General features: G+C 43.9%; 2 protein-coding genes across 2 annotated transcripts; one reads left to right on the top strand and one right to left on the bottom strand.

Moving 5' to 3' along the window:
• Positions 1-20250: 20250 nt before the first annotated feature.
• ANGEL2 (angel homolog 2) lies at positions 20251-104110 on the bottom strand (the record flags this gene model as incomplete). The annotated part of the gene is made up of 10 exons (XM_082250987.1): positions 20251-20613; positions 24019-24271; positions 35909-36025; positions 43513-43931; positions 61019-61088; positions 62747-62970; positions 67845-68237; positions 68427-68540; positions 86221-86348; positions 103929-104110. 10 exons carry the CDS (start codon positions 104108-104110, stop codon positions 20465-20467), a joined length of 2049 nt encoding a protein of 682 aa, XP_082107113.1. The 3' UTR covers positions 20251-20464.
• A 10851-nt stretch (positions 104111-114961) lies between these two features.
• On the top strand, positions 114962-412858 carry RPS6KC1 (ribosomal protein S6 kinase C1). The gene is made up of 16 exons (XM_082251364.1): positions 114962-115277; positions 129874-129909; positions 140813-140933; positions 161182-161297; positions 182576-182666; positions 200339-200398; positions 205470-205832; positions 250389-250507; positions 259254-259346; positions 327677-327724; positions 331600-331732; positions 368892-370412; positions 370687-370776; positions 395936-396018; positions 400230-400325; positions 412354-412858. The coding sequence occupies exons 1-16, from the start codon at positions 115176-115178 to the stop codon at positions 412462-412464; spliced, it is 3183 nt and encodes a 1060-aa protein (XP_082107490.1). The 5' UTR covers positions 114962-115175; the 3' UTR covers positions 412465-412858.
• The last annotated feature ends 17238 nt before the right edge of the window (positions 412859-430096 follow it).

Raw genomic sequence — 430096 nt, 5'->3', positions numbered from 1 at the left:
AGCATTTGATGTTTGTGCAGCGAATGTCATCCAGATCCTCTGAAGTCATTTTTGTGACCTGGGGACGTTTTCTTCTTCATGGAAGCTCTGGATCTGATCAGACAGCTGTGCAGTGGCAGATCACTTCTAATAGTGATCTATTGCTGGCTGAATTCTATAGCAGTGATCTGTTGCTGTAGGCAGTGGTGTATTTTGGTTTTGTGCTGCCCTAGGCAAGACTAAAATTGGGCACCCCCTCCCCCTTCTATATAAATTTGCCCCACTCCTTCCTTTTTAACGGATGTGACTCCCTCCAAAATGTAAGGACTACAAGTCCCAGCATGAACCCCTGAGATCTCACAAGGGGGGGAGAGAGGAGGGATGAGAGAGAGGGGGGGTGGAAGAGAGAGAGAGGGGGGATGAGAGAGAGAGGGGGAATGAGTGTATGAGAGAGAGAGGGGGGGTGAGAGAGAGAGAAGAGGGGTGAGAGAGGCAGCTCTAGCAACGAGTGGCCAGTAGAGTCTCAGGTGGAGGGGGGGGGCAGCTTTTTTGCTGCCCCCCTGAAAAGTGCTGCCCTAGGCCTGGGCCTTGTCGGCCTAGGCCAAACCAAAATACAGCACTGGCTGTAGGGAGAGGCAGCTCTTCCCGAGCCTCTGCATGTTCGTTGTCTCTACACTTCTAATGTGAACATGATGTGGAATCATCTTTCAGGGTCACCGTCTACTTTCTGGACTGGAATGCTAGCTCAGAGGTGACACAATCATGTAAATCCTGCTGCCTGTGCAGTTCTTGGCTGCATTCACAAATGTTTCACAGAGATCAGAGTGACAGGGTTACTGTTTTCCAACAGTTCTATTCCATAGCAAATATTCTTTTAAATGTATTAAATCTCTTTTAGTCTTTAAAATTGATTGTAGTTTGCTGGTCCATCATATTCATTAATGATTGGTTGTTTTTGTGCCTTTAATTACTTTTGTTCATATTGGTGATTTAGCAAAAACGTAAAAATTGCTAAATAGCCCGCAGTAGGAGTTGGGATAAAATGGGTAACAGACAATTTGATAGGGCAACAACTGTCTAACCACAGGTGAAAGCATAAAACAGGAGTACCAAACCAGATGGTGAAAGAGTCCACGTTGCTTTAATGATTCATAATACGATCACATAGAAAAACCAGGGCGTTTCGGGTCCAACGTACTCCTTCATCAGGGCTTGGAATCTCTATGAGGGCTTAAGTAGGCACAGTGAAATAGTGGCCAGACAGATCTCTAATCTGGCTGATTTTCTCATGGGAAGTTATTACAAGTGACTGTCCCTCAATATTGACAGCGGCAGCTCTTGAGTTGAGGTGTGTGGCTGAAAGAAGGTAAAGCTTGACCAGCAAATATAAACTATCGCTCTATAATTTAAGACTGAATATTTAAGTTTCTCCATAAGCCAAACTGTGACAGCTGCTCTTTAAAGGGAACCTGTATTGAATTTACACTCAACAAATATTTGGGCCTTTTGTATTGATGGGTATATGTTCAGTGTGCAATAGATTGGCTGAATTTATTTTGAAGTGTGGTAAAGGTAATAAAAGGAATGGTCCTGAGCAGTTTTATGAAAGGGCAGTGTTTTGGGATTCAATACCTTGATTTAGGGGCTAGTTCACACCAGCAGCATGCACTACTGCCTAGCCGCTGGTGTGCAGAGTGAAGGCAGCGGTGCCAAGTGCAGCACACTGCATCCTTTTATGTTTGTTAAAAATGTATTGAAATGTCACAAAAAGACATTTCAATCAGTTTTATTTATCACAGTGTGATGCAATGTAGTGGATTGTGTTGCACCATGCTGTGCTGAAAACAATACTTCATGCAGATTTGTTTTTCAGCTATGATGGGGGACGAGGCTTTATTGCCTTGTATTGGCATTGGGACTGCTTTGGGCAAGACTGCCCAGCGTGGATCTGGTGTGAACGTGCCCTAAACCTTTATAATTAGACCACTAAGTACTTGCCAACTAGAAACGTGTGTTTTTATGGATTACTTGACACATATTTGGAAACTGGTGTAAAGGAAGAACATGCTGCTCTATGCATCAAAAAATAAAATTTTGTTTTCTGGTTAGGCTCTGCCTTGGCTGAATGGAAGCGAGGCTCTGGCTGGTTGCTGTGAGCAGGACAGGTGCTCGTTTTATCACTTATTATATATGAGACATAGTGAAAATCTGTCACTGGGAAATTTGAGTTTTTTACTTACAGCAGCCAATCAGACTCAAGCTCTTTTACTCACATACAGTTTAGAAATCTAATAGAGAAGGGAGAGAACCTACATGTGTGATGGCTACAGCATGACCTCCATTTTCCTGAGTACTGGAATTCCCTAGTAGTGGACATTTTTGGCAACCAGTAAAATTCTAAAATTAAAGGGGAACTATTCTGTATATTCTATACAAGATCATAATTTGAGGTAGTATTATCACCGTTACCATAAAATGTTTAATGAGACTTTCATATTTTTATATGCATTAAGCCTCATGCACACAGGCATAATAATACTTCTATCTACACAGAATCATGCTGGTCAGAAGATACCGCATAGAAAAATCCATTTAATGGTCCATAAGTGTTGCTTAGTTAGCGGGGGACAGCTGGAATTGATGGGCCTCCTGACTTTTTGGCTGCAGGTATACATTTGTACAGATGATGTAAGCATAGCTGCTCAGTCAAAAACCGAAAGCCCAATAAACTGGGGCAACAGGACAAAATGGAAAATTAAAAAGGTCAGTTCTTAAGGTGGAAGCAGTCCTTTATTACCTGTGTACTAGAAAACATTGTTTCCATATTAACAGTAACCTCTGTACTTGAAATACCAGCACATATGATGAAAGGTCATATCTCAACCTTGATCATGACATGCAGACTTGGTAATGGCCACCAAGCCTGAGAAATGTCGTGAAGGCAGCTGCTTTGGTGGGTTTTTAGGTGCGGATGACAGAAAGTAATTGGTGGCAGTTATGGGTCCTGGAATGTCCCCCCCCCCCCCCCCCAAGCATTTGTGGTGGGTAATACGGCGGGGGAGGCTGCAGTGGTGGGTTTTTAGATGCAGGTGTTAAAAAGCCAATAATGGCAAACATTGGTTCTGGTCTCCTAGGTCCTGGGAATGGCCCAGCAATCCTGGGTGGCTGTTATGCTGTGGTGGGTTTTTAGGCGTGGTTGTTGGAAAGCCACTGGTGGCTGACATGGGTCCTGGCCTCTTGAGAATGGCCCACAAAGCCTGGGTGGTGGCTAATGTTGAGCTGGGTTTTCAGGTGTGGTTGATGGAAAGCTACTAGTAGCAGGTATTGGTTTTGGCCTATCAGTTCCAGGGAAGGGCCCACCAAGCTCAGGTAGTATTCAATGTTGTGGGGGCAGCTGCTGTAATGGGTTTTTAGGTGCAGGTGGTGCAAAGTCACTGGTGGAAGTCATGAATCGTGGCATCCTGGGTTCTGGGAATGGCCCACCAAGTCCAGATGGTGGATAGTGTTGTAGGGTTGGCTGCAGTGGTGGGTTTTTAGGTGAGGGTGATTGAAAGTTACAAGTGGCAGATATTGGTTTTAGTCTATCAGGTCCAGGGAATGGCCCACCAAGCTTAGGTGGTATTGTAATGTTGTGGGGGTGGCGGTGGCTGTGGCTGTGGCTGTAATGGGTTTTTAGGTGCGGGTGGTGGAAAGCCACTGGTAGCAGATATTGGTCCAGAAAATTGCCCACCACGCTTGGGTGGTGGGTAATGTTGTTGGGGTAGCTGCTGTAATGGGTTTTTAGGTGTTGGGGACAGCACCAGGTGACAGACATTGTTCCTGGCAACTTCATCAGTTTCCTGCCTCCTCACTCCGCTTCACTGCCAGTCACAGGGAGCTGTCTGGAGAGGATTCTTCACAAGCAGGACCTAACCAGGCAATCCTGTAAGTGCTATAGATACTTTTCAAGCTTTATACACTATTTTAGGTCTTTGCACCCTAATTTTAAATGAAAATTTCTTCTTCCATTCCTCTAGTTCGGTTTTTAGTTCCAGCATGTACATGCTTAAATTATACAGAAATATAAGCTGTGATTTTACCAATTTTTACTTTGCAGCTAACTAACCTATAACTGATCCACCTTGTAGCCCAGTATAAGAGGGATATTTACTGTGGAAGGGATGTATGAAAATGGAGAACACACTGCCTTGAAGTTCCCCTTTGTTGTTGAACTTATAACTATGGAGGCAGAAAGAACATTATCCATAAAGATTACTAAACTGTGTGCACATTAGAGCGCCATTTTTTAGATCAAAACAGACCCAAGGAGATGTTCATTGAACAAAATTAAATGCCCGGGCTTTAAAAATCATTTTTTTTTTTTTTGTTTGCCTAAAGCGTAGGTGAAGGACAACAGCTAAATAACGTATGTGCATTGTCTTAGTTGCCAAAAACTTTGCAGTTGTGTACAGCCAATTTTTTAATCCAAACACTATCCAAGTCCTTATGTTTCTCAACTGCTATCAAAGCAACACAAATTGGCCAAAGAAATGATTGGATAGTGACATAGCCGCTGCTTACTTATGAAGTCATCCCTGTACTCCCTCCTTCAGTTAGCAACATCCATTTGTTGGATTTACAGTACTGTTCAAGGCAGTAAATTATGATTGTGCAACAGTGCTGCCTTTTCCTTTCCTAATCTAAATGCTATGTGTGGGTATTACCACTAGTACAAAGACAGACTGAGATACTATTTAGGTTTTCAGTTTAGAGGTTTGCGTGGCGTTCCATTTTAAAGCCGGACAAATGTGGGAGTTGCCAATGCCAAATTATTTTTGAAGCTGCAGCTTGAGGGTCATCATGAAGGCACCCCAGCTGGCTTTATTAGGTCACTGTAGGAATCAGATGAGAAAAAAAAAAACTATGCAAATTGTGCATGTATATATGAACATATGTCACATCTGTGCAGTGCTCATGGTTTATTCAGAGCAATCCACAGACTTCATAATGTAAAATGTCTGAAGAAAGAACTGGATATTATTACCTGCAGCAACCGACAATGTTAAGCCCCGTACACACGTACCGATCGTCGGCTGAACGATCGGCCGTCTTTTGTCCAAGGGCTGTCTTGTCTGTTGAAAAGTGCAAAAGACTGCACACGAATTTTGTTGGCCAACAACAGCCGACTGCAGAAGTGATGTCATGTGATGGTTAACTTTCCTTGTGTTTTTTCTTTTCTGAGCATGCCCAGTCTTGCTAATCTGCTGTCTGTCGGCCGAAATCTGTACTGACTGGCGAACAATCGGCCGTTCTGGTGTTGGCCAACAAAAATTTTAATGCTTGCACGACAGATTCTGTTCGGCCGAAAGTGCGCTGTCGGAAGCATCATACTAACAAGCCGAAAATCAGCCGATCGTTCGGCGGCCGAACATTTTCGGCCGACAATCGGTACGTGTGTACGGGCCTTTACTTTCTCAATTTTTGGTGTCAGAAAGTGTAATAAAAAGAGATCCTGATTGCTAGGGGATGTATCACACTGCCTTCAGACACTATCTGTAGGGTCCCTGTGTTTTAATTGCCGAGCAATAAGAGGTTGGAGTTCTAAGCTGTGAACGGTTATCTCAGCATTCTGACTAATAGATATGCAAGACAAGGGCTGAGCCGCTCTGTACTCGTTAGCTCTTCAGACTGCACTCATCTACAGAAGCTGGGAGCAGTAATCCACCAATCAGTGGAGAGTACAGAGTGGACCATTCCGCTCTAGACTGTTTATTTATTGCCTGGTATGGCCAATGATTCTCTGTCATATAGTATCTACTTCTGAAGACTATGTGAATTTTATGTCAGCCGCAGATATTGGGGAGACAGTACGGTGATATACGGCCTGTTTTTTCAATATCCAGAGTAGATGTCCTATAGGGTCAGGTGAGGTGAGAGCCTTAGCTAATTTCTTCCCTGAAATGGGTCGCATGAGATAATTCTCCCTTGCTTTGTGGTTTGTATGGCCCTGCTTGTGAGATTTAAGAAATAAGTGCACTTTTGATCCACTTTATCTTCTTTAATATGCCCAGACAAATCAAGCAGATTTGCAAATTTAAACTTGTTTCTTTCTCCTTTTGCCCTCTTAAGAACTCTACAGGAAATCCTGATATTCTACAAGTTTAGATTGTCAGTCCGAGGGCAACACACAGCTAGGAAAAAAATCACTGCGTACATCAACACCAAATTATCCCCAGCGTCCTTCTAAATATGCATGATCCTAATCTTCTACAGGGAAGCCCAAAATACAAGCCTGGATAAATGGTTTCCACTAATGACCTTATTTACACAGTGGCAATGCATGTAGTCAATCTTCTTTATCCTCCTGTTATCCATTGTTGCTTCTCCAGAAGAGTTGGAATACAGAAATTATTATTTTAGGTCTGCACTGGATGCAACTAGTTTGGCTAAGAGAGAATGAGCAACACCCACGTTCATTTTGTCCTTTACCATAAAGGTGCACTTATTTTTTAAATTAATTTGACCAGTGACATTACTACAGTAATTAGTGCTAAAAATATGCACTGTTACTGTACTATTGACACTGGCAGGGAAGGGGTTAACACCAGGGGTGATCAAAGGGTTAAGTGTGTCCCTAGGGGGTGTTTTCTAACTGTGTAGGGGGATGAACACAGAGACCTGTGTTCCTAAATAGCAGGAACACAGGATCCCTGTGTTCATCACTGACAGAACAGCGGTCTGCCATGTTTACTTCGGCAGACTGCCGTTCTGTCTCTAGGGGGAGTGATCGCGGGTGCCGACCAGCTGATTGGCTCCCCCTCTAGCCAATCGGCGTGCGCGCCGCGCCGCGCCCCCACTAACTGCTACACGAAACAACGTACAGGTACGCCGTTTCACGTAACAGAGCCGACCTGCTATAACTACGGCGGCTGGTTGGCAAGTGGTTAAATAAAATAAAGTCTGAGATCCATCTGAATTTCTGTTTTTAAGTACAATGGTATGTGAGTGACGTGTTGTAATGTTGTTGCAGCTCTCATTACTTGTGCTGCAATTAGGCTGGTAAGTTTAAAGGGCTTCTCCACTTTGATCGTGGCTTATGGCTTCAGACTTTTCAGGTAAGTAACATGGACGAGTCCTCCCATAATGTTTACCAGCATGGTCTGCCTGGGGTCAGTTCTGGTCTGACCACTGATGGCACCAAATATATGCTTTACATTGCTGCCATCCAACCAAATTACATAGGAAGTGCTGGTGAGATTGTAGTGTGGTGTTCAGTTTCCGTATCAAACATTCGGCTGTTGGTATAAGAATCGAATTCTAAGAGTTATTGTATAGATTTAAAAGATTTTTTTTTTTTTTTTTTAACTTAACTAGGTTGATACTGCATCTGTCCCCTACTGGCTCCAAGGCTGAGAACCAAGTGATCAAACACTGCTAATCGCTCATTTCTCAGTGTTCTGTGAGCAGAACTGGTGACAGTCACCACTGTCTGCTCTATCATGCACTCCCCAGCATGCTTGGTTGTAGAGGAGGTGGGAGCGGCTGGCCCAGGCGCTCGTATCTCGCTGAGACCATATGGTTGCACTCTTACCCCAGCCTGGACCAGGTCAGTGACTTCAGCTAACAGCAAGCTTCGAGCCCCTGTCAGCTGAAAACAGGGCACAGGAGTGCAGAACGAACTGAGCCACAGGAGAAGTACAGGCAAACAAGCTTTGGCTGTACTTCCCCTTTAAGGTTTCTAACCTGAGGACCCCCACAGATCTTTAGATGGTTGTTTCACATTCTCACTGTTTTATTTGGAACGGGCAATGATCTGATGCTGGATAATGTTCAATTGTACTGGAAATTTCTATGCTTCACTAAGGTTAAGGAAAGAATCAGTCAGGATAAATTTCCCTGGGTAATCACTCACCTTTCCCCTTTGTAGGGAATGTCTGTACAGCATTTCATAGCCAAGTAGACAACCAACCATCCTCCCTTTCTCATTCATTATTCATCCATGCTGCACAAAGGTGCTCAGAAAATAGAACCCACAGCTGAGTACGCGTTTCTGCACACCTCGTTTCATGAGTAGAATGGTGCTATGAATTATTTGCAGTGATGCGATGAAGGGATATTTTCTTTCTGGTATCAATGATGTCATGCACATGAGGAATCTAAAGCTGCCCATAGATGGAGCAATTTTCTATCCTGCAATTATGGGTTGCAGGAAAGAAAATCACTTGTTTCCCCTATCTAAACAGTCCGTCTTGATGGAGGAATCCCTTCCCTGGAGCTATTATGTTTCCCCTCCTGGAAAAGCACAATGATTATTGCTAGCAGCTATAGTCGCTGGCATTAACCACATGCGGAAAATCCATCAATCGACTTGGGTACAATCAACCTGCCCATAGATGGTTCCAATCTTGGCTGGTCCCTGCACCATGCAGTCAGTCTGCTACAGCAGAGTGTAAGAGGATAGCTAGGGACCGCCAACTGCAATCCTGAGAACCATTGATTGGCAAGTACTACTCAGCCACATATAGGCATCAGTTTCTGTAAAGAAAGATTGAGGCTTTCCATACACATTTCAGTCATATCTGTTTACTTTGTTTTTAGATTTACCAAAACTTTGTAATTTGAGTAACCACCCAGACAATCCATTCAATTAGCATCAGTGTAATTTTCTTTGAAGAGAACAGCTGGGACACAAGGGAGGATGTAAATAGTGCCTAGGTTCTTCAGCAGTCCCTCCACCATGACAAGCAAAGTTGTTACTTCAGCGAATCAGAATCCACGGTGCAACATGTGTAATAGAACAGCTGGAAACTCCGTGTCTTCAAAAAATAGGGCAATTTTTATTAGCTATATCATCAATACAAGGTAAAGGAGTTTCAGCTTTTAGTCAATGCACATGTGCTAGGACTAAGGTCTGACAGTTGAAACGCATTCACATATTTTACCCTGTATGGATGATAAAGCTAAAAAAAATTGCACTATTTTGGAAGACCCCAAGTTGTCGGATTTCTGTTATGCATGGTGCAGCAGTGAAGGTGTGGACACCAATTTTTCCTTCTCCTTTACTGGTCATGGTGCAGATTTGATTGGAATTGTTTTGTTAATCAGAATCCATGTTCACTTAGAGAAGGTCAAAGACAAAACCCGATTTAGTTACTGAAGACCATTATCCCCTTTGCTGCAGTTTTTAGCCCACAAATTCCAGGTTCTGACCAATAACTTGAAGGGAGGACTTCCATGTTACTGCACAAAGAGATCTGAAGCTGGGCTTTAACTTTCAGTGAAAGTGGAAAACTACTTTCAGTGTCGTATTTCAACAAAAAGGACAATAAAGCGATTAACTAAAGTATTTTCTGATGATCCTGTTCATTAGGAAACAATATAAACGTCTTAATTTTTTGGGAAATGTAAGATTTGTGCATATTCTGCTTTTTTTTCCCCCTTCCTTTCAGATTGCAATATGTCATTTTTATGTGAGTGTTATATTTTGCTATTTTTACATAAATAAATATTTGCTTTTATTGTGTTTTTGATTTGGTGTCAAAATCTCATGTTTACAAATACATATATACATCCACCAAGTGTAGGATTGTACGTATGAAATCTGGTGTTATTTTTAAGAGTTAACATTGAGGTTAGATGTGTCCCACTTATTGAACCTTTTTTTCTATTATACCGCTCACTCCGCATTGGGCCTCCATTAATGAACTCAATCACATAATACAATAAAAACATGGCCGTCCATGCATTTCAATGGGAACTTCTGCAAAATGAGGCTGAACAATTCTATAGTAAAATAGCGGCACCCCTCGGCACGCCATGCGGGTCTCCAGGACCCCCTAAGAGGGCCAAACAATTAGTGGCATCAGGCAGGGATCCCCACCAGGATTAGATCCCCCCCCCAGCAGATCCGCTATAGCAGCATTGGCACATCCACCCCCCAAGGATCCCCGTCCCTGACTGAATCAGTACAGTTTTCGTCCCAAAAAATCGTAAGAGCAAGACTACTCATGCTCGGAAACGAAAGAACACATACAAAACAATTCAACACATGACATCACTTCTGAAGTTCAATTCTGTCATACGAGAATTTTCGTATGAAAAGTAACCTCTTCACTTTGGATAGGAGACTATCATGTAACAAAAAACGGACAAAGATTCATCCAATAGTCTGACCGTGTGTACGAGGCTTAAGACCAGGACATAGATAAAAATCTGGCCAGTTTAGCAGGAATCAGCCAAATTCTGATCCGTCTATGGGACAGGCTGGTTGTACCAAAATCAATCCATTGATCCACTTCAGTACAAGCAGCCTGTCTGGGTTTTTGCACGCAATCCCTGCCAGCAGCTATAGCTACCAGCAGTGATCATTGTATTCAGACGAAAGAAAAACCTCCTGCTGCTAGAATACAACATTGCAGCAGGAGGGATTCCTCTGTCAACACGGAGTCGGTTTATGTGGGAATGAAACAAATTTTATTTTCATCAACCACTGGTATAATGTATAGCTTAAGTATCATCCGTTCCCTGTACTTGCCCATATGACATCACAAATCACACAGGTAAGTGCAGGGGCCAGACAAGGGAGAGTAAGGTCAAAAGCACGCGTCAGTGAATTCTAACGGCTCTCAGATGGGTTAAGGCACAGGCCTTTAAAGTGGAGCTCCAGGCTCAAAAACCCTCAATTAAATATAATTATCAAGAGGCACAACAGCTATAAATCTACTGCGTGTGTACCAAACGCTTGCAAAAATCCAGAGATTACCTTGTAAATGTAGTGGTAACATCACTGTGCTGTACATACCTGTGCATTGAGCAGAGCTGTAGGAGGGACCCAGCAGGCTCCCCCCAATACAGGCTGCCTGCAGAAAATTACAGGAGGAGGCGGAGACAAGACCACTCACCCTGCACAAGTAGAGCGAGAAGCAGTCTTTATTACAGGAAGCTCCTGGACAGAGGCAAAGGTCTCACACTAGATTACAGCACAGATCTGGAAGAAATGTACAACACACACCAAGATTCAAGTAAGAACGCAGGAGATGTATTTCAAAAATATCTGCTTATCCAGGAGTTCAGCCTTAAAAACAAGATTTATGCAATTTGTGGGGGCATCTCCACAGCAGAGACATCCATTCCACTTAACCTATCCTGTACAAAACCACTCCAACACTTTCCAGTTTTAAACTTGCTACTGCCAAAGAGGTCGCAAAAGTTCTCTCAGAAAGCCCGTGTTGCCACCTGTCTGCTGGACCCTGTTCCCTCACAACTACTACAGTAAACCCTCCTCTTCTATGCTCCCTCACTCACATCTTCAATCTCTCCCTCTCTACTGGCACCTTCCCCTCCCCTCTAAAACATGTGCCGATCATCCCTATACCCAAAAAGCCCTCACTGGACCCCACCAGCCTCAACAACTTAAGATCCATCTCCTTGCTCCTGTTTGCATCAAAACTTTTAGAACGCTTATGGCACTTTTCCACTGCAAGTACCGGCTCGGCTCTACTGCTTGCTTTTCCACTGCTGGTACCGCATGGTACGGTGTTGGAACGGTTCGGTATGATTTGCTTTTCTACTAAAGTAGTACTAAAGTTAAGTGGGTGGGATAACAACGGGGTGGGTGGGATTCTCTGACCAATCAGTGGCTAGTAGTGACTGCATGCAAAGGATTGTGGGATATGGTACCGGGTATGGTACCTCTTGGAACCACAATCGAGTAGGTACTGTTTTTGAGAGCCGTACTGTTCGGTTCTATGCAGTGGAAAAGCGCCGCCGTACCGTATCGAACCGTTCCTACACTATACCATGCGGTACCAGCAGTGAAAAGCACAAAAGCGAGCCGAACCGTTCGGTTCCATGCAGTGGAAAGGCGCCATTACAGTCTCACCTCCTACCTCACCGACAACAACCTGCTTGACCAATTAGCCTGGCTTTTGCTCACTCCACTGAAACTGCCCTTCTAAAAATGCATTATTGATCTACGAACTACTAAAACCAATGGCCACTATGCCATACTCGTACTACTAGACCTCTGCGGCCTTTGCTACTGTTGACTATCCTCTCCTCCTTAAAAAACTCCACTCTTGGCCTTCAGCTCTGCTCTCTTGGTTCTCCTCTTACCTATCACAGCGCTCGTTCAGTGTTACCTATAACTGTCTCCACTTCCTCTTTCTGTAGGGGTCCCCCAAGGTTCTGTCCTCGGACCCCTCCTCTTCTCCATTTACACCTCCTCCCTCGGTCAATTGATAAATTCCCATGGCTTCCACAGTACCAACCCTATGCCGAGGACACAGAAATCTCACTACTCCTGCATTCTCCTCTCGCATTACTAACAGAAATATATCAGCATGAATGTCACACCACTTCCTGAAACTCAATCTTTCTAAAACGGAGCCTGTAATATTTTCTGTGCTGTGCCCCCTCCCCTGACTTCTCCATCAAGATCAATAATACAACCATCAGTGCCAGGTGTAATCCTGGACTCCCGATGTCTCCTTTCAGACCCAAATCCGATTGTTGTCCAAATCTTGCAGACTCCACCTCCATAACATCTCCATAACATGTCCCATTGAAACCACTAAGCAACTTATTTTCACTCACTTGTTATCTCTCGCCTTGACTACTGTAACTCCCTTCTCATTGGCCTACTTCTCCGCAAGCTATTCCCTCTTCAGTCTATCATGAATGTTGCTGCCAGACTCATCTACCTTATCAACTGCTCAGTGTTTGCCATCCCTCTCTGCCAATCCCTCCACTTGCTTCCCATTGCCCAAACAAATAAAATTCAAAACACTAACATACAAAGCCATTTACAACTCTGCCCTAAGCTACATCACCAATCTGGTCTCCAAGTATCACACAAACTGTCTTCTTCACTCCTCCTGTTTTCTAGCTCCCTTGCCTCCTCCTCCCATGCTCATCTCCAGGACTTCTCCAGAGCCTCTCCCATCCTCTGGACCGCACTACCCCAATCTGTCCAGCTGTCTCCTGCTCTGTCAACTTTTAGAGGATCCTTGAAAACTCATCTTTTCAGGGAGGCCTATCATCCTGCCTTCAGCCAACAACCAAATTTTCTACATCTCCAATCAATTTATCCCTCACAGTTACTACCATTTCTTTCCCCAGTCCCTCCCTATTAGATTGTAAGCTTGCAGGAGCAGGGCCCTCCTAACCCACTTGTATTGAATTGTATTGTCTCCCTTTATATTGTATAGCACTATGAAAACTGTAACTGCTATATAAATCCTGAATAATAGTAATGTGCTTTGCCCAGACTCAAAAAAGCTTTTCTGCCCTGCTCTTGCAAGCTTTGGTCACTTCTGCTATCTAATACAGCTGCGGGTATTCACTGCACTCCAGTAAGCATTGTAATTACGAAATTCTGAATTACCTACGCTATATGAAAACTGAATAAATACAGTAATCCCCCGCTACATCGCGGTTCAGTTTTTGCGGTCCCGGTAATTCGCGGTTTTTTTTTGTAATGTTATTTTACTATATAAATCATTAAAAATGAAAGATTTTTGTGTTTTTCATAGCTCTTGCTCTGTCTCTAAGTATCTTTTATGTGTTTAAATGAGTTTCTATTGTTTTAAAAGTGTGTTTATAGACCTTAAAATGCTTCTACACGTACAGTGACAGTAAAAAAATCATGCCTACAATGCATTTTAATAGGGTTTTTCTATTTCGCGGAATTTCACTTTTCGCGGCTGGGTCCGGAACGTAACCCCCGCAATAGAGGGGGGTTTACTGTAAATCCTAGCTGGACAGCTGCTGCTACAAGCTGCCTAAGCTATTTGCCAGATAAAACAAACATCCACAGCACTATTGACCTTCGACTGTACTACACAAGTGTGTGGCTCTTTCACTCACATGAAATGTATGACCCCTAGTGCTAGCAAGAGTCAAAACAAGCGCCTGGTATTCTCCACTTATGGTCTCTTCCCATGTTCCTATGCACTTCTTCTGGTGTAATACAGGCTTATCCAATGCATACATAACCAGCCAAGGTTAGGAACCCAAGGGAGCAAAGCTGGCATAGAAATAGAGAAGAGGAAGCTTACATGGTGTAATTTCATTTATTAAAATAAAACAGATAAAATCCAATGCACTCACAAAAGCTTGTAATGAAATTGCAAGTAACCAGGGAGTGCCGCCCCAACACATTTTATCATAACCAATGGATTTCTTCAGGAGCAGGCTCCTTAATACATGGAATTACACTATGGAAGCTTTCTCCACTTTATTATGTTGCCAGCTGTGCTCTTCTGGAGTCAATACAGAGTCATTGGAGCTGGTTATATGTGCATTGGATAGAACACTAGCAGAAGTGCACTGGAATATTGGGGGTGACCATAGATGGAGAATAACAGGTGGTTGTGAAACATTTTTCTAGAGCCAAGAGTCTTTTGTGATGAGTACACAAGCATGGAGTACAGTCATAAATTTATTATATTTCCTTCACACACAAGTTTTGGCCTTTTATGCACTGAGCACTTATGTATGGACTTGTGACACAGACATCCCATAATAAGCTTACTCAAGGCAGACAGGAACAATAGAACAATGGAATGCAGGTATTCAACAACAAACCCACACCCCACTAGAAAGAGTCTGATTAGTGCAGAGCAGACCTGACTGGGGTTCTTGGTCACCCTGTGCCCCTAAAAGACACAGGGTGACTTACACATAGGAAGGACTGGGGAAACTGGATGAGGAGTCTCCCAACCTCCCTAAGCAATCTGGGTTCCACAAGCCCCCCAAAGAAAGTGACTCACGTCACATATGGACTTGTGACACAGATATTCATTTAATTTCTTTTTGGGTTGTCAGCACTACTTACTATCACTGTTGCAACACTTGTGTAGTACAGTACAAGGTTGATAGTGCTATAAATGTTTTATCTGTCAAGCACTGTAATTAGCTAAAGTAGCCAGCTGAAAATTGCAAGACACAATAAGAAGCAGAGAGATCTGCATCAGTTACAGATGTCTGCTGCAAAGCTGCTAGTGTGACATGGCCCTAAGTGCCGGTTCACACGTGAGCGAGTTTACTGCGAACGCAATGCGTTACAAAAAGTCTAGATTCGCATGTCTTCCCAAAATACATTGTATTCATGACGGTGGTTCACATCTATGCATTGTGATTCAGATGCGAATGTAATGCGATGAAGAAAAAAGGGTCACGTGCGAGTTTACAGCGCTGCGTTGCGAATTTAGTCTCAATAGACATCAATGTAAATCGGTCTGGACTCGCATCATCAGTTCAAATATGTGCGAATTCTTATTTTTTTTTTATGTAGATTTTTCCCCTCAGCTCCACCCCTCCTTATAGAGGACACTGAACTGACTGCTCTCTTCCCTATTTGAAATGATTGCATGGACCCAATATCTTCGACTTCTCATCAGCCTCCTCCTCCTCCTCACTTTGTCCTTCTCGATCAGGACTGCAGCAGTAGCAACTGCTGCCATTACCAAGGGCATATGAAACATCCTGCCAAAAGAACACCACGCCACACAACACAAACCACACGGACAGTACTCTCCCCACAAAGACCAGGAAGTGCACAGGACGTTTACACCCATTTTTTTGCATTGGCCTGAGCAGAAATCGCATCTGAGCCTAATTAAAATGATCAACGCAATCAATTCACATTACAATCGCGCTGTTAATATTGAAAAACGCAAGGCAAACTCGCACTGAAAATGTGCATTGCAATCACACCTGTTCGCAATCACACAAGCGTGAACCGAGACTAAAGCCCCGTACACACGATCAGATTATCGAACGATCTGGCGTCCGTTTTTTGTGGCATGCTAGTTTGATGTGGAAAGTGAAGAGGTTATTTTCATACGAATTTTCCCGTACGACAGAATTCTACTTCAGAAGTGATGTCATGTGTTAGATTGCTTTGTATGTGTTCTTTCGTCTCTGAGCATGCCTAGTCTTACTCTTAAGATTTTTTTCTGTCAAACAATGTACTAATGAGACAAAAATCGGACGTTGTGTTGACAGACGATAAAAATTTTAAAGCCTGCACATCAGGATTTTTTCGGCCGAAAAGTCGGAGTTGGCTGTCGAAAGCACCGTACTAACAATCCGAAAATCGGCAGATCGGTCGTCGGACGAAATTTCCCTTCAGATTTTCTTATCGCGTGTACGGGCCTTAAGGCCAGCCATACACGGTACAATTTTGAAATTTGCACTATTCCCCCACCAACCCAGACAGTGCTAACAGGGGAATCAGCAATTGTCCACTCCCAACAGGAAGGAGGTGGGGGGGGGGGGGCGCATTTCTGCTGGGAGAAGACCGTGATTAAGGCTAGCGTCTATAGCAGTCGCTTGCGATAATTGGAAACTATTCCGGCAGGCTGGTAGTACACAAGCGGATTGATCGATAAACATTCACCCTGTGTACATTTTGACTGCCCAATAAAGGTTTAAATCAGCTGAACCGGCAGAGACTTGAACGGTGTATGGCCGGCCTATTTGTACACAACTGTTCACTCCAGAGAGGGTTTATTGAATGCACTCAGTGTTCCTTTTAAAGCTATATCCTGCTTTTCAGACAGACTGAAATTTAGTTGCAAATTATTTTTCTGTGTCAGTGTTGTTGCTGGTTTCTAAAGTACAGTCAGGCAGCCACTGCGGTGTGTTAGAGACAGGTACACTTGAACAAAGTGGTTGCTGGCAGAGTATGACACAGTGAGAAGAGCATTAAAATTGCAAAGATCTACTTAATTCCCCAGTGGGGATCCTCTTAAGATTAATGCTGCATTTATCTGCGGAGCAGAGCTGACTGATATCAACAGTGACAGCTGGATTAGGTGAGACACTTCCAGGATTCAGCAGAGGCACCTTAATCTCCATTCGCTTCCACTCCGCACGCATCATTTACTAGTACAACTGACATGCAGGATGGAGAACTGCATATTCTATCACATTAAGATCGCTGCTTTTCTGCATGGGTATCTGGACCTATGGCATTTCAATACAGGACTATTAGTAGTAGTTTTCACTGCTAGTTCAGACATAGGCAATGTAATAAAAGAGACTGTCGGCATGTAGTGATTGCAGGTAAAATCACAAACAAGTGTTTAAATTTCTTACTTGCAATGTTATTTTCCCATAAATTATATTTTATTTAGTTGCAATGTACTTTTGAACTTGTTAGAATATTTGACAATTCCAAGGCGATTTCCTAGTGCAGCCCCCTTAAATGTGACAGCCATCCCCTCCTCTGGGAGTGTCTTATTACGCTCTGTGCTGACCCAGCTCCTGCCTACAGATTCTGCCAGGGGAGGCACAAAGTACTATAGAGTCACTCGAGCGGCAGCTCTGAGTCACCCAGGACTGTTGAAATGACATCCAAGGTAGGGGCACCCCGTAGCACACTCAGGACTTTAGAAGTCTACATAGGGAGGCTTTCACAGGTGAATAACATACACTATATTGTCAAAAGTATTGGGACACCTGCTTTTGCCATGCACTTGAACTTGAACTTGAATGGCATCCCAGTCTTAGTCTGTAGGGTTCAATATTGAGTTGGCCCACCCTTTGCAGATATAACAGCTTCAACTCTTCTGGGAAGGCTGTCCACAAGGTTTAGGAGTGTATCTATGGGAATGTTTGACCATTCTTCCAGAAGCTCATTTGTGAGGTCAGGCACTGATGTTGGAGAGAAGGCCTGGCTTGCAGTCTCCGCTCGAATTCATCTCAAAAGGTTATCTATTGGGTTGGGATCAGGACTCTGTGTAGGCCAGCCAAGTTCCTCCACCCCAAACTCGCTCATCCATGTCTTTATGGACCTTGCTTTGGACACTGGTCCAAATCATTTGGTGGAGGGGGGATTATGGTGTACGGTTGTTTTCAGGGGTTGGTCTGGGCCCCTTAGTTCCAGTAAAGGGAACTCTTAAGGTGTCAGCATACCAAGACATTTTGGACAATTTCTTGCTCTTATCTTTGTGGGAACAGTTTGGGGATGGCCCCTTTCTGTTCCAACATGACTGCACACCAGTGCGCAAAGCAAGGTCCATAAACATATGGATGAGTGAGTTTGGGGTGGAGGAACTTGACTGGCCTGCACAGAGTCCTGACCTCAACCAGATAGAACACCTTTGGGATAAATTAAAGTGGAGACTGCGAGCCAGGCCTTCTAATCCAACATCAGCGCCTGACCTCACAAATGCGCTTCTGGAAGAATGGTCAAACATTCCCATAGATACACTCCTAAACCTTGTGGACAGCCTTCCCAGAAGAGTGGAAGCTGTTATAACTGCAAAGGGTGGTGGGCCAACTCAATATTGAACCCTACGGACTAAGACTGGGATGCCATTAAAGTTCATGTGTGTGTAAAGGCAGGCATCCCAATACTTTTCACAATATAATGCATGCTAAATGCACATCTTTTGGGAACAGTTTCAGTTAGTAGTCCTGTGCAGGAGATAATTCAGCATCCATGAGGGGCCTTACAGCCTGACTGAAAGCTGCTAGGAAGTAAAAACAGCACACGTACCTACCCCCTGAGAGGCAAGATTGCACTATTATAACAACTTAAAGCCCAATGCCATCTATGATTTTATTTTGATATCATGGTTTTGCTGTAGGAAAAATAAAGCACCTTTTGCTGTAATACTCACCCTCTCTCGTGCTGACCCCTAAAGAGGCACAGCTGTGTAATCGAGCAGAGGTCCTGTTCTGGGTTGAACATTGACCACTATCAATAATTGCACTTCTTTAAAGTAATTGTAAAGGTAAATCAAAAAAATAAATAACACAGGTCTATACTTACCTGCTCTGTGCAATAAAATTGCACAGAGCGGCCGCGAACCTCCTCCTTTCCGATATTCTGCTGGCGCTCCTGGCCCTCCTCTCTCTCCAGTGCCCCCATGGGAAACTTGTTCCCAAGGGGGGACCCGTGCCTGCTCGCACCCAAGCCCCGCTGTGGCTCCTGCTGCCCTAGCAAAGCCAGTGAGATTTGGAAGTGAGGGGAAGAGAAGAGCTGCAGATGTGCACAGCGCCGGATCAACTGAGGGCTTAGGTAAGTAAATAGCGGGGGGGGGGGGGGGGATGCTAACACCTAAACATTTTTTACTCTAATGCAAGCGAAGCATTAAAGGTAAAAAATATTTAAGCTTTACAACTACTTTAAGGCCTAAAAGCCCCACTCCACCCTAAACTCACAGGAAAATGCTGCAGAGAGTATGTTTAGCAGCATTCAGGATCTGCCCCAGGGCTCGAGTCCTGCAGGAACACATCTGAACAGCGTTCCCATTCTTTTTTCACAGCAGGAACACCGTTCCCATTAGCATCTGCGTCCTGCAGGCAGGGCCACTGTCAAGGGGGGACCACCAGCCATTAGACAACCCCCGCTGTGCAGCTATTTAGAAAATAAATGTCTCCATGCCCCCAGTGTTTAGTAGGAGCAGGGACAGTAAGTGGACTATTTTCTCTGTTTCGGGTTTAGGCAGATTCATATACCGCAGCGCGCTGCACAGCTGAAGCCGGGTCACCAGCGCACTGGGGGGTGTCAGGTTGGTGAATACAATAATGTAAGGGGGCACTGTTATAAAAGGTTCCCCCTTATATCAGTACCCCCCTCCCTTCCTTAGTGCATTCACTCTGCGGAAGGTGGTCTCTGGTCACCAGAGTCCCCCTACTTCAGAGTTCCCGGAATTACCCTTTACATCAGTGTGCAGGATTTCCCCTTACAGTGCAAGGGGGAACTCTGTGGATGTTGATGTGAAGGGGAGCTCTGATGTGTAAAGGGCAATGCTGCAGACCCTGATGTAAAGGGGAAAGCAGTGGACTCTGACATAAGGTGGTCTCTGGTCACCAGAGCCCCCCCCCCCATATCAGAGTTCCCCTTTAGATCCTGATCTGCAAAATTCCCCTTTATGTCAGAGTTCCCCTGCCCTGTAAAGGGGAATCCTACAGACTCTGATGTAAGGAGTAACTCTTTGGTGGCTGGGTTATATTAGCCTGACCTTCGTGTAAATAGAGAAATATGATTTTTGACTTTTGTTTAACTTAAACACATTGCTAAAAGATGTTTATAGTTTAAATATTGATATTTGTACTGTTTAGCACAGAATACGGCATTTTAGGTACTTTTTTGCAATGTCAGCGGGGGGGGGGATGGTCATGGGGGTGAGTTCCCACACTTTTTTTCCCCAGGACTTGACCCCTAATCTGCCCACCACCAAATGAGGAGCTGTGATGTCACTTCACCAGGCTGGGTTGTTATAGGTAAAAAAACAAATACATCTAGAAAATAGAAGACAAATAATCCAATTTTTTTTTATTATTATTTTGTATTAGAAAATATTTACAATCTCTTCCCTGATACGGGGCATTTTACAAATGGCACAAAATTCAGAATACAAATTATTAAAAAGTACAAGTAAAACACAAGTCATAAAAACTAAAATAAATTAAAGCCCAGATTCATAAAGGTTCTGGGTGTTTCTCTAAAAGAAAATGAGAACATGTCTAAAACGGCGGGCGGCAGATATCATACCTCCAGCCGGAACCTGGCTAGCAGCGAGAGGTGGTCGGAGGAATTGGTCTCATTGGGAAGGCCATTGACGCTCCATAAATCTTTTTCAGTAAGAAGGGTCAACCTTCCAAGAAGCTGCAGCCCATTATAGGGAACACTGGCTCCTGGAACGAGACAAAAAACAATCAAACAGGAGCTACATCCCATGGTGCTTGTGGTAAATATTTCTTCGCAGGGAGATCGGTCTTAAAGTGAACCTGTGTTCAGACTATGCATGCTAAAGTATTTTCCTATTCTGAACAAGAAGTAAAAACACCATAAAACAAGCCCACGTTCATCTCTGTGGCTATAAGCAGTGTGGAGAAATTAATCTGCAGTCCAAAGGTGTCTCTGTTGCTTCTTCATCCAGAGTGGGGGGCACTCTAATACAGGAGGTGTGTTACTGGCCAGTTTACCACATGGAAACAGAGGGGGAAAAAAGGCTTAAAATCGAATACAATGATTGGTAAGCTGCAAAATTTTGCATTCTTGGTTTTGGGTTTAACGCCACATTAAAGAGGAGCTCCAGGCTCCCCTGACAGCCACAAATAGCTGCTGACTTTTATTACAAGGACGCTTACCTGTCCAGGGATCCAGTGATGTCCTCACCTGAGCCGATTATTTAATCGGCTTTAGGATCAGGCGCTGGCATTGTAAGGGAAGCCTTGCAGCATCACAGCCAGTTTCCTATTGTGCATGCGCAAGTCACGCTGCGCTTTGTGAAAGGTCCCGTAGTCTTCTGGGACCTGTGATGTGTCCCAAAAGGCTGCGGGGGAAGGAGGGGCTGAACCTCTGGCTCGGATCTGACTGGAAGTGGGAGCAGGTACCTGTCAAAAACAGGTAAACCCCCCCCCCCCCCCCCCGGTAAGAAATGCCAAACGTGGCAGCGGAGGGGAGGATGCAAACAAGTAGAACCTCCCCTTTGGTTGGAGATCTGCTTTAAATTTGTACATTTGTTCAGTCTGGGCTCAGGTTGACATTAAACTTAACATTTGGCTTGAGTTTACAATCCAATCTAAATGTCTAAAAATAAAATGTATTAGCCAATAATGGGTATCCCCTTAACACCAAACTTTCTAAAAATTTAAGGGGCTGTAAAGGCAGAAGGTTTTTAATGCATTCTATTCTATACAATAGGATAAAAAAACCTGTGTGCAACAGCCCCCCTCAGCCCCTCCCCCAATGCTTACCTAAGCCCTGTCTCGATCCAGCGATGCCCACGAGTGCCACAGCCAATCATGAGGGATAGTCCCGAATGGCTGATACACAACAGCGGCACCATTGGCTCTCGTTGCTGTCAAAGTCAGTTAGCCAATGAGGAGAGACGGGGGGTGGGGCCAAAACCACATGAATGGACACATGGAGCTGCGGCTCAGCTCGGGTGCCCCCATAGCAAGCTGCTTGCTGTGGGGGCACTTGAAGGGAGGGAGGGGCCAGGAGCTCCAGCCAGGGACCCCAGAAGAGGAGGATCCGGGCTGCTCTGTGCAAAACCAACTGCACAGAGCAGGTAGGTATAACATGTTTGTCATTTAAAAACAAAACCGAGTATCACTTTAAATGTGCTAATTTCATAATGAAAGTGAAACCTCTGCTTATCTGATTTGGTGCCACATTTGGCTCCTTTCGGAAGGGGGAGGGGGTACCTGTTTTTGACAGGTACCCTGTCCCCATGTCCATCGGACCTCGCCACGGCGAGGTACGTCACCAGTTCGGCCGCCCTCCTCCTCCCTCTGCTACCGGGGTAGTAAGAGAGCGCAGCACAGTAGGGAACCGGCTGTGAAGCCACAAGGCTTCACTGCCAGGTTCCCTTACCAGCAATAGCGGTTGCAGCACCCAACAGGTGATGGAATAATTTCACAATTCAGAAAGAGTCAGAGCCCCTCATAATGGACACAGCAATTGTGCAGACCCCTGAACCTAATGCAGAACTATATTTAAAAAAAATAAATAAATCTAATACAACAGCTTTTACCTATATGCCATCAATTATCATATTTATGTACACTTCAGTGTATGCTCCGACCCATGCCTGATATCTGTAGCATGCTAAGAATGGCGCAGTGGTGACCCAATGACCAAAATGAGAAAAAGACCAGAAGTTGGTAGTGACCGTGAACAAAGGGGAAGCGTGCACCTTGGATCGCTGAAAGAGGGCATACTAGGGTGTAAGCCTGCCATAATGTACAAGGATGATATGCATACATGAACGTTATTGGCAAGAGCTCCAGTGATCCGCAGAAGATTTAGTTCCACTTTAAGAGCAAAGATCTCATCAACAGTTCCTCGGAACAACAAATGGCCCTGTGCTTTAACTCCTTAGCAACTACAAAACACTGGATTATTCATTTTCAGTACTCTGACCCTTTGAAGCAAAAGTCTTTAAAATTCATTTTAGCAATACAGGCAACTCTCTGTTTTAGCGTGAAATCTACACACCCCATCATAACATCGCCATATAACACAGCAGATGAAGAAACGTCATCCATCTATGTCAGTGGTCTCCGAACTGCGACCCGGGGGCCAGATGCAGCTCTTGGCTTGCATTTATCTGGCCCTTGGGGCACTATTTTATTCACTGACACCAATGAAGGGTACAATTCTTCCAAATGACACCAACAATGGTGCACAAATCCTACCAATGACATTGAATGATGGGGCACAGTAACTCCCAATGGCACCAACAAAGAGTCCCAAATTATGACATCAATGGCGGGGCACAAAACCTCACAATGACACCAATGACGGGGCACAAAACCTCACAATGACACCAATGAAGGGGCACAAAACCTCACAATGACACCAATGATGGGCACAAAACCTCACAATGACACCAATGATGGGGCACAAAACCTCACAATGACACCAATGATGGGGCACAATACCTCACAATGACACTAATGATGCGGCACAATTGCTCCCAAAGACACCAATGATGGGGTACCAATCCTCCAAATAACACCAGTGATGGGGGACTGTTTACTTCCACTGTTACCATGACACTTTGTACACCCAAATGCCACAGTCCGACCCCCCCCCCCCCCCCTATAAAGTCTAAAGTACTAAAGTAAACTGGCCCTTTTTCAGAAAGTTTGGAGACCCCTGAACTATGTGAAACAATCATAGTCCTTGTGCGCCATCTAGTGCTCGTTGTTTGAAAATTGCCTACAGATCCACCCACATCATTTTTTCATATTTATAAAATTAGCTTTTACTAAATGTTTGATTCTAAATAACAGTGAGCTTCAATAACTTTTTTTGCATTTTTTTTTGCATTAAAAAAAAAAAATCACTTTCAGTGAAGCTGTCCTTTTAAAGTTCCTCCTGTCCACTCTCAGAGTAGCCCACAAACACACATATATATATATATATATATATACACACACACATGTGTATATACATATACACACACACACCCCTTCAGCCCCACTCGGGAGCGCTTTATCCTCTAAGCTCTAGCTTTTACATTACATGAAAGTATTTATTACCAGATCTATCAGAAAACAATGAGCATAACACAATTCAGGTTATACCTGGTTGGGCAAAAACGTCACTGTCGGCTGCAGAATAGAAGATGTAATCCACAGTGACGGCAGATTTGGAGTGGCAGGTGGTGACCTCGGGCACCCCAGAGTCCGGGAACACATGGGAATATACTGAGGAGAGGCTGAAGTGGTGGTGCAGATTTGATTGCTCCCTGATAAAGAAACATAGCATAGGATTTAAAATCGAAGTAAAAACACAAAGATATGCATCCCCCCCCCCCCCCCTCCTGAGATCACAGTGCTGAGGGGAACCCAAAGACTTAATTGGTAACCAAAATGAGTGACTACTGATCAAGTTATCAACATGCTAAATCTCTTACTGCTTTTGTAGGGCAGCCGAAGAATGAAAACAAAAGGCATGAATAATCATTCATATTCTATTAATTTTGCTGCATCTGACATGCAGAAATAATCTGGGTAGCTGCAGTGCCTTGCAAAAGAATTCATCCCCACTTGGCATTTTTTTTGTGTTTTGTTGCCTCACAACCTGGAATTAACATGGATTGTTTGAGGATTTGCATCATTTAATTTACAGAACATGGCCACAACTTTGAAGATGTTTTTTTTTTTTGTGAAGCAAAAAACAAATAGGACAAAATAACAGAAAAAGTCAATGTGCGTAACTATTCACCCCCCTAAAGTCAATGTAGAGCCACCTTTTGCGGCAATCACAGCTCCAAGTCGCTTTGGATAAGTCTCTATGAGCTTGCCACATCTTACCACTGGGATTTTTGCCCATTCCCCCTTGCAAAACTGCTCCAGCTCCTTCAAGTTGGATAGCTTGCGCTTGTGTACAGCAGTCTAAGTCTGACCACAGATTTTCTATTGGATTGAGGTCTGGGCTTTGACTAGGCCATTCCAACACATTTACATGTTTCCCCTTAAACCACTCAAGTGTTGCTTTAGTAGTGTGTTTGGGGTCATTGTCCTGCTGGAAGGTGAACCTCCGTCCTAGCCTCAAATCACGCACAGAGTGGTACAGGTTTTGCTCAAGAATATCCCTGTGTGCCCCCTACAGGAGTAGGACACGAAGCAGAAAAATAAATTGACTAAGCCTATGGGCAGTCCTAGGAGGTATACTCCCCCTCTCTGCTATAGGTACTCAGTTTTGTAACAAGCAGTGTAAGAAGAATTACAACTCCATAGAGGGGTGGGTGCTGTGTCCATCAAACATCAGAGAAATTGATTTTACGGTAAGTCAAAAATCCCATTTTCTTTTTCGTTTATTGACTGACACAGCGCCTGATCTTCATGACCATTGGGACGTGCCAAAGCAGTATCAAACATGAGGGGTGGGAACAGCAAGAAAAATTTCCTAAGGCTAAAACCATAGCCAACCAGGTAACAGAAGCTCAACCAAAACAACTGCAACCCACCTGGAAAACAGTACACTCCCAAAGAGGGAACAAGCCCCCTAAACGGCAGCCTGCAAAACCTTGTAGCCAAAAGAGGCACCCGCAGATGCCAACACATCCACTTTATAAAATTTTGCAAAAGTGTGCACCAAGTACCTGCCTTGCTCACCTGCATCACTGATGCCTGATGACGGAAGGACCAAGAAGCACTGAGTGTCCACGTAGAGTGCGCCTTCACAGGGAAAGGAGGAACCTGACCCTTAATCGAAAAGGTCTGATCCATCTAAAAATGGTTGCAGATGAAGAGGATATTCCTTTTTGGAGGCCCATCTGTAAGCACAAATAGTGAGTCTGACTTCCTAAAAGACTCCTTAGCTGCCAGGTACACCCAAATAGCCCGAACCACATCCAGGGAATGCAATGCAATTTCCTTAGGATGTTTTGGACTGGGACACAGGGAAGGCGACACAATGTCTTCATTCAGATGGAAATCAGGGACAACCTATGGTAGGGACGACGGATAGGGTCGAAGAACCACCTTATCTTTGTGGACCCCCAAATAGGGGGAATGAGAAGACAATGCCGCCAATTCCGACACCCTGTGAGCAGAGGTGATAGCCACCAAGAATGCCACCTTTTGGGATAGCGTAAGCAGGGGAATCTCCTGAATATTTTCAAAGGGATGCTTCTGTAGAGCTGAAAGCACCAAGTTTAGATCCCAAGGCGGTAGTGGGGACCGCACTGGTGGAGTCAAATGTCGAACCCCCTGAATAAAAGTAGGCAAAAAAGAGTGCGTGGCCGAAGGGTCATTGAAAAAAAGACCGCCAAGGCCGAAACCTGGCCCTTAATGATACTCAGGGCCAACTTCTGCTCAACCCCCGTTGAAGGAAGGTCAAGACCTGAGCCACTGAAAAAGAGCGAGGGTGAACACCAAGCGACTCACACAACGAAATGTACGCTTTCCACGTACGATGGTAGATCTTCCAAGAAGTAGACTTCCTAGCTTTCAGTAGTGTAAGAATCACTGACCCAGACAAACCTTTATCCTTCAGCACCTGGCTTTCAACATCCAAGCCGTCAAAGCCAGCGATTGTAAAGCAGAATGGAAGATTGGCCCCTGGGATAGCAGATCCTCCCTGAGAGGTAGTCTCCAAGGGCGTCAGCGACCAGCTGCACCAGGTCGGCGTACCAGGACCAGCGAAGCCAATCCGGGGCCACTAGAATAACCAAAATTCCTTCTGCCTCGATCTTGCGCAAGAGTCTCGGCAGAAGCTTGAGAGGAGGGAAGGCGTAAATCAGACGATACTGGCCTCAGGGGGCCACCCGCGGGTCTGTGGCATCTGCTAGCGAATCCCGTGACTGTGCCACAAACCTCTGCACCTTCCTGTTGAGCTGGCACGCCAACAGATCCACCTCGGAGGTGCCCCACCAGAGACACAGCTGATGAAACACTTCTGGATGAAGGGATCACTCCCCTTGATCCAACGCCTGCCAACTGAGAAAATCCGCCTACCAATTTTCCAACCTTGGAATGTTTACGGCGGAGAGGGCCGGAACGAACCGTTCTGCCCACCAAAGAATGCTGGCTACCTCCAGAGCTGCCAATACACTTCTTGTTCCACCCTGGTGATTGACATAAGCCACGGCCGTGGCATTGTCTGATTGAATTCGCACGGGACACCCATGAAGGCGATCCGTCCAGTGATTCAGGCACAGCCTCATTGCTTCGAGTTCCTGGACATCCAGGACTCTTCCAGTGTCCACACGTCCTGAGCGGAGTTCCGACCTAGGACACCTGGGAAAAAAGGAATTTCCCTGGCACAGACCTGGAAAGCGAAGCCACCAGACCCTTCTGTTTTTCAGCTCAGCTGGATTTGATTGTAAAGAGACTTCGGATATTTGTCCCATTTGGCCAAGATCTCCCTTTGCAGGGACCTTGTATGGATCTGTACAAATGGGACCACCTCAAAAAAGGTAGAAACTATCAGGCCCAGCACCCTCACGCAAGTCTGGAGGGACGACCATCTGCTGAACAGCAAGAGATGAATTGCAGCATGCAACTTCTGGAGCTTGTCCAGAGGAAGGAACACTCTGACTAGAGCAGAGTCTAGAGTCAGACCCAGATAGTCCAGTTTTGTGGAAAGAACAACAGCAAACTTCTGATAATTCAGAAGCCAGCCAAACTCCCTCAGAGTCCGTATAGTGATGTTCACGTTGTCCATTAGAGCAGTAGGGAGACTCTGCTCGCAAGAAAAGGTCATCCAGGTAGCCCAGCACTGCGATCCCTCGCTGACGTAACAATGCCAGCACCGGGGCCAACGCCTTTGTGAAGACCTGAGGCGAGACCAAAGGCTAACGCCATGAACGGATAATGCTCTTCTCCCATGGCACAGCGGAGGCATTGTTGGTGACAGACACACATTGGAATGTGTAAGTAAGCGTCCTTGATGTCGATAAAAACAAGGAAATCCCCCTGATGCAGGGATGCCACCACTGTGCGAATTGACTTCATTCTAAACTTCTGTACCCGCACAAAGCAGTTCAGAGACTTGAGATCCAGAATTGGACGCACCTTGCCTTCTTTCTTTGGGACCACAAACAGGTTTGAATTAAAACCCCTGAAAACGTTCCGAAGTTAGAACTGGAACAATCACCCCTTGAAGCAACAGGTGAGTGCCCCCCGCCAGGTACAGCCCCCCCCTTCCTGCAAGCCGAACGCCTAGGTTGCCAACGGCGCACCCCCTGTCCCCGCAAATCGCCAGTACAACACCCTGTCCCAGCCCCAGGAGGTAGCCAAAACCACCATACAAACCCAGTAAAGGTGGAAGGGGGATGGGGAGGGAAGGGGGGGGGGGATAGATGACCTAACGGTAAGGAGGGGAACCCAGGGGTCTGACCATCCCAGAGAAGGGCCTGCGCCCAACGCAAAACTTTACAGGGGGAGGGGCTGGGACAGCTATTTACCATACCAGGAACCAGACGGGCACTGCTCCAGAGAACCTCTTCGCCATCAAAATTGGGGGGCTTGTTGGACAGGAGGAACGCTGCGACACAGGCCGAGACCCAGTCGTATGCGACCTCATGAGGCATTTAACTCGCAGGGCAGGCATCGTCTGGTGGGGCTATGTCGCGGCCGACCTAGCGTGGAGCTAAGGTCTGCGCACACTGGCCAGACTGGGGTGACCACTGGATCTAGATTATCCAGCCCGTCGCCCAGTCCGGCAGTTGATTGTAAATCTCACAAGAAAAAAAAAACAGGGAGAAAAAAAAAAAAAAACTGCCAGGACCAGAGATCCATCCCAGCAAGGAACTAGATACTTACGCCTGACTAGGTAGAAGGAAAAAAAAAAAAAAACGAAGTACCTACAGCAGAGATGGGGAGTATACCTCCTGGGACTGCACATAGGTATAGTCAAGTACTTTTTCTGCCTAATGTCCTACTCCTGTAGGGGGCAGTGTAACCCAATGGTCAAAAAGATCAGGAGCTGTGTCCGTCAATGAACGAAAGAGAAAAAGGATTTTTACTACAGAAATGTAGGCTTACTGGAAAGTATATCCATGTACAGTATAGTATGCATTCAATTTGACAGAATGTATGGCTCAATTTCGCACTGCTACAGAATCGCATATTATTTGAACAGGAAAGCCATGCGATTCCTGTCCAAATCGCATGTGGTACCGCACAACATCAGTGTGAACACCAGGCCTTCGGTCATGTTTCATGTTACAACCATATTTAGGGAGTAACATTAACCACTTTACCACCGGAGGATTTTGCTGTCTTACATCTGGGCCACTTTTTGCGGTTCGGCGCTGTGCGACTAACTGACAATTGCGCGGTCGTGCGACGCCATACCCAAACGAAATTTACGTCCTTTTTTTCCCACAAACAGAGCTTTCTTTGGTGGTATTTGATCACCTGTGCGATTTTTACTTTTTGCGCTAAAAACAAAAAAATAGCGTTTATTTTGAAAAAATAATATTTTTAACATTTTTTTATATGAAATTCCCCCCCCATAAAAATGTAAAAATCAAAAAAAATCTAAATTGTTTTTATTTTTGGCCAATTTGTTTTCTGCTACCTATGTTTGGTAAAAAAAAAAAAATCACAATAAGCGTATTTTGATTGGTTTGCGCAAAAATTATTGCGTTAACTAACTAAGGGAAAGATTTCTGTCATTTTTGGTGTTTTTTTTTTTTTTTTTTAACGAGTAATGGCGGCGATCTGCGATTTTTTTTTTGCAGGACTGCAACATTACGGCGGACAGATCGGACCCTTGACTGACATTTTTGACACTTTTGGGGGTACCAGTGACATTTCTACAGTAATCAGTGCTATAAATATGCACTGTTACTGTAAAAATGACACTGGCAGGGAAGGGGTTAATTTTATTGGAGAGGGAGGGGTTAATGTATGCCTGGTGCTTACTGACGTGTGTGGGGGGAGGTGACTGAGTGACACAAGGACAGATCGCATGTTCAGCTATGCTGAACCCTGCAATCTGTCACTGCCTGTCACTTAGGAGATCCGCCCGCTCTGTTTACACAAGCGGGCGGATCTCCAAACTCGATTCCCCGACGATCGGGGAAGAGCAGCGGCGATCGCTGCTGCACCTCCCCTGGCCCGACTCCCGCTGTGACTGAATACAGCGGGAGCGAGCCTCCGGGAGCGCCGCCTACAGGGGGAGGAGTCCAGCGACGTAGGTCTACATCGCTGGATGGAATCTAGCCACTTTGCCGCAGTACAGTCAACGTGACTGGTCGGCAAGTGGTTAAAGTGGAAGAAAAGCCTAACTGTAACTAAAAGGCAAAACTTTTTTTTTTAGCTTTGGATAGAGTGGAGCGGGATTAGAACACTTGTCAGTTTTTACTGCGATTTCGATTTGTGTCCTTGGAGATTCAGCCTTTCCATCTGTCCTGTTTACCATTATCATCAAAAGTAAAAGAAAAATCCCCAAGTTTTGAGTTGTCTACAGAAAAGCAATAGAGGCGAAATCTTCCAATGGGGACACTAGTTCTGGTGGCCTGGGGGTCCCCAAGAAATTCCCTTAATTTGCAGGGATTTTCTCTCACTTCCTGTTTGGCTAGGAGACAGGAAGTGAAGAGAAATCTCCACAATGGGACAATTTGACAGAGGCTATAACCCTCTCTTTATCCAAAATTAAAAAAAAAAAAAAAGCCTATAGTTCTACTTTAACCACTTAAGCCCCGGAAGATTTTACCCCCTTCCTGACCAGGGCCTATTTTGCGATTCGGCACTGCTTGACTTTAACGGACAATTGCGCGGTCGTGCGACGCTGTACCCAAACTTTGACGTCCTTTTTTTCCCCACAAACAGAGCTTTCTTTTGGTGGTATTTGATCACCTGTGCGATTTTTACTTTTTGCGCTATAAACAAAAAAATAGCGTCAATTTTGCAAAAATAATATTTTTCACATTTTTTATATGAAATTCCCCAAAAAAAAAAAAATTTAAAAATCTAAATTTTTTAACATTTTAGGCCGATTTGTTTTCTGCTACATATGTTTGGTGTAAAAAAAAAAAAGCGTATTTTGATTGGTTTGCGCAAAAGTTATTGCGTTTACTAACTAAGGGAAAGATTTTTGTCATTTTTGTTGTTTAACGCGTAATGGCAGCGATCTGCGATTTTTTTGCAGTATTGCGACATTGCGGCGGACAGATCGGACCCTTGACTGACATTTTTGACACTTTTGGGGTTACCAGTGACATTACTGCAGTAATCAGTGCTATACATATGCACTGTTACTGTAAAAATGACACTGGCAGTGAAGGGGTTAACTTTTTTGAGAGGGAGGGGTTATGTGTGTCCCTAGGGGCATGATTCTAACTGTGATTGGCTGTGGCTTGAGCTGTATGAACAGAGATCAACGGTCCTACATAGTTGATGAACAGAGATCACCATTCATACACCGGGGAGAATGACAGGCGGCTTGTTTACATTAGCCGCCTGCCTTTCTCCCGCTCTAACGGACGATCGCGAGTGACCGGCCGACATCGGGTCCGCCGGTCACACACGCGGGGGGGTGTCGTGACCGGGCGGCGCGCGCCGGTCGAAAATTAACAAAATAATCTTTCTTCATAAATTTATGTAGTCTGCTACATTTGGTTGGTGAAAATCACCCAAATCAGAGTATATTATTTAGTCTGTAGGAAAGTTATAGAGTCTGCAATCTATGGTATATATTTAAAAACCAATCAATTCTGATGTACGAATGGCCTTGAGACCCTAAAATGCCAGAAGAGTACAAATATTCCCCAAAAGACACATTTTTGAAATGTAGACAGTCCAAGGTATTTAGTAAGAGGCATTGTAAGTTTTTTGAAGTTGTAATATTTTGTCACAATTTTTTGAAAAATGAATAAAAAAAAAAAAAAAAAAAAGTATTTTTTACATGTAACCAGGATAATAATTGGGTAAGTAAACATCCTTTAGAATAACTTTTTTTTTTTTTTTTAAATACTGTCACCAGTGCAGTACAGCATCATATGACTGGTGTGGCAGTGATCAGGGATACTGACTGTTGACAGTATGTAAAAAAACTATAAAGGATGGGTTTAATAACCCATTTTTTTTAATCCAGTCACATGATCCCGCAGCTCCACCTCCCCAGTGCCAGTGAGCGGCTGCTGCGGAGGACGGCTGGGCCATGGGAGTCTATGAGCGATGTCACGACTCCTGGAATTTATATCAGTTTTCCATTGCTCCCTCACAGATTTGCAGGATCACCTGACCTGACCTGACCAGGCCACATTTAAAAAAAAAAAGGTAAATACACAAATCATTTTTATACAGGATAGGTAGGAGGAGGAGGGAAGGAACATTTTTAATAAGAGTTATAGTCAGGGCTTTCTTCCAATTTAAACATGGTTGTGTTCACCAACTTCCACCCTTACGCCACATCCCCACTTACTAAACTGCAGAGTGCTTCTCACTGCAGCATCCTGTAGTTAATCCATCTGTACAACCACTTTATACATTCATGGGGATCTCTGAATTGGAAAACCAAGTCTAATCTGCACTGCGGCAGAGGGGCTCACATAGACACGGAACAAGTGCAGGGACATCATCCCGTTCTTAGTCCATGGTTTTCTTTTTTCAATCCCCAGAACAGAAGATCTGTATCTTTGTATGGACCTGGGGCTGATGGCACACAATACAGCCTGTGTACTGCACCTGTGACACGCTGATCACAGCTGCAATGCTCTGCAGGCTTCAATACAATAATGCAATCAATGTACATTTTTTGTTATCAATTTATAGTTTGTACATTTATTTCATTTTTAAAAAAATGCATTTTTTCTCCCCTCTGTAGTGCTACCAACTCAGAGAAACCCAATGCTGTTTGTAAGGTCCTAAAGCTGGACAACTGAATCTTTTTTGATTGGACAGTGGGAACATTTTCCAACAAGCTGGTTCAAGAAAAGATGATCATTAGATTGACTTCTCTAGAACAGGAATTGTCATAGATGGATCAAAATTTGGATGGTCCAGCGAAATTTCGATCCATCTATGGCCAGCTTGAGAAGACTATAAAATTATCGCCCACCCAGGAGGCGACAGTGCTGACTGTACAAAGTAGAAAATGTTTTGGAGAAGCTGCACATCTGGACCAAAAGTAAACTACACCCCACTACCCAAATCTACAAAAAGACGTTGAATAAAGACATACCTATTATGGGATTCCTCTTTCTTTCTGCAATTGTCCCCAACAGCTGCTACTTCTTCTGGTTTGTCTTCTAAGAATGGGGGGAAAAATGCAATTAAACCAAGATCCAGTAATGGCACTGAAGTCAACTTTGTTTACATAGAAGGTATCGGAATTTTATGCTTCCCTCTGAAAAGGCAGTATAATAAAGAAGGCCCCTCATAGATGGTTCAAAGAGAAAATCAAGCCAACTTACTCAGCTGCTTCTTCCATTGCACTCCCCTCTCTGTCCTGCAAAAGGCAAGATGGAGAGGGGAGGGCAATGAAAGGAGCAGCTGAAAAATATTTTTATTTTCACAAAAAGGAGCACTGCATGTCAACATGCTGAAGACACTAATGCAAAGAAAGTTTCTGGCAACAGTCAGTAAAGGTGAACCAGATCTTTCGAAAAAGAAGAAAAAGAAAAAGAAGCCGTAGGTACCTTTGATAGTCTATAAATAAATCTGAGTCACTTTGGAGTTCCACTGGATCCTGGTCCCAGGCTGTATATGGGGCTAAGAAGTGGTCTTCAAGGCATTCCCAGCATGAAGGTAAAAAAAAAATGTTCCCGCTGCTGTCAGTTAAATCCTGTGAAGTGGAAGATGGGAGGGAGGCAAAGCTGTGTGTGTCTATGGATGCACACAGCCCGGCTCGGGAGTGTGACCACGAGTCCCCCCATAGCATACAGCTTGCTATGGGTGCACTCAGAAAACATAAGTAGAGACCGCTGGCGATGGACCCAGGAGAGGAGGTAAAGGGACGCTCTGTCCAATACCATTGCACAGAGCAGATAAGTATCAACCTGTTTTTTTATTTTAATTAAAAAAAAAAAAAAAAATAGTTTGGCTTAAATGCCACTTTAGGTTGATATTGTGAATCAATGCCAGACATTCAGTATGCAGAAGATGCTCTGGCATGTAACAGCTGAATGAGAAGGCATGGAGATTTAACACTGGGAGGGGGTGGGGCAGGATCTCAATTTGGGTAGAGGGTCCCATGTACAGCCCAGGTCTATAAGCCAAGGGACTCCACAGGGACAGACATAAAGACTTGCCTAGCTCTCTATGGGTTCAATACTTACTTAAAACAAGAAAGTACAACTTTTGGTCTCATAAAAAAAAAAAAAAAAAAAAAAAAAAGGAAAAAGGGAAGAAATGCATAAGCATGACAGCCAGGCCAACATCATTTTCCATAATAGGTAATTGATGTTTACAAATTAAACATTAAAAGTTTGAAGTGTAAATTCCCACATGCACAAATATAAAGAACAACCTCTCTCAGCTGTTTAGGAGAACCCATTTAAAAGTGTTTCTTACCCCAACACTTTATGAGAAAGTATTCTGTTCTCTTTCTATCATTTCTCTTCGTGTGAAATGCCTGGTGTTCCTGCCAGTTCTCCTGCTTTCCTAATAAAAGCTGACCACACGAAGTAGGAGAACACACCGTGGTCAGTTCTCTAGCTATGCTGGGGACTCAGCCTGCTCTTCTCCAATGATCAGACTTGTCCTTAAACGCCTCCGCCGCATAGCTATTCACTGGGAGCTTAGTGTGCTGGTGCTTCTCCTCCCCTCAGCTCTTATGCAACTGAGAACAAAGGGAATGTGATCACTTATAAAAAAAAAAAAAAAAAAAAAAAAAAAAAAGAGTGTAGCACTACTCCCATGGCAGCTGCTGAGTGTGGGTTCCCCTGGGTTACCATTTGCAACAGTAGAACATTCTGACATGTTTCCAAGTGTTTTTACCTCAGACAAGGACTAGTCCAGTTTCTTTGGTTTTTATGGTTTATTAGAACTTGGATAGGAGAAGGGATGAGTGGGATACTCCAATAACTGAACTATGCACAAAAAGGCAGGGACTGTATAGAAAAATGCTGATTGACGCTGGTTAACGCTAATTGAGCTAGTCACGGCTAGGCCGCTTACTTTAATTCACCTTTGACTGTGAAAGAGTCCTGTTAGCTTCCTAAGGTACTCCTTTCCTGGAGGTAGCCGACTCGTATTTTAGACCGCACTGCTGAGTAACTTCAGGGCCCTTCCTGGCGCCCCCCTTACCCCCTAATCTTCAGGGCTTTACAACTTGGCACCCCTTTTACAGCAGCTGGCTCCTTGATCCCCTTGACCTCTCTGGAGTGGTCCCCTCTCTTAGGCAGATCCCTGGGCAGATGCTTGAGTATTCACAATACTGTTTTTGCAGAAGTATTCTGCCCAGCAGCTCCACTTGGTCAGCACACACTGGATCCTCTGCAGCACAGCTCAACCCCTGGTCCCTAGGCCGACCGCCTGCTCCACCTTCCTCACTTCAGCAGGAGGGGGAGATAGCCATCACCTACTCCTGGGACTTTGCTCCCGCCAAAAGACACTGTGCCTCAGGTGCTCTCCACTTTTATTTCCAATCCCATGATGCACCTCTCTAGGTGTCAACCCACTGGGATGGTTACAAAAGCCTGTGCATCATTGGCCAGGTTTCCTCCACTGTCCAACAGGCCTCCCTATTGGACGCAATGGGGACACTCCCTCAGACCAGATGAATACACACTGAGCAGGCCTAACTAAAGATCAAGCTCCTCTGATAAGCAGATGAAGCAATTATGTTTTTCCTGCTGCGTTCCTATTAAGCAGAAAATACCAAACTATGTCTCCTATCTAGCACCTGACTAGGAGGGTGCTACAAGAGAAAAAGGGTATTTTTTCTTTTTTTAATCTATACAAACACATTTTGCCTTTCATTCCTTTTTTAAATTGAATGGGTTGTTTTACAAGGTGATCGTTTACAATCACATTAACACATTCGAAGAAATAAAGTTTGTTAAAACTGTACTGAACCTCTTTTCTTCTGGGCTTCATACACGCACTTCTGAGTGATGCCCAAGCTTTTTGGCCAGATTGGAATAGATAAAATCCTTTGTCCTGAAGTATATTGTTCTTGCCCAGACACCTATAAAAAACACAAAAAAGGCAGAATTAGGAGAATTATGGGATGTAGTTCATGGCTAAGAGGTCTTGCTACTGAGAGTACCAAGGTACTGCAATAACAGTCCAGACAGACATAAAAACCTGAGTGATTCTAGAACTGAAGCACCATACTGTGGTATTCAGATCCAGATACAAGGTTATTCCATTGACAGACTGCTTGCAAAGCCAACGTATTTTGGAGGCCCCCCTTCATTAGTGCTTAGGAAAATAAAAGAAACAGCGTATGTTTCTGCTTGAACCAGCAACGGATGGATGGATGGATATTGACCTCTTCTATAACACCAAACTACAGCCATGGCCCAAAATATTGCCCCCCCCCACATTTCTGTCAGATAATGCACCACTTCACCCAGAAATAATTGTTGCAATTAAAAAATGTTTAGACATTCTCAGGTTTATTTTTTTTGTTTGTATTGGTATGACACAAAAAAAGCGGAGAAACAAAAAAGCCAAATCTGACACATTCCACGCAAAAATGCAAAAATTATTGGCACCTTTAATTTCATATTTGATAGCACACCCCTTGGAAAAAATAACTGAAATCATTCACTTCCTGTAACCATTAATTTGTTTTACACCTCCAACTACTTCAGGTCTCTCAGATTGGAAGGGTTCCTTTTCCAAACTGCTGTTTTGAGATCTCTCTACAGGTGCTCTATGGGATTTAGATCTGGACTCATTGCTGGCCAGTTCAGTACTCTCCAGCGCTTTGTCAAACCATTTCTGGGTTGCTTTTTGACTTGTTCTTGGGGGTCACTGTTCTGCTGCAAGACCCATCTTTCTGACACTGAGCCCCTACATTGATTGCACCCCTGAATTCTTTGGTACTCTTCAGCTAATGCCATGCACATAGTCAAGACATCCAGTGCCTGGAGCAACAAAGAAACCCCAAAATATCAGTGAACCTCAATGTTTCACTGTATTCTTTTCTTTAAAGCGATTGTAAAGTCTCGTTTTTTTTTCCATATAAAAATAACAAACATGTTCTACTTACCCGCTCTGTTGCAGTGGATTTGCACAGAGCTGCCTGGATCTTCCTCTTTTCAAGCCTCTCTTCTGCTCTCCGGGCCCCTCGTCTCTCTCCCTATTCAGACACTAAGCCCCGCCTCTCCGTCTACTGATTGGCTAGCTGACTTTGGATTGTCTCAGCCAATCAGAAGGGAGAATCTTGGATGGCTGAGACACTCATGGACATCTCGTTGGACAGAGGAGGACCTCAGGCAAGTGTTAGGGGGTCGATGGGGGCTTCTGCAGATAGGTTTTTTTAATCTTAAAGCGGAGTTCCACCCTAAATTTATACTTACCGCCATCTTCTCGCTCCGGGTCACCTGAAAAACAAATGGATAATCACAATTTTTTTTTTTTTTTTTTTTACTTACCTTGTAGAGAAAATATACTTACCTTAATTCCTCCCCTCGGCGGCCACGGCAATTCGTCACTTCCTGGCTTTTGCAATGATTCCTGGGAGCTGAACGTCATCGCTCCCAGGAATCAATGCGCCTGCACCGGCCCCGACGTCAGTTCCGATGCGCGCGCGTCATTCCCTTCTAAACAGCTTCTGGGCATGCCCAGAAGCTGTGGAGGGATGACACGCGCGCACCGGAAGTGACGGCGGGCCCGGTGCAGTGCATCGTGGGACCGAAGAAGGAAGAGGATCGCGCTGGCTTCAAGCTGCCCACAGCTGAGATGGCAGCGCTGGAGAATACTTTTTCAAGGTAAGTATTTCTCCTAAAAGGTAAGTGCAACCCGGGACAGATCAGAGGCTAGCCATTGTGGAATGTACTAGCCCTGAGTGTCCCGGGGGTATTTTTATTAAAAAAAGTATCCCCTGGGTGGAACTCCGCTTTAATGCATTAAGATAAAAAACCTGATTTTACAACTCCTTTAAAAGGCCCCATTCCTTTTTCTGTCCACAGCACATTCTCCCAAAAGGATTTTGGATTCCTCAGGTAAGTTTTGGAAAATTCCAGTTTGGTTTTTTTATGTTTATGTGTCAGCAGTTGAGTCCTCCTGAATCTTATACCATAGCATCCCTTTTCATTCAGATGGCAACGTATAGTGCGTGCTAACACAGTTGTACCCTGTGCCTGAAGGTCTGCTTGAATGTTTCTGTAGTTGATTGAGGTCCTTTATCCATTATTCAAACAATCCTTCCTTGCAATTTTTGATTCATTTTCTCTCTTTCATTCACGTCCAGGGAGATTAGCTACAGTGCCATAGGCTATAAACTTTTTGACAATGTTGCGCACAGTGGACACAGGAACATTAAGATCTCTGAAGATGGACTTGTAACCTTAAGATTGTCTATGCTTTTCCACAATTTTTGTTCTCAAATCCTCAGACGATTGTTTGCTGCTTTTTCTCTTCTCCATGTGGCACACAGAGACACACAACAGAAAGGTTGAGTACATTCTTTACCATTTTAACTGGTTACCTGTGTGGTTTCTATATTGTCAGAACCTATTAATTTATGCAGGTGAGTTTAATTACAAATTACAGGAGCATCACAAACTTGGAATGCAATTGTTTCTTACAATTTTGAGAAGGTGCCAATAATTTTGTACAGTCTATTTTTGGAATTTTGCGTTAAATGTTTCAAGATTTGGCTTTTTGTTTCTCCACTTTTTTGTGTCATACAAATACAAAACAAATAAAAACGAGTATGCCTAAGCATTTGTAATTGCAACAATTTTCTGGGCGAAGTGGTGCATTCTCTGACAGAAATGCTGGGATGCCAATATTTTTGAGCATAACAAAAAACTAAGTTATTACCCGTTAATCTTATTTCCAGTCATCTTCCAGGAAGGCTTAATTGAGATATAGGTTCCTCCCACCTAGCACAGGAAACAATCCACGTTAGTTTAAATACAGGTGAGAGGCAGATCCCCCTCAGTAATAAATAACCGAAGGCCTAATAAACCTCACACCTACCATCCATAATACAACATCCTAGATAGGGCGGGAAGCAGAGCCATCCTGGAAGATGACCAGAAATCAAGTTAACAGGTAATAACTTAAAGTTTTTCCTCAAGTCATCTTCCAGGACAGCTTACATTGAGAACGACGTATTAGAAACCATACCTGCTTAGGGAGGGACTACAGCCTGCAGCAATTTTATCCCAAAAGCTTGGTCGCTAGCCGAAAGGAGATCCAGACGGTAATGCTTGACAAAGGTCTGGAAGCTTGACCATGTGGCTGCTTTGCAGATTTGGATCGGGGTAGCTCCTGCCCTTTCAGCCCAGGATGTAGCCAGAGCTCTAGTGGAGTGGGCTTTAAGGTTGAGGGGAGCTTGAAGCCCCGCTGGTTCATATGCCTCCATTATGGTTTCTTTCATCCATCTAGCGATGTTTGCTTTAGAGGCAGCTGATCCTTTTTTATTTCCCGAGAATAGCAGGAACAGTTTAGTGGTTTTCCTCCAGTCCTTAGTGCATCAATGTAACCTATCAAACATCGCCTTACATCAATTTTTTAGAAATCTTTTTCCTTGGGATTGCTGGCTTGACCACAGAAAGATAGAACAGTGAAAATTTGTAGATACTTTGGGAAGGAAACCTGGATCCAGTGAAAGAACCACTCTATCAGGAGGAATGGAACAGTATGGTTCTGCTATGGACAAGGCTTGTAGCTCGCTGACTCTATTGGCTGTGACCAAAGCTACTAAGAGCACGGTTTTGCAGGTCAATATTTTAAAGTACACTCGTCTAACGGTGCAAAAGGATTTTTCGAGAAACTCTGCAGCACCATAGACAGATCCCAAGGGGGAAATCTATTGAGTCACAGGCCTCTGCTCCTAGAGACAGCCTTAATAAATCTTTTAATTAGCGTGTGTTCTGCTAATCTGAAGTCTAGAAAACTGGACAGCACCGCCACCTGAACATTTATGGTATTGGGGGTTAAAGCTAAGCCCCCCCCCCCCCCCGTATGAAATCCAGCACCGCCGGGATGATGGGTCCAGAAATCCTATTACTCTTATTTCATCTATACCTTTTTGTATATTCCGTTAGTCTACTTTTTTCTACTGTTTAAGATTGTGTCGATTACTTTTTCGGACAGAACTTAAAAACTTTTAGCAAGTACTGTTCAGAAGCCAAGCCGTCAGAGAAAGACCGCTCACTTAAGGATGGCAAATCTCTCCCTGGACCAATTGGTCGCTCCTCTTCGGCAACCTCCATGGTGTTGCTTTTGAAAGCTTCTGAAGAGCGGCAAACCAAGACCTCTTTGGCCAAGCTGGAGCTATTAAAAAGACTTTTGCTCTTGCTTTTTTGACCTTCTGAATCACTTTGGGTATGAGATTGAATGGAGGGAAGGCATATAGGAGATCCTCTGACCAAGGAATGCAAACGCATCTAGACCCTGACTGCGAGAGTCCCTGTAAATGGAGTAAAAGTCCTCCACTTTAGCATTCTTGGCTGAGGCGAACAGATCTATTGGTGGGAATCCCCACCATTCCGTGATTGTCCTGAACACTTCCTGGTTTAAGCTCCATTCCGTATGGTAAATCCTCTCTGTCTGCTTAAAAGATCGGCCAAATAGTTCAGCTCTCCTTTGAGGTGAATAGCCGCCAGCGAGAGGGTGTTTTATTTCGCCCAAGGATCCGTTCTGCCACCGACATGACAGAAGGCGCCCGTGTCCCTCCTTGTTTGTTTATGTAGGCCACTGTAGCCATATTGTCTGACAGAATCAGAATAGGCCTTCTTTTATGTTGGGCCAAATGGCAAAGAAGAGCCTTGCAAACTGCTTTTAGCTCTGATCTCTCCCAATTTCCTTGGGTGGCTAGCTTTTCCGTGTGGGCTCCCCATTATTCAGACCGGATTTTCCTGCGTCCAGGGTGTCCCCATCGCCAGGTTGCCGTCCTGTAGCTACCAGTGTAAAGAGTTTTTGCCCAATCCGTCATAGTTACCTGCTCGTTCAAGGTACTCAGTTGTCCGTTCCATTTTGTCAGAGATAAATTCTGTAGTATTCTCATACAGTATGTGCTTGAGCCCAGGGTATCGTTGGGATAGCCGCGGACATCAGCCCCAACAGCCTCATCGTTTCCCTGATGGATACTGCTCGTCTCAGTAAGAGATTGGAGGTTTCCAACTTCAACAGTTCTTTCTTCTCTGTTGGCAAATACGTCTTTGCTTCCAGAGTTGAGAATGTAACCCAAGAAGACAACTTTCTGAGTAGGTTGCAGGTTTGATTTTTCCACATTCATAATCCATCCCAGATACTGTAGATGGTTTATCGTAGTGACTAGATTTTTCTCCAGCTCTGCGGGCGACTCAGGGAATGTTCTGACCGCTTTCGTTTGTAAAGCTGCATACAGTTTTTCGTGTACCGACCAGCTAAGGCTCTCTTTTACCTCTAGCTCCAGGGTATCATATATGATTTTTAGTAAATCATCCGTTTCATCAGAGGGAAAAAGAAAATTCTGTACCCAACTAGCCTTGTCTTCCTTAAATTCCCCTTCCTCTGTACTGGAAACTTCACTGGAGTTTTCCTCTAATTGTTCCGACACCCCTTGTTCTACCAGAACCGGAGCACATGGAAGGGCCTGTGGCGCCATGCCAGTGCCTGTAGTACTAGGCTGAGATGCATCCGCTAGGACGGACTCTTGAGAGGAAGACCTGAATGTCTTGAAATTTTTAACAATTTCTGATTTCATGGTGTCAGGGAATTTTTTGAACATAGAGCACGATTCCTTTTTAGTGAGGGCATCAATACAATCCTGGCATAACACTTTTTTCCCAGGCTGAAGACATTTTTGGTTTGCACGAGGCACCTTTCTGGGGACCTCCCCCGAGACTGCACCATCAATCTTCTCTTCGCTGCTCTTTCCCTGCAAGGCACAAGCAAACCTCAGCGGTAAGAAACAGCCCCGTGCAAAACAAATAACCAGACATATCACTATGCCCTGTGCCCCCACCCCAGCTGCATAAAAAAAAAAAAAAAAAAAAAAAAAAAAAACGCAGCCCCCACTAGTGCCCCTCCGACAGTGAAAGGTAATAAAGTAAATGACCTCCATCACTCCTTACCTTAGGGCCAGGATCCGCCAGCGTCCCCCAATCGACTTCCTCTGCAGCAGCCTCCATAGATGTGCAAGGAGCCGAGGTTGCTGTGTCCCATAAGTGCCTCACCGTTAAGGCACCGCCTTCCTTGAGTGTCCGTCCACGGAGGTTCCAGCCCAGCCCTGTGGATTGGAGCCGGGCCAATACAGCGGAGTCTGTCCTTCTTGGGGGCCAGTCCTGGATTTGGCAGAGAAATTCAAAATTCCCTCCACGCCAGAATTCAAGATGGCAGCTGTGTCACTTCCGCCGTGCCGGTTTGTGACGTCACATCCGCTTTCTCACCATAAGGGTGGAAGGCACGTTGGACCAGTGTCTCTCCCATCAAACCCGGCCTACACCACCAGGAGAACCAAAGGAGAGCGCCCCACACAGAAACCATTCAGGAAACCTGCAGACTCTGCATCCTCCGAGGACCGGGTAAGGCCCCACTAGGACCCCCCACAGGACGAGGGAGAGGGGTCCATCCATCTTCACTCCCCCCTTTCCTGCTCTAGCGGTACCAGGGGGCTCAGAGTTCCCCGCCCCCCTTAGGGACACTGCCCCAGTATAGGAGAGGCCAGGGTCGGGAGGCTCCTGTCACCTAGCACAGAACCTGACAGCACCCATTCTGAGTGATCCTGTCTGGCCGAGGAGACACAAAAACTGAGGGGGGTATCTGCCTCCCACATGTATTTAAACTAATGTGGATTGTGTTTCCTGTTCTAGGTGGGAGGAGCTTATATCTCAATTAAGCCGCCCTGGAAGAGGACTTGGGGAAAAAAAACCTTCTGTGTGCAGCAGCCCCCCTAATACTTACCTGAGCCCATCTTTATCAAGCGATGTTGCAGAAGTTTCTCAGCTGCCCAGGACTACCCTCCTCATTGGCTGTGACAGCAGCGTGGCGAGATTGGCTCCTGTCGCTGTCAAAGTCAGTCAGCCAACCAGCTGACTGTATCTGAATGGATACAGGGAGCTGTGACTTGGCTCAGGTGCCCCCATAGCAAGGTGCTTGCTGTGGGGGCACTCAACAGGAGAGAGGGGCCAGGAGCACAGAAGAGGGACCTGAGAAGAGGAGGATCCGGGTCACTCTGTGAAAAACCAACTGCACAGAGAAGGTAAGTATAACACAAGACTTTACAATCACTTTAAGCTTTGACAATCATGCAGAGCTGCACCAATATTTTGCACTCTCCAGCTTTAGTAAAAATCCCCCCCTTAACGGCCTTTCAAAGTGGAATTCATGAAGGATAAGAACTTCTGTTAGCAGGTTACTACTGTCTATGACCATATTTGTAGATTTCCCTTCACTTCCTGTTCTGATGGCATGTGGGTCATTGAGGCAGAAATTGAGCAGAAATCATAAAATACTGGGAACGTTTGCACAGGAGCTCCGATTCTAGCATATGAAGCATTTACTTACCTTCCCGATAGTCATCCCCTCATAATTAAGCCTTCCTTCCTTTATAAACTTAAGCAATGGGGAGCCAGGCACAGAGTTGAAGTCGCCACAGAGGATGATGGGGCAGAATTTCCCTTCCTGAATTTGAGCGACCTCAGTAATCTCTGCCAGAAGAATAGCCAGCTGGGTGAGCTTTATGTCTCCTCTTCGGGGGTTGTACAGCAGATGGGTGTTTGCCACGCAGATGATTGGTGCTTCCTTCTCCAGCTTGGGTTGTAGCATTAGCAGCAGGCCTATGTTGTCCCGGTCTAGAAGAGTGATGTTCCTCCTGAAATATTCCACTGGTTTCACCAACATCAAGTTGAATTTATCAGATTTAAAGCAAATGGCGCAGCCATCTGGTTTACTTCCAGTGCGAGCCTTGAACTCACAGAGGTAGCCTGAAGAAAAACAAAACAAATATCTTATTCAGTATAGGTCACATCAAATCTGGTAATATGGTGAAAACACTCCTAGGAGTTAGACCCATTTATATTTGTGCGACTTGTCATGTGACTTTTGACATCAAAGTCGCACCCCATTTTTTCAATGGTAACTATTCATATATATGCAACTTAAAGTGTAACTCCACTTTTGTTGAGAAAAAAAAAAAAAAAAAAAAATTCCCCTTTGGGTGATCTATGTACATTGCAAGAATTTTAACAAACTTTGTTGCAGATTCCTACCTTTTGTTATCCTGATTCCTACCTTTTGTTATTCTGATTCCTACCTTTTGTTATTCTGAAAAAATCATTGTTTGTTCCTCTGTGCACCTGTGCTGAGTGGGTCTAATCGGAGTGGTTTCATAATTATTTATTCAGCTGTTGCTGTTACAGAACACTGAGGAAATCTGCTGGGCCTGCATCCCTTTAAACATGTTCCTGTTGGGAGTATCTCACCACAAATTACATTTTTGTTCCAGGAGATGTCAGAAATCTGACTTGTATCTTAGTGCAGACTTTTGGGAAAAGCGGTGTGCCAATCACGCAAGCAGGAAATGATGTGTGTGGAGGACGTTCTGTACACATTCTGTGAGAGGGACCTCTGTGTCCCGTGATGTACTCCAAGAAAAGGATTTTACAGGCAAGTTCAAGGAAAAAATCCTATTTTCTTCATCGTACATCAAGGGACACAGAGCCAGTAATAATGACTATCTGGGATGTCCTAAAGCAATGCCCATGAGGGGAGGGGACACAGTAACCCCAAAATTGCCCCTGGGCAAAGAAAGAGCTTATACTGCTGCCTGAAGTACGCTACTTCCAAATTGAGCCCTTTCTCGGGCTCTTACATCCACTTGGTAAAACTTTGTGAATGTATGAACTGCAGACCAAGTAGCAGCTTTCTGAGCCATAGACACCTTATGATGCACTGCTCATGAAGCACTTACCTTCCTGGTAGAGTGAGCTTTTAACCTAAAGGGTGGCACTTTACCCTTTAAGCCATATGCCTGAGCAATGACTTGACAAATCCACTTGGAAATAGTGGAACTAGTTGCGGCTTGGTCTTTCCAAGGCCCTTCTGGCAGGATAAAGAAAGCATCAGTACTACAAATTAGTGCTAACATTTTTAAATAGACTTTGACTGCTCGTACTACATCAAGAGAATGCAACAATTTCTCCTTCATAGTCTGAGGTCTTGGAAAAAAGGAAGGTAGAACAATATCTTGGTTTAGATGAAAACCGGAAACTACCTTAGGAAAAAAGGCCTGACGAAGGATCAAAAATTGCTCTTTGCAGGAAAGAGCCGCCAATTCCGACACCCGTCTGGCCGAGGTTTTTGCCAAAAAGACCAATTTCCTTATCAAGAGAACCAAGGGAATATGCCGGATAGGCTCAAAGGGTTGCTTTTGTAGCACAGAGAGCACAAGGTTTAAGTCCCAAGGACATAGGGGTGGCTCGACTGGTGGAACCGTGTGAATCACACCTTGCAAAAAAGCCTCCACCAAGGAGTGCGTTGCTATAGGTTTCTGAAAGAAACTAGACAAGGCGGAGTTCTGCCCCTTAATAGTTCCTAATGCCACCTTCAAGTCCACTCCTATTTGAAGAAAAGAAAGAATTCTTCCAATGACACACTTACGAGGATGCCATCTCTTGAATTCATACTAAGAAATGTAGGATCTTCGGACCATATAATAGATTCTCCTAAAGACAGGTTTTCTGGTATTTATCAACGTAGCCAAAGCTGGACCAGGGACCCCACGATCTCTTAAAATTCTGGTCTCAATAGCCAAACCGCCAAATTGAGCAACCGTAAAGTAGGGTGGAATATGGGACCTTGGGAGAACAAGTCTGGACGACATGGAAGCAGCCATGGCTTCTCTACTGCTAATTTTAGGATTTCCACGTACCAAGGTCTTCTGGGTCAAGCCGGAGCAACTAGGATCACCAGCTTTCCCTCCACCTGAATTCTGCTCAACAGACGTGGCAAAAGCTGGACCTGAGGGAACGCATACATCAGGTTGAACCAAAACCAAGGAATCACTAAGGCATCCCTTCCGATCGCAATCGGATCCCTGGTTCTGGAAACAAACCTGTCGCGCTTGTTGTTGAACCTGGATCCCAACGTTTTACCAGCAGGTCGTCTAGGTAACCCATTAATGAGATGCCCTGAGACCTTAGAAGAGCCAACACTGGGGTCAAGACCGGGGGAGCTGTGGCCAGACCGAACGGCAGACACACAAACTGAAAATGGAACTGCCCTACTGCAAAACGCAAGATTCTCTGATGGAGCCTGAAAATTGGAACATGGTGGTATGCATCCTTGATATTTATGGAAGCCAGAAATTCTCCTCTTCCTAGAGAAGCTACCACAGAGCGTATTGACTCCATGCGAAATGGTAAGATACTGGTTCAGAGCCTTGAGATCTAGCATGTGTCTTACCTCGCCATTTGGTTTTGGCACTGTAAAAAGATTTGAGTAAAAACTCGTGAACCTTTACAATCACATCCTGCAACCACAAATGATCCAGGGCCTGGAACCTTGAACCCAGAAACCAAGAAGGAAACTCTCGGAACTCTATCATGAAGCCCCGTGGCACTGTGGACAAGATCTACCTGTCTTTCACCGCTCCTTCCCAAGTTTTTGAGAACTGAAGGAGCCCCCCCCACCCAAACGAGTGGGGGCGCCCCTTCATAAGGCAGATTTGGAACCTGATTTAATAGGCCTTTGGACCCAGAGTTTTTTCTGACCTTGATTTTGAGGTCTTCCAAACCCTGATGGCTGAGGCTGTTGGAACTGCTTAGAAACTGACGTGTTAGGAGGTACCGTAACACTTGGAGCTTTAAAAGATGGATGTTAATCCTTCTTTTAACCAGCAACAATGCACTTTTTCCACCTGAAATCTTCTGAATGTATTTATCCAGATCCTAACCAAAGAGACGTTCCCCATGGAAAGGAAAAGCTGTCAGAAGTTTCTTACAAGGTAAATGTGCCGACCAATTCTTAAGCCACAGTACTTTGTGTATATGAACAGAGAGAAGAGCAACTCAGGAAATCTGTTGGATAGAATCCTTAAGGGCATCTACCGCAAAACACAAGGAAACTCCGCCAAATCTTCAGAAGATTCCCCCTGAATAGGCAGACTTCTATTCATCCTCTTAAAAGGATCCTTTAAGGATTGGCAAGCCGCTATAGCTGGTTGAACAGCAGAGCCAGTTACGACAAAGGAAGCTTTAAGTAATGATTCCAACTTATCTGCTGGATGCTTAAAAACCTTGGCATTATCAACCGGACAGGTCAAATTCTTGTTCACAGAAGAAATAGCAGCATCTACCGAAGGCATACGCCACTTCCTCTTGAATTTCTCCTCCATAGAATAAAGCAAAGAAAATCTCTTTGGAGGCATGAACAACCAGTCAGAATGATCCCAATCCTCATAAACCAGCTGTTCCAGCAGGGGGTGTAAAGGAAAAGCATGGGAATTCTAGGGGCACAAAGAACCCAAAGAAGAAAAGATGGCTTCTGACATTTCCAGAGGAGGTAATTTAAACCCAGTCTGAACCATTTGGTGAGGGACTGAATAAGTAGCCTCAGAGTGAGATGCTGAAAATGGTTCCTCGGAGTCTGAACCCTCTGCAGAGGAATCCTCAGCCTGAGCCTCTCCCAAACCATCAACAGCTACCTCTTCCACATCTTCAAGACACTGGAGAAAAAAAAACTGAGGTTCTTCCTGTATGGGAGGGGTTAAATGGGAGGAACTTCTTGTCTATTAGTTGCCAGTGTCCAACCACCTAAAGGTAGCGTACAACCCAGATAGTAATTATAACCGGCTCTGTGTCCCGTAATGTACGATAGAGAAACACTGACAGTCAGACCCGATCGGTCCGCCCATGTGAAAGGAGCCTAACAGTGATTGATCACTATTAAATCTTTTAGACTTCATATTTTGTAAAGAGAACGCATCTGTAGCACATGGATTTCATTGCATTGCAAAAACTGGATTTTTGTAAGAACTTACCATAAAATCCTTTTCTCTGAAGTCCATTGACAGACGCAGCAGCAATGCTTATTTACCCTTGGGTTATGCGCCATCTACAGGAGTAGACTAGGCAGTGAAAAAATTCACTGAAACACCTACAGGGGCTGTCCTCCTCGGCATAACCCCCCCCCCCCCCACACACACTGTGCTCTCAAATCAGTTTCGTAGCAAGCAGTGAAAAGAAGACACGAACCATCCCCATAATAGAGGGGCGGGTGCTGCGTCTGTCAATGGACTTCAGAGAAAAGGATAGGATTTTATGGTAAGCTCTTACAAAAATCCAGTTCTCTATCGTCCATTGACAGATGCAGCAGCAATGCTTCTTTACCCTTGGAACATGCCAAAGCAGTATAGGCATGAGAGGTGGGAAGAACGCAACCAAAAAACAGTTCTATCTCCAAGGCTAAAAACGTAGCCAAATAAAGGAAAAGGAATTGGCAGCACTCCAGGTTGAGTCAAAATCCAGATTTATTGACTGGACATCCAAATTATGACAATCATGACAAGGTAGACGCGTTTCACACACTGACAATGTGCTTAATCATTACCTAAAAACGTAGCCAACTGGGTAAGAAAAAAGCTCAACCAGTAACAACAGGAGCTTACCTACAAAGTTTGACCCCTTAAAGGAGAAAAAAAAAGTCTCTTTACACAGCAGCCTGCAAAACCTTGTGGCCAAAAGAGGCATTCGAAGATGCCAATAAATCAATCTTGTAAAAGTATGCACGGGTGACCAAGTCGCCGCCTTACACACTTGAGCAACAGATGCCGGATGACGAAATGCCCAAGAGGCACTCAGCGCTCTAGTAGAATGCGCTCTCACATGGAAAGGAGATACCTGACCCTTCAATGAATAACCCTGAACAACTGTCTGCCTAATCCAACTGGATATGGTCGCAGCAGACACAGCCAAACCCTTACGAGATCCCTCAGTAAGGACAAAAAGAGAATCTAAAGTCCTAAAAGGCTCCATGGCCGACAGGTAAACCCTGATCGCATAAACCACATCCAGAGAATGCAAGGCAATTTCCTTAGGATGCTAAGGCTTAGGACAGAGTGAAGGCAAAAGAATGTATTCATTTAAATGGAAATCAGACACCACCTTAGGAAGAAAGGACTGATTAGGAACGACCAAGTAAGGTGAACGACAGGAAAGTGCCGCTAATTCAGACACTCTGCGGGCAGAAGTAATAGCCACCAGAAAGGTAACCTTCTTAGATATCACTGCCTTTATGTCATGTCTCTATTATGCTCAAAAGGAGGCTTTTGAAGAACAGACAAAACCTAATTCAGATCCCACGGAGGCAAGGGGATCTTCTCGGAGGAGCCAGATGACGCACCCCTTGAATAAAGGTGCGGATCAAGAAATAAGTTGCCAACGGGCGTTGGAAGTAAATAGCTAAGGCCAACACTTGGCCCTTGATCATGCCCAAGGACAACCATTGCTCAACTCCTTTCTGTAAGAAAGCCAAGACCCTCGCAACCGAAAACAAGCGAGGGTGCAAGTTTTGCGATTCACGCCAGGAAATATACACCTTCCAAGTATGACGATAAATTTTTCTGGGAGTCGCTTTCCTAGCCCTCAGCAGAGTAGGGAATCACAGACTCAGAGAGACCCCCTGTCCTTTAACAGGCATGTTGTTAAAGCCAGCGACCGTAAAGCAGAATGGAAGATCGGCCCCTAAAACAGCAGGTCCTCCCTCAGAGTCAACCGCCAGGGAGGCTCGACGACCATCTTTACCAGGTCTGCGTACCAAGACCGGCGAGGCCAGTCTGGCTCCACCAGAATTACTGGCACCTTTTCCACCGCCAATCTGCGGAGGAACCTTGACAACAACTGTATCGGGGAAAGGCATAAAGCAGCCAACACTGGCTCCAATCAGCCACAAATGCATGCGTCTGTGGCGTCCACCAAAGGGTCTCAAGCCCTGGCCATGAACCTTCGTACCTTCTTGTTCAGACAAGATGCAAACAGGTTGAGTTCCAGGGTGCCCCATCGGACACACAGGAGATGAAATATCTCTGGATGCAGGGACCATTCCCCTTGGTCCAGAACTTGACGACTCAGGTAATCCGCCTGCCAGTTCTCCACTCCTGGAATGTGAACTTCTGAAAGAGCCGGAACATGTTCCTAGGCCCAAGTCAGAATCTCGGTTACCTCCTGGGCCGCCCGGGCACTTCTTTATGCCCCCTTGGTGATTAAAGTAGGCCACAACTGTGGCATTGTCGTATAGAATCTGAACCGGGGAACCTTGTAGCCGATTCGTCCAGTGGAGCAGGCAAAGCTTGATTGCTTTGAGTTCCAGTGCTCTGAGTTCCAGTACATTTATCGGTAAAGAGGACTTCTCTGTCGGCCAGACTCCCTGGGCACAGAGATTGTCCAGCACTCCACCCCAGCCTGACAGGCTGGCATCCGTAGAAAGCAGTAGAAAGGACTTGCCCTGTCTCAGGGCGGGAAACAGAAGCAACCACTTGAGCATTGACCTCGTGAGTTGGCCCAAACGTATAATTCTGTCCAAGGACTGCAGATCCTTGTTCCACTTGACAAGAATCTCCTTTTGCAGAGGCCTGGAATGAAATTGAGCAAATGGGACCGCCACGAAGGTCGACACCATCAGCCCCAAGGCTCGCATGCAAGTCCGCAGAGATGAGAGATCGTTCATCATCAGCAACCTGATCTCTCCCTACAACGTCTGAAGTTAGTCCCCGGGAAGAAAGACCCTCGCCAGAGGAGTCTAAAGTCAGACCCAGGTAATTAAGTGACACGGAAGGGATCAACGCAGTTTTGAAGTCGATTGTCCACCAAAACTTCTGAAGGATCTGGGCCGTGACTGACAGGTCGCCCAACAAGGTTGGGTGAGAGTTTGCTCTCAACAGGAGATCGTCCAGATATCCAAGGCTAGCAATCCCTCTTTTGCGGAGCAAATCCAACACCGGAGCCAAAACCTTGGTGAAGACTCTATGAGCGGAGGCCAGACCAAAGGATAATGCCACAAATTGAAAGTGCTCCTCCGCCACTGCAAAACGGAGATACCTCTGATGTCCCACGTATATAGCGATGTGCAGATACGCATCTTTGATAATCGATGGAGGCTAGAAAGTCCCCTTGATTTAAAGATGCTACCACCGAATGAATGGATTCCATCCGAAACTTCTTCACCTGCACAAAGCGGTTCAGTGACTTGAGGTCCAAAATTGGACGCACCTTGCCCTCTTTTCTGGGCACCGTGAACAGGTTTGAATGAAGACCTCGAAACCGTTCCCGCTGAGGAACTGGCACAATCACTCCTTGTGCAAGGAGATCCTGCACTGCCTCCCTGAGATCCTGCAAGCGATCCGGAGATAGACGAAGATTTGAGGGAAAAAAAATCTGTCTGCTGGGCGAGACCGAAATTCGATCTTGTACCCTGAACTAATTAGTTCCTGAACCCATTTCAATCCTGAATCAAAGATGTCCAGAGTTCCTGAAAGTAACGCAGACATCCCCCCCACCCCCGAATCGGGTGAGGGCACCCCTTCATGCCGAAGATTATTTGTCAGCCGAACCGGACTGGCTAGTCTTGGGCTTATTCGACCAAGCCTTCTTGTTCTCTCCAGAGGCTATGTACGGTTTACCTTTTTCTTGCGTCCAAGGCAAGAAAAAACACATATGAGCCATGAAAGAGGGCCCCACTAACTGCGGGGCGCCTTACCTTTTGAGGATTGGGGGAGAATAGTACTCTTACCCCCCGTTAAACCTTTGATCAACTCATCCACACAGTAACACCAGGGCCTGGGCCATCTGGTCCGTGAGCTCAATCAGAGTCGGGGAAATTATCTCAGTGGTCAAGTTACCCCTAAGCACTTTAACCCATTCCATTAATGTCTGAGAAACCAGAAAGGACAAAAGACAGGTTTTAGTATCGAGCCTGCCAAAAGATGCAGGTGGCGGGAAAGGGATTCCACCCGTTTGTCCACAGTGTCCGCAAACGCCAGGAAGTCTTTCACAGGCACCACAATAGATTTGTTTAACCTGAAAACAGGGTGATCCACCCTAAGTGACACTGTCCAGCGGTTCAAGACCAGAGTCAGCAAAGGGATAACGGCGTTTAAAGAGCTTTGGCACCACTAGCATGTGCTTAATGCACCGCCATTGCTCATTACAATATTGTGAAAGACGGGAAAAGGAAACACTGGACTCGACTTCTGGGCTTATCTGGGGAGCCAAAAACTACCCGCTTTCCTGACTGTGTGGGCTCTTCATCCAATTTCAATGTTTCCCTTACTGAACGTATCACTGCTTCCACATATCCTCCTCACTAATCCAACTGCGAGGACAGGGATCCCTCAGGAAGGGGGGTTGTCCGAGGCGACCATATCAGGGTCTGAATCAGAGGACAGAGAAGGCAGTGGCCGTTTTTGGCTAGTGACAAATTTTTCATTACAAAATCCACCTTTGACACCAGATTTTCCAATGCTGCAGAAAAAGACATGAGAGACTGTGAATCGGATGCACCGCCAGTCGCACTGAGGGGGTCTGCAAGGGAAATAACTGCTTGGGAATCCATTTTGCAAGTTGTATAAAAAAAAAAAAAAGCTGGGTTATACTTACTGATAACTCCTTTTCTAATAGTCTTCCAGGACAGCCCATGAGACGTTAGGCTCCTCCCCCAGGGACAGGAAACACATTCCAAAATTAAAATAAAAGGCGGTCCCTTAGTCCTCACCTTCAGTATTTCATGAGAACCACAGGACACCCTGTAAAACATATACATAGATATATAGACACATATCATACATTATACATAATACCAGATAGTTCGGGTGGGAATCCGGCTGTCCTGGAAGACTATTAGAAAAGGAGTTATCAGTAAGTATAACCCAGCTTTTCTCAAAGTCGTCTTCCAGGACAGCCCATGAGACGATGAGCAAGCACTTACCAGTCTAGGGAGGGACAACTGCCTGGAGCACCTTTCGACCAAACGCCTGTTCCTGAGAAGAGAGGAGGTCCAGGCGATAATGTCTAACAAAGGTCGAAAAGTTAGACCAGGTAGCTGCCTTACAGATTTGGTCTGGTGAGGCACCGGCCCTTTCAGCCCAAGACGTGGACAATGCTCTAGTAGAGTGTGCAGTAATGAAAGGTGGAGCCACCTTTTTCACTATATAGGCTTCTGTGATAGCCTGTTTGATCCATCTAGCTAAGGTTGCCTTAGAAGCTTTTTCCCCTTTATGGGAGCCGGAAAATTGTAAAAACAAAGTATCAGTCTTCCTGAAGGTTTTAGTCACCTCCAGGTATCTCAAGAGGGATCTTCTGACATCCAAACAGCTAAATTCTTTCTCTTTATTGTTGTTTGGGAAATTGCAAAAGGAAGGAAGGACTATGTCCTGAGTCCTATGAAAAGAAGAGGCCCTTTTTGGCAAAAATCCTGGATCTGTTTTTAGCACAATCCTGTCATCAAAAATCATAAGAAAAGGTTCTCTGATTGAGAGAGCCTGTAATTCGCTAACTCTTCTAGCTGAAGTTATAGCTACTAAAAATAAGGTTTTTAGGGTGAGCATTTTTACTGATAGGTCTACCAAGGGTTCAAACGGACTGGTAACCAAGGCCTGGAGTACCAGGGATAGATTCCAAGCTGGACACGTTTTAAGCACGGTTGGCTTTGTCCGGGCAATTGCTCTGAAAAAGGCATTCACATTTGGGTCTTCTCTAAGGGAAAACTGAAGAAAGACACTAAGGGCGGCAGCCTGTACCTTTAAAGTCCCTAAGGAGAGACCTTTGTCTATGCCTTCCTGAAAAAAATCCAAGATAGTTGGTATATCTGGGGAATGTCTCTGATTCTCCAACATCCAAAAATGAAATTTCTTCCAGATTTTAGCATACATTTTTCTAGTGACCGGCTTTCGACAGCTGGTCAATGTTTTGATGACTCTGTCTGAGAACCCCTGAGAGCCTAGTATTTGTTCCTCAGATACCAGGCCGTCAGGTTTAGGGTCCTGAGAAATGGATGGACCACAGGACCTTGTGTTAAGAGATCTGGTCTCCAAGGTAAGGTCATTGGAGGTTGCGCTGCCAACGCCTGAAGGCGTGCAAACCATGGCCTTTTGGGCCAGTATGGGGTTATCAGTATCATCTCTGTGTCTTCTAGGATGAATTTCTGAAGAACCTGTGGGATCAATCTGATCGGAGGAAATGCGTAACAGAGTCTGACTTTCCAGGGGTGGGCGAAAGCGTCTATGCCTAACGCCTGATCCCCTTGAGTTATGGAAAAGAATTTTTCTGTTTTCCTGTTTGCCTGGGAGGCAAATAGATCCACTACCGGTAGGCCCCATGAGGTTGTGATTTTGAGAAACACCTCTGGGTTGAGGGACCAATTGTCCTGGTTCATCTGGTGGCGGCTGAGATGGTCTGCCAGATAATTCTGCGTCCCTTTTAGGTGAATGGCCGAAATGGATGTTAGGTTCCGCTCGGCCCAGACAAAGATTTTCTGTGCAATGGTTTGTAGGCCCAGACTTCGAGTACCTCCCTGCTTGTTCAGGTACGCTACCGTTGCTATATTGTCTGACCTGATCTGTAGATGGCTCCCTTCTACCTCTACCTGAAAAAACTCCAAGGCCTTTTGGACCGCCATAAGTTCTTTTTGGTTTGATGAAGACTTCCTTTGTGCTGGGGACCATGTACCCTGCGCCCATCTGTCCTGCAGATATGCTCCCCATCCGGAAGCGCTTGCATCCGTGGTAATCCTCTGTGATACCTGGATGGTCCAGTTTAGCCCTCTTGATAGGTGAAGAGAGGATCTCCACCACCAAAGAGTCCTTTTTATCTTGGTGGGAATCCTTACTTTTTGTTGTAAGGAACTTGACTGCCCATCCCAATTCTGTAGAAAGAATTTTTGGAGTGGACGTTGTTGGAACCTTGCCCAGGGGACTGCTGGGAAACAGGAGGTCATCAAGCCTATCACTCTCGTGACATCCCTCAGAGAGACCCATAAGTTGGTCTGTAAAGAGGCAACCATCAGGTTCATTTTCTCCATCTTGCACTGAGGGAGGAAGATCATCTGATCCCGTGAGGAGATTTCGTAACCCAGGTAGGTCACTCTTTGTGAGGGTACCAGGCAAGACTTTTGTCTGTTGATTATCCAGCCTAGGGAAGTTAAGAATTCCTGAACTATGAGGAGGTCGGCTTCCAGTTTCTGGTATGATTCTGCCACTACCAAGATGTCGTCCAGGTAGGGGGTGATCATGATAGCTTTTAGCCTTAGAGGGGCTAGTGCTTCCCCTAGGACTTTGGTAAAAATCCGTGGGGCTGAGGACAGCCCGAAGGGCAGTGCCCTGAACTGGAAGTGCTTGACTTCCGGTCCTATCTTTACTGCTAGCCTCAGGAATTTCTGATAGGATGTGTGTATGGGGATGTGAAAATACGCATCTTTCAAATCTAGGGTTGCCATGAAACACCCTGGGAACAGTAGGTTCCCTATGGAGTATATTGATTCCATGCGAAAGCGTTTGTATGCTATTGAAAGGTTCAGATTGCGTAAGTTCAGGATCAGTCGATGACTTCCTGAGGGTTTTTGAATCACAAAGATGTGAGAATAAAACCCTGTTCCTTGTTCTTCTCTGGGGACTGGGATAATTACTTTTTGATCTAATAGGTCCCCTAACTGAAGACTCAAGGCGGAGGCCTTGACTGGATCCCTGGGAAGATTTGTGATCAGGATCCTTTCTGGAGGTTGAAGACAGAACTCCAGCCTGTGTCCTTGGCCTACTAGGTCCAGAATAAAAGGGCTGGAAGTAATCTTCTTCCACAGTGGGAGGAAGGCCCCTAATCTTCCTCCCACTCTGAGAAGGGAGTCATTGGGGCTGGTTGGGGCGTTTAGGAGGGTTAAACAGGATGTTACCCCTCCCCTTTCCTTTATGCCCCGTCCAATGTTTTTTGAAATTTTGCTGAGTTTCAAAAGACTTCTGCTGTTTGCCCCTGCCACGAAAATTCCTCTGAGCATAGGGGAATTTTTTCTTATCTGGGAATCCCTTCTTTTTATCCGCTGTACGCTCCAGGGCTTCTGTTAGGCCTGGGCCAAAAAGGTGGTCGCCTGTGAAGGGAAGACCACAAAGGCGAGATTTAGAAGTAATATCTCCCGACCATGTCTTGAGCCATAGGCTTCTTCTGGCCGTATTAGCTAAAGCTGAGGTCCTTGCTGCCATTCTTACAGCTTCAGCTGAAGAATCCGCCAGGAATCCTATTGCCTGGAATAAGAGTGGAAAGGATTTATTAATCTGTTCCCTCGATGTTCCTGCAGTCAAGTGTGTTTGGATTTGAGATAGCCACAGCTCCAGGTGTCTGGCTATGCAGGTGAATGCCAGGGCTGGCTTTAAGCTCATAATGGAGGCTTCCCAGACCCTACGTAAAGAGATATCTGTTCTCTTATCCATAGGGTCTTTTAGTGCTCCTGAATCCTCAAATGCCAAGTCAGTTCCTTTGGAGATTCTGGCAAGAGAGGCATCCAGCTTAGGGATTTTGTTCCAGGGCTGTTCCACACTTTCGTCAAATGGATACCTTCTTTTTAAGTTTCTTGGAAAAAAAGGCTTTTTATCAGGAGAATTCCATTCCTGTTTAATCACATCCAATAGTGAGCTATGCACAGGGAACACTCTAGCATGCTTTTTATGACTAGCGTACATTAAGTCATGCTTAGAGAGATGCACTTCTTCCTCCTCAATCTCTAGAGTGGTATAAACCGCTTTGAGTAGATCATCTACATCCTCCAGGCTCAGTTTAAAGTTGGAGCTATCATGGGAAACATTGCTTTTTGGTTCCTCTCCTGATCCTGATCCCTCTGCAGAAGAGTGGAAAGAAGAAACTTCCTCCTCCAAAACCAATGGGTCAATTAGGGATGGTGGAGCCTGAGCTGGGGTGGAAGGCTGGGCTGGTGCCTGCATCTTTTCAATGAGAGTCCTGAATGAACTAAATGTACTTTTTAGCTCATCTCTCACTGAGGACAGCATTTTCTGGGTAGAGACTGCAGAATCGTCTCTGACCAGTTTAGCTATGCATGCCCGGCACACTGCTTTGTTCCAAGAGGAACTCAATTTTTCTCCGCATACAGCACATTTCTTTTTGGGGGGCTGAGGTGGGTTATTGTCCTGAGCCTTGGCCTGGAAGATAAAAGACAAGGGAATTTAATTAGAGATACTTGTCCTCCTCCCACCTCCCATTTTTCCCCCTCCACCTTGTGGATAGAAAAGAGGGAGCGGTGCTGCTTAACCCCTGCCCCTAACGATAGAAAAGAGAGGGGGGAAGGGGAACGGAGTTCCTAACAGGTACCTGCAAATAGGGTGTCGTTCCCCCTTGCTTACCTGAGAGGTGCCGATGCCAGAGCCGACTTCCGCCGCCTGTGCGGTTGCTGCCGTGGTGTCCATCGCTCTGTATGGTGGTCCCAGCAACTGCTGTTTCCCCTAACATCGGTCGCCCATTTGAACTCTCTGTTCGCGCCTTCGGAAACTGGAACGAGGGTTTCCGGCGCCCGCGGATGCCGTCACTGCGCCGGAAGTGACACTGTCACTTCCCGTGAGGCCAGAGTGGATACGCTGAGTTCCGCCCCCTCCGTCTTTGGCGCCAACTTCAAAATTTCTTCCGAAGTTAGCGGTTCACGGGTACACAGCACTGCTGCTCCAAGGAACCGGCCGACCAACGGAGTGAACTCCCCAACGCTCCACCAGACAGCATCCGTAGTCCTGCCGAGAGGCTAGGAGAACAGGAGACAGCGGTCAGCCCCTATTGCGGCACTAAGGGGTACCGCTATGGGCCGAGGAGATGCATCTTTCCAAGTCTTTCCATGGACAGTCCAGGAGACCGGGAGCTTCAGTTCCAGGAACATGTTACCCCCTGTCCGGAGGAAACAAAAATACTGAAGGTGAGGACTAAGGGACCGCCTTTTATTTTAATTTTGGAATGTGTTTCCTGTCCCTGGGGGAGGAGCCTAACGTCTTATGGGCTGTCCTGGAAGACGACTGAGAAAAAAGTGTATCGTCCCTTTAAATCATGGTCCGCACCGCTATATAGAGCTGTAAGCGGGGTCACCCGTAAAATAGTGGTAGGAGCAGTGTGCGCCCAAGTTATGCCCAAAAGAAGACCCTATACTGTACCTATATGCAGCATGGAGATTCAGCATGAAACGTCTCACAGGAAGGGACATAGAATCAAAAGATAGCAGCGTGGAGCCCCCCAACTGCCCAGGCTACATAGGGAGCAGCAGCAAGATTGCTTGGGACTTGGGGTCACAGATTTGGGGTCCTATTTGGAAAGGTGTACTAATTATATATGGAAAACTTCTATGCAAGCGTGACACTTTTTAGACACCTCTTTCAATTAGGAATTTCCGCATGTGGAACCGTGCGACCTAATCGCTGGGGCTTCCCCCATCAGTTTGTAAATACACCACTTAATCAGGGGGAGAGAGCCTGCTTGAGGTGCAAAGAATTGCTTGCAGTGAGGTGGAAGGACAAACGGAACGTTTTCATTCATGCAGATACGACAGTCCAAATTACAACAGCGACTGGTGTTGTTGAGAAGCCCCTCTGTGTCCACGACTACAACCGTAAAATGGGGGGGGGGGGTTGGACTTCAATGACCAGATGATGGGGCCGTACTTAGTTGCCCATAAGGCCAGAGGCTGGTACAAAAAAATGTCTATGCACCTTTTCCAATTGGCTCTTTTCGATGCTTATGTACTATACAAAGTGTCATGAAGAAGTGGATCTGTCCTAAAATTCCAGGAAGAGATCATCACAGCCCTTCTGTATCCAGAAGGTGCGGTGGCCCAATTTCCCAACAAGATGCAGTGAGCCGGCTGCATGAGAGGCATTTTCTGGATGTCCACCTTGGTACCCCTACCCAAAGAACACCCCAAAATAGATGCTGTCTCTGTAGCAAGCGATATAGGCTTGACACACGCTTTTTTTGTCCCTCCTGTCCTGGCGAACCTGGTCTCTACATCGGGGACTGTTTTTGTCGCTTCCACACACTAGTGGAGTATTAGTATAGGGAACAGCACGGCACAGTCTAGGGCACACTTTCACACATGGTGTCGTAAGATGTTAGATGGCTATTGCATTTTGAGAGACCCTAACCTGGAACGTTTATAGATACAATAAAAGTGTTAAAAAAAAAAAACAAAAACAAACAAACCTAAAAAAAATAGAAGCATAGGGCCTGGGGTGGACATAGGGGCGGATTGCCCCTATGCTTCACCAATATATTTTACTCTTTTTTTGGCAAAGATTACAAAAAAAAAAAAAGTGGTTTGATTGAGTTAATGGTTTATTGAAACTGTGTTTTATCGTTAACTTTTGTTCGCAGGTACGCCATTCAGCTGCAGCACTGATTTGTTTATCTTGACAGCAACAGGGTTTGCTCTCACGATAAGTAAATCTGTGACTCCAGTGTTGTAACCAAAGTAAAAAAAAAGAAAAAAAAAAAAAAAGAAGAAGAACAGTGCATGTATGCCGTCATTAGAAGTGGGTGGATGCAGGGCGGTATTCTAATGGTGGGCATACCACCAATCGATCAATGTAAATGGAGGAATCGGTTAGGTTCTTTTTTTTCGTTCAGGATTTTTTTACACTTTGATTGCGGATACAATGAAGATTATTGTACCAGCAATGCTTTGAACTGTCAGGAAGGAGTTTCATTCATGACAGCTGTGATAGCAATCACATGATCCCAAATGCAGGCACTATTACATACATGTCCATCATTGTGGCTGCTCAGGCTAAAGGGGGGGGGGAGCTGCGTGCCCCCCCCCCACGACCAAGGTGTCCACTGGACACTGCGTATTATGGATCCCAGTACCGGGCCACGCAAAGCAGGCCGGTACTGTGAGCCACAATCCACTCAGCTCCCCCCTCAGCCCAAGCAGCCACAATGATGTACATGCATACGATTGTGCCTGCACATGCCGCAGTACATATACCATGGCTGGTCAGCAAGTATACACAACTTCTGTTTCTGTAGAACAGACACTTCCTGTGAAGAAACTCTATATCCAACAATCCCTGGGTCATTCGGCTGTGTTCTACAGCTGAAAACTACATAGTAATTATATCTGAAACAGACACAACCAAACACAGCAATGAAGGGATGAGATGTGTTTTCATCACATTTTCACTCCGTTTGTGATGCAACACCGAGAAAATGGTGAGGCATGGATTGTGACCTGAATAAGAAGTGGCTTGTCCCTTTATTGGATAAGGACAAGCTGGAAGAATGAATACATGGACATAAGATCGATCAACCATGACACTACAAAAAGGTCAGCCACCCAGTGAGCCCATCATTACAGGGTAAGGCAAGCAAATGACACACAAAACTATATTAAAATGTTTTGTTGTTTTGAATAGGTATAGAAGTGTACAATGCCTTTAAACTAAACCATGACAGATATGGGTGCTACCCTTTGCAGACATGTTTCTGCACCAGTGATGTTTCCTAATCTAGAAGCTGCAAAGCTCAACTGGTATTGCCATCAAACTCCAGCTGCCGATCTGAATACAATCCTGGTTACTAAATAGGGAACTCCCAAAAATATGGAGTCATGCACACTGGACATACAAGAAATGCTGCTTTTACAGGCGTTTTGTGTTCTTTTATTCAGCCTGTAGAAGCAGCTCTATGTTGGCCTATGTGTCCATGTACATTAGGGGTATTACAGGAATATTTTCAGAGAAGCGTTTACAGGCTGAGCATTTTAAGAGCCTTTGCCATTTTTCAAATGTACACTGAAAGCAGAGGGGTATGTTTTTTTTTGGGGGGCGGAGACTTATAAATGCAAATGCCCATAAACGCTTATGCACTACAAGACACCATGAGCATTTTTTTGCAACTTTTTTCTGTCAGAGGTTTTGGCATTTTTTCTGCCCCTAGTGTGCATGGACCCTTAAGAAAACAAATCTATGTTAATTTACATAACACAGATTACTACATTTAGCACAAAAAAAAAAAAAAAAAAGGGGCAAAGTAAGTATCAAAAGGCTCCATACCGAGTGCTTCCAATCTGGGTTTGATTTGTTCCTGGTAGTGGTCTTTCTGAACTTCTTGTAAACATAAAATCTAAAAAAGTAAAAGTATTAACAGTTGTGAATTATGAATTTACCAGTTATTTGAAGTTGGCAGAAAATGTACCAACACATTTCACATTCACCTCCTGCACCTGCCATAGACTCTTGCTATAAATATGCTATATGGCCAAATCTGACCATCACGTACACTATATGGCCAAAAGTATGTGGACACTACTCCAAAATTATTGAATTCAGATGTTTCCAGTGAAGGGTACACTAAGACATACAGCATACGAAGATATTTTATCATACTTCAAGCAAGGTCTAAACCAACATCAGTACCTGACGGCGCCAATACCCTTCCCAGAAGAGTGGAGGCTGTTGAATATCAATGCCCAAATCAGGAGTTTACATACTTTTGGCCATATAATGTAAAACGATTTGAAAGTCCAGTAAATCTTAAAATGCACTGTTCCCATTTAAAAAAAAAAAAAAAAAAAAGTATTTACGACTTTATGTCAGCCAACTTGCAGCAGAGCATTTAGGAAATTCAGGTGCAGGGAGAGAAAAAACACATGCAATGTTAAAAATCTAACCAGCAATGAACCTAAAGCCTGGTCAAGTGGCAGCAGATACTGAATGAAATTTGTAACCTTTGTTTCTAAAGCCCAGGGTTCTTATTCTCCACATCAGTCAGTGGGTGTGAATGTAGAGATTTGCCATGAGCCCCCCCCCCCCCTCCCCCAAACATCAGTCAGTGGGAGTGAATGTAGATATTTGCATGAGACCCCCCCCTCCAGTTTCACTACATTTGGTCCTGCAACATGATGAGCAGCCTTACTGACAAGTAGTATGGGGTGCGAGACTGAAACATGTAGACCAGAGCTTTGACTTCAAACCTGCACTTCATATTGTCCCTATACCATCCTTAAAGGAAAAGTACTGTGTACGTTAGATCTATATACGGTATATTTCTAGCATTTACCTTGCACAAAGGAGCCTGTGGGCTTCTCCCCTTTCTACCAGCATGCAGTGCTTGGTCCTGAGCAGGTAATTGTCAGACCCCAACACTGCCACACTGAGGAGAAAAGGTGGTCATTGTTAGCCAAGGTTCTTTTTAAGGTAATTTTAATATAACAACATTTCCAGTTTTAAAATGCTTGTTTTTTTAGATTAGGCTTCTTTCACACGGCCGCTCCGGATTTATTCTCCGCTGCTGGACTTTTTTTTTTTTTTTCACGGAGCGGATGACACTTGTGTCATCCGCTCCGTATGTCCGCATATCATCCTATCCGTTTGCGGATGATATGCGGACATAATGTAAGTCTATGGCATTGTGGATGTCAGTGGATCCGATTTTGCTTCCGTTCCGTTTTTTGAACGGATGAAAAAATAGGGTTCTGTTCCGTTCCAAAAAACGGAACAGAACTGAAAGGAAGAAAATCGGATGTCAGCGGATGGTATTCCGCTGATATCCGCAATGCCATAGACTTACATTATGTCCGTAAATCATCCGCAAAAAAATAGGATGATTTGCGGACATACGGAGCACCTGTGTGAAAGGGCCCTTACTGTATAAAACACAACAAAAAAGAGCAACAAATTCCACAGGACACAATACCCAAGGCATTTTACTTGGCAGAACAATTTGAGTTTACAGAAAATCTTTAGCCTGAAAGTTTACAAGAAAACACTGGTCAGTCTTACATCAGCATTTGTTTCTTCCAGTTCCCTAAGGATGTTGGGCAGCCGGAAGTTCCAGAACAGGTGTGGGCGCCGGCAGTGGCCATACAGCCATGAGTTATCTTCCAATAGGTCTTGAGAGAGAATATTATAGCACAACACGGAAAAATCAAACTTTCCCCTTCCTCCGGATGGCTCACAGTAAAGGTGACTGAAATCCTCCCACTTCCTCTTTGTTGTAGTTTCTGCTAAAGAGGACAATTACAATATTACAAGAACAAATGTCATAGGAATGGGATATATTCTTAAATCTCATGAATATTCTAACAGTGTCTGTTATTCCTGTGTCTGTTCTCCTGGGAGATCTGGGTGTTACACCAAATCTTTGTGTTTTCTAGCACCTTCTGTTGTATTCCGCATATTATTAATTAAAAACTTAGGCTTGGAGGGAGGCCCTCATAACAAATTTGCTTCAATTTGTTAGTGTACCTAAATCTTCTAGTACATCTAACACTCCCCCTCCCCCAGACTGTCAATGCTGCTGTCCAAAGGTGCCCTTGTGCTCCTTCATCCAGAATGGAGGGCACACTAATACAGGTGTGTTACAGGCCAGATCACCAGGTGAGAACAGGAGGGAAGAAAGCCAAAAGAAGTGAAAAATCAATTCAGCCACCTGTCAGGGTCCATATTTGAACCTACAACCTCTGCGGTGTCTGGCTGTAGATCTTCTCACTGAGCCATCTGTGATGCAGAGCAACTACCTGTCTGATTCCTTGGACAATCTTGCCATGTACCTGGTTTCTGATGAACCTTGAACTCTATGCTCCTCCCATGAACTTCCTGATTTAAGCCATGTTTCTGCACTTCCTGTTTGCCCGAATATTGTGCTCTTCTCCAGCCCATATCTTGCTCCTTTCTCTCCCACAACCCTCCTTATCTTTACTACCACTCATTACCCCCTCTTGGCTTGTTCCTTGACTACGTTTTTCTTGATCCCATCCTGCAACCACTTGTTGCTTACCATTGGCTTCTTTACTGACTACGTTTCTGCTTGATCCTCACCTGCTACAGGACCCCAGCTTTATCATCTCCTGGTGGGGAGATCCTGAGGCAAGCGACCTGGCACTAGCTTGCAGCAAAACCCATCTCCACCATCAGGAGCTCTGGGGAGGTGAGGTTAGTGCCTAGACCCCATACCTCAGGTGAGCCCGCGTCATTCACCAGGGTGACCTGCTCATGTACTTATCCTGCTGTTCGATGGGAGCTTCGCTACTGCTATAACTACTGGTCTCCGAGCCGGACTCCTGACCATGGCACCACCACATCTAACGACTGGTAAACTGTAACCCCTTCCCTGCCAGTGCATTTGTACAGTAACAGTGCATATTTTTAGCACTGATTACTGTAGTAATATCACTGGTACCACCAAAAGTGTCAAAAACGTCAGGTGTCCGATTTGTCCGCCGCAATGTCGTAGTCCCGGAAAAAAAAAAAAAAAAAAAAAAAAAAAAAAAAAAAAAAAAAATCGCTAATCGCCGTCATTACTAGTAAAAATATATAAATAAAAATGACAAATCTTTCCCCTAGTTTGTAGACCCGATAACTTTTGCGCAAAACCAATCAAAATACGCTTATTGGGATTTTTTTACCAAAAAATGTGTAGCAGAATACAAACTGGCCTAAAACGATGAAAACATTTTTAAATTTTATTGGGAATGTTATATAGCAAAAAGTGAAAAATATTGGGGTTTTTTTCAGAATTGTCGCTTATTTTTTTGTTTATAGCGCAAAAAAAAAAAAAAAACAAAAAAAACAAAAAACGCAGAGGTGATCAAATACCACCAAAAGAAAGCTCTAATTGTGGGGAAAAAATACAATTTTATTTGGGTACAGTGTCGCACGACAGTAACGCAGTGCTGAAACGCGAAAAATGGCCTGGTCATTAAGGGGGAAAATCTTCCAGTCCAGAAGTGGTTAATGTTACTAAAAAAAAATTCCTTTCCATTTCAATCTGCAGCGGCTGTAGTTATCTGTAAAATACAACAGAATTTTTATTTTGGGGAGATACTCCCTAATGCTGCTTACACACGGCAGCGCACCTATTTTCACACTGCAACGCTTCAAAATGCTCTCTGAGGGTCCGGCATACCGGTTTTTTGAAAGCCGCAGTTTACTACCATTTTGAGGACGTCGGCAGGTGGTTAAGGAGCCAAAACCTGGCATCCCTAACAGGTAGATACAGTACAATGTATAGTGAGTTAGTGTAAATTTACTGTCCCCTCAAAATAACCCAACACAGCTATAAATGTCAAAATCGCTGGCAACAAAAGTGAGTACACCCTTGAGTGAAAATGTTTAAATTGGGCCCAATTAGACATTTTCCCTCCCCGGTGTCATGTGACTCGTTAGTGTTACAAGGTCTCAGGTGTGAATGGGGAGCAGGTGTGGTAAATTTGGTGTTATCGCTCTCACTGTCTCATACTGGTCACTGGAAGTTCAACATGGCACCTCATGGCAAAGAAATCTCTGAGGATCTGAAAAAAGAATTGTTGCTCTACATAAAGATGGCCTAGGCTGTAAGAAGATTGCCAAGACCCTGAAACTGAGCTGCATCACGGTGGCCAAGACCATACAGCGGTTTAAAAGGACAGGTTCCACTCAGAACAGGCCTCGCCATGGTCGACCAAAGAGGTTGAGTGCACGCGCACAGCGTCATATCCAGAGCTTGTCTTTGGGAATAGAGGTATGAGTGCTGCCAGCATTACTGCAGAGGTTAAAGGGGTGGGGGGGTCAGCCTGTCAGTGCTCAGACCATACGCCGCACACTGCATCAAAAATTGGTCTGCATGGCTGTAGTCCCAGAAGGAAGCCTCTCCTAAAGATGATGCACAAGAAAGCCTGCAGACAGTTTGCTGAAGACAAGCAGACTAAGGACATGGATTTCTGGAACCATGCCCTGTGGTCTGATGAGACCAAGATAAATTTATTTGGTTCAGATTATGTCAAGTGTATGTGGCGGCAACCAGGTGAGGAGTACAAAGACAAGTGTGTCTTGCCTACAGTCAAACATGGTGGTGGGAGTGTCATGGTCTGGGGCTGTATCAGTGCTGCAGCCACGGGGGAGCTACAGTTCATTGAGGGAACTAAGAATGCCAACATGTACGATGACATACTGAAGCAAAGCATGATCCCTCCCTTCCAAGACTGGGCCGCAGGGCAGTATTACAACATAACAACCCCAAACACACCTCCAAGACGACCACTGCTTAGCTATAGAAGCTGAGGGTAAAGGTGATGGGCTAGCTAAGCATGTCTACAGACCTAAACCCTATTGAGCATCTGTTGGGCATCCTCAAACAGAAGATGGAAGGAGCGCAAGGTCTCCAACATCCACCAGCTCTGTGATGTCATTGTGGAGGAGTGGAAGAGGACTCCAGTGGCAACCTGTGAAGCTCTGGTGAACTCCATGCCCAAGAGGGTTAAGCCAATGCTGGAAAATAATGGTGGCCACACAAAATATTGACACTTTGGGCCAAATTTTGACATTTTCACTTAGGGCTGTACTTACTTTTGTTGCCAGCGGTTTAGACATTAATGGCTGTGTGTTGAGTTATTTTAAAGCGGTTGTATCCCGCTTTTTGACACTTTTACCTACAGGTAAGCCTATAATAAGGCTTACCTGTAGGTACAAATAATATCTCCTAAACCGGCATGGTTTAGGAGATATTTACAGTGCATGCAGCCGCTCGCGCGAGCGGCGCATGCGCTCTGAAGGCCCGGGGGGACCTTCAATTAAGTTGCCGGGAGCTTGCCGGAAAAATCACTCCTGCGCGCATGCGCGGGAGCGACGTCATTGCGGCTCCGGCCAATCAGCGCGCTGGAGCCGATTCTTCCGGCCAATCAGCGCGCCGGAGCCGCCGAACCCGGAAGAGACGACGAGGGATCATGGCAGCGCCCGCATCGATGTCCGGGGGTCCGTGTCGGGGCTTCGTTTTAAGGTAAGTTACACATAATGGGCTAGCTCATTATGCCTTTGTCTTGCAGGGTTTTTTTTTTTTATTTTTTTTTTTTTTATAGGGTTTACAACCGCTTTAAGGGGACAGCAAATTTACACTGTTATACAAGCTGTACACTCACTGCTTTACATTGTAGCAAAGTATAATTTCTTCAGTGTTGTCACATGAAAAGATATAAAATATTTACAAAAATGTGAGGGGTGTACTCACTTTTGTGAGATACTGTATATGTTTTCAGGTGAGCGCACAATGCACATAAAAGGTGGATACGAGGTGGCTGGAATATTTACTAGAAATCACCTATTCATCACTGAAGATTTCTGTGGAGCACTTTATGCACTGAATATTTTTGTGGACTTACTTACACTGCTTTTTCTTTTTAGAAGTTTTGTTTACCTTACATCCTATTTTTTCACTACGCCATTATATATATATTATGTATGTTTATATAATATTGTGCACAGTTTTTGGTTACTATGTCACAGATATTTATGATTTTATGTCATTATGATTCATGATTGTTGAATGTAATTTCCTTGAAGTATTTACCACATATAGATATGAGCATCATTTTTTTTTGAACAGCGCACCATTTTGGTTTAGAATTACATTTTTCACGTTTTGGAGAGCTTGATATAGTGGTAGCAGCAGTTCACTAGCACCTATAGTCATACGCCCTATATCAGTCAGCATACTATAACAGCGCACCAGTGCCCAAAAATAACAGAATTTATAAAAAGGTGCCACCTACTGCCTTTTTCTAACCATAAAATGTTCTTCTACTATATGGTCCTTGACTGAGTGCACAAAAAAAGTTAGACTTCTATGGCTAAATCCTAAAGTCACAACCATCCATCATCCCACTACCCAAAAAGAGGACCCCCAAATGGGAATAAGGGTGCTTCCGGTGGATCATGGGGAGAATAGCAAATGTTTCCTACATGATAAGCTATACAGCTATGGTAGACTCTGGTACTGCTGTTCTCCTAGGAAGGAGCTAACCACTCCAATTATGCTAGCTGGGAAGAAGCTATCTTAGCAAGGTTCTGTCAATTTGACATTCTGTTCCACTGTACACAGCTGGGTTTGCAATGTCTCCAGCCTTACCTCTGACCTCCGGTTGGGGAATGGCTGACAATCCTAATGGATCCTGTGCTGGAGGAACACTGAAGTCATTAGCTGGTGGATAGGATCGCTTTGGCGACAGTTTCCTCCCACTGTTGTCACCCTCCATGCTCTTCCTTTTCCTAATTGGTTCATCCCCTGTAGAGTTCATATTAAAGTGTGAAAAGTGAATCCACGATGGCTGACTAGGAGCCCAGGGAAAACAAGGAGGACCAAGGAATGCAGGTGTCCGGGGCCAAGAGTAAGGTCTGAAGTATTCCTGAGGATGCCAAGTGCTCATAGGCTGGTGATAATTCTGAGGATAATATGTGGGATTCTGAGGATAATATGTGGGATTCTGAGGATAATATGTGGGATTCTGAGGATAATATGTGGGATTCTGAGGATAATATGTCCGATTCTGAGGATAATCTGTCCGATTCTGAGGATAATCTGTCCGATTCTGAGGATAATCTGTGCGATACGGAGGATAATATGTTCGGTTCTGAGGATAATATGTAGAATTCTGGGGATAATATGTGCGATTCTGGGGATAATATGTAGAATTCTGGGGATAATATGTGGTCCACCATGGGCATCTAGGAAAGTCTCTATTTACACACGAAAACCGGGAGTGCCCAGTGTGGGCAATATATCTGCTGCCCACACTCTGTAGATGCCGTGGGAACATCGGAGTCCCTGAAAAAGAAAACATCTATGAATGGTCAATAAAACACAGGAATGTACATACAGCATTCAATACATCTGGTAAAGTGGACAGCATTATTGCTTTGCGGAGCTTTTGCCCTGGGTTCAATTTCCACCAAGAACGCTACATTTACAATAAAATGTGTACTGAAACATGTGTAAACTCTGCAGGGTCTTGGCAGGTGAACTTAACCATTGCCAACCAGCCACCATAGTTATACGGCAGCCGGTCGGCTCCATTACGCAAAATGACGTACATGTATGTTGCTTCATGTAGCATTTAGTGTGGGCACCTGCAATCGCTCCCATGGAGACAGAACGGTCTGCCAATGTAAACACGGCAGACCGCTGTTCTGTCAGTAATCAACACTGGGATCCAGTGTTCCTCCTATTTAGGAACACAGGTCTCTGTGTTTATGCGGTGACCCCATCCCCCACACAGTTAGAAAACACCCCCGAGGCACATATTTAACCCTTTGATCGCCCCTGGTGTTAACCCTTTGCCAGTGTCAGTACAGTAACAGTGCATATTTTTAGCACTAATTAATGTAGTAATGTCACTGGTCCCCCCCAAAAGTGTCAAATGTCAGTTAGGTGTCCGATCTGTCTGCCACAATGTCGCAGTCCCGCTAAAAATCGCTGATCACAGCCATTACTAGAAAACCTTCTGGTCCTTAAGTGGTTAATGAGGACCTCTTACTCTGCCCATTTGGGTAAGGGTGGGGGCAGCGGTTTAAGTAATATCTGCCTGCTCCCTTCTACAGGATTGAACTGAGAATTTACTACAGCTTCTCAGGTGATATCTTGTTGGATTAAGCTGCAGGAGGCAGGCCAAGGTACAGCATACATGTAACTACAGTCACACTTTAGGCTGCATTCACATGTCAGCGTTTGGATCACTCTTGTACTTCTTTGGAGCGTATTGCGTCCCGCGATTTTGTTTGCGCGATGTTGCCGCGATTCGGCAGGCGGAAATCGCGGCAACATCGCTCGGCGTTTGGGGGGCTATTGCAAATCAACGGGCAACGCTAGGCGTCCCGCGATTTGCAATAATCTCCGGATCGCGGGCGGAACCGCGGCGGTTCTGCCCGCGATCCATACGCTCACATGTGAACGGAGCCTTAAGGATATCTGATCTTGATCATAAATGCAGGTTTAATATCACACTTCTGTAGTTGTGGGAAAAGAAAACTGCAGACTTTTTACTCATAAAATGCAAATTGGGTTAATAGACTGGGGGACTTCCTCTCCCAGTATATACAGTATCTCATAAAAGTGAGTACACCCCTCATATTTTTGTAAATTTTTAAATGATATCTTTTCATGTGACAAGACTTTGCTACAATGTAAAGTAGTGAGTGTACAGCTTGTATAACAGTGTAAATTTGCTGTCCCCTCAATATAACTCAACACACAGCCATTAATGTCTAAACCGCTGGCAACAAAAGCGAGTACACTCCTAAGTGAAAATATTCAAATTGGGCCCAATTAGCCATTTTTCCTCCCCGGTGTCATGTGACTCGTTAGTGTTACAAGGTCTCAAGTATGAATGGGGATCAGGCGTGTTAAATTTGGTGTTATTGCTCTCACTCTCTCGTACTGGTCACTGGAAGTTCAACATGGCAAAAAAACTGAGGATATGAAAAAAAGAATTGTTGCTCTACATAAAGATGGCCTAGGCTATAAGAAGATTGCCAAGACCCTGAAACTGAAACTGAGCTGCAGCATGGGGGCCAAGACCATATAGCGGTTTACTGGGACAGGGAACACTCAGAACAGGCCTCGCCATGGTCGACCAAAAAAGTTGAGTGCACATGCTCAGCGTTATATCCAGAGGTTTTCTTTGGGAAATAGACGTATGACGTATGAGGCTGAAGGGGTGGGGAGGGGGGGTCAGCCTGTCAGTGCTCAGACCATACGCTGCACACTGCATCAAATTGGTCTGTATGGCTGTCATCCCAGAAGAAAGCCTCTTCTAAAGTTAATACACAAGAAAGCCAGCAAACAGTTTGCTGAAGACAAGCAGACTAAGGACATAGGTTACTAAAACCATGTCCTGCGGTCTGATGAGACCAAGATAAACTTATTTGGTTCAGATGGTGTCAAGCGTGTGTGGCGGCAACCAGGTGAGGAGTACAAAGACAAGTGTGTCTTGCCTACAGTCAAGTATGGTGGTGGAAGTGTCATGGTCTTGGGCTGCATGAGTGCTGCCAGCACTAGGGAGGTATAGTTCATTGAGGGAACCATGAATGCCAACATGTACTGTGACATACTGAAGCAGAGTATGATCCCCTCCCTTCGGAGACTGGGCCGCAGGGCAGTATTCCAACATAATAACAACCCCAAACACACCGCCAAGACGACCACTGCCTTGCTAAAGAAGCTGAGGGTAAAGGTGATGGACTAGCCAAGCGTGTCTCCAGACCTAAACCCTATTGAGCATCTTTGGGGCATCCTCAAACGGAAGGTGGAGGAGCGCAAGGTCTCTAACATCCACCAGCTTCGTGATGTCATCATGGAGGAGTGGAAGAGGACTCCAGTGGTAACCTGTGAAGCTCTGGTAATCTCCATGCCCAATAGGGTTAAGGCAGTACTGAAAAATAATGGTGGCCACATAAAATATTGACACTTTGGGCCCATTTGGACATTTTAACTTAGGGGTGTACTCACTTTTGTTGCCAGCAGTTTAGACATTAATGGCTGTGTGTTGAGTTATTTTGAGGGGACAGCAAATTTAAACTGTTATACAAGCTGTACACTCACTACTTTACATTGTAACAAAGTGTCATTTCTTCAGTGTTGTCACATGAAAAGATATATAATAAAATATTTACAAAAATGTGAGGGGTGTACTAACTTTTGTGAAATACTGTATTTAACCACTTCAACTCCGGAAAATTTCACACAATTCAAGACCAGGGCATTTTGCGCTATTTAGCACTGCGATACTTTAACTGGTAATTGCGCGGTCATGCAACGATGTACCCAAACAAAATATATATCATTTTTTTCATAAACGGAGCTTTCTTTTGGTGGCATTTGATCACCACTGGATTTTTTATTTTATAAATTTTGAAAAAATATACAGTATATCATTTTTACCTTCTGCTATAAAACATATCCAATAATTTATTTTTTTTTTTTTAATCTAATTTTGTCATAAATTTAGGCCAAAATGGTTTTAAACTTGTAATGGTGAACAGCGACTTATAGTGGGGCTGCAATAGTGCGGCAGTCAACCTGACACTAACTGACGCTGCATAGGATCTGAGAATAAATGAGATTAAAATAAGAGGACGCTGACATCTCCAGTGATCAGTGCCATGACTGTACACGGTCATTGTAATATTAACACTGGCTGGGAAGTAGGTTAACATTTAGGGGCAATCAAAGGTTTAACTGTGTGCCTAACAAGGTTTAATGTGTGTACTGTTTTCACTAAGCAGTGTGCTGGTTGTAACGGGAGAAAAAAAACAACGGCACATCGCCTCTGTCTGTATAGACACAGGGCTCTCTTCTGTCATTTGCTTAACCGATCAGCGGGTCCCAGCCATAAATCATTGGCCAGGACCCGCTGATTGGCATGCGCTGGGGCAGCGGCGTGTGCCCTCTACCCAGAAGAGCCGGATCACGTACATGATCTGGAACAGTGCGGCCGCTCTGCCCCAGTATATCTGCAGTAGGTGGTCACCAAGTATGGATCTTATGCCTTCACACTACAGCTGTAGATAAAATCGAAAGTATATTCTACACTGCTGTATTAGATGAAAAAAAAAAATAATAATAATAATAATAATAATAATAATATTTTTATGTATATATTTAATATATACACAAACATACACATTCATATGCTCATTTTACATTTTTTTTAAAACAACAACAGGGTTCATACACATTTTCACCAATAAAATTCCTTGACTTTTCCATGACTTCACGTAAATATTCATGACCTAATATTTCATGAAATGTCTATGTATACATGTTAAATAAGAAGAAAATCCATGTCACACCCAGCATATTTTTACTAAAATAAATGACGATCTTTGTAGTGTACAGTACCTCTGCAGTTAGGGTTTCGTTTATGGATACAGCGCGACTCAAAATGGTCCCTTGTTTTACAGTGGATGAGATGGAAGCACCGCTGCCGCAGCTGGGAGCCAGTGTCACTTCAGGCGCACGGGTGAAAAAGCCAGCGATCGGATTGGAAGCTGTCAAGCACACAGCTGCAGACTGGTGCTTTGCACCTTTAGCGTGGCTAGACCCGTGGCTATCAACCCGTGGCCATCAACCAATGAGGCAGCGGAAGCGTCACTGGAGGGCGGGCCGGCCGAATGAACGTAATTACACGGGGGTACGGTAACCAGAACGGTTACCGCCCCCTTCCGCGTCATCATCACGTTCATGCGGCCGGCCCGCCCTCCAGTGACGCTTCCGCTGCCTCATTGGTTGATAATCTCCCGGCTGTTACTGCTGCTGCTAGCCAGTCACAGTGTCTCCAGGCAAACCACGGCCGGCCCTCCCTGCTGCCTGATTGGGTCATCTCTTCGGCTGCTGCTGGCCAATGACAGCACGCGCATACCGCGGACCCGGAAGGACGCTAATACAGTGAAATGTAAATACAGTATGTGGCAATATAATGATCATAAAATAATTAAAATAATTAAGCATCCGCTCCCCGCTCCTCCACAGTAATTTAATTCCATGACTTTTCCAAAACCTAGTGTGTTTCCTAATTTTCCATGACCTTTCCAGGCCTGGAAAGTGTCATCTAAAATTTCCATAACTTTTCCAGGTTTTCAAGGACCGCATGAACCCTGTAACAAATATAGCACGCTTACCTGCTCTGTGCAATGGTTTTGCAAAGAGAAGCCTGGAACTGCTTCTTCTGGGGTCCCCCATCCGCGCTCCTGGCCACACCCCAACCCCCCCCCCCCCCTGCAGAATGCCCCTAAGCTGGCTCTGTGTGTCTATAAGACACACACAGCACGGCTGAGCCTCGCTCCCTCCTCACTGGCTGGTATTGGCAGCAGTGGGAGCAAATGGCTGGAAGGAGAGACCCAGGCGAACCTTCTGCCTACAACCACCTTAAATGAATAACATTATCTCAGTACAATGGCATCTGAAAGTGGGTGGGATATATTAGGCAGGAAGTAAACATGCTGCCCCGGAAGTAGAGGTATTAAAAGCAGAAAAAAATTTGGCATCAGTTTGTTGTAAATGTGGCTGTGTAGCCGCAGACCGGTCAGGGTGCCCATGCTGAGCCGTGTCCACAGCCTAAAGTGCCTACAATAGCCATAGGATTATCAGAACTGTTCCACTGAGCAATGGAAGATGGTGGCCTGGTCTAACAAATCAGGTTTTCTTTTGCATCATGTGGATGGCAGGGTGTGTGCACGCATCGCTTATGCTCCATTCATACTTGTGAAACCTTTCATGTGTCTTTGGACATGACAAGTCACAACCCATTCTTTTCAATGGCACCCATTCAGATCGCTGTGCAGTGATTTTGAAAAGCAATAAAATAATTATTACACTCTGAACCAAAATGGCAGAATAAACAAGATAATTTTAGTAGCCCCCACCAACTATTATAATGTTCCAAAAAGCAACAATAATATGATATATATGCAATATGACTACCGAATGTCTACACACTGTTGGTAACACTATTTGAGATAGTCCATAAGATCAAAACTTGGCTATTAATGATTAGAACGCTCATCCAAGAGGGCAAAGATGGTGAGTTTTAGAGGATGCACCGTCACTCTCCACCACCAGTGTGCCAGGGATAATACGGATGAAATGAAGACTCACCAGAACTATATGCCTACCCACTCATGAATAAGGCACCATCAACATATCATCACAACTCTCTCCCGTCCACTGCGTTATCCAGCAAAGTCCACTCTTGACCATGTGTGTGAAGACAAAGAAAAAGAGCTTGGTACTAGTCACAATATAGCCACAGTAGTACTTAGAAACAGCAGAAGTATCCACCTTCAGTAATCAGTTCGCTCCACGCTACCACCAGCTGATTACTGAAGGTGGATACTTCTGCTTATTCATGAGAGTGGGTAGGCATATAGTTCTGGTGAGTCTTTATTTCCGTATCCGTATTATCCCTGGCACACTGGTGGTGGAGAGTGACGGTGCATCCTCTAAAACTCACCATCTTTGCCCTCTTGGATGAGCGTTCTAATCATTAATAGCCAAGTTTTGATCTTACGGACTATCTCAAATAGTGTTACCAACAGTGTGTAGACATTCGGTAGTCATATTGCATACAGTATATATTATATTACTGTTGCTTTTTGGAACATTATAAAAGTTGGTGGGGGTTACCACCATCCCTGTGCTACTGAAATTATCTGGTTTATTCTGTCATTTTGGTTTAGAGTGTAACAATTATATTTTATTGCTGATCATTTACCTTGTATAAGTAGCAGCATATTATCATTGTTTGGATTCGATATTCCTAAGCGCACTGGGTCACTTTTTAGTTATTTATAGGTAATTAAGGAGTGTTTTTTTATTACAGTGATTTTAAAAAGGTGCCTTACTTAGGTGCGTCTTGAGTGTAAAGTTGAATCAAAGTCACACCAGGAATTGTGCGGCTTTGGAGTCGCGCTAGAGTAAAGAGAGTCTTACTTGAAGACAAGAGGAAACCGGGATGCAGTCGGCAGAAGCAGTGCGATGCTTTGGGCAATGTTCTGCTGGGAAACCTTGGGTCCTGCCATTCATATGAATGTTACTTTGACATGTACCACCTACCTAAACATTGTTGGTGACCAAGTACGGTATTCCCTGATGGCAGTGGCATCTTTCAGCAGGATAACACCCCGCCACACTGCAAAAATGGTTAAAGAATAGTTTGAGGAACACAACAATGAGTTTGACTTGGCCTCCACATTTTCCAGATTTCAATTCAATTGAATGAATTGAGGATGTGCTGCAAAAAAACATGTCTGATCCCTAGAGGCCCCCCTCAGAGTCACAACTAACAGGACTTAAAGGATCTGATACTGACGGCTTGGTGTCACTTACACTATTTTGTCAAAAGTATTGGGACACCTGCCTTTACACGCATATGAACTTTAACCACTTGCCGACCGCCCGCCACCTTTTTTCTGCGGCAGGGCAGCTCGGCTGCATCCAGTCACGTAATACTACGTGACTGGAGTGCATGTGGTGTCGGAGGCGCGTGTCTAAACACAGCGGGAGCAGCGATTGCCACTGCCCTCCAGCAATCGGCGAAAAAAACGAGAAGAGCCGCCTGCTTATGTAAACAAAGCAGGCAGAGCTTCTGTCAGACAGGCAGGGAGAGATCAGCAGTTTCAGCTATGCTGAAACTGCGATCTGTCTGTGCCTGTCACAGAACCCCCCCCCCCCCCCCCCCCACACACACACACACACACACACACACACACACACAGTCAGTAAGCACATTAGGCATACATTTAACCCCTTTGATCACCCCCAGTATTAACCCCTTCCCTGCCAGTGTCATTTATACAGTAACAGTGCATATTATTTAGCACTGATTGCTGCATTAGTGTCACTGGTCCCCAAAAAGCAAAAAAAATGTCAGTTAGGGAGCCGATCAGTCTGCTGCAATGTCGTAGTCCCAATAAAAATCGCAGATCACCACCATTACTAACGAAAAAAAAAAAAAAAATCCAAAAATCTATCCTGTAGTTTGTAGACGCTATAACTTTTGCGCAAACCAATTAAAATATGCTTTTTGGGATTTGTTTTTTTTTTTTTTTTACCAAAAATATGTAGCAGAATACAAATTGGCCTAAACGGATAAAAAAAAAACTACTACTTTTTTTTTTTTTATTGGGAATGTTTTATAGCAGAAAGTAAAAAAATATGGTGTTTTTTTCAAAATTGTCGCTCTTTTTTTGTTTATAGCGCAAAATCAAAAAACCGCAGTGGTGATCAAATACAGCCAAAAGAAAGCTCTACTTGTGGGTAAAAAAAGGACATTAATTGTAATTGGGTACAGCCTCAGACGACCACGCAATTTTCCGTTAAAGTAATGCAGTGCTGAATCGCAAAAAATGGCCTGGTCATTAAGGGGGTAAACCCTTCCGGAGCTGAAGTGGTTAATGGCATCCCAGTCTTAGTCTGTAGGGTTCAATATTGAGTTGGCCCACCCTTTGCAGCTATAACAGCTTCAACTCTTCTGGGAAGGCTGTCCACAAGGTTTAGGAGTGTGTCTATGGGAATGTTTGACCATTCTTCCAGAAGCGCATTTGTGAGGTCAAACACGGATGATGGACAAGAAGGCCTGGCTCACAGTCTCCTCTCTAATTCATCCCAAAGGTGTTCTGTCAGGTTGAGGTCAGGACTCTGTGTAGGTTAGTCAAGTTCCTCCACTCCAAACTCACTCATCCATGCCTTTATGGACCTTGCTTTGTGCACTGGTGCGCAGTCATGTTGGAACTGGAAAGGGCCATCCCCAAACTGTTCTCACAAAGTTAGGAACATTAAGGTGTAGGCATACCAACGCATTTCAGACAATTTAAAGGCTAAATTCACCTTTGGTCACCTTTTTTTTTAATCTCAATTGCAGCTTCCCTATGTACCAGTATAGCATCAATGTGCTTATTTTGCAAAAATAAAATCACTTTCCATTAATTCTACACTGGCCTACCTAACTTTCTTCATAGCTGTTTAAACACACTGCTCAATTACTTCTGAGGTCAGGCACTGATGTGGACGAGAAGGCTCTAATTCATCCCAAAACGCTTACTGTACAAACTAAGGAAGGTAGGTATGGACCATAAGGTGAGTACCTGGATAGAGAACTGGCTCCAGGGGAGAGTCCAGAGGGTGGTGATTAATGGGGAGTACTCTGATTGGGTGGGTGTGGAAAGTGGGGTCCCCCAGGGTTCTGTCCTGGGACCAATCCTGTTTAATTTATTCATAAATGATCTAGAGGAGGGGATATCTAGTACAATCTCAGTATTTGCAGATGATACTAAATTAGGCATGCCAATATCTTCTATGCAGGATGTGGAAATCTTGCAAGCGGACCTGAACAAAATAACGGGGTGGGCAACTACATGGCAGATGAGATTTAATGTAGAAAAATGTAAAGTAATGCACTTGGGGGCCAGAAACCAGAAAGCAAGCTACTCACTAGGGGGGGAACCTCTGGGTGAGTCTAGGATGGAAAAGGACCTGGGGGTACTGGTAGACAACAGGCTTGGAAGTGGCATGCAATGCCAAGCCGCTGCAAGCAAAGCCAACAGAATACTGGGATGTATAAAAAAGGGGATTCACTCCAGAAATAAAGAGATTATTCTTCCACTCTACAAAACTCTGGTCCGGCCACATCTGGAGTATGCTGTCCAGTTCTGGGCACCGGTCCTCAGGAAGGATGTGCTGGAACTGGAGAAAGTCCAGAGAAGGGCAACAAAAATAATTAGGGGAATGGAGGACATCAGCTATGAGGAAAGACTACAAGCACTGAACTTATTCTCTCTGGAGAAGAGACGATTGAGGGGGATATGATGTACAAATACTGTACTGGCGACCCTAGCATAAGGAACAAACTATTCAGAGTAAGGGAATACAATAAGACACGTGGCCACTCACTAAAACTTGAGGAAAGGCGGTTTAACCTTAAAGTGCCTAAGGGGTTCTTCACTGTAAGAGCGGTAAGGATGTGGAATTCTCTTCCGCAAGCAGTCGTATCAGCGGGGAGCCTTGATAGTTTCAAAAAACTATTGGATGGACACCTTAAAGACCACAACATACAGGGGTATACAATGTACGGTTAAAAGCAAACACACACACACATCATAGGTTGAACTGGATGGACTTGTGTCTTTTTTCAGCCTCACTAACTATGTTACTATGTAAAAGGTGTTCTATCGGGTTGAGGTCAGGACTCTGTGCAGGCCAGTCAAGTTCCTCCATCCCAAACTCGCTCATCCATGTCTTTATGCACTGGTCCAAATCATATGGTAGAAGGGGGATTATGGTGTAGGGTTGGGCTTATCCCCTTAGTTCCAGTAAATGGAACTCTTAGGGCTCATGTACACAGGGGCAGCTGAAAACCTCTTCTGAAAGCTGGAAACTGACGGTAAAAAACGTAAACTTTACAGCTTTTACATACTGCGTTTATGCAAGTTTAGCAGCGGTTAGGAGCTCGAATCCTTTTTAAATGTCCACAATGTACGAAAAACAAGTAAATTATTAACTATTTCAGCCATTCTGAGAGAAGAGAGCGGTGTGCTTGTAGATAGCGGTCTTATTTTTTGTGTTTTTACTATGGATCCCATCATGTGCATGTAAGAGAAATGCTCCTGATGTTCATGTTGCTCCAAAGAAAACCGTGTGATCGCTACTGGACTCATCCATTGATGCAGGCAACAGCATGTGGTCAAATTGTTTTTTTCAACATTTTTAAATGTTAAAAACACATAAATGGGGGTTGTCGCGTTTACAAGCATTTGCCGTTTGAAATGCTGGTAAACTACAGTCCTAAAAGCAATTTTTCTGCTTTCAAAAAAATGTCAGTAACCTCAACTGCCTCTAAACTACTATAAATGACTGAGTGTACATGTACACATAAGATAACATGGAAGCGAGTTCAGGAGCTGCTGAAAAAAAACCACACTACAAACTGCTCCTAAACGTCTGTTTAGCAGCTGCAGTGTACATAAGGCCGTAAAAGCTAAGGTCACCTTTTTTTTTTCCCCAAGGCTACATTCACACCTGAGCGTAGCGTTTTCGCGCGTTTTTTTACCGCGATTTTACCGCGATTTACAGGCGTTTTTTGTGTAGGCGTTTTTAGATTGAATAGAAACCAATGGAAAACGCCTGTAATCTGCCCAAAAAGAAGCTCATGTACTTTTTTGAGCGTTGGGCGTTTTGCTTACAGCGTCAAAACGCTCAGATGTGAACAGGGGCCATTGAAATGAATAGGATTTGTCTTGTTGGGCGTTTTGAGAGCTGATCCTAGAGCAGAAAAACTCCCCAAAAACGCCCCAAAACGCCTAGATGTGAACGGAGCCTAACATTCCAGCTCCCCATATACTTATTTTGCAAAAATAAAACCGCTTTCCATGAATTCTACACAACGGCTCACCTAACTTTTTTTCATAGCAGTTTAACCACTTGCCGACCACCAGCAGTACATATACTGCAGCAAGTCGGCTCTGCCCCGCGAGATGACGTAGCCGTACATCGTTTCGCGGGACCGTTCACGCGCCGATTAACTACAGGGGCAGCCAATCAGCGGGTCCGGTGGCTGCGATTGCCATGGGGCACCCACGATCACTCCCAGCGGAGACAGAATGGTGGTCTGCCGTTGTAAACACGGCAGACCGCTGTTTTGTCAGTTATGAACATAGGGATCCTGTGTGCCTCTTATTTAGGAACACAGGTCTCTGTGTTCATGCAGCAAGCCCATTCCCCACACAGTTAGAAAGCACCCGCTAGGGACACAATGAACCCTTTGATCTCCCCTGGTGTTAACCCCTTCCCTGCCAGTGTCATTAGTACAGTAACAGTGCATATTTTTAGCACTGATTACTGTAGTAATGTCACTGGCCCCCCCAAAAGTGTAAAAAATGTCAGTAAGGTGTCCGATCTGTCCGCCACAATGTTGCAGTCTCACTGAAAATCACTGATCGTCGCCATTACAAGTTAAAAAAAATAAAAATGACAAATCTTGCCCCTAGTTTTTAGACGCGATAACTTTTGCGCAAACCAATCAATTAACGCTTACTGGGATCTTTTTTACCAAAAAATTGTGACAGAATACAAATTAGCCTAAAATGATGAAAAAAAGTGTTTACATTTTTTTTTATTGGGAATGTTATACAGCAAAAAGTAAAGAATATGTTTTTTTTTTTCAGAATTGTTGCTATTTTTTTCTTTATAGAGCAAAAAATAAAAACCCCACAGGTGATCAAATACCACCAAAAGAAAGCTCTATTTGTGAGAAAAAAAGGACATCAATTTTATTAGGGTACAGCATTGCACGACTGCGCAATTGTCAGTTAAAGTAACGCAGTGGCATATTGCAAAAAAAAAAATGGCCTGGTCATCAACCGGTTGCCGACCGACGCACGACTATATACTGCGGCGGTCAGCCCCGGCCAGGCAGAGTGACGTATGGATACGTCACTCGCCTGTCACTGACTTGAGAGCCAATTGCGGGTGGGCGCGCGCCCGCCCGCGGCTCGTTCACAGACAAGTCAGTGCGTGTGACCGGCGGACTCTATGTCCGCCGGTCACACTACGATCGCTCCGGTGAAGGGAGAAAGGCGGAGCGGCTTATGTAAACAAGCCGCCCGTCATTCTCCCTGGTGTAAAAATGAGGATCAGACGGTTCTACTATGTAGGACCGTTGATCTTTGTTTTTACACCAATAGCTATGTCCCTATACAGTTAGAATCACGCCCCTAGGACACACTTAACCCCTCCCTCTCCAATAAAGTTAACCCCTTCCCTGCCAGTGTCATTTTTGCAGTAACAGTGCATATGTATAGCACTGATTACTGCAGTAATGTCACTGGTACCCCCCAAAAGTGTCAAAAATGTCAGTCAAGGGTCCAATCTGTCCGCCGCAATGTCGCAGTACCGAAAAAAAAAAAAAAAAAAAAAAAAAAAAAAAAAAAAAAAAAAAAAATCGCAGATCACCGCCATTACGCGTTAAAAAAAAACCCACCAAAAATGACAAAAATCTTTCCCTTTGTTAGTAAACGCGATAACTTTTGCGCAAACCAATCAAAATACGCTTTTTGCGATTTTTTTTCACCAAACATATGTAGCATAAAACAAATTGGCCGAAAATGTTAAAAAATTTAGATTTTTACATTTTTTGGGGGGGAATTTCATATAAAAAAAAAAATGTGAAAAATATTGTTATTTTTGCAAAATTGACGCTCTTTTTTTGTTTATAGCGCATGATCAAAAAATCGCACAGGTGATCAAATACCACCAAAAGAAAGCTCTGTTTGTGGGAAAAAAAGGACGTCAAATTCGTTTAGGTACAACGTCACACAACCGCGCAATTGTCCGTTAAAGTCACGCAGTAAAAAAAAAAAAAAAAAATCGCAAAAAACCCCCTGGTCTTTTAGCAGCCAAATCCTCCGGGGCTTAAGTGGTTAAGGGGGGAAACCGTCCTGTCCTTAAGTAGTTAAACACACAGCTCAATCACTTCTGACTTACTTCCTGGTCAGATTTTAGGTCATGACACAGGAAGGAGTTGAACAGCTGATCTCATTAGCACACTGTATCATCTACATCATCTACCCTCAGCTGGTCAACTACTTCCTGTGTCATGGCCTAAAATCTGACCAGGAATGTGGTGTTGGACTGATGCTTTTTGGACTGTGGGGGACCCTCTCTCTATGGGGGGGCGGAGTTTTTGGGTTTTTTTTTACCTTTATTTTTGTTTTCTTTTTTTCCTTTTTTTTGTTGGGGGGGTGGTGTGGGATATGTTTATCTCTCCTCCTGGGTTTATTTTTTTGAACTTCGATGCCTTGCCTGTCCATTACTGTATATGTGGTTTTGTACCTTTATATGCTCCTACTTTATGGTGCTTGTTGTACTTTTTCACAGTTTAATAAACTCGGTTTTTGAAAATAAAAATCTGACCAGGAAGTAAGGCAGAAGTAATCGAGCTGTGTGTTTAAACAGCTATAAAGAAAGTTAGGTAGACCAGTGAATTAATAGAAAGTGATTTTTTTTTTGCAAAATAAGTACATTGATCCTATACTGGTACATAGGGAAGCTTAAATTTAAAAAAAAAGTGAACAAAGGTGAATTTAGCCTTTAAGGTGTAGGCATACCAACACATTTTAGACAATTTAATGTTCCCCAACTTTGTAGGAACAGTTTGGGGATGGCCCATTCCAGTTCCAACATGACTGCGCACCAGCAGTGCTCAAAGCAAGGTCCATAAAGACATGGATGAGCGAGTTTGGTGTGGAGGAACTTCACTGGCCTGCACAGAGTCCCGACACCTGATATAACACCTTTGGGATGAATAAGAGAGGAGACTGTGAACCAGGCCTTCTTATCCAACATCAGTGCCTGACCTCACAAATGCGCTTCTGGAAGAATGGTCAAACATTCCCATAGACACACTCCTAAACCTTGTGGACAGCCTTCCCAGAAGAGTTGAAGCAGTTATAGCTGCAAAGGGTGGGCCAACTTAAAAAGGACCTACCTGAGGAGTGCGGCACGCCTGTCATCCCAATCGGAGTGAGCGCTTGGGTGAATTGGTTGTTTCAACTTAAAAGAGGCACTCAAAGCACCTATAAAAAATAAAAAGAAAAAAAAGTCAGCAGGTACAAAAAGTGTAACTGCTGACTTTAAAAAAAAAAAAAAACAGCCACTCACCTGTCCCATGGTCCAGCAGTGAGCTCACATCAGCCGCCTTCTTCCTCCCTCTGCATCTTCACTATGGGCACCCAGCTGTGACACCTTGCGGCTTCAGAGCCAGGCACCCACTGCGTATACACGAGTTGCGTGGCACATCCTGTATTGGTGGATGCAGTCTTCTGGGACCTGTCAGTGTAACAGATGACTGCAGGGGGGAGGGAGGAAGAACTTCTTCCGTTCCCAGCGCCGAGGTGGGAGCAGGTACCTGTCAAAATCAGGGTACCTGCCCCCCCCCCCCCCCCCCCCCAGGGCGACGAGTTCTTAAAGTGGAACTTCCCCCTGTTGGGTGAAGTTACGTTTTAATATTGAATCCTACAGACTAAAACTGGGATGCCATTAGCCCCCGTACACATTGGCGCAATTTGACCGCCAAAACTGCAGCCTATTGCTGGAAACTGCACTGTCCCAATCGGTGCATCACTGACTTTGCAGCGCCGCACTGATTTCCAAAAGTAGTTCCTGCACTACTGTTGGAGACTTCGGGGGGAGATTAGATTTCAATAGACATCTGTGCATGAACTTGCGCAGATGTCTTTCACATTGCCTCCGAACTCACACTGAAATGCGGGTTTGAAATGAACTCATACGATTATAAACCTGCATTCAATGTGAACGAGGACTTAAAGCGGAGTTCCACCCAAAAGTGCAACTTCCGCTTTAAATACTGTGGACCCCCTGACATGCCACATTTGGCATGTCTTTTGTTTTTGGGGGGGGGGGGGGGGGGGAGTGAGTAACCAGATTTGACAGGTACCCGCTCCCACTTCTGCTCGGGCCGCATGGGCAGCTTGAGCGGAAGTTCTCCTCTCCCCCTCTCTGCATTCTTCTGAGACACGTCACAGGTCCCAGAAGATTGCCCGGCCATTCACAACGCGACTCGCGCATGCGCAGTGCGCACCCGGCTGTGAAGCCGCAAGCTGTCACAGCCGGGTGCCCACAGTAGAGATGTCAGCGCCGCCGAGAGGAGAGGAGCAAGGCATCGGGCGGCCGCATCGCCGGACTGTTGGGACAGGTGAGTTTATGTTTATTAAAAGTCAGCAGATACACTTGGAGCTGTTGACTTTTAACCACTTAAGCCCCGGAAGATTTTACCCCCTTCCTGACCAGGGCCTATTTTGCGATTCGGCACTGCGTGACTTTAACGGACAATTGCGCGGTCGTGCAACGCTGTACCTAAAAAAATTTGTTGTCCTTTTTTTCCCACAAACAGAGCTTTCTTTTGGTGGTATTTGATCACCTGTGCGATTTTTTGATCATGCGCTATAAACAAAAAAAGGAGCGTCAATTTTGCAAAAATTACAATATTTTTCACATTTTTTTATATGAAATTCCCCCCCCAAAAAAATGTAAAAATCAAAATTTAACATTTTAGGCCAATTTGTTTTATGCTACATATGTTTGGTAAAAAAATCGCAAGAAGCATATTTTGATTGGTTTGCGCAAAGGTTATTACGTTTACTAAGGGAAAGATTTTTGTCATTTTTGTTGTTTTTTTTTTTTTAACAAGTAATGGCGGCGATCTGCGATTTTTTTTGCGGGACTGTGACATTGTGGCGGACAGATCGGCCCCCTGACTGACATTTTTGACAAATTTTGGGGTTACCAGTGACATTACTGCAGTAATCAGTGCTATAAATATGCACTGTTACTGTAAAAATTACACTGGCAGGGAAGGAGTTAACTCTATTGGAGGGGTTAAAGCGGAGTTCCGGGCACAAAATCATGTCTTTATATTTAATGGCATCCGCTTCCTTATCGTTCCCTGTACAAGAATTGGATATTCCCGGCCTTTTTTTTTTTTTCCTTACTTACCTTATTTCAGAAGGTAATATACTCACCTTTACATCCACTTCCTCCTTCCTCAGCCCGCGCCGTGACTTCCTGTCCCGCAATGCGTCCTGGGAGCTCTTACTCGTCGCTCCCAGGATGCAATGCGCAGTGATGTAGACGGCCGGCCGCTCCTCTCATCGCGTTATTTCCAAACAGGAAATGACGCGATGTTAGGCGGAGCACAGTGCGGACGGCGCCATATTTAAAAGAAGAGAATGGCTTTATAAGGGCGGCAACTTCCTCCAAGCCGCCGTCCCTATGGAAACCCAGTACTATGCCGATCGCATAGTACTGGGCATGCGCGAGATTTCGCGCTGGATTCACCGCCCTCCTCCCACTAGAAGCAGGAAGCAGGGCAGACCTTTCCCCACTGCGGACTCGGCTCACCAGGACAAAGAAGGCGGCGCTCTGCATAAATTATATAAAGTAAGATTTAATGCTTGCCTAACTCGTATTTAACTATATGAAACAGGATTAGCGGATATATAAAGGTCGGAGGGTTACTGTTTGGGGGGTAACAAAAAAAAAAAAAAAAAAAAAAGGATTCTGTGCCCGGAACTCCGCTTTAAGTGTGTCCCTGCTTCTAACTGTGATTGGATGTGGCTTGAGATGTAAGAACAGAGATCAACGGTCCTACATAGCAGAACCGTCTGATCTCCATTCTTACACAGGGAAGAATGACAGGCGGCTTTGTTTACATTAGCCGCCTGCCTTTCTCCCGCTGTAACGGACAATTGCGAGTGACATCGAGTCCGCCGGGCACACGCAGGGGGGGGGGGGTCCGTGAGCGAGCGGGAGCACGCCTCTAGCAGCGCGCGCTCGCTCCCTAGAGCCTCACAGGCTAGCGACGTAGTCCTATGTCGCTTTGCCTGTGAGGGGCTGACCGCCGCAGTAAATAGTCGTGCGGCGGTCGGCATGTGGTTAATAAACACGAAATGAGTGGAACTTTAAATAGTTGATGTAAAGGCGGGTGTCCCAATACTTTTGGCAATGTAGTGTATTATCACATACCTTTCCCAGGTCTAGTGCAGTCCATCCCGCCATGGGTCAGGGTTGTTATGGCAGCAAACGGAGGACCTATTCAATGTTGGGTGCACACAAAGCCATTACTAATCGCTCTCTCTCTCTCATATACACATCTTAGTATCGCTATCAGAAATCACACAAATATGGGAATAAATAATTCTTATAAAACTCTCCAAAACTTGTTGGGCGGAGCTAATCACCAAGGATACCCCTTCTATAATAACACTGTACACACAGGCCCTGCAGGCCTCTCTCCATGTTCAGCAGCCATTAGTAATAACACATTGATTGTTTTCTCCTGTCCAGCTGGAGCTCGTCATGTGCCAGGCTGGGACCCTCCTCCATCCCCCTCCTATGTGGCCCGGTGTCCTCTCCCCCCCTACACTCACCTGACCCTCACCGAGCTCGGGCTGGACAACACACACACAGCACAGCCTCCATGACAGAGCGGAGCATGCCGGGAGATCAGTGTAACAGCGCTCTGCATTGGTCAGCCGGTTCTGGTTTCTAATTGGTTGCACAGCTGAACTGGTTACATTGTATCGGTGTGTAAAGTTAAGAAACCCTACCTCGTGAAAAATCCCTACTCTCGTCAGCTCCTGTGTACATACGTCATGGAACAGCTGAGCCGCTTCCCACTGCGCATGCTCATAGCTGTGAAGGGTAGGGAATTTTCATGGGGCAGTGTTTTGTAACGTTACACAGGTGTTCCGTGAAAAAAAACTACCCGTGAGAAATGCCTACCCTCGTATTCTCACGGAACACCGGGCAGGTCTATGAAAATATAACTCACGGAGATCTCGGCTCATGACGTAGGTGCGCAGGAAGTGAACCCCGGGTACAGACCGGAAGTCGCTCACACAGGGAAAACTGTGCACTGTACTGTGTGCTACGTTGTTCTATCAGAATATCTATTCCTATCAGATCCTACAACCGGAAGTGACGTTCAGACGATAACTTACTGCGCATGCGCCGTGCGGTCCAACACGGGCTCTATGCGTTCCAATAGGTTTTCTAATGTAATCAGAACAGGAAGCAGCGGTGGACATCTTCTTGCACCCAGGTAAGTCTTGAATTTTACATTTATTTTAGCAGTAAACTTACCTTATATATTGAAATAGACTATTTCACAGCAACCAAGGGAAATTTCTATTTCACTATATAATCAGTTTGTCGCTGAGCGGCGCAGGGTGTACCAAGATGGCCGTCGCCACTTTCTACCTGCAGGTTTCTCGCTATATTTACTATATTACAATAATAATAGAAATGCAATACTGTTATTCAGTCTTTAAGATGAGTTTACTGCTAAAATAAATGAAAAATCCAAGACATGCGTGGGAGTAAGAAGAGGTCCGCCGCTGCTTCGTAGTCTGTCACATTCGGAAACCTATTGGAACGCATAGCGTCCATGTTGGAACGCATGGTGCATGCGCAGTAAGCTGTTCCTGTCCGAATGTCACTTCCGGTTGCAGATTCTGATAGGTAGCGTTAGGCTCCTTTCACACACTCCGTCCGTCGGACGGATTCTGTTTTTCTCAGCGGGGGATCGATCCGCCGATCTCCCGCTGAGCAGGAGGATGACAGCTGTGTCTCCGTCCGGTGTGCGGAGACACAGCTGTCAGTTCCCCATGCATCTCTATGGGGGAAATCGGATGGGAAAGGACCGTTGGTCCATTCTCATCCGATCCCATTCGATCCGATCCGCTGGAAAATAGGGTTTCCATCCGTCCAGATTTGACGGATCGGATGGGATGTCAGCGGACATGTCTCCGCTGACATCCGATCCCCCATAGAGATGCATGGGGGGACCGTTCAGATCCGCCAAAAAAACGGACAGGCGGATCTGAACGGTCCGCCTGTGTGAAAGGGGCCTTATTCTGTATTCTGATAGAACACTCCTCATTCCAGGGTCAGTCCTGGGCTGAATTTATAAAGTAATAGTAATGGCTGTTGTCCTGGGCTTCCTACTATACAAAAATATAATTTACATTTTTTTTTTTTTCGTGTTCTTGGGAGGCAGTATTTTGCCTTCAGTCTGTAGGCCTTCATGCACACAGGTATTAACCGTTTGCCGACCACACGCCGCCTATTTGCTGCGGCAGTGTGGCTCTCCCAGGCTAACCGACATAGGGCTACGTCGGTCGCTTGGAGGCAGCTAGGGGGCGAGCGCGCGCTCCCGCCCCCACTCAGCAGCGGGAAGCCGATGCACGGGGCCGACGGCTCCGATTGCCGCCTGACACCTGCGATCACTCCCTGCTGATAGAGAAGAACGGTCAGCTGTTGTAAACACAGCTGACCGTTCTCCCTGGAATGATCACAGAGTGCCTGTGATCCTTCTATATAGGATCACGTCTCTATGGTCATTTCACAAGCTACGCCCCCCCAACAGTTAGAATCACTCCCCTAGGCTCACATTTAACCCCTTGATCAACCACAATGTTAACCCCTTCCTTGCCAGTGTCATTATTACAGTAACAGTGCATATTTTATAGAAACATAGAAACATAGAATGTGTCGGCAGATAAGAACCATTTGGCCCATCTAGTCTGCCCAATATATCTGAATCCTATGAATAGTCCCTGGCCCTATCTTATATGAAGGATAGCCTTATGCCTATCCCATGCATGCTTAGCACATTTTTAGCACTGATTACTGTAGTAATGTTACTGGTACCCCCAAAAGTGTTGAAAATGTCAGTTAGGGGTCCAATCTGTCCGCCGCAATTTCGCAGTCCCGCTAAAAATCGCAGATCGCCGCCATTACTAGTTAAAAAAAAAAAAAACAAAGCAATAAAAATGACATAAATCTTTCTCATAGTTAATGGAAAAAATTCTAGCAAGGGCATGGACCTGTCCCTAAAAAGGGTCAAGACTACGTCCCTACAAGAAGAAAAGGGGGTTTGAATGTGCCTCTACAAATAGTCAAAGTATGCACATGTTCATGTAACATAACAACGGTACACAATTGTTTTTTAAAAAATTCATAAATCTTTATTAATACATAGTAAAAACAAAAAGTATATCACTCTAATAGATTGAATCGTCAATACATAGTGACAGGATTAGTACAATTTCAGATAAAAATGCTGGAGCTACGCGTTTCGCATTATGCGCTTTCTCAGGGTCCAGCAAGGGAAAGTATGTAAACAAAGATTCAGTCTTTAATAATCTAAAAGGTACATAAAACAGTTATTAGATTTGTAAATATACACATATGTCTTATAACATTTTTATTCTCAGTTTGTTATTTGCAGCTATCAATTGTATGTTATTTACATTGTTATCTTAGCCTTGAACACATCAGTTTTACTCTAATTATTTCAAAATTATATAGGTAGATCAAAAATCGATTTCCCATAGATATAGCTGGTTAGTATATTGGTTCATATATTATAGATTCCTTTAGATAACAAAGCGAAAGAGAAAAACGTTTCTACTTAACTATCTCTTTATGTTTTGCTTGTCAGAAAGACAAGGAACTGAATCCCACAAACTAAAAAGGAAAAGTAGGAGAAGGTAAGGGAAAAGGAAAAGAGAAAAGGGATGAATGTGAAAGAAAAATAATAAAAAAAGGGGAGATGATGTAGAGTGTGAATCACCACGTAGCCCACAGGGGGGGCAATGAGAGGGATAGGCTAATTCCCCCGAATAAAACCCAATGGCAAGTGGATCCAGCACATTATCAGCAAGTGCTCAAGGAACACACTGTGGAACTATCCCAAAAAGAAACTCCCCTAATACTCAGGACAATGCTTTTTTAGAACAAATGACACTAGGACTTCTAGGCCCTCTAAAAATACCCACAACAGAAGAGAAAAACTAAATCAAGAAACAAACTCTCTACAAGTCATTAACATCTCTGGTGTTCAATTAAACGAAGAGGAAATTAAAATACTTGGTCTAGGGCTCAATTTCTGTCCGGCAAAAGACATAGACCGTTTTGAATTTATAAAAGATGTTAATCTTTTTGCACGAAAGCTTAATTTTAGGTCCCTAATTGAGGGCCCTAAAATCAAGCAAAAAGAAGCCCCTATGGGTGGTCTTCTTCAAACTTGGCGTGATTGGTCCAAAAAGGATTATAAGATGCTTAAAATCCTGACCGAGCTTGAGGATGAGTTGGGTCCGATTACACTCGGACCCGGCCCACCCTCGACCTCGGAAGGAACAACACAACAAACAGTACAAACTTTTAAAAAAAAGTCTAAACGTTTCCCGAGTCAAACCAATCCTAAAGTTGATCTTTTCATTCATATGGTAACAAAGGATATTAAACAAATGAACATACGAAAAAACTCTAGTAACCTGTCCGAAACTGAATACCAGGCTCTACGAAACTTACAAGAACGCAAAGATATTGTGATCAAGTCTGCGGATAAAGGCGGAAATGTTGTCATTTTAAATCAAGTACAATACACAGAAATGTGCAACAACATTCTTGACAATAGAGCCTGGTATTCAAGAGTAAGCAGTTTACAGTTACTTAAGAATCAAAGAGAATTCCTAAAACTCCTAAATCAATACCACCAATGGGGAATTATAACCAAGGACTTGATGGAATTTTTGATTATTAAAGAACCCACAACGCCTACATTTTATGCACTTCCAAAAATGCATAAAAATCACACCAATCCCCCCGGCCGTCCCATAGTCTCGGGCATCAATAGTCTTACACAGAATGCCAGTTCGTATGTAGATGCATATCTTCGCCCACATGTAGAGTCGTTACCCTCGTATCTAAAAGATACTATGCATATGCTATTAACGATTGAAAACATACAGATTGAAGAGGAGACTTATCTGGTATCTATAGATGTTGAGTCCCTATACTCAAATATTCCACACTCTCGAGGTGTGGAAGTTGTTGAATCCTTTTTGGATGAGAGAGGACTCGACCATAGAAGGTTAAATAAGTTTGTTTCGGACTTATTATTTTTTATCTTGACACATAACGTGTTTGTGTTTGATGGTTCCCACTACCTCCAGGTACAGGGAGTGGCGATGGGGACTAAATGCGCCCCATCATATGCCAACCTGTACCTGGGGGGGTGGGAACGGTGGCTCTTTGCCCAAGAATCTATGTCAATATATCTGGCATATATAGAGATCTGGAAAAGATATATCGACGACATATTCATCCTATGGTCGGGTCCTCTCGACATCCTAAAGGAATTCATAGATATCCTGAATGTAAATGATTTCAACTTGCACTTTACCTATGTTTTTGATAGATCCAGGATTCCTTTTTTAGATCTTGAGATCTATAGAAGCATGGATAATACACTTGCAACCACACTCTATAGAAAACCAACTGCCACAAACGCATTATTACATGCAGATAGCAGCCATCCAAGACATGTAATTCAAGGAATACCAATAGGACAGTATTATAGGATTCGTAGAAACTGTTCGGAAGAGACTGAATTTGAAAAAGAAGCTTTAGAATTACAAAAAAAGATTCCTACAGAGGGGATATAGTAGGAAAAGCACTAAAAAAGCATACAAAAAAGCAAAAAACAGCCCTAGAGACCTTCTCCTTTTTTAAGGAGAATGTCAAAACTCTCAAAATCCAACGAAAATGATCACGAGATATTGTTCTCAATCTAACCAACTAAAAAGTATTATAGCCAAACATTGGCATCTCTTGGCAGAGGATAAAATCCTCAGTAACTTTGTAGATACTAAACCGAATATGACTTTTAGGAGAAACAAATCTATTCGAGATATGGTGACGGCCAGTCACTACCAGAGAGACAAAAGGGCAGACCCCTGTACCAAACTTTGACTATTTGTAGAGGCACATTCAAACCCCCTTTTCTTCTTGTAGGGACGTAGTCTTGACCCTTTTTAGGGACAGGTCCATGCCCTTGCTAGAATTTTGTCCATTGTTTGTATATGGGGGCAGGTGCCATTATAATCTCTGATTAAAAAGACCCTAATCCCCCCCTCCATCCATACTGTCTTTTCTTTCTCATAGTTAGTAGACGCGATAACTTTTGCGCAAACCAACCAAATACGCATATTGCGATTTTTTTTTTTTTTACTGAAAATGTAGCAGAAAACAAATTGGCCTACCTAAAATGTTAAAAAAATATATATTTTTTTTTTTTGAGAATGTTATATAGCAGAATGTGAAAAAGCTCTATTTGTGGTAAAAAAAAGGACATCAACTTTTACTTAGGTACAGAGTCGCACGACCGTGCAATTGCCTGTTAAAGTAATGCAGTGCCGAATCGCAAAATATGGCCTGGTCATTAACCACTTGCTGACCGCCCACAGTATATTTACTGCGACGGTCAGCCCCTCACAGGCAAAGTGACCTAGTACTACGTCGCTAGCCTGTGAGGCTCTGGGGAGCGAGCGCGCGCCGCCGGAGGCGCGCTCCCGCTCATTCCTGCGCGTGTGACCGGCGGACCCGATGTCCGCCCGGCCACCCGCGATCTCCTGGTGGAGAGGGAGAAAGGCAGGCGGCTGATGTAAACAAAGCCGCCTGTCATTCTCCCTGGTGTAACTGCAGAGATCATACGGTCCTGCTATGTAGGATCATATGTCTCTGTTGTTACACCACTAGCCACGCCCCTTTACAGTTAGAAACATGCCCCTAGGGACACACTTAACCCCTTCCCTGCCAGTGTCATTTTTACAGTAACAGTGCATATGTATAGCACTGATTACTATAGTAAGGTCACTAGTAACCCCAAAAGTGCCACAAATGTCAGTCAAGGGTCCGATCTGTCTGCCGCAATGTCGCAGTCCCGCAAAAAAAAAAAAAAAAAAAAAATCGCAGATTGCCGCCATTACTCGTTAAAAAAAAAACCCAACAAAAATGACAAAAAACTTTCCCTTAGTTAGTAAACGCAATAACTTTTGTGCAAACCAATCAAAATACGCTTATTGCGATTTTTTTTACCAAACATATGTAGCATAAAACAAATTGGCCTAAAATGTTAAAAAATTTTGATTTTTACATTTTTTTTTGGGAATTTCATATTTCAAAAAAAATTTGAAAAATATTGTTATTTTTGCAAAATTTTTGTTTATAGCGCAAGAAGTAAAAATCGCACAGGTGATAAAATACCACCAACAGAAAGCTCCGTTTGTGGGAAAAAAAAGGACATCAATTTCGTTTAGGTACAGCATCGCACGACCGCGCAATTGTCCATTAAAGTCACGCAGTGCCAAATCGCAAAATAGGGCCTGGTCAGGGGTAAAATCTTCCGGGGCTTAAGTGGTTAAGTTTTGACAAAAAACCTGAAAGCTGATTGGTTTCTATGCAGAGATGCACCAGATTTTGCACTCTCCAGTTTTAGTAAATCAACCCCTGTGTGTCATATTAGTGACTTTAGTGATTAGTGTAATGATGGAGTGTGTAGTTTTCACACTTAGTCCATGTTCACATTGATCCGATATGACATGTCAAATCAGAGCCAATTGCTGGCAATGGCACAATCCGAATCGATGACTTTGCTGCGCCGCACTGATCTCCAAAAGTAGTTTCTGTACTACTTTTGGCGATTTGGACCATTTGTTAATATCTCTGTTGATGAGATCTTTGCTGTTAAAGTGGAACTAAAGCCCCGTACACACGCAACGATTATCGGCCGACCGATCGTCCGACTTTTGTCCAGAATTGTGTTTTCTTGGTTGGAATGTGCCTAGACTGCACACTAATTTTCTCGCCCAACAAAAATCTGCTTCAGAAGTGATGTCATGTGTTGGGTTGCTTTCTTTGTGTTCTTTCTTATCTGAGCATGCCTAGACTTGCTCATAAGATTTTTCCCTGTCGAAATCTGTACTGACTGCACGAAAATCGGACGTGTTTTGACGGCCAACAAAAATTTTATAGTCTGCACACCAGATTTTTTTGCAGCCGAAAAGTCGGAGTCGGTTGTCGGAAGCATCATACTAACAAGCCAAAAATCGGCAGATCGGACGTTGGACGAAAATTCCCTGCCAATTTTCGATGCGTGTGTACGGGGCATTAATCCTCTGTGGGTCACTGTAGCTCTTGCCATAACGTCCATGTATGCATATCATCCGTGTACATTATGGTAGGCTTACACCCTACCAAGCAATCTTTCAGTGATCCAAGGTCAATGCTCCCCTTACTCACTCCGAACTTCCGGTCTTTTTCTGCATCCAGCGTCTTCTCATTTTGGTTACTGGGCCACCATCCATTTTGGATCTTATTAGGAGGCACTGTGCCCCACTGTCAGTGTCATTGGGAGGAATTGTGCCCCATCACTGGTGTCATTGGCAGAAATGGTGCCCCATCATTGGTGTCACTGGCAGGAATTGTGCCTCTTCCATGGTGTCAGGGAATGAAATAGTGCCCCAAGGGCCAAAAAAAAAAGAAAGCAAAGGGCTGCAGTTTGGAGACCACTGGGTTATACAGTGGCAATGTTAGATGTTCTCACCCACATTTATCCCCAATGAGCAGAAGACTGGGATGTAGGCAGTTGTAGGAGCACATGTTATAAATAGGAATGTTTGAAACTTTGTTAGAAAAAAATCCAGGTAATATTTTTAAGCACATGGAATTCTGTTTTAACCGCTTGCCGACTGCTCACAGTATATTTACTGCGGCAGTCAGCCCCTCACAGGCAGAGTGACGTAGGTCTACGTCGCTCGCCTGTGAGGCTCTGGGGAGCGCCCGCGCGCCCGCGGAGGCGCGGTCACGGACCCCCCCGCGCGTGTGACCAGTGGACCCGATGTCCGCCGGTCACTCGGCGATCGGCGGGGGAGAGGGAGAATGTCAGGCAGCTTGTGTAAACAAGCCATCTGTCATTCTCCTCGCTGTAAAAACACTGATCACATGGATCTACTATGTAGATCCGTAGATCAGTGTCCTTACAGCTCAAGCCACAGCCAATCACAGTAGAAAGCACGCCCCTAGGGACACACACAGCCCCTCCCTCCCAAATAAAGTTAACCCCTTTACTACCAGTGTATTTTTACAGTAACAGTGCATATATATAGCACTGATTACTGTAGAAATGTCACTGGTAACCCCAAAAGTGTCAAAAATGTCAGTCAAGGGTCCGATCTGTCCGCCCCAATGTCGCAGTACCGCAAAAAAAAAAAAAAAAAAAAAAAAAAAAAATCGCAGATCGCCGCCATTACACGTTAAAAAAAAAAACACCAAAAATGACAGAAATCTTTCCCTTTGTTAGTAAACGCGATAACTTTTGCGCAAACCAATCAAAATACGCTTTTTGCGATTTTTTTTTACCAAACATAGGTAGCATAAAACAAATTGGCCGAAAATTTTGAAAAATTTTGATTTTTACATTTTTTTTTGGGGGAATTTCATATAAAAAAATGTGAAAAATATTGTTATTTTTGCAAAATGTACGCTCTTTTTTTGTTTATAGCGCAAAAAGTAAAAATCGCACGGGTGATCAAATACCACCAAAAGAAAGCTCTGTTTGTGGGAAAAAAAGGACGCCAAATTCGTTTAGATACAGCGTCCCACGACCGCGCAATTGCCTGTTAAAGTCACGCAGTGCCGAATCGCAAAATTCCCCCTGGTCGTTTGGCAGGAAAATCCTCCGGGGCTTAAGTGGTTAAACTCAAACTTTCTGCAGTTATAGTTGATCAACACTAATCTAAGATAGATACATTTACCATAAGAATGCCTTCTAGTGTGGCAAATCGTTTCCAGACATTAACTGATTTGTGATTGGAAGTCCACTACAGCCGATCGACTTCCTAGCATTGAAATTAATCAAAAGCTGGGTAAATTGATCAAATGAAGAGTATTCCTTTTTAATTTGATCATTTTAATTGCAATGAATGAATATATTGAGCCCCCAAAGTATGCTTCACTACTAGGCAAAAAGTCTGTGATATAAGCCTCAGGCTTCTTTCAGATAGGCGGCAGTGCTTACCTCAGTGGATCGCTTTTTAAAGTGCGGTAGAGCAGCAGTGTTTGGGAGGTGCTACTGCTGCCTCCTGATGCCAATTTTTTTAACTGCTTTTTATTTTTGTATTGCTGAAAGGCAATTTCACATTACAAGACTTCTCCTCAACCGCAACGCAATAGTGTTTGGCTAATGATTGCGGTGCAACCCCCATTGATCTCAATGGGCGAGTTTGACAGGCGGTGCCCCCCTGCACAGGTGCACCCCGAGTTAAACATGCCACAGATGCAGCATGGGTACAGTCCTGTCAGGCTGTAATGTTAGGATTCAGGTGGGCGGCCAGGGAGGTAGTAAAAACACAGCGCAGACACCTGCTTGAAAGAGCCCTAACTATCATCACCAGGTTTACATGTACAGGAGAACTGTATATAACAATATATTTAAAAACACATAGCTTTACCTCTCCTATTTCTCTTATTATTCATTGCAGCCTCTGAGATATTCTGCTTGCACTACTTCTCAGAATTCCTGGCTACATAGGACTAGGAGAAGATAATTATCCATCCAGCTGAGTGTGCTGTGGATGGCTAATGGGAGATCCCAAAAACCTAGAGAGTTTAACCACTTAAGCCCCGGAAGATTTTACCCCCTTCCTGACCAGGGGGTATTTTGCGATTCGGCACTGCGCGACTTTAACGGACAATTGCGCGGTCGTGCGACGCTGTACCTAAACGAATTTGATGTCCTTTTTTTTCCCACAAACAGAGCCTTCTTTTGGTGGTATTTGATCAACTGTGCGATTTTTTTTTGATCATGCGCTATAAAAAGAGCGACAATTTTGCAAAAATAACAATATTTTTCACATTTTTCTATATGAAATTCCCCCCAAAAAAATGTAAAAACATTTTTTGGCCAATTTGTTTTCTGCTACATATGTTTGGTAAAACAAAATCACAATAAGCGTATTTTGATTAGTTTGCGCAAAAGTTATTGCGTTTACTAACTAAGGGAAAGATTTTTGTTGTTTTTTTTTTTAACGAGTAATGGCGGCGATCTGCGTTTTTTTTTGCGGGACCGCGACATTGCGGCGAACAGATCGGACCCTTGACTGACATTTTTTACACTTTTGGGGGTACCAGTGACATTACTACAGTAATCAGTGCTAAACATATGCACTGTTACTGTAAAAATGACACTGGGAGGGAAGGGGTTAACTTTATTGGAGAGGGAGGGGTTAAGTGTGTCCCTAGGGGCGTGTTTCTAACTGTCATTGGATGTGGCTGTGTGTGTAACAGCACAGATCAACGGTCCTACATAGCAGGACCGAGTGATCTGTGCTTTTACACAGGGGAGAATGACAGGCGGCTTTGTTTACATTAGCCGCCTGCCTTTCTCCCTTCACAGCCGACGATCACGAGTGACCGGCGGACATCGGGTCCGCCGGTCACACGCGCGGGCTTCCTAGTGAACGAACGGGGGCGGGAGCGCGCCTCCGGCGGCGCGCGCTTGTCCCCTGTTGGCTCCCAGGCTAGTGACGTACCGGTACGTCACTTTGCCTGGGAGGGGCTGACCGCCGCCGTATATAGTCTCGGCGGTCGGCAAGTGGTTAAAGGGTTATTTAAGAAATGATGTAAAGGGCAAGTGCAAATATCCTTGTTATAAAAAATAATAAGGTTGCAGTAGGGGACAATTTTTTTTTGTTCCTTTAGTCTACCCCTGGACCATTTATGGATTCTGTTGAAATGAGTCATGAGATTCTTTGCAGCTCAGGCAACATTCAGCGATCTCACTCCTGGGACCAACCTTGTTCAATTTATTCTTAAACAACATTGAGGACGGGATCATTAGTTCTATATCAGTTTTTGCAGATGACACAAATTGGACAGGGCAATAACTGCTCAGCATGAAGCAAATATCCTACAGAATGACCTGAACAAAATAACAGAGTGGGCAACGACATGGCAAATGAGGTTTAATGTGGAGAAGTGTAAGGTTTTGCACTTGGGGACTAAAAACATAAAAACACAATACACTTTGGGGGGGGTTAACCTTTGGGGGAATCAAAAACTAAGAAAGATCTGGGAGTCTTGGTAGAGGATAGACTAAGCAATAGCATGCAATGTCAAGCGGCAGCTGCCAAAGCCGGCAGAATATTAGCATGCATAAAGAAAGGGATGTATTCCAGAGATAAAACTATAATCCTTCCACTTTATAAAACTCTGGTCCGACTGCATCTGGAGTTTTCTGTCCAGTTCTGGTCGCTAGTCCTCAGGAGGGATGTGATGGAGCTGGAGAGAGTCCAGAGAAGGGCAACTAAACTAATTAGGGGATTGTAGGACCTTAATTATGAAGAGCGTCTACAATCGCTTAATTTATTCTCCCTGGAGAAGAGACGCCTGAGAGGGGACATGATAACAATTTATAAATACCTCCATGGTGATCTCAGCATAGAAAAAAAGCTATTCAGTCACAAGGATTGCATGAGGACTCGAGGGCATACAATGCGATTAGAGGAGAAGCGTTTTAACCTCACGCAACGCAGGGGGTTCTTTACTGTTAGGGCTACAAGATTGTGGAATTCTCTACCACAAGAGGTGGTTTCTGCGGGAAGTATGGCTACTTTCAAAAGACTCTTGGACGTACATCTCAAGGATCAGAACATTAAGGGGTATGAGAGATGTTTACGGCCATACAAACCTACACAGGTTGAACTGGATGGACTATTGTCTTTATTCAACCTCAACTACTATGTAACTTTTCTCTTGTTTAGGTGAGTGTACAGTTGAATGCTACCTCTGGATATAAAGCAGAATGCACTGCTGCCTTTAGCACATAGGGCTCATGTCAACAGGCATTGTTTTCCTGCATCTGGTATGTGTTTGAAAACTACCTCTAACACAACACCTTAGAGCAGGGGTTGGCAACATGTTGATCACGCAGTTTACCTGTTGACCGCAGGCAGGTGACCCCCATGCGCTGTCCCCCCCCCCCCCCAGAAGCCCCCTGTACCATGCCCTCTAGCAGGGGCTGACTGGCAACTTTCAGCCCAGGGGGCAAGTACAAACCAAAAGGCCCATGGTGCAGCGATTCGGCCCCCCTCCCACTCTCCCTCTTCCCGGCCTCCTCCTGACCACCATTCCAGACTGAAGCTCCGCTCCAGATACTCTCTACTCACCGGCTGAATTTGGGTTCCAGACCTGGTCAGCAGAGGGCAGTTGGGGGGGGGGGGGGGGGGAGCTGGGACAGCTCGTCTGGGGCTGGAGGAGAGTCTCCAGTGGGGCATGGAACTGGTCTCTGCTCAAATACAGTTTACACCATCTATGCTGGGGGGGAGGCCTGCGCTCTGTCTTTGTCTTCAACCCACACTCAGTAGGTGAGCGGCAGGGATTTTTACTCCTCTTCACCAGAGAACTTTAAACATGTCTGTGGCGGAAGCGGTGCAGCCATTTCCGGGGCATCAGAGTGGCTCAGGGGGCAATTTCCCCTCTGGCCCAGTCCTCCCCTGCCATCTAGACCTCCCTGTACTAAGTCCTCCTGACTCCTCTGTACTGTGCCTTCCTGACCCCCCTGTACCATGCCCTCCAGACCTCACTGCGCTGTTCCCCTCTCCAGAGCTGCCTGTACCATGCCCTCCAGACCTCCCTGCACTAGGTCCTCTTGACCCCTTTGTACTGTGCCTTCCTGACCCCCCCCCCCCGTACCATGCTGTCCAGACCTCCCTGCGCTGTTCCCCCCAGAGCCCCTTGCACCATGCCCTCCACACCCCCCTGTGTTGTGTCCTGGTCACACTAGATACTGACTGGTTTTCGGAACCCCCCCCCCCCCCTTTTCAATGCAGTAAAACTGCACATTTTAGAGTGGCATTTATTGTGGCCAGCCTAAAGCACACCTGTGCAATAATCTTGCCGTCTAATAAGCATCTTGATATGCCACATTTTTGAGGTGGATGGATTATCTTGGCAAAGGAGAAGTGCTCACTAACACAGATTTAGACAGATTTGTAAACAATATTTAAGAGAAATAGGCCTTTTGTGTACATAGAAAAAGTCTTAAATCTTTGAGTTAAGCTCATGAAAAATGGGGGCAAAAACAAAAGTGTTGCGTTTATAATTTTGTTCAGTGTAAGTGTTGTGGAAGGGTGTGCCTTCCAGCAAGCGTCAGCCGCAGCCAAAAGAGAGGTTAGCTCAGTAATATGATGTTCTCTCTCACGTTTCTTCGAGGAGGCCAATTGGATGATGTGGCCTCGAACAGTGACCTTATGGGCTTCCCACAAGGACACTGCTGAGGAGACAGAGCCCACATTGTCCGAGAAATAAATCCAGATACGGAAAGGATCTGCTGCCAAGTAGCTTCAGTTGTCAGGAGAGATTTATTGATCCTTCAGTGGGGGAAAGGCTTGGTCAGACCCAAAAGGGATACCAACAGCACCAGAGGGTCATGATATGACCAGGGAGAGAAGGGAATAAAGACCCTATGAGCAAGAGGAAGTTGTTGTATCAATATGAACACGTGGTCTATCCTGCAGAAGCGGACATATGGGTTTTCTCCACTAGAGCAAAGGATTGTAAGAATTCATGTGAGCCTCTTGTGTTGGAACGTGGGTGGGGGAAGCTGCCTATTAAAAGTGGAATTCAGGGTGATTTTAGAGTCACCCATGAGGAGGATGGTCTTTCGCTGTTGGGAGATGACTTTACATTGGTGTGAGAAAAATCTGTGCTGGAATCTATTGGGGGCATAATATAAAACAATAGTAACCTCATGATTGCAGAGGTTGCCTTGTAGGAGTAAGTATTTGTTTGTTGGATCAGCAATTTCTAGGGTGCACGAAAAGGGCAGGTTGTTTCGGAATGCTATATGGATTCCCCTATGTTACGGGACGGAGCTGTCATCCGCCCGGCTCAGCGGGGATCGCGGATCGATCCCCGCTGAGCAACACGGATCCGCCTGTGGAGGCGGACCGTGTGAAAGAAGCCTTAATGCTGATAGGCGTTTGCTGGAGACTTTTTTTTTTTTTTTCCACAGCTGTTCTCTCTGCTTCCTCACAGCATTCAGCTATGCAAAGAATCGAGCATATGTCAGGTTTAGATCGTCAGGGGGGGGGGGGGGGGGTGAATCGAGATCGCGATTTTCATACGATTAATCATGCAGCTCTAGTAGGGAGGGTAAGGGGAGGAAATGGGAGGGAGGGGCTTATTAGATGGACGTCCCTCAGAGACAGAAGGGTGCATCCTAACAGTGCGCAATAGGTAAAGGGGTTCGAAAAACATGAGCAACAGGCCCAAACACAAAAAGGCTGTAACGAGGAACAAAGTCACAGGCAACGAGAGGTAAAACCGCTGTGAAACCGGAACTCACAGAGTCGACCGTCAGTCACAGGAAGGCAGAGCCCAATGCTGGAAAATCCAGGAACAGAGATACAGCATGATGGTCAGTCGGGTGGGGAGTACTGAGGGCCTGATCCTGAAGGGGAGCGAGGGCGAGATCTCTTGCGGTCCGTTTAGGTCTCCCATAGGTGGCTGAGTTGCTTGATGGCAGATTGAGACCCTGAGAGCCAAGGCGAGCCAGAGGCAGCGTACACAGTAGGGATGAGGTGCAGGGATTAAAGTGTAGATGATGCTTCCTCTGGAATATCTGTGGCCTTGGTAGTCAAAGAGCAGCTAAAATAGAAAGCCACATGTGTTTTTTTTTTTTAATTAAGCAATATTTATTGAAACATTTTCTTGCAATTTACAGCAAAACTAAAACAGACACAACATTCCCACGAAACATGTGGAAATACAAAAAAAAAAAAAACAACAAAAAAGAAAAATAGGATATATAACTCAAATAGATTATGCGAATTCCAGATTGTGCAATCATTGTCACCTAAAACCTTTTGAAATAACAATGGATTGACGATTACATTCTTTATTCTAAAATTGTCAACAATAAAAGACAAACAAATATACTCAGTTTAGCGACTACACCATTACAGCATATATAAACAATTATCCTGGACCTGAGACCTATCTCACAGCTAACTTTCCACAGCATCATTGGTATGCACAACAGAGTGCGTAGATAAATTGGAGTCTAACCATCGAGACCAAATTTTCTGAAATTTTTTAGGGCATTTCCTGTTTTTTTTTATGTCAGTTCCTCCCTTCATAAATTAAGATTGATCGCATCGGACCATTGGGCAGTTGTTGACGGGGAGTTTGATATCGATTTCTGTAATATGAGTTTGCAGGCTACATAGACTGCAGCCACATCACATAAATTTCAGGTGGGAGAATATCGTTCCGATCTTATCCCTAGCAGAGATATTTTTGGGTCAGAATGAACATGTGTAAGAGCATAAAGTGTTTAAGGTATTAAATATATATTCCCAGTATCGATGCAATTAAGGACAAAGCCACAACATATGTATGAATGTGCCTGCGGCAGTAGTGCACCTTTGACAATTTGGTGTAGATGCTTTACCCAAAGAGTGTAACTTTAGAGGAGTGCAGTGAGACCTGTGAATAATAAATAACTGGGTCGGTCACTGTGAGGAGGATAAGGAGACTCTGGTCAGATTCTTCAAAGCTTGCTCCAACTCCTCTTCACTGAGAGTCTCCATATCCCTACTCCACCGCCCAAGACTACCAACCTGTGTACTAATGCTAGCCGTTGTTTGTATACAGTATGTCACTAATAAATGCTTGTTTAGAACAACTTGTAGATACTACAATTGGGGAAGGATTATATTTTAACGAAAAAGTCATTGCTTGACCCTGCAGAGTATGCCGCAACTGCAAGTGCTGAAAAAATAACGTTAGATGGTATTTCTCTGCCAGTTTGTTAAATGGTTGTAATACCTCATTATCGAAAAGCTGATAAAGAAACACAATGTCAGCCCTTTTCCATGAGTCAAAGCTTTCAAGCTTTGCTACCTCAGGTAATTGTGGGTTATTCCATGAAGGCATATATTGGGTGTATCTCTCATGAGAGGTAAGTTGTTGGACAGTAGTCCAAGCTGTATGAATTAAGTAAAATGTAGGGAAGCAACGTTTACTATAAAAATGATGAGCTACTATTAGTTGCACCGGTTGCTCCACTGGGAGCTTGGAAAGTACAATTTGCTGTATAGGGTCCTCAGGGTCTATAACATTCCAGCCATATAGATGCTGCAGTTGTGATGCTAAATAATACAATCTAGCATTGGGAACAGCTAGACCCCCTCCATCCTTGGGCAACTACAGGATTCCCAATCTAATCCGTGGGTGTACCTCCAAATAAGGTCCCTAAAGAGGGTGTTCACCTGTTGGAAAAATGTCTGAGGCAGTCATACAGGGTTATTATGTAGGAGATACAACAGTTGTGGCATCCAAATCATCTTTACCAAAATGGCCCTACCAACTACCGTTAAGGGCAGCTTGCTCCATATTTTCCCCGTCTGTTTTAGAAGCTTAAGCAATGGATCTAGATTCCTCTCTACATACTCAGTCACTTGTGGTGTAACTTGGATGCCTAAATATTTATACGAAGAGACTACAGCTATTTGGGATGCAGAACTTGGCAGATTACTCGTTGGAGGGTCTAGTGGTAGGAGAACCGACTTGTCCCAATTTATTGTAAAGCCTGAAAAGAAGCCATATATGGTAATTAGGGACATCACTGCTATTAAGGAAGATGAGGTATCTCTCAGGAATAAGAGCATGTCATCAGCGGGGAGACCAATCTTGTCTTCTCCTAGAAATCTATGGAGTTCGGTGACTGACAGACTGAAGCAGCCAACAGTTCAAGAGCAAGAGAAAAAAGGAGGGGTGACAGTGGGCACCCCTACCTTGTTCCTTGTTGTAGTGGGTAGGAGGCCGATACATGTCTGTTCACCTGAACCCGAGCCACCGGAGTAGCGAAAAGGAGTTGTATCCAGAGTATAAACTGGGGTCCAAATCCAAATTTCTGTAAACAGTGCCATAAAAAATTCCACTCTATACTATTAAAAGCTTTTGACGCATGAAGCGACAATTTAGCTCCGTTATTTAAATTATCAGATGGAACCCACAGATTAAGGACTAGATGTATTGGATGCGGCAGTTCAGCAGAACAGGGGTGAACGCCTTCATCTGGTGCTGTTTTGGAGGGTTATCTGAGACAGATCTGAGATCTGATAACAGTAACCTTGGAAGCATTGATCCGATCTTCCTCTCGCAGTCCTCAGGAGTGTTTCCTTGGTGCAGTAATAGCTGAATTTGATAATGAGATTTCTAGGAGGGCCCTCTGACCTCTTTGGCCCCAAAGCCCTATGTATAAGATCAAATTTGTGTCGGTCTATGGGGATGGCAGGAACCAGTTGTTGAAATAGCGTCAAAGCCATAGAGCTGAGGTCAGTAACGGTTTCACGGATGTCTCTCAAGTGCAAAATCCCCCGGCAGGAATGGTTTTCAATGTCCTCAAACCGGAGCATAGTCGCCGCCAATTCTTTCTTCAGCCGAGCAGGTCATGCTCATTATTTTCTATGACGGTAACTGCAGCATCCATCTTATCCTCCAGATTGCTAGCGCAACCTCCCAGCTTCCTGATTTCCTTAGTGAGATGGATTGCAAGTTTAGTGGATGCAGCCGAGGGCTTGCTCTGCAGAATGGTTTCAAAGCGAGATAAGAGCTCAGCATCCTGCAGGGCTGGAGGAGGCTGTGCCGGTAGAGCTTCAGTGATGCTGTCAGTATCTGAGGAGGGGTATGGATCTCCAGACAGCAGCAGCGACAACACCAGACTCAAAGCCGGGGGTTTCAGCCAGTCTGCAAGGATGCAGGCTTATTTACCCAGGTCCACCAATTTAGCTCAGGAAGCGTGATTGCTGCCCTTTATTTTCCCCATCCATGTAGGAAAGGAGGGGGGTACAAGGGAGCGAGGGATAAGCAGTGAGGCAGAGGGAAGCTCCACAGAAGGCTGGCAGAGAGGCTGATGTGTCCGGCAGGTGAAGAGCAGATCACTGAGCAGCCATCCTGGATCGCTGCTCATTCCCCTAACTTCAGCTTGCTCAATGAAGCTTGGGCAATAAAACCTGGAAGCTGACCATGGCAAACCTTGGCACCCCAGATGTTTTGGAACTACATTTCCCATGATGCTTATGCACTCTGCATTGTAGCTGAGCATCATGGGAAATGTAGTTCCAAAACATCTGAGGTGCCAAGGTTTGACATCACTACTCTATAGCATCCTTCTACTAATCCTTCCATCATCCATATAATGCCTTGCATCTATTCTTTCATCATTCATAGAATCTCCCCATCCATCAATAACATTACTTCAATCACCCATAATATTCCTCCAGATCCATCCTTCTGTAGCATTCCTCCCAACCACATCCTTCTCTCATCCATCTCTCCATCATTCATAGCACCTCTTCCATTCATTTTGATCCATCCCTCCATTGCATCCTTTCATCATCCATAGCATCATCTATAACATCCCTCTCATCCATACCTCCATTGCATCCTTTCATCATCTATTGCAACCCAGCCATCCATATTTCCATCCTCCATAGCATGCCTTTCATCCATACTTTCATGATCCATAGCAACCCTCCCTTTAATCTATCCACAGTATCTCTCTCACCCACCCTTACATTCATTCATATCTTCCTTTTCATCCATCCCTTCATCATTCATAACTTTCTTCCCATTTATCATTCCATCATCAATAGCATTCCTCCATCCATCCAAAACATCCTTCCTGTCAGTCTTTCCATCATGTATTGCATCCCTCCCATATATCCATTATTTCATCCTTCCATCCATACAAAGCATCATTCACATCTATTCTTCCATTGCCTATAGCATCCTTCCCATCCATCTATTCATTGTTCATTGCAACCCTCCCATCCACCTGCAGCATCTATCACACCTAGACATGTGAGGTTTGTTTAGTTTTAAATTGAACTTTTAACAAATTTTTCGTTATCCGAAATTCCGAATTACAATATTAACGAATTTAAACAAATCCAAATAACGAATCAAAATTTCGTAGGAAATAGGAATTCAAATAGTTCTCGATACACATTTAAATACTTTTCAAATCAAATTTGAATAGTTTTTAAATCAAATTCCAGAAGAGAATAAAACTGAATAGGAAATAAAGAAATATAATAGAAAATAATTTACTAGAAAATAAAAGAATAGAATATAATAGAGTAAAACTGAACAGAATACAAAATAAAAGAATAGAAAATAAAGGAATAGAATACAAAATAGAATAGAATAGAATAGAATAAAATAGAATATAACCATCTTCTGAACTTTGAATTTCAAATAGAATAAATTTCGAAAATGGAAAAGAATAGAAAATAATAAAATAGAAAATAAAAAATAGAAAAGAATAGAACAGAATAAACAATAGAAAAGAATAGAATAGAATAGAAAGAATAGAACCGTTTTATGAAATTCAAATATAGAATAGAATAAATTTGAATAGAATAAAATATAATATAATAGAAAAGAAAAGAACAGAATATAAAAAAAATTAATGGAATAGACAGAATATAACCATCTTCCAAAATTCGAATTTCAAATAGAATTCAAATTTTTTCGTTCTGCACATGTATGCTCCAACCCGTCCTTACATCCATCCATATCATCCTTTCCATCCATCCATCATTCATCCCATCCCTCTAATTTATCCTTCCATCATCAACAGCATTCCTTCATCCATAACATCTCTCCCATCAATCCTTCTACCATCCATAGCATCCCTCTCATATATCCATCTACTTCATCCCTCAAAAGAAACTTTTACATCTATTCTTCCAGCACCTATAGCTTCCTTCCCAGCCATCTATCCATTGCATTCTTTCATCCATCCTTCTTTCATCCATAGCAATCCTCCATCCATCCATAACATCCTCCCTCTCCATCCTTCCATCTTCCATGACATCCCTCCCATCCATCTTTGCATCATTCATAACATTCCATAATATCCCATAAATCCTTTCATAGCATGCTTCCCAACCATCCTTCCATCATCCATAGCAATCCTCCATCCATCCATAACATCCCTCCAATCCATCCTTCCATCCTCCAAGACATCCCTCCTATCCATCTTTCCATCATTCATACCAATCCATAATATGCCTCCTATATATCCTTTCATAGCATGCTTCCCAACCATCTGTCCAGAACATCCCTTATTTCCATCCTTTGCATCTTTCCGATCCACTCTTCCTTGATCCATAGCATCCCTCTCATCCATCCTTCCATCATCCATCCATTGCATCCCTCTCATCCATCATTTCATCCAAAGAATCCCGCTCATCCATCATTCCATCTATAGCATCCCTCTCATCCATACTTCCATCATCCAACCTTAGCATCCCTCTCATCCATTATTCCATCCACAGCATCCCTCTCATCCATACTTATAATTATCTATAGCATCTCTCCCATACATCCCCCTATCATCTAAAGCATCCCTCCATACATACTTCCATTATCCATAGCACCCTTCCATCATCAATAGCATCCCTTCCATATATCTATCTATTTCATCCCTCCAACACATCTTTTACATCTATTCTTCCATCACCTATAGCATCCTTCCCATCCATCACATTTCTTTCATCCATCCATCCATCATCCACAGCAATCCTCCATTCATTAATAACTTCCTTCCTATCCATCCTTCCATCATCCATAGCATCCCTCTCATGTAATCCATCCTTCCATCATCCATAGCATCCCTCAACATCCATCCCTTCATTATCCATAGCATCCCTCTGTTATCCATTGCATCCCTCCTATCCATCCTTCCATTATCCATAGCACCCCTCTCATTCATTATTCCATCCATAGCATCTCTCTCATCCATCAATCCATACACAATATCACTCTCATCCATCAATCCATTCCTAGCATCCCTACATCCATACTTCCATCATCCATCCATAGCATCCCTCTCATCCATCAATCCATCCTCAGCATCCCTCTCATCCATCAATCATCCATAGCATCCCTCTCAACCACATTTCCATCCAAAGCATCCCTCTCATCCATCTATAGCATCCATTTCATCCATACTTCCATCTATGCCATTCCTCTCATACATACTTCCATCCATAGAATCCCTCTCATACATACTTCCATCAATAGAATCCCTCTCATACATACTTCCATCAATAGCATCCTTCTTATACATACCTGTACTTCCATTCATAGCATCCCTCTCATCCATCAATAGCATCCCTCTCATCCATACTTCCAACTATAGCATCACTATCATCCATACTTCCATCCATAGCATCCCTCTCATCCATACTTCCATCCATAGCATCCCTCAATCAATCCATCCATAGCATCCCTCTCACCCATCAATCCATCTATAGCATCCCTCTCATCCATACTTACATCCATATCATTCCTCTCATACAGTACATACTTCCATCCTTAGCATGCCTCTCATCCATCAGTCCATCCATACTTTCATCCATAGTATCCCTCTCATACATGCTTCCAGCAATAGCATCCTTCTTATACATACTTCCATTCATAGCATTCCTCTCATCCATCAATCCATCCATAGTATCCCTCTCATCTATAGCAACTCTCCCATCCATCCTTCCATCATCCATAGCATCCCTCTCATCCATACTTCCATCTATACCATCCCTCTCAGCCATACTTCCATCTATAGCACCCCTCTCATACATAGCATCCCTCTCATACATACGTACTTCCATCTATAGCATCTCTCTCATACATACTTCCATCTATAGCATCCCTCTCATACATACTTCCATCCATAACATTCCTCTCATATAGTACATACTTCCACCCTTAGCATCCCTCTCATCCATCATTCCATCCATAGCATCCCTCTCATCCATACTTCCATCATCCATCCTTAGCATCCCTCTCAACCATTATTCCTTCCACAGTATCCCTCTCATCCATACTTCAATTATCTATAGCATCTCTCCCTATCATCCAAAACATCCCTCCATACATGCTTCCATTATCCATAGCATCCCTCTCATCTATCCTTCCATCATCCATAGCATCCCTCAATCAATCCATCCATAGCATCCCTCTCCTCCATCAATCCATCTATAGCATCCCTCTCATCCATACTTCCATCCATAGCACCCCTCTCATCCATATTTCCACCTATAGCATCCCTCTCATCCCTAATTCCATTATCCATAGCCTCCCTCTCATACATACTTCTATCCATAGCAACCCCCTAATCCATCAATCCATCCACAGCATCCCTCAATAAATCCATAGCAACTCTCCCATCCATCCTTTCATCATCCATAGCACCCCTCAATCAATCCATCCTTAGCATCCCTTGAATCCATCAATCTTTAGCATCCCTCTCATCCATTGCACCCCTCTCATTCATACTTCCATTCATAGCATCCCTCTCATCCATACCTCCATCCATAGCACCCCTCTCATCCATACTTCCATCATTAGCATCCCTCCCATCCATACTTCCATCCATAGCATCCTTCCCATACATACTTCCATCCATAGCATCCCTCTCACCCATACTTCGATCCATAGCATCCCTCTCATCCATACTTGCATCCATAGCATCCCTCCACCCATACTTCCATTATCCATCCAAAGCATCCCTCTCATCCATCAATCCACTTATAGCATCCCTCTCATCCATCAATCCCTCTAAAGCATCCCTCTCAAACATACTTCCATCCATAGCACCCCTCTCCTCCATACTTCCATCCATAGCACCCCTCTCATCCATACTTCCATCCATAGCATTCCTATCATCCATACTTCCATCCATAGCATCCCTCTCATCCATACTTCGATCATCCATTCATAGCATCCCTCTCATCCATCAATCCATCTACAGCATCCCTAAAATAATCCATAGCATCCCTCCATCCATACTTCCATCATCCATAGCAACTCTCCCATCCATCCTTCCATCATCCATAGCATCCGTCAATCTATCTATAGCATCCCTCTCATCCATCAATCTATCTATAGCATCCCTCTCATCCATCATTCCATCCATAGCATCCCTCTCATCCGTACTTCCATCATCCATCCTTAGCATCCCTCTCATGCATTATTCCGTCCACAGCATCCCTCTCATCCATACTTCCATTATCTATAGCATCTCTCCCATACATCCCCCTATCATCCAAAGCATCCCTCCATACATACTTCCAATATCCATAGCATCCCTCTCATCCATACATCCATCATCCATAGCAACTATCCCATCCATCCTTCTATCATCCATTGCATCCCTCAATCAATCCATCCCTAGCATCCCTCTCATCCATCAATCCATCTATAGCATCCCTCTCATCCATACTTCCAACTATAGCATCACTACCATCCATACGTCCATCCATAGCATCCCTCTCATCCATACTTTCATCCATAGCATCCCTCAATCAATTCATCTATAGCATCCCTCTCACCCATCAATCCATCTATAGCATCCCTCTCATCCATACTTCCATCCATAGCATCCCTCTCATACAAACTTCCATCAATAGCATCCTTCTTATACATACTTCCATCCATAGCATCTCTATCATCCATCAATCCATCTATAGCATCCCTCTCATCCATACTTCCATCCATAGGACCCCTCTCATTCCTACTTTCATCCATAGCATCCCTCTCATCCATATGTTCATCCACAGTATCCCTGTCATGCATACTTCCATCTATAGCATCCCTGTCATACATACTTCCATCATCCAAAGCCTCCCTCTCATACATACTTCCATCCATAGAATCCCTCTCATCCATCCATAGCAACCCTCTCATCCATCCATAGCATTCCTCAATAAACCCATAGCATCCCTCCATACATACTTCCATTATCCATAGCAACTCTCCCATCCATACTTCCATCATCCATAGCATTCCTCTCATCCATCAATCCATCTATAGCATCCCTCTCATCCATACTTCTATCCATAGCATCCCTCTCATTCCTACTTCCATCCATAGCATCGCTCTCATCCATACTTCCATCCACAGCATCCCTCTCATACATACTTCCATCTATAGCATTCCTCTCATCCATCAATCCATCCATAGCATCCCTATCATCCATACTTCCATCCATTGCATCCCTCTCATACAAACTTCCATCAATAGCATCCTTCTTATACATACTTCAATCCATAGCATCCCTATCATCCATCAATCCATCTATAGCATCCCTCTCATCCATACTTCCATCATCCATAGCAACTCTCCCATCCATACTTCCATCATCCATAGCATCCCGCAATCAATCCATCCATAGCATCCATCAATCCATCCATCTATAGAATCCCTCTCATCCATCATTCCATCCATAGCATCCCTCTCATCCATACTTCCATCATCCATCCTTAGCATCCCACTCATCCATTATTTCTTCCACAGCATCCCTCTCATCCATACTTCCATTATCTATAGCATATCTCCCATACATCCCCCTATCATCCAAAGCATCCCTCCATACATACTTCCATCATCCATAGCAACTATGCCATCCATCCTTCCATCATCCATAGCATCCCTCAATCAATCCATCCATAGCATCCCTCTCATCCATCAATCCATCTATAGCATCCCTCTTATCCATACTTCCATCCATAGCATCCCTCTCATCCATACTTCCATCCATAGAATCGCTCTCATCCATACTTCCATCCATATCATCGCTCTCATCCATATTTCCATCCTCAGCATCTCTCTCATACATACTTCCATCTATAGCATTCCTCTCATCCATACTTCCATCATCCATCCATAGCATCCCTCTCATCCATCAATCCATCCACAGCATCCCTCAATAAATCCATAGCATCCCTCCATCCATACTTTCATTATCCATAGCAACTCTCCCATCCATCCTTCTATCGTCCATAGCATCTCTCAATCAATCCATCCATAGCATCCCTCTCATCCATCAATCCATCCATCTATAGCATCCCTCCCATCCATACTTCCATACATCCATAGCATCCCTCTCATCCATGCTTCCATCATCCTTCCATAGCATCCCTCTGATTCATCAATCCATCCACAGCATCCCTCAATAAATCCATAGCATCCCTCCATAGCAACTCTCCCATCCATCCTTCCATCATCCATAGCATTCCTCAATCAATCTATTCATAGCATCCATCTCATCCATCAAGCCATCCATCTATAGCATCCCTATCATCCATCATTCCTTCCACAGCATCCCTCTCTTCCATACTTCCATTATCTATAGCATCTCTCCCATACATCCCCCTATCATCCAAAGCATCCCTCCATACATACTTCCATTATCCATAGCATCCCTCTCATCTATCCTTCCATCATCCATAGCATCCCTCAATCAATCCATCCATAGCATCCCTCTCATCCATCAATCCATCTATAGCATCCCTCTCATCCATACTTCCATCCATAGCACCCCTCTCATTCCTACTTCCATCCATAGCATCCCCCTCATCCATATTTCCATCCACAGCATCCCTCTCATACATACTTCCACCTTTAGCATCTCTCTCATCCATACTTCCATTATCCATAGCCTCCCTCTCACACATACTTCCATCCATAGCAACCCTCTCATCCATCAATCCATCCACAGCATCCCTCAATAAATCCGTAGCATCCCTCCATCCATACTTTCATTATCCATAGCAACTCTCCCATCCATCCTTTCATCATCCATAGCACCCCTCAATCAATCCATCCTTAGCATCCCTCTAACCAATCAATCTTTAGCATCCCTCTCATCCATTGCACCCCTCTCATTCATACTTCCATCCATAGCATCCCTCTCATCCATACCTCCATCCATAGCACCCCTTTCATCCATCCTTAGCATCCCTTTCATCCATACTTCCATCCATAGCATCCTTCCCATACATACTTCCATCCATAGCATCCCTCTCATCCATACTTGCATCCATAGCATCCCTCCATCCATACTTCCATTATCCATCCAAAGCATCCCTCTCATCCATCAATCCATCCACAGCATCCCTCAATAAATCCATAGCATCTCTCCATCCATACTTTCATCATCCAAAGCATCCCTCTCATCCATTCTTCCAGCAATCCATCCACACCATCCCTCTATCCATCCTTCCATTGTCCATAGCATCTCCCCCATACATCCCTCCATCATCCAGAGCATCCCTCCCATCCATCCACAGCATCCCTCTCATCCATCCATAGCACCACTCTCATCCATACTTCCATCCATAGCATATCTCTCATCCATACTTTCATCCATAGCATCCTTCTCATCTATCAATCCACTTATAGCATCCCTCTCATCCATCAATCCATCTAAAGCATCCCTCTCCTCCATACTTCCATCCATAGCACCCCTCTCCTCCATACTTCCATCCATAGCACCCCTCTCCTCCATACTTCCATCCATAGCACCCCTCTCCTCCATACTTCCATCCATAGCACCCCTCTCCTCCATACTTCCATCCATAGCATCCCTCTCATCCATACTTCCATCCATAGCATCCCTCTCATCCATACTTCCATCCATAGCATCCCTCTCATCCATACTTCAATCATCCATTCATAGCATCCCTCTCATCCATCAATCCATCTACAGCATCCCTAAAATGATCCATAGCATCCCTCCATCCATACTTCCATCATCCATAGCAACTCTCCCATCCATCCTTCCATCATCCATAGCATCCCTCAATCAATCCATCGCATCCCTCTAATCCATCAATCCATCCTTAGCATCCCTCTCATCCATTATTCCTTTCACAGCATCCCCCTCATCCATACTTCCATTATCTATAGCATCTCTCCCATACATCCCCCTATCATCCAAAGCATCCCTCCATACATACTTCCAATATCCATAGCATCCCTCTCATCCATACATCCATAGCAACTATCCCATCCATACTTCCATCATCCATTGCATCCCTCAATCAATCCATCCATAGCATCCCTCTCATCCATCAATCCATCCATAGCATCCCTGTCATCCATATTTCCATCCACAGCATCCCTCTCATACATACTTCCATCTATAGCATCCCTCTCATCCATACTTCCATTATCCATAGCTCCCTGTCATCCATACTTCCATCCATAGCAACCCTCTCATCTATACTTCCATCATCCATCCATAGCATCCCTCTCACCCATCAATCCATCCACAGCATCCCTCAATAAATCCATAACATCCCTCCATCCATACTTTCATTATCCATAGCAACTCTCCCATCCATCCTTTCATCATCCATAGTATCCCTCAATCAATCCATCCATAGCATCCCTCTCATCCATCAATCCATCTATAGCATCCCTCTCATCCATAGCACCCCTCTCATCCATACTTCCATCCATAGCACCCCTCTCATCCATAGCATCCCTCTCATCCATACTTTCATCCATAGCATCCCTCTCATCCATACTTTCATCCATAGCATCCCTCTCATCCATACTTGCATCCATAGCATCCCTCCATCCATGCTTCCATTATCCGTCCAAAGCATCCCTCTCATCCATCAATCCATCCACAGCATCCCTCAATAAATCCATAGCATCTCTCCATCCATACTTTCATCATCCACAGCATCCCTCTATCCATCCTTCCATTGTCCATAGCATCTCCCCCATACATCCCTCCATCATCCATAGCATCTCTCCCATCCATCAATCCATCCACAGCATCCCTCTCATCCATCCATAGCATCCCTCTCATACATACATCCATCTATAGCATCCCTCTCATCCATCTATAGCATCCCTCTCATCCATCTATAGCATCCCTCTCATCCATACTTCCATCCATCCATCCATCCATAGCAACTCTCCATTCACCCAAAGTATGCTTCCTATCAGTCCTCCCATCCATCCATAGCATCCTTCCCATCAGTCCTCCCATCCATCCATGGAATCCTTCCCATCAATCCTCCCATCCTTCCAGCTCCCATCCTTTCTACCCATCCATCATGGTATCCCTACCATTCATTCCTCCATCCCCCATCCCCCATGGCTTCCTTCTCCTCCTTGTCTATATTATCAGCCATATGAAGTCAGTGGCTGAGCAAATGTGAGCCTTTAGCGATAGCTGCTGGACAGTAGCAGTCGCTACACCCTCCTCGCAATAGTGATAGCATAGCTACGACCAATCCTCGGCCGGAGCTCGCAGCCAATCACGGCGTTCGGGACAGAGCTGGCGGAAGTGAGCGGCTGTGTGCAGTGACAGTCGGTGTGAGGCGGAAGTTGTGATTGAGGTGTGGTGTGGAGGTGTGAGGCTCAGTATAGAGTGATTGAGGTGTCCTCGCCCCGGTGTGCAGTGCTGTGTTCCGGTGGGGGTGATGCAGGTCACATGACTCCGGTGTAGGATGGATGTGGGCAGCTGGAGCAGTGAAGGGTTGGTTGTCATGGAGATGATAGAGTGACCCCTGCCCTGGTCATTGTCCCCAGGTTGCTGTGTGTGACTGGCTGTGCAGGGTTATGGCTGCTGCTGAGGCTGTGCAGTTCTCTGTCTGGGGATAACAGGACAGTATGATCTCCCCAAGAGACAAGGGGGACCTGGCCCGATTCTACACCGTCACCGACCCCCGCCGCCACCCCAAAGGCTTCACCATATACAAGGTCACCGCCAGGGTAAGTCATCACCTTACTCTCTGTATGGCTGGAGAATTGGTCCCTGTATGGTTGGAGAATTGGTCCCTGTATGGTTGGAAAATTGGTCCCTGTATGGTTGGAGAATTGGTCCCTGTATGGTTGGAGAATTGGTCCCTGTATGGTTGGAGAATTGGTCCCTGTATGGTTGGAGAATTGGTCCCTGTATGGTTGGAGAATTGGTCCCTGTATGGTTGGAGAATGAACCCTGGTTGGAAATTGGCACTTTATGGTTAGAGTATGGGCCCTGTATGGTTGGAGAATTGGTCCCTGTATAGCTAAATTATTAGTCCCTGTATGGTTGGCAAATGAACCCTGGTTGGAGAATTGGGCCCTGAATGGTTTTGAGAATGGGCCCTCTGTGATTGGAGAATTGATCCCTGTATGGTTGGAAGAACGGCCCCTGTATGGTTGGAGAATGAACCCTGGTTTGAGATTGACTCTTTATGGTTGGAGAATTGGCCTCTGTATGGTTGAAGAATTGGGTCCCTGTATGGTTGGAGAATGGGTCACTGTATGGTTGGAGAATTGGTCCCTGTATGGCTGGAGAATTGGTCCCTGTATGGCTGGAGAATTGGTCCCTGTATGGCTGGAGAATTGGCCTCTGTATGGTTGAAGAATTGGGTCCCTGTATGGCTGGAGAATTGGTCCCTGTATGGTCGGAGAATTGGTCCCTGTATGGCTGGAGAATTGGTCCCTGTATGGCTGGAGAATTGGTCCCTGTATGGTTGGAGAATGAACCCTGGTTGGAAATTGGCACTTTATGGTTAGAGTATGGGCCCTGTTTGGTTGGAGAATTGGTCCCTGTATAGCTAAATTATTAGTCCCTGTATGGTTGGAGAATGAACCCTGGTTGGAGAATTGGGCCCTGAATGGTTGGAGAATTGGGCCCTGAATGGTTGGAGAATTGGCCCCTGTATGGTTGGAGAATGAACCCTCTGTGATTGGAGAATTAATCCCTGTATGGTTGGAAGAACGGCCCCTGTATGGTTGGAGAATTGATCCCTGTATGGGTGAAGTATGGTCCCTGTATGTTTGGAGAACCGGCCTCTGTATGGTTGGAGAATTGGTCCCTGTATAGTTGGAGAATTGGTCCCTGTATAGTTGGAGAATTGGTCCCTGTATGGTTGGAGAATTGGGACCCTGTATGTTTGGAGAACCGGCTTCTGTATGGTTGGAGAATTGGTCCCTGTACGGTTGGAGAATTGGGGCCCTGTATGGTTGGAGAATTGGGACCTTGTATGGTTGGAGAATTGGGACCCTGTATGGTCGGAGAATTGGGACCCTGTATGGTCGGAGAACCATACTGCCTCCTGCATATTCCTATGTGGCTGCCTATCATAGTGAAGGGTCAATAGGAATGAGGGATGGCAGAGCTAAGTGACAACAAGCATCAGCACTACCTGGAAGTATCAGACTTTGCCTGTAGGGGGGGGGGTCGGCTGTCCTTTTTTTGTTGTTTTTAGATGGCAAGGTATGTTTAAAATGTCCTTCCTATAGATTGGACTGACTGATTGTCGAATTCTGCCCACCCCTTGCATGAGGTTTCTGCAGAGAGAGGAAAATAAGTCAATGTTGTGTTTATAATGCGGTGATGTCTATTTTCTCTGGAGCAGGGAGCACAGGTCCATCATTGCTCATTGGACCAGCGAAAGATTAGGAATAAATTCTGTTTGCAGAGGCAATGGTTTTCCTAGATTACAGAGTCAGAATCCTGGAGTTATTTGTGAATAATAAAAACTAGTTAATAGAAATGGCAAAAGATTGATTTTTTTTATCTTCTCCATATACAGTGTAGCTGTCCTTGTTTCTGCCTCAATCTTACAGGCATTTAGTATCGATCCTCCTATAATAACTTGCAGAAGAATTTAGATTGATTGTAATAAATAACAACAATGGACTCCCTATAGTATAAGCTACACAGCAGCATGTAACCGAGAATAATTGTGCACGCTGTTGTTGTGTGTGTGAGGAAGTTTTTTCAACCTATTAAATACAAAGGAACGTTTGAAATAACCCCTGCTAAAATCACTAGATCTATAACTCATGATACGTTAGTGTGATGGTCGGTGGGAAGAATACTCCTTACACTTGTGGCCATTGGGAAGAATTACCCCCTTACAGATAGCTAAAGATCAATGGTGTCAGTGGGAACTTATCTGAGAGGCAGGAATTGCTCATTGCTGAAGGAACCCCTAGCAACCTCTGGAGGAACCCTGATTGAGAAACCCTGTGTGTATCTGCTCTCATGTTGTCATTGAAGTTAGACATACATGACTTGATTTTCACTCATCCACCCTAAAGGCTGAGCGAGAGAAAGTGAATCAGTTCCCCCATCCACACAAATAATTTCCCCTGCAGGCCATTGTATTCACCTGCCGCAGCACCCATGGTTGCTAAAATACAATAGTGCTGCTGAACAGCGACTGCACCTGATAGGATGTTGTCACCATTCAGCCGATGAATTTTCCACTTGGCTCAGATGCTTGTTAAAGCTGAATTAGGGTAATGAGTGGCAGTTCACAATGGTGCGATGCAGGAACCCGCAGTGGATTTGCAGATAGTGTGCATGGAGTCTTAAGGTACTGCTGACTCTATCTGCCAGTCTCGGGAGATTTGGAGTAAAATTGGGTGATGTCATTACCTGAGCTGCCAATCATTCTGCTTGCCGCAGGCTCTGACATGAGGATGCAAAGCCCTGTCTCTATCAATATGGCCGCCTCCACACAGAGACACAGATGCCATTTGTGAGACCCAAAGTCTCAGGACAGAGAAATAAATGGCTGTGAAATGCCACGTATCTCTATGAGAGCCATTTCAATTCACACTACTGAAGTCGCTGTGGCTTCAGAAAAGGTTCCTGCACTACTTCAACAGTTGTACCAAAGTTGGATTCCAAAGCTGCACTGAAAATCGCACAAGGTTTGGAGTCTGCTAGTGGGAAGTGAGCCTTGTGGGGAAAAGGTCCGCTACAGAGGAGCTTACAGGCAATACTGGTGACTAGTCATTTAGATCAAATGTCCAAATGGCAAAGTTCAGTTCCTCTTTGGCACAACTTGCAGGGTTCAGTTCCTCTTCAGGCTTTGCTGGCTATGTTTAGTTTCTCAGTCGTTCTACTAGATTGCTTGGTTATCCCTTTTATCTCCGCTGTATCAGCATACACAAACAGAACTTCTGTCAATACCTCACAATCTGATCAATCCCTTGTGATGTCAGTCCAGAGTTTGACTGGTTCCTTCATTTGTGTTCTGTATAATGGGAGGCTGGCACATTAAAGCGTTGAAACATTGTTGTGCAACAGTCTTGCCACATTTGTCGATGTGTGGCCAGGTAAAGCCACTTTTGTGTGAAAAATAAAATGTGAATTACGGGAGAAGTAGGGCCAAAACTTTTTTCTCTACTTCTCCTGAGGGTCACAGGAGTACACTTAGTTCTACACTCCTGTGACCCATTTTCAGCTGACAGCGGGCTTTAGTGACATCACTTTGCTGGTCTAGGCTCTGAAGAGATCCTGACTTTAATGTCAGGGTTCTGCTCAGATTCCTGACTGACAGCTGGCTCATCCTCTCAGCCTGCTACTGAGAGCCTGAGCCAGCCACTTCCACCCCCCTCCATGGCCCAGCGCTCCAGTGAGTGCTGGAGGGACAGAGCAGAGAGCCGCTGACTGACAGTCATCACTCTGTGCTCCCTGAAGACAAGACTGAGAACTGAGTGATCAGCTGTCTTTGATTGCTCAGTTCTCTGTGTAGAGTTTGCGGAAGACCAATGCAGCTTTAGGACAATGTTGTTTCTACCTAGGCAAGTACATAAGTTTATTTTTTTTTTAAATCCCACATTCCTCACTTAACCACTTGAGCTCCAGATTTACCCCCCCTTCATGACCAGGCCATTTTTTTACTATTTGGCACTGTGCTATTTTAACTGGTAACTGTACGCAAACAAAAAGTTTTTTTATCCTTTTTTTTTTTTTTTCCACACAAATGGAGCTTTCTTTTGGAGGTATTTGATCAGCACTGGGTTTTTGTTTTTTTTTTTTGCAATATGAGCGCCGGTTCACATACACGCGACGCTACTTCCCGGGGCGACCTCCGAGATCGCGGTGCGAGCAGCGCGCCGCGACCTCGGAGCGGCCGCCACGATCTTCATAACATTGAAGTCTATGGCGGTCGCCCCAAAGAAGCTCCGGACCCTTTTTCTAGGTCGGAACGACTTGTGTCGCTCCTATTAGAACGGGTCCGCAGCTTCCCTATGGGAGGTGACCTGCGGCGACCTGTGAGGCGACCAGGTCGCCTCACAGGTCGCCCTAGTGTGAACCGGGGCTGAATGAAAAAGACCCAAAGTTTTGAAAAAACAAAACAATATTTTCTACTTTCTGCTATAAAAGATATCCAATAACAATTTTTTACAAATTCAAATTTCTTCATACATTTTGGCCTAAGGCCCCGTTCACATAGGGGCGATCCGACTTCGGCTGGCGACCTCCGAGGTCGCGGTGCGAGCAGCGCGCTGCGACCTCGGAGCGGCCGCCACGGACTTCATAACATTGAAGTGTATGGCGGTCGCCTCCGGGTCGCCCCAAAGAAGCTCCGGACCCTTTTTCTAAGTCGGAGCGACTTGTGTCGCTCCTATTAGAACGGGTCCGCAGCTTCCCTATGGAAGGCGACCTATGGCGACCTGTGAGGCGACCAGGTCGCCTCACAGGTCGCCTTAGTGTGAATGGGGGCTCAATGTATTCTGCTACGGCTTTGGGAAAAAAACCAAAACCCAATAAGTTTATATTGATTGGTTTGTGTGAAAGTTAGCGTGTCTACAAAATATGGTATATCTACCAAAATGCATTTATTTATTTATTTATTTTTTTTTATATACTAGTAATTTTGGCGATCAGCGACTTATAGTGGGACTGTGATAGTGTGGCGGACAATCTGACACTGACTCTGGGTGGGAACTGACTGACACTGACATCACCAGTGAAATGGTGAAACCAGCTTGTGGAATTTGGGAAGTATATCAAATGATTCTTGAGAATTTCCAACGGAACGATGTGCCAGGAAGAGACATCAGAATCGTCACTGTCGTCACTTTCCGTACCTGATGACGAAGTTTCCCATGAATCGCTATCGCTCAGTTCTTCAAGTTTCTTCAAGTTCTTCAGTTTCGCTGTCGCTGTTTTCCAGTTCGTCTAAAAGCACTTTTGCGCAAAAAGAACGCTTTTTGGATGCCATGGTCGTTCTCTATTTTCCAGGCACAAAGAACTGGAAAAGCACAGGCAGGGCACTGGAAAAGTCACCAGGTGAAATCCTGTGGTGAAATGGCATGATACAGTGTAATCCATTATAATCACAACTTTGTATCATCTCATTCGGTGTATTTACATTTTTGAAATTGCCGCCGGTTCTACCCCCCTGCATCGCAACGCTCGCAGAGAAGGGAACCAGAAGACAGGTGCCAGCATCGACCAAGCACACAGCGGGAGGACAGCGGGGGATCGCAGGGGAAGGTGAGTTTTAAAATGTAAAACAGATTTCCGTGCAAAACAATGTACCGCTTTTAGCACAGAAATCTGGACACAATCATACCGCCAGGGCGGTTAATACAGTGATCAGTGCTAAAAATATACACTGTAACTGTGCTAATGACACTGGCTGGGAAGGGGTTAACCTCTAGGATGATCAAGGGGTTACATGTGTGCCTTACAATGTTTAGTGCGTTTACTGTGTGGGTGTGTTACTAAGAAATGTGCCAGTTTTTTTTTTACTCCCTGCACATCGCCCGCTGTATGATTTGTTGTTTACTGACCCAGGGTTTTCTCCTGTCATTTGCTGAGCCGATTAGCAGGTGCTGGACATAAATAATTAGCTAGTACCTGCTGATAGACTTATGCTGCAGAGAATGGCAGCTCATTCTTCCGGGTCTGCGTGCTCATAGGCGAGCGCTCCCCGAAGAAAGCCGTGAAGCATAGGTATGTGATTGTACCTGTAGGAGCTGCTGCAGTAAATGTACTGAGGCAGGTCGGCAAGCGTTTAAAAAGGAAGGTCTTCTGTTTTTTTTCTTCCCTGCAAAGTGAATGCATAATGTGCTAGTATGCATCGCATACTAGCACATTATCGGACACCTGCAAACGAAGCCCGCGTTGCCCCCGCTGGCAGGCGCATCCATCTTCGCCCGTCTTCCTTCCGGGGCTGTGGACACCGGCTGTAATACTGACGTCACGCGGCTCCGGCCACTCTTGCGCATGCGTGCGGGTGCCGCTGGTCACAACACAGGGCTCTGAAGAAACGGGACGGACGGCCCTAACTGTAAAATGTAATAATCCCTCCTGCAGCTCAAACTACTGGGTGCTGCCCTAAAGATGGGAAATTGCTTACATTGTAGGAGTCGGAGGAAGGGACCAGAAGATCAACACTCCCGAAGAACAGGATGGTTGTCAGTTTTTCCATCATCAGAGTAGTTACACTTTGGTGTTGGGTTTTCTTAGCTAGGGTTAGTCCAGATTGTTAGGGCTTCCTTGAGCAAGGAGCAATTCTTGCCTCTCAGATAAGTTCCCACAAACATCATTGATCTTTTTAGCTAACTGTAAGGAGGTCAATTTTCCCAATGACCACAAGTGTAAGGAGCATTCTTCCCACCGACCATCATACTAATGTATCATGAGTTGTAGATACAGTAATACTTAGCAGGGGTTCCCTGAGGCTAGAAAGGTATTTTAAGGGTTCCCCTGCATTACAAAAGTTGAGAAAGGCTACTTAAAGCAGATTTCCACCCAAAAGTGGAACTTCCGCTCTTTTGTTTCCTCCCCCCCTCCGGTGCCACATATGGCACCTTTCAGGGGGGAGGGGGGAACGGGTACCTGTTTTTGACAGGTACACTCCCCACTTCCGAGATAGGGCGCCGCTGCGCCGTCCCTCGGAAGTTTGGCCCCCTCCTGCGCCGCCGAGCCAAGAGGAATGCGCAGCGCGCTTTGCACATGCGCTGTAGGGACCCGCCCATGAAGCCGCAAGGCTTCACTACCAGGTTCCCTCACCTGCAATGGAGCAGACGATGGAAACATTGGCTGTGGTGCCGACATCACTGGACTCCAGGACAGGTAAGTGTCCTAATATTAAAAGTCAGCAGCTACAGTATGTGTACAGTATGTGTAGCTGCTGACTTTTAATTTTTGGAGGGGGAGCCGGGACTCCGCTTTAAGGGTCTCAATCTGCTGTAATGTTTATTTGAAGAGGTGATCAGTGCATATGTACATGTATACAACACATGTACTGCATACATTTTTATTTTTATATATTAAAAAAAAATGGTAAAGAAGGTGAAAGATCTTTGGTGTGTCACCATTTTCTAGTCTATTTGCCTTCTAATTGAGGCAGCCAAGATGCTTATGTTTCAGATGTTGAACAGAGGACGCAGTCTCTTATTGCATCAAGCTGTTTGGCTTGGCTGAGTCTTGTCTGCTTTGGAGGCAGAAAACCTCTCTGTGTCCTCCCTGGGGAGGCTGCAGGCTTACTGTATTCAAATGACCTCGCTTGACTTCAGCTGAATACATGTGAGCAGCCATTGCAGATGAATGGATTGTGGAGGAGGCTTTTCCAGCACAGAGACGTTGTGTTATCAGACAGGGGTGGAAATAATAAGGTAGGACAAACTGTCAAACTTTGTGGATCCCCTCCATTGATTGACACACCCCCGCCAAACTACAACGCCAAACCCCTAGAGAGCACTGTGCGATGTTAGAGAGCATGATTGGTTCACAGTGAAGACACGCCCACTCTCAAGGATTAGGACACTAAGCAGTTTTATTTCTTTTCACTCCTTTTATCACATAATGCATCATTTTACTTAAATTGTCATAAAAATATTTGGTTCTCTTGAATACTGCCTCACTCACTTGAAAACATTTTAAAGAGTTTAGCGAACATTATGGCATCATCTCATTCTTTCTTCAAAAGACACCTCTTAGAACCTCAACTTAAAGCTGACGTTTAGGTATAAATGTTATTGATACAGTGGGGAAAATAATTATTTGATCCCCTGCAGGTTTTGTAAGTTTGCCCACTTACAAAGAAATGAAGGGTCTATCATTTTTATCGTAGGTGTATTTTAATGATAGAGACAGAATTAAAACCAAAAATACAGACAAAAACACATGATACAAATGTTATAAGTTGAGTTGCAGATCAGTGAGTAAAATAAGTATTTGATCCCCTAGCAAAACATGACTTGGTACTTGTTGGGGAAACTCTTGTTGGCAAGCACAGAGGTAAGACGTTTCTTGTAGGTGGTTACCAGGTTGGGCACCTTTCAGGAGGGATTTTGATCCACTCTTTACAGATCTTCTCTAAATCCTTAAGGTTTCTTGGCTGTCACTTGGCAACTCGAAGTTTCAGCTCCCTCCGTAAATTTTCTAATACTAATGTATCATGAGTTGTAGATACAGTAATACTTAGCAGGGGTTCCCTCAGACTAGAAAGGTATTTCAAGGGTTCCCCTGCATTGAAAAAGTTGAGAAAGGCTACTTTATCGTCTCAATCTGCTGTAATGTTTATTTGAAGAGGTGATTGGTGCATATGTACATATACAGTATACAACAGGTGGGTGGTTACCAGGATTATAGTCTGGAGACTGGCTAGGCCAATTCATATCTTAATGCGCTTCTTTTGAGCCACTCCTTTGTTGCCTTTGGCGGTATGTTTTCAGTCATTGTCATGCTGGAAGACACATCCATGACCCATCTTCAGTGTTCTGGCTGAAGGAAGAAGGCTCTCATCCAAGATTTTACAATACATGGCCCCCGTCCATTTCTGCCTCAATGCGGCAAAGTTAGCCTGTACCTTTAGCAGAGAAACAGCCCCAAAGCATCATGTTTCCACCTCTGTGCTTGACTGTAAGGGCTCTTTCAGACGGCCGCTCCGCTGTTCTTGTTTGCTGCGGGACTTTTTTTTTTTTTCACGGAGCGGATGACATTTGTCAATGCCATAGACTTACATTATGTCCGCAAATCATCCTATTTTTTTGCGGATGATTTGTGGACATAATGTAAGTCTATGGCATTGACAAATGTCATCCGCTCCGTGAAAAAAAAAAAAAAAAAGTCCCGCAGCAGAGCACCCGTGTGAAAGGGCCCTAAGGATGGTGTTCTTAGGGTCATAGTCAGCTCTCTTCTTCCTCCAAACACAGCGAGTCGAGTTAATGCCAAAAAGCTAAATTTTGGTCTCCTCCGACCACATCACTTTCTCCTAATTCTTCTCTGAATCATTTAGATGTTCATTGGCATACTTCAGATGGGCCTGGACATGTGCCTTCTTGAGGAGGGGGAGCTTGTGGGCCCTGCAGGAATTCAGTCGATGGCGGCGTATTGTGTTACCAACAGTTTGACTGTGGTCCCAACTACCATCATTCACAAGCCCCTCCCATGTAGTTCTGGGCTGACACCTCACTTTTCCCACGATCATCCTTACCCCATGAGGCGAAATCTTGGATGGAGCTCCATAGTGAGGGAAATTGATGGTTATTTTGTATTTCTTCCATTTGTGAATAATCGCTTCAACAGTTGTCTCCTTCTCACTTAGCTTCTTGCTGATGGTCTTCTAGCCCAGTGGTCCTCAACTCCGGTTCTCGGGGCCCACTAACAGGCCAGGTTTGCAAGATAACTAAATTACATCACAGGTGATCTCATTTGCTGCTCAGTGATTGCAGTATTCTAGTCTGCATCTACCCAAGGGAATACTTAAAATCTGGCCTGTTAGTGGGTCCCGAGGACCGGAGTTGAGGACCACTGTTCTAGCCCATTCCAGCCTTGTGCAGGTCTTCAATCTTGTCCCTGACGTCCTTTGACAGCTCTGTGGTCTTCCACATGATGGTGAGGTTTAAATGGAAGAAAGAGATTCTGTGGACAGGTGTCTTCTAAACACAGGTTGTCATTAGGTTCACCTTCTTAAATCAACAGGACTAATCTGTGTACCACATGAGCACATACTGGAGCCAGTCTGTATGAGCCAGTATAATTGTTGGTTGTTAGGGGATCAAATATTTATTTTACTCAATGAACTGCAACTCCATTTATAACATTTGTATCATTTGTTTTTTTTCTGTATTTTTGGTTGAAATTCTGTCTCCATCATTCATTTATTTCTTTGTAAGTAGGCAAACTTACAAAATCTACAGCGGATCAACTAATTATTTTCCCCCCTTTAAGCCCCGTACACACACGATTATCGGCTGACCGATCGGCCGTCTTTTGTCCAGAGTTGTGTTTTGTTGGTTGGATTGTGCCTAGACTGCACACAAATTTTCTCGCCCAACAAAATTCTACTTCAGAAGTGATGTCATGTGTTGGTTTGCTTTCTTTGTGTTTTTTCTTCACTGAGCATGCCCAGTCTTGCTCATCAGATTTTTCCCTGTTGAAATCTGTACTGACTGCATGAAAATCGGCCATTGTGTTGACGGCCAACAAAAATTTTAAAGCCTGCACACCAGATTTTTTTCGGCCGAAAAGTCGGAGTTGGTTGTCGGAAGCATCATACTAACAAGCCAAAAATCGGCAGATCGGATGTTGGCCGAAAATTCCCTGCCTATTTTCGACGCGTGTGTACGGGGCTTTAGTTACATTGGTCAAGTCTGGCACAATGTAAGTATATATGTCTCATTGATACCCACGATAAATGCTTAAGGTTCCCGGCCCAGGCTGTCAAAGTCCGATGAGTTGGATGCTGCTGGCTAGTGAGGGTGCAGGCTGAGGAAAGGTCTGTCCAGACCCAAAGCATGCTGCAAAAATAGGAAGAAATATACCCCGGCCGCTGCACACCTCACCCGGTCTTAGTGGTTAGCAGGTAAACGCAGCCTCATCCAACATGTTTTGCCCTGCCCAATGGGGCTTAATCATGGAGAACTCCATGGGCAGGGTGAAAAATATTGAAGTTGTGGTCCAGATGAATCGAGCTGAGGCTGCTTTTACCTGCTAACCCCTTGGGCCGGCTGCTTTTACCTGCTAACTACTTGGGTCGGGCTAGCTCTTTCTATTTTTGTGTCTCTAACCCAAACGATCCTAGTGGCAGCTGATAATCATTGTAGTAGTCACTGCTACTACACTGATAGCATCGATCTGGGTCCTGGTCAAACGGCTTCCCTTCTGCATAGTAACCACGGCTGTGGGGGGCACGGGGGCACTTGCTCAGTGGTCCCACCAGTCACAGAGGGTCTTGTATTTTTTTCAACGAATGCGAGGCATTCTTTGATTGGATAACATGAAAAGGCAGGGCGATGATGGTATGAGCTTTACCTTGTGGCCTGCTCATTTTATTAATCGGATTTCAGTTTTTTCAATCATGGAGGCTCAGCATACCATGTGAAGGTAACATTCAGTTTTCATGCAAGTGGACCCAATTAGGAATACCCGCTCCTCTAGATTGACATCCATGAATCAAATCATAATTGCAAAATGCTTCCCAAGAGCCAGCTCACAGTGTGCATCAGTGCTGAGGACTCCTGAGAGGTGTACTGAGACAGGGTGCTGTGATGTTTTCAGGAAGCTTTTCACAGCACCCTGCTAGCCCCCATCATCCTACCTTCCCCCCCACCAGCCATGATTTACCTGCTTTGCATAGAGACGCACAGAGGCCTAGTGGTTGCATCATAGTGTTTAAAATAAGATACTTAATGACAACTGGTTTTATTTAAAAATGTCATAAACATGCTCATGATGGAGGAGGAAGAACCAGGGAAAAGTATGAGAAAATTAAACTGCCGCTATAAGTGATCCAGTGGTTTGCTCCTGCAGGGTAATGCAGTATGTTCACTTTAACGCCCCTCTTCCTAGCAGCACAGCCATCCCTTTCCTTGTCATAGAAACATAGAAAAATGACAGCAGAAAAGTCTGAGTAGTTCCAGTCTGTCTGTTTTTTTTTTTATGTTTTCCTCTTTTTTTTTTTTGTTATTTTTCGTTAACTTTTTGTCTGATTTATAACGAACAAGAAAAAAAACTTTTTTTTTTTTGTCCACTTTCATTTACTTCCCTGCTACTCAATTCAGCCACATTACAAAACTTTCACCTCTTAGTAGGGCCCTGTTGGATGTGGGGAAGAGACTTGAGCTGGCTTGGGGCTGAAGTCTAAGTTTGCATGCTGCACTCTCTCCAGGACACCTTCTGCTTAGTTTTGTTCCCTATGTCAGGAGTCTCCAAACTTTCTAAACAACAGTTTACTGTCCTTCAGACTTTAGGAGGGGGGGCGGACTGGGGTCTGTAGGAGTAGCAAATGCCCTGGCATATTTGGGAGGAAACAATGCCCCATATTTGGTCTCATTGAGAGGAATGGTGCCCCGTCATTGGGAGGAATAGCGGCCATCGTTGATGTCATTGGGAGAAATAGTGCCGCATTATTGGTGTCATTTGGACGAATGGGTCCCTATTTTTGGTGTCATTCGGAGGAATGGTGCCCCATCCTTGGTTTCATTGGAAGGAATGGGGCCTCATCATTGGTGTCATAGAGAGTAATGGTGCCCTATCATTGGTGTCATTGAGAGGAATGGTGCCCCAACATTGGTGTCATTAGGAGGAATGGTGCCCCAACATTGGCGTCATTAGGAGGAATGGTGCCCCAACATTGGTGTCGTTGGGAGAAATGGTGCCCCATTGTTGGTGTCATTGAGAGGAATAGTGCCCCATCGTTGGTGTCATTGAGAGGAATGGTGCCCCATCATTGGTGTCATTGAGAGGAATGGTGCCCCATCATTGGTGTCATTAGGAGGGATGGTGCCCCATCATTGGTGTCATTGGGAGGAATGGTGCCCCATCATTGGTGTCATTAGGAGGGATGGTGCCCCATCATTGGTGTCATTGAGAGGAATGGTGCCCCATCATTGGTGTCATTGGGAGGAATGGTGCCCCATCATTGGTGTCATTAGGAGGGATGGTGCCCCATCATTGGTGTCATTAGGAGGGATGGTGCCCCATCATTGGTGTCATTGAGAGGAATGGTGCCCCATCATTGGTGTCATTAGGAGGGATGGTGCCCCATCATTGGTGTCATTGAGAGGAATGGTGCCCCATCATTGGTGTCATTAGGAGGGATGGTGCCCCATCATTGGTGTCATTGAGAGGAATGGTGCCCCATCATTGGTGTCATTAGGAGGGATGGTGCCCCATCATTGGTGTCATTAGGAGGGATGGTGCCCCATCATTGGTGTCATTGGGAGGAATGGTGCCCCATCATTGGTGTCATAGAGAGTAATGGTGCCCTATCATTGGTGTCATAGAGAGTAATGGTGCCCTATCATTGGTGTCATTAGGAGGAATGGTGCCCCAACATTGGTGTCATTAGGAGGAATGGTGCCCCATCATTGGTGTCATTGGGAGGAATGGTGTCCCATCATTGGTGTCATTGAGAGGAATGGAGCCCCATCATTGGTGTGATTGGGAGGAATAGTGCCCCAACATTGGTGTCATTAGGAGGAATGGTGCCCCAACATTGGTGTCATGGGGAGAAATGGTGCCCCATCGTTGGTGTCTTTGAGAGGAATGGTGCCCCATCATTGGTGTGATTGGGAGGAATAGTGCCCCAACATTGGTGTCATTGGGAGAAATGGTGCCCCATCGTTGGTGTCATTGAGAGGAATGGTGCCCCAACATTGGTGTCATTGGGAGGATTGGTGCGTTATCGTTGTGGTCATTGGGAGGATTGGTGCCTCATTGTTGGTGTCATTGGGAGGGTTGGTGCCCCATCATTGGTGTCTTTGGGAGGAATAGTGCCCCATCAGCACAAGAGCTGGGCAAGTAACATTTTCAAGAATAGTCAGCAGTGGCAGACCTCACATTTCTCTACTTACACATTTACTTGTTCATAAAGCTAGCAAGCAAGTCTTACTGTAGTGGTTAAAGCGGCAGTAAAGCACAAGAATCCCCCCCCCCCCCAAAACTTCTGGTGCGCTCCGTCACCACTGACATGGCTTCCATCTTCACCCGGTCTTCCTTCTCAGTTCGCATCCTCCGGCCGTTTGAATGGCCAATCCGCAATGACATCACTCCCTCAATGGACTGCATGCCGTCCATTGACAGCGCAGTGCCCAGCTGCTATCTCCTAAACGGTGCAGGTTTTGGAGATATTTACTTTATCTACAGGTAAGCTTTAGTATAGGCTTACCTGTAGGTATAAATCAATAAAAGGCCTTTACTACCACTTTAAAACTGAAGGGCTGAGAATATTTCTTTACCCCTTCTAAAAGGCTTTCTATTGTGCTGGTCACATGGCTGGAATCCTAGGCATTTGGCCATGTGATCTTTGTTGAAGGAAAAGACAAGTCTTCTGATTGGCTGATCCTCTCTAAACTGAGAACACGTAAATGCCTAGGATTGTGGTTACGCAAGAAGCACTGAAGGGAACTTTCCCATTCCTGGCACATCAGCAGGAGGAGGAAGGACCAGGCGTTTGAGGAGTTAGCAGACATTGGCCTTCCAGAGCACCGCAGGATTTGTTACTCTTTTTCTATATGCTGAGGGATAAAGCTCATAAAAATAAAGCCTTAGACTGGAACATATACCTATTTGTATAAAGAAGCTTCTTAAATAATATATATATATTTTGTTTTTCAGATTGTGTCCAGAAAGAACCAAGAAGATGTCCAGGAGGTAATTTCATTGTTTGGAGTTGGTCCAGTGATATCATTTCTGGTGTTTGTCTTCAGCTTAGCGGGATGAAATACAAAGAGCAGAATTAATTTGTTTGTCCAGCTAAATATCATCCAGCTTTGATGGCTCTTGAAGGACTTGAGTAAGACTTTCAGCTGAGGAAGGAAAACGATTTTCAGATCAGATGACATTAGAAGCTTGTCCCAGGTTTTACCCTAAAGCTCATGTCAGATGAGCGAATAATATGTCACTGCCAATGAAAGCTGGACTCCAGCTTTCTTTAAAATAGATCATTTGGACCAAGCAAACTTCTATCTTCATCAACAGATGCACCATTAGAAGCGCTCAAAGGGCTGTATAAACTGAATGTTGCCCCAGCTACATGAAGTATACAGCACTGTGTTCTGGCAGCGGGACAGAAACTTCCTGTCTTGTTCCCGGATCAAAATAGACAGGAACCTGTACAGCACTGTGTACTGTAGTGTGTGTGTGTATGTGTGTGTGAAAATATATATATATAGATACAGTTTATACATTGCTGCCAGCAGGCACACCTGTTAAAGTAAAGTGGAAGTAAACTCCCATGCGTAATTTGTATTTCTAGTTAAGCCAATAATAATGCTTAACTATAGGAGCTGTAAATATCTCCTATACTTGCACTGTTTAGGAGATATTTGCTAGATGCAGCCTGTGAATGAGTCCTGCTCCATAAACAGCAACTCCCTGCATGCACAGGAGTGACGTCATCATGGCTCAGGCCACTCACACAGCCGGAGTCTGCCCAGAAGGAAGACCGGGTGAAGCGTCTTCAGTGGTGACAGCACACCTCTGGAGGGCTTCATTCTAAGGTAAGTTTTACATAATGTGCTAGTATGTGATGCATATTAGCACATTATGACATTGCCTTACAGTTTGCAAAAAAAAAAAACCAGCAGTTTACTACTGCTAAATTACATTGACATTTTTTTTTTTTTTTTGGGAAAGGAGGAACCTTTCTCAAGTTTTTATTGCTGTATGGGAGGATTTCCTGGATTTATTATCTCCAGAGAAGCTAGAGGAAATAGTGAAAATCTCCCTTAGGGCTCTTTCACACGGGCGATCCGATCAGATCCGCCTGTCAGTTTTTTAGGCGGATCTGATCGGATCCTCCATGCAGCTCTATGGGGCAGCGGATGTCAGTGGAGACACCTCCGCTGACACCCGCTGCCATCCGTATCCGATCCTGTCCGTGAAATCTGGACGGATGGAAACCCTATTTTTCCATCCGTTCAGGGATCGGATCGGATTGGATGAGAGCGGACAGCTCTAAGGCTCCACACACACTAGCATTTTTCATAAGCTCAAAAAAGCTAGAAAAAAACGCTGGATGAATAATGCTAATAGCATTTTTGTGCCAACATCTAGTAGCATTTTAGTAGCTTTTAGCATTTAGAAGCTTTTAGGAGCATTTTAGTAGCATATGGGAGCATTTAAATGATTGTAAGGTCTTTTTTTTTTTTTCAATAAAAGACACAAAAATGTTATACTTATCTCCTCTGTGCAGTTGGTTTTCACAGAGCAGCCCGGATCCTTCTCTTCTGGGATCCCTCTTTGGCTCTCCTGGCCCCTCCCTCCATTTGAGTGCCCCCACAGCAAGCAGCTTGCTATGGGGGCACCCGAGCTGCAGCTCCATGTATCCATTCAGACACGGAGCTGTGGTTCGGCCCTGCCCCCTCTCTCTCTTCATTGGCTAACTGACTTTGACAGCAGCGGGAGCCAATGGCGCTGCTGCTGTTTCTTTACCTATGGAGGGGGGAGTCCCAGGCGGCTGAGACAGTGGTAGACATCACTGGATCCAGAGGGGGCTAAGGTAAACATTAGGGGGGCTAAGGTAAACATTATGGGGGCTGGTGGGGGGGGTGGGCTGCTGCACACAGGTTTTTTCATCTTAATGCAAAAAAATGCTAATAGCTTCTAGGAGCTTAAAAAAAACACTAGTGTGCATGGAGCCTAAAAATAGGGGAGACTGTTGTCACTGGAGCAAGTGTCCCCATTGAAAGATATCTATACCTGTTCTTGTGCCAACTGTAAATAATTGCATTGCCCTTAGTTTCTCTCCCACAGACAATGGTATGTGGGACAAATAGGTTTGATCTCTCTAATAGGGACACAGACAGAAGTAACAGTACAACAGAGATTAGATTCTAAACATTCCTTTTTCTATCCACAAAAAACATTTTGGCTGGAGTTATTTTTAAAGTATAACTATAGCCGTATTAAGACGGTTCGAATCCTGGCCAGTTCAGCAAGGACCGGCCATGATTCAAACTACATATGGGCAGGCTGAATGTACCCAAGTTGTTTGATCGACTAGCCTGTCTTATTATGCATAGATTATTGCTAGTGGCTGTTATAGCCTCTAGCAATAATCACTGTATTCTCCTGGCGGGGACAGCTTCCCCACTAAGAGAACACAATAGCTGCAGGGGGGGGGGGGGGGGGAATCAAGCAACTTTCTTTCCTGCAACCCCCCATCTCATCTGTCTCATCAGATCCTGAATATGATTTGGCCGCCACGGACATGGGTCACCCTGCTGGGTCTGTAACCACGTGCCCGGAATCCTCTGATAGTGAGGATGATTCCTCCACATCTGCAACCACACATGAAAAGGCGCTGGTGGACGCACTGATTGTATCTGTGCGTGAGACTTTACAGATGAGGACTAGCTGCAGCTGCGACGGAGGGGCAGGTTCCCTTTGGCACTCACAAGCCATCCAGAGCGGCAAAGGTGTTTCCTTTCCCTGCCTATTTTGACAGAATTATCGCTAAAGAATGGGAACGACTAAAGCATCCCCGTGGAGTCCCTAAGTGCTTTACTAGGCGTTACCCCCTAAGAGGAGTCCCTTCTTAAGAAGTGAACTGTGTTACCGGTGGTGGACCTTCCGGTTTCCAAATTCAACAAGGCAACCATGATTCCAGTCGAAGAGTCCCCGGCCTTGACTGAAAGGCTGTGGCCCGCATGTACACTCTGGCTGGTTCGGCAATGAGGCTGGTATTCACCAATGCCCTAGTGTCGCAAACTCTGACCGAGTGGGCTAAGCTCCTGCACCCTGACCTGGAGGGGGAACCGCTCCCCCTTCCTTTGTTGAGCTGGCGGACCAGCTGGCCCAGGGACTGCAGTTTATCTGTGATGCCTCTTTGGATGCGGCTCCCTTAATGGCTCGCCTGTCTGTTTTGGCAGTGGTCCTTCGGCGTGTCATTTGGCTCAAGTGCTGGTCTGCGGATCAGACTTCAAAAAAAAAAAGCCTTGACTGATCCTCCTTTAAAAGGAGATCGCCTGTTTGGAGCTATCCTGGATAACATCATTAAAGGTCTCACAGGGGGAAGAGTACTTTTCTTCTGCAGGCTACTAAGGGCAAGGAACCTCGTCATAGACCTGGGCCTTCCTTCTCAGCTCATAAGAAGTTTTTTTGTCCCTCAGGGTCGACTGAAAAGGGCTCAAAGCCTTTCAGGGCCTGTACTGAAGGATGCAGACAAACCTGGTCTAGCAAGCCAAGATCGGGTTTCTCCAGACCCGTGGACAAGGCTCCTTCTGCATGAAGGTGCGCCCTCACCCGTATCGGGGGGGGTAAGAGGAATGTCTTCACTGGTTTCTGGACCCGTGGACTTCCCGGGTTCAAGACAAGTGGGTCCACGAAGTCAATCGGTCTGGCTACAAGAACGAGTTTCGCTCTTGCCCCCCCCCCCCCGGCAAGGTTTTTTTCCTTCCAACTTGCACCTGTCCCCAGACCGCTCACAGGGCCTGTTTGGGGCGGTTCAAGACCTGTTCCTTCAAGGGGGGATTGTACTGGTTCCGACCTCTGAACGTTTTCAGGGGTTTTACTCAAACCTGTTCACAGTTCCCAGGAAGGAAGGCAAAGTGCATCCAATCCTGGACCTCAAGGCGCTGAACTGCTTTGTGCAGGTACAGAGTTCCAGAATGGAGTCCATTCCAACGGTAGTGGCATCCATGCATCAGGGGGATTTCCTCGCCTCTATCAATATCAAGGATGCCTACCTTCACATTCCAATATGTGCAGTGCCGTGCTGGTGGCCCCGTGGGTTCAGTATCATCTGATTTATGCCTTCCCTCCACTCAAGCTTCTGCCCAGACTTCTGCATAGGATCGAGGCAGAAGGGATTCCGGTCATCTTAGTGGCTCCGGAATGGCCTCACCAGGCTTGGTATACCAATTTGGTGCCGCTGGTCACAGACATTCCTTAGCAGCTTCCTTTCAGGGAGGATCTTCTGTCCCAAGTACCAATCTTCCATCCTGCTTTACAGTCACTGGCTTTGACGGCTTGGCTGTTGAACGCCAGGTGCTGAAGGATAGAGGTTTATCTGATTTGGTGATTCCTACACTGTTGAAAGCTAGGAAATCTACCTCTAGGAAGATCTACCATCGTACATGGAATACATACATTGCATGGTGTGAGTCTCCTGGCATTCTTCCTCGCTCTTTCTCGGGGGCTCAGATCTTGACCTTCCTTCAACGGGGGGTTGAACAGAAGTTGGCCTTGAGTACCATCAAGGGCCAGATGTCGGCTTTGGCGGTCTTCTTCCAATGACCTTTGGCCACACACTGCCTGGTGCGTACCTTTCTTCAGGGTGTCCGACATTTGGTTCCTCCAGTTCAGGCTCCGTTGCCGCCTTTGGGATCTTAATTTGGTGCTTTCAGCTCTACAGAAGTCTCCTTTTGAAAATATTTGGGAGATTCCCCTGCATACGCTGTCCCAGAAGGGGGCCTTTTTATTGGCCAGAGATCAATGGGATATTGCACAGTGAGTTCTCCTGTAGGATGCCGTGTATTACCAGGTGTTTTCTTATACAGTATAGAGCTGGTCCTTTACACATATGATGAAGCCTCGGCACTTTTCTGACATAGTGACAAGGACCAGCTCTATATAAGAAAACACCTGGTACTACACGGTATCCTACAGGAGAACTCCTTGTGCAATATCCCATTGATCTCTGGCCATTTTTATCTGCATTTCTGGTGAGTGGGGAACCGAGAGGGGTCACCGTCACCTGGAGCACCTTATATTTTAATTTCTGCACTGGAGCACTTTGGATTATATTGATCACTTTAATGAAAGGAATTTATTTACTTCAATTGAGTCACATACTTGCATATATTTATAGCACTATTTGCACATCTTAATACTAATGTTTTAGGTTTTTTGTATACATGCTAGCGCTGTTTTAATTTTGATTTTACCATTTATATATTATACCATTAGTGCCGATACTAGAGATAGATTATGGGGTTAGGACTGTATATATGGCTGCCATGGGAGAGCAGTTGCAGAAGGCACGATCTTGGTGGTTAGGAAATGGCTACTCTTTTGGATTTGAGAACTTTTTACCAGGACTTTATACACATTATATAGGGAAAGATCTACATATCCCTTAATTAGAAACTACAGTATAGTTAATTATTATTTTGGTCTCTTGGTGTTATTTACAATCTAAATCACTGATCTTGTCAACAGTCTGTCCCAATGGATGCTTTAATCCCTTGGCGCAGTCTCTTTCTGCTTCCATTTCTCATTCACACTCAGCAAGGTTCTCTATGAAAACAACAACAAATCTATTTATATGTGTCAGCAACGCAATCGCCTGTGCATGTGAAGACCTGATTGGCTGATTAGGGTTCCTGATTTTAGGTTAGAGGATCAATATGATAACTGACCTGGTAACCTGTTCAGAGAGAGACCAGGAATGACAGTCTATGCATTTCTATCAAGGCCGGTTAAAATACTAAGCTTATAATGGGGCTGTCATTTGTTATACAGTTGGACAGGGCATGTATTTATGTAGGATCTCTCACTTAAGCCCTGGTTCACACTGCCATGATATTGAAGCCGACATCCCTGCATGACTTCATTGTGGCTTGCGCACAACTTCTTTAAAAAAAGTCAATGCAAGTCCTGGTGAAGTCACCCCAAAAGTAGCGCAGGAACCTTTTTCTAATTTGGAGGGACTTCAGTCGCACCGATTAGAATGATTCCATTGCCGTTCATGGGGTGCGACTTATTGTTCGACTTTGAACTCTCAAGTCACAAAACAAGTTGCAGCAGTGTGAACCAGGGCTCAGCAATTATTTGGTAAATAAAAATATACAATGCACTGAAATAGTCCATGCTCATTAAAGTTTTATTGATCTTTTGGTGAGTGATTCTCCTATTTTGATTTTTTTAAGGACCATATTAATTTATGGACTTGAGTTGGATAAATATTTTTTATAGGAGTTCACCTTCCAATTAATTTTTAGTATATGTAGGTGCTCCAATCCTTTGCATTGTCATGTTCATTAAAGGATTCGTAAAAATAACCCAAATTTACCTACAAACCCCTGTCTCTTCCTCCAGCTCATGTCCCAGTATTAAACCCAAAAGCAAACTTTTATTATATTGCAGTTTACCAATTTTTACATTTGACAGCAGTATTGTGTGTTGGTTTTTTTTTTTTTTTAGTCTTTCTTTTATTTTTACCTGGTCATATACTTAGCTACATAGTAGTTGAGGTTGAATAAAGACGATAGTCCATCCAGTTCAACCTGTGTAGGTGTGTGGGGCTGTAATCATCTCACATAGCCCTGAATGCTTTGATCTTTGGGATGTACACAGAGTCTTTTAAAAGTAGCCATACTCCCCGTCGTTACTACCATTTGTGGTAGAGAGTAGGGATAGACCAATTATCAGCAAGGCCGATATATGTGGGGCCGATATGCACTTTCCGCGATATATCGATATCGACCCCGGAACTGGCCGATATTTTTGTGACATCATTCTGCCTTCTTTTGCCACCTCCCTCGCCTTGGACAGCCTCGTCTGGAGTCGGGACTAGTCTCGCGGGAGTGTAGCACAGCTATACACCCACCAACAGCAGCCCGGTGCCAGCCAGCCACCCACATCCACTGGCCCTGTACCAGCCAGCCACAGGCACTGTACCAGCGAGCCAGCCAGCCACCCAAAGACCCTGTACCAGCCAGCCACCCACCCACAGGCCCTGTACTAGCCAGCCAGCCACCCACAGGCCCTGTACTAGTCAGCCAGCCACCCACAGACGCTGTACCAGCCACCCACAGGCACTGTACCAGCCAGCCACCCACAGGCCCTGTACCAGTCAGCCACCCACAGCACTTGTGCCAGCCAGCCACCCACCACAGGGTGCCACCCACCCATAGGCTCTGTACCAGCCAGCCACAGACACTGTACCAGCCAGCCGCCCACAGGCCCTGTACCAGCCAGCCACCCACAGCCCATGTGCAAGCCACCCACCTACCACAGGGTGCCAGCCAGCCACCCACCCACCACAGGGAGCCAGCCACCCATCACAGGGTGCCAGCAAGCCAGCCATTAAGCATTAAACAAAAATGAACATGTTCAGTACCAGATTTGTATCAAAAATTGTCTATTTTTCAAAACTTTAAATGTACAAAATATCGCCCCATATCAGCTGATGCGTTGTGACCAAAAAATCGGTATTGGTCTATCCCTAGTAGAGAGTTCCACAATCTTGTAGCCCTTACTGTAAAAAACGCCTGCGTAGCCTGAGGTTAAATCGATTCTCCTCTAATCGCATTGTATGGCCTCGTATCCTCTTGCATTCGTTGCGACTGAATAGTTTTTCTTCTATGCTCAGATCACCATTGAGGTATTTGTAAATCGATATCATGTCCCCTCTCAGGCGTCTCTTTTCCAGGGAGAATAAATCAAGCGCTTGTAAGCGCTCTTCATAATTAAGGTCCTCCAATCTCCTAAGTAGTTTAGTTGCCCTTCTCTGGACTGGCGACCAGAACTGGACAAAATACTCCAGATGTGGCCGGACCAGAGTTTTATAAAGTGAAAGGATTTATTGTTTTATCTCTGGAATATATCCCTTTCCTTATACATGCTAATATTCTGCCGGCTTTGGCAGCTGCAGCTTGACATTGCATGCTATTGCTTAGTCTATCGTCTACTAAGACTCCCAGATCTTTCTCCATTTTTGATTCCCCCCAGAGGTTCCCCCCCCATAAAGTGAATTGTGTGTTTATGTTTTTAGTCCCCAATACCTTACACTTCTCCACATTAAACCTCGTTTGCCATGTAGTTACCCACTCTGTTATTTTGTTCAGGTCATTCTGTAAGATTTCTGCATCATGTGAACCTGCTTAATTTTGTGTCATCTGCAAAAACTGAGCTTGAGCTACTGATCCCTAACTCAATGCTATTTATGAATAAATTGAACAAAATTGGTCCCAGGACTGAGCCTTGGGGGGACCCCACTTACCACCCCAGAGCAGTCTGAGTATGCGCTATTTATTACCACCCTTTGGACACGCCCCTTTACCAGTTTCGTATCCAAGAGTAAACCTTGTGGTCGATGCCTGTAGACCTTTTATTTTGTAAATTAAGTGCCGGTTCAAACCAACGCGGCACGACTTCGGGGGCGACCTGTGAAGTCGCGTGCAGCGCGACTTGCACGGACTTCACAGAATGAATGACTATGCAAGTCGCTCCACGTCGCCCCGAAGTAGTACAGGAACCTTTTTCTAAGTCGGAGCAACTTGTGTCGCTCCTATTAGAACGGTTCCTGTACCACACAATGGGACCGCGACGGACAACGACTTGTCATGCTGACAAGTGCCTGACAAGTCGTATCAGTGTGAATGGGCTCTAAGCGTTTGTGGGGAACTGTATCAAATGCCTTAGCAAAATCCAGGTACTCCACATCCACTGTTCTCCCCCTATCTAGCTCACAGCTCACCTCTTCGTACAATGTTAAGAGATTGGTTTAACAAGAATTCCCTTTTGTAAACCCTGCTGATTACTGCTGATGATGTTGTTCTCTTTAGCAAATTCTTATATATATAGTCCCTTATCATCCCTTCCAGATGTTTACATACTATTGATGTCAGGTTGACCGGCCTATAATTTCCCAGGATATGCCTCTGCCCCTTTTTGAATATCAGTATCCCGTTAGCCTTCCTCCAATCCCCTGGTACAGTTCCTGTCATTATACTGTCTGCAAAGATCAGGAACAGTGGTCTAGATATAACCTTACTGAGTTCTTTGAGTACTCTCGGATGTACGCCATCCGGGCCTGGTGATTTGTTTGTGTTAAGTTTATCCAGTCTTTCCCTGATTTCACCCTCTGTTAGCCATAGTGGCAAGTCCTGTGTATTACTACTAACCATACAGTCATGGTCAGTGTACCCCTCCTTTTCTTGTGTAAAGACTGAGGAGAAGAAAGCATTAATCACAGTTGCCTTTTCTGTGTCCCCTGTAACCCTCCTCCCATCATCGTTAATTATGTGTACAATATGCTCGGACCTCGTTTTTTCTGCTGTTGATATATTTAAAGAATTTCTTATGTTTCTTTTTACTTCTTTACTTTTCCTCTGCTATTTGTTTCTCGAAGTTGATTTTGGCCATCTTGATTTCATATTTACATTTCTTATTTGATTCCTTGTATTGCTGGAAAGCCGATAATGTGCCCTCCGAAATACATTTCTTGAAGGCCATTTTTTTTTCCCTAATAAGTTTTGCTACATTACGGTTTAGCCACCCCGGTTTGGCTTTGGCTCTTCTAAATTTATTTCCCATAGGAATGCACTGTGGGGTGCTATTGTTTACAATGCTACTGTCCAAAGGTGCGCCTGTGCTCCTTCATTGGAGGCACTCTAATACAGGAGGTGTGTTACTGGCTAGATCACCAGGTGAATGAAAACAAATGCAGTCACCACTTTTGAAAATTGTTAAGCTGCGATATTTTATATTTTTGGTTTTGGTTTTAACATCATTTTTTTCTTTTACCATTTTCCTGTAGCAAGAAACTTTTTTTTTTTTTTCTGCTCTATACCTAAAGATGGAGAAATGTGCCCCTCTTCCCTCCTAAGGGCTCTTTCACACGGGCGATCTGATCAGATCCGCCTGTCAGTTTTTTAGGCAGATCTGATCGGATCCTCCATGCAGCTCTATGGGGCAGCGGATGTCACCTGCTGCCATCCGTATCCGATCCTGTCCGTGAAATCTGGACGGATGGAAACCCTATTTTTCCATCCGTTCAGGGATCGGATCGGATGAGAGCGGACAGGCGGTCCGCTCTCATCCGATCCCCCATGGAGAGCAGCGGGGGCTGTGACACCTCCCTCTCCGCACTGCAAGCAGAGACGGAGCTGTCATCTGCCCGGCTCAGCGGGGTCGGCGGATTGATCCCCGCTGAGCAGCACGGATCCGCCTACGGAGGTGGACCGTGTGAAATAGCCCTAAAACTGCATCTCCCAAGAGCCTCTTTCTTACAAAGTGTGTGGAAAGGTTCCTGGAATTCAAGGCAGCAATATTGTTTCGCTGGGAGAGAAATTAATGTATAGATGTGGAGGGGAGCAACAGCAGAGGAAATTAGAAGCATTCTGGTAGACCAGCAGGTGTTTTCTGTACTTCTGCAAGGGCCTGTTCACACCATATGCAGTGCAGTGCTTTTTTTTTCCTGCATTAAAAGCATGGAAAGTAGGTTATATGGCTACCAATGGTATAATTCACGCCAGCGCAGTGCGTTCCAGTTCCAGAAGAAAAGTACAACATGTTTCTTTTTTCCTGCACAGAACTGTACTGGAATGTGGTAAAATGCTTGAAATAACGTTAAAAATGCGCTTGCAGAAACATTTCCAGAACAGATATGGAGGACGTTTTTGTGACGTGAATGGGCAAAGGGATAAAGCATGGGAAATATGTTGGTATTGCAGAGGCATACTGCCCTGATATACCCACTTTACCCTAAATAAGAATTAAAATGTTTGAATTCCCTTCCATGAACAAGATAGCGCAATGGTTATTGTCAGTAAACCAGGTCAGGGCGGTATACCACTCATGTAACACCCTTCTCTCTTTCCATCAGATAGTTTCGTGGAAAAGATACAGCGACTTCAAGAAGCTGCACAGAGATCTCTGGCAGATACACAAAAACCTCTTCAGGCAAACAGAGCTCTTCCCACCCTTTGCGAAAGCCAAATTGTTTGGTAAGCTTTGTTCTGCTGGGACTTGTTACATCTGGAGTCATTGTAAAGTGAGAGGAGAAAGGAGGTGATGTTATATAATAGATGCAGAAATGCCTAGAGAACTATTATCATGGATTGCTGTTAAAGTAGACTTCAAAATGTAAGTCTGTTCTGTTGTAGCCCCCCCCGGTTAAAAAAATCTTCAGTGATAATATTTAATATAGAGTGATTAAAATTGGAAGACCTTACTCCCCATGTTTCACTTTGCTTGCCTAGGCAAGGGGGACATCTTTGCAGTTTTATGAAAAGCGGAGGATCATAAATCCTGTAAGACTGTGCTAATGTACAGGGTTGGAATATTGTCTGATGAGATTTGAGGTCCTGAGCATTCTCAGGATCTTGTGATGAGGCTCAGTGACATTAACTACAGGAAGTGGCCTGAATTTGGGGTGTAGAGCCAGCCATAGATGATTCGAATCTTATCATATTCAGCAGGGACTGGCCGAGATTCTTATCATGTATGGGCAGGCTGATTGCATCTAAGTTGATTGATCGATAATCGCTCATTCTTTGGCCGGCTTTAGGTAACTATTTTTTTAACAATTTTCTTCAAATGTATTTTTTATTGCTTTCATTGAGGGTATTTTCCTTTTTTATAAGGGAGGTAAGGTTCTTTTTAAACTACAACACCGGCTACCTTTCCTTTCTGCATAACAGTGGAAAATGATTTAATTCTGAGTTTTTTGCTATCTGTGTAACTCACTTTCTTTCCTGGTGACCAAATTGTTTCCAGGATATGTAGTTGAGAAAGGAAACCTCTAGTAGGGAAACATTTATTATGTACCCAGTGGAGACCGAGCTGCCGGGGGGGGGGGGGGGAATTGCCCTCTTACACCTCCTGTGCTACTCTCCTGGAAGTGGCAACAGAGAATGCAAGGACTCGGAGTAGCACAAGTGCTTTTGTTAAAGGGCAGTACCGAATCTCTTGAGGAGTATGGCCTAGGAAACTGTAGACCACTGAAGAGGAACCAGACCTGAGAATACAGGTGTACTTAACAGGATCATAGAAGGTTTTTTTCTGGTGCCTCAAACCAGGAAGATTGGGACTTTATGGGCAAGTGAACATAGGTGCAAATAGGTAAATAAAAAAATAAGCAATGTGTTGTAAAAATAAAGGCAATAATTTATTTACAATGCTGGTTTCACGTGTATAGGCAATTGTGAACAATGTGCTTGGGGGAAGACCCCAAGTGTGAAGAAAATAAAAGAGGTGATTCCGAAGAATCAGTGACAGTAGTGCATTTGTGACTTTTGTGAGGATTTTTTGGCTGTTTCCCAATAGATGTTGAATAGGACAGAGTGTCCCCAAAAAATCCCCAATTGTTGACGTGTTTCGGCTCTATCATGGGCCTTTTTCAAAGCATTTTGAGTCACTCAGTCTTTAATCTGAGGAAAAAATATACATGATTGTTTAGGTCCTCTCGGTATAATTTCTGTAGTATCAAATATATATGAAGAAAATAATGGAATAAGTACATACACGGGTGTAGCTGCTAATTCTGCGCAGAGCTCCCTTGTCCAAAAATTGCAATCACATCGGGAATCGTGTCCTGCATACAGCCTGGGTTAATATGAGGAGTATTGTTGTATTAATGAGACTTGACACAGTGGGTCTCTAGTATTGAAAAAGTATGAGGTATCTTCACTTACAAGTATATCGGCTGAAGGGGTTAAGCTTCCACGGTTCTGGAGGTGGGTTTTTCCCTTTTTCACTCTTGGGCCAGATTCTTGATCTATATTATAATGTATTGTAATATATGATCATGTATATGGTCTGTTTTTATTAACAGTATTTTATCACAGGATTGTGTTTGCATATTGAGACTATAGTGCCAGTTCCCAAAGGTATTGCATGTGTTTTTTACTCATAGTGCTTACACAGTAAAAAAATCGATAAAGTGACTCTGGTGCCCAGGATTTTATTGTGGGTGTTTAACAGGAGTTCCGTTGGAACTTACGTTTTGGCTGAAATCTTGGTAGGGAATCATCTGTCCAGCTGCCGCAGGTTCAGTCCGTCCTCTTCTCTCAGCTCGAGAGAAGTGAGGACTGACTCTCGTTCCCCGGCCTTATGAAGTCCCTTGCGTATGCGCTGCACGTAAAGGACTTCCGAGGAGCGTGACGTGGCGCTGATCTCTGCGCCTGCGCTCAAGGGATGCGCGCGCAGGTCGCTTGACTCGTAGTGAGGGACGCTCTCGGCCGCCAGCACGGGAGGAGGGGCCATCCTCTCCCCGAAGGTGATTGGTAGGTCCCAGGCAGCCCCCACGTGGAGACGTAGGGGCTACCCGTGCTGGGTGCGATTGCTATGACAATTGTGAGCCGGTCAGCAGAACTGTTGCTACAATCCCTGTATGTAAGATATCCTATATCCGCATAAATGAATATATAGCAGTCTGACGTAGTACATTGTGCATTTAGCATAACAATAAAGGAAATTGAGTAAGCTGTGAAAACAAAAAATAATAAAAAATATAATAAAAGGGCAATGCTAAAGGTGTCATTTGGACAGCAGTAATACAATAATCCCACTCATGGTATCGGTGGATTTGGGAAGTAAAAAATCCCAATTACCGGGTAATCCAGGATTGTCCCATGATCATGTTAACCTGGAATCGGATACTATGCATCGGTATGTATATGTGGTTGGACATTTATTGGAGGACGACCTCCGATATGTATAGGCAAATTGTCCTAGCCCCTACAATGTTTAAAAAAGAGGAGCACAAAGAAAAAATTGTGTGTAAACTAAAAGGTACATGAAAAATTAGAGAAGTTGTTTTTCGGGCAGGGTGAGGAACAACAAAAAGGTTTTTGGTACTTAGTCGGTCTTTCCTGATGCAAAGCCCTCAAGAAATGGGCGAAAACTCTCGTTCTCGTTCAGTCCTGGTGGTTTTGTCGCCTGAAGGCATCGGATCCACCTCATTTCCATCTGCAGCAATCGTTTGTTCCAATCCCCCCTCTACTCGGTATATGAATTCTTTCAAGAGCCATGAATGTCACTTTGGGCATCTTATTTTTATGATGGTGAGCGACATGTCTGCCAAGGGGTACATAAAAATTGCACATTGCTGTTGTGTTGATTGACACGTTTGCCAAATTCCTGTTTTGTCTTTCCTACATAATAGGATTCGCATTGGCACTTTCCTTCCCAAATCCACCGATACCATGAGTGGGATTATTGTATTACTGCTGTCCAAATGACACCTTTAGCATTGCCCTTTTATTATATTTTTTATTATTTTTTGTTTTCACTGCTTACTCAATTTCCTTTATGGTTATGCTAAATGCACAATGTACTACGTCAGACTGCTATATATTCATTTATGCGGATATAGGATATCTTACATACAGGGATTGTAGCAACAGTTCTGCTGACCGGCTCACAATTGTCATAGCAATCGCACCCAGCATGGGTAGCCCCTACGTCTCCACGTGGGGGCTGCCTGGGACCTACCAATCACCTTCGGGGAGAGGATGGCCCCTCCTCCCGTGCTGGCGGCCGAGAGCGTCCCTCACTACGAGCCGAGCGACCTGCGCGCGCATCCCTTGAGCGCAGGCGCAGAGATAGGTGCCACGTCACGCTCCTTGGAAGTCCTTTATGTGCAGCGCATACTGCGCATGCGCGAGGGACTTCATAAGGCCGGGGAACAAGAGTCAGTCCTCACTTCTCTCGAGCTGAGGGAAGAGGACGGACCGAACCTGCGGCAGCTGGACAGATGATTCCCTACCAAGATTTCAGCCAAAACGTAAGTTCCAACGGAACTCCTGTTAAACACCCACAATAAAATCCTGGGCACCAGAGTCACTTTATCGATTTTTTTACTGTGTAAGCACTATGAGTAAAAAACACATGCAATACCTTTGGGAACTGGCACTTTAGTCTCAATATGCAAACACAATCCTGTGATAAAATACTGTTAATAAAAACGGACCATATACATGATCATATATTACAATACATTATAATATAGATCAAGAATCTGGCCCAAGAGTGAAAAGGGAAAAACCCACCTCCAGAACTGTGGAAGCTTAACACCTCCAGCCGATATACTTGTAAGTGAAGATACCTCATACTTTTTCAATACTAGAGACCCACTGTGTCAAGTCTCATTAATACAACAATACTCCTCATATTAACCCAGGCTGTATGCAGGACACGATTCCCGATGTGATTGCAATTTTTGGACAAGGGAGCTCTGCGCAGAATTAGCAGCTACACCCGTGTATGTACTTATTCCATTATTTTCTTCATATATATTTGATACTACAGAAATTATACCGAGAGGACCTAAACAATCATGTATATTTTTTCCTCAGATTAAAGACTGAGTGACTCAAAATGCTTTGAAAAAGGCCCATGATAGAGCCGAAACGCGTCAGCAATTGGGGATTTTTTGGGGACACTCTGTCCTATTCAACATCTATTGGGAAACAGCCAAAAAATCCTCACAAAAGTCACAAATGCACTACTGTCACTGATTCTTCGGAATCACCTCTTTTATTTTCTTCACACTTGGGGTCTTCCCCCAAGCACATTGTTCACAATTGCCTATAAACGTGAAACCAGCATTGTAAATAAATTATTGCCTTTATTTTTACAATACATTGCTTATTTTTTATTTACCTATTTGCACCTATGTTCACTTGCCCATAAAGTCCCAATCTTCCTGGTTTGAGGCACCAGAAAAAAACCCTTCTATATTCTTTATAAGGACGATGGCAGAACCTACTTTCTGTATGTGAGCAAAAGATAAAAACCCCCCCTCACTTAACAGGATCATAGTAAGGGTGCAAGTAGAGGTCGGTAATAAATGAGCAGAGGGTACCAACTCAGCAGATTTAGAGTTGAGGTTTCAAGCCCTGGTTGGTGATAGCTGGGTAGTGAAGGTGCCAATTCAGGAAACACGAGTAGAGTCGTGGATTTGAGCTGAGGTTGGTACCAGTCCGGCAGCAGAGTTACAAGACAGAAGGAAGGAAGCAGAGTCAGTCAGGCCGGTCAAGGTCAGGATAGGTAAGCAAAGGTCCATGAGCAGGTCACAAAGCAAGCAGGGTCATACACAAGAAGACAAAACAGCAGGTCAGGTTGCAGGTTAACAGAAACAAGCTAAAAAGCACTTGACAACCTGTTTATGCAGTGTTCCAATATAAATGGGTGATTTGGCACCAACACCAGTACTGAGGGTGCATGAGCACATGTGCCTGCACTGGTCTTCTTTTACAAAGACTTACCTTACATACAGACAGAAATGTAAAGTAAACAGAGATTCTAACCTTTCCTCTCTGGAAAAAAAACATGTTTTTATTGTTGTCATATCCATGGTAGGGTGGGGAGTTTCTGGTGCCTCAGACCAGGAGTGGGTGGGACTTTTTAGGCAAAAGATTTAAGATAGGTTGTATGTAGATAAAACAAATGTATTATACAATTTGTTAAAACAATACACATATGTGTGTAGGGCTATAGGCCCTGTGGTGTGGAGAGGTGATAAAGTATAGAATTTACAGTGAGCAGTAGTGACTTTGGTGAGCATATAGATGTTTTTCTCTGTTCTCTTGACTTGGTTTCAAGTTTTCTGGGACAAAGAGAACATCCGCAATATCCTACGCGTTTCGTCTTTGCAGCCTTTTTCAAGGATATCACCGTATCTGTAGTTATGACAGAAGAAGATATTTTAGTACACCTACACGTCCAAGGGGAAATTGTTTCCATTTGGGGTGGTGTTTACATTTGACTTACATTTTTTCTTTCTAAATTGCCTTTCCAAGCATGGAGACCTTTTCCTCCTGTCCTAATTTTGCAACAGGAACTGGAGTCGCTGTTCCTATAATTGATGTGTATATACGAGAATTACCAGGTGTAATTTGTAAAAAATCGTGTTTATTTAAATTGTCAATGTTTTTACTCACTGGCTTTAAACCGCAAGTCAGGGTATTTCTGCAAGTTTTCAGAATCAAGGGTATTTTGATCCGGTTGGTAAGTGCTGGTGTAGAAAAGAAAAAGGATATATATATATATATATACACAAAAATCGATGTATCCAAAAATATGGAACCGTGATAGCTGTTCCTTTTACAATATGTTTAGAAAAGTGCTTTTACTTTGTCAAGTTGCAGGTGAAACAACTTACATTTTGTAGGCAGCTTTGAGGGTTCCAAGTCAGCGCTCCGCAGGTCTGTCTGTCTCCTTGTCCTGGAGGAGACTGACATGCTGCTTCTTTGTTTTTATACAGTCCGCATGCGCAGTACTGCGCATCGGGACATGTGATGTTCTGGCCGCTGACGTGTCTCTGGGCACCAGTGGGCGGGATGTAAATTGTCCTCCTTTTTGCTCCGGTGTGCCCCAGTGTTTGGAAAACTGGCACACAAAGCCCCAGTTTTCCAAACACTGGGGCACACCGGAGCAAAAAAGGAGGATAATTTACATCTGCTATCCCCCCCACGGGTGCCCAGATGCACCCCGCTCCGAAAAATGTGTTGGCGGCGCTTTTTATACACTTAATACGGCCGAGTCTCTGCCTAGATGCGCGCGCAGCACTAGTTGCGCTTGCGCAATAGGATAAGAGACACGTCAGCGGCCAGAACATCACATGTAACTTGAAGGGATGTTGGCAAAAGTATATATTCAAAAGCACTGAGAAACCTAACAAACCCACAACAATATCCATGGTAGGGGGGATTCTTTTACCAGGACAGGAAGTGAGGAAAACTTTTCTCAGCCGGTATGATGGCAATAAATAGTAACCTGTTTCTATGTCCTCCTCCCCAATCTAAAAAACTAAACAACGTTTTGACTGACATTATACTTTAGAGCAGGGGTGTCCAACCTTTTGACCTTCCTAGGCCACATTGGAAGAAGAGGAATTGTCTTGGGCAGCACATAAAAAACAATAACAATAAGGCCCTATTCACAATTCGCAATTTTGAATCGTGGGCAGAATTGCTGCAATCGTGGCAAAACGCACCATGCATCAACTGCAGTGCAATTTAGCTGAGATTGCCATGCGCCACCTGATGCCTAAATGAAGCTCCTGCTCCTTTTTGGGTGACAAACTTTGCACAATGTGTTTTGCAACATGATTCTGTCGCACGATTTGGAAATGCAGGCAGAATTGCGTTGATTCTGCATACGATTTAAAAATCATAATGTGTGAATGGGGCGTAAGGATAGCTGATGAGCAGAAAAAGTTGGGCAGATGATCAGATTTCAACTATGTGCTCTGTGTGTACATGGCAGGGGTGAGTGACAGCTAGGCACAGTGTCAGTGGTAAAGGGTGGTTGAGGGAGGGGGGCTTTGGAGTGGGGGGGGGGGGGGGGGCTAGACTCAGCCATGCGACACTTACTTGGCAGGTGATAGCTAGCGAGAGTCCCTACATTAGCCGCCAGTGCTACTGCAAACACGGCATCCCCGGCATCTTTTCAGATGTTCCTGGGCCCTGCTTGTCTATGCCAGTCAGCGCCTTGGGTGCTATGCCAAAGAAGGCATGGCCTAGCTACAAGTTTAACATTTTTTGTTGGGCCGCAGGTTTGACACCTCTGCTTTAGAGAAAACCTGTGGGTTTTATTACCATATTAAAGTGTCTGCTGATCTCCATAGCAGGCAATTTCCAGTTCCTACTTGTATATCCTTTTCAGGGATCAACAGAAACCTCAGATCCTGGTGTGCTCTATGAGGGACATTTGCCATGTAGCTCGCCCCCCCCCCCCCCCTTCTGTTCGCCACACATTTGCTGGACAGTACACACAGGTACAGACAGTGGGAATGGGCATGCTACATGGCGGACCTATGTGGTGTAGTTAAAATTGTTGTTTGGGGGGTGGGGGGGCAGTGGGAGAGTCATGGGGAAGAGAGGGGACAAGAAGTGGGTTGAAGCGGGGCCAGGGACAATCTCTCACCCTGAGGTGAACCCCTCTGATGGTAACTAAATGCTAGTTAAAATGACCACAATTGCTCTTTTGAGTTCCCCTTCAATAATTGGAGATCCAGGTGTTTCATATTTCTCTGACTTTTCTTAGACTTTGTCTTAGTTTTGACCTGTGCTATAGTCGGAACCCCTGATTTTCCAATTTTTAGCCAAAGTTTGCTTGGCGGCTGTGAGAATAAAGGATATCCGTCTAAATTGGTTGGCAGTGCACCGATCGGGTTTCAGCTTTAGCAATTCCTCGTACGGATATTTAGGGATACTGGTATCCAAAACTAGATCAGTAGGGTACGCTCTTGTCCAAGATCTTCTAATCCATGGACCGTCCTACAACACATATATCAAAGTGCTAGCCAAACCACAGCCCTGCAAGCAGTGGTCTGAGGTGCCTTGGGTTACTTTAGCCAGTCTCAGCGGTACCATGTATCATCTCGGCATAAATTTATTGTTGGCCTCCTAGAAGTCGATCGACCTCTGTGCAACAGTATCTCATATTTGGCACCATTGATGGGCATTCAGTGGAGTCTCTGTCTGCTCTCTAGGTTCCCATTCTGTAGTGTAAGGTGGGCGGTCAGACATATCACCAGACAACAGGGATCTATAGATCAGGGGCAGAATGCCTTTCATCAAGGGATCAGTGAGACAGGCGCACTCAAAGGAATTAAGAGTGAGCGGTTAAGAGGTCTTGAATGCGGTGGAATCATGAAACCACCCACGATCGCCACCAATCAGTTTCCTGCAGGCCTAGACTGAAGGAAGGATTGTGAAGCAAAGTAGCCAACAGGAAGTGGAGGAACCGCCACCTCCCAGAATACCTAACCGAGTCCCATATTTTCAACAAGTTTTAGTGTGGTGTTTGTGTTTTTTAAATTTGATTTGGTTTATTTGATCGTTTGTTTATATGTATGCAATATTTTTATACTTCTATTTTACAAGAATATATATTTGTATAAAAAGAAAGCATGTAATATATAACAAAGTATATAAGTAAAGAGGACCACACAGCAGAATCTGCATGTCGGGAGACCTGCATCTTACTGAAACTTTTGAGGAAGTTGTTTGATAAGGAATGACTGAACTTTCAGCCTGTGTGTATGTGTATGCATCATTTCAGCTACTGAAACGTCTTTCAGCAGATTGGTAAGCAGCAAGAAGTAAGTAGCGGTTCACACATATGCGATGCGGGAACCCTGCGAATCCACTGCGGGTTCCCGCATCAGTCGACTCGCAGGCAGTTTGTCACGAGGCTTACCTTTGTCGGAGTCTGTAACGCAGAGATGTACGCTCACCCTTGCAGATATCCACAGTCCAAGGTGACCAGGTAAGAAAGCCACCTGGCCTGTGAATTTGTGCACGGGGGCTTGGCAGGGACAATGCTCCAATAGGCAGGACCGGCAGGAATGCAATGGAAAGGGAAGTCCAGGAATAACAGAAGTCACTGGAAGACAGGAGTCCAGATAAGGATCACAGGAACAACAAAGTAAGGATGGAAGCCGGTGTAACGTTAAAAAACCATACCCCGTGGAGAAACCATACCCTCGTCACTTCCGGGCTGAAACAGCTGAGCAGCGCAGCAGTGCGCATGCTCAGAGCCCCGGATACGTGATTGAACATTAAAGAATTAGACAAGTGCGCATGCTCGGTGGGCATGAAATTCTCACGGCACTGTGTGTAATGTAAAACTTGCGGCGCTTACATTAAAACAGCTCATCTGAAACGTAAATCATCTCCGCTCTTCGCCCTGTCACTGCCCTCATCTCCGGTAATAAATATAAAAGCGGCGGCGGGAGTATGTGATGTAAATGTGACGGCGATCGCGGCTCCGTGATCCGCTTTTATATTTATTACCGGAGATGAGGGCAGTGACAGGGAGAAGAGCGGAGATGATTTATGTTGCAGATAAGCAGTTTTAATGTAAGCGCCGCAAGTTTACCTACCGTGAGAAATCCATACCCTCCGTAGCGGAACCGGAAGTGACGAGGGTATGGTTTTCTCACGGGTATGGATTTTTCACGGAACACCGGAGTCAGTCTGGAACACACGCTTGGGAAACAGGAACACAGGAACAATGTCTGTCAACAGGAACAAGGTCTGGAACATAGATCAGCAACACAGGCACAAGGAAGGATCAGCAATGAACTGACAATGCTCTCAGTGAGAGACAGTGTTTTATAGCTTGCTTAATTGAGCAATTAGCTTCAGGTGGTCAATGAGAGACAAGAGCACACTCAGGTGAAGTCCAGCCCCCTAATGCTGAAGGGAATACCAGATTAACAAGACTGGATCCATATGAGCTGAAGTGTGGCTCAGAGGCAGGTTAACAGGACAGAATGTCAAAGTACACAGGTTCAAATCCGATGTCAGGTACTTAACGGCGACCACGCCTTGCTGTCTGTAAACCATGGCGAGAACCGTGACACAGTTCACACTATCTTATGCGAATCGCCGGGGGTGTCAATGCAAAGTTAACAACACTCCCAGATCAGTTTGCTTATCGCAGTACGAACTGTCAATACGGACATGAATCAGATCGCATAGGTGTGAACACCCATGCGATCCGATTCTGGTGTGGACCAAAAAAAGGGTCCTATGCAACTTTGGTCCGAATGCGATGCAAATTCAGCCATACAATCTGTATGGCTAAATTTGCAACGTACAGACATTGCATGTGATTTTCAGAGCAGTGCGATGTCTGTCATCGCATACATGTGAACCGGCACTAAAGAGAAGGCGACAGAACTAAATGCAACATTTCTTTATTTAAACTGGTTTAAAAATAAATAAATATATATCTATACTGTATACTGTATATATATGTGTGTGTGTGTGTGTGTGTGTATATATATATATATATATATATATATATATATATATATATATATATATATATATATATATATCTCTGTGTATGTATATATATATATATATATATATATATATATATATATATATATATATATATATATAATTTTTTTTTATTAACCATAATAAAAGAAAATATATACAGAGCAGGCAGCAATGCTACACAGTAGATATAGAGCCATACAACCACAAAAGGCACTGTAAATTTTTCAGGGTGATGCTTAGGCACAATATACATTTCTAGATGTTCTCTGTAAGGCCTCTTTTACAGGGCTGGGCTCGGACATCTGTCCCAAACCGAAGCTAACTGCTCTGTGTGTGGCTACATGTGATTAGTAGTGACTGCTGTCAGCCTGCCATTCGTTTCTAATCTGCTAAGCGGCTACTGCTGATCGCTTAACCCGGTCATTTCAGCAGCAAAAATTCACAGATTCTTGCCAGAGGAATCCTGCGGCTGCACCAACCTGGCCAGTGAAGGAGGCCTAATATAACAAATCTTATTTTTTTGAGTTCAGGTCCATTTTCAAGAATTGTTAAAAATAATGCACAGGCTTAAAAGTAAAATGATCCTGTTTCTCCTTCCTAAATACATGCTTATTTATGAGCACATTTAAAAATGCATTTAAAATCTTATATTGTTTTACTATGAGCTAATGAAATCACATATGAGGAACAATGAGACCTCTAGTGGATATTTAGGAGTAAAACAGGTGCATCTCATGAAATTAGAATATCATCAAAAAGTTAATTTATTTCAGTAATAAAATTCAAAAAGTGAAACTTTTATATATTTATATAGATGTGTTACACACAGAGTGATATATTTCAAGCATTTCTTTCTTTTATTTTGATGATTATGGCTTACAGCTAGTGACAACCCAAAATTCAGTATTTCAGAAAAGTAGAATATTACATAAGACCAATAAAAAGAAAAAGATTTTTAATACCACAATTTTGGCTTACTGAAAAGTATGTCCATGTACAGTGTAGTATGCACTCAATACTTGGTCGGGGCTCCTTTGGCATGAATTACTGCATCAATGCAGCTTGGCATGGAGGCGATCGGCTTGTGACACTGCTGAGCTTTTATGGAAGCCCAGGTTGCTTTGATAGCGGCCATCAGCTCATCTGCATTGTTGGGTCTGGTGTCTCTTATCTTCCTCTTGATAATACTTCTCTATGGGGTTTAGGTCAGGCGAGTTTGCCGGCCAATCAAGCACAGTGATACCATGATCATTAAACCAGGTATTGGTAGTTTTGGCAGTGTGGGCGGTGCCAAGTCCTGCTGGAAAATGAAATCCGCATCTCCATAATGCTGGTCAGCAGAGGGAAGCATAAAGTGCTCTAGACTTTCCTGGTAGAGGGCTGCACTGACTTTTACTTTATAAAACACAGTGGACCAACCCTCCTATACAAGCCACATTGCACACAATGACCATTCTTTGTCATAAATTCCTGCAAGTGCATCAGAATTGCTGTAGGCCTCTTGGTTGCCTCTCTGACCAGTTTCCTCCTGGCTCTTTCATCCAGTTTGGAGCGACGTTCTGATCCAGGGAGGGTCTGTGTTGTACCAAATACCTTCCACTTCTTAATAATAGACTTCACTACACGGCATTGATAAACCCTTTGAAATGTTTTTGTATTTATCTCCTGACTTGTGCCTGTCCACAACTTTTTCCCAGAGATATTTTGACAGTGCCTTGCCACCCATGGTTGATTGTTGCTTTAGTTGCACAAACAGCAACTAAAATGCTCCAGGAAAGCTAATCAAAATGACCACAGCTGATCACAGTTGAAAGTCAAATGGTTTGTGTGCCATTGAGAAGGTGATTAGCTACACCTGATTGAGTTTACAAGTCATTTTGAGGAGGGGGCGATTCTTTTTCCAACTCAGTCAGTCTGTTATTTATTTATTTTTTCTGACATGGTGTTAAATTTTTTACTTGGAAGTTTCACTGAGTAAATACAGCTGAAAAAAACAGAAACTATGTCTATCTCCATTTCAGACTGCAAAGCACCAAAATGTTTATTTTAAAGGGGGGTGATTAATTTCTATAACCACACAGGTACATCTCGTAAAATTAGAATATCATCAAAAGTTAATTTATTAAAGTAATTAAATTCCAATGTGAAACTCGTATATTTTTAAGTGATTTTTGAGTGATATATTTCAAGCATTTCTTTCTTTTAATTTTGATGATTATGGCTTACAGCTAGTGAAACCCAAGATTAAGTATTTCAGAAAATTAGAATATTACATAAGACCAAAAAAAAAAAAGGATTTTTAATACAGAAATGTTGGCTTACTGAAAAATATGCTCATGTACAGTATAAAAATATATATAAACTGGCTAATCAATCACAGTAATATCATGATCATTAAGCCAGGTATTGTTACTTTTGGCAGTGTGGGCAGGTCCTCCTGGAAAAATAAATCAGCATCTCCATATACCGTATATACTCGAGTATAAGCCGACCCGAGTATAAGCCGAGGCCCCTACTTTTACCACAAAAAGATGGGAAAAATGATTGACTCCAGTATAAGCCTAGGGTGAGAATGCAGGGTGGCGGGTATGGTACAGGAGAATGCAGGGGGGCTGGCATGGTACAGGAGAATGCAGGGTGGCTGGCATGGTACAGGAGAATGCAGTGTGGCTGGCATGGTACAGGAGAATGCAGTGTGGCTGGCATGTTCAGGAGAATGCAGGGTGGCTGGCATGTACAGGAGAATTCATGGTGGCAAGCATGGTACAAGCGGATGCGGGGTTGCGGGCATACTAGTGCGGCTGTGTTTCACTTACCTGTTCCAGAGGCGCCTTCATTTTAAAAATGGCGCCGCCCAGCGCTAACACGTCATTGCGCACGCGCCGCCGCCGCTCGGGAGAGCTGGTATACGTTTGGCTATTTCCGACCTGTCCCGAGCGGTGGCGGCGCATGCGCGGTGACATGTATACGCCGGGCGGCGCTATTTTTAAATCTTAAACACGTCGGAGCGGCCGGGAACTTTTTTTTTTTTTTTGTTGACTCGAGTATAAGACGAAGGGTACGTTTTCAGCACAAAAGAAAAACTCGGCTTATACTCGAGTATATACGGTAGCTGGTCAGCAGAGGGAAGCATGAAGTGCTCTAGAATTTCCTGGTAGAGGTCTGCGCCGACTTTAAACTTAATAAAACACAGTGGACCAACACCAGCAGATGACATGGCTCCCCAAATTGTCACAGCCTGTGAAATTTCACAGTGGACCTCATGCAACTTGGATTTTGTGCCTCTCCACTTTTCCTCCAGACTCTGGAGGAAGTTGTTTAATCCTTTTGTATAAGGCTTCAGATGGATGATGGCCTTCTTTGAGTTGAGTTCCTTTGATTAATTCTACTTTAAGCATTTGTAACGTAACATCCTGTCATTATGGGAAAAGACATTTCTTTCTTTGGACACGCCGATTCTGGAAATGCAAGTCTTGGTGTCTCTGAGATCTGGTGTTGGTGCCAGGGAAGTAATGTCTTTCTGTGTTCTGTTGGATTCTGAGGATGGACACCATCTTGTCAAGCTTTAGGAAAGGAAGGGCGTACTTTTGGCCATCCCAAAGGTGCAGGGAACTTGGATGTCGAAGGAATCTTGTCTCCTGATCAACATATTGGAACTTCAGATGATTACATTGACCAACCAGTTTGCATCCATACAAACAAAACCACAGCACTGGCATACATCAACTATCAGAGAGCAACAAGAATTCTCACTGTGGCAAGAGAGGTAGAGTTTGGAAATTCCCATTCCAGCCTTGTTAGCTGTTTATATTTCTGACGTAGACATTGTTCTTCTATCCCTCTGTTTTGGCTTCGGGTCACCAGAAAGACATTTCCCTCTATTGGTTGGAGGTGATGTGCAAGTCAGTCTTTTAGACGCTGATTCTTACAGTAAGTCCAGTTCCCTTTTTCTCATCCTGGATGGACAAAGAAAGGGCATCCAAGTGTTTACCATCTCTAGGTGGCTCAGGCAATCCATTGTTCAGGTTTATGGTCTCAAGGATTGGGTACCGCCTTTCATGTTAAGGCTTCACTAGGTCTGTTAGAGCCTCTTGAACTTTCTTTTGCATCAGGCTTCAGTTTACCACCTGGCTTTCTGTTCGCATATCCTTTAATTTGAGAGGAAATCCCAGCTTTGACCATTGTCACCAGAACAGTTGTCCACAACGGAAAAGATTCCCTCATCCTCATTTTGCAGTCAACTTTTGTGCTCACACCCCACTATGTTAAATAACTGTATTCCAGCTATCCACTGGAATATGGTTTACCGATAGTAATCAATTGGGCAACCACACACCTTAAGAAGAAGAGCCAGCAGTGACATTGTTGCTGGAAGCCTTTACCAACAGCTGATAGAATGCTCTTCAACACCTTGGTTAAAAAAAAAAAAAAAAAAACATATTTGTACTCAGTCCAGTATCCAAAAGCTTTCATTTCAAGCCTTGTCAAGGTGGTTTTCCCTGGCTCAAACAAAAACAAAGAGATTTCCAGTCACAACTTACCAACCAGCCAGCGACCAACTGAATTGCACTGTCTAACAGTATGCGTTAAAAACAGGGGTTTGGTTGCACACATTTGCAAATACATGCGTAAGCTGCAGGCCACGGCAAGGCACGCTGATATCTGCAGTCCCTAACTCTACAATTTAAAGAGTCTCTACAATGAGAGCACATGCACTTAATGGGATAGATGGAGGACAGGTGACTAGAGGGAGCCCACCCCACCTTAAAGGCACAGGGTCACATTGAGCACCCAGCACATCGCACAATGGCGGCAAAGGTGTCAGTGCGTTGCCTGGCTCAATGTAGATATCAACGATAATGCAAAAAGTAGTCACTGCCTCCACCTATAACTGGTCTTAATGGTAAGGAGCACTGGAAGGGCGGACGCAGATCAAACAAAAACAAAGAGATTTCCAGTCACAACTTACCAACCAGCCAGCGACCAACCGAATTGACTTGTCTAACAGTATGCGTTAAAAACAGGGGTTTGGTTGCACACATTTGCAAATACATGCGTAAGCTGCAGGCCACGGCAAGGCACCCTGATATCTGCAGTCCCTAACTCTACAATTTAAAGAGTGCCTTGCCGTGGCCTGCAGCTTACGCATGTTGGTCGCTGGCTGGTTGGTAAGTTGTGACTGGAAATCTCTTCGTTTTTTGTTTGATCTGCGTCCGCCCTTCCAGTGCTCCTTCCCATTAAGACCAGTTATAGGTGGAGGCAGCGACTACTTTTTGCATTATGGTTTTCCCTGGCCCCTGAAACGCGTTGGCTTTGTGTAAAACTTTATCTTACCTTGGAATAAATCTACATCTGGATAATCAGAGTTTGGTGTAGCACTTCAAAATCAGATTTTCTCAGTTTTTACCTGGAAAGACTGTGCAGCACCAAGTGGGGGAAGCACAGTGACAATCACTGAAACAGGGATGAAGGTAAGTATTTACCACAGCAGTCTGCACTCACGGGGGAATAAACAAAGAAGCTGGCTGCAATCCAATGACCGCAGCCTTGAAAAAGTGTTGTTCCAAGACCAGATCGCAAGAAGTTTACCAAGCGTGCCTCACTCTGAAGTATTTCATTCATAAGGACTTAATCATTCCTTTCCTGGGTGAAATGCATCAGTGATTCATAGCCTAGGCAGACTTTTTGCCATGGAACAAATACATTTAATCAAGGCTGGTGTCATTGGAATGCAGGAGGCTGCTTGGTTTTATCAATGGAGGTGGGATACTCATGATGAGCTCCTGTAGCCACAGAGACGGGCAGTCTGGAGGCTTAAGGCTCGTACACACTTGACGGCAATTGGACGAAATATCCTCCGATTTTTCTCTCTCTTGCTCAGCGTTCATAACCATTTTAGTTGACAGTGCATAAATGTTCACGAAACTTCTCATCCGATTTTTTTTTTTTTTGGGTCATTTGTTCCTAGACTTCCGGGTCATCAACCACTTTAAATCATGCGCGGTCTTTCGTATCCGATTTTTCACGGACGTACTGCATACACATTAAATGAAAATTGGTTGTCTGGGGACGGACGATAAAAATTTTGGTGTTTGTCCCTCCGTTTTTTTTTTTCGTTGAAAATGTCGGCATCGGCTGCTGAAAGTTGTGTACACACTAGCCAAAAATCATACGATTTTACCTCGGACGGGAATGTTCGGCAGATTTTCTACTAGTGTGTACCCCACTTTATTCTTAGCATCTTCCTTTGGTATTGTGCACTCGGTGGGGGAAGGGCAGCGTTTTCCACTTACACATTATGTGGCATGCATGCACTTAACATGATGATCCCGGCTCCACTTTAGGTTGCAGCCAGATCTTTCCTGCATGATGTCTGTTTCCCCTTGCTATGCGCTATCAGAATATTTCTGGTGGACAGCTTGGCCTGGAGTACCAATTCTCTCCTCCTAGGATTTCCCACATAGCTCTCAATGTGTTTGATTTCCCGGAGACACACACATGGGAGGAAGCCTACAGCTTGAGGGGACAGAGTCCTTCACGCACTGTTTGTCTAGCAATCCTCCGGGGTGTTTGCTTAATGTATTCTGTTCCCACACTCTTTGAAAACAAGAGGCCAGAGTGTCAATGGAGAATGGCTGTGATCACATCACACTAAGGAGCCCCTTGGGAAAGCGTCCTCTTGTTTTCCCTTCTCTCCCATTGCTCTTCCAGCCAGGAAACAAACACAGGGCTCAGTTTGTGGAGCAGTGATAACAGATCCTTTCTATCTCCACAACCTGCTCTCTCTATTGCCAGCCACGGTGGGCGATAATATCTGCTTGTCACATCTATAACTCAGGCCTGAACACTTATGTAATAACATGCACCGTGCTGTTCTGTTTGCTTATCCATGCTCACAGTGTGGATTCCCAGGGTTATTTATTTTGTATAAGAATCCCCCTCTTATCTCTTGTGTCACTCCACTGCACACTTCCCCTGTTTACAGCCCAGAGTATAATAGCCACAGAGGCAAGCTGTATCTGTAGGCAGAAAGTAAGAATGAGAAAATCGTTATGGCCTGGAAATTGTTGTGTTTATTGTGCATTTTCAGTAAGGACTTATTTTGAGGGTTATTGCAGTGTGCTTGTTCTCTAGGAGTGCACAGGTATGCACACTTCTAGATGTGACATCACACTGTCACCAACAGCTACCAACATATATAGGAGCATTAATGTAAACATCAGCTGCATTGATATGGTACAGTGCCTTGCGAAAATATTCGGCCCCCTTGAACTTTGCGACCTTTTGCCACATTTCAGGCTTCAAACATAAAGATATAAAACTGTAATTTTTTGTGAAGAATCAACAACAAGTGGGACACAATCATGAAGTGGAACGAAATTTATTGGATATTTCAATCTTTTTTAACAAATAAAAAACTGAAAAATTGGGCGTGCAAAATTATTCAGCCCCTTTAAGTTAATACTTTGTAGCGCCACCTTTTGCTGCGATGACAGCTGTAAGTCGCTTGGGGTATGTCTCTAAGTTTTGCACATCGAGTGACTGAAATTTTTGCCCATTCCTCCTTGCAAAACAGCTCAAGCTCAGTGAGGTTGGATGGAGAGCGTTTGTGAACAGCAGTTTTCAGTTCTTTCCACAGATTCTCAATTGGATTCAGGTCTGGACTTTGACTTGGCCATTCTAACACCTGGATATGTTTATTTGTGAACCATTCCATTGTTGATATTGCTTTATGTTTTGGATCATTGTCTTGTTGGAAGACAAATCTCCGTCCCAGTCTCAGGTCTTTTGCAGACTCCATCAGGTTTTCTTCCAGAATGGTCCTGTATTTGGCCTCATCCATCTTCCCATCAATTTTAACCATCTTCCCTGTCCCTGCTGAAGAAAAGCAGGCCCAAACCATGATGCTGCCACCACCATGTTTGACAGTGGGGATGGTGTGTTCAGGGTGATGAGCTGTGTTGCTTTTATGCCAAACATAACGTTTTGCATTGTTGCCAAAAAGTTTGATTTTGGTTTCATCTGACCAGAGCACCTTCTTCCACATGTTTGGTGTGTCTCCCAGGTGGCTTGTGGCAAACTTTAAATGACACTTTTTATGGATATCTTTAAGAAATGGCTTTCTTCTTGCCACTCTTCCATAAAGGCCAGATTTGTGCAATATACGACTGATTGTTGTCCTATGGACAGAGTCTCCCACCTCAGCTGTAGATCTCTGCAATTCATCCAGAGTGATCATGGGCCTCTTGGCTGCATCTCTGATCAGTCTTCTCCTTGTAGGAGCTGAAAGTTTAGAGGGACAGCCAGGTCTTCGTAGATTTGCAGTGGTCTGATACTCCTTCCATTTCAATATCATCGCCTGCACAGTGCTCCTTGGGATGTTTAAAGCTTGGGAAATCTTTTTGTATCCAAATCCGGCTTTAAACTTCTCCACAACAGTATCTCGGACCTGCCTGGTGAGTTCCTTGTTCTTCATGATGCTCTCTGCGCTTTAAACGGACCTCTGAGACTATCACAGTGCAGGTGCATTTATACGGAGACTTGATTACACACAGGTGGATTCTATTTATCATCATTAGTCATTTAGGTCAACATTGGATCATTCAGAGATCCTCGCTGAACTTCTGGAGAGAGTTTGCTGCACTGAAAGTAAAGGGGCTGAATAATTTTGCACACCCAATTTTTCAGTTTTTTATTTGTTAAAGTTTGAAATATCCAATAAATTTTGTTCCACTTCATGATTGTGTCCCACTTGTTGTTAAATCTTCACAAAAAATTACAGTTTTATATCTTTATGTTTGAAGCCTGAGATGTGGCAAAAGGTCGCAAAGTTCAAGGGGGCCGAATACTTTCGCAAGGCACTGTATACTGTACATCAATCAGAGATTTACATGTATAGCTAAAAAAACACAAAACCCTGCAATTCTTCCAATACAGTTTCTTCTTGTTATGGAACTTTAACCACTTTAAGACTGCTCACGTTGCTGCTACTGCAGCAAGGTGGCAGCCCTGGGTCCAGCAACGTAGACCTACCTACGATATGTGATTTTTTTTTTTTTTTTTTTTTATTTATTCTTTTTTGCCTTTTTTTTAATTTTTTGTGTGTTTTTAAGCCCTTTTTGGTTTATGTGGTTAGGGTTTAATATAGGAAATGTTGGACTTCTTCTATGCACTGCTTCTCAATTTAAGATGCTGTGAGCTGTACTGTGCATGAATCACTCCGCTGCAGCGATTTGCATAGCCTTTCAGGCATTTACAACTGTGGACAGATGTTGAATCTTGCTTGAGATTGGGTAAAGGATTAGGACAGGTGTCTGTATTGTGTCTCATAGCTGGGTTATTGCAGCCAGGGTTCACGTCTCTGTAGACCATTGGAGGTATGATGCAAGCTTTGTGTCACACTGTCTCAATCCTCTCTACTTTCTTACGAGACTCTCTTGTATTCCAGGGAGATTTGATGAGTGTGTGATCGAGGAGAGACGCCAGTGTGCTGAAGATTTGCTCCAATTTTCTGCCAACATCCCGGCACTCTACAACAGCTCACAGCTGGAGGAGTTCTTTAGGGTAAATATCAGCGACTCTAATATCTGGGAAATTGAGGTTAATTGTATCCTTTTTATCCATCTTTATTTTTCCCACCTACAGATTTTTTTCTAGAAGGATCTAAAACAGTTTGATGTAGTTTCTGACTTTAAAAAAAAAAAAAAAAAAATCAATCTAATGAAGGGAATTCAATGGTGCAGTCAGAATCTGGAGCAGCTGTACATGGCAACCAGTCAGCTTATATCTTTCTTTTTTTTATGCCTAGCAGAACAAGCTGAAGATGGGAGCTGATTGGTTACTATGCACAGCTACTCCAGATTCTGTCCGTATCAGTTTTAGTAAATCCCCCAGTGTATTTTTAAATGCATCTAGTGTAAAACTGTCTATACACTGAATGTATTTCGACCAGTTCTTGATGAATCAGCCGTAAGTCACCCTGTGGGTTGGTCCTGTTGGCACCCTCCTGCCTGTCATTCTTTAATTGTAAATTCAAAGGTTTTCATGGATGGGACCAATCACATGTAACTAGAGCACCAACATCCCCATGTACAGTGGGTACGGAAAGTATTCAGACCCCCTTACATTTTTCACTCTTTGTTATATTGCAGCCATTTGCTAAAATCATTTAAGTGCATTCTTCTTCCTCATGAATGTACACATAGCATCCCATACTGACAGAAAAACACAGAATTGTTGACATTGTTTTGGCCTTAATTCTAAGCGGTATGTGTGGAGAAAACCAGGCACTGCTCATCACCTGTCCAATACAGTCCCAACAGTGAAGCATGGTGGTGGCAGCATCTTGCTGTGGGGGTGTTTTTCAGCTGCAGGGACAGGACGACTGGTTGCAACCGAGGGAAAGATGAATGCGGCCAAGTACAGGGATATCCTGGACAAAAACCTTCTCCAGAGTGCTCTGGACCTCAGACTGGGCCGAAGGTTTACCTTCCAACAAGACAATGACCTTAAGCACACAGCTAAAATAACGAAGGAGTGGCTTCACAACAACTCCGTGACTGTTCTTGAATGGCCCAGCCAGAGCCCTGACTTAAAGCGGAGTTCCGGGCAGAGAAACGTTTTCTTGTTGAACATACCCCCGGGACAGTCAGGGCTAGCACATTCCACAATGGCTAGCCTCTGATCTGTCCCGGTTCGCACTTACCTTTTAGAAGAAATACTTACTTAGAAATTTTCTTCCACAGCGTTTCCATCTCAGTTGTGGGCAGCTGAAGCCGGCGCGGTCCTCTTCTCTGTCTTCTTCCGCGTCTTCGTGTCCCAGAATGCACTGCACCGGCCCCTCTCGTCACTTCCGGCGCGGCGCCGCATTCCTAAACAGCTTCTGGGCATGCCCAGAAGCTGTTTAGCAGGGGAATGCGGCGTCGCCCGGAAATGACGAGTGGGGCCGGTGCGGCGCATTGATTCCTGGGAGCGATGACGTTTAGCTCCCAGGAATCATCGCGAGGCAGGAAGTGACGGGGTGAGCCTCGGCGCTGGAGGAGGAAGCTGTCATAGGTGAGTATTTACGATCGTCAATAAAAAGGTGAGTAAACAAAAAAAAAAAAAAATAACTATCCAATTCCTTTTCAGGTGCGGCATACCTAGCGGAGGGGCACAAAAAAAAAAAAATCTTTTTTGTGCCCGGAACTCCGCTTTAAACCCAATTGAGCATCTCTGGAGAGACCTAAAAATGGCTGTCCACCAACGTTTACCATCCAACCTGACAGAACTGGAGAGGATCTGCAAGGAGGAATGGCAGAGGATCCCAAAATCCAGGTGTGAAAGACTTGTTGCATCTTTCCCAAAAAGACTCTTGGCTGTATTAGATCAAAAGGGGGCTTCTACTAAATACTGAGCAAAGGGTCTGAATACTTAGGACCATGTGATATTTCAGTTTTTCTTTTATAATAAATCTGCAACAATGTCAACAATTCTGTGTTTTTCTGTCAGTATGGGGTGCTATGTGTACATTCATGAGGAAGAAGAATGAACTTAAATGATTTTAGCAAATGGCTGCAATATAACAAAGAGTGAAAAATTTAAGGGGGTCTGAATACTTTCCGTACCCACTGTATAAGTAGAAGGTAAGGTAGGGGACTGTGGGACTTTAAGGGTGCTCAAAACAATGGACAAAAGAAAAGAAAAAGCAATAAAAAAGCCAAAAGAGATGCTAATGTTTAAACGTATATACATTAGCATCTCTTTTGGCTTTTTTTATTGCTTTTTCTTTTCTTTTGTCCATTGTTTTGAGCACCCATTAAGTCCCACAGCCCCCTACCTTGCCTTCTCTTTTAATTGTAAAATTGAAGGAGCCAGGGGGAACATGTGTCCTGGACATTCATAGACCCAGGGTTATAGGCTGCTACCTTCAGGAGGTTGGACACTGACAAAGCTTTGCTGGATACGTTCCCTGGGTGAACCCCTATAACCCTACCCCATTTCACAAAATCTTTGATTTTTGTTAGTGTCTTTATGTGATGGATCCCTTCTGGAGAACTCATTCTAAGCTTAACTACTTTATTATCTTACTTGGGATTCTTCATTCGTTTCCTCACTGTCTTCTAATACAATAGAAGCAGTGCATCTGAATTGGTGCAACCTCAGTAAAATCTTGGGAACTGTACCTGAACACAACACAGCAGGGACAGCCTGTAATATTGCTTTGGGTGCTGAATACTGCTTGGGTGCTCACCTCAACACCAGGTCCAGGGCTGTGATGCTTCCCTATGGAACCTCGCCAGGTGTATACTCCCTGTGCCGAGCAAAGCCTGGGACCTATATAGGGACCAGCATCATGAACAGGTAAGATAGGTTTATCCTGCATTGAACTGATATTGTAGCCTCATTTATTACAGCTTGCCTGAGTATTATTCCTTTTTGTGGTAAATGATTAGTAATCCGGGAATTGTCTTTGAAATGTGTGCAAGTTTACAGTGCTTTTATTATTATTATACAGGATTTATATAGCGCCAACAGTTTGCGCAGCGCTTTACAATGTGAAGGAAGACAATACGGTTCCAATACAGTTCAAAACAGGAGGAACTAGAGGGCCCTGCTCGTTGGAGCTTACAATCTAGAAGAGAGGGTCAAGTGAAACAAAAGGCAATAACCGTGGGGGATGGGTTGATGGAGAAAAGGAGGTACATTTGTTAGGGGTTGGTAGGATAGGCTTCTCTGAAAAGGAGGGTTTTCAGAGATCGCCTAAAAGCTAATAGAGTAGGAGATAATCAGACAGATAAGGGTAAGGAGTTCCATAGGATTGGAGAGGCTCTGGAAAAGTCCTGGAGGCGAGAATGGGAGGAGGTGATGAGGGAGCTAGAGAGCAGGAGGTTTTGAGAGGAACGAAGAGAGCGATTAGGTTGGTATTTTGAGATGAGGCTGGTGATGTAGCTGGGGGCTAATCTGTGGATTGCTTTGTAAGATGTTGTAAGTATTTTGAATTAAATTTGTTGGGTAAGCGGAAGCCAGTGGACTGCTTGACAGAGAGGAGCAGCGGACACTGAGCGATTGGTGAGGTGGATGAGTCTGGCGGCAGCATTCATGATGGATTGAAGGGGGGATAACCTGTGTAGAGGTAAGCCAATGAGAAGGGAATTGCAGTATTCGAGGCGCGAGATGACCAGGGAGTGAACTAGGAGTTTTGTTGTGTCTTTGGTTAGAAAGGGGCGTATTTTGGAGATGTTGCGGAGGCTGAGGCGGCAAGATTTGGACAGCGATTGGATGTGGGGTTTGAAGGAGAGTTCAGAGTCCAGGACAACACCTAAGACCTTGGCATGCGGGGATGGGCTGATAGTAATGCCATTGATATTGACGGAGAAATCAGGGGAAGGGGCACGCGGTGGAGGAAAATTTTTAAGCTCGGTTTTGGATGGATTGAGTTTGAGGAAGTGGTGAGACATCCAGACCGATATATCTGATAGTAAATTAGTGATACGTGAGGAGACTGAGAGAGAGAGCCGAGGAGTGGATAGATAGATTTGGGTATCGTCAGCGTAGAGATGGTATTGGAAGCCGTGGGAGGCTATCAACTGACCCAGAGAGGAGGTGTAGATTGAAAATAGGAGGGGTCCAAGAACAGAGCCTTGGGGGACCCCAACGGAGAAGGGAAGGGAAGAGGAGAGGAGGAAGTAGAATTGCAGGTAATGCTAAAGGTGCGGTTAGATAAGTAGGAAGATAACCATTGAAGAGTACAGTCACGGAGACCAAAGGCATGGAGTTTTTTGAGGAGGAGGGGATGGTCAACCATATCAAAGGCAGCAGAAAGGTCCAGAAGTAGGAGTACAGAATAGTGTCCATTGGTTTTGGCCGTTAGCAGATCGTTTGTCAGCTTTAGGAGTGTAGTTTCAGTGGAGTGTTGAGGCCGAAATCCAGACTGAAGGGGATCAAGGAGGCTATTCTCGGCAAGGTGGTCGCACAGTCGGTTGTAGACTAGACGTTCGAGGAGTTTGGATGAAAAGGGGAGCAAGGAAATAGGGCATAGGTTGTTCAGATCGGTTGGGTCCAGTGAGGGCTTTTTAACCACTTTACAACCGGAGGATTTTGCTGTCTTCCGTCCAGGCCACTTTTTGCGATTCGGCGCTGTGCGACTTCAACTGACAATTGCGCGGTCGTGCGACGCCGTACCCAAACGAAATTTACGTCCTTTTTTTCCCACAAACAGAGCTTTCTTTTGGTGGTATTTGATCACCTCTGCGATTTTTACTTTTTGCGCTATAAACAAAAAAAGAGCGTTTATTTTGAAAAAATAACAATATTTTTCACATTTTTTTATATGAAATTCCCCCCAAAAAAGATGTAAAAACCAATTTTTTTAAAAGTTTTTGGCCAATTTGTTTTATGCTACATATGTTTGGTAAAAAAAATCGCAATAAGCGTATTTTGATTGGTTTGCGCAAAAGTTATTGCGTTTACTAACAAAGGGAAAGATTTCTGTCATTTTTGGTGTTTTTTTTTAACGCGTAATGGCGGCGATCTGCGATTTTTTTTGCGGGACTGCGACATTGCGGCGGACAGACCGGACCCCTGACTGACATTTTTGACACTTTTGGGGGTACCAGTGACATTACTGCAGTAATCAGTGCTGTATATATGCACTGTTACTGTAAAAATGACACTGGCAGGGAAGGGGTTAATTTTATTGGAGAGGGAGGGGTTAATGTATGCCTGGTGCTTACTGACGTGTAGGGGGGGAGGTGACTATGTGATTCATGGACAGATCGGATGTCCAGCTATGCTGAACAGTCCGATCTGTCACTCCCTGTCACTATGGAGATCGCCGCTGCTCCTCCCCTGGCCCGACTCCCGCTGTGAATGAAAACAGCGGGAGCGAGCCTCCGGCGGCGCGCAAGCGCCGCCCAGAAGGGGAGGAGTCCAGTCACGTTAATACTACGTGACTGGACGGGAACGAGCCACTCTGCCGCAGTAGTATTACTGTGAGCGGTACTAGAGTGGTTAAGTATGGGGCTGACTAGTGCATGTTTTAGAGAGTTGGGAAAGATGCCAGAAGAGAGGGAGAGATTGAAGATGTGGGTTAGAGAGCGTAGAATAGGGCCAGAAGGTGAACGTAGCATTTGCGAGGCAACAGGATCCAGGGGGCAGGTTGTTAAGTGGACGTTAGTAAGTAGTTTAGCAGCCTCGTCTGTAGTGGCGGGGTGGAATGAGGGAAGTAATGATCGCACCTGTGGGCGTGAAGCATAAGTCATGGAGGAAGGTATCTGAACAGCAACGATCTCCTTACGAATTGTATCAATCTTCTGTTTGAAGTGGTAGGCAATCTCCTGGGCAGTGAGTGAGTCGGTGGGAGGGGGTAGTGGAGGACGGAGTAGAGAGTTAAGGCCCGTACACACGTAGCGATTGTCGGCCGTAAATATTCGGCCACCGACCGATCGGCCGATTGTCGGCTTGTTAGTATGATGCTTCCGACAACCGACAGCGAATTTTCGGCCGAACAGAATCTGGCTTGCAGACTTTAAAATTTTTGTTGGCCGTCACCAGAACGGCCGATTGTTCGCCAGTCAGTACAGAATTCGGCCGACAAACAGCAGATTAGCAAGACTGGGCATGCTCAGAAAAGAAAAAACACACGGAAAGTTAACCATCACATGACATCACTTCTGCAGTCTGCTGTTGTTGGCCGACAAAATTCGTGTGCAGTCTTTAGCACTTTTCAGCCGACAGGACAGCACCGGACAAAAGACGGCCGATCGTTCGGCCGACATTCGGTACGTGTGTACGGGGCTTAAAAGGTAGCGAAGAGTTGCCGGGGGCGTGATGACAGGCTGTTAATGAGAGTGATAAAATAGGTCTGTTTGGCAGTGTGGAGACTGGATTGTATAAAAGTGCTTAACTTTTCATACTCAGCAGGAAAAATTCAGTGTTTAGTCTTAGGTGGATGACTAGGAGTTACATCACACTATAAGTCACACTTTGACCACCACTTTTGCCTAGAGCTCTTTGTAGGTACTCAGGTACTTCCTACTACCATTTTGTCTCTAGGACGTTGCTTCAGGACTGCTTCACTGCACGCTTACCCTATTTTTGCACCCTTACTCCATCAGTACCCCACAAGGGACTACCCCACTGATAGCCATTGCAGAATCCATGCACCCATAGAAAAAGGTCAGGCAAACATTCGCTCTGCTGAAAACCTTAAAAACGATCAAACTGCTCAGAGGGATGCTACCCTTACATTTGAGCAGGACCCTATTTTAATACTGACCCCTGCATCTGACTCTAGCCTCTCATACAACAAGCAACCTATTTGACCAAGGCAGATCTTTCTACAACTATGGAAGACTTTCTTGGTCAACTAACTGCTTTAATACAGCCATCACTGTCTAGGTCAAAAGCACCAAGCTCCTTCTACTCCCCCACCATCTCTGCTGGAGTTGGAAAGTGAAATGCCTCCTCTAGAGGACACAGGTGTTGAGGGGAATGAAAAGGACCCAGATGTGGGGTTAGAAGAGACTGTAAAAGATTTCTCAACCCAAGCCCCTCATATACTGTACCTGATGTTAGGGCTTCATGCTATATGCTTTTCAAAGTAGATATGCTCACTTCTGCAGTGCACAAAGCCTTGGCATTGTCACACTCACTTCTCCCCCTCTCCATGACTCTTTGGATGATAAGAGACCTGCTAAGTCTAAAAAGGCGATCTCCATTTATGAACAAATCGAATGGGCAATTTGTGACGATTGGGTTGACGCTGAAAACATTTTTACCCCTCCAAGAATGATTGCTGAACTATATACGGTCAAAAAATCTTAAACATCTTACTGTGCCTATAGAAGATGTTCCTTCTTTTGAAAATTCTGACAAAAAATTTGAAATGATATTTAGGGCTCTCTTTAAAGCCAAGTTCCAGTCACTTGTGGAAAAAATAAAAGCTGCTACAAAAACTATAGCTGCTGACTTAAAAAACAGCCACTCACCCCAGTCGGTCCCACCGCTGCCTTCGCTGTCTTTGGTGTCCTAGAAGACTGCAGGGGGAGGGAGGAGAACTTCCATTTCCGAGCGCCGTGGTGCTCAGAACGTAAGTGGGAAGCAGATACCTGTCAAAATCTGTTGCTTGCTTCCTCACCCCTTGCTCCTTAAAAGTGCCAATTGTTCAAGAGGGGCGGGGGAACGAGTCCTTAAAGCGGAACTTCCCCTTTTGGGCAGAGCTCCGCTTTAACCTTACAGGCTCAGCTCTGAAACCAGCTATTGCTGCTATTACTGTTTGCCAGACCGCAGCTAATTGAACTAGGGCAATGAACAACCAGCAGAATCCTGTATTCTAGGATCAAACCTTGGAGAAACACTTGGAGACACTGACCTCTGCATTACTCTTGTGATGATGCCCTTGAAGTCATGACAAATCTCCAGAATAGCTCTCATTTCTATCCATACGTGTAAAATCCTAAAAGCCTGGACAGGTGGAGCTGGCTGCAAAGGTCGCCTGACATGCATGCCCTTTGAATAAGGATGTCTATTTGGTGAGGTGTCTGACAAACTCATTAACAATGTCACAGAATTGTGTCCCATATCTTCTGGGGCTTCATCTTCAAATCCCAACTCAGTCCTTCTTTTTGGTCAAACACAAAACTAAGTCCATCCCAAAACCCTCTGCACAATGAACAGGGGCTAAAAGTGGGGGGACATCTGTTAGTTTACCTTTCTCTGGTTTACAGACTTCCCAGACCTGTGTTATTGATCTCATATTTAAAATTTAGCACACTAGGGACTAGACCAGTAAGTTCCTCAGTATTTGCAGCAGCTGAAAAGGGCCCCACAACTCCAGTGGGGAAAAACAATACCGTAAGTGAAAAAAGTGTTTGATCCCCTGCTTTTGTATGTTTGCCCACTGACAAAGAAATGGTTAGTCTATAATTTTAATAGTAGGTTTATTTTAACAGAGACCGAATAACAAAAATATCCAGAAAAACGCATTTCAGAAAAGTTATAAATTGATTTGCATTTTAATGAGTGAAATAAGTATTTGATCCCCTATCAATCAGCAAGATTTTCTGGTTCCCAGGTGTCTTTTATACAGGTAATGAGCTGAGATTAGGAGCATTCTCTTAAAGGGAGGGCACCTAATCTCTGCTTGTTACCTGTATAAAAGACACCAGTCCACAGAAGCAATTAATCAGATTTCAATCTCTCCACCATAGCCAAGACCAAAGAGCTGTCCACTGATGTCAGGGACAAGATTGTAGGCCAACAAAAGGCTGGAATGGGCTACAAGACTATCGCTAAGCAGCTTGATGAGAGAGGGTGACAACAGTTGGTGTGATTATTCGCAAATGGAAGAGACACAAAATAACTGTCAATCTCCCTCAGTCCTGGGGCTCTATGCAAGATCTCACCTCGTGGAGTTTCAATGATTATGAGAATGGTGAGGATTCAGCCCAGAACTACACAGGAGAATCTTGTCAATGAACTCAAGGCAGCTGGGTCCATAGTCACCAAGAAAGCAATTGGTAACACACTATGCCGTGAAGGACTGAAATCCTGAAGCGACTGAAAAGGTCCCCATGCTCAAGAAAGCACATGTACAGGCCCGTATGAAGTTTGCTAATGAACACCCGAATGATTCAGAGATGAACTGGGTGAAAGTGTTGTGGTCAGGTGAGACCAAAATCAAGCTCTTTGGCATCAACTCAACTCGCCGTTTTTGGAGGAGGAGGAATGCTGCCTATGGCCCCAAGAACACCATCCCCACCGTCAAACATGGAGGTGGCAACATTATGCTTTTGGGGTGTTTTTCTGCTAAGGGGACAGAACAACTTCACCGCATCAAGGGGACGATGGATGGGGCCACGTACCGTCAAATCTTGGGTAGGAACCTCCTTCCCTCAGCCAGGGTATTGAAAATGAGTCGTGGATGGGTATTCCAGCATGACAGTGATCCAAAACACATGGCCAAGGCAACAAAGGAGTGGCTCAAGAAGAAGCACATTAAGGTCCTGGAGTCGCTTAGCCAGTCTCCAGACCTTAATCCCTTAGAAAATATGTGGAGGGAGTTGAAGGTTCAATTTACCAAACATCAGTCTCGAGAACTTAATGACTTGTAGAGTATCTGCAAAGAGGAGTGGGACAAAATCCCCACTGAGATGTGTGCAAACCTGATGGCCAACTCCAAAAACGTCTGTCCTCTGTGATTTCCAACAAGGGCTTTGCTACCAAGTACTAAGTCATGTTTTGCGAAGGAGTCAAATATTTACTTCACTCAATAAAATGCAAATCAATTTATAACTTTTTTGAAATGCGTTTTTCTGGATATTTTGGCTGTTATTCTTTCTCTCGCGTTAAAATAAACCTACCATTAAAATTATAGACTGATCATTTCTTTGTCAGTGGGCAAACGTACAAAATCAGCAAGGGATTAAATACTTTTTTCCCTCACTGTAAGTATAAAATTAACTGTTTAGTAATTTACACCCTATTCCATATAAATGTCATTTCCGACATCCTCAATCCCTTTCGAGCCCATTATAGATAAAGGACTTCAACACTGTCCTTCCTGGTTTTGAAACTTTAATTGTGCTCCACTAAAGTAAGGTTATTAATCTCCAAAAAAAGAAAACACCATTTAGTGTAGTATTTCGAACTCCACTTTTGTACCAATTATTTTCTTAGAATGTTTTTACATCAAACAATACAAAAGATGTCTGCAATAGACTGCAAGATGCGTTCACACACACACACATATACATACATACATACATCTATATATAGATATATATAGCCTTACCCTCCTATTTCTCAAAAAAGCCTTCCGTGGGACTTCAGTGCAGTTTTCCTTTGTGCCTTTATCTCCTCTCTGGAAAAATCTTCCTCCCCTTCCTCCAAATGGGTGTCAGAAGCTCCCAAAAATGAATTTTAAACAAATAGTGTAATACTGCAAAAAAACTGTTTCCACAAAGTATGATTTGTGCTACTCACAAAAATTTGTTTTTAGATGTGTGTATCCCTTTAAATCCAATACTGACTCTACCGGGTGTGTTATAATGCACCAATCACTCCATGCACCTTTCCAAATGTAAGATTTTCATTGCGCAATCAACTAATCCTCTCTGAGAGATGCTCCTTCTCCTTATATCCAAAATTAAGCAAATGAAAATACAATTTTATAGTGTAATACCGCTTTAAATTATAATCTGTGCACTAGTGCCATAACCACTCACATTTCCAAGCATAATCAAGTGCTGCGTTTCCAAACCCACTAGTCACACCATGCACCTTATCAAATGTTAGTAAGTAAGCGCTACTTTCCAAAATAAGGTCATTTCATCAGCACTCATCCCCCGATTTTTTATTTCTTCAATATTGGGATGTAAAATATTTTGGAAAGGGCCCATTGTGCAGCAATATCGCTAAAATCCAGTAGTTATTATACAAAAATTCACTTACAAATGCTTGCTAAAAAGCCTTTAAACCTCACTTAGAATGGCTGCCACGGCACTTCCGGGGTGCGTGATGACGTCGCTTTCTACGCATTTTGTCCAATGGACTTCTTCCCCAAAACATCCTGGGAAGAAGTCCATTGGACGAAACGCATCGTAAGTGAGATCATCACGCATGCCAGAAGTGCCGTGGTGGCCAAACACAAAGTTTTTTTCTTGTACGATACCAGTTCGTATGGATTTCATTTAAAAAGTACAGTTTTCGTCCGAAAATGCAATACAAACACAATACATTACATAGATTCCAAATTTTTATTCTGTCGTACGAGAATTTTCATATCTTTAGTAACCTCTTCATTTTCAATATGAGATTAGCATGCAAAAAGAAAAAGGGTGGTAATCTCATTGTGTGTACCAGGCATTAGGCCTCATACTTCAGTGGTCCTCAACCCTGGCCTACAGGGCCCACTAACAGGCCAGATTTGCAAGATAACTGAAATACATCCCAGGTGATATCATTTGCTGCTCAGTGATTGCAGTACTCTAGTCTGCATCTCCCCAAGGTAATACTTAAAATCTGGCCTGTTAGTGGGCCCTGAGGCCCGGAGTTGAGGACCACAGTCATACTTGACACAGCTCAGGCAAACGTCTTCCTCTCACAAAATCCTCTCCCTAAAATCTCATGCTCAAACTTAAGATTAAAGAGACATTCCTCATTGAGATTCTCAATGAGAGTTCTGAGTGTCATAGTAGCTTCATTCGTCGAGGCCACCCCTTCGCTCAATTCCATTCCAGATCTCTCTATCAGCATCTTGTTGGCCTGGAACAAACACACTCCTTCTATTATTCTCCCTGTGCTGCTCTCCATCCAGGCAAGAAACGCCCTAGCTTGGTGCTTTGCACATCCCATGAGTAGACAGTTGGAAGTCAGATTATGTGTGTAATTGCCGCCTGGACCAAGGGGAATGGGCCCTTCATCACAACACCCTCAGTCTTCTATGTCAGAAACGGGGGACCCCAAATGTGGACATCTTGTCCTCTAGGTTCAAAAACAAGTTACCACAGCCAGGACCAAGGATCCTCTCTCTCAGATATTCTGGTAATTCCCTGGATACCGCTAGTTAATAATATACGGCTTTCCTCCAGTGTGAATTCTGCCTGGATTGCTCTGCAAAATAGAGCAAGAGAAGAAATCCGTGATTCTCATTGCACCCAACTGTCCCAGAAGGACCCGGTATACAGGCTTATTCAAACTTCTAGGAGATGATTCCTGGCCTCTTCCATAGGGCCCCCTGTTCCACCCTGCTACTTGGTAACTGGCTTTAACAGCATGGCCTTGAGGGGCAGAAGGGTCTCTGGCCACTTCCAGAAAAATTACTATTGTACCTAAAAATCCTTCTTTTCCTAGTGTGAACACAGACACAGCCCTAGAGATTTCTGCAACTGGGACTTGACCAGAATTTGGCCTAACTAACTCTTAAGGGACAGATTTTTGACCTTGTCCATTTTGTTCCAAAAAACCTTTGGTCTCATTTTCCCTTGTAAAAAAAACTTTTATTCAAGGCGTTTCTCAGAATAAAACATCCTTGGAGCACTCGGTGCTTCCTTGAGAACTTAATTTAGTTCCCTCTTCTCTGCAGAAACCACCCTTTAAACCCATTGAGAACCCTATCTTGATCTCTCCTGGCTTTCTTAGTGGCAATTATGTCTTGTAATAACCCATTCTTGATTCTTCACAAAGACAAAGTAGCCTTGCACCCAAGACCTACTTTTCTACCTAAGGTGGAATCTTCTACCTTAATGAAGACCTAGTCCTCCCCTTTTTGCACTCTGCTTCTAAACACCCCAAAGAGATTTAATTTTGTGGTCTGAATGTTGCCAGAGCTATCTGAAAGCCAGATAGCCAGACAGAAAGATGGATTCTCTCTTTGTCTTGCCATCAGGGCTCGCAAAGAACATTCTACTTTAAAACACACTATTACCATGAGGATAAGACAACGCCTCTCAAGAGCTTACACTCTAAGGGCTCATGCACACTGAAGCTCAAAAAAGCTGCTTTAATAGGCATTTGAGCTTTTATTTCAGCTTGAACAAGCTTGTGCTTTTTTTGTGCTCTACATTTTTATTGAGCTCCTTTTTGAGCTTTTTTGAGCATAAGCGTTTTTTCCCCACAAACCCTCCTAGATAGTATTTTCTTGACCACTGTAAAAATGAAACAAAAAGCGTGAACAAACGTTTTCGTGCATTTTCGAGCTTTTGCGGTCTCTTCTGGGCACTCGTTCCTCTCAAAAACGAGTTTGGTGGAGGTATTTTTTTGCCTGTAGGAGCATATGCCTAAAAACGCCTGAAAAAGTCATTGTGAATGGACATATTGGCTAAAATGGAGGGGAGTTTCTAGGCAGAAAAAAATGAGAGCTCAAAAGCCTGTAGGAGCCGCTTCATAGAGCTCCTTTGAGCTGCAGTGTGCATGAGCCCTTACAGATAAAACATCTCCAGGACTCTTAGGCTGTACACTGCAGCTCAAAGGAGCTCAAAGAAGTGGCTCCTACAGGCTTTGAGCTCTTCTGAGCTCTCATTTTTTCTGCTTATGAACTCCCCTCCATGTTAGCCAATGTGTCCATGCACACTTTTGGCGTTTTCAGGCATATGCTACTGCAGGCAGAAAAAAACTTGTGTTTTTGAGATGAGCTAGTGCCCCAGAGAGCTCAAAAGAGCTCAAAGACGCTCGAAAACATGGCAAAACGTTACTTCCAGCTTTTTTTTATTTTTTTATACAGTGGTTAAGAAAATATTATCTAGGAGGGTTTATGAAAAAAAAAAAAAAAACACTTAGGCCCCTTTTTCCACATACGGTCTGTTCAGTTCATCAGTTCAGTCGTGTCAAAATGTGTCAGTTTTTCATCTGCTTTTTTATCCGTTATTTTCATCCGTTTTTTTTTTTTTTACATCCACTACCATTTGTCCGTTTACATCTGTTTTTCGTCCGATCTGTTTTTTTGACGGATGAAAAATAGGGCATTCATCCACTCCAAGAAACGGACATTGACGGAAACGGATGAAGACGGATGTTAACGGATGATCATTCGTTGTCATCTGTTTTTACGTAGAGATGCATTGATGTCCGTTTTTAATCCGTTAATGGATGGATGAAAAACGGACAAACGGACCGTATGTGTGAAAGGGGCCTTATGCTCAAAAAGCTCAAAAGATCTTGAAGAAGCTCAATAAAACCATGCACAAGAGCACAAAAAAGCATAAAGCTTCTGCAAGCTGAAATAAAAGCTCAAATGCCAGTTTTCAGCCGTAAGGTTCTTGCTGCAGCCCTCTGAATTGAGTCTGGTAACCCTTGTATTGTTGGGCCTGTTGGCACAGTTCTGTTTGTCTTATTGTTGACCTCTCTTCCTATTAATTGCTTAAGGACATTCCAGGGTTTATGAACATCTAGTCTGTTTCCTGTATTGTACAATGAAGATGAGAAGAATTTTGACTTACCTGTAAATTCCATATCTTGGAATACAGTACAGGACACATTTCCCTCTGTTTCTGTGTACTTTGCATTGCTTGCTAAAAAGTGTGGTAGAGTTTTTGGAGTACAAAAGGGGGGGGGGGGCGTGTCAGAAATGCTTTGCTAGTGTCCAGTCACTAATCAAAATTCCTCTTTGTATTTGGTATACAGTGTGTCTCTGAACTTGTATACAAATTTGACTATTTCAGAAAGACCGTTTCCTAGCACAACCCCACCTTAGCACGCCATAGCTTTTTCCTCTTCTGGGAGTGTCTAATTACTCTCTTTGCTGACCCAGCTCCTCCATCCCTCCCCTTACCTTCATACATAACTTTTTATGTAGCAGCCCAGAGGGGAGTGAAGGGAAATAATTCACTTGACTGACACCTCTGAGTCTGCCGAGGCGGCTGAGATCATATCCAAGATGGCGGCACCTAATAGCAGTCTCAGGGCTTTTGGATGTATACACAAGGGAGACTTTTAATTGCAAAAAGTAACTTTATTGAAGAAATAAAAAAGTTACAACATACAGCAAAAGTACATGTAGTAGTACTGAAAACAAGCATACATGTAAAGCAAGGAGGTGAAATCCTCATAAAAGGCATAACAAGGACATCAAAATACCTGCAAGAAGGGGAACGGATGGGGGGAGATGGGCACACGTACACAGGCAATCAGGAGCACCACGGGAAATGGGCACAAGAGGGGCGGATGGGAGCAACTAGAGTGGCCACAACAAAACCGCTACATTATATGACCTCTCAGAAGGCTCCTGGAGCCACCTGTCCCATATTTTGTTAACACAAGGGAAACTTTTACTGCTATGTAACACGTCCTAAATTCATTAAAGGAGATGTACAGCCAAAGCTCGTTTGGCTGTACATCTCCTATGGATCGCAGGAGTGCAGTTCGTTTTGCACTTCTGTGACCCTTTTTTAGCAGAGAGCCGTCTGAAGTCCGTTCTCTGCTGACGTCACAGAGTTTGGTCCAGGCACTGCATCATCACAACCAGGGAGTCGGGATCTGCCAGGTGCCTGGACCGACACCCGGCTCAGCCTCTCAGCAAATCACTTTGAGGCTGAGCCGGCCGCTCTGTCCTCTCCACAGCTCAGCGCTCCAATGAGCGAGGAGTGGGCAGAGCAGAGAGCTACTGACTGATAGTCAGCAGCTCTCTGCTTGGGGAGCTGTCGGAACCAGGCGATCGGTGGTGTTTGATTGCTCGACTCTTAGTGTAGAGGCGCTGGGGGACAGCTGCAACATCCACCTAGGTAAGTATAACTGAGGGAAAAAAGGAAACCCCATACTTCTATTTTGAATGCACACCTAGAATTGTAGGAAGATAGTTATTGTAAAAAAATATGGTATCTAGAAGCAATTATCGTCCAGATTTTTTGTTTAGAAAAAAATAAAGATAAACTGTTTAAAAAAACTGTTAGTCCCCGTTCACACTAAGGCGACCTGTGAGGCGACCTGGTCGCCTCACAGGTCGCCGTAGGTCGCCTCCCATAGGGAAGCTGCGGACCCGTTCTAATAGGAGCGACACAAGTCGCTCCGACTTAGAAAAAGGGTCCGGAGCTTCTTTGGGGCGACCAGGAGGTGACCGCCATAGACTTCAATGTTATGAAGTCCGTGGCGGCCGCTCTGAGGTCGCGGCGCGCTGCTCGCACCGCGACCTCCGAGGTCAACTCTGCTACGCTGCTGCCGAAATTACTCACAAGATAATGTTCCTGAACAATTTTAAATCTGCAACTGCACTTCATGTAGAGCACTACGAGGTCGCGGTGCGAAGTAGCGTCGCTTGTATGTGAACGGGGCCTTATCGGTAGTTTGCCTTGATCTGTTTGTGTTTTTGCAACTGACTTTTGGCTGATTTCCTGCATATTGCTTTGTGTATGCTCAGCATTTAGGTACCCATAGCATTTAGATGATCTTTGTACTGTCCAGCCCAGAGCTGGGACATCGCAGCCTTGCAGATGAACAGGCAGTGGATTCGGTTTTTTATTTTTTTTGTTTAATTTCTTTTTATTGAAAATTTAAAGAAACAAAGACAGAACATTGACAATACAATCCGACGTGTGATAAAAGAAAAAACAATGGAACTATAACATGAAGGGCATGGAGACCCCCAGCATGTGCCGTGTACACATAATCATAAAACCGATGTCTAATGGCTAGATAATCGCGGCACAAATAAATCTGGGAAGGCATAGCTAGAGCACAATACTTTGCATAACAAGACCAATGTCGGAAAGACGAGGGAATAGTGAAGAATACGAGGGAGAGAGGAAGAGAAGAACAGCAAAGGATTAGTTAAATTATGTGAGCACATGATCCCAATTTGGAGGACACAGTTACTAGTTACAGTTTGAGAATTAAAGTATTGTAAGAAGAGAGCGGCAGAGGTTCAGTGACTGTGGATCAGCTGGTAAGTTAGAAGCCTTATGGGCCCGTTCTGCTTTGCTTATCCGAGGCTGTCATCCAGGTGTAGAGCATAAAATGTAAAAGTCCACTAGTTTTTTTTAAAGTAGATAATGTTCCTGAACAATTTTAAATCTGCAACTGCACTTCATGTAGAGCACTACACCCCTATCTGTGTTTGGAAAAATCGGATTTTAAAAATACAATTACACTTTTGTGTTTTAAGTGCCTGCTCAGAATTCCTAATGCTGCTCCTACCTATGGGAATAGTGGGTGGAGACTTGCGGCACATAGACATTACAGGAAAGAAAGTTGCTGTAAATGCTGTGCAAAGAGGATGACAACCCTGCTGTAATTTCGGCAGCAGCGTAGCAGAGTTGTCACACCTCTGCAAGAAGTGAAGTGGCACTGAAACAGCTGGCAGGATCAACAGGTACACAGGATAGGAAATAATGTGAAGATAAATTTGAGCATTATATAAATGTACTCCTAGAGCAGGGGTCTTCAAACTATGGCCCTCCAGTTGTTCAGGAACTACAATTCCCATCATGCCTAGTTATGTCTGTGAATGTCAGAGTTTTACAATGCCTCATGGGATGTTTAGTTCCACAACAGCTGGAGAGCTGTAGTTTGAGGATCCCTGTCCTAGAGGAATGCACGTTGAATGTTCAGAATGTACTATTTGCCTGGAAATACATTTTAACAAAATGAGGGCTCTGGTAGGCAACTTTGTCTTTCTGCATTTGAATTGCTTTTTTGTTTACTTTTAAAGTATAACTAAAGGCAAAACCTTTTTCTTTAATTTTGGATGGAGTGGAGAGGGATTAAAACACCAGTCAGTTTTTATTGCTGTCTATGCCCCCTTTAGGGAGATTTACTTTCTTTATTTGTCCTGTTTACCATTAATATTGAAAGTGAAAGTAAAAGAGAGTCCCAAATTTTGGGTTGTCCCAAAAAAAGTAATAGTGGGGAAATCTTCCAATGGGGACACTAGTTCTGGTGACTTGGGGGTCCCCAGAGAATTCCTCTTCTTGCTTTGGCTATGGGACAGGAAGTGAAGGGAAATGGGACAAAAAAAAAAATGTCACAGGGATTATAACCTCCCCATACTCGCTATGCTTTTTTGTTTGGATGCCGCAGGTCCTATAAAAATTAGGTTATGTTGCCGTTCATTACAGGCCAGACAAAAGCCCTACTCTCAGAAGCTTTCCTTTGAGTAGTGCTGCAATCAGATGCAAAATGCAGAATTTGTAAATAAAACTCCTCCATTTAAACCCTAGCAGTTAGAGCAGCACGGATGATCATTAAAAAGTTGCAATCTTGATTCACCCCCCCCCCCCCCCTCACGATCTTAATTCGGCATTTCCTCGATTCATACTGTGCAGAGCTGTTCTCTGCTCACTCACAGCTGTCAAAAAAATCAAAAAAGAGCTTCCAATGTTTATCAACATTGCTAAGGCTGGGAGATAACTATAAACACAATGTTTTACAATGTATTATTTCCTTCTTTTAGATCAAAGGAATGAACTTCAGTCTATAAATAAAGGCAGTTTAACCACTTAGGCTGCATTCACATGTCAGCGTATGGATCGTGGGCAGAATCGCTGCGATTCCGCCCGCGATCCGGAGATCATTGCAAATCGCGGGACACCTGTGCGTTGCCCGTGATTTGCAATAGCACCCCAAACGCTGAGCGATGTTGCCGCGATTTCCGCCTGCCGAATCGCGGTAACATCGCGCAAAAAAAAAAATTGCTGGACGCATTATGCCCAAAAAAGTACAAGAGCTTCTTTGGAGCGTATTGCGTCCCGCGATTTTTTTTGCGCGATGTTACCGCGATTCGGCAGGCGGAAATCGCGGCAACATCGCTCAGCGTTTGGGGTGCTATTGCAAATCACGGGCAATGCATAGGCGTCCCGCGATTTGCAATGATTTCTGGATCGCAAGATGAATCGCCCGCGATCCATACTCTGACATGTGAATGCAGCCTTAAAGAGGAAGTAAACTCTCCTCTGCAACTTTTACCTATAGGTAAGCCTATGATAAGGCTTACCTATAGGTACTGTAAATATCTACTAAACATGCACCGTTTAGGAGATATTTACCTTAAATGCAGCCAGTGACCTCACTGGCGCATGCTGGTGCCGTTCCTTCAGAGCCCCGTGCCGTGACCGTCAGCTCCCGCGTGCATGCGTGGGAGTGATGTAATCGCGGGTCCAGCCAATTAGATGGCCGGATGCCGCGATCCCAGAAGACGGGCGACTGAACATGTCGCCCGTCATACAGGTAAGCGGGCGGCACGGTGGGGGCTCGTTCTAAGGTAAGTATTTCATAATGAGCTAGTATGCGATGCATACTAGCTCATTATGTGTTTCTCTTTCAGGTAGGAAAAAAATAAAAAAATTTTTAATGAGTTTACAACCTCAAAGAGGAAGTAAAGTCTGCACTTATTTTTCTCTTTCCTGCAAAGTAAATGCATAATGTGCTAGTATGCATCACATACTAGCACATTTTGTGACACTTACCTGCAAACGAAGCCCACGTCGTCCCCGCTAGAGGCAACATCCATGTTTGCCAGTCTTCCTTCCAGGTCCGCGGACTTTGGCTGTACTACTGGCCGGAGCCGCATTACGTCACTCCCGCGCATGCACGCGCGGATGCCGCTGGTCACGACACAGGGCTCTGACGAAACGGCACGGGCGGATGTTTTCTCAGAGCGCATGCCCTGATGACATCATCGGCTGCATGCAATATGAATATCTCCTAAACGGTGCAAGTTTAGGAGATATTTACAGTACCTATAGATAAGCCTTATTAAAAGCTTACCTATAGGTACAAATTATAAAGGTAACTTTACAACCTCTTTAAAGACTAAGGCCCCTTTCACACTTGGAGTCTGTCGGCAGACTCAGTTTTTCTCAACGGTGGATCGATCTGCCCGATCCCCCTCTGAGCAGGCGGATAGCAGCTCTGTCTCCATGCTGTGTGCAGAGACAGAGCTGTCAGGTCTCCGCTGTTCTCTATGGGGGAATCGGATGAGAATGGACCGTCTGTCCGTTCTCATCCGATCCGATCCGCTGGACGGATGGAAAATAGGGTTTCCACCCGTCCGGATTTGACGGATCGGATGTCAGCAGACATGTCTCCGCTGACATCCAATGCCCCATAGAGATGCATGGGGCATCTGTTCAGATCCGCCTGAAAAACTGACAGGTGGATCTGATCGGTCCACTAGTGTGAAAGGGGCCTTAGGCACTTTTCACACATGCGGACTGTTCATTTCATCAGTTCAGTCATGTCAAAATGGATGAACTATTCATCAATTTTCATCAGTTTTTCTTATATCCACTACCAATACAAAAATGGATGAAAAACTGACCATTTGTCAGTTTGCATCGGTTTTTTTTTTTTTGTCCGATCCGTTTTTTAAATGGAAGAAAAATAGAGCTTTGATCAGTTAAAACAAACGGAGGATGACGGATGTGGATGTAAAATGAGGTAAATGGATAATCGTCCATAGCTAATACGTTTGGATAATACGTTTTTCCATAGAGATGCATTGATGCCTGTTTTTCATCCGTCAACAGATGGATGACAAACGGACAGCATGTGTTAAAGGGGCCTAAGACCCTTTCACACGGACTTTTCGATCAGGTCCGCCTGTCAGTTTTTCAGGCAGACCTGATCGGATGCTCCATGTACCCTTATCGAGGAGCGGATGTCAGTGATGCTATCCGATCCAATCCTGTCTGTGAAATTCGGACGGATGGAAACACTACTTTCCATCCGTCTGGAGGATCGGTTCAGATAGGATCGGATGAAAACGGACATGCGGTCTATTTTCATCTGATATCCCATAGAAGAGAGCAGGGGATATAACGATTTTAACTTGTAAGCAACAAGTGTCAGAAAAAGGCTAGGGTCCATTCACACGGCTTTCCACCCAGTGGACTCTGTTTTGCTCAGCGGGGATCGATCTGTCAATCCTCGCTGAGCAGGCGGATGACAGCTCCGTCTCCACTCACTTTGCAGAGACAGACCTGTCAGTTTTTGCTAGAAAATTACTTAGAACCTCCAAACATTATATATATTTAGCAGAGACCCTCGAGAATAAAATGGCGGTCGTTGCAATATTTTATGTCACACTGTATTTGCGCAGACATCTATAGAAAGCAATTTTTTTTGAAAAAAATACACTTTAATGAAGTAAATAAAAAAGCAAAACTGTAAAGTTAGCCCAATTTTTTTGTATAATGTGAAAGATGATGTCACGCCAAGAATCGTGATCATTATTCTAAGCAAAAAAATAGTGATTCTCATTTTATCCAGAATCGTGCAACTCTACTAGCAGTGCAGTTATCAGATCTTGTATACTTGCTAACCATAGCACCACCATGCATAGCTTTTCCTGTTTAGGTTGAGATCAGAACTATGTTCATAGTGACATGCATTAGGATACCTTTTGTAATGTTTCATTTTGTGTTTCTGTGCAGGGCGGAGAAGTACATGATGGCTCTGATCTGATTGGCCCAGCTGAGCCTTTTACAGACTTCCCTGACAGCCTGTCCGACTGTAGTTCTGAAGGTGAGAGTGATTGCTGCTGTAAGGGATAACTCCAGTTTCGTAGGAAAAACATAAAAAAAATTAAATAGCGTATACAATTTCGACTCAAGTAATTTTGTGATTACATGTTATTAAAATGACCTTTCCTTTTCAATCTGCAGCGCTGTCATTTTCTGTAAAATGCAATGTAATATGGCTACCTGAAAATGTTCTGTACACAGACTGCCACAGAATGCCCCTCAGAAACATAATTTCCTGCTTGTGGGATTGGCTCACTGATTTTCCCAGAAGTCTGAAACAAGTCAGATTTTTGGCATTCCCTGCAACAAAAATTTCATTTTTGGTGGAATACTCCCAAAGGGAATCGTGTCTAAAGGGATGCAGATCCTGCCATTTTCCTCATTAGAGCCCTGCAGGAGCAGCTGCTGATTGATCATTTTAGAACCACTCCCATACAGATTCACTCCACACATGGACACAGACAAACAGCTGTTTCTTCAGAATAACAAAAGGTAGAAATCTGCAACAAAGTGCGTTAAAATCCTTGCAATGTACAGAGATCACCCAGAGGAGAATGTTTTTGTTTTCGACAAAAGTGGAGTTACTCTTTAAAGATGTGGATTGCCTTTGGCTTTTATTTTATGCATATTCAAAATGTATACATGCAGTGGAAAAATATCATTGCAGTATGCAATCACCGCTTTACTGTCCATTTTACAAGATCAGTGCTGCCAGGAATGTGATGCAGACTTCATTCACACGATCATATGCGTATTTTCTGCATGGAATGCAAGCTGTTGGTGGCAGAGCTAGCAGACAATTCTGCAAAAAATCTGTGCCTGAACTACTGGCATTTATTTTTTATTTTATTTATTTTCAGGTACTTGTATAGCGCTGTCAATTTACGCAGGGCTTTACATATACAATCTAAGGTCCCTAACTCCCATACATACACAGTAGGGCCAATTTTTTTTCATACAGGATCCAATTAACCTACCAGCATGTCTTTTGGAGTGTGGGAGAAAACCGGAGTACCCGGAGGAAACCCACGAAGGCACAGGGAGAACATGCAAACTCCAGGCAGGTAGTGTCATGGTTGGGATTCGAACCAGCGACCCTCTTGCTGCTAGGTGAAAGTGCTAACCACTACACCACTGTGCTGCCCACCACTACACCACTGTGCCACATGTACGGATTTACATGCATATAGTTCTTCTAATGTCTTTATTCTACAGATCTCTGCAGTCCTGGATGCAGCTGCAACCTACTTTTTGTGTATGCAGCTAAATGCCATGCACATTTTTTTGTAGGTGTAGTTATGGACTCACTGATGACTATAGTGCTGTGTTTAGATGTGTTCTAAACTGTACGCTATACACATCTAAATATGGAATTTTAGGGGCTTATGTGAATGAGCCCTCAGTCTTGCACAGTTGTACAGGCTCCTGTCTTCTACTGAAATTGCTTGCTCATGGAGGCTTCTTTTGCTGACCTTTTGATCTTAAAATGCTAGTGTCAATGCTGTAAATCTCTGACCTAGAGGAAGCATGCAGAGGAGGCTTTCTGACTATGGATGACATACTTGTTCATTCATTCATTTTCGTTCACAATGGCATTCATAGAGCCCTCTGGGGCTTCTATTGGCCATGTTGGTAACAATATTCTCCATTAATCCTCTGCACACGGCTTTACACACAACTTTGAAAACTGATATTATTATTTCCCTTGCTTGTATAAATAATCAATCACTGCATTTGTTTCCATTGATCTTTCACTTAAAGCAGAGTTCCACCCAAATGGGGAACTTCCGCTCGTTTGCTTCCTCCCCCATCCGGTGCCACATTTAGCACCTTAAAGGGGGGGGGGGGGTACCTGTTTTCGGCAGGTACCCTTCCCCACTTCTGGCGAAGTTTGGCCTCCTCCTCCTACCCGCCGAGCCATGCGCAGTAGGGACCCACCCATGAAGCCGCAAGGCTTCACTGCCGGGTTCCCTTACCAGCAATGTCGGCGGCAGCACCCGACAGCTGATGGAAACATCAGCTGCAAAGCTGACATCGCTGGACTCCAGGACAGGTAAGTGTCCTAATATTAAAAGTCAGCAGCTAAAGTGGAACTCCACTTTAAAATTATAGTTTGCCACACCAAAGTAGAAGACTGATTTGATTTAGGCCTCATGCAGAGGATATTTTCTTTACCTCTCCTAGAAGCCAGCAGCGTTTTTGCTGAAAAAATTCCTGATGCTTGTAAGTATCTAATGCTTTTTCAAGCATTTAGGCTCGTTTACAGGTGTCAAGCTTTTGGGCGTTAATTAATTTCATTGGCCAGAATAAATAATAAATAATTGTGGCCATTGAAATTAATTCCTTCTCAAGCGCTAAATGCTCGTAGCATTAACACGCGTTTAGATGCGTTTACAATCGTCAAGCGTTTTTTTCTTTTTTTTTGCTCAAACTCTGCTACTCTTGGATTCTCTGGCAGTGGTTTTTATTTTCTGCCTGTAAACTCTTCTGCCACTAAATGCTGCTGAAAGGCCATGCATGGAAACATAGGCTAATATGCAGGGGTGTTTAGAGGCAGAAAAAGAAAACGCCTGGCGCCCCTAGGAGCAGCTGCAAAAAAATGTCCTGTGTGCATGAGGCCTTAAATTTCTGCCGGGACCAGGAGATCATTTACTGATTGAAGCAACCTTTTAGTGCAATCACCATTGTGTTCTATACATTATTTGGTCAGCATTGGGCATAACTTGAATAAGACCCTGTTCACACTGGGGCGATCTGACTTGCCGGGGCGACCTCGGAGCGGCCAGCACGGACTTCATAACATTGAAGTCTATGCAGGTCGCTCCAGGTCGCCCCAAAGAAGCTCCGGACCCTTTCTCTAAGTCGGAGCGACTTGTCTCGCGTGAGTGTATCACAGCCATACACCCATCCACAGCAGCCCTGTGCCAGCCAGCCACCCACACCCACAGGCCCTGTACCAGCCAGCCACAGGCCCTGTACCAGCGAGCCAGCCAGCCACCCACAGGCCCTGTACCAGCCAGCCACCACAGCCCCTGTGCCAGCAGCCCACCCACCACAGGGTGCCAGACAGCCAACCACCCACCACAGGGTGCCAGACAGCCAGCCACCCACAGGCCCTGTACCAGCCAGCCGCCCACAGGACCTGTACCAAGCAGCCACCCACCTAGTACAGGGTGCCAGCCACCCGCCACAGGGTGCCAGCCACCCACCACAGGGTGCCAGCCACCATGGGGTACCAGCCACCCACCCACCACAGGGTGCCAGCCAGCCACCCACCACAGGGTGCCAGCAAGCCAGCCATTAAGCATTAAACAAAAATTAACATGTTCAGTACCAGATTTGTCAATAAATGTCTTTAAATGTACAAAATATCGACCCATATCTGCTGATACCGATATGCAATTGCCAAAATATCGGTATCTGCCCTGAAAAAGATATCGGTCTATCCCTAATATATATATACACATATACATACACAGTGCCTTGAAAAAGTATTCACCCCTCCTTGGTATTTTTCGTGTTTTGTTGCCTCAAAACTTGGAACTAACATGGATTGTTTGAGGATTTGCATCATTTAATTTACAGAACATTGATAATGAAAAGTGCAGCGCTAAAACAATAAGACAATAAAAACATCAATGGATAAATGAAGAGTCTATGAATGGCACACAGTAGTCTTGTAAAAAAGAGGAGAAAACAGTCCAATAAGAAATCCCAATGAAAGTGCTCAGTGCTGATCAGTAAACAGGACACAGTGCTTGTTCAGTGCAATCCTTCACCAGAGGTGCTAGCCTCTCACCTGTAGGCTGTGAAAAGACAGCCTTAAAAGTACACTCCCAGCAATGTGAAAATCCTGACCAGGACAGCAATCACAGAGGGCATCTCTCCTTTTTGTTAAGGTGTTCACAACGATCCCCATGTAATAGAAAGGGGGCAGACCATAGTGCAATATGTTTCAAACACCACAATTTATTGATAAAACAAATGGACAGCCTCTTACTTCAAGGTAATGCAAAAACGAGCAGTACAGCATACAGCGATACGCTGAGGAAGTCCCGCCCACGGACGATACGCGTGCGCAAGGGAGAGGAGATCGTGACGTCACTCGTAGCCCCTGTCAGCAGAGCGTTCCGCTCTGTCTGGAGACCAGCTGGATTGCTGTACTGCTCGTTTTTGCATTACCTTGAAGTAAGAGGCTGTCCATTTGTTTTATCAATAAATTGTGGTGTTTGAAACATATTGCACTATGGTCTGCCCCCTTTCTATTATGTGCCATTCATAGACTCTTCATTTATCCATTGATGTTTTTATTGTCTTATTGTTTTAGCGCTGCACTTTTCATTATCAGTTTTACATTGGGTTTTACATATTTTTTACCTTGGTGTCAGCTGCTTTTATCTATTTCCATCCATTTATTTATTCATGCTTGCGCTGATATTCTTGTTTTTTTAATTTACAGAACATGCCCACAACTATGTCAATGTGCATAACTATTCACCCCCCTAAAGTCATTACTTTGTAGAGCCACCTTTTGCGGCAATCACAGCTCCAAGTCGCTTTGGATAAGTCTCTATGAGCTTGCCACATCTTACCACTGGGATTTTTGCCCATTCCTCCTTGCAAAACTGCTCAAGCTCCTTCAAGTTGGATGGTTTGCACTTGTGAACAGCAATCTTTAAGTCTGACCACAGATTTTCTATTGGATTGAGGTCTGGGCTTTGACTAGACCATTCCAACACATTTACATGTTTCCCCTTAAACCACTCAAGTGTTGCTTTAGCAGTGTGTTTGGGGTCATTGTCCTGCTGGAAGGTGAACTTCCCTCAAATCATGTACAGAGTGGTACAGGTTTTGCTCAGGAATATCCCTGTATTTAGCACCATCCATCTTTCCCTCAACTCTGACCAGTTTCCCAGTCCTGGCTGCTGAAAAACATCCCCACAGTATGATTCTGCCACCACCATGTTTCACTGTGGGGATGGTGTTCTTTGGGTGATGTGATGTGTTGGGTTTGCGCCAGACATAGCGTTTTCTTTAATGGCTGAAAAGTTCAATTTTAGTTTCATCAGACCAGAGCACCTTCCTCCATACATTTTGGGAGTCTCCCACATGCCTTTTCACAAACTCAAAACGTGCCATTTTGTGTTTTGCTGAAAGTAATGGCTTTCTTCTGGCCACTCTTCCATAAAGCCCAACTCTATGGAGCGTACGGCTTATTGTCCTCCTACGTACAGATACTCCAGTCTCTGCTGTGGAACTCTGCAGCTCCTCCAGGGTCACCTTAGGTCTCTGTGCTGCCTCTCTGATTAATGCCCTCCTTGCCCTGGCCATGAGTTTTGGTGGGCAGCCGTCTCTTGGCAGGTTTGCTGTTGTGCTATCTTCTTTCCATTTGGTTATGATAGATTTGATGATGCTCCTGGGGATCACCAAAGATTTGGATATATTTTTATGACTTATCCCTGACTTGTACTTCTCAGCAACATTGTCCCTTACTTGTTTAGAGAGTTCCTTGGTCTTCATGGCAGTGTTTGGTTAGTGGTGCCTCTTGCTTAGCTGTTGCAGCCTCTGGGGCCTTTCAGAAAAGGTGTGTATATGTAACAGATCATGTGACACTTAGATTGCACACACTTCTGAAGGTAATTGGTTGCACCAGAGCTTTATATGGGCTTCATAACAAAGGGGGTGAATACATACGCACATGCCAATTTTCTGTTTTCTATTTCTAAAAAATAGTTTTATGAATATATTTTTCTCATTTCACTTCATCAACTTAGACTATTGTGTTCTGATCCATCACATAAAATTCAGATTAACAAAACATTGAACTTACGCTGTAATGTAACAAAATAGGCAAATACTTTTGCAAGGCACAGCACTGTGTGTATGTGTGTGTGTATATATATATTATATTCTATATATATATATTGAAAGGGGTTAGCTCGGTAGCGGGTGTGGGTGACCCCTTGGGTGGGTTCGTTACACAGAGAGACAGCCGAGGAGTGGTTGAAAACAACGGTCTATGGTTTATTCTTCCAATTTGCTGGAAACGAGTGCAAGCATCCAAACAGCATAAATCAAACAAACATAAAATAAACCCTGGCCACTTGGGGCGTCTACCTTCACAACACAGGAACCTACCTATGGAGTCTGTCCCAACCTACTGCTGGGCAGACATTGCTGGTCATACAGCAGAAGAACAAGTCTGTTTGTTTTCTTTTCACACAGCTCACTGCTCTCCTTAACGCACAAAGCCTCAGGATGCAGCAATCAGTAGTCATCCTCTGGATAACTTGTAGAGGCCTTAATTGCCTCATTCTGAATAGCTGAAGCTTTCCAACATCCTTAAACCTTTCTGGCTATCTCTGCAGCCGACACCTGATAGTAATTGGTGAATTGTCTAAACAAGGCAGAAATGAATCTCCCGTCTGTGACAACACCCACAGATTTACCTGACTTCCTGTCACAATACACACAGGATCCCTCTGACTGCAGGGGATGTGTGCGAGCGCCGGCATCTGGCTCATTCTGCTGTGATTATTCACAGCAGAAGCTGACCTGCAGGTGCCAGGCACTCACCAATCATTGGGCAGAGACTTGGAATGGAGCTCTACCTATGTAAACAAAGCAGAGTTCCGTTCTGACAGGTGGAATGGGATGGATTTTTGAGTCCTGACCTCAACATGATAGAACACCTTTGGAGTGAATTCGAACAGAGACTGCGAGCCAGGCCTTCGCTCCAACATCAGTGCCTGACCTTACAAATACGCTTCTGGAGGAATGGTCAAACATTCCCATAGACACTCCTAAACCTTGTGGACAGCCTTCCCAGAAGAGTTGAAGCTGTTATAGCTACAAAGGGTGAGCCAACTCAATATTGAACCCTATGGACTAAGACTGGGATGCCATTAAAGTTCATGTGCGTGTGTAAAGGCAGGCGTCCCAATACTTTTGGTAATACATTGTATTTAGAGATATCAGATATTTTAGGCTTTGCCACTTGGGGGCAGTGTTGCTTTACCTTGCACCTTCCTCTAGGCTCTGCTAAGGCTACATCAATGGCCAGCTTAATGCGTAAATATTTGAAATTTAGTCTAGTGTCAGAATCTGGGAAACATCTGTGATTGAGAGATGCAAATTTGAAATGTTAACAGTATTCAAACCGGCCTTCAAAACACTTGAAAAATGAATACCTGTTTTTCCCCGGTTTCATTTTATTTTTTTTTTCCTTAAGTGACAGTACCAATTAAGTGTTGTGGCACTCAGCAACAATGATTGCACATAATACAGCTGTCAATGGTGACCCACAATAATCTACAGAATCTGAATTAATCAACTGCTAATTTTGCAGGGCAAGTAAATGGCATTTTTATGAAGGATGGCGGGGTTGCTGTTTGGTGTTGTTGTGCACGTGGAAGATGCAGAAAAACATGTACACAGACGCACGTCTCCTCCTCCTAATCAGAGTGCATTAACCGTTTACAGATCCTTTTAGTTTTTGACATATAGGAAATTTGTTCATTGAAACCCTTCTTGAAAATACAGAAGAGAAAGCAAGCTAAAATTCCAGACATATCATCATTTTAGGTAAACTTTGCAATAAGAATTCAGAATGCGATACTCGGGGCCCATTCACATTAGCCCACATCCTAAAATTCTCCTGACAGCACACTAAACTGCAGCGATTTAGTGTTTCTGGCGTCAGCATTTTGAGCTACAGAGCTGTGCGGCAGGGGGCGATGTGATGTGCGTTTTCTTTCATCGCCCCCCCCCCCCTCCTTTTTTTTTTTGACTGAACTTTATATGAAGTATAAAAAGTGAACCCTCATTCATATGATTACACAGCAGTGCAGTGACATGAAATAATATAGATCAGTCTTTTTCAACCAGGGTGCCTTGAGGTTTCTTCAAAATGCCTAAAAATTGTATACAAGGTGGCGTGTGGATGAAGCCTGCTTTTGAGTTACACAAAGCCACAGGTTTTTATTGTGCACCATTAGTACCTTCTAGCTGCCAACCTCCTCCGTCATCAGTTGGTAAGGAGGATGTCAGTCGCCTGTACATCCTTGTTTGACTGTCCACTGCCTCTCTCCATCAGCTTTGGGGTCACATTAGCTGAGTGATGGAGAAAAACTGAGGAAGAAGAGAAACATTGGAATACTAGTCAGTACCAGTTTGCACCTCTAACATTGGTCTCCTACATGTGTAGATGTTGCTGCATTATGTAAAACGAATAGAATAGTGTTTACATTTTAGGATGGGGTGCCTCAAGACCAGGGCCTGCCCTACCATGGGTCCCGCTAGGTCCATTAGACCCAGGCAGCAAATTGAACCGTGGCCGCCTCTCCTTCTCTTCTGTTTACCCAGCAAACTGACGCCCAAGATTTTTTTTACAGCAACTTTGTGTGATGACAACTCCCCTCCCCCCGGACCTGCCCCTATACTTCACTAGCCTACCCCTATTCTACCCTAGCCCGCCCCTATACTGCCTTAGGTTATGGTAGTATATAGACAGGCTATCTATATACTACCCTAGCCTGCCTATATACTACCCTATCCTGTCTATATACCACCCTAGCCTCTCCGTATACTACCCTAGCCTGTCCATATACTGCCCTAGCCCACCCTTATACCGCCCTAACCTGCCTCTTGGAATTGAACATAATGGTCGTCTCATACACCGAGTATAATATCTCCAAGGTAACCTAAGTATAAGTATTACCAGTAGATGTAATCTCTCAAGGCGCTGTCTGTGTGGGAATCCTGTACCGGTATACCGTATGTACCGTAGCTTCAGCTACATACAGTATACCGCACTGAGCCAATCACAGTGAGTGATGTATTCTATTATTGAATGCAAAGCCTGCTCGGATTGGCGGAGTAACATCAGCCCGCCTCTCTGACACTGCCAATCCGAGCAGGCTTTGCATTCAATAATAGAATACATCGCTCACTGTAATTGGCTGTGGTATATGTATGTATATGTATATGTATGAAGCCAAAGCTACGGTACATACGGTACACCGGTACATACGGTACACCGGTACAGGATTCCCAGCGTCTTGAGAGATTACATCTACTGGTAATACTTATACTTGGGGTACCTTGGAGATATTATGAGAGATTACATGTATTACAGTACTTAGGGTACCTTGGAGATCTATGAGAAATCTGATGTTTTTCAATGGTGTTGCCTTGCTTCGGAAGGGGGGGGGGAGTCTTATACAGCGAGTATAGCCAAAAACCTATGTCTTAACTTGAAAATTAGGGGGGTCGTCTTATACGCCCAGTCGTCTTATACGCCGAAAAATGCGGTATGTTTTTTTGGGGGGGTGGGGGGCAGCATTTCATTCTTGGATCCAGGCAGCACAATGACTTGGGCCAGCCCTGCTCAAGACTGTTTAAAATTTTAAAGGGTGCCTGGAGACTGTCCATAATTGTCAAGGGTGCCTGGAGATTGTCCATAATTGTAAAGGGTGCCTCCAGATTGTCCATATTTTAAAGGGTGCCTTGATGAAAAAAAGGTTGAGAAACCCTGATATAGATGATGGGGTGTAGTGCTGCTTACAATTAAACTAATAAACTAAGGTGCTCAAATGATAAATTAGGTTCCTCTGAACCCACAAATCAATCTGTGACAAATATGATATAAGTCATGTGTGGTCCTTAATTAGTAAGTTCATAACAACTGAGATATACACCAAAATCTTCAATAAATCTCTTCACATAAAGTATGTGAGTGCTTCCGTTAGTATATCCCACACCATGCAAATTAAATACTAGAAAAGAACATCACGTGATCCTTCAGAGTTTTCAGAGCTCTCGTCTCCATTTATAGGGGGTAAATAGATTTATATCCGCAGACTCCCAGGCGTCAAATCCCTCTGTATGGGGCCACTTACAACTTTGCGGTCTCCTTTGGTATGCCGATAGCTACTTCCTAGAATAACAGGGGTACTGCTCCTTTAAATGTCCTCTATGTTCCATGCAGCCAGTCAGATAGATGATATTCTCAACGTGACAAGCATAAGTGCCGATTCACACATATGCGTTGCGGGAACCCTGCAAATCCACGCATCACACTCAACTCGCAGGCAGTTCATACTGCCATATGTGAGTCGCTGGGGGTGTCAATACAAAGTTAATGACACCCCCAGATCAGTTTGCATATCGCAGTGCGAACAGTCAGTTCGGACAGGAATCGAATCGCATAGGTTTGAACACCCATGCGATCCGATTCTGGTGCGGACCCAAAAAAGGGTCCTGTGCGATTTTGGTCCTTAATGCGATGCAAATTCAGCCATACAATCTGTATGGCTGAATTCGCAATGCACAGACATTGCATGTGATTTGCAGAGCAGTGCGGTGCGAATCACAGGCGATTTCCTTACGATGTCCTTTTTTTCCCCCACAAATAGAGCTTTCTTTTGGTGGTATTTGATCACCTCTGCGGTTTTTATATTTTGCGCTATAAACAAAAAAAAGAGCGACAATTTTGAAAAAACACCCAATATTTTTTACTTTCTGCTATAAAACATTCCCAATAAAAAAAATTTAAAAATCACATTTTTTTATTAGTTTAGGCCAATTTGTATTTGGTAAAAAAAAATCCCAAAAAGCGTATTTTAATTAATTTGCGCAAAAGTTATAGTCTATAGTTATAGCGATCCGATCCTGTCTCCAGCAGCGGAAGCTCTGCAGAGGACACGGCTGACAACGGCTGTGAAATGATTGGGAAGTGACGTCACCCATAGACTTACTATGGGGCTTCCGTTGTCAGCTGCGTCCTCTGCAACCGCCTCCACAGCAAAGCCGCAGCTGACAGCTCAGTGTGGGATCGGGTCGGATCGGCTTCAACAAAGGTATGTATTGGGATTTCTTCTTTACAGGGCTAGATAGGTTAGTGTTAGATGGTGGAGATCTTTAGATGCAGGGATTTTCGTAATACTGTGGACTTATCCTTTAATCATTTAAAGTGGAATTTTAGTGAAAAAAATATTGCCAGCAGGAAGGCTTTTATTGAAGAAAACACTCTGGGTGACTTTTCTGCAGTAAATATAAAATAAGTGTTGTGCAAAATAAAAATCTATCCAAATGTGTAAAAATTTAAATATTGTGGCAAAATATATAAATATGTGTAGCCCTCAAGCCAAGGATCCTGATTCTGTATTCTTAAATTACTTTATCATATATAAAATCCAATTGCTGAGAGATAAAAAATAATAAATAATTGTTCTAAAATGATTGTGCTGAGTGCGATTCCTAAAATGAATATAAAAAATTAATATAAAATTGTGCTATAAAAGAGTGCAAAGTGCTAAAACACACGTGTGTATCACAATAAATCCTAGTGCTCAAGGATACTGTATATCAATCCATACAATATGTAAAATAATATAAATATGATAAAATATTAAATATATAAGTCCATGCAACAAAGAACAATAAAGCAATTGGATTTTATATATGATAAAGAAATTTAAGAATACAGAATCAGGATCCTTGGCTTGAGGGCTACACACATTTATATATTTTGCCACAATATTTAAATTTTTACACATTTGGATAGATTTTTATTTTGCGCAACACTTATTTTATATTTATTGGCTCTTTACACTTTTATGAGAAGTGAAGTGTCTGCCGCATTTTAAAAATCTTAGGCAGATAGGTTGCTCGCAGGAATCTTTGTTTTTTTTTACTTTTCTGCAGTAAATGCCTCTTACCTGCCCGCTTGCATTAGATTGCACACTGGGACCCAGTGATGACTGAGAACGGAGCGTTCAACGGTCTTTGATCGTTCCGTTCTCAGGCTAAGGAGGTGATGGGGGACAGATGCAGCATCTACCTAGGTAAGTGCGTCTTCTGCACCTGCCTCCACAGTGAAACCGCGGCTGACAGCTCAGTGTGGGATCGGGTCGGATCGGCTTCAAAAAAGGTATGTACAGTAATCCCCCGCTACATCGCGGTTCAGTTTTTGCGGTCCCGGTAATTCACGTTTTTTTTTGTAATGTTATTTTACTATATAAATCATTAAAAATGAAAGATTTTTGTGTTTTTCATAGCTCTTGCTCTGTCTCTAAGTATCTTTTATGTGTTTAAATGAGTTTCTATTGTTTTAAAAGTGTGTTTAAAGACCTTAAAATGCTTCTACACGTTAAGCGACAGTAAAAAATCATGCCTACAATGCATTTTAATAGGGTTTTTCTATTTCGCGGAATTTCACTTTTCGCGGCTGGGTCTGGAACGTAACCCCCGCAATGGAGGGGGGTTTACTATATACTGATTTCTTCTTTACAGGGCTAGATAGGTTAGTGTCAGATCGTGGAGATCTATAGATGCGGGGATTTTAATGTTAGGGTGGACTTATCCTTAAAGTAGAATTCCAGAAATCCATTGCCTGGGTTGTATTTTTTATACAGGAGGGGTTGTGCATCAGTTAAGTTGTCCCATTTTCCAGTCTGGATGTGTCTCCATTCCTCCCCGTGCCTTTGCTTACTCACCTGTAACACAGCCATAATTGTTAGTTTCTCCTGTCTGTGCGTTGGACGCAGAACAGGGAGCTGGCGCTGCCAGGAGCAGGCGCCAGATGTGCGTATTCATGAGCACATCTGAAGGAGAGCTGTGCCGCACTTCCTGCACGAAAGGCTTTTCTATAATCATGTAAGATGCCTGCGAGACAATCCGACAGAGGTTACATCTGATGCATATTCATTTCTCACCACTTACCGTCCACGTTGCTTGACAAGCAGTTCCAGGCAGAATGCTAAGATGTGACACCTTACATCAGATCTTTAGCCCTCTGTGCACTTTTATTGTCCTGGAGTAAGATGTATCCCATTGACATTGCAGCTGCTTAGCACCTTTTAAATATTTCTCATCCATTTTAAACTGCAGGCAGCAATAATATATAAACTGGATCCCTGTGTAAGTGTTATTTGTTCCTGTGAAGTGGGTCTGCATTGTTTTCTGTGAATGGGTGTTTAGGATGGATCATTTGACTTTGGCGCAGGTTTGTCTGTGACAATAATTTGGCGAATTGTAAAGAGACGCGTGACAATTTTGGAATGATTGTTTTATAGCTGCTGCTATCACAGTGATAATGCAGTATCCATGGCTGTGATAGGATACATTTTGCCTGAGGTTTCAAGCGGAATTTTAGCCTTACCTTAATCTTGCACCATTGTACACGCTCCACTTCTCTACTACAAATGCTGTGTGTGCACACTGTAAGCTTCTCACAGAAAGTCCAACAGAGCCCACTTTATGACAACAGGAGAAGGGCCAACCGACCTAGTGCATTACCGCTTAAAAGGATTTATTAAAAGTTTAAAAGGTATGTATTATACTCACAAAACAGATATAAGTTCACACATGTATAGACATGATCAACACATGACCCCCAAGGTAGCAATGGCACTGCACGGTGCTGGATAGCATGCAATGATCCGCATGAGTCTACTAGGGCTAGGCTGACGTGTTTCGAGGGCAAACCCTCTTCCTCAGAGCCAGAAGGTGCTGCGTTTGTGAGTATAATACATACCTTTTAAACTTTTAGTAAATCCTTTTAAGTAGTAATGCACTAGGTCGGTGCGCCCTTCTCCTGTTGTCTTTTAGTGTGTTTCAGATACCCTTCGTCCTGAGGGGGCAGCAAGACCACAAGCCATACCTACCTTAGTCCACGTGAACATTCGTATACATCCCATTCCCCAATCATATACCATTCGAGTGCAGGAGATGTGGTTTTCACTTTAGAGCCCACTTTATTCCTGGCTAAATGTTATCCAGCATCATCCAATGCCTCCTGGTAGAGATGGTGCTGTGCTGGTCTGGCCAGGGCAGGGCTCAGGAAAGCCCACAGTGTACGTGCCCCTAGAGTGCCAGTCCAGGGGTGCTGTAATTCTCAGTGGGGGCACTAAGGTCGCACCATTGCACTCCTTTTTTCACTTTTCAATCCTTTTTTATTATGTTTTCAAAAAGAAAGTGGGAAAAATTAATCAACAGTGCTTTGCAATACATTCGGATGGAGGATAAACAAGAAAAGAGGAGAATGGGGGTGTGGGTACAAATTAGTGATCGACTGATATTGTTTTTTTTCGTTGCCGATACCGATATTTTGGCCAATGCATATCGGTATTGGCTGATATTTTTGTACATTTAAAAAAAATTTTTTTTTTTTTTTTTTTTTGACAGGTACTTTTGTGGAGGGATTTGGGGGGTCTAAAAGACCCCAAACCCCTCCTATGCACGTAAAAGTATTCAAAACATCAAGTTTGGCTGGTATGAATGCTGTCATTTTTTTTAATCTGGCGCCAGACAGCACCCGGAAGTGATGTCACTCATGAAATCACATCCGGGGGTTTTTGCATGGAGACCCGATCAGAGCCGAATGCGACTTTGATCGGGTCTTTGGTGGGCGTGCAGGCTGGTAGCCTGGGTCTCCCGGTGGGACGGGAGACCCGGGCGTGCTGCCGAAGGCGGTGAGGGGGGGAGGGGGGGGGGAACGTCCCCTCCCGCTCCTTGTATAGACAGCCGCGTGGCTTCTAAGCCGCATCGGTTATCATTACAAGACAGCCGACCGTCGGCTTTGGACGCTGGTACCGGGGTGATGCCTCTAGCTGCAGTACAAGCATTTTCCTGAAATATCGGCAATATTGGTAACCTCAGGGACCGATTCCGATATATCGGGAAAAGTGCATATCGGCTCTTGATATATTGACTTTGCAGATAATCGGTCGATCCCTAGTACAGATCACCCCTAAATTTTCTCAATAATCCAGTCATGCTAAACATAGCAGTTGGGTAAGAACCATAATCTGAAAAATCTAGTGTACTGTAGAAAATTAGACAACTATATAACATCAGATAGGACCCCAAGACCTACAAAGATAATTAAAGAGGGAATGTGCTTACACATAGAGAAAAAGAACAGGTCTGACCAAATTACATTAGAAGGTCTAGTGGCCTTTAACTGCTTCAGCTCAGAAAGGTTTACCCCCCTTCATGACCAGGCCATTTTTTGTGATACAGCTTTGTTACTTTAACTGACAATTGCTCGGATGTGCGATGCTGTACCCAAATGAAATCTATGTATTTTTTATTCCACAAATAGAGCTTTCTTTTCGTGGTATTTAATCACCTCTGCAGTTTTTATTTTTTGCACTTTAAACAAAAAAAAGACAGACAATTAAAAAAAAAAAATAAATATATATATATATATATATATATATATATATATATATATATATATATATATATATATAATTTTTTTTTTTACTTTCTGCTAAACACATCCAATAAAAAAAAAATTATAACTTAAACTATAACTATAAATTATTATTATTATAAAGTTATAGCGTCTACAAATGATGGAATATATTTATGGAATTTTTCTTAATTTATGTTTTACTAATAATGGCGGTTATCAGTGACTTATAGTGGGACTGTGATATTGTGGTAGATAAATCGGACACTAACTGACACTTTTAACACTTTTTTGCAACCAGTGACAGTAATACAGTTATCAGTGCTAAAAAATATGCATTGTCACTGTACTAATGACACTGGCAGGGAAGGGGTTAACATCAGGGGGCAATCAAAGGGTTTACAATTTTCTGAGGGAGTGCTTGGTAACTAGGGGGGAGGGGTGCTCGTAGTGTGGGAAGGCAGAGATCTATGTTTCTGCTTAGCAGAAATACAAATCACTGCCTTCCCTTGTCACAGAATGGCGGTCTGCCTTGTTGACATAGGCAGATCGACGTTCTGCCTGTGCCTCGAATGACCATCAAGACCTAGTGGACATTGCGTCTGCCAGACCCGCTGATTGGCTCCCGCTGTGTCCAATCAAAGAGGGAGCGGATCGCCAGTGGCACGAGTGTGTGCCCCAGACCCAGACGTACCTGTATGTGATTCTGTGCACAGAAGCCTCTGCCCTGCAGGAAATGTACGTGGGGCAGTCGGCAAGAGGTTAAACTTTTTTTTTCATTTTGGATAGAGTAAGGGAGGGTTTTAACTCCTGTCAGATTTTTGTTCACCATCTGTGTCCCATTGTGGAGATTTCCCTTCACTTCCTGTCCCATAGCCAAGCAGAAGGTGAGGGGAAATCCTTGCAAATTAGAGAATCCATTGGGGACCCCCAGGTTACCAGAACTAGTGTCCCCACTGGACATTTTTCCTCTAATACTTTTCTGGGGACAAACCAAAATTTGGAATTTTCTTTTAATTCCACTTTCAATGATAATGGTAAACTGGAGAAATAGAGAGGTTGAATCTCCCTAATGAAGGAACAGACGGTAATAAAAAGTGACAAGTGTCACTCTCCACTATTCAAAACTAAAAATTAAATGTTTTGCCTTTAGTTATACTTTAAGCGTCAAAAAACACATAGAGATTGTAATATGCTGGTATGAACGCATACACAATTATTAGCATAAATGTGGTCTGTGAGAATCATTCTAACAAGCACGCTTTTTCCCCAGCTGGGCCTTTTGGCTAGGACCGGAAGAATTTTTTTATTTGGCCGAAAGACCCACCGTAGCCTCGCAGTTTGGCACTCAAAGCACTTGTTTGTCATTACACTTTTTGCACAGTACTATACTCACTGTTCTCACCCTCAAGTCTTATGGGGAAGGGCACATGGCCTTTTGATCAGGTTCTCCCCCTCCCAATGAGTCTTTCTTCGGGAAGCCCCACCTAGTTCTTGGGTTGGCCTTGCTTCGTTAGGCCTCCTGAAGAAAGGGGTCTGTCTGGTGGACCATTGAGTACTCCAGTCCCTGTCTGAAGACTTGTGCCCTTGGGAATCAGGGCTAGGGTCCATTCTCTTCAGAGGAGGGCCATGTGTACACCCTGTGTACTTCTTGTGTGCTCACTTCTTTATGCACCGGTTCATACATTTTGTGAGTGTGTTTCACTACATCACGGAGCTTAGAAATATCTTTCTTCCCCAGCCTGACTGTCCCTGGCATTCAATAGATTCCAGTCCTTTCAATTACAGAGGCCCAGCATCACATTTCAGTGCTACCTAGGGTGGTCTGCATTCAGTTATAGTCTGCCTAGGGGCACCCACTCCTCCGGAATGACGTCATCCATGATATATGTGCAACTCCTCCCAAGAGCCAGCCCACTGCTTACATTATGGGTGAGGGCACTTGGGCAGAGTACTGAGGCAGGGTGCTGCAATGTTTTCAGCTATGTACGGCACCCTGCTAGCCCCTCCAACCAGCCATTATCTACTTGCATTGCCAAGAGAAGGAACAAGTCCTAGTGATGACCTCATTTAGCTGCTCCACCTTGTCCAATCAGAGAATGCTTAGAATTCATTCAGAAAATGAAAAACATTCTCTGAATTGCACCCATGCAGAGTGGCCAACCTCCTAAGTTCACTCTGCATCAGGCAGATCGTTTAGTAGGTGACCCAGAAGCAAATAGAGATTACTGAAGTAGCGGTGTCTACTTTAGTTATTTCTAGCTTCCAGGGGCATCAGCCAGTTATAGTATAGGCATTGGTCCAAGCTGAACCAATGTAACTATGTAAAAATATACTATGCCTGGAATTTTTCTATGAATGTATGTACAATAGGACAAATTATTGTTGCTAAAGAACATGCACCAAAATCAAATGACGCACAATAAATATCTGGCATTGTCATTTAATGAGGATCTGTTTCTTTTTTTCCATAGTGAGGAAAGACTCTTGTGGACTAGATGACCTGACAGTCAACAGCCAGTCTGAATGTGGAGGTGAGCCAGCGCACAAAAAAAGCTTATGTTTTACAATGTATCTTTTACTATGCTGGATGATGTGGTTTATAAGTTATCCTTATTGTTAAAAACGCCGGCTCTAAGACTGAGAACTGAGTGATCAAACACTGCCAATCGCTCGGTTCTTAGGGCTCCCTGAGCATTGAGCTGGTTGACTGTACTTCTTTGATTTGACCCATTACTTCCTGTCCCTAGGTATATTACTATTGTGTTGTATTTTTAGTTAAACATTCTAGTTTTTGAGAAAAGTACCCTAGTAAAGGCTGGGACGTCATTATTTGGGTCAGTTGGGCAGTGGATGGTTTCATTCGTTTTTAATTTTTATTATGTTATTTTATTTTTTTGCAATTTTTTTTAAATTAATTTATTTACAATATTATTTTTAGTATTTTCACAATATTATCATTATTTATTTATTTTTTACAGTTTTGGAGCTCTGTTGAGGGGCTTTGGTAAAAATATCAGTGGTCTAAACAGACCCCTGATGTCTCACTTTTGAGACAGAGCAAGGGACTGATAAAAGAGATTCCCAAGTCTCTTTCTTTGCAGCCTCAGCTGCACTGGACAGTGAATAAATAGGAAGTGCTCTGTGCTGCTTGGCTTCCTGTTTATTCACAATCTGTGTTTACTATGCTTAAGTTATGAACGAACACAGTGAGTAACCTGTACCAATCACTCACTGTGTTCATTCAGAAAAGGAAAGGGCCAGTAAATTGCTTATTTACTGGCCCCTTCCACCTGCTCTCCATCCTGAAATGTCCCCTTGTGTGCCCATAGCAGCAGCCAGCGGGGCAGGGAAGACAGCAGCATGGTGGGGTGGGGGGTCGAGGGCAACAGAGGGAATCTGCGCTGCACAAGGTGATTAGGGCATACCGCATATGCACGCCAATGAAACTGCAATTCCTATGATGCAGTGGGTATTTTATTTAATACTGGATGTGGGTGGATTTGTGATGCTCATTTACACAGCTTGCTAGTTTTTTTGTCAGGTGTGAATGGGCAGAGACGGACCAGGAGTCTTTTAGCCTGTCAATCATGCTGTTATGTCATGATGGGCGGAGCCAGACCAGGAGTTTCCTGGCCTATCAATCAAATTTTGCTGTGTTAGTGGGTGGGAAAGATTGGGAGTCTGAGATCTCAGATCCTCCCACTAAAGCCAGTGGTGGCATAATTACTTTGCCGCTCATAAAGGAAGGATAACAGCAGGGATGTCACAGGAGCGCCCACAGCAGGACCCGGTCTTATAAACAGGAAGTAAGGGACATTGAGCCAATGTATTTAAAGAAAAATGAATTTATTTGTTCACATAATGCATTTTTTAAAGAATGTAGCCATACCTGTCAATATTAAAAAAAAAAAAAAAAAGGTTTATTTAGTGTTTTTATTGTAAATACTTAAAGCGAAAGTAAAGTCCGCTATGATTTTTTTTTTTTTTTTTTTTTTTTAGGGCCCCCCCCGGTGGGTTATGTCATAATGTTCTAGTATAAACAGCATATTAGTACATTATGGCAGACTTACCTGTCATATGGTGTCCTCCAGCACAACGCTGGGAACCGATTCGGTGGGCTCCCGGTCCTTCCATCTTTGCCCGATCTCCCTTGCGAGTCCCATGCCTATGGCCACTAGATAGGCCCAGCTGCGATAACGCCACTCCCGCCCATATGCACGGGAGTCACATCACCGCGGCACAGAGGGGGGCCGTAAATGTGTGCTGAGCTGCGTGTGCGTGGCTTAGTGAACATGACAGCTGACAGGCAGAATGATGCATTTATGGCAAAAGAGACCAATAGAGTCTCTTCTGTTATAAATACTGTGCCGATAAGCCATTTGATTAAAATACAAGTTTACTTCCACTTAAACAGATCAAAACACTGGCTAAGGCCCCTTTCACACTTGTGTGACTTGTCCTGCGACTTGGGACTGCAGAATCGCATGACAAGTCATACCCCATGATTTCCAATGAGTACCATTAATATCTGTACAACTTTAAAGTAATCCTTGCACTACTTTGGTCCAACTTTAATGCAACTTGAGGTCCGTAGACCTCAAGATTACACAGGCATTGCTTCAAGTAGCGTCAAAGTCGTTCGATTTTATAGGCTATCTAAACTCAAAAAAGTTATATATTGCAGCTTATCAGTCCCTGGATGTGGTTTCTGCATAAGATTTATTTATTTTCAATTTTTTTTTCCTTTTTTTTATAGCTTCATCTTGCCAGTAGCACACTTCGTGTTCTAAGGTATCAATGCTTACTCGTACTGTGAGGGGGCAGCGTTGTTACCTTAGGACAGGAAGTGTGTTAGGACTGCAGAACAATCTCCTCTTTATAATGCCAACCTTTCAGACGTCATGGACCACTAAACTCACAATTTTGAATCCACTAACATTAATTTTACATGCCTTATGCACACAATGCTCTGGCTCTCTTCCCCTCCCCCCTGAATCACACTGCTGCCTTATACACACAATGCTCTGGCTCTCTGCCCCTCCCCCTGGATCACACTGCTGCCTTATACACACAATGCTCTGGCTCTCTGCCCCTTCCCCTGGATCACACTGATGCCTTATACACACATTGCTCTGGCTCTTTGCCCCTCCCCCTGGATCACACTGCTGCCTTATACACACAATGCTCTGGCTCTCTTCCCCTCCCCCTGTATCACACTGCTGCCTTATACACACAATGCTGTGGCTCTCTTCTCCTCCCCCTGGATCACACTGCTGCCTTATACACACAATGCTCTGGCTCTCTGCCCCTCTCCCTGGATCACACTGCTGCCTTATACACATGATGCTTCGGCTCTCTGCCCCTCCCCCTGGATCACACTGCGGCCTTATACACACAATGCTCCAGCTCTCTGCCCCTCCCCCTAGATCCCACTGCTGCCTTATACACACAATGCTTCGGCTCTCTGCCCCTCCCCCTGGATCACACTGCTGCCTTATACACACAATGCTCAGACTCCCCAGCATTACTCCTGTTTCTTCTTACTGGAGGCCACCATTTTGTTGAAGCCCAGAGCAGTCACTGAAATTGACTGATATTGAAAACTCTCCCCCTCTCCTTGGTTTCAAAAACTATATCACTTTCTTCAATTAAAATATTTACATTTCCAGCTTTGATTGTCTTGGCTCAGAAAGTCATCCAGCAAGAGCAGTGACACTTTAGGTTCAAGCGGAATTCCGGGCAGAGAAACGTTTTTTTTTTTTAACATACCCCCGGGACAGTCAGGGCTAGCACATTCCACAATGGCTAGCCTCTGATCTGTCCCGGTTCGCACTTACCTTTTAGAAGAAATACTTACTTAGAAATTTTCTTCCACACCGTTTCCATCTCGGTTGTGGGCAGCTGAAGCCGGCGCGGTCCTCTTCTCTGTCTTCTTCCGCGTCTTCGTGTCCCAGAATGCACTGCACCGGCCCCTCTCGTCACTTCCGGTGCGGCGCCGCATTCCTAAACAGCTTCTGGGCATGCCCAGAAGCTGTTTAGCAGGGGAATGCGGCGTCGCCCAGAAATGACGAGCGGGGCCGGTGCGGCGCATTGATTCCTGGGAGCTATGACGTTTAGCTCCCAGGAATCATTGCGAGGCAGGAAGTGACGGGGAGAGCCTCGGCGCTGGAGGAGGAAGCTGTCATAGGTGAGTATTTACGATCGTCAATTACAAGGTGAGTTTTTAAAAAAAAAAAATCTAACTATCCAATTCCTTTTCAGGTTAGGCTGAACTAGCGGACGGGCACAAAAAAAAAATATTGTTTTTGTGCCCGGAACTCCGCTTTCAGCAGTGGCTCAGTGTTGAAAAGAAAGTTAGTAGCTCCCTGGACTTCTGGGTATAACAGGGATTTTTCCTTACTCGCAGCACTATAACATATGACTACTGGCGTATTGTAGAAAACAGGGAAGAGTGCTGTCTATAACACATGGGCAGCCATTGCACCCAATAAATGCCTGTGATTGAGCTGTTATTAGATTACTCAAATCACAGGGAAATTGCACAGAGTCATTCATAGTGGCTCTGTACCTTATGATCACTGCCATCAAGTGTTGACAGTAGTAGTGTTTACAAACATTCAGCCCATAGAAAATTAGGGGGGGGGGTGTTATGGGGAGGAAGGCCATTTTTTCCAAATTGAAGGACCGCTTTAACAAGGGTTGCAACAGATTGAAGGTGGGGAAGGGAGGGAGGAGTGGAAGTTTAAAGGGCCACTTTTTTAAAAGTGTTGGTGGGGGACAACGACATGTTAAAGTGTCACTAACCAATGATTGTGGGATTTTTTTTTCTCTATTTAAAGTGCCACTGACGAGAATCTTGATGCCCTTTCCCCTTATGTCCCCTTCACTTTCCTTGTTCCCCAGCATTTTCTTTTGCTTTGTCTATGCCTCCTAATGTCAAGTTAACTGGGATGATATTGCATATTTGTTGTTTCGATATCTATTATCTATTTACCATTCTTAGGAGTCTGCCATGATTTCAACCTTTTAACTATGACACCTCTATTTTGTATTCTACTATTATTGACTTCCTCATGTCACACTTTTATTACGTATCACGACTCTGTACGGTTTGGTTGATAAATGGTTGTTTGGTGTTCCTTGATTATTTTCATGAAAACATTTTTGGATAAAGTGCCACTGCCTATCTATAACTGTATTTGGATTGAATTTTTTTTTTTGGTAGTTAAAAAGTTGAAGCAATCTCAATATGTTGTTCGTTTTTTTTTTTTTTTTTTTTTTTTAAACCATTAAAAAAATTGAAATATCAACAAAACAAAGAAAGCTCTGTCTCAAAAAAAATTATTTGGGTTCAGTGTTGCATGAGCATTTGTCAGTCAACGAAATACATCACTGAAAAATTGCCTAGTAATGAGGAGGTACATGTACACATATTGCAAAGATATATTAATACTAAATAAATATTAATACTAAATAAATGTACAAGTATTGCAGATATACACTAAATATGTGGTTTTTTTTTGCCTAGACAAACTCTTTATTCCCAGTAAATGCATGAACTGAAAATTTTGTTTTTACTTTTTTTACCATTCTCGTCTTCAGGCCTTTCAAGTGACAGTGACCTGATCTCGCTGACCGTGGATGTAGACTCTCTCTCTGGTACGGATGATGGAATGGCCTCTAATCAGATTTCACCCAGTAAACCATTTAACGTGCCGCCCTCCCCGGCATCCCTAGCACAAAGCTTCTCTGCCTCCAGTTATGAAGGGGTTAAAGCTGAAGTGGAAAAAGAGAGCCGCAGTTTGTTCACCACCAAACTAAAGCAGAAGCTGGGCAGATCAGATTACCTGACGAGAGCCGGTGAGCTGATCACGTTGGCCATGAAGAAGGAGGTGGAGCAGGACTATGAGTCGGCATTCGGCTTTTACAGAAAAGGGGTGGACCTCCTCTTAGAAGGTGTACAAGGTAATTACTTTTTTTAGTCAACAAAAGGAAATTTGAGGTTATACCGTGATATTTTTAGACTGTTATAAAATGCAACATTGTAGCATATATGTTCTCTACTGAAATGAGATAAAAGATTAATTACACACCAGGGATACAGATGTTATTGTTCTGTGTAGCCTTATGCTTCGAACACACGATCAGATAATCAGACGACTTATCGTTCGCATTTTGTTGCATTATACTAGTATCAAATTCAACAATACCTACTAAACCTATGATTTATTTTTTTCGCACGGTTCTGGAAAAGCTTCTTGGTTGCGTAGCCACGTATCGGATAGTGCAAAACAAAAACAATGGCAGCCAGGCTTTTTTTTAGGGTTTATTTTAGTGTTTCTGATCATGCCTGGTCTTTGTCTATCGATTTTTAGCGGACGCATACTGTACTGATTGGATGATTGTCGTTCGCTAGGCTATCGTACAACACAAGTTTTCGTGTATGTCCCTTAGGATTTTGTTGGACGAAATGTCGTGATCGGCTGTCAAAAGCTGTGTACTAACGATCAGATTATCATGCGATCAATTTGAAAGCGATTTTTTTTTATTTTTTTTATACGATTATCTGATCATATGTATGAGGCATTAGGCTCCATGCACACAGGAAAAAAGTCTTTCTAGGCGTCGGATTGCTCGAAGGAAACTGCTGCTTAAAAACGCGCTGTTAACAGCGTCAGCGGTGTTGGACGTTTTTTGTAAAATCACACCAGCTTACATTCAGCTCTGCATTGTAAAAAACGCTGAACGCTGATAAAAGCACGTTAATGAGCCTTTTTCACCATTCAGAGTCTCTTGTGGTCAGAAGAACTGCTCTTGAAAGCGATTTTAGGGCAGCCCATAAACTCCCCTGCTAATAAATAACATCCTTGTGTGCATGGACACATAGGATACTTTAGAGGGGAGTTTAAGGGCTGGTAAGCTCACCTTTTGAGAGTTTAGGCTTTTTTTTTTTATCAGATGCACTGCTCATGAGGCCTTAAATCTAAGCTTGCTTGGATCTGACCAGCTGTGTCCCAGGTTATCCAGCTTTGGAATTCTATTCTGTGAAGCTGCGGAAGACGTTCACGACCAGAACCTTAAAGTAGAATTCCGGGGTAATACTGTCTAAGCTTAAAACTCCCACCCCCTTACTAACACCTATACCAAATACCCTGTAAAAGTAAGATGTGCATACTTACCTGCTCTCAGGCCGGTTTGTTCCTGCCACATAATCTTCCTGCGTCGGCTACAGGGGAGCCGAGCATGATCCATAGTCTTCTTACTATGAGCCATCCGTTAGCGCCACTCTCATCTCTCCCCTGAAACTCCTGCTAGCTGAGAGAAGAGCTGATCACGTGACAGGACTGGAATGCCCTGAGAATAGGTAAGTATATGCATCTTTCCTTTACAGGGTAGTTAGTATAGGGGTTAGAAGGGGTGGGAGCAGTTTTAAGCTTGGTTAGTATTACCCCGGTATTCTACTTCAATTGGCTCTAGTTAGGGAAATATCCCTTCTTCATGAGTAGGGGTGCCAAGCAGCTATCTAAGCTTTAAGGAAAGAGCTTAGAGACAGAAGGTGATTGAATACTGTAGCATGCAATATCAATTCATATCTTACAATGTAGAGTTGTGTGATTATGCATCATTAACTGCTGTTAAGTGCTGCTGGCTAGCATATGCCGTAGGGTAGGGTTGGGCAAATCTTGCTCACTATGGCGATGATAAATTAGCTCCTAGACAACCAGGTATTTGGGTATTTTATGTGAAGTTTTATTGACTGCAGTTCCAACAACCACCGATAAATGATGCCTAGTAGAATCAAGATTTCCTTCTCCTCATTATTATCATCATCCAGTATTTATATAGTTTGCACAGCATTAATTGAACTTCCATCAGCCTACACTAAATGGTGCCTTTCCTCAATCACAGTAGACTAGTGGTGTCCAAACTGTGGCCCTCTGCTTGCTTTTATATGGCCCTCGGGGGAATATTTTGTTCGCTGACACCAATAAAGGATACAATGCCTCCCAATGACACCAGTGATGGGACATAGTTCCTCCCAATGATACCAATAATTCATCTCAATGACACCAATGGTGGGGCACAATTCCTCTCATTGACACCAGTGATGGGACACAATTCCTCCCAATGACACCAGTGATGGAACACAATTCCTACCAATGACATCAGCGATGTCGCATAGTTCCTCCCAATGATACCAATAATTCTTCCCAATGACACCAATGGTGGGGCACAATTCCTCTCAATGACACCAGTGATGGGACACAATTCCTCCCAATGACACCAGTGATGGAACACAATTCCTACCAATGACATCAGCGATGGCGCATAGTTCCTCCCAATGATACCAATAATTCTTCCCAATGACACCAATGGTGGGGCACAATTCCTCTCAATGACACCAGTGATGGGGCACACTTCCTTACACTGACATCAATGATGTGGGAATTTTTACTCCCACTGATGCTGGGACATTTTTACTCCTAATGGCCACAGTTCAACCCCCCCTAAAGTCTGAAGGACCGTAAACTGGCCCTTTGTTTAGAAAGTTTGGACTTTGGAGACCCTTGCTGTTGACTATACCACAGACCAAACTCCGGTTTACTTTTAGAAAAGTTTAAACCTCAAGACGTTTGGAGATCCCATCTATTGAAGACTGTCAGAGACTGGGAACAGGCTACAAGAAATGGCCAGAGAGTGTGGATGTGCACCTGATGTGATTGAAGATATACTGCAGGAGACAACCAAAGATTGGGGACATTGAACAAGAGACTGCTAGAGGTCAATAAAGCACCTTTACAGTGTTCTCACTGATGTTGCTTGAGCCTAAGGGCCAAAGGTTGGGCATAAGGGATCTACTATACATTGTCACACAAGCACCCTGAGACATTTTGGACCATTTTAGGATGAAGCTCTTTAACCTTTTTGGAGGAAACTGGAGAATCTAGAAAAAAATAAAAACACATAGACACCTGGAGAACACAGGTGTTTCATGCAGATAGAGCTCTGGTAGGACATGGCGAGTTGGACCATGAATATGGAACCCTGATACAACAGGATATGAGTGCCAACCACTATGTCACCATTGTCTCGCATGGTTTCTGCGGACAAAGCCATACGGTACGGTGCTCTTCCTTTTCATGTATAACTATGCAGCCCATTTTGCCTTATTGAAAAGGACTGTTTATATTGAGCGTTAAAGACTGTTATTTGCGTACTCGAGACTACCCAAACATTTCTATAGGCTGCATTGTGTGAAGGGCTGCACAATTAATTAGCGTTCTCTGGCTGTACATCGTTCCCCGGAGATGAGCACCGAGGCATGTTATTGGTGTTTTTCGAAGCTAAGGAGTAATTTCTCGTCTGCCTGGAAATGTGTGTTAAGTTTGGCTTTACAGGTAATTAAGTAGCTTTTTGAGTTTTATGTTCTGTTTTCCCCACCAGCAACAAGGCGTCCAAAATAAGCACTTGCACAGCACGGCCGCCACGCCATCATTTGCTTAAAAAGAGTTATAATTACAGTTGACGAGGCATGGACACCATAAAAATGCATTAGTTAGGCTTGACATGTTAATTACCTGTTTTTGCAGATGTTTTTATGTATTGTTATGCGAACAGTTTACAAAATAATTACAGGAAAGTCAAATGGAAAATAAACGGAGAGGGAGGCTTTTTTGCTTAAATATTTTCATTCATGCGAATCTGGATTAGACGCAGCTGCTGATCTCCCCCGTAAAAGCAGGGAATCTCGAAGAGTTTATATTAAGGGTTTTTTTTTTTCTCGCGAACGGCGCTGCATTTTTATAAGTGGTGTACAAACATTTCAACATAAACATAGATTCCAATTGCAGAGAGCATTTTTAAGCATCGTTTTGTTGTAAATAAGCAAAGGCTTTGCAGATGGTGATCTAAAAAGCAAAAGCTTCTCACACCTAATGTATCCTTAAAGGCTTGGGCACAAGAATGTCTTTTATCTCCTCTTTTTCTTTCACAATTTTTTTATTTTTTTAAATAAAAAAATCACATGGTAGAGATAGGTAACTCTAAAAAGAAGCCTGGACAGTGCAATTTAGAGAACAGTATCAGATTTCCTGTAATGTTGACTACCTATAAAATGAAATCCACTACTTATGGGGGAAGAAGATCTTTCTTGTGTAGCATAGTAGTTCTCAAAATAGTAAATGGGCCATACCTGTGAAGCTTGAAGTCCTTGCTGCTAAGGCCTGAAAGGCTTTTCATTTCAAAGCTTTGGGGTTGATTTACTAAAACTGGAAAGTGCAAAATCTGATGCAGCTCTGCCTAGAAACCAATCGGCTTCCATTTTTTTTTTTTTTTTTTTGTCAAAGCTTAATTGAACAAACTGAAGTTAGAAGCGGATTCGGAAATAAGAACAAAGGAAGAAGTTCCTCTAAGTGCAGTAGGACCAGTATATTTAATAAACCCAAAATAGGGCCACTCACATTAATGTGGTTAAAAGCAGGCTCATCATTAACCACTTAAGCCCCGGAAGATTTTACCCCCTTCCTGACAAGGGCCTATTTTGCGATTCGGCACTGCGTGACTTTAACGGACAATTGCACGGTCGTGCGACGCTGTACCTAAACGAATTTGACGTCCTTTTTTTCCCACAAACAGAGCTTTCTTTTGGTGGTATCTGATCACCTGTGCGATTTTTTTTGATCATGCGCTATAACCAAAAAAAGAGCGACAATTTTGCAAAAATAACAATATTTTTCACATTTTTTTATATGAAATTCCCCCCCAAAAAAATGTAAAAATCTAATTTTTTTTAACATTTTAGGCCAATTTGTTTTATGCTACATATGTTTGGTAAAAAAAATTGCAAAAAGCGTATTTTGATTGGTTTGCGCAAAAGTTATTGTGTTTACTAAGGGAAAGATTTTTGTCATTTTTATTGTTTTTCGTAATGGCGGCGATCTGCGATTTTTTTTTTTGCGGGACTGCGACATTGTGGCGGACAGATCGGACCCTTGACTGACATTTTTGACACTTTTGGGGTTACCAGTGACATTACTACAGTAATCAGTGCTATACATATGCACTGTTACTGTAAAATGACACTGGCAGTGAAGGGGTTAACTTTTTTGAGAGGGAGGGGTTAAGTGTGTCCCTAGGGGCGTGCTTCTAACTGTGATTATCTGTGGCTTGAGGTGTAAGAGCAGTGATCAACGGTCCTACATAGTAGAACCGTATGATCACTATTCTTACACAGGGGAGAATGACAGGCGGCATGTTTACATTAGCCGCCTGCCTTTCTCCCTGTGTAATGGACGAACGCGCGCGGGGGGGGGGGGGGGGTCTGTGACCGAGCGGGAGTCTAGTGACGTACCCATACGTCACTTTGCCTGTGAGAGGCTGACCGCCGCAGTATATGTACTTGCGGCGGTCGGCAAATGGTTAAGGTGAGGGTCAGGGGCATCAAGCTGGAGGTTTGCCAGAGAAGGAACACCGGGTATCCTACTGATTGTGCAGGAGAAACGAGGAAGAGGTCGGCCTGTGTCTCCTCAGGGATCCGTGGCGGACCGGTGTCACTGAAGACCAGAATGCAATTCTACGCTTTCGGAGCAGGTGCCTTTCCGCTATGGGGCATGTGCGTTCCTTTGTCAGGTATCATGCCTTGTCCGGCCTCTTCCTCCTTCCTGGTACATTATCAGTGGCATACCCGGCTTTGCCTTTCTGGCAAACCTCCAGTTTGGTGCTCCAAAATAAAGTTGTAAAAAAAAAAAACTCTGACGCCGTCCACTGCCCTACTGACAAAAAAAAAAAAAGCGTGAAATAAATTGGAAAAAAATGTAATTCTAAAAAAATAAATAAAAAAAAAAACTATTGACACCAGTTATTGATTATCGACAAATATGTCCCCCATGGAGAGGTGGTTCAAATAGCCAGAGGTGTTTACCAATTGGAGACATATTGGATTTATGAGTTAAGGTCCTACTCTCCCCCCATGGTATGAATATGGAGTGGGACATTAACTCATTTATCAATAAAACATTGGTCCATGTTGCTTGTGTATTAATATTAATAGATATTAGTATATTAATACTTCATAATACAGAGGGTTTACTGTATAATATTCAGAAGGGCTTACATTATGTTGCTTTTCTTATACCACTATTTTTATTTTTTAGGTGTCTACAGAACATATATGTATGCCGCAAACTCTTTTATTTTATGGATGACAAAGTAGCGCAGTAAAACTATATTATTTTTACTATTTAATGTTTTAATTTTTTATTTTGTATCTTTATAGTAAATTGTGGTATTTTTTTCAACTTATAATGTAATTAGATAACTTAGGATACTATATTGCACGTTTACACTTGCTGGACGTGATCATGATCAAAGCGAAGCTTGGGTTGCGCTGCATTACCCATCTTTGAGTTGCTACTTGATTTGTTACTCATTAGATGTGATCACATTTAAAGCAAGGCTTGGGTTGCGTTCTAGTAACCATCTTTGTACTACTGCTCAATTCGTTGCTCCATAGCTTCGTAAGATGACGCGCGCATCGGGTTATCCCAGACGCGTGCGCACTGTGACCGTTGAGGCGGCGCATGCACGGTAGCTGGATTGACTGTGAGGCGTAAGTTGCATACAGCACAACTGGGAATGAGGTGTGAAGTGCACGCTGTGACGCCATACTACCCAAAGCATTGAAGCGATCTGTACTGCATATTCGGTCATTATGCCAACAATTAGCCTAATTAGTATACTACATTTTTTATATACAGTGCCTTGCGAAAGTATTCGGCCCCCTTGAACTTTGCGACCTTTTGCCACATTTCAGGCTTCAAACATAAAGATATAAAACTGATTTAGATTCTGAAAAGAATCAAAAACAAGTGGGACACAATCATGAAGTGGAATGAAATTTATTGGATATTTCAAACTTTTTTAACAAATAAGAAACTGAAAAATTGGGCGTGCAAAATTATTCAGCCCCCCTTAAGTTAATACTTTGTAGCACCACCTTTTGCTGCGATTACAGCTGTAAATCACTTGGGGTATGTCTCTATCAGTTTTGCACATCGAGAGACTGAAATTTCTGCCCATTCTTCCTTGCAAAACAGCTCGAGCTCAGTGAGGTTGGATGGAGAGCTTTTGTGAACAGCAGTTTTCAATTCTTTCCACAGATTCTCGATTGGATTCAGGTCTGGACTTTGACTTGGCCATTCTAACACCTAGATATGTTTATTTGTGAACCATTCCATTGTAGATTTTGCTTTGTTTTGGATCATTGTCTTGTTGGAAGACAAATCTCCGTCCCAGTCTCAGGTCTTTTGCAGACTCCATCAGGTTTTCTTCCAGAATGGTCCTGTATTTGGCTCCATCCATCTTCCCATCAATTTTAACCATCTTCCCTGTCCCTGCTGAAGAAAAGCAGGCCCAAACCATGATGCTGCCACCACCATGTTTGACAGTGGGGGTGGTGTGTTCAGGGTGATGAGCTGTGTTGCTTTTACGCCAAACATAACATTTTGCATTGTTGCCAAAAAGTTCGATTTTGGTTTCATCTGACCAGAGCACCTTCTTCCACATGTTTGGTGTGTCTCCCAGGTGGCTTGTGGCAAACTTTAAATGACACTTTTTATGGATATCTTTAAGAAATGGCTTTCTTCTTGCCACTCTTCCATAAAGGCCAGATTTGTGCAGTATACGACTGATTGTTGTCCTATGGACAGAGTCTCCCACCTCAGCTGTAGATCTCTGCAGTTCATCCAGAGTGATCATGGGCCTCTTGGCTGCATCTCTGATCAGTCTTCTCCTTGTATGAGCTTAAAGTTTAGAGGGACGGCCAGGTCTTCGTAGATTTGCAGTGGTCTGATACTACTTCCATTTCATTATTATCACTTGCACAGTGCTCCTTGGGATGTTTAAAGCTTGGGAAATCTTTTTGTATCCAAATCCGGCTTTAAACTTCTCCACAACAGTATCTCGGACCTGCCTGGTGTGTTCCTTGTTCTTCATGATGCTCTCTGTGCTTTAAACTGACCTCTGAGACTATCACAGTGCAGATGCATTTATATGGAGACTTGATTACAGATTCTATTTATCATCATTAGTCATTTAGGTCAACATTGGATCATTCAGAGATCCTCACTGAACTTCTGGAGAGAGTTTGCTGCACTGAAAGTAAAGAGGCTGAATAATTTTGCACGCCCAATTTTTCAGTTTTTTATGTGTTAACAAAATTTGAAATATCCAATAAATTTCGTTCCACTTCCTGATTGTGTCCCACTTGTTGTTGATTCTTCACAAAAAATTACAGATTTATATCTTTGTGTGAAGCCTGAAATGTGGCAAAAGGTTGCAAAGTTCAAGGGGGCCAAATACTTTCGCAAGGCACTGTGATATATATATATATATATATATTGCACTTTACTGTTTATATCAAGTTACACACTTGTTAGACGTACTAAATGTTTTTTTTGTTTCTTTATTGCATTTTTAGCGCTGCACTTTTATAATATTAATGGTTTCACAATGGGTTGTCATTTGTAGTGCGAGCAGCTACATGTTTTTTACATTGATTTAGCGCAGTATTATTTCACCATATAATTACCATGCTCAGCCACACCAGATTTTGCACTCTCCAGTTATAGTAAATCAACCTCTTTGTGTTCCTTTTAGCTAAAAGCACTCATAAATCAAAGAACAAAAATGTTATCTATTACAGCTTACAAGTGCTTAGATGTGCTGGCTGCATTGGTTTTCTTTTTTTTTTTCAACAGTCTAAGAACATTTTTACCAAGTACAGAACATACCAGCTGATCTTGCTAAAATGTACTAGGTAAACATATTCATAGTCCAGTCTAGGTAGCAACCATGGCACCAGTCTTTCTGCATGCGCGTTTTTGATGGGTTTCCAGTGCATTTTTTCCCCTCCTTTTTTTTTTTTTCCTTCACCTTAAATGGGGACATGTGCATTCTGGTGCGTTTAGGTGCATTCCAATGCGTTTTTTATGCATTTTACCATGTTCTAGTACAGTTCAATGTAAAAACAAAAAATGCAGCTCGTTCTACTTTTTTTTTCTGGAACTGGAACGCACTGGAACTGACCACACTGGTGTGAATGATGCCATTGGAAACCATATGACCTACTATCCATATGTTTCTGATGCAGGAAAAAAACGTACTGGACTGCATGCAGTGTAAACCGGCCCTCAAGGGTTGTAGAAAAATTAGCCCTATAATGTTTTTCAGGATGATGCATTCATAGCAAGATTACAGTGGACGTTCACCCACTTGGAATAATCCATCTCCTTTCCTCCTCTTGTCATGTAATTGCGAAGATTTTTTTTCTCAAGCTGCTATGCACTTCCGGTATTAACCCAGCTTCCCGATATCTCCTGGGATACCCGTATCATGCACCCCAGGGGGCTTTGGTACAGTCCACAGGACACTGCACTTGCGCTGCATCATTGGGGGCTTGCTGCAAGAACCTGGCAGAAAAAGTGTCTTGGACAGACATGAGCAAGGAAAATGGCAGTGCAGTACGATGCTGTATTCACTGGATGTGTGTGTGTTTTGAGAATAAATAAAGTAAGAGGGCATTTAAAAAATAAAAAATAATAACATGGAGGGTGAAGTTCCTCTTTAAAGTAGAGTTGGCAGGTGGAGGATAAGTCCTATGCGTGTGCTAAGGCATCATTCATCCTGGCACATTGGCGCTGTGGTAGGAATGCATACTGAGCTATGCATGCGCAGCTCAGTGTACATTTAGTAGAACATCACAAACAGGCAGGGAGGTTTGTTTTATTGCTGAAGAGTCATAGCATGTCTCTTCTGCAATTAAAAAAATGTTTCTCTGTCGCTCATTGACAGACGTAGTCCTCGTTGATTCAACACAACTCGGGTTATGCTGCCCTCTACAGGAGTAGGACTAGACAGGAAAGAAAACATTCTGGCCACACCTTAGGGGCAGTCCCAGAGGGTATATCCTCTCTCTCTCTCTGCTACAGCAAATCAGTTTTTTTCTGTCTAGTTAGGAGTAAGGACCTAGATGCCTTGCTAGGATCTTCGGTCCTGGCAGGATTTTTTTCTTAGAAAGATTTTTTAGACAGCTTTTTTCTCCAGTGTTCCTGTGAGATCTTCAAGCAAGAAAGCTGGAACTGGGCGACGGGCTGGATGTTGAGATCCAGTGGTCACCCCAGTTCAGCCTACGAGCGCGTGCAGGCCATAGCTCCGCGCTGGGTCGGCCGCGACATAGTCCCACTGGACGGGGACTGACCCTGCGAGTTAAACGTCTCGCTTAAACGCCAATGACCATGAGTCACGGCGTCCGTTTTGGTCGACAGCCCTCCCACCCCGGTGGAGAGGGGTACTGTCAGGAGTTGGCGCCCGCCTGGTTCCGGGTCTTGTGGTGAGCGCGGGCCCCTCTCTGTAATGGTAAGGATGGGTCTCCCCTCTATCCTATAACATGTCACAGATCCCCCTATTTGAGTGTGATTTTTGTGAACAAGTAACCAGGAGGCTTGGTTTGGGAGCTGACAATCTAATTGCAAAAATGTTTAAATGATTGTAGGCAGTGGCAGTACTAGAACATTACTGTGATAGTATAAGGTATCCTACCTGTCAGAAGCCACAGGGCGATGTCTATACATGTATACTGCATTCCAGATCATATTCCTCCAGCTAAAGCAGATGCCTCCCGACGGCCACGGACCGCATACGGCCCGCCAGGGTCCGGTACCGCCGGCCACGCTGATCACCATGAGGGTGAAGGTTTGTGAGGCCGAGATACTCCGTTATTCTGTACAGGCCGCCGCCATTGTCTGGTAGATCGCACTGGGCCGCCATTTTTGGCATAGCCTCGTGTCTCCAGCATGGGGGCGGCCATGTTTGAGGTGACCCAAACACCTTGTGGAGCTAGGGGAGGCACCGGAAGGCGTGCAGAGGGGCGGAGCCGCCTCCTTGTTTCCCGGGAAGCCAGCCAAAAGACTTCCTGTCGGTTCTAGACAGTGCTGAGACAAGTTGCATTTGAAACTCTGAGCATCAAGTGGTGAGCCTTGGGGTCTATCTCTCTCTCTCGCTCTATAGGGGTCCCTAAGCAGTAACACTGAGGGGCTTTGTGGCGCTGGGGGTCTGGAAAAAAAAAAAAGTTTTATTTTTTTTTGACAAATTGATTTTTTCCGGGTAGTATCTGGAATTATCATGGACCCTGCCACACAGGTGCCCCCACCGGTTTCCCTCGAGGGGGCCGCGGGACCCGCCAGTGCACAGAGTATGGATACATTTACAGCAGTTTTGGAGTCTTTGGTGGCTCGGGTGGAGACGGCCTGTCAGGAACGGGGGTCAAGAAAGCGACCCCCGCCTACCCCTATATCATCTGATACTTCAGATTCAGATGCTGAGATGGTCATTGCAGCTGCAGGTCCCTCTGCAGGGGCTGTTGTCTCAGGTAAAGTTCCCTCAGACAGTGAGGAGGACGTTCATGCTTCCGCCATAATTCAGGAAGAAGCATTGGTGGACGCACTAGTTGTGGCGGTTCGGGAAACCTTAAGACTTGAGGTTTTACCGGCAGAGGCAACTGAAATAGAAATTCCCTTTGGTACTAGCAAACCCACCAAGACGGTGAAGGTTTTTCCTTTACCCAAGTGTTTTGGTAATAAGATTAAAGAGGAATGGGAGCATTCTAAGCGTACCTTTACTATTTCCAAGCGCATTGCTAGACGCTATCCGTTTGAGGAATCCCTCATTAAGAAATGGACGGTACCACCAGTGGTGGATCCACCTATTTCCAGACTGAATAAAGCCACGGTTATTCAAGTGGAGGACGCTTCGTCCTTTAAGGATTCGGTGGATCGGAAGGTAGAAGCGGAGTCCCGCACTATCTTTTCCCTGATAGGATCAGCCTTTAGACCAGTAATTGTCATTGGTCTAGTTTCTCAGACATTAACGGAATGGGCGAGATTGGTGCGCCAGGACCTGAAGGGGAAGGATATCCCCCAGGCAACATCTGATTTGATGGAACAGATTATACAAGGACTACAGTTTGTCTGTGACGCAGCCTTGGATGCTACCCCCCTATTAGGGCATGCATCTATGTCAGCGGTAATCCTCAGACGTGTGCTGTGGTTAAAATGCTGGTCAGCGGACCTAGGTTCCAAAAAGACCTTGGCGAATCTCCCCTTTCAGGGGAATCGCCTATTTGGGGCCACCCTAGATTATGGATGCCACTGGGGGCAAAAGCACTTTTTTGCCACAGGCTGCTAAAGCTAAAGGACCTCGTAACAAGCGGGGACCTTTCTTTACCGCCCATAAAGGGTTCGTTCGCTCTGCTGGAGCAAGCGGGAAGGGCAAAACCCCTCTAGGAGGGTTCAAGAAGGGCTGGTCGGACAAACAAAAGACCGACTCAGCCAAATCTGAAGCAAAGGATTACACAGCCTGAAGGTGCGCCCCCACCCGTCTTGAGGGTGGGGGGACGTCTTCACTGGTATTCAGAGCATTAGATCGAGCATCGACCACTGCTACCGGTGCGATTCTTCCCTTCCAACATTTAAGTACTACAGGGAGCGGTAGTTACCGTTCCCTGAACAGATCATTTTCTTTACCTTTTCCAAAGATTAGCCTCAGTTCCCCACAAGAATCGGATCCGGTTGAACAGACAGACCAAGGAGCCTCTAGCCGGGTGACTTCGGTCTCTAATGTTCAACCAGGAGAAATCACCACTCCTGATAGGAATCAGGTGTCTGATAAATGTGTGGGAACAGAGAACGATCAGACTTTGTCGGATTGCCAGGGCCAGATAGCTCTAGGGCAGCCTGGTTCGGATCCCGTCAGCTCCATTTGTCCTGGAAATTCTAGGCTAGCCTCGTCAAGCCGGTCTGGCCGACTTGGACATGCTAGTCGCGAACGCTCCTTGGGAACTTCTTCTCAGGGAGTGTCTGCGGTCTCAAGGACTGATCTTCCATTGTGCTTTACAGTCGCTGGGTTCAATGGCCTGGCCATTGAGACCCAGGTACTGAAGGACAGAGGGTTGTCAGCTTCAGTTATTCCTACGCTAATTAAGGCAAGGAAAGCGACTTCCAGCAAGGTCTATTATCGCACATGGAAGATGTATATCGCGTGGTGCGAATCTTTAGGATTTCCTCCACGTACCTATTCGGTGACCCGAATATTGACCTTTCTGCAAAAGGGGGTTGAGCAGAAACTAGCCTTGAGCACCATCAAGGGTCAGGTTTCAGCGTTAGCAATCTTCTTTCAGAAGCCCTTGGCTACTCATTCCTTGGTGCGGAATTTCATCCAGGGGGTGCGGCACCTGGCTCCACCAGTCCGCGCGCCCTTACCGCCCTGGGATCTTAATTTGGTTTTTCTGCAGAAACCTCCCTTTGAAAATATCAGGGAGATTCCCTTGCTTACTTTATCCCAGAAGGTGGCCTTCTTGGTGGCTATCACTTCTGCACGCAGGGTGTCGGAACTGGCTGCATTGTCATGCCAGTCCCCATATTTAGTGATTCATAGGGATAAGGTAGTTCTTCATCCTAAGCCATCCTTTCTTCCAAAGGTGGTTTCAGACTTTCATCTGAATGAAGATATTGTACTACCTTCCTTGTGTCCTCAGCCCAATCTTCATCGGGAACATGCGTTGCATTCCTTGGATGTGGTTCGGGCAATCAGAGTATACCTGAAGGCTACGGAATCGTTCCGTAAGACGGATTCACTTTTTGTGATCACGGAGGCGGCCACCTGGTCCTCGGTACATACCTTTACAAAATTTTATAAGATTGATGTGATGGCATCGGCGGATGCCTCATTTGGCCGCAAGGTTAGGCAGGCCGCAATTTGAGGAGACCGGTGGTCTACCTCGAGGGTTTTTTTCTGTTGGAATGTTCTGTTGAGTCTCATCTTTGATTGATGAGCATTGAAAACTTCTAGTTGGCACCGGTTGGGCCTTCTAGATTGGATTTGATTTCCATTTTCCCACCCCTCATTTGTGGTACTGCTTTGGGACGTCCCGAGTTGTGTTGAATCAACGAGGACTATGTCTGTCAATGAGCGACTGCTTTGACAGACATAGTGCTAAACACTGCTTTGTGACATAACTGATTTGCTGTAGCAGAGAGAGAGAGGATATACCCTCTGGGACTGCCCCTAAGGTGTGGCCAGAATGTTTTTTTTCCTGTCTAGTCCTACTCCTGTAGAGGGCAGCATAACCCGAGTTGTGTTGAATCAACGAGGACTACGTCTGTCAATGAGCTTAAGAGAAAAGGATTTTACGGTAAGATTTTACACAAATCCATTTTTCTCTTTCGTTCATTGACCGACACAGCTCCAGAATGTTCTTAACCTTTTGGTTATGCTGCCCCCTACAGGAGTATGACACTAGGCAGGAAAAAGCTTTGCCTCATTTATGGGGCAATCGCAGGGGATATACTCCCACACTCTGATTCAGTTTTTTTCTGCCTAGTCAGCAGTAAGGACCTAGTTCCTTGCTGGGATCTCTGGTCCTAGCATTTTTTCCTTTTTTTAAATTGAATTTTTTCCCCTTTTTATTATTTTCTGTTCCTGTGAAAAAATACAATCAACTACTGGACTGGGCGACGGACTGGATATTCTAGATCCTTAAGGTCTACCTTAGTCCGGCCAGTGAGCAGGCCTCAGCTTTGCGCTGGGTTGGCCGTGACATAGCTCCACTGGACGGGGCTGGCCTACGAGTTAAACATCTCGCGAGGGAGCATACAGCCTGGTCCCCGCCTGAGTCGCAGCGTGCCTCTTGGCCCACAGCACCCCCATTCCGATGGTGCAGTGGTATGCCTGGAGCAGTTCCCACCCTGTTCCATGGTGTGGTAAGTAGTGTCCCCCCTCTCCCCTGGTGGTGTTTTGGGGACGGTCGGACCCCAAAGATTCCCCTTCCTTCCCCCCAGCCCCTCTAAATGGTCACCACCGCCTACTAGGACATGCAGCCGAATTGGGCGCCGCCGTTGGGGGGCGGCCTCAGTGGATCTAGCTGAAGCCCCCCACTCCCCCCTTGGATATCTGCCGGACTGAAGATCCGTGCTATTTGTCCCAAGATTTGTGCCTGCGGGGTCTCTTCGGGGTGATGCAAGACTTTGTACTACAAGGGGTGATTGTTCTGGTCCCAAAATCGGAAAGTTTTCAAGATTTCTATTCAAACCTGTTTACAGTTCCCAGAAAGGAAGGCAAGGTACGTCCAATCCTGGACCTCAGGGCTTTGAACCGCCTTGTGCAGGTACAGAAGTTCCTAATTGAGTCCATTTGTGTGGTAGTGGCATCCCCACATCAAATATTCCATATATATGTCTCTCATCAGCGTTTCCTCCACTTTGCCGTGAGTGAGGAGCATTATCAATTCATGGCATTACCCATTGGTCTCGCCTCCGGTCCTCGGGTATTCACAAAATTGTTGGTCCCGGTGTTTGCATTGTAGCGGCAGCGGGGGATTGCGGTACTGGGTACCTGGACGCTCCTCTTCTGTGAGCAGTGTCTCCGACTGCTCTAAAGGACAACTGGAAATTACTGTACGGACTCTGCAGGAGTTCGATTGGAAATTGCAAAAGCTGCAGGATGCGATTTGGCTCCTTTTGTCCAGCAGTCGGTCATCTTTCAGGACTTGCATGAGGGTGCTGTGCCTGATAGTGCCTACCTTTGAGGTGGTTCTGTTTGCACAGTTCCACTCGAGACCTCTGCAAAGAGAGATTCTTGCCAAGTGGGACAGGAATCCACAGTCTCTACATAATCTGATCCTGTTGAGCCAGGATACGACAGGGTCCCTGATATGGTGCCTTCACTCCCTGGCATTACGACAAATCCTTCCTTCCCCCCTGTACTGGATGGTGGTCTCCATGGTTGCCAGCCTGTCCGGATGGGGAGGCGTTTTGGGCACAGTTGTGCTCAAGGGGTCTGGACTCTGGAGGAGTCAAGACTACCGATCAATATACTGGAAATTCGGGCCATCAGATTTGTCTGGCTCCTTGGACAAATCACCTTTAGGGGTGCCCAGTAAGGATTCAATGGGACAGTGCCACGGCGGTGGCATATGTCAATCACCAAGGGGGCAAAAGAAGTGTCCTGGCGGCTTGGGAGGTAGCCGGCATTCTAAGGTTCAGCTGTGTCTCTGGTCGGGAACTTCCGAGGTGGACCTGTTGGCCTCTCGTCTCAACAGGAAGGTACATAGAATTGAGGCAAGGTCTCAGGATCCTCTGGCCGACGCCACAGATGCACTGGTGGCTCCTTGGAGCTAGTATCATCAGATATACGCCTTTCCCCCGCTAAAACGTCTGCCGAGTCTTCTGCGAAGAATCGAGACAGAAGGGATCCGGTCATCCTAGTGGCTCCAGACTGGCCTCGCTGGTCTTGTTACGCCGATCGGTTACGGCTGTCCGCCGATATCCCTTAGAGACTTCCTCTCAGAGAAGATCTATTGGCCCAAGGGCCAATCTTCCATCCTGCTTTACAGTTGCTGACTTTAATGGCTTGGCTGTTGAAAGCCAGGTGCTCAAGGATAGGGGGTTGTCTGAATTGGTGATTCCCACGCTGTTAAAGGCTAGAAAATCTACCTCTAGGAAGATTTACCATTGCGTCGGGAACACGTGCATTGCGTGGTATGAGTCTCTTGGGGGTCATCCCTGTTCTCTTTCGATGGCTTGGATTTTGGCAATCCTCCGACGAGGTGTTGAGCAGTGCCTGGCCTTGGGTTACCATCAAGGGCCATGTTTTCGGCCTTGGCAGTCTTCTTTTACTGTCCTTTGGCTACGCATTCTTTGGTTCGCACCTTTGTACACCACTTGGCTCCTCCAGTTCGGTCTCCGTTGCCTCCGTGGGATCTCAATTTGATGCTGTCGGTTCTCCAATAACTGCCTTTCCAAAATATTCACTTCCTCTGCTTACATTCTCCCAGAAGGTAGCCTTCTTGGTGGCTATTATTTCTGCACGCAGGGTGTCAGAGCTGGCGGCGTTGTCTTGTTGTTCACCTTACCTGGTGGCTCACAGAGATAAAGTGGGCTTCGCCCTTGTCAGTCTTTCCTTCCTAAGGTTGTTTCTGGTTTCCATCTGAATTAAGACATTGTGTTGCCTTCCCTGTGTCCGAAGTCTAAACATCCTAGGGGGATTGCTTGCACTCTCTGGATGTAGGTCGGGTGCTCAGGGTGTACTTTGCGGCAACCAAGTCTTTTTAGGAAATCAGCCTTACAGTTTGTCCCTACGGATAGACCTCGCAGGGATTGGTTGCGTCTGCTGCGACCATTTCCACATGGGCAAGACAGACGTTGGTGCAGGCCTATCCTGTCAAGGGTCAGGTTCCTCCGTTTCCTGTTAAGGTGCTTTCTACGCGGGTGCGTTGTGCCTCTTGGGCTTTCTGCCATCAAGTGTCAGTGATACAGGTTTGCAGGGCGGCTACCTGGTCGTCTGTCCACACTTTCACAAAATTTTATAAAGTGGATGTACTGGCACCTGTGGATGCTGCTTTTTTGCTATAAGTCGCTGATCATCGCCATTAATAGTATCAAAAAACAAAACCAAAAATATACCATAGTTTGTTAGAAACGCATGCTCGGAAACAAAAGAATACAATACAATACAATACATTACTGTATATCACTTCGAAAAATTGGTTTAGTATGAGACTAGTATGCAAAAAAACAGGCTTGCCCCCAAGGCTCTGTTCTATCAGGAGATGGTTTGGGGACAGTGGAAGAAGGTGAGTATCAGAGAAGACCATATCAAATAGCCTTTTTACACAATGCAGAGGATTAGAGCCTTAGGTTCCAAAGTGAGTATAACAAGCATGCTTTACTGCATATGCAGACTGATTTAGTAACACTTTAAAGCAAAAACAAGACTTAAAGCATGATATTAATAAAAAAGGAATCTTCTTCAGCACCCACTGTAACTCCCTTTAAATTTGAATAGGGCCATACTCTTACACTAGAGATGATTTGAGTATGGCTCTATTTAAGTAGTTCTATATTCAGGTTTTTTTTTTTTTTTTATCTTAAGGCATTCTATTGTAGCACCCTCCTAAGTAGGTGCTAGTGAGAGAGTATAGTTTTTGGCTCTATCTGCCTATCAGAGGAGCAGCAGGCAAATCTATATTGCTTTCTGCCTACCAGAGAGCAGGATCTGTGAATTATGTCTGATCAGTGTGCTCAGTGTGTGATTCATTGGGTCTGGATAGTGTTTCACACTGGTGCTATAGGGAGGCATGTTGGACAGTGGGAGGAAACCTGACCAATGGGTGCACAGCCTTTGATGCAATCCTGGTGATTGGCAGAGACCGACTGTCTCGGTGCATTATGGGATACTGTATAAAAGCCAGGAGCACATGTGCTGCGGGGTCTTTGGCTGGTGAGCAGAGTCCTGGAGGGAGGGTGGGGGCTGCCTCCTCCTCTGTAGTGGTGGCACGTGGTCTCAGGTGGTCGGTCTCGGGATCAAAGGAACGGAACTGAACCCAGAGGTCCAGGAGAACTGACTAGAGGGGGAGAGACAATGGAGACCCTAGAAAAACAGTGTCGTGAGAACAGGGGATTGAGTCAAGGTGCCTGACCTGAGGGGGGCCACCCCGGAGTAGGATGGTCAGAGGATGGGTGTCAGTGTGCTTATATACCAATGCCAGAAGCCTGGCCAACAAGATGGGAGAGCTGGAGCTGCTGATGTTTGAGGAGGACTTAGATTTTGTGGGGATAACTGAGACTTGGTTTGACAGCTCTCATGACTGGATGGCGACCATTCAGGGGTATTCCCTTTATCGCAGAGATAGAGAGGGTAAAAAAGGGGGAGGGGTATGTTTGTATATTAAGAACAGTATACAGGTAAATATGAGGGATGATATTAATAATGGAGCTATGGACGAGGCAGAATCCCTATGGGTAGAGCTTCAAAGGAAAGGCACGGTGGGGAAGGTAATATTGGGCGTATGCTATAGGCCCCCAAACCAGAGGGAGGAGGGTGAGGTGGACCTCATGTTACAGATAGGATTGGCAGCAAGGATGGGAAATGTCATTATAATGGGGGACTTTAATTATCCTGATATAGACTGGGCAGAAGGAACCGCGCATTCAGCCAAGGCTCGGCAGTTCCTAAATGTTTTGCAGGACAATTTCATGGGTCAGATGGTGAATGCACCGACAAGAAACAATGCGGTACTTGACCTACTGATTACCAACAATACAGACCTGCTCACGGATATAGAAATACGGGACAACTTAGGGAACAGTGACCATAGGTCAATTGGTTTCAGTATTAATTACAGTAATAGGAAACACAAGGGTAATATAAGGACACTGAATTTCAAAAGAGCCAATTTCCCTAAACTGCGCTCGCTGCTAGAAAATATCAAATGGGATAGAACCCTGGGAACAAAGAACACGGAGGAAAAATGGGAGTGCTTCAAGAGCATACTTAACAAGGGGGTGGGCCAGTGCATTCCACAGGGAAATAAATTTAAAAGAGCAAAACTAAACCCTGGGTGGCTAAACTCCAACATAAAAATGTATATTAGAGCTAAAGAAAAGGCCTTCAAAAAATACAAGACTGAGGGGTCATTGGCAGCATTTAAGCACTACAAAGAGTGTAATAAGAAATGTAAAGATGAAATCAGGGCGGCTAAAATAGAACACGAGAGACATATAGCGGAGGAGAGTAAAAAGAACCCCAAGAAATTCTTTAAGTATATAAACAGTAAGAAAGCGAGGCCAGAACACATTGGCCCCATAAAAGATGATAAAGGAAAAATGGCCACAGAGGACAGAGAAAAGGCGGAAGTGTTAAATAATTTCTTTTCTTCAGTCTTCACAAAGGAATCGGGGGGCTACACGAACCCCGCTTGTAAGGCCGAACTAAATAATACACCTCAGGAAGTGCCGCCATGGCTAACAGAGGATAGACTTAGAGCTAAACTAGAGAAACTTAACATAAATAAATCCCCGGGACCGGATGGCTTGCACCCAAGGGTTCTAAATGAGCTCAGTCAGGTGATTGCCAGACCATTATTCTTGATCTTTAAGGATAGTTTACAGACAGGTATGGTGCCAGCTGATTGGAAAAAAGCCAACGTGGTACCAATATTTAAAAAGGGGCCGAGATATATCCCGGGTAACTATAGGCCGGTCAGCCTAACATCAGTAGTCTGCAAAATTTTGGAGGGGATGATAAGGGACCACATACAAGACTTTAGTAATGAAAACGGTATTATAAGTAGTAATCAGCATGGATTCATGAAAAATCGTTCATGCCAAACCAATCTATTAACCTTCTACGATGAAGTGAGCTGCCACTTAGATAAAGGTAAGCCTGTGGATGTGGTGTATCTGGACTTTGCAAAGGCCTTTGACACCGTTCCCCACAAACGCTTACTGTACAAACTAAGGAAGGTAGGTATGGACCATAAGGTGAGTACCTGGATAGAGAACTGGCTCCAGGGGAGAGTACAGAGGGTGGTGATTAATGGGGAGTACTCGGATTGGGCGGGTGTGGAAAGTGGGGTCCCCCAGGGTTCTGTCCTGGGACCAATTCTGTTTAATTTATTCATAAATGATCTAGAGGAGGGGATATCTAGTACAATCTCAGTATTTGCAGATGATACTAAATTAGGCATGCCAATATCTTCTATGCAGGATGTGGAAATCTTGCAAGCAGACCTGAACAAAATAACGGGGTGGGCAACTACATGGCAGATGAGATTTAATGTAGAAAAATGTAAAGTAATGCACTTGGGGGCCAGAAACCAGAAAGCAAGCTACTCACTAGGGGGGGAACCTCTGGGTGAGTCTAGGATGGAAAGGGACCTGGGGGTACTGGTAGACAACAGGCTTGGAAGTGGCATGCAATGCCAAGCCGCCGCAAGCAAAGCCAACAGAATACTGGGTTGTATAAAAAAGGGGATTCACTCCAGAAATAAAGAGATTATTCTTCCACTCTACAAGACTCTGGTCCGGCCACATCTGGAGTATGCTGTCCAGTTCTGGGCACCGGTCCTCAGGAAGGATGTGCTGGAACTGGAGAAAGTCCAGAGAAGGGCAACAAAAATAATTAGGGGAATGGAGGACATCGGCTATGTGGAAAGACTACAAGCACTGAACCTATTCTCTCTGGAGAAGAGACGCTTGAGGGGGGATATGATATCAATGTACAAATACTGTACTGGCGACCCTAGCATAAGGAACAAACTATTTAGAGTAAGGGAATACAATAAGACACGTGGCCACTCACTAAAACTAGAGGAAAGGCGGTTTAACCTTAAAGTGCGTAAGGGGTTCTTCACTGTAAGAGCGGTAAGGATGTGGAATTCTCTTCCGCAAGCAGTCGTATCAGCGGGGAGCATTGATAGTTTCAAAAAACTATTAGATGGACACCTTAAAGACCACAACATACAGGGGTATACAATGTACGGTTAAAAGCAAACACACACACATAGGTTGAACTGGATGGACTTGTGTCTTTTTTCAGCCTCACTAACTATGTAACTATGTAACTAAGTGTGGCAAGTGAAAGGGGATACTAGGAGAGTATCCTGAAGAGAATTAGTTCAACAAGTCTTCTGGATAGAGAATAAATCTATATTCTATATTCACCTAGTGGCAGCCTGGCTGCATAAGGAGTCCTCATATCTTGTGAATATTCGATATTGAAATGGGGACTCGATGCGGGACTACACATCCAGTACGATCTTTATCCCTCACCATCGGCTATGCTTAGGCAACATCTATTGGCCTACCAGTCTCCCAGGCTTTGAGTATGCCCTTTCTCCAGACCGCACTAGCCATTTGGACTTGAAAGTAATAAGCCTAGAACGACAATTTATCTAAGCCGCCAGGGTTAACCCTTTGATGTGTCCCCGCGCATACCCCCATCATATTTACTCAAGAGTTATGATTGGTATCAGGATATACTATACTATAAACAAAGGATTTACCTATTAGGTGCCTATCAAGTACCACGACCATTGATCTAACATATTAACGCCCCTGAAGAAGCCTCCGGCGAAACATGTTGGGCGCTACTCTGTGGATTAGAACTGGATTGTTCACTAGAGTGGCCATTTGCATATAACCTATATATGGTCTTGTCTACACTGTTACATGTACTTATGTGATCTATCCTACCAATTACGTCTGCTTTTTGGTTTTGTTGTGTTTTGTTTTAGATGTTTGTATTTTCTACCTCCCTCATCCAGCTTATGTAAAGCGGATGATTTTACATGTAAACGAAATAAAGCTTTAATTTTATATACCTTTGTGAATATCTAATGTTTATCGGTACCGTTAAAGTCCCACCCCCTGCCCTCATCTATCTCGCCTATGGCGGGAGCTCTGTGATTTCAGAGACATGCTCCATTTAAAATGCAATCTGGGGACGTTGGTACTATGGTGCTAAATTCTTGAATTTTCGAAATTATTTTCAGACACACCTTAATCTATATATCTTGTGAATAGTTAATCCTTAGCATCCCACTATTCCCTTCTCCCATCCCTATTTAAAATAAAACACCAAAAACAACTACAAATCCCTGGACTGATCATTGACTGAGCCAAGTAGTAAAGTGTTAAATTGTGAATGCCAGTGTTGCTAACGGTAACCCAGTGAGACCCAAAAGTATGTTATCCAGCAGTCCTTAAGTGCTACACTATTCATTAACTACTTCAATACTGGGCACTTTCACCCCCTTCCTGCCCAGGCCAATTTTCAGCTTTCAGCGCTGTCACACTTTGAATGACAATTGTGCGGTCATGCTACACTGTACTCCTATGAAATTATCATTTTTTTCACACAAATAGAGCTTTCTTTTGGTGGTATTTAATCACTGCTGGGTTTTTCTATTTCTTACAAAAAAAAAGACAGATAATTTTGAAGAAAAAAAAGTTTTTTTTTTATTTTCTGTGAGTACATTTTGAAAATAAGTAATTTTTCTCCTTCACTGATGTGGCGGCACTGATGAGGTTGCACTTATGGGCATTGATGAGGTGGCACTTATGGGCACTGATGAGGTGGTACTGATGAGGAGGTACTAATATGCCGCACCGATAGCTGGCACTGACGGGCGGCACTGATGGACACTGACAGGCAGCACAGATGAGCAGGCACTGACTGGCAACACTGTGGGCACTGATTGTGGGCACTTTGGGCACTGTTTTTGAGCTTTCTTGTAATCAGGGCACTGATGATCAGTGCCCTGATTACCAGTCCTAGACTCCCCTTTGAGGAGGAGCCGCTGATCGGCTCTCCTCGCCACACACTCTGACAGTGTGAGGCAAGGAGAGCCAATAAACGGCACTTCCTCATTTACATGTGACCGGCTGTGATTGGACACAGCCGATCACATGGGTAAAGAGCCACGTCATTTGCTCTTTACCAAGATTGGGGTCACGCCGTGTCCTTGCAACACAGCGTGGCCACGATTGCCGCACTGTGCTCCCCCACGGGTGCGCGAGAGGCAGTTCTGGTGTGACGTCATATGACGCCGTCCCATAACAATAGCCGCACTGCTCCAATGTCATTTGACGGTGGGCGGGCGGGAAGTGGTTAAGATAAAAAACCTGTGTGCAGCAGCCCCCCTATTACTTACTGGAGCCCCATCTCAATCCAGCAATGTTGCACAAGAGCCTCTGCTGACTGAGACTCTCCCATTGCGCCATTGGCTCCTGCTGTCATTCAAAGTCAGTGAGCCGATGAGGCAAGAGAGGGGGCGGGGCTATGGTATGGCTCCGTGTCTAAATGGACAAGCAGATCAGCGGCTCAGCTCGGGTATCCCCCCATAGCAAGCTGCTTGCTGTAGGGGCACTCGGCAGGAGGGAGGGGCAAGGAGCGTCGGCAGTAGACCCGAGAAGAGGAGGATCCAGGCTGCTCTCTGCAAAACTACTGCGCAGAGCAGGTAAGTATAACATGTTTATTATTTTTAAACAACAAAAAAGATTAACACTTAAATAACACTTTGAGTGCCGGTTCATACTTATGCGATGTGGGAAGGCTGCGAATTTGCAGCCTGTTTCCGCATCGCAAATGCACCCTTGGCAGTTCACACTGCCATATGCGATATGCTGGGGGTGTCAATGAAATGTTGACACCCCCAGTTTGATCGCATATCGCAGTGCGATCTTTGCAGTTCGCACAGGATCGGATCGCACAAGTGTGAACCACTGTGCGATCCGATCCTGATGCGGCTAAAAAAAAGGGTCATGTGCGACTTTGCTGCGGGTGCAGTGCGAATTTAGCCATACAAATTGTATGGCTGAATTCGCACCGCACAGCCGATCGCATGTAATGAAGGAGCAGTGCGCTCTGATATTACATGCGATCGCCGAAGCCGCACATATGTGAACCGGCACTCAGGCTCAGGGGAAGTTACTGTATGAATACAGCCACAGGCTGCCTCACAGCCCAATCGGAATGTGCAAAATTCAACAAGAGTTGGGCGAATATTCAGTGCCACCGAGAAGTGTCAGTGCTTTGCCCATGAAATCTGCTCGGGATTTGGTCGTAGCAGCAGGATTATGGAGGACTTTACACTTAACAGCATTTTTTTAAGCCACAGATGTTGCTTTAAGATGGTAAATAATTTAACTATCACCTTCATTTCAGTGTGGCCATATGAACACTCCTGCTAGTCCTCTGCAGAGAGCAATATATTCTTCTGCTTCTATTTAACAGCAGACATTCCCTGCTGTCCATCTCCCCGTGTTCTGCCGGCCTGTGACTACAGACAGACCTTTCCAATGTTAGTTGGAACTCTGTGTCCTGGCCGTGAACTGGTAAGTGATGGATGGATTCATGCACTGCTTGGTCAGCATCTGGTTATCAGATAGTTCCCAAAAGCTGCCATTATCCATCTGCCCTATGATGCTTGCCTGCTGCCATGCTATATCCAGGATCTTGGGAACCGAGCATTGCACAGCCCATGTGCGTCTCTTGGAAGCCGCGTTTCTGTGTCCCTTGAGTAGACCTTGAAAAAGAGGTATAGATAAAGTCTTCACACGTTCTGTGTTTACTCCTCGCGGCTCCTTCCAGAACTTTAATCCTTTTTTGTTTTATGGATACTGGTTATCCTGCTTTGTATAAATATTTTAAAGCTGAACCTGCTGCCAGGTTAGCAAGAAAGAGACATATTTGAAATTAAAATGCATAAACAAATTAAAATGCTAATTGTGTAAACTATCCTATGATGTTTCTGTATCTTCCATGTTTTATCTCGCATTTGGATGCCATCGGTGATCGGCACTGCTGCCTTTATTTGTCACATTAATACAAGTCTGCATCTTCTTTGCTGTGTTAGAACTTTGACTCCTTGCTGTAGGATTACTGGGAGAAAAAACAAACAAAAAAGGCCACCTAGACATTTTTTTTAGCACTTAAAGCGGAGTTCCGGCCACAAAATCGACATAATCGATTTTGTGGCTATCCGCTTGCTTTTCGGCACCTGAAAAGGAAATGGATGGTTACGATTTGTTTTTTTTTTTTACTTACCTTGTTATTGTAGAAAAATATACTCACCTTTCTTCCACTTCCTCCCTCGGCGGCCGTGGCCCGCGCCATCATTTCCGGTTTGCAATGATTCCTGGGAGCTGAACGTCATCGCTCCCAGGAATCAATGCACCGGCCCCACTCGTCACTTCCGGTGCGGCGCCGCATTCCCTGCTAAACAGCTTCTGGGCATGCCCAGAAGCTGTGGAGGAATGCGGCGCCGCACCGGAAGTGACGAGTGGGGCCGGTGCATTCTGGGAGAAGAGGACACGCTGGCTTCAGCTGCCCACATCTGAGATGGCAACGCTGGAGAAGAGATTTTAAAGGTGAGTATTTCTTCTTGCAGGTAAGTGCGACCCGGGACAGTTCAGAGGCTATCCATTGTGGAATGTACTAGACCTGACTGTCCCGGGGGTATTTTTATTGAAATTTTTTTTTTTTTCATGGCCGGAACTCCGCTTTAATCGAATTTACCAGAAAGATAGAATGGCTATCTATTAAAGATCTAATAATAGCAAGCAGTGCTCCTGGTTTCAAGCATCACTTGCACTAATTTGGCTTTTTCTGGTCCCCCAGTGCTAGAAGCTGCTCGTTATCCATGTGAAAAAAAAAATCTACCTGGGAGTGGGGCCTAAACTTTTTTTTCTGTTTTAATATTTTTATTAACCACTTGCTGACCGCTCATGGTAATATTACTGCGGCAGGTCGGCTCCCCTGGGTCCAGTGACGTAAACCTACATCGCTGGGCTCCTAGCGGTCTTGGCGGCACGCGCGCCGCCAGAAACTCACTCCCCCTGTGTTTAGACACTGCGTGAGTCGGCCCAGAGGAGGAGAGGTGGCGACCGCCGCCTCTCTTCCCTGATTGTCGGGGAAAGTGTGAGAAGATCCGCCCGCTTGTGTAAACAAAGCAGGCGGATCTTCTCTGTGACAGACAGGGAGAGATCACAGGATTCAGCCGCCCGCTTGTGTAAACAAAGCAGGCGGATCTTCTCTGTGACAGACAGGGAGAGATCACAGGATTCAGCGTAGCTTAACCTACGATCTCTGTCTGTGTCACAGAACCCCCATCCCCCCCACACACGTCAGTAAGCATGAGGCATACTTTAAACCCCTTGATCACCAACAGTGTTAATTTCTTCCCTGCCATAGTCATTATTACAGTAACAGTGCTTATTTATAGCACTGATTACTGTAATTATGTCACTGGTCCCCCCAAAAGTGTCAAATATGTCAGGTGTCCGACCTGTCCGCCGCAATGTCAGTCCAGCAAAAAATCACAGCTTGCCACCATTACTAGTAAAAAAAAAAAAATAAATAAACAATTAAAAATGACATAAATCTTTTCCGTAGTTAGTAAACGCAATAATTTTTTGCGCAAACCAATCAAAATATGCTTATTGCAATTTTTTCCCCAAAAATATGTAGCAGAAAACAAATTGGCCAAAAATGTTAATTTTGATTTTAAAATTTTTTTTTAATTTGAAAAAATTGAATATATTGGATATAAATTTTACAGTAAGAAAGAAAATACAATGATAGTACTAAGAATACATGTCCTCCCCAAGTGTCTTTTTTTTTTTTTTTTTTTAAATAGAGGAGTAGATGGTATTTTATATCTGCAATATCTTAAAATCATGTGATCCTAAAGTGATTGTAGAGCTTTAATTTTTTTTTTTTCATTAAATTAATAAACCTGTTATACTTACCTGCTCTGTGTAGTGGGTTTTCACAGAGGGACCCAGATCCTCTTCTTGGGTCCCCTGCCAGTGTTCCTGGTTCCTCCCTCCTGTCTGGTGCCCCCACAGCAAGCAGCTTGCCGAGCTGAGCCGCAGCTCTTTGTGTCCATTCACAGATAGAGCCATGGCTTGGCCCCGTCCCCTCCATCTCCTGATTTGCTCCCTAGCTGTGATTGACATTAGCAGGAGCCAGTGGCTCCCGCTGCTGCCAATAGCCAATTAGGAGTGCGAGCCGTCGGAGAGTCAAGGCTCTCGTGGACATCGCTGAATTGAAGGGGGGGTTCAGGTAAGTGTTGGGGGGCACTGCTGCACACTAAAGGTTTTTTACCTTCATGCACTTTTTGATAAATATACTGCACTTTATGTGGTCCCCCGCTTGTAGCTCCGTGTGGTGAGAGCTTTTTTCCCCAAACTGTATCAAGTAAACCTGGCTGTCCCCAGTGGTGAGAAGCGGTACTGTGGGGTGTCCCCATTGCGAGAATAGAGCTCGTTGACCACGTGTGAAGGATCCTGTTGACACAAACACGCATGTTGCTGCTTTCCTCTGGCAGCTTTAATATCGGTGAGTGCATTTTAGTTCTGTTGCTCACGCGTGGTGGAGAGGTTTTTTTTTATTAGCTGGTGGAAAACCCTTTCTTTTCTGTGATATTTATGACATAACTTTGACACTTTTGCATTGAACTTTATTTACACTGAATTATTTTTATTATAATTTTTAAATATTGTGGATGCTTTTTCAACATTATGAATGCTGTGTTTATAGCACATGCTTTAAGTATATAATATTCTATATTTGTAGGTGCTACATTATTTTCTTTGTTGGCATATTTTATACTTGACACATATTGTACTGCTTGGCTCGTTTATTGTTCATGCTGCACGATGCTATTTCATATTTTATGCATTTAAATGTTATTGATCACATTAAATAAAGAATATATAAAAAAAAAAAACCTACTACTCTTAAAACTATCCTCTCCCCCCTCTTAACACCTATGTTGATTAATCTGTATAAGAAAGGTCTGCATACTTACCTATTTTCAAACACTCTGGTCCGGTCACGTGATCCAGCTCCCCTATGTCATCCCCCCCCCAACTGCCTTCTGCGGCTCCCCTGGGCATGTCTGCTGGGTGGCCGGAGACCCAAACAAAGCTGGAATCAACTTTGATCGAGTCTCAGATGTAATAACCCGGAAGCGACGTCCCAACGTCACTTCCGGTTTACTGGGCAGTAAGCATGGGCTGTGTGCGCGAGTTGAACAAATGGATAGCTCAGCGGGAAGTTTGCCCGCCGATGATCGCCCCATAATGCACCGTGCTCTTGTAGTGCATTGATTGCTGATCAAACTTAAATATTCCCGCGAGCTAAACTGGTCTAGCACTTATTTCTCAATATTGCTGCGAGCACAGCACTCTCTCAGAAGTGTAAACAAGTAAATAAATATGGGAAATACCACGCAATATGTAGTGCTTGAAAAAACTTATATGTGCAAATGTGATTTAAATATGTGCAAAATCTATACATTAAATAAATATCATAAATATATAAGGTGCATCCACCGTCGATGTGATACTTTACAAATAATCTAAAGTGGATTCAGTATATTAAACATATAATAAAAAGGTGACTTCAATATTCTAGTGCTCAATATAATTAATGTTCTTGCCGTGATAATAAATATTAAACAAGAATAAATATTAGGCTACATGTACATGGGACGTTTTAAAAAGTCCTTTGAATGCTGGAATTTTACAGCTATGTAAAGGACGTTTAAAACGTCCGTTGTGTTGCGTTTGCAGCCGCGTTTAGCGGGCGTTTGCGCTCATATCCATTTTTAGAGGTCAAAAAATCATTCCCCTTTAAAATGGAAAAACACAAGCGCTAAACGCGGGTGATCGCGTTCGGTCACCTTTTGCGTTTGAAACGCCGGTAAACACACGTTCTGGACATCCTGAATGCAAATAATTGCTTTCCAAAAAATGACACTGAACTCAACTGCTTGCAAATGACTGTAAACGACCCTGTGTACCTGGACAGATAAGATAACATGTAGGTGGGTTCAGGGGGCTTCTGAAAAAAACGCCCAACTGCTCCTAAACATCCGTTTACAAGTAGTAGTGTACATGAGGCCTTAAAGTGATAAATATTCAGAAATAAGGTGCATACCGTGCCCAAATATATAAAAAACAATGGTATAATAAATAAAGATCAATATTGGACACACACTCTAATGAACTATTCCCCAGATACCAATGGGAAGTGCAATATTTAGCACTGGAAAACAGCACTTTTTGCACCATTATTGAAGTTTTTTGGCAACTTTTAAAAACTTTAAAAACTTTTTTATATAATATTCTTTAGCATTTAGTTGCTAAACAGCACAGGTTTATTTATTATACCATTGTTTTTTATATATTTGGGCACGGTATGCACCTTATTTCTGAATATTTATCACTTTAAATATTTATTCTTGTTTAATATTTATTATCACGGCAAGAACATTAATTATATTGAGCACTAGAATATTGAAGTCATCTTTTTATTATATGTTTAATATACTGAATGCACTTTAGATTATTTGTAAAGTATCGCATCGACAGTGGATGCACCTTATATGTTTATATTTATGATATTTATTTATTGTATAGATTGTGCACATATTTAAATCACATGCACATATAAGTTTTTTCAAGCACTACATATTGCGCGGCATTTCCCATATTTATTTATATTGATTGATGATGATTGGCCAAAACATGCACCTGACCTGTATGCTATGGCCAATGACAGCACAATGTACTGTCAGAGCCATGATTGGCCAAAGGCAGAGTGCTTAGGGGCTAAGTCCGCGCCCCACACTATATAAGGCTGTTGCTTACACTGCAGCAGTGTTTTTTTTTTATTTTTTTTTTAAAGTGTTTATTTTTGAAATTTGCAGTAAAACATATAACAAATACAACTCAACCCGGACAGTAAACATTGTCAAGTTGATTACAGTGCAGGAATTGGAAAACAAATCAACACAGTACCCAATTCAGTGGTAGGCCAACAGGAGAAGGGAGGGGATCCTCTACAGAGTGGCCCGCCCCGGAACCCAACAGGGCAGTCCATAGGATAAAGTCTATCAGGGCTTCAACAGGGTTCCAAAGGTAAAAAAAAGACGAAAGACAACCAACCAGTCACACGCGCCCGACATGCACACATTCACACACAAGCACGCCATCCCCCACCATCCACAATCCCAGCCCTCGGGGGGCAAGTGACACAGCAAGGTACCCTGCCCATACTAGCTGGGAGAGAGGGGGGAAACCCCCCGCCCCAATCAGCCTACAAGCTCTGAGACAAAGGAGTGTCCGCCCAGAATGAAGCATCGATAGCCAGCCAGGGCTGCCAGAGTTTAGTAAACTTTATGGGGCATGCCCTGCTCTTATATATCAATTTATACAGTGGTATATCTCCATGTACCATACCATAGAATGTCTGTACTGTGGGCGGCTCAAGACTTTTCCAGTGCAGCAAGACCAATTTCCTAGCATAGAACAGTAATCTTGAGTAGAAAATAGTGACCAGTTTAGTGATATCAGGGATGAACAGTAGTTTCTCAACAGGGGATTTCGAAAGCTCCAGGGTCAACCCATCAAACTGTGCTCGGGCGGCATGGCGTAACAATAGGTATTTGAAAAAGAACCGGTTACTCGTGCCATGACGGGCCCTCCCGGCAGCTGTGTTTAGTGTGTGACAATAGAGATTAGGTAGGCAGTTAGTGGATAGTGTGTTCAGACAGTTTAGGGCAGTCAGTGAAGTATACAGGTTGTACCCCACTTTTAAAATATATAGAAATGTTTTAGTCCTGGATTGGGAGCAGTGCTATGTCAAGCTGACCAAGATTACCATAGATGCCAATGTTAAAGACGGAGCAGTTCCATGTCAAGTTGATCAATATTTCCCATAGATGCCAATGAGTACTGAAAGCTGAAAATGGGTCTGGGCAGGAAGGGGGTGAAAATGCCCTGTATTTAAGTGGAACCCTATGAAAAAAAAAAACACTATGGGGCCCCACCCAAAATATATACCAGGCCCTTTGGGTCTGGTATAAATTTTAAGGGGAACTCCACGCCAAAAAAAAAACAAAAAAAAAAAAAACGGCGTGACCCCCCCCCCCCCAATCCACACCAGACCCTTATCCGAGTATGCTGCCTGGCAGGCCAGGAAGGGGGGGGGAAAGAGCAAGCGTCCACCCCTCCCGAACCATATTAGGCCCTCAACATGGGGAAGGTGTTTTAGGGTCCCCCCCAAAGCACCTTGTTCCCATGTTGATGGGGACATGGGCCTCTTCCCGACAACCCTGGGCTGTGGTTGTGGGGGTCTGCGGATGGGGGCTTATTGGAATCTGCCCCCAGATCCTGCCCCCCCCCCCACATGTGAATGGGTATCATTCAAAAGTGTACAAAAATTAAAAACCGCATGAAACAGTTTTTGACAAGTCGTTTACACTTTTTTGGTGAATGGGTATCAATGTATGATGTACCCGATACCCATTCACTTGGGGGGGGGCGGGATCTGGGGGCCCCCTTATTAAAGAGGGCTTCCAGATTCCGATAAGCCCCCCCCACCCGCAGACCCCCCCACAACCACAGCAACAGGGTTGTCAGGAAGAGGCCCTTGTTTCCATTAATGAGGACAAGGTGCTTTGGGGTGAGGGGACAGAGCCCACCCAGCACCCAGCCCCCCATGTTGAGGGGATGTGGCCTGGTATGGTTCAGGAAGGGGGGGGCTTGTTCCCTAAGGGTTTGGTATGGATATTGGGGGGGAACCTACACTTTTTTTTTTTTTATATATATATATTTGTATTGCCAGGAGACGACAATACATTACACCCGTACCCGAGCAAGTTTAAATGACATTTTTTCCTTTAGAAATGTCAGTATTACTGCAGCAGGCTACATACATCGTAGAGATGCACTACTTTACAGGCACATTAAGGGGACCCCGCAGGCACGATATTTAAAGGAATTTTTATTTTTTTATTGTTTCATTAAAATGATCGTTTTATGGCAATAACGTGCATATTATCCTTTAAAATGAGGACTTTTTGATTTTTCATGTTCGTGTCCCGTAGACTTTAATAGAGTTTGCATGTTTGCTAGAGCTTTTTCCCTGTTCGAGATGTTCTGGTGTGAATCAAACAGGGGGTTGTTCGGCCCATCCCTACTTACCAGCCAACGGAACCAGTTTTAAAAAATCCAAAGTATTCAAAAACGCTGATCTTTCAATTGCTTAAAGCTCCCCACCCCTCCGTGCTTTTTTTTACATGGTTATTGCTTATACAGTGATGATCACTGTATAAACAATAGTTTTAGCTGTCATGAATGGGTTATCATTCAGGAACAGCTTGCTTATTGTTGTGATCTGTGATTGGCTAAACTTAATCACATGGTACAGGTAGCCAGGTACCATGTGATTGCTGTGGACCAATCACAGATCACAGCCATAAGCATACTGTATTCATGAAGGTTTGTTTACATTTTTATCATGTAATCGCTGTGACCTATCATAGCAATCACATGATACCCGGTTACCGGTAATTGTAATCTTCAGCGTCTGGTGGTCACAGGTGTGGTGCGCAGCGCACCCCTAACCTGGAACTGTCTGGATGATGTATATATACGTGGTCCAGCCTGCCCATGCCGCCTGCCCATAGTAAATGTACTGTGGGCGGGTGGGAAGTTGTGGGCGGGTGGGAAGTTGTTAAACTGACAACACATTGCCTCTGCAGCACTGAAATCCCAACAAGTATTAACAGCCCTGCCCAATTCTCCCCTGCTGGACTACAGTACACCTCTTCCTCTCCTCATCTTCATTCTCTGGACTCCCTCCCATCCCCCACAACCTGGCTGCTGTTTGCCCCATCTGCTGCTAATTGAATGAACTAGATTACCTGTATGTAAGAAAATGAATCTCCTACTGTTCTCCAACTCTCCGGGATCCATGTTATGGCTTGTGATTGCACTAGAGGGGAACATACAGAGGACAACTTAACAAGAGGGGTTCCTGGGGGTTGTAGTCCGGCATGAGAGAACTAGGCAGGGCTGACAACAAAATTGAAGTGCCACACCATTGCTAAGAGGTCTAGATACAATTTAATTCCAGTAAGATTCCGATGGACATTCTAAAGAGTAGCCAACATGTTTCGAGGGTCCAAAAACGACTTTCAGAAGGCTTTGGAGGATGGCTTCTCATCAACAGAGCAGCTATAGGTGGCATCTTTAGGTGGCATATGCAAGAAGAGAGGCAAGCTTTTTTTTTTTCTTCATGGGTGCAGCATTTCCAGAAAACAATTGTTTACTGATAGGGTCACTTTAAAATGCTTTCTGTCTGCCATTTTCAAAAGTTCTGAATGGCAAAGCCTTGCTGCAGAGCGGACACCACAAGTTTCCTGCTATTAACTTTGTTGGCCAAGAAACTATTTTGTGTCGCATTTCTTAAGAAGTCTAGTTTGGCGCCAGGGTCACTTTAAGAGTATATTTAAAGAAGAAAATATAGAGTAGAATTATTCTGATTTTTGCATTACAAAGAAGTCATGTTTATGGGGGGCAAAGGAAGTTTCCTAGAATCTGTTGTTCTTTTAATTGCTTAGTTGTTCCTCAATTATAAAGCACTTATGTATTTAGGACATTTTACAGATCGCTGTAATTATCACAGTTTGTGGCTTGGCTGAACACACAAACTGTTTCTTCTCCTTTCCCACCTGGGTAATGTGTCTGTTCTCAGTAAATGCAAAATCTCCTTGAGGGTACGTTCACATTGGAGGTGGGTTTGAGATTGTGTAAGTTCAGCTGAACTCACACGATTTCAAACCCTAATTTCATTGCGAGTTTGAGGGCGATTTGAAAGACATCTCTGCAGCTTCACCACACAGAAATCGCCCCGGAAGTCGCCAAAAGTAGTGCAGGAACTACTTTTGGATATCGGTGCGCACCGCACTGATTCAGGCGGTGCTGTTGGCGGCAATAGGCTACGATTTGGCATGCTTTTTGACTTGTCAAATCGCCCCGATGGGAATGGGGGCTAAGGCATTTGTGTTGCTCATAAAAATAGTGGCCATTCACTTGATCAGGTTGAGTATGTCATATCTGGCTGTTCTGTTGGCTGACACCTCCTGCTATGTGAAGCAGATCATTCTGGACTTCAGTCATATACTGGCAAGTATTTTGGTAATTTTAATGTGCTATAATTTTAGTTTATTTTCATTATTATTATATCCATCAGATGCAGCACTTCACAGAATAATGGAAATGTATACATCATTCTATACCAGTGAAGACTCTGATGGCCCCATACACTAGAAGAAAATTGTTTGAAAATCTGTTATTTGGACCATTCGTTTGTTTTTTGTTCAGTTGATGGGCACAAATTGAAAATCATTTTTTACTTTTGAGAGTAAAAAAATCAAAGGAACAGGTTGGAAAATGTCTGCTTAAGGAATGATAAACTGAAAGGTTAATGTGTTTTCCATCCGTTAACAATCAAACCTTATTGTGCCTTCGCTATATTACCAAAAGTATTGGGATGCCTGCCATTACACGCACTTGACATTTAAGGGCATCCCAGTCTTTTTCTATAGGGTTCAATATTGAGTTGGCCCACCCTTTGCAGCTATAACAGCTTCAAGTCTCCTGGTAAGACTGTCCACAAGGTTTAGGAGTGTGTCTATGGGAATATTCAACCATTCTTTCAGAAGCGCATTTGTAAGGTCAGGCTTTCGCAGAGGTTGCCAACTCCATACACGGGCTACAGATATCCATACTCTAAAATACTTTGTATACCGGGTTGATACCCACATCTTACATCGCATGACCTCTTGCCAGGCATTTACTCACCTATTACAGGTTTACAATATCCCTCTATACACCCTTGTAAGGATTCCATTGGGGCTGTCCCTCTTGGACCTTCTGTGGATCATTGTGGCACTCATGGGCTCACGGCACTGAAGCCATCCTTTACTTCTCTATACACTTGCCCACTGAACTATGTGTATTGGAAACCAGGCATTCCTCTTTATCGGTATATTTACAGTTTTTAATTGACAGCTCATCCCCATCCATATGAAGACCCCTATGGTACATCTTGTGCTCTGAACTCTGGCTGACCCCTGAAGAAGGGTATTTACCCAAAACGCGTGGGGTCGTTTCCGGTTCTCCTCACCTATTGTACCTGGGAGTCTTCCATGTTGAGGGTGATCTGTCCTTGCATGCAATGTTTTAACTTGTCTTGTCTACCAGTGACATATTGGCTGTATTGACAATCTGTGTTTTTTCTGTATATAATAAAGATTTGAAGTATTTTACTCCCTAGTTGTATATAATTTTTAGTGTCAAGTGGCATTCACAGTCCCAAAAAAATTGGGGGAACCCCTCCTTTCTCTACTTACCGGGATGATGGCCACAGACACTAGGTACTAGGTGGTGGGATTACAAATTTCTTCACTGTGCCATTTAGGGCACTGCTTCATTTGACTTCTAGTCTCAGGAGATTGAGTGAGGTTTGGGTCACTACTGTGTTTCCCATTGATAGGAGCATACAAAGCCCTGTCTCTGCCATGGTGGCTGCCTACGGACAGTGCAGAACAAGGCCTTGTAATTTAGTAATGGGGGAAAAGATCAGCTCCTGGGATCTCTTAGGCAATACTGATGAATAGTGATGGGCTCAGGCATGTTCAGGATTGTAGTCCAAACCCACCTGAGCAATCCCGCCAGGAAACCGACACTGCGCACCGCCAGTCATAGGCGTTTCCCGGTCTATTCAGCTGCTGACCGGGAAATGCCTGGTGTGCAGTGTTGGCTTCTTGATGGGAAAGCTCAGGTGGGTTGGGACTACGATCCTGAACATGCCTGAGCCCATCACTGCTGATAAAGTGTCCTTTGACCTCTGCCTGTCTAAAATGTTTGAGGAATGGAGGGTTCAGAGTGCTGGGTCCCCTGGTGTAATTTAATGTCCTCATGGAAAGTATTATTTCTCATTTAGAGCTTAGGTGGGGCTGCTACAAAATCTACCAAGGCCAACGTTAGGCTCTAAGGTCCCTATATCAGAAAGAGAACACCAATATTTTTCTATTAAAGTTCAGATATAATTTATTGTTTAACGTATCTGTTCAAAGGCCAATGTGTTTTGATATTCAAGGAGACTGCCTTAATCAGGGCTTAAAAATGTTAGACAAAATATATCTAAAAAGTGGGAAGATATTTACCTTGAGAATATAGATCCCCCCCCCCCCCCCCCCACAATATGTTGGCCTTTTGATGAATACTTTAACCAATTCAGCTCCAGAAGGTTTACCCCCCTTTATGACCAGGCCATTTTTTGTGATACAGAACTGCGTTACTGTAACTGACAATTGCGCAGTCATACGACACTGTAAATAAAATGTATTTCCTTTTTCCCACAAATAGAGCTTTCTTTTGGTGGTATTTGATCACCACCAAAAAACGACCTACAGTTTTGAAAAAAATAATAATTTTACTTTCTGCTATAAAAAATATCCATTTTAAAAAAATTAAAAAAATCTAATTTCTTCATTAATTTAGGCCAATATGTTATCTGCTACATATTTTTGGTAAAAAAAATCCCAATAGGCGTATATTGATTAGTTTGCGCTAAAGTTATAGCATCTATATATTTATTTTTTACTAGTAATGGCAGCGATCAACATCTTCTTGCAGGACTGCAATATTGCAGCAGACAAATCGAACACCTAACTGACACTTTTGACACTTAGTTTTGGGAACCAGTGACACTAATACAGTGATCAGTGCTAAGTATGCACTGTCACTGTACCAATGGCACTGGCTGGGAAGGGGTTAACATTAGGCGCTAATAAAGGGTTAACTGTGTGCATAGCTGGTTTTTCAGTGTAGTGGGGGAGGCGCTTTTAAGAGTGTAAGGCATGGATCTGTGTTTCTGCTTCTACAGAACACAGGATCCATGCCTTCTGTACTGCCAGAATGGCAATCTGCATTCTTTACATAGGCAGATCGCCGTTCTGCCTGTGTACCGAACGATCAACGGGAGTGAGCAGACATTGGGTTTGCGGGACCTGCTAATCAGCTCCCTCTGTGTAGAATCACAGTGGGAGTGAGCCGCCGCCGGCACACACTCACGCCCGATACCCGGAAGTGCAGAATCCTATATATACGCGATGCCGCACAGCGCGGCTGCCCTGTAGCAGTAAAAGACAGGATGAGATCACAGGATACAGCATAGCTGAACCTGCGATTGCGATCTCTGTCTGTGTCACAGAACCACCCCCCCCCCTCCCAAGCACGTCAGTAAGCATGAGGCACACATTTAACCCCTTGATCACCAACAGTGTTAACCCCTTCCCTGCCAGTGTCATTATTACAGTAACAGTGCATATTTTTAGCACTGATTACTGTAGTAATGTCACTGGTCCCCCCAAAAAATGTTAGTTAGGGGTCCGATCTGTACGCCGCAATGTCGCAGTCCCACAAATAATCGCAGATCGCCGCCATTACTAGTAAAAATAAAAGTGACATAAATCTTTCCAGTAGTTAGTAAATGCGATAAAGTTTGCACAAACCAATCAAAATACGCTTATTGCGATTTTTTTTTTTTGTTTTTTTTTTACCAAAAATATGTAGCAGAAAAAACATTGGCCTAAAATGTTAAAAAATTTAGATTTTTAAATTTTTTTTTTTGGAAATGTTATATATCGGAATGCAAAATATGGCCTGGTCAGGAAGGGGGTAAAATCTTCCGGTTTTAAAGTGGATAAAAATACGCTCATTGAGAATTTTTTTGTCAAAGACATGTAGCTAAATACATTTTCTCTGTCGCTCATTGACAGACGCAGACTTCTTGATTAATATCAGTATGGTTATACTGCCCCCTACAGGAGAAGGACACTAGGCAGGAAAAAAGTTCTGGCCACACCTATGGGCAGTCCCAGGGGGTATATCCTCTCTCTCCCTGCTATAGGATGTCAGTTTTTTTCTGCCTAGTCAAGAGTAAGTTCCTTGCTGGGATCTCTGGTCCTGGCAAGCTTTTTTAGATAAATCTTTTTTTTTAGTTAGCTTTTTTTCTCCAGTTGTTCCTGTGAGATCTTCAAGCAATTATGCTGGATCTGGGCGACGGACTGGATGTTGAGATCCAGTGGTCACCCCAGCCGGCCTACGAGCGCCTGCAGGCCCTAGCTCCGCGCTGGGTCGGCCGCGACCTAGTCCCACTGAGCGGGGACTGGCCCCGCGAGTTAAACGTCTCGCCAGGTCGCCTACGACCAGTCTGAGCCTGAGTCGCGGCGTCCGTGTTGGCCGACAGCCCCCCCCACCTCGGTGGAGAGGGGTTCTGTCAGGAGTTGGCGCCCGCCTGTTCCGGTATGGTGAGTAGAATGACGGGTTTTGGGGTAGACGCGGGCCCCTTCCCGGGATGGTTGGACCCTCATGATTCCGGGTTCCCCTCTGTCCTGTTACGCACCCCCACCTATCTGCCCCCCCACTAGTGGGTTACAGGCCACATATGGGGGCGGTGGGGGGCGCCGCCGTTGTTGCCCTAAAACAATCGTGCGGGGGGGGGTTAATACCTGTGCTTTCAGGCCCATCTACCGATTGATCCGTAGGGTAGGCACACGGGGGTCCCCTGTTGGGCGGACCGCACGAGGCCGCCATTTTTCTGCGGGCCGCGCGAGGCTGCCATTTTGTTGTAGCCTTCATGTCCTCTGCATGGCGGTGGCCATCTTGGTACACCCAGCTTGTCTTGCTTGAGAGCTGAGCAGCTGTAGGAGTTACTGAGGGTGTGTAAGGGGTCGGAGCCCCTCCCTAGACCCGGGAAAATCACTCTACAGGACTTCCTGTCAGACAGCGCTGAGAGCAGTCCTGTTTGAACTCTGGTGCATCATGTGGTGAGCCTTTTGGGGGTCTCTCTTCTCTCTCTGCGGGGGTCTCGAGCACGTGACCACTGAGGGGCGCTGTAGCGCTGGGGGATTCTTTTAAAAAAAAAAAAAGTTTTTTCTTTTTTGCAATTTTGTCATTTTTGGCTGACAGGTTCCCCTGGCGTTGCCATGGACCCTGCTGCACATGTGTCCCCATCTGATCCCCTCGAGGTGGCCGCAGGGCCCTCCGATTCTCCACTCACCATTGATGCGCTTTCGGCGGTCCTGGAGTCATTTTTGTCCCGGGTGGAGGTGGCCTGTCAGGGACGGGGGGCTAAAAAATGACCCCCGCCTACCCCTGTCTTTTCTGATGCCTCAGACTCTGATTCTGAGCCGGTCGCTGCTGCTGCGGGTTCCTCCTTTAGGGTTGATGTCCCGCGCTCCTCTGACAGTGAGGATGATCTTCCTGCCTCTGCCATAGCACAGGACAAGGCACTGGTGGACGCACTGATTATGTCAGTCCGGGAGACCCTAAAACTGGAGGTTGCACCGGTGGATGCAGCTCAGACGGAAGTTGCCTTTGGCACTCGCAAGCCCTCCAAGGTGGAAAAGGTGTTTCCCTTTCCCAAATGCTTTGATGATATTATTAAAGATGAGTGGGCCCATCCAAAACGACCCCCTGGGATGCCTAAACCGATTGCTAGGCGCTACCCTTTGAAGAGTCCCTCCTTAAAAAATGGACGGTGCCACCTTCGGTGGATCCGCCGGTTTCCAGACTAAATAAGGCCACGGTTATCCCGGTGGAGGATTCCCCGTCCTTTCGGGATCCGGTTGACCGTAGGGCGGAATCTGTGTCTCGTTCCATATTCTCCCTGGCAGGGTCGGCCTTAAGGCCAGTGTTTACCATTGCTCTGGTTTCACAGACATTAAAGGAATGGGCCAAGCTATTACGCCATGACCTGGAGGGGAGAAGTCTCCCTCCTGCCGTGCCGGAGTTGCTGGAGCAAATAGTGCAGGGGCTACAGTTTGTTTGTGACGCCGCACTGGACGCTGCCCCATTGCTGGGGCGTGTGTCGATCTCGGCGGTGGTCCTCCGGCGCATGCTATGGTTAAAGTGCTGGTCGGCGGATCAGGCTTCCAAAAAAGCATTGACTGATCTCCCTTTTCGGGGGGATCGCCTGTTTGGTGCTACCTTGGATGAGATTATTAAGGATCTCACTGGGGGCAAGAGCACTTTTCTACCACAGGCTAATAAGGGTAAGGAACCTCGTCGCAGACAGGGACCTTCCTTTACAGCTCACAAGAATTTTTTTCGCTCCTCCGGGGCGGGCGATAAGGCAAAGTCCTCCAAAGCCCCCCCGGGGGGTTTCAAGAGACCCTGGTCTGGTAAGCAAAAATCCGGTCCTTCCAGACCTGAGGATAAGACCGCTTCAGCCTGAAGGTGCGCCCCCACCCAGATCAAGGGTGGGGGGGTGTCTTCGCCGGTTCCCGGACCCGTGGCTCTACAGTATTCAAGACAAATGGGTTCACAAGGTCATATGGTCGGAACACAAGATCGAGTTGCGATCGCTTCCACCGGTGCGGTTCTTCCCTTCCAATATGCGACTGTCCCCGAATCGCCTAATGTCTCTGTTGGGGGCAGTGCAGCACTGGATGCAAATGGCGCCCATAGACATCAAGGGTGCCTATCTTCACGTTCCCATTTACGCAGGACACCAGCTGTATCTGCGCTTTGCGGTGGGAGCGGACCATTATCAGTTTGTGGCGTTACCCTTTGGTCTCGCCTCTGCTTTCCGGGTCTTCACAAAAGTTTGGGCCACAGTCCTGGCGTTGTTGCGGCAGAGGGGCATATCGGTCCTGGGCTACCTGGACGACCTCCTCTTCTGTGCGGAGTCTCCGGAGGCTCATTGTCATACGCGGACTCTCCAAAAGGAGATTCTTCTCAAATGGAACTGGAATTCCGATTTCCTGGACAATCGGATCCGGCTGAGCGAGCGGACCAGGTAGTTTCTGGGTTGGGGGCCTCGGTCTCCGATGCTCAGTCAGGGGAAGCCCTTTTTTCCGAAAGTATCCAGGTTATTGATAAATGTGTTGGAACTGAAAGCGATCAGGTTTTGCCTGGTTTACTGGACCGAGCATCTTCAGGGCTGCTCGGTTCGGATTCAGTCGTACAATGCCACGGCCGTGGCCTATGTCAACCATCAAGGGGACACCAAGAGTGTTCTAGCGGCCGTGGAAGTGGCCGGCATGTTTTGGGCGGAACAGTTTGTTCCGGCTCTGTCTGCAGTTAACGTTCTGGGTGTGGAAAATTGACAGGGGGACTTTCTCAGCTGTCAGACCCTGGATCAAGGGGAATGGCCTTTTCAGACAGAGGTGTTTCACCAGTTGTGCCTTCATTGGGGCACCCCGGACGTAGATCTGTTGGCATCTCGGCTCAACAGAAAGGTGCAGAGGGTTGTAGCCCGCGCCCGCGATCCTCTGGCGGACGCCGCAGATGCACTGAATACTCTGTGGGGGCAATACTAGCTGCTGTATGCCTTTCCTCCTCTCAATTTGTCACCGAAACTTCTTCGCAGGATAGAGGCGGAGGGAATTCCAGTCATCCTTGTGACTCCGGATTGGCCTCATCGGGCCTGATATACCGTCTTGGTCAGGCTGGTCGCAGACGCTCCTTGGCGACTTCCTCTCAGGGAAGATCCGCTGTCTCGGGGACCGATCGTCCATCCTGCTTTACGATCACTGGCTTTGACGGCTTGGCTGTTGAGAGCCAGGTGCTGAAGGACAGGGGTTTGTCTGCTTCAGTTATCCCTACTCTGATTAAAGCGAGGAAAGTGACTTCCAGAAAGGTCTATCATCGCACATGGAAGTCTTATATCGAGTGGTATGAATCCCTTGGGTTTCCTCCACGTTCTTACTCGGTGGCTCGGATATTGGCCTTTCTGCAACGCAGGGTTGAGCAGAAGCTGGCCTTGAGCACTATCAAGGGTCAGGTCTCAGCATTGGCAATCTTCTTCCAGAGGCCACTGGCTACTCATTCCTTGGTGCGGATTTTCATCCAGGGGGTGCGGCACCTGGCTCCTCCGGTGCACGCGCCCTTGCCGCCCTGGGATCTTAATTTGGTGTTGTCGGTTCTCCAGAAACCTCCCTTTGAAAATATTAGGGAGATTCCCTTGCTTACCTTATCCCAGAAGGTGGCCTTTTTGGTGGCTATCACTTCTGCACGCAGGGTGTCGGAACTGGCCGCGTTGTCCCGTCGTTCCCCATATCTGGTGGTTCATAGGGATAAGGTGGTTCTTCGTCCGAATCCATCCTTCCTTCCTAAGGTGGTTTGAGAGTTTCATTTGAATGAGGATATTGTATTGCCTTCCCTGTGTCCTAAGCCCAGTCATCCTCGGGAGTTTGCGTTACACTCCTTGGATGTGGTTCGGGCAATCAGGGTGTACTTGGCTACTACTGACTCTTTTCGTAAGGTTGATTCACTTTTTGTGATCACGGATGGTCCTAGAAAGGGGTTGCCTGCGTCTGCCGCGACTATCTCCAGATGGATCAGACAGACGGTGGTGCAGGCTTATTCTATTAAGGGTCGGGTTCCTCCGTTCCCTGTTAAGGCGCACTCCACTCGGGCTCTTAGTGCTTCCTGGGCCTTCCGCCATCAGGCGTCGGTGCTTCAGGTTTGCAAGGCGGCTACCTGGTCGTCGGTTCATACCTTTACAAAGTTTTATAAGGTTGATGTGCTGGCATCGATGGATGCCTCTTTTGGCCGCAAGGTTTTGCAGGCCGCTGTTTGAGGGGACCTTTTGGTCTACCTCGGGGGTTTTGTTTTTTTCAAGTTGGGTCTCATCCTTTTGTTCGATGAGTCCTCGATGCTTCTGGTTGGCTCCGGTTGGGCCTTCTGGATTGGATTTTTATTTCTGTTATCCCACCCCTCATTTGTGGCACTGCTTTGGGACGTCCCTACTGATATTAATCAAGAATTCTGCGTCTGTCAATGAGCGACAGAGAAAACTGGATTTTTGACTTACCGTAAAAAAGGATTTTACGGTAAGTCAAAAATCCAGTTTTAGCCTAAATATATGACAAAAATTGAATATATTAGATATTTTTTAACAGTCAAAGTAGAAAATGTCAATTTTTTGCAAAATTATCGCTCTTTTTTTATGAATATCGCAAAAAATAAAAAGCGCAGAGGTGATCCAATACCACTAAAAGAAAGCTCTGTTTGTGGGAAAAAAGGACATACATTTTGTTTAGGTACAGCATTGCATTGTCAGTTAAACTCATGCAGTGCCAAGTTGAAAAAAGTGGCCTGGTCATTGAGCAGCAAAAACTTCCGGTCTTAAAGTGGTTAAAGAGGAAGTAAACCCTCCTCTGACACTTTTACCTATCGGTAAGCCTATGATAAGGCTTACCTATAGGTACTGTAAATATCTCCTAAACGTGCACCGTTTAGGAGATATTTACCTTACATGCAGCCAGTGACGTCACTGGCACATGCGCTCTGAAGGAATGGCCGCTGGTGCCGTTTCTTCAGAGCCCCGTGCCGTGACTGTCGGCTCCCGCACGCGTGCGCAGGAGTGACGTCACCGCGGCTCCGGCCAATCAGATGGCCGGATGCCGCGATCCCGGAAGACGGGCGACTGGATATGTCGCCCGTCATACAGGTGAGCGTGCGGCACAGCGGGGGGCTCGTTCTAAGGTAAGTATTTCATAATGAGCTAGTATGCGATGCATACTAGCTCATTATGTGTTTCTCTTACAGGTTTAAAAAAAAAAAAAAAAAAGTAATATGGGTTTACAACCTCTTTAAAGGATAAGTTCACCTTTTGTATTTTCAGGGTGTAACATGTGACAAATGCACTGGACCCCTGTCCCCCCCCCCCTTTTAATAGCTAGCGGGGGACAGCCTGCAGTTCTCAATGAACTACCAGGGAGCTGTTGATCACTCTTGGTAGTTCACTGAGCTTTCTGTCAGAGTGTAATTACCTGCCAGTACTAAAGGTACAACTAAACAAATACAAACACAGACAATCTTCTGATCGTGGGTGCAATGCTTTAGAGGTCCCTAACAAAAAAAAATAAATGCATATTTTTTTACTTGCAAAATAATGTGCATTTATTATTATTATCATTATTTTTTTTTTTTTCGGAAATGTGAACTTATCCTTTAAAGTAGCGCAGTGTCGAATAGAAAAAAATGCCCTTGTCATGAACAAGGTAAAACCTTCCGGAGCTCAAAGTGGTTAAGACAACTCAGTTTACATCAGAGAGAGAGCAAGTCTGAAGACAAATATTGTATGTTTCTTTATTTTAAAAGTGTCCAAACTTTATAAGCTTTAAAAAAAAAAAGTTGACCCAAAACCAGATACAGTTTACAAATTTAGATAAAAGGTAATGTTCAATGCCCGTATAAAACTTTGGTCTGCTATTTGGACTGTAAGCGATAATATGTCTTCTCTCTTCAGGTGAGGCCAGCCCCACGCGACGGGAGGCAGTGAAGAAGAAGACTGCGGAGTACCTGATGCGTGCTGAAACTATTTCCAGCTTGTGTCTTAAACCCACCTTAGAAGAAAATCTAAGCGCAGTAAGTTAATGTCTCGTTACTTTGAATTTCTGAATTAGAAGGCATTTCTTTTGAAAATCGCCATTCTGCTGAAACTGAGCCTATGATGAATAATTGTATAAGCAGAAGGTCACCTATAGTGAAAACCCATTTCAATGCCGTTTTCTTTTTTCTGCATTTTCCATTGCCGGCATTTTTTTGCTTACATTCATCTGTCAGTGGGGAAGCCCAACGAAAGCTGATGAGTCATCGGTTGTTAAGGACGTGGCGGTCGGCTTCCCGGCCACTCCTTAACAACAAGCATTCTTTACACAGGATTCAAATCAATAATTTTTCAACTGATCCGAATTTGAATCGTTCCAAAAATTTGGAACTAGTTAGAAAACGAATATACGAAACAAAATTATACAAATTTCCACAAAATTTGTATTCGGACAGAAACAAGTTGCACATGTCTACTCTGAAAAGCAGTTGTCAGTAGACCAAGTTTCCCCATTGGAAAATCTTCCCCTATCTCCTGTTCTGTAATAACGCAAACATTTTGGATTTCCCATCACTTCCTGTATTGGAGACGAATAGGGTCAATCACCCCAGTGGGACACAACAATAAAAACATGACAGGGGGTTCTAACCCATTTACATTCTATCCATAACTAAAAAAAGAGATTTGGAATCACGTATACTTTAAAGGTCTGAAAGAGAGGTTTTGTTGGCAGGTGGAGGCAAAGACATATTTTAATATAATTTCAGCTGCCTGTATCCTTAGATCTACTGATCATCTCGACATGCTGTTTTCACTGCAGGTTTCCTCTGCTCATACATTTTTCATCATATGCTCAGTTTGAGTTGCTCAGGTTAGTTAGAAGTTTACGTCAAATAAAAAGTGCCCTTTTTGTGATAAAAATTAATTATTACATTGCTTCTTGTTCGAGAGATACTTAAGAAATGTTTTCCATTTTTTCTCACAATAGACATCCTTGCAAGCCATTTTGCATGTGTGCTCTCTGCTTATGTCTGCTGGAAAATTATAGGCTAAGCAAGGAAAAACACATATCTGAGACCCCTTTCACACTGATACATTTTGCAAGCGCTTTGGCGCTAAAAAAAGCGCCTGAAAAGCTCACGAAAACCTAGTCCCATTAAAATCAATGAATGCTGTCACACTGGGATGGTGGGGAGGTAAAAAAAATTCTGCAAGCAGCATCTTTAAAGCATGTTTGGAGCACTAAAGAAAGCACCTCAAAAATGCCCCTATCCATTGAAATGAATAGGAAGCGCCTAAAAAGATCCTCAAAAGTGCCTGAAAAGCGCTCAGTGTTTTAGCCTAGGGTAACACTGAGAGCGGGTTTAAAATCGTGCGAGTTCAGCTGAACTTGCAAGATTTCAAACGGGCATTTCAGTCCAACTTCGAGGGCGATTTGACAGACATCTGTGTGGTTTGGTGTGCACAGATGTCTTTTGAAATCGCCCCCCAAAGTCGCTAAAAGTAGTGCAGAAACAAATTTTGGGAATAGGTGCGGTGGGTGCCATTGCTGGCAGTAGGCTCTGATTTGGCATGTGATTTGACATGTCACATCAGCCCAATGTGAACGTGGGCTCACTGGCAGTTTAGAAGTGCCTCGGTGTGAAAGGGCTCTAAGGGGATGCTGGTAATGCTTCCCTTAATTTTTATTATTACATGCATTGATTTATTTAGAGCTATCATCTCCCATGATACATCAGAGGGTGGATAGCATACTGGGGGCAGGACTTTGGCCTGGTGGTTAGCACTTCTGCCTTGTGGCACTGTAGTCCTTGGCTTTAGTCCTGGTCAGGCCACTATTTGCATGGAATTTGCATTTTCTCCTTGTGCTTGAATTTCCCCTGGGGACTGAGGTTTCTTCCCACAAAGACAGAGTAGTAGGTTATTGGCTGATGTCAAAAATTTACCCTAGTATAATATTTTACTAAATGCTCCCAAGATGGCCGCCTCACCAATTGCAAGCAGAAAAAGTGCTTTGAGTCACCAGAGAGAAAAGTACTATAGAAATATACACTATATTAACAAAAATACATGCATCACAGTCTTAGTCTGTAGGGTTCAAAATTGAGTTGGCCCACCCTTCGCAGCTATAACAGCTTCAGCTCTTCTGGAAAGGCTGTCCACAGGTTTAGGAGTGTGTCTATGGGAATGTTTGACCATTCTTCCAGAAGCGCATTTGTGAGGTTAGGCACTGATTGGGTCAAGAAGGCCTGGCTCGCAGTCTCTACTCTAATTCATCCCAAAGGTGTTCTGTTGAGTTGAGGTCAGGCCATTCAAGTTCCTCCACCCCAAACTCGCTCATCCATGTCTTTATTGACCTTGCTATGTGCACTGGTCCAAATCATTTGGTGGAGGGGGGATTATGGTGTGGGGTTGTTTTTCAGGTGTTTGGCTTGGCCCCTTGGTTCCAGTGAAGGGAACTCTTAAGGCGTTAGCATACCAAGACATTTTAGACAATTTCATGCTCCCAACTTTGTGGGAACAGTTTGGGTTGGCCCCTTCCTGTTTCAGCATGACTGCGCACCAGTGTATATAGCAAGGTCCATAAAGACATGGATGAGCGTGTTTGGGTGGAGGAACTTGACTGGCCAGCACAGAGTCCTGACCTCAACCTGATAGAACACCTTGATAAATTAGAGCGCAGACTGCGAGCCAGATCTTCTTGTCCACATCAGTGCCTAAGCTCACAAATGCGCTTCTGAAAGAATGGTTAAACATTCCCATAGACACACTCCTAAACCTTGCGGACAGCCTTCCCAGACGAGTTGAAGCTGTTATAGCTTCAAAGGGTGGGCTAACTCAATGTTGAACCCTACGGACTAAGATTCGGATGCCATTCAAGTTCATGTGCGTGTAAAGGCAATCGTCCCAATACTTTTGACAATATCGTGTATGTAGATGCTGAGGATGCCTTATTTCTAATAGAGGAAAACATTTCACATTTGTCTCACTTCCCTTTCTGCCTGGTGCCGGGTGCATTATAATCTGCCAGCACCCATAGAGAAGGGAGTTCAGTCCCAGACTGCAGGTGCACACATGACCTTTGCTGGTCTCCGAAGTGCTCGTCCTCAGGTAACTCACCTGTTGGACTGTGCTTCTGTTTTATGTATTTCCCCCAGAGCTGATGTGTTTGTGTCGGCTAAAGTTCTCTGTTAATGGAGAATGATTGTTGACCCAGTTGTGACACCATAAACTACAGCTCTCATCATGTACATTATGCAGTTTAGTCAGTCATTACATGTGCTGAGAGCTTTATTTTGTATTTGACTTCTAAACCTGTTGGGTGTTTTTAACATTACGCTCTGCTTTTGAGGGGTTTGATTTTGCGTGTTCTCTTAGGCATGGGTTGTGAAATTTTTTTTTTTTTTGCTTGTTTTATTTTTCTTTACTGCTGCACCTGTGCATCTGCTCACTTATATGTGAAATATGCCCAGATCACAATTGGCACAGACAGGAGCTGAAAACTTTTTAACAGTTCTGTCATCATTGCAGAGCAAGGCACAACTAGGGAGATTTGAGGGAAGACCTTCTAGAAAATGTGTGAATATACCTTCTCCAAAGGAGAAAGGTCTTCTGGGTAAGAGCCATTTTCAGCGGTAGGCCTGTAGGTAAATGTGGGAAACAACAAAAAGAAAAGGGGGTGCACAGACCTAGTGCATTACCACTAAAAACATTTATTAAAATATTAAAAAGTATACATTATACTCACAAAAGCAGGTGTGAATGTACACACATCAACATGATGTACATAAAATCTCCAAGGTAGCCAAGGTACTGCGCGATGCTGAATGGCATGCAGTGTACCGCATGGGACTGCTGTGGCTAGGTTGACGCGTTTCGGGGGTGAGCCCCCTTCCTCAGAGCCAAGAGTTGCTGCTAAATCACACTCTGGACAGGCCAGGGATTAAATGGAAGGGGGCTCGCCCCCCGAAACACATCAGCCTAGCCACAGCAGTCCCATGCGGTACACTGCATGCCATTAAGCATCACGCAGTACCTTGGAGATTTTATGTATATCATGTTGATGGTTGTACATTCACACCTGCTTTTGTGAGTATAATGTATACTTTTTAATATTTTAATAAATGTTTTTAGTGGTAATGCACTAGGTTGGTGCGCCCCCTTTTCTTTTTGTTGTTGTTTCCCAGTTGGTTTTGAATACCCTTGATCCTGAGGGGGCAGCAAGACCACAAGCTTTACCCACTCAAGTCTGAAGTATCCCTCTTCCCTCCGTCATATTTCACTCGAGCGCAGGAGAATTGTTCTACAACTGTAGTTAAATGTCTCTGGGTTTGTAAAAGTAGAACTTCACGACAAAAAAAATAAAACCTAACCTTGTATAAGCTGTTGCAGCAAAAAATGTTTTTGAAAAAAATTTGTGTTCGATATATATTAAAGCTGACCATTGTATGCACCCCTGGCATTGTATGGTTGGACTCAGTCCCTGTTGATCTGCATGTCATTTTGGAGAAAATTTTAAATGAAGCCATGAAAAATTAAAAAGGAATTCACATATGGAATGCTATAATTGTATTTATTAACCTCTATATACTGTAGTTACCAAAATGCAGTATGTTTTACTATAGTGGCCATTTAAAGTGTTAATAAATTTGAAGGGATTAACTAGTAACCAGTAAAATACATCTAATGATGTGTACCCAACTGGAAGCTGCTGCTTTTTTTGAAAAATGTTATGTCACAGTAAGGCTTAGAGAGCAGTAGCTATAGCAGTTGAAGAGCCCCCACCAACCAGCAGGATAAATACACGAGCAGATCACCCTCGCAGATGACACAGGCTCGCCCGAGGTGTGGAGTCTAAGCACAAACTCGTGTTCACCGGAGCTCCTGATGGTGGAGATGGGTCTTGCTGCATGTTAGTACCAGGTCACGGTCCTCAAGATCACCCCACCAGGAGGTGAGCAAGCCAGGGTCCAGTAGCAGATACAGCAGGTAGGGATTAAGCAGAAGCATAATCAGTAAACAAACCAAAGGTCACTAACAAGTAGTGACATGTTGGGATCAAGCAAAAGCGTAGTCGAGGAACAAGCCAAAGGTTGGTAACAAGCGGTAGCAGAGATATGGACGGCAGCAGTAGAGACAAGAGTTATATATTGGCTGGAGAAAGAACAATGATCTGGCAATAGGAAGTGCAAAGCCACGGCTAAAATAGGAAGTTCATAGGAGGAGCAAAGGGTTCAAAGTTTAGGAGAAGCAAGAAAGGCAGGATCATTCAAGGAATTGCCCTGGGAGCTGTCCAGCATCCGAGGTAGCTCCGCAAGAAGAGACATCACCAGACACAGCAGAGGTTGCAGGTTCAGACCCAGGTCCTGACAGGTTACTTACATGCAGCCTCTGATGGTGAAGTTCTTGCGTTGAATCTGACAGTCAGGGCTGAACAGTGATCTCAGCGGGTTGCTCGACTTTGCAGCTCCTCCATTCTGAAAACATCTTGTATTCTTTTCATAGAGTACAAGATGTTTTGTTGATTGGATAAGGGGGAGATCATGATGTTCATACCCTTCTTGCTCAATCACAAAACACCTTGTATTCTTTAAAAAAAGAATACAAGAAGTTTTCTGAGTGGAGGAACTGAGCAGCAAGTGACAAGACTATGATCACTGTGCTCCAGCCCCGAATGTCTGTTTTCACCTCCAAAACATCAGCGGTGACATCACCTTTAGAGGCTTCATATAAATACAACCCCAAAAGTTAGGATGCAAAATCTAAACCCATATTTTATTCACAATAGAAAACATATCAAATCTTTAAACCGAGAAAAAAAAGGTAATTTTTAAATTCATGGCAACAGGTCTCAAAAAAGTTTGGGCAGGGCAACAAAAAGCAGGCAAAGTAAGTGGTACTAACAAGGAAGAGCTGGAACGTTTTGCAACTAATTGGGTTAATTGGCAACAGGTCAGTAACACGATTGGATATAAAAAGAGCATCTAAGGCTCCATTCACACCTATGTAGTTTGCTTTTGAGCATTTCTGCAGTGATTTTTGTGTTCTTTTTATGCTTTTGTTTTTTTGGCAACTTTGTTTTTGGACAGATTAAAAAATGCAAATTGCGGTAAAAACACACTACATGCTTTTCTGCAGCTTCTCCATTGAAGTCTATTGAACCAAAACCACAAAAAAAAAAAACTTTTGCGTTTTAAAAAAGTCCCTGACCCTTTCCAAAAAAGCAGAGGCACAAAAATGCATATATGTGAATGTGTTTTATAGGAACTCATGTTAAAGAAATGTCCTGCAATTCTGCAAATAGCATGAACAAGCGCATTGGTGGGAATGGAGCCTCAGATAGTGTCTTAGAAGTGAAGATGGTCAGAGGTTCACTAATCTGTGAAAATCTGCATCTTTTCCTTATGCCTTTTTTTTTCTTAAAATTTTACATTTTCCCATTTTAAACATTCGATATGTTTTCAAATTTTCTAATATGAGTAAAATATGGGTTTATGAGATTTGCGAATCATTGTATTCTGTTTTTATGCAGGTTTTACACAGCGTCCCAACATTTTTGGAATTGGGGTTGGTAGCAATAAAGTATTTGCCCACACTTTGATAACATATCATTAGAGTGATCCAAGAGATGACCTCATTGCGCTGCCACTGCCTATTGTCCTATTGGGAAGAGCAAAATGAATTAACTATGAGATGGAAGAAAGTTGTCACCCTCCTGGCTGTGCAGGGAGGCAGAGTTTTTATACAGTATCCCACAAAAGTGAGTACACCCTTCACATTTTTGTAAATATTTTATTATATCTTTTCATGTGACAACACTGAAGAAATGACACTTTGCTACAATGTAAAGTAGTGAGTGTTCAGCTTATGCAACAGTGTAAATTTGCTGTCCCTTCAAAAAAAAACTCAACACACAACTATTAATGTCTAAACCGCTGGCAACGAAAGTGAGTACACCCCTAAGTAAAAATGTCCAAATTGGGCCCGATTAGCCATTTTCCCTCCCCGGTGTCATGTGACTCGTTAGTCTTACAAGGTCTCAGGTGTGAATGGGGAGCAGGTGTGTTACATTTGGTTTCATCACTCTCTCATACTGGTCCCTGGAATTTCAACATGGCACCTCCATGGCAAAGAACTCTCTGAGGATCTGAAAAAAAGAATTGTTGCTCTACATAAAGATGGCCTAGGCTATAAGAAGATTGCCAAGACCCTGGAACTGAGCTGCAGCACGGTAGCCAAGACCATACAGTGGTTTACCAGGACAGGTTTCACTCAGAACAGGCCGCACAATGTCTGACCAAAGAAGTTGAGTGCACGTGCTCAGCGTCATATCCAGAGGTTGTCTTTGAGAAATAGATGTATGAGTGCTACCAGCATTGCTGCAGAGGTTGAAGGGGTGGGGGTTAGCCTGTCAGTGCTCAGACCATACACTGCACACTGCATCAAATTGGTCTGTATGACTGTTATCCCAGAAGGAAGGCTCTTCTAAAGATGATGCACAAGAAAACCGGCAAACATTTTGCTGAAGACAAGCAGACTAAGGACATGGATTACTGGAACCATGTCCTGTTTTCTGATGAGACCAAGATAATTCTATTTGGTTCAGATGGTTTCAAGTGTGTGTGGCGGCAACCAGGTGAGGAGTACAAAGACAAGTGTGTCTTGCCTACATTCAAGCATGGTGGTGGGAGTGTCACGGTCTGGGGCTGCATGAGTGCTGCCGACACTGGGGAGCTACAATTCATTGAGGGAACCATGAATACCAACATATTCTGTGACATAATGAAGCAGAGGATGATCCCCTCCCTTCGGAAACTGGGCCGCAGGGCAATATTCCAACTTGATAACGACCCCAAACACACCTCCAAGACGACCACTGCCTTGCTAAAGAAGCTGAGGGTAAAGCTGATGGACTGGCCAAGCATGTCTCCAGACCTAAACCCTATTGAGCATCCGTGGGGCATCCTCAAATGGAGGGTTAAGGACAGCAACTCCACCAGCTCCGTGATGTCATCATGGAGGAGTGGAAGAGGATTCCAGGGGTAACCTGTGAAGCTCTGGTGAACTCCATGCCCAAGAGGGTTAAGGCAGTGCTGGAAAATAATGGTGGCCACACAAAATATTGACACTTTTGGGCCCAGTTTAGACATTTTCACTTAGAGGTGTACTCAGTTTTGTTGCCAGCGGTGTAGACATTAGTGGCTGTGTGTTGAGTTATTTTGAGAGGACAGCAAATTTACACTGTTATACAAGCTGTACACTCACTACTTTACATTGTAGCAAAGTGTCATTTTTTTAGTGTTGTCACATGAAAAGATATAACATATTTACAAAAATGTGAGGGGTGTACTCACTTATGAGATACTAATATATGTAGTATATATATTTTTTTCCTCAATTCTGTATGCAGAAATTACTCATAGGAGCTTACACTCGAATCTCCCTGGATCTTCCTTCCTGCTTCTCTTGTTAATGCAGCCTTATCCCACCATACATTTTCACAGAGAGCCACTTTAACTAACATCAACCTTTTTTTGATTTTTTTTTCCCCATCATTTCGGATGCAACTTTCTTTATGATATTGTTTTTCTCTATTCCACCCTCCATTCTCTTAATTTATTTACTCGCAACTTCATAATTAGAGCCACATAAAACGTCATCTTTCATCTCTGCTCTGTGATTTATGATAAATTTAGTTTCCTTCGGCCTGGCATTTGCTTCAGCAGGCGGCCTTCCTTCAAGTACCACACTGATTGATGTCTTATCTTTGATATGTTCCATTAGCCTCCAGGAGCTGAGAGTTCAAGGCCCTCTTGGAACCTGAGGAGCCCTGCCGAGGAACTGAAGGCCTTCAGAGTCCTTGGGGTGATTGACAAGGTAATTCTTCAACATCTCTTGGAGAGTTCAGTCATAAATCGACCGCATGCTGACATAGTGTCTTTGAAGCCCGGGATCTTAAGGATATGAAACAAAAGGGGAAAATGACTCAAATGCATCTGCACTTTTAAAATAACAAAAGCAACGGAAGGGGAAAAAAGGCAAGCTTTATGTAAGCAATTCATGTAAGCTTGTGCAAAAACCTATCTAAGATAGGGGGCAGAGTATGTTTCTCTTGTTCTACAATGTGGTGTCGGTTACAAAGAAAGAGTCTTCTTATGCAGAAAAAGGCTTGGTTTTTCACTAATTGAAGGTCGGCCATGGGTTGAAAGGAACTGGTAATGTTTACATGCTGGTAAACAAAATGATTGCATGTAAAAGACGATAAAAGCTGGACTCCGGGCAAACCATTAAATACACATTTAAAATACATATACACAAAATGGTTTCCTGCCTAATGATTTGTAATGACATCCAGACAGTCTGTAACTATACTTTTCTACACTGCAATTAGGCAATATAACTTTGGCACCTCTCTGCCCCAGCTTGTGATTGGACAATGACAGGGCAGCGGTTGATATGTTAACCACTTTGTTCTCTCCTCCTGTCAACATGTTCAAACTGTTGACTAGCTGCAGAGTCCAGTTCTATGTAAATTAGAATTTAGGGCCTGTGCCCATGGGCTTTTATTCACTTCAGATAGGTTTTGCATACAAATGCAAGTCGTTGGGAATGCAAACCTCTTTATGTATGGGTGCAAGTCAGGGGGAGGTCAATTGCACTCGTCAATGAATTCTGAATAATCTAAAGCTGGATACACACTATCCAACTTTTGTGGTTAGATTTCCTTCAGATTTACCTTTTCTATGTAATGCAAGGGCCTGCCTGATTGCATACAAATTGAAAGTGTTTAGGTTTGATCTCATATTATATGGTTTTGGTAAGTCTAAAGGAAAAAGTTTTCAGAAAATCTTAGAGTGTGTATGGCCCATTAGAAACATGTCAAACTGGCGTCATTGACAGAAGCCCAAAACCCCATCAACTTAGGCCCTTCAAAATGATTTTGTTTAAATAATTAAAGTTTTTCAGTTTTTCCCAACTCCAAGACATAATTGGTGATGGGGAGGAGAGCTCCAGCAAACAGCCTGTGATTGGCCGCCACAGTTGTGCATGTTCTCCAAGTACTGTGAATTGGGGGGGGGGGGGGGTGAGTCCCTTCCTCTCCAATCAGGGCTCAGAGCTCTCTTCACTGAGCTCTGCAGTGTAAGACTTCAGATCCCCACCCCCTGCTTTTCAGAGCGGGTAGATGCTGTGTAAGCTTTGGAAGGTGTAGGGAAGAGAGGGCTGCAGATTACAGCATGTGTAGGTTGTTTTGTTTTATCTTTGTTTATTGCCTAAAGCTGGTCAATGTACTTTGTATACAGGTGCATCTCATAAAATTTGAATATCATCAAAGTTAATTTATTGCAGTAATTCAATTCAAAAAGTGAAACTCCTATATTTATATAGATGCGTTACACACAGAGTGATATATTGCAAGCCTGTCTTTTAATTTTTATGATTATGGCTTACAGTTAGTAAAAACCCAAAACTAAGTATCTCAGAAAATTTGAATATTACATAAGACCAATAAAAAAAAGGATTTTTAATACAGAAATGTTGGCTTACTGAAAAGTATGTCCATGTACAGTATAGTATGCGCTCAATAATTGGTCGGGTCTCATTTTGCATGACTTACTGTATCAGTGCGGTGTGAAGCCCAGGTTGCTTTGATAGCGGCCTTCAGCTCATCTGCATTGTTTGGTCTGGTGTCTCTCATCTTCCTCTTGACAATACCCAACAGATTCTCTTTGGGGTTTAGGTCAGGCGAGTTTGCTGAACAATCAAGCACAGTAATACCATGATCGTTAAACCAGGTATTGGTATTTTTGGCAGTGTGGGCGGTGCCAAGTCCTGCTAGAAAATGAAATCAGCACCTCCATAAAGCTGGTCAGCAGAGGGAAACATTAAGTGCTCTATAATTTCCTGGTAGAGGTGTGAGCTGACTTTGGATTTTATAAAACATGGTGGACCAACACCAGCAGATGACATGGCTCTCCAAATCATTATTGACTGTGGAAAATTTAGCATTTCATTTGGAAATCAAGGTTCCAGAGTCTGGAGTAAGAGTGGAAAGGAACAGAATCCAAGTTGCATAAGGTCCAATGTGAATGATTTGGGGAGCCATGTCATCTGTTGGTGTTGGTCCGCTGTGTTTTATCAAGTCCAAAGTCATTGCAGCCCTCTACCAGGAAATTCTAGAGCACTTTTTGGAGACTTGCACAGGAAGCAGTGACACATAATCAAACAAGGGTAGTGTGTGTGTGTGTGTGTGTGTGTGTGTGTGTGTGTCACTACCAAGCTGGTATTTTGACATTGTAAATTTAAAGTAGAACTTTAGTCAGAAAATTAAGTCTTGCTAGATCACTTCAGGCTTGCCCCTCGTGCAGGTATAACTATGTAAAACATTAAAAATAAGTGCCTGTACTGTGTAAAATCCAGTAAAAGACTGTCTCACCTTGCTCTGCATATGCTCAGTTGCTGTCCATTTTTAGGCACTGCCGAATTTGTAGAGGCCGATCTGCCAACAGCCTTGAAGCAGAATTAAACCCTCCTTTCCTTTACAGCCAAGGAGGTTGCTTCTGTTTGATCTGCAACTGCCATGATGGTGCTGTACATGTGATCAGTTATGTCACCAGATGGTTTGACCGTTTGGTTGAGGACACAAGCAAATGTGACAGTTGGCAATCCCGGCATTTCAGGAATGTTACTGTTTTTTTTTTAAACTGTTAAATCGATGGGTTTAGTTCTACTTAGATTTACTGCTGTTCAGGAGCTCTGGGCTTCAGCAAAATGGCAGCCTCCAACAAGAACAAACAGGCTATAAAGACAAGAAAAACTCACTGCTCCAGGTGAAATAGGAAGCCTAATGATGCAACAGGTGCCCGCCTCCGTACACAATGAATATAGAAGAAATGACCGCACTCCAATTGACATCAATATTCTGGTTTAATGAACGAACATCCCAGTGTAGCGAACAATAACAGGTAGACGCGTTTCACACACTAACAGGTGCACTAATTCAATGAATAAGCACACCATTTCTTCTATATTAAAGAACAAACAGGAGAAAAGCCTGAGGCAATTTACAGCACACATTAATTTTGGTAGCATAATTATTAATATGGCATGCATGTTCCAACAAAAAGTTGGTAGGTGTTAAGTTCCGCTTTAAGGAAGAATTCCAGGTATGTTCTATTTTTTCATACTTTAGTTACATTGGTCAATCTTGAACCAATGTAATCCTGCATAGACCGTACCTGGCCGATGCCCCTGTAGCTGGAAATCACTAAAGTAGACACCACTACTCCAATGATCTCCACTTGCTTCTGGGTCTCGTGCTGAACGGCTAGTGTGATGCATTCTGAATACCTGCAGCGCCATTTAGAGGAAGCTTTGTATTTTCTGAATGAGTGCAGTACGTTGTCTGGCTGGATAATCATCCATATTCCCATCACACACATTTCTGGAATAAACTCTAAAGTGTTGGGTGCTGCAACAACCTCCAGCTGGGAACTGGAACATTCACAGCAACCGTAGATTTTTGTCAACACCATGGATCTTCCAGGGTTCGTACGGTCATGAAAAACCTAGAAAAGTCATGGAATTTTAAAATGGCAATTTCCAGTACTGGAAAAGTTTTGGAAAATAATTTAACCCACAAAATTTTGGAATAAAATTCCTGAGGCTGGCCAGCACCTGGGAGATACTAGGGAAGAACCAGGGGTCTGAAGAAGGAGCGGTTCACGCATGCTCCGAAACCGGTTACCGCCCCCCCCCCCGTGTCATCACGTACGTGCGGCCCTCCAGTGAGGTATGCGCTTCACCGCTGCCTCGATCTGACCGAGTCCCCAAGTACATTAATATTATTCCTGCCTAGACTACTCCTGCAGGGGGCAGCATAACCCATTCAGCTAATGAAGGTGGAGGCTGCGTCTGTCAATGGCCTTCAGAGAAAAAGATTTTACGGTAAGATCTTACAAAAATCTTGCTTTTCAGATACTGCTTTAGGCTCCATTCACATACTCGTGTATCGGATCACGGGTAAATCGTGGGATGCCAGTGCGATCCCCGTGACTTGCGCACCCCAAACGTGGCATGATTTTGCTGCGATTGTTGCGATTCTGCTGCGATTGACGCCCAACAGAATTGGGGGACGCTTGTTGCCCCAAAAAAGTACAATCGCAGCGTTTGGTGTGCCATTGCAAGTCGCGGGAATCACACGATTTGCAATGATTCGGGATCGAGAGTAGAAACGTGGCGATTCTGCCCACGATCCGATATGCCATAATGTGAACGGAGCCTTAAAGTAGTATTTAAACCAAACCCAAAAATGTAATATATTGCAGCTTACCAAACATAAGATGTGGTGGCAGCATTCATTTTCTTTTTTTAGCCTTTTTAGTCTTTTTTTTTTCCCCCCTCTGTTTTCACCTGGTGATCTGGCCAGTAACATACTTCCTGTGTTAAGAGTGCTTCCACTCAGGATGGAGGAACAACAGAGACGCCTTTGGACAACAGTATTGTTAGTCTGGAGGGAGAGTATCTGGTTTAGATATACTTAGACCGCATTCACACTGGTACGACTTGGACCGCGACTTGTCAGCCTGACAAGTCGCGGTCCTCACGCTACCATTGTGTAGTACAGGAGCTGTTCTAATAGGAGCGACACAAGTCGCTCCGACTTAGAAAAAGGGTCCTGTACTACTTCGGGGGGAACTGGAGGCGAACTGGAGGCGAACTGGAGGCCACTTGCGTTGACTTCCATTATGTGAAGTCCGTGCAAGTCGCGCCGAAGTCGCGCTGCACGCGACTTCACAGGTCGCCCCCTAAGTCAGAGCGACCTAATGTGAACGGAGGCTAACAAATTGAAGCCAAACTCCAGCTTACAATTTTAAGCAGTTACAACAACAATTTAATTACTTTGGAATTAACGTTTTGCATAAATAAATGCTGATCATTGTAAGCACCCCTCCCAGAGGTAAATGATTTGTCTCAACGCTCTAACTGCTACATCTACAGGATTGCTTGTTCTTTTGAAAAACAACAGACTAAGATCCCGTTCACATTGGGGCGACCTGTCAGGCGCCCTGGTCGCCTGACAGGTCGCCGTAGGTCGCCTGCCATAGAGAAGCTGTGGACCCGTTCTAATAGGAGCGACACAAGTCGCTCCGACTTAGAAAAAGGGTCCGGAGCTTCTTTGGGGCGACCTGGAGCGACCTGCATTGACTTCAATGTTATGAAGTCCGTGCCGGCCGCTCCGAGGTCGCGGTGCGAGCTGCGCACCGCGACCTGTGAGGTCGCCCCGGCAAGTCGGATCGCCCCAGTGTGAACGGGGTCTTACTGGCTTAATCACAGGTGAAACTAAAGAAAAGAACGCCTAAAAATGAAAATAAATGTGACCAGCACATGTGAGAATTAGCTGCAATATAATAAATGTTTGCTTTTGTGTTTGATGGCGCTTTAAAAGCATGAACAATGCCTAAAGTGCCACCCGCTTGCTGGATATAAAAATGTGCAAAATCACTATACGTTTTCTTGATGGAGAGAACATGAACATATTGCAGCCTTTTTCAACCAGGGTGCCCAGACGCCCTGAGGCACCTTGAGGTTTCTTCAGGGGTGGCTTGGCAAAATGAACAAAAAATTGTTCACAAGCCGGCGTGCAGACGAAGCCTGCCTTTTATAGTTACACTAATACTGGCCATACGCTAGCCGAAAAACTGTTCGAAAATCTGTCATTTGGTCTGTTCGTTGGTTTTTCGGGCACAAATAGAAAATCGGTTTTAATATTTCAACGCTGAAAAATTGAAGGAACAGTTTGGAAAATTTTGCTGAAGGAACGATAAATTGAAAGGTTAATGTGTTTCTCCCCGAACTGTTTGCACTAGGCATATGTGACATAATGAATGATTTATAGACCAAAATTCGGTCATTACATGATGGCACGATCATCTGCTCTCACGGCCGAGTGTTCATTTCTCTAGCGCTCATCGACAGACGTAGTCCTCGGTGATACACCACCTTCGGGTTATGTTACCTCCGCAGGAGCAGGACTAGACAGGAAATTAAAAAGCTCTGGCCACACCCTAGGGGCAGTCCCAGAGGGTATATCCTCTCTCTCTCTGCCTCAGCAAATCAGTTATTTTCTGTCTAGTTAGGAGTAAGGACCTAGATACCTTGCTGGGATCTTAGGTCTTGGCAAGATTTTTTTCTTAAAGGATTTTTTAGACAGCTTTTTTTCTCCAAGTGTTCCTGTGAGATCTTCAAGAAAGAAAGCTGAACTGGGCGACGGGCTGGATGTTGAGATCCGGTGGTCACCCCAGTTCAGCCTACGAGCGCGTGCAGGCCATAGCTCCGCGCTGGGTCGGCCGCGACAAAGTCCCATTAAAGGACTGTCCACGCGAGTTAAACGTCTCGCCGAAACGCCAAAGACCATGAGTCACGGCGTCCGTATCGGTCGACAGCCCTCCCGCCCCGGTGGAGAGGGGTACTGTCAGGAGTTGGTGCCCGCCTGGTTCCGGTATGGTGAGTAGTATGTTCCCCCTTTTTCCCTGACGGGTTTTGTGGTGAACGTGGGCCCCTCTCTGTATGGTAAGAAAGAGTCCTTTCTATCCTATAACATGTCACAAATCCTCCTACTTTGAGTGTGATTTATGTGTGCAAAAGCCAGGAGGCTTGGCTTGGGAGCTAACAATCTATTGTATACATGTTTTAAAAATGTAATCTGTGGCATTCTGGGAATCTTATGGATTAAGTATAAGCTACCTACCAGTCAGAAGCCACGGACATGTAGACTGCCTTCCAAATCAGATCTCCAGCTAATAGCAGGCCTCCCGAACGGCCACGCGGTCCGCCAGGGCCGGTACCGCCAACCACGCCATATCCCCATGCAGAGAGAGTGTTGTGTGCCCTGCAGCACACCGCTATTCAGTTTAGGCCGCCGCCATTTTTTTTGCTGGACCGCACGAGCCGCCATTTTGGCGTAGCCTCGTGTCTCCAGCATGGGGGCGGCCATGTTTGAGGTGATCCTACACCTCGTGGAGCTTGGGGGAGGCGCCGGAAGGCGTGCAGAGGGGCGGAGCCGCCTCCTTTCTTCCTGGGCAGCCAGCCAAGAGACTTCCTGTTTGTCAAGACAGCGCTGTAAGCTGTTGCAGTTTAACTCTGAGCATCAAGTGGTGAGCCTGGGGGTCTATCTCTCTCTCTCTCGATCGATAGGGATCCCTAAGCAGGTAACACTAAGGGGCTTTTTGTGGCGCTGGGGGTCAGAAAAAAAAAAAAAAAAAAAAGTTTTTTTCTTTACTTTTGAATTATATTATCCAGGAAGTAACTGGAGTTATTATGGACCCTGCCACACATATTCCCCCACCTGTTTCCCTCGAGGGGGCCTCGGGACCCGCCGGTGCACAGAGTATAGAGTCATTTACAGCAATTTTGGAGTCTATGGTGGCTCGGGTGGAGGCGGCCTGTCAGGGACGGGGGTCTAGGAAGCGACCCCCGCCTACCCCTATACCATCTGACACCTCTGACTCAGATTCAGAGATGGTTACGGCAGTTGCAGGTTCCTCTGCAAGGGCTGTTATCCCAGGTAAAGCCCCCTCAGACAGTGAGGAGGACGCTTCTTCTCTTGCTATAATTCAGGAAGAAGCATTGGTGGACGCACTAGTTGTGGCAGTGCAAGAAACCTTAAAACTTGAGGCTTTACCGGCAGAGGCAACTGAAACAGAGAGGCCTTTTGGGACGAATAAGCCCATCAAGACGGCAAAGGCTTTTCCTGTACCTAAATGTTTTGGTAATCAGATTAAAGGAGAATGGGAGCATTCTAAACGTACCTTTACTATTTCCAAGCGTATTGCTAGACGCTATCCGTTTGAGGAATCCATCATTAAGAAATGGACGGTACCACCAGTCGTGGATCCGCCTATTTCCAGGCTGAATAAAGCCACGGTTATTCCAGTGGAGGACACTTCGTCCTTTAAGGATCCGGTGGATCGAAAGATAGAAGCAGAGTCCCGCACTATCTTTTCTCTGATAGGGTCAGCATTTAGACCAGTAATCGTTATTGGTCTAGTTTCCCAGACACTTACGGAATGGGCGAAAATGGTACGCCAAGATCTTAGGGGAAAAGATATTCCCCAGGAGACATCTGATTTGATGGAACAGATCATACAAGGGCTACGGTTTATCTGTGACGCAGCCTTGGACACTACTCCCCTATTAGGGCATGCATCTAAGTTAGCAGTGATCCTCAGACGTGTGCTGTGGTTAAAATGCTGGTCAGCTGACCTAGGTTCCAAAAAGACCTTGACCAATCTCCCCTTTCAGGGGAATCGTCTATTTGGAGCCAACCTAGATGAAATCATTAAGGATGCCACTGGGGGCAAGAGCACTTTTTTGCCACAGGCTGCAAAAGCTAAGGGACCTCGCAACAAGCGAGGACCTTTCTTTACCGCCCATAAGGGCGCTCGGCTGGTACTAGCGGGAAAGGCAAGACTCCTCCAGGAGGGTTCAAGAAGGGGACCAACCCAGCCAAACCCGAAGCAAAGGAGTACACAGCCTGAAGGTGCGCCCCCACCCGGTTTCAGGGTGGGGGGACGTTTTCACCGGTATTCAGGACATTAGATCGAGCATCAACCACTACTACCGGTGCGATTCTTCCCTTCCAACATTTAAGTACCACAGGAAGCGGTAGTTACCGTTCCCTGAAAAGATCTTTTCCTTTACCTTTTCCTAAGATTAGTCCCGATACCTCACAGGAATCGGATCTGGTTGACCAGATAGGCCAAGTAGCCTCTAGTCGGGTGACTTCGGTCCCTGAGGTTCAACCAGAAAAGATCACCCTTCCTGATAGCAATCAGGTATCTGATAAATGTGTGGGAACAGAAAACGACCAGACTTTCTCGGATGGTCGGGGCCAGATAGCTCTAGGGACGCCTGGTTCAGATCCAATCAGCGCCAGTGGTCCTAGAAATTCTAGGCTGGCCTCCTCAAGCCGGCCTGGCCGACTTGGACATGTTAGTCGCAGACGTTCCGTGGGAACTTCGTCTCAGGGAGTGTCTGTGGTCTCAAGGACCAATTTACCTTCGTGCTTTACAGTCGCTGGTTTTAATGGCCTGGCCATTGAGACCCAAGTACTGAAGGACAGAGGTTTGTCTACTTCAGTCATTCCTACCCTTATTAAAGCAAGGAAAGCGACTTCCAGCAAAGTCTATTATCACACATGGAAGACTTATATTGCGTGGTGCGAATCTTTAGGATTTCCTCCACGTACCTATTCGGTGACTCGAATATTGGCCTTTTTGCAACAAGGGGTTGAGCAGAAGCTAGCCTTGAGCACCATCAAGGGTCAAGTTTCAGCATTAGCAATCTTCTTTCAGAAGCCTTTAGCTACCAAATCCTTGGTGCGGAATTTCATCCAGGGGGTGCGGCACCTGGCTCCTCCAGTCCGCGCGCCCTTACCGCCCTGGGATCTTAATTTGGTTTTGTCGGTTCTACAGAAACCTCCCTTTGAAAACATCAGGGAGATTCCCTTGCTTACTCTATCCCAGAAGGTGGCCTTCTTGGTGGCTATTACTTCTGCTCGCAGGGTGTCAGAACTGGCTGCATTATCATGCCAGTCACCATACCTAGTGATTCATAGGGATAAGGTAGTACTTCATCCTAAGCCATCTTTTCTTCCCAAGGTGGTTTCAGATTTTCATCTGAATGAAGATATTGTACTACCTTCCTTGTGTCCTCAGCCCAAGCATCATCGGGAATATGCGTTGCATTCCTTAGATGTGGTTCGGGCAATCAGGGTATACCTGAAAGCTACGGAATCATTCCGTAAGACGGATTCACTCTTTGTGATCACGGATGGCCCCAGAAAGGGTTTGCCTGCATCTGCCGCGACCATTGCCAAATGGATTAGACTAACGGTGGTACAGGCTTATTCTATTAAGGGTCAGAGTCCTCCGTTCCCTGTTAGGGCGCACTCCACTCGAGCGCTCAGTACTTCCTGGGCCTTTCGCCATCAGGCGTCAGTGGTCCAGGTATGTAAGGCGGCCACCTGGTCGTCGGTACATACCTTTACAAAATTCTATAAAATTGATGTGACGGCATCGGCGGATGCCTCATTTGGCCGCAAGGTTTTGCAGGCCGCAATTTGAGGAGACCGGTGGTCTACCTCGAGGGTTTTTTTCTGTTTGAAAAAAAAAAAAAAAAAAAAAAAAAAATTGTTTTCTCTTTTTTTGGTTGAGTCTCATCATTAAGGATGAGCATTGTAAACTTCTAGTTGGCACCGGTTGGGCCTTCTAGATTGGGATTGATTTCCATTTTCCCACCCCTCAGTCGTGATACTGCTCTGGGACGTCCCGAAGGTGGTGTATCACCGAGGACTACGTCTGTCGATGAGCGCTAGAGAAAAATGGATTTTTGTAAAATCTTACCGTAAAATCCTTTTCTCTTAGCTCATCGACAGACGTAGTCCCCGCCCCTCTGTTTTGGAGTTGGGTTGGGTTAAATTCTCTAAGCACTGCTTTTTCACATAACTGATTTGCTGAGGCAGAGAGAGAGAGGATATACCCTCTGGGACTGCCCCTAGGGTGTGGCCAGAGCTTTTTAATTTCCTGTCTAGTCCTGCTCCTGCGGAGGTAACATAACCCGAAGGTGGTGTATCACCGAGGACTACGTCTGTCGATGAGCTAAGAGAAAAGGATTTTACGGTAAGATTTTACAAAAATCCATTTTTTTCTCGAAAAAGAGTTTGAACGATTTTTCGTATACTGTATGGCCAGCATAAGTCACAGGTTTTCATTGTGCACCATTACAACTTTCTAATTGCCGGCGTCCTAACAACCAATGGCGTCATCAGTTGATAAGGAGGATGTCCGTCGCCTGCATAGCATCCTTGTTTGACCCTCCCCTGCCCCTCCTCATCAGTGGTGGGGTCACATTAGCTGAGTGATGGAGAAACACTGGAATACTAGTCCGTACCAGTTTCCAAAGGTCTATTTGCTTTGGAAGAATAAATCACCTGGAACGTTGGGTGTCCTGCTCTGACTGGATTTGGCGGCATTATGTAAAACTATTAGAATAGCTATTACATTTTAAAATGGGGCGCCTTGAGATAGACCATCATTTTTAAAGGGTGCCTCGAGATTGTCCATAATTTTTAAAGGGTGCCTCGGGAATGTTCATAAATTTTAAAGGGCGCCTCAAGATTGTCCATAGTTTTTAAAGGGCGCCTCAAGATTGTCCATAGTTTTTAAAGGGTGCCTCAAGATTGTTCATAATTTTTAAAGGGTGCCTTGGGAATGTTCATAATTTTTAAAGGGTGCCTCGGGAATGTTCATAATTTTTTAAGGGCGCCTCAAGATTGTCCATAATTTTTAAAGGGTGCCTCGGGAATGTTCATAATTTTTAAAGGGTGCCTCGGGAATGTTCATAATTTTTTAAGGGCGCCTCAAGATTGTCCATCATTTTTAAAGGGTACCTTGAGATTATTCATAATTTTTAAAGGGTGCCTCGAGATTGTCCATAATTAATTTTAAAGGGTGCCTTGACTGAAAAAAAGGTTGAGAAACACAGACATATAGTAATAATGATTTAAATAGCTGTCCCTAGCAGTTAGAAGGCCTCGACAGACTAGTAAGGCTTTACCATGTTTACAAATTTATAAATCACAGAGGTGTGCTTTACAGATACGCCCTATTCTCAATTTGATTCAGAACTCTAATGCAAGCAAATTAATTAAATTAATAAAGGGGGAAGCAAAAAGCTGGGAAGACAATCACATCACAAGACAATCACATGACATGTCAAAGTCCGGGTCCCTGCCTTTCCTCCTGGGGTGCCTTCTGCAGTGCAATGCAGGGAATATTTAGTGAAACACTGCTGGTTGCATGATGCACACTACTTTTTATATATTTCTCATAAAATTCAGCCACAGTGTGGGGTGAACACTGTGATATTTCCTGGAAAATGTGCAGCAATATTTGGTCCTGGAGTTCTTCTTAAAGGGAATTTCTACCTTTATTGTATTTTATGCATGCTTCAAAACATTATTAGAGGAAACCAATCAGTGCAACCAAAACAATAAGGATGCAAGCGGAACACTATAGGCAATTATCACAATACCTATAAAAAAAATGCGCAGAAGGGAGAAGTGCAGCGCAAACCAATACAAAAATAATATATAATAAGAAAGTCAATATGCTAAAATCAAAAATAGTCCCAAGAGACTAAGGAAATGTCAATAAATGCACATATCCAGTGAAATAGAGTGTGACAAATGTAGCATCAATGTGGCAAACGTGCAGAGTCCCACCACCAAGGAGCAAAATAGCTGCTAAATCAACCTTATTACCACTGAGCTAACAGAAAAGTCATAAAAGCGTTCCCCTTAAGAATAAATCCAAAGACTAATGACGCTGGGACCCCAGCTCCAAGTGCGGGGCTCCTTCAAGTCATATGTAATTTGAAAAAACACAGAATAGTGCTCTCTGTTTGCAAAGATTTAATGATAAATAGACAAATGGAATCAAACTCCCATTCCTTAGCACTGTCTTCAGTGCATATAAAAAGCACTAAAGTACAAGGTGATCGTACACCATACACAGAAGCAACTGCGGGTGATGTCATCAACAAAGTGTTCCTCTCCATACGCGTTACGTCCTGGGCGGGACTTCCACCAACAGTGATGGAACCAAAACATCAACCCGCACACAAATAGTTTATTTTAACCACTTGCCGACCGCCACAAGTACATATACTGCGGCAGTCAGCCCCTCACAGGCAAAGTGACGTATGGGTACGTCACTAGCCTGTGAGGCTCTGGGGAGCGAGCGCGCGCCACCGGAGGCACGCTTCCGCTCCTGTGCGGTCACGGACTCCCCCGTGCGCCGGTCACTTGCGATCGTCGGGTGGAGAGGGAGAAAGGCAGGCGGCTGATGTAAACAAGCCGCCTGTCATTCTTCCCTGTGTAGAAACAGTGATCATACGGTTCTACTATGTAGGACCGTTGATCACTCTTCCTACAGCTCAAGCCACAGCCAATCACAGTTAGAATCACGCCCCTAGGGACACACACCACCCCTCCCTCTCAAAAAAAGTTAACCCCCTCACTACCAGTGTCATTTTACAGTAACAGTGCATATGTATAGCACTGATTACTGTAGAAATGTCACTGGTAACCCCAAAAGTGTCAAAAATGTCAGTCAAGGGTCCGATCTGTCCGCCCCAATGTCGCAGTCCCGCAAAAAAAAATTTGCAGATCACCGCCATTACGACAACAACAAAATGACAAAAATCTTTCCCTTTGTTAGTAAACGCGATAACTTTTGCGCAAACCAATCAAAATACGCTTTTTGCGATTTTTTTTTTTTAAACAAACATATGTAGCATAAAACAAATTGGCCGAAAATGTTAACTTTTGATTTTTACATTTTTTTGGGGAATTTCAAAAATGTGAAAAATATTGTTATTTTTGCAAAATTGTTGCTCTTTTTTTGTTTATAGCACATGATCAAAAAATCGCACAGGTGATCAAATACCACCAAAAGAAAGCTCTGTTTGTGGGAAAAAAAGGACGTCAAATTCGTTTAGGTACAGCGTCGCACGACCGCGCAATTGTCAGTTAAATTCACGCAGTGCCGAATCACAAAATACCCCCTGGTCAGAAAGGGGGTAAAATCTTCCTGGGTTTAAGTGGTTAATATGCACTGAAGACACTGGCAACTCTGTACTCCTGTGACCCATTTTCAGCAGACAGCAGGCTGAAGTTTGCTGACGTCACAGAGCGGTTCCAGGCTGGGGCAAGATCGCGACAATGAAGTCGGGATCTGCCCACATGCCTTAAGGGACACCCAGCTCAACCTCTCTGAAAGCCTGAGTCGGCTGCTCCCGATCCCTCCACAGCTCAGTGCTCCAGTGAACGCAGTGAGCGCACGGAGGGGGGCAGGGCAGGTGACTGACAGTCACCAGCTCTGAGCTCAGGGAACCCTAAGAACTGAGCGATGTGTGATGTTTGATCACTCCGTTCTCATTCCTAAAACCAGCGGGGGACAGATGCAGTATTGGACCACTGTTGCATCCATCTAGGTAAGAATGATTCTGGGAAAAAAAAAAATACTTTTAAAAAATTTTGCTTGAAAAACTGCTGCACAAATACTAAAAATAATATATATGTGAAAAAACACGTTGCAACAATCACTATTTTATTCTCTAGGGTCTCTGCTAAAAAAATATTTATAATGTTTGGGGGTTCTAATTTAGTGAAAGTGATTTACTGATGTCTACTTGTAAACAAAAAGTGTCAGAAAAGGCCTGGTCCTTAAGTGGATCATATCATAATATCCTTTCCTTCTTCATACTTCAACTGTCTTCTGTTGCATTAGAGTGCACAGACCCAATTCACTTAAATAAAGATGAGTACAGTACCTTTTAATTTTACAGCAGGCATAAAGCGTGATTGTGTTTTGGGGAACAGATCGATGCCTCAGAGTGTTGAAGCAGGCATAGCTTTCTCTCACATGTTTAGATGGATCTAAATATATTTGGGTAAGTATTTTTACTAAAACAAGTGTTCAGATTTTGGAAAGAAACATTTGTCTTGTGTATTTGTTATATTGGATATATTTAATTATTCTTATTATTATTAGTTGACCATTTACATAACTATTAATCCCTTAGGCAATTTTTTTTTTCTAGCGAGACCTTATCTAAACCACCTTAAGGTAGCGGCACTAGCCTGACATTATCATCTGTGCTGCCACCAGTCATGTCCCTGATGACCTTGGTTGGTTGTTCACTAAGGTGACAAATGGCTCGCCATGCCTCCTTTTTCTGTGGGCTCGCCTGTTGCCTGCCTCCGGGTCCGTGCCTCCCCTTCTGCTGAGTTTTGCAGAATTCCTTCCATCTCATGTCTCAGGGCTTTGATGCATATGTTCTGAAGGTGGCCACAGTGACTTTGGTCGGTAACAGATGGTAAACCTTCAGGCTGCCACCGGCTACACTGGTGTTAAGTTGGAAAGTTAACGTTTGATGATAGATCAGCAGTGCATATGAAAGGATTTGACAAAAGAAATATCTTTAATTAAAAAATTAGCATAGCAAACATATTTTGCCATTTGTATGCAATGAAAATATCCAGAAATTTATTATAATTTTTTTTTAAGCCAGCAGGCTCGTCAGGTTGCACTGTATTACAAATTCTTGAAATTGAATATTGTGATCTGTGACCAGATTGCCTGAAGAGACTAGGTTATTTTGCAATACAGAAGTGCGTAGACCTTGTAGACTGGCAATCATTGATTTTGTATGTCCCATTGGATGCTACAAATATGGCACACATACTAGCGTTAGTTCATTTTTTACTAGTATTGCCTACTGAATACAAAATATCTAAAGCAAAGAAGTAAAATGTAATAAATTGAGGCTTACCAGTCCTTAGATGTTGTTACTGCACTAGTTTTACATTTTCAGGTGAAGAGTATTTTCAGCAAGTACAGAAACTATATATTGATCTTGCCAGACTTTAAATCACAAACAATGTTTTTCATCTGTAAACCACAAATTCCCCCATTCCTCTCTGTGTAATGAATATGAAAAGAGGAGGAAAGGTTTGACCAGTAAAGCAGCCTATGGCAACCACAACTTCATCATTGGATACAATGGAGTGAGTGAGTGGAGCCACCCAGAATTATTCGCAAGATCATCAGGTGAGGATAAGAAAAATGAAAACTTAGGTTACATTCACCCTGGCGATTAAGGGAGGTGTGAATTGTAAAGGCAGTTCCTCCTGCGGCTCCCAATAGGTATGTGAAGCAGCCAGCCCTGTTCACTTAAATGACAGGACCCCGGCGGTCGCAGCTATTCACCACTCTCTGCCCGACCAGCGATTACCTGCCATGTAATTTGTGTGCGTCCAGTTAATCCCTGGCTGTGCAAATAATGTCAAACAGCTGTGGTTGTTGGTGATATACAGTGCATCCGGAAAGTATTTACAACGCTTTCTCTTTTTCCACATTTTGTTATGTTACAGCCTTATTCCAAAATCGATTAAACTCATTATTTTCCTCAAAACTCTACAAACAATACCCCATAATGACAACGTGAAAGAAGTTTGTTTGAAAACTTTGCAAATTTATTAAAAATAATAAATGAAAAAATCTCATGTACATCCAAGTATTCACAGCCTTTGCCATGACACCTAAAGTTAAGCTCAGGTGCATCCTGTTTTCGCTGATCATCCTTGAGATGTTTCTACAACTTGATTGGAGTCTACCTGTGGTAAATTCAGTTTATTGGACATGATTTGAAAAGGCACACTCCTGTTTGGACTCCATGATCCATAAATGGAAGACATTTGAAACCACCAGGACTCTTTCTAGAGCGGGCCTCGTGGCAAAACTGAGCGATCGGGGGAGAAGGGCCTTAGTCAGGGAGGTGACCAAGAACCCGATGGTCACTCTGACAGTGCTCCAGCATTTCTCTGTGTAGAGAGAGGAACCTTCTAGAACACAGGTGTCAAACACAAGGCCCCCGGGCCGAATGCGGCCCCCCAGGGCATTTCATGTGGCCCTCGTACCTCTCCTGCACCTGCGGCACCCCCCTTGTCTCTGCCCCCACCTTGTATCTGTAGTCGGCAGCAGAGAGGACAGAACTCCTTTGCCAGATCCTGCACTTCTCTGTTTAGCTGCAGAAAAGGCTCGTCTTTGCCCTCCCCCCTTCTCAGCAGTCCGCAGCAGAGAGGAGGGCAGAATTCCTCCTACAGATCCTGTACCTCTCTGTGCAGCTGCAACACCACCTTGCCTTTGCCTCCCCTGGTCCCAGCATTCAGCAGACTCTGAAAGCTGACTCCAGCCCTCCTCTGGTTCTCCTCCAGACCCTGCACTTCTTCCCAGATCCACCCGCATCTTCTTACTGGCAGCAGCACAAGGTAAGGGGGTGCACTGTGATGTAAGGAAGAGTGGGTGACTCTTAACTTCTGATCGTGGGAGGTGCTCTTGACATCTCATGTAAGGGTGTAAGGGGGCGTGGGGTGCTCTGGACATCTAATCTTACAGATATAACCGGTCCTTTGAGGGCAACCATATTGCTGAAGTGGCCCGCAATGAAATTGAGTTTGACACCTCTGTTCTAGAAGAACAACCATCTCTGCAGCACTCTACCAATCAGGCCTGTATGGTAGAGGGGCCAGACAGAAGCCACTCCTCGGGAAAAGGCACATAACAGCCTGCATGGAGTTTGCCAAAAAGCACCTGAAGGACTCTCGGACCACGAGGAACAAAATTCTCTGGTCTGATAAAACAAAGATGAAACTCTTTGGCCTGAATGGCAAGCATCATGTCTGGAGGAAACCAGGCACCGCTCATCACCTGGCCAATACCATCCCTAGTGAAGCATGGTGGTGGCGGCAGCATCATGTTGTGGGGATGTTTTTCAGTGGCAGAAACTGAGAGATCAGTCAGGATTGAGGGGAAGATGAATGCAGCAATGTACAGAAACATCCTTGATGTAAACCTGCTCCAGAGCGTTGTGGACCTCAGACTGGGGCGAAGGTTCATCTTTTTGCAGGACAACGACCCTAAGCACACAGCCAAGATAAAAACAAGTGGCTACAGGACAATTCTGTAATTGTCCTTGAGTAGACCAGCCAGAACCCAGAATTTAACCTGATTGAACATCTCTGGAGAGATCTGAAAATGGCTGTTCCCCATCTAAGCTGATGGAGCTTGAGAGGTCCTGCAATGAAGAATGGGAGAAACTGCCTAAAAATAGGTGTGCCAAGCTAGTAGCATCATACTCAAAAAGACTTGAAGATGTAATTGGTGCCAAAGGTGCTTCGATAAACTATTGAGCAAAGGGTTGCGCGATGTACAGAGTGCACTTCCAGGGGTTCCCTATGCATAGAGTGCCGTGTTCAGGAGTGTGTTGTGTACAGAGTGCAGGGTTCAGGGGTGCCCTATTGTACAGAGTGCAGAGTTCATGGCTGCGCTATGTACGGAGTGCAGGGTTTAGGGGTGCAACCCCTAAAGAGAGCTTCTGTGTTTACAGGTGGCAGTGGGGAGCAGAGGGTGAGAGTTGGAGCTGGTGGAATGGAGTTGAGAAGCTCACACTGTGAAGTGAAATCAGAGTAAGCATCTTCAGTACATGAGAGAAGTTAAAGTTGGTTGTTTATAGAAGAATACAGTATCTGTGGCTGGCAGCATCCCAGCTTTATGTGCCTATTAACCACTTTACCACCGGAGTATTTTCCTGCTGTACGTCCAGGCCACTTTTTGCGATTCGGCACTGTGCGACTTTAACTAACAATTGCGCGGTCATGCAACGCCGTACCCAGACAAAATTTACGTCCTTTTTTTTCCCACAAACAGAGCTTTCTTTTGGTGGTATTTGATCACCTCTGTGCTTTTCATTTTTTGCGGTAAAAAAATGCGAAAATTTTGAAAAAATAACAATATTTTTCTACTTTGACAGTTAAAAAATTTCCAATATATTCCATTTTTGTCATATATTTAGGCCAAAATGTATTTAGCTACATGTCTTTGACAAAAAAATTCTCAATGAGCATATTTTTAACCGCTTTAAGACCGGAAGATTTTACCCCATTCCTGACCAGGCCATATTTTGCGATTTGGCACTGCGTTACTTTAACGAACAATTGCGCTGCCGTGCGAAGCTGTACCCACAAAAAGAGCTTTCTTTTGGTGGTATTTGATCACCTGTGCGATTTTTACTTTTTGCGCTATATACAAAAAAAGAGCAACAATTTTCAAAAAATAACAATATTTTTCACATTTTTTATATGAAATTCCCCCCCCCAAAAAATGTAAAAATCAAAATTTTTTAACATCTTAGGCCAATTTGTTTTCTGCTACATATATTTATTAAAAAAAATCGCAATAAGCGTATTTTGATTGGTTTGCGCAAAAGTTATCGCAGCTACTAACTACGGGAAATTTATGTAATTTTTTTTTTTTTTTTTTAACTAGTAATGGCGGCGATCTGCGATTTTTTTTTTTTTTGCAGGACTGCGACATTGCGGCGGACAGATCGGACCCTTGACTGACATTTTTGACATTTTTGGGGGTACCAGTGACATTACTACAGTAACCAGTGCTATAAATATGCACTGTTACTGTAAAAATGACACTGGCAGGGAAGGGGTTAACTTTTATTGGTGATCAAGGGGTTAATGTATGCCTGGTGCTTACTAACTTGTGTAGGGGGAGGGGACTGTGTGACACAGGCACAGATCGCAGGTTCAGCTATGCTGAATCCTGTAATCTGTCACTGTTTGTCACTTAGGAGATCAGCCCGCTTTGTTTACACAAGCGGGTGGATCTCCACACTCGATCCCCGACGATCGGGGAAGAGCGGCGGTGACTGAATACAGCGAGAGAGATCCTCCGGCAGCGCGCGCGCGCTGCCCACAAGGGGAGGAGTCCAGCGATGTAGGTCTACGTCGCTGGACGATTTCGAACCACTTTGCCACAGTACCAGCTCAGTGAGCGGTCAGCAAGTGGTTAAATAAAGCTGTTGATTTTATTTTGTGCCTTTTATGTACTGTTTTGAGAGACCAACCACCTTTTAAACTCCTGTTCCATTTTAGTTTTTCCTGGAATTAGTATACAGTATCTCACAAAAGTTAGATAACACGAACGAGTCACATGACTCTGGGGAGGGAAAATGGCTAATTGGACATTTTGACATATGGGTGTACTCACTTTTGTTGCCAGCGGTTTAGACATTAATGGCTGTGTGTTGAGTTATTTTGAGGGGACAGCAAATGTACACTGTTATACAAGCTGTACACTCACTACTTTACATTGTAGCAAAGTGTAATTTCTTCAGTGTTGTCACATGAAAAGGTATGATAAAATATTTACAAAAATGTGAGGGGTGTACTCACTTTTGTGAGATACTGTTTACAGTGGTGGTATAACTCAGTTGTGATCCTAAGAAAGACGTGGAGCTGAGAAGTAGTCTGGTTTCCTCTGATAGTCAGTGCCATCTAGTGACCATAATTTATTATTTTCGGCCGTCGCACATTCAAACTGCTGAGAACAGAGCTAGAAAACATACGATTTTGTTCCATTATCAGAGAACGAATTAATGTGCACTTTCAATGGATCAATAGCTATGGACATTTTTTATAAATACACCCCTATGTGTCTTTAATATGAAAAAATAACATAAAATCTGTTGCTAGGTTCACTGTAAAAGAATTACAAATATTTTGGTGGGTAAAACAATTGAGATATATTTAAGCAAACATTTCACCAGTTTATTACATACAATAGCTACTTTTTTTTTTTTTTTTTTAAGCTACACAACCTCGAGATAAGTAAGTAGTTTTGTAGTGGCAGGGCCGAGTTAACCAAGTTTTTCCAATAGTTTATAGATGGTGCTGTGGGGGCTTTCCAGCAGAGGACAATGGCCTTGAGTTCATCATACGGTAGCAGGCCCACGAGTGTTTTGACCGCTCGACTAGGCGCCAAGGTGTCCAAAAGCCTCAACAGGCACATTTCTTTTGTCAATGGTACATGGATGGTGGTGATCGATAATATGAATGTTGTGACTTCAGACCAGAACTTTTTAATCTGAGGGCATGTCCAAAAAACATGTATTAAATCTGCCGATGAAGAAGCTCATCTCCAGCAGGACTCTGGTACGGAGGGGAATATTTTATGTAGGCGGACAGGTGTGAAATAAATCCTATGCAGGATTTTAAATTGGATTAGTCTATCTCTGGAGTAGACCAGGCATGTGAGTGGGTATCCCCAAATATCTTCCCAGTCCTCCCCTTCTAGTGATGGAAAATCTTCCATCCACTTGGCTCTGAGAGACTCCATCCCCACATGTAAATTGGGCATTAGATTTTTATAGATATTCAATAAAGGTTTAACCAAGGATTCATCCCTGAGCAAGTCCTCGAGGGGTGACATATAGAAGGCCACCCGGGAGTCCTCAAACTGGGAGTTGAAAGCATGTCTGAATTGTAGAAATCTAAACAGGTACTTATTCGGAATGCCATATAGTTCTTTTCACTCATCGAATGTTCGTAACCGGTCTCCGGTGCATATCTGCTCCAAATATTTAAGGCCCCTGGATGCCCAAACACCAGGATCAGGTACCAATATGAACTCTCGGAGGACCAAAGGGGGTGATGTGGCGAGACATGACCTGGAGGAGCTGGGCGCAGAGAGCTAGCTGCAGATCATGCCCTCAACGCGGTTTTCATAGCCTCCGTTATAGGAAAAGGAGGTTCCTTAGCGCCTCATAAGAGCCCAGGCAAGCCGCCTCCAGAACCACCGCTGCATTGGAATCATCTGAAATTAGCCAGTTATGTGCATGAGATAGTAAGGCTGCCAGATAATAATTATAAGGCCCCATTCCCACTAGTGCGACTTGTCCCGCGATTTTGGACCGCAAAATCACATGACGAGTCGTTTTCAATTATTTTCAATGAGCCCCATTCATATCAGTGCGTTTTGAAGTCGCACGACTTTAAAGTAGTTCCTGCACTACTTTGCCACGATTTTAAGGCGTTTTGAGGCATATAGCCTTGCCATTGCTTTCAAAATCGCGGTAAAATTGCGTTGCATAAGTGTGAAAGGGGCCTAAAGGTCAGGGCAGACGAGACCACCCTTACAATAGCTACTTTAAGGCCCCTTTCACACGGGTGGTTAGATTTCAGTTTTTAGCTGCGGATAGAGGAACTTCTTTATGGCGGCTAAATGCAGAAAATGCATCTCTATGGCCCCGTTCACACACTGCGTTTAGCAACGTTTTCACAACATACAGTTTTGTGCATTTAGGAAAAATAAAGTTGACAGCGTCTGGGAGCGATGTATAACAGTTATCTGTACATAAATGCATTTAATCGCAGTATAAAGAAGAAATAAGTAAACCGTTGCTATACAAAAGGCAAGAATTTACTACCGCAGCTAAATGCAGCCGCATGTAAACGCAAGTAATGGCATATAAACACAATGTACAAACGTGAGGGATCTCTGTGCCAGGGGTGTTGGAATTTTAAAATAACAAAACGTGCTTTTACAAGCGGCTCAGCAACCGCCCGTGTGAAAGGGGCCTAAGACCAGGCCTTTTCTGGCTTTTTTTGATTACGTGTAAGTCTCCATTCACACTAATACGACTTGTCAGGCGACTTGGCAGCCTGACAAGTCCCGGTCCGTTGTGTGGTACGGGAACCGTTCTAATAGGAGCGACACAAGTTGCTCCGACTTAGAAAAAGGTTCCTGTACTACTTCGGGGCGACCTGGAGCGACTTGCATAGACATTCATTCTGTGATGTCCGTGCAAGTCGCGCCGAAGTCGCGCTGCATGCGACTTCACAGGTCTCCCCCGAAGTTGTGCCGCTTCAGTGTGAATGCGGTGTAACAATTAGTATTTTTTGCTAGAAAATTTCTTAGAACCCCACCCCAAAAATTATATATTTTTTAAAGCAGAGGCCCTAAAGAATAAATCGGTGGGTTTTGCAATTTTTTTATGTCACTTGGTATTTGCATATGGGGTTTTTCAAATTCAATTTGTTGGGAAAAAAATAACCTTTTTTGAATTGCAATGCAAAAAGAAATACATAACCCAATTTTTTGATAAAATATAATAGAAGAAATAGATACCAAACATGTCACACTTTAAATTTTACTATCCATGGGCCCCTTTAACCCTTTTGCTGCCAGGTCCGTACGTCATACAGACCTGACAGTGGGGAGTTTAACACACAATCCGGTAGCTGCAGCTACCAGGTTTGTGTTTGAAACTGACAGACAGACTCTGCTGCTGCCCAATCGCTCGCACACACCCCTGGTACCGGCACCCCCCCACCATGCTTTCCGGGCTCCCCTTGCCCATCGACGGGTGGAGGGGAAGAATGGATACACTTCCGCTCTTCTCCCCGTGTCAGAGGGAGAGCAATAATTCTAACACAAGACCTCCTCTTTAACACTAAACTAATACATATAGGGGGCTTTTGAAGTGTCACCTATAGCAAATCCAGGGTACTGAAGTTTGTCGCCATTTTAGGGGCGCACGCAAATTTTAGCTTGGCCATGTTGGGTATCTATTTACTCAGTGCAACCTCATCTTTTATATTTAATTTATTTGGATAGTTTTTTTGCATTTGTTTGCCCTAAAATTCACTTCAGTGTGTTTGTTACTGATATTTTGTGTTCCCAGACCTTTGCGGTAATCACATGTGACGTAAAAAATTGGAACTACCACTATTTTATCCACTAGGACAGTGATGGCGAACCTTGGCATCTCAGATGTTTTGGAACTACATGGAAATGCAGTTCCAAAACATTTGGGGGGTGCCAAGGGTCACCATCACTGCTCTAGGGTGTCTGCTTTCAGAAAATGTATAATGGTTGGGGGTTTGGTGTAATCTTCAGGCCGAAAATTATCATTTTAAAATGTGCCAAAAATGCAACAAAGGCTCTGGCAGCGAAAGGGTTACAGGTTACCACTTTAAAATTACACAGCAGGTCTAGTGCTAGAATTACTGCAAATGTGACTTTTGCGGTGATACCTTATGCGTGGAACAATCGCTGTTTGCGTGCATGCGGGACCAACGTGCACATTCGCTCTTCGTGCAAGCACGAGGGCACTTTAAAAAAAAATGTTTTTATCACTTTTATTGCTGTTTGAAGGAATGTAAATATCCCTTGTGACAGCAGGGCAAACATGGCGCTTATACAAGATGTATAAGTATTAGGTGTAATCAAAAATAACAGCCCCCTCACCCTCAAAGAAAGTGGGCACTAATCTGCATGCCTACCCCCCAAGTATAAATTCCTCCTCCTCCCAGTACAAATCCCCCCCCCAGCACAAATCTTTGCCCCCCCAAACCCCCCATCACAAATGCCCCCCCCCTTAAAAAAAAAAAATCACACTTCTTAGCACAAATCCTCTACCCCTAAAATTTTTCCTCCAAATACATATCTTCTCTCCCTAGTCCAAATCCCACCCACCCAGCACATATCCCCCCCCCTCCTTGCACAAATCTCCCCCCATCCCTCCTCTCAACACAAATACCCCTAAATCACTACTGTTAGCACACTTACCCCCACAAATGTCCCCTCCTTAAACAATACTTATCCTCTGCCACCGCCCAAACTCCCCCTTCCAGCACAAGCGCCCCCCCCCAACCTCACATGAAACTACAGTGCCCAGGGCAGCCGCCCCTCCTGCCCTGGTGACAGGTACTCTTTATGGAGAGATCTGGGGTATATAAGACCCTAGATCCCTGCTCTGTCTTTAAAAGCATTTGATCACACCAAGATCGGTGTGATCAAATGCTTTAGATTTTTTAAAATATTACTGTTTACATCCGGTAAAACCGGAAGTGATGTAGGTAATCCTTCCAGGCTACTATATTATAGAGCTAAACAAATCCAATCTGGTCTTTGTTCGTCTCTGTGATCAGCCAGCGGAAGTTCCATCTGATCGATCGGGGCTCCCGGTAGGATGGGAGATTCCAGTAATGGCTCGGAAAGGCGACGGGAGGGGAGGGACGTCCCCCCCCCTCCCCCCGCTCCTGCTTGTAAAAAAACAGTCCAATGGCTAGTTTTGGCCAGGATTACTTTTACAATAGAGCCGACCATCAGCTCCAAAAAAAAAAACGGTATCGGGATAATGCCTGCAGCTGCAGGCATCATCTCGGCGTACCCACTTGAAGTCTTGCGACGTACCGGTACGTCATTGGTCGGCGAGTGGTAGAACAAAACATGGTATGATTAAGAATCCCAGACGATTGTGGATAAACTCATAAAAAGAAAGTGTCCAAACAAATCTCAGATCTTGCATGCTAATAATGGACGTGTCTTTAGTCCCAACAGACAAGAAGAAAAGAAATAAAACAAAAAATAAAAATAACCCTGCCTTTTATGAGACCTAATTGAACGTCTGAAAAGGCTCTCAAAGGTGGCACTTGTGTCTGTGTTGCGGTATCATTGTAGCGGGAGTGCCACTATTCAGTGCATTGTGCGCACGGTGCTATAGAGCAGATGAGACTCTCTCATAAAAAGCAGTCATTTTCTCTTGCACTATAGCTCCCTGCAAGCAGCTACATCTCTTATTGTACAGTATGCAAATGTACGTGGCTAAACCGCTAGAGAAGAGTGAGAAAAAAAATCCTCATCAGGTAGGAGGAATATATTAATTGTTTTCACTAGGTGTTGTAGCAAAAGTAATTATTTCCCTAATGGTTAATTGTTCTTCCGTAGTATGTTCTATCAGAAAACACAAGGTACGTTATTAAAAGCCTTTCTCCGAAAGGACAATGAGGCTAAATGAGAACAAATGAGATTTTTGTCTTTTTTAGATTGCAGAATAAAGCAGCGTTCTGCTGTTATATATTTATTTTTTTTTCCCCTTCCTTTCTCTCGCAATATTGCCGCGCTCTTTTTCTGGCAGGCAACGGTTCCTATCCGAGGGGTTATCGGCGCTCTCTGTCCTTTATGTCGACAGCTTCATTAGGAATTGGACTTGTGTCAGGACGGCATAAAAAAGGGAGAGGAACACTTGGCTCCAAGTGATCTGTAGTGGATGGAGCCATCATCATATTAATACACAGCCGCAGAATTGTTCATTAAGAAGCGACTTGTGCTAAGAGTGATGCATGCTAAATGTGAACTTCTCCAGATGGTCCGAGCCGAGAGTTTCCTTTTTACAAGGCCTTATTGCTGAGCGCCTCTGCAGATTCTGTTTCCTGTACTGCTAACTTAAAACTGAACTCCAGGCAGATATAAAAGAGACAAATGAATGCAACTCTGTAATCACTACATTCTTAACCCTTTTGCTGCCAGAGCCATTTCTGCATTTTTTTTTTGGCACACATGCTTAAAAACTAATTTTAGGCCTGAAGATTACATAAACCCGCCCAACACATTGTTTATTTTCTGAAAGACTGCAAAGGTCTAGGAAACGCAAAATTTCAGTAAAAAATAAACAAAATTAATTTTAGGAAGCACAAACACCATAAATTACCCAATTTTTTGGTTACATTTAAAAGATTGTTGCGCAGAGTAAATAAATATGTCCAACATGTCAAACCTTAAATTTGCGTGCGCAAGTGAAATGGTGACAAACTTTAGTACCTATATTTTCCAAAGGTGGCACTTTAAAAGCCCCCTATAGGTCATCAGTTTAGTGTTACGGAAGAGGTCTGTTGCTGGAAATATTGCTCTCACTCTGGTGTGCACAGCTATATGTAACGTGTGTCACAATCGGCGGTTTCATGCGTAGATTACCCCAACACAAACAAATTTGGGGTGGTTTGGATTTTATGTTCTTGGTTGTAACTTACATTTTTTACAATTAAAAATAAATAAAAAATGTACTTAATTTTTTTTTTTTTCATCACATAAGGGACAAAAATGTGATGATTATTTTGGTTACAAGTTCACTTTAATGAGACATCTGGGGTCTAAAAGACCCTGGATGTGTCTCCTGTGCTTTACTGAATTTAATGCATTGCAGATCTTATTGCATTACATTCATTCCTGATAATGCTGAACGGGGACACGAGAGGTGGACCTGGAAGTGATGTCGAACATGACGCTTTCTGGGTCAGTAACAAGGAGGGCAGGAGAGCAGACGGTTGTCTGGTCTGCTCCCTCCCCTCTACCCAGCATCACCTGCTATGTCGGTCCTAAACCCGTAGATGGGCAAGCGGAGCATGGGATACATAACATGGGGGGGCGGGGAGGTGCCGTTACCAGGGGTGTGTGGAAGCATTTGGGCAAGAGCTCAGCCACCCAAATGCTTCCATCTTACTGGCAGGAGTCTGCTTGTCAGATTTACACACGACAGCCACCGGGAATGGTTATAAAACCCCTCGCTGTCAGGTCCGTATGACGTACAGATCTGACAGCGAAACGATTAAATGTATTTTAACCACTTGGCGCCCATGCTATAGCTGAAAGACGGCTACAGTGTGGCCTTAAAATGCCAGGTGGGTGTCCATGGACAGCCTCCTGCTTTTGCGCTGCCCGCGTGCCCTTTTCTGTGATCAGAGTGTCCTTGGGACTTAGCTGATCACAGATCGGGGTAAAGAGCCAATCACAGCAGCTCTTTACCACATGATCAACTGTCAGCCATTGACAGCTGATTGCGTAAGTAAACAAGCCGGTTATCTGCTTTTTTTTTTTTCTTACGCTAACAGCGTGAGGAAAAAAGAGGAAAGCCATATACCAGCTTCTGTTACAGGGAAATCGGTCCATTTAGTTGCCACCAGTGCCACCTATTAGTGCAGCTTCATCAGTGCCTCCTGATCAGTGCTGCTTTATCAGTGCCCACCAGTGCTGCCCCATCAGTGCAGCCAATCAGAGCAGCTCATCAGTGCCAATCAGTGCAGCCTCATCAGCACACATCAATGCAGGAGAAAAATTACCTGTTTGCAAAATTGTATAACAAACTCCAAAAAACGTTTGTTTTTTTCAAAATTTTCGGTCTTTTTTTGTTTAGCAAAATATAAAAAAACCCAGTGGTGATTAATAAACCACCAAAAGACAGCTCTATTTGTGTGAAAAAAATAATAATTTCATATGGGTACAGTGTACATGCACATTTCTCATTCAAAGTGTGACAGTGCTGAAAATTGGCCTGGTCAGGAAGAGGGGTATAGGTGCCCAGTAAACAAGTTAAATGCAGGCAGCTTGTAGTGGTGGTTGTAAACTAAAATGGAAAATTACCAAAGCATATCCCTTTATAGTGTACTTTTTGCAATCAAAAGCACCCAGTGTGATTTCTGTCTCCTCTCTCTTCCCTTTGCTGTCTTCATTGGACAGTTCTGACAGGTCATCTCGACACCACAGAATCGGTAGAGGGATCTCCAGCTGATTGACAGCCTCAGCTCTCTTCCTGTTGGAATGGGGGTGTGTCCTTTCCCTGCAATCAGCTCTCAGAGATCTCCTCCCTGAGCTCTGCAGAGTGTAACTTCAACTCTCCGGCCCCCTTTTTCTTTAATGACCGCTCAGACAAGCTTTAAAAATGATGGGCTTTGAACAAATGTAGAGAAGAGAAGACTGCAAATAAACAGGTACAACTTATGTAGGAGGATTTTTTTTTCCATAACTGTGTATCAGTTAAGGCTAGTCGCTTCACTTCAATAGATATATGCAAGGGTTTACAACCACTTTAGGTGCCTGATAATGGCTTGTATCTAAATGTCCGACATGACCTAGTATCAGCTTCTTGCTTTTCATGTATACAGAGCTCAGAGAGTTGGAGGGAGGGTGCAAGCCAGGTGTGTTGCCGTGCAAGAAGCATGCTGATTAGAGGATAGAGCAGAGTGACAGAGAGATGAGCTCCTCTGTGTGCTGCTTCTCCTTTCACTGTTTAGTCACAGCTGGGGTAGAGAGAAGACCTTTATGTGAAAATAAAACTGTTGCAGAGAAAGTTTAGGTCCCCTCCACTGTCAGGCAGGACTTTGTGGTGTGGCAGAGCTGTGTAAGGCTCAGGACTGGATGGACAGAAGTACATATTTCTCTTTCGTTCATTGACGGACACAGCACCTGGGATTCATAACCATTGGGTTATACTGCCCCCTACGGGAGAAGGACACTAGACAGAAAATAATTCTGGCTACACCCATGGGGGCAGTCTCAGGGGGTATGCTTCCTCTCTCTGCTATAGCCACTCAGTTTTTTTCCTGCCTAGTCATCAGGAGTAAGAACTTAGTTCTTTGCTCCTGGCAATTTTTCTTTTCTTTTAGATAGAAATTTTTTCTCCTGAATTTTTCCTGTGACATCTACAATCAACTGCTGGACTGGGCGACGGGCTAGACAATCTGCTTTCAGTGGTCACCCCAGTCTGGCCAGCAAGCGTGCGCAGACCTCAGCTCCGTTCGAGGTTTTCCGCCACAAAGCCCCACTGGACAGGGGCTGGCCTGCAGGTTAAACGCCTCACAAGGTTGCATAGGACTGGGTCTTGACCCGAGTCGCAGCATTCTTCCTGGCCTACAGCCCCATTTCAATGAAGAGGGTTTCTGTCTGGAGCGGTGCCCGCCTGGTTCCTGGTATGGTGAGTAGCTGCCCCCCCTCTCCTCTGGAGGGTTTTGGGGTGGACGTGGGCCACTCCTTGGAATGGTTGGACCCCCGGGTTCCCCTCCTACCGGTAGGCACCCCCCTTTGCCAAGTCCCTCACCTGCCCTCCTCTCTCCTCCACATACGCTGGGGATGTTTGGGTGGTCTGGCCATTGTTCCTGGTGTTGGGGGCAGTGCGCCTACTAGCGATGGGGGCCGGGGGGTGCCCCGCCGGGGAACAGATGATCGACTGTGCTGAGGGGGGGCTTGTACCTGGTGGGGGCTCCTGCCAGGGGCCCCTATCCTGCCTGGATCTGTCCTTGAGGCCTGGCCTCCCTCCTGGGTCCCTGTATGCCTTGTGGTGCCGCCATTTTGTTGTAGCCTGTGTATTTCCATACATGGCAGCCATGTTTGTGTAGTCCGGCGGCTATTTTGCTGTGGTTTGCCATTGAAAATAGTGGCGGCCATGACAATGGAGCCCTGTAGCCTCCTCATCTCTTGGTGCTGACTCCTGGATCATTTTACTTCCTGATCGCCGCATGTTTAGTGCATTATCCTGGTGGCTGCAGGCGCTTGTTTCTGCGGGTGGTGAGTCTGGTAGGGTCACCTCCCTCTCTGCTGAGGATCACTTAGTGCTTTGTGCCTGGCGGCCGGGAGGTGCTGCCAGCGCGGTGGGGGTTGTACCTTAGTAGTGTTTTACACCTTTTGGGAGGTCCCCCTGGTGACTCATGGAGTCTTTGGAGCACATTTCCCCACCTGATCCCCTCTCTGAGGCTGCGGGTCCCTCCGGGTCCCAACCATCCATCAATGCACTGACGGCGGTCCTGGAGACCCTTGTGTCCTGGGTGGAGGTGGCTTTCTGGCGACGGGCTAGCAAAAAGCATCGCCCGCCTTCCCCTGCCTCATCAGATCCTGAATCTGATTCGACCGCCGTGGACGTGAGTCACCCTGCTGGGTCTGCAACCACGCGCCTGGAATCCTCTGATAGTGAGGATCATTTCTCCACGTCTGCGACTGCCCACGAATAGGCGCTGGTGGATGCACTGATTGTATCTGTGCGTGAGACCCTAAAGATGGAGGACGCAGCTAAAGCTGCGACGGAGGTGCAGGTACCCTTTGGTACTCACAAGCCCTCCAGAGCGGCAAAGGTGTTTCCTTTCCCTACCCGTTTTGACATAATTGTCTGTAAGAATATTTAATAATAAATATCTTGCGCTCGTAATTATGTCAGAATATTTATACTGCTCTGAATATAGCAGTGTATTTATTTATGGTTAATAAGCAAAAATCTGTTAAAAAGGAGAGTCTTCACCTATTGCCATAAATCAATGTCGAGAATTCTTTTTAATTGATTAATTTCTTTTTAAAAGCATATACCAATCTTAGTGAGTACAGTCTACAGCGTGGAATATATATAAAAATATTTATTCTCAAGACATGCAAACACGATATATGATCAAACAAGAAGTGACACAAAAAGATAACTCTACAGAAAAAATACTAACTTCAAATAATCAATGCAATGTGATGTTTTGCTCAATAATGAAAGTGAAAGTAAAACAATGTGAAACTAAAACAAAGTGAAAGTGAAACCAAAGTAAAAGCAAGATTACCATTTCTTCCCAGGTATAGTATAAGCCATAAATTAATGTTCTATATAAACAGACTACAATGGTCTGCGAATCACCGGGCCCAAAGTCATTCCACTGCAGAAGGAATGAGAATAAGCCATGCAAAACGGAAGACTTAAAATTGCAAATAATGCACTGAATCTGATATTAATAAAAATGTATAAAAACAAAAATCAGCTTTTTAGAAAAAAATCTACCATGGCTTATACGGCTGGGATTGTAATCTCATTACCCTTAAATATGCAATATAAAACATATAAGGAATGAATAAACAATTGTTGAATAAAATCAAATAACATAGCAAGGCATATTTACCACACTTAAGATGGTGTTACCAGAGTCCTAAGATGGATGCCAGTGAGGGAGGAGTTTCCTCCAAGTTTCAGATGAATGATGGACCAGGGAGTATGTCTGCATGAGTCTATTGAAAAATGTAATAGCGTGTGTGGTGTAAGTGTGAGGTGTGTTGTCAGTAGTGTAAAGTGTCGTGTCTCTCATATCTGGGTTGGTCTTTTATATGGTAAGAACAAAGAGCTATAAAATTACCATAAGTAAAACCCAGAGGGATGAAACATTATCTCCATTGGTCAGGATATTCTATACCCAATCTAGTGAGGTCAGAGACACACCCCTTTTTATAATTAACCCCATACCTGGTCTAATAAAATTAAGGATGATTCCTCTATATGTAAGATTAATCATAAAACACAACATAAAACTTTGTCCAGACTACCAGTACATACATAAATGTCCACCTGTATTTCCATTATTCATCTTGGCAAGTAATGCCATTTCAATAATTATATTATTTAACACAATATAATATTTTTATATTGGAATATCTCAAATTATCTCAAGACTGCATCTGGTATTTCGTCTCCAGAGGGCAGTATTGTACCGTTCATTAGATTTTGTATTTAATATAATTAAAACAATTTGTTATCTGATGACCTATTGACCTGTCGGCTAGTGAAAAGCAATTACTTATTTGACCATGCCAAAGGGCTGTCAGATATAGTCTAGGTTTGGGAATATTTACGACACCTTGAGCACTAAACCAGTCCAAAGCAATCCTTATATAAACACTCCTACCACATGCCTTAACATGAAGTAATTTGTTTTTAAGACGCACAAGTCCTTACACATCATAGAAAAGTATACTTATATATATATATATATTATATATCTAATATTATATAAGTATCAAGTTCACACTTCTATATTAATAAGAATACAATGTATTATCGTTAATATACATCTTACATATGATGATGTTTTCTATAAAAACTTATATGGTTCATCTTTAAATGTCTGCTAGAATATACTGGGGTATTGTCCATTGTTATATACTTATAGACAGACTGAGATATCCCCCTTAACATAGCGTCAGACTGACTAAGTTTTATCTGATCGAGATGTCAAAAGGGATCTTATTTACGATTACATAGAAATACAAAGATCTCTGTTGAAACCATAGACCCTTTGTAAGCCTGTGAGAGACATTTTGTTTAACAAGTATATATGAACTTTGTTTCACCTTAAAAACAAGATGGATCCTGTCCTGTTCAGAACCTTTTATGCATAATATGAATATACATGGCTTTTAAATCATTTTTCTTTTTTTTTCAATTATTATTTTAATCAACCCCCAATAACCCCGACATATCCCCCCCCTTTCTTCCCAGTAGACAAGTGAGCAACTTAGGCCTATCTGGAAAGAAAGCTTTTTAAGGAGTAGTGGAAAAAAAAAATGTCTTGTTCTCTTTTTGTAAGAGAATAGTTCATATTGGGAATTGTTCATAACTTTTAAGTAAAGCGGTAAAAAAAAAATGAGAAAAGAGAAAAAAAAAAAATCCGTTCAAAATGTCAGTTCGTAGCGACTTTGCTGGTGTTAGCTATGTCACAAACTGTTCCTTGTTAGTCTCTTTAAATTCTGATCTCCTGGTAAAGAAACTCAAATGTTCCTTGAAATCTGCATCATCAGTTTGCAAAGTCTTGATGGAGACAGAAGTTAACTGCTGCAATGGCATTGGCAATTACCATTCAAAGCGCAGTAAAACAATGTTTGCAATCAGGAATCTGAGAAATCTGTTTGGACGTTCAACCTTGGATATTGGTTGGATAATGAATGGTTTCAGCATGGCCTAGAGTGTCATACACCCAGACTGAGGTTTGCTCACATGTGCAATGCACCATTCTCACATCTCCCTCAATTGAAAACAGGAGGTAGTGCGATTCCTCTTAATGGATTTCCTCGGATCAAATGCACAAAGATCTGTCGAAACAAATCTTCCTCTCCGTCAACAAGAATCCGGGGCGTCTCGCAGCTTGATTCCTGAAGAGGGATCCGATTCAATGAGGGGTTCCGTCCTGAGCTGTGCTCTAAGGAGAGATGACCCATCCGATCGCTGTGTCTTTTGGCAAACATCATCGTCTGTACCAATCAACGACCTGGCATGGAAGGTTAATCTCTTCCTATTGGATGAAACATATAGTATGAATATACATTCTTATCAATTAACATTTCAATGCGATGTTGGTACCCTAAGCTTTCTCAGAGTTCTCCTTTAGACCACCATGTGATCAGCCTTTTATATGAGCACCACGGAAGGTGAAACTATATATGCGACCTTTCCTAGGGGCGACTGACTTCTGGGGCTTATTAACATGGGAATGTATCCATCGCCATGGATACTACACATTGGACAATTGTATAGTAATACAATACTTTGTTTAAAGTTTACCTACTACTTAGGGAAAAAATATAATATCTCCCCCTTTGGGGCATCAATGCAATTTATTGTAGGCAATAAACTACCTGGCATTGAGGATTCCTTCTTGGTTACCGTATACAACCTTTAACCTCTTGACTTCATTATGTCATTAGGGTTTGATCCTCCTTGGTATCACCGTCATTGGCGATTTTTCAAAATGTGCCCGCTTTGAGCGACCTGTTTGAGTCAGAGGGATGAAGTGACCACTGAAAAATAGGAGGGTAGTTAGTATCTCACAACCAAGATCCCCCCCTGACAGGGATTTCAGGATCCTCAATGCTGTGACCCGGAATAAAATGGTGTTAGCACCTCTGTATCCTATGCCTCTACTCAGTGTATCCCTTCTTATTCCTTACCACTTGGGCATTTAAGGATTTTATGGCCTTTGGCTGGCTACAGGATTTGTTCCTAGAGATGGATTTTATTTTAGTTCTGGGCTGCAGTGCCCTGAGAGAACCAATTGATCAGCTGATCAATTTGGCATCTACTCAGCTGAAAACTTTTACAGAATTGAATTATTGGCTCCGCCTCCTGCGGTGCCTATATCTCTCGGGTACAGACATATGGGACAGATCCCCATCAGAACCATTTACTCGGTTCTGGCGTGAGGTCTGGGCCTTAATGTCACTCTAACTTCCCGAGGATTTTGGGGAACCCTAGGATGGGGCAAATCCCTATTTATTTGTGGGTGTCCCCCCCTTGTTAATGGGATGTCCGGTGTCCTCCTTAAGGTATCCGGTGTCCCCCTTGGGGCCTAGATGGCATGTCTAGCTCCTTTGCCAAACTTATTATTATTATGTGCATGGGCAATGCCTCAAAGCACAGGGATTTAAATTACAGGTGGTTGTACTCAGCTCCTTCATTGAAGGGTGTTAGGCACTTTTGAGTACAGCAAAACAAAATTCAGTGGGGCTTTGGTGCTGTGTACATTTTAAATTGTAGATAACAGCTCTAGCAGCAGTTAGGTTTTTGTATGGGCTTAATTTTAAATGACATCCTTGAGGCACAACACAGAAAGTTGTTTTCATAGGCCTCAAGATGATCAATAATGTCTAAGGACCCTTTATTAACAAAAATCAGGACAGTACTCTTTTTAAAACTTTTTAAATTTCTAGAGGTGTATGGTGTCTTTTTAGGGGTGCTAGTCTTTTTGCAGTGACCTGATATGACTCATACCTATTTATGCATGGCTGCCCAATTTCTGCCCTCCTATATTAGGAATATGGCTGGGGTAGGATATGGACTCTTTGCCTGACTCCCCCTCCTATGTCTGGGTCATGACCATCAGACTGGGAATCATATCTGGGTCTATGAATAATTACATCATATTTTTATAATGCAGGACTAATAAAGCATTGCCCTTTTGTATGGACACCATGACCTTATGGAACTCTCCTATATATTTACTTATGAGTTCCTGTCAAGACTTGAATTGTTACATTTTTATTATTTTTCAAAATTTTCCACTGCTGGTTACTCGGCAACCTTTGCTAGAAAACATTTTTCCTTGCTCAAAACTTCCTAATTATTGCATAAATCATTTACATTTCACTTTCACATGATTGCTTTCATTACAGCTTACTTGATAAGACTTCTGCCACAGTTCTACTTTGTTTTGCAATTTCACGCTACATTCTCTTAACTTATGTGTCCCAATAGAGGTTACTTTCACCTGCTCAAGGAGGTTCCTAATCTCATTCTCTCATTTATTTGGAGTGGAGATTGAAACTTTACTAAACTCCTTTTTGCTGAGCCTTGTGGTGCAGTTCCTCATAAAGATACAGTAAGATTGGCCAAGACCAAAAAATATGTAATTACACTTCCTGACGTCTTTTGGTGTTAGATAAGCTTATTGGTGAGTTCATACATACAGGTTGTCCTCTACCCATGTCAGATGCCCTTTATTGGCCCGACTTCTGAGGATTTTGATATATGACTCTAACCAGCATTTACATTTTCCACCATTTCAGACTCAGAGAGGTGTTTCCACACATTTATGATCTGTGCCAAATCTACTGGGGTTGTGGCATTACCACTAGGGACTGACACCTTGCCAGAGTTGGCAGCGTGAACATTACCTGCTGTGGACATTTTTAATGCATTTCTATCCCATTCACAATTAATAAAAAAAAAAAAATCCAAAAAAAAACAAAAAAAAATTTTTTTTTTCCAAAGTTATTGATTATGTCACCTGATCAATATTTATGATTGGCATATGTAAGAAATCAATAATTATCTCAGCAGTGCCTCCATTATATGTAAGAATATTTAATAATAAATATCTTGCGCTCGTACTTATGTCAGAATATTTATACTGCTCTGAATATAGCAGTGTATTTATTTATGGTTAATAAGCAAAAATCTGTTAAAAAGGAGAGTCTTCACCTATTGCCATAAATCAATGTCGAGAATTCTTTTTAATTGATTAATTTCTTTTTAAAAGCATATACCAATCTTAGTGAGTACAGTCTACAGCGTGGAATATATATAAAAATATTTATTCTCAAGACATGCAAACACGATATATGATCAAACAAGAAGTGACACAAAAAGATAACTCTACAGAAAAAATACTAACTTCAAATAATCAATGCAATGTGATGTTTTGCTCAATAATGAAAGTGAAAGTAAAACAATGTGAAACTAAAACAAAGTGAAAGTGAAACCAAAGTAAAAGCAAGATTACCATTTCTTCCCAGGTATAGTATAAGCCATAAATTAATGTTCTATATAAACAGACTACAATGGTCTGCGAATCACCGGGCCCAAAGTCATTCCACTGCAGAAGGAATGAGAATAAGCCATGCAAAACGGAAGACTTAAAATTGCAAATAATGCACTGAATCTGATATTAATAAAAATGTATAAAAACAAAAATCAGCTTTTTAGAAAAAAATCTACTATGGCTTATACGGCTGGGATTGTAATCTCATTACCCTTAAATATGCAATATAAAACATATAAGGAATGAATAAACAATTGTTGAATAAAATCAAATAACATAGCAAGGCATATTTACCACACTTAAGATGGTGTTACCAGAGTCCTAAGATGGATGCCAGTGAGGGAGGAGTTTCCTCCAAGTTTCAGATGAATGATGGACCAGGGAGTATGTCTGCATGAGTCTATTGAAAAATGTAATAGCGTGTGTGGTGTAAGTGTGAGGTGTGTTGTCAGTAGTGTAAAGTGTCGTGTCTCTCATATCTGGGTTGGTCTTTTATATGGTAAGAACAAAGAGCTATAAAATTACCATAAGTAAAACCCAGAGGGATGAAACATTATCTCCATTGGTCAGGATATTCTATACCCAATCTAGTGAGGTCAGAGACACACCCCTTTTTATAATTAACCCCATACCTGGTCTAATAAAATTAAGGATGATTCCTCTATATGTAAGATTAATCATAAAACACAACATAAAACTTTGTCCAGACTACCAGTACATACATAAATGTCCACCTGTATTTCCATTATTCATCTTGGCAAGTAATGCCATTTCAATAATTATATTATTTAACACAATATAATATTTTTATATTGGAATATCTCAAATTATCTCAAGACTGCATCTGGTATTTCGTCTCCAGAGGGCAGTATTGTACCGTTCATTAGATTTTGTATTTAATATAATTAAAACAATTTGTTATCTGATGACCTATTGACCTGTCGGCTAGTGAAAAGCAATTACTTATTTGACCATGCCAAAGGGCTGTCAGATATAGTCTAGGTTTGGGAATATTTACGACACCTTGAGCACTAAACCAGTCCAAAGCAATCCTTATATAAACACTCCTACCACATGCCTTAACATGAAGTAATTTGTTTTTAAGACGCACAAGTCCTTACACATCATAGAAAAGTATACTTATATATATATATATATTATATATCTAATATTATATAAGTATCAAGTTCACACTTCTATATTAATAAGAATACAATGTATTATCGTTAATATACATCTTACATATGATGATGTTTTCTATAAAAACTTATATGGTTCATCTTTAAATGTCTGCTAGAATATACTGGGGTATTGTCCATTGTTATATACTTATAGACAGACTGAGATATCCCCCTTAACATAGCGTCAGACTGACTAAGTTTTATCTGATCGAGATGTCAAAAGGGATCTTATTTACGATTACATAGAAATACAAAGATCTCTGTTGAAACCATAGACCCTTTGTAAGCCTGTGAGAGACATTTTGTTTAACAAGTATATATGAACTTTGTTTCACCTTAAAAACAAGATGGATCCTGTCCTGTTCAGAACCTTTTATGCATAATATGAATATACATGGCTTTTAAATCATTTTTCTTTTTTTTTCAATTATTATTTTAATCAACCCCCAATAACCCCGACATGTCGCTAAACATTTGGGACGACCAAAGTCTCCGCGTGGGGTCCCAAAGCACTTTACTAGGCATTACCCCTATGAAGAGTCCCTTCTTAAGAAGTTGACTGTGCCACCGGTGGTGGAACCTCCGGTTTCCAGATTAAGCAAGGTAACCATGGTTCTGGTTAAAGAGTCCCTGGCCTTTAATGATCCGACTGACCGGAAGGTGGAGGCTGTGGCCTGCAATATGTACACTCTGGCTGGTTCAGCAATGAGGCCGGCATTCACCATTCCCCTAGTGTCGCAAACTCTGACCGAGTGGACTAAGCTCTTACGCCGTGACCTGGAGGGGGAACAGTTCCTCCCTGCCTTTGCCGAGCTGGCGGACCAGCTGGTCCAGGGACTGCAGTTTCTTTGTGATGCCTCTTTGGATGCGACTCCCCTGATGCCTCGCCTCTGTTTTGGAAGTGGTTCTTCGGCGTGTCTTTTGGCTCAAGTGCTGGTCTGCAGATCAGACTTCAAAAAAGGCCTTGACTGATCTTCCTTTCCAAGGAGATTGCCTGTTTGGAGCTACCCTTTATGACATTATTAAAGGTCTCACAGGGGGGAAGAGTACTTTTCTTCCACAGGCTACTAAGGGCAAGGAACCTTGAGGCAGACGTGGGACTTCCGTCTCAGCTCATAAGAAGTTTTTTCCACCCTCATGGTCGACTGCCTTTCAGGAGGATCCAAATGAACCTGGTCTGGCAAGCCAAGACCGGGCTTCTCCAGACCAATGAACAAGGCTCCTTCAGCATGAAGGTGCGCCCTCACCCGCATCAAGAATGGGGGGATGTCTTCGCTGATTTCCGGATCCGTGGATTTCCCTGGTGCAAGACCTGGTGGGTCCACAAAGTAATTATTTGGTCCGGCTATAAGATTGAGTTTCGCTCTTTTCGCCCGCAAGTTTTTTTCCTTCCAACTTGTGCCTGTCCCCAGACAACTTACAGGGTCTGTTTGGGGCAGACTAGACCTGTTCCTTCAAGGGGTTCCGACTTCATAACGTTTTCAGGGTTTTTACTCAAACCTGTTCACAGTCCCCAGGAAGGAAGGCAAAGTGTGTCCAATCCTGGACTTCAAGGCGCTCAACTGCTTTGTACAAAAGTTCAGAATGGAATCCATCCAAACGGTGGTGGTATCCCTGCATCAGGGAGATTTCCTCTCCTCTATCGATATCCAGAATGCCTACTTTCACTTTCAGCGTTTTCTTTGCTTTGCTATGGGAGAGGAGCATTATCAATTTGTGGCGTCACCCTTTGGTCTGGCCTCTGCTCCTCGAGTCTTCACAAAAATGTTAGCCCCGGTACTAGCTTTGCTAACCCAATGGGGGATTGCGGTACTGGGCTACTAGGACAATCTCTTTCTGCAAGCGGAGTCTCCCCCTGCTCTGGTGGACTATCTGGAGATCACAATACAAACTCTGCGGGGGTTTTTCAGAAGTCTGCTCTGGCTCTGTCCATGAAACTGGACTAACTGGACCTGCCTTAGCCAGAGTGCTCCTTCCTCTGGACAAACTCCAGAAATTGCAGGCTGCAATTCGCATCCTGCTGTCCAACAGATGGTCGTCCCTCCAGACTTGCATTGGGGTGCTGAGCCTGATGGTGTCTACCTTCGAGGCCATTCCGTTTGCACAGTTCCATATGAGGTCCCTGCAAAGGGAAATTCTGACCAAATGAGACAAGACTCCGCAGTCTCTGGACAATCAGATCCTGCTGAATCGGGGAACGATGAAGTCCCTGATATAGTGGCTTTGTTTTCCTGCGCTTCGGCTGGGAAAATCCTTCCTCCCCTTGTATTGGACAGTGGTCACCATGAATGCCAGCCTGTCTGGCTGGGAAGGCGTCCTCGCAAGCATTCTGCTCAGGGGTCTGGACGCTGGAAGAGTCCAGACTACCAATCAATGTCTTGGAACTCCAACCAATCAGACTGTGTCTGGATCATTGGACGTTTTGTTTTTAGGGTTGTCCAGTGCACGTATTCACGTATTCAATCGGACACCTCCACGACCGTGGCTTATGTCAATCACTAAGGGGGCACAAAAAGTGTCCTGGCGGCTCTTAAGGTAGCCGGCATTCTTAGGTGGGCAGAACGGTTCGGTTCGTTCCAGCCCTCTCCACTGTACACTTTCCCAGGGTGGAAAATTGGCAGGCGGATTACCTCAGTCGGCAGGAGTTTGACCAAGGGAAGTGGTCCCTTCATCCAGAGGTGTTTCATCAGCTGTTTCTCCAGTGAGGCACCCCCGAGGTGGATCTGTTGGCGTCTCAGCTCAACAGAAAGGTGCAGAGGTTTGGCTCGGTCAAGCGCCACAAACGCCCTGGTGGCCCCGTGGGGTCAGTATCGGCTGATTTACACCTTACTTCCTCTCAAGCTTCTGCCAATACTTCTATACAAGATCAAGGCAGAAAGGATTCTGGTCATCCTAATGGCTCCGGACTGGCCTCATTGGGCTTGGTACGCCGATTTGGTGTGGCTGGTCGCTGACGTTCCTTGGAGGCTTCTTCTCGGGGAGGATCTGCTGTCCCAAGGTCTGATCTTTCATCCTGCTTTACAGTCGCTGGCTTTGATGACTGTTGAATGGCAGGTGCTGAAGGATAGGGGGGTTATCTGAATTGGTGATTCCTACATCCGAAGGAAATTGCCTTGCATGCCTTGGATGTGGTCTGGGCAATTAGGGTGTACCTGGCAGCTACGGAGTCTTTCAGGAAGTCAAACTTTCTATTTGTGCTCATGAACGGACCTCAAAAAGGGTTGTCCGCTTCCTCTGCGACATTTTCCAGATAGATCAGACAGATGGTGGTTCAGGCCTATTCCATCAGGGCTCAGGTTCCTCTTTTCTCTACCAAGGCACACTCTACTAGGGCGCTTAGTGCCTCCTGGGTCTTCCGTCATCAGTGACGCAGGTTTGCAAGGCGGCCACCTGGTCGTCGGTGCACACTTTTACAAAGTTTTATAAAGTGGATGTGTTGGCATCTGCAGATGCTTCCTTTGGCCGCAAGGTTTTGCAGGCTGCTGTTTAAGAGGACCTGGTCCTCTTTGAGGGTGTATTGTTTTTTTTCAGGTGGGCTCCAGTTGTTTGGCTGAGCTCCTGTTGCCTAGTTGGCTAAAGTTTAGCCTTAAGAATTTTTTTGTTTTTTCCCACTCCTCATGTTTAACACTGCTTTGGGACGTCCCAATGGTTGCATGATACCAAAAAAACTATCAGCGCAAACCAAAATATAGCACAAAACTAATGTGTGTGAATAGAGTGTGGCAAAATATATCCTCAAGTGTATAAATGCTAATCCGGCAGCAAACACCAATCGTGTTCACAAATCACAAACCATACAAATAATACAAAAATGTGCTGCGCCAGAAATCACACAAATAAAAACAGTGATAATATGTGATAATAATAGATGGAAAAAAGTTCATAAGGCACATACATAATCGTGCTAGTGCTCCAATCAAATAAATCTCCAAAAGTCCCAGTGTTCAACTGAAATGTGATCCAATCGTGATAAACAACGAATATTGTGAACACCGTTTAGTGAATCCCTCCACCAGACAGATAAGCCTCTCACCTTCCCATCAGACCCAAATGGGCCAGCAATCACATAACATGGATAATGGATTTCCAGGAAAGGGCCTCTCTACTGTGTAGCTCCAGGGATTCCAAGATATATGTGGGGATAAGAATGGGACAGAATCTAGTGCTCTCCGTATATATATATATATATATATATATATATATATATTAATCAGCTTTATTGAAGAGAATAAACAAACTCACATTTCCACGCACGCTCCGCCCCCCCTATACGCGTTACGTCGAGCGTAATGCTCCTTCGACTTCCTCGGTAGGGGTCAAATGACCCAAATTACCTTTGGGTCATTGCAGCGGTGCCTGGCGTCAGTCTACATTGGATATTATCTCCCCTCTCTGTGGGTGTGGACCCATTCCTCCCCAGGTGCTCCTTGTGACCACTGCGTGGACACGGCTGTTTGGGGCAGACAGGATTAACAGTGGGGACGTATAGGACCACTAGGACGCAGGGGGCTCACACTCCCTTGCACACTGTATCACGTCTAGTGGCCCTGTTTACATCTTTTTACCTTTTATCCATCCATTGGTGCAATACAAGTGGGCCCCATGAATGGGTTTTACTTAACGGCTGCATAGATATCTAGCTTACCATCCTTTAATGCATTGTCGCAAGGATTTATGCACCTGCATCCTGCCGTTTGGATATTGATGTGGTGATTGCATGGTTGTGTATATTTTCTCTGAAGAAGGAATTTTCAAATTCCGAAACATGTTGGATACACCTACTTGCTTCAAGAACCTCTGATCTGTATTCCTTACCAGGATATGTGTGATATCAATTGAACGCTTTATATCCCCATGCTTTCCAATATTTTATCTCTTTATTTGTGATCTGTGATTTTAAATGGTCAAATAAATGTAAATCTTTATATACCTTCTCTATACGTTCTTTACTATATCTAATCATCTACACAGTTTGCTATGACCCTTCTCAAAACATATATTTTTAATGTGTATAGGTTTTGAGTTTTCACTGTAATGTTTCCTCTGAAATAATTGTTTTACATCCCAAAGGAGTTGTAGAGTCAGAAGGTTTTTTTTTTTTTTTATCTAAATGCATTCTATGCAACAAGATAAAAAGCCTTCTATGTGCAGCAGCAGCAAACCCCCCCCCCCCCAAAGGCTTACCTGAGGTCCCTCTCAGTCCAACGATGTGCACGAGTGTCTCAGCCTTCCGAGATTCTCCCTCCTGATTGGCTGAGACACAGCAGCTGCGCCTTTGGTTGCTGTCAATCAAAGTCAGCTAGCCAATCGGGAGAGAGGAGTGGGGCCGGGGGGGGCTCCGTATCTGAATAGACACAGGGAGCTGTGACCTGGCAAGCTCCTTGCTGTGGGGGCAATCAACAGGAGGAAGCACAGAGGAGGGACCCGAGAAGAGGAGAATCCAGGCTGCTCTGTGCAAATCCACTGCAACAGAGCAGGTAAGTATAACATGTTTTTTATTTTTAAAGGAAAAAAAAACCAAGACTTTACAATGGCTTTAAGGCCCCGTTCACATAGGGGCGATCCGACTTGGGGGGGGGCGACCTCCGAGGTCGCGGTGCGAGCAGCGCGCCGCGACCTCGGAGCCGCCGCCACGGACTTCATAACATTGAAGTCTATGGCGGTCGCCTCCGGGTCGCCCCAAAGAAGCTCCGGACCCTTTTTTTAAGTCGGAGCGACTTGTGTCACCCCTATTAGAACGGGTCCGCAGCTTCCCTATGGAAGGCGACCTACGGCGACCTGTGAGGCGACCAGGTCGCCTCACAGGTCGCGTTAGTGTGAACGGGGACTTAGAAGTATAGTATTATATTGTTTTACATCTACAGATTTAATATGGTTTGAATTTTGGATGTTTCCTGTGAATTAATTTGAGCTGTGGGTGGCCCTGTCGACACCACCTGCTTGAGAAATTGAAGGAGCTAGGCAGAAAAAGTCATCCAAAAAGTGACTGCAACCAATAGGCTGCAGTAACTGTTTGGGTATTCTGACAGCCACAGGTACTGCATACAGTAGCTGGCAGTTTCATCCATCCATCATGCTGATCCGAGAGCGCTGATCGGAAGCCGCCCAATGTCTTCTAGGCTTTACACAAGCCAGACACAGCCTGCTGGGAGAACGCTAAACATTGTGGAAGACTGCACTGCTTGCTGATTTTATTCAATCAACAGTGGCACTTGTGACTGCCTAAATGCAGTGGCACTGCTAAACAATGACTGCATCTGATAGAATGCATTAACCATTCAGCAGCAGAGCCAACCACCGCACAGAATTTCATCCTGTTTAACAGGAATTGGATGAAATTTGAGCAGTCTATGTCCAACCTATCAAAGACTCTATTGCTTTGAATGAATCCTAGTGGTAGACATGCAATGAGTGAAAGGAGCAGTGAAGCATAGTCATTGTGCTGTAATATTTCGTAGCTAGCAGAATAAATATAAATATATATATTTATATTAGAGTTGCACGATTCTGGAAAAAATGAGAATCACAATTTTTTTTGCTTAGAATAAAGATTACGATTCTCGGCGGAACATCATCTTTGACATCATACAAAAAAGTTGGGCTAACTCAACTGTTTCGTTTTTTTTAAAATTCATTTAAATGTATTTTTTCCCAATAAACTGCGTTTGAAAGACTTCTGGGCAAGTTCAGTGTGACATAAAAGATCACAACGATCGCCATTTTATTCTCTAGGGTCTCTGCTAAAAAAAATGTATATATACATATATAATGTTAGGGGGTTCTAAGCTATTTTCTAGCAGCAAACACTGATTTTACCTTGGAAGCAACAAGTGTCAGAAAAAGGTTTTGTCTTTAAGGCCTCTTTTACACTGTAGAGTCTGTCGGCGGACTCTGTTTTTCTCAGAGGGGGATTGATCCACCGATCCCCTACTGAGCAGGCGGATGGCAGCTCTGTCTCCGCGCTGTGTGCGGAGACAGAGCCGTCAAGTCCCTGCTGTTCTCTATGGGGAAATCGGATGAGAACGGACCGTCTGTCCATTCACATCTGATCCGATCCGCTGGACGGATGGAAAATAGGGTTTCCATCTGTCCAGATTTGACGGATCGGATGTCAGCAGACATGTCTCCGCTGACATCCGACGCCCCATAGAGATGCATAGGGCATCCGTTCAGATCCGCCAAAAAAACGGACAAGCGGATCTGAACGAGGTCCGCCTGTGTGAAAGGGGCCTTAGAGGTTAAACTGTCCTCACTTACAGACAGAAGTTCATTCCTTTGATCTAAAAGAACGAAAAGATACATTGTAACGCATTGTGTTTATAGCAACCTTAACTGAGGCTTTTTTTTTTTGACAGCTGTGAGTGAGCAGAGAACAACTCTGTAAGAATAGAGGACATGACGGTTTAAGATTGTTAGGAAAGGGGAGGGGTGTTAAATTGAGATTGCGATTTTTTAACGAATAATCATGCAGCTCTAATATACAGTATCTCACAAAAGTGAGTACACCCCTCACATGTTTGTAGATATTTTATTATATTTCAATATTTTGTGTGGCTAACATTATTTTTCAGCACTGCCTTAACCCTCTTGGGCATGGAGTTTACCAGAGCTTCACAGGTTACCACTGGAGTCCTCTTCCACTCCTCCATGATATCATAGGGCTGGTGGATGTTGGAGACCTTGCGCTCCTCCACCATTTGAGGATGCCCCACAGATGCTCAATAGGGTTTAGGTCTGGAGACATGCTTGGCCAGTTCATAACCTTTACCCCCAGCTTCTTTAGCAAGGCAGTGGTCATCTTGGTGGTGCGTTTGGGGTCGTTATCATGTTTGAATACTGCCCTGTGGCCCAGTCTCCAAAGGGAGGGGATCATACTATGCTTCAGTGTGTCACAGTACATGTTGGCATTCATGGTTCCCTCAACGAATTGTAGCTCCCCAGTGCCAGCCCCAGACCATGACACTCCCACCACCATACTTGACTGTAGGCAAGACACACTTGCACTTTGTACCGCTCACCTGGTTGCTGCCACACATGCTTGACTCCATCTGAACCAAATACGTTTATCTTGGTCTCATCAGACCAAAGGACATTGTTCCAGTAATGCATGTTCTTAGTCTGCTTGTCTTTCTTGTGCATCATCTTTAGAAGAGGCTTCCGTCTGGGAGGACAGCCATGCAGACCAATTTGATGCAGTGTGTGGCATATGGTCTGAGCATTGACAGGCTGACCCCCCCTCCCCCACCCTTCAACCTCTGCAGCAATGCTGGCAGCACTCCTATGTCTATTTCCCAAAGACAAATTCTGGATATGACGCTGAGCATGTGCACTCAACTTCCTTGGTTGACCATGGCGAGGTCTGTTCTGAGTGGAACCTATCCGGTAAAACCACTGTATGAAAAAGCAGGATAGGAGTGGAACCTATCCTGTTAAAACGCTGTATGGACTTGGCCACTGTGCTGCAGCTCAGTTTCAGGGTCTTGGCAATCTTCCTATAGCCTAGGCCAGCGATGGCGTACCTTGGCACTCCAGATGTTTTGGAACTACATTTCCCTTGATTCTCAACTACACTGCAGAATGGATGGGCATCATGGGAAATGTAGTTCCAAAACATCTCGAGTGCCAAGGTTTACCATCACTGGCCTAGGCCATCTTTATGTAGAGCAACAATTCTTTTTTTCAAATCCTCAGAGAGTTCTTTGCCATGAGGTGCCATGTTGAACTTTCAGTGACCAGTATGAGAGAGTGAGAGCGATAACACCAAATTTAACACACCCTCTCCCCATTTACACCTGAGACCTTGTAACACTAACGAGTCACATGACACCTGGGAGGGAAAATGGCTAATTGAGCCCAATTTGGACATATTCACTTAGGGGTTTACTCACTTTTGTTGCCAGCGGTTTAGACATTAATGGCTGTGTGTTGAATTATTTAAAGGGGACATCAAATTTACACTGTTATACAAGCTGTACACTCACTACTTTACATGGTAACAAAGTGTCATTTCTTCAGTGTTGTCACATGTATGTGACATACCCAGGCAGAATTTATGATTTCTTGGCCATTTTTCCGAGAATATGAATGATAACCCAAAAACTTTTCTTTCACTCATGGTTAGTGTCTGGCTGAAGCCATTTATTATCAATCAACTGTGTTTACTCTTTTTAAATCATAATGACAACAGAAACTACCCAAATGACCCTGGTCAAAAGTTTACATACCCTGGTGATTTTGCCCTGATAACATGCACACAAGTTGACACAAAGGGGTTTGAAGGGCTATTAAAGGTAACCATCCTCACCTGTGATCTGTCTGCTTGTATTTAGTGTGTGTGTATAAAAGGTCAATGAGTTTCTGGACTCCTGACAGACCCTTGCATCTTTCATCCAGTGCTGCACTGATGTTTCTGGATTCTGAGTCATGGGGAAAGCAAAAGAATTGTCAAAGGATCTGCGGGAAAAGGTAGTTGAACTTTATAAAACAGGAAAGGGATATAAAAAGATATCCAAGGAATTAAGAATGCCAATCAGCAGTGTTCTAACTCTAATCAAGAAGTGGAAAATGAGGGGTTCTGTTGAAACCAATCCACGGTCAGGTAGAACAACTACAATTTCAGCCATAACTGCCAGGAAAATTGTTTGGGATGTAAAGAAAAACCCACAAATAACTTCAGGGGAAGTACAGGACTCTCTGAAAACATGTGGTGTGGCTGTTTCAAGATGCAAAATAAGGAGGCACTTGAAGAAAGATGAGCTGCATGGTCGAGTCTCCAGAAGAAAGCCATTACTATGCAAATGCCACAAAGTATCCTGCTTACAATACGCCAAACAGCACAAAGACAAGCCTCAACGCTTCTGGCACAAAGCCATTTGGAGCGATGAGACCAAAATTTAGCTTTTTAGCCACAACCATGAACGCTACATTTGGAGAGGAGTCAACAAGACCTATGATGAAAGGTACACCATTCCTACTGTGAAACGGTCGCTGATGTTTTGGGGAATTATGAGCTACAAAGGCACAGGAAATTTGGTCAGAATTGATGGCAAGATGAATGCAGTATGTTATCAAAAAATATTGGAGGAAAATTTGCATTCATCAGCCCTGAAGCTGCGCATGGTATGTACTTATACATTCCAACATGACAATGATCCTAAACACAAGGCCAAGTCAACCTGTCATTGGCTACATCAGAATAAAGTGAAGGTTCTGTAGTGGCCACCTCAGTCTCCTGACCTCAATATCATTCAGCCACTCTGGGGAGATCTCAAACGTGCAGTTCAATTTGTCAGGAAGAATGGGCGGCTTTACTATCTGAGAAGATAAAGAGCCTCATTCACAAATACCACAAAAGACTTCAAGCTGTCATTGATGTTAAAGGGGGCAATACACGGAATTATGAACTGTGCTATGTAAACTGTTGATCAGGGTCATTTGGGTAGTTTCTGTTGTCATTATGATTTAAAAAGCGTAAACACAGTTGAATGATCATAAATGGCTTCAGCCAAACACTAACCATGAGTGAAAGAAAATTTTTGTGTTATCATTCATATTCTCTGAAAAATGGCCAATAAATCATAAATTCTGCCAGGCTATGTAAACTTAAGCCCCGTACACACGTACCGATTGTCGGCCGTAAATATTCGGTCGCCGACCGATCGGCCGATTGTAGGCTTGTTAGTATGATGCTTCCGACAGCCGACAGCGCATTTTCGGCCGAACAGAATCTGTCCTGCAGACTTTAAAATATTTGTTGGCCGTCACCAGAACGGCCGATTGTTCGCCAGTCAGTACAGATTTCGGCCGACAGACAGCAGATTAGCAAGACTGGGCATGCTCAGAAAAGAAAAAAGACAAGGAAAGTTAACCATCACATGACATCACTTCTGCAGTCGGCTGTTGTTGGCCGACAAAATTCGTGTGCAGTCTTTTGCAGTTTTCAACAGACACGACAGCCCTGGACAAAAGTCGGCCGATCGTTCGGCCGACGATCAGTACGTGTGTACGGGGCTTTATGAGCACAACTGTATGTGTATGTATGTATATATATGTATGTATATATATATATATATATATATATATATATATATATGTATGTATGTGTGTATATATATATACAGTAAAACCTTGGATTGCGAGCATAATTAATTCCAGGAAACATGCTTGTAATCCAAAGCACTGTTATAATAAAATGAATTTCCCCATAAGAAATAATGGAAACTCAGTTGATTCTTTCCACAACCATTTATTCTTAAGTCTTTAGATTTATAGTCCATATAAAAAGATTATAGCAATGTGATAGGCTGTGTATCCATAAAATATCCATCCACAAATGGCGCCTCCACAAGGGGATTAGAAGCAAAATCCAGCAGGAGCTAGAGTATAAAAGAGAAGAGAGGCGCCTCTAAGTGTAGCAATATGTTTACATTTAATGAAGGTTCAACATTTAGCAACTCACATGGTTGATGATTAAAAGATGCACATCTAAGAATGCAGGCATCCGGGGTAAAGCATCCTCCTCACTGCCGGCTCTCACCGCCATCAGTCTCCAGTCGTGACCGGGAAGACTACCCTGCAGTAGAGCGATCTGAAAGCGAGGCTTAAAGGGCTCATGGGGCGCAGCTGAAAGGGATGACATTGATGGCGGTGCGGAAGATGATCTATGTGGACAGCAGCTTTACTCTGGATGCCTGCATACTTAGATGTGCCTGTTTTAATCATCAATCATATGAGTTGCTAAATGATGAACCTTCATTAAATGTAACCATATTGCTACACTTAGAGGCGCCTCTCTTCTCTATTATACTCAGTTGTGACATGACGCTACTTGTATATCAAGACATCGCTTGTTTATCAAGTCAAAATTTATTAAAAAAAATTAGCTTGTCTTGCAAATTGCTCTTAAACCAGGTTACTCTCAATCCAAGGTTTTGTGTGTGTGTGTCATATATATATATTTATATATATATATATATATGTATATATATATATATATATGTGTGTGTATATATATATATATATATATATACATACACACTGATGATCAGCCAAAACATTATGACCACCCACCTATTATTGAGTATGGCCCCCTTTTGATGAATCAACCTTGACCCAATGAGGCATGGATACCAAAGTAACATCCACAAGAATGGCAGGACCAAAGGATTACCAGCAGAACATTGCCCAAAGCATCACACTGCCTCTGCCGACTTGCCTTCTTTTACCGCATCCTGGTGCCATCTCGTACCCAGGTAAGTGACGCACACGCACCCGGCCATCCACATGATGTAAAAGAAACCTTGATTCATCAGACTAGGACACCTTCTTTTATTGCTCCGTAGTCCAGTTCTGATGTTCATGTGACCATTGTAGAAGCTTTTGGCTGTGGACATGGGTCATCATGGGCTTCCCAGCCCCATACACAACAAACTGTGATGCCCATTTTTTTTTTCTGCTTTTACCACATCAACTACATGGACAACATGTTCACTTGTTGCCTAATATATCCCACCAATTTTCAGATGCCAATGTAACCCTATTCCCTTTACCTGTCAGTGGTCATAATGTTATGGCTGATCGACGTATGTATGTGTATATATATATATATATATATATTAAACCCTTTTTAATCAGATTATAGCATCAAGTCAATTAAACTCCTGGGATATTGATCTGGTCCGTTGAGTAGCATAGGGGGTTATTAATCAGTTTAACCTGCTTTGGTGTTAATGAAATTAACAACAGGTGCACTAGATGGGCAACAATGAGATGACCTCCAAAACAGGAATGGTTCTACAGGTGAAGGCCACTGACATTTTTTTTCCTACTAATCTTTTCTGACTGTTTTTCATTAGTTCTGCATTTGGCTAGGGCCAGTGTCACTACTGGTAGCATGAGGCGATACCTGGACCCTATAGAGGTTACACAAGCAGTCCAACTACTCCAGGATGGCACATCACTACATGCCATGGCCAGCATTTTTGCAGTATCTCCCAGCACAGTCTCAAGAGCATGAAGGAGATTCCAGGAGACAGGCAGTTACTCTAGGAGATCTGGACAGAGCTGTAGAAGGTCCTTAACCCATCAGCAGGACCAGTATTTGCTCCTTTGTGCAAGGAGGAACAGGATGAGCACTGCCAGAGCCCTACAAAATGACCTCCAGCAGGCCACTGTTGTGAATGTCTCTGACCAAACAATCAGAAACAGACTTCACGAGGGTTCCCTGAGGGCCCAACATCCTCTAGTGGGCCCTGTGCTCACTGCCTGGCACTGTGGAGCTGGATTGGCATTCATCATTAAATTGACAGGTCCACCACAGGTGCCCTGTGCTTTTCACAGATTAGAGCAGGTTCACCCTGAGCACATGTGACAGACATGACGGTCTGGAGAAGCCATGGAGAACATTATGCTGCTCGTAACATCGTTCAGCATGACTGGTTTGGTGGTGGGTCAGTAATGGTCTGGGGAGGCATATCCATGGAGGGACGCACAGACCTCTACAGGATAGACAATGGCACCCTGACTGCCATTGTCTATCAGGATGAAATCCTTGCACCCATTGTTGGACCCTATGCTGGTGCTGGGTTTCTGGGTTCCTCCTGGTGCGTGACAATGTCTGGCCTCATGTGACAAGAATATGCAGCCAGTACCTGGACGATGAAGAAATTGATACCATTGAATGCCCCGCCCCCGCTCACCTGACCTAAATCCAATAGAACACCTCTGGCACATTATGTTTCGGTCCATCTGACACCGCCAGGTTGCACCTCACTCTGTTCAGGAGCTCAGTGATCCTCTGGTCCAGATCTGGGAGAAAATACCCCAGGACATCATCTGTCGCCTCATTAAGAGCATGCCTCAACATTGTCAGGCATGCATATAAGCATGTGGGGGTCATACAAACTACTGAGTACCATTTTGAGTTGCTGCATTGAGATTTCAGCAAAATGGGACTAATCTGCTGCATCATTTTTTTCACTTGGATTTCCGGGTTATCTTTGAATTCAGCCCTCTGTAGGTTGATCGTTTTAATTTCCATCAAACGATGTGGCATCCTTTTATTCCTAACACATTACCCAGTCCATATCAGTATAGATCTCCAGCATGATATTTTTCCCCATTAAGATCTGATGGGCTTTCAATGTGTTCCTTACATTTTTTGCAGCAGTGTGTGTATATATATATATATATATACGCCTGCTGTCGGCTAAAATCAGGTCACAGGAGTGCAGGACTAAGTGCACTCCTGTGACCCTCAAGAGAGGAGAAGTAGGGCCAAAATAGCTTTGGCCCTACTTCTTTTTAAGTAAGCCAGTGAAGTACAGAAGAGATCCTGACAACCAAAGGAGTTAAAACAAGTTCACTACTGTGATGAGCTTGTGTTTTTTTAATTTGTGGCTGGTCTGGCACATGTGGAAGTGATGAAGGTGGCTACAAAGCTGCCCATTTACACCAACAAACCAGAAGAGTACCCCTACCACTGTGACCATGCCTTGATTGTCAGCTCCTGTCCCTGGTGAGATTGGTTCAATCTCCTTCTATCACAGGAGACTCTTTATAATGGTTTGCAATGATAAAGAAAAGTAAATACTACTGAATACCAGCGCACACACCTCTCCTTAAGATATAATGCTGCTTATTATAAAAATGTAAGATTGGAGATTTAGATTTTTATAAACGCCTATTCCTTACTGCTTCACTTCAAAAAGGTCCATTCTACAGTTTATTTTCACCAGGAGAGACGAGGTTAACAGTTCTCCTCGTGTTTTGTATGTATCAGAGTGCTGCAAGTTGAAGGTGCTTCTCTTAAAGACTATTGTTAACTAAACATTATTGCCAAACAGATGGGAAGCGCTCACTAGCCTGATGTTTTCAGGCCTAATTATATTATCACCGGTCCTGCACGGCTCAGTTGAAGAGGTGTATCCAGGGGCCAATTTATAATCATTTAGGCAACACCTGTTTGGGAAAAACTGACAGTCAAAGGGCACATTTAAAAAAAATCACATATGTTCTTGTATTTATTACTTGAATGTGGATGTTATCCAGCTGCAGGGAAACCAGGGAGTGTGAAATGTGCCTGCGAGATTGCTGTGCCCGGGAAAGGGTCTGATTAAGGTGGAAATGTCAGATGCATCTTCTTTGGTTTAGTATGTATGCCGTCAGAGACAGAACGTAAAAGCTTATTGTCTCAGGAGCTGATGGTAAAGAATTAGCACAGACAGATTTCCTTTACTGGACCAGTAAAAATCAAATGCAAGGTGCTCTCATCATGAAAATGCTGCTTATAGCTTTCACATAAATGGCAAATCAACATAAAATATTGCAATATAATGATTGTGCATAAGAAAAAAAAAACAATATATGTACAAAAAATCAATTACTGTCCTAATCTCAAAGCAATATTTAAAAATACCTTTGAAACCACGTTAAAATGTGAAATTGAACAACTGATGATTAACGAAGCTCAGTGCAAATTTCATAAAGTGAAGTGTTGATCCAAACCATGATCTATTCTGTCACTGAAGGATTTTGCATCTGCAATACTAATGGGACTTTGTTTATGGACTTTTCCCTAGATAGCAAGTAATTGTGCTGCAAGTTTGAAAATGACTTGCTAAGCTATTGCTAGACTTGCCAGGCTTCACAAGTTTGTTGCACAATCACAGCAAGTCTGCATTGCATGACTCCATTTCAACTTTCTTTGCACACATTCTGCAAGTCTGCTGCAAGTTTTGGTTCAAATATGTTGTGCAATAGTCATCCCACCACAGGGGTCACTGTGGCTGAATTTTCATGATGTAGACTTGCAGAGCTCTTGCTGTAGACTCACCACTGCAACTTTGTTCTTGCTAGGGACTTGCCACACAAACTTGCTCCAAATTGGAAAGGTGTCAACTGGAACTTGTGCTTTAAGTGCTCTACAAGTGTACAACTTGCCAGTAAAAATGTGCAGCAAGTTAACAAGACTTACAATTCAACACTGCCACACATTTGTGGCAAGTTATCCTTGCTATCTGGGTTTTTTATATTGTTTTGCACTATATAGGTTTGATACTTTGAGTGCTGCACTTTCATTTGTTTATATACTGTATATTTCACAGGGTTTGTATTGTCACTTTACATAGTTACATAGTTTGTGAGGTTGAAAAAAGGTATCAGTCCATCCAGTTCAACCTATGATGTGTGTTAGTACATTGTATACCCCTGTATGTTGTGGTCTTTAAGGTGCCCATCTGATAGTTTTTTGAAACTATCGATGCTCCCTGCTGATACGACTGCTTGTGGAAGAGAATTCCACATCCTTACTGCTCTGACAGTGAAGAACCCCTTACGTATTTTAAGGTTAAACCGTTTTTCCTCTAGTTTTAGTGAGTGACCACTTGTCTTATTGTTTTCCATTTCTCTAAAAAGTTTGTTTCTTATGCTAGGGTCCTCACCAGTACAGTATTTGTACATTGATATCATATCCCCCCTCAAGCGTCTCTTCTCCAGAGAAAATAAGTTCAATGCTTGTAGTCTTTCCTCATAGCTGATGTTCTCCATTCCCCTAATTATTTTTGTTGCACTTTGAGTGCGAACTGCCACAGCGAATGCGTGGCGTAACCAAAGGCAAAAACATTTTAGAATGGAAGACCTTTTTTTTGGGCGGTGACTTTTTTTTTGGCCAGGCAGTGTATAACAGGCAATTCATTTTTTTAATGGTAGGGTAAAATTTTCCCTAGTCATTCAGAGATGGGCTTTATAGTTATTCGTATTTACTATAAAGGACAAGTCCAGCCTGCTAAATGTTTTATCAGCCTTTTTTGTTAACATCAGTTTAGTCTCTGGTTTATATAAGCTTCCGATGCTACTTTTTTATTCGTCATATTGACAAGGCTCAAGCTGTATACAGACTTTCGCAATCTAGCAGTTCACCTACTGTATCTAAGGAATTGGTGTGCTTGTGCCTATAGCAAGCAGGGTGAGGCACCCTATAGACATCCCTGGTGCCCTTGTCACTGAAAGGGGGGGGGGGGGGTTGGGCAGTTAATGAGTAGGGGGTTTTTTTGGTGTCTCAAGCCAAAATTTGGGACTTTGTGGGCAATTAATAAATTAAATTCAAGAAGTAAAATAATTTGGATTTATTCCATTATATATACATAACATACATATCAATGATGTGATCATTGGTGTTTGGGTATAGGCCCAATGTGATAAGATTGAAAGAAGAAAGATTCTAGTGAATCTGTGACATGTGTGGTAAATTGTGACATAAATCGGAATATAATCTCTGTGTTTCCTGTAGAATTTCCAGGAAAAAGGTGATTCACAGAGTTCATCTGTATTCTGACGCGTTTCGGCTGTTTATAGCCTTTTTCAAAGAATTTTTGTCACCCAGCTGTAATGTATAAACAATAACTTTTCCGTTATTGCAGATATACATATAATTAGAGTTTCAAAAATAAGTAAAAGAAAAATAGGGTATTGTACATACATAGTTTTACTTTGTTTCAGCAAGAAAACTTTTTCTCTGTATCCTCAACAACTGCAACAAGGAACCGTGGTGTACCTTGGTCTGGAAAGATATATATTGTATATGTGGGTTTAGGTTATATTTTGTCTTCACACCGTGTAATTGCATTTGTTCATTTACTCACAAATTTGGTATATACGTCCATATAAGGGTAACCCAATGGTTTGCAGCACTATCATAGGTAGTTCATTCTGGAAGGATTATATATATATTTGATTAGGATGCTTCTTGCATCCAATTTTATAACATAACTTGTATCAATCATGTAGGATAGCTTGTAAGGGTTTTAATGCCCATTGTGACTTACTTTTGCCAAGTAAAAGACAGGGGAAGGTGTTTTTCAGCGCCACAGGCAGGATGTAGCTCTTTTCATATATACCTTTGTAGAAGAGTAATATGGATGGTTTCAGTGCTTTTACATAGATAGGTGTGTTCTGCAGTATTTATTGGTGACTTCTGGTAAATTTTGTATGGATCAGTAAGATCCATATAACTTACGTTTGTTAGGTGTTGAAGATAGGAGGGGGTGTAGATGTTCTTCTTCCAGCGCTGCAGGTCCGTATCCGTCCTGTTCCCTCGCCTGGAGGGAAGTGAGGAGAGACATCGGCTCCCTGGCCTTTTAAAGCCGTTTGCGCATGCGCAGATAGCGCTGCACGTACTTCGGCTTTGTTCGTCAGTGACGTGGTATCCCTATACTGCGCAGGCGCCTGGGTGATGCGCGCGCAGTATGGGCCAGTCTGACTTACGGCCGCCGACACGGAGAGAGAGACTCGGAATCGTCTGACCGCGGTCAGATGGGGAGATGTCAGTTAACCCTTACCGGTCTCCTTGTCAGCCCCTGTCTGGTAGAGCAGGGGCTTACCGTGCCGGGAGCAGATCCGAGGATGGAGATGTTTTTGCTATTTCGAAACAAAGTGTACATTAAGGAAAATAAAGGCAATACTTGTTGCAAATCATATGGTTATATATATATATATATATATATATATATATATACATAGAGGAAATTAGCAGTTTTAACAGCAGTAATAATATGAGAGTTACCCACAGTATTTACAATGAGGGATGTTATTGGTGTGCCCAATAGTCAGGCATATCAGGGATGTTTTCTCGGGGTTTTTTTTTTGGGGCTTTGGTTTAGTTTTTTCTTTTTCCTTCTTGTTGGAGAATCCTAAATGGTCCTTTAGTTACTTTTTTGGAGGTTGTTGGGTCAAGTTATTTGGGATGGATGGGATATCTCATTGTTAATTTATTTGTTTTGAATGGTTATTTCATTCTGTTTTTTCATTTTCATTTTGTACCTTCTGGGGCCAGAAGGTGACCATATATAGGTATTAATCTGTTTTTCCTGAGGCGAAACCCTCAAGGAACGGTCTGAAACTTTCAGTTTCATTTAAACCTGGATAATTTGTTGCATTGAGACGCCTAATCCATCTCATTTCCATCTGCAAAAGTTTCTTGTTCCAGTCGCCTCCTCGTTGTGGTATGTGCATCCTTTCTAGGGCGATGAATGACACTTTAGGCATCTTATTTTTGTGGGTGTATTTGACGTGTCTGCCCAGGGGTAGGTGGAAGTTACAAATTTCCATACTGTGGATGTGCTTATTAATTCTTTTTCCCATTTCCTGTTTTGTTTTACCCACATAAAACGATCCGCACTCGCACCTCATGAGGTACACAACTCCCCTCGTCTTGCAGTTTGCGAAATGACGGGGTTTGAATTTCTCTCCATTTGGGAGGAAAAACTGCTAATTTCCTCTATGTGTATATATATATATATATATATATATATATATATATTACCATATGATTTGCAACAAGTATTGCCTTTATTTTCCTTAATGTACACTTTGTTTCGAAATAGCAAAAACATCTCCATCCTCGGATCTGCTCCCGGCACGGTAAGCCCCTGCTCTACCAGACAGGGGCTGACAAGGAGACCGGTAAGGGTTAACTGACATCTCCCCATCTGACCGCGGTCAGACGATTCCGAGTCTCTCTCTCCGTGTCGGCGGCCATAAGTCAGACTGGCCCATACTGCGCGCGCATCACCCAGGCGCCTGCGCAGTATGGGGATACCACGTCACTGACGAACAAAGCCGAAGTACGTGCAGCGCTATCTGCGCATGCGCGAACGGCTTTAAAAGGCCGGGGAGCCGATGTCTCTCCTCACTTCCCTCCAGGCGAGGGAACAGGACGGACACGGACCTGCAGCGCTGGAAGAAGAACATCTACACCCCCTCCTATCTTCAACACCTAACAAACGTAAGTTATATGGATCTTACTGATCCATACAAAATTTACCAGAAGTCACCAATAAATACTGCAGAACACACCTATCTATGTAAAAGCACTGAAACCATCCATATTACTCTTCTACAAAGGTATATATGAAAAGAGCTACATCCTGCCTGTGGCGCTGAAAAACACCTTCCCCTGTCTTTTACTTGGCAAAAGTAAGTCACAATGGGCATTAAAACCCTTACAAGCTATCCTACATGATTGATACAAGTTATGTTATAAAATTGGATGCAAGAAGCATCCTAATCAAATATATATATAATCCTTCCAGAATGAACTACCTATGATAGTGCTGCAAACCATTGGGTTACCCTTATATGGACGTATATACCAAATTTGTGAGTAAATGAACAAATGCAATTACACGGTGTGAAGACAAAATATAACCTAAACCCACATATACAATATATATCTTTCCAGACCAAGGTACACCACGGTTCCTTGTTGCAGTTGTTGAGGATACAGAGAAAAAGTTTTCTTGCTGAAACAAAGTAAAACTATGTATGTACAATACCCTATTTTTCTTTTACTTATTTTTGAAACTCTAATTATATGTATATCTGCAATAACGGAAATGTTATTGTTTATACATTACAGCTGGGTGACAAAAATTCTTTGAAAAAGGCTATAAACAGCCGAAATGCGTCAGAATACAGATGAACTCTGTGAACCACCTTTTTCCTGGAAATTCTACAGGAAACACAGAGATTATATTCCGATTTATGTCACAATTTACCACACATGTCACAGATTCACTAGAATCTTTCTTCTTTCAATCTTATCACATTGGGCCTATACCCAAACACCAATGATCACATCATTGATATGTATGTTATGTATATATAATGGAATAAATCCAAATTATTTTACTTCTTGAATTTAATTTTTTAATTGCCCACAAAGTCCCAAATTTTGGCTTGAGACACTAAAAAAACCCCCTACTCTTCAGATACAAGGGACGGAGGCAAAAACCTACTCCTACTACCCCAAGATCAAAAACCCCCACCCCCTCGTTGGGCAGTTAATGATAGCCATGGCTGGGAAGAGTTCAAACCAGGGGATCAACTGGTCTCCCTTTAATATAATCAGAAAAAAATAAAAAGAACAATGTCAGGGCTCATGTACACTGCAGCTCAAAGAAGCTGTTCCTACAGGCTTTTGAGCTCTAATTTTTTTTTTCTGCATGGAAACTCCCCTCCGCCTGTAAATTTCTGCATGGAAATTTACAGGCATATGCTCTTATAGGCAGAAAAACCCCCCACCAAACTTGCGTTTTTGAGAGGAGCTTTCAAACAGAAAAGATGCCCAAGTGCCCAAAAAGCTCAAAGAAGCTTGACGGTGCACAAAAAAAGATAAAATGAGCTGAGGGGAGGGTTTGTAAAAAAATAAAAATGCTTATGCTCAAAGAAGCTTGAAAAAGCTCAATAAAAACGTGCAAAAAAGAACAAAAAAACACAAGCTTTTGGCAAATAAATAAAAGCTCAAAGGCCTGTAAAAGCAGCCTTTTTTTTTTTTTGCAGTGTGCATGACCCCTATACATGTGAAAAAAATACACTTCGATAACAAGCACTGCAATAATAGCTTAAAATATGTGAAAATTAAAGATACACTACGATTTCCCTTCTAGAGGCTGTTTATACCATTGTCTTGTAGTAACTCATGGTAAGCCACGCATATTATTGCGCTGCATGGTAAGCACAGAACAGTGCATCGTGCACCACACATTCACATTTAAAAAAAAAACTTTACAAAATTCACTGTCGCTACAGCATACTTTAGTGCACATACCATGATGATTCTTTCTAATGATTTTTATTGAGTTTTCCAAGAAAAATTGACACAACCAACCAAGAAAAACCAGTGTGGTTACATTCTCGAACATTCCCATTATAACTAGTCAGAATTAGGGATTGGAAATCTGCTCACAAGAATTTAGCATAGTCTGCGTGTCTCCACAGTCACGATGTGTAAGTCAGTCTTGCATCAATTGACTACAAAGGTAATTTGCTGTCACCCTACAAAATACGATATTTGTTGAAAAAAATAGGGGTTAGATTTTTCCTGCAGTGAGGCCCATTCAATATTGAATGAACTGCCGTAAAGCAATTTTCCATAAAGCACAATATGGTGCACTATGGTGTAAATGGGTGCTTTGTAATTTTTCCAGCATGCTAGAAAATTGCGACTTAAAGATGGTTTTTAGATATTTTTACATAGTTTCATTGGTCCAGCTTGGACCAGTGTAACTATCCATTGACCATGGCTGATCCCCCTGGAAGCCGAAAAGCCTTGTAGGCACCGCTACTACCGTGATCTCCATTAGCTTCCGGGTCCCGTGCCTAGCAGCTGCCTTGCTTCTTGTTGAATATAGGAGGTCACTCACTTGGCAGGACACCCTTCAGAGAACACTTTTCATTTTAATTAGTGCAAAGCATTCTCTGATTGGACGTAGTGGAGATTATGACGTCATTGCCACCTCACCCCACCAGGTCATTGTACTGGGATAAAAATGGAACCTGCCAACTAAACGTTCCAAATAATTCTTAGGGATATCTTAACACAGATTTATAGGGAGGTAGGTGTCATTGGCACCCATTCTACAGTCTCCCTAGGCTAGCTCATAAATGGCTGTTAGGAATCAGTAGGATCCATAAACCTCTATTAGTATACCAAGGATAGCCCTATATGATCAGAAAACCTTCCTCTGTATATCTTTCCACCATTTTTGATAGGCTTCCTAAATTTTTGTCTTTATCTATAAGCAGAAAACTTTGTTTTTTGGCCCGAATTATTCTACTTTTTTTTAACATTTACTTACAATAAGTCTCAAGCTTGCAGAAGTTTGGTCACATGATTATTCTTTGGAAACAGGACAGTGATAGATTGGAGTGGATAATTTGGAGACCTGACTCTTCAGGCTCCAGACAGTCTAATGAAATCATCCTTCTTGCCATAGCCGGCCCTGGGCATATGCCCCTTTTTCCCATTTAATATGTTGGCTGTGTTTGATCCGGTTCTTCCTGGCTGATTTTAGAATCCTGACCGTTCCCGATCTATATCGTTCAAACAGACTGTGCAGAAGGTTATATGGCAAAGATATGCATTGTGGAGTTTTTGCCTTGCGTCTGTTCCCTTATAATAAAATCTCGCCCTTCTGTTTTGTTAACAAATGAGTATTCAGCGGCTCAGCCCAGCGTTTTCCCAGCGCGAAGCATTTGCATCCCTAGCAGGATTTTGTTGTCTGTGAAAGTCACCAGTCTTACTGGGCAGCGTGGTTGGAGCGCTTGTAATTAGTCTGCAGATTGCATGCTCCTTCAGACTGAAGATGACCCTTCTGGATACCCGCACAAGATAACAGCTGGCATATTCCCCAGTGGCCCGTTTGTCCTTTGGTTTGTAACCAGCAGAGTCGGAGCTCCATCCCAAGATCCACAGCAGGACAGCCGTGGCCTCCAACGCTGGACAGCAGACGAGACACTAATAAATGTGATTACAAAATGTGGGATCAGTATCAAGAAATCCTCTGTGCTAATCCAGCAAATTACATCCTCCGCAATGTCAAGATTTAAAGATACATAGCCTCTTTTGCTTCTAGAATGCTTAGCTGTGGCTTGAGTCATCTGTTCTTACTCGCATAGAATAGCACCGTGTAAACAGCAGAGAATTCCATAAAGTAGCCAGACAAATTAAAAGCGTGCCAAATGGTAGCCGTATGCAAGCTGTGATATGCTTTGAAAAAAAAGTGAAAAATATACATAAGATGTTATCCACGATGCCAGCAAAAGTTTGTTCTTTAAAGTTTAACTGTACAATTCGTATACTTATATATGTATATCCCAAACCTTTCTATTCTTTCTTTTTATAGTTTTGTATAGATCAGGGAAGGGTTAAAACCCCTTCATTTTTTTTTTTTTTTTTTTTTAAGGAAAGATTTTCCTTTACTTCCTGCCCTAATGACACAACAAGAAGTGGAGAAAAGCAATGGCAATTCACCTCATAGACAGCTGTCATTAGTACAAAGGTCTTTCTAGGAAACGATAGCGTTCCCTTTTTGTTCTAGTGACAACTGTAAACATTTCAATTTCCCATTACTTTATGTTTCAGTTACAGTAGTCAGGAGGTGAAACAGAGAATGTAAATTTACCCAGCAGGGTCACACAGCAATAAAAACTTGACAAAGCTTCCAATCCTTTCCTTGCTCTCTCCAAAGTAAAAACAAAAATAAAAAATTAAAAAGTTTTGGCTTTAGGTATACAGATATACTTTGAAGCAGACCTGGCACTTTAACAAATCACCCACTGTAAGTAGGTGTAAAACATACCTCTAAACAAAAAAGTTAGGCTATAAGTATATAGGTTTATACTTGCCTCACCATGTTTTAACCCTCCGTGGGACTTAGCAAAGGATGACATCACACACCTTACAGCTAGATCCCAAGGAAAACAGAGCAGCCAAAATCTTGCAATGGACTGGAGTGTCTTCTCATAAAATTTTGGGAAGAGTGGTGACACCATGCCTAGCAATGCAGAAGGGAGGTGAGGTAAGTACATTTCAAACGTAGTTTCTCTGTCGCTCATTGACAGACGTAGTCCTCCTTGATTAATATCAACTCGGGTTATACTGCCCTCTACAGGAGTAGGACTAGACAGGAAAGAAAACGTTCTGGCCACACCTTAGGGGCAGTCCCAGAGGGTATATCCTCTCTCTCTCTGCTACAGCAAATCAGTTTTTTTCTGTCTAGTTAGGAGTAAGGACCTAAGTTCCTTGCTGGGATCTTCGGTCCTGGCAAGATTTTTTAGAAATACTTTTTAAGGCAGCTTTTCTTCTCCAGTGTTCCTGTGAGATCTTCAAGCAAGTACACTGAAACTGGGCGACGGGCTGGATGTTGAGATCCAGTGGTCACCCCAGTTCAGCCTACGAGCGCGTGCAGGCCATAGCTCCACGCTGGGTCGGCCGCGACATAGTCCCACTGGACAGGGACTGACCCTGCGAGTTAAACGTCTCGCCTGGATGCCAATGACCAGTTGCAAACTGAGTCACGGCGTCCGTATTGGTCGACAGCCCCCCCACCCCGGTGGAGAGGGGTTCTGTCAGGAGTTGGCGCCCGCCTGGTTCCGGTATGGTGAGTAGAATGTTCCCCATCTCCCCCTGTCGGGTTTGTTGGTGGACGCGGGCCCCTCTCTGGGATGGTCGGACACTCAGTTTCTGGGCCCCCCCCTCTATCCTATAACAGGTCACAGATCCCACAATTTGAGTGTGATTTTGTGAATAAGAAACCAGGAGGCTTGTTTTGGGAGCTGACTATCTAAAGTCACTATATGACTGTAAGGGTGACTAAAGTCAGTGGCAGACTACTAAAAGGCATTACTATTGAGGTATAGAGGTATCCTACCTGTCATAGTGTGTATACAGGCCGATGCCTATGCCTGAGTTACTGCATCCGCAGGTCGCCATCCCTCCAGAAAGCCGGTCACTTCCACAGGCCGTACAGCTTCCCGCAGGCCGCACAGGCCGAGCGCACACTCCTGCAGGCCGCACAGGCCGAGGACACCTCCCGCTGGCCGCACAGCCGCAGGCCGCACAGGCCGAGTGCACACCTCCCGCAGGCCGCTGCTAGCTTGCAAGCCGCTGCTATCCTACACAGGCCGCCGCCATTTTCCTGCAGATCGCACGAGGCCGCCATATTGGCGTAGCCTCGTGTCTCTAGCATGGGGGCGGCCAAGTTTGAAGGTGACCAAACACCTTGAGGAGCTATGGGGAGGCGCCGGAAGGCGTGTAAAGGGGTGGAGCCGCCTCTTTTTACCCGGGAAAGCAAGCCAAAGACTTCCTGTCTGTAACAGACAGTGCTGGAACAGGTTGTATTAAAACTTCTGAGCATCAAGTGGTGAGCCTTGGGGTCTCTTTGTAGGGGTCCAAAAGCAGGTAACACTGAGGGGCGCTGCTGCGCTGGGGGACTAAAGAAAAAAAAAAAAAGTTTTATTTTTTTTATTGCAATTATTTTTTTTCTGGCAAGTGTCTGGTATAATCATGGACCCTGCCACACATGTATCCCCACCTGATCCCCTCGAGGTGGCCGCAGGACCCTCCAGTTCAGAGTATTGATGCATTATCAGCAGTTTTGGAGTCTTTGGTATCCCGGGTGGAGAGGGCCTGTCAGGGACGGGGGTCAAGAAAGCGACCCCCGCCACCCCTATTTCATCTGATACTTCAGAGTCAGATTCTGAGATGGTCATTGCAGCTGCAGGTCCCTCTGCAGGAGCTGTTGTCTCAGGTAATGCTCCCTCAGATAGTGAGGACGGTTCTACCTCCGCCATAGCACAAGAAGAAGCATTGGTGGACGCACTAGTTGTGTCTGTCCGGGAAACCTTGAGACTTGAGGTTACACCGGCAGAGGTAACCGAGATGGAAATTCCCTTTGGTACTAGTAAACCTACTAAGATGGCGAAGGTTTTTCCCTTACCCAAATGTTTTGGTAATAAAATTAAAGAGGAATGGGATCATCCGAAACAAATCCTTACTATTTCCAAACGCATTGCTAGACGCTATCCGTTTGAGGAATCCCTCATTAAAAAATGGACGGTACCACCAGTGGTGGATCCACCGATTTCCAGACTAAATAAAGCCACTGTTATCCCGTTGGAGGACGCTCCGTCCTTTAAGGATCCGGTGGATCGAAAGGTGGAAGCGGAATCCCGCACTGTTTTTTCCCTGATAGGGTCAACCTTTAGACCAGTGGTTGCCATTGGTTTAGTTTCACAAACATTGACAGAATGGGCAAAATTGTTGCGCCATGACTTAAAGGGGAGAAGTATTCCCCAGGCAGCGTCTGATTTGATGGAGCAAATTATACAGGGATTACAGTTCGTCTGTGACGCAGCCCTGGATGCCACTCCCTTGTTAGCGCATGCATCGATGTCAGCAGTAGTCCTCAGACGTGTGCTGTGGTTAAAGTGTTGGTCGGCGGATCAAGGTTCCAAGAAAGCTTTGGCTAATCTCCCTTTTCAGGGGGATCGCCTATTTGGGGCCACCCTAGATGAGATCATAAAGGATGTCACTGGGTGCAAGAGCACTTTTTTGCCACAGACTGCTAAAGCTAAAGGACTTCGTAACAGGCGAGGACCTTTCTTTTCCGCTCAAGAGATTTGTTCGCTCCGCTGGGGCGAGCGTGAAGGGCAAAGCCCCTTCAGGAGGTTTCAAGAGGCGCTGGTCGGGTAAACAAAATGCCGACTCAGCCAAACCTGAAGATAAGGCTAATACAGCCTGAAGGTGCGCCCCCACCCAGCTCAGGGGTGGGGGGACGTCTTCACCGGTGTTCAGATCCAGGGCTTTCCTGAATCCCGGACTAAGGGGTTCAGGAGATCATACGATCAGGATACAAGATCGAGTGTCGATCACTTCTACCGGTGCGATTCTTCCCTTCCAACATTCATATGCTACAGGGAGCGGTAGTTCCCGTTCCTTGAGCAGAACGTTTTCTTTATCGTTTCCAAAGATCATTCCCAGTTCCCTCCAGGAATCGGATCCGGTTGAGCGAGCGGACCAAGGAGTCTCTGGTCCGGTGACTTCAGTCTCTAATGCTCAGCCAGGAGGAGTCATCACTTCCGATAGGAATTTAGTTTCTGATAAATGTGTGGGAACTGAGAGCGATCAGACTTTGTCTGATTGCCTGGACCAAGCAGCTCTAGGGCAGCCCGGTTCGGATCCAGTCAGACAATGTCATGGTGATGACTTAGGTCGATCACCAAGGATTTCACCACCTGTGTCTTCAGTAGGGCATCAGATGGATCTGTTGGCATTTCGGCTCAACAGGAAGGCGCGGAGGTTGGTAACTCGCACCCGCGATCCGCTAGCGGAAGCAGCAGACGCGCTGAACGTCCCGTAGGGGCAGTATCAGCTACTATATGTCTTCCTCCCTCTCAAGTTACTGCCAAGATTTCTCCACAGGATAGAGGTGGAGGGAACTCCAGTTATCCTAGAAATTCCGGGCTGGCCTCGTCAAGCCGGGTACGCCGACTTGGACAGGCTAGTCGCAGACGCTCCTTGGAGACTTCTTCTCAGGGAGGATCTGCGGTCTCAAGGACCGATCTTCCATCGTGCTTTACAGTCGCTGGTTTTAACGGCCTGGCCATTGAGACCCAGGTACTGAAAGGACAGGGGATTGTCAGCTTCAGTTATTCCTACTCTAATTAAAGCAAGGAAAGCGACTTCTAGCAAAGTCTATTATCGCACATGGAAGACTTATATTGCGTGGTGTGAATCTTTGGGATTTCCCCCACGTACCTATTTGGTGACCAGAATTTTGGCTTTTCTGCAAAAGGGGGTTGAGCAGAAACTATCCTTGAGCACCATCAAGGGTCAGGTTTCAGCGTTAGCAATCTTCTTTCAGAAGCTGCTGGCTACTCATTCCTTGGTGCGGAATTTCATCCAGGGGGTGCGGCACTTGGCTCCGTCAGTGCGCGCGTCCTTACCTCCCTGGGATCTTAATTTGGTTTTGTCGGTTCTGCAGAAACCTCCCTTTGAAAATATCAGGGAGATTCCCTTGCTTACATTATCCCAGAAGGTGGCCTTCTTGGTGGCTATCACTTCTGCACGCAGGGTGTCAGAACTGGCTGCATTATCATGCCATTCTCCATATCTAGTGGTTCATAGGGATAAGGTAGTTCTTCATCCGAAGCCATCCTTTCTTCCTAAGGTGGTTTCAGATTTTCATCTGAATGAAGATATTGTGCTACCTTCCTTGTGTCCTCAGCCCAATCATCCTCGGGAATGTGCGTTGCATTCCTTGGATGTAGTTCGGGCAATCAGGGTATACCTGAAGACTACGGAATCGTTCCGTGAAACGGATTCACTTTTTGTGATCACGGATGGCCCCAGAAAGGGGTTGCCTGCATCTGCCGCGACTATCTCCAAATGGATTAGACAGACGGTGGTACAGGCTTATTCTATTAAGGGTCGGAATCCTCCGTTCCCTGTTAAGGCGCACTCCACTCGAGCGCTCAGTACCTCCTGGGCCTACCGCCATCAGGCGTCAGTGGTCCAGGTTTGCAAGGCGGCTACCTGGTCATCGGTGCATACCTTTTACAAAATTTTATAAAGTTGATGTGATGGCATCGTCGAAATTTCAGTTGAGTCTCATCTTGTGATTGATGAGCCTTTAAAACTTCTAGTTGGCACCGGTTGGGCCTTCTAGATTGGATTTTGATTTCCATTATCCCACCCCTCATTTGTGGCACTGCTTTGGGACGTCCCGAGTTGATATTAATCAAGGACTACGTCTGTCAATGAGCGACAGAGAAAAATTGATTTTTGTAAGATCTTACCGTAAAATCCTTTTCTCTTAAGCTCATTGACAGACGTAGTACCCGCCCCTCTGTTTTTTGAGTTGGGTTAAATTCTCTAAACACTGCTTTGTGACATAACTGATTTGCTGTAGCAGAGAGAGAGAGGATATACCCTCTGGGACTGCCCCTAAGGTGTGGCCAGAACGTTTTCTTTCCTGTCTAGTCCTACTCCTGTAGAGGGCAGTATAACCCGAGTTGATATTAATCAAGGAGGACTACGTCTGTCAATGAGCTTAAGAGAAAAGGATTTTACGGTAAGATCTTACAAAAATCCATTTTTTTTTAACAGGAAAAACAGCAGCTACAGGTACTCATTCACATAACTTCAGGTGCCTCACACTGAAAGGGTGGCAGCATGGAAAGAGCCCATCATGCCTCAGTATGCACTCATAGACAAGAAATAATCCAACCACTGCACACGAACAGCGTAGGTGTAAGACAAATGAAAGCGGCTTCAGCCTGACTCCGACCTGGCCAGACCCCCCCAGTCACATTTCACCCTGCCCAGAGGGCTTAGTCATGGACTAGACATGACTAAGCCCTGTGGATGGTGCAAAATGCATCATGTGAGGGGCCTGACCTGGTCAGGGCCATGCTGAAGTTGTTTTCCTTTGTCTTACACCTGGGCTGTTCTGGTGTGTAGCGTTTGGATTATTTCTTTTTTTTTTTAAGGTACATTTTACACCCAATAACAGTAGGTGATTTGTAAAGAGGGAGGGGACCCAGGTATTTTGAGCGTACCCTGCATTGTACTGCAAGGTCTACTTTAATAAACGGGAAGTGTCCATAGAGGAGAGATGAATAATGAGACCGGACACCGATCATCTGTACTCACCTATGTACACACCCATCTCTCCTTCCCCCAGCACAGCTCCCCCCACTGCTCTCTGCACAATCCTCCCATTCTCTCTCACCATCCAGACTACAAACACCGATATTCATCGCATCCTTCTATAGGTGGGTTGAACGGAAGAGGTGGGAGGAGTCAAGAGAGGACTAGACTCGAAATCACATGACCAAAGATGTGGGAGAAGTAAACAATTGAGGGGAGAAATTGTCTTCCCATTGTTGTGTAATTGGAATTGTGTGATGACTGGAAAAGGGGCGGAGAACAAACTGTCCAATCATCGACTTGGACTCTTCCCACTCATCAACTAATCAACTGGCCGAAAGGAGAGGGGACTGCCATCACCATAACAACCGAGAACAGCAACTTCCTCCACCAATCCTGACTTCCCCACCTGAAGAACCGACAGGTACACTGACTTACTGCCCTCCGACCACCTACAGACCAACCTACCTACCGCCTACCCCCCACTGACCGAGGAAACCGAAAAGGCACACCGTCTGATTTACTGTCCCCCTTCAGTAGGCCCAGGATGTGAGAGCCAATGTCAGGCACTCAGGACATACAGAGACCAAGGTTTCTGTGATCCCAGTCCCCAGACCACTTCTGGGCATGACACAAAGTCCAGTCTCCAGAGAAACATCACAGATATCAGGTGATCTAAAGCGGGACAGTGTCACCTGAGATACAGGCTGTTTTGATATTTTCTACTGTTTTGTAAAACTGGCCAATCCTTGCTCCACTGTGCAAAATGCTTATAGCACACTTTACTGGACATATAGTGCCAAAATGGGGAAGATACACATTGACGTTAATGATACATGCAAGCTTTGTCACCTGCAAAGTTTTTCTTGCATTAAATATACTCTTCCATTCTGTCTAGGTCCTGCTGGTTTTGGATACAAGGACTCAAGAGACCTTTATTTTAAAAGTAAGTACTAATATATCTGGAATATTGTTGCCACGTTTTGTTTACATTCCTGTCTTATTATCCTACAACCTGCCAGCTAATTCCAAGAAGTCAAAGGTTCCATCTTCTGAAAAGTAGGAAACGTAAAAGCATTACCCACTTTAACCATTCGTTATGCTGCAAGGTCCTTAACCTCCCTGGCGGTAATCCCGAGCGTGACTCGGGTGGATTTTTTAGTCCAGGATCGGTATCCCCGAGTCACGCTCGGGGTGGATCTGCAGAGAGCGCAGCGGTGTCTCTTACCTTTTCCTGGCGATCCAGCAATGATCTCTCATTGCTGTGACCGCCAGCCGAGATCCCCGCCGCTCGTCCGTCCTCCGTCGGTGTGATGACTTCCTAGTTCCGTTCCCTGCAGCAGCAATGCTGCATGGGAGCGGAACTAGGGAGGGAAATTCAAACTTACGTTGCACAAAACACAAACACATAACACATTTTATGTATATATGTATATATGTATATATACAGTGGGTACGGAAAGTATTCAGACCCCCTTAAATTTTTCACTCTTTGTTATATTGCAGCCATTTGCTAAAATCATTTAGGTTCATTCTTCTTCCTCATGAATGTACACATAGCACCCCATACTGATAGAAAAACACAGAATTGTTGACATTGTTGCAGATTTATTAAAAAAGAAAAACTGAAATATCACATGGTCCTAAGTATTCAGACCCTTTGCTCAGTATTTAGTAGAAGCCCCCTTTTGATCTAATACAGCCAGGAGTCTTTTTGGGAAAGATGCAACAAGTCTTTCACACCTGGATTTGGGGATCCACTGCCATTCCTCCTTGCAGATCCTCTCCAGTTCTGTCAGGTTGGATGGTAAACGTTGGTGGACAGCCATTTTTAGGTCTCTCCAGAGATGCTCAATTGGGTTTAAGTCAGGGCTCTGGCTGGGCCATTCAAGAACAGTCACGGAGTTGTTGTAAAGCCACTCCTTCGTTTTTTAGCTGTGTGCTTAGGGTCATTGTCTTGTTGGGAGGTAAACCTTCGGCCCAGTCTGAGGTCCAGAGCACTCTGGAGAAGGTTTTTGTCCAGGATATCCCTGTACTTGGCCGCATTCATCTTTCCCTCGATTGCAACCAGTCGTCCTGTCCCTGCAGCTGAAAAACACCCCCACAGCATGATGCTGCCACCACCATGCTTCACTGTTGGGACTGTATTGGACAGGTGATGAGCAGTGCCTGGTTTTCTCCACACATACCGCTTAGAATTAAGGCCAAAAAGTTCTATTTTGGTCTCATCAAACCAGAGAATCTTATTTCTCACCATCTTGGAGTCCTTCAGGTGTTTTTTAGCAAACTCCATGCGGGCTTTCATGTGTCTTACACTGAGGAGAGGCTTCCGTCGGGCCACTCTGCCATAAAGCCCCGACTGGTGGAGGGCTGCAGTGATGGTTGACTTTCTACAACTTTCTCCCATCTCCTGACTGCATCTCTGGAGCTCAGCCACAGTGATCTTTGGGTTCTTCTTTACCTCTATCACCAAGGCTCTTCTCCCCCGATAGCTCAGTTTGGCCGGACGGCCAGCTCTAGGAAGGGTTCTGGTCGTCCCAAACGTCTTCCATTTGAGGATTATGGAGGCCACGGTGCTCTTAGGAACCTTAAGTGCAGCAGAAATCTTTTTGTAACCTTGGCCAGATCTGTGCCTTGCCACAATTCTGTCTCTGAGCTCTTCAGGCAGTTCCTTTGACCTCATGATTCTCATTTGCTCTGACATGCATTGTGATCTGGAAGGTCTTATATAGACAGGTGTGTGGCTTTCCTAATCAAGTCCAATCAGTATAATCAAACACAGCTGGACTCAAATGAAGGTGTAGAATCATCTCAAGGATGATCAGAAGAAATGGAAAGCACCTGAGTTAAATATGAGTGTCACAGCAAAGGGTCTGAATACTTAGGCCCATGTGATATTTCAGTTTTTCTTTTTTAATAAATCTGCAACAATGTCAACAATTCTGTGTTTTTCTGTCAGTATGGGGTGCTATGTGTACATTCATGAGGACGAAGAATGAACTTAAATGATTTTAGCAAATGGCTGCAATATAACAAAGAGTGAAAAATTTAAGGGGGTTCCCACAAGTTTATGGGAATGCAAAAGAAGCTTAAAGGATATCAAAAGCAGGTTAAATCCACCTGTAATGAATTCTGAATGATCTTAGAAGAGTCTCAAGCTAATGTCAGAAGCATGCTATATTTGTATCAAAGCACATTGACACAGACCCTAACTGACAAGATAAAGTTTGTGCATACCTGAAAGTTAGGCACTGCCAAACCAGTATAAAGCTGGCCATAAACTACTCCTTTATTTTTTTAGTTTACCTTGCAAGTTGAATGAAAAAAAAAAAAATCTAACACTCCACCATCCAGTGCGCATGGGAGAAACCCCCTGCTGGGCTATTGTTTTCTGACAGCTGCAGGCATTAGCTGTCTGAATACCCAAACAGCGGCTGAACCGTCTGAAATTCAGATAGAATACAGCCAGCTTTGATAGCTAGAAAATATTTTGCTGCAGAGTGTTCCTAAAGCCAAGGACCACCTTTTGGGGGGTTTATTTGTTTTTTTCATTAACTTTTTTGTCTGAGTATAGATCTATGTTTGTCCCAAGCATGTTTGAAACCACTAACTATTGACTGACTCCTTACCTCAGGTGGAAGTTTATTCCAAGCATTAACTACCCTTTCAGTAAAGTAATACTTTCCAAGACTAGTTTTGAACTTTCCTCCAGTTAGTTTGAGGTCGCAGTAGGTTGTTGAGGGCCTAAATTGCATATTGAAATACATTGAGGGTGTTCCTCACGATCAACCATTCAGAAGTCAAAATGAGCACAATACAGGCTGCCTAGGTTTCAGGGGCTCCTGATGCACCCTGCAGTGATGGATTGTTCTTGTAAAGTCGCCATAGACTGAGCAGTTTCCATAGGTTGCAGGAAAGAAAATTGCTTGATTTTCATAGTCCATGTTGATGGGGGGAATCCCTGCCGCAGATCCATTGTGTTCTCCAGGCGGGGGGTAGCCGTCCTCGCTAGGAGAGCACAGTAAATATTGCTAGCGTCTATAACAGCTGCTAGCGATAATCACATCTAAAATCTGACAGGCTGGTTGTACCAAAGTTGATCGATTGATCAACTTGGGTACATTCAGCCTGCCCATACATGGTTCGAATCTCTACTGAACCGGCTGAGATTTGAATTGTCTATGCCAGGCTTAAGTCATGCCGAGTGGCACCTAACAATGACTAATAATAAGATATGAGCCTATTTCAGCCTGCCTGCTGTGGTGACAGGTTTACTTTAATTTGTTGTAGAAGTTGTATATTTCCTAACCTCCACCAGACAAAATGACAGCTAACATCTGATTGGTTGCTCTGGGTTATGCGTAAGGTTTTCCTTTCCTATCAGGTGCATTGAACGTTTAAATTTCAAAGCACAGCAAGACTGGAATGTCTAAACTACAGAATCAGATCATTAGTTCATCAAGCCCTCTAAAGCTCGGACCTGTCTTCCAGTGTGTGCACAGAAAATAAAAACACAGAGAGAGGTCACCAGCAGAGTACACAAAGTGTCACTCTGATAACTTAGTTTGAGAGTGAGATTCTAATAGAAACGTTGACCCGTGTAATTGATTTTAATGGTAGCTTTGTGCCATCTTCTGTTCTCTGGATACCTGCCAGATGCCATCAGCCGAGCCTCTGGGGATGGAAGGACATGGAGGAGCAGATGAGCGGCTTTTCTAATGCCCACAGTATCTCAGATAGATTATTTTGGTTGATAAACAGAAAGCACAGCAGGATCCAAAGGAAGCTCAGGGTATAACTGACCTTTCTGTTCTCTGTCAGGGTCTGAGGAAAAGCAGCGAGGAGTCTGGGAGCAGAAAGACCATTATTCCCCGCTGCGTGCCCAACATGGTCTGCCTGCGCAAGTACATCATCTCCGAGGAATCTGTCTATCTAGTGCTGCAGCATGCCGAAGGTCAGTGGCTGTATCAAAGACTACTGGAAATACTGTACATCTATTGACCAAGTAATCTGGGGTCTTCTCAAGCTGTCCTCTTTGCTTAATGTGTTTTCCAGCATATTTTCCAGCATATTAAATATAATAACTGACATAACAAGATTCATAATAAGATCATCATTGTGATGAACGGAAAATATTTATGATCACATGTATAGGTTGTACTTCCTGCTAAACGCAGGGACTGTGCTCCACTGTTCTTCAATTCTTCTCTCTTCCACTGCACGTGCACTTTTAGTATTCCATTGTCCTCACCATCCATCTGGGTCCCTCCCTCTCAAACTCACGTGGTCGATGTGTGACTTCCCTTCTCTTTTGATTTAAGAGGTGTAATGGACAGAGATGGTTTGAGGAGTTTTGCCTGTATCTGTTTTTAGTGTGCAGGAAGCCTGGAGCAGAACACAACTTACCTACTCAAACAGATTGGGAACAATACAGTCAGTGGTTTATTCTTTATCATAGCAGTAGTTGTTTGGGGTTTCTAACTGAATGCTGGGTAAACAGATAACCAATAGAGGGAGAAGTTACAAATCTTTCTTTTCATATAAAACATGGAACAACAAGCATGTAAAAGCTGAAAGCCATGTCAAAAATAATTACACTTATAATATGTACTGCAAGACACATTCATTTCCACTTTGCCTTCACTCCTCAAACCCCACTTCCCTTCCCTTTACCCATACCTTATTCTTAGCTAGAAAAATTAAATAAATATAACACACCACCAAGATGCTTACTTATTGCTTTTCAAAGGCCTCCTGGGTGTCTTGCAGCCACAATGCTATAAACTTGTTGACGCTGCTCATGCAATAACTTCCCATAGATTTCAATGGAGCCTTACTTCAATTGTACTGGTCCATTGAAGTCTACAAAGTTATTTTAATGGGGGGGGGGGGGGGCAGTATTGAAAAAGCTGAGGGATTTGTTTAGTATAGGTTAGAGTCTAGGGAGGGCAGGCCAAAGAGTTTTTATTCTATGGTGGACCTTTCCTTTAAATACATTTCCTTCTCCATTTTTCCCAAGCATGGTATACCTGAATGACTCCCAGATTTTAATCCGCTATGGTTTTCCACTTTAGCCATTTCATTAGTACACGCCAGGTAATCTTTAAAACGCAATGGGTTTGATTTGCTAAAGCTGGAGAGTGCAAAATCTGGTGCAGCTCTGCATAGAAACTAGTCAGCTTCCAGGTTTTTTTTTTTTTGTCAAAGCGTAAAGTGATTGTAAAGTCTGATTAATTTTTTTTTCTTCTCTATAAAAATAATAAACATGTCATACTTACCTCCTCTATGCAGTTGGTTTTGCACAGAGCGGCCTAGATCCTCCTCTTCTCGGGTCCCTGGCTGAAACTCCTGGCCCCTCCCTCTTGTTAAGTGCTCCCACAGCAAGCAGCTTGCTATGGGGACACTGGAGCTGAGCTGCAGCTCTGTGTATTCATTCAGACACAAAGCTGAAGTTTGGCCCCACCCCCTTTTTCTCCTCATTGGCTAACTGAGTTTAATTGACAGCAGTGGGAGCCAATGGCGCTGCTGCTGTGTCTCAGTCAATCAAGAGGGACATTTCTGAAGGGCCGAGGCACTTGTGGACATCGATGGATCTTGAGGGGCCTGAGGGGGGCTGCTGCACACAGAAGGGTTTTTATCTTAATGCATAGAATGCATTTGGATAAAAAAAACTTCTGCATTTACAACCACTTTAATTGACCAAGCTAAAGTTTGAAGCTGATTGGCTACCATGCACAGCTGTACCAGATTTGTCACTCTTTAATTTTAGTAAATCAACCCCATAGTATGCTGTTTTTAATCATTTTTTCACACTTGCATTTTGTGTTGGCGTGGCCATTTATAGTCTCTATCAGGGGCATGTGACATTGCAAGAACTCAGTTGGAAGACAGCTGTCATGCAATAACAGGAAGTGCCTAAACAAAGACCTTCATGGCAATATCACCAGGTATTAGTTGAAGGAATGCACCCTGAAAACAAATTTTGAAGTTACATTAACATGATATAAAATTTTGTAAGAATTTACTATTTTAGTGATTGGGTTTAAATGTTTATATTTTGCTTAGCCCAAGAATTAAGTATCTGCATTAGTGAGAGGTAAGCAATAATTAAAGACTAAGTTCACCTTTTAAAACAAAATACATGCACATGTTTTAAGAGGTAAAAAATATGTGCATTTATATATATATTTTTTTCAGGAGCCTGCAAAGCATTGCACCTGAGATGTCAGGCTTCTGCATTCTCTTTCTATACCTCCATAGGGGCTGTCAGTTACTGAGATGCAGGAAGAGTGAATGGACTATGATAGTGATCATCAGCGCCCTTACAGTCCATTGAAAACTACAAGCCATCTACCGCATTGGAAGATGGGGCTTGTAGTGTCAAATGTGACAGCGACTCCTGGGGAGAGGATCAGGGGGGCAAAGGGTGGTGCTGCATAGTAAAATGTTACATGTTACCCCCTAAATATGGATGTAACCTATTACGAAAGGTAAACCTATCCTTAAAAATTTTAGGTTATTTTTTATTGCTCAATCGAGAGAAGGAATAAGATCAGCTCAATTGGATATGGTTAGGGGGCAGAGCATACATGGGGCATTTTTTTTTTTTCGACAGTGACACGAGAAGATAAGCCCCCCTCCTTGTTTTCTGGCATGCCTCAGTTTTTTATTAGTGCCCAAGGGGAATGGGCGTCTTTTCTTCAGCTGTTCTGTGTAGAAGACAATCCTATTTTTTCTCCTTTTTTTTCGTACTATTTAAAATAGTAAAATCTTTAATCAAAACTCTACATTTCTGCTACAGATTTTCTTCCATTACAGCTGTGTGGTCTGGTGCAGCCTCACCTGGACTTTGGAGTGTTGTGCCTGATCCCCGTTAGTAAAGGCTGGAAGTAATGTTTTGGCACTGGGTTTCACAAAAGGAATTTTTTTAGACTCCATTGCAAAAAGAGTTAGCCGCTTTTTCCAGTTCAAGAGCTGCTGGCATTGACCATGTTTTTCCTGTCTCTGAAAACTCTCTTTCTCTTACGTCCTCCAACAGTCGCCGCCACTTCATATTCATCACTAATGGGGTTATTGACCTTTGCTCCGCAGGAGTAGCTAGGCAACAAAATAGTTAATATCAAAGCTTTCTGCATATCCCACCCCTAGGGGGTGGTCCCCTCAGTCAATACCTCCCTGCTTCCTGCATTCCCAACTCAGTTTCTAATGCCTAGCTTAGGAGTAGGCTGGCTGTTCCTGTGCTGGGGCTCTCAGTCTCAGCTTCTTTTCTCTTTTTGATTGTTTTTGGAGTTTTTTTTTCTCTTTCTTTTACTTAGCTGTTTATTTTCAGTATTAGTTGGCTTCTTCTGATGAAGATGATCGTGCGGAGCTGGGTCTCGGACTGGCCACCCTGGATCCCAGGGCTCAGGGCCAGGGGCTTCCCAGCCTGCCATCGAGCGTTCAGCACAGGTTTCCCTGGCACATTGAACGACCCATCCCTGTTCGCTGCAGGGATGCTATCTGTGAGGTGGCTACCTCACTGGACGCCATTGCGGTTTCGCACCGCAGTTCCATTGCGTCACGGCTGCGACACTCCCTGTCCTCAGTACAGCGGTTTGGTCGCTGGAGCAGGCTCCCCACGTCATCCGGACTGGTAAGTGTATCTCTATGTGGGGACCTGTCTATTGGGTGTCAGTCTGGGACTGTGTGACCCTGCATGTCTGTGTGGCTGCTGAGCTCCCTGTCAGTTCCTGTGTGGAATTACTGCCTGTGTGTGGGCTGCGAGGGGGGGGCTCTCCTGCTCTGCTGAGTGCATACATGAATCAGTCTGGTTTTGGACATGCTGTGCGGCGATCCGCCATTTTTTTGCGGCAGAATGATGGTGGCTGGTCCTGTGTGGTAAGGCGCGGCGTTTTGGCGCCAAACGCCGCCATTTTGGCGGCGATCGATCAGGCCACGTGTCGGCGCCATTTTCTATTTGCCTATGAAGTCCTCAGCCGGGCGGCCATGTTTGTGTAGCCTTACATAGGCTTTACAGGGGCGGTCAGTCATTGCATCACTTCCTTTTGCTCTGGGACAGCGATCGGTGGCAGCAGCCTGTGTGATCTCTCCAGGTTTTTACCTTTCCATTTTCCTGTATTCCTTGCCTAGTGTTCTTATCCCTGTGGGGGTCGGTGTATTCAGTGGGTGCGGTGGGCTAAGCTCGCCGCGATCTTAAAGGGGCAGTACTCCTTTTTTCCTAAATACTACTGGGGCATGGATTCTCAGGATTGCAAGTTTCCTCCCGCCTTGGTGGGGGGCCAAGGGGCTGCTGCTTCCCCCGAGGGGGCTGATCTGGCTACTATTGTGGCAAATGTGGCTGCTCAGGTGCAGATGCTGGTGGCTGATCGATCCACAAAACGGCCCAGAGTGTCTATTTCCTCTGATTCAGAGGGCGATGGGGCTGCTATGGCTGGAGTGCCCTTCTCAGGGTCTCGCTCATCTCTAGACCTTGTGGGGTCTGAGGGGGAGGCTGAGGTGGAAGGGGTTGATAATTCTCCCCCTGGCTTGTCTGAAGAGCTTGCACTCATGGATGAGTTGGTTGCTTCTATCAAGCAAAACGCTGCATTTGCAGGATGAACCATGTCCTCCTGTTTTGATGTCCTCCTATGGGACGCAAAGGAAACGCAAAACATCGCAGGTTTTTCCTTGCTCTGTGGAATTTCAGCGCGCGGTTGATGAGCAATGGCGCAATTTAAAAAAGCCTTTTGCTGTGCCGAGTAGGTTCAAGCTGCGTTATCCGTTTACACCCGCCACTGATGAGCGCTGGTGTGTGCCGCCTCAGGTGGATCATGCAGTGGCGATTTTAAATAAATCCACTGCGATCCCTGCCGAGGATACCCCGGTGTTCCGGGACCCTACGGACAGGAGATTGGAGTCTCTGGCCCGCCATTCTTATACGGTTGCTGGCTCTATGCTGAAGCCGATTTTTGCTTCCATTATGGCAGCCCAGGCTATTGCGGATTGGACGCAGGTGCTCAGGCGCACCCTGGTGGCTGACTCTGCTCCGCCGACAACTTTGGCTATGGTGGATCAGATTCATCAGGGTGTCATGTATTTGTGTGATGCGGACTTAGATTTGGTCCCTTTGGCTGCGCGTCTTTCAAGTGTGGCGGTATTGAACCGTCGCCTGATATGGCTGAAATGTTGGTCTGTTAACCAATCTTCTCGCAAGACTTTAGCTAATTTGCCCTACGCGGGTTCTCGCCTTTTTGGCGAATCTTTGGATACTCTGATAAAGGGTATTTCTGGGGGTAAGAGCACTCTCTTGCCCCAGACTCACAAGAATAAGGTTGGGACCACTGCCAATTTGTGGCGTTGCCCTTCGGTCTCGCTTCGGCTCCGCGGGTTTTCACCAAGGTGCTTGCGCCGGTCCTGGCTTTACTGAGAGCCCAGGGCATCTCTGTCTTGGGGTATCTGGACGATATCTTGATTCGGTCTGCGACCAGTCAGGGCCTGGTGAACGACCTGTCCATCACGATGCAGACTCTGCAGGAGTTCGGTTGGACGATAAATTTCCCAAAGTCAACGTTGTGTCCGTCCGTTCGTCTTCCCTACCTGGGAATGATACTGGACTCTGTTCAAGCGAAGGTCTTCCTGCCGGAAGACAAGCTCCGGACACTTCAGGACGAGGTCAGGTCCCTCAGGGACAATCGGTGCTCGTCCCTCCGGACGTGTATGAGGTGTCTGGGATTGATGGTCTCGGCTTTCGAGGCGATTCCCTTCGCCCAGTTTCACACGCGGGATCTTCAGGCGGAGGTCCTGGCCAAGTGGGACGGGCGTCCGCAATCTCTGGATCTGCGGATTTCGTTGAGCCGCCTCTCCCGAAGTGGTCTTTTGTGGTGGCTCCAGTCCCCGGCGGTGTCGGGGGGCAAGTCTTTTCGTCCTTTGTCGTGGACGGTGATCACCACGGATGCCAGCCTGTCGGGCTGGGGTGGTGTCCTGGGCGTTCTGTCCGCCCAGGGAACTTGGTCGGGGGAGGAATCATCCCTTCCGATCAACATTCTGGAATTGCGAGCAATACATCTCTGCCTTCTGCGTTGGACGGACAGGCTTCAAGGCTGTCCGGTTCGGGTGCAGACGGACAATGCCACAGCAGTGGCCTACATCAACCACCAAGGGGGCACCAGGAGTGCCCGCGCGGCTCAGGAAGTGGACGACATTCTGTCTTGGGCCGAGACGCACGTCCCGGCGATAACGGCGGTTCACATTCCGGGAGTGGAGAACTGGCAGGCGGATTATCTGAGTCGCCAGACCCTGGACCAGGGAGAATGGTCCCTTCACCCGGTTGTCTTTCAGATGCTGTGCGCGATGTGGGGCTCCCCAGATGTGGACCTGTTCGCGTCTCGTCTAAACAACAAGGTGGAAAGGTTCGTAGCAAGGACGCGCGATCCTCGGCGGACGCCTCAGACGCGTTAGTGACGTCCTGGAGTCAGTATCGTCTGATGTATGCCTTTCCGCCGATTCAGCTGCTGTCCAGGTTCCTTCGCAGGTTGGCCTCGGAACCGCGCACGGTGATTCTGGTGGCACCGGACTGGCCTCGCCGGTGTTGGTATGCAGACCTCGTGCATCTGGCAGTCGACGCTCCGTGGCGTCTGCCTCTTTGAGAAGATCTCCTGTCTCAAGGATCGATCTTCCATCCTGCTTTAAAGTCGCTGGCTTTAACTGCCTGGCTGTTGAAAACCAGGTCCTGACGGATAGGGGTCTCTCCCCTGAGGTCATTCCCACTTTGATCAAGGCTAGAAAGGCCTCTTCGGGGAAAGTTTACTACCGTACTTGGAAGGCGTATTTTGCCTGGTGTGAGTCCAGGGGGTATTCCCCTCGCTCATACTTGGTATCGAGAGTGTTGGCTTTCCTTCAAACAGGCGTGGACCAGCGTTTGGCGTTGGCCACGATTAAGGGTCAGATTTCTGCGCTGGCCGTTCTCTTTCAACGCCCTGTGGCGTCTAACTCTTTGGTCAGCACCTTTGTTCAAGGGGTGCGACACCTGGTCCCTCCTAGGAGGGAGCCTTTGCCTCCATGGGACTTGAACCTTGTTCTGTCCGTGTTACAACATGCTCCCTTTGAAAAGATCAGGGAGATCTCGTTGCCTCTGTTGTCCAAGAAGGTCGCTTTTTTGGTGGCGATCACTTTGGCTCTCAGAGTGTCGGAGCTGGCAGCTTTGTCCTGCAGGTCTCTGTATTTGGTAATTCACTTGGATAAGGTGGTCTTGCGACCTAACCCGTCTTTTCTTCCAAAGAGGATCTCGTAGTTTCATCTCAATGAGGACATTGTCTTGCCTTCGCTTTGCGCGAAGCCTAAACATCCGAAGGAGGTGGCTTTGCATTCCTTGGATGTTGTTCGGGCAATCAGGGTTTACCTGTCGACTAAATCCTTTCGCAAGTCGGATTCTCTATTCGTCCTTCCAGAGGGACCTCGGAAGGGCATGGCGGCGTCGGCTTCTACCATCGCCAAATGGATCAGACAGACCATTGAGCAGGCCTATGCTTTGAAGGGAAGGGTTCCTCCCTTACCTGTGAAGGCGCACTCTACTAGATTTTTGAGTACGTCTTGGGCCTGTCATCATCGGGCTTCTGTGGCCCAGGTGTGTAAGGCGGCGACTTGGTCGTCCGTTCACACCTTCTCCAAATTCTACAAGGTGGATGTTCAGGCATCGGCAGATGCTTCCTTTGGCCGCAAAGTTCTTAGTGCGGCAGTGCCTTAGGGTCCCTTGTTTTGGGTCCTTGGCTGTTTGGGATGTTTTTATCCCTAGGTTACTTGTTTTTCCTGGGTTGTTGCTCCTGTTGAGCAAGTTTTTTTTCATGTTGCCCAGTTGGTTTCCTTACTTGGTAAGGTTCCTTTTTTTTTTGATGTGGGTACTGCGTTGCTTTAGGTGCGGCTGCGTTTTTTCCCACCCCTCATGTCTACACTGCTATGGGACGTCCCCATTAGTGATGAATATGAAGTGGCAGCGACTGTCGGAGGACGTAAGAGAAAACTGAATTTTTGTAAAATCTTACCTGTAAAATTCCTTTCTCTGAGTCCTCCGACAGTCGCCGCCCCCGCCCCTCTTTTGGGGTTTGTTTATGTACTCTACTGCTATGCTACTGAAACTGAGTTGGGAATGCAGGAAGCAGGGAGGTATTGACTGAGGGGACCACCCCCTAGGGGTGGGATATGCAAAAAGCTTTGATATTAACTATTTTGTTGCCTAGCTACTCCTGCGGAGCAAAGGTCAATAACCCCATTAGTGATGAATATGAAGTGGCGGCGACTGTCGGAGGACTCAGAGAAAGGAATTTTACAGGTAAGATTTTACAAAAATTCCGTTTTGTGCATAAGCCTGATGGGCCAACTACAGGGAGCTACCTACATAGGTCACAGGGCACCTTTAAAATTCCTGTTCCCCATCGGTGTTGCTACGGAAGGGGTTAGCACTGATGTAATCTGTTTTTCACTCTTTTTTCCTGCCGTACGACTCCCCTCTTTTGCTTCTGCATGTATAAAGCCACATTGAACTTCAATCTGCAATCCATTCCTGACTTTGATAACTGTAGGCAGCCCAACTCTTACTAGCTACCAGCTGTCTGGGGTTCTTGAGTACCTAAAGCCTTGCCTCTTAAGCCGGCCATAGATGCTTCGAATCCCAACCAGTTCAGCAAGGACTGGCCTAAATTTGATTCTTCTGTGGGCAGGATGATTGTACCCAAGTCAATCCAAGCAACCCCAAAAGCTTTGGGGCTACTTAGTGTTTCAACTGATGGTGCTGACATCAGTAGTCTGGAATTTTGTTACTCCTAGAGCCTGTGCCATAATTGCGGTCCCTCTGCCCTTTAGGCTGAGATCTTTATACAGTCATGCAAGAATTTATAGCCCAAATACCCAAGTTATTTACTGACTCTGACCACAAAGGCTACAGGCATGCACCCACATCTTCTCCCACAGGTTATGTATCTTATTTACCCGCTGCCTTGGCAGCTTCTGAGCCATTAGGCGCTTAGACTCTGTCTGATTCTGAGTCAATCCAATCTTTGTCTGATAAGCTTGCCCATTTGGTACCACTATTATGGTCCACTACCATTACATGCAAATTAGGAGATCATTTATTATCAGTGCAGTGCACACCACTCCGAAACCTGTTGCTTCTACCAGTTCTTTTTAGCGTTGTGCCTATTTGGGGAGGATCTTGTACAAACGTGGTTCACCCTCCGTTGTAGATCCAGCAGTGTCCCGCCTTAAAAAGCGACTACTACTGTAAGGACCTAAACAATAAGCAGTTGGAAGCCCTCTTTAAAATTCTGTTCTCTCTGGTGGGCCCTGCTTTTTACCTTGTCTTGGCTGTAATTTTACTGTGCCAAACTATGGGTGACTGGTCAAAATCCTTAAAGTGTTACTAAGCCCTTGAAGTCGGAACAGATACATTTTTTAAGTGTAGCCCCAGCCAAAATAATAATTTTTAAGTTTTTTTGAAAAGCATAGGGAAGGGTTACCACCCCTGTACCATTTGTTTTGCTGTCTGTACCCCTGTTCAGAAGATTTTACCTCACTTTCTGTCCCTATGACAATTGGATTTTGAAAAATATGGGTTGTTGTGGAAACAAGGATTGGTGATAAAGCTTCAGTGGAGACACCTTTTTCCCATCAGAACTCTTAAAGGAGTGAATTTCCCTTCCTGGGGGGAGATTTCTCCCCACTTCCTGTTGTCTCCCACCGTTTGTAAGTAGGAGTCGCTTGCAAGTCAGATGTTTGTAACCCGGGGGCCGCCTGTACATTATAACAATCGATAAAATATTGTCAAGCTGATTCATAATAATTCCATAATAAATTTCATCCAAATTAAAATGGTTCCAAATATCAATAGCATGGTAAAGTTGAAAAATACATCCTAAAAACTAGATACATTTCACGACTCTCAGTCCACTTTCTCAGGAGTACATGCATATATGAATATCTGTAGATTGATAAAGTAGAGCATCAAATTAAAGGAATAGGTGGTATTCTTCAAATCTCAAGGGCCCCCACAGGGACCCAATACTTACAGATCAGCTAAAATTCAGTACAAATGGCACTATCTCCAAAAGGCAACCTCCAGGGATGTCTGACCTGGGAGTTGTGGAATGGGACCTGGAGGGACAAACAAAAGGTAGGTATAGCGTGGGAATAGTGAAGATACATCTGATCCATAATGCCACCCAAAATGATAGCTGTAAAGGAAAAATGTGCCTAATTATATTATGTATCTCGACCCAAAAAAGTGATGTCAACCAGGAATAAAGTACAACAAAAGCAATCGTATACAGTATTGGTGGACAGAAAAAACAGATACTTTGTAAATTGTGCTGCTAATGGATGTGCCTGTATAGATAAACTGAAATAAAGGAGACCTATCTCCAAAGAATCAATTGCAAGAGGAAAAAAAAGAAAACCACACAAACAGGACCCTTTCCAAAATGAATGAAGTGCAATACAAACTCACCATAAGTAAACCATATATCAGTTAGAGGGCCAAAGTGTTGCTCCATAATCTGTTAAAAAGGGGGGGAAAGTTACAACTCCTCCTTGTCCCTCCCATTCATATCCTATATTGTTGCCGTCAATGCTTCCCAACGCCACGTGAAAGCAACCAGTAGAATTAGGCGCACGCACAACCTGGCATCTGCCACCACGCGGATAAAATTATGCCATAGGCCTGAATTTCTGCAGGTTTCAAAGAGATGCAGCAAAGTGCAGCGGCGTAATGACATTGCATGTACATTGACGTCGCACATCGACTGCGCAACATGGCGTCGATGCTACGAATGCCCCGCCCATCTATAGCGAACAGGCAAGGTATGCAAAAGGAGGGGTGAAGCAATGCATCACAGCTCTCAAAACTAGACAGTCACGCCCGTGAGTACCAAAAGCAAAAATGTGACACATAAACAGAAAAATGCACAGAATCCACATAGTAACACGAGTCTAGAATGAAATCCTTCCATTAAAATGTCTTAAAGAGAAACAAAGACCTATGGGGTGCAGCAGACCACAAATGGGCAAAAAGGTTTCTTCCACCTATATATTTGAACAGAAAAATAACATATGTGGTCTGATGCATCCAGGGATGTCCCTCCATCCTTACATAGACATATCTAAAAAAACATAATTTTGCCCTGGGACTTTAACCACTTCCCACCCAAGGACGTGCCCATATGTCCTTGGGTTTCAGTGGTTATATGGGGATGATGCCTGCACCCATAGGCATCACCCCGGTACCGTTAGTTTCAGACGGCGATTCCCTACAAAGCAGAAGTGATCTGAGTGGTTAATTAGCCACTCGATCATTTTTGGGGGTGGCGGAAGGGGTCCCACCCCCCTGCCACCGCCACCTCTCCCTGGCTCTCCAGTCCCATCGCAGAGGCCAGGAGCGATGCGGCCGTCGGCGATGGCTGCCTGGTACAGAGAGAGAGGAACTGACATTGTTCCCCTTTCTCTGGAAACCGGGAGCAATGAGTTTTTGTCACGTCCGGTTCCGCCCCTTTGTTTACCTTGCCACCAGCGGCCAGAGAAGCAGCCGATCGGACCGAGATCGGTCCGATTGGCTGCATGGGGGGCCAGAGGAGAGGTTTGAGGTCTAATAGACCCCAAAATTTCTCCTTAAAGAGGACCTGTCATGGCCCATGCTATCACAAGGGAGGTTGTTCATCTCTTGTAATAGCAGTAAAGTTTGTACAAAAAAATTAAATGAAAAAAAAAAAGGGTAAAAAAAAAATTGGAATAAAATAAATAAAAAAACATTAAAGCGCCCCCATCCCACTGTGCTTACACGCAAATGCGAATGCATACATTACTCCCACATGCATTTGTAAACGGTGATCGCACCACACAAGTGAAGTATTGTTGCGAACTTCCGAGCAATAATTCTAGCACCAGACCTCCTGTGCCACTCTAAACTGGTAACCTGTAAAGGCGTTTAAAGTGTTGCCGATGGAGAATTTTAAGCACCGTAGTCTGCCCCTATCCCACGGGCAGACTCAATTTTAAAGCGTGGCATAATAGGTATCTATTTACTCGATGTAACATCATCTTTCACATTAGACAAAAAAAATTGGGATAACTTTACTGGTTTTTTTTTTTTGTTTTTTTTTATTCATGAATGTGTTTTTTTCCCCAAAAAATTGAGTTTGAAAAACTGCTGTGCAAATACGGCGTGACATAAAAAACTGCAACACAAACCATTTTATTCGATAGGGTCTCTGCTAAAAAAAATATAATAATGTTTGGGAGTTCTAAGTAATTTTCTAGCACAGAAAAAAAAGTTGATTTTTACATGTAGGAGTGAAGTGTCAGAATAGGCTTGGGAAGGAGGTGGTTAAATGAGACGCAACACACATACACACACAGCCACTAAATACAGTGCCTTGAAAAAGTATTCATACTTGAAATTATCCACATTTTGTCATGTTACAACCAAAAACGTAAATGTATTTTATTGGGATTTTATGTGATAGACCAACACAAAGTGACACATAATTGTGAAGTGGAAAGAAAATAAATGGTTTTCAAAATATTTTTTACAAATAAATATGTGAAAAGTGTGGCAGGCATTTGTATTCAGCCCTTCTGCGTCAATACTTTGATGAACCACCATTCACTTCAATTACAGCTGCAAGTCTTTTTGGGGATGTCTCTACCAGCTTTGCACATCTAGAGAGTGACATTTTTGCCCATTCTTCTTTGCAAAATATCTCAAGCTCTGTCAGATTAGATGGAGAGCGCCTGTGAACAGCAATTTTCAAGTCTTGCCACAGATTCTCAGTTGGATTTAGGTCTGGACTGGGTCATTCTAACATGTGAATATACTTTGATCTAAACCATTCCATTGTAGCTCTGGCTGTATGTTTAGGGTCATTGTCCTGCTGGAAGGTGAACCTCTGCCCCAGTCTCAAGTCTTTTGAAGACTCTAACAGGTTTTCTTCTAAGATTGCCCTGTATTTGGCTCCATCCATCTTCCCATCAACTCTAACCAGCTTCCCCTATGCTGAAGAAAGGCATCCCCACAACATGACGCTGCCGCCATGTTTCACAGTGTGGATGGTGTGTTCAGGATGATGTGCACTGTTAGTTTTCCGCCACACAAAGCCTTTTGCTTTTAGGCCAAAAAGTACAATTTTGGTCTTTTCTGACCAGAGCACCTTCTTCTACATGTTTGCTGTGTCCCTCACATGGCTTCTTGCAAACTGCAAATGAAACTTCTTTTGGCTTTCTTTTAACAATGGGTTTCTTCTTGCCACTTTTCCATAAACGTCAGATATGTGGAGTGCACGACTAATTGTCCTGTGGACAGATTCTCCAACCTGAGCTGTGGATCTCTGCTGCTTCTCCAAAGTTATAAAGGGCCTCTTGGCTGCTCTTCTGATGAATGCTCTCATTGCCCAGCCTGTCAGTTTAGGTGGAGGGCCATGTCCTGGTAGGTTTGCAGTTGTGCCATACTCTTTCCATTTTTGAATGATGGATTCAACAATGTTCTGCAAGATTTTCACAGCTTGGGATATTTTTTATAACCTAACCCTGTTTTTAACTTCTCCACAGCTTTATCCCTGACCTGTCTGGTGTGTTCCTTGGTCTTCATAATGCTGTTTGGTTCACTAAGGTTCTCTAACAAACCTCTGATGGCTTCACAGAACAGCTGTATTGATACTGAGATTAAATTTCACACAGGTGTACTCTATTTACTAATTAGGTTACTTCTAAAGGCAATTAGTTCCACTAGATTTTAGTCAGGGGTGTCAGTAAAGGGGGCTGAATACAAATGCACGCCACACTTTTCAGATATTTATTTGTAAAAAATGTTAAAAACTATTTATCATTTTCCTTCCACTTCACAATTATGTGCCACGTTGTGTTGGTTTATCACATAAAATCCCAATAAAATATATTTACGATTTTGGTTGTAACATGACAAAATGTTGAAAATATCAAGGGGTATGAATACTTTTTCAAGGGAATTTTACATAGTGTACAAATATATTGATAAATACAATTTACATTACATAATAAATCGATAAAATATTGTCATACTGATTTGTAATAATTCCATAATAGATTTCATACAAAATAACATTTTTCCAAATGTCAATACATACGTTGAAAAATGCATCCTAAAAATTTGTCGCGTTTCGCAACTCTTAGTCTGCTTCCCCAGGAGTAGATGCATATATGAATATCTGTAAAGAAGAACATCAGTTTAAAGTATGTAACCTGATAAGTAATAGGTGGTATTGTTCAGACCTCAAGGGCCATCACAGGGACCCAATTCAGTGCAACATTGAGTTCAAATGGCACCATCTCCTAAAGGCAACCACCAGGGACGTCTGACCCAGGAGCGGTGGGAATGGGACCGGGGGGGGCAAACAGGTAGGTATAACGTGGGAATATAAATTTATTTATTAAAACCCACGCTCTTTACCAAATGTGCATAAAATAAATTAATAAAATATACAAATTAAAATAAACAATAAATGAAAATAAATATATATGATGCAGCTGCTGTTGCACTAAATAAAAACTTAGGTAAAATTATGAAATCAAAATTAAAACAGCGCTAGCATAAAAACAGTTAATTATTGAATTGAATTGCATATTATATAAATGGTGCTATAAATCATATACAGTAGGTGTGTATATAAATTAAGTAAAAAAAGTCCTTGTATTAAAGTGATCAATTCCAAAGTGCTCCAGTGCAAAAAACAAACATAAGGTGCTCCAGGTGACGGTGACTCCTCTCGGTTCCCCACTCACCAAACAGCGGATAAAAATAGCCTGAAGTCAATGTGGTATTGCGCAGGGGCTCCTTCAATGGAATACCACATAGTACCAGGTGTTTCCTTAGATAAGGCTGGTCCGAGTCTGCTCCAAGGACCCCAAATCAAAGGACCGCATATAGTGAAGTATGTTTTGAACAATTTATTAAAAGGCTCCAAGTGGAGAAAACATACTCACAAGCAAAGATATAAAGCGAGCAGTAAATAGGTTACAAGATGTAACCTATTTACATCTTGTATTTATATCTGACGCATCGTCACTTCCGGTTACACTTCCTGGAACGGGCATGAAATGCACCCTAACAGCAGCGTCCACAACATCTTGTAACCTATATACTGCTCGCTTTACATCTTTGCTTGTGAGTATGTTTTCTCCACTTGGAGCCTTTTAATAAATTGTTCAAAACATACTTCACTATATGCGGTCCTTTGTTTTTGATTTGGGGTCCTTGGAGCAGACTCGGACCAGCCTTATCTAAGGAAACACCTGGTACTATGTGGTATTCCATTGGAGGAGCCCCTGCGCAATACCACATTGACTTCAGGCTATTTTTATCCGCTGTTTGGTGAGTGGGAAACCGAGAGGAGTCACCGTCACCTGGATCACCCTATGTTTGTTTTTTGCACTGGAGCACTTTGGAATTGATCACTTTAATACAAGGACTTTTTTTACTTAATTTATATACACACCTACTGTATATGATTTATAACACCATTTATATAATATGCAATTCAATTCAATAATTAACTGTTTTTATGCTAGCGCTGTTTCAATTTTGATTTTAATAACGTGGGAATAGTGAAGATACATCTTATCCTTAATGTCACCCAAAATGATAGCTGTAAAGGAAAAATGTGCCTAAATACATTATGTATTTAGATCCAAAAGAGTGGTGTCAACCAATAATAAAGTACAACAAAAGCAACAGTATGTTGGTGGACAAAAAAGAAAAGATACATTGTAAATTGTCCTGCTAACAGATGTGCCTGTATAGATAAACTGAAATAAAGGAGACCTATCACTAAAGAATCAATGGCAAGAGAATAATAAAAACAAAAGAAAAAACACAAAACAGGAGGAAAAAGAAGAGAAAAAGGAAAGACAAGAAAACCACCCAAATAACAGGACTCTTACAAAAATAAATGAAGGGCATTACAAACCCATATATAAACCATATATGCGATAGAGTGCCAAAGTGTTGCTCCATATTCTGGTAGTAAAAAGATAAAGGAAAGCTAGCACTCCTTTCTGTCCCTCCCATTTATATCCCATAGGGTCACCACCAATCCTTCTTAATGCCATGTGAAAGCAACCAATAGTGTTTTTTTGATTTCACATATGGACAAGGTGGTTTTGGAGTCCAGCACTTCTTTTTGCCTTGGATAGTTTCTGCCCTTCACATCAGCATAGTCATTGTTGTCCCATCCCACTGTTCAGCTCTAATTTACCAGAAGGAAATTTCCCTCTACCATCAATCTGGATGTAGTTCAAGCTGTGAGAGGCTGTAAGCCACTGCTTCCTTTAGAATTGCGAATTCCTTTTTGTAACCCAAGATGGACCCCATAAGGGTACTGTGGCTTTTTGTTCCACCATCAGTATGTGGCCCAGCCAGCCTTATAAAATTAGGAATCATGTTTCTCTCTTTTTTATTAGAGCACACCGTACTAGATCTGTAAGTATTTCTTGGGCTTTTCAGCATCAAGCAACTGTTTCACAAATTTCCAAGGCTGCTAACTGGTCTTCTGTTCAAGAATTCTCTAAATTCCACCAATTGGGTGTTGCAGCCTTGCTTGGTATCCGCTAAAGGCATTCCTCAGTTCTCTGTTTTTTTCTTGGGTCTGTTTAGTGTTTGTTTGCTGTGTTGCCCACCCTTCAGTTGGACTGCTAGTAGACCTCCCGAAGGTGATTGAATTTGTGTCTCTCAATGGAGGAGATAGAAAATAGGATTTTTGTACTCCCTGTAAAATCTTTCTTGCAGTCCATTGACACAAGCCTAACCCTGTTTGTGATGATGCTCTTGGTACTGCTTTTCTACTAAATTGAGCCATTCTAGTCGTAGAAGGGGTTATCTTGGGTTGGCCTACAGTTCTTTTTTCCTTTTGCTTTTCCTTTTGCTAGTGTCCAATCCTCCTGCAAGCTACAGTATAACTAGAACGTGAAAGACTCCCTGTGTCCTTCAATGGACTACAGGAAAAGGATTTTATAGCGAGTACAAAAATCCTATTATCTAACTTAAATTGAGAAGGCTGCATTTTAAATACAAATATGTCCAGCACCAAACCTTCGAATAAACTTTGTATGCAGTATACACAAAGATACCGGATACAACCACCCATTCCTACAAAACCGTGGCAGCCAAGTACTGAAGGGGTTAACCCATAAGCAGCCATGCTAACAGAGTCATTGTATTCCAGGTGTGACAATTACATTTCATTTGCCACCTGCTCTGCACACGTGGGGAGGAATCGTAGCACAAGAAAGGGACATCACAAGCCGTTTTACTGTATGTAGCACTCTTTCTGTGCTTTGTGTCCATATGTGTCGCCGGTGGCTGTATTGTTAGCTGTAATGTTGCTGGATTAATGTGTAGTGTTAAAATGTTAGGCACAAACTCCTCTTGTTAAATAGAAGGCATTCTAATGAAGTCTAGCGGGAATTTCCTTCATTCTTCTCATGAAACTATTAGTGGGAACGGGCTGGCTTGGCACAAGATTGATAAAAAACAGAAGGAAGGAGGATATACAGTAGCTGAATGCCACTTATATTACAGCTTTAGGCAGATTAAACTCTGTAGAAAACACGGTGCCTCCAGTAATCAGTAGGGTTACTAAATCTCAAGGTGAAAAGTCAGCCGCTGTTAGACTTCTACTACCCTGCTTGGTAGCACTGTAGCAGCAGTAATGACACAAGGACACATCAGACCTATAGTCTGAAGTTTACTGAAGCTGATTTTCGAGAGGAAACATACAAGAGTGACCGAAGAAAAATCTGTAAATTTTTGGACCATGAAAAGAAACCCCATCAGAAAACAAAATACATACAAACTTCATGCAGATTTTCTCTGTAGTGGAAACTGAATCCAGGTTCCACAGCTGCAAGGCAAGAGCACTATCTGCATAGCCACTGTGGTGCCAACACAAGATATAACAATTGGATTGGTAACTTGACCTGAAGATTGGTTGCTTGCTAGGGGAACAATCAGTTGTCCAGGGAAGAAAATTTGCCCTGTAACTAACCCCCTTAATATAAGTGGTTCAATCAGCTTCCGCCAGGCCCTCCCTACTCCACTGACGTGAACTTTCCACATTGCATCCTGCTCATGGAGCCATTAGTCAATCCCGCAGCCTTTGGATGGTCAAAGGTTCACAGCGATTGAAAGGATGGAGTCTACATGATTATGCTATGGGCAACAACTATATGTAACCAAAGGACTGCATTTGATGATGCACAGGATTTAGGTGCACATGCTATGTATGAATAAAGTGCACTGTTCAAAAGTTTACAGACTACTGCTCAATTTCTCTTCAGTAGTGTGCGGTGTTAACATCTACAGGCCTGCTTTGTGACTAGCTTTTGTTCTCATCAGACATGTTTTTCATCCCCATATATGTCCATATAATAACCAGCATAAAGCAGGCCAAATTCAGGTCAGAATGAGGTCAGCTGCAGGTCAGAGAAACCTGCAATTGCATTCTGTTTGGATTCATTCAGATGCACCTCAAACTGATTTCGGCAGAATCAGTGTATTCCCTTGTGGCCATTTTTTGTAGCCCATGGTCAGCACAAGTAGCCCACCCTCTTCCTCTTTAAATACAGATGCATTTTTTACATGGACAGGCTTTAGAAAGGGGCTCCCTACCCTGAAACATGTTGACAGGTCCATCCACATCACGTATGATGTCATCACGCCCATAGCAGCCGCCATCTTGGTTTTTGCATACTGCTGGTTCATCTGCTGGTTCTTCCTGGTGTGTTCCCTGGTATACTTCCTGCATCCTGGTATCTGACATCACCAGAGATGTATAGTAACTAAGTAGAACTACTTCACTACTGTACTTAAGTACCGAAAGGCGGTATCTGTACTTTCCTAGAGTAGAATTTTTTTCTCCTACTTCCACTTTTACTTCACTACATTTTTTCGATAATGTCAATACTTCTACTCTGATATTTTTTTTTTTGTGCTGCATAGTTACTTGTTACAATTATAAAAATTACCACTGCCAGAACAGTAGATGGCAGGTTTCATGAAGCTCAAAAAAATGTGTATAATGTCATGTGTACTTTTGACTTCTTTTGACTTCTTTCTTTAATAACTTTAACTTTAATAAACTTTTGACCTCTTTCTTTAATAACTACATAACACAGTACTTGTACTTTTACTTTCAGTACTTGAGTAGCAATTTTTTTTAAAAAAACTACTGGTACTTTTACTTTCATTACTTGAGTAGCAAACTTTTAAAAAAAAAAAACTACTTGCAATACTTAAGTACAAAAAATGTTGAATACTTTACTACTTCTACTCAAGCCACTTTTTGATCGAGCACTTCCACTTCTACTCAAGTCACTTTTTGATCGAGCACTTGTACTTTTACTCAAGTATGGGTTTCGAGTACTTTATACAACTCTGGACATCACATCCACCTGCTATAACACCACTGATCACCTGGTATACTGCCACCTATTGGAGACTTGACAGATCTGCTTGTGTATTCATTTTACATGTGAGTGCAATATCGACTTTTCATTTTTATTGAATTTTAGTAAACACTACACTAAGGTAGTGGCATTCTCTCTTGTTCTTTCTTTTATTATGGGTGTTTATATGTTCTGCTGGTGGGAACTGTCCCAGATCCTGTGTGAAGGAGAGACTGCAGATGCTGCCATCATATAAACTTTTCACGTTTTTACGGACTTTGCTTATCGACTCATTGTTCTAATATAATAACTCTTCCTTATTTTGTCAAAACAATTTCAGATATTCCCAACCTCCATGTTAAGCACAAAAATGTGAAGGAAAATGACACCAAAATAAATAACTCTTCAAAATATGATGAATCTTCACAAACCTAATGTATGTGTATAGAACACCACAAGCAATTCCAATTATGTTCGCTGCTGTCACATTGACATATCCCCAGAACTTCTTTTCTATACATAAAAATCACTATACAAAACCAAAAGTGTTTTTTTCAAATGCAGCGCTCTGATGAGAAAAGAAAAAACAACACCAGTGAATCCTGTGATTGACAAATGCATCCTTTTACAAGTCCAAAACCAAAAAGGTGTTCTTTAATCTTATTGTGAGTTATAAAGTGTTAATCCACCAAAAAGATGCCAACTCTCAAGCGTGCTTCACCACTCCCGATGAATAAAACACTCACTCCAATTTATTGCTTCTCAAAAGGAAGTCCTAAATGCTTTTTACTTATAGGTAAAACCGGAATCGCCATGCTCCTCTCCCTAACTCCTTAGCCACATATGTCCCAGAAACGGTTATATATAGAAAAAAAAATGTGCTCCAATAGTAACGTTTGTTTAAAAACCATGTGCTTTTTATTAAAATCTTACAATAAAAATAAAAAAATGAAGCTAGCTTAGCATGTCCAAATCAGATTGGAATCCTGCGAGCTACCTCCCCTAATCTAGATTTTACAACTGCCGCAAACACCTCACTCCTCAGAAAGTGCTCTGTGCTGTAAATACAATAAATAGTGTTGCGCAAGAGTAAAAATCTGCCTAGTTGCTATTTCAACGATATTGGTGACCAATCCAGATTGTACTGTGTATGGTGTGCTATCCAAAAATATAAAATAAAGTAAAATAAACCTGTGTGATATAAATTGTTTTGTGAAAAGTCAATGTTTTGATGTGATTCCAATGCTGATCATATCCCCCTGAGGAAGACACGAGGTCCCTGTGTCGTCACGCGTAGGGGAGGGGCTAGGACGGGCGGAGCATTGCACCCAGCGTAGGTGAGGCTGTCGGGCAGACCAAGAAGGACGGTTGCAAGCCGAGGCGGCTCCCTATTTATCCGAAAGGCATCCGGGAGCGGTTAAAGCGATTCATACGTGCATACATGCACCTGGAAATGTGAGTGTACAACCTTTCACTTGGCATTTAATAAAAAGTATAAAACGATATAAGCACTATCTGGAGCTATCTCTTTCACATGGTATCGTTCCCTATGGAGTGTTGGAGTTACATGTAGGAGGATACTGCCAGCGATTTTTCGGTACCTCAGTGGAAGGGAGGAGAAGTGCCCCAGGGGAGTTAATATTGTATACGATTAGAGGCATATCTATATCGGTCTTAAGGTGAGCGCCCAATCACGAGGGGGTGCATGGAGTTTGGTGATATATCGGTCAAGCATACCGGTTGGGAACACACCCACATGTCCACAGACTTGGTGGATTGAGCACCTGCAGCTGATTATTCCACAAGCACCTGGCACTTTTTCTTTATATTAAGGACTCACAGATTATAACACCTATAAGCACTTTACGGACTATTTATATATATATATTGGTTTCTGTTTGCATGAGAGAACGTAGCAAATATTGATTGCAAGGGTTTTTTTAAACACAACGGTATCAGCACACAGCACTTTATATTTGGTAACACTGTACAATTATTGAAGCGGGTTACACATTTATTTATATACTCAGCATTGGAATCACATCAAAACATTGACTTTTCACGCAACAATTTATATTACACAGGTTTATTTCATTTTATTTTACATTTTTGGATAGCACACCATACACAGTACAATCTGGATTGGTCACCAATATCGTTGAAATAGCAACTAGGCAGATTTCTACTCTTGCATGAGAGAACATAGCAAATTCTTTAAACACAACGGCATCAGCACACAGCACTTTATATTTGGTAACACTGTACGATTATTGAAGCGGGTCACACATTTATTTATATACTCAGCATTGGAATCACATCAAAACATTGACTTTTCACGAAACAATTTATATCACACAGGTTTATTTTACTTTATTTTATATTTTTGGATAGCACACCATACACAGTACAATCTGGATTGGTCACCAATATCGTTGAAATGGCAACTAGGCAGATTTTTACTCTTGCGCAACACTATTTATTGTATTTACTGTCTGTCTGTCCAACTCACTCTCGCTGTTCAAATGAATCTTCGTTCGGCTGGGCACAGTACGGATGTACCTTTCCAGACTCCAATTGGCAACGCCCCAACACGTTTCGTCATATTCAACTTTATCAAGGGTATCTATCAGATAAAGTCAGATATGACAAAACGTGACGGGAGAGGTGAAGCATGTGTGAGAGGTGGTATCTTTTTGGTGGCAATTTATAGCTCATAATAACATTGAAAAACACCTTTTTGGATTTGGACTTGTAAAGGGACACTTTCATTTTTGATGCATGTTTCAGTCACATGATTCCTTGGTGTTTGTTTTTTTTTTCCCTTTACTTTTTTTTTGTGTTATATGATTTGAATTTGTGCGTTAGAACCGTTTTGTGCCTGGGTATGCAATTTATCAAACCCAACGACAGTAGGGTTATGAGTGCAGTTGATTTTTATTTTTTTTTATAAAACTGACGTCAAACTGATTTTTATCGACACTAGCCAAAGCCCATTGACACTTACTTTCCTGCAGTATCTATGTATTTACAACCCTGCTGGATTTAACATATGGCAAACTAGAAGGCACTTTAAATGTAAACCATATATACTACATTTTTATTTACAAAAAAAAAAGACCGTCCAAAGGATTCTCAGAGTGCTGTGGGCTGTCTTAGGAGCCAGAACACTAGACCATGCCTGTCTGGAGCCTTGCTCTATGAAACTGAAGCAATGGACTGAGCTGTCCAACAAGGCTTTTGTGAAGACGAGATGAAAGCTCCACCTTCAGGCTACATTAAATACAATGTTAATATTGTGCAGTATTATCATAATGCTGTATTAATAAAATAAATTTAAATTTTTATAGTTCTGACTATAGTAAGGAAATGAAATATATAAATAATCTAATATATATATATATGTGTGCCAAAAAAACAGTGCTTGCAATGTGTGTATGTCCAAATTAAATGAATTATTGGAAAATATCTCTATAAGATGCAATCGTGCTAAAACTGAATATTTCAAAAATAAATCGCATCAATTAATAGGATAATAATCATAAAGTGGACATGTGCTAGAACCACATCTTAAAAATAGGTGCATAAAGTGCAATGGTGCTTATTCCAAAAAAACAATAAATGGTGCTGAAGTGCATAAAGTGTTAGAAAAAATGTCCAAGATATGGTAATTCTAATTATATGAACAGTCCCACATCAGGTGCAGCCGTACACGGCAAGGTGCTGAAGTCAAAAAGTGCTAGGGTGCTCCACGCAGTGGAAGGTGCCTCAAAAAACCCTTTTGGGGGTTCACTCACCAGAATCAAAAGATTAGCGGGCCTGTAGAAATAGTTGGACCAATGATTCCTCAATGCAGTATGCCCCCTTCTGGGGTTAGCCAAGGGACAGATGGACCTCAGATTTGAACCAATAGATCTCAGAAATTGTACCCCTCCGGTGTCACTCAAAGGAAGGAATGAGGAGAAGCCTCAGAAGCCTGAGAAGCCTGTAAAATATTTTTATTAAAAATAAGGATTAAGAATGCTCACAATACTGTTAAAAAACATAAGCATGTAGAAAAGCTTAGAAATCCACATCAGAAGCCGGTCACAAACCCCTTCCGGGAACGCAGCCAGCATGCGTTCAACGGGATACAGGAAGTGATGTTGTGTGGTTGCCATTGCCCGGAAGTGCGTCAATGCGTTTCGCCTGCCTACAATGGGCGTTATCAAAGACATTGGACATTTTTTCTAACACTTTATGCACTTCAACACAATTTATTGTATTTTGGAATAAGCACCATTGCACTTTATACACCTATTTTTTAGATGTGGTTCTAGCGCATGTGCACTTTATGATTATTATCCTATTAATTGATGCCATTTTTATTTTTGAAATACTCCGTTTTAGCACGATAGCACCTTATAGAGATATTTTCCAAATATTGATGTGGTTTACATGCATTTAATTTAATTTGGACATACACACATTGCAAGCGCTGCTTTTTTGGCACATTTTTATTTTCTCTGGTCTTTTACCTAGTGAATAGCAGCTGCAAACACTTTCATTTATAGTTTTAACCTTAAAGCGCGGGTTATAATTTTTGTATATCATAAATGATATATATATATATATATATATATATATGAAAAAAAAAAAAAAAAACAAAGACCCTTTTTGATACACAGTGCTTGTCTTCACTTACAACATTGTCACCCTGGCAGAAAGTGAAGAAAAATCCCCAATGGGGACATAGCAATATAAAGTTGATGGAGGTTGCAGTCTTTTCTTGGTTACCAATGCAGGATGTAAAGGAAAGTCTTTATGGTGGGGCCTTAGAGAGCAAAAAAACAGATAAGGTTTCTAGATTTCCCCACTGTACCTTAAAAAAAAAAAAAAAAAAAAATTAGCCCTGTAAAAGGAACACTTGCTCTATTGACACTGAAATCATGTGCCATCAGTCTTATGCAACATCAAACTGTTTGAAGGATTCCTGACATATGCATGTAGAAATTGCAGTATTCTTGTAGAGGAGGGCAGCCATGGAACATAGTACCTTGTCTTTTCACAGGCTGCTCACATTCCGAGCCATTAAAACATAACAATTATGGAAACCATAGGGATTAGGGTAGTAGGCCACCCAGGTTCACAAGATGAGTGGCAAGCTGCAAATTAGAGCAAAAAGCAAGTAGGTCCTTAAACCCCCCACCCCCCTCCTTCCTCATCCCTTTCTTCACATCTGTTTAAATTCAATGTATTCAGGTTTGCCTTTAACGTGTCCCTTTAATTTACAAAGCAATGATGAATATTTTTGCATGTAAATCTGAAATGATTGCAGTGTTTAAATGACACATGGCACATTGTTTGTATAGTATCTGTATATCATCTGTTCAGCTGTATCTGGCGATTCTATGGGCCAGCTCTCTGGGCACATTGTCTGAATCGCTTGCGAAACTCTTCCATAGATATTTCTTGACAAATTCTTCTACAAGGTCGACAGGTTTTTCCTCTACTATTCAAAATTGCACAGGCTTGGGGTTAGCATACACACATACTAAGTCCAGTTTAGTCAGCAGACAATTCATCTACCAGTACATCTTTGAAATATGGCCTAGCGAAAATAGGTTGATTTCTCTGAAGACAAAACCAGAGAAATTCCCAGCTCAACTCACCAACCAGTCTGTCTACCATCCGAATTACCCTGTCTAACAGTATGCATTAAAAACAGGGGTGCAAGGCCACTTCACGGCACCCTGTAATACCTGCAGTCCTAAATCCTGTAATATTATAGGAGTACCCACATTGGAAGCGCATGCATTCAAATGAAGTTAGGACTGCAGGTAATACAGGGTGCCGTGAAATTGCCTTGCAGCTTACAAATGCGTTTGCAAATGTGTGCTAACTAAACCCCTGTATTTTTTTTTTTTTTTTATAACTTTAATTTTTTTATTGAATAAAGGCAGATACAATAAAGAAATTCCACAGACATGTTAATACAACAGCTTACAGATGAAATGGAATGTATTGCTAATGAATGCCAATTATCTGAAAGAAAATAATTATTATACCAGACCTGGTATACTCATCAGGCTAAAAAGAAAGAAAAAAGGCCATGCTTTCACAATATTATATCTTATAGAGCTTGACTGAAGATTTAAGCTTATGATATACACCATGGAGGCATGGACGAACCACCTCCACTACCACAGATAATATATCAATAACAAAAACCAAACTTTATAAAATAGTAAAGAACGACCATAAATCTTAATTTGCCAATAGCTAAGCAACTATGTTACCCCTAGTATAAGCAGGTTGAACCTATCAGCGTATTATTGACAATTGGTACTTCGTGATCCAAGGATCCCAAGTGTATTGAAAGGAGCGTTTTTTCCCATGTACTAATGCATATGCATATTCATGAGAGCATTGTACATGCACCCGAGACACAACCTCCGCAATTGCTGGGGCCATATCTGTCTTCCATTGACTCAAAATAGTCAACCTTGCTGCAGTCAAGATGTGGAATTAAACCCCTGTTTTTAATGCATATTGTTAGACAGGTTAATTTGGTTGGTAAGTAGACTGGTTGGTGAGTTGAGCTGGGAATTTCTATGGTTTTGTCTTGCATGCGTTGCCTTTTCATGTGCTCCTTGCTTTGAAGGCCAGTTAAAGGTGGGGGCAGGGGCCATTTTGTTTGTTACTGATTTCTCTGACGTGTCACCATTTTGGCAAAATGTATGGGAGTCAGTGGTAAAGACAAATTTAAGGTAGTTCTTAGAGTACAGAGGTTTTTAAATAGCTCCTGAAGGTTACAGAAGCTGCTTTCAAATAACTGTTGACACTGGACTTTTTTGAAAATGGCCCCTCAGCCTCATGATTTTTGTTTACAATCTTTTTTTTTTTTTTTTTTTATTAAAGGTTAAACATTACAAAAAATAAAAACAGAACGAGAAGAGCACCAAGTTACAAAACCGTATTGGCTGATCACCATCTTACAAAAGTGCTTTCTTACAAAAAACAGTATAACTGTAAGTGTTGTCCTTGAGTTCAGCAGGACATATTGCACATGAGAATCAGCAAGCTGGGGGGTTCTCCACATGGGGGCCAGAGAACTCCACAATCTCTTTATTCAGTAATACAACAATATTTACTGAACCAATATTCTGTCCCCTGGAAAAGGGGAACACCCCAAGGTGGCTGGCTAGCGAGTAGCGACCTCATGGCTCCACCGTATAAACTAAAGGGCCAAGAAAAAAGAGAAAGCATGAAAAGTGAGAAAAAGAAAGAAAGGAGCGATAAAAGATAACGAGCACTCCCATCAGCCCAACAGGCTTCCAAGTACACTTAAGAGGTAGCACCTGTCAGATATTTAATCCAGGGGTGCCATGTTTTTTTAAATGTGGACATCTTATCCTGAAAATTGGCCATAAGGTGTTCATTGATCATGATCCAGGATATTTTGGCCTAGAAGGTCAAATGGTATTGTGGGGGTTTTTTATGATCTAGCTATGGTGATTCTTGCTGCTATAAAGATGAATACTATCAGGCGCTGTATGGGTCTTGAGGCAACCTCATTATTTTTCACAGAGAGAAACAAAAATTAAAATAAAAAAGTAACATGGTAGTATACAAATTACGATCAAAAACATGAAAAAAACGTTTAAAAAAAAAATAAAAAAAAACTCTACATGTTGTGGATAAACGAAATACATAAAAAAAGAATTATTTTCCAAGCAAATTTTATCCTATGCAGCTCTGTGAGCGAACTTGAGAATTTCTGCTTAGCAAATTTTGACAGTAGTAATTCTGTGGCAAAACCAATCACTTCACGTTTGTGATGTAGGAGTCTTTCTCAGTACAGTAGTCTGCTCAGTCTTTTTCCAGTTCCTTATGCATTTTTGGTCAAAAATATTAAGAGCAGAATACCGCCATGCACTCATACACTAAACAAGTGCACCTTTTAAATGTTACCATGAGGACAATATCTCCTGAATAATATCGCCCTTACACTGACTGAAAAGAAAAAACATTAACAAAATTGTAGAATTTATTTAGTTCCCCTGAAATCCTGATATCCATATTGCCGTTTCTTTTGATGCTTTATAACTGGCTTTCTCTTTACATGATATTGCAGATTGTCCATATTAAAGCTTTAACATCTGTCCTCACAAGTCTCTTTATGAACGACTGGTGCCTCTACTGGTCCTTAGCTATAGCAGCCATGTTTCCATAAGGCAGCCAGATTTTCTGGTACTTGGCTGCCCCCAGGTCCTCCGTATGAAGCTCCAGATGTTCACTGACAAGGCAAGTGGAAGCAGAGGTTGGTCAGACTTGGGTTGGCTTCATTACTAGAAGCAATAATCGCTAAGCAATTAGGTCACAACTGAAGGTCAAGAAGGATTTATTTTATTTTGAAGATACAATTGGAGAATCAATATTATGTGAGTGTGTTTATCTTAAAGTGATTGTAAAGTTAGACTTTATGGTCAAACTATATTTTATCTAAAAATTAAGTATGTTCCAGCTTTAATGGATTTTCTAGATCCAAAACGTTTATTTTTGTGTTGGATGGAGTGGAAGGATTAGCACTCCTGTGAGGTTTTACTATTGTGGGAGTCTATGTTGGAAAGATTCCTTCTCTTCGGTCTGCTAACAAAGGTTGTCCCCAGGTCAGGCAGGGAAAGGGAAATCTCCCTAACAGCAAATTAGACTGTAATAAAAATGCTAACTGTACTTTAAGTTCAATTTCATTTTATTCGTTTTATAGATTTCAAGGAACATAGACAAAAAAACACCATGCAGCAACATTCGAGCAGGTATAAAGTCATAGGATTACAGTGCATTGGAGCATTCTAATAACTTGCAACAGAACACATTCGATACGATAAGTAGCGCCAATAGACAACCACTGTGAGCCGTAAGAATTCCAAGCACATAGTGGTGGAGATTCAGGTCTCATACAGTAAAGGGCAAGATAGAGGAAGATAAAAGAAAGAACATAAAAAAACAAAGGAAAGGGAGGTAAGGAAGGATGAAGGGTAGATTTGGGGCGGGGGGGGGGAATGCTCTCCACCTTGCCCCAGCATATCCCCCAACCTGGGATGCCTAACTCAATGGGGAAGCATGGCTCAAAATTCGTGTGAGTTACAGAACATGGTCCAGGCGGATCAGGTCACAATATACCTTTCCAACCTATCGTGCTCCACCACCAGCACATGTTCCAGATCCAGCCAGAGTAGGTCATTTGTTGATGCTAACTCTACTTTTGTTGAGAAAAAAAACATTCAGCTCTTTGTGATCTATGTACATTGCAATAATTTTAACATAACTTACAAGATAGCAGGTTTCCACCTTTTTCTGTTCTTTAAAATGTTTGTTTCATCATTTTCTTTCTGGCCCAGCTCTTCTGTTCGTCCCATTCTCTCCATACATAATCTTTTTTTGTAGTTTTCGAGGGATAAGCAAAGGGAAATTTTATAGAGCGTCACTTGAGTGACATCGAGTCTGCTAGGGCTGTTGAGATCACATCCAAGATGGTGGCACCCAGGACTTTTGGATGTCTACACAATGGAGGCTTTTACAGATAATGTGCATATAATATGTTAAATGCACATATAATCATAAAATATAAATATAAGATCTCATAGCAATATTTTTTTTTATTTTGTTTTTATTGAGATGCATCAGCAGTTGTAATTTATCAAAGTTTGTTTTTTGTAATTCCTTTATTTAACCAAAGGTTGCATTATACAAACCAAAGTAAGGGTAGAGCAAAATACAATAACATAAGTCCGCTGATAACAGACAGTAAACATCAGCAATAGGCCTGCAAAAACAGCTCAACAAAACATAGTGTATATCAGGGATCTCCAAACTATGGCCCTCCAGCTGTTGCGGAACTACATGTCCCATGAAGCAATATAAAACTCTGACATTCACAGACATGACTAGGGATGATGGGAATTGTAGTTCCTGAACAACTGGAGGGCCATAGTTTGGAGAACCCTGGTGTATATAATATGACAAAATGATGAAGACAAGGCCATGTACATGGGAATTAAACTTTCTAGTTGAATATTACTATTTAGCGACGCGGTTTCAAAAGTCCCTATAAACTCACCATATTCTTATAGTATTGATTAAGCCTTCGTTCACATTGAATGCTGCTTTGAAATCGTGCGACTTCATCTGAACTCGCACGAATTTAAAGCCGCATTTCAGTCTGACTTCGGGAGTGATTTGAAAGTCTGTGCGGAGTCACCAATAGTAAAGCAGGAACTACTTTTGGAAATCGGTGCTGCGCCGCAAAGTTAGCATTGCACCAATTGGGACGGTGCCAGGAACTACTTTTGGAAATTGGTGCTGCGCCGCAAAGTTAGCATTGCACCAATTGGGACGGTGCCATTGCCGGCAATAGGCTGCAATTTTACAGGCTAAATCCATATTCATATTTGGGGTTTCTGGGGATTCATAAGCGGGAATGATCATTTACTTGTGCCAGTGATGTAGTGGCATTTTTTAAACAAGATTACAGTAAAATGAAAAAAGTTTTCCATGTTATACTGACTATCCAAACAAAAAAATTGTCATGCTAAAGCTTTTTTTTTTTTTTTCCTCTGTCCTGTATCTATTACAAAATCTATCTATTCAAATATAGCACCAATAAGATTCCTGGCATTGGCCGGTGTTGTATTTGGAATTGATTGCAGCTTGGCAGAAGTAGCCCTGCTTTGTGCGTAATTAATGCCAAACTGTGATTATGGCCACATGCAAATAACGCCAGTTTAAAGATACTGTTCGATGTTCCAGTTCATTGATGATTCTCCCCCCCCCCCCAATCGCTGTTCTTATCCAGTAATAGTGCGCACTTTTAACGTTAATTGAAGAGTAAAAAGGAGGCATGTGTTTTTGCATTTTATTTTTACTAATTTTAGCCAGGTTAGGAATTTTTATCACACGTGGAGAAAAAAAGAAATCTCTTTGTAAATGTAAAAACAAGTTTATTTTGTGATGGGTGCAGAAATCAGTTTAGCCAGGCAGTAACAACAATGTTATAGGATTCTAAATGGAGCCCCATAGGATTTCCATACTACATTTGTTAATGAATTGCTAATCATGATATGTCTATGCTTATTTAGAGGTAAGACTGTAATGTCTTTTCAGGAAGTGAACATTTGCATTATTTTTATAGAATGCAGCTGAAATTAATTTTCTACATAGTTTTGCTGCTTGTTCTATATTTTGTTAGTTGTGTTATATACAGATTTGTAAATGCTCCCTCTTGTGGTCATCTGAATAGCAGGGAATGTGATTAGTATTATTATTATTATACAGGATTTATATAGCGCCAACAGTTTGCGCATCGCTTTACAATGTGAGGGAAGACAATACAGTTACAATACAATTAAAAACAGGAGGAACTAGAGGGCCCTGCTTGTTAGAGCTTATAATCTAGAAGGGAGGGTCAAGTGAAACAAAAGGCAATAACCGTGTGGGATGGGCTGATGGAGAAAATGGAGGTATATTTATTAGGTGTGGGTAGGATAGGCTTCTCTGAAAAGGAGGGTTTTCAGAAATCGCCTAAAAGCTAATAGAGTAGGAGATAATCGGACATATAAGGGTAAGGAGTTCCATAGGATTGGAGAGGCTCTGGAAAAGTCCTGGAGGCGGGCATGGGAGGAGGTGACGAGGGAGCTAGAGAGCAGGAGGTTTTGAGAGGAACGAAGAGAGCGATTAGGTTGGTATTTTGAGACTAGGCTAGTGATGTAGCTGGGGGCTAAGCTGTGGATTGCTTTGTAAGATGTTGTAAGTATTTTGAATTTAATTTGTTGGGTGAGAGGAACAGCGGACACTGAACGATTGGTGAGGTGGATGAGTCTGGCGGCAGCATTCATGATGGATTGAAGGGGGGATAGCCTGTGTAGAGGTAAACCAACGAGAACGGAATTGCAGTAGTCAAGGCGCGAGATGACCAGGGAGTGAACTAAGAGCTTTGTTGTTGTCTTTGGTTAGAAAGGGGCGTATTTTGGAGATGTTGCGGAGGCTGAGGCGGCAAGATTTGGACAGCGATTGGATGTGGGGTTTGAAGGGGAGTTCAGAGTCCAGGACAACACCTAAGACCTTGGCATGCGGGGATGGGCTGATAGTAATGCCATTGATATTGACAGAGGGATCAGGGGAAGGGGCACGTGGTGGAGGAAAAATTATAAGCTCGGTTTTGGATGGATTGAGTTTGAGGAAGTAGTGAGACATCCAGACTGATATATCTGATAGTAAATTAGTGATACGTGAGGAGACTGAGGGAGAGAGCTGAGGGGTGGATAGATAGATTTGGGTATCGTCAGCGTAGAGATGGTATTGGAAGCCGTGGGAGGCTATCAGCTGACCCAGAGATGAGGTGTAGATTGAAAATAGGAGGAATCCAAGAACAGAGCCTTGGGGGACCCCGACAGAGAAGGGAAGAGGAGAGGAGGAAGTAGAATTGTGCATAACGCTAAAGGTGCGGTTGGATATGTGTGTAAACCCTAACAATGAACCTCTCTTTGCTCCCTTTTGCTCTGTTAAATATACCTTTTATATGTTGCATTATAGCATTTTGTTATATCTGTTCAATAGATAAAATAAATTTATACATAAAATAGTTGCTTATGCTAAAAACCCAATGAGCTCACAAGTCCCCGTGTAATGTTATCTGAAAGCCTAAGTGCAGTCAAAATAAAAAACACAAAACTCAACACAGGGGATTCAAATCTCAGACAGCTCTTTGTGCGAATACCTGTTCCGTTTGGTGAAATCCTTCTGTCAATGCCCCCACAGTTTTTCCTTGACCCCTGCTGCTGCAAAAGATTGCAGTGACGGTCAACAGAACTGTGGGAGCTGTCCCAGGCACTCATCAGGAGCTCATGACTATGCCTGCCCTTTACACCAAACTCCTCCATTTATAGAAGCTGGTACTACAGCTTCTATGAATGGAGGATAGACGGATGATTGAGATTAGAGATGGAGGAGGATTTCCCCTAATAGAAGAGGCATCAACACAAGGGACACATCCTGCTTACTATATATTATGTCCACTGTGCTGATTTTTGTGTTTCCTTCTTTTTTTTTTCCAGCACTTCGGATTTAAACCATACATTTTTGTCAACTATAGAACACATCCTTGCCTATGTTAAGACGACGAGGAGAGGGCAATGTGTTCTGTATTCCTAACATACTGCTTGTTGTGGATTGACAATACTGTTACTACATATTTACTGTACATAAGTGATTATGGTCACCCTAGGATTGGAACTGTATTACAGGTAGGGTCACCAGGTGGAAAAAAACCTGAAAAGGAAAGCTAACAAAAGAGTCATCAGCATAAGGGACACATCCTATTTACTGTAGGTTATGTCTCTTGTGCTGATTTTTTTTTTTTTACTGCATTTAGGCATTAAGTAGTACACTTTTGTGAACTACAGAACACATCCTCACCAATGTTATGGTGACAAGGAGAGGAGGAGGTGTTATGTAGTCCTAACATATATCCTGTTTTGTGTGGATTGACAATGTTCCAAGCAAAAGATAGTGACCGCACTTCAATGTAAATGAAAGCGTAGAAGTTTTATTCATCACCACGAATACCATACATGACTGACACAACAGGACAGGTACATAGGTTGACGCGTTTCACGATACCATGATCGTTTACTCATAACCATACCATGGATGGTTATTGACAATGTTGTCCTACATATCTACAGCACAGTACATGGCTGTGGTCACCCTAGGACAGGAAGTGTGTTACTGGTAGGGTCACCAGGTGAAAATAATGGGAAAAAAAGCCTGAAAAAGGAAAGGGAACACATTAAAAAATATTAATGACCTATCTAAAGAAAAGTGCTTCTAATGGTGAAAAGTGCTGATTGTTACCCCTCAGTGCCAAGTATCCTATCTGACATTGGATTGTGGGTAGAGAGTATGTAACTCCCCTGAGCATGAGGAGCAGTGAAACACAAAGATTATAACAAAAGTTGCAAAGGAAAATACACGTTATCGGGGAGGGGGTTTCTTTTCCTTGGTCTGGATCAACTGCAGGTGTAGGGTTTATGTGGGTCTTCCCGTAGTGTGGTTGTAATGCTCACCCAATGCCTCCCATGCTGCAGTGTTGTAACCCTACAGTTCCCTTTTTCACAGTAAGACTATAGACAGCTTTGCTGATGCACAGTGTCCCTGTATTCTCCTTGTGATCACACGTCTTGCTAAAACAATATGGAGCATGAGAAATCAGTCACCACCTGGTGAAAATATGAAGGAGTCCAAGTGGGAAAAGTCACTGTAACAACTGGTGGAAACTCGCCACTCTGCCTACTGCAGTGGGAAGGGGTTTGCTGCTGAGACTTGAACTTGGGGACTCCTGATAGTCACATGTCACGTCAAGTTAAACTGTACTTTCTGTAATTGCTGGTAAGCTTTTTTTCAGTAAATGGCAATTAGTGGGGTAAGACACCAAATATACAGTACCCGGAGAGTCTACTATTTGCAGAGCCAATAATATTACAGCTCAAATGCAGGTAAATGGGTACAGAACATATAAAATTATAAACGCAACACTTTTGTTTTTGTCCCCATTTTTCATGAGCTGAACTCAAAGATCTAAGACTTTTTCTTTGTACACAAAAGGCCTATTTCTCTCAAATATTTTTCAAAAATCTGTGTAAATCCGTGTTAGTGAGCACTTCTCCTTTGCCGAGATAATCCATCCACCTCACAGGTGTGGCATATCAAGATGCTGATTAGACTGCATGATTATTGCACAGGGATGCCTTAGGCTGGCCACAATAAAGGTCACTCTAAAATGTGCAGTTTTATCCCACAGTACAATGCCACCGATGTTGCATGTTTTGAGGGAGCGTGCAATTGGCATGCTGACTGCAGGAATCTCCACCAGAGCCATTGCCTGTGAATTGAATGTTCATTTCTCTACCATAAGCCGTCTTCAAAGGGGTTACAGAGAATTTGGCAGTACATCCAGCCGGCCTCCCAACCGCAGACCACGTGTGACAACACCAGCCCAGGACCTCCACGACCAGCATCTTCACCTCCAAGATCGTCTGGGACCAGCCACTCAGACAGCTGCTGCAGCAATCGGTTTGCATAAGCAAAGAATTTCTGCACAAACTGTCAGAAACCGTCTCAGGGAAGCTGATCTGCATGCTCATCGCCCTCATCGGGGTGTGGACCTGACTGTAGTTCATCATCGTAACCGACTTGAGTGGGAAAATGCTCACATTCGATGGCGTCTGGCACTTTGGAGAGGTGTTCTCTTCACAGATGAATCCCGGTTTTCTTAGATCTTTGAGTTCAGCTCATGAAAAATGGGGGCAAAAACAAGTGTTGCGTTTTATAATTTTGTTCAGTATAGATATATGGTAACTGTTTTACCTGTCATTATTTTTTAATGCTGTTCAGTCAATTTTGTGATTATTAGACACTATTCACACTTAAAGCTGAGTTCCACCCAAAAGTGAAACTTCCGCTCATTTGCTTCCTCCCCCCCCTCCAATGCCACATTTGCACCTTTCAGGGGGGAGGGGGGGAACGGTTACCTGTTTTTGACAGGTACCCTTCCCCACAGCCGGGAGACGGCGCCAAGGCGCCGTTCCTCGGAAGTTTGGTCCCCTCCTCCTTCCCCCCCGCCGCTGAGCCAATCCAAATGCGCAGCACGTTTCGCGCATGCGCATTAGGGACCCGCCCGTGAAGCCGCAAGACTTCACTGCCGGGTTCCCTCACTGGCAATGGCAGCAGCAGCACCCGACAGCTGATTGAAACATCGGCTGCAGTGCCGACATCGCTGGACTCCAGGACAGGTAAGTGTCCTAGTAATAAAAGTCAAGCAGCTACAGTATGTGTAGCTGCTGACTTTTAATTTTTGGAGGGGGTGAGGCTGGAACACCGCTTTAAAGTATAAATCCAGGCAAAACCTAACTAACACTTATCCTGCGCTCTGCCACATTCTATCCCTAAACTATCTAACCCTGTAAATCAAAAATCGCTGTACTTCCTTTTTCAGCAGCCGACCCGATCTTGTCTCCAGCGGCGGAAGGTCTGTGCAGGAGTGGGCCATCAAGGGCTGTGAAATGCCTGGGAAGGGACATCACCCATAGAGTTATTACGGTGCTTCTGTTGTCGGCTGCCTCTCCTGCACCTGCCTCAACACTGAAGCCGTTGCTGACAGCTGATGCTGGGACTGGACCAGATCGGCTGCAAAATAAGCAAGTACAGTGATGTTTGCTTTACAGGGTTAGATAGATTAGGGTTGGAATGTGGCAGAGAGCAGGTTTAGCGTTAGTTAGCTTTGGCCTGAACTTCTACTTTAAGTGATGCAACTGCCACCCAACAGTATAGGAAAGCCCGTTCACCTGAATCTCAATTACCTTTTTTGGCACTGGGCCAAGCCTGTTTTGCATTCCATGTTTTTCTGCGTTATTCTTGTGGAAAACGCGCAACAAAACATGGGACTGCTATCCGCATTTGGGGAGCCATTAAGAAATAATGGCACTGCAAGTGCTTTGTACATTTTGCCGCGTTTTAAGCATGTTTTTAAAATGCAGGCAGAAACACACGATTCTGTCTGCATTTTCAAAATGCCTCACAGATTTGCCACAATGTGTAGCTAAGCAGTAATGCTTCTGTTTCCCATTTTAGCCTTGCAGCTTCTTGTGTCACCCACCTGCAAATTGTGCAGTGAACCAGTTGTATAATGATGAGGACTCAGTCTCCAAGTGCCATGCAAATGACCCACAAAGCAATACAGCTGAAATGGGAAACACTGGTGTCACTTGGCTGGCTGTGCATCATAAGTGTATGCGAAGCAAAAGAGTGCAAGTCCCTTAGCAGATAAAACAGTTCACATTTATGTATATCATCTATGTATTTAGCTGGAGTTCTGCAAGTGTTGAGTGGAGTAGATGTTTAAGCAACACAAAAAGATCAGCCAAGTTTACACACGTGGAGACATCCTCCTTGTACTGAAACTTACTTTTAGTTGTACTTTACTTTTAACATGCTAGGGAGACTCCCAACGGTTAACATTATTAGATACATTCCTTTTTTTTTTTTTCTTTTTTTTATAACTGCACAATTCTCCACACCTGTCAATCATGGCACGCATACTGCTACCTTTCGCCAAAAGAGATGTTAGTGTCTCAAATGCAACGAATAGGGTGGCATTTGCAACATGCAGTATGTTCATTACGAGTTTCTCTCCCTTTTACAGCTCTTCAGCAAAATGTATTATGATTTTTTTATTTTATTTTATTTTATTTTATTTTTTTGCAAGAGCGCCTGTATATTCTCTGTTCACACCTAGTGCTATACTTATCATTGGTTCTTAATGCTGAAATCTAACCTTTGCTTTCTTGCTACAGACAGCATCACAATGTCGGTGTACTTTCCTTTTTTTTTTGCTCATGTTTTGCTGTCTATTATATTTCGAGCCCTTGTGTTTTTTTGACTGGCGATCATATCCACTCAAATGTAAAAGCGTAATCTCAGGTTAACATGTTTTGAAAATTAAGCAACCATGGTGGTAAATGAGGTACTAAGTGGATGTGTGCAATGATCATTTTCATTACGGTGCAAGCAATAAGGCATATGTGGAAACTCAGCTATTTCCATATGAGTAATCATGTTTAATTTCTGTGTTTTGTTCTTGATTGCAGGTGGCAAATTATGGTCCTACCTAAGTAAGTTTTTAAGCAGGAGCACAGAAGGAAGCTTTGATGTCCCTCTGGCTAAAAGTTCCCATTCCAACGAAGATCTTATGAAAAATCTTGCTCCGTGTCCACGCAACAGCATTGAGTCGAGAGAAAGTGGTAGTGGGAACAGACTTTCGGTACAGCCGCTGCACAGCAGTCTCACACTTAGCTCTCAGGACGACAGCAGTACTCAAGATGACGAAGGAAGAGAGAGCCCTCTAAAATGGGTCGATTCTGCCTCCAGCTCTGAAGAGGAATGCACAACGAGCTATTTAACATTATGCAAAGAATACGGCCAGGAAAAAATGGAACCTGAAACCCTGAGCGGTGATTTGTTAATTAAACTGGGAGATGGGGACAGTGCCAAAGATTTAGACATACTACAAAAGCCACTTTTAAACAAGTTTGACTCTCGGCTCACCTTTGATGAGCTTAAATTATTACAAGATGTTGAGCAGGAGACTGCTGGGCAGACCTCGTTGTCCGATGCACTGAGTAAATCCAGGAACAGTCCAATGGAATTTTTCAGGATAGATAGTCGGGAGAGCACCAGCGACATGCTTGGGGGTGATTTTGTTGATAAAGGATATAGCCTAAAGTCTGAAATATTCAACCCGCTTTCTCCATTCCAAGATGATGATGTGGCTTCTGAAACTCAAAGTATAGATGTTGATAAACCAAGTGCAGTACCTCATGACACTATAAGTAGAAGCTCAAATGACTCTGTGCCCGTTATATCATTTAAAGATGCTGCTCAAGATGATGTTAGTAGCATTGATGAAGGTAGACCCGATCTTCTTGTCAACCTTCCAGGGGCGCAGCTGGTAGACGCAGAGGAAAATTTGAACAAGTTGTGTTCAGAGAAAGATGTCATAGACTCCAAGCTACTAGAAACTCCTGATGTATTGCAGATAAAGAACAGCCTAGAGCAAATTATTAAACCTCAAGAGAACTTGTCTGCAGAAGAACTTTCTTCTAAGGAACCGTCCCAAGATATAACTTTATGCCTAGTCAGTGTTGACAATAGTACAGGATCTGTGTTGGCAGCAGATCCAGATGGTTCTGATTTACCGCTTAGTCTAAATCCGTTTGAACATGTATCAGTTAAACCATCCTCTTCTGCCACTTCTTCGTCCCTTTTAGACTTGCCCAGCGAACAATTTTCAGAGGCCAGTGCTCCTAATCTTCATTCATCTACTTCTGAGATTTCTAACAAGTTAACTGCAAACCTTTTACAACTGCAGATAAAAATTGAGGACATGGACAAGATTTCCGACAGGAGGAGGGAGTCAAGGGAAGATCAGGAGATACACAAAATTTTTCAGGAGCTCGATGCCAAACTGTCGGAGGCAGCTCATTTTATTATTCCCGAGTCTTGCATTCAGAGATGGGCCGCAGAGATAGTCATAGCCCTCGACGCTCTCCACCGAGAAGGAATTGTGTGTCGCGATTTGAACCCAAACAACATCTTATTGAATGATAGAGGTCAGGAACTTTTGCAAATGCATTTCTTTTTTATTCCAATGTTGGTTCCAATTAACTGGGTAGGCGTTTTATCTTGTAATTAGTATCTTCATTTCCTGTCTGCAGCTTCATTATCAGTGCTGCAAATTCACCCACTGTAATAGCTTCTACTACTTAATGATGCCATTATTCTTAATGATACTGTTTTTAGCTAGAAAGGAACGTAATTACAGTTCACTTGTAGGGAAAATGGAAGGGAAACATGTTTTGATTTCTCCCGTCATTTTGTTTTTAGGACACATTCAGCTAACGTATTTTAGCAGGTGGATGGAGGTTGAAGATTCGTGTGACAGCGAAGCGATGGAAAGGATGTACTGTGCCCCAGGTTAGCTCAATCACCTCATGCCTTTCACTTGAAAAGTAGATTAGCAGCTTTCATTTCCTCCCGCAGCTCGTGTAACATACTTTTTATTGGACGTGCAAGTTAATGCATGGCCTGATATTCACACTAATTCCTGTCCTGTCATGTCACATTGCAGATATGGCTAATAATTGAAGCCTTCTCGAATCGTAAATAGTTCTTTGTGCATCTCTTCATGTCATTCTGTTATCAGGATGGGTAGAAGTTTTCCAGATACATATCCTTGCTCATCCATGTATTATTATTGTTTTTTTTTTTTCCTTTAGCTATATGGTTAAAATTATTAATTCAAAAAGGTGAATATTTGAATTAGGTGCATTTGTGTAGTCTTTAGTCTGTTTTGGCCCCTCCTTATATCACATGACTGACCTTGATAAGGGTCTGTTATTAAGAGAAATGGAAAGTAAAACGTTTGTGTGTATCATGTCGTAAGAAAGCCTATTTGAAGGCCAACTTAACTTTAACGTTAAATATAAAAAAATTAGTAGCCCAGGCCCTTTTGATTTTTTAATAAAATTTTACCACTCCCTGCAATACTCTTCAGTACTCCATCATCCAACATTGGCCTTTTCCTGGGTTGATACCTGGTGTAATTGAACCCACTGGCTGCGAAACCAATGGATTAAAAGAACATGCACACTGGGAGTGCATCATCAAACCACCCAGGACTCACAGAAGAATTCTGTAGAGAATGAAAGCTTATTTTATTCTGTAGCAATGTCCTGTACAGCATGCAGAACCCAACCACTGCTGGGGGAGGAAGAACCCATGATGTTAAGTGACCATAACAATAACAACAATTGGTAGGTATCCAATTTTTTTGTCCAAATGTTTACATAACCAATGCCAAATGTGTACTGTTCAACTTGTAAGCAACTCATTGGTACCACTGGGTACACATTTGGCTAACAATAGCTGCTGCAGGCCCAATTATTCCCCCAGCGGGTGCCACCATATAGCCTTTCTAGCAGAATGGTTTACTTTAAACCTTAAGGTACATACAGGTAGCATAGCTTTCTGGCATCTCTGTATTGCTCCAGTCCACCCCATCTTCTTTTTTGTAATCTAATGATCCTGGAATGTACAGTGGGTATAGAAAAGAATCACCTCCCCCTCTTTAAAGTGATCACACTTTGTTGCTTTGTAGCCTGAAATGAAGACAGATACAGTTTTTGTTTTATCCAGCTGTATCTACTCCCAAGTGAAAGATAAAACCCCAACATGTCAGAATTTTTTTTTTTTAAATATTCAAAAATAGAATCACGGAGTTAAAAAAAAGGATCACCCCCTCCTAAACATGACTTGTAAACTCAATGACTTGTAAACTAATCACCTTCTCAATGGCACACAAAGTCATTTGACTTTCAGCTGCAATCAACTGTGGTCATTTTGATTAGCTCAGCATTAAAAAAAATAGCTTTCCTGGAGCATTTCAGTCCCTGGTAGTGCAACTAAAGCAAACAATCAACTATGGGTGGCACTGTCAAAAGCTCTCAGGGTTAAAGTTGTTGACAGGCACAAATCAGGAGATGGATTAAAAAAAAATTAAAAGGTTTTATCAATGCCTAGAACCTCATTGAAGTCTATTAATAAGAAGTGAAAGGTACTTGGTACAACACAGATCCCTCCCTGGATCAGGACTTCACTCGAAACTGAATGAAAGAGCCAGCAGGAAACTGGTCAGTGAGACTACCAAGAGGCCTACAGCAACTGTGAAGCAGTTGCAGGAATTTATGACAAAGAGTGGTCATTGTGTGCATGTGACAACAATATCACACATTCTCCACAAATGTGGCTTGTATGGGAGGGTTGCAAGAAAAAAGCCACTCCTCAAGAAAGGCCACATGCAGTCACGACTGAGCTTTGCCAAAACGCACCTTGAAGATTTTGAGGCCACATGGAAAAAGGTAGAAATGCACCAAAATGTTGGCGGCCAAAACATATCAGCCCAAAAAGGTGTTATCAGCATTTTGCCGAAAAAGAAAAAAAGTGTTTTTTCATAGGTCATGTAACTCGAAAACATAACACGGGTGCATTTACACAGGGAGGGGTGTTTTTGGTGCATTTTTTTAACTGACTAAAAATGCTGCAAGCAAGGTTTTTAACACCACAACGGAAGCTCAATGGACCAGTGTGAAGAAATACATAGAATTTAAAGGGATGTATTTTTCTTGAGCTTTTCTTGCGCTAAAGGTGCCGATAATGTCCAACAATAAATTCATATTTAAATTTGTGATATTAATTTAAATCTGGAATATATTACAAGCATGGAGGTGGTAATATCCTGTTATGGGGGTGTTTCCCGGGAACAGCAGGGACTGGAGCACTTGTCAGGATAGAAGTAAAAATGGATCAGGCAAAATACAGTCCATTCTTGAGGAAAATCTGTTGCCCTCTGCCAGAAAGTTGTCAATGGGAAAAAGGTTACCTTCCAACATGACAATGACCCAAAGCACACAGCAAAAATGACCATACAGTGGTTGAAGGAGAAAAAGGTGAATGTCCTTGCATGGTCTGGTTAGAGCCCAGACTTAAACCCCATTGAAAATCTGTGGAATGACTTGAAGATTGCAGTCCACAAACAGTCACCATCAAATGTAACTAAACTTGAGCAGTTCTGAAAAGAAGAGCGGGCAAATATTGCAAAGTCTAGATGTGCAAAGTTAGTAGAGACATATCCCAACAGACTAAAGGATGTGATTAAAGCAAAAGGGGGGTTCAACAAAATACTGACACAAGGGGGTGATCCTTTTCCCAATGCAGTGATTCTGTTTTTGAAAAATTTTTTTTCCTGACATGTTGGTGTTCTTTTACTTGGATGTTATAAGTTGCACAGCTGGATAAAACAAAAACTGTGTCTATCTTCATTTCAGGCTGCAAAGAAACAAAATGAGATTATTTTAAAGGGAGGTGATTCTTTTCTATACCCACTGTATCTACTAGTAATACTGGGACATCCACCTTACCGCTTTCTACCTTGTCAAAGAGAGATGAGGGTACCCGGCACAAGCTTAGGAAGTACAATGCCACTTACTTCCATTTCACCTTCAATGTATCTGTGTGGGCTTATTGTACAAGTAGCTACATAGAAATCAGCTTAGGATAAAATTAGTGCTGAAATTTTGTATGCAGAATTCATAGAATTTTTGCCTGGTATCGCTGATTAGGGAGAGCGTCAAGAAAACACAAAAATAAATAATTGCTGATTAGGTCTGATGACTTTTAGATTTTGGATGCACTGTTAGGCATTCGATGTAATACTCCAAAGTCTTTTTGCAGCACAAAGATTCCAATGTATGTTCAGTGACTTATTGCTGCAGTCTTGGACTTGCAAAGACTGTGCAGACTAACCCACTTTCAATAATGGTAATCTGTAAAGCAGCTTGACACTAGAGGGCACTGCAACTTGTACTTCAGTTCAGGCACTTTTGGAGTTCACATTTTAGTTGGAATTACACTGAGATTACCAGAGTAATTGCACAGTGTTGTTGAGACATCAGAAATACTTTCCTTGGTGTACACACTGGTCTTGTGGTCTTTGCTTGAGGTGTTTGGGGAACAAACATTTGGGAGTCAGCAAATCAACAGCTCTACCTAATGCTCTTCCTTCCCTTCAACAAAGACCTTGAAACAGAAGGGCAAGTACTCTGGATGTCTTTGCAGCAGTTTGGGAAATTAGGTTAGTAGGTTATTTCAATATCAAAGGGCCATACTGCTGCTCCAGAAAAGAAAAAAAATGTGTATTTTGCTCTTCTTGCTTTGGGACCCACATGACCGGCCTCATCTCCAATCACAGAGAATCAATCCCTGGAGCATTATGCAGAAACCGCTCCATGGGACATCGCAGGAAAATCTTTTGAATGCTGTGTAAAAATGCAGGCCATGGCCATTGCTTTGTCCAATGAAATCACATGGCATGTATAAAAAGCCTCCATAGTATAATATCTGTGTTCAGTTCATAATTTGTAAACCTTATGTACAAAGGAAAAGCAAGCAATTAAATGGATCTTTGCTGTATCTGAGCACCGCAAACCAAAAACCACTATTGAATTCATTATACAAAGCAAACTCCCACATCCATCCATGGCTCCATGTTTTTTGTTGAGAAATAACTTTGAAAAATACCATATGCCTTTGTTTAAAGAAGAATTCCAGGTATAGACATTTTATACATGGTTACAATGGGCCAGCTTGGACCAATGTAACTATGTATATACTACACTTGGCTGATGACTCTGGAAGCTGGAAATCACTGAAATAGATACTGCTACTTACTTTTGGGTGCCATAGTAATTAGCTGCCATACTGCATTTTTAACACAGAAAGTTGGTTGCTCAACATGGGTGCCATTCAGAGATCGCTTTACATTGTTTGACTGAATGCAAAGCATTCTGTGATTGGATAAGGTGGAGAGGTGGAGCAGTGACGTCTCTCTCCACCTTGTCCAATTGGAGAAAGTTTTACATTCCTGGAATTCCGCTTTGAGTGGCTCGGGTGTTTTACAGATGATGTGTCAGAGCCATACAGTATGTATAAAGAACTGTCATACTGACATTTGAACACCACTTCCTTGTTTGCCAGATTTAGAAGCCTATATGCCCAGGGGAGGAATGGGCCAGCTGTCAGGGGGGCAATTGCCCCTGGGCTGCTCTGATGCCCCGTAAAAAGGCTAAATTCCTGGTGAAGAGAAATAAGAAGCCCCTGCTTCTGACCTACTGGGTGCAGGATGAAGACAAGGACAGAGCGCAGGCCTCCCCTCCCCCAAGCATGGATGGTGTAAATTGTGTCTGAACAGAGGCCAGTTTAATGCCCCACTGGAGAGTTTCCTCCCCCAGCCAGCCCCACCAAGCTGTCCCAGCTCCCCACCCAACTGCCCCCTGCTGGCCAGGTTGGGAACCAGGATTCAGCCGGTGAGTAGAGAGTACCTTCAGTAACTTCAGCCTGGAATGCGGTCAGGAGGACAGGAAGAGGGAGAGTGGGAGCGAGAGCGGGGCCGAGTCGCTGCACCATGGGCCTCTGGTTTATACTTGCCCCCCTAGGCTGAAAGTTGCCAGTCTGCCCCTGTATATGCCAAGCATCCTTTTTCACACTATAAAGAACTGAAAAGCTAATCTGAAAAACAGCAAATTAGATATTTAATAACATTTTAAACAAAAAGGCAATCTTTCTAGTAGAAAAAGGTAAACAAGCCTACCAAAAGAAGGACCTTTGCATCTGTCATAGTGATGCACAGTTTTTTTGTGCTCTGAGTCTGTGTACATCTCCTTATACATGTGGTGTAAAACAGCTGGAACGTATTTAACCATGGTGAACTGGGAAAGGGGCGTACCGGCAAATATTCCTTTTGAAGAAAATCGTCAAATATGCTGCCTGGCCATTTTTTTTCTTTTGCTGCCTAACCAATTTTTGCTGCCTGATTAATTTTTCAGTTATTTACACTATGATATTGTGCACATCTCAGACCTGAAAATGTACTAAACTATGTATTTTCTCAAAGCAGAGGACCTATAGAAAAATATTATAGTCGTGCCCATTTTGTATGTTGCATGGAGCATGAATAATTATTAAATATTTATAGTTAATATAAAAGCTATAATCTTATTAGTTTTTAAATGTAAATAGAAAGGTTGCCAAGCTAATTAACCGTGGACAATTTAAACTTTTTTATAGCTCATCACTTTAATCCTAAACGATGAGAAAAAAAATGTGGTACCGCTGGTGTGTGTCCAATATGAATTCTGTAATAGGCCTTTACAAACGTATATACAGTATCTCACAAAAGTGAGTACACCCCTCACAGTTTTGTAAATATTTTATTATATCTTTTCATGTGACAACACTGAAGAAATGACACTTTGCTACAATGTAAAGTAGTGAGTGTACAGCTTGTATAACAGTGTAAATTTGCTGTCCCCTCAAAATAACTCAACACACAGCCATTAATGTCTACACCGCTGGCATCAAAAGTGAGTACACTCCTAAGTGACCATGTCTAAATTGGGCCCAAAGTGTCAATATGTTGTGTGGCCACCATTATTTTCCAGCACTGCTTTAACCCTCTTTGGCATGGAGTTCACCAGAGCTTCACAGGTTGCCACTGGAGTACTCTTCCACTCCTCCATAATGACATCACAGAGCTGGTGAATGTTAGAGGCCTTGCGCTCCTCCACCTTCCATTTAAGGATGCCCCACAGATGCCTAATAGGGTTTAGGTCTGGAGACATGCTTGGCCAGTCCATCACCTTTACCCTCAGCTTCTTTAGCAAGGTAGTGGTTGTCTTGGAGGTGTGTTTGGGGTCGTTATCATGTTGGAATACTGCCCTGCGGCCCAGTCCCTGAAAGGAGGGGATCATGCTCTGCTTGAGTATGTCACAGTACATGTTGGCATTAATGGTTCCCTCAATGAACTGTAGCTCCCCAGTGCCGGCAGCACTCATGCAGCTGCAGACCATGACACTCCCACCACCATGCTTGACTGTAAGCAAGACACACTTGTCTTTGTACTCCTCACCTGGTTGCTGCCACACACACTTGAAACCATCTGAACCAAATAAGTTTATCTTGGCATCATCAGACCACAGGACATGGTTCTAGAAATAAATGTCCTTAGTCTGCTTGTCTTCAGCAAACTGTTTGTGGGCTTTCTTGTGCATCATCTTTAGAAGAAGCTTCCTTCTGGGATGACAGCCATGAAGACCAATTTGATGCAGTGTGCAGAGTATGGTCTTGAGCACCGACAGGCTGACTCCCCACCCCTTTAACCTCTGCAGCAATGCTGGCAGCACTCATATGTCTATTTCCCAAAGACATCCTCTGGATATGATGCTGAGTATGTGCACTCAACTTCTTTGGTGGACCATGGCGAGGCCTGTTCTGAGTGGAACCTGTCCTGTTAAACCGCTGTATGGTCTTGGCCACTGTGCTGCAGCTCAGTTTCAGGGTCTTGGCGATCTTTTTATAGCCTAGGCCATCTTTATGTAGAGCAACAATTCTTTTTTCCAGAGAGTTCTTTGCCATGAGGTGCCATGTATAACTTCCAGTGACCGGTTTAAGAGAGTGGGAGCGATAACACCAAATTTACCACACCTGCTCCTCATTCACACCTAAGACCTTGTAACACTAACAAGTCACATGGCACTGGGGAGGGAAAATGGCTAATTGGCCCAATTGGGACATTGTCACTTAGGGGTGTATTCACTTTTGTTGCCAGCGGTTTAGACATTAATGGCTGTGTGTTGTTATTTTGAGGGGACAGCAAATTTACACTGTTATACAAGCTGTATACTCACTACTTTGTAGCAAAGTGTAATTTTTTCAGTGTTATCACACTAAAAGATATAATAAAATTTTTACAACAATGTGAGGGGTGTACTCACTTTTGTGAGATACTGTACATTGGTACTGCTTGTGTGTTTGTTTTTGTTGAGTTTTTAAATGTATTTATTTTGTTTTTATCAGGTTTTTTTTTTTTAACCTTAATTACCATAGCTGCATCGAGTCTGATGCTGGCTGTCACAAATATTCGCTCTCTTGACAGGTCCCCTTTAAGAAGCCTTCGTGCATGTTGCCAGGCGTCTCCTAGAGAAGCCCAGCAGGTGGCACTCTGTTCCTAACATTTCTCTCTCTTGTCATTCCTCGTCAATAAACGAAGTTTAACTTTCTAATAAGAGCTACAGACGCCGCAGCTATCACTAGAAGTTTATCCTTTCCATCCATTCCTATACAAAGGGCTTGAAGCCCTGCGCTTTTCTCTGGTGCATTAGACCTGAAATTCTAAAGTCGCTCGTTTGACCCAACAGTTTTTCCCAATACTTTAAAGCCCTGCCTCATAGTCACTTTGATGAATATCCAAACCGAGATCGCTCTGCCCAGCCTCGGATAACTTGCAGTTTTGTTCCCAAACTCACTAGGGAAAGGTGCACTTATGAATCATTCACTGTCCGCAAAATCGGTGAGACAGCTTGAAAGGATAGCTTTGTATTTTTGCCAGCGATATTATTTTACTGTTTAAATACAACCAAAAAAAAAATGGGACAAACAGTGGCATGGTAATGTGACACGGCTTTTGTTATAGTCAAATAGCTTGACAGGCGAGGTGTTTTGTAAATAAATGAAGGCTTTGGGTTTGATGTACTGAGAGGGGGGGGGGGGGGTCTGAGCAGTTAAGTTTATCAGTTGGTTAGGATGAAAATGATTCACTTCTGTTCAAACAGTCCTTTGCTCCCGTCTACCCCCTGGGACCTTTTATCTCTCATTCGGCTCCAAAACACCATCCACCTGCCCTCCTCCTGACTAATTATTGCAATATATCTTTTATCTGCTGGTCCCATGCCTTGGTATTTGCAGTGTGCAAAGTAAAAATTCCCGCAGTACTCAGAAAGTTGTGTGTGTTCCAGGGCAGCGGGGAGGGCCAGGATCTGACCCCTCTCTATTAATAAGTTAACATTTTCCATAAGTACAAAACATGACGTCTTGTAAAGGGGAATTACATTGGCAACCACATTATTGCCTAAAAGGCAAGCATGGTGTATTTCCAGAAATGTATTGTGACTGTACATAGTTGATCTCCTATGCCTGTGGTATTATTATATATCATTCACCATGTGTGTGTGTATGTATTGCATCTGGAAGGCATTAATAGCACTTCACTTTTATCACATTTTGTTATGTTACAGCTTTATTCCAAAATTGATTAAAGCGGAGTTCCGGGCACAAAATCGATATTTTTTTTTTTTGTGCCCATCCGCTTCTACACCTTCACCTGAAAAGGAATTGGATAGTTAGGTTTTTTTTTTTTATTTACTCACCTTGTAATTGAAGATCGAATATACTCACCTAGTCTTCACTTCCTCCCTCTGTGCCGAGGCTCAGTCGTGTCTTCCGGGCTTGCACTGATTCCTGGGAGCTGAACGTCATGGCTCCCAGGAATCAATGCGACGGCACCGGCCCCGCTCGTCACTTCCGGGCGACGCCGCATTCCCCTGCTAAACAGCTTCTGGGCATGCGGCGGAATGCGGCGCCGCACCGGAAGTGACGAGAGGGGCCGGTGCAGGCGCATTCTGGGAGAAGATGACGCGGAAGAAGACGCCGAAGAGGACCGCGCCGGCTTCAGCTGCCCACAAGTATAAGTATTTCTTCTAAAAGGTAAGTGCGAACCGGGACAGATCAGAGGCTAGCCATTGTGGAATGTACTAGCCCTGACTGTCCCGGGGGTATGTTTGTTGAAAAATTACTTCTGTGCCCGGAACTCCGCTTTAAATTCATTATTTTTCTCCAAATTGTATGAACAATACCCCATCATGACAACGCGAAAGAAGTTTGTTTGAAATCTTTGCAAATTTATAAAACATTCCATGTACATAAGTATTCACAGCGTTTGCTATGACACTCAAAATAGAGCTTAGGTCCAGCCTATTTCCACTGATCATCCTTGAGATGTTTCCACAGCTTCATTAGAGTGCACATGTGGTAAATTCAGTTGATTGGACATGATTTGGAAAGACACATTTTTGTCTATATAAGTTTCCACAGTTAACCATGCATGTCAGAGCACAAACCAAGCCATGAAGTCCAATAAATTGTCTGTAGACCTCTGAGACAGGATTGTGTTCAGGCACAGATCTGGGGAAGGGTACAGAAACATTTCTACAGCATTGAACGTCTCAATGTGCACAGTGGTCTTCATCGTCCTCTTCCTAGAGCGGGCCACCCGGCCAAACTGAGCGATGTGGGGAGAAGGACCTTAGTCAGGGTGGTCACCAAGATCCTGATGGTCACTTTGATGGTCTCTGATGGCCACTCTGACAGAGCTTCAGCATTTGTCTGTGGAGAGAGGAGAACCTTCCAGAAGAACAACCATCTCTACAGCACTCCTTCAATCAGGCCTGTATGGAAGAGTGGCCAGACAAAAGCCACTGCTCAGTAAAAGGCACTTAACAGCCCACCTGGAGTTTGCCAAAAGGCACCTAAAGGACTCTCAGACCATGAGAAACAAAATTCTCTGGTCTGACGAAACAAAGAACTCTTTGGCCTGAATGGCAAGCACCCTACTGATATGAAAATCAGAGACTGCGTCCATCAATGAACGATAAAGAAAATTGGATTTCTGTCTTACCTTAAAACCCTTTTCTCTGATGTTCATTGACGGACACAGTACCCGCCCCTCTATTGAGTTGGGTTGGTATTATTTTCTCTGACACTGCTTTGATACAAAACTGACATCCTGTAGCAGGGAGAGAGGGTATACCCCCTGGGACTGCCCATATGCATAGCCAGAACTTTTTTCTGCCTAGTGTCCTACTCCTGTAGGGGCAGTATAACCCTACCCCAACCATCAATGAACGATTGAGAAAAAAAGTTTTGTCTATAGTTCTTCTTTGATGTGTGTACTAGGCTTAAAGCAGTCCATAGAGGATACAGCCACACACTGTGGATGGGGGAATCATTCCCACTGAGCTATTGTATTCTAAATGCAGGGAGACCTCCCCACCATCCTATAGCAGGGAGAGAGGGTATACCCAGTGGTGGGATTCAGCCGGTTCGCACCGGTTCCATAGAACCGGTTACTAACTTTCTGCGAGTTCGCAGAACCGGCTGAATCCCTCTGCGCGTCCGAGCGCAGTACAATTGAATGTCCCGCGCTCGGACCGCGCAGACGTGGCGGCCAAGGAGCGGAGCAGTGCGCCCCGACCCGCCCATTCTGTGACAAAAGCGAATGAGAATTCGCTATTGTCACACGGATCCTCCTCCTGGCCAATCAGGGAGCGGGTCCTCCCGCTTCCTGATTGGCCGAAAGGCAAACACCGTGCCATTGGACGAGGAGGAGGCGCCGCAGGAGGACTGAAGACTCGGAGACGCGGGGAGCCGAGGACTGAAGAGAAGCTGCGAGAGAGGTAAGTGCGGGGGGATCGCTGGCACTCTGCAATCATTGGGGGCAATGTGTGGCTGGCACTCTGCAATCATTGAGGGCAATGTGTGGCTGGCACTCTGCAATCATTGAGGGCAATGTGTGGCTGGCACTCTGCAATCATTGAGGGCAATGTGTGGCTGGCACTCTGCAATCATTGGGGGCAATGTGTGGCTGGCACTCTGCAATCATTAGGGGCAATGCTGTGGCTGGCACTCTGCAATCATTGGGGGCAATGGTGTGGCTGGCACTCTGCAATCATTGGGGGCAATGCTGTGGCTGGCACTCTGCAATCATTGGGGGCAATGCTGTGGCTGGCACTCTGCAATCATTGGGGGCAATGCTGTGTTCTGGCACTCTGCAATCATTGGGGGCAATGCTGTGGCTGGCACTCTGCAATGATTGGGGGCAATGCTGTGGCTGGCACTCTGCAATCATTAGGGGCAATGCTGTGGCTGGCACTCTGCAATCATTGGGGGCAATGCTGTGGCTGGCACTCTGCAATCATTGGGGGCAATGCTGTGGCTGGCACTCTGCAATCATTGGGGGCAATGCTGTGTTCTGGTACTCTGCAATCATTGGGGGCAATGCTGTGGCTGGCACTCTGCAATCATTGGGGGCAGTGCTGTGGCTGGCACTCTGCAATCATTGGGGGCAATGCTGTGGCTGGCACTCTGCAATCATTAGGGGCAATGCTGTGGCTGGCACTCTGCAATCATTGGGGGCAATGCTGTGGCTGGCACTCTGCAATCATTGAGGGCAATGCTGTGGCTGGCACTCTGCAATCATTGAGGGCAATGCTGTGGCTGGCACTCTGCAATCATTGAGGGCAATGCTATGGCTGGCACTCTGCAATCATTGGGCATTGGGGGCAATGCTGTGGCTGGCACTCTGCAATCATTAGGGGCAATGCTGTGGCTGGCACTCTGCAATCATTAGGTGCAATGCTGTGGCTGGCACTCTGCAATCATTGGGGCAATGCTGTGGCTGGCACTCTGCAATCATTAGGGGCAATGCTGTGGCTGCCACTCTGCAATCATTGGGGGCAATGCTGTGGCTGGCACTCTGCAATCATTAGGGGCAATGCCGTGGATGGCCCTCTGCAATCATTGGGGGCAATGCTGTGGCTGGCACTCTGCAATCATTAGGAGCAATGCTGTGGCTGGCACTCTGCAATCATTGGGGGCAATGCTGTGGCTGGCACTCTGCAATCATTAGGGGTAATGCTGTGGCTGGCACTCTGCAATCATTAGGGGCAATGCTGTGGCTGGCACTCTGCAATCATTAGGGGCAATGCTGTGGCTGGCACTCTGCAATCATTAGGGGCAATGCTGTGGCTGGCACTCTGTAATCATTGGGGCAATGCTGTGGCTGGCACTCTGCAATCATTAGGGGCAATGCTGTGGCTGGCACTCTGCAATCATTGGGGGCAATGCTGTGTTCTGGCACTCTGCAATCATTGGGGGCAATGCTGTGGCTGGCACTCTGCAATCATTAGGGGCAATGCTGTGGCTGGCACTCTGCAATCATTGGGGGCAATGCTGTGGCTGGCACTCTGCAATCATTAGGAGCAATGCTGTGGCTGGCACTCTGCAATCATTGGGGCAATTCTGTGTTCTGGCACTCTGCAATCATTGGGGGCAATGCTGTGGCTGGCACTCTGCAATCATTGGGGGCAATGCTGTGTTTTGGCACTCTGCAATCATTGGGGGCAATGCTGTGGCTGGCACTCTGCAATCATTAGGGGCAATGCTGTGGCTGGCACTCTGCAATCATTGGGCATTGGGGGTCAATGCTGTGGCTGGCATTCTGCAATCATTGGGGCAATGCTGTGGCTGGCACTCTTCAATCATTAGGGGCAATGCTGTGGCTGGCACTCTGCAATCATTGGGGGCAATGCTGTGTTCTGGCACTCTGCAATCATTGGGGGCAATGCTGTGGCTGGCACTCTGCAATCATTAGGGGCAATGCTGTAGCTGGCACTTTGCAATCATTGGGGGCAATGCTGTGGCTGGCACTCTGCAATCATTAGGAGCAATGCTGTGGCTGGCACTCTGCAATCATTGGGGGCAATGCTGTGGCTGGCACTCTGCAATAATTGAGGGCAATGCTGTGGCTGGCACTCTGCAATCATTGGGCATTGGGGTCAATGCTGTGGCTGGCACTCTGCAATCATTAGGGGCAATGCTGTGGCTGGCACTCTGCAATCATTAAGGGCAATGCTGTGGCTGGCACTCTGCAATCATTGGGGGCAATGCTGTGGCTGGCACTCTGCAATCATTGAGGGCAATGCTGTGGCTGGCACTCTGCAATCATTGGGCATTGGGGGCAATGCTGTGGCTGGCACTCTGCAATCATTGGGGCAATGCTGTGGCTGGCACTCTGCAATCATTAGGGGCAATGCTGTGGCTGGCACTCTGCAATCATTGGGGCAATGCTGTGGCTGGCACTCTGCAATCATTGGGTCAATGCACATTGAAAGGGGGCACGCTGGTCTCTCTGCATTGAAAGGGGGGCACGCTGGTCTCTCTGCATTGAAAGGGGGGCACGCTGGTCACTGTGCATTGAAAGGGGGGCACGCTGGTCACTGTGCATTTAAAGGGGGCACGCTGGTCATTCTGCTGGGAAAGTCAGAACTGGTTACTAAAATTTTTGAATCCCACCACTGGGGAACTTTTTTCTGCCTAGTGTCCTACTCCTGTAGGGGGCAGTATAACCCTTCTGATATGAAGATCAGAAACTGCGTCCGTCAATGAACATCAGAGAAAAGGATTTTACGGTAAGATAAAAATCCAATTTGTTTTTGGATAGAGTAAGAGAAGGGTATATTCCCTGTCAGAATTTTTTTTGCCATTTGTGTCCCATTGGGGATATTTCCATTTACTTCCTGTCCCATAGCCAAACAGGAATGGTAATCCCTGCTATTAAGGGGAATTCCTTGGCGAACCACAGGTCACCAGAACTTGTGTCCCTATTGGAAGATTTCTTATCTATTACCTTTCTAGGGACAACACAAAATTTGTGATTTTCTATACTTTTAATGGTAAACAGGACAAATACAGACAGTGAATCTTCTTAATGGGGCACATACAGTAATAAAACGAATCGCGCTAAATTCTATCCAAAACAAAAAAAAAAGTTTTGCCTTTAGTTATACTTTACATTTTTTGAACGGGTTGAATTTTTTTAAAAAAAACTGAATATTATGGGGGGCGTGGTCTCAGCATGGAAGTGTGAGGACACTGAGCTCCTGGTCCTCGGCACTCCGGGCAGACTTATCTGATAGAATTACCACCTCACAGTGCTCCTCTCCTATCACTCACTGTCTGAGTGGCAATGATTACTGAATGTTTTCAGATCTTTAGACCGCGGGATGAACCTTTTTTTGATCCCTAAAATACCAATGGCCTCCACCCCGGACACCTTCAAGTTGGCGCCGGGTGTTGCTGGGAGGTCTGCGTCTTGGTCTTACCCGCACACACTGAGATGGAGGCAGTCAGGTTAGAGAATGACATGCCACCGTGTTCTCCACCCAGTGACCTTTCTCCCTGCCTGCCTCGCTCCCTGTCTCTCTCACCTCTACATAGCCCTGATATAGTGCATCTCGTCTCCCTACCAGAGATCCCTGAAGCATCCCCAGCATACAGGAAGCCCAGGCCAGCCCAGCTCCAGGGGGACATAGAAAACACCAATCGTGGAGCAGAATCTACTCACTCCATAACTGTGGGTAACACGCTCCCCATGGTTCCACTGCAGGGATCTCCCCAGGGGTATCTTTCTGACCAGAATTTATGGGCATTTCTGCAAAAACTGCCCACCAGAGAAGACCTTGATTCCCTGGCCAATCATATGGAAACAGCTCTTAGAGGGGAACTGACAGGGCTTGAACAAGATGTGTCAGAATCCACCTTAGAATCCAAAGAGTCTGAAATTAAGCAGTCTGTTTCCAGGAAACAGACAGCGCAAACGGAAACTGCTGACCAATTTACTAATTTAATGTTACTCCTAGATGACCTGGAAAATCGCAATTGAAGACGCAACATTAGAATAAGGGGTCTCCCAGAGGCCACCCTGCAGACCTTAAGGTCACGGTCTCCACCATTTTTAATATGTATCTGGAGCGCCCTTCAGACACTAGCATTACCATCGATAGGGTTCATAGAACACTGGGTCCCAGAAATGACTCTGAGGACAGACCCAGAGATGTCCTCTGCTGCTTACATAATTGCACCCTTAAGGAAGACATCATACTATTGGCCTCGCGCAGAGGTCCCATGGAGTTTGACAAGGCAAGGATCCTCCTGTTACCAGATGTGTCGCGAAAACCCTTCAGATGCGCCGCTGCCTGAAACCCCTCTTAGAGAGTTTCGGCGACCTCGGTATCACATACAAATGGGGTCATCCCTTTCACCTGCTCTTATCCTCTACGACACCCAGCAGAACTTCCAGCCTTCTTCAGTGCCCTTGAGATGACCCCGGTGTCTCTCCCTAATTGGTAGGAGTTCATGCTCCCTTCTGCTACCAATGCCGCATCATCTGCAGCTAGCAGGCCTCAGAGGTCACGCCGAAGTCGTAGCAACCAAGGAAAAGAGCAACAAACCCCTCAAGATCGTGAGCTTTAAGTTCTGGCTCCCAGAGACACTCTCTGCCTTGCAAGTTTCTTCAAAACCCAGACCTATCTTCAGTTCTTACATACCTTAAGCCCACTTTATGTGGTAGAAACAGTTTTACAAAGGACCCCTGGTGAATCCTGGCTGTCTCCCCAAATTACCTTTGCAGAAACTTTTTGCCCCCCCCCCCCCGATAACCAGCTTACGTCCCCCCCTACCAATACAAGCATGAAAAATGATACTATAAATTTTGATTCTTCAGTTGGTAAGGTATGGCTAATCCTCTCTGTAACAATCCTCCTTATTTGACTGACCAGGATCTCAGTGAGGCTGACTGAGAACAACTGGGCAAGCCACCTCACCGCGAAATTGCAGTCTGCGAGACACATTTGCCCAGAGGTTCTGCATTGCATGTCTATACATTTTTGAATGTCTATGATCATCATCAGTTGATATAATTAATAGTTATGCCTTTAATTGTTATTCTTTTTCAATGCAACCAGGAGTGGGAACATCCGAGGAGTAGTGTTTTTTTTTTTTTCCCCTTTTTTTTTTCCCTTTTTTTTTTTCCCTTTTTTTTCCCCTTTTTAGTATATATTGACGTTTTAGTGCCAGGTCTATTGTCAGGAGAAATTAGCTGATTGCTGACTCCCCTCTTGACGGTCTCTTAATACTCCAAGGGACTTGGGTTGTTTGACCTTTCAGGGCCCATTACGCCGAGATTTACATTAAGTACCAGCTACACCTAAATGGCAATGATTTATAATTTGTGTCAGAACATTTCTCCTTATTTGTGATCTCTTATGGATAACTTTTTTTCTTTCAGTTATACAACAGCTAATGAAAATGTTTGGATACCCCCTATTTGCCATTTAGCAGCTTATATGCTTGTTATCCCTAAGAGGAGATACTTCCGTTCTGAGCTATAATGAGAGGAGCACACTCCAGTTACCAGTTGACATTCCATGTTGGGCCTTCCCTGGCTGCTAATGACCGGGAGCTCCTCCCTCTGAAGTGTCTTACCTTTTCCCCCCGATTAGGCCCTAGCTGCTTATAACCGCAGTTAAGATCCATTCGCAGTTGAAGTAGAGAAGGGGTTCTTATTAAACATGGTCCTAGGGTAATAAAAGAAAAAAGGAAAACTGTTAACCAATCCACTAACCAAATTACATGAGCTTGAGCAATGCCATAAGTCCTTCCCTAAACAACTTACGGAAGCTGAGCTCAACAGGCCTAGGGAACAGATCAGAGACCACTCCTTGTTCCAGGCCAAAAGCAGACTATTGAGGGCCCGTAGAGCCTTTTACAAATTTGGGGACAAATGTAGTAGATCCTTGGCGAACGTTATATGAACCCGACGTAATTCCTTATACATTTCAGGTCTTTCCACTCCCTCGGGCACTAAAATCCACTCGTCCCAGGAGATGGCTGAGACATTCAGGGACTTTTACGCATCGCTCTATAACCTACGCTCACCTTCTGTGCTGGAAGATACCCTAGACAAGTCAAGGGCGATTGATGATTATCTCAGTGCTCAGTTGCCTTCACTTAGGCTCCATTCACACCTGGGCGTTTTTGTTTCAGGCGTTTTTTCCAGGCGTTTTTTTCAGGCGTTTTTATGGGCGTTTTTGCAGGCGTTTTTTGTGCAGGCGTTTTTAGATTGACTAGAGACCAATGGAAAACGCCTGTAATCTGCCCAAAAAGAAGCTCATGTACTTTTTTGAGCGTTGGGCGTTTTGCTTCAGCCATTAAAATGCTCAGATGTGAACAGGAGCCATTTAAATGAATGGGGTTTTACTTGTTGGGCATTTTGGAAACGTTTCTTTTGAGCGTTTTTGGAGCTGAAAACGCCCAGGTGTGAATGGAGCCTTATAGAGGAGGAGATTGAGATGCTCTCAGAACCAATCTCAGTTGAGGAGCTTGCGGGTGCCTTGACCGATTCCCCAGCAGGTAAGGCGTCTGGTCCTGACGGCTTCACAACCCCTTACTGTAAGGTCTTTCATGAACATCTTTAGTCCTTTTTATCACTGCTTTTAACGCCGTTTTAGAAGGCCATACGTGCCACCAGACATTCTAAGAGCAAAGCATCTTCCTTATCCCAAAGCCAGGCAAGGATCCCCTTCTTTGCTCCAACTATAGACCCATCTCCCTTCTTAACTGTGATCTAAAATTGTTCACAAAAATCCTGGCTGAGAGACTGTTCTGTTTTTCAGCGCATTGTCCCCCTGGAACAAACGGGCTTTATTCGTAATAGGGAAACTCAGGATAACACGATTAGAACCATTAATATCGCTAGAGCCAAACACCTTAACATACCACACATCCTATTGTCAACTGACGCTGAGAGAGCTTTTGACAGAGTGAACTGGTCTTTTCTGCATGCCATGTTAGGACACATAGGGATGCCTAGCTCTGTCCTTTTTTGAAATTCAGCTCTATACTCAACCCCCTCAGCAACTGTCAGAGTAAATGGAGTTACTGCCGATTCCTTTGGGATCGGGAATGGTACAAGGCAGGGTTCCCCTCTTTCTCCACTCCTCTTTGTTCTATCACTAGAGCCCTTACTGTAACATATTCGGAACAACCCAAATATCACTGGTCTGAAAACTAGTACTTATAATCACAAAGTAGCTGCAAACACAGATGATCTGCTGTTTTACTTATCTAAACCTCTTACCTCCTTACCAGTTCTTCTGTCCGAAATTCGGACATATGAACACTTGGTAGACTTTAAAATTAACTTACAAAAATCAGAAGCTCTTAATGTTAATCTTACCCCTCAAGCGATTGCCCACCTCAGTGATAACTTCCCGTTCCCGATGGGCTCCCTAGGCTATATAATATTTAGGAACCAGAATATCGTCCATCCTTGACCTTTTTTTTTTTTCAATACAATTTCCAACCATTGTTGGCCACCCTCTCAGCCGACCTAGAGGCATGGAAGACTTTAGCAGTTTTATGGTTTGAAAGATGTAATCTTTTAAAAATGAATGTGATGCTACGTCTTCTATACCTTCCACAAGCATTACTGGTCAAACCACCACGTGAGTTCTTTCGTAAACTCCGGACGGCTTTTGATAGATATGTCTGGCAAGGAAAACCCCCACATCTTAGGCAATCACTCTTGCAACAACCCAAACTTAGAGGTAGCGTCAGTCTGCCCAACCCTGCTTTACACTGTACAGTGGCCCATATGACCAGAGTGATCGATTGTACAGACATGCCCCTCATAAGCTATGATGGGTATCACTAGAACAGGAACAGCCCCTTTAGCAGGCATTCTATGGGTAAGAACCCCATATTCTCGGTTGGTGCCCCCCCCCACTCCCTGACTGAAGCAACATTGACTGAACTATCCAGATATTAGAGATTGGCAATGACTTCCAGCTTTCCCTCTCCACTGACACCCATCATCAGCCACCCTGACTTTGCTCCGGTACTTACTGACAGAGCCTTTCAACTTCAAGTGGATGGGAACATCCTTAGAGCTTCTTCTTTCTTAGCCAATCTTGCTGGGCCCGGCCTTCAGACCTGTATAATTCATTCAACTCCTCAGCTCAGGGACAATGGAAATTGTTACAATTATCATACTTCCTCAGATCCCTCCTTGACCACTCCCAGTTTTTAAGACCACCAGCGTAATTTGAAGATCTTTGTTTGAGAGAGGGACTGATTTGTAAATCCCTCTCTGTTTCCTATGTCATTCTACTCGTAGCTACTTCTCAGCAAGACCAGTCATATCTGCCCAAATGGGAAAGAGATCTATATACCACATTCTTGGAGGACCAGAAGAATCGGATACTTTACAAGAAACCACATATAAAACCTCTACGCACTGGTACCGTACTCCATCAACGGTAGCGTCCCTTTTCCCTTGTCAAAACCCTCTTTGTCGTCAGTGTGGTACACAAACTGGCACACTTATCCATATCTTTTAGGACTGCCCCATGATTCGACCTTTTTGGCAACAGGTTCTGCAAATCGTGCACAAACTCACAGACTACTCTCTATTTGACAACCCAGCTGCCGTACTTCTTAACTTGACACCCAAGTCAAGCAAGAGATGTCGTAAACCTTTACTGAAGCATCTCCTCAATGCTGCCAGGGCTTGCATTCCCAGTATGTGGAAACAACAAGCACCTCCCCTTATGTCTCCAGGGTTTGCCAGAGTGAATGATATTTAGCAAATTAAACATCTCACAGCAGTCCTCGGAGATAAGAAGGAAGAGCACTAAATGCGATTGCTTCATTGGGACATGTTTCACTTTTTGGATGACTATTTATCCTACTCATAAATAGCTGAGCATATTCATATGAGAGCTTTCTGCTTAGTGTCCCCATTGTGGTCTCCCTCCCTAGCCCCTCTACCTGTCTCACATTTATCTCTTATTTCTTCTTCTCTACGACTCTGTTGGTGTCCTCTTCTCTCTCTGAAAACATTTGAAAACGCTGTTTTGGGTATGCACATACCAACTGGTAGGAACGTCTAATGTGCAGATATAATTTTCCTATGGCTGGAAGAGCAATACCTCCTCATGCCGGTCAATAGATAGAATCCGGTGGGGGTCTTGTCCCTCTCACTTAGCTTGTACAGGACATGTTTCTTCTAGCACTGTTTATCACATGGCAAGGTCCTAAATGGACAACTATGTTCTGCTTATGAACTCACCGTTTATATAAATAATTATCACCCTACATTAGTATGTTGCCTTCTATGTACCACAGTTAACTGATTCCAAGACTATGATGCTTTGCCTCACTGTTTATTGGTTTATTTATTGAATACCATACATTTATTGCATACCTTTAAATTTAAAAAAAAAAAAAAAAAAAAACCTGCGAGATCGCTGTACTAAGCAAGCAATGTTAGTGCAGCGATCCCTCCCGCTGTGCCTTTGTGTTCTATAGATTAGCCACAAGTGTCAGGGTAGATTAGCTGACTAAATCTGGCCATACACTTGTGGATTTTTTTTGTTTTTGTTCTGCCTGTAAGCACAACGAAAGAAGTCCAATAGATCCCTCCATCCACACTAAACAGCACTAATTGGTGAATTTTCCTTGCTGGCTATTGTATTCTGACAGCTGGCTCCAGCAGCTGTTAGACTTTACTGAACAGTGTGTGCATCTTATGTGATACAGGCAATGTTCAGACAAAAATTTTTACCCAGCTCCTTTGACAAATTACTTTTGTCGAGCCAGGTGGAACCTAAAGGGGCAAAAATTACGAGCTATGTATGGTCAGCTTAACTGCTCAACTGAAATTATCCGAAATGAACAAACACTAAAATTTTTCTCGTATGATACCAGAACGTACAATTTTCATTTAACCAGTACAGTATTCTTCTAACAAAAATCAGAAGACCAAGACAACGCATGCTCTGAAACTACAGAATACATTACAATGCAATACTAAACATTACATCACTTCCGAAGTTATTTTCTGTCGTGCGAAAATTTTTGTAACTTTAGTAACCCCTTCATTTTTGATATGAGACTAGCATGCAAAAATAGAAAAGAAAAAAAAAAACGGACAATCATTTGTCCTATATTCTTATTGTGTGTACGATGCTTAAACCTTTTTTTTAAGATTTATATAATCTGATTACTTCTCTATACAAATCTATATAAAAAAATATTGCAAGAGCTCTAACCAGGGCCAACTATCCCAACAATATTATTACTCCTCACAATGGTCCCTCAAAATAAACTACCTTACAGTGCCTTGAAAAAGTATTCATACCCGTTGAAATTTTCCACATTTTGTCATGTTACAACCAAAAACGTAAATATATTTTATTAGGATTTTATGTGATAGACCAACACAAAGTGGCACATAATTGTGAAGTGGAAGGAAAATGCTAAATGGTTTTCAAAATGTTTTCAAATATCTGAAAAGTGTGGCGTGCATTTGTATTCAGCCCTTTTTACACTGAAACCGCTAATGGCACTTTTCCAGTGCAAGTACCGGCTCGGCTCCACTTGGCCCTGCTTGGCTCTGTTTGGTTTTCCACTGCATGGTACCGTGTTGGAACGGTTCAGTACGGTTTGGTACGGTTTGCTTTTCCACTAAAGTAAAGTGGGTGGGATAACAACGATTCTCTGACCAATCAGTGGCTAGTAGTGACAAACAGTCAAGGCTTCATGCAAAGGATTGTGGGATATGGTACCGGTACGGCCCTCTTGGAACCACAAATGAGGTGGTACTGTTTAAGCGAGCCGTACCGTTCGGTTCCATGTAGTGGAAAAGCGCCGCCGTACCGTACCGAAACGTTCCAACACCGTACCATGCAGTGGAAAAGCGCAAAAGCGAGCCGAACTGTTCAGTTCCATGCAGTGGAAAAGCGCCATAACTCAAGTTTAGTGGAACCAATTGCCTTCAGAAGTCGCCTAATTAGTAAATAGATTCCACCTGTGTGTAATTTATTCTCAGTATACAGTAAATACAGCTGTTCTGTGTAGAGAACCTTAGTTTGTTAGAGAACCTTAGTGAACAAACAGCATCATGAAGAGCAAGAAAAACACTAAACAGATGTGCAAAGCTGGTAGAGACATACCCAAAACGACTTGCAGCTGCAATTGCAATAGTATTGAGTCAATACTAATCTACATTCGTTTTGACTCAGGGCGGGCCGAATACAAATGCACGCCACACTTTTCAAATATTTATTTGTAAAAACATTTTGAAAACCATTTATTATTTTCCTTCCACTTCACAATTATGTGCAACTTTGTGTTGGTCTATCACATAAATTCCCAATAAATTACATTTACGTTTATGGTTGTAATATGACAAAATGTGGAAAATTTCAAGGGGTATGAATACATTTTCCAGGCACTGTATAGGACAAAATTTGAGACAAATTTAAATCACCAAAGGAGTGAGCTCAATCACCGTAAAATGTTGAATAGATACTTAACTAGTGGAAACAGGACCCTGCCATTAACTAGAAATATCTGTAAAAAAGGTAAATACCTTGTCTGCCCCCCAACACTTCTGGGAGTGTCAATCTCCTGGGCACCCTGCAAGTCTTGGTGGTTCCCCCTGCTGACCTACAGACCTACAAATCACTGCTGTATGTTCTAATGTGTAGAGGTCAGTGGGAGGAACCAGTAAGAACAGCAGGGTACTACTGGAGGTGTGAGTTTACCACTGGGGTTTGTGGGGACTATTGTTACCGATCAATGTGGCATTTAACAATGCAAGCTGTGTAAAAGATTTTTTCCTTCTTTTTTTGGTATGACTTTGGTATGACTTTTTATGAATCTTCTTACATAATGTCAGGGTCACTTTAAAGTCCTAAAGTTCAGTGCTTTCTCAGTAATACTACTTGCACAGCGGTATATGACAATACGTATTACTACCTGCATTGTTCAAATTACTCAGAGCAACAACGCAGCAGAACGGGATTGCTTTTCAACAAATAATCTTTTATATGACATCCCTTTGCTGGCTTAAAACCGTGATGAAAAGTGACTTTAAAAAATGGAAGCCAAGTCAAAAGAGCAACTGAAATCTAAAGACAAGGAAGATGTTACATTATTATTACAGAGACATCTGGTGTATAGGAGGCTGTATGTGCGAGGGGCAATTCCTACCAGGAGAATGTGTCTCTTACTGTCAGTACAAATGTCATGTTGTTATGTGCTAAGGTGACCCACAAGTGACATGAATTGCCCAAGCACTGGTCTAAATGACACATTAGTTAATGGCAAGAGACATTCCTACCAGCTACTAAGAATTATTAAACACTACAGGCTGTTAACTCTTTTTTTATGAGGAATACCCATAGATTTGTAAGCAGAGCACATGAAGAGAATAAGTCTGTATCAGACAGTCCCACTGACCTATCCCAAGGGGGTAAGATTGCACAGGCTTTAAATCCTTGTCCAAATGCTCTCCTGCTCTTGAGATGGGCTGGGGCTTTAAGTCTGCTCCTGTCTTCTTGTCTCCTCTTCATAAGAAAAATATGGTACCACACATTCAACTCTGACAGCTCTTTCTGTGTTGAACAAGGTAACACACACAAGCACTCAGGCAAGCAGATAATTTAAGCCAAATGAACTTTGTTTAAACAAACTAAATACATTCCAGGTGCAGAAAGAAGGTGTTCAATGACTTAAAGTTTGATATCTTTCTAAAGCAACCACAGCCTGTGTAGAAGCAGAAGTCTCTACTTAGTCATACTTATAGCTTTACAATCAGCAAAGCTCATACTTTCTGAGGATTACAGATATCTGGCCTAGTAGGGGGCATGTCGGACCTCTGCAGAGAGATCACTGCTTCAAAACAGAGAGCAAGGATCCTTCTCTAAAGCATGTTGACCAGAAGGCAGACTTTTCTATTCAGGCTGTGGCTGCGTTAGAAAAAAAAGTGATGAAAAAGTGTGCAAAACCTCTAACCATAAAACTCATAATTAAATCAAATGATATAAATTATATCAACATCAATTAATAAAATCACCAATAAAGTGAAAAGATTAAGCCATATACCATATAAATCAAACAATCCTGTTGTAGAAATGAAAATTCACTCTTAAAGGAATGTTTAGGAATCCACTGGGGGGCCAATATAAAGAATCATGTGCGAAAATAAAAGTCCACTCCCAAAGACGTATGTAAGGGCTCAACTACGGGGGCCAGTTTAGGATCTTGTAAAAAATAAAACACCAACGTCCCATGTGTTTATGTCCCAAACCATCTCGAAGATAGGTACATGAATTCTCTTACCAGATAACCGTGATCTCCAGATTATAAGAGATGAATAGCACAGTATACACTAAATGTGAATCAAAGTAGGGTATGGTAACAACCTCCACACCCACTGGGTCCTCCGTTGACTGTCCAGAAAGTTCTCCACAGTAGGATTCAGGAGAAAATTCAAAGGACCATAAAGTAATATTGCTAAAAGCCAATTTATTTACATGCACATAAACTCTCAAGCATCTCAGGGTAATAAAAGCTCAAGAACTATATGCTGAGGTACACCAGTGGATGTGAGGACATCATAGGCCGCTAGCCTCAGCCTGTGCGTTTCATCTATGCAAGGGACATTATCAGGGGGCATAAAGAGTAAAAAAAAAAAAAAAAAAAAGTAATAGGTACCACTTTGCATAACTTTTGTTTTGATGCATCTCAAATCTATTCAGCTGATTTATGGCAGCCCCTGTACTTTCAGTAAGTTAATAAACAGGAAATTAAGGTAGATTGGTGAACTTAGAGACAATACTTGTAGAAATTTTCAGGGTTGGAGTGACTATTGTGATGAAGTTTGCTACTAGTTGAAAAAATAGACCTTGCAGTGGGAGATTCTCAGGCTCTGAATGATTTTGTCACCCTTGTTATGATGTGACACTATAGCACAGCAAAGATGGGTAAATCACAGGGGTAGGTGAGGGCAGAACATTTTCTAGCTATGTTTCCTCTGTGTTTCAAGCTGTTTGTCTGGAGTTGCCCTTTATATTAATATTACAGAGACCAATGTGCAGTAACCCATAGCAAACAGCAGCCATCTGATTACTATGTGCTAAATATTCTAAACTAATGCAAGGTGATCTCATAATGACTCAAAGTTTGTTTCTGATACTAATGATGCTGTCTTTGTCCCCAGAGGTTGGAAGCATAGTTGAGGAGACTGAAGCATGTGACTGGTGGAGTCTAGGTGCCCTTCTCTTTGAACTGCTCACAAAAAAGGTATGTTTCCTAAAACATGTAATTTAGTTAAAGCTGGTTCCTCTCCTTAGGTTACTGACCCCTTACCCATAACTGATCACTCTTCTGGAGGAACTAATCCCTTTCTCCACCACTGTTAGGCCTCATGCAGCAGGACAATTTGTGAGCTGCTTCTGGGGGCGTCAATCGTTTTTTTTTTCTACCTCTAAACGCACCTGTATGTTGGCCTATGTGTCCATGCACACACAGGCTTTTAGAGTATAGTGGACTTATGTAAAAAATTACTGCGCTACTGTCGTAGAGAACAGCTGCTGGCACTACAATACAACAATATTGTCCAAAGCACTCCTGATTCTGCCCTGTGGTGATGGTCGCACTTTTTGGCAATCTTCCATTCTGAACACGGGATGCTCTTTTTGGATATGGGCTCTATTCCTTATTTGAATACACATTATTCACGTTATTAAGGACTTTTACCCTTTTTGATACAATTTTTGCTCCCTTATTGTGTTATATAGAGGTTGCTTGTTTGCACATTTGTCACTTAGCACTTTATTTGGTTTTGCATAGTCACATACTAAACACTATGTTTATATGTAACACTTTATATGTCAGATTAACGCATGCATTCTTTTGCAAATGTTTGTAGTGTGGCACTTTTCTCTTTTAGAGTTTAGTGGCAGAGGCTTTTAAAGCAGTAAGAAACATTTAAAGGCAGAAAAAAACACTTGTAAATGTGCATTAATGCTAGGCGCATTTAGTGCTTGAGTGTTTAGTCATTTCAATAGCCAAAATAAATTATTGTTCTGGCCAATGAAATTATTTACCTCCCCATTTTTTGACAACTTTAATGCGCCTAAATGTGTTACACACTTTTACAGTTGTCAGGTTTTTTTTTCTGCAAAAAACCCTGCTGCCAGGAGGTAAGGCTTCTAAGTAGAATGTCCATGATGTGCATGAGCCTTTATTCCCTTTACCCTAGTGTGCTTAGTTGCGGAAAATACTGCAGATGGGATTTTCCTGCCATTGAGGTGCTTTAACAGCCCAAAGAAAATGCACCATAGCAATAAAACCCTGGTGGAGGTACTAACCCCTCACCAATTTTTTAAAAGAAAAAAAAAAAGGTGGGCTTTGGATATTCTTAGAATGTTTTTGTTAATGCACATAGAAGAATAATGGGACCCCAAAGCAAGTTTTAATTAACTAGGGCAGGAAATAGGGAAGCAGGTAAGGTTATAAAAATCCCTAAAATGTTCCTTACCTATCACTAGAGATCGATCGATTATCGGCAAACCTGATATTTCGAGGGCCGACCTGCACTTTCCCCCATATATCGGATTCGGTCACCAAGGTGACCGATATTTCCGATATTTCGGAAAATGCTTGTACCGGAGTGATGCCTGCAGCCAGAGGCATCACCCCGGTACCGGCGTCCATAGCCGACGGTCGGCTGTCTTGTAATGACAACTGATGCGGCTGAGAAGCCGCTCGGCTGTCATTACAAGGAGTGGAAGGGGACGTCCCCCCCCCTCCCGCCACCTTCCGCGGTTTGCCTGGGTTTCCCGTCCCAACGGGAGACCCGGGCAACCAGCCTGCATGGCCGCCAAAGACCCGATCAAAGCCGCATTCGGCTCTGATCGGGTCTCCATGTAAAAATTTGGTGCCAAATTCAAAAAAATTACAGCATTCAAAACAGCCAAACTTGGCGTTTTGAATGCTTTTAAGTGCAGAGGAGGGGTTTGGGGTCTTTTAGACCCCCAGATCCCTCCACAAGAGTACCTGTAAAAAATAAATAAATAAATAAAAATTTTTAATGTATGAAAATATCGGCCAATATCAGCCGATACCGATATGCGATGACCAAACTATCGGTATCGGCAATAAAAAACAATATCAATCGATCACTACCTATCACCCTAGTAGTAGGTAGAAGAGGCATCTGTCTTGGGTGCTTCAGCGGCAGGAGGCGCAATAAGGTTAGGACCGGCAGTCTATGTTGCTAAAGTTGTTCATAGGGAGAGGGAGGGGGGCACTCTCAAGCCTGGTACACACTTCTAGTTTTTTTTTTTTTTTTCACCCAGTGGGGCAAGTGCTGATTGGGTGCTGGTTTTCCAGCATGTCCCTTTCGACAAACCTGTCAGACAGCTGTACACATTGACCGCTGGCTCAGCAGAACCCGGGCAATTTTTGATCCATGTGTACCCAGCATTAGACCTTATCAGAAAGGGTGCTAAAGGACCTAGTCCCTGCACTGCTATCACCAGGAACAAGCACGTCCTGTGATGTTTTGCTTCTATTAGCTCTACATTGTTGGCTTTGATGCCAGCTAAGGCTGGCCATAGACAGAGCAATTTTCTTTCCTGTAACCATGGGTTGCAGGAAAGAAAATCGCTTGATTTCCCCAACAGCCCCTAGCAATAATTGCATGTAAAATCTGACAGTCTTGTTGCACCCAAGTTGAATATTCTATCAACTTGGGTCATTGAGCCTGCCCATACATGTTTCAAATCTTGACCGGTTCCTCCTGCTGAATCGGCCAAGATTCAAACCGTCTATGACTGGCTGAAGTCTCCACTCTGTAACTGAAGGCTCCTCCATGACCTGGAACTGGAGTGCCATGGCACCTACATTTAACATCTGACACATATGTTTATAGGTGCTTTTATAGTTCTACCCTAATTCTTGGCTAACTTAGGAAATTAGACCTTACTTTATAGTTGGGTCACCTTTATCTGATCTTCAGTATAATGGCAACTGATTATGACAGTAGCCCAACAACACACAGTTAAATAATAGTGCTTAGAAAGCAGTTAGGATAATGCATAGGAAGTGTCTTACGTTAGACTTTTCAGATTTCAGCTGTACAAGCAGGTTCCTTGCTATTCCTGGGTTACCTCTAACATATAGGGACGGAAGTTGAAAGTTAAGGTTATCAGATTTATGATGCTTACAGCTTCATATTTCTATTTTTGTGGGGATTTTTGTCCTTTTCTTGAATGGAATTGAAATGTCTACACACACACATATATATATATATATATATATATATATATATATATATATATATGTGAAAATATCCTCACTGAACAGCGTCTGTATTTATGTATGGTGGGATTATAAAGCCTTAAAACAAATCTGCTGCTGTTGTGTGAGTGAAAATGAGCAAATAATGAAATATCCATTCCACCAAGAACTCATAGTATTTTATTTTCCAGATATATTAGTGAATTGAAGAAAAGTGGTACAATGGGCCACTAACCAGTACTCTAAGAGCAGAGTTTGCATTGGGGCTCACTCTGTAGAGGACAGGAGAATATGGGTTTCCTTTCCCTGGGTAAAAACAATGCAAATTCCTCTTTTACCATTGCAGGGGATTATTGGGTAGGAACTCCCACTCTGTGACATCTCTGACCTTAAGCAAATCCACCGTTGTTCATGGCATCCAGCTAAGCAAATTCACACCAATCACAAGGAAGGACGCCTAGCAAAAAAGAAAACGCTAACACGTCTGATCCTCACTCCCGCCATATGACACCTTACATACATTTCCCTCCCTAAGGGGTAGGGTCTCCCTGATTATATCACTGACCATATGGACGTGACCAGATTTTGTCAGTGGCTTTTCTTTTTTTTTTTTTGAGGCTAGTGCATGACATTTTTTGCTGTCTGTGCCCCATTAGGAAGATCTTCCTTCACTCGTGTCCCAGAGGTGCAACAGGTAGTGAAAGGCAGAGGGGTATTCCCCTGCCCTCAGAAGAGTGGGTGTCCCCATTGCTAAATTCACCCTCATCTGTTCTAGTGACAACTCCTAAAAATTACAGATTTCACCTGAAAATAGTCAAAAGGACAAATGGGTGGATCTCCCCAATAGGGGCAAAGACAGCGATACAAACAATTGACAAAGGGTCCAACCCCTCACCACTCTAGAGCCAAAGCTAAATAAAAAGTTTTGCCTTTACAATCATTTAAATAGTATTTACACGTATATAAAAAAATTACTTGAAGATTTTCTTGATTGATGGCAATAACCAGGGTTCACTGAATCACCAGATAATGAATTCTTGTACCTCTCACATTATGGTTGTTCCTGGTGGGTGGAGCTGGGAACTCAGATTCAGAGAGCTCATCAGAAAGATACAAGAAAGCCGTATACAGTATATGTCAGAAATGTGTGTGCAGGTCTGTAACATCCGATGTCATGAGTACATTTCAATTTTAACTTGCTTTTTCAGGCACTGGTTGATTGTCACCCAGCAGGAATCAGCACTCATACTTCCCTCAATGTGCCGGAATGTGTGTCTAAAGAAGCGAGGTCCCTCATTCAGCAGGTAATACAATAATAACCTACTAAACATTTACACACATTATTGCATGGTTTATCCTCAAGTAATGTTTAACATTATGCAAGTTTGTTTTTCTGTATAATTTTGCTGTAGAAAAGCTCAGCTCTGGACAAAATAAAAACATTAAACTGGAGCCCCAGAAGATTTTTATAGCAAAAAAAGCAACTGAGGCTACAGTACTCACCTCGTCTCTGTCCTTTGTAGTTATTACTTTCCACTACTAGGTATCCTCAGTTTTCCAGGTTGAATGACGTCCAGGAAATACTGTGAGTGCAGAAGTCGTCTGTCATGGACCCACTCCCTTAGGAGCCATCATTATGGCACCCTCTACTCGTGGTGATGCAAAGAATGCTACTGACGTCTTCACATAATTAAGATGTCATTTCCAAAGTGGAGCTAAACTCCCAGATACTTCAGTGGTCCAGCTTTCCTCACCAGCATCTTCAACTTGACTTCTTCCAGGTGCTGGGTTGCGACCATTCTCTTTGGGCAGCGCAGGATGACGTCACTTCTGTACACACACAGGTGTGCAGTCATCCCGGCACACAGGTCCTGTGCCGGATTGTAAATGGAGTTGTGCTTCCACAGCTCAGTGTAAATTCCAAAGAAGACTACAGGCAGGTAGGTTTCTTTCATTGCTGAAGAGCATGCATGTCTCTTCTCCAAAAAAAGTCTGCCTGCTCAAAATGTTTTAAAGACTTTAGTTCTGCTTTACAGTAGACCCAAAGTTAAAAAAAAAAAGATAAAGATGTCCTAACAATTAGGTCAGTGATGGTGAACCTTGGCACCCCAGATGTTTTGGAACTACATTTCCCATGATGCTCAACTACACTGCAGACTGCATGAGCATCATGGGGAATGTAGTTCCAAAACATCTGGGGTGCCAAGGTTCCCCATCACTGGTATAGGTAACTAGAAACGTTTTCCTCAAAAATTTCCCCACCAATGATCGGAGCGCCATTCTGACATGAGAAAGCAAAGCCCTGCTTCTTTACCAAGATGGCCTCCTCTACAGAGTGCTGGACATTTCATGGTAAGTCAGTAATGGGAATAAGATCAGCTGCAGGAAGACCGCAGGCAGTACATGCACAGCAGCACACATCTGCTGATAAGATGCATTGGAGTTGTCATTCAGAATGGCACTGCATCATACGAACGCATGTAACAAGTACGTTACTGCAGCGCTGTAGTGTGAACAGGATCTAAATTGGTTTGTTATCATTAACTCCTTCATCTCCCTTCTTTCCTAGCACTTTGTTTTTCTGTTTTTTTTTTTTCATAAATTTTTTTGCTCTCCATTTCGTTTTTTGCAGTTTAAGCGTTAATAAGGAAAAAGAGGCAACTCATTTATTTTGCAAATATCTTTGTTATGCTTTGTACCGCATGCATTATTTTAGTGTCCAAATAAATGGGAGAAATTGCTGAAAAAAATATTTTTGTTCAGACCATACGTGCATAAAAACTGATGGACTTGCATAGAATAAAGCGTAATGGCGGCGATCTGCGATTTTTTTTTGCGGTACTGCGACATTGTGGCGGACAGATCGGACCCTTGACTGACATTTTTGACACTTTTGGGGTTACCAGTGACATTTCTACAGTAATCAGTGCTATATATATATGCACTGTTACTGTAAAATTATACTGGCAGTGAAGGGGTTAACTTTTTTTGAGAGGGAGGGGCTATGTGTGTCCCTAGGGGCGTGATTCTGTTATTGGCTGTGGCTTGAGATGTATGAACAGTGATCAACGGTTCTACATAGTAGAACCGTATGATCATCATTCATACACCGGGGAGAATGACAGGCGGCTTGTTTACACTAGCCGCCTGACTTTCTCCCTCTGCAGCGGCGATCGCGAGTGACCGGCGGACGATCGGGTCCGCCGGTCACACGCGCGGGGGGGTCTGTGACCACTCGGGAGCGGGAGTGCGCCTCCGGGGGTGCGCGCTCGCTCCCTAGACCCTCACAGGCTAGCGACGTAGACCTACGTCACTCTGCCTGTGAGGGGCTGACCGCCGCAGTAAATAGTCGTGCGGCGGTCGGCAAGTGGTTAACCACTTTACCACCGGAGGATTTTGCTGTCTTAAGTCCAGGCCACTTTTTGCAATTCGGCGCTGTGCGACTTTAACTGACAATTGCGCGGTCGTGCGACGCCATACCCAAACAAAATTTACGTCCTTTTTTCTCACAAACAGAGCTTTCTTTTGGTGGTATTTGATCACCTTTGCGATTTTTACTTTTTGTGCTATAAACAAAAAAAGAGCGTAAATTTTGAAAAAATAACAATATTTTTCACATTTTTTTATATGAAATCCCCCCCAACAAAAATGTAAAAAATCAAATTTTTTTTTAAATTTTTGGATAATTTGTTTTCTGCTACCTATGTTTGGTAAAAAAAATCACAATAAGCGTATTTTGATTGGTTTGCGCAAAAGTTATTGCGTTTACTAACTAAGGGAAAGATTTCTGTCATTTTTGGTGTTTTTTTTTTTTAACGAGTAATGGCGGCGATCTGCGTTTTTTTTTTTGTTTTTTTTTGCGGGATTGCGACATTGCGGCGGACAGATCGGACCTTTGACTGACATTTTTGACACTTTTGGGGGTACCAGTGACATTACTACAGTAATCAGTGCTATAAATATGCACTGTTACTGTAAAAATGACACTGGCAGGGAAGGGGTTAATTTTATTGGAGAGGGAGGGGTTAATGTATGCCTGGTGCTTACTGACGTATGTGGGGGGAGGTGACTGAGTGACACAGGGACAGATCGCATATGTTCAGCTATGCTGAACCCTGCAATCTGTCACTGTCTGTCACTTAGGAGATCCGCCCGCTTTGTTTACACAAGCGGGCGGATCTCCAAACTCGATTCCCCGACGATCGGGGAAGAGCGGCGGTGATCACCGCCGCTCCTCCCCTGGCCCGACTCCCGCTGTGACTGAATACAGCGGGAGTGAGCCTCCGGTGGCGCGCGTGCGCCGCCCACAAGGGGAGGAGTCCAGCGACGTAGGTCTACGTCGCTGGACGGGAACTAACCGCTTTGCCGCAGTAGAGCTCCAGTGAGCGGTCGGCAAGTGGTTAAAGTAATACATAGCTCTGTGCTAGCTGACCTCTATTTGAAACCGTCCGCAGCTTCATAGTCATGCTTACTTTTTGGTTTCAGTCATTTTTGAGATCATAGATCTTGAACAAGCATGCAGCCAGTGATGATGGAACTCCTGCTCTTCATACTGGTTTCAGGTCCATAAATCCTGGAAGTTAATCTTTACTGTTCTGAGCACCACAAACCAAAAACACAAATTAATTCATTTTTAATATTCAAAGCAAACTCCCCCATCCATCCATGCTTTATTTTGTTGAGAAATCACTTTGAAAAACAACCCCCTAGTATTTTTTGGCCGTGGCCATCTTATGTAAGGTCAGATGATTCATGTAGCATTTACTTCCTGGAATCCATCTGCCTTTAGCTCAAGCATGCATGCAGGGGAGTGTGCTTAGCCGAGAAAACCCCTGATGAAGAGTTCTGGGATGTATGCCAGCATTTGCCTAGGCAAGAAACCAGGTAAGTAACTAAAGAAATGTAAAAACAGTTGTAAACAAGTAAATATGATATACTTTCCTATCTATTTACTAATGCTAGCAGCATGAGGATTAAAAATAACTAATGTTGATTGGGAGAGTGAAGTTCTACTTGAAGCTAAAAAATCAACATGGCAACCAGGAGCTCTGCAATTGCAGTGAATGTATTTTTCTTTATAGGGCTCTGAAGAAATTATAAGTCAGATATTTGTTTTTCTCCTCACTAAATGTTTCCCTGTTTGATATTAAACATTTTAGTTGGCTAATACAATTGCTGTGTAGTTTAGCTTTGAATGTTAATACATAGACTTTTGGCACCAATCTTAGAAAACTTCCAAAGCTGTCACACGAAGACAAGTCCTCCTCTAAACACAGGTCCCCATTCAGTCGATCATTATTCCGTACAGGCCGCTATTTGTGTTGAATTGCCGATGAAGAGAACCGTCCACGCCGGTGAATAAAACAAATGGATTTGATGGGTTTTTTTTTTTTTCCCCAGCTTTGCTTATTTTATGAACAGCTGGTTTGGAGATTCCTCCCGCCCCCAGTGAACGCCGCAGCTCACAGATGAAATATTAAAATGGCAAATGTTGTCAAGCGTTCGCCTGACACTGAACTTCTGAAGACGCGGCCTCTGTTTCAGGTGCCTTTACCGGAGTCAGCGCTTCGCTCCTCATCTTGGCTCATCTGTTCCAAGATCTTGACAAGGCTGGCAATGGGAAGAGAGGAATTAAGCGCAAAGAATTCCCTTTGCCTTTTCTCTTCTGCCGTGCCTGGAGCAGATTTTTGGCTCCATAGACGTGCAAGGAGGGGGAAGTGGTGGAAGGTTTCTGATGATCTGTGTTCGTTCCCCTATTAGAAATAGGATCATTTCAGACATCTGTGTTTTACAAATTCTCTCTGATGGCAGACTTGTCTCATTTTGTCTGCCTTGCACTTGTCAAAATACATCCTACTCTTTCCACATCACATCTGAGACCCAAGCGATCTGTTCTAAGGGAGATCCAAGGACATCGGCTCCCTCGAGATTTCTGTGCAGGAGGTGGCACAGCAGTCTCTACTCGAAGGGCAATTATGTAAGGTGCTTTTTTGACTTTTACAGAAATGAAACTTCAGAAGCAATGAGCATTGTGTTTTTATTAAGTCAATAACAGAGTCCTGGCTTTTAAATGTTTTTTTTAGACTTTTTATTTGAGAAGTTATACTGTTTTGAGCCTTTTTTTAATTCTGTTCATCACAGATACAGTTTAAACTATATTAAAACTGTATCTGTGCTTACAATTTCCAGCTGTTTTACAGTAGATATTAAAGGAGAAAAGAAGGAAAAAAAAAAAAAAACATACATACTCACTTTAAAGCATGGGTGTCCAACCTTTTAGCTTCTCTGGGCCACATTGAGTGTAGAGAAATTTTCTTGGGCCGCATATAAAATATATACTATAGTTAAGATATACAAGTTCTAAAACGGTGCCGTGGCCTCCCCAGCACTAATTTAACACAACTAGAGGATGATCAAATGAAATGGAATCAGTATACAGAGGTTTACTTCTGAGAGATATTAAAGGCACACTCTAACCACCATGACCACTTCAGTGATTTGAAGTGGTCATGTGGTAGGAGTCAGAAACACTGCACATGCAGGGATATTTACAGTTATGTGCTGGGGGCTAGTTGCACCCCTAGCACATGTAACTTAGGCAGCCAGAAAAGGTCATGTCCTTATTCATACATGTACATATTATAACAAAACACAACTAGTTATTAAAAAAGATATTGCATCAATTTACACACGCTAATGCACATACCTTTTCTACTTATTTTGCAGACTGCTGGCGGTTACTGCTGGCGGTTACTGCTGGCGGTTACTGCTGGCGGTTACTGCTGGCGCGGTTACTGCTGCTCATGCAGATACTGCTGGAGAAAGCAGCGGCTGCAGTAGAGAGCAGAGCCGCTGCTTCCTGTATGGCTCCTGTCGAAGGCGAAGGAGGAGTGCATTTCATATAACCATCGCCTGTGACAGAAACGAAACTATACAAGAAGCAGCAGCTCTGTCACTGACTGCAGACATCCTAAATCTCCCGCAGCAGCCGGGAGATCGCACGGCACCTGCAGTCTAGTGTGCGCCCATCCAATGCAGCCTAAACATTGCCCATCCAATGCAGCTTTACCAGTGTGTGCCCATCCAATGCAGCCTGATCAGTGCCCATCCAATGTAGCCTCACCAGTGCAAGCCCATCCAATGCAGCCTCACCAGTCCAAGCCCATCCAATGCAGCCTCACCAGTGCATGCCCATTCAATGCAGTCTGCAATGAAGTGAGAGGAGAGCCGCTGAACCAAGAGATACTTAAAATTGTGCTTTTCATTTCAGTACTGTGAACAAAGTAACTCTCTAGATACTTGTAAGAGCATGAACACTCATCCTGCCACAGGGGTAATCATGTTTATACCTCAAAAAATCAAGAGGTATTGTGGCATGAGATACCAGGAGCCACAAACCCAGCATAGAAACATCACATGTCCCTAAACCAATCAGTCGTTTGAGGAAATAAATGTGGGTTCTGTGGATGATAAGTATGGTTCCCGTATTTTGTGAATTTTTTTTAGGGCATCCCCTGTGCTTATTTGTCAGTTCTTCCCTCCTCAAATTAAAATTAACAGCGTCTCTCCACTGCGATACTGTGGGAGGGGAGGGTGAAAGCCATTTTTGTAATATTCATTTTCGAGTAAGATAAGGGGCCCTTGTCCATAATGGACTAAAATCAGCAGGTAGGAAGTCTTCCCGGGAGACAGGAATTTGAGTAGAGCAAATACTCTTAAGTGTCTGAAAAATGTTAGACCAATAGCGATCAAGTTTCATATGTCACCCTAACATATGGATAAGAGAACTTGTATTGGCAACACAGGTGATGCAGATCTGCCCCAAGAGTTTAAGCGTTGAGGCATGTAATGAGCTCTATGTACTATCAACAACTGAGTTAGGCATTGTGATGGAGATAAAGAAACTGAGGGTATGAGTTCCAAGGCTTGAAGCCACTGGTCATCCTCTAACGGGCCCAAATCCTCCCTCCATCGGCGACCACAGCTCAGTTGTACCTGAGCTCTATCACGCTGCAGTTTCACATCAGTATCTTGGTGTGAAGGGGTCTCATAGAAAGCAATTTGGGGGAAAAAGGAAACATGCGTTGTCACTCTATAACAGGAAGAACCTTCATCACCAGGTTTCATTTTATTGAAAGCTAAACCTTTAAATATTGGAAAATACTTTCAAAATTAATTTAAAGCCACTCTGTAGCTAGATGGAAAATTAAAATAAAAATTTAAAATTTAAAAGAAAAGACTTAAAGGTTTATGGGCACAAATAGGGCATATGGCTCTACAACATAAAATACGCCTGTAGTTACAGCACCTGGGAGCCCCAGCTGTGGCATATATCTGCCCATATTACTGTACTACAAAATACGCTGTGCGCCCCTAATCTTATGTAAACGCCAGTGCTTGCAATTACACGTGTATGGACATAATTTCCCAAACATAACAATTTCTTGTTCAGGAAATTACATCTATGCACATGTGTGTGTAATTGTGAGCACTCGTATTTTACACAAGATTAACACTTTACAGTAATATGGACAGAAATTCACTGCAGCTGGGTGTCCCAGGCGTTGTGAATACAGACGTACTTTATGCTTTACGCCTGTATATATACAGTAGTGTTCATAACCCCTATAACTTACCTGTCCCCCTGCCCACAGCACTGAAATTCCTTGTGTTGTAGGGCCATGGTGGCTGACGATCCCCCGCGTCCAACACTTGTATCATCAAAGCCTCTGTTTGCTTCATACTTCTAGATATAGTTATACACTTATCGACCTAAGATCTGGTTACGCAACTCAGAACCTCTTCTGTTATATTTTATGTCTTTATTCATTGGTCAAAGGTGTCTATATATAAATATGTATTACTGAGATAAGGGCCTGTGTTGACGGGCTTTGGGCTAATGTTGATGGTATCAGTTTGACAGATTTTGAGATCAGTCAGAACTTATTGCTAGGTGCATTTGGCCTGCAGTTAACTTTCTTTGCGACCTGCATATTACATGATTCAAGTTGCTTTTGCACTCTTCAAGTTGCTTTTGCACTCCCATAGGCTTGTATTAGGGAAGGAGGTCTTCCCATCTTAAAAATAAACTTCTGTAGAATTTGTCATTCTCCATGCAAATCTTGGTCCAAGTAGGTTGCTCTGGACCAGTGACTGCCAACTTACGAGGTACAGAGTGTCTAAAGTGTGGCCCTTGACATCACCCAAGGGATATACATATTGTTAAGTAGAGAGGACTGCCAGATACTGCAGACATAAAATAATGGACAGACTGTAGACATTCTACATGTTTGGTTGGAGACTGGAATCCTACTGAAGAAGATAGTGAGAGACTGGGGACGTTTCATGAGGCCAGTAGATAGCACTGCGATTACCTCTTTACAAATCAATGTTCTCACTCCCAAGGGCTGTGCAGTAAGTACCAGAAGCCACAAATTGAGCACACGGCTCTGGATGCTAGGGGGGAATCCAAATGTTAGTCCCTCTTGATAGGTGGCATTGAAGTCATTAGATGTAATCGTAAAAAAAAAAAAGATTTTAATAGAGGCACCCATTTTTAGAATGACTCTCCAAATCTTGAGTCTACAATAGTCAAGGACTCTAGATTTGTAGATTCATTTTAAAAAAAGGAGAGGAGTCTGTAAAAAAATTAAGTTTTGTTCTTTTTTTCCTTTATAACTACCTTTATTTGTAAATTTGTGCAACTCTCTGCTAAAAATGGTATGGTTGTTTTGATCTATGGTCTGACTAGACTACATCCTTATATCATAAATACTATATAACACACAGTTATTTGCAAAAGACACAAAGGTCAAACCTTTAGTCTAAGCTACATACTGTCAACCTTTTGTCTGGGTCTCTGAGCTTTGACCCGGCATCCTTGTAGACTGGAGGCACGTGAGGTCATCCCTGGTCCATCATGTCTGCTAAGAATCCTCATAGGCCACCTGCACTGCTCTACCAGAAGTAATAAGAAAGGGGAAAGCTTTCTCTGGAATTAACCCCTGCACCCTCTGATGACCCAGCGTCTTCATCATTGCTAGTAACACTCCTGCAAGTGGCCACATGGGAGATGCTAATGTAGCCTGTTGTTTGTAGGAGGAAACCAGCAGTCCGTATTGTCAGGAAGTCTTTAGCAGGAAAAAGGAAAGCCTATAGTAGTATGGAGAGGGCTCGTCTGTTTTTCCTTTCCTTTTCTACTTACAAATGTCACAAACATGTCCAGGGGGAGCATCTGGGGAAATTTATGCCACTTCATACCCTACACACAGGGCCTTTGACTTCACTTTCATACTCTTCAAAGTTTCCTCTGCTTTGTAGTGGCAGATGAAGACAAATGTTTGACTGGGGAAAATCCCAGTGTCTGTACTGTACTTGATACAAAGACCCTTTCAGTACAGGATTTACACACACTGACAAATATACTATGCATTATACTACACTGTATCACTTCTATATTACCTAGCTTTCAACACCATTACTGATTTTAAAGAGGCGTTCCATGCAAAAAAAAAAAAAAGAAAAACAAATGTTCAAGGAGTTGCAACCGATGCCACCTACATATCTAAAGTTCAGCTAGTTCTTTAGCTAGTTGGCACCTTCATTGATGATCAGCTGCTCTACCACGAAGTGTGTTACGCAGTTCTATGACTGTGAGCTCATCTCCCAGCCTTGTCCTTGCCTTGTCTCCTGACATGTTTTTAGGTTTTTTGGTCAAACTTATTATTTTTTTTACAATAATTTTATATTAAAAGAATAATGAAGGAATGTAGAAATTTGTCCACGGACACATAAAATACAGGTAAACATAAACCAATACAATGCCATGAACAATCGTACACAATTTAGTCTCAATGTATGATCACAAGAATGTCTGTGGTGTCAAAATCCCCAAGGGGTGTAAGAAGCCACGACCATATGCAGAATGAGAGACAGAAAATAAATGAAAAATAAAACAAACACTAAACGGGGGCCCAGGAAAGTACATCATATATCAAATGTAGGGCAGTCTGGGTTAGCTGTCAAGTCAACCATGCCAAGCCTAAACCCACCAGGTAACCCCAACTAACTTTTACAAGTTTTCTGGGCAAAATGCCAGGCCAATCCTCCCTGCCTCAGCTGCCAACGGCCTCCTGGGAACAAACTAATTTTTTTGTATGTACCCTAAGTCGCCCTCCCCCTTATAGCCATCCCTCATTTTTATCTTTTCCTAGGAGTGAAGAAATCCTCTTCTTTGATCCTGTAAGTGGTCACAGAGGTCTTCACGCCATTGGAGGGAAATCAAGGAGGGCAGCCGGTATCACTTTCTACGTCAACAGGGATGCAGAATCTGCCACTTTCCTCATTAAAACCCTGCAGGTGCAGCAGCTGATTAAACATGATAAAATCACTCCCATTCACATTGCACTTTGCCCATGGACACAGACAAACAGCATTTTCTTCAGAATAACAGAAAGTAGGAATCTGTAACAAAGTTTGTTAAAATCCCTGCAATATACATAGATCACCTAGAGAGGAATGTTTTTTCCTCAACAAAAGTAGAGTTACTGTTAGGGTATTTGTGAAAAAAAGAACCCTCCTCCTTGGTATACATAGCAATGCAGCTCTGTAGTCCAGACGCACAGACATTCACAGACATCTACATATGCACCCTGACTGCCATTAGGTATCTGGATAAAATCCTTGGACCTATTGTCAGACCCTACGCTGGTGCAGTGGGTCCTGGGTTCCTTCTGGTGCATGACAATGCCTGGCCTCATGTGGCGAGAGTATGCAGCCAGTTCCTGGAGGATGAAGGAATTGATACCATTGATTGGGGTCCTCATGCTCGCCTGACCTAAATCCAATAGAACACCTCTGGGACATCGTTTTGGTCCATCTGAGGCCGCCAGGTTGCACCTCAGTCTCTTCAGGAGCTCAGTGATGCCTTAGTCCAGATCTGGGAGGAAATACCCCAGGACACCATCCGTCGTCTCATTTGGAGCATGCCCTGACGTTGTCAGGGATGCATACAAGCACGTGGGGGGCCATACAAACTACTAGGTACCCATTTTGAGTTGCTGCAAAAAATTTCAGAAAAATGGACAAGCCTGCTGCATTATTTTTTTACTTTGATTTTCAGGGTGTCTTTGAATTCAGCCCTCTGTAAGTTGATAATTTTCATTTCCATCAAACGACGTGGCATCCTTTCCTTCCTAACACATTACCCAGTCCATATCGGTATAGATATCCAGCATGAGATTTTTCCCCATTGAGATCTGATGTGTTTTCAAAGTGTTCCTTTAATTTTTTTTTGAGCAGTGTATTTGCATATGAGAGCACCCTGGGTATTAGGACTCTGCAGATATACAGTAGGGGGGGGGGGGGGGGGGGGTAAGGTTAAACTCAACAGGCCACTTAGGTGTCTGGTTTGCAGTTTTGCTGACAGTTTACTATGTTTTAGGAGGTGCCATTCAATAAACATCATATTTATAGAAGTATAGGCCACTGTTTTCTTAAAAACAAGAGTTTTAAGGGAGAGGTATTGCCAGAGCTCTTTTGGCTGTACTTCTCCTATGGGTCACAGCAGTGCACTTAGTTCTGCACTCCTGTGATCCAGATTCGGCAGACAGGGAGCTAAAGTCCACTGTTGGCTGACATTACAGGACCAGCCAAGGCTCTGCAGGGATCCCGATAAAAATGTTGGGATCACCCAAGATGCCTGACCAGCAGCTGGCTGAGACTTTCAGCACACCTGAGCCAGATGCTCCTGCCCCTTGCACAGCCTGATGCTCCAGTGAGCACTGGAGGGGCAGAGCAGAGAGCCAGTGACTGCTCACTGAAGACCAAGAACTAAGCGATCAGCGGTCATTGACTGCTCAGTTCTTGGTCCTATAGGCATTGAGAGACATTTGCAGCATCTGGCCGATGCTGCATCCACCTAGATGAGTAAGAATGTTTGTTTTTTTGAAAGCCCGCACTTCCCTTTTAAGTGACATTAATGCAAATTTAAATTGAGAACTGTTATAAGTACCTGGCTTATATCACTTACTTTCAGTCTCTTCAGGAGTTACAGTACTTGGAGAATCCTCTTCATCCTCCCATTAGCCTTTATGCCAGTAAGGTGCCCTGCAGTGACTTAGTGGCCAATGCAAGAAACCACAATTCTTGGTGCTGCACCAGGCATACAACACTTCCAGAAGTGTGTCAGATGATGAGAATACTCTGGCCATTTAGCTCTTAAAGGGAACAAAGATCAAATGTGTATAACATCTTTTTTATAATGATACCTTTTGTCTTATTCATTTTACTAAAATTGTTAATTTACATTTTTTTTTTTTTTTTTTTTTTTAGCTTTTGCAGTTTAATCCCTTGGAGCGCCTTGGAGCAGGAGTTGCAGGCGTGGAAGAGATCAAATCCCATCCTTTCTTTACTGGAGTGGACTGGGAGGAGTTTACAAGATGAACTGACGTCCAAGAAAAAGTTGCAAACACTGCCTACTTATATTTTACATATTGCTCAGACAGAACTGACATCACTTTGATGGGAAGAAGGTAGTAAGATACAATGTTATCAATAGCCTGTTACTGATCGCCCTGCAGTGATTGGGCAGTAGTGGGGCCCAGGACTGCTCCCCCCCTTTCCAGTTTATTTACTTTGTCTAGAAAACCGGAGCCATGTCTCTTTTCCCTATGGAACATATTGCATCCAAATAAACTATTACCCAGATATCAGAGACAAAAGGGAGAATATGGGAAGGATATTTTGCTTTGCATGTTGTTGATGATGTATGAATGCCTGTAGAAGTATAAATGTACAATTTTAAAGCTGAACTCCAAGCAGACATGAAAGGTTAGCATTTGACATTTGCTTAGAAAAACTGTATTTAAAATAGAACTACTATTATACCCAAATTTGTCTTTTTATTCGCTTCCTTCAATCATTTTCACAGTAGGAGGAGTAGAGTTGGCCAGTCATGCACTACTACATTGCGCAGTGTTCTAATTTAACACTGAGAGATAACTGAACAGAGGGATGACTTCATCAGTGTGGGGTCTTCCTTCATTTTCTTGTGAGCAGGCTAGGGGAAAACTGGTGACTAAGCCTGATAGGTTGGCAGACAGACTTTCCATTGTAATAATTAGAGGAAGTGGTATAGGTGTCTGGGTACACCTCGAACGATTTTTTGTCTGCCTAAACATCAGGCAAGCCCGTACAGTGAGGATGTGGAAAGAGCCGAACTGTAGTCTGCTGGAATGAGAAGGAACAGAAAAGGATAATTGCACTAATACTGGATTTATCATTTGATTTTAGTTAAAGCGGTAGTATACTCCACCAATAAACTTTAACCTACAGGTAATCCTATGATAAGGCTGCAGGTAAAATGAATATCTCCTAAACCTGCATGACCAGCGGACCTTCGGAGCTCTTTGCCGGCTCCTTGCCGGTAAGAAAACTCCTGCGCGCATGCGCATGAGTGATGTCATCGCGGCTCCGGCCACTCACTGAATCACCTGGAAGAGGCGCCGAGGGTCCGGGCGACTGCGTCGGGGCTTCGTTTTAGGGTAATTATTTCATAATGAGCTAGTATGCGATGCATACTAGCTCATTATGCCTTTCTCCTGCAGGGTTTGTTTTTTTTTTTTTTTTTTTTAGGAGGATACAACCTCTTTAAGTCACTAACCAAGTTATGCTGCTGCCTAGTAGAGGCAACTGAATCGCAAAACTGTCTGAACAGAATTATAACTCCTTTGGCAGATACAAAAGTTACCACCTTTTTATTTCATCTTTAGATATAGCTGTGTGTCTGGCATGCAGGTTATAAGAGAGTCTTTCAACGTAACTGAGCTGTAAATTCTGTAAATTAGGACAGTGAAATCCTCACTTTCTCTATCATTCATTGACGGACGCAGTCTCTGTTCTTCATAACCCTATTTATTAAGAACAGAAACTGCTTCCGTCAATGAACTTCAAAGAAAAGGATTTTAGGGTAAGACAAAAATCAAATTTTTGTAATGTTTTGGCTATATGTTGAAACTAAGCTTAGGATGAAATATGCAGAGTTTGTGGCTAATATAAGGGGTCTGTAAGCATGTCCAATTTTGTACGGTTGTCCATGGAATGTTTATAAAGTACAGGTAAAGTAGTAGGTAAAGACTCTGAAGAGCCAAATTTCATGTAAATGAACCACCTGTATACACACAGTGGGACAAGATGGATAATAAATATTTTTTGCTTGCACATGATTGGATGATGAAAGTCAGCGGAGCTTCTGCTCATTTACTAAGCTCTGGAGCAAGTGCTCTTGCAGACTCCAACTACACTTTACAAAGTGCACAGTCTATTTGCCCTTAGTATATTAACCCCAGAGTCTCTTCAAAGTACCCCCAACACCCCTCTCACTGTTCCTTCCTATGCAGCTGCTGCAAGATATCTGGTGCTTCCAGGTATGGGGAAGTTTGTGACTTCTTCCCATGATGCAGTGCTCTGGAATTGGGCCAGTCATTAGGCTTGAACACTGTGACATGATGTGTAAGCTCTGACGTCATCCGACACAGAGCTTACACTGGGTATTTTGTGGCTGTGGCTGTGGCAGGGGAGTGCAGTGAAAGTGAGTATAAGTGGATCAGAGGGTGGGCTTTAAAAAGACTCTCTCATGCCCTGAATGGGCATCATGACAAAGTATCTTTAAAGCTGGAGCTAGGCAGATACAAAAGGCCATACTTATTGCAGTGTAGTGGCTTAGTGGTTAGCAATCCTGTCTTGCAGCACTAGGGTCCTTAGTTCGAGTTCACAACCTGGACACTAGCTGCATAAGGCTTGCATGTTCTCCCTGTGCTTGTGTGGGTTTCCTCCCACACTCCAGAGACACGTTGTTGGTTAATTGTGTCCTATCTAAAATTTGTCCTAGTAAGTGTATGTATGCATGTGAAGTAGGGACCTTAGATTGTAAGCTCCTTGAGGGCAGGGACTGATGGGAATGTACAATATGTAAAGCACTGCGTAAATTGTTGGTGCTATATAAATACTAGTCAAAAAGAAATTAAAAAAATAAATGTATGTATTCCTTAAAAATATATGTGTGTGGAACTACAGCTCATAAAAGTACCTGTAACCTATCTAATATTCTGTAATACCTACACAGAAGAATTGGGAGAGGGAGGGCCAAACAGATGCTAATGCCTCGTTTCCACTGAGCGGTACGGTACAGTTCAGTACGGTTCGGAACGGTACACTTTGATCAGGCTTGCGTTTCCACTGCCAACAGTACCTCAGCTCAACAGTACCTCAACAGTGTAGCTCCACCCTGTTGGGACAGTACTAATGTGCTTGGTACCCCAACGGAAGGGTCCCAAAAAAGTGGTACAGTACGGTTCGGAATTAGAGTACCATTCACAACTTTTGACAATGGAAACGGCAAAAATTGCATACCGAACCGTACCACTCAGTGGAAACGAGGCATAATACATTGTTGTCAGGATAACACATGGCAGGGGTAGAGAGCAGAGTGATGACTTCATGAATGTTTTGATGCTCTTTTATTGTCAATCTACCAGTCTAGGCAAGCTGTATTGCTTAAAGCCTCGTACACACGCAACGATTGTTGGCCGTGAATTTTCGGCCAACGTGCGATCGGCCGATTTTCGGCTTGTTAGTATGATGCTTCCCACAACCGACTCCGACTTTTCGGCCGAACAAAATCTGGTGCGCATGCTATAAAATTTTTGTTGGCCGTCAACAGAACGGCCGATTTTCCGTCAGTCAGTACAGATTTCGGCAGACAAAAATCAGATGAGCAAGACTGGGCATGCTCAGAGAAGAAAAACACACGGAAAGTTAACCAGCACATGACATCACTTCTGAAGTTGGTTTTTGTTGGCCGAGATAATTCGTGTGCAGTCTAGAGCACATTTCAACCAACACAACAACACTGGACAAAAGACGGCCAATCGTTCAGCCGATAATCGTTGCGTGTGTACGAGGCTTAACTGTATTGGAGAAAAGTGAGGTCACTAAGCTGCCTATGTTTTTTGTCCGGCATGCCTAAAACAGAATACTGGTTGAACAGAACTACTGGTCTTTTAGAAGATGAAACAGTTATAAATGTATATCAACTATTTAGCTGTTTGCCTGGAGTTCAACTTTAATGATGAATTATATGTATGCATTGGAAGAGTTTAAGTAAAAAGCAAAGGGATCCAAAGTAAAATGTTAAAATGATTGCACAATAATAAAGGTCTCTACTAGGAATAATGCCTGATCAGCTTCTGGTCTCTGCGTTATGTTGATTTTTCTCAAACCCTTTAAACATATTACAGGAAACCTTTGGATGAACCGCTTGTTCACCCCTATGTGTGCGACAGATTGCACACCGGAGCGGCAGGTTTTAATTCTCTCTTTGTGTATACTTAACCGGCTTGCTCCTTTTGTGCAGCTACTTCATACTGGATGATGGTACAAAAACATATTCTGCCCTCATTATGAAGTGCATTACAATACATTTACTGGTTCAGTATGTCCAAGAGTACAGTGCAGAGCTGCAGGCAAAGTCATTTCCTTGCGCAACAAAGTTACACAAGCCTTATTAGATTAAAAAAAAAAAAAATGTTTAATTCTAGAGAAAAAACTGCACTTTACACTACTTTTACTGTTGTTTCTTTTACTATAGAAATGAATGTACAAGAAAATATTTTGTATCCATTAACCACTTTACGTCCAGCCGCCGCAAATGTACTGCGGCAGGCTGGCTCTCCCAGGCAAAGTTCCGTACATGTACGGCGCTCACCTGGGGGGAGCTAGGGGGCAAGCGCTCGCCACCAGCGGGGCGCACCCGCCCCCGCTCGTCAGCCCGGGGAGCCAGTGCGTGTGACAGGTGGCTCCGATGGCCGCTGGCCACTCGCAATCTCCCCCTGCTGTCAGAAAAGGATGGACAGCTGATGTAAATACAGCGATCTGTCCTTCCTGAGATGATCACAGAGACCATGCGATCCTGCTATATAGGATCACATGTCTCTATGGTCATCTCACAAGCCCAACCCCCCCCCCCCTACAGTTAGAATCACTCCCCTAGGCTTACATTTAACCCATTAATCACCCATAGTATTAACACCTTCCCTGCCAGTGTCACTATTACAATGACAGTGCATATTTTTAGCACTGATTACTGTAGTAATGTCACTGGTACCCCCAAAAGTGTAATAAAAGTCAGTTAGGGGTCCGATCTGTCCGCCGCAATGTCGCAGTCCTGCAAAAAATTGCAGATCGCCACCATTACTAGTAAAAAAAAAAAAAAAAACAAACAATAAAAATGACATAAAACTTTCCTGTAGTTAGTAAACGCAAACATTTTTGCGCATACCAATAAAACTACGCTTATTGCGATTTTTTTTTTTACCGAAAATATGTAGCAGAAAACAAATTGGCCTAAAATGTTAAATTTTGATTTTTACATTTTTTTTTTTGGGGAATGTTATATAGCAGAATGTGAAAAATATTGTTTTTTTTTTCAAAATTGTCGCTCGTTTTTTGTTTATAGCACAAAAAATAAAAATTGCAGAGGTAATCAAATACCACCAGAAGAAAGCTCTATTTGTGGGAAAAAAAGGACGTCAATTTTGATTGGGTACAGCGTCGCACGACCGCACAATTGTCCATTAAAGTCACGCAGTGCCGAATCGCAAAATAGGGCCTTGTCATTAAGCAGCAAAATCTTCCGGTCTTAAAGTGGTTAAAATGAACCTGAACTCAGTGCACATTTGCTGCTGTATACAGGGGACATCTAGAAATATTGTTCATTACCCTAAAAAAAAAAATCAACCTTTTTGCCTGGAATTATTCCTAAAAACTACCAGTGCACTTTCTGTTCCAAGGCAATGTCTTAAGCCTCATAGTTGTATATATGTGTAAGATCACCTAAGTCACTGCTGCCTCTGACTGCTGGGCTCACCAGATTTGGAGTGATTCGGTGATTTCACCACTGTGCTGCTCACTTTTCTCCTGCTGGAGAGGAAGATGTACCTGAGGACCTGCAATGCAAGTAATCTTCCTGCTTCTGCTTCACTCATTCTGTAAATCTGTGATTTTAGAACTTCTCTTGCTGCTTGACTATTCCTTCCTCAGCCATCAGACCACCGGTCATCAGAGGAGCAGGTCTGACATGCAGAAGCAAAGTCATGCTTCTCTACCAAGATAGCCACCTTCCATTCAGAAACTTAGTGCAAGAAAAGGCATGGCAGGTTAGTAATGGGGAAAACATCTGGCAACTCTGGTGACCAATCATTTGCTTTATTTGGTCCACAGTTCATATTTTCTACGTTCCTCTTCCAGCTGTACCTCAAATATTGTTTTCCAAAAAACAGCCCAAACAAAATCCAAGTAGTGCTTGTGCCAGTCCATTTTTAGCTGCAATTTATGAAGGGCATGGCAAATGTAACATGTATTATGATTGTAATTTTTAATTTATCTCCTTCAAACAAAGTAAAAAAAATTACAAAAAATATACTGGGAATTAAGGAATATGAAAGTAAACAAATAATTTGATATAGCTCTCACATGATTAAAGTGATAATAAACACACTGTTTAATTCACACTGCCCTTCTATTTCTGTATATGGATGATGGCACTGTAATTATTTTCATTGAAAAAAAAAAAACTCTAATTACCCTTTTCCTCATCATTCTACAGCTGTCACGTGACCTAGATCTTTCCCAGCCTGTCTGCAGGGAAACATAAGCAGGAGGAGCTTTTAGTCCTCTGCTGCTGGTTATATAATGACAATCAAAATAAAAAAAAACAGCCTTTGGAATACAGAGTAAAAAAAAAAAATGATTATCAATAAACTGTTTAAATTGTCACACAAATATATATTTGAAATTAAATCTTTATTATTTTTTGGAAATAGCATGGTGTGGGCAAATTTCTGCCAGCCACAGGCTGTTTCAGGTCCCTCCAGCCTGTGTCATAGAATAAGAGGGAGGTGAAGCCTCTATCAATCTCAATGTAATATCCCACCCCATTGTATTTAGCTGGTTAATGGGCATGGAGGAGGAGGGAGGGAGTCGCTGTCATTTACCACAGTGTATACGCCCACATGTGTGACTCTCTAGTCTCATGGGCTGCTCAGATGTGATAGGGAGGAAATTCTCAGCAAAGAAACTCACTAAAAATTGAGCATGTGCAGAGCTGCCACCACAGCTCTGCAAAATCCCCAACTGCATTGGGGACATGGACAGGATGGGGAGATAGAGAACAGCAGGATCAACCAGGTTTTTTTCAAAACACAGAAAACAAACCTCATAGTGACTGAGTATGAACAGCATGTAATACACCATTTATTGATAGTTTTGTTTTTATGATGTGGGTTTAGTGACACTTTAATACAAATCTATAAATGTGCTAAAACCATTCCCTTAAATTCAATAAAACACATCACCTCAGCTCAGATTGGGAAACTGTTCATTCTCTGATCAGAGCAATCAGAGCTGGATTTGACTGATAATGCCACTATGCCATTTGTAAAGTTTCACAATGCTCTAAGGGAAATATAACAGATCTGCTGTATGTGCTAATCCATAAATATAATTTATATGTATAGGAAGGTTAATGCAGGAGGAGAGACTGCACACTTGGAAAGTTAAATGAGAAGTATCGTAAATAAAAAATAAACTTTTTATATTCACCTAGGTGGTTGTTGCATCTGTTCCCTGCTGCCTCTAGACTGAGAACTGTGTGACCGGCAGTCACTGGCTCTCTGCTCTGTCTCTCCAGTGCTCACTGGAGCTCTGGGCTGTGCAGGGGGTGGGAGCGGCTGGCTCAGGCTCTCAGCTTTGCGCTGGGAGGCTGACCCAGCTGCCGGTCCAGGTAACTAGGTGGGTCCCGACATTAAAGTCAGGATTTCTCCAGAGCCTGGACTGGCTGAGTGACATCAGCCAACAGCAGACTTTAGCTCACTGTCATCTGAATATGGGTCACAGGAGTGCAGAATAAAGTGCACTCCTGTGACCAACAGGAGAAGGAGGGCCAAAAGAACTCTGGCCCTACTTCTCATTTAACGCACTGGATTCCTTCACACCAAGAGTAAAGTGCAAAAAGGATCAGTGAGATCTGCCTCATAGTGCAAACACTTTACTCCCCTGTATCCATGTCACCAGTGAGATTTGCCTCCCAACACACACACTTTACTCCTCGTGTTTACATATTATCAGTGAATTCTGCACTTTAGTACACACCGCTCACCTTATCCGTGTCAACAGTGAGATCTGCACCCCAGTGCACAGAACTCACTCCCCGTTTTCCATACCATCAGTGAGATCTGCACCCCAGTGCACAGAACTCACTCCCCGTTTTCCATACCATCAGTGAGATCTGCACCCCAGTGCACAGAACTCACTCCCCGTTTTCCATACCATCAGTGAGATCTGCACCCCAGTGCACAGAACTTACTCCCCGTTTTCCATACCATCAGTGAGATCTGCACCCCAGTGCACAGAACTCACTCCCCGTTTTCCATACCATCAGTGAGATCTGCAGACCAGTGCACAGAACTCACTCCCCATTTTCCATACCATCAGTGAGATCTGCACTCCAGTGCACAGAACTCACTCCCCATTTTCCATACCATCAGTGAGATCTGCACTCCAATGCACAGAACTCACTCCCCATTTTCCATAGCATTAGTGAGATCTGCACCCCAGTGCACAGAACTCACTCCCCGTTTTCCATACCATCAGTGAGATCTGCACCCCAGTGCACAGAACTTACTCCCCGTTTTCCATACCATCAGTGAGATCTGCACCCCAGTGCACAGAACTCACTCCCCGTTTTCCATACCATCAGTGAGATCTGCAGACCAGTGCACAGAACTCACTCCCCATTTTCCATACCATCAGTGAGATCTGCACTCCAATGCACAGAACTCACTCCCCATTTTCCATAGCATTAGTGAGATCTGCACCCCAGTGCACAGAACTCACTCCCCATTTTCCATACCATCAGTGAGATCTGCACTCCAATGCACAGACCTCACTCCCCATTTTCCATACCATCAGTGAGATCTGCACTCCAATGCACAGAACTCACTCCCTATTTTCCATACCATCAGTGAGATCTGCACTCCAATGCACAGAACTCGCTCCCCATTTTCCATACCATCAGTGAGATCTGCACCCCAGTGCACAGAACTCACTCCCCGTTTTCCATACCATCAGTGAGATCTGCACCCCAGTGCACAGAACTCACTCCCCGTTTTCCATACCATCAGTGAGATCTGCACCCCAGTGCACAGAACTCACTCCCCGTTTTCCATACCATCAGTGAGATCTGCACTTCAATGCACAGAACTCACTCCCCATTTTCCATAGCATTAGTGAGATCTGCACTCCAATGCACAGAACTCACTCCCCATTTTCCATACCATCAGTGAGATCTGCACTCCAATGCACAGAACTCACTCCCTATTTTCCATACCATCAGTGAGATCTGCACTCCAATGCACAGAACTCACTCCCCATTTTCCATACCATCAGTGAGATCTGCACCCCAGTGCACAGAACTCACTCCCCGTTTTCCATACCATCAGTGAGATCTGCACACCAGTGCACAGAACTCAATCCCCATTTTCCATACCATCAGTGAGATCTGCACTCCAGTGCACAGAATTCACTCCCCGTTTTCCATACCATCAGTGAGATCTGCACACCAGTGCACAGAACTCACTCCCCATTTTCCATACCATCAGTGAGATCTGCACACCAGTGCACAGAACTCACTCCCCATTTTCCATACCATCAGTGAGATCTGCACTCCAATGCACAGAACTCACTCCCCATTTTCCATACCATCAGTGAGATCTGCACTCCAGTGCACAGAACTCACTCCCCATTTTTCATACCATCAGTGAGATCTGCACTCCAGTGCACAGAACTCACTCCCCATTTTCCATACCATCAGTGAGATCTGCACCCCAGTGCACAGAACTCACTCCCCGTTTTCCATACCATCAGTGAGATCTGCACCCCAGTGCACAGAACTCACTCCCCATTTTCCATACCATCAGTGAGATCTGCACCCCAGTGCACAGAACTCACTCCCCATTTTCCATACCATCAGTGAGATCTGCACTCCAGTGCACAGAACTAACTCCCCATTTTCCATACCATCAGTGAGATCTGCACTCCAATGCACAGAACTCACTCCCCATTTTCCATACCATCAGTGAGATCTGCACCCCAATGCACAGAACTCACTCCCCATTTTCCATACCATCAGTGAGATCTGCACCCCAGTGCACAGAACTCACTCCCCGTTTTCAATACCATCAGTGAGATCTGCACACCAGTGCACAGAACTCACTCCCCATTTTCCATACCATCAGTGAGATCTGCACACCAGTGCACAGAACTCACTCCCCATTTTCCATACCATCAGTGAGATCTGCACTCCAATGCACAGAACTCACTCCCCATTTTCCATACCATCAGTGAGATCTGCACTCCAGTGCACAGAACTCACTCCCCATTTTTCATACCATCAGTGAGATCTGCACTCCAGTGCACAGAACTCACTCCCCATTTTCCATACCATCAGTGAGATCTGCACCCCAGTGCACAGAACTCACTCCCCATTTTCCATACCATCAGTGAGATCTGCACCCCAATGCACAGAACTCACTCCCCATTTTCCATACCATCAGTGAGATCTGCACCCCAGTGCACAGAACTCACTCCCCATTTTCCATACCATCAGTGAGATCTGCACTCCAGTGCACAGAACTAACTCCCCATTTTCCATACCATCAGTGAGATCTGCACTCCAATGCACAGAACTCACTCCCCATTTTCCATACCATCAGTGAGATCTGCACCCCAGTGCACAGAACTCACTCCCCATTTTCCATACCATCAGTGAGATCTGCACCCCAGTGCACAGAACTCACTCCCCGTTTTCAATACCATCAGTGAGATCTGCACACCAGTGCACAGAACTCACTCCCCATTTTCCATACCATCAGTGAGATCTGCACTCCAATGCACAGAACTCACTCCCCATTTTCCATACCATCAGTGAGATCTGCACTCCAGTGCACAGAACTCACTCCCCATTTTTCATACCATCAGTGAGATCTGCACTCCAGTGCACAGAACTCACTCCCCATTTTCCATACCATCAGTGAGATCTGCACCCCAGTGCACAGAACTCACTCCCCGTTTTCCATACCATCAGTGAGATCTGCACCCCAGTGCACAGAACTCACTCCCCATTTTCCATACCATCAGTGAGATCTGCACCCCAGTGCACAGAACTCACTCCCCATTTTCCATACCATCAGTGAGATCTGCACTCCAGTGCACAGAACTAACTCCCCATTTTCCATACCATCAGTGAGATCTGCACTCCAATGCACAGAACTCACTCCCCATTTTCCATACCATCAGTGAGATCTGCACCCCAATGCACAGAACTCACTCCCCATTTTCCATACCATCAGTGAGATCTGCACCCCAGTGCACAGAACTCACTCCCCGTTTTCCATACCATCAGTGAGATCTGCACACCAGTGCACAGAACTCACTCCCCATTTTCCATACCATCAGTGAGATCTGCACTCCAATGCACAGAACTCACTCCCCATTTTCCATACCATCAGTGAGATCTGCACCCCAGTGCACAGAACTCACAGTATTCATACCATCAGTGAGATCTGCACTCCAGTGCACAGAGCTCATTTACTGTATTCATACCACCAGTGAGATCAGCACTCCAGTCCACAGAGTTCACTCCCCAGTATCCATACTACCTGTGAGATCCACATTCCAATGCACAGAGCTCACTCCCCAGTATCTGTGTCATTTGACTTTCAATAAACATCCGCACTTCAGTCCTCTGTCTCCGTGCTATCAGTAAGATCTATATTCTAGTAAGCATGGCTCACTCCACTGTATCTATATCATCAGTGAGGTCTGCCCTGCAGTACCTATACCTCACACACATGCTAAACCCTGTTTTCTCTATCGCTCATTGACAGACGTAGTCCTCGGTGATAAAGCACCTTCGGGTTATGTTGCCTCCACAGGAGTAGGACTAGACAGGAAATAAAATGTAGTAAATTGGGGAATTAACCGCGCTAAAGGAATAAAACAAACAAGCAGCAACTTCAAGTGTGACCACACCCTAAAGAATATATGTAAATCAAGTTGCGCTAATGTGATCTATGGAGGTATAAAGTCCACAAAGTCCCAATATTGATGACAGATGGAAAATATCTTGGGTAAGATCCTGAACTCGACTCCCTTAAGAGTGTACGCTTACCAGATTGAGGTAAGAATAAAGCGGATATGCTTAATCTTGTCACTTTGATAGATGATCCAGGCCCGTGTGAGCAGTGAACTCGGAGGTCATTGGATTATGTAAAAAATACAAACAAACGCAATAGCGTAAAACCCAACAAAAAAATATAGTATCACCTTGAGTGTGACTTAAAGTGGAGATTGGGAAACGTGTAAAAGGCTGCCACCAAGATAGCAGAGTGAAACAAAAAAAATTTTATGAAAATTTATAAAAATTTAGGGGTGAATAACCCTAACAAAACAGATGCAGGATAAGGTGCAAAAAATATTCCAGTTGGAGTTGCCTCTTACCAGACAAAATTAAATTATAAGCCCAAGTGAAAGATAAAGTGTTGAAGATATGTGTTTGGACCATCACCAACTAAATCAGCCTCTTACCAAAAACAAGTTTAAAGCAAGTGTGTAGAAATCAATCCAAGTGACACAGGATGCAATACCAGATAAGCACCAGTAGGGGTCGCCTCTTACCAGATGTTAAACTCAGTCAAGCTTGTATGGAAATCAATAATCGGGGTCCAAACATGAATTCTGGGATCCTCGTTGGTCATTAAATCGATTCCTCCCCAGTGTTCCTGTACCTCCAGAGATGCCGGTCTCACAAAATGCTCTGGCCACACCCTAGGGGCAGTCCCAGAGGGTATATCCTCTCTCTCTCTGCCTCAGCAAATCAGTTTTTTTCTGTCTAGTCAGGAGTAAGGACCTAGATACCTTGCTGGGATCTTCGGTCCTGGCAGGATTTTTTTCTTAGAAAAGATTTTTTAGACAGCTTTTTTTCTCCAGTTTTCCTGTGAGATCTTCAAGCAAGAAAGCTGAACTGGGCGACGGGCGGGATGTTGAGATCCAGTGGTCACCCCAGTTCAGCCTACGAGCGCGTGCAGGCCATAGCTCCGCGCTGGGTCGGCCGCGACATTGTCCCACTGGAGGGACTGACCCTGCGAGTTAAACGTCTCGCTGAAACGCCAAAGACCATGAGTCACGGCGTCCGTATTGGTCGACAGCCCTCCAACTTCGGTGGAGAGGGGTACTGTCAGGAATGGCGCCCGCCTGGTTCCGGTATTTTGAGTAGTATGTTCCCCCTTTCCCCCTGACGGGTCTTGTGGTGAACGCGGGCCCCTCTCTGTAATGGTAAGGATGGGTTCCCCTCTATCCTATAACATGTCACAGATCTCCCTAATTGAGTGTGATTTTTGTGTACAAAAAGCCAGCAGGCTTGGTTTGGGAGCTGATAATCTAATTACAAAGTATGTTTAAATGATTGTAATATGTGGCAGCACTGGAAGCTTACTGTGTTACAAGAAGTATCCTACCTGTCAGAAGTCACAGGACAGGGATGCGGCTTGCCAGGTCATTCCTCCAGCTGAAGCAGGTCTCCCGACGGCCATGCGGTTCCGCCAGGGTTCAGTACCGCCGGTCAAGCTGATCTCCATGAGAGTAAGGTTTTGCGATGCCTGGTTACTGCAGGACGCCGCTATGCTGTGCAAACCGCTGTAGATCGCACGAGGCCGCCATTTTGGCGTAGCCTCGTGTCTGCAGCATGGGGGCGGCCATGTTTGAGGTGACTCCAACACCACGTGGAGCTAGGGGAGGCGCCGGAAGGCGTGCAGAGGGGCGGAGCCGCCTCCTTTCTTCCTGGGCAGCCAGCCAAAAGACTTCCTGTTTGTGGACACAGCGCTGTAACCTGTTGCAAGTGAACTCTGAGCATCAAGTGGTGAGCCTGGGGGTCTATCTCTCTCTCTCTCTCTCGCTCGATAGGGATCCCTAGCAGGTAACACTGAGGGGCTTTTGTGGCGCTGGGGGTCTGGAAAAAAAAAAAAAAAAGTTTTTTATTTAAGTTGGATTGAAGTTTCCGGGTAGTTACTGGAATAATCATGGACCCTGCCACACAAGTACCCCCACCTGTTTCCCTCGAGGGGGCCTCGGGACCCACCGGTGCACAGAGCATGGATGCATTTACAGCATTTTTGGAGTCTATGGTGGCTCGGGTGGAGGCGGCCTGTCAGGGACGGGGGTCAAGAAAGCGACCCCCGCCTACCCCTATAATATCTGACACCTCTGACTCAGATTCAGAGATGGTCACTGCAGCTGCAGGTCCCTCTGCAAGGGCTGTTATCTCAGGTAAAGCTCCCTCAGACAGTGAGGAGGTCGTTCATTCTTCCGCCATAATTCAGGAAGAAGCATTGGTGGACGCACTAGTTGTGGCGGTGCGGGAAACCTTAAGACTTGAGGTTTTACCGGCAGAGGCAACTGAAACAGAGATTCCCTTTGGTACTAACAAGCCCATCTAAACGGTGAAGGTTTTTCCTGTACCCAAGTGTTTTGGTAAAAAAATTAAAGGAGAATGGGAGCATTCTAAACGTACCTTTACTATTTTCAAGCGTATTGCTTCCACCTATTTCCAGGCTGAATAAAGCCACGGTTATCCCAGTGGAGGACACTTCGTCCTTTAAGGATCCGGTGGATCGGAAGATGGAAGCAGAGTCCCGCACTATCTTCTCTCTGATAGGGTCAGCATTTAGACCAGTAATTGTTATTGGTCTAGTTTCCCAGACACTTACGGAATGGGCGAGATTGGTACGCCAAGACCTTAGGGCAAAAGATATTCCCCAGGAAACATCTGATTTGATGGAACAGATTATACAAGGGCTACAGTTTATCTGTGACGCAGCCTTGGACACTACTCCCCTATTAGGGCATGCATCTATGTCAGTGGTAATCCTCAGACATGTGCTGTGGTTAAAATGCTGGTCAGCTGACCTAGGTTCCAAAAAGACCTTGACGAATCTCCCTTTTCAGGGGAATCGCCTATTTGGGGCCACCCTAGATGAAATCATTAAAGATGCCACTGGGGGCAAGAGCACTTTCTTGCCACAGGCTGCTAAAGCTAAGGGACCTCGCAACAAGCGAGGACCTTTCTTTACCGCCCATAAAGGGTTCGCACGCCCGGCTGGAACAAGCGGGAAAGGCAAGACTCCTCCAGGAGGGTTCAAGAAAGGCTGGTCGGACAAACAGAGGACCGACTCAGCCAAACCCGAAGCAAGGACATTAGATCGAGCATCGACTACTACTACCGGTGCGATTCTTCCCTTCCAACATTTAAGTACTACAGGGAGCGGTAGTCACCGTTCCCTGAACAGATCTTTTACTTTACCTTTTCCTAAGATTAGTCTCAATTCCCCACAGGAATCGGATCTGGTTGACCAGACAGACCAAGAAGCCTCTAGCCGGGTGACTTCGGTCCCTGAGATTCAACCAGGAGAGATCACCGTTCCTGATAGGAATCAGGTGTCGGATAAATGTGTGGGAACAGAGAACGACCAGACTTTCTCAGATGGTCGGGGCCAGATAGCTCTAGGGACGCCTGGTTCAGATCCCGTCAGTGCCAGTGGTCCTAGAAATTCTAGGCTGGCCTCGCCAAGCCGGCCTGGCTGACTTGGACTTGCTAGTCACGGACGTTCCGTGGGAACTGCGTCTCAGGGAGTGTCTGCGGTCTCGAGGACCAATCTACCATTGTGCTTTACAGTCGCTGGGTTTAATGGCCTGGCCATTGAGACCCAAGTACTGAAGGACAGAGGGTTGTCAGCTTCAGTCATTCCTACCCTTATTAAAGCAAGGAAAGCGACTTCCAGCAGAGTCTATTATCACACATGGAAGACTTATATCGCGTGGTGCGAATCTTTAGGATTTCCTCCACGTACCTATTCGGTGACTCGAATATTGGCCTTTCTGCAGAAAGGGGTTGAGCAGAAGCTAGCCTTGAGCACCATCAAGGGTCAAGTTTCAGCATTAGCAATCTTCTTTCAGAAACCTTTAGCTACCAAGTCCTTGGTGCGGAATTTCATCCAGGGGGTGCGGCACCTGGCTCCACCAGTCCGTGCGCCCTTACCGCCCTGGGATCTTAATTTGGTTTTGTCGGTTCTACAGAAACCTCCTTTTGAAAACATCAGGGAGATTCCCTTGCTTACTTTATCCCAGAAGGTGGCCTTCTTGGTGGCTATCACTTCTGCACGCAGGGTGTCAGAACTGGCTGCTTTATCATGCCAGTCCCCATACTTGGTGATTCATAGGGATAAGGTAGTACTCCATCCTAAGCCATCCTTTCTTCCTAAGGTGGTTTCAGATTTTCATCTGAATGAAGATATTGTACTACCTTCCTTGTGTCCTCAGCCCAATCATCATCGGGAACATGCATTGCATTCCTTGGATGTGGTTCGGGCAATCAGGGTATACCTGAAGGCTACGGAATCGTTCCGTAAGACGGATTCACTTTTTGTGATCACGGCTGGCCCCAGAAAGGGGTTGCCTGCATCTGCCGCGACTATTGCCAAATGGATTAGACAGACGGTGGTACAGGCTTATTCTATTAAGGGTCAGAGTCCTCCGTTCCCTGTTAGGGCGCACTCCACTCGAGCGCTCAGTACTTCCTGGGCCTTTCGCCATCAGGCGTCAGTGGTCCAGGTATGTAAGGCGGCCACCTGGTCGTCGGTACATACCTTTACAAAATTTTATAAAATTGATGTGATGGCATCGGCGGATGCCTCATTTGGCCGCAAGGTTTTGCAGGCCGCTATTTGAGGAGAACGGTGGTCTACCTCGAGAGTTTTTTTCTGTTTGAAAATTTTTTTTTGTTAAGTCTCATCATTAAGGATGAGCATTGTAAACTTCTAGTTGGCACCGGTTGGGCCTTCTAGATGGGATTTGATTTCCATTTTCCCACCCCTCATTTTTGATACTGCTCTGGGACTTCCCGAAGGTGCTGTATCACAGAGGACTACGTCTGTCAATGAGCGATAGAGAAAAATGGATTTTTGTAAAATCTTACCGTAAAATCCTTTTCTCTTAGCTCATTGACAGACGTAGTACCCGCCCCTCTGTTTTTTTTTTTTGAGTTGGGTTGGGTTAAATTCTCTAAAGACTGCTTTTATGACATAACTGATTTGCTGAGGCAGAGAGAGAGAGGATATACCCTCTGGGACTGCCCCTAGGGTGTGGCCAGAGCATTTTATTTCCTGTCTAGTCCTACTCCTGTGGAGGCAACATAACCCGAAGGTGCTGTATCACCAAGGACTACGTCTGTCAATGAGCTAAGAGAAAAGGATTTTACGGTAAGATTTTACAAAAATCCATTTTTTTTTCTTTTATTTATTTTTTGCTTTTTCGAAGAGATCCACACATACTGATTATGTGTATAGTAGTCCTCTTTTTCTGAAATATCACTTTACATCTGTTACTGAGGTTTCCAAGGCTGCAGTCCTGCTTCTCCATTTGTGAGCATCTCCATAGATAGCCTTGTGCTAAGGAGACACCTGTGTGTGCTTGCTCCCTGAGCCGAGCTGTGTATACCCACGTCCCTGACATTTGATGGCAGCAGGAGCCTATCATTCCGCTGTCCTCAGTGTCTGCTGAGGATCCAAGACGTTTGAAGAGCTGCACCTGGCAGCAGATACAAGGACAACATGTAAAGGTTTGGGGCAGAGGGCATTAAAGTAAAAAAAAAAAATGTGTAACCTTTAGTACTAAGTTAAGTCACTAGTAAGATCTGTGCTTCACCATCACTCCCTACTGTGACCATAAAGCAGCTTTTAAACCAATCTCTGTCTGTATGCACCTTTTACATTCATTTTACATACTCTGTGGCGAAATTCCATGGTACAGACATAGTGCGGAGAGGCTTCCCCTTCCCCTTCCCCTTCCAAAACAGATATATTAATTAATTAGGTAAACCAGGCCTATAAGGGCCTTTGCATGGATCTCT

Source organism: Pelophylax lessonae (genome assembly GCF_965119305.1).
Source record: "Pelophylax lessonae genome assembly, chromosome: 3".
Lineage (NCBI taxonomy): Eukaryota > Metazoa > Chordata > Amphibia > Anura > Ranidae > Pelophylax > Pelophylax lessonae.
This window is presented reverse-complemented; position numbering and strand designations above follow the sequence as displayed.

Bases quoted from the DNA above. Each gene is read 5' to 3' on its own strand.
- RPS6KC1 (XM_082251364.1), top strand. From the start codon at position 115,176: ATGATCTCCCCAAGAGACAAGGGGGACCTGGCCCGATTCTACACCGTC. The intron at 370,413-370,686 runs GTCAGGAACTTT...TTTTGTTTTTAG, and splicing joins CATCTTATTGAATGATAGAG to GACACATTCAGCTAACGTAT. The intron at 370,777-395,935 runs GTTAGCTCAATC...CTTTGTCCCCAG, and splicing joins AAGGATGTACTGTGCCCCAG to AGGTTGGAAGCATAGTTGAG.